General features: G+C 42.2%; 3 protein-coding genes, 2 non-coding genes and 1 pseudogene across 16 annotated transcripts in view; 3 read left to right on the forward strand and 3 right to left on the reverse strand.

Moving 5' to 3' along the window:
* Positions 1–26,211, reverse strand: part of AP3B1 (adaptor related protein complex 3 subunit beta 1) — a 227,847-nt gene extending 201,636 nt beyond the window's left edge. Inside the window, exons 1-2 of one of the 2 annotated variants that reach the window (XM_043470725.1) lie at positions 25,919–26,209; positions 1–50 (exon numbers count right to left, since the gene is read on the reverse strand). The exon at positions 1–50 is cut by the window's left edge and continues 26 nt beyond it. In XM_043470725.1, the coding sequence (XP_043326660.1) occupies positions 1–50; positions 25,919–26,046 (178 nt within the window). In that variant the 5' untranslated portion in view covers positions 26,047–26,209. Of the gene's footprint in view, positions 51–25,918 lie in introns of both variants that reach the window. The other variant, XM_043470726.1, reaches the window with a different exon arrangement.
* A 61,358-nt stretch (positions 26,212–87,569) lies between these two features.
* SCAMP1 (secretory carrier membrane protein 1) lies at positions 87,570–237,326 on the forward strand. Of its 4 annotated transcripts, XM_043470727.1 has the most exons (11): positions 87,572–87,766; positions 114,768–114,845; positions 150,925–151,023; positions 152,002–152,110; positions 156,156–156,284; positions 160,277–160,436; positions 186,448–186,549; positions 189,595–189,712; positions 209,788–209,938; positions 216,514–216,612; positions 237,204–237,326. In XM_043470727.1, the coding sequence occupies exons 1-10, from the start codon at positions 87,710–87,712 to the stop codon at positions 216,573–216,575; spliced, it is 1,065 nt and encodes a 354-aa protein (XP_043326662.1). In that variant the 5' UTR covers positions 87,572–87,709; the 3' UTR covers positions 216,576–216,612; positions 237,204–237,326. The 4 variants fall into 4 exon arrangements, with proteins under 4 accessions (XP_043326664.1, XP_043326662.1, XP_043326663.1 ...); XM_043470729.1 differs by lacking the exon at positions 209,788–209,938 and having other exon boundaries at positions 87,570–87,766; XM_043470730.1 differs by lacking the exons at positions 87,572–87,766; positions 114,768–114,845 and adding an exon at positions 149,834–149,939.
* Positions 219,328–389,218, reverse strand: LHFPL2 (LHFPL tetraspan subfamily member 2). 8 transcript variants are annotated; one of them, XM_043470731.1, is made up of 6 exons: positions 382,814–383,794; positions 374,994–375,094; positions 305,213–305,270; positions 301,953–301,987; positions 243,295–243,908; positions 219,328–223,411 (listed from the first exon to the last, which is right to left on the reverse strand). In XM_043470731.1, exons 5-6 carry the CDS (start codon positions 243,722–243,724, stop codon positions 223,155–223,157), a joined length of 687 nt encoding a protein of 228 aa, XP_043326666.1. In that variant the 5' UTR covers positions 243,725–243,908; positions 301,953–301,987; positions 305,213–305,270; positions 374,994–375,094; positions 382,814–383,794; the 3' UTR covers positions 219,328–223,154. The 8 variants fall into 8 exon arrangements, with proteins under 8 accessions (XP_043326666.1, XP_043326667.1, XP_043326672.1 ...); XM_043470732.1 differs by lacking the exons at positions 301,953–301,987; positions 374,994–375,094; positions 382,814–383,794 and adding exons at positions 263,952–263,979; positions 365,031–365,163; XM_043470737.1 differs by lacking the exons at positions 301,953–301,987; positions 374,994–375,094; positions 382,814–383,794 and adding an exon at positions 389,139–389,218.
* A 56,095-nt stretch (positions 389,219–445,313) lies between these two features.
* On the reverse strand, positions 445,314–445,903 carry LOC122444023 (annotated as a pseudogene).
* Positions 445,904–462,181: 16,278 nt separating this feature from the next.
* LOC122444370 lies at positions 462,182–462,288 on the forward strand. Its single transcript, XR_006270214.1, has one exon. It is a non-coding gene; the product is annotated as a U6 spliceosomal RNA (small nuclear RNA).
* A 15,499-nt stretch (positions 462,289–477,787) lies between these two features.
* TRNAG-CCC lies at positions 477,788–477,860 on the forward strand. Its single transcript has one exon. It is a non-coding gene; the product is annotated as a tRNA-Gly (tRNA).
* Positions 477,861–496,259: the final 18,399 nt, after the last annotated feature.

The following is a 496,259-nucleotide window of genomic DNA, read 5'->3' on the forward strand; positions in this document are numbered from 1 at the left end:
ATTTAGCAGAATCTTTGTTGCTCTCTAACATTTGCTTTAGATCTTCATTTCTACACACAAAAAAGAAAAATTGCATATTTAGACTTTATATTACATAGGCATTAAAACATGTAATTTTAATAGCATGCTGTACATAGTTACCAAATTATTTTCTTATTTATAGTTAAATACATGTTTCTCTTCTAACCCTACAAAATAATATCAAAGTGGTTAAATGGAATAGAACACCACCCTAACAAAAACATCTACAAGTTAAGTACAAATAAAAGTAGGAAAATCAGAACAAGACTCAAGAAGTTATGTCAATGTCAACATCTTGGTTGTGATATTGTACTATAGTTAATCATTGAAGGAAACTGGATAAAGGGTACACAGACTCTGCATTACTTTTTATACTTGTGTATGAATCTACAATTATTTCAAAATCAAAAGTTTAATTATAAAAAAGTTATGTAACAATTACAACAGATTTATAGATGACACACCAATTTTTTTAAATTGGTCAAAAAACCTGAACAGGCATTTCACACACAAAAAAAGATGAGGAATACTGTTAAATACCTAAGGTCATTAACTATCAACAATGCAAATTTAATGAGAAACTATTACACATCCATGAGAACAAATGAAATTAACACAATGACAATAACAAATGTTGCCAAGGCTATAGAGCAACTAGAACTCTGATACACTGCTGGTAGGAACATAAAAGAGTACAATCACTTTGGAAAAAATTGGGAGTTCCTTCCAAATTTAAACATAAACCTACTATGTGATCCAGTCATTCCACTTTCAGAGAAAGAAAACCGTAATTCTACAGAATAACTTAGAGAATATACATAGCAGCTTTATCGATAGCAAAAAACCAGAAACAATCTAAATGTCCATCAGCAAAATGGGATTTAGCCATACACTGGAATATTACTCAGGAAGGGAAAAGAACCAACCACTGATACATGCAATAATATGGATGAAGTCTCAAAATTATTATGTGACTGAAAGACACCAGACACAAAAGACCATAATTGAATTAATTTAAAGTTCTAGAAAATGCAATCTGTAGGGACAGAACCAAGGTAGTGGAATCATAGGTAGAAGAAGTGGACAAAGGGACATTACAAATTTCTTCCATAAGAAGATGGAAATGTTGTCTATCTTAATTGTGATAGTGATTTCACAGGTGTATACATCTGTCAAAAACTCATCTAATTATAATCCAAAGTTGGGTAATTCGGTGTATGAGAATTATACCTCCATTAAAATGATATTAAAAAAAAAAATGATATTAAAAAGTTTTTGTAGTGTTTTATTCACATGTGTGAATAAGACAGAAATACTCCAAAAGATTAAAAGAGATTTAATCTGTTTCTGAGAAATACATTATTAAGGATCTGATAGCCACTATTATATATACTCTGAAATTAAGAGTATCACATTTAAGTCTCAAGCTTACTCAAGAATTTAAATCACTGAACCTTATTTTAGGACAGCATTGAAAAATCCTCTTAAATGACTATAAAGATTATAGATTACAAACTATAACTAACCACTTTGTACTCATTATCAGTTTATGATTAGCAACTTTTAATAGTTTCTACAACAAACTCTCCAGAAAACAGATTTTAAAAATTTACTTCACATAGCTTCATGCAGTATGGTTCAAGGTGCTCACATGCATGTGCGCACCCAAACAAAGTATCAGAAGCTCTCTGATCTCAGCTTAAGCTTAAAAGTAGGTGAGAAGAGCTTCCTTAACTACTCTAAATAGACAGCCTTGACAAAAGTACTTTACTTTTTACATTTCACAAATTTAGGCCTAATATAGGCAGTAAACACTTATCAAGAACAAATGATCGATCATGTGTTATTATGGGCTGAGTTGTGTCCCTTCCAAAATTCCTATGTTAAAATCCTAATCCTCAATACCACAGAATATGAGTGTATTTGAAGAATCATTAAAGAGGTTAATTAAATTAAAATAGGTCAACATGGGTGGGCCCTCATCCAATATGAGTGATTTTTCATAAGAAGAGCAGGTTAGGACTGATTCACAACGACCAAAAGATGACCATGTGAGGGGACAGCAAGCAGGTGGCCATCCGCAAGCCAGGGAGAGCGGCTCCAGAGGAAACCAAATCTGCCAAAACTCTGATCTGCAGCTTCCAGCCGCCAGGATCCGAGGAAATAAATTTTTTATTAGGCCACTGAGTCTGTAGTATTTTGTTATGGCAGTCCTAGCAACCTAATATTGGAGTTAAATGTTACAAACTGTTACTGCAGGAAAAATAAATAAAGGCAATGAGATTTATTATGAAAAAGTTACTCTTCCTTTCCAAGCAGCTCATAAAATTAAATACAATGATGACCACTAGCAAGACACAATAAATAATCACAATAACTACTTTTCTCTAATTAAAAATATAGCTAGAAAACATACAAATAGTAAGACAGCAACATATAAGAACTACATCTGAGGATATATAACTACCAAATATAAAATACTCCAATTGCTCACTCCAATGAATTCAGAATTCCTTCTTAAAACTCCCTGTTCTTTCACACTGCACTGTTAACTGAAAAGGAACAAAAATTCCTTTTGTTGACATTTTTTGTGGCAGGAACCACAAATAAGGTTTTTTTCCCCTACTTTTTGCTATTTTCCTATTTTACCTACTGACCATGTAGGCTTTTATATTAAAAAAAAAAAAAAAACACCTAAAAGAAACCTTTAAAAACTTTTTGGAAATAGAACTTGAAAAAAGGTAAAGTAATTAGATAAGTAAACAGAAAGAAAATGTGACCACACATGTACATGTCAAAAAAAAAAATTTCATTTTCTTATGTCTGATCCCTTTTTTCCCCCCAAGAGTATACTACCAATCTTCTCTACAAGTGTTATCTGCAGAGAAAAGTGAGCAATGAAGAATAATGAAGTGTCAATTTTCAGGACATTCCAACCTCCAAATCCAGGTGTAATCTTATTCACAGCCTAATGAAAACTTGGTTTGTTCCTAATGCTACAGTTCCCTTCCCAAACACCTTCATGTCCTGACCCGTTCTCTTAAACTAAAAATAAGAGAACAGGAATCCTACATTAAAGTCAAAGGTTTTGCTCTTCATGGTTAACAGAAAAGATGGTCTTCAATAACAAATATAAGTATCTTCAGTGTTATCATGGGTAGAAAGCTAATAACTTTGAGGTTCTGAGAAAAGAAACAAGAAAACTCCTAGGCACTGCTTCAACCTGATGTAATATTCAACTTCTCAGATATGTCATAAAGACCTATTGAAAATTCTGAAACAAATTACATATCTCTACCCAAATTGCTCTTTGCTTGTCACCAAAACAGTAAAGATGTGGGAAAGTTAATACCATAACACCTCGTTTAACTCTCAAAATATGTTCACTTGTATTGAGCCATTTTAGGTCTACCTCCTTCATTACACAAATTCGAATATGGTCAATTAACATGTATTACTATATTAATCTTAAGAATTTAGAAATTAGTTTTATAATTTTGAAAAATCTAAATAAGGAACAAAAAGAAATTCTTTGTGTGAAACATCAAGAGTTGATTCAAAACAATACTGAATTAGTAACATTTTCATTGATTCTACCAAAAACCAATCCAAATATTGCTTTTTTAATTTACCTAGTTCTTAATTTATCTACTTACCTGTAGCTTTTCAGCTTTTGAGTATTAAAATACAACTTTATTTTTACATAAGTGACATCTTGTGGTGTTAAGTGGTATAACTTTTCCTTTCATGTTCAAAATAAGCTTGTTCTTACTTTTCAGAACCCAAGAAAAATAAATAACTGGAAAGTTAAAGAAAATCTTACTGTTACCAAGAAGTCACTTTTACTTCAGCACTGTGTAAAGCAGCAACTATTCAAAAAGCAAAGTTTTAACAGTTACCCTTTCAGAACTTAAGAAGCAGTAAAGCTTTTACATTGTATAAATAACCTCTTTTTTAAAAATCTGCAGTCCATAACTCATTAAAACCTCCTACTCCTTCGCAAGACTGTGTAGATCAAGGGGAAACACACGGCAGCGCTGAGCACTGTCTCACTGCTTCTCCAAGTGTGATCTGAGGAAGACTGGCCCAAGGACCACTCCCAGCGCACAAAGTCTTGCCACTAATCCATAGGAGACAGAAACTGAGAGCAAATACTTTGGCACTTCAACAGTGTAGTTTTATATTTTTGAATCTAACAGAAAACTAGGGCTAGCATTTTGCATGCTTTTTCCAGCAATTCATTTTTTATTGTATTTTACAGAAGTATCTATCCATAACGGATTGGAAATTTAAAAGAAGAAAAGGGCCCTTCACCAGTTTGAGAGCACTGTACTACACAATGACTTCCTTTTCTCTCAAAAGAATTACCAAAATTTGGGTACTATAGAAAGTAACACTTGAATTTTAAATCCTGGAATGACAGATTGGGAAAAGTGATGAATAGTGATTTCCAATCGGCAGTAAAGTACATCCTCAAAAAGGACGCATCAAAAATCTTTGAGGAGGAGAGGACTGAAACATTCTCAAGCCCCACCAAAAAATTTTAAATCATGGGCACCTCTTCATGCTTTGACAACTACTCAAATGAAAGATGCTTCCACCCCAAAAGGTCTACTGTATAAACGAATGCTGCCGCTCAATCGCGCAAGTGTGTCCGGCTCTTGGTGACTCCATGCTCCTCTGTCCATGGGACTCTCCAGGCAAGAACACTGGAGTGGGCTGGCAATTCCTTCTCCAGTGTACATGAAGAGGTATGTAGAAAAAAAAGGCTGGGAACAAGAGTCAAAATTTACTTTTTTCTAGCACTGTGCAGCATTAAGGTTCTGCACTTCATAACGAGTTTCCGTGCACAAGGTGAAACCTCAGTAACTTTGCCTTGGATGACACTCAAAACTTTATGTAGTTTTGGGCACAAAGTATTAATTAATAAACACAAAAGTGAGTAAAACCAGAAATTCCAACAGCCAATCATCCATTTATTAACTCTCTAAAGGGAGAAACCAAAACTTATCCAAGTAGATATGAACTTTTTCTACTATACTCTCACAAAACTAAAAAAGAATAGTCTACAATTGCTATCACAACATCCTCAGTCCCTGGTCATCTTCGTTTTCTCTTTGCTCTTCTATAAAAATGTCTTTCAGAAAAGCAACAAATAACCTCCTTATTTAAAAATCCAATGCAGAAATCTCATTAATACTTTTAGATTATTTGATATTTGATATAACTGACTACTTCTCTTCTATCTCTGAATTCCTTCTTCCCTTAGATTTTGTAATTCTCCATCTCATCTGGTTCTAATTTGCATTTGTGACATACCAATGAACAAAAATGATGAAAATCCCTGCCCTTGTAGAGTTATCATTTTAACAAGTAAAAGAGACAACAAACATAATAAAAGAATAAGTTTTAAAATCACAAGATGATATGAGGGAAAAACAGAGCAAAGGGAGGGGGAATGCAGAAGGGAAAGGAGGAGGTAATTTCAAGTAGGGTGGTCAGCACAGGCTGAGTAAGGAAACATCTGAACAAACATTTGCAAGTGAGGGAGTCAGTCACGCCAGCACTGGAGGGGAGGGACAGAGTCTCTAGGCAGAGCAGATGAAGGAAGGTAAATAATACTAGAGACTCTGGTGTCCACCCTGAATGAAGTAAGGAACCATAGGAGGGTGATGAATAGAGAAGTCATAGTCTAACACACAAACAGAAGCATTCTGGCTGTTGTGTTTAGAATACACTGTAGGGACTTCCAGATGTGCCCACGGTGCTCTTCTTGTAAGACACTAAACCTACCACAGAAAACGACTATAAAACCTGGAAAAAACAAATAAGGAAACTTTCTCAAGTCATCCAGGCAGAACTTAAGGGGCCAAGATCATGGAAGGAATGGAGGCACATAAAGTGGGCTTTTATTCACATCAGCTTTTTTCCCGACTGCATTTCTCAAATCGCTATCTGGGAGAATAGAATCCAAGGATAAAAATGACAGTTTTAAAAGACTAAAGAGACAAACGTTAATGTTTGTGGCTACCGAAGGAAATGGAACTTAAAGGGTGAAACTACAGAGTAGGGAACAAGTGAAAAGGTACACAAAAATCTGTGTACAAACTCCCTTCAAGTAGTTGACTACGTTTTCACAGAGTAAGAATGTGGGAAATCCAGTAGAAAACAACAGTGGCTGGGAGGTTAAATATAAACACCTGAGCAGAGATTTCAGCAACCACACACTGCAGGGAAGAGAAGCTGGAAACCAAGTCTCCCAAGGAGATGTGGTGGTCTGGTTCCTCAGTCATGTCTGACTCTCTTGCAATCCCATGAACTGTATGGCCCACCAGGCTCCTCTGTCCATGGAATTTCCCAGGCAAAAATACTGGAATGGGGTGCCATTTCCTTCTCTAGGGAGGTGTTGGTAAATACCCTGGCCTTTCCGTTAAGACCACAGGAGGGGCACAATTGAAAAGTAAGGATACTTCTTAAGAGTAGAAGAAAAATTGAAATAGATAAAACCTTTAAAAGCCTAAAACTGAACTTAAACAAGACCAAAGTGCTCCGCTAACACTGTACTATCAGAAAGAAAAACAAAACAAAACACACAGTCCTCTTTGGAAGACATCATTCAGAGACTCATCTATGTTCCTGATTACCTAGCAGCTGATCAAAACTTAAGAGACACACTAAAAGCAGGAACAAATGACAGGAGAGAGAGAGTGAGGGTGGGAGGAAAGAGGGAAGGAGAGAAGGGAGAGAAAGGACAAAAAGGAACAGAAAGAGATCCAGGGTACTCACAAACTAGAGTTATCAAATAGGGACTTTTAAACAACTACAATTAACATGGCCAGGAAAATACAGGAAAAGATGGACAAAAGAGACAAAACAATAGAGAATGTCAATAATGTAGTAAAATCTATACAAAATAATCAAATGAACATTCAGAAATTAAAAGTGTAGTTTATGAAATGAAGAACTCCCTAGATAGGTTTAAGAGCAGACTGGAAATAGCAGAAGATAGGACTACTGAAAGCAAAGGCAGGTCAAGAGAAAATACACAATCTGAAGCACCAAGAAATACAAGAATGGAAAACATTGAATAGCACATCAGAGACATGTATAATATAATCAGAATATCTAACATACCTAAAAAGAGGCAGAAGAGACAAGTGAAGTGAAATGAAAGTCACTCAGTCGTGTCTGACTCCTTGTGACCCCATGGACTATCCAGTCCATGGATTTCTCCAGGCCAGAACACTGGAGTGGGTAGCCTTTCCCTTCTCCAAGGGATCTTCCCAACCCAGGGATCGAACCCAGGTCTCCCTCATTGCAGGCAGATTCTTTACCAGCTGAGCCACCAGGGAAGCCCAAGAACACTAAAGTGGGTGACCTATCCTTTCTCCAGCAGATCTTCCAGACCCAGGAATCGAACTGAGGTCTCCTGCATTGCATGCAGATTCTTTATCAACTGAGCTATGAGGGAAGCCCCAAAAAGAATGGGACAAGAGCAAATTTCAAAAGCTAATGGCTAAGAATTTTTCTAAACTGATGAAAAGTGTAAACTTACTATATATTTTAAAATCTTTAAAAAACAGGAAAAACATAAAGAAAGCCACACACACAGAGACAGACACACAGACACACAGACACCACGAGGTCTAGAAGAGTCAAACAGCTAAAAATCAAAAGATAATAAGAAAAACTTTAATGTATGCAAAAAAAAAGACATTTCCTTAAGAAAAGGGTCAACAAAACTTTTCAATAAAGGGTCAAATATTTTAGGCATTACATGCCATACCATCTCTGATGACTGTAAAGTAAGATCAGCTAATACAATACATACATAAATGGGCTGGCTGTGTTCTAATAAAACTTTATACATATGAGGATTTCTGGATGGCACAGTGGTAAAGAATCCACTTGCTAATGCAGGAGACCCAAGAGACATGGGTTTGATCCCTGGGTTGGGAAGATCTCCTGAAGCAGGAAATGGCAACCCATTCCTGTATTCTTGCCTGGATAATTCCACAGACAGAGGAGTCTGGCAGGCTATAGTCCATGTGTTTACATAGAATTAGATACTACTAAGCAACTGAGCATGCATGCACGAATGCGCAGGCCATAGTCTATTAATCCTTAATCCAATAATACCAACAGCCAACTTTTCAAAAGAATTTACAGAGGTCAGAAGAAAATCAAATGACATCTTTAAAAAGCTGAAAGAAAAAAGGCCAACAAACAACAAACCCACTGAAAGAAAATACGCTTCAAAGCTGATGGTGAAAAAAAGTGATTTTCAGACCAATAACTGCTGAGGATCTGCTGCCAGGATATAAAAGGATATCATTTCAAAAGGAAGACAACTCTAAATTTACATGAGATTTATTCTAAATTTATACCTTTCATCTACAAAGGAAAACTTCCATCTATAAAGCAGAACTAATAGAAGAAAAAGACATATATCCACGAGCATGACTGGCACTTTTAACACACCTCTTAGAACAAGCAGATAAAAAAATTCAATAAAGATGTAGAAAATATGAACACAAATAACCAGCTTAACCTGACATGCATAGAACAGTATATCCAACTGCAGAAAAACATTCTTTTCAAGTGCACATGGAACATTACTTATCAAAATAAAATTATATGCTGGATAAGATCTTAACAGATTTCAAAGATCTAAAATCATTTAGGGTACATGGAATCTAACTAAAAACCCATAACAGAAAAAAAAACTAGAAAATGCTCAGATGTTGGGCAAGATAAGCAACACATTTTAAATAACCTACGGGTCAAAGAAAAAATCATCAGGGATATTAGAAAATATTCTGAACTGACCAACAAAATTACAACATCTCACAACTCATGATATATAGTAAAAGCAGCACTTATAAGTAAATTTATATTTCTAATTGGAAGGACTGATGCAGAAGCTGAAACTCCAATACTTTGGCCACCTGATGTGAAGAACTGACTCACTGGAAAAGACCCTGACGCCGGGAAAGATTGAAGGCAGGAGGAGAAGGGGACAACAGAGGATGAGATGCTTGGATGGCATCACCGACTCGATGGACACGAGTTTGAGAAAGCTCCGGGAGTTGGTGCTGGACAGGGAGGCCCGGTGTGCTGCAGCCCACGGGGTCACAGAGTCAGACACAACTGAGCAACCGAACTGAACTGAAATGCAATATAAAAGAAGAAAGATTGAACATCAATATTCTAGGCTTCCATTTCAGGAAACTAGAAGAATAATAGCAAATTAAACTCAAAGAACAAGTAAAGAAATAAAGTATAAGGGGAGAATTCAATACAACAGAAAGAAACTACAATAGATAAAAATCAACAAAACTAAAGGATGGTATCTTTCACAAAAGTTAAGAAAACTTAATGAGATCATTGTAAAGCATTTACCACTGGGCCTAGAACATTCATTTATTTGGTATATACTAGGTTTCAGGAACTATTCTAAGTACTGGGACTTACATTCTAAGTGAGAATGCAGGTGAGGGGGAATGACAGAAATGACAGAAGCGGGAGGGAGGGAGGGAGGGAAGGAGAGAGGGAAAGGGAAGGGAAAAATAAATATAAACAGAATAAGTACTATTCGAATAATTAAAATAAGGTAATACAATTAAAGTAAGACTGGGCAATCACAAAAGATCTCTATAGGTAGAAGTGATCAGTTAAGCTGAGATCTCAGAAGACAAGGAGCCAACCATAGGAATTTTGCAAAGATACATGGCAGGAACAAACACAGATGATAAAGACCAAAAGAAGGTCTACAAAGGGTCTGTAAATGTACACAATGGTTGTTTCCTCAAGTACACTAAAAACACAATACAAACGAGTTGAAAGAATAAATGAACATAAGCTATATATTAACCATGTTCCTCAGAGGAATACAGGAAAACTCTAAGCTTTCACTGGATTCTCAAAATGGTCCACGACCCCAGTAAAAGTTAAAAACTACGCATACATCTTCCATGTATACATTCTACGTGTGCATGTTTTAAAAACCATGATGTCATATATATACCAAAAAGTCTCCATATTTGCCAAACCCGTTACCAAAGTCCTCAGCTACTATTCTGTTGGCAGGCAGCAGGAAATAGATTTTAGTTTTGCTCAGGATATAAGGAATACTTTCTAGAATGCGACTACTCATCCTTAAAGTTTTAAAGGAAATATCACATAGCTACTTAGGAACAAGCTAAAATTCTTTTTTCTGTTTAACAGCACCATAAACCAAAGTTGCCACTTTCGATAAAAGATTAAGAAGACTCATGGAGTCTCAAAAGTCATTTAAATTTGATAAATATAAACACAGAAAGTTTTAAAATTTTTGCACTAAGAATAAGTGCCATAAACTTAAGTCAAAAAACAAATAAAATGAATTTGGAATTTAACTCAGAGCTAATTTCCTTAGAATACAAAAGACCCTTAACTAATCAACAAGAGCTGATCCAACAGGGAAATGGACAAAGGACATATAAGGTATTTCATTGAGAAAATAAACCAATAAATATGAGGGAGAAGATGTAATGCACTAACAATTATAAAGATTCAGTGTAGTAACATTTTAAAATGTTACTATATATTATCATTTGGTAATATTATACATATATATGATCATTTGGTTTACAAATTTTTTTCTAGAAGGATACACAAGAACTTTTCCATTGTGATTATCTCAGGGGGGTACAAGAATGGGGAAGTGATGCATTTTCTCTATTACTAACATGCCTTACATTGATAACATATGATTAACTTATTTAGTCACCTAAAAGCATTTTCTAGAACTTAAAACATTATTTATTTATTTTAGTATCAGAGTCTCTAGGAAGCATGCAGAGTTCTTCACTATTCAATTAATAAGGAAGCCGAAGCTCAGAGAATGTAAGGATAACATGGAAGTAAAAAATTACACATGTAAGAAATTCTAAACATAATTTTCAAGTATACCAACACAGAATTAGGGAACAGCAGAGCAAAGAATTAAACCTGAGTCTTGTTTTGAAATCCAACATTCTTCCCATTTACCACGTTACTATGAACTTCTAAAGTTGAGTATATTAAGAAAACATTTCAGGAATTATAGAATAAGTATAAAATCCATAACCTATGGTGCCACAATACTTCCCTAATTTTTATAATCGACCACAAGAAAACTGTTGCATTCTTTTTTCTCTTGAATTCAAAGTTTTGTGAAAAGAAAGCTGATCACTGGAACCATAATAAACACTAACTATTCTCAGCAGTAGACTAAAGCACCTGTGATACACTTCTGTCTAAGTCAAAATAAATTTTATTTTCACTGACACTACTTTGACTATATTTGGTTAACATTATCTCATGTAGATTCATCAGCTCAAAATTAATCAGTATTACAGAATAGTGTATTCCATCCAAACAATTCATCTTTGTTGGCTCACATGCCCCACTGACACTGGCATGCCACTGGAATAATGGGCATGGTGCCACAGGAGCAGATGGGCATAAACACAGACATGCCAAAGAGGCAGTGTGTGCATCAAGTATGGGTATTAGTATTAGATTTTCCTCCAAGAAATCCATAAACTACAGTAAAATAAATATAAGTTTTCTACTATGTTCATAAGATATGCCAATTCAAAGCCAGATTAATTTTTAAATCCTTAAAAAGAAAAAAATCAACTTTCCAAGGCCACAGAAGGCAAGTTTTCCATCTGATGAGTTTGGATTAGCCTTCTGTTTAGGGAATTGAGGAAACCAATATTCAATCTCTACCTTAGATAAGCTTTGTCCCTGAAGCACTTGAAAATCTCAGTAAAAAATTCAGTTTTGAAAAAATCACTTGGCACTGTTACAAAACGAAACAGTTCTGTGATCTGTTGAACAACAATGTGAGTATACTTAACACTAACGGACTGTATACTTAAAAATCGTTAAGATGGTAAATTTTATGTTATATATTTTTTAATCACAATTTTTAAAAAAGTCACACAGCCCTGTCAAGTTTCCTGATGAAGGCCATGTAGGCCTAGAAACCAAAAAAAATCCTACAATTTCCTATATGACAGGAAAAAAAATCTGAAAATGTAAATCACTGAGCTTTACACGTTTATTTTAAATTCTGCATTCTGTTGAAAAAACTATTGTAATTTTCAAAAGATTAAATTATTTCCACATATATTTTTAAATTTTTGAAACATAAAACATATGATATTGACCAAATAATACTGAAATTTTTTATAATTTTTACCATATTAATGAAAAGTTTTAAAATACTAAAAATGCTAAAAAAAAAAAAAAGGCGGGTGGGAATCATTTGTAATCACTATTATCCAAAATCATTTGTTAAGCACTATATAAGGTACCAAGAAAGATGGCTCTGTGTGTTTGTGTCTGTGTGTTTGTGTGTGTAAACAAAATCTATCTCTGACTTCCAGGAACTTAACTACATTTTCTTTTTAAAGAAATGTTCAAGGATCCAATCACCTTGGGAAATCCAATCTGTCAGACAGGCAGAAAATTTAAGAACTGTGTATTTTTAACTTTACTTACTATTTTTTGAGATTTTTTTTTTATGTGGACCATTTTAAAAGTTTTTATTGTATTTGTTACAATAGTATATGTCCTATGTTTTGGTTTTTTGGCCACGAGTCATGTGGGATCATAACTCCCTGACCTGGGATCGCGCTTGCACCCCCTGCACTGGAAGGTGAAGTCTTAACCACCAGACTGCCAGGGAAGTCTCCAATTTACTTTTAACTGGCCACAGCGTTCCTATCATCTTATGGCTCCCAAACTTCTGTCTCTAGCCTACCTCTTCCCTAAGCTGGACTCGTGTATCCAACTGTCTACTTAGCATCTCCACCCGGATGCCTAATAGGTGTCTCACACTGAACGTGCTCAAGCTCCTGAACATCTCCCCTCTTTAAAAAGTTCCTCTATATACAGTCATCTTCATTTCAGTTGATACCAGTCCCAAACTTACAGCTGTTTAGGCAAAAAGCTTGTGTCCATCCTTGATATCTTTTTCTCTCACACACCACCATTCAAACCATCAGCAAATCTCACTGAATCTACTTTCAAAATATATGCAGAATCCAATCACTGCTCCCCTCTACCACCAATTGGACTGAGGCGTCACCTTATCTTGCCAGGGTTACTGTAGGGTCTCCTTGCTGGTCTCCCTGCCTCAGATCTGCAGTCTATTCCTAGTTCAGGAGACAAAGCAATATATTAAAAACATAAGTTGGGTCATCTCACTCTTCAGTTCAAAACCCTCCAATGGCTTCTTTCTCACACAGAGTAAAATCCAAGTCCTTACAAGGATGGACAAAAAGCCCTACACAATCTGGTCCTTACCTCTCTGCTCTCATCTACTACTCCCTTCTCTGCCTTCATTCACTCTGTGCAGACATACTGGCCTCTTTGCTACGCTCTCAGATCAGAAATTCTTCTGCCTCAGAGCCTGAGCACACACAATTCCTCTGACTGAAGACTTCTTTCTCCCCAGACTTCTGCAAGTCACTCCCTCACCTACTTCAGGTATTTGCAAGCATCTTTTCTTCACCCCGCTATTTCAAACTCAACCCAACCTCCATCTTAATTCTCTATCCTCTTTCCCTGCCTTATTTTTCTCTCTAGAGCTCCCTGTTATCAAATGACTGACCATATATTGACTTATTTTATTGCTTATCTTCTTCAGATTGGAATACACTCCATGAAAGCAGGCATTTTGTCCACTGATTGATTAATCCCCAGCATTAAGAAGAGTACCAAGCAAAAGAAGGCACTCATATTTGTTAAATCCATAAGTTACTTCTATATTTTTAGGTTATAGAAAGAAACATTAGAAATGAATAAGGTCAATAAAAAATAAATAAATAAAAGAAAAAAAAAAGAAATGAATAAGGTCTCAAGTATCCTGCAGACCATAACCTCTTTGAAAAAACAAATACATCTGGCACACAGTAGTCACTTAATAATGACTGACTGACTTCTAAATGCCCATTCTGCTCAAAACCTTCCAATGGCTTCTCTTCACACTCAAGAGTAAAATCCAAAGTCCTTACAAGGCCCTACACAATCTGGCCCCCAACCTTCAACTCTCCCCCCTACCCTTCCGCCCCCATAGTACTAAATTTCCCCCTTATTCTTTATGACTACATCCTTAACCAAGGCTTTAAGAAATTTTAGGTAACCTACTCCTAGAGTAAAGCTCTGCCAACCCATGATCTTGGGACCAGCATTTTTCATAAGCCTCTCGCTTATCCAGCTGGCATGCCACCTCACTCAGCTGCCAGATTAAAGACACTGGCCTTCTAATTAGGTCAGTCCCTATCAGCAATACAAGTAATCAGCCCATCAATAAGCAGACATTGACTATAAATTGTTCACTTTTGTAGATCTATGAACTCTTTCCAGCTGACATGTTAAATAAGTCTTCCCTAAGTACATAAACCAAAGAATGTTATTCATAATAATGTGAAATATAGGAAAATCATTTCCTTCTTGATTATTCTACTTTGGGCTCTTCACTTTAAATTTTGAATTTGGACTGCAGGCAATTTGTTTTTGTCGGTAGTTCATTTATATTCACAATTGCAATACTGTCAAATTATTTCACTATAAAACATTTGTCATTCCATGAGCATTTGTAACTTTTCTGCAGTAAAAAAGAACATTTCAACCCACCATCTGTCTGATCTTTTCGGTTTTCCTCATTCAGTTCTAGCAATGTTACCTCAAATTCTAAATATTTTTAGAAATAATATATCACATCCTGGGATTTAGTAGTAAGGCTTGATTTTAAATATTCTAGATTTTCTCCTTGGATTTCACAAAATCAGTGATCTTAAAATAACATATCTATGTTTTCTGGTTGAATAGTTAAGATAAACTGTAAAAGTCAGAACTGAACCTGCTCCAAGAAGAAATGCAAGCTAAGCAAATAAAATAGAACACTGTTATAATCTGTTGCAAAGCAGGACTCTGCAGTATTTCATCACTTTTTTTGTTCAATGTGGTAAACTTTTATTTGATTTGAAGAACATTTCAAGAATTAAATTATAGGAATCCTACTGCACCACTAAAAGTGACAATCCTTAACCTGAATAGCTGGCCCTTTGTAGAACTAACAGTCTTACTTACATGAAGACAAAAACAACTAATTCATCTACCTAGGAATGTACTGCAGATATCATTGTATAGCTTCTTCTTTTGTTAACAGCCACCTTAGAACACATGACATTTACTTAGTAAAAGAGCAATAAAAACACTGAAATTGGGAGTCTCCTAGTGGTCCAGTAGTTAAGACTCGCTGCTTTCACTGTCGTGGCCAGGATTCAATCCCTGGGCAGGGAGCTAGTATTCCACAAGCCACGCGTTGTGGCCAAAATATAATAAAGCCCTGAAACTGCCTTATATTTTATATGTTCCTTGTAAATAAAAACATTAGGGCCCAATTTACATATACAGCATGGCAACTATGCTGTTAACATTGCCATAACTAGATTAAGTGGCCACAAATTCCAACAAGTTAAGCAGAATTAACAAGATGAGCAGTTACCAAAACTGGAGTTATCAAACTCGAAGGAATTAAATCTTCAGAAATCGAAGATGATGACAAGGACAAAAATATGCTATGGAAATCATTAGTGGAGTATATTTTCATACCAGCAACACCAAATTCCTAAACACAAGAGAAAGGAATTCACAATGAAGAGCCCGTGCCTCTTCATAATATGCTAACAACTCAGAGCTCCAACATTTTCAGCATCTCAAACTAAAATGTTTGACATTTCAAAATTCCAGCATGTCCACTTTCTTCAGTAAATCACTGTTTACAAAAATAAAGGCTTATAGACACACGTATATGTACGGCTGAGTCCCTTTGCTGTTCCCCTGAAATTATCACAACACTGTTTGTTAATCCACTATCAAAGTGAGAGTGGCTCAGCGTGTCCAATTCTTTGTGACCCCATGGACTATACAGTCCATGGAATGCTCCAGGCCAGAATACTGGAGTGGGAGCCTTTCCCTTCTCCAGGGGATCTTCCCAACCCCGGGATCGAACCTAGGTCTCCTGCATTGCAGGCGGATTCTTTACCAGCTGAGCCACAAGGGAAGCCCAAGAATACTGGAGTGGGTAGCTTCTCCCTTCTCCAGGGGATCTTCCCAACCCAGGAATCGAACCCAGGTCTCCCGCATTGCAGGCAGATTCTCTACCAGCTGAGCCACAAGGGAAGCCCAAGAATACTGGAGTGGGTAGCCTATCCCTGCTCCAGCGGATCTTCCCGACCCAGGAATTGAACTGGGATCTCCTGAATTGCAGGCGGATTCTGTACCAACTGAGCTATCAGGGAAGCCCTGTTAATCGACTATACCCTAATACAAAATAAAGACCAAAAAAAAACAAAACTCAAGTTCACATTAAAATGCACTATTCATTCTGGAAAAAAAATAAATAAAGGCTTATAATAAGTCATTTTTTGTTAGGTATATCACACTGAAATCTTGAGAATTATTACACAATTTGTACTATTCGTATTAGTTCACATTAGCCTTATCTCACCAAATAAAAATAAGATAAAAATCTTATCAGCTGAAAACACAGAAGAATTAATTATACTTACAGCATAACCCCACATTTGAAAATAAAAATGCTATCTGAAGAATGGTATAGACTTCAAAACCTTGATTATAAAATTCATTCAATACCTACATGACAATTCTAAGTCAATTAAACCTAACCACAACAAAACCTCAAGCAATGACATAAAGAAAATGGCTGTTTGGGGCCTTCACGGTGATGCAATAATACATTAACAGGGATAGGAGGTTAGGTTTTTCCTTCTGTTATAAGGTCCACAGAATCTGGTCATGTTTATTTTTTAACTACACTGGCTGAAGTGACAGTAAATATTAGTAGAATCTGAATCATTCAATGATCAGTCATTAAGTAAAAGATCTAAAATATTTATTATGCAAAATTATGAGCCAAACACTTTGCTAGGCATCTTCACATAAACTACACTATCTAATTAATGGATTCCCTGGTGGCTCAGATGGTCAAGAGTCTGCCTGCAATGCGGGAGACAGGAGTTCGATCCCTGGGTCTGGAACATCCCCTGGAGAAGGAAATGGCAACCCACTCCAGTATTCTTGCCTGGAAAATCCCATGGCTGGAGGAGCCTGGTGGGCTACAGTTCATGGGGTCGCAAAGAGTCAGGAATCAGACACGACTGAGCACGCATGCCATGCACGCATACCACTCTTAGTAACATACATACAAAATCTCACATGCTCCAGGTTCCAAGGCAGAAGCAGTATTCTGAGAGGAACCTAGGTCAGACCAAGTTGCTGATCTTGGAAAGACTCCCAAAGAGGCAAGAGGCAACTGGGAAGTATCCTGGAGACACAAACGCTGGTGGCAGCCACTTGGGGGAGCTCATTTCACAAGGATACGGGTGCTGGCAAGTGTCATTCAGGAATTCTCTTCTAGTTTACTAGTGTCAAGACCCAGCCCACCCACCAGCCCACAGGCACCAGTCCTGGAACACTCTAGACCAAAGAGCAGCTGAGGGGACCCAGTCCTGCCCACCAACAGGCCAGCTGCCAGAGGACCCCGAGCCCTCAGCTACCCCAGGACCCGCCCTGTCTACCAGAAGGCTCAGGATGCAGCCCACCCACCAAGGCGTGAGCAAGAGCCCCGGGTCCAGCAGCCCGTCGATCCCCCCCTCCCCACCTGCCAGCAGGCCAGCACCATCCTGGGCCCAGCCCCATCCACCCAGAGGAGGGGACCAGACCTGGGACAAACAAGGCCCCACAGCCAGCTGGTAGGACCCGCCCACTCACCAGCAGTCTGGCACCAGCTCCATGAGCCCCTGGGCCTGGTCCCCCTACCTAGAGGCCGACACCAACCAAGAGTCTAAGGTACAATAAAGTTTAAGGTACAATAAAGACAGTCTCTTCGACAAGCTAGGTGTACAAGTTGAGGTTAGAACATTACCTCACAGCATATATAAAAACAAATTCAAAATGGATTGAAGATCTGAAACCCTAAAAAGTCTAGAAAAAGACAGAGGCGGAATATTGACAAAAATCATGACTATTTTTTTTGGACCTGTCTCCTAAGACAAAAGAGAAAAAAGCAAAAATAAATAAGTGGATCTAATTAAAAGTGTTTGCACAGCAAAGGAAACGATCAACAAAGGAAAGAGACAATCTATGGAATGGGAGAAAATATCCACAACTGATATTAGTGACAAGGGATTAATGCCCAAAATATATAAACAGCTCATACAAGTCAGTATGAGAAAAACCAAACAACTCAATACAAAATGGCAAAGATGTGGGAAAAAAGGGACTATTGTACACTGTTGATGGCACTGTAAATTGCCGCAGCCATAAGGGTATGGAGGTTCCTCAAAAACTTGAAAGCAGCTATCATATGATTTAGCGATTCCACTCCTGGGTATTTATTCAAAGAAAACAAAAACAGTAATTTGAAAAGATATATGCACCAGAAGTTCACTGCGGCATTATTTAAATAGCCAAGGTACGAAAGCAATCTAAGTGTCCACTGACAGGTGAATGACCAAAGAATACATGGTGTATATATATACAGACAACACACAAAACTCAGTGGGATATTACTCACCCATAAAAAAGAATGAAATCTTGCCATTTTCTACAACATGTAATGACCAAAGGGTATCATGCTAAGGGCAACAAGTCAGACAGGGAAAGATATACATGGAATCGAGAAAACCAAATGAACAAACATAACTAAACAGAAGTAGAATCACAGATACAAAGAACAAACAGATGGTTTTGGGGAAAGAGGGTATCGGTGTACAAAATTCAGTTACAAAATAAATGAATCATGGGTAATGAAATGTACAGTCTGGAGAATACAGTCAATAAATATGAAGTATCTTTGTATGGCAAGAGACACCAGCTAGACTTATCACAGTGATCATTTAGAAATGTATAGAAATATTGAACTACTGTGCTATGTACCAAGAACTAACGTAGCGTGTGACAGGTCAATTACTCACCAAAAACAAACATACAAACTTACAGAAAAAGAGATCAGATTTGTGGTTACCAGAAGTAGGGAGATTGGGGAGTGGGGGAATTGGATAAAGACAGTCAAAAGGTACAGACTTCCAGTTTTAAGTACTTTATCTCACAACTGGGAATGTGCTATACAACATGATAATATAACACTGCTATATGTTATAAGTGAAAATTGTTAAGTAAATCCTGAGTTCCCATCACAAGGGAAAAAATTACTTTCTATTTCTTTAATGTTACATTTACAGGAGATGATGGATGTTCATTAAATTTACTGTGATAATAATTTCATGGTGTATATAAGCCAAATCATTATGTTGTATACCTTAAACTCATGCAGTGCTGTATATCAATTATATCTCAACAAAACTGGAAGAAATACAAAAACAAAAATATACAAACTAGTGTGTTACTATCAACAAGGCATTGACATCTGGGGCTGCAAAAGGAAAATAAAACAAAGTCAGCAGTGGCTGGAGAGCTCTCTAAAACAGAGCCGGGAGGCCACTGATGAAGTGTGACTTAAGGACAACAGCCCAGATGGAATCTGAACTTCGACCACTTACTATCTTAACGGAGGTATCCAGAATATGTGCCCAATGTTCCAGAAACTCAGAATATTTATCCAACCCTTACTCTAAAGTAACTCGTGACAGTCTATTCATTAAGAGCAAATACTTCCTTGCATCGTGGTCCACCATGAAAGTGAAGTCACTCAGTTGTGTCTGACTCTTTGTGACTCTTTGGACTACAGCCTGCCAGGATCCTCTGTCCATGGGATTTTCCAGGCAAGAATACTGGAGTGGGTTGCCATTTCCTTCTCCGGGAGATCTTCCCAACCCAGGGATTGAACCCAGGTCTCTTGCACTATAGGCAGACGCTTTACCATCTTGCCACCAGAGAAGTCTTGGTCAACCATAGTTCTTGCCAGATAACAACGACCTTGTGGCTTTCATCTTTATAAGACCCTGAACTCTTTTCCACTGTACAATCTTGAGCTACAATTCTTAAGATCCCAAATAAATTATTTTATTTGTAGCCCTCTGCATTTTCTTGGTCGATAAGACTGGTTCATCTTTACTTTCAATAAAGTTAACTCGAGAACATCCCTATAAAAAGGTTACTCTCATTCAGATACATTTCTATATGCCCCTTGAAAGTGAGAAAAAGCAGTGTGGATTGAGCTAGATGTGTTGTCTGTCGTGTGCCCAGTCACTCAGCCATATCCAACTCTTTGCAGCCCTTAGGATTGTACCCTACCATAATGTACACACACCAGAGACCCACGTAAAATTCCTAGTGGCCTCCACTGAGAAACACTGATATTAAAGGTTAAAGAGTTATAAGTAATGTAATTTTCATGGATAATATAAAGCTGACAATGAATAAAATTTAAGTTAAAAAAGGAAGCTAGGCTTTATCATTTGCAATGCAAAAACACTGACATTGATTACATCAGACTACACTATATAGTAAGACAACAGAAAAGCATGCAGTCCTTTGGGGCTAAATCAGCTCTGCAAATCAAACAAATGAAAAGACCACCCCAATTTCAGCAAGGTCTGAAAAAATGCTACCTTGGTTACCTTTTAATTGTTAAATCCAATGGCCACTTTTCAGCCTTCATTCCATCTGCCTTCTCTCAGCAACTCCTAACATAGTTAACCACTTTCTTGCTCCTCTCAGCTTGCTTTTTTTTTTAAACTTTCCTCTGGTTTCCTAGCCCTCTGAGCACTGTCTCCTTCCCTAGTTGTTCGTTCATTCACACCTTAAATGTTGATGCTCCCTACAGTTTTATCTAAACTGCCTCTTCTCCTAAAAAGAAAAGTTCTCCCTGGGCGATTTCATCCATTCCCATACTTTAATTACTACCCACAATTCTAAATGCTGATGCTTGAATGTATATTTCATCTAAACGTGCATTTTCTTTTGCAACTCTCCTGGTTTCTATTTACTTTGCCTGAAGAACTCCCCCTGTTCTCCACCTGGCAAAAGTCTCCTCAGGCTTTATGACCTAATACATTACCACCTCAGTGAAGCTTTCAACAACTTTTCCAAATAGTGTTAGTTACTATTCTAGTTCAGAAGTCATTTCAACTATACCATCTTGTGAAAAACTCACAAAATAGGCAAGTATTATCATACTCTGCCTAGAAATAAAGGCACTGAAGTTTGAAGAGATCAAGTAACTTGAACAAAGAAGCATTACTACAAGCAGAAAACATCAACTTAAATCCAGGTCTTTTCACTCTAGGTTCAATACTCTTTCTAGTACATTGTGATGTTCTCAAAAAAAAAAAAGAGAGATTCAGAAATTTAGTAGTTTTACCATTGTTAAGAAAAACTAATTAGTAATTTCTAGAAATTAATTTATAATTAAATGCTTAATCCAAAAACAAATTATTAATAATTACTATTTTAAATTATACACACACACCCAAACTGGTTAAAATAAGCATTTAAGACAAAAGAAAACACCTCATACCAATCAAAACAGCCATCATAAAAAAGAAAACTACAAATAATAAATGCTGGAGAGAATGTGGAGAAAAGGGGACTCTACTGCACTGCTGGAGGGAATGTAAACTGGTATAGCCACTATGGAGAACAGTAGGGACTCCTTAACAAACCAGGAATAAAACTACCATATGACCCAGCAATCCCACTAGTGGGCATATACCCTGAGAAAACCACAATTCTAAAAGGCACATGTACCCCAATGTTCACTGCAGCACTATTTACCATAGCCACGACATGGAAGCAACCTAGATGTCAATATAGAAGGTGTGTGTGTGTGGGGGGGGGGGGGTATTATTTATATATATATATATGAATATTATTCAGCCATAAAAAGAAACAAATTTGAGTCAGTTGTAGTGAGGTGGATGAACCTAGAATCTGTTATACTGAATGAAATAAGCCAAAACGAGAAAAACAAACATCATACATTAATACCTAGTGGCTCAGTTGGTAAAGAATCTGCCTGCAATGCAGGAGACCCGGGTTCAATCCCTGGATCAGGAAGATCCCCTGGAGAAAGGAATGGCAACCCACTCCAGTATTCTTGCCTCGAGAGAATCCCATGGACAGAGGAGCCTGGCAGACTTGCAAAGAGTCGGATGTGACTGAGTGACTAACACCTGCACTTTTCTTTCAACACATATATATGGAATCTAGGAAAACAGTGAACCTATTTACAGAGAAGACATGGAGACACAGAGGTGGAGAACAGACTTCTGGACACTGCGGAAAGAGAGGCTAGGAGAAACTGAGAAAGTAGCATTGACATACATATATACTATCATTTGTAAAATAGGTCAACTATCAGGAAGCTGCTACACAACACAGGGAGCCCCGCCTGGTGCTCTGTGATGACCTAGAGGGACAGAACTGGGGGTTGGGGGACGCTCCAGAGGGAGGGACTGTATATATACACACACATAATTACGACTGATTCGTGCTGACGTGTGGCAGAGACCACCTCAAAACTGCAAAGCAATTATCCTCTAGTAAAAACATCACCACTGCAGACACTATGGTAAAGACTGGTTCAGGAGATTCACACACAGCGGCTAAGTACAGGGGATGGTGAATCTAATGAAGAGCAGAACACCTGTATGATCTCAAAGTGTCCCCCCACAGGTAACTAGAAAAAAAACCCTATAACTGGGAAAATTAACATCATAAAGACGGGCATCCTATGCCTCCTGACACAAAAGTCTAAGAAGGTAGTACTGCAGCCTGGGATATTTAACATGAATCAAAATGTGAGGAAACACCAGCAAAGGCAAACTGATTAACGTGCTATAAAGTAACTGGCTTGTGTTCTTGAAAAATATCAAGGCAGTGAAAGACAAAGGCTAAGTAACTATTCCAAATTAAAGGAGATTAAAGAGATACGAGAACTAAGTAAAATACATAATCCTGGACTGGATTCTACACTAGAGAAAAAAAATGCTAAAAAAATAAAATTATTTATTGGGACAAATGACAACACAGGATTATAGACTGTAAATTATACTAATGATAAACTTCCTAACTGTAACAGTGCTGCAGTTGTGAATGAGAATATCCTTGTTCTTAAAAAATACACGCTAAGGTAAGAGGATAAAGGGACATGGTGTATACAACCTATTCTCCAAAGGGTCAGAAGAGATAATAATACGAATGTGTGTATGTCTGCGTGTGGATGGAGAAAGAAAGAGAAATAAAGCAATGTAGTAATTTTTTAAAAACTGAGCCTGCATCAAGAGTAGTTCTCTGTATTACTCTTGCAACTTTTTTGCAAACTCAAAATCATTCAAAGTAAATCATCAAAAAGGAGACCAGAGGGTGTGGGAGAAATGGGTGAAGCAAGTCCAAGGCACAAAGTTCCAGTTATAAAATAAATAAGTCAGGGGGATATAATGTTAACTACAGTTAATAATACTGTACTGCATATTTGAAAGTTGCTAAAAGTGAATCTTTAAAGTCCTCATCCAAGGCGGTGGGGGGGGGGGGGGACGACCCAAACTGTAAGTACGGTGATAGATGTTAACCAGACTTGCTGTGGTGATAATTTCTCAATATATAAAAAACCTACTGAACATTATGGTGTATACCTGAAATTAACATGTCAATGTCAAATATACTTAGATTAAAAAAAAAAATCACAGTACAGGATCAGGGTAAGCTTGAAGTTTTTTACATAAGTTTTGTCATTTGGGTTTTTTTAAAAAGGCAAGAAATATCACATGTTTATAAATCAGAAAATAAAAGAGAGGTTAAGTGACCACTTCCAAACTCAGGTCCCTGTTTCTGTACAACCCCATTGGTTTGCAATTCAATGGCCAAAATGTTTCTAATTCCTGAAAGCCTCAAGGTCAAACACTGTCTACGACTACTAAAGTTTTAAACTTTCAATGATTTGTATGCATTCTCTAATAAGGTACAATTATTTCCTTCTCCAGGGGATGTTCCCCACCCAGGAATCAAACCCGGGTCTCCTGCATTGCAGGCAGATTCTTTACCAACTGCAATACAAGGGAAGACCAAGGTACAATAAACTTCCTCAAGTGCTACTTCGTCTAAATGCTCAAGAGAATGGGCTCTGAGATGAAACTGTCTGAGTTCAAATTCAGGCACGGCAGTGTTCTAGTTAGGCTATTTTAGGCAAATTAACCATTTGTGCACCAATTTCCTCATCTGCAAAGTGGAATCAAAGAAGTATTTTTGGGTTCCTCCTATATCCTCTGGGGCACCTGAAAGTCACAGAACAGTTTCCCGTAAGTCACACTCACTCAGACAGTTGTCAGGAGGACCAAATGAGATAATCAATGTAAAGTAGTGTGCACAAGTACTCAAAGTCAGCTATTTTTATTTCAACTCCAACATGCTCAGTCACCTCAGTAACACTGGTCACAGTCAAACCCACACATTTTTTTCAAAATCAGACCCAATCTGACAAAATAGGAAACGAAAGGCTCTAAGAGGAAAACATCTTAGAAGTTCACAATCCATAAAAGTAAATCAATTGTAAGCATATCACATGCAAAACAGACTCTACAGACTTAAACATTAATTTAACAGTTGAAATATCTGCTAATAGAACAGTAGAGCTGCAACAGATTTCTTGTTGGAATAATCCATCATCTAAATGCACAGAAGGAAAAATGAAAAATTATTGAAGTTACATTACTTATAAATTTTGCTAACCTAAGAATAAGGAAATAAACAAAAAACTCTGTTCCGCACACTCCACACAGATTTCAGTTAGCTTAATGCAGTCAAAATGTAATCTCAACTTCAACTACTAGCAATTTCCAGAATGCCTTTTTAAATAAATTTAATTTAATTTTAATCAAATAAATTATTTAAGTTCAGCATAAATCTAGTGTCAGCCTATTATGTTCAGTGAGTACTGAGAGATTTTCTGATAAAATTGAGATTGAAAGAGCAATAAAAAAAATGCTATGTTCTCTAGAAAAAAAAATAAGAAAAAATATAAAAATGATTACAAAAAAATGCAAAGTTACCAGATTTCTGTAAGTTTAAAACCACTCCCTCTCCCCCACCACAAAAAAAAAACACAACAAAAACATCAATGAGTGGGGTGTTTTCTTTCCCTTTTTCAGTGGTACTTAAAATACTCGTAATAAAAAAAAAAAACACGTATACATTGTTTAGTGTTCATTTTTAAAATCCACATTATTTGCAAAATTTTACCACTTGCCCACACTCTAAATATTCTCTCCTTATATGCTTATTGCTGTGTTTCCGAGCTTTGTTTTTTGGTTTGGGGGTTGTCTTTTACCTTTGGTGGGGGGTTTTGTTTTTTCCTTTTTGGTCTGTTATGCAAAAGACATTTTCCGGGAACGCTGGTGTCTGAATAAACCAGCTTGTTCATTCATAAAGCGCCTAAAACACCACCTTGCTTCTACACTTAAGGGTCACAGAACAGGTTCCCCTAACACACAATCTAATTTTCCCTCTCAGCTCCCCAAACGTGAATCCTTCCACCCTAGCGAGAGAATTTCTCCAGGTGTCATCAAGCAAACGTTAAACTAGCTTGAAGTGTTTGTTCAAAACTCAGACTCCTGGGCCCCAGACCAACTCAATCGCGGTCCTTGGGGGGTGGCACCTAAGCGGTCTCAAAGGTTCTTTTTCACTAAAGTCTGAAAACTCCTAGAGATCCCCTCCACACACTCAACCCAAACTCCCAACAACTCCCACCACTGCCAAGCGCTCCCGCGGCAGGAAAGGCCCGCTCCGCTCCCGGACGGTCTCAGGGCGACCCCGCCCCCGTCCCGGGAGCCCCCAGCCCCTCAGTCCCGTCCCCACCCCAAACCTCTCTCCTCACTTCTTCATATCGCTGCTAAAGAGGCCGAAGGCGCCGGAGGGGGAAATGGTTGAGGTCGCCTCCTGACCCAGCTCCGTCGCCTCTCCTCCTCCCGACTGCTCATTGTAAGCGAAGCTGTTGCTGGACATCGCTGCGGGGTCGCCGGCTGTCGAGCGGGTCCGGCCCGGGGTTCTCTCTGACGGGCTCCGGTCCCAGCGACTGGAAACAAAACTAGTTCTCGTGCAGAGGGGCGCGCGCAGGCGCTTCCGGACTCGTCACCGCTCCCACAGCCGACCCGGCGGGCCACCCCCTGCGCATGCCCAGTGTGCGGGCGGCCAGAGCCCACCCCCCGGCCACTCCCGGGCCGGACTGGAGTTCCCGCTTCCGGGCTTTTGAGGTCGCCGAGCGGATTGAACCCAGCCTCTGCGCTGGGCACTCCCTCAGCGTGCTAGGGACTAAGCTCTTTTTAGAGTTTTCTTTTTTTTTTTTTGGAGACAGGTACCCACGTATCCATTTTGAGCCCTTAGGAGATCCCCCGGGCCCGGACACCTCTTTTTTGGATTTATGTTGTAAACCAGAAGCTTTCAGATTTCTCCTGAAACACCGTTTAACACACCAGGTCAACTTTGCTAAACTTACCAGGATTGCTTTTCTTGTTTAGGCTGGTTTCTAAAGCTTTCGCTCCAGCCTGCTTAGTCTTGCTGTTACATCTGCCCCAGGCAGTCTTTATGCAGAGCTCTGCGTTTTAAGGAAATTTCTAAAACCCTGTCTTTCTGGGATCTGCCACCGCCAAGATGGGATCATTGTAGCTTCAAAGGAAAATCCTGGGGTCATTGGTTCCGAGGAGCTAAAGGAGGCGTGCTTCCTACTGGCGTCTGGCTACCAAAAGTAGAATAAAAGAAAATAGAGCTGTCCCAAACACCAGAAGTAGCTCATTATCTGGGCACCTCTTTTTGTTCTTCTTGTGGTAGCACTTACTAAAGTCTAAAGAGGAGTCAAGGAAGAAAGTTGCCTGGCTCCAGAGTAGCTCTTGAGAAACTTTCTTTTCAGGAGTAACTTGCCCCAGCCTGATATTTCAGGTGGATTTCAGAGCATACTGCGCGCTATTTCCACTGCTTCCCTTTTAGTCAGGCTCCGAAACCTAGAAACTGTAAGGGGACTAGTGAAACACAGGGTTTCCCTGGTAGTTTAGAAGGTAAAGAATCCCCTTGCAACGCAGGAGACCTGGGTTCCATCCCTGGGAGCAGAAGTTCGCCTGGAGAAGGGAATGTCTATGTGCACTCCAGTATTCTTGCCTAGAAAATTCCATAGACAGAAGAGCCTGGTGGGCTACAGTCCATGAGGTCGCAAAGAGTCAAACAACTAGAACACACTGAAACAGCCCAGAAGGCCAGTGCGTGGGGCGGGTCTGAAGTGTACAAGGATCAGAATGTGGTCTTCACGTCCTCTAATGGCCACACTGAAAACAATAATCAGATATCACTACATATCTTCCCCAGGGCTCAGCAGTAAAGCCTACAAGGCAGGAAACACAGGTTCAATCCCTGGGCGGGGAAGATCACCCTGGAGAAGGAAAGAGCAACCCATTCCAATATTCTTGCCTGGAAAATCCCATGGACAGAGGAGCCTGGCGGGCTACAGGCCTTGGGATCTCAAAAAAGAGTAGGACAATCCACTGACTAAACAACACCACATACCTACTACTACTAAAATCCCCCAAATCCACAACACTAACAACACCAAATGCTGGCGGGGATATAGAGCCCAAGAAACTCTCATTTATTGCTGATGGGAATGCAAAATGGTACAGCTGCTTTGGAAGATAGTTTGGCAGTTTCTTACAAAATTAAACATACTTTTATCATATAATCCACCAATTGTGCTCCTTGGTATTTATCCAAAGGAGTTGAAAACATGTCCATGAAAAAACATGCACATGCACAGATGTGTTTAGCATCTGTATTAATAATCACCAAAATGGAAAGCAATCAGGATGTATCTCCAGAGAGTGAATGTGTAACTAAAATGTGGCACATCCAGACAGTGGAATATTATTCAGCACTAAAAAGAGAGAAGCTATCGAGCCATGAAAAGACGTGGAGGAATCTTAAATGCACATTACTAAGTGAAAGAGGGCCTTCCCAGGTGGCTCAGTGGTGAAGAATCTGCCTGTCAATACAAGAAGTTGCTGGAGATACAGGTTCAATCCCTGGATCGAGAAGATCCCCTGGAGAAAGAAATGACAACCTACTCCAGTATTCTTGCCTGGGAAAACCTATAGACAGAGGAGCCTGGCGGGCTACAATCCATAGACTACGAAGAGCTGGACATGACTTACCAACTGAGCATGTATGCCAGTGAAAGAAGTCAATCTGAAAAGCTTACATATTCTGTGATTCCAACTATATGGCATCTGGAAAACGCCAAACTATAAGACAGTAAAAGCATCAGTGGGTGCCAGGGATTCATTTGGGGAGAGGAGAGATGAATAGGCAGAGAAAAGAGGATTTTTAGGGCATTGAGAATACACTGTATACCATGATGATGAATACGTATCAGAATACATTTCTCTAAACCCATAGAATGAATGACACCTTAGAATAGAATGAATAACATAGAATAGAATAACATCATAGAATGAATGAACCTTAACTGACACCATGAACTTTGGGTGATAATGATGGGTCAGGAAAAGTTCATCAGTTGTAACAAATGACCACGCTAATGAAGATGCGATAAGGAGGAGGCAGTGCATGTATAAGGGCAGGACACATACTTTCCTCTCAATTTTGCTGTGAACCTAAAACTTCTAAGAAATAAAGTTTTAACAAAAAATAAGAGTTTATTTTTAAAAAGAAAAGCCACACTGTTACATTGGAAACAAGCATGACTGCAATTCTAGGTCCTCTAATGGAGAAAGAAGAATGCCCTCCATACTTCATATTCTGATCAAAACTTGGCAGGTTTTTTATTCATGTTTGAATATCCCTCCAGGGATGAGACAATGAAGCACTTAAAATGCGTTGTTGTCAATAATGATGATATTGATCGATCTATGGAATTTAATCTATAGCTGATTATTAATGATGATGATGGTGGTGATGATGATATATGCTTAATAGATGGCTTAGGGCTTCCCTGGTGGTTCCGTGGTAGAGAATCCGCCCGCCAATACAGGAAACACGGGTTCAGTCTCTAATCTGGATAGATCCCACATGCTGCAGAGAAACCAAGCCCATGGGCCATAACCACCCTGGGCTCTAGAGCCTGGGAGTCACAGCTACTGAGCCGCATGCCACAGCGACTGAAGCCTGCGCACTCTGGAGGACCCTGCTCCACAACAAGAGAAACCACTGAAATAAGAAACCCATGCACTGCAACTAGAAAATGGTCCCCATCTACCACAACTAGAGAAAAGCCTGTGCAGCAACAAAGAGCCAGCACAGCCAAAAATAAATAAATAAATAAAATTATTTTTTAAAACTAAATGGCTTAATATGTACCAGGCATATAAATATTAGTTCATTTAATAGTAAAAGAAGCTAAGCGTTCACTTCACTTATCTGTGAAATGGGGACATTGATACACACATACCCTAGAGAATCTTTGGCATATATTTCTTGGCATAGAATGTCTTGGTTGTACATTATATATACCTTTGCTGAATATCCTAAATTGTTCTCCAATATAATTTTACTGAAGCTATCCTTGGTAGCTCAGACTGTAAAGAATCTGCCTGCAATGCAGGAGACCCAGGTTCAATCCCTGGGTTGGGAAGATTCCCTGGAGAAGGGAATGGAAGCCCACTCTAGTATTCTTGACTGGGAAATCCCATGGACAGACCATGGGGTCACAAAGAGTCGGACACGACTAAGCAACTAACATATAAGTTTAACAGTTTACATTCCCACAGCAATGCATGAGAGATCTTTCCTCACATTTTCACTAACACTTTGTTTTCTTAAAAGTTTTCATCATCATCAATATGATAGGCATGAATATTGTTTTATTATACTTCATTTTCATTTTCACATTCATAATGAATCTGAGTACCTTTTAAAATTATTGTTCCATTTGCATTTTGTTTTCTGAGAACTGCACATGAACATACTTATTTGATTTTACATTGAGTAGTCTGCTTTTCTTATACATTTTAAGTTCTTTATTCTTGAGTCTGTTATGTGTAATTCACTGCTTGATTTTATTTGGTAATATTTTAATTTTTTCATGCAGACTACTATAGGAAATTGAGCTACAATTTTTTTACATTGTCCTTAAATAGTGTGAGTATTATGATTATATATTCCTCAAAATACTTGTTGGGTAATTTTTCTCTGGATTCTTATGTATAGGATGCAAAATAAATACTCCTTGGAAAAACAGATGAAACTTTATCACTGAAAAGATACTAGAGAATTGACAAGAGAAGACTTGAATTCCTTTACGCCTTAAGATTATAAGACTGTTACAGAAGTATTCTTACAGAAATGTACAAAAATACATAAAAATAGTAACTACATAGGTTGAAGTCAAGCTCTCACATTCATTCAGAATTCAAGAATCTTACATATAGTTCGGATGTTTTCTGACAGGAGAAAGGTCATGCTTCTAACCAGAAGAAACTTCAGCTCTAATAGAACCAAATTATTCTTTGATCTCTGTTACCAAGCCCAAACCAATTTTTTCTGTCTCCTATTGACATATATAGAATCTCAGGATCATTGTTAAACATGCTGTTTTTTCAAAATTTTTTTTTTCCTAACATTTTGATCAAATCTTTATTGAATTTTCCAATTTCAGTTTCTGTTCATTTGAACCCCCATGATAACAGGTGTTAAATTTGGTATATACATATTTTTCAACTTATTTTCTAAGCATAGAAAAACTAATTATACATGTGTATATTTTACCAAATGTCAGTTAAAGCTGTATTATCACTCTGCATCTTTTTTTTTTTTTTTTTTAGTCTATTGTGGAAATCTTTCAGTGCCAATTTATATGGCTGACTCATTTTTAAAACATATATGTAATCTTTCATTCTGTGGATACACTTTTAATTATTTAGTCAGTAGCTTATACAATAATATTGCCCATATGTGTGTTTGTAAACTAGCATCAGTTTTTCCATTAAGTAAGATCCCAGAAGTCCAATAGCTAGGTCCAGTGATGTACACACTTAAAAATTTTGATAGTGCCAAATTTATAAGCCAAAAGGAGGATTCCAATTATCTCTTCTACAAATATTCCTCTGTTTCATCATACCCCTTCCAGCAATGAATACTGTAAATCTTTTTAACATTTGTTAATCTCACTGGCAAAGTATAAATAATAAGATCCTCATTATTGTTTAAATTTTAATCTCATTTGTTTTAATTGTTGTTCTTCAGTCGCTAAGTCATGTCTGACTCTGCGAGACTCAGCTCTCCTCCACCATGTCCTGGAGTTTTACTCAAATTCATGTCCATTGAGTTGGTGATGTCCGTATAATAACGCATTGTCCAAATTTCAAACTTTTAAGACTTTATGAACTAGTCATAATTTTACTGAAAGAGCACATATAAACCAGGCCTTTCCCAGGGAAGCAAGACTCCAAATGTGATGGAGTTAAAGCATACATTAAATGAATTTTTTTCTTTTAATTATGCAGAGTTGACGTTTGCTTATTTTCAAATGAGTTATAGGTCTTTTTTATTTGTAGGCACATTTATATAGTAAATGTTAACCTTTTCTCTTTATTTTCTGGAAGAATGTAAGCTATAAAACATGATTCAAAAAGTAGTAGGAAACATGAATAGACTAAATAATTACAGAAGAAAATTTTAAAAGTTGTCAAAAATCTACCACTAGAAAGACACTAAACCAATATAGTTCTATTAGGCCTAAAACGATTTCCAATTTCTGTTACGTTAAACTATCACTGAGTTTTTAAAAAGAAAAAGACAAAGCACTTCCAAATTCATTTTGTAAGACTAGTATTATTAATATCAAAACCTGATTTTTTAATACCAAATAAGGAGATGTACAGACTTTCTAAGTAATATGCTAAACTAATATTAAAGAAAAACAAAACTACCCAGTAGGTTTTATGTATAATAAAAGAACCTTAAACATTAAAAAACTGATTATACTTAGTATATGCAGTATATATATTAATAGATATTAGAAATGGATTTAATAATACTGAATCAGTTTTTCTGACTTAAAGAAATGCTTGATAGCCCAGGAAATGGAAAGTAGTGTTACCATTATTGCGCATATACAGTAGTCCCCATTTGTCCAGTTTTGCTTTCCATGGTTTCAGTTACTTGCAGTCAACCACAATTCAAAAGTATTAAATGAAGAATTCCAGAAATAAACAGTCATACATTGTAAACTGCATGCTAGTCTGAGTGACATGATGGAATCTTGTGCTGTCCCATTCTGCTTTGTCCAGGACATGAATTATCTGTTTGTCCAGCGTATCCACGCTATATACACTACCTGCTCATTGGTCGCTTAGTAGCAATCCTGGTTATCAGTATCACAGGGCTTGTTTGTAAGGAAACCTTATTGTCCTTAATAATGGATACACAGTACAAGAGTAATGTTTCTGGCAATTTGAATATTCTCGTACTGTTCCTAAATTAAATGTTATCATTATTATGTATGCATAGAAAAAAACATAATATAGATAGGGTTTAGTACTACTCATGGTTTTAGGCATCCACTGGGTTGTTTTGTTTTTTTTTAACATATCCACGGTGGATAAGGGAGTGCGTACTAAGTCACTTCAGTTGTGACCAACTCTTTGCAACCCTATTGACTGTAGCCCACCAGGGTCCTCTGTCCATGGGATTCTTCAGGCAAGAATACTGGAGTGGGTTGCCATGCCCTCCTCCAGGGCATCTTTTTGACCCAGGGATGGAACCATCATCTCTTACATCTCCTGCATTGACAGGAGGGTTCTTTACCACCAGCGCCATCTGGGAAGCCCAGATAAGGGAGTACTACTACATAAATGTTGTATGTACAGATTATGCTAAAATATTTCCACAAACATACAGAGCACAACACATTACTACTTAATAGTGAAACACAAAAGTATTCCAACTACAGTCAGAAAAAGAATAGATATACCTAGTAACAGCATTACCATTTAATACTATCAATTCTAGTTAATACAATAAGAAAGATAAAGAAAAAATAGATCATGGAAAAGAAAAATTATAATACTTATAGATAATATGATTATCTTGCTGGAAAATCTAAGAGAAAAGTAATAGACCTTTATGTTGATTCAGCAGAGTGGCCAGATTCAAAATCCAATAGCAGTCCTACACACCAATTATCCACTTATAAAATGTAGTTTTAAAAGACCCTATTCCACAGTAGCAACAAATAAGCCTTAGAAGTTTACAAGACATAAGTGAAAAAAAACTATAACATTTTACCAAAGGGTGGACAGTGGGGAAAACACCTGAGAAGAGAGTCTATGTCTCTGGATAGGAAAGTGGATCTATAATATTTAACACAATTACCATCAAAATTCAAACTTCTTTACTAGACAAGCTAAATCTAAAGTTTAAGTGGATGAATAAACGCAGCTTGAAGAAAGAAACTGGAGGTGAGGGTTAGGAGGAATACAGCATGATGAAGGAATTACCCTTCTACTCCCATAAATGTACTATAAAATTGTTGCAATTTAAAAGTTTGGTAGTGTCTCAAGAATCAATAGACTGATTGATAGAATAGAAATAGGCTAACTCTGAGTGAGTATTGACATTATGATAAAGGTAACATTTCAGAACACTTATGAAATAATGTATCATTCAATAAATGGTACTGGGACAATTAATTAGTTAGCTATAGGGTGAAAAATTAAGTTAGATTTCTGTATTCATTTCTGATGACTGCTGTAACAAATTACCACAAATCTAGCAGCTTAAACCAACATAAGTTTAATCTCTTGCAGTTCTGGAGCTTAGAAGATTGAAGTCAAGGTAGCAGTAGTAGAGTTAGTTGCTCAGTCGTGTCCGGCTCTTTGCAATCCCATGGACTGTAGTCCTTGTGACTTCGTGGACTGTAGCCCGCCAGGCTCCTCTGTCCATGGGACTTTCCAACCGAGAATACTGGAGTGGGTTACCATTTCCTCCTCCAGGGGATCTTCCCAACCCAGGGATCGAATGCTTCTCTTACATCTCCTGCTTTGGCAGGCAGGTTCTTTACCACTAGTGCCACCAGAAGTGAAGGGATACATTCTAAAGTATGGGCAGGGCCACTCCTCCCAGAGCTCCAGGGATAAGACCTAAGACCTTCCTTGCCTTTTCTAGCAGCTAGATTGCATTCCTTTCATTCCTTGGCTCTTGGCCCCTTCTTTAATCTTCAAGGCCAGAAGCATAACATCTTCAAAACTCTCTGCCCTGACAAACTCCCTCGGCCTCACTCCAGCATGGACATTTGTGATTATATTTGGTTGGCCGAAAATTCGTTCAAGTTATATTGGTTCAAGTTTTTCCATAACAACTTATAGAAAACCCAAACGACCTTTTAGCCAACCTAATGTTTAGGACCTACCTAGGTAATTTACCGGCTTCCCTGGTGGCTCAGTGGTAAAGAATCCACCTGCCAACGCAGGAGACATGGGTTCAATCCTTGGGTCAGGAAGATCCCCTGGAGAAGAAATGGCTATTCTAGCATCGTTGCCTGGGAAATCCCATGGAAATAGGATCCTGGAGGGTTACAGTCCATGGGGTTGCAAAAGAGTCAGACATGATTTAGCAACTAAATTAGATGAGGCTAATCTCCTCACATCAAAAACTTTAATAATCATGTCTGCAAAGTCATTATTGCTTTGTAAGGTAACATTCCTAGTTTCTAGAAATTAGGATTTGAATATATTTAGGGGTTATCACTCACCCTACCACAATCTCTGACTCACACGATCTAAAAATAAATTCCAGATTGCTGAAAAATAAACCACAAAACTTGAGTAAATTTTAGGAAAATATTTTCAGGATTGAAGATGGTTAAGAATTGGGGTAAAAAAGACTCTTGGTATAAATCTAGACTAGAAACAGTAGGTAAATTTACATAAATAGTTTTAGCAGCCTTTACAGTTAGAAAGTGACTCTTTTCTGGTTTTTAGCAGAATTTACATTTTACAGGGTTAGTGAAGACTCAAATTTCACAAGCATTTTTCTAAGTGCTCCCACTTCAAAAAATATTTAAATTTGAATTATGAAGGAAACAATAATTTGTTCTCTAATAGCAAAGATTTTTCCACTTGTTGAGCTCTTTAGAAATTTCAGAATCCTGGAGAAGGAAATGGCAACCCACTCAAGTATTGTTGCCTGGGAAATCCCATGGACAGAGGAGCCTGGTGGGCTACAGACCTTGGGGTCTCAAGAGTTGGACACAACTTAGTGAATGAACAACAACAACAACAAAATAAATACCTGAGTAATAGCATTTTGAATACTGCACAGCCCTGTTATTCTCAATCAGCCTGTTACCACTAGCGTCCAAAAATAGCTTTGTGATTATGCTATTTATCCATTGCCTTCCATGGTTTCTTTTACTTTGCCCTAAACCAGTTCCAAGATGGTAATCTGAAATGCCACTCCAATATCAGAAAAAAGAGGTTAGATGGGAATATATTTCCTGTGGTTTTAGAGTGCAAAGGGTCATCCTACTCTCTGGTCAGTGTACATGTCTGTGGTGTGTAATAAAAATTAAAATGAACTTGCAAAAAAAAAAATGCAAGATCCAAATCAGCTCCATGTGCTTCCTGTGGTCCTGCATGATCCTCACTCATATCTAAAGACTTCATTGGGAGCCCGTCCCCCTAGTTTACTGTACTCCAGACAGTCTGGTGTTTTGTCTCTTGATCCAGCATGTTCGTTCTGACCCGGGAGACCTTACTAACTCAGTGAAATAAAGAACATTGTTTCACTGGGTCTTCAAAAGCCTGATTCCGTCAGCTTTATTCAGGCTTCATTCTATTCAGCTGTTTGCTCGAATATCACCCAAGCAGAGGTCTTCCCTGTCCACCCATCCTAACAGTGCTCTTGCTTCCTATTCTCACTCCCATTAGTAACAGAACTGTTTGGGACAGCTGAGTCTTTTAGTTATCTGTGTCTCTCTCTGCAACACAAACCCCTCTGAAGGCTTTGCATTGAGTTAAAGAGGACAATTTTTCCAATAGAGTACAAAGTTTCTTTTGCCATGTGAATATGAGATATAATGCCCTCCTATTTAAAGACACCCCATGATCAATTATTTGGAAACATGAAGAATCCTTCTGTAATTGAATTTATGCAGTCCTCTAATGTACCAAGCATTTGGGGATTTTCACATTTCAGGTTTTCTAAAATGGTACACACTTGTAAATTTATGCTTTGAAAATGCCATGACTTAATTATTATATTTTATAATGAAATTGCTCTGGAAAATGAAATGTGATAAGCCTGACTCTAGACAATGACTAATATTTATTTGAAATGATGTTAGAAGACTAGAGAGAAACTATTATCACTAAATATCACAAGGGGAACCTTTAGGCCTCTTATCATTCTCTTATTTAAGAATCTCAGAGGGGGGAAAAAAAAAAAAAGAATCTCAGAGGGACTTAATCTCAGAGGCAAATAGTTAAGTTATACAAAATGATTTTGTTGTTGCGTTTTTCCTCCTATTCTTAATATATTGAGTGTTTTTATTTAGTCCTACGTTTTGAAAGAAGTTTAGATACCTAGAGCATGTGCTCAGCAAAGTGAAGCTCTGTTGAGTAAAAATCTAGTGAAAACCTCTTCCTAATTTCCTTTCTCTGAGGTTTACTTCCAAAGTCAGTGAATGTAGCTTTCCATTTTGCCTCCCTCTTATGGCAAAAAGAACAATTAACCAGATCCGGGTTTGAACCCTGACTCCGTCACCAGCTAGCTGTACAAAGTCAGGCAAGTTCTTGATCTTTCTCAAACCCAAAGTTCCTAAAAAGTATTATCTCTTTTCCTCATTTAAAAAAAAAAAAAAAAAATTTTTTTAAGGAAAAGAAAATACTTTCAGAATACTGCTCCTCCAGGTATAAATAAACTTTCTAACTTCTTTGTTAACAAAATCTCTGGGCTTGTTCCTAAATGTTGAAATTATAGAATCAGCTCCCTTAGACATCTTCTTAAACTCCTTAAAGTGTGAAAGCTCTGAAGTTTTTATATGCAGAGAGCAATCTGAATGTTTTACTAATGTAGGCAATATATACATATGGAACTTGCCTTGCATATGGCAAGTGCTGGAGATCATGTTTGGCCCAAAACTGAGGAAAAGCCAAGCCTTCTCCTCAAAGACATCTTAATAAGAAGAAATAATCCTCCACATGAATATGTGTAATACTACAGCACGAGGTGGTCGTGGTGAAAATATGTGATATACTAAAAAAGGATGAATATATTCAAATTACTGCAGTATGTTAAGAAGATTAATTTTTACTTTATTAGTTATATTAAATCATTCAAAACCATTCATTCACACCCCATTGTAATAGTTCTACTGTTTTACTATAAGCCAGACACTCTCTGGGCTTCCCTGTTGGCTAGGCAGTAAAGAATCCACCTGCTAATGCAGGAGACGTGGGTTCAATCCCTCGGTTGGGAAGATCCCTTGGAGAAGGAAATGGCAACCCACTCCAGTATTCTTGCCTGGGAAATCCCATGGACAGAGGAGCCTGGTGGGCTACAGTTCATGGGGCCACAAAAGAGTTAGACACGCCTTAGCAACTAAACAGCAACAATGACAGACATTCTTCTAAGTGCTTGGCATTTATTAACTCATTTGATCCTCACACAGTCCTGCGACACAGTTATCGTTCAGTTCAGTTCAGCTCAGTCGCTCAGTCTGACTGTTTGAGACCCCATGGACTGCAGCATGCCAGGCCTCCCTGTCCATCACCAACTCCTGGAGCTTGTTCAAACTCATGTCCATCATGTCGGTGATGCCATCCAACCATCTCATCCTCTGTCGTCCCCTTCTCCTCCTGCCCTCGATCTTCCCCAGCATCAGGGTCTTTTTCAATGAGTCAGTTCTTCACATCAGGTGGCCAGAGTATTGGAGTTTCAGCTTCAACATCAGTCCTTCCAAGGAATATTCAGGACTGACTTCTTTTAGGATTGACTGGTTGGATCTCCTTGCTTTCCAAGGAACTCTCAAGAGTCTTCTCCAACACCACAGTTCAAAAGCATCAATTCTTCAGCACTCAGCTTTCTTTATAGTCCACATCTCACATCCATATGTGACTCTTGGAAAAACCATAGCTACCATTAGCATCCTCATTTCATAGGTGAAAAAACTGAGGAACTAGGCTTAAGAAATTTGTCCAAGTTTGCACAACTAATAAATAGCAGAGCCGATCTTTGAACATAGACCAGACTTCAGGTCCACAATTTTTTCCCTACTATACTATCTCTTCAGATACTTAATAATATATCTTGGAAATGTATCAGTGTTTATAAAACTTACTTGTTCTTTTTTTCCAACTCCATAGTATTCCATTTATGGCTATATCATACTTAATTAAATCAGCCCCTAATATTGAACATTGATTTGCTCCTAAATTTTTGGCATTGTAAATTATGCATCCATAAATTTGATGGTAATATATTTTGTAGTGTAGTATATTGCTACCTACTATTCTCTGAAAGGCAAGTCCATGACTGTTACAGTCAAATTATACTTGACTGCCTAAATTGGCACTACCCCCATTATTGCATCAACTCTCATAGGTAAAAGGTAAATTTACTAATGAGAGGTAGAAACAATTTGGAGAAAGTGGTAAAAGAAATCACATAGAAGGCACTAACATTTGTGCTAGACTTTAAGATGTGGAAAAGCTAATTTATGTGGGTAAAGCAGGTATGTATAGACTTCACAGCAATGAAACAGTAAGAGACATTTTTCACAGACATTAGGATAATAGAGTAGTATTGTACCATAAGTGACTGTAAAAGTTTGAAAACTTAAAATTGAACAATATTAGCCTTGCAGTTAATAGTTAAAAGAAATCATAAAGCAGGTCCTACAAGAGTCAGAAATAAATCTTCACAGTACCATAAAAAATTTCCTAAACCACTGATGTAGCACACTACTGCCTTCAAACGTGCCCATACGGCTGGAGCAGATACTGCCACAACAGTTGGTATAACCACAGATGGAATGATTGTAATAGAAGTGCAAAAGCAAAAGAGAATAAAGCAAAACCAAATGGCCTTAAACTGGATGGTAAATCATTCAATTTTAAATCTTGTAGTTCAGAATTCAAACCAAGGGCCCATGTTTGAGTGAAACTAATGGAAAATTTACTAGAAGTCATTCAAAAGGCACTGAAAAAGAACACTATTTATAATGGAAAAATACCTCAAATCACTTTAAAGTTCAATGTTAGCAGAACAGTTAGGGAAATCATGGCGCCACAACTTGAATACTATTTTCTTAATCAGCACTTTTTGTTGTGGTTGTTGCAAGTGAAAGAATCCCTGTCAAACCATCTTAGCAAAAGAATGAAAAAAAAAAGGGGGAGATTGGCGGGGGAGAGATTTATTGACAAGGATTCACTGCCCTTAGATGTGAATGAATATAGAGACTCAAATGATACCATCAGGATTTTCTCTCCCATCTTTCAACCCTGCTTTCTGTGTTGGCTTTATTCTCTTGAACTGCAGATAAGCTGATGACATAGCTGCAGGCAGCTTCCATTACAAAACTGTTACAAAGTCACAGTTTTGGTAACCCAGATGAAATAGAGTCTTCTAGCAAATTCCCAGGAAAGGGCTTTTTTTTTTTTTTTTTTTTTGGAAAGGGCTTTGACTGGCCCAGTTTGGGTGAGATGCCTGACACTGAGACTGACCATGTGGCTTTGGAAAAGAATTGTTATGACTGGTCAAGCTTGAGTCACTTGTGCCTGGGGGAAGGACCCTAGAATCAAATGACAAGACTAAAGGAGATGCAATTCCGCAACAGACAAAGGGGTGCTGTTGCTGGAAGAGGGAGCAGGGTAGATAAAAACAACAGATGTCTGTGGCATACAGCAACAGTGAAAATACTTACTACAAATCAAGTGGAAAAAATAGAATAAACATTGCATCTATGCTATGATTACAACTCCATAACATTTTGGACTCATATTGACCTGTAGTAAAAGCAGAGTTGATAAGTAAAACAAGAACCGCTGCCAAAGTAAGAAGCACTTGGCAATAGTTCTCAATCAGGGATAATTTTATCCCCACAACCCCATCCCCCAAACCCTCGAATATTGGACGTTTTTGATTGTCACAAAGAAAGGAGAGCTACTCGCCCCAACAGATAGACCCCAGGGATGCTGCTAAATATCTTACAGTGCTCTGGACAGTGCTCCATCACAAAGAAACACCCGGCCCAAAATGTCAATGGGGCTGCTATTGAGAAAATCTGCCAGAAGTGTAACAAAAGTGAATTGGGTTTTTGTTTGTTTGTTTTTTATTTGACTGAACCAAGTCTTAACTGTGGTATGTGGGATCCTCACTGAGGCATGGGGGATCTACTTCCCTGACCAGGGATGGAACCTGGGCTCCCTGCAGGGAGGGGAGCAGGAATCTTAGCCTCTAGACCACCAGGAAAGTCCCAGAAGTGATTTGGTTTTTTTAGTTTGTTTTTTAAAAAAAGATCTGTTGTTGTTTGCTCGATAGAAGAATGGAAAAAGAGGAAAGGAAGAATTAGAAAAGAAAGGAGATAAAAGGGATGGAAGATAATGGCAGAGAAGATGAGAGAATCAGGGACATGAGGATATTGGAAATCAAGACATCTTATTTCTAGTTCCACTTTCACAATTAACTGGTGGTATAACCTTGACAAATTACAGACTTTTTGAGATTCACTTCCTTTACTGCTAAATAAGGAATTTAGCTACTTAATTTGCCTCTGAGTTTCTTCCAGCTCAAATATTCTAACATTATCTTTAATAGTTAAGCAGATTCAGGGAAATCTTAATGATCTATGCGCTCATGGCTAGTTTTAAATCCCAGCATTCCTTGTTATTACAGAAACATTATAGGATTTCTCCTTTTTATCAACATTTCTGATATAAAATAAGTCAAGTTGCCAAGCTAAAGAAGTTAGGCCCAGTAGTTAGGCTTCTTCTCAGGCACTGGCAAGAGAAAAAGTAACATGTGGTCCATTTATCTTTACTCTTTTCTCCAAAATTATTTTTATTAAGACAGAAGACATAGACCTGTACACTTAAAAAATTCTGTTATGCGTATCGAAAGGCAGGAGAACTACTTTAGGATAAAAAATATTAGAGACGTGAAAACCAAATGCAAAGTGCAAAACACCATTGGATCCTGCGTTCAAAAAGCAACCACAGAAGAAATATCTTGTGGACAATTAGTGGAATGAAGATATGGACTCTGTTCACCAGATGATGTTATTGAACTAATGTCACCCTTTTAGGTATCTTAACAGTATTTTGGATAGGGGGGATAAAGTCCTATTTTTTCCCAGAGATGTATGCTGAAACACCTATGGGTAAAATGTCATGATATCTGCAACTTATTTTTCAAGTGGACTGGGTGAAAAAAGTCTTTTCAAAAGTATGTTTGTATCTGGACTAATGTTTGAATATTGAATGAGCCTAGCATCCTTGGTTGATTATGATATATAATGGTTTTTATGCATTGCTAAATTCTATTTGTATATTTTTCAACAAGGCTTTTGTATTAACATTCATGAAGGTCTTTTCTCAATATTGATTTATTTGGCTATGGCCGGTCTTAGTTGCAGCAGGTGGGATCTAGTTCCTTGACCGGGAATTGAACCCAATTCCCTGTGCTGGGAGTGCAGAGTCTTGCTGCATGTCAAGTATCTCTCAATAAAACGGAAGGAAAAAATAAAAATAAAAACTTCTTCTTAAAAAACAGTATATATGTATCAAGAGAAAAATGTGACAAAATGTAAATATTTGGTGAACTAGGTGAAGAGTACTTATGTATATTCATTGTTTTCTTCTTTCAACTTTCCTATGAAAGCAAAAAGAATAAAGAGAAAGCACAGATATCTAGGATGTCAAGGTTGTAAAAGTTCTTAAAGTTATATACAACCTCTTCAAAATGCCTAATTGAGGACAGACTACAGCGTGAATTGGAAAGCCTCCGTGACCTGCTTCACCCACAGAAACTCCTGCTCTGTGTGACTGTTATATTGGGAGAGACATCCACCAATACCACTGATAAAGGAAATGGATCATTAACCTACAATTAAATGTGATCACAAAGGAAATTTGACAATCATGTAGGGCCTGATTACCCAGCAAACGAAATAAACCAGAAAGATACACTTAGAACATTTTTCCAGGAAATATACTTACCCAATTATCCCCATTACTTATTTCCATATGTCCAATTTGCAAAGGAAAAAAATTCTGTTGCCTCACCTTTCTCAAACTCATGTTGAAAATCAGTGTAAAACATCTCATGATACTAAAAACTTTTCTTTATATTAACATGTGATGATTACTACCGTGTTCTGTATTAGAAAACTTCATCTCTTTTGACACATGATGTCTATTTCATGGAAATGTTAAGTAAGTTTTCATACAGGAAGCTGTTTTAATCAGGCAGAGAGTGCACTGCAATTTCAGCATTATTTGTTGGCTAGGTTCTTTAAGATGGAGAAGGAAGTGGCAACCCACTCCAGTGTTCTTGCCTCGAGAATCCCAGGGATGAGGGAGCCTGGCGGGCTGCCGTCTATGGGGTCGCACAGAGTCGGACATGACTGAAGGGACTTAGCAGCAGCAGCAGGTTCTTTAAGAAGAGAGGGAGGTGAGACTACGGTTTACTGTTGCAAGTATGCCATTGTATTCAATGATAAAGGATTTCTTTCAAGTCGCAGACTTGGAAAGCCCCTCCCTTAGCTCAGCAGCTGGAGTAAGAAGGCGCTGCAAGCCATAGTCACACAGCTAATTAGTTGCAGAGATGGGAATTGAACTGTTTTTCCAAGTCACCCAAATAAAATGCTCAGAGGTTTAGTATTCTAGCTTCTTGTGATCAATGGACTTCATTCTCTCTGAAAATAAAAACAAAACAAAAACAAAAGTTAACTAGCGACATCTGCAGTATCTTTCAAAACAAATTTTTATATCTCAGCAAAGGTAGGAGGTAGAATTTATCTTAAGATAACTTTAAGGTGGGAGTCCAATATTACCCATATGTCTCCCTGATGAATGACTATTGGTCTAAAATACTTTATATAATAAATCATAGGATTAAACAAATTGTTCTGGGCCAACTTTAACCAACCTAAACAGCTCCATTTAGGCTATAAATTTCTCAAGGGCAGGGACCACATCTTATATATCTTGGTGTCTCTGTCTACCTAGCAGAGTGCCCTACAGATTCAGTAAATGCTGTTAGTGATCATGCTTGCAATGAAAATAAAGAAACATGTAAATCCATGGCTGATTCATATCAATGTATGACAAACCCACTGGAAAAAAAAAAATAATAAAGAAAAAAAAAAAAAGAAAATAAAGAAACATGCTAAATCTATCAACCCAGCAGAATTTTTGGATGATAATGAAGTTCTTAACCATCATTTGCTATTGCTTTGGTAAGATTCTATTGTGTGAAGAGTTTAGCAAAGGTTATAAAATTTAATTAACTCAGAGAGAGTGAAGAATACTTGAGAAGATTTTATTTTCCCTTCATAATTGCAATCGATATAATAAAATTGTCCTCAAGCAGTCATTCCTGTCACATTAGCATGTACAGTTACTTTGAAGTCCCAGCTGATATATTCTCCCATTGTTTCATGTTTCTTGACTGTTGAGGTTAATAGAAAGGGCCCACATTCATTAGAATAAAATTGCACTAAAAATATAATCTGACCCAATTAGTAAAAGAAGCTCTTGTCGGAGATAAGTGGCAATTCCAGTTGTAGGCAGCAGAGGTAGTTGTTTTCACAGAAAACACGAGATACTAATTGCTCACACTTAAGTTTCTCTTCTAATTATAATTTCAAATATTAAAATCTTATAGTTATTGATCTTAAGCCTTATAATTCCCCCTCTCTCTCCTTTTGCCCTTTCTTTAGAAAGTATGTTTTGCTCTAGGTCAACACTATCAATTCTTTTTTGTTTACTCAGTGTTTAACTTTCTAATTGGGTCCTCAATTACTCTGACAAGCATAAATATCCCAGGGTGGACACTACTGTAATTATATCACTATTATAAAATGACTGTTTCCTGTTGCTCCTGTAAGAAGATTTTAAATCAAATTTAACAAATATTTACTAAATAATCATGATGTACATGGGAAGGTGGCATAGGAAAAATAAAAATGAACAGATGTCTCCTCTAGTATAAGAGGTTTAAAGCAAGAGCCTGGGGATAATGAACACAAGACATTCACCTCTGGAAACCATCTGATTTCAGATCCTCTCATGTGACCGTCTTCGGGCTGTCGAGTCCTGAGATGAGACTCTACTGTCAATATTTAAAAGGACAAGACTAAATCCCTGTTGACTTATTTGGTTCCTTCTTTCTTCCTAACTAATGTTGCTGCCAGAGCAATTAGTTTTATGTACTGCATGATGAGTGGAACTCTGGGTGAGTTATTTAATTACTCTCATCTTCAATATCTCCAACAGTAAAATGAGGATAATCACACCAACTTTAGTGGATCATTGAAGTGATCAAGTGAGGTATGGAATGTGAAAGTACCCATGCAGTGCCTGTCACCTATAGGTGCTCAATAAATATTAGTTCTTTTTCTCCTTTTGAGTGTCTCCCAGCAGCACACCTACCCAGTTGGAATATCTAAGCATTCTGGACCACAGGGAAGTATGTGTAAGATAAATGATAATACTAGGCTGATGCCAGTGATAATTCCAGATGCTGCTATTAAGATTTTGACTTTAAGCTTCTTTATTGAATAATTTTTTTCTAATTAATTGTTTTCTTTTCCCTCTGCGGCCCTTACTCCTCAACCCCTATTACCACACCAAGACTCCCAACCACCCAAGGCTCATTTCTCACTGAGTACCCTGCTTCCATAAAGTTCACTCGTTAAAAAAATTTGGAGCTATAAACCCAGAAAAGTACACAAATGTTGATAAAAGAATAATTTAGATGATACTTTGAGAGTAAAGACAGAAATAGGATGAATAGCAATTTAACATATTTCGTTTTTCTGACATGTGGAAAATTGGGCAAATTCGTAAGAGAGAACAAGTAAATTTGATCATTTTAAGTATGGTAAAAATCATTTTAAGACACTGCCAAAGAATCAAGAGATGGTGATAATGCCCTGTTCTACTAGGTTGTATTTGTTTTTATTATATTCATGATGAACTGTAGCATTTTTACTGCATTCAGGTAGATATGAGTATGTGCTATCTTCACATGTTTGAAACCCCAGTCAAATCAGTAAGAAAAACCCATTGTTTTAACCTCTTTTAATAGAGGAGACAAATAAATAATTCAGCCAAAAACTGGTGTCTGTTTCACTGACCATGCATTCACTTAAAAACAAAAGGAGAAAAACCCCTGATACATACAACATGAGGTCTATATTGGGCTGTACTGGAGAAAACTTAGTTTTGTCTTGATTAAAGTAAATGAATTGCAGAAAATTGAGGTAGCAAGTGCTAACATAACTATGACATTTGGTAATATGTTTATGAAAAACATATTCTCAGATGTATTTTTATTCAGTGAATTTTTTCCTAACAAGATAATATTTTACAGTAAAAATGTATGACTCCATTTTATTTTTTTCTGCTGAACTCAAAGGAAAACAATTAAACCTATCAATTACTAGAGTTCAGCAATACTAAAATAGCTAAACAGCTGCAGTGATATTGATTAATTAGTCATGAAAATGTAATTTGATGATTTAACATTATTTAGTAAAGGGCTTAATTTTCTATCTAAAAATTATCTCCAATGAGAAAGTCTTTCTCCAAATAATTTTGTATTTTGCTGTGTAGTAGCAAAATATTACTTGAAATGGCTGGAGGCAAAAGTGGAATAACTCGCTGAACCCAGAAGTCATAACATTTCAATATAATCTAATGAGTAGAGTGAATCAGTAATGCAGAATCATTGTCGACTATCTCTGCTCCTCTCCCTGGCACCACAGTGAAGCACTGAGATTGGAATATTGAGCATTTCAGGCAAGAGCCAAAGTAATTTAAATTTTTATTGCTACATTTAGTCCTCGGCTTTAAACAAACCTAAAGAGAAGAACCCTCAAAAAAGTAATTTACTGAATCACGGTATCAATCAAATCATGAAAAATTAAATGGCAGTATTTGGCTTTCCTTGGGTTCTTTCTGTGTTGCTAAGACATTAGACGGGTCTGAATGACAAGCACTATTTTGTTGCCTTGACAAGGCTGAGAATAGGCGCATGGAGGCTGAGGTTATCTCCTTTTTTTGTAAGTAAGATGCCTTTACTGCACGTTCCTCTTGCTTTAATTGCCCATGGAATGATTAACATTGGTTCCAAACTCCCCGTCCGCAAGCAAATCAATTCGGTGAGGCTCTGGTAAACTTGCTAGGCAGCTTAGGCCAATGACCATCAAAAATTCTGATTCCTTGGAGAAGCCATTGAAGAATAAAGATTTAGGTCATCAGAGTAACGCACCACACACACACACACACACACACACTCATCTTGCAACAGTGGTTTTTAAACATAGCATAACCTTTTTTTTTTCAATTGAAAACTTAAAAAAAATTATTTAAAGGAACTAGGTATGTTTGGTCTACAGGAGATAAGGCATTGGGTGACGTAATAACTGTATGCCTCTAAACAATTTAAAAGGCTTCCAGGAAGAAAAAGGATTAAGCTTTTTCTGCATGACTACAGTAGAGAATTCAGATTAGTGTGTGCAAGTTTGAGAGTGGAAGAGACCTATCTGATAGATACAGTTTTCTGGTTGTCATAGCAGGACTGGCTTGTCTTGATAAAGAGTGACTGTCCTGGCACTTGAAGTCAGTGGTCATGGGCCAGGGATGAGGGAGGTGGAAAGATGGGAGGGGGTAAGCATGTGAAGATGATTTCAACCATTGGAAAGACAGTTAGACCCTGTAACATTCGAGTCTACTCTAGTTTGGAAAACCTAAGAGTAATTCTTACTTTAATAAAAATAACCATGCTAGTCATCACTGTCTCAGAAGAGAAAATTAAATCTGGCTTATGATAAGTTAAAATCCAATGAAAATACCGAAATTTTGTCATTACTTTAACTTTCACTTTTTCTTCTGTCCGCTTTCATTTTCAGAAATGAATTCATATGAAGCAAATCTATAAAGGAGAGCGGTAGAGGTGAAAATATCACGGAAAAGAAAAGTCATTTGACTGGTAAACTCATTGAGTTGAGACGAGTGTGAAAACTCATTATGACCTGAATTTATCACACATCTCAGTTTTTCCTCCTTTTTAAACTTCCTAATAGAAAAAGTTGAATTCACATTATTGGCAACTCTGCTATTTGCCCTCACTTCCATCCAAAAAATTAGAAATCCCCCCTTTCCCACATTTATTTTAATCTAAAGTGTTGTGATCCCTCAAGATTTACTTTATGGCTTCTCAAAAGACCAAATCTTAGAAATTTCACTCTTAAACCTATGGGGAATATGTCCATTTCTACTTTATTTGGGCAGGTGAATTGAGAGGGAATGGGGTTTGATTTAACACCTGTTAAATTCTGCAGTCCACGTATCAAAGGTGTTGCAGAAAAAGTAAATACTATAACACAGCTCTATTTAATTTCACATTTGGAAACAATATAACTGACCATTGCATTCCTTGTATATTAACGAAACTGAAAAATACATTTATAATCTCATGAACTTTTATCAGTGACATATTTTTTCTTTCTCCGATACATCTCGCTAACTAACAGCAGGAAAAAAATCTTTTTTTAAAATTACTAAATCTCTAACAAATCACAGGTAAAATGACAGTGATTCATTGAGCCCCTCTTTTGTGTCAGGTGTTTTATAAACATTATTTTCTGTCATTAACTGCTTTTTATTTACAGATGAGAGATCGGATGCTTAGGGAATTTTAGTTTCCAAGGTCACATAACCAGTAAGCTGTTGGGCCTGGATTCAAAGTGTGACTTCTGTTACCCCATCCAGCACTCTTGCCAACTATGCTACCCTCCCTATAAAGCTTGTGGCAGGAAGCCACAAATCCTACCAAATATCCATTCTCTCCCTCTCCCTTACTGGAAAAGAACTTGCTTCTGGATTGGTCATTTGGAGACACCCCAAATGGTGACTCTCATCACTGCATGTTCTACAAAATTTCTTTTAAAAGTCTATTTTGAGTAGATAATATGTTCTGGTTTAAAACTGAAAGCAATATTAAAAGGTATACATGCTAAGTTGCTTCAGTCGTGTCCGATTTTTGTGACCCTGTGGACTGTAGCCCGCCGGGCTCCTCTGTCCATGGGGTTCTCCAGGCAAAAATACAGGAGTGGGTTGCCATTCCCTTCTCCAGGAGATCTCCCTGACCCAGGGATCGAACTCGCGTCTCCTGAGGCTCCTGCATTGCAGGCAGATTTTTTTTACTGCTGAGCCACTAGGGAAGTCATTAAAAAGTGTATTAGAAGTAATGCACTCACTCCTTGCCCTTAATTCTCTCAGGTTTTTGTGCACCTTTTCAAAGTTCCTTTATGTTTGCCTTACACCAAAGCTAAAGCTAGACTAGCATAAACTCTTTGGAACCATGTTTTATTCAAGTTAACATGTCTTAAAAATCCTTCCATGTTAGAGCATAGAGACTGTTCTCTTATTTTTAAAAATGCACAGCATTCTGCTGTGTCGATGTGACTTGGTTTGTTTAACCAGTCCTCTATCCATGAGCACATTGGTTGTTCCAACATGTTTTTGCTATTACAAATAACACTGTAAGAAGTAACCACTGAGGGAGGTGGGAGGGGGGATCGGGATGGGGAATACGTGTAAATCTATGGCTGATTCATATCAGTGTATGACAAAACCCACTGAAAAAAAAAATAAAGGAAATCAGTTCTGAAAAAAAAAAATTTAAAAAAAAAAAAAAGAAGTAACCATTTAGCTAAACATAAGAGAAGACATGTGATCTAGCAATTCTACTCCCAGGCATACACTCAATACTATGCATTCACATGAAAACTTGTACTTAAATGTTAAGAGCGACATTATTCATAACAGTAAAAAACTGGAAACAACCCAAATATCATCAATGATGAATGGATAAACAAAATGTGGCATACCCATATAATGGAATACTGTTCAGCCATAAAAATAATATTATAACATGGATGAATCTTGCAAACATTATGCTAAATCAAAGAAGCCAGACATAAAAGGCCACATATTGTATGATTCCATTTCTGTGAAATGTCCAGAGTAGGAAAAGCCGTAAAGACAGGAAGTGCGTTAGTGATTGCTGGGGGCTGCGGGTCGGGGAATGGAAAGTGGCTGCTAATGGCGCAAGGATATTTTAGGACCAATGAGAATGTTCTGGAAATAGACAATGGCACTGATTGTGTAAATTTGGGAATATACTAGAAATCGCTGAATTATACATTTTAAAATAGTGAATTTTGGGGTATGTGAACTATATTTCAATTTGAAATGTAACTTTGCACTTATCATTTTATATGAGTGTAGGTTTTCCTGTAGGATAAAGTCCCAGAAGTAGAATTGGTGGGTCAAATGTCATATGCACTTTTGATTTGTAATTTTCATAGGTGTTGCTGAATTTTTCTCCCAGTGTGTATATGACAGTTTATTCTCTCATCATCGTGACAGTTTATTCCCCATAGCCTTGCCAATGGAATACATTGTCAAATATTTAGAGTTTTATCACTCTAATAGATTATTTATTTATCTTATTTTATTAATTTTTGGTAATTATTTATTTAATTATTTTTGGTTGTCCTGGGTCTTTGCTGCTGCTTGGGGGCTTTCTCTAATTGAAGTGAGTAGGGGCTACTCTTCGTTGCAGTTCTTGGGCTTCTCACTGTGGTGGCGTCTCTTGTGAAGCGCAGGCTCTAGGTGTGTGGATGAAATAGTTGTGGTTCCTAGGCTCGGGAGCGTGGGCTCAGTAGTTGTGGAGCACAGGTTTAATTGCTCTGCAGCAAGTGGAATCTTCTTGGATCAGGGATCGAACCTGTGTCCCCTGCACTAGCAGGAGGATTCTTATCCACTGTACCACCAGGGAAGTCCCGATAGATTTTTTAAAATGGTATCTTGGTGTAGTTTTTGTTTGCTACCCTCAATTATAAGTGAAGATGTTGGAGATGTTGTTGGAGTTGGTTTTTTTTTTTTTTTCCTGTTTCTTACAAAACAGATTAAATTCATTGAAAATGCTTGCTTGTACCAAGCAGTCTTTTGCTACGTAGGAATCTGTAATTTCTATGGCAGGAAAAAGTTTGCTCTGTTTCCAACGCTCTCAATCAACCCCAGTTTCAGTTCTACCCTACAGTTCAGTACATAATTATTCAAATTTGTGATGATGCTCTGGCAACAAATTAAACCTCTACAGAAAATGAACCAACTCCAATAAAAGGAAAATAAAACCTGAATTTATAACCTTGCAATATGAACTATTGAAAACCAAACAAAAGGCTGCAGCCTTTCCAAACTACTGATTATACAAAAAATTTTTGAGTCCTGATATCTGATTTTTCCCAAGGTTAAATAAATGAATTGTAGCTCTTCTAACTAGAAAAATAAACATACAAACACTGTTCATTCCTTAAATACATTTATTTATATAGTTCTTCCATCACTGAAGACTCAATCTTCTCTGTAGTAACTTGCATTGCAAAATGTGCCCATTTTCTGGGTAGAAAAACAGGTTCTGATGAGAATTCCCTTATTAAGGCCAATGGCAAGTTTGCATGCCAGTAAAGTATAACCTGGGCTTCCCTGAGAGCTCAGTTGGTAAAAAAAAGTCTGCCTGTAACACGGGAGACCCCAGTTCGATTCCTAGGTTGGAAAGATCTGCTGGAGAAGGGATAGGCTACCCACTCCAGTATTCTTGGGCTTCCCTTGTGGCTCAGCTAGTAAAGAATCTACCTGCAATGCAGGAGACCTAGGTTCAATCCCTGGGTTGGGAAGATCCCCTGGAAAAGGGAATGGCGCAGCACTGTTTATGATAGCCAGGACATGGAAGCAACCTAGATGCCCATCAGCAGACGAATGGATAAGGAAGCTGTGGTACATATACACCATGGAATATTACTCAGCTGTTAAAAAGAATTCATTTGAATCAGTTCTAATGAGATGGATGAAACTGGAGCCCATTATACAGAGTGAAGTAAGCCAGAAAGATAAAGACCATTACAGCATACTAACACATATATATGGAATTTAGAAAGATGGTAATGATAACCCTATATGCAAAACAGAAAAAGAGACACAGAAGTACAGAACAGACTTTTGAACTCTGGGAGAAGGCGAGGGTGGGATGTTTCGAGAGAACAGCATCGAAACATGTATATCATCTATGGTGAAACAGATCACCAGCCCAGATTGGATGCATGAGACAAGTGCTCGGGCCTGGTGCACTGGGAAGACCCAGAGAAATCGGGTGGAGAGGAAGGTGGGAGGGGGGATCGGGATGGGGAATACATGTAACTCCATGGCTGATTCATGTCAATGTATGACAAAACCCACAATATTGTAAGGTAATTGGCCTCCAACTAATAAAGATAAATGAAAAATAAATAAATAAAAATAAATAAAAAAATAAAATTCATTATTAAAAAATAAAAAGGTGGGGGGGAATGGCTACCCATGCCAGTATTCTGGCCTGGACAGTTCTACAGACTGTATAGTCCATGGAGTCCCAAAGAGTCCCTCACAACTGAGCGACTTTGAAGAAAAAGAGTATCAATTTTCAGTAGCTTACTTTAGAATCTATAATTTCAAAACAAATACTTTTAATGTAATCTTAAATGCTATTAGTAAATTCATTTCTAAGCAAATATGTAATTTAAAAGTTATTTCATACCCAGTGTTCCCCTAGGTAGCATTTTTCCCTAACCAGATCTGATGTTGTGAAGTCTCTGAGTCTTGGGATGCTTGTTAAAGATTGAAGAGACAATGAAAGCCGGAGCTGGAATAGCAGTGGGAGGTAACATTTATGGAGCACTTCCTATGTGTCAAACTTAAAGTTCTAGGAACTTTAAGTATGTTAACTGATTTAATTTTCACAGCAGCCTAAGAGATATGGGTTTTAATTATTTCCCCTTCTTACAGATGGAGAAATCATAGCACCTGGCGGTTAAGCAACTTTCTAAAGCTCACCCTGCTAGTAACCCTGTTGATTCCCGTCTAGAATGTCTGATTCTCTTGCACCTGCTGTAATCTCTGTGCTGGGCTATACTCAGTCACTCAGTCTTGTCTGACTCTTTGTGGCCCCACAGACTGCAGCCCGCCAGGTTCCTCTGTCCTTGGGATTCTCCAGGCAAGAATACTGGAGTGGGTTGCCATTTCCTCCTCCAGGGGATCTTCCCAACCCAGGGATTGAACTCACATCTTCTGCATTGGCAGGCAGATTCTTTACCACTGAGCCACTTCTATATTATTTTAAACCTCCAGGGCAACCTGTTGGATCAAGACAACCATTTTAGAAGCAAACCGTATGAGGCCCAGAGAGGTGAAATGCCTTGCACTTGAACTCCAACCCTTTGTTCTTGGTACAATACCCATAAGAGAGTGAGACAATAATCTCTCTGTCAAATCTTACATGGATTATAAATTAACCCAGCCTGGCTGAGTTCAGAGAAATGACAGTATAATTAGTTTAGGAAGCTGTATATATAAGCTTGGCAAATTTAGCAAATAAAAACACAGACATGGGATTAAAATTGAATTTCAGATCATAAATGAACAACTTTTTAGTACATTTCATGCAATATTTGTGACATATTTATATGAAAAGATTATTCATTGTTTATCTGAAATTCAAATTTAATGGGACAACCTGTATTTTATCTAGCACCCTAACACATAAAGTAAAGTGTTAATTGTGTGTTTTGGAGAGCTTTTACTTCTTACTCTATCAAATTCTATATCATTTGATTTATTTACAACTACCTATCATTTACATTTATTTACAACTACCTATTTATCTACAACTACTCTTTTAAATTCTACATAATTTGATATATTTACCAACTATAATTTATTTATTTACAACTACCTTTCCCCAAACACCAAGCAGACCTCAGCTTACAGCCAGCGCTGAACCGGTCTTAGCCAAGGGTAATAGGATGACTGTGATTTATTGGATTTGCTCTAGGTTAGGAAATACTTTGGCCACATTCTTTTTTTTTTTTTTTTTGGCCACATTCTTGAAGAGGTGATTCATTGGGAAAGATCCTAACGCTGGGAAAGATTGAAGGCAAAAGGAGAAGGGGGCAGCAGAAAATGAGATGTTCAGATAACATCACTGACTCAATGAACATGAATTTGAGCAAACTGCAGGAGATAGTGGAGGACAGAGGAGCCTGGTATGCTCAGTTTACGGGGTTGCAAAGATTCGGACATGACTTAGGGACTGGACAAGGAAACACTTTGAAAGATATATTCGATTAAGTTAATAATAGTAAATATTGTTTAAGCTAATAGTTATTACATGCCACATGCTTTTGTAAGAGCTCTAGATAAATTAGCTTACTTAATTCTCAAAATAAACCTGGGAGGTAGGTAATATTATTATATCAATTTTATAGGAGACAAAACTTAAATAGCAGTGGGATTAAGTAATTTTCCCCAAATAATTTATAATCTATTAGGTGTTGTGCTGTCAAACATGATACCCATGAGACACATGTGGTCATTTAAGCTACAGCTAATTAAAGTTTTAAAAATTCAGCTCCACAGCTGCATTAGCAATATTACATGATAAAGGCCACATATGGCCTGTGGCTACCATATTCAATGGTTCCATCGTGACAGATGGGACCAGCTTCATGGCCTTGCACAGGGCCCCAAGCTTCGAAGGGCCCATGTTTGGTTTAAAGCTTTGCTGTTGCTGTTTTGAAATTCTTAATAATTTTAAAGCACAGTGAAAGTCGCACAGTAGTGTCCAACTCTTTGTGAGGTCAACTCTTCTCCAGGTCAGAGTACTGGTGTGGGTAGCCTTTCCCTTCTCCAGAGGATCTTCCCAACCCAGAGATCAAACCCAGGTCTCCCGCATCGCAGGTGGATTCTTTACCAGCTGAGCCACAAGGGAAGCCCAAGAATACTGGAGTGGGTAGCCTATCGCTTCTCCAGTGGATCTTCCTGAGCCAGGAATTGAACAGGTATATCCTGCCTTGCAGGCAGATTCTTTACCAACTTGGTTATCAGGGGAGCCCTTCTAAAGCAAAGGGCCCTACATTTTCATTTTCCAGTGCGAAATTATGAAGCAAGTCCTAATGGCAGAACATTGCATTAGACAACACTGGTTTGCATTGAAGAAGTAAAGAGAAAAAAAAAAAAAAAGAAGTAAAGAGGACTTCCCTGATGGCACAGTAGATAAGAATCTGCCTGCCAATGCAGGGGCCATGGGTTTAATCCCTGATCCGGGAGGATTCCACATGCCGCAGCACAACTAAGCCCATGCACCATCACTGCTTAGCCTGTGCTCTGGAGCCCACACACCGCAACTACTGCAGTCTGTACGCCTAGAGCCTGTGCTGCCCAGCAAGACACGCCATGTAAAGCATGGAAGAGTAGAACCCGCCCACTGGAGCCAGAGAACGCGCTTGTGCAGCAACAAAGACCCAGTGGCCAGGAGAATAACGTAAATAACCAAAAAATTTAAGAAAAAAGAAGTAAAGAAGACAGCCTATAACTAGAATAGCCCTTGTTGAAGAAGGGAGACTAGAGCTGCTCATTGTTGCCATGCCAAGAGTTAGTCTCTCCAGCCTGGAGTAAAAACTCTTTTTCCCATCTCCTTTTGCCCCAAAGGGACAATCAGATAAGACTCTTCCCAGGGGATCTGTATTCACACACAGTAGCGTTGGGTCCTGTGCCCCCTTCAGAACTGCCTAGAGCTGACCGGCTGCCCGCATTCCTCTCGATCCTATGTCTGTCCTGGAACTGACCCTATAGGAAATTTCCCAAAGGTAATTCCTAAAAAAAATAAAAAGAATCTAAATTCAAGATCAGTGAACAAGCTTTCAAGAGAAATGATTCTCGTGTGGACACAAATATCATTTGAATCCTGTCTTCCCAGTGCCTGAATACTCCTGAATAAATTGCCAAGATGAGAGGCCAGGCCATACCTAGATTCTCAGTTGCCCCATAAACCGCAGTAACCCAAACCCATAACGCAGGCTGACTTATCTCGCCTACAACACCCAACCTTAACAGTTCAGATTCTGTGCCTGTGTTTGCCTGTATTCTATGCCTATATTTAGTATTGAATAGCGTACTAAATAAACTTGCTCCATCATGGTGACAAGAGCTTTTAGAGAAGCAGGGAGTAATAGAGAGAGCGTACCAGCAAATAAAGATCTTTCTGAGGTGGTTTCTTTGAGGTTTAGCGGTTAGGAAACCATCGTTTGTCAAAGAGAACATTAGGATTTCTAGATGTAAATCATTGGTTATTTTATTTCCAGGGGTATTGAGAAATGAATAATGAAATTAGCAAAAGTCACGCCCCTGGGAGGAAAACTTTAGGACAACAATTAACCAGATTATAATGCAAATCAAGTGGTGATTAGCTCCATTAGTTAAGCTAATTGAGTGAGCAATAAATACTTTAAGAAACTAAAACTTCAGATGTTCAATAGTAAGCTATTTTTATCACAATTTCGGAATAGCTCCGAGAACATATAAGTGTAATTTAGAGGATTTGTTGTTGTTTAGTCACTCAGTCATGTCTGACTCTTTGCGACCCCATGGGCAGTCACCCACCAGTGGACTACAGTCCAGGAACTCTCCAGGCAAGAATACTGGAGTGGGTTGCCATTTCCTTCTCCAGGGGATCTTCCCCACCCAGGGATTGAACCCGCGTCTCTTGCATTGCAGGCAGATTCTTTACCGCTGAGCCGCCAGGGAAGGCCAGTTTAGAGGAGGTGTGCTCAGTCGCTCAGTTGTGTCCGACCCTTTGTAGGCTCCGTCGTCTGTAGTTGGAATCACACCATATGCAGTCCTTTCAAATTGGTTTCTTTCACTTAGTGATATGCATTTAAGGTTCCTCCATTTCTTTTGATGACTTGAAAGCTCATTTCTTTTTAGTGCTGAATAATTTCCCATTGTCTAGATGTCTGTTTTCTTATTACTGAGTTCAAGTGTTCTTTGTGGTTTGACTATGACTGACATGCATATATATAGTTTTTTAGGCATTTATCCAGCTTGGTATTCTCTGAGGTTTTCAGATGTGTGGTTTGTTGTCTGGTATTAATTTGGGGGAAATTCTCAGTCCTTATTGCTTCTAATATTTCTTCTACCTCTTTCTTCTTCTCCTTCTGGTGTTCTTGTTAAGTGTGAGTTACGTCTTCTGTCCCACAGTCCTTAGATGTTCTCTTCTACTTTTTCAGTCTCTTGTCTGCTTTTCAGTTTTGGAGGTTTCTGTTGAAGATATCCTCAAACTCAGAGATTCTTTCCTCAACCATGTCCAGTCTACAAATAAACTCATCAAAGGCAGTCTTCATTTCTTGTTGCAGTGTTTTTCATCTTTAACAATTCTGTTTGGTTCTTTCTTAGGAGTTTCATTTCTCTGCTTACTTTGCTAATCTGTTCTTACATGTTAAAATCAAGGACTCTTAACGTACAGTTTTTCTAAATTCCTGTTCTAATATCCCCAACATACTTGCCATGTCTCACTGTGATGTTTGTTCTAATGTCTTTAAATTGTGTTTGTTGCCTTTTGATTTGCCTTGAATTTTTTTTTTTCCCTGATAACTGAGCCTGACGTGTAAGGAGGCCTTTAGTGATGTGGTGGTGAAATGCAGGAGAGGAGGAGCACTCTGTATTCCTATGATTGTGTGTGTGCTCACTAGCTTCAGTTGTGTCGGACTCTTTGCGACCCCATAAACTGTAGCCCATCAGGCTACTCTGCCCATGGAATTCTCCAGGCAAGAATACTGGAGTGGTAGTCATTCCCTTCTCCAGGAGATCCTCCTGACCCAGGGATCAAACCTGCATTTCTTATGTCTCCTGCATTGGCAGGAGCATTCTTTATCACTAGCCTCAACTGGGAAGCTCAGTCTTATTGAGCAGATATCTCTGGACTGTGAGCTTCACAAGTGTTTCTCAGTTTTTTTCTTCCCTTTTAAATGGAACAAAATGGTGAAAGTGGGTTGGTGTTGGTGATATCCCTTTTTCCAGGTCAGTTGGGCTCTGATGATATCATCAGGTTTTTGTTGTTCAGTGATATGACTCTTTGTGACCCCATTAGGATAGGCTCTAGTTAGTTTCTCCTGAAGACAGACCTTGTCAAGAACAGAGTGCTCTGGCTTTACAAACTGATTCCTTTCCCTCTCCTCTGCCAAAAGCACAAGGGTATTTTCCTCTGATAATCATTGTGAGAATCTACCCGATCGAACTCTTAGAGGCAAAAGTATGGAGGCTCCCCAATGCCTGGGTCATCCTGGAGTTTTTAACTCTCAGACGTCCTCTTTGTGTCTTCAGCAATTTGTCAGTTAAATTCAGATTTTCCTACACTGGCACTGTTCATGGAGTTCTCAAGGCAAGAATACCGAATACTGAAAGAGGAACTCCCCAGGTCAGTAGGTGCCCAATTGCTACTGGAGATCAGTGGAGAAATAACTCCAGAAAGAATGAAGAGACAGATCCAAAGCAAAAACAACACCCAGTTGTGGATGTGACTGGTGACGGAAGTAAAGTCCAAAAGAAAAATATTGCATAGGAACCTGGAATGTTAGGTCCATGAATCAAGGCAAATTGGAAGTGGTCAAACAGGAGATGGCAAGAGTGAACATCGACATTTTCGGAATCAGTGAACAAAAATGGACTGGAATGGGTGAATGTAACTCAGATGACCATTGTATCTACTACTGTGGGCAAGAATCCCCTAGAATAAATGGAGTAGCCATCACAGTCAACAAAAGAATCTGAAATGCAGTACTTGGATGCAATCTCAAAAATGACAGAATGATCTCTGTTGGTTTCCAAGGCAAGCCATTCAATATCCCAGTAATCCAAGTCTATGCCTCAACCAGTAATGCTGAAGAAGCTGAAGTTGAACGGTTCTATGAAGACCTACAAGACCTTCTAGAACTAACACCCAAAAAAGATGTCCTTTTCATTATGGGGGACTGGAATGCAAAAGTAGGAAGGCAAGAAATACCTGGAGTAATTGGCAAATTTGACCTTAGAGTACAGAATGAAACAGGGCAAAGGTTAGCAGAGTTTTGCCAAGAGAACGCATTGGTCATAGCAAAAACCTTCTTCCAATAACACAAGAGAAGACTCTACACATGAACATCACCAGATGGTCAATACCGAAATCAGATTGATTATATTCTTTACAGACAAAGATGGAGAATCTCTATACAGTCAGCAAAAACAAGACTGGGAGCTGACTGTGCCTCAGATCATGAACTTCATATTGACAATTTCAGGCTTAAATTGAAGAAAGTAGAGAAAACCACTAGACCATCCAGTTATGACCTAAATCAGATCTCTTACGATTATACAGTGGAAGTGAGAAATAGATTCAAGGGATTAGATCTGATAGACAGAGTGCCTGAAGACCTATGGACACTGTAGTCCAAGCTGTCTACTGAGTGTTCGTGACATTGTACAGGAGGCAGGGATCAAGACCATCCCAAGAAAAAGAAACACAAAAAGGCAAATGGTTGTCTGAGGAGGCCTTACAAACAGCTGAGAAAAGAAGAGAAGTGAAAGGCAAAGGAGAAAAGGAAAGATATTCCCATCTGAACGCAGAGTTCCAAAGAATAGCAAGGAGAGATAAGAAAGCCTTCCTCAGTGATCAGTGCAAAGAAATAGAGGAAAACAACAGAATGGGAAAGACCAGAGCTCTCTTCAAGAAAATTAGAGATACCAAAGGAACATTTCAAGCAAAGTGAAAGTGCAGTCGCTCAGTCATGTCCGACTCTTTGCGACCCCATGGACGGTAGCCTACCAGGCTCCATGGTCCATGGGATTTTCCAGGCAAGAATACTGGAATGGGCTGCCATTTCCTTCTCCAGGGGATCTATCCCAACCCAGGGATCGAACCTGGGTCTCCTGCATTGCAGACAGATGCTTTACCGTCTGAGCCACTAGGGAAGCCCTAGTGCAAAGATGGGCATAATAAAGGATAGAAATAGTATGGACCTAACAGAAAGCAGAAGATATTAAGAAGAGGTGGCAAGGACACACAGAAGAACTTCATGACCCAGATAGTCATGATGATGTGATCACTCACCTGGAGCCAGACATCCCGGAATGTGAAGTTAAGCAGGCCTTAGGAAGCATTACTATGAACAAAGCTAGCGGAGGTGATGGCATTCCAGTTGAGCCATTTGAAATCCTAAAAGATGATGCTGTGAAAGTGTTGCACTCAACATGCCAGCAAATTTGGAAAACTCAGCAGTGGCCACAGGACTGGAAAAGATCAGTTTTCATTCAAATCCCAAAGAAAGTCAATGCCAAAGAATGTTCAAACTATTGCACAATTGTACTCATCTCATGCACTAGCAAAGTAATGCTCAAAATTTTCCAAGCTAGGCTTCAACAATACGTGAACTGTGAACTTCCAGATGTTCAAGTTGGATTTAGAAAAGGCAGAGGAACCAGAGATCAAATTGCCAACATCCATTGGATCATTGAAAAAGCAAGAGAGTTCCAGAAAAACATCTACTTCTGCTTTACTGACTACGCTAAAGCCTTTGACTGTGTGGATCACAACAAACCGTGGAAAACTCTTCAAGAGATGGGAATACCAGACCAGCTTACCTGCCTCCTGAGAAATCCGTATGCAGGTCAAGAAGCAAGTTAGAACTGGAGGTGGAGCAACAGACTGGTTCCAAATCGGGTAAGGAGTACATCAAGGCTGTATATTGTCACCCTGTTATTTAACTTCTGTGCAGAATACATCATGTGAAATGCAGGCTGGAGGAAACACAAGCTGGAATCAAGATTACTGGGAGAAATATCAACAACCTCAGATAAACAAATGACACCACCTTTATGGCAGAAAGTGAAGACCTAAAGAGCCTCTTGATGAAAGTGAAAGAGGAGAGTGAAAAAGTTGGCTTAAAACTCAATATTTGGAAAACTAAGATCATGGCATCCAGTGCCATCACTTCATGGCAAATAGATGGGGAAACAATGGAAACGGTGACAGACTTTATTTTTGGGGGCTCCAAAATCACTGCAGATGGTGACTGCAGCCATAAAACTAAAGGACACTTGCTCTTTGGAAGAAAAGCTGTGACAAACCTTGACAACATATTAAAAAGCAGAGACATTACTTTGCCAACAAAGGTCCATCTAATCAAAGCTATGGTTTTACCAGTAGTCATGTATATGTGAGAGTTGGACCATAAAGAAAGCTGAGCGCCGTAGAATTGATGCTTTTGAACTGTAGTGTGGGAGAAGACTTGGGAGTCCCTTGGATTGCAAGGAGATCCAACCAGTCCATCCTAAAGGAAATCAGTCCTGAATAATCATTGGAAGGACTGATACTGAAGCTAAAGCTCCAATAGTTTGGCCACCTGATGCAAAGAACTGACTCATTGGAAAAGACTCTGATGCTGGGAAAGATTGAAGGTGGGAGGAGAAGGGGACAACAGAGGATGAGATGGTTGGATGGCATCACTGACTCAATGGACATGAGTATGGTAAGCTCCGGGAGTTAGCGAATGGACAGGGAAGCCTGGCATGCTGTAGTCCATGGAGTCACAGAGTTGGACATGACTGAGAGACTGAACTGAACTGAACTGACGCTGGCACTGGTTCCCCTGGCAGTTTCTGCTTGTGAGTCTCTACTCTGGTAAGCCGCCACTTGCTGTATTTTCTGTCTGTCTCGCCAATCTTGGGGCCTCTGATGTTCTCTGTGTCCTGTTCTTTCACAGATCCAAAGAGGACTGTGGAGTTTTCAGCCAGTTCAGATTTTTCATTTGTTCTTTGGATGGAGCAGCAACTTCCAAGCTCCTTTCATACAGGGCTGGTAACCAGAAGTAGAATATTTAAAATCTTATAGTATTGATTGTCAAATAAGGGAAAAACTTATTTTTTAAAAATTTCAGAGACTTCCTGGGTGGTTCAGGGTGGGACTCCTGAGTTTCCACTGCAGAGGGTGCAGATTGGATCCCTGGTAGGGGAACAAATATTCTGCATGCTAGGTGGTGCAGGCAAAAAATAAAGTTTTCACTTTCCCAACTTTAGTGAGATTAAATGTTTTTAAAATATATTCCTTTGAACTTAATCTTAAAAGATGAATGAGTGTCCAGCAGAGGGCAAAGTGTGAGCAAAGGCATACATCTATTAATTGCACAGTATCAAGGTGTTTCAGAGGGGCTGACATTGCTTCCTATAGGGGATCAGACCATGACTTCAAAAAAAAACGAGGCGTAGAGAAGGTTAGCTATTTGAACTTCAACCTATTACACAATGGAGAGCTACTGAAGTGCCGTCGGCAGAGCTGCGAAGGGCCATAGCTTTCAGCTGTGAGAAGAATGGAAGGAAGTGAAATCAGAGAGACTGAGAGCAAAGCTGGGAGAACTAGAGCGGCTCCGGAGAGAGCAGCGTGTGGGGCTGGAGGTGGAGGGCAGGACGGGCAGACCGGAGGCACTGAGTCTGCAGAGGGCCAAGGAGCAGGAGCCATGGTTCCATCTGGACGGCATCTGTGAGGACGGGGAGCGGGGAGGCCAACACCAGAGCCAGTTTTCCATCAACAGTATTGATGTCAGTGATTTTCCAGGAAACGTCTGCTGTAGCAAAAAAAAAAAAGTTACAGAGTGGTTCCATTTAAACTAGTTCAGTATAATTTCAGTATAGTTTTCTACAAAGATGAATAATTAAAAGAAAATCAGAAAAAAAAAAAAATGTGCACCCTTACTTAAGAGAGGGAGAAGAAACTGGTTGAGAAGAGTCAGGAATAAATGAGTCTACAAGGAAAGAAAAAATGGAAGAATAAGAGAAAACCTTTTTTTTTTTTAAAGGAAGAGGGAGAGAAAAAGTAAAAGGTGGGTGGAAGAGGATATGAAAGAAAAAACTAAGCTGGTTAATTTTTATATTTTTTACATTTCCTTTTATATTCATTAACATTATGTCTTGAAAATAATATATTGAAAATTTAGACCATTAATTCATGGAAGAGAGTAGGTTCTGAACCACATTTGATACAAATCTCAAAGTGATGGTGCCACTAACCTCCACCCCCAACCCACCCCTGCATTGTTGAGTTCTCTTTGAGAACCAAAATTTCACCAGGCAGCACTCGCTTTACCGCCTGATGTTATTTAGCCAAAAAAAAAATTCTCTATCTCTAGTTTATACAGTGGAGTCCTGAGGCATGAAAAATTTGCTTGTATATGTAATTAGTTAGATATTTGATTCTGTTATTTACTACCAGTCATTTATTTGATTGCTGGGGTATTTTTCATAGGAGTTCTGAAATCCCTTGACATTTCAATTGCCTTCATCCAGGACTGAAGCTGCACTCCTCAGAGTCTATTTCTTAGATACAACAATTATTGCTGCTCTATCTTTATATCTGTATATGCCAGTTTTTACATGAATAGTGATTTATTTTGGAATCAGTGACACTTTTTAAATGTATGTCTGTAAAAACCATCTTTGATTGAAGAATTCTGTGTCAAAACATAATGCTTTGCTATTACCATCGTCATAAAGGTACCATGGAATAAGTAAAGCATTAACAGAGAAGGCATGTATAATAGCAATGTTGGTTATTCCTGTCATTTTGATTGATTAATTTAATTTTTGGAAAATATATAGAAGCAATGGTATGGCCTGAATGTTTGTGTCCTCCCCCAAAATTCATATGTTGAAATCCTGATGCTTGAGCGAGGTGTTAGGAGGTAGGGCCTTTGGGTGATGTTTAAACCATGATAGCGTAGATTCCAAGAAGAGGATTAGTATCTGTGCAACTAGAGATTACCATACTAAGTGAACCAAATCGGAAAGATAAAGACAGTATCACATGTTATTACTTATATGTAGAATCTAAAATATGACACAAATGAACCTGTCTACAAACGACTCACAAACATAGAGAACAGATTTGTAGTCGCCAAATCAGAGTGGGTTGCGGGTGGGGTGGAGTGGGAGTTTGGGGTTAGTGGATGTAAGCAGATGTTAGCTATCATGTATGGAATGGATAAATAGCAAGGTCCTACTGTACAGCCCAGGGAACTGTGTTCAGTATCCTGTGACAAACCATAATGGAAAAGAATACTTTTTTAAAACAGAGAGTGTGTGTATATATATATATATGTACATATATATATAACTGAACTACTTTGCTATACAGCAGAAATTAACACAGCATTGTAAATCAATTACACTTCAGTTAAAAAAAAGGAATAGGATTAGTGTCCTTATAAAAGAGACACCGGAGAGATCCCTAGCTTCTTTCACCAAGTGAGGACCCAGCCAGAAGGTGTTGGTTATGAACCAGAAAGAGTGTTCCTATCAGACGGTGACCATGCTGATGCCTTGATCTTGGACTTGCTAAACCCCAGGACTGCAAAAAATAAGTATCTGTTGTTTGTAAGCTACCAATCTGTGGTGTCCTGTGATAGCAGCCCAAATGGGTTGAGACAAGCACAAAGACAAAATAATAATCCTCCATATTCCTGCCTTCCAGAACTAAACATTATTATCATATTGACATTTTTCTCACATTTTAAAAGAAAAGTTAGTTTATCTTCACACTTACTGTAGGAATTCACGTAACAGTATTGCACAGAGATTAAAGTTCGAAATCACTCATATTAAACTTAATTTTAACTTATTAAACTTAATCTAACTCGAATCTAACAGAAGAAAAAGAGAAATTGAAGGAATTGTTGAACTTCCAATAAATATTTCTCTACCACAAGATATATTATTTTCTGTGCTGTGCTATGAGTAGTTGCTCAGTCGTGTCCAACTCTTTGTGACCCCATGATCTGTAGCCCGTCAGGCTCCTCTGTCCATGGGGATTCTCCAGGCAAGAATACTGGAGTGGGTTGCCATGCCCTCCTCCAGGGATATGATTTTCTAAAGGATTCTAAATATTCTAAAATACTTAGAATAGATTCAGTGTGCTTTAAGAAAGAAAAACAGATACACATTTCAATTGGATGGATCTTCAGTGACTCTCTGCTCTGAAAGATGAGAACATTTTCAAGCTCCCATTCATCTCTTTGTCCTGCCCCAGTTCCAGACATTTGCCTTCTATCATATAACCATAATTCTCAGCTTTGAGCAGGCACAGCCAGTGTACTGAAAAAATCCTTTATATATACCTCTGCCATTCTCAAGCAGCTATCCCAGAAAACTCTGTCCCCCGCAATGCCAACTCCCAACCAAGACCTTCCACCACGACCCCATGTCAGCAGCTCTGAATGTCCTTCCCCGCCTCCATCTCTCTAGTAGGCCTGAAAGAAAGTTAAGTGGAAAAATGCCTAGAGAATGAACAGCTCCAGAATTCTATTTAGCTTGTGGAGGGAAAGGAGCTGTGGACACTCGTACTTTAATGAGTTTAACCCTCTGTGATTTAAAAGTTTTTTGATGTATAGTTGATTTACAGCGCTGTTAGTTTCTGCTGCATAGCTGTGTGATTCAGTTATATATGTGAATACAGTCTTTTAAGTATTCTTTTCCATTATGGTTTATCACAGGATATTGAATATGGCTCCCTGTGCAACAGAGTAGGACCTTGTTGCTCATCCATTCAATATATAATAGTTTCGTATCTGCTAATTCCAAACTCTAATCCTTCCCTCCCCCACCCCCACCTCCCTTGGAAAGCACAAGTCTGTTCTCTATGTCTGGAAGTCTGTTTCTGTTTTACAGATGAGGTCATTTGTGTCTCTATGACTATTTGTAACACCGATTTCTCTGGAACGACAGGTGTGAACCGTTGAACTCAGATAATACAACTGGCTTCTGAGAACTTCCTGAGGGAGTGAGGGCAGGAGGGCCAGGGAGAATAGGGTCAAAAGGCAAGGAGTGAGGGGAAGAGTACCCTATCTCCAGGGTTAGCAAGCCTGGCAGAGGGGCTGCACCTCCATCTCAGAGGAGAGCGGCCAGTCTCAGCTCCAGAAAGCTCAGCATTTAGAGCTAAACATCTGGCTTGACAGCAGGGAACATTCTGTTAATGGCAGTTCAGAGGAATTGCTATGTTTGCAGCTGCTTCTTCCTGATAAAATAATTGTTGTTTCAAATAAGAAATTATTACGTAGAATTGGAATCAAATGAAAAGTGCTGTCTTATCACAGCTTGATTTAGTGGTATATAAATAGGTTTTGGAAAGGGAAGGTATAACATTAAAAAGTGAGAGCATTATAAATGGTAAATAAGCACTTTCATAAACAGCAAAAGGGAACAATGCCAGGGAAATGTGACATGTGACTGAAGAGACACAGATCACATGTCAAATTGATGACTACACACATTTTCTAACCCCTTTTCACGGAATACACATGCCCTTAAGACTGGTATTTGGTAATCTGTTTGCCCAGAATAAAAGCTCAGTTGTTTCTAGAAAACACAAGAAAGCTGGTAGGAATAGCTTTGTATATGGCTTTAGCATATTCAACGGTCTTGTGTCAATGGTCAAGCTGTAACTGGCTTGCAATAACTATTAGTTGAAGAAAATTAATAAATGAATGGTGCATCTATTTTTTGCTTGTTTCCACAAAGAACAATTGAGGGAGTACAGAATGATTTAGGCCCTAAGGTAAGAAGGGAGCCCTGGAGACCTAAAAAGAAGAGCAGTTAAATGAAAGAAACAGAGGCTGGGAAAGAGATTTCAGAACACGCTGCATGCCCTGAGTTTCTCTTCCAGTTAAACATGGCCCTGGTAAAGAGCCTAAGTGGGCTATACGTTGAAAATTCATAGGTCCTGTGTTAAAGAGCAGAACAGGGAAGGGCTTGGTAAATATGGAGCAGCAAGAATCTCAGAACCTGGGGAGTTCAGACATGGAGTCTGGGTGAACTGTAACCTGTTTCCGGGTACTGATGGGAAGGAGCAGAGAACTCTCCCTAGGGTTCCTTATCAGGGAAGCAGAGAGGTCCTCACCCTGTGTCTTCCCCTTGGCCCATCCCAAAGAGGATCTGAAAGAAGTCACCAGAAGGTCTTGCTCACTCAGTTGCATCTTTTATTTGTGCTGTTCACATTTCCTTTTGGCTTTTTTTGCTTGTTAGCTTTTATTGAAGTACAGTTGATGTACAATACTATCTAAGTTACAGGTGTACAATATTGTGATTTGCCATTTTAGATGTTATACTCCATTTATAGTTATTATAAAATATTGGCTACATTCTTCGTGTTGTACAACATCCCTGTAGCTTATTTGAAACCTAATAGTTTGCACCTCTTAACCTTCTACCCTATATTGTTCCTCCCCATTCATTTTGATTTTTGGCAAAATTTATGACAGATCATATCACAGTCCACCGATTTCCTTTTGTTCTTTCTATTTCCAAACCCAATCTTCTCAGACTTGGCCCTGAGACACCTAAAACCCCTTTCATGCTTTTAGCTTCTGATCAGTGTAGCTTCAAAATAGTATACACTCCCTTGTTTCATTTGTTAATAATCCTATTTTGCCCTGTTCTCTCCATATTGTTTTGGGCTTCTTGAGATTTCCTTTTTCTCCTCAGTGCCAGTTAGTGGAATCCTAGGTGTTGCCTTTAAAAACCTGGAGGCATTTGTAACTGCTCCCTGTTTCTGTAGCTGAAGAGAAGAGCAGATAATATCTTGCCTGTAAAATCATCCTTTTAGAAGTTATTTCCATCAAAATAATATTTTCTCTCTTAGAGGTCCAGATAGTTAATATTTGAAGTTTCCAGGTCACATGGTCATTGTTGTGACTACTCAATTCTGCTGGTGAAAACAGCCAAATGAATGGGTGTAACTGTGCTCCAATAAAACTTTATTTACAAAAACAGGAAGATGGACTGGGCAGTGGTTTTCCGACTTCCTTAGCTGCCAATTCCTGTTAGATATCTGGAGTCAAGATTGTTTCTATGGCCTGTGAAAGCAGTCCTTAATAGGTTATAAACTAGTTGTCTTATTAATAATGTGTTGCCTAGTAATAAATACTTAAATTGACATCCCTGGTTTCAAGAAGACATACATGCTTGTGCATTTTCTTTGTTGAACAGAGGATTTAGGGCCTTCTCTCTTTTTTCTCATGCACCAATGTAAAACAAAACGACTCTATCATAAGTAAGGTTCTCTAGGAGCAAATAGTGAGGCAGAACTTTGGAAGCAATTTGTTTTACTAGGTGCAATATTTGTGAAAAGCAGGAAAGGACACAAGACAGGAGAGAGAGAGTAGAACTGCATTACACAGGTCCAAAAACTTCATCCAACCTGGGAGGGAACTCTGGGAGACGAGGACCCCAGATGGTGAAGACTTTATATTCCCTACTTCAGTCAGTCATCACATGCAGGCTGCCCTAGGAAGCCGGGGGCTTCTGGGTAAGCAGCCCGCAGGAAAAGCTCCTGGCTGGAGGCCACCTGCTAGTTATACTCCTCACTGCCAGGTAAAAAGTCCTTTCCTGACGGGCGATCTGGACAGAGAATCTTCATATCTGCCATAGTCGAGAGTGTATCTCATATAAGTTAACACCAGTAATGGAATAAGAACAGCTGTAGAGCTATTGAGCATGTCAGTTTCATCCTTTTTATTCTGTTTCCACTTTTCATATGTAGAAATATCTCTTAGGGGAGGGGAAAAAAGACTGTGGGACACTGATACCATGATATCATGATAAAGAAACATCTGAGAATCTTTTTCTTTTCTCCTCTATTTCTGCATTTACCTCCCCTCTAGTGATCATTCATCTTCTATTCTGCTTTCTTCCATTCTACCTCTTACCTTCTGGTTTCTGCATCTTCCATTCACTAACTCCTTATTCTACACAAGGTCATTAAATAGCTTCATATACAAGCGATACCTAGAGTTTGTGATGGAGGAAAATTTTACAAACTGCATTCAATTTTATTTTCTTGTTTCTGTTGTTGTTCAATTGCTAAGTCATGTCTGACTCTGTGACCCCATGGACTGCAGCATGCCAGGCTGCTATGAACATTCATGTACAAGTTTTTGCATGCATATATGTTTTCAATAATCATGCTTATATACCTATGAGTGAAATTGCTGGCTTTTATAGTTAACTCCAGGTTTAGTCCTTTGAAGAACTGCCAAATTTTTTTCTAAGGAAGCTGTACCATTTTACAGTCCCACCAGCAAGATGTGAAGGTTCCAATTTCTCCACATCCTCATCATTACTGATAAAATCACTGCAGATGGTGACTGCAGCCATGAAATTAAAAGATGCTTGCTCCTTGGAAGGAAAGTTATGACCAACCTAGATAGCATATTAAAAAGCAGAGACATTACTTGGCCAACAAAGGTCTGTCTAGTCAAGGCTATGGTTTTTCCATTGGTCATGTATGGATGTGAGAGTTGGACTGTGAAGAAAGCTGAGTGCGAAAATATTGATGCTTTTGAACTGTGGTGTTGGAGAAGACTCTTGAGAGTCCCTTGGACTGCAAGGAGATCCAACCAGTCCATCCTAAAGGAGATCAGTCCTGGGTGTTCATTGGAAGGACTGATGCTGAAGCTGAAACTCCAACACTTTGGCCACCTGATGCGAAGAGTTGACTCATTGGAAAAGACCCTGATGCTGGGAGGGATTGGGGGCAGGAGGAGAAGGGGGTGACAGAGGATGAGATGGCTGAATGGCATCACCGACTCGATGGACATGAGTTTGAGTAGGCTCTGTTAGTTGGTGATGGACAGGGAGGCCGGGCGTGCTGTGATTCATGGGGTCGCAAAGAGTCGGACACGACTGAGCGACAGAACTAACTAACTAACTAACTAACTTTAAATTATAGCCATTCTAGTGGGTCTGGAGTGGGATCTCATTGTGGTTTTGATTTGCGTTTCCCTAATGACTAAAGAGCCAAGGCTATGGTTTTTCCGGTAGTCATGTATTGATGTGAGAGTTGGACTATTAAGAAAGCTGAGTGCTGAAGAATTGATGCTTTTGAACTGTGGTGTTGGAGGAGACTCTTGAGGGTCCCTTGGACTGCAAGGAGATCCAACCAGTCCATCCTAAAGGAAATCGGTCTTGGGTGTTCATTGGAAGGACTGATGCTGAAGCTGAAACTCCAACACTTTGGCCACCTGATGCGAAGAGCTGACTCATTTGAAAAGACCCTGATGTTGGAAAGATTGAAGGCAGGAGGAGAAAGGGATGACAGAGTTTAAGATGGTTAGATGGCATCACTGACTCAATGGATATGAGTTTGGGTAAACTCCAGGAGTTGGTGATGGACAGGGAGGCCTGGCATGCTGTGGTTCATGGGGTCGCAAAGAGTCAGACACAATTGAGCGACTGAACTGAACTGAACTGAATGACTAAAGATGAGCATCATTTCATGTCTTCGTCTTACTGTTTCTCTTACTATATCTTTTTTTGAGTTACTTTCTTAGTGTTTGCCCAGGAAATTACAATTAGTATACTAACTTGCACCAATTAAGTTTAGATCAATAGCAACTTAATTTTAGTAATATACAAAAACTTTGCTTCAGTATAGCTCCTTTATGCTGTTATTGTTTTACATATATGTGTGTGTATACATATTTATACATTACAAGCCTATGAATACAATTTTATAATTATTGCTTTATGCAACTGTCTTTTAATAAAGGATAGAAAAAGAGCTATAAACAAAAACAATATATATAATCTTTAATATTTACTTATGTAATAACTATTATTAGTGCTCTTGATTTTTTGGAGTAAATTTGTGTTACCATCCAGTGTCCTTGGGCTTCTCAGGTGGTGTAGTGGTAAAGGATCTGCCTGCCAATGCAGGAGATGCAGGTTCGATCCCTGGGTTGGGAAGATCCCCCGGAGGAGGAAATGGCAACCTACTCCAGGATTCTTTGCTTGGAAAATTCCATGGACAGAAGAGCCCAGTGGGCTACAGTCCATGGAGCAGCAAAGAGTCAGACACTACTGAGCACACACACACACATACACACACACACACACACACACACACACACACACGCCTGTCAGTATCCTTGCATTTCAGCATACATCCCCCCTGTAGTTTCATTTGTAGGGCAGGTTTGCTAATAAGAAATTTGCTATTTTGCATTTTTTTAATTGGCAATGTTTGAACTTCTCTTTATTTTTAAATTTCTCCTTGGATATGGAATTCTTGGTTGACAATTTTTCTTTCAGCACTTAAACCGTTAATCTGCTGCCTTCTGGCCTCCATAGTTTCTGATGAGAAGTCAGCTATAAATTTTATTGTGTATCCCTTGTACTTGTGAGTCATTTTTCTCTTGCTGTTTTCAGGATTCTCTCTTTGTCTTTTGACAGTTTGCCTATGATGTATCTAGGTTTAGATCTCTTTTAATTTATCCTACATGGAATCCATTGCACATCTTGGAAGTGTGGATTAATGCTTTCATTACATTTGGGTTGTTTTTGGCTGTTATTTCATTCTCTCTACCTCTTCTTTCTTCTCCTTCTGAGACTTTCCTTACGCATATGGTGGTATGCTTTATGAAGTGCTAAAGATCTTTTATGATCTGTTCATTTTTCTTTTAATAAAGTAGGACCTACTTACAAAATTATATTAGTTTCAAGCGTACAACACAGTGATTCAATATTTTTATATATTACAAAATGATCACCATGATAAGTCTAGTTACCATCTGTTATCATACAAAGTTATAAAAATATTATTGATTATATTTGCTGTTGGCATACATTAGTTCTTCCAATGCATGTGCAAGGGATATCTAGGAAACTACAGATCATTTGGATATTAATGATAATGACAATAATACACTTGAAACACATCAGAGTGGTTCATACATTTAGAGGCCACTTTGTAGATATAAATGCCTTTATCATTAAAAGTTTTTCTAAAGATAAATAGGCATTCATCCCAAGAATCTAGGAAAAAGTTGAAAGGTAAATGTAAAAAATAGAATTAATAAAAAACATAGACAGTGAATTAGAAAAAAGAAAAACAATACGTAAACTCTTTACAAAAATCATATGTTTTTGGTCTTTAAGCTTGTTCTTTATAAATACTAGTAAAATAGACATATTTTGGTAAAAGTCACTCTTTCGTAGATAAACTAGGCCATGTCTAGAGCTTTACATAGGCCACACTACTATAATAGCTCTCCTAACATAATAATGCTTATACTTCACAACATTTCTGTTTCATTCACACACATGTTGTTGGAATAAGCCATACAATATCAATACCTGTATTTTCATCCATCTCTATGGTGGAGGTATGTTCATGAACATTTCTATGGCAGAATAAATTATTAATAGATAATACATTGTTAGAAAAGAAGTACTGTTTGAAATCAAAGAACATATACATGTTTTTCACTATAACTGGGGTTTCTGGGCTTTGGACTGTGTATAACTAAGTGATCTTATGGACAACTAAACCATCAGAGAATTCAGCCAGTCAAACCTGAGCCAGAGTATAATCACATACCAGTGTGAGTGGTGCCTTAGGGAAATTGTTGAAACTGGAAAACCATTTGTGATAGTGGTGAGCAGCCTCTACATTCTTGAACACTGGAATTTGTCCTTGAACCTGGAACCTCTCTCTTCTTTGTCCTGGTTGTGGCTACTTTGATGAATTTTTAAAATAACTTTACTGTAGACAAGTGCCTAGCCATGTTCTTAAGCACACTGAATCAAATGCAGATATTTCTGATTTTAGATACTAATTTTTAGTTAGCAATCTAAATTGCGTTATGTCTTTCTAGGATGAGGCTACTACAGAGTTAAGGGGGAAACTCTTTCTACTCATTCAAAAAGAATTGTTTCTGAGAGATGAGCGCCTTTTTATTCAATATTTCCTCACAGGAAATCATGAGACTAGGACCACGCCAGAGGGGATGCATAGATCTAATTTCTTTCTTTCTGCGTACTGAAAGACTATGAAGTGAAACTGCACTGGATTGTTGCAGCTTGCCGTTAACTGAATAATCAATGTCTCACAGGAGGTACCATTTACAGCTGAATGAGTCAGAGTTTGGGATCCATACTGTAAACTTCTGTACTTGTTTACTTTGCATAGTTTATGGGACCCACAGGATCTGAGGTGAGGGTGGGGATATCTCTCCTGAAGAAAATGGTGGAACCATTGCTAGCTTCCTAGAGAAAAATAGTCTTGGATTAGGGAAGGGAGGACTTTATCCTCTCCCCTTGTTGGTGGCATTTTGGGATGTGACTCTGGTTAAGAAGGACATGATAGAAATAAATGACTGTAGAAGATAAGATGGCATTGGCTACTTGTTGTTGGGAAGGTCCCCTGGAGAAGGAAATGGCAACCCACTCCAGTATTCTTGCCTGGAAAATCCCATGGACGGAGGAGCCTGGTGGGCTATACCCCACTGGGTCGCAAAAAGTTGGACCCAACTGAGCGACTAACACACACGTGTTAGTCAAACCCAGGGAATCGGTTGCCATTCCCTTCTCCAGGGAAACTTGTTTCATGCTAAGGGCTAAAGAGAGAAATGGCTCAGGGGGCACTCAGTGCAAAGCAATGACTGATTGACTCCAGCACTAATATCAAAATTTCCATTTTATAATTTTTCTTTTGTATGTTCTGAGTCTCCTTTATTATTTTTCAACCTTCACCAAAATTTCAAGTGATACGGTTCAAGTTATTCATGTTGTGAGATATTAGGAACAAGCCTGTGTTCACTATTGAAACAGGTGGAGAAATGTATCTTCCCCCATGGTGTCCTCTTCTCTGAAGTCAGCTTGGTGGTAGTTGTCAGAAAATTGAATGGACATCTTGGCTGGGTAGAGGGTATTTGTCATACACCAGACAAGAGCTGAGTGCAAATGGACACTATATTGCCAATGTGAGACATCTTCCCTGCCAAAATTCCAAAAGGATGAAATTGGTCAGTGTTGGGAGATATTTTGACATCATACAGATGAGACTGATTATCTAGCCAGTAGACATTTTAGTTATAGTAGGTCCATCTCGTAGAGTCAGTCAAGCCAGTAGGATATCTCGGCAATTAAATCGTACTAGTTTGGTACTAAATACTAACCACAGAAAATTCAATGAAAAACTGATTTTTGTTGCTGTTGTGGTTCAGTCACTAAGTTGTGTCCAACTCTTTATGACCCCATGGACTTTGGCACCCCAGTCTCCTCTGTCCTCTACTATCTCCCGGAGTTTGTAGAGGACAAATTCATGTCCATTGAATTGGTGATGCTATCTAACCATTTCATCCTCTGCCACCCCCTTCTCCTTTTGCCTTCAGTCTTTCCCAGCATCAGGGTCTTTTCCAATTATTCATGGTTAATTATTAATAATAAAATAATGAGCTTATTACCTTTTCAAAAATGTCTAATATTGAGAAAGAATATGACAAGAACAGATAGTTGAATTATGCTAAAGGAAGTGAAAGTCACTGTGACTCTTTGCAACTTCTATAGGCCAGAATACTGGAATGGGTGGCCTTTCCCTTATCCAGGGGATCTTCCCAGCCCAGCGATTAACCCAGGTCTCCTGCATTACAGGCAAATTCTTTACCAGCTGAGCCACAAGGGAAGCCCAAGAATATTGGAGTGGGTACCTATCCCTTCTCCAGGGGATCTTCCTGACCCAGGAATTGAACCCAGGTCCCCTGCATTGCAGGCAGATTCTTTACCAAATGAGCTCTCAGGGAAGCCCCATGCCAAAAGAAAACCACGTTTAAAAATGAATGTGGCCTGTTTCCCATAGGATTTTTTTCCCTTTAATCTCCTTGACTAGAATGAAGGGACATGTTGACCAAGGCATGTAGACAAATGTTTGTATGTTACAAACAGATGTTGTTTGGCATCTCTTTGTTTATGGAACAAAGGTACAAATTCTTCCTGTTTCCCAGGAAAATTCTAGAACAGTGAAGACTGTTACTAATCCAGTGTTTTCTGTGCTTTATTTTTTTGCACGTCAGGATTCCTATTGTGCTCTTCTAAACACATGCTGAGGGGATTATTTCCTTACTACAATAGCACTGTGGGAAACTTAGTTTGATTTACAAAGCATTATAATTCTTCAAAAGCACAAACATTAGAAAATTCTAATTGGAGATGGGCAGGAAAGAGGGAAACACACATACTGAGATATATATATACATATATATATGATTTTGTTTTCAGCATGAGATCTGTCACAAAAATGTTGCAGTTTAGTTACTCTGGTATATATAAAATATCTAGCAAATTTTGACAACTACAGATTTTACTTTGCTTGGTAGAAGATTGTACTTGTTTGGACACAATTATACATTATACATAGAGAAGGATACGGCAACCCACTCCAGGACTCTTGCCTGGAGAATCCCACGGACAGGGAGACCTGGTGGGATGCAGTGCATGGGGTTACGGGGAGTCGGACACGACTGAGTGACTTCACACACACACATACATTATACATGCCTTACAGCAAAACACATGTGCAGAACTTATGTTGTACAGATATTTTAATGGGGGTTGGCAAACCCGAGGGCCAAGATCAGTCACACCCATTTGTTTACATATTACCTACATGCCTCGAGTTACCCAACTGTAAAGTCTCCTGTCCCCTGGAGTGATGACTCATTAACCTCCCAGCACTGATGTCTGACAATATGCAGGGGATACTGCCCGGGAAGATTGCTTGCGTTTTGGTGTCCAGAGTTTTATTGGAACTTTATTCCATAGGCATAATTGATTGATTTCTTGCTTCTGTGGTTGAACTCAGTCACCAGGTCAATGGATACTGTGTGACTCAAATCACATGGCTGATCTCTCTGATATGGCCAGCTTGCACCCTAAACAAAGACAGTCCTATTGGTTATGACATAGGTCACTTTCCAGAAGCCTTTTTGTATCTACTGATAAAAAATTAACTAAAAATTTAAAATGAATGTCAGTATCAATGTCTGGTCCTAAGATATTCACAGGCAAATAATACTGTTAAGAAAAAGGATGACACATAGGGAGTCTCCTTGCTAAGACTGATTTAAACCTCTGAGGCAAAACCATTGTTTTGCTTCACACAGAGCAGAGTGATTAAGTTTTGGGAAAGAGTAGGTAGTAGGGACTTCCCATGCCATCAATAAACGTTGATTGAGGGCCTCCTTTCAACAAGGTAACTGCAAGGCACACATGTTCTCCAGTTTTTCACATATTTGTTCCAGACTGTGCAGGAGGGGGGAAAAGCGATTTTCAAACTAAGGCAGAAAATTATTTTATTCAAAACAGTTCATTCTAGATCTGTAAAGTAAGTTTTTCAAATCTAGGCCCTGTGAAGATTTGGGATTTTTTACACACTTAACTAAAGCTAAAAATAAGTCATGTTCTTTCTCCTGAACCTATTTTCAAGTTAGTAACATAACGGATAGTTACTGAATAAATAGAAAGTAAAGTAAAGGAAGAAATGGTCCATGTCTCATCTATCTTTCAATTTTAGGTTTTAAAAATAAAGTTGTGTCTCTACACTTTATATTCAATAATATCTCACTTTCTCCCATTCATTATTATACTTGTTTTTTCACATTATTTTTTCACACATTTAAAGAAAACATTTTGATGGTTATATAATAGTCCTTGAAAGGATTTAACATTGTTGATTTAACCATTTGACTTTAGTTTTATATGCATGCCTGCTAAATCACTTCATTTCTATGTTCTAAAATAATATTTTTATTTCTTGGTGGGATAATGAACAGTAACATCACTTCAAATTTCTTTTTTCTGAAATCTATGCAAGCAGATAGGGTAATTCAGAACCTTTCTTCTAATAGATATCAATTGTTTATATAATTAAACATATGTATTTACATATGAGGGCTTCCCATGTGGTGCTAGCGGTAAAGAACTCGCCTCCCAGTGCAGGAGACATAAGAGACACAGGTTCAATCCCTGGGTCAGGAAAATCCCCTGGAGGAGAGCATGGCAACCTACTCCAGTATTCTTGCCTGGAGAATCCCAGGGACAGGGGAGCCTGGCAGGCTACAGTCCGTGGAGTTGCAAAGAGTCAGACACAACTGAAGTGACTTAACACACACACATTTACATATGAATTAAATTTAATAATCAAGTGAAGTAAGCTTTCTTGCTTAAATTTTTCTTTACTTTGACAATTACTAAGAAATATTTAATACTATGTCTTATTTGTATGTTTAACCAAAGTGAGTTTCCAGAAGATTTCCACATAAGGAAAAAAAAATCAAAGCTGCCTAGTAAGGAGTGATGGTCTTGGGCAGTGTGGTTTGGCCTGAGGTTAGTAGTCACAGGGATAGAGGGTGGGAAGATCTCCTTAATGATTCTGCCACCCAGAAGTCAGAACGTGTGGTTTTAATCTCAGCTCTGCCTCCTAGCTGATGGCCTGAAGGCTTCCACCCTCTCGTTTTGATGTTACTACTTTTCTCTGTAGTTCATTCCATCCCTCTGCTTCCGCTTAGAAGGATGTGATGCTGCCCTCGTGTTGCTCAGCCTGATCCCTCCTCTCCATCCCTCCAATATTGGCAAGGGTCTTGGTTCTGAAGTGAGCTTCTTTCTTCCCTCCTGTGACACAGAGCTATCGCTTCTCAGTATCTTGCTGCATTTCTAGTGACAATAGCTCTTTATTTAGTCTCCTCTCCATTACAGATTGTCTTTCCCTAGGAATCGGGCATGCGTTTCTGAGGGCTGCATGGGAAGGCAGTCAAGTGCTGTATGTCCTGCTGAGTCCAGATTTGTCCTCCTTCCCAGACCTCAGCCGTGGGTTCTCCCATCCCCTCCTCTGGGCAGAACACTTTCCCCACCAAGTACATTGCCTGTCAGAGGATAAAGGAAGACTTTCTGCTCCCCAGTGGGCTCAGGGCCTCAGGCCCAGAGGCTGGCTGTCAACATCTCCCACTGTTCTCCTGATGTTCCTTCAGTCCTCTTAAAGCTGTGCTTTGGTGAGCCCATCTACAGACCACCCTGACATGTTGAGACCTGTCTGAGTTCTCAACTTCTCAACTCGAGCTAATGCTCTGGGACCCTCACTCCACTGGTTTAGAAATTAATGGACTTGATTACAATCTCACATCATTAAATCTCCATTGAGTTTACTTTTCAAATTCATTTGTGTACCAAACTACAGTTTAATCAGGAAACTGGTCTAATACCCTTGTGAAAACGTGATTAATTTCTTTGGAATCTTGCCTAACCAAGTAGATGTTTTCTGTTCTTATTTTATGATCACTCTTTTTCCTGTTGCCCTTTACAGTGAAAAGTAGGTAACAAAGCAGGCAATAGGAAGGGAAATAATTTTTTAAAAATTTTATCTAGAAATTTCATTGTTCTTAAAAAAATCTCTTTATAAATTTTCCCTACAGCTTTTATGTACTATGATAAAATGTAGCAAAGCTACTTACGGCAAAGCTTCAGAAGGTATGGTAAAAACTGTTATTAACAAGGCAAGTGATAGATACAAAGAGATCAGAAAAGCTGTTAGGTGAGTGCCAACCTCAAGTGAACGAGATTTCTTTTTTAACCTTATTTATACATCTATCCATCCAATCATTTAGATTTCAGATTATACCAGATACTGTTCCGGGTATCAAGGCTGTGAATGATCAAGACATGGTGTGTGCCCCAGAGGGATATATAATCTAAAAAAAGACAAAGATGTATCAAGAGATCTTATAGAGATGGTTGATGCCCAGGTCATATTCCTTTGGCCACCTCTGACTTGAGCTGTGGAAGACAGTAACCAAGTATGTTAAAGGCTCCTCACTACTGGTGTCCACTAAGTTTCTCAGTTTTAAGCTACTTGAATGCATATGGGGTGTGTGTATGTGTGTGTTGAATGCCCCACAGAAAATCCCAACCAATTCCCACTGGGATTCAGCCCCAGTTACCCACAGTTGTAAACTGCTTAATAATTCTTCCTTTACTGACTTTCTCTCTTTGTCGGTCTCATTCTTCCTCTCTCTCAATCTGGCTTCCTGGGAATACCACCTAAATAGACTAGGTGTACTCAAGCTCCTTGTCACTTTCACCACAGATCCCAATTTTGATAGAAACCAATTCTGGTAGTACCAATACAAAGTAATATTTTTGTTACTGTCCAGTTGCTAAGTCATGTGTGATTCTTTGAGATCCCATGGACTGCAGCATGCCAGGCTTCTGTGTCCTTCATCATCTCCTGGAGTTTGCTCAAACTCATGTCCATTGAGTCAGTAATATTGAGTTGGCCAAAAAGCTCATTGGGTTTTTCTTTAGCATCTTAAAGCATCTAATATCTGTAGATGATGAAGATATACACAGAGTTCTCTTGTCCTACAGAGGATGGAATAATTAATATCCTGGGTAGAAGTTTCCAAGAAAGACTATTGCAGGAGCCAAGGAAAGGGAGAAATTAGAAATTGATAGTTAAAAGATAAGTATCTCCAATGTCTTTAACTAGAGCTCAATACGAGATAGCTCTGGGATGACATAACAGAGGTACTTTGCATATCTCCTGTTATGTGCATGACTTATACTTGTCTGAGCCTTTTTGGGCTTTCTAGAGGAGTGAATGATGAGAAGTCGGAGCTAATACTCAGCTCTCAGACTAAGAAGATTTCAGAACTAAAAATAGGAAGAGTTCTATGCTTTGACCTTTGAAACCAACCCTGGATCACGGAGGATACTTCAAGGTAGGGGAAGGTCAAGATACCCCAGGCTTGGTCCAGAGATAATAGTTGTGGTCATGGATAAAAGGGCAGTTTGCTTGCAACACTGTGTGTGGCTTTCTTTTTTTTTTATTTTGTGTGTGTGGCTTTCTATTGTCTTGTAACCAAGCTCCTAGGAGAAAGTATGCCAGGTTCCATGAGAGAAGGACTATGAAAATTTAAAGAGAGGGTCAGAAGAAAAAGCCGTGATTTGTCAAATCATTGTAAAAAGAAAAACAAAACTCTAAGATTATGAGAGATTTCCTGTGGAAGGCCCATTCCCCAGGAAAACCCAGTGCTTTGACTAAGGGGTCTGGAGAATATTAGAGGCCTGTGTTAATGGGAGGAACAACATTAACTGCTGTATTTTCTCAGCTCTAGAGGCTAAAACCATGCCAAGAGGCAGGCAGAGCATCAAGATTCCTGAGGCCACAAATGGGAGACGCCAGCCATGGCAGGTGGCCCATCAACTGGGCAGATGAAGGACGTTATACAGTGGGGGTTGGGTGAAAAGCGCAGGTTCTCAGACTCAGACACTATGACTATGGTTATCTATATCCCTGCCGTTGTTTCCCCCCTGGTCATCTGGTATTTGGATACTGGAAAGCATGTGAGTTACAAAAGCCTGCTTAATGAGCCAACAAGATTATGCCACTTCTTCAAAAAAAATAAAAAACCAACACGGACTTCTGCATTTGGGCAATACAATAAAGCTTAATGCAGCGTGTGAGGACAAACAAGACAAACTCCCTGTAGGAAGCCTCTAGTTCTCAACATAATTCTTCAAATCACTTTCAGATCCACTCACCTCTCTGAGTTTCCATTTTCTCATTTGCAAAATGGAAATAATAGCACTTACCTCCCAAAGACATGTTGCATATGAGAAAATGTCTATTCAGCTTCCAGTGTCTCAGTGCCTGACATAGACCAGGCATTTAAGAAATTTTAGCTGTCTCTACCCTCTCTTCTCATGAGACAAGGAAGAAAATAGCCATTTCAAATAAATCTGATTTCTTGAAATTCTCAGCATTAGATATAAGGAGAACCTGAAAGCAACTTTTCTTGCCTTAAAGGCCTAATAATCAGATTGGGGTATTTCTTTCAGGAGGTCAGAAAATGTGTTAGATTGCTCTGATTATTTCCTCTTTTAAGAGTCTCCTGAAAATTTATGCTTAATGTGCAATCTAAGAATTATAAACTGTCCTTACTTGGAAGACTTTTATGTAATTGCATAGACTTTAGGTCATATCAAGTACGATTATACAATTCATGGTTCTTGGAAAAAAAATCAGTTTTCGGAAAAATGTACCTAGATAAAAGTACTAGTGTTCTTTCTGTCTGTTCACACAAGAACAAATCAAATGTCCAAAGAAGTCACAGGACTGTAATACTTCTTTTACTATTTTACTATATTTATATGTTACTATATACATTACTATATATTATTATACATAAGTATATATTGCTATATATTTCTTGAGAAACTTGTATGCAGGTCAGGAAGCAACAGTTAGAACTGGACATGGAAAAACAGACTGGTTCTAAATAGGGAAAGGAGTATGTCAAGGCTGTATATTGTCACCCTGCTTATTTAACTTATATGCAGAGTACATCATGAGAAACACTGGGCTGGATGAAGCACAAGCTGGAATCAAGATTGCTGGGAGAAATATCAATAACCTCAGATATGCAGCTGACACCACCCTTATGGCAGAAAGCAAAGAGGAACTAAAAAGCCTCTTGATGAAAGTGAAAGAGGAGAGTGAAAAGTTGGCTTAAATCTCAGCATTCAGAAAACTAAGATCATGGCATCTGATCCCATCACTTCATGGGAAATAGATGGGGAAACAGTGGCTGACTTTATTTTTTTGGGCTCCAAAATCACTGCAGATAGTGATTGCAGCCATGAAATTAAGACGCTTACCCCTTGGAAGGAAAGTTATGACCAACCTAGATAGCATATTAAAAAGCAGAGACATTACTTTGCCAACAAAGGTCCGTCTACTCAAGGCTATGGTTTTTCCAGTAGTCATGTATGGATGTGAGAGTTGGACTGTGAAGAAAGCTGAGTGCTGAAAAATTGATGCTTTTGAACTGTGGTGTTGGAGAAGACTCTTGAGAGTCCCTTGGACTGCAAGGAGATCCAACCAGTCCATCCTAAAGGAGATCAGTCCTGGGTGTTCATTGGAAGGCTGATGCTGAAGCTGAAACTCCAATACTCTGGCCACCTCATGAGAAGTGTTGACTCATTGGAAAAGACCCTGATGCTGGGAGGGATTGGGGGCAGGAGGAGAAGGGGACGACAGAGGATGAGATGGCTGAATGGCATCACCGACTCGATGGACATGAGTTTGAGTAAACTCTGGGAGTTGGTAATGTACAGCGAGGCCTGGCGTGCTGCGATTCCTGGGGTCGCAAAGAGTCGGACATGACTGAGCGACTGAACTGAACTGAACTGATATATTGCTATACATGCATATATTTTACTATTACTATATAATTTACTATATATATTATAGTATACACTATATAGCATATAATTTACTATATAATTTATGTATTTCACTATAAGACTATTTTTCTTTTTAAAAATAGTATTTTAAACATGATTATTGGTAAATGCATCCTTACTATTTAGTTATACAAATATGTGCTCTTTGGGCTTCCCAGATGGTACTAACAGTAAAGATCCTGCCTGCCAATGCAGGAGATGCAAGAGGTATGGGTTTGATCTGTGGTTGGGGAAGATCCCCTGGAGTAGGAAATGGCAACCCACTCCAATTTTCTTGTCTGGAGACTCCCATGGACAGAGGAACCTGGTGGGCTTCTGTTTATAGGGTTGTGAAGAGTCAGACATGAATGCGCACAGGTGCACACACACACATACATTTTGTGTGTTACATAATGTATACATATATGCAATACTGTCTTTCTGTCTTGCAAAATGAGGATAATTTTCACCATATTGTTCTTATTCGGACTATTTTAGCTAATAAGATGAGCACCACAGTTAGTTCTTGCATCTCATTGGTCCATACCATTTGAAATGATTCCACAGTCTTTCTATGAAGTCATTGTTTAGAAATCAGATTTTCAGTCCAGAAGACTTTATCACAGTAGCTGCACAATTCTGTTTGTATTGACTATTAAAATGCTTACTCTTAATTTTACATTTGGACTTACTCTGACCAAAGATATTAAGTGGCAATCTCCTTTATAAACTAAGACATTTTAGCTTATCTCTTTATCACAATTATCTCTTGAGTATCTTCTTTGAACAAGATGCTGTGCTTGGCTCTGTAAATAATATAAAGACAGAATTTCTCCCTGCATTCAGAAGCTCACTTCATGGAGAGAGACAGATATATTCATCTGATCCAAATATCAATAGCTACCATATGTGCTGGGCATGTATCAATACTAACTTTATACCCATGGTATATTGGTATATTGTGAGTTCTGAAATAGAGATACAGAATTGTTTAGATACTATGGGAAGGTAGAAACAAGTCTGGATTAGGGATCACCAGTAAGGATTTGTTTAGGGCATGTTATTTGAAATTGACCATGAAGGATTGGTTGGACTTTGACAGGTGAGAACTGAGTGGGAAATGGACATTCTTGGTACCCAGGACTGTATGTGCATGTAGTCATAGGTAAATGGAGACTCAAAACATACATTTATTTTTGCTGAGTTTATTGTGTTCCCATACTGTACAATACTTTATGCAATAAATCATAAGAGAATGCCACTATGATATAATTATCTGAAGGATACTCAGACCATTCAGCCTCTTGAATCACATGGGAAAAGGTGATGAGAGAGAGCTGGTTGGGATGAATTTAGTTTAGGTGGTGAGCTTAGAAGGCTGTAAGCTGGAAAATGGGTGGTGGTGTGAATGAATACACCTATGGGTCTCATGAGGCTATCATCAAGGTGTCATTGAGGCTGAATCCCTTTTTGAACACTCTCAGGAAGAATCGTCTCCTTGCTCACTAAGGTTGTTGACAGAATTTATCCTCCTGGTTTTAGGATGGATATCTCCATTTACTTGGCTGTTAGCTGAGAGCTGTCCCCAGCTCCTAGAGGCCACTCACATGCCTTGGCTCATGACCTCCTTTCTCCATCTGCAAAACCGACAATTTCTCTGCTTTCCTTTTCCACTTTTAAGGACTCATGTGATTCCACTGGGTCTACCTGCATAATGCAGTATAATCTCCCCATCTCAAGTCCTTAACCTTAATTGTATTTGTAAAGTCTCTTTTGCCATGGAAAGTGACATATTCACAAGTACCAATGAGTAGAATGTTAACATCTTTGAGGGACTATCAGGCCTACCACACAGCGCCTTCAACTCCTTTGATACCTTCTTGAAGTATAGCTGGTGGCTGAACAGAGGCCACATATGCTCCTGTGGGTGCGTGGTTGGTATCAGTAGCAGGGGACACGGCAGCACAGCTGGAGACTGAGTCTTCTGCAAGAGATGATGGGTTTCAGTTTTAACCCATTTGTGAACCCATAGTCCAGTGAAACTTTTGAGGTTGGAAATACAAATTTCCAACTTGTCTTCTCAATACTCACCAGCTGTCAGTACAGGAAACACGGAATTCAGACTAAGCCCTTGCCCAGAGGATTCACAGGTTAAATGTGTCAGGCTGAGGGAGAAGCAGTATGATGATGGAGTATGAAAGAAACTAAAAGAATGGACAGAAATTTAAAGAATGCTGATTAGCAGAATGTTGTATGTGTGCTCAGTCATGTCCGATGCTTTGCAACCCTATGGACTACAGCCCACCAGGCTCCTTTGTCTACGGGATTTCCCAGGCAAGAATACTGGAGTGGGTTTCCATTTCCTTCTCCAGGGGACGTTCCAGACCCAGGGACTGAACCCGCATCTCTTGTCTCCTGCACCAGCAGGCAGATTCTTTACCATTGAGCCCCTGGGAAGCCCTCTAATAGAATGTTAGAGCTGTTTAAAGGACACGAGGGACTTTTCTGGTAGTCCACTGGTTGACTCTGTGCTTCCAACGCTGGGGGCACAGGTTTGGGGGGGGAAAAAAAAGGACCTGAGATATCATTTAGCCCTGTTCTGGGTCTTCTAGGTTTACAAAGTTTCTTGGGAATAGACCCTACCCTTACAACTTGTTCACTGCTTTATCCCCACTATCTAATACAATATTCACCACTCAGTAGTTGCTCAGTAAGTACTTGTTGACTAGCATGGAAACTCAGGTCAGAGAGGTGAACTGATATGATCAAGGTCACAGAGCTGATTTATGCCAGAGCAACTAGTCTGACTCTTCATTTGCTCGATCAGGTGGGGCAGTGGTATAAAGAATCTTCTTGCAGTGCAGGAGGCGCAAGAGAGGTGGATTCGATCCCGGGGCTGGGAAGATCCCCTGGAGAAGGAAATGGCAACCCAGTATTCTTGCCTGGAGAATTCTATGGGCAGAGAAGCCTGGTGGGGCCCCAGTGTCAAACACAACTGAGCGTGTGTAAGCACCTGTCCATCCTTCCTAGAAAATGAACTACTCCAACAAATAAAGCCTCCTGTATGCTTTCTCTCTACCTTGCACATAGCATTCTTCTTCCTCTATGAAACAGTACCAACTAAATCTATCTATTTAATGTCTGAAATGTGATTTGATAGATTTGACCTCTGTTTCTAGTTCCTCCATTCACTTCCTTTGTAACTGAGGCAAATGACTTAAATGTTCAAACTGAGTTTCTTCTTCGGTCGTGAGAGGGGCTAAAGGTTCTTTCAGTTCTCATAGCCTGTGATTCTAAATTTCATGAAAGGTACTAACACACTCACCTGTGGACCATATGTCTGAATATCCTTTGTCCTTGAAGTATGGTCGTTATATCACCTCTAACAGAATCACCTGGGGTCCTTTATACTGATTTTGTAACTGTTGTAAAGAATAAATAGATGTATACTTGTTGATTTGGAGGTATTTCCATTAAGCTATGTTTCCCAGCACTTTTCACCTTTATAGTAATGGTACATATAAAAAGAGATAAATATTTATGTGGTGTACTGGGGTAAGAAACCATAGGTTGTCTCTTTGTCAATGCCCATCTCACTGAAAAACTACTATTGAGTGAGAAAAACAATTTGCAAAAAAAAAAATCCTTTTTTTCAAGACAATAGCAAAATTCTGTATGCTATGTATAAGCATATCTGCATGAGCATGTATTATGTTTGCATATGATTATGTGAGTTACATTATGTGCTTGTAGATATTCAGTATTATAAGAATAGAGAGGAAGGAAAACAAAAAAGAAAAAAAATTTAAGAAGGTTAAAAACATTAGTGAGTATGCTATGAACTCATTTAGGTATTTATGTAAAAGAATATAGCCATATGTAAAGGCACTTAAAAATAGAATAAATATGTAAGAGTGGGATGAATGGAAAAAGTAGCATCGACATATATACACTGCCATGTGTAAAACGGCTGCTGAGAAGTTGCTATATAACACAGGGAGGCCCAGTCTGGTGCTCTGTGATGACTGAGAGGGGTAGCATAGGTGGAAGGGAGGGAAGGTTAAGAGGGAGGTGCTGTGCTGTTTTTAGTCACTCAGTTGTGTCTGACTCTTTGCAAACCGATCAACTGTAGCCCACCAGGCTCCTCTGGCCATGGGGATTCTCCAGGCAAGAATACTGGCCTAGGTTACCATGCCCTCCTCCAGGGGCTCTTCCCAACCCGGGGATGGAACCCAGATGTCCCGCATTGCAGGCAGATTCTTTACAGTCTGAGCCACCAGGGAAGCCCAAGAGGGAGGTGATATATGTATAACTATGGCTGATTTGCATTGTTGTAAGGCAGAAAGCAATGCAACACTGTAGAGCAATTTTCCCTACAGTTAAATTTTTAAAAAAATGCAAATCCATGGCCCCTATTGTAAAGCCAATCTCAGGGATAGGTGATACAGGGAGGTGGGGGTCTGCATCATTAACAAATATTCCAAGTGATTCTGTAACAACGAAATCTGTCAAATTTTGCATTAAGTGCTAATATCATTAGGTGTGAACACAGCATAGTTGGAAATTTCCATCCAGAAATGCAGACTCAGCTGATCTCTGTTGTCTGGGAACATAGTAGATGCATAATAAACAGCTGCTGATTATCTGAGTCAATTGAAGGACAGGTGAAGGGAGTGAGGGCCAGCGTGGTGAAAGAAGTCAATCCATGCTCAGGCATGAGGAGGAAAAATATTTAAGAAAGATGGACTGGGCCCCCTTAGCATTTTCAAACATTCAACAGTATTTGTTAGGCACTAAATACCTGCAGGCAACTTTTCTCTATCTTATTTCAAATAAGTCTTAAATAACCCTTTACAAACTCAAGAGAGGTGAAGTGTGTAGCACAAGTAGTATTAAAATTGGGGTTTGAACTCCACACATGTTTTGAGCACTCAGCTATAAACTAGACTCCTGGGAGCTGCTGAAGATAGGGGTGCAAGTGCATTAGATTTTTGCCATGATCATTCTGGTCTGTCGCCACTTAACAGTTGACAGTCCGAGTCTGCTACCTAGAAGCTTGTCATATATCACAACCTGGATCCCACCAGAGAGAGATGACAGCAAATGCGTTTTTGGTTTATTGTCACTAGCCAGTATTTTTCACAGTGGGGAGAAACCATTTCCTAGGTGACTTTGAACAGTGCAGGAAGACCAAGAAAACCAACTCTAGTTCCTTTCAAGTGAAAATAATTCTGGCTTTTGCTAGCTTTGTCTGCTAAGTGTTTTGCTGTTAAGAGCAAAAGGAAGGTGAGAAGGGAATAATGCAGAGATGCCCTTTCATTAAGTTCAGGGGTGAGACAACACATGAATACAAACAAATTTCATATCATACTAATTTTTGGTAATCTTTGGCGTTGGGTGCGTGCGTGCTAAGCCGCTCCAGACCCGGTGGACTCTAGCCCACCAGGCTCCTCTGTCCATGGGATTCTTCAGGTAAGAATACTGGAGCGGGTTGCCATGCCCTTCTCCACTGGTGTTGGGTGGTGACTAGGAAATCAGAGGTGTATATTTTGCCCCCAAAGGACTGAATGAAAATAAAGACAGCATCTGTTTGTCATCTAGTAGATGATTACTTGAAGGCCTTGATCTCTGGACCTGTGCCACCCCGCGATCATTTCCGGAGACGTAGCCATTTTGCAGATTCTGGAGGATGGTAGAAAGGGCCAGACCCTGGTATTGACTCGTTCTCAAACCTCCGCGGAGCCAGTCCAGATCGGTGGCATTGAGTCTGGTCTCCGTGACTTGGCAGCGACCCAGGGGCGGAAAAACCGGAAGGCTGGGATTCCCAGGTGGGGTCAAGGGTGTGCGAAATTCCTCAGCGACGACTGGGCGCCTCGGGGAGTCGTCTTTGGAGACAGGTTCCCCGCTCCTCTGTGCCCATGAAGTAGCCACTCCTTCCCGAGGTGTGTAGCCTGCGTCCCAGCTGCCTTCCCGTCCTGGAGACGTGGGTTCAGTGTATCTTTTTCTTAACCCGCAAAGCGCGATCTCTCCCCTAAATTACGCTCGGCCTCAGGGGGCCGATTTTAAACCAGTAATACAACCATGTCCAGAGAGACGCCCCGCTCATTCAAACGCCGAGCATCAGTAGGGCGCTTGGCCGGGAGCACCTTGGCTCGCGGCCTCCCCCGCCTCTCGTTCCTTCTCGGTCGCGGCGAAAGCCCGGATCGCGGGACGCCGCCGCGAGGACCGGGGCCGCGAACGCGGCGCGGCGCCGGCGGCCCGCCGCACCGGGCATGCTCAGTGGCGCGGCCTGCCGGGCGGCCTCGCGAGCCGCCCCCGGATCTGCGCGGCGGCGGCGGCGGCGGCGGCGGCGGCGACGTGAGCGCGCAGGGGGCGGTGGCCTCGCCCCGTCTCTCTCACGGCGCCTGGGTCGGGTGGGTGACGCCGAGCGCGAGATGTCGGACTTCGACAGTAACCCGTTTGCCGACCCGGACCTCAACAACCCTTTCAAGGTGAGCGTCGTCCCCACCATCTCCCGCCGCCGTGACGCGTCGTTGTTTGTGTAAACCGACAAGTTTCCTTCGCGCCCACGGCGCCCGCTACTCAGACCCTGAGACCGAGGCGCGGGGCCGCTGCGGCCCCCGTGTCACTCGTGTGGGGGTCAGAGTGGGACCTCCTGAGCTCCCCATGCGGCCGGGCTCCCCCCGTCCCCGACCGGAGAGGGTCGTGCCCTGGCCCGGGAGTGGGGGCTCCCGAGGCTGCGGGGTTCCCGGCCCGCCTCCCGGGAGCAGGGCGGGCGAGTGCCCGGAGCAGGTGGACTCGTCACCTGCGAGGCCGGCGCGGCCGGGCCGGGCCGGACCGAGCCGGGCCGAGGGCCACCACGCCGCGGCAGAAGGGGGCTCGCCCTCCGGCGGGGTTGTCATGGGGACCCGCGGCGGCGGCTGCGGGGAGCTGCCGTGGGGTGATGGCCGCGATGTGAAGGAGAGGTGAGGGCGCCGAGTACATTGTGATTTTAAAAAGGGTTTTGTTTTTATTTTATGAACTTGTGTTGCGCCCGGATACCGCACGCGGCGCTGCCATTCCTACTCCCCACCGTTTGCCTGAGGTTGGAGGTACTGATGGCAAAGCCTAAGTTCCATATAAATAAACACACCTGGAAAACAATAGTGCACGTGGACGAGCGTCTTCCTTTCCAAGCGCTCTTAGTAAGGTAAACGCGGTATTTCCCAAGCTCCTGGGGCGTCAGCTGTTCTCTGGGCTCTGAGAGGATAGCCTTTCCACCATGAGCTGCTTTCCTTCTTGGAGTCTGCCTTGTAGATTTCCAGCTTCCGAAGGGCTTGGCTTAGAAACGGGTAAAGGAAGGCGGCTACGACGTTCATTATCTGCGCCAAAATGAATGCAATGGCAAAGGAACTATCTTTCTAAAAAGTACCACTCCAGGTTTCTCAGTGATCGCATTTGTTTAGCACGTGTAGTTTATTTCTGACTATTGCTTGAAGTTGGTTCTTTAATTTCCCCTGCATATGTATCAGTACAATAGCAACAATTTGTGGTCGCACAAGGATCGCTTTTCTGGCTTGTTGAGTTTACATCTTTTCTTTTTACTCGTGGTTTTATTAATAATTCTAGAAAAGGAGAAACACCCCTTCCCTGTTGATCGCCTGATAATTTCATGGAGGATTTATCTTAAGTAAATGATTCTGGTTGTCACCGACAGTTTGACTCACCCTGTAGAAATGTAGAATGGACTCAGTCAGCTATTCTTTGCCTTTAATATCACCTAAGAAAAATACACCTGGCCTGAAACTTTCAGGTTTTAGAGATAATATGGTTGTACTTTGAGGAGAATTTTTTTTCCCCCTAGAAATTAGTATTTAGTATTCCATCATTCCATGTTGTGGAAAATTAGGTTATTGTTTAATCATAGGCATTCTGAAGCGACATCTCATAACTTGCTAGATGGGTGTTATTTTAGAATATTTTGAGGTATAACACAGAGAACCTGTCAGCTCTTCCTAATTCAAACAATTCATTGATGCTATTTATTTAGCATCTGACCGTTTTGCTATTTTCTATTATACCGTACCATTTCCTGGCTTTTATTAGGTAGCTAGTTCTCTTGTTAGGGCAAGACAATGTTGCCTTTTTAGCCCGGACTGCTTTTTTTAAATTACTAGTTTTAATTGGACTATAGTTGCTTTACAGTGTCATGTTTCTGCTGTCCAGCGGAGTAAATCAGCTCTATGCATACATATATTCTTTTTTCTATTTCCTTCTCATTTAGGTCACCACAGGGCAGTGAGTACAGACTGCTTTTTCATCACATATAGTGTTTCCATAACACTTTCCTCTTCTGCAGTACTTAAGGTTGCTGTAGTAATTCTAAATCCAAAAGTAGCTTTAAATACTCATTCATTGTGGCATAAAATTATAAACCATTCTTGTTCTTTATAAGTGGATGCATTCAAAGGACAGTGATTATTTAGGTTCATAAAATTCTTCAAAGATAGATCAATTCAGGCCTAAAGAGGACTTGGTTGTACACCTTTACCTATTTTCGGTGACTGTTTTATCATTGTGTACCTGACCTTTTATCTTTCCATTTAAGTTCAGCTGCCTTTTTCTTCTCACAGTAAAAGTTTACATTTATAGCATATTCTTTTTTCTTGCTACTATTGGTTTCCTTTCATGTAAATGTTGATTTTTGAAATAGCATTTGTGGTCATCTCTACTTAAATATAAAACATTCCCAGATTCGTCTTTGTGTTAACCTTATCATCAACTTTCCTTACAAACCTGTTCTTATTTTCAATATTTGAAATATTTTAGTATTCAAAAATAAAGTTCATGTTTGAAAAATAGATGTATTTCACATTTGTCAGCCATCCTAATTTCTTCTTGATTTAAAACTACTTGATTTCCACTGCTAAATTGCTAACTTGCCCATTGTCTTACATCCAGGTGTAGGTAGTGCGGAATTGGCATTAGAATTTAGATCACCTGATTCTTGCTCTGTTGCTGATGGCACTGTATAATCTTGCCTGTTTGCATTTCTGGCATCAAAATTCTTGTGTGTGTTTGGTGCTGGAACTTGAGGGTCTCATATTATATTTAAAAGCTTTGGCTCGAGAGTTTAAAACAAAAACACTGCGTTTAATTCTGGCTTTGTCTCTGACAGGCCAGCTGCAAAACCTTGGAAAGTTGCTTAGTCTCTATATCTTAGTTTACTATTATGTAGAATATAGTAATAGTACCTTCTTTATAGGATTGTTAATCGGATTAGGTGAATATACATTTAGTGTGTTATAACTACTCAAAGCAAGGTGGCTTTAATTAATAATAATTAGTATTAATAGTAATTCAAGGAACTATATAGTTAACCATTTTATTTTTGCTTATTAATTTCATGAAATTCATATTCCCTTTGAGTCTTCTAGAGTGGTATTAGAAGCTGTTTGGTGGGTCATGACTGAGGAATCAAGGCCAAAAATAAGTGGTTTGCTTTTGTTTGTTCTACTAGATCAGAGGCAGGTTGTCTGAAGTCTAGTGCTTTGTCACTACACGTGCTTCCTCCCCCCCCCCAAAAAAAATCTCTGTATTAAAATTGAGCAACTGTCCACTTTATTTTAACCTCAAAAATTAATTCTACTCTATTGAAATAATCTATTTAAAACGGCCTATAATTCAGTGTTCTTATTTAAGTTGTCTTTTTAGTTTCAGTAATACCAGTGATATCCTAAGAGTTTATTTGAAGTCGAAAATCGAAAACCTTGTCTTAAAAAGAGGTCCATAATTCAAGGATGTTACCCATTTTGTTTTCATTTACAGCAAGTGGATAGCACTCTTATCCATTTAAAATATTAAGACTGGAGATTGGATAGCACTAGGAAAGGACTTTAAGGAATTTTTCTGTGGTAGTCTAACTTTGGAAACTTTTATCTTTCAGCATTAATCTGGAACATATTGGTAGTAATTTATGGTTTATGGTATTTTATGTTCATGTCAACTGCATGAGTTCCCACTGTTTTCCTCAGGTCGGTATTTTGAAAAAGCTTCCACTGAACTGCTGATTATATTTCATCAAATAAAGATGCATCATTATTTTATTTACCTTTCTCAGTTATCTCTGGAGAAGGCAATGGCACCCCACTCCAGTACTCTTGCCTGGAAAATCCCATGGATGGAGGAGCCTGGTGGGCTGCAGTCCATGGGGTTGCTAAGAGTCGGACATGATCAAGTGACTTCACTTTCACTTTTCACTTTCATGCATTGGAGAAGGAAATGGCAACCCACTCCAGTGTTCTTGCCTGGAGAATCCCAGGGACGGCGGAGCCTGGTGGGCTGCCGTCTGTGGGGTCGCACAGGGTCGGACACGACTGAAGCGACTTAGCAGCAGCAGAAGTTATTTATTGCTGTGTAACAAATATTCAGTACATGCAGAATCCTCGGATTTGGAGGCCGACTGCATAACACTAGTTTATATAAGGGACTTGAGCATCTGTGGTTTGGTATCCAAAGGGGCTCCTGAAACCAATCTCTGCTTATATACTAACGGATGATTGCCTGTAATCCCAAAATGTAGTGGCTTAAAACAACATTTATTCAGTATTTTGTTATTTGATTTAGATTTAGCTGGGCAGTTTGTTTTTAAATGTTATTGTCTAGAGTCACTCATGTGCCTTCAGTTATCCAGCAGCTTGACCAGGGTGGGGTAGTATAAGATGTCCTGGCGGTTACCTGGGGCTATCTGTGGGCACAAAATAGGTTCTCTTTCATGTGGCCTCTCCTAGGAGTAGTCTGGACTTTTTTCATGGTAGCAGCAGTGTTTCAAGAGGAAAAGAGTGAAAGCCACAAGGCTTCTTGAGTCATTTCACTTCTGCTACTATTCTGTTAGTTGAAACAAGCCACAAAACAGTCCAGATTAAAAAAAGGAGTTGGGAGGATGAGACTTGACTTCTTGACGGAAGGAACTGTGCCCCTCTTGATACAGACCTGGGAAATGAAAAGATAAACTTAGTGTAAAATGGTGAGACATGTACAGGATAACATCAGTAGAACTCCCCCCATGTGGAGGAGGAGTGGGAGGCACATCGCAGTCACTGGTAAGATGTGTGTGCATGCTCAGTCATGTCTGACTCTCTGTGACCCCATGGACTGTAGCCTGCCAGGCTCCTCTGTCCACGGGATTTCCCAGGCAAGAAAACTGGAGTGGATTGCCATTGCCTTCTCCAGGTGATCTTCCCGATCAGGGATCGAACCAGCGTCTCCTGCATTAGCAGGCAGATTCTTTACCACTGAACCACCTTCGAAGCTCACTGGTGTGAATAACAAGTATGAAATCGAGCTAGGCTCATTAGTTGGGGTCCCCTGTTTTGGGGGCAATGCATGTTCTTTGATTAGGGCCCATTTCTGTTACCTTGGAAACATTTCCTAATCTTTCATCTTCTGCTTTTGGCTCTACCTTTTAAGAAGCCTTTCTTTTCCATAAATTATCCATTTGTGACTGAGTAGAATTTTTCAATCTGCTTCCTTCTCATTGACAATTAGGAGTCCAAAAAAACTCTCTTCAATTTGAAATTGTTTCTTTTAGTCCAGGCTGGTACAACTCTCTCCACAATTTGTTCATCTTGTTGTTGTTCAGTTGCTCAGTTGTGTCCAACTCTTTGCGACCCCATGGACTGCAACATGCCATGCCTCCGTGTCCTTCACCGTCTTCTGGGGCCTGATCAAACTAATGTCCATTGAGTCGGTGATGCCATCCAACCATCTCATTCTCTGTTGTTCCCTTCTCCTCCTGCCTTCACTTTTTCCCAGCATCAGGGTCTTTTGTAATGAGTTGGCCCTTTGCATCAGGTGGCCGAAAATATTGGATCTTCAGCTTCATCATCAGTCCTTCTGATGAATATTCAGGATTGATTTCCATTAGAATGGACTGGTTTGATCTCCTTGTAGTCCAAGGGACTCTCAAGAGTGTTCCACAGTTCAAAGAGTGCACCACAGTTCAAAAGAATCAATTCTTCAGTGCTCTGCCTTCTTTATGGTTCAGCTCTCACATCCATACATGACTACTGAAAAAATCATAACTTTGACTATATGGACCTTTGTTGGCAAAGTAATGTACCTGCTTTTTAATATGCTGGCAAGATTTGTCATAGCCTTTCTTCAAGGAGCAAGCATCTTTTAATTTCATGGCTGCAGTCACTAACTGAAGTGATTTTGGGGCCCAAGAAAATAAAATCTGTCTCTGTTTCCATTGTTTGCTCATCTATTTGCCATGAAGTGATGGGACTGGATGCCATGATCTTAGTTTTTTGACTGTTGAGTTTTAAGTCAGCTTTTTCACTCTCCCCTTTCACTTCCATCAAGAGGCTCTTTAGTTCCTCTTTGCTTTCTGCCATAAGGGTGGTGTCATCTGCATATCTGACGTTATTGATATTTCTTCCAGCAATCTTGATTCCAGCTTGTGCTTCATCCAGTAGAACATTTTTCATGATGTACTCTGCATATAAATTAAATAAGCAGGATGACAATATACAGCCTTGACGTACTCCTTTCCCAATTTGGAACCAGTTAGTTGTTCCATGTCCGATTTTAGCTGTTGCTTCTTGACCTGCATACAGATTTCTCAGGAGGCAGGTAAGGTGGTCTGGTATTCCTATCTCTTGAAGAATTTTCCACAGTTTGTTGTGATCCACACAGTCAAAGTGTAAGTCAGTGAAGCAGAATTAGATGTTTTTCTGGAATTCTCTTGCTTTTTCGATGATCCTGTGGATGTTGGCAATTTGATCTCTGGTTCCCCTGCCTTTTCTAAATCCAGCTTGAAAATCTGGAAGTTCTTGGTTCATGTACTGTTGAAGTCTGGCATGGAGAATTTTGAGCATTACTTTGCTAGTGTGTGAAATGAGTGCAATTGTGTGGTAGTTTGAACATTCTTTGACACTACCTTTCTTTGGGATTGGAATGAAAACTGACCTTTTTCAGTCCTGTGGCCACTGCTGAATTTTCCAGATTTGCTGGCATATTGAGTGCAGCACTTTCACAGCATCATCTTTGAGGATATGAAATAGCTCAGTTGGAATTCTATCACCTCCACTAGCTTTGTTGGTAGTAATGCTTCCTAAGGCCCCCTTAACTTCACACTCCAGGATGTCTGGCTCTAGGTGAGTGATCACACCATTGTGGTTATCTGGGTCATGAAGATCTTTTTTATATAGTTCTTCTGTGTATTCTTGTCACGTCTTCTTTTTTTCTTTTTCTTGTCACCTCTTCTTAATGTCTTCTGTTTCTGTTAGGTCCCTACTGTTTCTGTTCTTTATTGTGCACATATTTACATGAAATGTTCCCTTGGTATCTCTAATTTTCTTGAAGAGATTGCTTGTCTTTCCCATTCTATTATTTTCCTTTATTTCTTTGTATTGTTGACTTAGGAAGGCTTTCTTATTTCTCCTTGCTGTTCTTTGGAACTCTGCATTCAGATAGGTATATCTTTCCTTTTCTCCTTTGCCTCTAACTTCTTTTCTCAACCATTTGTAAGTCCTCCTCAGACAACCAGTTTGCCTTTTTCATTTGTTTTTCTTGGGAATGGTTTTGATCACTGTCTGCTGTACAGTTTTACCAACCTTTGTCCATAGTTCTTCAGGCACTCTGTCTATCAGATCTAATCTCTTATTCATCTTACACAGATTCAAACTATCCTTTAAAACACATCCATAATTCTTTCTGAGACAGTCTTATTTATTTAGGGTAGATTGTCAGGGTGCTATGGATCAACACTCTAAAGATATGTAGAAACCTTTTGTCTAGATTGAGTGTCTCCTACGGCCAGTGAAAGCTTTCAGGGTGCTAGGTGGGTGGGGTATCTCTCACAATAACGAAATGACAAAACTAGTGTTTGAATATGTTTTGTAATATTTTGGTCCTTGGTTTTAACAACAGTTGTAACAGAAAATGTGTTTGTGAGAATTTTAAAATATAAACTGTTCTTTTGCTGATGTTGCCTCTCACCAAAAGGTCTTTTGGAGCGTATTTAATATTTTAGTAGTGTTGAATGAAGATCCAGGAAGTTTACTGGATGTTTTCTTAATATGAATCACAGTGTTAGGTGGTTCTTGAAAAATATATATTGGATTAATGAAGTTAGTTACCAGTTCTTAAAAGTGAGTCTACAATGTCCTGTTTTTGTCCATCCAATGAGCATTGCCTTCAGTTTCAAGTACATATTTAAAGAGTGGTTTGAGCAAGATAGGTTGTGCCCAGAAAGAAGTCAGAATGACCATGCGTCTGGAATCAAGTCCTCGGAAGAATAATGTAAGTTTGTTCAGTGGGTTTAGTCTCCAGAAGGCTAAAGGGAAGTTTGAGATACATAGATAGATACTTGAAGGGTTCTTAGTTGGTTGAGAAAATAAATTTGTTCTTGCTTCAGAAAAAAGGCCAAATAACAGAGTTTATGTGAAAATAGATTTAGTCCTAAACTAAAGATGTAAAAAAAAAAAATATATATATATATATATTTTAAAATAGTCTGACAATGCTGTTTAGGTATGGAGTTCCTCAGCACTTGAAGGAATTCATGCAGAATTTGAATGACTTATCACAGCTGCTAAGGCAGAGATTTTTGTTTCAAGTTTTTTTTTTCCCCTTACTTTAAAATTCTCTTACATTTTTATACACTTATGGACCATTTGTGAATGCATAAATTCTCTCATGTTTTAATAGATCAGATATCAGAATTGAGTCTGGTCATCTCAGAGAAGAGGGTTTATGTTCTAGGATCCTATTATGCTCTGTATCCCAGCATCTACTTAGGGAGCAGCCTGAAGTGACTGCTTCCCCACAGGCCGTCATCTCCTGTATTGTGTGATGCTTGCCGTGCTGGCCGTAGCTGACTGATCTTATCAAAGGTACCTGGCTCAGTGGAAGCAGGTCTTTGGGCTGATGAGGAACAGATAAGAGCTCTTGGTCCAAAGCTTTTGCCCCAGCAAGAGCAGTGATAGTTAACTGAACTTTGTCTCCAGGAACATGAACTGAGAGCACAGAGAAAGTTACAGCAAAAAAGTAGTGGGGATAACTGTGGAGAGACATGAGGAGAGAGCCAAATCATCTTAGTCATGAAGCGCCGGAGTAGGGATCATATGACCAGGGCTTCTGGGGTAATTTTCTAGAACCCCAGTCCTTATTAGAGCTGCTCTTGAACTACAAAAGATATTGTCATGTTTTGAAGAATTCCAGCCTTTGTGAAACATGGAATCTTTCTTTCTTTGTATGCAGAGTCCGTTTCTTTCAACCAGAATTGCTTACAGGTAAATGCAAATTAACATCTTCTAAACAAAATCATGATTGAATCAAGCCTGTATCTAGACTGAATACAGATATAAATGATAGAATACAGGTTGTCAAGATACAGTTAAAGTTGTAGTTAGTTTTTGGTGGTAATGAAAATTCAAACACTATGGGGTGTTTTTAAATCACAAGGAGGAAATTTCCCAATGTTTCATAGGTGTGGAATGTAAAAGACAATGTGGAGGTTGGTTGGAATTGACTTTGTACCAAATCCCCTTCCCTGTGCAAGAAATGCCACAAGAAGTCCTTGTAAACGTGTGCAGAGAGCAATCCAATAACCTCCTCTCTGGCATTTGGCTTTGGGTGCTTGTAAGAATTAGTAATGCCAGTTCATCAGTTGATGGATATTTGAGTTGTTTCTACCTTTTGAGTTTTATGAATAATGCTGCTCTAAACACCCGTGTACAAGTTTTTGTTTGAACATTTGCTTTAATTTTCTTGGGTGTATACCTGAGAGTAGAATCGCTGAGGCTTGTGGTAACTATGTTGAATCATTTGAGGAATAGCCAGACAGTTTTTCAAAGTGGCTGCACCATTTCGTATATATTCCTGCCTGCAGTGTATGAGGGTTCCACATTCTCTACATCCTAATCAACACTTGTTACCTGTTAATAATTCTAGTCATCCTAGTGAATGTGAAGTATCTCATTTTGGTGGTTTTTTTTTTTTTCTTTTTGGTTTTGACTTGCATATTGTCATATGATGTTGAATTTATTTTTATGTGCTTATTGGCCATTTGTATATCATCTTTGGAGAAATGTCTATTCATATCCTTTGCCTCTTTTAAAATTTGGTTGTCTTTCATTGAATTGTAAGAGACTTGAAAAAAATATGTTCTGGATTTAAGATCTTTATGCAGATAAAGGATTTACAAGTGTTTTCTCCCATTTTATTGGTTACTTTTTTACTTTCTTGTTAATGTTCTTTGAAGCACAAAAGTTCTAAATTCTGATTAAGTCCAAATTATCTATATTTAGATTCTGTGTTTTGATATTTTATCTAAGAGTCCTTTGCCAGACCTCAGGTTGTGAACATTTATCCCAGTTTTCTTCAGGAAGTTTTATAGTTTTAGCTCTTATGTTTAGCTTTATGATTAATTTTGCATTAATTTTTGTGTAGGGTGTGAAGTAAGGTGCAACTTCATTGTTTTGAATATGGATATCCAGTTGTTCCAACACCATTTGTTGAACAGACTATTCTTTCCCCTTTGAATGATCTTGACACCCTTGTTGTAAAACTTTATTCTTAATCTATGTTTTTGCAAAAGAAATGAAGAATTTTTGTTAAAAAGCCCTTCATATTTCATGTAAAATGGTTCCCAAGAACCTGCTGAAGTCCCTAGACTGTGTGTGTGTGTGTGTGTGTGTGTATACAAGCTTGCTAATCTTCCCAAATCCATAGAGCTAGTGTAGCAACTGTTTCTAATCTCTGCTTGTTTCAAAACTTTAAAAAAGTGTAATAATGAGTTTTACACTTGCTTTTAGAATGTAATTATGAATACATCAATATTACCAACTTGATACTTTTTTTTCTTTATAAGAGTCTTCTATTTATTTTACAGAGTATAAATGAATTATTGAAATTTTTTTATATCAGCAAACCTGTTAGAACCTCTTAAAAGAAGAAAACAAGGAACAAGTGTAAATTATAAACGTGTTGTGCATTTTGAGTATTGCTGAGATCAAACACTGACTTTTGGTGAGATCAAACTAGGAAGAAAGGATTTGTGATAGGTATACATTGATAATTTTAACTTGATTGTTAATAGAAGAAAAATAAATTAGACATTTGAATGCAACGATTTAGTATATGTAGCTGTTAGAGTTTTGCTTATCAAACAGAACAGTGCATATAATATGAACAGTATATACTCAACAAGTAATGGATGTTTCTTCTCAGTTCAAGAGAAATGAGCAAAGGTAGAGTTGTGTATGTGCTGTTGGCAGTCGTTTCTGCGAGAATCCTCCAGTGGTGGTTAGAATTCTCATCCAGTCATGTGGGGTATATGTGGGAGGTGGAGGTGATAGGAAAAGAGGAGCAAGAATATGGGCCAGTCATGGCTGGGGCTAGCATACTAGCGTAAATTTACTAGTGGAATTTTACTATTTTCCCAAAGTGGTTTATGCTTGTTTTAACTTGATTTAGCCAGTCTTGTGGTTTTATTTATGGCCTACCATGCCTAATTTTTGGCATCTCAAGTAGTCATAAATTTTAGTGAATTGCTCACAAGTAAGTGGCATATTATAAAACTGTAATTAATGTATTCCCTAAACTTCAAAGAAGTGTTACATGCTTTTTCTACTTGATTTAAAAAAAAAAATGTATGGGGGACTTCCCTGCTGGCCCAGTGGTTAAGACTCTGAGCTCCCAATGCAGGGGGCCCAGGTTCAATCCCTGGTCAGGGAACTAGATCCCACATGCCGCAACTAAGACCTGGTGCAGCCAAATAAATGAATAAATTAAAAAAAAAAAAATGTATGGAAATGTTTATATTTGAATCTCAGGGGAGCTTAACCACCATTTAGAGTTGAGTTCATAAGAAAGTGTTCCGTGAGCTATATGTATTGCAACAAACATTTACGTGTCTTACCGCAGTGCTGGGGGCTTAGAGGAAGGAGTTAGTGAAATCTACAGAGGTGGTCCAGGGGAGTAGGTAAAAGCGTGGCGTTGGAGCCAGGAGCCTGATTTGCTTGTCCACCTCCCGGCTAGGTGACCTTACGCAAATTGCTTCATTTTTCTGCTTTCCATATTTATTTGATTTTTTTTTTTTACACTTCTTGTGGTTATAGGAGTTTAGCTTTTGAATTAAGACAAAGATAAGAAGCTCTTAAAATAACAGATAAAGGAAATAAATAATGGTGCAAGTTTCCCTTTGGTTGCAACATGTGATTATTTATTCTTCTCCTTTATTTTATCCCTAAATTGCCTATATTTTCTAAGGCAGACTCTAATTTTTATTAACTTTTAAACTTTTGGTATTAACAGAAATAGCAACAAAAACAAAACATAGAAATTACTGGTTGTCTTACAAAGCATGGGGATTTTAGAAGCTATTATATATCACAACTTGAGCTGAGGATAATAATGAGAGTTCATTTTATTTTTATGACAGATTACCTTGTGGTGCAAACTTTGTTTAAATGGTGAAAAGTTGTAAACTTGGTTGTTTAATGTTTATTTTTAAAAAGGATATCTAATGTTCTTTTTATTATATTTGAGGCTAAATAGTTTTTAAAGTTGTGATTATGATTACATTTGAAGTCATGGGAAGCTGGCAGGATGAATCCCTGGTGTCACAGTTGGAATGCCGAATGCTTTCTCCCTGTGGATATATTGTAGATTTGGATTTGCTGGTTTGAAGAGCTTAACCACTAAGTTAGCAAGAGTAGGTTATTTATTTAGCCAGAACTTGTTTCTTTTTTTTTTTTTTAACTTGCCTTCTTAATGGTTTTTTAATTTTTTATTTTTTTTCATTTATTTTTATTAGTTGGAGGCTAATTACTTTACAATATTGTAGTGGTTTTTGCCATACATTGACATGAATCAGCCATGGGTTTACATGTGTTCCCCATCCCGATCCCCCCTCCCACCTCCCTCCCCACCCGATCCCTCTGGGTCTTCCCAGTGCACCAGCCCTGAGCACTTGTCTCATTCATCCAACCTGGGCTGGTGATCTGTTTTACCCTTGATAGTATACTTGTTTCAGTGCTATTCTCTCTGAACATCCCACCCTCGCCTTCTCCCACAGAGTCCTAAAGTCTGTTCTGTACATCTGTGTCTCTTTTTCTGTTTTCCATATAGGGTTATCGTTACCATCTTTTTAAATTCCATATATATGCGTTAGTATACTGTATTGGTCTTTATCTTTCTGGCTTACTTCACTCTGTATAATGGGCTCCAGGACTTGTTTCTTAAGAAAATGTTCCTTATGACATATATTTGAGGTGGAAAGGCTACATTTGAAAGTTGACTGCCTATGTGTGTGTGCTCAGTCGCTAAGTCATGTCTGACTCTTTGTGACCCCATGAATCCCATGGACTGTAGCCCACCAGGCTCCTCTGTCCATGGGAATCTCCAGGCAAGAATACTGGAGTGGGTTGCCATTTCCTTCTCAATGACTGCCTGTAATATGACCAAACTACTAAGACATTTAAAAATTTGTTCATGGGTATTTGCTGGCCACATTTAGTGGTAATTGTTTTGCTATTTCAGTGTTTAATATGAATGACAGAAAACTCATTAATCTTGGTGCAGAACCAGTATATATGACAAAACAAATTTTTTGGTGCAAAAATCTCTTGAGAGTTTATTGAAAATAAGGGATGTCATCCCATCCTTAGGATATCAGTTCAGTGACTCATTCATTGGTGGTCATTTGAGCCCACCAGTCAGTTGAACAAATATGAACAAATATTTCCCTGTTTTTTTTTTTTTCCACTGCTTAAAATATCTTTTTATTGTTATTTCCCTGTTTTTTTGCCATCATCCTTTTTCTTTTTATGTCTGTATACTTCAGTGCATTTTTGATGGGCATCTAGCTCTTTTAGCTACCCAGTTTCTCAAATTTCAGAAGAAATTTTCATGACTCCATATAGTGGGATGCTAAAATAAAGTATCCAGTTTGTAAGTATGCAAACTCTGGTATCATTGTAGTCTCTGAGAGCCAGATCTCCTGCCCAGTCTCTTTTTTACTTCTTTCCTAATGAGTGTTTCTCTGTTTAATAAGGGCACTGAGTGATTTGGTATTTAGATTTTGAAGACGTGGATTTTTTTAAAAGGCTTGTTTCTAAAAAAAAAAAAAAAGGCTTGTTTCTTATTTATGACTGTGCTGGGTCTTCTTTGCCATGCGTGCTTTCTCTGGTGGCAGTGGTCTGGGGCTTGTCTTCGTTGTGGAGCATGGCCTCTTATTTCAGCGGCTCCTCTCGTTGCAGAGAATGGGCTCTAGGACGTAGTTGCAGTGTGTGGACTCAGTAGTTGTGCAGGGCTTGGGTGCCCCGCAGCATGTGGGATCTTCCCGGACCGGGGATTGAACCCAAGTCCCCTGCATTGCGAGGTGGATTTTTAACCATTAGACCACCAGGAAGGCCCTGCATATGGATTTATAACTGGTTGGCAAGATTTCTTCCAAGAAATGTTACAACTGATTATCTTCTTAAAAAGCAACTCTGAGATATAATTAATGTATCATACCATTAACCAATTTAATGGGTACAGTTTAGTGATTTTTATTATATTTACAGTTGTGTGTCAATACTGTCAATTTTAGGACATTTTCATCACTCTGAAAAGAAATCTCATGACCTTTAGCAGTTATTACCCATTTCCCTCCCAAATTCTCCAGCACTAGGCAGCCACTAATAGTCTCTCTGGACATTACATATAAATGGAATTGTAAAAAATGTAGTCTTTTATGACTGGCAGTACCATGTGTTTAAGTTTCATTCATATTGTAGCATGTATCAGAACTTCATTTCTTTTTATTGTCAAATTATAGTTCCATTGCATGGATATACTACATTTTATTTGTACATTCATCAGTTGATATAAGTTTGGGTTGTTTCCACTTTTGGCTGGTAGGAATCATGCTGCTGTGAAAAATTGTACAAGTTTTTATGTGGACATATGGATATGTGTTCTGAAGAATAGCAAGGAGAGATAAGAAAGCCTTCCTAAGTCAACAGTGCAAAGAAATAGAGGAAAGCAATAGAATGAGAAAGACAAATGATCTCTTCAAGAAAATTAGAGATACCAAGGGAACATTTCATTCAGAGATGGGCACAATAAAGGACAGAAATGGTATGGACCTAACAGAAGCAGAGATATTAAGAAGAGGTGATAAGAATACACAGAAGAACTATACAAAAAAGATCTTCATGACCCAGATAACCACAGTGGTGTGGTCACTCACCTAGAGCCAGACGTCCTGGAGTGTGAAGTCAAATGGGCGTTAGGAAGCATCCCTGTGAACAAAGCTGGAATAGATGGAATTCCAGTTGAGCTATTTCAAATCCTCAAAGATGGGGCTGTGAAAATGCTGCACTCAATATGCCAGCAAATTTGGAAAACTCAGCAGTGGCCACAGGACTGGAAAAGGTCAGTTTTCATTCCAATCCCAAAGAAAGATAATGTCAAAGAATGTTCAAACGACTGCACTATTGCACTCATTTCACACACTAGCAAAGTAATGCTCAAAATTCTCCAAGTTAGGCTTCAATAGTATGTGAACTGAGAAACTTGCAGACATTCAAGCTGGATTTAGAAAAGGCAGAGGAACCAGAGATCAAATTGCCAACATCCACTGGATCATAGAAAAAGTAAGAGAATTCCAGAAAAACATCTGCTTCATTGACTACGCTACAGCCTTTGACTGGGTGGATTACAACAAACTGTGGAAAATTCTGAAAGAGATGGGAATACCAGACCAGCTTACCTGCTTCCTGAGAAATCTCTATGCAGGATAGGAAACAACAGTTAGAACTGGACATGGAATAACAGACTGGTTCCAAATCGGGAAAGGAGTACGGCAAGGCTGTATATTGTCATCCTGCTTATTTAACTTACATGCAAAGTACATCATGCGAAATGCCGGGCTGGATGAAGCACAAGCTGGAATCAAGATTGCTGGGAGAAATATCAATAATCTCAGATATGCAGATGACACCTCTCTTATGGCAGAAAGCAAAGAGGAACTAGCCAGTCTCTTGATGAAAGTGAAAGAGGAGAGTGAAAAAGCTGACTTAAAACTCAACATTCAAAAAATTAAGATCATGGCATCCAGTCCCATCACTTCATGGCAAATAGATGGGGAAACAATGGAAATAGTGACAGACTTTATTTCCTTGGGCTCCAAAATCACTTCAGATGGTTGACTGTAGCCATGACATTAAAAGATAACTGTTCCTTGGAAGAAAAGTTATGACCAACCTAGACAGCATATTAAAAAGCAGAGATGTTACTTTGCCAACAAAGGTCCATGTAGTCAAAGCTATGGTTTTCAGGTAGTCATGTATGGATGTGAGAGTTGGACTTTTTGTGACATAATTGAATTTTCCCAAATGAATGAAAGTGAAATTTTGGTCATTCTTGAATAAATTATAATGACTAGATCAGCACTGTTCAGTGGGAATATTATTTGTGCCACATGTGTAATTTAAAATTTTGTAGAAGGTGTATGAAAAGAAATCTGGTGAAATTAATTTTAGTAATACATTTTATTTAACTTCATATGTACAAAATCTCTTTCAACATATAATCGACCTAACAGTTGTTAATGATATTTTACATTGTTTTGTGCTTCAAAATCAGAAACATGATGTGTTTTTTTTTTTTTTTTTAACATGATGTGTTTTATACTTTGAGCACATTTCAGTTTGGATTAGATACATTTCAAGAGTTACATGTGGCTAGTGGCCACTACGTTATATGACATAGGTCTAGGTAGATAAAATAGAATATCACAACAGCAGTGGGTTTTAGCTGTGTGTGATAGAAGAATGTCAGTAGTTACCGCTGGTTTAAAGCTTGTCTTCATGCTGTAGCAGTCACTTATGTGGATGGTGAGAATATACCCATCTTTGCAATCTCTATCCCCTGATGATTTCACCAGTTGTTCATTTTTCATTCCTAAAGACTGGTAAGTTTTCATAGGCCTAAAATATGCTCTTAGATGATTGAGACAATAAACCAAATTTAGTATACATTTGTTCTCTTCACATTCATCAAATCTGTAGGTGTGACATGAACAAGTTTGTATTTTGAGAAGCTCCTCTTGGTTCATTGTGAAGAATAGATTGGGGAAGGTGTCACACGGCAGAGAAACAGTGGGAAGGCTAGTGCAGTTTACACTGAAAATATAGCCCCTGATGGGAGGGTGTGTGGGTGGGAGATGAGAAGTGCATAGAAAGAAGGGGGCTTATAGTACTAGCTTGAGGGTGATTGAAGGAATGGTTTTGAATTTCTTTGCTTGTGTGCATTTTAAAGATAATTGAGACTTAAAGTGTAGGTGTGAGGCGTCCTGTTGAGAAGATGAACATATGAGAGAAAGGGATAACTGATAGGGTAATCCAGAGAAAAGATGGGAAGAGATGAAACTTGTATATAAAGAGGTTTTTTTTTTTTTTTTTTTTGCATAGGTTTTGTTAAGTTGCCTTAAACTTCACAACTGTGGGAAATATCTATCACTAAGAAAACCAAAGGATAAATTAAAGACTAGAGTTGTATCCTCCTCCATCCCCTTAAAATTAGAAGGGAGAGAAAAGGTGAAATTAGAATTAAATTAAGGAGTGATAGAGAGCTGACTTTTGATTGCCAAGGGGGTGCGGGTTGGGAGAGGGATGGCGTGGGGGGTTGGGGTTAGCTGATGTAAGCTGTTACATTTGTTGTTTGGTTGCTGAGTTGTGTCCAGCTCTTTATGACTCTGTGGGTTGCAGCACAGCCAGGCTCCCTGTCCTTCAGTATCTGCCAGAGTTTGCTCAAATTCACGTCTGTTGAGTCGGTGATGCTATCTAACCATCTCATCCTCTGCCACCCCTTCTCGTTTTGCCTCCAGTCTTTTCCAGCATTGGGGTCTTTTCTGTTAAATATGGAATGGATAAACGACAAGGTTCTACTGTATAGCGCTGGGAACTAAATCCTATGTTAAACCATAGTGGAAAAGAATATATATATGTGTGTGTGTAACTAGATCACTTTGCTGTACAGAAGTTGACAAAACATTGTAAATGAACTTCAATTAAAAAAAAGTGATTTAGCAGCAGTTTGGATCAGTAAGTATGTTTCAGACCAGAATGTATACTTGGCACCAGTAAATGGTAATACTTATTAAAATCTTTCTCACCCAGAAGATTTTATTTAAATATAAAATCTTAATGAAAGTAAACTGTTTTTATGTAAAGTTTTAATAGAACACAAAATGGTCAAGAGCATTGGTTCCACTTGTGCTGGTTTTAAGGCATGGAGATATGCTCAGGTTACCTCAGGTGATGGAGGTTTTTTGTTGGATTTTGGGGAGGGAAGGAAGCCCAACGCGCTCAGTCTCTGCTGTTGGGATGAAACTGTTTCTGGGAGCTCATGTGGTGTTTCCTCAGTCCACAGTCCCTGCCCTTTACCTCCCTCCTGCCAAGCCGTGGAAACCGTTTTCACACGAAATCAATAGTTAAAAGACACATAAGAATTGGGCTTCACTGATTTGAGTGAAGGGTAGGGGTTTTTTCCCTCTTCTGCTCCTCTGACGTATCCTTCTTTTCTCTTCTTCCTGTGGTCTCCCTGGGGGTCTGTAGGAATGTGTGAAAACTTCTCTAACACCAGTCACTCCTCATCAGCTAGAAGAACAGCAACTCTGTTGGCCATATTTTTGCTTGAGTAACTCATTGGCAGCTCTGGTAAATGCCATTCCTCATAGGTGCTGAACCTACTGCCCCCTTTCCTGGTCACCTTCTTATGACTTCGCTTCTGTCTGTGTGTACACTGTGACTGGTGTCAGCTTCTGCTGCTCTTTACAGTACCGTCTCTGTGTCTCATTCAAGTGCCTCAGCAAACAAGCCCGAACTGAATGGAGTAGTTAGTGTCCAATGCAGAATCACCTTTGTAGGGGTCTGCCAGGCTCCCTCACGTCCAGTCCTAAACATGGCTGCCACTGGCACAGAGGCCAGTTCCTCACCCTTTGGCATGCCGCTGGCTGTTGGGGCACATGACGCGATCACTGGGTGGAGGGCTCCGGTCGCCGCTTTCCTTGGAAAGGGGCTGTGGATGTTTTTTGGCCTGTTCATTACATAGGATGCTCTATACTTTCTTGATACCTCAGTTAATAAAAAATGGACGGCTTTTTTGTTTGACTCTTTTCTTGTTGGTAATAATGATAACAGCCTAAAAGCTGTCATTCAAGTGTTGTCCACGTGCAGGAACTGTATCAGTCATTTTACAGTAGTTCATGAACTATGTGATACATCTTACTGATGAAAAAACGGAGTCACATTGAAATATGAAGTGCCTTGTTCAGTGTTTACATCTTTTCACTAGTAGGGTGGGGTAGGGTAGGGTTAAATACAGGCAGTTAGCTTTCCAAACAATGAAGACTTAAAGTCTATAGCATAACATTTCAGAGCTTCAACTGACCAGGGCGATCATATATCATATTTGTCCTATTTTACATATGAGACAAGAGTTTAGGTGACTTGCTTAAGGTTGCAGAGGCTAGTCATTTCCAGTGAGCTGAGTTTCCAATTCCTAGATGAGTCCTCTTTCTGCTTTTGAACAAGTACCGAAGATACAGAGACTTTTGAGTGTTAATCAGGAAACCCAAACCTATTAAGTGTTAGCAGATATACTAAGTAAATACATAATGTATGTTCTACAGAATCATCCATGGAGTCTTTTGCGTTTTTAGACTATTATTTAGCTTGAGGATGACATATATACTGAGAAGACACTGAGGTTGATTATTTACAAGAAATGTTTATTGAAGAAATTATTGCCATTATTTTTGGTCACACCCTGTGGCATGTGGGATCTTACTTCCACAACCAGGGATTGAAGCTGTACCCCCTGTGGTGAAAGTGTGGAGTCTTACCACCAGGGAGGTCCAAAGAAACTGTTACTGAGTTGATGTCCCTATGTCTAGCTGAAGGTGAAAGTACTTGCTTGTCAGGTTTTAATCTTCCTGTGAGGTTATATGTGGCAGTGATTGAGAAGGTCCAACATGAAGCATGATGGAGGAAATCAGTTGAAATTCAGTGAAGGTACACTACCCCGTCAGTTCAGTCACTCAGTTGTGTCCGACTCTTTGCGACCCCATGGACTGCAGCACGCCAGGCTTCCCTGTCCATCACCAACTAACAGAGCCTACTCAAACTCATGTCTATCACGTCGGTGATGCCATCGAACCATCTCATCCTCTGCCATCCCCTTCTTCCGCCTTCAGTCTTTCCCAGCATCAGGGTCTTTTCAAATGAGTCAGTTCTTTGCATCAGGTGGCCAATGCATTAGAGCTTCAGCTTCAGCATCAGTCCTTCCAATGAATATTCAGGACTGATTTCCTTTAGGATGGACTGGTTGGATCTCCTTGCAGTCCAAGGGACTCAAGAGTCTTCTCCAACACCACAGTTCAAAAGCATCAATTCTTTGGTGCTCAGCTTTCTTTATAATCCAACTCTCACATCCATACATGACTACTGGAAAAACCATAGCTTTGACTAGACAGACCTTTGTTGGCAAAGTAATGTCTCTACTTCCTAATATGCTGTCTAGGTTGGTCATAGCTTTTCTTCCAAGGAGCAAGTGTCTTTTAATTTAATGGCTGCAATCACCATCTGCAGTGATTTTGGAGCCCCCAGAAATAAAGTCTGTCACTGCTTCCATTGTTTCCCCATCTATTTGCCATGAAGTGACGGATTGGATGCCATGATCTTAGTTTCCTGAATGTTGAATTTTAAGCCAACTTTTTACTCTCCTCTTTCACTTTCATCAAGAGGCTCTTTAGCACGACCCCAGAGGGTTTGGTAAATAAACTTGGTTTAAGATATAAAAAAGTATAATGTAAAATATTTATTTATTCTCTTCTTAAAAAAATTTATTTTTGTAATGCATCTTGGTTTTTAATGAAACATGACCATGACGTTAAGTTGCTTACTAAAGGGCTAGCAGAATAGCCCTGATTTGACTAAATGGTGTAACTTTATTGATAATCAGAGCCAAAAAGGATATTTAACATCTAAAGAATGTCTTGCTTCTTGAAAGTTAGTAAAATACAGAAATCTAGTATATCCCTCTAAGTAAGTAAAATGAGACTAGCTCAGAATGTTTTCCTTGGTACAAGTGCAAATTCTCAGCCACCGTTCCAGACCTGACGGTACGCTGGAATGGGGCTCAGCGGTTTGGATTTTGATAAGCCTTCCAAATGATTCCAGTGCTTGCTGAGTGTGAGAACCACTGTTATAGAAGCAACCAGCTTACCAGTTGAAACAGTTTAATTTTGATTGTGTTGAAGAGGAAGCAAGATATTTTCCTTTTTAAGTTTTGGAATTGATAAACAACCACTCAACCAATGTCTTCTCTTGATAAAGTTATGGTTGTGGTAAACTATTTTTAGTATATCTGATGGAAAGAGTATATATAGGCATTGGGAAGTCCTGACTTCATGTTTTATTTCAGACGTATGCTAATTAACCTTGAGGAAGTTTCTTTTTTAAGGCCATAGCTTTTTTTTTCCTGAAAAACAGAACAATATGGTCCATCAGGGAGGATCACAGCAAGGATTGGAAATAATGTAAATAAGTGCTCAATACTTAATAGGCATTGAAAAATAATTCATTATTAATTAAATCATCAACTTTGCTGATTTTCTCTCAGTTTAGAGACTGTAGCTTCCTCAGCACTGTTTGCATTTATTAAAAACTAATTTGAAATGTTGATTATGTTATAAGTCAGAGATATCAGTTCTTTATCTTCCTAAATCACTCTTGGTATATCCTATAGTCTAGTGCTTGGTCACCTAATACTACGTTGAGGTAGATTCTAGATCAACTAGAATTTGAGACAGTGATTTTGGCAAGCTGCCAGTTAACTTTCATCCTGGATTAACCTCAAATCTGGAAGGAAAAAAGGTCATTTTAATTATTGTAGTCAAAGGTAGAAAATTGAAGAATGATTTCATTCTGGGCCTTTTTAAAATAAAGTTACACTTTATGTGGGATTAAAAAATTTTAATGTGAACTTGAATTTTAGGACACTTGATAATTGGTTATACATATTTGTTGAATGAAAGCTAGAACTCATTGTACTTAAGTAGCATTGAGAAAATGACATTGATGGCATGAATGTTGGCTAAGCAGGATTCATCTTTCTGGGACTATTTTGCCTCCCCTCTATTTCTTTTCTTTTTTTAAAAAAATTATTCCATTTCTTATTCCACATTTTCATTTTTCTTTACCATTATGGGCTTCCCTGGTGGCTCAGTGGTGAAGAATCCACCTGCCAAAGCAGGAGTTGCAGGTTTGATCCCTGGGTTGGGAAGAATCCCTGCAGAGGGAAATGACAACCCGATTCAGTATTCTTTGGGGTTTCCCTGGTGCTCAGACAGGTAAAGAATCTGCCTGCAATGCAGGAGACCAAGGTTCAATCCCTGGGTCAGGAAGATCCCCTGGGGAAGGGGATGGCAACCCACTCCAATGTTCTTGCCTGAGGAATTCCATGGACAGAGGAGCCTGGTGGGCTGTAGTCCATGGGGTTGCAAAGAGTCAGACATGACTGAGTGACTAACCCTTTCACTTTCAGTATATTTGCTTAATATTTGCATGTCTTCTTTTCCAAATTGTCTTCTATTATTTTTAAAAATTTAAATACAGATAATTATTTTTTAGCCTATTAATAATGTTGTGATAGTTTCAGGTGGACAGCAAAGGGATTCAGCCATACAAATACACATATCCATTCTCCATTTCCCCCCAAACTCCCCTCCCATCCAAGCTGCCACATGGCATTGAGCAGAGTTCCTTGTGCTGTACAGTAGGTCTTTGTTGATTATCTATATTTAATATAGCACTGTGTACGTTCCCATCCTAAACTCTCTATCCATTCTTCCCATCTCCCCCAACCCCGGCAACCATAAGTTGGTTTTCTAAGTCTGTGAGTCTCTTTCTGTTTTGTAAACAAACTCATTTGTATCATGTTTTTTTAGATTCTCATATAAGAGATATCATGCAATGTTTCTCCTTTTCTGTTTGGTTTTCATCGCCCAGTATGACAGTCTCTACGTCCATCCATGTTGCTGCAAATGTCATTATTTCATACTTTTATTTGGCTGAGTAATATTGCATCGTATATATGCACCACTTCTTTATCCATTCCTCTGTTGATAGACATTTGTGTTGCTTCCATATCTTGACTGTTGTAAACAGTGCTGTGATGAACATTGGGGTGCGTGTATGCTTTTGGAAACCGTATTTTTCTCTGAATATATGCCCAGGAGTGGAATTACAGTGTCATATGGTTGCTCTATTTTTAGTCTTTTAAGGACCCTCCAGATTGTTCTACGTAGTGGCTGTCCCAATTTACATTCCCACCAAGAGTGTGGGAGGGTTCCCTTCTCTCCACACCCTCTCTAGCATTTGTTGCTTTTGGATTTTTTGTTGACAGCCATTTTGACTGGTGTGACGTGATATCTCATTGTAGTTTTGATTTGAATTTCTTTAACAATTAGCAATGTTGAACATTTTTCATGTGCCTCCTGGCCATCCATATGCCTTCTTTGGAGAAATGTCTGTTTAGGTCTTCTGCCCATTTTTTAATTTGGGTTGTTGATTTTAATGATGTAGAGCTTCATGAATTGTTAGTGAATTTTGTGACCTTGTCAGTCACATCATTTGCAAATATTTTCTCCCAGTCTGTGGGTTTTCTTTTTGTTTATTGTTTCCTCTGCTTTGCAAAAGCATTTGGGTTTAAGTAGGTCCCATTTATATATTTTTGTTTTTATGTCCATTATTCTGGGAGATGGATTGCAAAAGATATTGCTGTGATTTATATCAGAAAGTGTTTTTCTCTAGTAGTTTTATAGTGTCTGGTCTCATATTTAGATCTTCAATCCATTTTGAGCTTATTTTTATGTATAATGTTACAGAAGGATCTAATTTCATTGTTTAAGATGTAAACTGCCCAGTTTTCCCAGCACCGTTTGTTGAAGAGACTGTCTTTCCAGCATTGTCTAGTCTTGCCTCCTTTGTCATAAGTTGGTTGACTGTAGGTGCATGGTTTTATTTCTGGACTTTCTATTTTACTCCATTGATTTGTATTTTTATTTTTGTGAGTTTTATACTGTTTTGATGACTATAGCTTTGTAATATAGTCTGAAGCCAGGGAGCCTGATTACTCCAGCTCTGTTTTTCTTTCTCAAGATTGCTTTGGCTATTTGGGGCCTTTGCATCTCCATACAAATTTTAAGATTTTTTATTCTAGTTCTGTGAAAAATGCCATTGGTAATTTGATAGGAATTGCATTGAATCTGTAGATTGCCTTGGATAGTATTGTCCTTTTGGCAGTTTTGATTCTTCCAGTCCAAGAACATCTTTCCATCTACTTGTGTCGTCTTCAGCTTCTTTCATCTGTCTTATAATTTTCAGAGTACAGGTCTTTTGTCTCTTTAGGTAGGCTTATTCCTAGATATTTTATTGTTTTTGATGTGATGGTAAATGGAATTGTTTCTTGAATTTTTCTTTCTGATCTTTCATTGTTAGTGTATAGAAATGCAGCAGATTTATTTGTGTTAATTTTGTAACCTGCAGTGTTACCAAATTGATTGATGAGCTCTAGTAGTTTTATGGTAGCATCTTACTGGATCTTCTATGTATAGTATCATATCATTTGCAAACAGTGAGAATTTGACTTCTTTTCCAATTTGGATTCACTGTATTTCTTTTTCTTCTCTGATTACTGTAGCTAGGACTTCCAAAACTATGTTGAATAAAAGTGGCAAGAGAGAACATCTATGTCTTGTTCCTGATCTTAGAGGAACTGCTTTTAGCTTCTCACCATTAATAATGATGTTAGCTATAGATTGGATATATATGGCCTTTATTATGTTGAGTTATGTTCCCTCTATGCCCACTTTCTGAAGAGTTTTTTTTTTATTTGTCATAATTGGGTGCTGAATTTTGTCAAAAGCTTTTTCTGTGTCTGTTGAAATAAGTATGTTTCTTATTCATTTTATGGTTCATGTTCCTCAATTTGTTACTGTGGTTGTATCACATGGATTTGCAGATATTGAGAAATCCTTGCTTCCCTGGGATAAACTCCACTTGATCGTGGTGTATGTTTCTTTTAATGTATTGTTGGATTCAGATTGCTAGTATTGAGAATTTTTGCATCTATGTCCATCAGTGATATTGGCCAGTAATTTTCTTTTTCTTTTGTGATATCTTCGTCTGTTTCTGGTATCAGGGTGATGATGGTGGCCTCATAGAATGAGTTGGAGAGTATTCCTTTCTCTGCAATTTTTTGGTCTAATATTTTAAGATTATTTCTTGTTCAGGATGTAGTTATTTTATTTATATTTTGGCTGCACTGGATCTTTGTTGCTGTGTGTGGGCTTTCTCTAGTTGTGGAGATCTTCTTATGAGTGAGATTAAACATTTTTTTACTTTTTGAGTTAACTTCATTTGTAAATTTTTCTTAGGAAGTATTTCTTGGTTATTACTGCTGCTGCAATCCCAGATACTTATTGTAGATTTTTTCCCCTAGAGCTGGTGATAATCACTCAAGAAAACAGTGTTACTTTGCACGTATGATTAAATTTAAAAAGACCTATTTACTGATTTCTTGTATTCAAAGATGTCACAATCTAATTTGGGGGAAAAAGACTTGCATGAAGCTCATCATGGTTCAGTGAAATAAATGCTAATGGAGGTAAATACCAAGTTCTGTGGGAACATTGAGATTGGGATGGAGTGACTGGGTTATCAGGCAGGAATCAGGAAGATTACTGGTTAGCATATGAGGTAGTCTTCGGGCTGAGTCTTCAAGGAAGAGGAGGAGATTGCCAGGCTGACTCTGCCTGGAGGAGTATTACTGCCTGAGGAAGCAATGCTGAGGAAGCACATGGTATCTGAGGACTCAGGTCTCCTGGTTTTGTGGTGGATGGTGGTGGGCTGGGCGTCATGTCTGCAGCTGGACCATCCAGATTCACTAGGTCTCCACGTTTTGACCCTGGACCCACTTCTAAATTTTATGCACAACAATGTCAACTTGATAAAAAATTTTATCAAAATATTCATGTTTCTTTTTTTTCTTAATTTTCCCCCCAAAGCATGCATCCACTCTTGATAATCTTTCTAGTCATTTTTTAATAAACTTGGGAGGGAAACCCTGAGAAGTAGAGTGATTTCATTCCCTCCTTCCCATTTTATTGTGGAGCAAACTTAAAGCCTTTATTTTTCGTCTGTGCTGTACTTTTAATTTATCTTTACCACTTGCTTATTGCCAAGTGTGAGGCTTTTTATGTAGTAGCTTGTTTTGTTTGGCTAAGGGAGAAGGATTGGTGAGGTGAGGATGGTTATAGAGTTGAGAAAGCTGGAAGGTAGGCAGGGGCTAGTTCAGATAGTCAGAAGCTTTGTGTCTTGTTTTGAGGAAGCTGTATTTTATAGTTGAGAGTTTCTAAAAATCTGAAATGGATAAAGGGGCAGAGGGGAGGGATTGGAGGGGGGGAATGAGAAGATCAGCTTTATATTTTTGGCTTTGTTAAGGAAGACGGATTAGAGAAGGGACAGTGTAGACAAGGGAGCAGTGGTCCCCAGCAGCAGCATCACCTGGGAATTTGTTAGAACTGCAGATTCTCAGGTCCCACCCCAGACCTGTTGAATCAGAACCCCTGGGAGTAGGGTGCAGCAGTGTGTGTTTTATTTGATTCTGATGAATGTGAAAGTGTGTGACTAATGTGATGTAAAGGCTGATGAGGCTGTACATTATGGTTTGCATATCCCTTTCATATTAGTTATGTAGTTGATTTTGTTGAGATGTTCATTATGTTAGTATCTTACATTTTACAATCAAGAGAAATAGAATAACTAGGATTTCGTGATTCAGTTATTTATATGAAAGCCTAATATTAAGATTTGAAAAGCTGGGATAATGTGGTGATAATACTTGGAAAAGGGAGACAGTCTAGGATCATGTGGAACAGTATAAACTACAGTCATAGAGAAACACTTTGTAGAATAAAACAAGCAAGAGAGGCTTGATCTTGAATACTCTAGATGTTGCCTGTATGTGACACTGATTTGTACGGTGGTACTTAAATATGCAGTAGGGAAAACTGAAGATGTTATTTTCAAGAAAAGGGGGACATGAACTCTTCGAGCAGCCCAAAGGAAAGGATGGATTGACTCAAGATTTGCTAAGATGCAGTTGGTTCCACACAACTGTTAAGAGGTGGTCTATTTTCATTCTTTAAATAATAGCTAGCCGCTGATTTGCATCTAACCTAGTTTTCATTTCTTTTTCTTTGAGGGTGTGAGGGCTGTGGGTTTAAATTTCAACTTTGTGGAAATGGGACTGAGTAAATCTGATAATCTTCTTTATTTTCCTCTGTTAGCTGGGTGACCAAACGTACAGATAAAGCAGATGCTTTGTAAATATAAATATATCTTAAAGGATAAGTAACCTTTTTTTCTCCTTTGAATTTTATTCCAGGATCCATCAGTTACACAAGTGACAAGAAATGTCCCACCAGGACTTGATGAATACAATCCATTCTCAGATTCTAGAACAGTAAGATTATTCTTAATTGGACTACTTTTAAATATTAAGTTGGAAATTAAATGGGATTTATATCTCAGTTATGTTTTCTTTTAAGTTGATTATTAAAATTGTATCAAACAAGCTGTTAGTGTTTTATTTAGAATTTAGCAAGTTCTTTTTTAAAAAAAGGACTATTCCAAGTAATTGAAAATACCATAATAGTTCTACAGATTGCTAATATCCCCTCTAATATGTTAATATTACTACAGTTTTTTAAATGGGGGATTTTTTGCTATACATGTTGTTTTCATGGTGATACAGGGTGATGTTTTCTTATAAAGAGATGTTTGTACAGAACTGTACCATTAATATTTGTATGATTGTCATCTGAATTAGGTGATTCTCAATAAGACTAGCCTTCTCCTCTGGTAGACTAGAATCTCTGGAACTTTAACTGGCCTAGAAACATAATCTCAAAATGTAGTCTTGGTTTATAAAATGAAGGAGTATGGAAAAAACCCTTTGGACAGGGTTCTCTACCTTGAATGCATGTTAGAATCAGCTGGGCAACTTCATTACAGTGTCTGAAAGAAAGAAAGAAAGAAAGTGCTCAGTTGTATCTGACTCTTTGCAACTCCATGGACTGTAGCCCACCAGGCTCCTCAGTTCATGGAATTTTCTGGGCAAGAGTACTGGAGTGGATTGCCATTTCCTTCTCCATATTACAGTGTCTGTTAGGGCCCTAATCCCTCATAAGGCAGTTTTTTGTTTTTCTTTTCATCCTTTAGATAATTTTATTGTGAGCCAGTTTTGAGGACTACTGAAGATAGGTTGAGAATTCTCTCTCAAAAATTCTCTGGCGAATAATTTTGTCTCCTGTATTTAAGCCTTTAGCTTAAATATCATACTCATGAGGCCCTTAGTTTTAAACGTTGTTAGCTCCTGAAATTTTAGTCATCCTGTTAAAAATATTTAAGTTCTTCAGTTCCGTGCTTGCATTTACTTGTCAGCATAAGGATCCTTACTTGATCATCTCTTCCTGAAAATCATATTTTTCATAATCTAGAAAATAATTCTGGAAGATCATATAGGGTTTTGCTTGGAAATATCTTCATGGTGTATTAACTTTTTAGTTTGAAGAAGAACTTTGTGCAAGATAAAAGCCCTAAAATAAGGGTGAACTTTTAAATTTCACTTTATTTCAAAGTCCTCATTTATTTTAACAGCCTCTGTTTTTGTGTAGCAACTGCAACCCAGGCTGAGATGACTAAGTTTTCACTGAGCATGTCAGTTTCACATTGAACCCTGTGAAATGACCAATAAGTTGACCAGTGTTGACATGTAAAGATAGCAGTGTCGTATGGCACAACCTTATAGAAAACTGTTTAAAAGTACGCGATTGTAACTTGGTAGGAGTTGAAAGGAAGAAAAAGAGCCTGGTGTATTTTATTCCACTATATGTAATTCTTCTAACATGATTTCTGGAGGGTAGAGATTTGAATGACTGTTAAAATTTGCTGGTGATGAGAGAGATTTTTATATAATTTTTGGGAAGATTTTACTAGCAAAAAATATGTTTAACCTTTTTACAGTCGCAGTTTTAGATGATTATTTGTGGTAATGTTAATAGTAGTGTTCTTCAACAAGTTGTCTACTTTGTACCATGTGCTTTTACAAACTATATTATCGAATTCTAATGACAACATTGAACATGGATATTTTCTGTTCCCTTTCACTATTGATAAAGAAAAGAAACTGAAACACAAGTCATCTAGCTAGTAAGTGGCAGAACTGGTTTACATAACTCACCATTTTTTTTTGTAAAGCTTTTGCTTTTTCCATTTTGCTAGTGCTGTCTTTAGAGACAGATGCCTAAGAAATAGCAGGTACAGTCTTGGTCATGGAAATTTTCTCACCTAATTGGGATTTAAAAAAATTACACAAAGAAGATACATCCAGGAAAAAAAATGTAAATTGTAGTTTTAAATGTTTGAGACTTTACAATCAAGGAAAGATTTTCTGAAAGAATAGCTAGGCAATAATGAACAGCCAGCTTACAATGAAACTTCTCTTAGATTTGGTGAGCAATGATACAGTGTCAGAACCAGGAAAATCACTGATGTAAGAGCATTGATGCACTTTGCATTGAACTTCTTACATTGTGGAAAACATGGGTGAAGTAATTTAAAATTTCAGAATTCTTTTGTTTCATAATGTATGATTTTAGAAATTTGTTTCCCTTCCCTTTCTGCAGCTGTGACTATTTTCTAAGACAGAGCAGGTGTACTTGGATAATTGATTTAAGTGATATCTTAGAACTCCAAATACTATTTTAGTGGATTGTTGTTATCCATATTTGTCATAGAAAAATATTTTGAAAGTGAAGCAATCTTCTAGATTGTTGCATAAGGGTGTGGTGAACTACTTGAGGTCAAGTAGGAAGATCCTTAAGCAGAATAGTATATGCTTTGTTGAGACTTTAGAAAGTTACTGTCTGTCCTATTTTTCTTTTTAGGTTTCCTTTTATATTTAGTTTTCTGTTTGAATGGAAACTGTAAGGAAAGTAACAAATATTTAAATAATTTTAATAATTTGTATATTAATTCATGCTATACTATAAATTGAGAAAGGAGTCCTCATAAAAGACCATGTAGTTTTTAGTCTGAGGGTTGGCAGTATACTGTAAATGTGGTAGTCTGAATTGAGATGTACTATGAAGTGGAGGGTAGTCTTTGGTTATGAAATAATTTTTTTTGTTTGAACTCAAAATGCAGTTTACTTCTGGTATTATGTTGAGCATAATGGGTAGGTTCCCTGGCTTACCCTCTAAAACTTAGTATATGAATTACTAGAAAAATTAGCTCATCCTTGAGAATTGTTACATATTTAGGGGGAATGTTTTCCTTTTAAATTAGGCAACATTTTAAAATGCCTGTTGCAACTTGATTCTCAACTAGCTTCAGCCATTGGTGATGGCATTCATGGCTTCAGACAGGATTTTTTTCTGGCCAAGTGTTGAAGCATAGGGGTATGGAGACAGCCCTATCTGTGTGTATGGAGGAAGTGTGGTACTGTTGATAAAATCCTTAGTGAGGTTTCTCACGGCCTCGTTTATTGTCATACTGTTTTCCTTCAGGAATAGGCCGTTTGGTTTCTTTCCTGTTCTGCTAGTTGTTGGTATTTATGATTTCTGTCACATAAAGCAGCAAGATCTGCAGAAGAACCAAGAGAAGAAAATTCCAAGTACTGGCATGCTCAGGTGGTCATTTCTGACCATAAAGGACATAGATAATTGATTTATGTAAGTAGGAACTGCCTCTGACTAAGTTAATTCGGGACATGGAGTAGACTGAGAATCATAGGACCTGGATTCTAATCTAGTCCCTGCCTTTAATTAGTTGCTACCTTTAGGAAGCCATCTAACCTCTTCGGGCATTTTTAAAATTTATTTTTAATTGGATGATAATTGCTTTACAGTGTTGTGTTCGTTTCTGCCATACATCTACATGGCTCGGCCATAGATATCCACGTGTCCCCTCCCTCCTGTGCCTCGAACCTCCCTCCTGCCTCCCACCAGATCCCACCGCTCTCGCTTGTCACAGAGCACCAGGCTGAGCTCCCTGCTCTATACACAACTTCCCTTTAGCTCTCTGTGCTTTTTTTTCCCAAATGTGTAACAGTGGAACTAGAGAGGAAGATTTGCGTTAAATAATTTCTAATGTCAACTTTTTTTCCGATAATGGATTAAAATTTTAGCTTCAGGAACTGACTGGATAGTACATAGTAGTTTACCTATTTTTAATACTGCAAAAGCAATTTCTGTACTGTAATAACTTTTAATTTTCTTTTGGGATACATTTCTATAACATTTTTTTTCTTTCTCCTTTGCTTCTTGTCTTTCTTGGAGCTCATAATCTGTCCCTTCTGGAACCTTCTTTGTTTCTAGTCTCATTTAATGATAACTATTGCCTTCTAGTGTCATTGGCTGGAAGCACCTGAGTCGTCTTTGTCTCAAAGAGCTTCTTATCCTACATCTAATCAGTAGCCATATCCTGTCATTTATACCTCCGGGAGAGATTATGTGTCTTTCCTTTTCATTGCTACTAAACTGCCCTAATTCAGGTACTCATGTGAGATAATACAGTGCTTGTCTACTTACCTGTCTCTAGTTTCTCTTCTTCAAATCTTTTTTTTTTTGGCTGTGACTAGAATTATTTAAGGCCGAGTTCAGATTAGGTCTTCACTCCTTAGAAATGTGTACATTGATTATGTATTGCCTACATAGTAGTATGCCATGTCGGGGCCTCCATTATATGACTTCAGACTATCTTTTTTTGGGCTTCCCTGGTAGCTCAGTCAGTGAAGACTCTACCTGTCATGCGGGAGACCCAGGTTTGATCCCTGGGTTGGGAAGATCCCCTGGAGAATGGAACGGTTACCCACTCCTGTATTCTTCCCTGGAGGATTACAGGGACAGAGGAGCCTGGCAGGCTGCAGTTCATGGGGTTAAGAATAATGAATGCCAAGTACATTTTTTTGCTTCCCTGGTAGCTCAGCTGGTAAAGAATCTGCTTATAATGCAGGAGACCCTGGTTCAATTCCTAGGTTGGGAAGATTCCCTGGAGAAGGGATAGGCTACCAATTCCAGTATTCTTGGGCTTCCCTGGTGGCTCAGATGGTAAAGAATCTGCCTGCAATGTGGGAGATCTGGGTTTGATCCCTGGGTTGTGAAGAAGAGGAGGGCATGGCAACCCACTCCAGTATTCTTGCCTGGAGAATTCCCATGGACAGAGGAGCCTGGTGGTCTGCAGTCCATGGGATCTCAAAGAGTTCGAAACCACTGGAGCGACTAAGCACAGTATCTTTAAAAAAATTTTTTTTTATTACTTTATTTTTTAGAGCAGTTTTAGGTTTATAGAAAAATTGAGCAGAAAGTAGAAAGTCTCATCAGACTTCTCCCCTTGACTTTCTTTTTAATCTTATCTTGTAATGTGTTGTTTGCTCCAGCTAAAGTCATCTACTTTCTAACTCACAACCCCATTGAGTCTACCTCCCCTAGACCTAATACTGGTCATTGAATGGAGTAAAGAGATACTGTGTGGTCATAAGCCTGGCTCCCCTAGACAATCCTCACCTCCTTTAATGTGTCAAGATGAATCTCTCATAGTAGATGTATTCATATTCTACTGCTATGTAAGAAATTACTACAGACTTAGCAGCTTGAAAAAGCACATTTATTATTTTATCATTTCTATAGGTCAGGAGTTTGGACACAGCTTAACTGGATCATTTGTTCAGGGTTTCACAAGGTTGTGATCAAGGTGTTGTCTGGGCTGCATTCTCATCCAAAGGCGTGACGGGAAAGATCGTTTCCAAGCTCATTCAGGTTGTTGGCAGAATTAATACCCTTGTGGTTATATGACTAGGGGCCCCGGCTTTTGGCTGGCTGTCAGCTGGAGACCACCCTCAGGTCATTGGTGCTGTCCACAGTTCCTAGAAGCTGCATGATTTCTTGCCACAGGGGCTTCCCCATCACGGCCACTCATTTCAGAGAGTCTGCAGAGTTTCTCACACTGTTGTACTAAGATAGAGTACCTCTGTTATATAATGTAATCAAGGGAATGATGTCCTGTCATTGTTACCATATTCTGTTGACTAGAAGCATATCACAGGTCATGCATACACTCAAGGAGAGGGTGTTATATTAAGACATGAACACGAGGGGAGAATCATGAGGTTCATCTTAGCTTTTATATGCCACACTGGGGCTAAGATGGCACATTAGGGTTAAGACTGTATTACTTCATATCTCTTCATGCCCATTTAGAAGGAGCCTCCATAACACTTATCCCTCCCTGCCACTTGACTACTGTTTATCAGGACCAGTCGCACTATGTCCTTGATTCCCATTTATGTCATTCTCTATAGGAGGCCCTAGACTCTTCCTTATTTCTTGGATTGTAATCCTCATGATGCTTTGCACATTACTGATTCTGAACCCTTAGGTTTCCTTAATTCCTGAAACTTTCCTTGTGCTCTCTGGAAGTCAGAGTCCAATTTCACCCAAATCCCCTATATCTTTATGTTTTTCTCTGAATGTTTTATCCTTTGCCCTAGTCTTTCTATGAGGACACTGCTTCTGCTGTAACCTTCTCAAAAACTATCTGCTTTTTCTCTCACTATTCTCAGACAACTGGCATAAAATTTGGGTATATGTTGTCTTGATTTCTAATTGCTACTTCTAGAAAGTCTTCTTCCTTTCTGTCAAAAACTTTCCATGTGATCATTTGAATCTCATGTCATCAGATTATAATTGGGTCCCAGGACTTGTTGTGGGTGTCATCTACTGAACCCTGAATTATTGCCTCTTATTTCTCTCTCTCTCTTTTTCTTCATTTTCTTAAGTTTCCTTCTTGGTTCACTATTATTCTTTCTAATGCTGTTTGTATTTTGTAATTTTTAAAATTTTTTATTTTTAATTGATGGATAATTGCTTTACAATATTGTGTTGGTTTCTGCCATACATCAACGTGAATTAGTCATAGGTATGCATATGTCCCCTCCCTTTGGGACCTGCCTCCTGCCTCCCACCCATCTCACCCCTCTGCGTTGTCACAGAGCACTGGCTTGAGCTCCCAAGTCATACACCAGATTCCCACTGGCTGTCTGTTTTACCTGTGGTAGTGTATATGTTTCCATGCTACTCTCTCCATTTGTCCCACCCTCTCTTTCCCCAACTCTGTGTTTGAAAGTCTGTTTTCTGTGTCTCCATTGCTACCCTGCAGATAGGTGCATCCAGCTTATTAGAACTGACTCAGATGCGTTCCTTTTTTACGGCTCAGTAATATTCCGTTGTCTATATGTACCACAGCTTCTTTATCCATTCATCTGTTGATGGGCCCTTAGGTTGCTTCCATGTCCTTGCTCTTGTAAATAGTGCTGCAGTGAACATTGGGATAATGTGACTTTTTCAGTTACGGTTTTCTCAGGGTGTATGCCCAGTAGTGGGATTGTTGGGTTATATGGTAGTTTTATTTCTAGTTTATTAAGAATCTCCATACTGTCCTCCATAGTGGTTTACATTTACTTACATTTTACATTCAATTTGCATTCCCACAAGCAGTGCAAGAGAGTTCTCTCTTTTCCACACCCTCTCCCAGCATTTATTGTTTGTAGATTTTTTGATAATGGCTATTCTAAGCAGTGTGAGATGATATCTCATTGTAGTTTTGATTTGCATTTCTCTAATCCTGGGCAATTTTGAACATCTTTTCATGTGTTTATTAGCCATCTGTATGTCTTCTTTGGAGAAATGTATGCTTAGATCTTCTGTCCACTCATTAATTGAGTTTTTTTTTTTTTATATTGAGCTGCCTAAGCTGCTTGTGTATTTTGGAGATTAATTTTTTGTCAGTTGTTTCATTTGCTATTATTTTCTCCCATTCTCAGGATTGTCTTTTCACCTTGTTTATACTTTCCTTTGCTGTGTAAAAACTTTAAGGTTTAATTAGGTCCCACTTGTTTTGTTTTTTTTCCCATTAGTCTTGGAGGTGGTTCATAGAGGATCTTGCTGTGATTTATGTCATAGAATGTTCTGCTTATGTTTTCCTCTAAGAGTTTTTTAGTTTCTGATTTTACACTTATTTTTGAGTTTATCTTTTTGTATGGTGTTATGAAGTGTTCTAATTTCTTTCTTTTACATATAGCTGTCCAGTTTTACCAGCACTACTTATTGAAGAGACTGTCTTTTCTCCATTGTATATTCTTGCCTCCTGTGTCAAGGATAAGGTGCCCGTTGGTGTGTGGGTTTATCTCAGGGCTTTCTATGTTGTTGCATTGGTGTATATTTCTGTTTTTGTGCCTGTACTGTACTGTCTTGATGACTGTAGCTTTGTAGTGTATTCTGAAGTCAGGAAGGTGGATTCCTTCAGCTCCATTCTGCTTTCTCAAGATTGCTTCGGTTATTCAGAGTCTCTTGTCTTTCCATATAAATTGTGAAATTTTTTGTTCTAGTTCTGTGACAGATGTCATTGGTAATTTGATAGGGATTATATTGAGTCTGTAGATTGCTTTTGGTAGTCTAGTAATTTTCACTATATTGATCCTTCCAACCCAGGAACACAGAATAAACTCTCTGTTTATGTCATCTTTGATTTCTTTCATTAGTGTCCTATAGTTTTCTGTATACAGTTCGTTTGTCTCCTTAGGTAGGTTTACTCCTAGGTATTTTATTCTTTTTGTTGCAGTGGCAAAAGGGATTAATTCCTTAATTTCTCTTTATGATTTTTGTTTGTTATAGAAATGTGATTTCTATATATTCTATATAAAAGTGATTTCTGTGTATTGATTTTGTTGATATTTATTATGCAAATCATTTACTAAATTTACTGATTATCTCTAGTAATTTTCTGATAGTATATTTAGGGTTTTCTATGTATCATAGAAAAACAAAAATTTATTTATTTATTTATTTATTTATTTTGCCAGATCTTCCAGAAATGTTTTAGTAAAAATTGGGCATTTCCAAGAATACCCACTGCATGCCCACCAGTAAAAGGGAACCATAACAAAACAGAAAATTTACCATATGGCTATGATTAAAAAAAAAAAAAAACTAGCACACACTCAAGCACACCATCAAAGTCCAATATTAATGTCACATTCTTTCTTATGGGCTATGATTAGGATTCTGAATAGACACTGAAATAAAACTTAATACAAATGCTGAACTATTCAGGTCAAAGGACTCTACAGAAGCATCTGTACTCAAAGGCATTCCAGTTTGAGACTCAATTTCAGGATAAGGCATAACAAATGAACCCAAGACATACAGGGTAAAAAAGGAAGTCATAATTCCCAACATATTCTGAACCTGACAGAACAAATCTAGGGGTCTTTCTTTTATTATTTTCTTGAAACAATTGCCAAGACTGGAATCAAAGATAAATAGAAGGCACAACAGTTTTGCTCTGGTTTTGTGTTACTTAGATTTGGAAAATTTTTTTGTTCTTTTTTCTTTTTTTACAAATACAAATTAAACATGAAAAAAACTCTACTTTCAAAAAAAATCTAACAGTTCAAGAAAAGCTTATCAGTTACATTCTAGACATTTAAACCTATCTCACAATTTAAATTCCAATGTCAAAAACAGTAGATTTTGAAACTGTTTTGTAATCATATTTTAAAAGAAAACTCTACTAACACCTTTTATTCAGTTTTTAACCACATCAATGAGAATCAAAATTGTCAATTTTTCCAATGGCAATTTCTCCACACCAGAAGATAGTCATGACTCTCAAAGAAGAAAACAATTTGGATTTCTCTGGTCTTCAAAATGTGTATCAAATCCTGTAATTCTCACAGGCTTTTGAAACACATAGAAAGTAAGTAAGAAATAGTCCAATGAATGAAACATACCAAATGTCAGTAAGAAGCAAGACACATTCCTTTAGGGAAACTGTTAAAAAAAAAATCCAGTCTGTATATGCAAATAAAGCAAAGAAATTCAGTCAGTCTTTTTTTTCTTCTTTAAAAATCCATTTTTCCTAAAATATCATTCCACAAAATTGGAAGTGAAGGACTAAAAGGTGGGAGGCAGGGGAGAGAAGGAGCACACACCATTAACACAAAAAGTAAAATTGTACAAACTTAAGCAGTTTATAATAGACTAGGATCATATTCCAAGATACCAAGGTTGGTTGAAGAAATTCATCATTCTGTGGGAGCTAGTTTGTACTGCTGCCTGAAGACTGGTGAAGAGCAATTCACTGCCTTGGAGCAGTGCTCCTGCCCACTCCAAATCCTGGTTTCTGCACCATGCCTCCACGGGGTGGGCCTCTCATACCACCACCCAGCCCACCTCGAGGACCTCCAGGTCCCTGCAGGTGGTTATCTCGGCTGTCCCCTTCACGGGCGGCTCGAGTCTTCTTTTCTTCCACATTCAGACGGACCTCTCCTCTGAACATGATGGGCCTGTTGCTAAGCACCTTCTGAACAGGCTCAGAATCATCAAACACAACGAACCCAAAATTGGGTAATTTCCCACCACTGTTAATACGCAGTTCCACCACATTCCCATAATTTTGAAAAAAGTGAGGACTTGGTGTGGAAGTGGTGCAGCTGCTTGGATTCCTGTGACTCTGGCAGCACCAGGTATGCATGGGAGCTGGTGCCCACAGGTGCAGGACATATGGAGCTTGTTGTTGTTCATTTGCTCAGTTGTGTCTGGCTCTTTGCAACCTCATGGACTTTAGCATGCCAGGCTTTCCTATCAATCACCATCTCCCAGAGTTTGCTCAGACTTAATGTTCATCGAGTTGGTGATGCCGTCCAACCATCTTGGCCTCTGTTGTCCCCTTCTCCTCCTGCCTTCAATATTTCCTAGCATCAGAGTCTTTTCCAGTGAGTTGGCTCTTCACATCAGGTGGCCAAAGTATTGGAGCTTCAACTTCAGCATCAGTTTTTCTAGTGGATATTCAGGGTTAATTTCCTTTAGGATTGACTGATTTGGTTTCTTGCAGCCCAAGGGACTCTCAAGAGTCTTCTTCAGTACCGCAGTTTGAAAGCATCAATTCTTCAGCATTCAGCCTTCTTATGGTCCAGCTCTCACATCCATACATGACCATTGGAAAAACCATAGCTTTGACTATACGGGCTTTTGTTCTCAAAGTAATGTCTCTGCTTTTTAATGCGCTGTCTAGGTTTGTTTATAGGGGGATGGAACCCACACCCCCTGCTTTGCAATTAGAGTGTTAACCACTGGACAGCCAGGGAAGTCCCTCTTCATTATCTTGATAGTGTTCTTTGACACATAGAAGTTTTAAATTTTGATGTCAAATTTGTCTATTTTCCATTTCGTTGCTTCTGTTTTTGTTGTCATGTATAAGAAGCCATTGCCTAACTGAAGGTCATGAAGGTTTACTCTGAGATTTCTTCTAAGAGCTGTATAGTTTTAGTGCTTAGATTTAGGTTTATGATCCATTTTGAATTAATTTTCATGGATGGTATGAGGTAGAGCTCCAGCTTCTTTCTTTTGCATGTCACTCTCCACTTGTTCTGGCACCGTTTGTTGAAAAGTCTTTTCTTCCCCATTGGATTATTTTGACCCTCTTGATGAAAATCAATTGATTGTCAATATAAGGGCATATTTGGGGACTTTAAATTCAATTTAATTTTCTGTGTCTATCCTTATGCGGGTCTCATACTATCTTGATTGCTGTAACTTTGTAACAAGACTTTACCTTGATCTCCTTTCCCTTTCTAGTCTAGTTTTCACATCTCTGTTCCTGAAGAACTTTCTCTGCTCCCATTTGCTGCAGAACTCCTCTAAAAAGTTGTCTGCTTTTTTTTTTTTTCCACCCTGCAAGCCTATCTCCTAAGAATATTTCAGTAAGGCTTTTGCTCCCTGCACTCCACCAAAACACATTTGTCAAGGTAGCCAGTGACTTCCACGTTGCTAAATCCGGTGGTGAATTTTCAACCTTACTGCCCATCTATCAACAGCTCTGACAACTGATCATTGCCTCATTCTTAGTAAACTTTCTTCCTGTGGCTTTCAGAGCACTTGTTTTTCATTCTCTGTCTGCTTTGCTAATCTCTCCTTTCCCTGTTCCTTCACCCCCAGTATTGAAGTGTGCCAGGAGATAGACTGCTTCTCTTCTATTTGATCGTTCAGATGGTTATTTCATCAAATCTTATAGCTTTAAATACCATCTTTGTGTTGATGACTCCCAAATTTACATCTCTAGCACAGACCTCTGTTCTGAACCTCACAGTCATGTATTCAGCTGCGTACTAGATACATCTGTCGTGGCTGTCTTAGAAATTGCAAATTCAACTTATCCAGTACTGAACTGAGTCCCCTCACTGGAAACCTGCTCATTTTCAATCTTTCTTATTTCTATCCTGTTAGTTACTTAGGTGAATACCTTGGTGGTATTTCATTATTTCCATTTCCTTACACATCACATTTCTGCCCAGGAATCTTGTTGGCTCTCTTTTACAGATACATACAGATCTGATGCCTGGTTTCCATAGCCACTAGTTCACTTGAGCTGCCATCTTCCCTTGCCTGGATTGCTACAATGGTGGTTTCTTGACTACTCTCCCTCCTTCCACCTTTAATCTATTTCTAGTTCAGTAGCCAGTGTGATCCCTTGGGGAAAAGTTGATCATTTCAGACTCCTGCTTAGAGTTCTTCACTAGCTTTTGATTTTCTTCAAAGTAAAACCAAATATCCTTAATATAGTGTTTAATCTAGTCTGTAATATCTCTCACTCCTATCTCCTCACTCCTTCCCTATGTATTCTTTCCCAGCACATTGGCCTTCTTTAGTCATTCTCCTGACTTTGTATTGGCTGTTCATTCTGCCTTAAATGGTCTTCCCCCAGATATCTGCAGAGTTGACTTCTTCACTTCCGGAAAGTCTTTGCTTGAATATTGGCTTCCCCAGCCACCTTTGTAAAATCATTCCTACTCAACTTTTCATGACCTCTTTATCCTATTCATTTTTTGCTGTTTTGTAAAATTTACTGCCTCCTAAAATACTCTATATATGAACCAGATAACCACGGTGGTGTGATCACACACCTAGAGCCAGACATCCTGGAATGTGAAGTCAAGTGGGCCTTAGGAAACATCACTATGAACAAAGCTAGTGGAGGTGATGGAATTCCAGTTGAGCTATTTCAGATCCTGAAAGATGATGCTGTGAAAGTGCTGCACTCAATATGCCAGCAAATTTGGAAAACTCAGCAGTGGCCACAGGACTGGAAAAGGTCAATTTTCATTCCAATCCCAAAGAAAGGAAATGCCAACGAATGCTCAAACTATTGCACAATTGCATTCATCTCACATGCTAGCCAAGTAATGGTCAAAATTCTCCAAGCCAGGCTTCAGCAATATGTGATCTGTGAACTTCCAGATGTTCAAGCTGATTTTAGAAAAGGCAGAGGAACCAGAAATCAAATTGCCAACATCTGCTGGATCATCAAAAAAGCAAGAGAGTTCCAGAAAAACATCTATTTCTGCTTTATTGACTGTGCCAGAGCCTTTTACTGTGTGGATCACAACAAACTGTGGAAAATTCTTGAAGAGATGGGAATACCAGACCACCTGACCTGCCTCCTGAGAAATCTGTATGCAGGTCAGGAAGCAACAGTTAGAACTAGACATGGAACAACAGACTGGTTCCAAATAGGAAAAGGAGTACGTCAAGGCTGTATATTTTCACCCTGCTTATTTAACTTCTATGCAGAGTTCATCATGAGAAACGCTGGTCTGGAGGAAGCACAAGCTGGAATCAAGATTGCTGGGAGAAATATCAATAACCTCAGATATGCAGATGACACCACCCTTATGGCAGAACATGAAGAAGAACTAAAGAGCCTCTTGATGAAAGTGAAAGGGGAGAGTGAAAAAGTTGGCTTAAATCTCAATATTCAGAAAACTAAGATCATGGCATCAGTCCCATCACTTCATGGCAAATAGATGGGGAAACAGTGCAAACAGTGGCTGACTATTTTTTGGGCTCCAAAATCATGGCAGATGGTGATTGCAGCCATGAGATTCAAAGATGCTTACTCCTTGGAAGGAAAGTTATGACCAACCTAGATAGCATATTAAAAAGCAGAGACATTACTTTGTCAACAAAGGTCCGTCTAGTCAAGGCTATGGATTTTCCAGTAGTCATGTATGGATGTGAGAGTTGGACTATAAAGAAAGCTGAGCGCCGAAGAATGATGCTTTTGAACTGTGGTGTTGCAGAAGACTCTTGAGAGTCCCTTGGACTGCAAGGAGATCCAACCAGTCCATCCTAAAGGAGATCAGTCCTGGGTGTTCATTGGAAGGACTGATTCTGAAGCTGAAACTCCAATACTTTGGGCACCTGATGCAAAGAGCTGACTCACTGTAAAAGACCCTGATGCTGGGAAAGATTGAGGGCAGGAGGAGAAGGGGAGGTCAGAGGATAAGATGGTTGGCTGGGATCATCAACTGAATGGACTTGAGTTTGGGTAAACTCCAGGAGTTGGTGGTGGATAGGGAGGCCTGGCGTGCTGGGGTTCATAGGGTTCCAAAGAGTCGGACATGACTGAGCGACTGAACTGAACTGAAAATACTCTATAATGTATTTAATTGTATGTATACATATTTATATGTATTGTTTATCTTTCATTGCTAGAGTGTAAGTTCCTGATGGTAGGGATGTTTGCCTGTTGTGTTCATTAATGTCTCCCAAGTGTCTATAATTATTTGTGGCACATTGTAATTGATCAATGAATGTTTGATGAATGAATGAATGAGTATGTCTCGCCACACCTCTCTTCCTTTATGTGCCTTTCTCTCTTTGAAAGCTCTCATTCTTGTATATCCCTTCTTTTCTCCTATTATAATATCACCTCCCTCAGTTACTCTAATCTTTAAAAGCCTTGTTTTATTTATTTATTTATTTTTGTATTTAAATATATTTTATAGACCGTTACTTTCTTTTTTTTTTCATTTATTAGTTGGAGGCTAATCGCTTCACAACATTGCAGTGGGTTTTGTCATACATTGAAATGAATCAGCCATGGAGTTACATGTATTCCCCATCCCGATCCCCCCTCCCACCTCCCTCTCCACCCGATTCCTCTGGGTCTTCCCAGTGCACCAGGCCCGAGCACTTGTCTCATGCATCCCACCTGGGCTAAAAGCCTTGTTTTAAAATGTTCATATGTTGTGATAAAATGATTTCTGCTTATTCTGATTGTGACATTGGTATGTTTAATTTTCACCTCCCTTAATAACAAGGGAATCTGTGTTGGGCATAGCCTCAGTCAGTTCTTTCTGCTCAATCAGAGACTGATAAAGTCAGTGGAGGCTGCTCAGTTTTAGGTTTCTTTTGGCATTCTCTCCATTAGGTGAAAGAATAGACAGTGGTTTACAGAACCGGTAAACTTTGTTCCCTCAGAGAGGAGTTCTCAAATTTCAGGGTGTATAAGAATCATTCTGGAGAGCTCACCTTAAATGTGAGCACCTTGAAAACACAAACCCCATCTCTGCAACCCCTGAGTTTTTTAATCAAGATATCTCTAGTGGGGCCTAGAGTTTGCATTTTCAGTAAGCACTGGGGATTTCTGATGCAGAAGATCTATGAACGTGTAAAGAAACATTGCTTTAGATCTGAGTATACTTAGAAATGTTATTGGCTCACGGATGGAAGAGAAAGAGCCGGAAAAAGCAAGGAGAAATTTTCTTGAGTAAATGTTCAAACACTGGAAAGAAACCAAGAAAATGAGCATTATTTGCTTTATGCATTGATAAGGACAGCTTGTAGACCTCCAATGCCTTAAAGGGATCTTATATACTCATTTATTTAATAATGAAACACCTTTGGAATTTCTGATGCAAAGAGCTCACTGTATAACAGAAAAGTCTCTCCACAATTGTATTTCTATGATCATCATAATGTTCTTAATTCTATTGACTGAAAATATGTCTTCCTATAATTTTTATTTGCTGGTCCTGGTTGTGTTCTCCAAAGCCACATGAATAGGCAAATGTAGTTGTGTAATTTGTGTTAAAATACAAAATAAGAACCATATAAATTATAAGAGAATTATAACTTTTACAAAGATGTAAGAAATGTAGTTTATTCTTAACATGTGGAATTTCATCCTTCATGGGAGAAGGGTATATGGCCTTGCTCTGGCCAGAGCGCTGCACCCAACATCACTCTCCTATTCTCCTGACTTCTCTAAAGTTTTTTCTTTCTCTCCGTCTTTGGACCTCCTGCACTTTTCTCAATACTTCAGGTTTTCCTAGAGGCTTGCTGCAGCAGTGATACAGTTTCAGGATAGTCAGGAGAAGAGGCTAGCATGTCCAGGTGCACTAGAGTATTTTTTTTTTTTTTCTATAGATAGGTTGACTTTCCTTCTGTATCTTCAGTTTTTTTTTTTTTTTTTTGTATCTTCCGTTTTGATGAGTGCAAAAGGAAGATGATGTGCTCAGAAGTGTCCAGTGAGGCAGAAAGATGCTACTTTCTGCGTCTCAAATATTCCTTCTGGTACTAGTTTTCCTGTTCCTAAAAATAGGAGTTTGTTTAGTGAGGGTCTATTGGTAGTGTCAGGTTGGTTTATTTCTCTCCTTTGGTTCTTGTCTCATTGCAACAAAAATTTGGAAGGACAGACTAAAAGGTTTTAAAACAACAGACAAGTTACAGCTCAGTTAGCTCAAAGCAGACAGATCTTTTATTAAACAGACACTGCCAAGACATGGAAGGAGGCATTTGGCTTCCCTTTTTTCATACTTCCTGCCTCCTTTTGGTTGTGCTCTGTGCAAAATAGGACTTGTATGCACCACCAATCAAGAAAGGGAATGCAAATGGGCATGCACTCAAGGCCGATTGACAGTTCCAAGTTATATAACAATAGGCTGTGTTGTGCATGTCTTCTTCTAATTCAGTCTGTTATAAGCAGATGTATATATGTATAGAATATTTATGAACCTTAACAGGCTCCTAGTTGCCTAAGGTCACTTAAGGAAGCCACATGTGGTTAGTTTGTATCCACTGTGTGCTGTCCTGGGCAGAGTCTGGGTTTAGAGATCAGCTTGCCCCCTTTTCTGCTAGGCCATCCCTCATTCTCATGCCAAACTTCCTACATAACAGTAGAAGGTCTTTTAATATTTATAACTATTTGTTATTTCACCTTGGTTCTCAAAAGCTAATTTCAGTGGATTTAGAGGTTGACATTGACAGTTCCTTTCTCTCATCAATTTGGCACCTTCTCCCTAGGCTGTTGAGAAATAGCTCAGTCTTACTGGAATTCCTTTGTGCAGGTATTGTGTCTTTCTTGCTTTTTTTCCCCTCCTTCTTCCAGGTTTATTGAGATACAATTGACATATGGCTTCCCTGGTGGCTCAGTTGATAAAGAGTCTGCCTGCAATGCGAGAGACCCGAGTTCAATCCCAGGGTGGGAAGATCCCTTGGAGGAGGAAATGGCAACCCACTCCAGTGTTCTTGCCTGGAGAATCCCATGGACAGAGGAGCCTGGTGGGCTACATTCCATGGGATCACAAAGACTTGGACACGACTGCGTGACTGTTTGTTTCGTTTTGACATATGACCCTGTACAGCATAATTTGACTTATAGGAGTTCCCTGGTGGCCCAGTGGTTAGGACTCTGCACTTCCAACGCAGGGTTTGGTCCCTAGTTGGGGAACTAAGATCCTGCATGTGGTGCGGCCAAAAAAAAAAAAGAAAAAAAGATATATCATGCAGTGATTAACACATCAAATTTAGTAAGCATTCATCTCATATAGATACCAAATGAAAGAAATAGAAAAAAATTTTTTTTCCTTATGATGAGAAGTCTTGGGATTTACTCTCCTAACGACTTTCAACTATAGCCTGTAGCAGTGTTAATTATGTTTATCATGTTGTACATAACATCCCTTGAACTTATAACTGGAAGTTTGTACCTTTAAACTACTTTTATCTAGTTCCTCACCACTCCCCATTACTGGCAACCACAAATCTGATCTCTTTTTCTATGAGTTTGTCTGTTTTTGAAATATAATGGACCTACACTACTTTAGTTCCTGTTATACAGTGTAATGGTTCAGTGTTAAATGTTCACCACAGTAGGTCTAGTTAACATCTGTCACCACACGAAGTTATTGCATAGTTCTTGACTGACTGCCCCACCCTCTACGTTTTATACCCTGGCCCCTATTCTTTGTACCTGGAAGGCCATGCCTGTTAGTCTCCCTGACCTGTTTCTGTCTTCCCCCGTCCTCTCCTGTTCTCCGTGTTTATGAGTGTTTCGATTTTATTCTGTGTGTTCATTTGTTTTGTTCCTGAGATCCCACATGCAGGTGAGCTCACACAGTATTCATCTTTCTCTGCTGACTTGTTTCACTTAGCACGACAGCCTGTCCATGTCACAGATGGCAAGATTCATTCCTTTTTATGACCGAGTAATAGTCCGTGGTTTTTATGTACCACGTCTTCTTTATCCATTCATCTGTTGATGTTTCTGGGCCTCATGGTGAACTTGTCTGTGTCCCATGGCAGCTGGGCCTGAGGGGGCCCTAGGGCAGCTGGCCGGCAGGTCCAGGTGCTGACACTGATCAGCCGGAGAGAGGATTCTAAAATGGAGCCTGTCAGCACCAGTGTCCTCGTGATAGGATGATGCAGTGGGCTCCCCCAGATGGCTGCCACCAGCATCTGTATCCCCAGAGTGAGTCCCAGTTGCCTCTCCTTTTGATAGCTTGTGGTGCACGATGTTGGATTCGTGATCTCTGAAGAAGATTTAGCCTCGGGACCAGGGACCAGGCTTGAATCCTCAGAGCTCTTGTGTGGTAGAAGTTTTATTACAGTGAGAAAGGACAGAGAAACTTCTGACTTAGACATCAGAATGGGGACAGAGAATGCCCCCACTCCAGTCTTTATCACGGCCTTGTATACTTTTACCAGAGCCACTCCCACAACATGCATCTTAAATTAACAAGATTAGAACTAGCAATAGAGAGGTCTTACCAGACCCACTCCCACAACATACTGTCTTAAGATAAGATTAGTCAGAAGGTTCTTGTTAAGAAGGAGAAACATGTCTTTGAGCAAGATACATTGTTGTTACACAGTCATTGGTACAGAGCTTAAGGGAAAACATACCCTTGCAAGATGAGTTGTTTTGTTGTAATCATTAGCTCTGGGCTTAAAGAAAAGTAACAAAGCATTTTAGAGAAAAAAAGTTTGTCGTTTTCTCCTCCTCAAGAGCCCCAGAGCCATTTCTCCTTCTCAGGGGCCCCGGACTTCCTATCAACCAGCCTAAGAATTAACTGTCTGCTTTCAGATTACTGCTTCTGCCCTGGGTCTTGGAGGAGGTGACATTTTGTGCGAGTCCTGTGAGAGAGGAGTCTCTGCTGCAGCCCTCTGCCTCTCCTGCAGTCAGCCCTGCTGGCCCCTAACGTTCTTGGGGCTTGTCCTCCCAGTGCAGGACCCCCGAGGTGTGGCACCAGAAGTGGGGCTTGGTCACCTCACTCCTTGGGAAGAGGCTCTGCAGTTGTGCTTGTCCTGTCTGTGGGTTGCCTACACAGGGCTGTGGGTCTTGACTATACCACAACTCCGCCTCTTCTCCATGTTTTCTTGTGATTCCATCTTTGTGTCTCTAGCTGCAGAAGATCTTCTCTGCTAGCCTTCAGGGCATTTCTTAAAGAGCTGGTTTGTAAATAGTTGTCATTTTGGTGATGCTCATAGGAGGAGGTGAGCTGAAGATTTCCTCCTCTCATCTTGGTCACACCCCCTTTCTTTTTGTGGTTTTAAGGTCTCTTGGGATTTGCTCTTGGGCTCTAGTGTGTCTTGCTCCTAACTTTTAAGAAATCGGGTGTAGGATTTGGAGTCTGGAGTCCAGGCATTAGTGTCCTCACGTTTCCTTTGAACACTAATCCTCTCTCATTCTCTCTGTTTGCTTCCAGTGGACCTCTCCATCACACCTTCCCACTCTCTTCTTATTTCTCCTAATGTCTCACATTTTCCTTTTTTCCCATCTTTCTGCTACATTCTGTGCAGTTTCTTTAGACCCAGTTCCATTTCCCTAATTATCACTTCAGCTTTGTCTACTCTGCTGTTTCATTTTTGTCTATCAAACTTATAATTCTAATTATTATAGTTTTCATTTCTGTAAGTTCCATTTGTGTTATTCCAGTATTTCTGGTCTTTTTAGTTTGTGGATCTGTGGATCTTTGCTTATGATGACTTGCTTCCTTCTGTATTTAAATCAGGAGTCAAAGTTACTTGGAGGTTGAGCTGTGAAAATTCTTTGAAGCTTAGTTCTACAGTATGTTCCTCTACTTTCGCCAGATACTTGCAACCTGGGTTATCTTGAAATGAAAATTTCAACTTGGAATATTTTGTCTGTAGTGTGAAGCCTGGCCCCAAGTCTTCAGTGTGGTAGGTTTAGGATTACTAGTTCTTGAGGAAAATTTTTATTTTTATTTTTTCCTTTCCTGTCCAGAGTCAAGGGCAAGAGAGGCAAGTATTCATACTGTTTCTTTTTGTGAAGCTGCTCTTTTGCTTATCCACTGAGAATGTTGGTTTTTTAGGAGTCCTGGCTTTATGCAGTGATCTCAGATTGATTTTTACCTTGTATGGACTCCCAAGCTTTGCCTCTAGTTTATTGAATTCTGGTGATTTTGTTGATGAGATGACATCAAGGCTCTTCTTTGTTTGGATTCACAGCTTTACTTACTTTCTGGCCTCTCAGGATTTCCTGTTAGCTTAGTCATGTATTTACAATATTATTTAAGTGAAATTTGATTCAGAATTTTTGTTGTTCCTGTTCAGTCACTCAGTCGTGTCCAGCTCTCTGCAACCGCATGGACTGCAGCAAGCCAGTCTTCCCTGTCCTTCACTATCTCCTGAAGTTGGCTCAGATTCATGTCCATTGAGTTGATGATACCATCCAAGCATCTCATTTCTGTCACCCGCTTCTCTTGGTCTCAGTCTTTCCCAGCTTCAGGGTCTTTTCCAATTAGTCGGTTCTTCACATCAGGTGGCCAAATTATTGGAGCTTCAGCTTTAGTATCAGTCCTTCATCAGTTGAATATTCAGGGTTGATTTCCTTTAAGATTGACTGGTTTGATGTCCTTGCAGCCCAAGAAACTCCCACATCTTCTCCAGCACCACAATGGTGCTCAGTTTTCTTTATGGTCCAGCTTTCACATCTGTACATCACTACTGGAAAAACCGTAGTTTTGACTATATAGATGTTTGTTGGCAAAATGATCAATCTGCTTTTTAATATGCTGTCTAGGTTTGTCATAGCTTTTCTTCCAAGGAGCAAGCATCTTTTAATTTCATGGCTGTGATCACCATCCTCAGTGATTTTAGAGCCCTGTTTCCATTTTTTTCCCCATCTGTTTGCCATGAAGTGATAGGACTGGATGCCATCTTAGTTTTTGGAATGTTGAGGTTTTTTTTAAAAAATTTATTTTAGTTGGAGGCTAATTACTTTACAATATTGTGGTTGTTTTTGCCATACATTCACATGAATCAGCTGTGGGTGTATATGTGTTCCCCATCCTGACCCGCCCTCCCACCTCCCTCCCCATCCATCCCTCAAGGTCAACCCAGTGCACCAGTCCTGAGCACCCTGCCTCATGCATTGAACCTGGACTGGTGATCTGTTTCACATATGATAATATACATGTTTCAGTGCTATTCTCTCAAATCATCCCACCCTCACCTTCTCCCACAGAGTCCGAAAGTCTGTTCTTTATATCTGTGTCTCTTTTGCTGTCTCACATATAGGGTCATCGTTACCATCTTTCTAAATTCCATATATATGTGTCAATATACTGTATTGGTATTTTTCTTTCTGACTTAATTCGCTCTGTATAATAGGCTTTAGTTTCATTCACCTCATTAGAACTGATTCAAATGCATTCTTTTTAATAGCTGAGTAATATTCCATTGTGTATATGTACCACAGCTTTCTTATCCATTCATCTGCTGATGGACATCTAAGTTGCTTCCATGTCCTGGCTATTGTAAACAGTGCTGCGATGACATTGGGGTACACGTGTCTCTTTCAATTCTGGTACCCTCGGTGTGTATACCTAGGAGTGGTATTGCTGGGTCATATGGCAGTTCTATTTCCAGTTTTTTAAGGAATCTCCACACTGTTTTCCATAGTGACTGTACTAGTTTGCATTCCCACCAACAGTGTAAGAGGGTTCCCTTTTCTCTACACCCTCTCCTGCATTTATTGCTTGTAGACTTTTGGATAGCAGCCATCCTGACTGGCGTGTAACGGTACCTTGTTGTGGTTTTGATTTGCATTTCTCTGATAGTGAGTGATGTTGAGCATCTTTTCATGTGTTTGTTAGCCATCTGTATGTCTTCTTTGGAGAAATGTCTAGTTCTTTGGCCCATTTTTTGATTGGGCCACTTGTTTTTCTGTAATTGAGCTGCAGGAGTTGCTTGTATGTTTTTGAGATTAAATCTTGGTCAGTTGCTTCGTTTGCTATTATTTTCTCCCATTCTGAAGGCTGTCTTTTCACCTTGATTATAGTTTCCTTTGTTGTGCAAAAGCTTTTAAGTTTAATTAGGTCCCATTTATTTTTGCTTTTATTTCCATTACTCTGGGAGGTAGGTCATAGAGGACCCTGCTGTGATTTACGTCAGAGAGTGTTTTGCCTATGTTTTCCTCTAGGAGTTTTATAGTATAGTTTCTCGTCTTACATTTAGATCTTTAATCCATTTTGAGTTTATTTTTGTGTATGGTGTTAGAAAGTGTTCTAGTTTCATTCTTTTACAAGTGGTTGACCAGTTTTCCCAGCACCACTTGTTAAAGAGGTTGTCTTTTCTCCATTGTATATTCTTGCCTCCTTTGTCAAGGATAAGGTGTCCATAGGTGCGTGAATTTATCTCTGAGCTTTCTATTCTGTTCCATTGATCTATATTTCTGTCTTTGTGCCAGTACCATACTGTTGCTTTGTAGTATAGCTGGAATTTTGAGTTTTAAGCCAGGTTTTTCACTCTCCTCTTTCACCTTCATCAAGAGGCTTTTTAGTTCCTCTTTGCTTTCTGTCATAAGGGTGTTGTTATCTGCATATATGAGGTTATTGATATTTCTTCTGGGAATCTTGATTCCAGCTTGTGATTCATTCAGCCTGGCATTTCTCATGATGTACTCTGCATATAAGTTAAGCAAGCAGGGTGGCAATATGCAGTCCTGATGCACTCCTTTCTCAATTTTGAACAGTATTTTTAGGTAGTGCAAATCAGAGGTGTCTCTACAAATGTGTGATCTGCTGTGTTGCTGTAAATGAAAGTGTTGAGTGGATTGTTTTATTTTTCTTTTTATTCGTATGTGCAGATGTGAAAAGTTGGAAAAGAATGTGGAGCCATTATCAGAGCATGTTGTTAATAATGACAAGGGCTATACTCGGCTTGAGGTGGCTAATCATGCATATTGTGGCTGATGGAAATACTGGTTCCAGAGCTGGGCAGAGATTTAGCTAGCATTGACAAATTTGAAGAAATTATTGGGATACTAACTATCATGTTAATGTCAGTGTTATTAGAGATTTGTGCTTCTCCACCATTTCTCATCATTGCTGTAACCTCAGCAACTATTACCTCAGATATATAAAATACTAGCTCTAAACTAGCCTTCATTCTTACCTACTAATTCATTATACTTAATACTTCATTTGTTACTTAAAGCAGTAAAGAATTTGTACTGTAGTTTCATGAGATATCACCTCACACCTGTCAGAATGGCACTCGTCAAAAAGTCTACAAACAATAAATGCTGGAGAGGATGTGGAGAAAAGGGAACACTCTTGCATTGCTGGTGGGAATGTAAATAGATACAGCCACTATGGAAGACGGTATGGAGATTCCTTAAGAAACTGGGAATAAAACCACCATATGACTCAGCAATTCCACTCCTAGGCATATACCCTGAGGAAACCAAAATTGAAAGAGACACATGTATCCCATTGTTCATTGCAGCACTATTTACAATGGCTAGAACATGGAAGCAACCTATATGTCCATTGACAAATGAATGGATGAAGAAATTGTGATATATATACACAATGGAATATTACTCAGCCATAAAAGGGACACATTTGAGTCAGTTCTAATGAGGTGGATGAACCTAGAACCTATTATACAGAGTGAAGTGAGTCAGAAAGAGAAAGATAAATAGCGTATTCTAATGCATATATATGGAATCTAGAAAAATGGCACTGAAGAATTTATTTACAGGGCCGCAATGGAGAAACAGACACAGAGAATAGATTTATGGACATGGGGAGAGGGGAGGAGAGGATGAGATGTGTGGAAAGAGTAACGTGGAAGCTTACATTACCATATGTGAAATAGACAGCCAACGGGAATTTGCCGTATGGCTCAGGAAAGTCAGACAGGGGCTCTGCATCAACCTGGGAGAGTGGGGTGGGGAGGAGATGGGAGGGAGGTTTGAAAGGGAGGGGACATGTGTGTACCTGTGGCTGATTCATGTTGAGGTTTGACAGAAAACAGCAACATTCTGTAAAGCAATTATTCTTCAATAAAAAATAAATTTTAAAAAAGAATTTATACTGTAGTTTCACCAGGGTGAATTCTTGAATTATTTCTTGTGTGATTTTTCTGAATTGTACTGCAAAACTAACTTTGCCAGGCATTTTACTTGGTCACTGTTTTGTTCTTGATACTCATTAAACCAAGAGGGTGATACTTCAGGGGTCTGATTTTCCAGTTGGAGAACAGTTATGATTGATCAGGGTCAGTTTTTCTGCCTATCAATATGAAATATTGGAGTCAGGGAATAGGCAATTGGAATAGAGAGTACAGTTCTTTTGACAATAAAAATTATAATGGAGATAAAAAATTACAAGAAAAAATCTTTAAATCCCACTAGCCAGAAATAATCACTGTTAACATACTGATGCATTTTAAAATAAGAAATTGAGATTATATACAGTTTTGTTTTATAACTTCTGTGTAGAAGCTTTTCTCATTTCATTTTTCTTTCAGAATTTTTAAATAGCTTCATAATATACTCTCCTATGAATGGATCATAATTTATCAATTTATCTGTATTTTATCTATTATTGGACATTTGGGTATATTTCTGACTTCTTTGCTTTTATAAATAATGCTGTAGGGAACATTTTGACATACACATATTTGTGCATATCTTGTGTTATTTCTGTATGCTGTTTTTCAGGAGTAGCTGTTTATGGGTCATAGGATATAAATACTTCAGTGGCTCTTAAACATAATGTCAAATTGTCTCCAGGATTATTTTATGAGCTATTTTATATTCCCAATATCAGTGTGTGAGAAATATCCATTTTATCACATCTTTTCCAAAACATTTTGATAGTCTTATGGTAATGATCGTGTAAAAAATGTTAGGTGAAATTTGCATTTCTTTGATTACTGATGAGGTTGACGTTTTGAATATATTTATTTTCTCTTTGTATTTCTTTTCTGTAAGCTGCCTGGTTAAGGGTTTTTAAAATGCATTTCCCCCCATAACATGTTCTTCTATTTCTTACTGATTTGTACATAATGAAAAATATAAACTAATTGTCTATATTTGTTTATTATTTAGAACTTGTCTTAAACTAATCTGTGAAATGCTTTATATCATCGGAGCTCTAAATTTTTATGTTGTCAGGTGTATTTTCTTTTCATTGTGATTTCTCATGAATCTTTACCCTATGGCTTTTCTCCAGGCCAAGATCAGGTAGTCATCTATATTCTATGTACTTGTACTATTTCTAGTACCTTTATAGTTTCTTTTTTTCCTTTTTTCATTGAACTTTAATCCATTTGGAATTTATTCTGGTAGGATATGGATCTGATTTTTTTTCTTCGAAACATTTAAATAATGATCCTAGCACCATTTATCAGTATCTTTTCTTTTCCCAATGATTTGAAAAGCTTCTCGATCATATGCTTTAATTTTTATAACATCACTGTGTATACACTGTAATTACAAAGTTTGGTACTTCAGGCTTTACATTTTCCTATCTCATAGTTTTGGAATGGTATGTCATTGTTTTTATATTTCTTGATTACTAGTGAGGTTAAACCGTTGGTTCATAGTTTTATTGGCCATTCCTGTTTTCTTTTCTTTGTATAGTCTGTTTGTCTGTTTTGCCTATTTTTCTGTTAGTAGTTTGTATCTTTATGGATTTGTAGCAGTTCTTCTGGTATTCTGAGCAGCAGGTTTTTTTGGTGAAGTCTGTTGTAACCAGTTTTTCCCAGTTTGTGATTGACTTTTCACCTTGTTACTGTATTTCAGTATAGTTGAATTTATTAATATTAACTTTATGGTTTATGTATTTGCTAACCTTATTCTTTGTCTAAAAGCTGAAGAATTGATGCTTTTGAACTGTGGTGTTGGAGAAGACTCTTGAGAGTCCCTTGGACTGCAAGGGTAATCAAACCAGTTAATCCTAAAGGAACTCAGTCCTGAATGTTCATTGGAAGGACTGATGCTGAAACTCCAATACTTTGGCCACTGATTTGAAGAGCCAATTCGTTAGAAAAGACCTGATGTGAAAGATTGGAGGCAGGAGGAGAAGGGGATGACAGAGAACGAGATGGTTGGATGGCATCACTGGCTCAATGGACATGAGTTTGAGCAAGCTCTGGGAGATAGTGAAGGACAAGGAAGCCTGGCGTGCTGCAGTCCACGGGGTTGCAAAGAGTTGGACATGATTGAGCTACTGAACAACTACCACCTTAATTTATAAATACTTACTGATCATTTACTGTGTTCCAGGCTGCTTTACTCACTTTCAATACATCATAGACAGGATACACCAAGATTTCTATAGCTTAAATATTTGAGAAGCTCTTATGTGCTTTGAATTCATGAAAATATTCAGGTATATTTTTTTGCTTGTTGTTGTTCATTTGCTAAGTCTTGTCTGACTCTTTGTGACCCCATGGACTGCAGCATTCCAGGATTCCTTGTCCCTTACCATCTCCCAGAGTTTGCCCAAGTTCATGTCGATTGTATTGGTGATGCCATCCAACCATCTCAACCTTTGTTGTCCCCTTCTCCTTCTGCCCTCAGTCTTCTCCAGCATCAGGGTCTTTTCCAGTGAGTCGGCTGTTTGCATCAGGTGGCCAAAGTATTAGAGCTTCAGCTTCAGCATCAGTCCTTCCAATGAGTATTCAGGGTTGATTACCTTTAGGATTTACTGGTTTGATCTCCTTGCTTTCCAAGGAGCTCTCAAGAGTCTTCTTCAGCACCACAGTTCAAAAGCATCAGTTCTTTGGCTCTCTGCCTTCTTTATGGTACAGCTCTCACAACTATATGTGACTACTGGAAAGACCATATAGCCTTGACTATACAGACCTTTGTTGGAAAAGTGATGTCTTTAACACAGTGTTCAGCTTTTCATAGCTTTCCTGCCAAGAAGCAATTGTCTTCTAATTTCATGGCAGTCACCATCTGCAGTGCTTTTAGAACCCAAGAAGAGGAAATCTGTCACTGCTTCCACCTTTTCCCCTTCTGTTTTCCATGAAGTCAAGGGACCGGATGCCATGATCTTAGTTTTTTTAATATTGAGTTTTAAGCCAGCCTTTCACTCTCCTCCCTCTATCTCATTGAGAGGTTCTTTAGTTCCTCTTCACTTTCTCCCATTAGAGTGGTATCATCTGCATATCTGAGGTTGTTGGTATTTCTCCCGGCAGTCTTGATTCCAGCTTGGAACTCATCTGTCCTGGCACTTCTTATGATATGCTTTGCCTGTAAGTTCAATAAGCAGGGTGACCATAAGCAACCTTGTTGTACTCCTTTCTCAATCCTGAACCAGTCAGTTGTTCCATACAGGGTTCTAACTGTTTCATCTTGACCCAAATGCAGGTTTCTCAGAAGACAGGTAAGATGGTCTGGTATTCCCATCTCTCTTAACTACAGTTTGTTATGATCCACATATTAAAAGGCTTTAGCGAAGTCAATGAAACAGAGGTAGATGTTTTTCTGGAATTCCCTTGCTTTGTCTGTGATCCAGCAAATGTTGGCAATTTGATCTGTTTCCTCTGCCTTTTCAATGCCCAGCTTGGACGTCTGGAAGTTCTCGGTTCAAATAATGCTGAAGCCCAGCGTGCAGAATTTTGAGCATAACCTTACTAGTGTGGGACGTGGGTGCAGTTGTCCTGTGGTTTGAACAGTCTTTCATACTGCCCTTCTTGGGAACTGGGATGAGGATTGACCTTTTTCAGTCCTGTGGCCACTGCTAGGTGTTCCAAATTTGCTGGCACTTTGGATATTGAGTGTAGCACTTGAATGTATCATCTTTTAAAATTTTAAATAGCTCTGCTGGAATTCCATCGCAGCCTCCACTAACTTTATTGACAGCAGTGCTTCCTAAGGCCCACTTGACTTCATTAATGTCTGGCTCTGGGTAAGTGACCACACCAGTGTTGTTATCTGGGTCATTAAGATATTTTTTGTACTGTTCTTCTGTGTATTCTTTCCATCTCTTGATCTCTTCTGTTAGGTCTTTACCGTTTCTGTCCTTTATTATGTCCATCTTTGAATGAAATGTTCCTTTGATATTTCCAGTTTTCTTGAAGAGATCTTTGGTCTTTTTCCCTTCTGTGGTTTTCATCTATTTCTTTGCATTGTTTATTGAAGAAGGCCTTCTTGTCTGTCCTTGCTATTCTCTGGAACTTAGTTGGGTCTACCTTTACCTTTCTGCCTTGCTTTTCACTTCTCTCTTCAGCTATTTGAAAAGCCTCCTCAGACAACAATTTTGCCTTCTTGCTTTTGTTTTTCTTCGGGATGGTTTTGTTCACTGCCTCCTGTACAATATTACGGATCTCTGTCCATAGTTCTTCAGGCATTCTGTTTATGAGATCTAGTCCCTTGAATCTCTCTGTCACCTCTACTGTATATTCATAGGGGATTTGATTTAAGTTGTGCCTGACTGGCCTTGTGGCTTTCCCCACTCTCTTTAAGCCTGAATTTTGCCATGAGAAGCTGATGGTCTGAGCCGCAGTCAGCTCCAGCCCTGTTTTTGCTGTCTGTAGAACAGCTTCTCCATCTTTGGCTACAAAGAACGTAGTCAGTCTGATTTTGGTGTTAACCATTTGATGATGTTCATATGTAAAGGCGTTTCTTTTTTTTTTATTTTTATTTATTTATTTATTTTTTATTATTATTATTATTTTTTTTTTCCAGTGGGTTTTGTCATACATTGATATGAATCAGCCATGGATTTACATGTATTCCCAATCCCGATCCCCACTCCCACCTCCCTCTCCACCCAATTCCTCTGGGTTTTCCCAGTGCACCAGGTCGGAACACTTGTCTCATGCATCCCACCTGGGCTGGTGATCTGTTTCACCATAGATAGTATACATGCTGTTCTTGTGAAATATCCCACCCTCACATTCTCCCACAAAGTTCAAAAGTCTGTTCTGTATTTCTGTGTCTCTTTTTCTGTTTTGCATATAGGGTTATCGTTATCACCTTTCTAAATTCCATATATATGTGTTAGTATGCTGTAATGTTCTTTATCTTTCTGGCTTACTTCACTCTGTATAATGGGCTCCAGCTTCATCCATCTCATTAGGACTGGTTCAAAATGAATTCTTTTTAATGGCTGAGTAATATTCCATGGTGTATATGTACCACAGCACAGCAAGATCCTCTATGACCCACCTCCCAGAATATTGGAAATAAAAGCAAAACTAAACAAATGGGACCTAATGAAACTTAAAAGCTTTTGCACTACAAAAGAAACTATAAGTAAGGTGAAAAGACAGCCCTCAGATTGGGAGAAAATAATAGCAAATGAAGAAACAGACAAAGGATTAATCTCAAAAATATACAAGCAACTCCTACAGCTCAATTCCAGAAAAATAAATGACCCAATCAAAAAATGGGCCAAAGAACTAAACAGACATTTCTCCAAAGAAGACATACAGATGGGTAACAAACACATGAAAAGACGCTCAATATCACTCATCATCAGAGAAATGCAAATCAAAACCACAATGAGGTACCATTACACGCCAGTCAGGATGGCTGCTATCCAAAAGTCTACAAGCAATAAATGCTGGAGAGGGTGTGGAGAAAAGGGAACCCTCTTACACTGTTGGTGGGAATGCAAACTAGTACAGCCACTATGGAAAACAGTGTGGAGATTCCTTAAAAAACTGGAAATAGAACTGCCATATGTAAAGGCGTTTCTTTTGTTGAAAAAGGGTGTTTGCTATGACCAGTGCATTCTCTTGGCAGAATTCTGTTAGCTTTTGTGCTGCTTCATTTTGTACCCCAAGGCCAAACTTGCCTGTTACTCCAGGTATCTTTTGACTTCCTGCTTTGGCATTCCAGTCCCCTGTAATGAAAAGGACATATTTTTCTTTTGGTGTTAGCTCTAGGAGGTCTTTGAGGTCTTCATAGAACTGATCAACTTCAGCTTCTTCAGCATCAGTGGTTGGGGCATAGGCTTGAATTACTGTGATATTGAATGGTTTGCCTTGGAAATGAACTGAGATCATTCTGTTGTTTTTGAGACTGCATCCAAGTACTGCATTTCGAACTCTTATTGACTGTGATGGCTACTCCATTTCTTCTAAGGGATTCTTGCCCACAGTAGTAGATATAATGGTCATCTGATTTAAATTCACTCATTCCCATCCATTTTGGATCACTGATTCCTAGGATGTCAATGTTTACTCTTGCCATCTCCTGCTTGACCATGTCCAGTTTGCTTTTATTCTTGGACCTAACATTCCACGTTCCTATGCAACACTGGATTTTACTTTCATCACCAGACGCATCTGCAGCTGACCATCATCTTCACTTTGGCCCAGCTGCTTCATTCTGGAGCTGTTAGTAGTTGTCCTCCCCTCTTACCCAGTAGCATATTGGACACATTCCGACCTGGGGGATTCATCTTTCGGTGTCACATCTTTTTGCCTTTTATACAGCTCATCGGGTTCTCATGGCAAGTATACTGGGGTGGTTTGCCATTCCCTCAAAGTGTTTAAATTTTGTTTTTTCACCTTTATGTAATTGATCCACATGGAATTTATTTTTGTATGTGATTGTTGTTCAGTTGCTCAGTCATGTCTGACTCTTGGTGACCCCATGGACTGCAGCATGCCAGACTTCCCTGTCTTTCACCATCTCGCAGAGCTTGCTCAAACTCATGACCATTGACTCACTGATGCCATCCAACCATCTTGTCCTCTGTCATCCCCTTCTCCTCATGCCTTCAGTTTTTCCCAGTATCAGGGTCTTTTCTAATGAGTCAGCTCTTCTCATCAGGTGGCCAGAGTATTGGAGCTTCAGCATCAGTCCTTCCAATGAATATTCAGGATTGATTTCCTTTAGGACTGACTGGTTTGATCTCCTTGTAGTCCAAGGGACTCTCAAGAGTCTTCTCCAACACCACAGTTCAAAAGCATCAGTTCTTCCGTGCTCAGCCTTCTTCATGGTCCAACTCTCACATCCTTACCTGACTGTGGAAAAAATCATGGCTTTGACTAGATGGTGGCCTTTGTCAGCAAAGTCTCTGCTTTTTATGTATTTGTATGTGATATCAAGTAGGAAATCTAGTTTAATTATTCCATCTTGTTATCTCAGCTTCAGTTATTGACTAATACATTATTTCTGCACTGTTTTGTGGTATGACTTCTATTAGGTATCAAATTTTACAGGGTTTATCTCTGTTTCCCTGCTGTATATTGGTGTTTTCTATATCTTTGGCATCTGTACCACACTGTTTATTACCATATTGAGTCTTTTTCTTAAAAAAAAATTATTATTTTTGTTGCACTGACTCTTCATTGCTGCTCATGGGCTTTCTCTAGTTGGCGAGTGGCAGCTGTTCTGGATTTTCATTTTGGAGGCTCTTTTGTTGAGGAGCCCAGGCTCTAGGGCACACAGGCTTCAGTGGTTACGGTGCACAGGCTTAGTTGCCATGTGACATGTGGGATCCTCCTGGACCTGGAATCGAGCCCGTGTCCCTCAAAACAGCAGGAGGATTCTCAGCCATTGGATTACCAGGGATGTCTCTACGTTAAGTTTTTTTAAAACATTTATTTATTTTTAATTGAAGGATAGTTGCTTTATAAGATTGTGTTGGTTTCTGCTGTACATCAACATGAATCAGCCACAGGTACACATATTTGAACCTCCCTCTCAGCTCCCACCCCATCCCACCCTCTAGATTGTCACAGAGCACTGGTTTGAGTTCCCTGAACATACAGCAAATTCTCAGTGGCCGTCTATTTTACATATGGTAGTGTATATGTTTTCATGATACTCTTCATTCGTCCCACTCCCTCCTTCCACCCTGCCCCCTGCCCGTGTCCACAAGTCTGTTCTCTGTGTCTGCATCTCCATTGCTGCCGTACAAATGAGTTCATCAGCACCATCTTTCTAGATTCCATATATATGCATTAATATATGATGTTTGTTTTTTTGACTTACTTCACTCTGTATAATAGGCTCTAGGTTCATCCACCTCATTAGAACTGACTCAGATGCATTCCTTCTTTTGGTTGAATAGTAGTCCTTTGTATATCTGTTCCACAGCTTCCTTATCCATTCATCTGTGGTGGACATCGGATTGCTTCCATGTCCTAGCTGTTGTGAATAGTGTTGTTGTAAACATTGGGATACATGTGTCTTTGTCAGTTATGGGTTTCTCAGGATATGTGCCTGGTAGTAGGATTGTTGGGTCATATGGTAGTTTTAGTCTTACTTTTTTTAAGGACTCTCCATAGTGGCTGTATCAGTTACATTCCCACAAGTGCAAGAGGGTTCCCTTTTCTCCACATGCTCTCCAGCATTTATTGTTCATAGATTTTTTTTTTTTTTTTGATGATGGCCATTCTGACTGATGTGAGGTGATATCTCATTGTAGTTTTGATTTGCATTTCACTAATCATGAGTGATTTGAGCATCTTTTCGTGTGTTTATTAGCCATCTGTTTGTCTTCTCTGGAGAAATGTTTGTTTAGGTCTTCTGCCCACTTTTCCATTGGGCTGTTTGTTTCTGGTATTGAGCTGCATGAGCCTCTTGTATATTTTGGAGATCAATCCTTTGTCAATTATTTCATTTGCTATTATTTTCTTCCATTCTGAGGGTTGTCTTTTCACTTTGTGTGTAGTTTCCTTTCCCATGCAAAAACTTTCAAGTTGAATTAGGTCTCGCTTGTTAATTTTTTTTTCCATTATGTAGTAATTTTTCCATTGCATAGTAGAGGATCTTGCTGTGATTTATGTCATAGAGTGTTCTGCCTATGTTTTCCTCTAAGAGTTTATAGTTTGTGGTCTTAGATTTAAATCTTTAATCCATTTTGAGTTTGTCTGTGTATGTTGTTAGGAAATAGTCTAATTTCATTCTTTTACACATAGCTGACCAATTTTCCCAGTACTACTTATTGAAGAAATGGTCTTCTTGCCTCTTTTGTCAAGAATAAGGTGCCCATAAGTGTGTGGGTTTATCTTTGGGCTTTCTATCTTGTTGCATAGGTGTATATTTCTGTTTTTTGTGCCTGTACCATACTGTCTTGATGACTGTAGCTTTGTAGTATAGTCTAAAGTCAGGAAGATTGATTCCTCCAGCTCCATTCTTCTTTCTCAAGATTGCTTTGGCTATTCGGGGGTCTCTTGTGTTTCCATACAAACTGTGAAGTTTTTTGTTCTAGCTCTGTGAAAAATGCCATTGTTAATTTGATAGCAATTGCATTGAGTTTGTAGATTGCTTTTGGTAGTCTGTTCATTTTCACAATATTGATTCTTCCAACCCAGGAACATGGAATATCTCTCCATCTGTTTATGTTGTCTTTGATTTCTTTTATCAGTGTCTTACCATTTTTTTGTATACAGCTCTTTTGTCTCCTTAAGTAGGTTTATTCCCAAGTACTTTGTTCTTTTTGTTGCAATGATAAATGGGATGGACTCCTTAATTTTTGATGCTTTGAAACTGTGGTGCTGGAGAAGACTCTTGAGAGTCCCTTGGACAGCAAGGAGATTAAACCAGTCATTCCTAAAGGAAACCAACACTGAAGCTCATTGGAAGGACTGATGCTGACCCTGAAGCTCCAAGGAATATTTTGGTTATGTCATGTGAAGAGCCAACTCATTGGAAAAGACCCTAATGCTGGGAAAGACTGAGTGCTGGAGGAGAATGGGGCTACAGAGGATGACATAGGTGGATGGCATCATTGACTCAATGAACATGAGTTTGAGCAAACCTTGGGGGTAGTGAAGGCATGCTGTTCTTGATGGGGTTGCAAAGAGTCAGATACAACTTAGCATCTGAACAACAACAGCTGCATATGGGTCATCCACAGGAGTTTGCCCCTGTGGCTGCCCTGGAGGACTTGGGTCTGCCCTGGTAAGTACCAGGTATGGAGGTGGCCCGACTGCTTGGATAGCAGGGACCCTATTAGTGCCAAGTACAGAGGGCATCTGGCAGCCACAGGCCCAGGAGATGTGGGACTCTTAGGACTTTTTCTAGCCTCTGGAAACTCTGGCCCAGTAAGGGTTGAGCATGGAGGCGGCACAGCTGCTTGGATTGTGGAGAGTCTGGCAGTGCCAAGTGTGTGGGGACACCAGCAGACCTAGGTGCAGGAACTATGGCACTAGTAGAGTCTTTTTCTAGCCTCTGGTGTTCAGAGGTCCTTCTCTATTGCTTACTGCGTCAGGCACTTGAAGGGCCACCCTCTCTGGGGTCTTTATTGGTCAGCTGCTTGTGCTGGAATATGGGGAGAGAGAAGCTATAGTGATGGCTTCACCCCCTGTGCATGACTCAGAAGTATTGCCTTGACTCTATCATTGCCTAACTTTCTTCCAAAGGCATTCACCACAGCAGTCTTCTCCCTCATGTCCCCTTGGGCCATGTCCTTGCAGTCAACAGTAGACTTTGCCCTGAGATTGCTCTCTAACCCATAAGCTCCTGCTCTCAGCCACCGTGCATCCCAGGGGACTTCTGTCCCTTTCCAGGGTATGTAGGGCTGTGGCACAGATTGGCTTTGTGGATCTCACTCGCTTCAGACTGTCACAGGATAGCTGCTGTACTCCCCAACGGCCTCAAATTCTACCCCTCTGTCCCAAGCAGTTGCTCCAATGTGTCAATCTCACCCCTGCTCCAGTTCCCCCACCCCTTGGGTGTAGGTCCAGTCCTGCTCACTCTCCTCTTTTTCCCTACCTTCCTTCATTCTACTGAGTTTTGCTTGGATTTAAATTCCTTTCTGGTAGTCAGGGGCTCCTGCCAGCTCTCAGCTGGTGTTCTGCAAGATCTTTTGTATCTGAATGTGTTTTCTTGATGCATCTATGGAGAAAGATGTACTCCATGTCCACCTATCCTGCTGCTATCTTGTCTCCTCTCTATATTAAGTCTTGCTATTGTAGGTTTGCCTACCTTCATCATCTTCAGAATTGTTTGACCTATTCTTAGCTCTTGACATTTCCGTAGGAATTTTAGAGTCAGATGTACTCCATTTATATCTTTGGTTGTGTCTGGCTTCCTTTTCAGGGCTGCTGTTTGCTGTGTCAGAGTAAAATCAAGCTGCATGGGTAGTGTCTTTGAGTTTAATAGTTCTTCTGATTATTGAACTTCTTTCTGCAGCTGCTTGCTGGTATGCTTTCTTTTCTTTTTTTTTCTTCTTCTCTTTCTCTTTCTTCTTGTCCTCTTTTTCTTGTGGCTATTTTAAAGAATATCTACAGTTGTTTTTTGACTGAAGAAAAAGTAGTATCGTGAGAAGAGAAGGCAAATAATAGAGAATGTATAAAGCAAAAGGTACAAATCTCTTTGATAGGTTGCTGGGACATTCTAGATATTTTTCTGGACATATATAACTGTGTGTTCAAAAAATTAGACATATACAACTGTTTTCATAAAAGAAAAAATTTAGTCATATGCAAGCTGGTCTGCAGTTGGTTTTATTTCATTTAGTATTTAAAGGGCGTCCTGTAGAGCTAACGCATTCCTTTTGATGACTGCATTGTATGTACATATAGTAATTTAACCAATTCCCTACTTGTAGACATCTACCTACTTTTTTGAAGTTGCAGCTACTTTCACATACTGTTGATCCTCATTGGCAGAGTGGAGCTGTGCAGTTTGTTTTCCATCTCCCTAATGTCTTCCCTTTTATTCTTTTCAAGAAGTATTACTGGTGTCCTGCCAAGACTGTTCCTATTTACTTTTTAGGGTCACTGGCACATAACTTTGTTAGATGGAAAGAGTGGACAGTTAACCTAGTGAACCGCTAACCTTGGTATAAATTCTTCAGTTTGGTGCTATCTGTATTTTACTAAAAAGACATACTTGCAGGTTTTTTTGTTTTCACTTTGTTTTTAATGAACAGTGTTCTGGAGGAGAGTGCCAATGGTGTAGTGCTGGAAGTAGCAGCCGAACTGAAGAGTTAAGAAATGAACAAGTTTGAGAAAATGGAGATGAAACTCTTTAAGTAGAGCTCACTGCAACACACTTGGTTATGAGAAGTTAGGAGAGGAAGTGAGGCAGTTCTTGGCATTTTGGTTTTTATTGATATACTTTTTGAAAGAAGTTGAAGTTAGGTTTCTATGTTATGTAATTTGCTCTTTTCTTAATCTTCCTAGCCTCCACCAGGTAATGTGAAAATGCCTAACGTACCCAGTACACAGCCAGCAATAATGAAACCAACAGAGGAACATCCAGCTTATACACAGATTGCAAAGGTTAGTTCATGTTACATGTGTAGATTCATATGGAAAATTGCAATATCAATAACATTTGCTTTCAGAGCAAACTACTTCTTTATATAGTATTCCTTATTACTTAATTTTATTGGAGTATAGTTGATTTATCCTTCTTGTTTAATTTTTAACTCACTTTTGAAGCTGGGTTAGTAGTTTCTCAGCCCTATAAAACTCATACCTCATTTTCAAAGTATTGATTTGCTTTGCTCCATTATTAGCAGTTATTGAATTCCTGTCATCTTGGTGTATAACTTGTGTAGTGAAATTTTTATTGCTTTTGGTCTCACTTTTTAATACACAATTCTATTATAGTAACAATGATAAGATCAGATAGATATTATTGGAAGAGAGTTAGGATGGCTAAGCAAAGTATATTGGTAGGAAATAGAAGGTGGCAAAAAATACCAAGAAAAAAGGAGATGAATAAGACGCCTGGTATTACATAATGGCAGATGGAGTTATAAACCTGAATTTCTTAACCATATCTTTCTTTTACCTTATTATCTTGTAAAATGTAAGGTATTATACAGTATTCTTGCACTGGGAACCTTAGGTACCATTTAATCCAATTTGTAAGAGCTAATTCAATTGCCCTTTTCTCCATTTGTCTCTTTTCCTCAACTGTTCTCGTCTCTGTCCCTCATTCTAATTTAGCCACGGTTCCCCTTAATTTCATTTTCCCAATTACCTTAGGATTTTAACTATTCTTACTGAGAGAATTTTTTCTTGTCCTAGTGGGCCCAACATTCCTATTGAGGCTTTTCATAACCAGAAGGCCAAAATGGGCCAAATAGTTCCATAATATTCTCTGAAACTGTAATCTTCAGTGAATTCCTATACTGTGGAATAGTAGTTGAATTAAGTTTCTAGCGTAGTAGAGAAGTAGGAGTATAGTAGAAGCAGGAATATTACTGTACTTTCTACTTCTGACAACCTGTTCCCTTATTTTCTATGTAGGAACATGCCTTGGCCCAAGCTGAACTTCTTAAGCGCCAGGAAGAACTAGAAAGAAAAGCAGCAGAGTTAGATCGTCGAGAACGAGAAATGCAAAACCTCAGTCAACATGGTAGTATCCAAAGATGTTTGAAATAAAAATAACTTAACCTCTTAAAACAGGCCAGCACCAGCTCTAGGTCATTAGGTTTATAGATAAAACTTGATCGACCCTGTTATTCTATCAAGGAGATCAGACATGGCAGATTTCCTGCTTGATAACTCTGTAGTTCTCTGATCTTGGCTGATTTGCAGTGTTTTAATAGATTAGAACAGTGTTTGACTCTTCACAAGTGAATGAAAATATGGTTTTACTTTATTGTAAATCAAGAGCCTTTCATTCTGCCCTTGGACCTTCAGCTGGGTCTGCTGAAGCTTTGTGAGTACATGGGAGTATACCCTATGTTTGACTGCATTTAGCTGTTAACTTCTGGTTTATTCAGACCAATTTCAAGTTAATCTGCCCCTATCCTCACAAGTATATCTATATGTGTCAAACCAAGTTTAAAAAAATAACACCTATGGTAACTCTAGGAAGCCTGGGTATTTTGATGGTGCCAAATAAGTAACTTCCTGGTGGTTCAGTGGTAAAGAATCCGTGTGCCAATGCAGGAGATGTGGATTTGATTCCTGGGTCAGGAAGATCCCCTGGAGAAGAAAATGGCAACCCACTCCAGTATTATTGCCTGGAAAATCCCATGGACCAGAGGAGCCTGGTGGGCTACAGTTCATCAGGTCTCAAATGAGTCAGACACAACTTAGCAGACACAACAACAGCAAAGAAATAAGTAAGAGGTGAATTAACTGTTTGATGTGAAATCCATTCAGGCTGTGACTGCCAAAGATCATTCAGTTCAAAGGAATAGCTTAGGGAGAGATGGAAATTCTCTGGATATGAAGGGATGAGAGAGCTAGGCAAAGTACTGTGAATGTGTCTGGATAGTTACGGCATGACAATGTTAGGAGAGTGGTGATATACTACCTGTTTTTTCTTTATCTTAGAATATATAAGTCTAGGGCCTCATGTCATATCTCTTTGCCTTTTCATACTAAAAAAGCTATGACAATTAAAAAGCAGAGACATTACTTTGCCAACAAAGGTCTGTCTAGTCAAAGCTATGATTTTTCCAGTAGTCGTGCATGGATGTGAGAGTTGGACTATAAAGAAGGCTGAGCACCGAAGAATTGATGCTTTTAAACTGTGGAGACTCTTGAGAATCCCTTGGACTGCAAGGAGATCCAACCAGTTAATCCTAAAGAAATCAACCCTGAATATTCCTTGGAAGGACTGATGCTAACGCTTGAAACACCTGATGTGAAGAGCTGTCTCTTTAGAAAAGACCCTGATGCTGGGAAAGATGGAAGGCAGCAGAAGGGGATGACAGAGGACGAGATGGTTGGATGGCATCACTGACTCAATGGACATGAGTTTGAGCAAGGTCTGGGAGATGGCGAAGGACAGTGAAGCCTGGCATGCCACAGCCCATGGAGTTGCAGAGTTGGACATGACTGAGCGACTGATCAACAACAAGGGCGTCATGAGGACACATTTATCCTGGGCCATTTCTCGCTTGCAGCATCAGAGACAGCATCTGTGAAAGGAGGAACTAAAAGTTTAATTGAGATCAGTGTTTCTGAAATTCATGTAACAAAAATCTGTCCTGTTCCCTTAACTTTGACTAATACAAATTGCTTCTATGAGAGATGTTTTAGTAAATGAAATAGTAATGAAGTGTGAGAAGTTAAGGGACTTGCTGTATGTTATACATTTAAGTACTTTTCATGTGTCAACTCATTTCATCCTCAGTACAGTTATGGGAAGGGTGGTAAGTTGTTCTCACTTTACAAGTGTAGAAGCAGTGTCTTCAGGAAGGTGAATAATTTGTTCAAGGTCTCCTAGACAGTGGATGTGTAGCTGCTTCTAGTTTCAGAGCCTCTGTTCTTTACTACTGTTCTCAGCTTCTCAAGTAGTATGAGACTTGTATGAGAGAGGTGTGAACTATATAAAGTTTGAAAGGAGTGATGAAACAGTGGAGACATGTTGGGAAGAATCAGAAATAGAGGATGCTTTTTTCCCACTATGAAAATTTTCCTGATCTGTGAAAAACATGATGATGTGAAAGTGCTGCACTCAAATATGCCAGCAAATTTGGAAAACTGAGCAGTGGCTATAAGACTGGAAAAGGTCAGTTTTCATTCCAATCCCAAAGAAAGGCAATGCCAAAGAATGTTCAATTGCACTCATCTCACAAGCTAGTAAAGTAATGCTCAAAATTCTCTAAGCCAGGCTTTAGCAATACATGAACTGTAAACTTCCAGATGTTCAAGCTGGTTTTAGAAAAGGCAGAGGAACCAGAGATCAAATTGCCTACATCTGCTGGATCATCGAAAAAGCAAGTTAGTTAAGTCGCTCAGTCGTGTCCGACTCTTTGCCACCCCGTGGACTGTAGCCCACCAGACTCCTCCATCCATGGGATTCTCCAGGCAAGAAAAAGCAAGAGAGTTCCAGAAAAACATCTATTTCTGCTTTATTGACTATGCCAAAGCCTTTGACTGTGTGGATCACAATAAACTGTGGAAAATTCTGAAAGAGATGGGAATACCAGACCATCTGACCTGTCTCTTGAGAAACCTCTATGCAGGTCAGGAAGCAACAGTTAGAACTAGACATGGAACAACAGACTGGTTCCAAATAGGAAAAGGAGTACGTCAATGCTGTACATTGTCACCCTGCTTATTTAACTTAGCAGAGTACATCATGAGAAATGCTGGGCTGGATGAAGCACAAGCTGGAATCAAGATTGCTGGGAGAACCTCAGATACGCAGATGACACCACCCTTATGGCAGAAAGTGAAGAGGAACTAAAGAGCCTCTTGATGAAGGTGAAAGAGGAGAATGAAAAAGTTGGCTTAAAGCTCAGCATTCAGAAAACTAAGATCATGGCATCTGGTCCCATCACTTCATGGGAAATAGATGGGAAAACAGTGGAAAGTGTCAGACTATTTTTTTGGGCTCCAAAATCACTGCAGATGGTGATTGCAGCCATGAAATTAAAAGATGCTTACTCCTTGGAAGGAAAGTTATGACCAACCTAGGCAGCATATTAAAAAGCAGAGACATTACTTTGCCAACAAAGGTCCATCTAGTCAAGGCTATGGTTTTTCCAGTAGTCATGTATGGATGTGAGAGTTGGACTGTGAAGAAAGCTGAGCGCCGAAGAATTGATGCTTTTGAACTGTGGTGTTGAAGACTCTCGGGAGTCCCTTGGACTGCAAGGAGATCCAACCAGTCCATCCTAAAGGAGATCAGTCCTGGGTGTTCATTGGGAGGACTGATGCTGAATCTGAAACTCCAGTACTTTGGCCACATCATGAGAAGAGTTGACTCATTGGAAAAGACCCTGATGCTGGGAAGTATTGGAGGCAGGAGGAGAAGGGGACGACAGAGGATGAGATGACTGGATGGCATCACCAACTCGATGGACATGGGTTTGGGTAGACTCCGGGAGGTGGTGATGGACAGGGAGGCCTGGTGTGCTGTGATTCTTGGGGTCGCAAAGAGTCATACACGACTGAGCGACTGAGCTATGAAAAAGTATGTAAAGTCTAATTTATGAAAGTGTGGGATATGATATGTAAAATGAGAAAGCAGAAGAAAACTCAAAAGTTTAAAAGCAGATTTTGCCTCTCTGTGGGTTAGGAATTATATTTAAAGATCGTAGATACTGAGGAGGAAATGGTAGAGACTTAAAATCTGCATGGGTTTCATGTGAGAGCCAGAGTCTTGGGACTTTGAAATAAATCTCTTTTTAGGGAAGAGCCACAGCATATGTCCCTATGCCCTTTTTTTCTTTTCTTGTTTCAACTTACATAAGTGGTATGACACTGGAAAACTATTTTACCATCTAATTGATATTCTGGAAAAAATTTTAAAAATAGAAAGCTTGGTTTTCAGAGTTGTAGGAATGTAGATTTTACAGTGTTATATTTTTAAACTCCTACTAAAAGAATAGATAATATTCTTTATTATGAAACAAATAATTACATGCAAAAAGAATAGCAATATTTGTACTTATATTTGTACTTATATAAATAACTTCTTTTTTTTTTATTTGCAGGCAGAAAAAACAATTGGCCACCTCTTCCTGACAATTTCCCTGTGGGCCCTTGTTTTTATCAGGATTTTTCTGTAGATATCCCTGTAGAATTCCAAAAAACAGTAAAGATTATGTACTACTTATGGATGTGTGAGTATAGAATAAATATAAATTATATATTTGTTTGAAAGTGTTTATATTTTATTGTCAAAAATCTATTAAAAAACTCACATATTAAGGTAGCATCATTAATTGGTCCTTTCCTATAGATACTTTAAATTTGAGTGACACATACATTTAGTTACTTCAAAATTGTGCACTGTGTGGTGGTCTAAGTTCTTATCTGAGGAAGGTCTGTATACTGAGAACTGGCATTCTTTTGAGGAAGGGACTTCCCTATCATATGGTGGAATTTTGCAATGATCCTTTTTCTCTGAAAAATCTTATCTAGGTAATAATCCTTTAAAATAATTATTCATAGTATTTTATGCAAATGAAAGCTGTAAAGCATTGTGACTGTCTTATAAAAGGGCATAAAATTTTGAAATATTATAAATTATTTCACTTTGAGCACTGTTTACTGTTCACTTTCAGGTGGAGAGGAACACTTTTATTATTGAAAGTGCTGAATTAATACAGGATATTTCATTAAATAGCACATTAGGACATACATTTTAGGCTGTGATGTTCACAATACTTTGGATATAATTACAGCACATGGAATATTAAAACTAAATGTCAAGCTGTTACCAGTTTTTGTATGTACACAGAATCCCCACTTACTGTTTGCTTTTTTTTCCAAACGGCAGTCTCAGCCCCATTTAACCTCACTGAGTTGGTAGGAGAGGTAGCTGTCGTGGCTTCTTGCCTGCACCACTGCTGAGTTAATGAATGCGTTGTGGAGTCCATTCTTGTTGAAGAACATCTGTGTGTTCTTCCTGTGTGATTAAGGAGCCTCTCCCCCCTCCCCCAAAAAAGGAGCCTCTCTCCATCAAATACATGAGATCATTGTCTTAAAAATCTTTCAACAGCATTGCGAGGTTGCTTTGGAATGTGAGAAGTGATTCCTTATGGATAGTACATGTTTAACTCTTATTTTTAGTTTGAGATTATGTTATCAATCTGACTTCTTTGGTTCATCCTGAGTGTCAGTAGTATTGCATATTTTTATTAAAGGTTTTGATTCCCCATGGCTGATTCATGTCAATGTATGACAAAACCCACTGAAATGTTGTGAAGTAATTAGCCTCCAACTAATAAAAAAAAAAAAAGGTTTTGATTCCATATCTGTCCATACTAACAACTCTTATTTAATCAATATATCATTAAATAAATGCAAATTAAAATAATTGGGCTTCCTTGGTGGCTCAGATGGTAAAGAATCCGTTTGCAATGTGGGAGACCTGGGCTTGATCCCTGGGTTGGGAAGGTCTCCTGGAGGAGGGCATGGCAACCCACTCCAGTATTCTGGCCTGGAGAATATTATCACACTCTAATAATATAGTGTGAAAATTATCACACTGTAATAATAATTCTAACAAGAGATAACATTTATCCAGGATTTACTTTGTGTGAAGCAGACAGCTAATCACTGTATATATATTACATTATTAAATCTTAACCACACTATGAAGCAGGTACTATATTATCTAGCTTTATAGTTTGAGAAACTAAAGCTTAGAGAATCTGAGCTAACTTGTTCAAGATTACTCAGCAAGTAAGGTTGGAGTTGGATGGCTTGATTCTAGATCCCAGAGTTTAGATTTCCATGTTATGCCACCTACAAGATACCAAAATAAAGAAGTAATTTACATTTTAAACTCAAATATGATGAAGATATGCTTTCAGTGGTACTTTTCTTGAGGCAAGTAATCTCTATAAAGGAACTGAAGCAATTAGAAATACCAATATGAAATGAATCTCAACATCTTTTTGACTATACTCTTGAATTTAAAGAAGGAAAGAAAAAGAAAATTAAAAAATATCAGCTACATTAAAGACCATTTATTGAAGAAGATAATATACTGTCCTAAAATTATTTATTTTAGGTATCTATATTGTAATGCAGGACTTAGCAAGAAGAATATTCCAATGATGGTTGCAAATTTAGGTCCACTAATACCAGATTTGAGTGCTTAATAAAGCAAATTGAAATTTTATAAGAAGGAGGATCATTCAACTTGAGAATCATATAAACAAAATGGCCTATAATTTTAAGTATTTTACCCACAATCGGAATCCATCAAGTGGACTGAAGTTGGATTGAAATTATCAACATAGAATTGCGCATTTCACTTTACCTAGACCTTCTGTTTTTTTGGTCTCTGTGTATGAGGACTGATTGTTTAGTAAGTAAACCTACATATTTTACTCTTCATTGGGATACAAGTGAATGACTTACTGATCATAGTTGCTGGTTACTATGAAAACATATAGAAAAAATTTTAATAGATTACACAAAATTTAATTGATATTTTAATCTATTCTTGAAAGAATTTTTGTGAGCTTTAAAATACATATACCTGTATATTCTGTCTCTTTTTCTTAAACAGATTAGGGGATAAACCTTAAATAGTTACTTCTTTAGAGGTTGAAATCTGACTTAATGTTCTGAACATTTATTATGGTTTTAGGCAGTTGGATTCCATTTAATATTACAGAATAATATCATACAATATCTCAAATTCTGTTTTTAAGCCCTTAACAGAACTACTTTTATTTTGAGGCCAAGGATTTTGAGTAAATTTATTATATGCTAGCTTTCATGACTTAGGAATCCTAGTGGGAATAAGTAAGAGTCTTTCCTGTGTGGTAGAATGGGATGGGATTTTAAAGCTGCAAGGCCTTGTGCCCTTCTCTAGTTGAAAACCTGAAATGCACCGAGTTTGCTTAGCTCAGTGTATGTCACTCGAACCCACGTATTTTCATTCTTCCTCTGGGGCTTGCTCTCCTTTCCTAGCATTTGTGTATTTATCTGGTTGTTAGATAAAGGCAGATTTAGAGGCACCCTGGAATGTGTTTATATCTTACTTCATTAACTATCAATTTTTTGATTAATAATTTAAAGAAATTTTAAAGTTTTTTTTAATGTTTGTTGAAAATGTATTTTTAAAATTTATACTCTCTAGGTTTTCCACTTGTTTTAATGTAGTAGTTTGTTGACATTTTTACTGTACTGATAATTTACATTAAACAGTACTTTAACTTTTGAAATGATTTATTTCTTATAACAAATTCAGCCTGTGAATAAATTTTTTAAAAAATCCTTTAAAAAAGTTACTAATTATAATGGGTCAGTGTTCTTTAGGATAATAGTGTTCTTAGATGTTACTCAGATTTTTGGATTTTGGTCCGCAGGCAAAGTAATTATTAGATCATAGGAAGAGTTTGCCAAGATCTAGTTGCATTAACAAAAAGAAAAATCTGCTAAAGTAGGTAAAGTGCATCATGGTAAACTTTACTTTTTTTTAAATAAATGTAATTCCCTACCAAAACACTGTTTTTAATGCCAGGACTTTTAAAAACGGGCAACTTTATGAAAATGAGTTAATAATCCTTATAGCTTGACTGTTTAGTCATTGGAAGTTTCTGCAGTTTTAGTAGTTTCAGTCCAGTCATTCTGATTAATTTTATTGCTTAAAAATGTTACAATGGGATTGCACGGGGCACTTCTCTAGTATTCTCTTGTGTAATTAATTTATGTTGGGAGGAGCCTGCAGCCCTGTTCTATGAAAATTATAGTTCTAAGTGTAGGATCTTTTCCCTCTCAAGTCCTGGTTCTTTTCCTGGAAGCCACTACTTTTCTGCTTGGGCCTTGGATCAAGAGACACATCACATGTTTCCTTCTTAGGGAGGAAGCCGTTAAGGTTCTGCTTCTTTGGTTTAACTGTGTAACTGCCCATTAGGAGAGGGCCAAAAGAATTTTTGCCAAACAGTGCATGTATTAGAACTCCTTTTCCTGTGAATACTCTGTTTTCAAATCAAACATGTAAAAAACAGCAGTGTTTTGAAAAATACTAAATGGAAATGGGGTAGACTGTATGTGCTTTTAAGGAAGTGTTTTTTTGATTATAATTTCTGTTGAATGAACACATACATTGAGCGTAAATATTTCTTTTCTGTTTTGTTTTTTAATTCCACAGTCCATGCTGTAACACTGTTTCTAAATATCTTCGGATGCTTGGCTTGGTTTTGTGTTGATCCTCCAAGAGGCGTTGATTTTGGATTGAGTATCCTGTGGTTCTTACTTTTTACTCCTTGTTCATTTGTCTGTTGGTACAGACCACTTTACGGAGCTTTCAGGTAAAATGTGTGTACTTTAAAATATGCTCTTTAAACCTGTGAAGTAAATAATTTGTAGTACACCTTAAAGGTAAAGGTGACATATGTTCATGTTTTAAGCTTTTTATTATTATACAGTATACCTTCAGAAAAGTCTGTATGTAACATCTCTGTTTATTAAGTCCATCTCTAACTTGCTGTATATTCATTCGACCTTGTAACTAACAATATCCCATTCCTTTCTCCCACTTGAGAAAAAAGACCAAACATGAAAATGAATGTGGGGAAAAATGAGAACAAACTTAAGTCTTAATATTTGTAAAAGATTCTTTTCCATAAGAACATTTTACTCCTATTTTCGCCTTCAAAAAAAAAAAGTCAAAAGTGGTGATTAATCCTAATTTTTTAAATGGATCTGGGTCACCTAGCTAAGGTAAATATACATGTAATATTTAAAGTGAGTTGCTTCACCTAGCAACTTGGTAATTATTTTCTGTGTAAATTTATTTTTGGTTTTTCAAAAGGCAATGACATTTTAAAACCATTTAGACTGTAAGATTAAGTATACTATTTTGCATGATGTATTTTAATGAATGGTTTAGGATAAACATTTCCTAAATGCGTGTCCTGTGAGATATTACTAAGTGCTGTAGAAAAAGTGCTCATTAGCTTCAGTTTGGGAAGTTAAATGGGATAATAAAACTAAACAAGTCTCTTCATTTCCAAATCTCTTAGGTTTTGTTAAGAGCTTCGTGTGATTTGTGGTATAACTGTGAAACCATGTGTCGGCATGTGGAGTGTCTTGTTGGGTTATTACTTTAGAAAACAAACACTGGGAAATGCTGATTTAGAGGCTAGCCTTAGATGAGTCCATGCATTCAGTTGTTGATCAGCTTTCTTTTATTTGAGTAAACTCATTTATGAATGACAAACCTTTTTCAGCTCTCATGCACGTGGAGCTTGTATTGTGCAGCCGATGTATTAGAGAAATTAGAGGGCCACATTCAGTTGTTTAACTTCTTATTTTCCTTTTCAACCAAAAATGTCTTTGATTATCCAGAATGTGTATTACCGTCCCACGCCCCCCCCCCCCCCCCCCGCCCCCCGCCTCTACTCCTCCCAGTCTTGCCAAATGGGATCAGAAATGAAAACATAGAAACCGAAAATGAAAAGGAAGGAAATGGGGAAGATTAGGGAGTTTGGAGAGAAAAGTGTCGTTCAACAGAAAACTAAATTGGTTAGAAATTGAATGAAGGGAAAAAAATATGTGGGGGGAAGGAAGAAAGGAAGGAAGAAATCTTTGGATCTAGTGGAAAATGACAGGTTGGTTGTCAAGGAATGAGAGAGGCTCCCTATAAGATGTAGGTTGGAGAGGAATAAAAGGGTCCCAGCATGAACAGAAGAGTTCCTGCTGCTCTTTTCCTTGTTAACCTTTTCATGTGTTGTTGAATTTGGTTTGCTAATGTTTTATTGGTTTTTGCCTCTGTTCACTAGGAACAGTGACCATTAATTTTCCTTTTTTGTAGTGCACTTATCTGGCGTTGGTATCAGGGTAATGCTGGCCTCATAAAATGAGTTTGGAAGTGTTCCCTCCTCTTCTGTGTTTTGGAAGAGTTTGAGAAAGATTGTTATTAATTCTTCTTTAAATGTTTGGTGATTTTACCAATGAGGCCATGAGGTCCTGGACTTTTGTTTTGGGGAAGTTTTTGATTACTAATTCACTCTCCTTACTAGTAAACGATATGTTCAGATTTTCTATTTCCTTATGATTCATACTTGGCAGGTTGTATGTTTCCAGGAATTTATCCAAGTATAAAATCATGTATTCTTAGTTTCAGTAGTTTCTTTCACTTTTGCCATGTGTACTAGAAGTTTTTTAAAGATTTCATTCTCTTACGAAATTTTGTTAACGTCTGTGTGTGCATACTTCAGTATCTAGAATGCTCTGTGAACCTGTTTTGTATTGTTCATATTTTCTCTTTGTTTTTAATCATATAGTGCAGCTATTGGTATACTTAACATGACTTGACTGAATCTGGTTGTGGTGAATAAACAATTGTGGAGGCTTCTGATGTTGGCCAGTTGTTTCAGAAGAAGTTCACGTTTGCCCTGCTTGTCAGAGGATAAGTCAGGGGCTGAGCTGAGCTATAGTCTATTAAGCCTGACATTAAAGAGGTTTGCAAAAAATATAAAGTAATGCTACTCTTTTTGCTTCTTCCACTCCTCCAGTTTTCATGAAAGTGTTATTTTATTGTAAGAAATTTATCTAAAAATTAGTTAAATGCTTTAACTATTTCTCAATTTTAGTTTCTCATTTGGTAAAGCAAGAGCTACAACCCACATAATCAAAAGTTCCTTGTGATGCTCAGTAATAAAGAAGTGCTGAGGCCAAAAGCTTGAGAATTGTCGTTCTAATCCTTTTCCCATTGGGGAACACTGCGGGAAAGCCTGTTCTGCTTTCAGAGGCTCTTCTATCTTTCTAGCGTCTGTATTTGGTACATGCCTTGAGAGAAGAGTTGGCTGCATGTTTGGGCCAGTATTATGCCTCTCACTTCTCATTACTCAACATGTGAATCTGCTAAAAGCCCTGTTGGTTTGTCTCTTCCCTCACAGCAGCGATCTGTGCAGGCAGAATCTGAATTTTCAGCTTATTGTCTTGTATTCAGCAAAAATGAATTGAAGCTATAGAATGTCAGCTTACATTTCTGTAGTTCTCTTCCACTCCAGAACCATGGACGCTATTCCTGGATGTTTCAGGAGCTCTTCAGTGGATTTAAGCAGATTTTTTCCCCATTTTATCCTGCTATTCTAGTTGCTCTTCTTGGAGATACACACACTAGCCTTTTCTCTCATATTTGGAACCATAAAACTAAAATTAATTTGTTTGGTTCTAAGAATTTACATCTTTGTTTACATTGCTAATCTGTTCTTGCATACTGTCTAGTTTATCCATTAGAACCCATAGCATATTACGTTCCTGATGGTAATTCCAACATCCTAATCTTATCTGACTGTGATTCTGATGCTTGCTGTATATTTTCAAGCTGTGTGTTTTTGCATTTTTGTTATGTCTTGTGATTTTTACTTGATTGCTGGACATAGTGTACTAGGTAAAAGGAACTGCTGCAAATAGGCCTTTAGTAATGTGATGGTAAGGTAGCGGAGAGGGGAAGCATTCTGTGGACTTACGAGTAGGTCTCAGTCTCTTGTTTAATAGTTAACCAGTGCCTCTGGACTGTGAACCGCACCAGTTGCTTCTCAGTCCTTCCCTCTCCTCAGGTGGGACAGGGTGTCATAGAGTGGGCTGGAATTGGGTATTTTCGGTTTCCCCGTATAGGATCTCTGAAAATTTTCCCTGTAGCTCAAATGGTAAAGAATCTACCTGCAATGCAGGAGACCCAGGTTCAGTCCCTGGGTTGGGAAGATCCCCTGGAGAAGGGAATGGCCACCCACTCCAGTGTTCTTGCCTGGAGAATCTCATGGACAGAGGAGCCTGGTGGGCTAGAGTCGGTGGGGTCGCAGAGAGTCAGACACGACTGAGCCACTAACACTGCCACTACACTATGTAGGTCAGGCTGCCGTAAGACTAACCTCCAGAGTGAGCTGGGTTCTGGTTTCTCCTGAGACCATACCTTGATAAGAACAGAGTGCTGTAGGCAGGGGTCCCCAACCTCTGGGCTCTAATGCCTGATGATCTGAGGTGGAGCTGATGTAATAATAATAGAGATAAAATGCACAGTAAATGTAATGCACTTGAATCCCAAAACTCCTCCCCGCTCCCACCCGCCCTGCGATCCGTGGAAAACTTGTCTTCCACGAAACTGGGCCCTGGTGCCAGAAAGGATGGGGGCTGCTGCTCTTGTGTTCCCAGAAGATTCCTTTCCCCGTCTCCTTCCCGAAGCACGAAGGGGTTTTCTCTAAAGAGATCACCCAGAGCCAGGGTGAGCTGTTGCTGGAAAAACTCACAAATGTGTGGACTCCCTGAATGACTAGGTCTCCCTGGAGTTTTAACTCTGAGTTGTCCACTCCGAGCCTCCAGCATTTTGTCAGTTACAGTTCAGATATTCCTACCCTGGCAATGGTTGCTGCAGAGGTTTCTGCTTATGGGTTTCTGCTCTAATAACTTTTGATTCTCTGTATCCATCTATCTGTCTTTCCAGTTTGGGGTTGCAGTTTGCCCTCTGGCTTCTCTTCTCTTTCAGATTTAAGAAGAGTTGTTGATTTTTCAGTTTGTCCAGCTTTTTACTTGTAGTTAGGATGATATACTACTTCTAAGCTTCTTCCAGGTATACTTTTTAAAAGCAAGCTACCTCTGGGCAATAGACAGTATTTTTTTTGTCCTATTCCTTTATAACATAATATCTGTGGCAATTTCATACCTTTTATGTTAGAATATTTTGCTAATTGAAATTAGAAATTAAATATAATTGAAATATAAAATCATTTTAGCATCCTGAAAAATGTTATATTAGTGTATGAGCCAGGAAGTCAATTTAATTTTTTCTATAGAAATATACTTGATATTTGATTTTAAGTGTAAAAACATATTCAAGTCCTAGTCCATTTTCATGTTGTTTAGTCTTCCAAGTGAGTTTAATGTAGGTTAAAATACTGCCTTTTGTAATTAACTTTTTTATCCTGTTTGTATAACCAGAAAAAGAGAATTTTTCTTTTTTTATTCCAAAGTGAAGTATCAAATTACATTAATCCCAAGGGAAGATAATATTCTTTCTATACCTGCAAGAAGAAACTACTGTTTAGTTTCCTTTATGTGTATATGAATATATAGTGCTTACAGTCTGCAAGTCTTGTTTAGTACTTCATATTGTTTAATATTTATAATCTCTCCAGTGGATCATGAGTTGCTGAGATTTTCACCCAGGCCTTTGGCCTGGAAATTTAGGGCCCTTGTGCTCTTCTCTGCTGTATTATGTTTACATTATTATTTAATTTGCAGAAGTCTGGCTAACTCAGTGATCTCCATTCAATGGCCTAATTAATTTTAGATTATAGCTGCACCTTGGACAACATAGGTTTGAACTGCTTGAGTCCACTTATATGTGGATTTTTTTCAGTGAATGCTACTGTAGTACTACTTGGTCCATAGTTGGTTGGACCTGCTCATTAGAACATTGGATACAAGGGCCTGACTGTAAAGTTATATGCAGATTGGTTAGAGGTCAGTGCCTTTAACCCTTTGTTCAAAGGTCAGCTATATTTACTGGCAGTTTTTATTTCTTGGTTAGTTCTTTAGCCAAAGTAGTTAAGAGCTTACTATTTGTTACAAAGTTCTGTACCAGTTGAGTGTTGAGAATGAGAAGGAAAATGGCTTGTTTATTTTTATATGGCTTATTTTTTTTTTTATATGGCTTATTTTATAATAGTTTTTATAGTGTGATGAAAGGACCCTTGGTATTCTCTTTTCAGAGAGTTTAAGGTTCTCCCTTTTCTAACTGTATATCTGTGTGAAGCTGATTTTCTTAATTTTCAACTATAATAACATACGATAGATTGAAGACAGACCTGATATGAAAATCTATATAGAATATAGCATTGTTAAGGATTTAAAAACTCTGAAACTAATACCTCCTTCTGTATGCCCTTGAAAGAATATATATTCTGTTTTGATTGGGTGAAATGTTCTGTAAATATCAGTGTGGTCAAAATGTTGATAGAGTTGTTCAGATCTTCTGTATTCATTCTGATATTTTGCCTGCTTGTTTTGTCAATGCATGGGAATTGACAAAATGTTGAAATTTTCAACTTTAATTATGAATTTTTCTCTGTTTTAGTTCTATCTTTCATGTAGTTGGACAGTGTTGTTAAGTAGATATATATTTATATGTTTTCTTTGTGCTTTGAATTCTTTATCATTATGTAGTGTCCCTCATTATCCCTGGTAATAATCCTTTTTTTGTCATCTATTTTATCTGATATCACTACAACTGTTCTAGCTTTCTTTTAATTTATATTTGCATATTATATCTTTTTTATTTACTTTTAACCTATAAATATTTTCATATTTATAGTAGCCTTTTTTTTTTTTTTTTGGTGGACTGCCTTTATTTGAGTCTTGCATCTACATTGGCAGTCTGTATTAATGATGTATTTCTTAGGTTCTCTTTTATTCTAATGCCTTTACATCATCTGCATCATCAGGAATTTCATGTATTACTTGATTCTGGTAGTAATGAAGTTACCAATCTGTACCAAAAATTTTCAAGATTTTATCAGAAGCCAGATGTCACTTCTGTAAGTAGAATCTGTGAGCAAAACTGTTTGCACTGCAGTATTGTGTAATAGAGGTACCAGCAACTAACATTTAGATCATTTCCCATGTGCCTGTACATCCCCTGCTTAGCACTTACAGGTATTATTTCATCCATATAAAAGTAAATTCCATTGTTATTCCTATTTTGCAAATAGAAAATCTCAGATTTAGGTCTAAATTTTCCTTGAAGTTACATAATTTTAGCTGTGAGAGTCTGGATTCAAACTCAATCCTATTTCTAAAGCTACATGCTCTTAATGACTACTCTTGAGTTACTAAAGGTAAAACGTTTAGTACTTTAGTTAAGTTGTACCCATTTATTGTAGTTAAATGAATTGCTCTTCCTTTAAAAATAATGAAATACTTTGTCTTCCCTGTTTTGCCAAATTGTAGTTGTAATTAATACCTCTGATATTGATATGTAATTTGAAATAAGCTGTATAAAGTTCATATAAATCTGTGTGCTGAGATTTTTAATAATTTAGGGAGAAACATTTTCTCTGAAAGTTGTACTATACTTGGCAGTGTGTTATTTGAAGACATTAAGCAAAAACAAGTGGCTTATTTGAGATTGTTTTCCAGTAGGCTTTGATGTGGAAGAGTCAGGATGGCAGGCAGTAGGAAGCTTCTTTGATTTAGTTATTTAGTCTGATGAAGAATTGGGTTACTTAGTTGGATTTATTATGAATAAATATTCAAAATACCACAAATACTTTGTTGTAAACTTAGGCCGATTACAATTGAGAACTACTTAGTTTAAATCAATTGATCATGTTTTTCTAACTATAGTTCTACTCATTCTTTGGCTTAAAATGGCTGTGTACAAGCTGGGTTGTTTAAACAGTCTGCTTCCTAACCTCTTTCTATGAACAAGACCCATCGCCTTTGGTTTTGGATAATGTTGTTGTTGTTCAGTTGCCAAGCTGTATCCCACTCTTTGTGACCCCGTGGACTCCTCAGCATGCCAGGCTTCCTTTTCCCTCACCATCTCTTGGAGTTTGCCCAAGTTCATGTCCTTTGAATCAGTGATGCCATCCAACCATCTCATCCTCTCTCACCCTCTTTTTCTTCTGCCTTCACTTTTACCCAGCATCAGGGTCTTTTCAGTAAGTCAGCTGTTTGCATCAGGTGGCCAAAGTTTTGGAGTTTCAGGGTCAGCATCAGTCCTTCCAATGAGTATTCAGAGTTGATTTCCTTTAAGATTGACTGGTTTGATCTCCTTGCTGTCCAGGGGACTCTCAAGAGTCTTCTCCAGCACCACAGTTCGAGAACATCAATTCTTTGGTGCTCAGCCTTCTTTATGGTCCAGCTCTCACATCCTTACATGACTACTGGGAAGACCATTCAGTTCACTTCAGTCACTCAGTCATGTCCGACTCTTTGTGACTCCATGGACTGCAGCATGCCAGGCCTCCCTTTCCATTGCCAACTCCCAGAGTTTACTCAAACTCATGTCCATTGAGTTGGTGATGCCATCCAGCCATCTCATCCTCTGTCGTCTCCTTCTCCTCCTGCCTTCCATCTTTCCCAGCATCAGGGTCTTTTCAAATGAGTCAGTTCTTTGCATCAGGTGGCCAAAGTGTTGGAGTTTCAGCTTTAGCATCAGTCCTTCCAATGATATTGAGGACTGATTTCCTTTAGGATGGACTGGTTGGATCTCCTTGCAGTCCAAGGGACTCTGAATAGTCTTCTCCAACACCACAGTTCAAAAGCATCAATTCTTTAGCACTCAGCTTTCTTTATAGTCCAACTCTCACATCCCTGCATGACTGCTGGAAAGACCATAGCCTGACTAAATGGACCTTTGTCAGCAAAGTGAGTCTTTGCTTCTTAACACACTGTTTAGGTTTTTCATAGCTTCCCTGCCAAGAAGTAGTTGTCTTCTAATTTCATGGCTGCAGTCACCATCTGCAGTGCTTTTAGAGCCAAAGAAGAGGAAATCTGTCACTGCTTCCACCTTTCCCCCTTCTATTTTGCATGAAGTGATGGGACTGGATGCCATGATCTAGTTTTTTTAATACTGAGTTTTAAGCTGGCTTTTTCACTCTCCTCCTTCACCCTCATCAAGAGGCTCTTTAGTTCTTCTTAGCTTTCTGCGATTAGAGTGGTATCATCTGTGTATCTGAGGTTGTTGACATTTCTCCCAGCAGTATTGATTCCAGCTTGTAATTCATCCATTCTGGCATTTCACATGATGTGCTCTGCATATAAGTTAAATATACAGGATGACAATAAACAGCCGTGTCATACTCCTTTCTCAGTCCTGAACTATTGTTGTCCTATACAAGGTTCTGTCTGTTGCGTCTTGACCCACATGCAGGTTTCTCAGGAGACAGGTTAGATGGTCTTGTATTCCCATCTCTTTAAGAGTTTTCCAGTTTATGATCCACACAGTCAAAGGCTTTAGCACTGTCAATGAAACAGAGGTAAATGTTTTTCTGGAATTCCCTTGCTTTCTCTATGATCCAGCAATGCTGTTACACATCATGTATACCTGCAATGGTGTTTTTTCCTCCTGGACCTTTTTAAAAAAAAATTATTATTTTTATAATTTATTTATTTTTTAATTGAAGGATAATTGCTTTACAGAATTTTGTTTTCTGTCAAACATCAGCACGAATCAGCCATAGACGTACATGTGTGCCCTCCCTTTTGAACCTCCCTCTCATCTCTCTCACCATCCCACCCTGTTGGTTGTTACAGAGCTCCTGTTTGAGTTCCCTGAGACATACAGCAAATTCCCATTGGCTATCTATTTTACGTATGGCAGTGTAAGTTTCCCTTTTCCTGTCTCCATACATCTCACCCTCACCTCCCTTCTCCTCCCCATGTCCCTAAGTCTGTTCTCTATGACTGTTTCTCCATTGCTGCCTTGCAGATAAGTTCATCAGTACTATCCTTCTAGATTCCATATTTATGCGTTAGCATATGATATTTATCTTTCTCTTTCTGACTTACTTCACTCTGTATAATAGGCTCTAGATTCATCCACCTCATTAGAACTGACTCAGAGGTGTTCCTTTTTATGGCTGAGTAATACTCCATTGTGTATATGTACCACAACTTCTTTATCCATTCATCTGTCAGTGGACATCTAGGTTGCTTCCATGTTCTAGCTGTTGTGAATAGTGCTGTGATGAACTTTGGTGTACTTGCGTCTTTTTCAATTTTGGTTTCCTCAGGGTATATGCCTAGGAATGGGATTGCTGAATCATATGGTTTTATTCCTAGTTTTTTTTTTTTTAAACGTTTTATTTCCTTCATGCCTCTTTTTTTTTTTTTTTTTCCATTTATTTTTATTAGTTGGAGGCTAATTACTTTACAATATTGTAGTGGGTTTTGTCATACATTGACATGAATCAGCCATGGAATTACATGTACTCCCCATCCCGATCCCCCCTCCCACCTCCCTCTCTACCCAATCCCTCTGTCTTCCCAGTGCACCAGGCCCGAGCTCTTGTCTCATGCATCCAACCTGGGCTGGTGACCTGTTTCACCGTAGATAATACACATGTTTCGATGCTGTTCTCTCAGAACATCCCACCCTCGCCTTCTCCCACAGAGTCCAAAAGTCTGTTCTGTACATCTGTGTCTCTTTTTCTGTTTTGCATATAGGGTTATCATTACCATCTTTCTAAATTCCATATATATGTGTTAGTATGCTGTAATGGTCTTTACCTTTCTGGCTTACTTCACTCTGTATAATAGGCTCCAGTTTCATCCATCTCATTAGAACTGATTCAAATGAATTCTTTTTAATGGCTGAGTGATATTCCATGGTGTATATGTACCACAGCTTCCTTATCCATTCGTCTGCTGATGGGCATCTAGGTTGCTTCCATGTCCTGGCTATTATAAACAGTGCTGCGATGAACACTGAGGTGCACGTGTCTCTTTCAGATCTGGTTTCCTCGGTGTGTATGCCCAGAAGTGGGATTGCTGGGTCATACGGCAGTTCTATTTCCAGTTTTTTAAGAAATCTCCACACTGTTTTCCATAGTGGCTGTACTAGTTTGCATTCCCACCAACAGTGTAAGAGGGTTCCCTTTTCTCCACACCCTCTCCAGCATTTATTGCTTGTAGACTTTTGGATAGCAGCCATCCTGACTGGCGTGTAATGGTACCTCATTGTGGTTTTGATTTGCATTTCTCTGATAATGAGTGATGTTGAGCATCTTTTCATGTGTTTGTTAGCCATCTGTATGTCTTCTTTGGAGAAATGTCTGTTTAGTTCTTTGGCCCATTTTTTGATTGGGTCATTTATTTTTCTGGAATTGAGCTGCAGGAGTTGCTTGTATATTTTTGAGATTAATCCTTTGTCTGTTTCTTCATTTGCTATTATTTTCTCCCAATCTGAGGGCTGTCTTTTCACCTTGCTTATAGTTTCCTTTGTAGTGCAAAAGCTTTTAAGTTTCATTAGGTCCAAGTTGCTTTTAAGTTTCTTAGGTCCTTTGTTTATTTTTTGCTTTATTTCCATTCTGGGAGGTGGGTCATAGAGGATCCTGCTGTGATTTATGTCGGAGAGGGTTTTGCCTATGTTTTCCTCTAGGAGTTTTATAGTTTCTGGTCTTACATTTAGATCTTTAATCCATTTTGAGTTTATTTTTGTGTATGGTGTTAGAAAGTGTTCTAGTTTCATTCTTTTACAAGTGGTTGACCAGTTTTCCCAGCACTAGTTAAAGAGGTTGTCTTTTTTCCATTGTATATCCTTGCCTCCTTTGTCGAAGATGAGGTGTCCATAGGTTCGTGGATTTATCTCTGGGCTTTCTATTCTGTTCCATTGATCTATATTTCTGTCTTTGTGCCAGTACCATACTGTCTTGATGACTGTGGCTTTGTAGTAGAGCCTGAAGTCAGGCAGGTTGATTCCTCCAGTTCCATTCTTCTTTCTCAAGATTACTTTAGCTATTCAAGGTTTTTTGTATTTCCATACAAATTGAGAAATTATTTGTTCTAGTTCTGTGAAAAATACTGTTGGTAGCTTAATAGGGATTTCATTGAATCTATAGATTGCTTTGGGTAGAATAGCCATTTTGACAATATTGATTCTTCCAATCCATGAACACGGTGTGTTTCTCCATCTGTTTGTGTCCTCTTTGATTTCTTTCATGAGTGTTTTATAGTTTTCTATGTATAGGTCTTTTGTTTCTTTAGGTAGATATACTCCTAAGTATTTATTCTTTTTGTTGCAATGGTGAATGGTATTGTTTCCTTAATTTCTCTTTCTGTTTTCTCATTGTTAGTGTATAGGAATGCAAGGGATTTCTGTGTGTTAATTTTATATCCTGCAACTTTACTATATTCATTGATTAGCTCTAGTAATTTTCTGGTAGAGTCTTTAGGGTTTTCTATGTAGAGGATCATGTCATCTGCAAACAGTGAGAGTTTCACTTCTTCTTTTCCTATCTGGATTCCTTTTACTTCTTTTTCTGCTCTGATTGCTGTGGCCAAAACTTCCAACACTATGTTGAATAGTAGTGGTGAGAGTGGGCACCCTTGTCTTGTTCCTGATTTCAGGGGAAATGCTTTCAATTTTTCACCATTGAGGGTGATGCTTGCTGTGGGTTTGTCATATATAGCTTCTATTATGTTGAGGTATGTTCCTTCTATTCCTGCTTTCTGGAGAGTTTTAATCATAAATGGGTGTTGAATTTTGTCAAAGGCTTTCTCTGCATCTATTGAGATAATCATATGGTTTTTATCTTTCAATTTGTTAATGTGGTGCATTACATTGATTGATTTGCAGATATTAAAGAATCCTTGCATTCCTGGGATAAAGCCCACTTGGTCATGGTGTACGATTTTTTTTAATATGTTGTTGGATTCTGTTTGCTAGAATTTTGTTAAGGATTTTTGCATCTATGTTCATCAGTGATACTGGTCTGTAGTTTTCTTGTTTTGTGGCATCTTTGTCTGGTTTTGGAATTAGGGTGATGGTGGCCTCATAGAATGAGTTTGGAAGTTTACCACCTTCTGCAATTTTCTGGAAGAGTTTGAGTAAGATAGGTGTTAGCTCGTCTCTAAATTTTTGGTAGAATTCAGCTGTTAAGCCATCTTGTCCTGGGCTTTTGTTTGCTGGAAGATTTCTGATTACAGTTTCGATTTCCTTGCTTGTGATGGGTCTGTTAAGATCTTCTATTTCTTCCTGGTTCAGTTTTGGAAAGTTATACTTTTCTAAGAATTGTCCATTTCTTCCAAGTTGTCCATTTTATTGGCATAGAGCTGCTGGTAGTAGTCTCTTATGATCCTTTGTATTTCAGTGTTGTCTGTTGTGATCTCTCCATTTTCATTTCTAATTTTGTTAATTTGGTTCTTCTCTCTTTGTTTCTTAATGAGTCTTGCTAATGGTTTGTCAGTTTTGTTTATTTTTTCAAAAAACCAGCTTTTAGCTTTGTTGATTTTTGCTATGGTCTCTTTAGTTTCTTTTGCATTTATTTCTGCCCTAATTTTTAAGATTTCTTTCCTTCTACTAACCCTGGGGTTCTTCATTTCTTCCTTCTCTAGTTGCTTTAGGTGTAGGGTTAGGTTATTTATTTGACTTTTTTCTTGTTTCTTGAGGTAAGCTTGTAATGCTATGAACTTTCCCCTTAGCACTGCTTTTACAGTGTCCCATAGGTTTTGGGTTGTTGTGTTTTCATTTTCATTCATTTCTGTGCATATTTTGATTTCTTTTTTGATTTCTTCTATGATTTGTTGGTTATTCAGAAGCGTGTTATTTAGCCTCCATATATTTGAATTTTTTTTTTTTTTTAATGTTTGAATTTTTAACAATTTTTTTCCTGTAATTGAGATCTAGTCTTACTGCACTGTGGTCAGAAAAGATGACTGGAATGATTTCAATTTTTTTGAATTTTCCAGGACCAGATTTATGGCTCAGGATGTGATCTATTATGGAGAAGGTTCTGTGTGCACTTGAGAAAAAGGTGAAGTTGATTGTTCTGGGGTGAAATGTCCTATAGATATCAATTAGGTCTAGCTGGTCCATTGTGTCATTTAAAGTTTGTGTTTCCTTGGTGATTTTCTGTTTAGTTGATCTATCCATAGTTGTGAGTGGGGTATTAAAGTCTCCCACTATTATTATGTTGCTGTTAATTTCCTCTTTCATACTTGTTAGCGTTTGCCTTACATATTGTGGCGCTTCTATGTTGGGTGCATACATATTTATAATTGTTATATCTTCTTCTTGGATTGATCCTTTGGTCAGTATGTAGTGTCCTTCTTTGTCTCTTTTCACAGCCTTTATTTGAAAGTCTATTTTATCTGATATGAGTATTGCGACTCCTGCTTTCTTTTGTTCTCCGTTTGTGTGAAATATTTTTTTCCAGCCCTTCACTTTTAGTCTGTATGTGTCTCTTGTTTTGAGATGGGTCTCTTGTAGACAGCATATATAGGGGTCTTGTTTTTGTATCCATTCAGCCAGTCTTTGTCTTTTGTTTGGAGCATTCAACCTATTTACATTTAAGGTAATTATTGCTAGGTATGGTCCCGTTGCCATTTACTTTGTTGTTTTGGGTTCACGTTTATACAACCTTTCTGTGTTTCCTGTCTAGAGAAGATACTTTAGCATTAGAGCTGGTTTGGTGGTGCTGAATTCTCTGAGCTTTTGCTTGTCTGTAAAGCTTTTGAGTTCTCCTTCATATCTGAATGAGATCCTTGCTGGATACAGTAATCTAGGTTGTAGGTTATTCTCTTCCATTACTTTAAGTGTGTCCTGCCATTCCCTTCTGGCCTGGAGGGTTTCTATTGATAGATCAGCTGTTATCCTTATGGGAATCCCTTTGTGTGTTATTTGTTGTTTCTCCCTTGCTGCTTTTAATATTTGTTCTTTGTGTTTGATCTTTGTTAATTTGATTAATATGTGTCTTGGGGTGTTTCGCCTTGGGTTTATCCTGTTTGGAACTCTCTGGGTTTCTTGGACTTGGGTGGCTATTTCCTTCCCCATTTTAGGGAAGTTTTCAGCTATTATCTCCTCGAGTATTTTCTCATGGCCTTTCTTTTTGTCTTCTTCTTCTGGGACTCCTATGATTCGAATGTTGGGGCGTTTCACATTGTCCCAGAGGTTGTCCTCATTTCTTTTGATTCTTTTTTCTTTTTTCCTCTCTACTTCATTTATTTCCATCATTTTATCTTCTACCTCACTTATCCTATCTTCTGTCTCTGTTATTCTACTCTTGGTTCCCTCCAGAGTGTTTTTGATCTCATTTATTGCATTATTCATTTTTAATTGACTCTTTTATTTCTTCTAGGTCTTTATTAAACATTTCTTGCATCTTCTCAATCTTTGTCTCCAGGCTATTTATCTGTAACTCCATTTTGTTTTCAAGATTTTGGATCATTTTTATTATCATTATTCTAAATTCTTTTTCAGGTAGATTCCCTATCTCCTCCTCTTTTGTTTGACTTGGTGGGCATTTTTCATGTTCCTGTACCTGTTGGGTATTCCTCTGCCTTTTCAGCTTGTTTCGATTGCTGTGTCTGGAGTGGGCTTTCTGTATTCTGGTGGTCTGTGGTTCCTTTTTATTGTGGAGGTTTTACCCAGTGGGTGGGGTTTGACGATTGGCTTGTCAAGGTTTCCTGGTTAGGGAAGCTTGTGTCAGTGTTCTGGTGCATGGAACTAGATTTCTTCTCTCTGGAGTGCAATGGAGTGTCCAGTAATGAGTTTTGAGATGGGTCTGTGTGTTAGGTGTGTCCTTGGGCAGCCTGTATGTTGATGTTCAGGGCTATGTTCCTGTGTTGCTGGAGAATTTGCGTGGTATGTCTTGCTCTGAAACTTACTGGCTCTTGGGTGGTGGTTGGTTTCAGTGTAGGTACGGAGGCTTTTGGACGGTCTCTTATTACTTAATGTTCCCTGTAGTCAGGAGTTTTCTGGTGTTCTCAGGTTTTGGGCTTAAGTCTCCTGCCTCTGGATTTCAGTTTTATTCTTCCAGTAGTCTCAAGACTTCTTCAACTATACAGCACTGACAATAAAACTTCTAGGTTAATGGTGAAAAGATTCTCCCCTGTGAGGGAAACCCAGAGAGGTTCACAGAGTTACATGAAGAAGAGGAGAGGGAGGAGGGAGATAGAGATGAGCAGGAGGAGAAAAAGGGGGACTCAAGAGGAGAGAGACAGATCTACGAGTGTTGTCTGTTGTCTGTTCCCAGAGTGTTCTCCGTAGCCCAGACACCCACAGAGATTCACAGAATTGGATTGGGAAGAGAAGGGGAAAGGAGGAAACAGAGGTGTTCTGAGGTAGAAAATGGAGAGTCAAAATTGGGAGAGAGTAATCAACACACTCCTGAATAAAAATGGGAACTGAATATTGGATTCTTAAATGTCCAAAATTTATATCACATACTGAAAAACAAAGATTAAAAATCTAGAGTAGAGGTTATATTCTTAAAAATACAATATTAAGAACAAAAAGAAAAAATTTTAGAAATATATATGAAGTTTGGTTTAAAAATAGGGCTTCTCTTTTTTTTTTTGCAAGGTTATAGTGAAATGAAAATGAAAATTAAGGAGTAGTAGAGGAGTAATAGAGAACTTTAAAAGGAAATAAGAGAAAAAGAAAAGAAAAAAAAAATTTTTTTTCCTAATTAAAAAAATCGTAAAAATCTATGAAAATGAAAGTTAAGGAGTAATGGGGGAGTAATAGGGAATTTTAAAAGAAAATAAAAGAGAAAAAATAAAAAAAAATTTTTTTTTTAATTAAAATAAAATATCTAGGAATTTCTCTGGAGCTGTTGCAGTCAGTTTGGGTTCCGTTCAGTTTCAGACAGCTCCTCGTTCCAGCTTACACTTCTCGATATCTACAGGCCCCTTCTGGTGTAGTCGGTGTTATCTACAGGGATTTTAATCTGTTGCACCCGTCTCTTCTGAAGCTGTTCCCTTTGTTTATTTGGCTTCTGTTTGCCGGTCTCTTCAGTGCCTAATTTCCGCCCTGACACAGGCGGGCGGAGGTGGACTCTTGTTCAGGTTGCTAGTTCCTACGCGCTGCCGGGAGGGGCTGGTGCTGCTTTCCCCGTCTATGCTGCTCAGGCTCCCGGCTGCTCTATATGGAGCGTGCCCTGCACTGCGCGCGGTTCCAGCCCTCCGGTGTTCCACAAAAGTGCGGACTCGGCTGCGCCTGCGTTTTGTGCCTTCCCCGGCCCAAGCAGCTCAGGCAGCCAGGAGCTTGACGGGCACACTCTTCCCGGTCTGGCGCGCCTTCTCCCCTCCTCCGTCCCAGCCTCAGTTTCCGCCCGCGCCAGTCGGGTGCGTGCGCCTTCTCCCCTCCGCGTCCCCAGCCCCAGTCCCTGCCTGCGCCGGTCGGGTGCGTGCGCCCTGTGTCTAGCCGCGACCCTCCCGGCGGATGTCGACCATCCAGAATCTCAGGAAGTCTTTGGTTAGAAACTGGAGGCCTGTTTGCAGTGTGGTAGGGGATGCCGCCTCTGGGGCCGAGTTTGCCCCTTTGCCCTCCCCCCTGCCTCCCGCCTCCCGCCTCCGGCGGGGCTGGGCCGGTCTGCAGCTGGCTAGCTCCTCTGGACTTGCTCGGTCCCTTTGTTCTGTGAATGGCCGGCAGTGTGTTCGGGCTGGTTAATTTCCTCTCTCTCTTTTGCTGTCCCACAGTTTAAGTTGGTAACTCACAAAAGCTCCCTCCGATTGCCCTCAGGGCACTCAGGCCTGCTCCTCTCCGTTCCGCCCCCATTTGCTGGTGGCTGATGCAGGTGTCTGGGGTACTTTTCCGCTGGGAGTTGCTTTTAGGCATGTAATATGTGGGTTTTATTTATTTTTCCCCTCCCAGTTAGGTTGCCCTCCGAGATTTAAAAACTTCCCCCAGACCCGCCAGTGCGAGGGTTTCCTGGTGTTCGGAAACTTCCTCTATTAAGACTCCCTTCCCGGGACGCATCTCCGTCCCTAGCTCTTTTGTCTCTCTTTTTATCTTTTATATTTTGTCCTACCTCCTTTCGAAGACAATGGGCTACTTTTCTGGGCGCCTGATGACCTCAGCTAGCGATCAGAAGTTGTTTTGTGAAGTTTGCTCTGCATTCAGTTGCTCTTTCCATGAATTTGTAGGGGAGAAAGTGGTCTCCCCCTCCTACTCCTCCGCCATCTTGGCTCCTCCCTCTATTCCTAGTTTTTAAAGAAATCTCCATACTGTCTTCCATAGTGGCTGTATCAATTTGCATTCCCACCAGTAGTGCAAGAGCGTTCCCTTTTCTCCACACCCTCTCCAGCATTTATTGTTTGTAGACTTTTTGATGATGGCCATTCTGACTGGTGTGAGGTGATATCTCATTGTAGTTTTGATTTGCATTTCTCTAGTAATGAGTGATGTTGAGTATCTTTTCATGTGTTCGTTAGCCATCTGTATGTCTTCTTTGGAGAAATGTCTGTTTAGTCCTTCTGCCCATTTTTTGATTGGGCTGTTTGTTTTCCTGATATTGAGCTGTGTGAGCTGCTTATATATTCTGGAGATTAATCCTTTGTCCATTGTTTCATTTGCTATTATGTTCTCCCATTCTGAGGGCTGTCTTTTCACCTTGTTATAGGTTCCTTTGGCAACCCACTCCAGTGTTCTTGCCTGGAGAATCCCATGGATGGAGGAGCCTGGTGGGCTACAGTCCATGGGGTCACAAAGAGTTGGACACGACTGAGCAACTTTTTTAAAGTTTTTTTAAAGTTTTTAAGTAGGTCCCATTTGTTTACTCCTGTTTGTGTTTCCACTACTCTAGGAGGTGTGTCATAGAGGATCTTGCTTTGATATATGTCATCAAGTGTTCTGCCTATGTTTTCCTCTAAGAGTTTTATAGTTTCTGGTCTTACATTTAGGTCTTTAATCCATTTTGAGTTTATCTTTGTGTATGGTGTTAGCATTCTAATTTCATTCTTTTACATGTAGGTGTCCAGTTTTCCCTGCACCACTTATTGAAGAGGCTCTCTTTTCCTCATTGTATATTCAAAAATATACAATTCAAAAATATACAATATATTCAAAAATATACAATATACAATATTCAAAAATAAGGTACCCATAGGTGCATGGGTTTATTTCTGGGCTTTCTATCTTGTTCCATTGGTCTGTACTTCTGTTTCTGTGCCAGAACCATACTGTCTGGATGACCGTAGCTTTGTAGTATAACCTGAAGTCAGGAAGGCTGATTCCTCCAGCTCCATTCTTCTTTCTCAAGACTGCTTTGGCTATTCAGGATCTTTTGTGTTTCCATATGAATTGTGAGATTTTTTGTTCTAGTTCTGTGAAAAATGCCATTGGTAATTTCATAGGGATTACATTGAATCTGTAGATTGCATTTGGTAGTATAGTCATTTTCACAATTTTGAATCTTCCTACCCAGGAACATGATATGTATCTGTATCTGTTTACATCATGTTTGATTTCTTTCATCAGTGTCTTATAATTTTCTGTATACAGTTCTTTTGTCTCTTCAGATAGGTTTATTTTAGATATTTTGTTCTTTTTGTTGCAATGGTGAATGGGATGATTCCTTAATTTCTCTATTTTTTCATTGTTAGTATATAGGAATGCAAGTCATTTCTGTGTATTGATTTTTTATCCTGTGACTTTGCTAAATTCACTGATTAGCTCTAGTAATTTTCTGATAGTATCTTTAGGGTTTTCTATGTATAGTATCATGTCATTGCAAACAGTGAGAGCTTTACTTCTTCTTTTCTGATCTGGATTCCTTTTATTTCTTTTCTTCTCTGATTGCTGTAGCTAGGACTTCAAAAACTATGTTGAATAATAGTGGTGAGAGTGGATCTCCTGGACCCTTACTGATTCTGGCTGTGGTATAGCCTTGCCCTTGAGGTGGCCAGAGGAGTCGGGGAGTGGAGTGGCAGAAGTGGTTATCTGGCCCTGTAAGAGCTTCACAGCTTTACCAGGCTTTTAAAGCAGTTTGGATGAACTTGAAATTCATGTGATTGTTATATCATTTAAGCTTACACTTTAGAGAATGTTCTACTATTCAGTATATGGGAAATTATCTATACTTAATGTGCTTTTTGCTCCATAACTACCTCAGTTTTTTTTTTTGCATACAAGTCTTTAATAAATTTTAGGCTTTTGGCAGGGAATTGCAACTGGTATTGTAAAATTGTTTTCACAGGGAAGTCAGATTCACTTTTTTAATATTGTTTTGAAGAGAGGAAGTATATTTTAAGTAACTCTTTGTATAGTTAAAAACAGAGCAACTGTTTGAAAACTGGAATTTGACTGATTTTACATTTGTAATAATTTGGATAGATTAGAGGAAGATTTGTGCACTCTTGGAAGTTAAAGTCTAGATAGTTCAGTATGTGCTGGTATGTGGAATTTATAGCTTAGAGAAATTTGTAGTGTTTTTAAAATAATCATTTATATTAGTGTGGTAAGTGTATATGAGATTAATTTTACCGTCTTATTGTCCAGAAATAGAAAGATGGGTTGATCAAATGAAGCAAACAAAGTCTGTTAAAAAATATGTTTAGCTTCCTTAAATAGTAAAAGTAGAAAAAATGAGAAACTCTGAGGTTTCTGTTTCATCAATTTAGTACACTAGCTGTGCATCTTTCTACTTTTACTATTTAAGGAGGCTAAACATATTTCTCTATAGACTTTGTCTGCCTCATTTGATCAACCAACTTTTTTCTTTCTGGACAAGAAGACAGTAAAATTCATTTCATAGCTGTGCTTTTATATGAACTAACTATACATGTAGGAGCTTCCGTGGTGGCTCAGCGGTGAAGACTCCACCTGCAGTGCAGGAGACGCAGGTTCAATCCCTCGGTCGGTAGTATCCCCTGGAGGAGGGAATCCAACCGACCCCACTACTCTTGCTTGGGAAATCCCATGAACAGAGAAGCCTGGCGGGCTACAGTTCATGGGGTCGTAAAAAGGGTTGGACAGGATTAGTGACTAAACAGCGACAACAACAGCTGTACATACAAAGGAGGAAGATGAACCAGTCTTTACATTCCTTCATTACTATTTGAGAGCAATATTTTAGAAATACTTTCCTTTTATTAGGACAGCTTAATTTTTGTATTTTTTAAAATTTATTTTTAATTGAAGGATAACTGCTTTAGAGTTTTGTGTTAGTTTCTGCCGTACATCAACATGAATCAGCCACAGGTATACATATGTCCCCTCCCTCTTGAATCTCCTTCCCTCCTCCCACCCTGTCCCACCCCTCTAAGTTGTCACAGAGTACAGGTTTGAGCTCCTGCATCATAACAGCAAATTCCTGCTGGCTATCTATTTTACGTATGGTCCTGTATATGTCCCTGTGTTACTCTCGCCATTTGTCCCACCCTCTCCTTCCCCCTGCTGTGTCCACAAGCCTGTTCTCTCTGTCTGTGTCTCCACTGTTGCCCTGCAGATAGGTTCATCAGTACCATCTTTCTGGATTTAATGTATATGTGCATTAAAATATGATACTTGTTTTTCTGACTTCACTCGTATGATAGGCACTAGGTTCATCCACCTCATTAGAACTGACTCAGATGCATTCCTTTTATGGCTGAGCAATATTCCATTGTATAAATATGCCACAGCTTCTCTATCCATTCTTTTGTCAGTGGACATCAGGTTGCTTCTGTGTCTTTGCTGTTGTAAGTAGTGCTGCGTTTTACATTGGGATACATATGTCTTATCTGGTTAGTGGTTTCCTCAGGGTATATGCCCAGGAGTAGGATTGTTGCGTCATATGGTGGTTTTATTCCTAGTTTTTTAAGGAATCTCCATACTGCCCACCATAGTGGCTGTATCAATTTACATTCCCACCAGTGGTGCAAGAGGGTTCCCTTTTCTCCATGCCCTCTTCAGAATTTATTGTTTGTAGATTTTTTTGATGATGGCCATTTTTGACTGGTGTGAGGTGATTGTTCAGTGTAGTTTTGATTAGCGTTTCTCTAACACTGGACAATGTTGAACATCTTTTTGTGTGCTTATTAGCCATCTGTATTTCTTTGGAGAAATGTCTGTTTGGGTCTTCTGCCCATTTTTTGATTGGGCTGTTTGTTTTCCTGATGTGATCTGTATGAGCTGCTTATATATTCTGGAGATTAATCCTTTGTCAGTTGTTTTGTTTGCTATTGTTTTCTCCCACTCTGAGGGTTGTCTTTTAATCTTGTTTATAGTTTGCTTTGCTGTGTGAAACTTTTCGCTTAATTAAGTCACATTTGTTTATTTTTATTTCAAAGAGGATCTTGTTGTGATGCATGTCAAAGAGTGTACTTCCTTTATTTTCCTCTAAGAGAGCTTTATAGTTTCTGGCCTTACATTTAAGTCTTTAATCCATTTTGAGTTTATTTTTGTGTATGATGTTAGGAAGTGCTCTCGTTTCATTCTTTCACATGTAGCTTTTTCACAGTTTTCCCAGCACCCCCTATTGAAGAGGCTATAAGAAGCTTACTTTTTAAGACATATTCTGTACCTTGTAATAGATTTCTTAGACGTTTTGTTAGGTAGATTCAGTTTCTAGAATTTATCTGTGAGTTTGGAACCTAGAAAGATCCCTGTTAGGTAACTGAAATAGCTGTTGTGATGCCTTTAGACATTATTCTATTTATGAAACTCTCTTCAGAGTATATGTTACATATACTCTGGTTTCTTGGTATACAGGTAATAAAGCAAAAACATTAATAAGAAAAAAGAACATATATATGTATGAGCCATGCTCATATTAATATAAACAAATGACTGTTAAATAAATGAGCAGAAGGGACAAATCTTCCCTAATGAAGACTTCCAAAAATGTGTTTTGGGGTTGGAATAGTCACTGAGATGAGCAGAAATGGAGTAAACTTTGGACAGTTGAAAATCTTGCCGAAGAATCAAATTCAACAGTATGTTTAAAGATACTGTGTCACAATCAAGTGAGTGTAGCTTATTTTAGGAATTCAAGATTGGTTTAAGATTAGAAAATTAGTTATTGTAATTCACCATATGATCATCTTAGTTGATGCAAAAGAAACATTTGACAGAATCCAAAAACCTTCACTTTCATGATAAAAACACTCAAAGTTGGAATAAAAGGTAACTTTCTCAACTTGATAAAGGGCATCTATGAAAAACTGTAACATTTAACATCATACTTAATGGTGAAGGACTAAAAGCTTTCTGTTTAAGATCCAAGAACAAGATAAAGATGTTTATTCTCACCACTTATTTTAAACTTTGTAGTAGAGGTTCTCACCAGTATAAACAGGTCAGAAAGCCAAGTAAGAAGCCTCACATTAGAAAGGAAGGAGTAAAACTGGCTTTTCCCCACAGATTACATAGTCATCTATGTAGAAAATATAAATGGAGACATACATCTTGTTAATGGGTTGGAAGACTCAATGTTATATGATATGAATTCTCTCCAAATGGATCTATAGACGCAATGTAATCCCTATAAAAATCCCTTTAGGTTGTTTTATGGAAATGAACTAGGTGATTCTAAAAGATATATAGAAATGTAATAGCCTAGAATAGCCAAAACAACTTTGAGGAAAGACAGCAAAATTGGAAGATTAACATACCTAATTTAAAGACATACTAGAAAACTTAAGCAGTCAAAATGGTGTGATACTGATACTGACATAAAGGTTGACAAATAGAATGAGGAGACAGAGTTCAGAAATAAACCCACCCACATATAGATAAGTGATTTTTTTTTTAGAAAGGTACAAAGGTAATGTAGTGCAGAAAGAATAATCTTTTTAAGAAATGATGCTGGAAAAAACCTCGAATAGCCAAAGTAATCTTGAGAAAGAAGAATGGAACTGGAGGAATCAACCTGCCTGACTTCAGGCTCTACTACAAAGCCACAGTCATCAAGACAGTATGGTACTGGCACAAAGACAGAAATATAGATCAATGGAACAGAATAGAAAGCCCAGAGATAAATCCACGAACCTATGGACACCTCATCTTCGACAAAGGAGGCAAGGATATACAATGGAAAAAAGACAACCTCTTTAACAAGTGGTGCTGGGAAAACTGGTCAACCACTTGTAAAAGAATGAAACTAGAACACTTTCTAACACCATACACAAAAATAAACTCAAAATGGATTAAAGATCTAAATGTAAGACCAGAAACTATAAAACTCCTAGAGGAGAACATAGGCAAAACCCTCTCTGACATGAATCACAGCAGGATCCTCTATGACCCACCTCCCAGAATATTGGAAATAAAAGCAAAAATAAACAAATGGGACCTAATGAAACTTAAAAGCTTTTGCACAACAAAGAAAACTATAAGCAAGGTGAAAAGACAGCCCTCAGATTGGGAGAAAATAATAGCAAATGAAGAAACAGACAAAGGATTAATCTCAAAAATATACAAGCAACTCTTGAAGCTCAATTCCAGAAAAATAAATGACCCAATCAAAAAATGGGCCAAAGAACTAAACAGACATTTCTCCAAAGAAGACATACAGATGGGTAACAAACACATGAAAAGATGCTCAACATCACTCATTATCAGAGAAATGCAAATCAAAACCACAATGAGGTACCATTACACGCCAGTCAGGATGGCTGCTATCCAAAAGTCTACAAGCAATAAATGCTGGAGAGGGTGTGGAGAAAAGGGAACCCTCTTAACACTGTTGGTGGGAATGCAAACTAGTACAGCCACTATGGAAAACAGTGTGGAGATTTCTTAAAAAACTGGAAATAGAACTGCCATATGACCCAGCAATCCCACTTCTGGGCATACACACTGAGGAAACCAGATCTGAAAGAGACACGTGCACCCCAATGTTCATCGCAGCACTGTTTATAATAGCCAGGACATGGAAGCAACCTAGATGCCCATCAGCAGACGAATGGATAAGGAAGCTGTGGTACATATACACCATGGAATATTACTCAGCCATTAAAAAGAATTCATTTGAATCAGTTCTAATGAGATGGATGAAACTGGAGCCTATTATACAGACTGAAGTAAGCCAGAAAGGTAAAGGCCATTACAGCATACTAACACATATATATGGAATTTAGAAAGATGGTAATGATAACCCAGTATGCAAAACTAAGAGACACAGATGTACAGAACAGACTTTTGGACTCTGTGGGAGAAGGGGAGGGTGGGATGTTTCGAGAGAACAGCATCGAAACTTGTGTATTATCTATGGTGAAACAGGTCACCAGCCCAGGTTGGATGCATGAGACAAGAGCTCGGGCCTGGTGCACTGGGAAGACCCAGAGGAATTGGGTGGAGAGGGAGGTGGGAGGGGGGATCGGGATGGGGAATACATGTAATTCCATGGCTGATTCATGTCAATATATGACAAAACCCACTACAATATTGTAAAGTAGTTAGCCTCCAACTAATAAAAATAAATGAAAAGAAAAAACGATACTGGAAATAATTGCATTTATATGTTCAATAAAAGAGCTTAAATCCATCCCTCGTATCTTAAAACTTAACCAAAAAAGGGGACATAAACTTAAATGTTAAACCAATAAATATAAAACTTCTTGAGAAAACAAGAAAAAAGTCTTTGTATCTTGTCTTTGGCACAGATTTCTTAGATAAAACAATAAAATCAAGGTTCATATAAAGGCCAATTGATAAATTTGAGTCCATAAAAAGACAAAACTTTGTTCTTTAAAAAACATTCTTAAGAGAATAAAAAGATAAGCCACAATATGGGAGAAAATTCTGCAAAGCATTTATCTGATAAAAAGACCTATATATTCAAACTCAGAAAACTCAACAGTAAGGGGAAAAAGCACATTAAAACCTTGGAAAAATATTTTGATAGTTCACCACAGGAGATGTATGGATGACAAAAATGTGGATAAAAATGTGCTCAACAGTAGTTATTAGGGAAATGCAAATTTAAATTGAGTTACCGCTATACAACTCTTAGAATGGCTAAAATTTAAGGAATTGATTTTGTCAAGTCTTAATGAGATGTGGAGGTACTGGAATTCTCATATACTGCCATTGAGAATATGAAGTAGAACAACTCCTTTGGAAAACAATTTTACAGTTTCTTTAAAAATTAAACTTATATCTAACATGGGTTCTAGCCATTCCACTTCTTGGTAATTATTTACCAGGAGAAAAATAAATGGATGTTCATATGTGTATATATACATGAATGTACATGGCAGCTTTATTTGTAGAAGGAGAAACCATAAACAACCTAACTGTCCATCAACAGATGAATGAATAGGTAAACTGTAGCATACTATGCAATGCAATACTACTCAGCAGTGAAGAGGAATGGACTTTTGTTACATGGCAACAACATGAGTGAACTGGAAAATAACTGCTGAATGAAAGCAGGCAGACAAGGAAAAAATATATACTATATGATCCCATTTAAATAAAACTCTTAAAATATGTAACTATTGTGACAGAAAGCAGTGGGTGGGGAGGGAGGAATTAACCAGGTACACAAAATTTTTGACTGTGTTCACTATTTTGATTAGAAAAGTTTCATGGTTATATACTTAAGTCAAACCTTTCAGAATTGTATATTTTAAATACTTTCAGTTTATTATATATTAATTATAATTCAGTGAAGCTATTTAATAAAAAATAAAAGGAAAGCAAAGTAACTTTTCTTTTGCCAAGATGTTTTGTGGTGCAGTTGGAAATCAGTGAGAGTAATAATAATAACATTGTCTAAGCATTTGGATAGACAGTTCAGGTAGTTGTCACTGATATTTTTAAAAATATTTTTAAATTTTGTATGTCAGTCTACATGTGAATGTAAAAGTATTGAGAAAAATGATGACATTTCACTTTCTTTTTCTCCCTACTCCCCTTCTTTCCCCCTTTCTTTTTAAAAACAGGAGTGACAGTTCATTCAGATTCTTTGTATTCTTTTTCATCTATATTTGTCAGTTTGCTGTACATGTCCTCCAGGCTGCAGGATTTCATAACTGGGGTAACTGGTAAGTAATTTACCTTAATTACTCTAGTTATAATCTCTTCTTCTAATATCTTAATATGATTTTTGAATTCCTAAAAAATATTTGACATAGAAAAACCAGATTGGCAAAAGTAAACAAATATTAAAAAAGGCAATTAAAAAATTTCCTAAGGACTAACCTTTGAAGGAATTTAAGAAAAGAGTACTTGTTATGTGTAAAGTGCTATTTTAGGTATGTAAACATGTAGACACATAACTGCAAACACACATGCACATGTCTGAAAAGTAGAGTCACTGCATGCTTGTTAAGGATCTATCTTTAAACAATAGAATCATTCTTAATATGGCAAAAGGCTCACTCAGTGGGGTACCCTCGGGAACTGAGACTATTTAGACCCTGGTTAGAAGGTAATAGATTTTATATCTCTCCTCAGATACTCTAGAGCAAACGTTCTTTGAGTGAAGTGGTACATAGAAGAATACATATTTATAAAATCACCCCTCTCTGTCTTGTAACTGTTGCATACAGTTGAATTTTTGTAAGGTAAAAGCATATACAAAGCAACTTTGCTGCATTATGTATGTAAACAAAACTGATCATGTAACTAGAGTGTATTTGAAGACGTGAATGTAGTATGTGACTGCTGAATTAGAGCAGACACTGAAAGTGATAGCTTTGCAGGTCTAACGAGCACATGTACATGCATACAATTTATTAGGGTATTTTAAATCAGTTCTAGGAAAAAGTAGTGTTTGTTATCATTTAAAAATTTTAGTCTTTAGCATTTGACAGAAAGGAGATGTTTTAAATATTTAATTAAAAAAATACACTGTTTATGTTAACAGTACTTTCTTATTTATAATGAAGCCAAAATAATTTCTTTTGCTTTTTAGTACAGACTTAGGAAAAAGTGTTAAAACTAAGCATAGAAGCATGTGAGGTGACTAAATAGCACAGGAATCTGCTAGTGAGGGTGCATACAAGGTGACCTGTTATAAGCTAGATCTCATGTAATTCAGCAGACTTTAAAAAATCAAGCTGTTTATTCTGAGATAATTGTTGGGTCACAGACTTGATAAGAAGTAATGAGAGCAACCTAGATGCCCATCAGCAGATGAATGGATAAGGAAGCTGTGGTACATATACACCATGGAATATTACTCAGCCGTTAAAAAGAATTCATTTGAACCAGTCCTAATGAGATGGATGAAACTGGAGCCCCTTATACAGAGTGAAGTAAGCCAGAAAGATAAAGAACATTACAGCATACTAACACATATATATGGAATTTAGAAAGATGGTAACGATAACCCTATATGCAAAACAGAAAAAGAGACACAGAAGTACAGAACAGACTTTTGAACTCTGTGGGAGAATGTGAGGGTGGGATATTTCAAAAGAACAGCATGTATACTATCTATGGTGAAACAGATCACCAGCCCAGGTGGGATGCATGAGACAAGTGCTCCGACCTGGTGCGCTGGGAAGACCCAGAGGAATCGGGTGGAGAGGGAGGTGGGAGGGGGGATCGGGATGGGGAATACGTGTAAATCTATGGCTGATTCATATCAATGTATGACAAAACCCACTGAAATGTTGTGAAGTAATTAGCCTCCAACTAATAAAAAAAAAAAAAAGAAGTAATGAGAGATCCCCAAGTATCCTTTGTTTAGTTTTCCCCAGTGGTAACATACTGTAAAACTATGGTATAGTATCAAAATCAAGATCTTGACATTGATACAGTAAAGACAAGATATTTTCATCACCAAAAGATCCTTTATTCTGCTGTTTATTGCCATACTCACTTCCGTCCTTAACCCTAGCAGTTCTGATCTGCTTGTCCCCTCAGTTATGTTATATAAATGGAGTCATACAGTCCGTAGCCTTTAGCTTTTTTCACTAAACATGATACTCTGGAGATTCACCCCGGTCGTCGTGTCTGTGAGTAGTTATCCCTCTTCATTGCTGAGCAGCTTATGGTGTGGATAGACCACAGTTTGTTTAACCACTCACCAGTTGAAGGACCTCGGGTTGTTCCCAGTTTGGGGCTATTCTGCTATAAACATTCATGAACAAGTTTTTGTGTGAACATAAATTTTCATTTTTCTGTGATAAGCACCCAAGAAGAGTGTAATTGCTGGTTCATATGGAAGTTGCATGTTTTTTATTTTTATTTATTTATTTTAAAATGATTTCCCCCCACCTGGGGCTGTCCTCTAACAAGGGATTGAACCCGTCAGAGTGCAGAGTCCTAACCACTGGACTGCCAGGGAATTCCCTGTTTGGTGTTTTTAAAAAACTATTTTCCAGACAGTGTTCACCAGAAAAGCTGCACCATTTTACAGTTCCAACAACAGTGTATGAGTGCTTCAGCTCCACATCTTCACCAGACTCTGGTGTTGTCACTGATTTTTTTTTTCAAGCCATTCTGATGGCTGTGTAGTGATGTCACACTGTGGTTTTAGTATTTACTTCTCTAATGTTCTAAGGTGTTTTATCTTTTTTTGTGCTTGTTTGCCATCTTTATATCCTCTTGGTGAACTGTCTCTTCATGTCTTTGTCCACTTTCTAATGGAAGTTTTTTTAATTTTAAAGATTTACTTTTAAGGTTGAGATATGAAGGTTCTTTATATATTTTGGATACTAGCTCTTTGTTGAATATGTGGTTCTCAAATATTTTCTTATATAATTAAACAAAATTTAAAATAAACTTTAAAAAAATAATAATGAACTCAGGTTTAAAAAATGTAAAATCTTGTGTTCATATTTAAGGCTCTGGATTTTGGTGCTTAGGTTTGAATTCAGACTGTGCTGTTTTTATTAGCTGTGTGACCTTGGGCAAGTCACTGAATAATCTTGGAGACTCAGTTTCTCATCTGTGAAATAGGGATTAAATATAACATATATCATAGGGGGCTATTGTGAGAATTAAATGAGTTAGTGCATACAAAAAACTAAAATGTTGCCTGGCTCATAAGTGCTGAATATATGTTAGTTATTATGTGATTGTTTTTAAAATTGTGTGTGAACTTATTTGCCTAATTATGCTTTTTAAAAATTTCATAGTGGTTGGATTTCATCCCTTACTGGTCTCAACAAAAGTATTCCTGTTGGAATCATGATGATAATTATAGCAGCACTTTTCACAGCATCAGCAGTCATCTCACTAGTTATGTTTAAAAAGGTAAGTGAAATTTTGTGTCTTTAAATTTTTTTAGTGAACCTGATATTCAGTTCTCATTTTCCGATCTTGTTGATTTAGTATAACCTCAAGTCATTTTATTGTTGTTCTTATGCAAGTTTGCTCTCTGAAGATTACTTTTCACAATTAAAAGCTCTGTATAGAATGGGCTTCCCTGGTGGTCCAGTGGTTAAGACTCTGTGCTCCCAGTGCAGGGGGCATGGGTTCAATCCCTGGCTGAGGAAGATCCTATATGCTGAATGGTGAGGCCAAAAAAAAAAGGTTATGCATAGATAAATTTTAGAAAATTGTGTCACATTTTAAACTTCTGTAAAAAAGGAGTATTTTAAAATTTTATTAACTGAAGCCTTCTTTTATTGAAGAATCAACCTCATTTTTAAAACTTGTTATCCTTCTGTATATTCTGATTTCTTTTTTTGAATATGGCATAGTAGCTCAATTAATAAATAGAAGTAACCATTCTGTGTGTAGTGCATACGTTTTATTTGTATTTAAAATTTGAAAACACTAAATTATTTTATCTAAGAGTATAAAGTGAGCTGGTAACAGATTCAGGCTGTAATACAGATTGAATTTTGGTTTTAGTAAAAATCCCAATTAGCTATACAGTTGGCCTTCTATATCCACAGGTTCCACATCCTCTAATTTGAGTACTGTGAATTGAAAATAATAGAGAAAAAAATTCCAGGAAGTTCCAAAAAGCAAAACTTGAGTTTGCTCCACATCGTCAACTATTTAGAAACTACCTAATTGATTTAATAACTATTTACATTGTATTATATTGTATAAGTAATCCAGAGATGATTTCGAGTATACATACAGGGAGGATGTGCATAGGTTATATGCAAATGCTGCCCCACTTCATATAGGAGACTCGAGAACATCCTCAGATTTTGGTACCCTTGGGTGTGAGGGTAAGGGGTATCATGGAACCAATACCCTACAAATACTGAAGGATGACTGTTTCTTCCTATAGAATTCCCATGGCTGTTTTCATTGCCTTTAAAAATGATTACATAGGGTAGGGGAAAAAATAAATATTTTTATTTTATATGAAGTTTTACTGTGTTTTAGGTATGTAATTCAGTTCAGTTCAGTCGCTTAGTCGTGTACGACTCTCTGCGACCCCATGGACTGCAGCTCGCCAGGCTTCCGTGTCAGTCACGAACTCCTGGAGTTCGCTCAAACTCATGTCCATTGAGTCGGTGATGCCATCCAACCATATCATCCTCTGTCATCCCCTTCTCCTCCTACCTTCCATCTTTCCCAGCGTGAGGGTCTTTTCCAGTGAGTCAGTTCTTCACATCAGGTGGCCAAAGTATTGGAGTTTCAGCTTTAGCATCAGTCCTTCCAATGAATATTCAGGACTGATTTCTGTTAGGATGGACTGGTTGGATCTCCTTGCTGTATTATTATATTATCTAATACATTATATATATACTAATGTATATTTTAATTTTTTATTGGTGTATAGTTGCTTTGCAGTGTGTGTTAGTTTCTGGTGTACAGCGACGTGAATCAGCTCTGTGTATACATAGATCCCCTCACTCCTGGACCTTCCTCCCACCCCTCTAGGTCATCACAGAGTGCCAGGCTGAGCTCCCTGTGCGATACACCAGCTTCCCACTAGCTATGTGTTTTACACCTGGTAGTGTATGCATGTCAATCCCAGTTTCCCAATTTGTCCCACCCTCCCCTTCCCTCGCTGTGTCCACATGTCCCTTCTCTATGTCTGCATCTCTGTTCCCACCCTGGAAATTGGCTCATCTGTACCATTTTCCTAGATTCCACATGTTCTAACATGATATAGAAACCTTGTGAATGACACCTATGTTTTAAAATGATACTTTTTGATGTGTCTCACATTAAAATAACATTTTTTCCCTTTAATTTGCTGTCTAGTAATTTGGAATATGTACAAGGATTGCATAGAAATAACTGTAGCTTATATTTAGGAAAACTGCATTCTTGAAATATTTGGCTTGTATGTTTTCCTTTAATCCTTCTCAAAACTGTGAAACTTAGGCTATATTCTTCCTGTCCATATTTTCCTACATTTTTTCTCTCTTAAAAGCTTTTACTTCCTTTTAGACATACATATGCATAACTATTGAAACTGCTTTCTGAAGTTACTCATTCCATTTTCCTCCTCCTTGGACTCGGAAGCCTTCTGTGTTGCAGGTGGCCTTCTTCCTCAGCCTTCTTAATGATGTCCTGATTCTCCTGCCTCTGAGACTAGTCTTCCTCCTTCATTTCTTTCTTCAGCTCACAGTAAAAGTCATCTTCAGTGCGCTCAGTTCCCTGCTCTGTGCTTTTGCTGTGCAGTCTTTTTTCCCTTGGGGATTTCAGCCTTCCGCATCGTTTCAGGCTCTTCCCCACCTGAATGGATTAGAATCTTGGAGTTGAAAGACAGTACTTTACCCAGCCATTTAGTGGCATCTTCAGGTGACTGTTGACCTGCTCTGGTTGATTGGTGTCATTGTCTCACAGTTCAGTTCAGTTCAGTCACTCAGTTGTGTCCCACTCTTTGCGACCCCATGAATCGTAGCACGCGAGGCCTCCCTGTCCATCACCAACTCCCGGAGTTTCCTCAAACTCATGTCCATCAAGTCGGTGATGCCATCCAGCCATCTCATCTTCTGTCGTCCCCTTCTCCTCCTGCCCCCAATCCCTCCCAGCATCAGGGTCTTTTCCAATGAGTCAGCTCTTCACATCAGGTGGCCAAAGTACTGGAGTTTCAGCTTCAACATCAGTCCTTCCAATGAACACCCAGGACTGATCTCCTTTAGGATGGACTGGTTGGATCTCCTTGCAGTCCAAGGGACTCTCAGGAGTCTTCTCCAACACCACAGTTCAAAAGCATCAATTTTTTCGTGCTCAGCTTTCTTCACAGTCCAACTCTCACATCCGTACATGACCACTGGAAAAGTCATAGCCTTGACTAGATGGACCTTTGTTGGCAAAGTATTGTCTCTGCTTTTTAATATGCTGTCTAGGTTGGTCATAGCTTTCCTTCCAAGGAGTAGGAGTCTTTTCATTTCATGGCTGCAGTCACCATCTGAGGTGATTTTGGAGCCCCCCAAAATAAAGTCTGACACTTTTTCCACTGTTTCCCCATCTATTTCCTATGAAGTGATGGGACTGGATGCCATGATCTTAGTTTTCTGAATGTTGAGCTTTAAGCCAACTTTTTCGCTCTCCTCTTTCACTTTCATCAAGAGGCTCTTTAGTTCTTCACTTTCTGCCACAAGGGTGGTGTCGTCTGCATTTCTGAGGTTATTGATATTTCTCCTGGCAATCTTGATTCCAGCTTATGCTTCTTCCAGCCCAGCGTTTCTCATGATGTACTCTGCATATAAGTTAAATAAGCAGGGTGACAATGTACAGCCTTGATGTACTACTTTTCTGCTCATTATACTTACCATGTTGTACATTACATCTCTAGTACTTACATATGTTATAAGTTGAAATTGGTACCTTTTGAAGGGGGAATTGAATCATCCAGTTCCCCTTCGCCTGCCCCCCCCCCCCCCAACCCGTGTAACCTCAAATTTGGTATCTTTTTCTATGAGTGAGTTTGTTTTTGAAGTATACTTGTCCTGCAACACTGTGTTCGTTTCTGGTGCACAACATGGTGATCCAGTATTTCTGTATGTGTCAAAATGATCACTGCAAGAAGTCTACCATCTGTCATGATACAAAGCAGTATATTATTGACTGCATTCCCCACACTGTATCTTTTAAAAGAAAAAAGTCCTTTGAGGGGGTCTGTGGCCATAGTTTATAACCACTAGGGGTCAGGCTTTTCATAAGCAGTTAATGCCCTCTAAAAGTTATCTATGCACAGTTTTGGCTCTAGAAGAGTTAATTTCTTTTTATTAGGCTATTCTGTGTCTCCAGCATCAGCTGAACCATGATCTGTGGTATATTTTCATTTCATTGACAATGAATACAATTTTGATAACTTTTGTTGGCATTCTGAAGTCTCACATAATTTGGAGTTAGCTAATCACTGGTGTCTCAAGTGCCAAATATGAGCACTGTGGTATCTTTGTTTTCCCTTAGTGTCATCTTTTAATCTAATATAAAATAATTGAAATGCAAGAATATCTTCTCTTGTACCTCTTTATAGATAAGGGAACAGTTTCTTTTAGGTTATTCCCAAGCAGTATTTTTTTATAGGCTCATGTTTTTAGAGTAGACTAGTCAAAGAATTAAATACTAGTTATGGGTCAGATAACAAATGGATGAGTCATAGGAGATTGTATATTAAGGGAATACAAAATTTCCCCTGTCCTTTAATTGATAGAAAAGCTAGAATAACTTAGTGTGGAAGAGATAAATACATAAAACATAATTTGTATTTCCTTTGGGCCCTAGTTTTGAATGGTTATTTCTTCAATTGTTAATATACCTCATCCATGTTAATAAAATGATTGTTAATAATGACTTTTTGAACTTCAAAAGAATTTTAGAAAAGGTTATTTTCATTTCTTTAAAAAATAAATTTTTTAAAGCATTTAATTTTTTTCTATACAAAAATGTCTGTTTTGCAAGTACTCTTTTATTTTCTGTTTTTTATTGTTACTAAGTTGTGCCAGCTCTTTGCGACCCCATTGACTGCAGCACACCAGTCTCCTCTGTCCTCCACTATCTCCTGGAGTATGCTCAAATTCATGTCCATTGAGTCAGTGGTGTGATCTAACCATCTCATCCTCTGCCACCCCCTTTTCCTTCTGCCTTCAGCTTTTCCCAGCATCAGGGTCTTTTTCAATGAGTCAGCTCTGCATCAGGTGGCTGAAGTATCAGAGCTTTAGCTTCAGCATCCGTCCTTCCAATGAATATTCAGGGTTGATTTCCTTTACGGTTGACTGGTTTGATCTCCTTTTAGTCCAAGGGAATCTCAAGAGCCTTCTCCAGCAACACAGTTTGAAAGCATCAATTCTCCGGTGCCCAGCCTTCTTTATGGTCGAACTCACATCTGTATCTGACTACTGAAAAAACCATAGCTTTGACTATAGGGACCTTTGTCAGCAAAGAGGTGTTTCTGCTTTCTAATAAGCTGTCTAGGTTTGCCATAGCAGTCACCATCTGCAGTGATTTTAGAGTCCAAGAAAATAAAATCTGTCACTGCTTCCACTTTCCCCCCCGTCTGTTTGCCACGAAGTGTTGGTTCTGGATGCCATGATCTTAGTTTTTTGAATGTTAAGTTTCAAGCCAGGTTTTTCACTTGCCTCTTTACACTATCATCAAGAGGCTCTTTTGTTCCTCTTCACTTTCTGCCATTAGAGTGGTAATATCTGCATATCCGAGGTTGTTGATATTTCTCCCGGCAACCTTGATTTTATCTTATGAATCGTCTAGCCTTGTATTTTGCATGATGTACTGTGCATATATGAGCACTGAAGAACTGATGCTTTGAACTGTGGTGTTGGAGAAGGCTCTCGAGAGTCCCTTGGACTGCAAGGAGATCCAACCAGTCCATCCTAAAGGAGATCAGTCCTGAATATTCATTGGAAAGTATGATGCTGAAGCTGAAGCTCCAATACTTTGGTCACCTGACGCGAAGAATTGACTCATTGGAAAAGACCCTGATGCTGGGAAAGATTGAAGGGAGGAGGAGAAGGGGACGACAAAGGATGAGTTGGCTGGGTGGCATCACCGACTTGATGGACATGAGTTTGAGCAAGCTCCGGGGACTGGTGATGGACAGGGAAACCATGGGGTTGCAAAGAGTCAGACACGACTGAGCAACTGAACTTAACTCTGCATATAAGTTAAATGAACAGGGTGAAATATATATCTTTGTGATATTCCTTTCCCAGTTTGGAACCATGACCTGTTCTAACTGTTGCTTCTTGAGCCACTTACAGGTTTCTCAGGAGACAAGGTGGTCTGGTATTCCCATTTCTTAAAGAATTTTCCAGTTTATTGTGACCCACACACTCAAAGGCTTTAGTGTTGTCAATAACGTAGAAGTAGATGTTTTTCTGGAATTCTCTTGCTTTTTCTATGATCCAACGAATGTTGGCAACTTGATCTTTGGGTCCTCTGCTTTTTCTAAATCCAGCTTGAACATCTGGAAGTTCTCAATTCACATTCTGCTGAAGCCTAGCTTGAAGGATTTTGAAGGATTTTGAGCATGACCTTGCTAGCATGTGAAATGAGAGCAACTGTATGGTAGTTTATACATTCTCTGGCATTGCCCTTCTTTGGGATTGGAATGAAAACTGACCATTTCCAGTCCTGTGGCCACTGCTGAGTTTTCCAAATTTACTGGCATATTGAGTGCAGCACTTTCACAGCATCGTCTTTTAGGATTTGAAATAGCTCAACTGGAATTCCATTACCTCCACCAGCTTTGTTCGTGGTAATGCTTCCTAAGGCCCTCTTGACTTCGCATTCCAGGATGTCTGGCTCTAGGTGAGTGACCACACCACTGTGATTATCTGTGTCAATAAGACCTTTTTTGTACGGTTTTGTACAGTTCTTTTGTGTATTCTTGCCACCCCTTCTTATTCTCTTCTGCTTCTGTTAGGTCCTTACTCTTTCTGCCCTTTATTGTGCCATCCTTGCATGAAATATTCCCTTGATATTGCCAGTTTTCTTATCTTATAAGACTTATATCACTATAAACTTCACTCTTCAAAACTTCTTTTGCTGCTTCCTATAAATTTTGAATCATAGTGGTTTCCTATTTCTTCAAGTGTTTTTTTAATTTCCTCTTTGATTTCTTTGGTGACCCATTGTTTGTTTAGGAGCATATTATTTAGTCTCCATGTGTTTGTGATTTTTTGCATTTTATCCTTGTAGTTCTAGTCTTACAGCATTGTGGTCAGAAAAGATGCTTGATATGATTCCAGCTTTCTTAAGTTTATTGTGACTTGCTTTATAGCCTAACATGTGAACTATCCTGGGGAGTGTTCCTAGTGCATTTGAAAAGAATGTAATTCTGCTACTTTGGATAGAATCCTTTCTATATTTATTAACTTCATTTGGTCTATTGTGTTAAGGCCAGTGTTACCTTACTGATTTTCTGTCCATTGCTGTTAAGTAGGGTGTTAAAGTTTGCTCCTAGTATTGGGTTGATGTCAAATTTCTCTTTATGTGTGTTAGTGCTATATGTACTTTTGCATATTTAGGCTCCTGTGTTGGGTGCATATATATTTACAACTGTTATATCTGTTTTTGGATTGAACTCTTGATCATTATGTAATGTCCTTTTTTGTCTTTTGTTACTGTTTGTTTTAACATCTGTTCTGTCTGATACAAGTATTGCTCCTCCATCTTTTCCACTTTTCTTTGCAGGGAATACCTTTATCTATCTCCTCACTTTCAGTCCATGTGTGTTACTTTAGGTCTAAAGTGAATCTCTTGTAGACGGAATATATATGAGTCTTACTTTTTATTCAGTCAGCTGCTCTGTCTTTCGATTGGACCATTTAGTCTATTTATGTTTAAAATAATTACTGATAGGTGTGTTCTTATTGGCATTGTGTTCATTGTTTTTCTGAATAATTTTTGTAGTTTACTTTTATTTCTTTCCTTTGCTCTCTTCCTTTGTGATTTGACGACTCTCTTTAGTTTATGTTTGAATTCCTTTCTCTCTTGCATGTGTGTATCAATTACACACTTGGTTTGTTGTTACTATGAAGTTTGTATATAGCAATCTATGTAAGTTTGAACACATTTTAACAACTCTGAAATTTTACTCTCCCAGTCCATCACATTTACATCATATTTTACATCTTCTTTCGTGTATTCCTTAGCTAATGATTGTGGATATAGATAATTTTTCTGCTTTTGTCTTTTAAGCTTTACTGGCTGTGTAAGTGGTTAATTTACTACCTTTATGCTTGTCTTTGCCAGTGAGATTTTTCCTTTTGTAATTTTCATATTTCTAGTAGTGGCCTTTTCTGCTTTGACAAGTCTCTAACATTTCTTATAAATTTGGTTTTGTGGTGTTGCATTCTTTTAGCTTTTGCGTGCCTGTAAGACTTTTGGTCTCTCCTTCAAACGGGGAGGAGAACCTTGGGGAGCAGTCCTCGTTGCATGTTTGTCCCATTCATCACTGTAAATATGTTGTGCTATTCCCTACAGCCTGTAGTTTCTCTTAAAAGTAAGTTGATGGTCATGAGGGAGTTTCCTTGTGTGTAACTTGTTTCTTTTCCCTTGCTGCTTTTAGTACTCTGTTTTATCTTGACTTTTGCTATTTTAATTGCAGTGTGTCTTCCTAGTCCTCTTTAGGTTGGTCCTCTTTGGGGCTCTCTGTACTTCCTTGACCTAGATGTCTGTTTCCTTCCCCAGAGAAGGGAAGTTTTCAGCTATTATGTCTTCACATAAGTTCTCTGCCCCCTTTTTCTTTTTTCCTTCTGTGAAAGGGACCTCTATGAAGTGAATGTTAGTACGTTTGGTGTTGATTTCAAGGTCTTTTAACTGTCCTCATTTTTTAAAATTCTTTTTTTTTTTTCTGTTCAGTTTGAGTGATTCCACTGCTCTCTCTTCATGTTCTCTGATTTGCTACCCTTATCATCTAACCTACTATTGAGTCCTTGTAGTGTAGTTTTCATTTCAGTTACTGTGTCTCCAGCTCTGCTTGATTATCTTTGTATTTTCTAACTCTTTGTTAATCTTATCACTGCCCTGCATTCTTTATTATGATCATTACCTTAAATTATTTTTTGTGCAGATTGCCTTTCTCCACTTTACTTACTTCTTCCTTTGCGGTTTTATGATATTGTTGAAACGTATTCCTCCATTACCTCATTTTGGCTAATGTACTGTCTTCGTTTCTCTATATTTGGTAGGTTTGTTACATTTCCTGATCTTAGAGAAGTGGTGCTATGTAGGAACCATCCTACATGTCCCAGCAGTGCAGTCCCCTCTGACCACCAGAGCTATATGATCTGGGGTTGCCCTCTGTGTAGGTGGGCCCAGCAGTTGTATACCGGCTGCTGTGGGCGGTCTGGTAGACGTGCCGGCCCCAGGCTGGTTGGTGCTCTGCCTTGCCTTGTGTGGACACTGTCAGCCACTGGTGGGCCAGGCTGTGTCCCGTGGTGGCTGATTACAAAGCCCCGAGGGTCCCGGGGCTCATGCTGGCTCTCTGTTGGGTAGGTTGTGCGTCATGGTGGCTGGTTTGTATGCTGGGTGTCCGAGATCCCATGGCCTTCTGGTGGGTGGGGCCGGTTTCTGACATAACTGTTTGCCAGGTGCATCGTGTTTGGAAGCTGGTGTTGGCCCTCTTTTGGGTAGGATTGGGGCCCAAGGAGTCCCAGGCCTGGTGACTGCCTTTTGCTGCATGAGTCTGAGTCTTGGGGCTGCTGCCGGCCCCCTGGTGAATGTAGGTGGGTCCTAGGTCTTTGATTGCAGAACAAGGGCATCCGAAGCCTAGAGCCAGCCTGTTTGTGGATGGGGCCAGATACAGGGGGTCTCAGAGCTAGCGGTGTGTCAGTGGAGGATGGACTCAAGTTCTGGGGTCTTTGACTGCATGGCTGTGGAGATCTGGGGATTGATGTCAACCAGTGGTTTGCAGGGCTGGGTCCTGAGTTAGCTGGGGGCTCAGAGGAGTCTATGGCTTCTGGCCTGGTGTTGCCTTAGGCTGTGTCCACCTTTTAGAAGCTTGGCCTGAGATGCCCTCGTTCTGGTGCTGACAGGTTGTGGGTGGGGTCAGGTCCCAGCCCTGATAAGCAAGAAGGAGGATTCCAAACTGGCATTTCCTATTACCAGTGTCCTTGTGGTGGCACAAGTTCCCCAAATTGGCTGCCACCAGAATCTGTGTCCCCAAGGTGAGTTCTAGTTGCCTCCTGTGTCTCCAGGAGGCTCTCCAAGTGGGTCCCACCCAGGCTTTTGTCAAATTACTGCTTCTGCCTTGGGTCTCAAACCAGGTGGCATTTTGTGTGAGCCCTTTAAGAGCGAAGTCTCTTTGCTGGGAGAGCTATCAACAACCTCAGATACGCAGATGATACTACTCTAAAGGCAGAAAGTGAATGGGAACTAAAGAGCCTCTTAATGAGGATGATAGAGGAGAGTGAAAAGGCTGGCTTAAAATTCAACATTCAGAAAACTAAGATCATGGCATCCAGTCCCATCACTTCATGGCAAATAGAAGGGGGAAAAGTGAAAGGTGTAACAGATTTTGTTTTCTTAAACTCCCAAATCACTGCAGATGGTGACTTCAGCTGTGAAATTTAGACGCTTACTCCTTCGAAGAAAATCTATGACCAACCTAGACAGCTTATTAAAAAGCAGAGACATTACTTTGCTGACAAAGGTCCGTTTAGTCAAAGTTTTTCCAGTAGTCATGTATACATGTGAGAGTTGGGCCATAAAGAAGGCTACGCACCGAAGAATTGATGCTTTCAAATTGTGGTGCTGGAGAAGACTCTTGAGAGTCCCTTGGACAGCCAGGAGAGGAAACCAATCAATCCTAAAGGAAATCAACCCTGCATATTCATTGGAATGACTGATCCTGAAGCTGAAGCTCCAGTACCTTGGCCACCTGATGCAAAGAGCTGACTCATTGGAAAAATGAGTTGGAAAATGCTTGGAAAGATTGAAGGCAAAAGAAGAAGGGAGTGGCAGAGGATGAGATAGTTAGATAACATCAGTGATTTGGTGGACCTGAATTTGAGCAAATTCCAGAAGATAGGATAGTGAAGGACAGGGAAGTCTGGTGTGCTGCAGTCCATGGGGGTGCAAAGAGTCGGACACGACTTAATGACTGAAAACAACAACAACAACTCTGTTTCCTCCAGCCCTCTGGCCCTTCAGAAAGCACGGCTTACTGGCCCCCAAAGCCACATGTTCTGGGGGCTTACCTTCCCTGTTCAGGAACCCAGTGTGGGACTTGACCACCTCACTTCTCAGGGAGAATCTCTGTGATTCTAATTATCCTCCCATTTACAGGTCACCCACCCAGGGTTTTAGGTCTTGACCGTATTACATCTGTGCCTCTATTACCCATCTTCATTTGCTTCCTTCTTTATATCTTTAGTTTTAGTAGATCTTTTCTGCTAGTCTTCAGGTATTTCTCATTAATAGTTGGTCTGTAAGTAGCTCTAAGTTGGGTTCGCCTGTGGGAGAAGACGAGCTCAGCATTTTCCTTCTCTGCCACCTAAGAAGATAGTTTCTTGACATGGTGTTCCAGAAGCTTTAATGGAAATAATACATGTGGATTGTTTTGTTTAAATAAAGTACTATGATTTTTAAAATTTGCACAGTATATAATATTTTGTGTGTCATTCAACCACATTGTACACTAAGATATTTTTGAAGATAAATGAAGGATGCAGAATTCTTTCTGGAGTTGTGTCTCACATGCTGGACTTCCCAGGCGGCACTAGTGGTAAAGAACACACCTGCCAATGCAGGAGACGTAAGAGACACGAGTTTGATCCCTGGGTCGGGAAGATCCCCTGGAGGAGGGCATGGCAACCCACTCCAGAGAATCCCATGAACAGAGAGAGGAGCTTGGCAGGCTACAGTCCATAGGGTCAAAAAGAGTCGGACACGACTGAAGTGACTTAGCATGAATGTGACACTTTGGCAGACATTTTAAAGTTTATTTTGAGTTTTACTAGTCTACCATGTTCTCCTTTGATCCTCAGGAAAACTCTGAGAGATAGGAAGTATTCTTTGTTGTAATAGAAGTAAACTTGAGGTTTTGAGTGGTGTCCAGCCCTGTAGAAAGAAGTGGAATCAGTAGATATAAAATCTAGTGTCTTTTCTGTGGTACTCCTAGGACTAAATATGTAGGTTAGTGCAGTTCTCAAGCAGGAGAAATAGCAAGTATTTCAGGTGTTCAGTTTTTGTTTTTAATTACATTGCCTTATCTTAAAACTGTATTCCTGATTTCTTAAGGAGTATATTATTAATAGGTATCACTGAACCATAACAGGGAAATGGTAAGCTTTTTGAGATGTTGAACCGTGTAAGTAGCCCATCACCTTGATGGGACACTGAAATGAAAAATCACTGCTTTCACATGGATATCGTGGACTTAATGCAGTGCTTGAGCATTGTGCACTGATACATAGGTACTGCTTTCCCTCTAGGTGGCTCTCTGGGTCTGTACAGATAGAGACCATTGAGACATGTGTTATTCCTACCTCTGTTTTCCCTCTCTGCTCTGTGGGGCTTTAGTTACATTTTAAGTAATTAAACCATAAAGTCCACTAGGATATAATATCAGCCGCTCAATTTAATATAAATTTGAAAAAGGAATAAACAAGTTAGAGCAAATGTTTGTTAATTACATGCCCATAAATTGAGGGGGGGTGGGCAAGGGAAAGTGGAAAGACAGATAAGTAAAAAAGGTTTATTAGATTTCTGTAATACATTTATAGTATGTAATTATATGTACTCATGAGATAAATTTCTTGAACATAGGTGTAGTAATTTAGCTGTACATTTATTTTTTATAAAAAAACTTGGTTTGGAAAGGAATAAAAATAGTGCCATATTTATGATACTGCCTTGGTACTAAAAGAATTTTAAGATTCAACCATGTAGGTATTTGTCAGTGCTTTTTATCCCTGACCTTTTAGTAATTTGATCCATAGTAATATGGCATTTGCTTCCACTACTGTATCAGAAGAACTGGGGGCTTTTACCCCTTTATTCTCCTAACAGCTCTTCATTCCCTGACTGCTTTCTTCCCTTGGCATCTGTGAAAAGATCCCTGGTTTTTCTCATTCCTCTGTTAATCATTTCTTCTTGTTATGAGTATGTCTTAAATATAGGTGCCTTAACAGGCTTTGGTACTTGATTTTCTTTTGTTTCTGCTTTATGTGTTCTCATCATGCACAGTTAGATGATGTCAGAGTTGTGGGTACCATTTATGTGCCATTGGTTTCCAAGTCCCTGTCTCCAGTCCATTTCTGTCTAGCTTCCAACCAACTTTTCACCTGTCTGCCATGGCAGTCTTATGGTAGGTATTCAATAAACATTTGTGCAATGGATGAATGCTTAGAACTCAGTGTCTGCTCCCCCTACTAAAACAACCTATCCTCTCTATTCTGTTGAAATGATTTCTCAGTATCTAAGCTTAACTTGAAAGTATTTGACTCCTTCTTTCCCTCACTCTGCACTTATCCACAATTACCAGTTCCTGTGTATTTGAGCTTGGAGAAGGGGCTGACTTGGGTGCATTGCCCCCATCCTCCAAACCTGCTTTGATGACATTCTAGTCAGGCTTCTAATTTAGGTCTTAATCACAAGGCATTGTAATTACAAGTTCACTTTTCTGTCTCATCTTTCTTCCCCCCAACTTTGTAGGCATGTCATAAATAAATATTTGTCTTAATATGTTGTTATTTCCTTTCTCAAATTTGTATTAGATTGAGTGGCTGATGTTATGAATTGATGTGCTTCATAGTTTATGCATCTTAGAAAGAGATGCTAATAGAGTATTTTTGAACCCTGCTTGTAAGAATCTAAGATTTGAGTGATGAATCAGTATGGACAGATAGTTCTCAGTATTTCTTCTTAAATCCTTTAAGACCTGACTATACACAAAATGTTAAATAGTGTACAGAGTGAATAGCAGAAGTATCTTTAAGGATATACACATTGCGTGGTACATTAAATGATAAAATGATACAATTTGATATATAGGGTCAGTGGTGTATATGTAGCCAACATAGAAATAGGTAAGGTATTATTTTCTTGGCATTGTCTAGGGTAGTAAGTTAATGTATTTAAGTCAGAATGTCTCCTGTTATATTTTTTGTTGTTCAGTTGCTCAGTCCTATCTGACTCTTTGTGACCTCATGGACCGCAGCATGCCAGACTTCCTTGTCCTTCCCTATCTCCTGGAGTTAGCTCAAACTCATGTCCATTGAGTCAGTGATGCCGTCCAACCATCTCATCCTCTGTTGTCCCCTTCTCCTCCCACCTTCAGTCTTTCCCAGCATCAGGGTCTTTTTCAGTGAGTCAGTTCTTTGCATCATGTGGCCAAAGTATTGAAGCTTCAGCTTCAGCATTAGTCTTTCCAGTGAATATTCAGGACTGATCTCCTTTAGGATGGACTGGTTGGATCTCCTTGCTGTCCAGGGGACTCTCAAGAGTCTTCTCCAACACCACAGTTCAAAAGCATCAATTCTTCTGTGCTTAGCCTTCTTTATGGTCCAACTTGCACATATGTACATGACTACTGGAAAAACCATAGCTTTGACTGTATATACCTTTGCTGGAGAAGTAATGTCTCTGCTTTTTATCTAGGTTTGTCTTAACTTTGCTTCCAAGGAGCAAGCATCTTTGAATTTTATGACTACAGTCACAGTCCACAGGGATTTTGGAGCCCAAGAAAGTATAGTCTGTCACTGTTTCCATTGTTTCCCCATCTATTTGCCATGAAGTGATGGAACTGGATGCCATGATCTTAGTTTTTTGAATGTTGAATTTTAAGCCAGCATTTTCACTCTCCTCTTTCATTCTCATTAAGAGACTCTTTAGTTCCTCTTCAGTTTCTGCCATAAGAGTGGTGTCATCCGCATGTCTGAGGTTATTGATATTTCTCCTGACAATCTTGATTTCAGCTTGTGATTCATCCAGCCCGGCATTTTGCATGATGTACTCTGCATATAAGTTAAATAAATGGGCTTACAATATACAGCCTTGACACACTTATTTCCTAATTTTGAACCAGTCTGTTGTTCCATGTTTGGTTTTAACTGTTGCTTCTTGATCTGCATTTAGTTTTCTCAGGAGGCAGGTAAGGTCATCTGGTATTCCAATCTCTCAAAGAATTTTTCACAGTTTGTTGCATTCCATACAGTCAAAGGCTTTACTGTAGTCAATAAAGCAGAAGTAGATGTTTTTCTGGAATTCTCTTGCTTTTTCTATTATCCAACAAATGTTGGCAATTTGATCTCTGGTTCCTCTGCCTTTTCTAAATCCAGCTTGTACATCTGGAAGTTTTCAGTTCATGTACTGTTGAAGCCTAACTTGAAGGATTGATTAGTTTTCTGTGATTGTGGTTTTCAGTCTGTCTGCCCTCTGATGGAGAAGGATAAGAGGCTTATGGAAGCTTCCTGATGGGAGTGACTGACTGAGAGGGAAACTGGGTCTTGTTCTGATGGGTGGGGCCATGCTCAATAAATCTTTAATCAGTTTTCTGTCAAAGGGAGGGGCTGTGTTCCTTCCCTGTTACTTGACCTGAGGCCAAACTATGGTGGAGGTAATGAAGATAACCTCCTTCAAAAGGCCCCAGGCACACACTGCTACCCTCAGTGCCGCCAACCCCGCAGCAGGCCACCACCAACCCACGCCTCTGCCGGAGACTCCTGGACCCTCACGGGAAAGTCTGGGTCAGTCTCTCGTGGGGTCACTGCTCCTTCCTCCTGGGTCCTGGTGCACACAGGGTTGTGTTTGTGCCCTCCAAGAGTCTGTTTCCCCAGTTCTCTGTAAATTCCGGTGGCTCCATGGTGGGTTAATGGCGACCTTCTCCAAGAGGGCTTATGCCATACCCAGGTCTACTGCACCCAGAGCCCCTGCCCCCGCAGCAGTCCACTGCTAACTTATACCTCCTCAGGAGACACCCAGACACAGTTCTGTCTCAGTCTCTGTGGGGTCTCTGGGTCCTGGTGCACACAAGGTATGTTTGAGCCTTCTGAGCCTTCAGCCTCTGGCGAGTATGGGGTTTGGTTCTAAATGCAATTTCATAGCAGACAGACTGAAAAACACAGTCATGGAAAACTAACCAGTCTGATCACATGGACAACAGCCTTGTCTAACTCAATGAAACTATGAGCCATGCCATTTAGGGCCACCCAAGATGGACAGGTCATGGTGGAGAGTTCTGACAAAACGTGGTCCACTGGAGAAGGGAATGGCAAACCACTTCAGTATTCTTGCCTTCAGAACCCCATGAACAGTATAAAAAGGCAAAAAGATAGGATACTTAAAGGTGAACTCCACAGGTTGGTAGGTGCCCAATATGCAACTGGAGATCAGTGGAGAAATCACTCCAAAAAGAATGAAGAGACAGAGCCAAAGCAAAAACAACACAACCCAGTTGTGGATGTGTGGTGATGGAAGTAAAGTCCAATGCTGTGAAGAGCAATATCGCATAGGCACCTGGAATGTTAGGTCCATGAATCAAGGCAAATTGGAAGTGGTCAAACAGGAGATGGCAAGAGTGAACGTAGACATTTTAGGAATCAGCAAACTAAAGTGGACTGGAATGGGTAAATTTAACTCAGATGACCAGTATATTTACTACTGTGGGCAAGAATCCCTTAGAAGAAGTGGAGTAACCATCATAGTCAACAAAAGAGTCTGAAATGCAGTACTTGGATGCGGTCTCAAAAATGACAGAATGATCTCGATTCGTTTCCAAGGCAAACCATTCAGATTCAAAGTAATCCAAGTCTATGCCCCGACCAGTAATGCCGAAGAAGCTGAAGTTGAATGGTTCTATGAAGATCTACAAGATCTTCTAGAACTAACACCCAAAAAAGATGTCCTTTTCATTATAGGGGACTGGAATGCAAAAGTAGGAAGTCAAGAAATGCCTGGAGTAATTGGCAAATTTGGCCTTAGAGTACAGAAGGAAACAGGGCAGAGGCTAGCAGAGTTTTGCCAAGATCACAGTGATCATAACAAATACCCTGTTCCAACAACACAAGAGAAGACTCTACACGTGGACATCACCAGATGGTTAATACCAAAATCAGATTGATTATTATTCTTTGCAGCCAAAGATGGAGAAGCTCTATACAGTGAGCAGAAACAATCCGGGAGCTGACTTGGCTCAGATCATGAACTCCTTATTGTCAAAATTAGACTTAAATTGAAGAAAGTAGGGAAAACCACTAGACCATTCAGGTATGACCTAAATAAAATCCCTTACAACTTTACAGTGAATTGATAAATAGATTCAAGGGATTAGATCTGATAGTCAGAGCGCCTGAAGAACTATGGACAGAAGTTTGTGACATTGTTCAGGAGGCAGTGATCAAGACCATTCCCAAGAAAAAGAAATGCAAAAAGGCAAATGGTTGTCTGAGGAGGCCTTACAAACAGCTGTGAAAAGAAGAGAAGCGAAAGGCAAAGGAGAAAAAGAAAGATATACCACATTGAATGCAGAGTTCCAAAGAACAGCAAGGAGATATAAGAAAGCCTTCCTCAGTGATCAGTGTGAAGAAATAGAGGAAAACAACAGAATGGGAAAGACTAGAGATCTCTTCAAGAAAATTAGAGATACCAAGGGAACTTTTCATGCAAAGATGGGCACAATAAAGGACAGAAATGATACTAACAAAAGCAGAAGATATTAAGAAGAGGTGGAAAGAATACACAGAAGAACTATATGAAAAAGATCTTAATGACCCAGATAACCATGATGGTGTGATCACTGACCTAGAGCCAGACATCTTGGAATGCGAAGTCAGGTGGGCCTGAGGAAGCATTACTACGAACTAAGCTAGTGGAGGTGACAGAATTCCAGTTGAGCTATTTCAAATCCTAAAAGATGATGCTGTGAAAGTGTTGCACTCAAGATGCCAGTAAATTTGGAAAACTCAGCAGTGGCCACAGGACTGGAAAAGGTCAGTTTTCATTCCAGTCCCTAAGAAAGGCAGTCCCAAAGAATGCTCAAATGACGAGTGCACAATTGCACTCTTCTCACACGCTAGCAAAGTAATGCTCAAAATTCTCCAAGCCAGGCTTCAACAGTTCATGAACCATGAACTTCCAGATGTTCAAGCTGGATTTAGAAAAGGCAGAGGAACCAGAGATCAAATTGCCAGCATCTGTTGGATCACTGAAAAAGCTAGAATTCCAGAAAAACATCTACTTCTCCTTTATTAACTATGCCAAAGCCTTTGACCGTGTGGATCACAACAAACTGTGGAAAACTCTTCAGGAGATGGGAATACCAGACCACCTGAGGTGCCTCCTGTGAAATCTGTATGCTGGTCAGGAAGCAACAGTTAGAACTGGACATGGAACAACAGACTGGTTCCAAATCTGGAAAGGAGTACGTCAAGTCTGTATATTGTCATCCTGCTTATTTAGCTTATATGCAGAGTATATTATGAGAAATACCAGACTGGATGAAGCACAAGCTGGAATCAAGATTGCTGGGAGAAATATCAATAACCTTAGATATGCAGATGACACTACCCTTATGGCAGGAAGAGAGGAACTAAAGAGCCTCTTGATGAAAGTGAAAGAGGAGAGCGAGAAAGCTGGCTTAAATCTCAACATTCAGAAAACTAAGATCATGGCACCTGGTCCCATCACTTTATGGCAAATAGATGGGGAAACAGTGAAAACAGTGAGAGACTTTATTTTTTGGGGCTCCAAACTCACTGCAGGTGGTGACTGCAGCCATGAAATTAAAAGATCCTTGCTCCTTGCAAGAAAAGTTATGACCAACCTTGACAGCTTATTAAAAAGCAGAGATGGTGTGATCACTCTGCTTTTTGCCAACAAAGGTCTGTCTAGTCAAAGCTGTGATTTTTCCAGTAGTCATATATGGAAGTGAGAGTTGGACTATAAAGAAAGTTGAGTGCCGAAGAATTGAGGCTTTTGAACTGTGGTGTTGGAGAAGACTCTTGAGAGTCCCTTGGACTGCAAGGAGATCCGACCAGTCCATCCTAAAGGAGATCAGTCCTGAATATTCATCGGAAGAACTGATGCTGAAGCTGAAACTCCAATATTTTGGCCACGTGATGCGAAGAACTGACTCATTGGAAAAGACCCTGATGCTGGGAAGGATTGAAGGCGGGAGGAGAATGAGATGACAGAGGATGAAATGGTTGAATGGTATCACTGACTCAGTGGACATGAGTTTGAGTAAACTCCGGGAGTTGGTGATGGACAGGGAGGCCTGGTATGCTGCAGTCCGTGGGGTTGCAAAGAGTCGGACACGACTGAGCAACTGAACTGAACTTGAAGGATTTTGAACATGACCTTACTAGCATGTGAAATGAGTGCAATGGTGCAGTAGTTTGAACATTCTTTGACATTGCCCTTCTTTGGTATTGAAATAAAAACTGACCTTTTCCAGTCTTGTGGCCACTGCTGAGTTTTCCAAATTTACTGGCATCTTGAGTGCAACACCTTCACAGCATCATCTTTTAGGATTTGAAATAGCTCAACTGGAATTCTGTCACCTCCACTAGCTTAGTTCGTAGTAATGCTTCCTCAGGCCCACCTGACTTCACATTCCAAGATGTCTGGCTCTAGGTCAGTGATCACACCATCATGGTTATCTGGGTCATTAAGATCTTTTTCATATAGTTCTTCTGTGTATTCTTTCCACCTCTTCTTAATATCTTCTGCTTTTGTTAGTATCATTTCTGTCCTTTATTGTGCCCATCTTTGCATGAAAAGTTCCCTTGGTATCTCTAATTTTCTTGAAGAGATCTCTAGTCTTTCCCATTCTGTTGTTTTCCTCTATTTCTTCACACTGATCACTGAGGAAGGCTTTCTTATCTCTCCTTGCTGTTCTTTGGAACTTTGCATTCGGAAGTGTATACCTTTCCTTTTGTCTTTTGCGTTTCGCTTCTCTTCTTTTCATAGCTGTTTGTAAGGCCTTCTCAGACAACCACTTGCCTTTTTAATTTCTTTTTCTTGGGGATGGTTTTCATCATTGCCTGCCGTACAATGTTATGAACCTCCATCTATAGTTCTTCAGGTACTCTATCAGATCTAATCCCTTGAATCTATTTGCTATTTCTACTGTATATCCTAAGGGATTTGTTATGTTTAAACCAGTCGTTGTAAGGCTGTAAATATCTTAACTTGGTACAGTGGAAAGCATAGCTTTTTGCTTTTGGTTAAGCTGCTTTTTAAATTATTCTTGGTTTGGCATAGGCATAATTATCTCTTCTGCATTGCAGATGAAAAGGAAAAGTCTGTTTTAAGAAAATATTTATATGCAGTGTTGTGTTCCAGTGTGGGGGCTGATGTCCTTGATCTTAGGAATCCTGCCTGCCTCACATCTAGTCTTTGTATCTCTGAGTCATGTTGAGACTAGCTGGAGAGCTGTTGATAATGAACATGTAAGATTACCACTCATCTTCTCCCACTTTTCTGTGCCTCCCTAGGTACATGGACTGTATCGCACAACAGGTGCTAGTTTTGAGAAGGCCCAACAAGAGTTTGCAACAGGTGTGATGTCCAACAAAACTGTCCAGACTGCAGCCGCAAATGCAGCTTCTACTGCAGCAAGCAGTGCAGCTCAGAATGCGTTCAAGGGTAACCAAATTTAGAGAGTCTTCCGACAATGCACTGTTACCTTTTGATTGTACCTTTTTCTCTAGTTACTATATTCTATAAAATTTTTTTTTCCCAAACACACAGTACACACAGCACGTATATTTCCTAATATCTTGTGCATGGGCTAAAACCAGAAAAACTTCCTCGTCTTATTATTTACCTGACAGTTTCTCAATAGTTCAGTGCCCCTTGCAGAAAAAATAGTACATACAAAGTAAATATTCTCCATGTTTTTTGGGGGATGAATGTTCAGCAGATGATTTCAGTGGTGCCACACTGACATTAACATGGCACTTACTGAAAAATGCACTTAGTACTTGCTGCAGTCCTCCTTTCAAGAATCTTAGACATAAAAATTACACATTTGAGCAGGAAAGCAATGCTTCATTCCTTTTCCTTATTTATATTGAAAGAAATAGGACATCAGAGACTTAGGGACTTTTAAATTGGCTTGCTTTTTAGCAATTTCAGTCACCAGTGAAGAGCCTGTGTGCATTTCAAAGCAGATAATGTAAATTTTATCTTTTTATTTTCTTTTTTTAGAGTAGTTGATATTTTGATAATCAATCTCTGATCTTGCATGGATACCATGTTTCTTAAAAGAATTAGTATTTTGGGTTATGCACTGCTTATGGTTGTAGGATTGGGGAGTTGTTTATAGAATCATAGAAATGATTTTCTGTAATACTTTCTTTTAAATAAAAATGTACTGGGATGTAATATGAGGATATAATATAATATGCAGTGCATTATCCAAAAAAAAGTAGATAATTGGTGGAATAGGATGTAGTGATGATAATACCTTTTTGTTTTTAATTTTCAGTATTCATGCCATAGTAAAATATTACTGTTTGGAAACTTTGGTATATTCGTGTGGCTACTCTTTTTAATTGAACTGAGATTGTGTTTGGCAGCTCTCTTTTGGGGTATGCTTGTGTAATTTTTAACAGAGGTGTTAAAGTCTAGCCTAACTCCATGTCCTAAAAGAACATAACAGTATTTAAGATATTTTTCTTTTAGCCTCTCATGTCCAGTTGGAATTAAAAATAAAAAGACCCTGGTACTTCACTATACTTGAATCCCTAATGCACCTCAGTCTTTGAATTTTTGAGACTCACTGAACACACTAAAATCTGTAGCAATAGAAAAAATAAAACATTTAACTTGAACCAAGTGAGAAAATACAGATATAATTGAATGCATTAATTACGGACATAATCATGTTAAATTGTTACCATGCAGCACAGGACTTCATTCTTATAGTATACTTGGATTGAAACTTTGAATCATTTTAAATAACTGATTAAATGCCTCAAAGACACTTGTAAAGTCATGATACTGTTGTTTTGGAAGTCGTTAGCAAACCTCAGATTGCAGAATAATGAGTATGTTTTATTCAATTTGATTTTAAGGAAGGGTAGTCTGTTGGATTATATTAATTGATACTTAAAAATCAGCTGGGTGTAAATGGTTAAATCATTTTTATTCTTCCCCCCAAATTTGGAGTTAAAATGAGTTTCATCCTAGGGGTAGGATGGTAAATTCTCCTATTTATGAAAGAAGCTTTGTGTGATGCTAGATATAACTCAGATTCATCCAGATGGTGTTTACGTTGATTTATTTGGGACTTTGTTGAAGTAATATACTTGGAAGATATTTCTTTTATTCTGATGAAAATAGGATTCAGAGTATGAATTTAAAGCTGTTTTTATGAATATTTCTGATCAGTGATAATCTCTACCTACTTTCTCAACCAAATAAGCCCATTCAAGTTTTTTAGAGCCTATAATCTTACTGAAAAATGTTTCATCAGTATGCTTTGTTGAGTGTGGATTTTACAAATATTCAAAACATTAACCACAAAATACAACAAAAGCACTTATGTCTGTCATTATCTTTCAAGTTCCTTTTGTTTCTCCTTAAACTACAGATGAAAACTTTATCATAGAGACTTTTGAAGAATACTGAGATATCAGTACTTTTCTTCAAGAATTATGAATGCTTCTCTCTGTTCTGTAGAAATCCTCTATTGCTAAGTAGCAAAGAATAATTACAACCAACAGTACCTTTTTTTGTTTGGATGGCAGAAGTGTTGTTTTAAATTCCAGTTATTTGGGTTAATACAAGCTTAATAAAGAGAAAAATGTTTTTTAAAAACATAAATGTGCATTAAAATGATGGCATTGCTTAACAGTTTGATAAAGTAGAGGGGTTTTTAATTCTTATAATCTCTATTCTCTTAACAATCATTAGTAAATAGTCACATTTGCACTCAGTAAAAGATTGGCATTTGTTAGTGTTTTATATTTAATATTAGCATTACCCAGTATCACAATCATGAAATGGTCTTCACATTGTAAGGAACCACGTCAGTTTTCAGTTTGTAGTATTGTTTTGGCTATTTTATTTCAAACAAAAGTTTGAACACTGGAAAATCATTGCTCAGTGGTTTTTAATTTGGAACTTGGATTATTTATCTAAGGATGTTTGTATATTTTGTCAACGAGTAATATTGCGCTGCCATTATGGTGATTGTCATGGTTCTATATAAATGCCCTCCATCTGTCCCTCTAATGTTGCATGTTTTCAGTGGTTTGGAAGTTTTGTATATTTATTGTATTAACACAGAGTGTCATAAAATAAAATGCTGTTTACTGGATGTTTGTTTGTGTAATTTTAAATACTGTATTAGTACTTCAGAGGCAGTAATTATACAGAGGGTCAATGTATATAGAAATACCACATTTGATTTTTAAAAACGACATGACAGTTTTTCTGTTGCTTTAGACTTTTGTAGGTAGTGGAACATGAGATTCACTAGTTAAATAGTTTGACCGCTTTAAGGTCAAAATACACAGACTAGAAGCTAAATTCAAAAACAGAAAACCTGTTTTGTGGTCCAGACCTTGCTTGTGGGTTAACATGGATGCCTCTATACTAGTGTTGTATCGATTCGATTGAACCTGTTTTCTGTTTCCTAACCTCACTACCTGCTGCTGTTTTATGTACTGATGAAAGTACCAGTTTGTGTATTGCTAGATTTTTCATTTGGTTATCTAAAGAGGACATAAAAAACATAGTCTAAAAAAGTGCTCATGGTGAATCTTATTTGAGAAATTCATGTTAAATTAAAATAGGAACAGCATTTTGAGTTTTTTGGGTGTTAACCTAAAAGTGACTTTGGATTTTCATTGGATATAGGCCTTTCGTAAATCATGTTGATATAATGTATGGTTTGCATTTTAGAGGGAGTTTATGTTTAATTATATTTTACTTGTTTCTGTAAATCATTTGTAGTACATAATGCTTTTTATAGTTATTGCTTTATCTTTTTCTGAAAACACTGCATTAGCACCTAATTTTGCATTTTTATTGGTAAAAATCTACATTAACTGTTTACATACAGAATCTGTTACATTTTTTGTGCAATTTTCCCTTATTAGAATTACTGTGCTGTCACTCACCATTTCACTGTATCTTCTTCCATTTTTTCCTTAAGTTAAATGTTTAAAGGAATTTACTGATTCCTTGTGATTAAGAATTTTATAGGTGAAATAAAAGCGGTTAATGTAAAAATAATTGAGGATGTTTAAAAATCTGTACTTTGATAGATTTTTCAAGTACCATAGTATAAATTTATTTAGAATAGAATTGTATGTTTTAAAACACTAGAATTGTTTCTAATTCTTGTTTATTAAACTAAAAGGTTGTAACTCAGTGGTTAAATATGGAAAGTGAAATATTTCTACTAGAGTTTTAGGGTACATTTTATACAACAGTATGCTTTTTGTAAGGATGGGTATTTTTAAACTTTAAGATTTATCACAGTCTATAGAAAGGTAGAAAGGAATCTGTAGAAAATTTCCAAGCCAGCCAGATGTTGCCACTAATCTATCCTAGATGAATACAGTAGATATCCTTGATTAGAAGCAAAATAGGGGAAGGCTCCCCTCTCGTGTTCTTACCCTTCTTGTGGGCTTCATATTTACAGTTTAACTGTGGTTTTGATAAGACAAAGCCTTCAACTTAGAGAATTTTCATCACCACTGTTTATGTTTTCAAATGGAAAGGGACATAGGAGCCAGCATGTAACAGTGCAGTGAGTGTTAAATTTCAAGATTATCCAGTAATAAAGCTTGATTTATTTTTCAGCTCATAACTTTCTGGAGTTGGCATGGCTGATGGTGTAGTTAAAATTCTTCTGCCACTGAAACCCATTTTATCTTTACTGGAGAGAGAAAGTCATTAATCCTCTTCTGCGTTATAGTGTTTCATATGTTGACTGTTACCTTCTGTACATTTAAACAGTTGAATTTGTAGAACCATAGCATGCACATTTTATTTAACTCTTTGTTTTATAGTACTTAGCTTTAATCTTAGAATTCCTGTCCTAGAATTCCTGCAGAACTCTAAAAATTTTGTGGGCCAGTAATTCTCGAGATAAATCATGGTCATGAGATGTTGTTACCATGACAGTTTATAATATTATTCAGGTGTTTGAGAGCTAGGAAGAAAATGCCCTGAATAACTTTTTTTCTGGTGGTTACAGAAGTTCCTACAACATTATTGTCTCCTATACAAAAACTGAGCCCACTGGGCATACGCCTCCCTCCAACTGATGTTTTTCTAGTATGAAGGAAATAGGTATCTGTTGGAGGACTACTGAAAATATGGAAAATAAGTGAGAAAAACAATATGTAATTTTTATCATCTAGAGATACCACTGTTAATGTTTATTGTATTTTTTCCATTCTTTTTGTATACATACATATTTTATACAGTTAAGGGATATAAATAATGGGAATTTTTGTCCTGTTTTTCCCTCACTTGGTATTATATCATAATGACCTGCTAGTTAAGCTTTTAAAATTAACTTATTTATAAAATTAAGATTACATTTCATATGAATTTAAAAAAATATTTACAGCAAAAGGAGTTATAGTGGCTCATGATTTTATACCCACAAATAGCTACTGTTAATATTTGGTTCATTTCTTTCCGTTAATTTTCTAGGAAGACCACTTTTCTCTCTAATATTAAGAACTCTACAGCCTTGTAATTGGTCTCTTAAGGATGTCTGTCTAGCTCTCACAAACCCCGTTTCTTTGGACCCCTGAAGACCACAGTGGCACTGGATGTCACCTGGCCATAGTGGACTCATACATGGCTCATTAAATTTTTACTCTGAAAGTAGATTTGTCTAGAATTATACTGTTTCAGAGTTGGGCCATGTGGATAACCATATTCTGCCAAGACTTCGAAAGAGTTACTAGAAAACTGACGTGTGATGGAAGTGGAGAATAAAGCAGACATGCAAAAGAGGTAGGGTGAGGGACACAGCCAAGGTCTTCCCAGCTTTCTGTTGCCTCTGTGAGGCCTGACTGCGCACCCCTATTCTGCTGGCTGGGTATTACATTCTCCAAGTAATACTCTTATCCTTTTCTCCCTGAGCTATCTTGAGTCGATTTCCTATGACTTTTTTACTAGAGAATTTTAACTTACACGATGGTTTGTAATCTTTTTTTCCAATTCTGATATAAATATGTTGAATTTTTCGTATGATGAATTACTTCTGTAACAGCGGCTGTATAGATACCTTTATATGTATGTGTCACATGTTATCTTTCAAATCCTGTTACTCTTTTAGGTTCTGAATTTCAGGTTTTTTTTTTAATTATAAATAACTTACCAAGGAATATATTATTGCTAAATTGGGGACCCAAGCTTGTGTTCTTGCCTTAGGACAATATGCTTGGTCAAAGCTAAGTGTAGATTTTTATGATCTTTGATGTGCATTGCCAAATTGCTCTCCAGAAAATTGTATCAATTTATGCCTCCATCTCCGTCTTCATTTACACTGTGCCGTGATTGGATGTTCCTTTTCTAAGAAGGCTTTTCCATCAATAGGATTTAACAAATAATTGGAAGGTTTTCTGAGCATTCTGGTTTCCCACAGATGATGGGCTCAGCTGATACTCCTTGTTTATAAATAGGAGTGATCATGTATCTTGTATCTACAGAGGAATCTTCCACTTGCTGAAAGCCCTAAGCCAAAGATGACTAGGACAGGATGGAAAAAAATTGCTGGCCAAGGTAGCCAAGCCATTGAGCCTCTCTAGGTAAAAACTAGATTGGGTTTAACAACAGGTCATGTTTATTCTTCACAATTTTTAGGACAACACTTCGTTTTTAAGATCGACTCTAAATGATATTAGTCTGGACAGAAGATTCTTTTAACTTTTTTCTAAAAACAACATACTACTGGGGACTTTCTATATAACAGAAACTATACTAAATGCTTCACATAAGTCGGTTACTTAACCCTCACACCAAGCCTATGCTGGAATTTCTGTTTCTGGGCCCTGTTTTATAGAGGAATAGGAAACTACCCCAGTCACTCAGTGAGTGGTGGTGGTGGGCAGGGGAGAGGCAGCCAGGCGCAGGGCCCCTGACTCTTGCCAAGCGTGGGGTTGCTTCCATCACCCAGTGCCACCTTTTTCCAGTTTTCTCTTTTCCATTTTCCACATTTCCAGTAATTCATATCCATCCTTTAGGGACAATGGACTCTAGAAAACAATTCAGTAATCAAGAAAAAAAGTACAGCGTGTATTTTTGAAAATCTCCAGTCCAAGGCCTACCTCCACAACGTGTGGGTAAGTACCTGCTGCCTGCTTTTCACAGCGGTGCTGACTTCCTCAGTGGTCTTTGGCATTTGTGTGTGTGTGTGTGTGTGTGTGTGTTTGGAGAAACTTAGGTTGAAAACAAATCCTTATTTAATTGTCATATTAGCTATGAAGAAAATAGGCCCCTTATGTAATCATAATGGCTGCTTATTCTGGATGAGAGATTATTTATAATTTTTTTTATGGAAGCATAGTTGAAAAGTACAATTTTGTGTTTATGCTATGCAGCAAAGTGACTCAGTTATACACATATATACATTTAAAAAAAATACTCCTTTTCCATATGGTTTATCCCAGGATATTGAATATAGTTGCCTGTGCTATATACAATAGAACCCTGTTGTTCAGAGATTGTTATAATAAAACTGTCATTTTTTACCACTGTCATATACTTGGTGAATTTTTAATGCTGTTCTCAGGATTGAGCAAATTGAGATATATGTTGTCATCTTGGAAAGTATGAAAAATTACCAGGTTTTTCTCTGAAAGGGAGCAGTGTTTTCATCAGTTGTCATCTTATGGTGTGGCTTTTTTGGAGTTAAATTTGGAAGTTATTCTGAGAGTTTAGTATGCAGATGTTGGTGTCTCCTTGGGGTTTTTGTATTTGTTTTCTCACTCTGTTATGGGGAGAAGGAAACTACAGCTGTTGGAGAATGTAGTCTTTGGTGTCAAACCTGTATTTGAACTTTGGCTTTGCCACTTACCAGCTTTTTCATGTGGGATAAACTGCTTAACCTCAGTTAAGTTACTTGGGTGACAGTTAATACATCTATAAAATGAGGATATTAGTTTCTACTCATAGGGTTTTGATGAATAAGTGAATTAAAAAGAAGTGCTTAGCATAGTACCTGCCCATGAAACATGTATAAAGGTTAAAAATGCTTACTGCTGTCCATGTTGAAGAGTCCCAAGTCTCTGTCACCCCGCTGGTCTTCTCTCCGCCGTGTATTTCTAGCCGCACATGGGACTTCACGTTGGCGGCCTGGGCTGAAACTTCATGCCTTCAGTCTCAGTCCCTGCTGGGTTCCTGATCTAGGTGAAGGCACCGCTTTTTGCCCAGGGCCCAAACCATCTTAGACTCGCTCCCCCAATCCCCAGACTGCTTCTGATCAGTCCCCAAGCTGTCCCTTCTTTCTCCCTAACGTCTCTTCGCCTCATTGTCTTCACCATCTCCTGCCTTCATTCGGGCCTCCTTGTCTTAAGGATAGTTTAGTGGTTTCTCCCAAACATATGCCCTTGGTGGACTGCTTGTACAGATACTAGATTTTTCAGGATATTTGACTATAAAAAGTCAAAGAGCTACAAGTTATTTGATTGATTTTTCTTTTCCATGTGGTTTTACTACTTCCTCTTATTCATTTATGCTTTTATTTACATCCTGTGTATCTAAGCAAAGTGAGCAGGTCGTGTCTTAAAGACTTATCTTGAAGAACTCTTCAGGGTGAGGAGGAAGCTGCAGTGAAGAAGATAGCAGGGGCACCCGCAGATGGCCACAATTGTGTGACTAGGCAACCGATGGAGTCCTGAAATGAAGACAGTTACTGGCTGCTTTAGAGAGGAGGCTAGAAATCTGCTTTGAGGCTCTTACCCTTTAGTGTTTGGGAGTAAAAGAAAGGTACTGAATGATTGGAAACTACTGAAATAACTCCCTTAAAGGAAATGTCCAGGATAGGTGTCAAGACTGTTACTATGTTAAGCCGAGATTTCTAAGGAGAGCTAGGAGTGAGTTGAATGCAGTGTGTTCTGGGAAGATCAAGCCATGGAAGATCAAGCTGGTAGCAAAAATAAGTAGAAACCCGGTGTGAAATGTGAAGCACGGATGTGGGCTGCCCAGCCTGTGCTGAAATTTAAAGTCAGGGTCCTTTCTCTTGTGGATTAACTTTTGAGAAAGATGTAATAACAGCTGAGAAAGCAACTGAAAATGTCCAGTTTCACTTGGATTATTTAGATTGTAATTTGTTTGGAAAAAACTTGCCTTTATTGATTTGGGTAATTTTGTCAGCTTTTAATGTTGATTCCTATTAGAAATCTGGCACATGTCAGGAATGTTAAAATGTCTCAAATGCTTAGATGCCAAAGCATACAGTAGTGTCAGCTGTCACAGGCCCTAGATCAAGAAAATAAAGCTATTTTTGTATGTTCTAAGTTCTTCACGTGATATGGAGCATTGAATAAGAGTTTATGAAAAGGGTTGTTCGTGTATTAGTTTATAAAGTGGAGTTCTGTTTCTAGATGAAGCTTTTTATGGGCAGGATTACCTTCAGGAAATGTGGATGTGTATTGCTCCATGATTGGCTTTTAATTGTGGTATTCTTGTTGGAAGAGGAGAACGTGCCCTTCAGTTGACTTTTCCCTTGTTGTACACATTTCTTTACATTATATTCATAATACTTTGAAGTATTTCCATATTTCTTCAAAACTTAGATAACTGTATAGCATATGAGAGGGTTTTTATTTTTATTTTTTCCTATTTATAATTACATCATTGCTTCTCAGGGGAAGAAATATATACTTCAAGTTAAAGCTAACCTCAGGTAGGTGTATATATATTATTAGTGAATGGCAGAGTTAAAACACTTGAATATCTTATCACCAGTATTACATGTTAATGTTAGAAATTTGGTAGATATTTTCTTGATCAGATTATACACATTATTGAAATAATGAGACTTGAAAGAATCAGAATAAGTTTGCAAAATCTGGTTTAATTCATATCTGGGGAGGGTAGGGAGCATGTGGTGAAAATACATATGCACAGGAACCTAATCAATGCTAGACAAATAATGCATTAGTTTACAATAGGATGACCAGAAATTCAAAGGCTCTGATTGAGTCCGTCAGCGGTAATACAGTTTTACATTTGGCTCAAGTGGTTGTTGAATAATATCAAGTGGTGCCAAGTTCCTCCAGAGCACCTCATGACCCCCCAGCCTTGGAAGGCGTTTCACCACAGTCTCAGAAGAAATCCCAGTCGTGCCTTTCTTGTGCTGCCCCGGTGCAAACGCAGGCCTGGGGTTTCCAGGGGCCACATGTTATTGCACAGGGAGGTCTGTTCTAGGCAGACCCTCGTGGCTGAGGAGGTGTGAGACTGGCCCTTAAATAGTGGTCTAGCATTAACGTGGTCTATCAAAGCAGGTTAAGAAAGAGCTCCTTAGTGATTATGTACCAGCTACTAGTTATCACACTAACAGAAAAGGCAACATGGCAGCTTCACATTTCACATGAAAGACTAGCATTAACTGGGCCTGGCTTGCTGGCTTAACTTTTCACATAAATCTAGTGATTATTTTAATTTAGACCCAGGGAAAGATGATTTCATACCAGTCTTTTCTTCACATAGGTCTGTGTAGCATTAGAATTGTTCTGGGTTAATGACTAGGCCATGAAGGCAAAATGTTTTAACTCTCCTTTGCCAAAACAGAAACAGTCTCTGTTCTGATTCCTGTCCAGTTCCCCAAAAAACAGAACATACATACACCTTTGTTATTGCACATCTCTCACACAGACTCGTGTATGTATAATATATATATATTTTAAATATGCTACACACATTAAAAAAAAGGACTATGGCACTTTACAGAATACATGCTTAACAAAGATCATTACACCACAGATGTTTGATAAGTATACAAAAACCCTTACACAATTCATGTAAATTGTTGAATTAGCACACAGGTTTAAAGAATCCACAGAATCCAAAGCAAACATTTCTGCCTTCTTGGAGTTCATTGAGGAAGCCCAGCCCCATCACAAAACTTGAAGCACAAATGCAGGCAAAAAATAAATAAGACTTTTTCTGGTAGTAGTGATGGTCCAGGTATATTAGATTTTTAGACTGAGGCAATTATGTGATTGATAGAAATTTATTAGAAAAATAGATGTAGGTCAACGATTGTCTAATTGTTTTCAATCTGTTTCTTTCTAACACAGTCCTCCCATTCAGTGGTTTTTAAACAGCCATGCAGTTTTCATCTAGGCTAGCATGATTTTTATATTCCATTTATCCTAACTGAAGCCTGGCTAAATGGACTTGCAGGTTCAAAAGGCCCACGTTTATCTTTTTACTCTTTCTCTGCTAGAGAGATTTCATCTGTGCTCTGCCTGACAAATCAGTGTTTTAAGTAGTTTTTAATGGTTTGGGGTTTTGTGTGTGTGCACATGTACCTTTTCTGGTCTTCTGTGACATTCAGACTGATGAAGTAAACACTGTCAAGTGACTTTCTTCTGACCAAGAGAGGGCACATTTTCACTTATGACTTGTTATTAGAGTGATCTAGGGATGTACCTCCACCCCGCCTTAGTGGAAAAGCAGTCGGGCAGTAAAGATGATGGACATGCTCAGAGGCTCCTCCAGGCTTATGACTTGTCTGGGAGGAGAGTGAGAGTGTAAAATCAGAGTTATAACATAGGTTCTCTATGTTGTATAGAAGGAAAAGTGAATCTTGTGATAAATTTAAGAAAAAAATGTGTATTTTTAATCAAAATTATTTGCCTGGTGGAGGGAACTTTATTTTTTTTATTAATGAAAATAATTTCCTAGTGTTAAAAAGGGATAAGTATGACGGCATCAGGACTTGTGCGTCCCTATCCGGCAGGGACAGGAGCCCTGTTCGGTGGCCACCATCACCTACACAGGTCTTGTTTCCCGAGTCCGGATGGCAGGCTGCCGTGAGCACACATATTTACCCCTTTGCTTTTTTGAAAAGAGTCACAGATGTACACTTTACTTATTCTCAGTTTTGGTCTAAGAATGGTGAACTCATTAAAGGCTGGTTCCCCCCCAACCCCATACCTCTCTTGCCCTTTAGGTCATAATCTGTGAGATAAAATGGTTTCTGGCATAGGCCAATGGCCAGACTGGAATAAAACTTTAGTTCTCCATCCCATCTATGTATTAATATAAAGCAATTACTTATTCTGCAGCAAGGCATGGTTTTCAGACTCACATAGCTTTAAGATGATTAACTCAGGGCAGGGTTGTAAGATCTGAATCCAGGATTCTTATATGCCTGGTGGTGCTTAGCACACAATACCTTGCCCAAACAAGGTTCATTAGTTATTTGTTAAATTTTTCAAAACAAAGCAAGCCCTCAAGTAAGCAGATTCGTAAGCCTAAAGAGACCCATACTTTTAATCCTTCCAGAAATTTGGTGGATCCATCCCATTTGTTTAAGTTGTAAGGAAGTGTTGCTGTAGCATCCTGTAATTCTGAAGTTCAGGGTAATATCAGACTAGGTTCCTTTTGGTCCCTTTGATCATTCCAGGGTAAGGTTGAAGTGATGGCTAATAACATTTTCCTGAATCAGTTATTGGTGACTTACAGAAACTAGATTAAAAGCCCCTGGATCCTTTTTAATAGTGGTGTTTCATTCTTTCTGTAAACAGTTGTAGGCAGGTGCTAGGAGCTTGGTTGCTCTCATTTTTGCATGAACCTTCTACTCTATGCTTTCCTGAGAATGAAGCCTTTGCTGTAAACTCACTGGGTAGAGCAATTTAATGTTATTTGAGTCTGCGTCCAGGACCAACACCAGTAACTAGAGAAGCGTAACTCCTGTGACCAGCTCCTTGTCATCTGCTGCCGCTGGGGGCGGGAACACGGCCGGGTGCTGCCTGGTTCCCGCACAGCGGGGAAAGGTCTCCCCGCAAGGGCTGAGATTCGGGCACGCTCTCTGAGTGAGCCACAGCAGCCTGGAGACCTGGGTCCCTGGAAGGAGGAAACAGGTTTCCTCCGGCAGTCGAAACGCAGGTCTAGCCCTCAGGGAACAACAAGGGATTTCTGGTGGCAGAGGAGACTGGGCCAGTACTGGTGCTACGCCTGGGAAGTGGAGTGACTCTGTCTCTACTAATAGGATTCTGTCTGTGCTTTTATTCTCATGGTGGGACAGGTCCTCATCCTTTCTCTCCTCAAATTTCTAGACTCTCAGAGTGACAGTTCAGTGGACCCACCTGACTCTGGAGTTCAGCCTAGAGTAAGTCCCACAGTAGAATTCCACACTGTCCCTGCTCAGGTCAGCTAAGTGAGAGGCAGTGTCTTGGTGTCCCCGGGAAATGTGCGGTCTTCACTGTGGACCCCAGAGGAGACAGTGTGAAAGAACGCGAGGAAATGAAGGACCCCTACACCAACCTCACCCTGAGGCAGAGATGCACGCAGCCTAAAACCGCCTGCAGATCCGGCCTGTGGTCTCGTCTGTTACCAGAGAACCTGTTGCTTTCATGGTTCAGGTCATCATCCTTCATTGAGCCTTGGGGGGAGATGGGGTCCAACAGAACGAAACTCCACGTCAGGGCTTGTGTGCTGTTTTCTCGTTCCATCTCTTACGATGTGCACCGTGACCCTCACGTGCAGTGCTCGGCGTGGCTGGACGCGGCCTGCCGTCAGTCCTGGGAGGCTGTGGAATGTGGCTTCGGTAGGTAAAGGCTAGTGCTTCACTTGACCCAAGTGACGGAACCAGAAGTGAAGTGTTTCACAAGGTTACGGCGAGCAAGAAGACGGCGCTGATGTCTCTTCCAAGCTAAAGGAGGCAGATGAGGTTTTTCCCCTCTTCGATTTCTTCCTGTACTTTGTCACTGGAGGTGGCGATCTCCGCTTGGGCGGAGAAGACAGCACAGATGAAGGTGAGCACCGTGCCCCCGATGGCGGTATAGAAGGCCCAGCCCAGTGAGCAGTCTCCGGGTTTGTAGGCCGACGCGTAGTGTCCGCAGTAGCCTATGGCCTTCTGACAGCCCCAGCCAGCGGGGTAGAGTATCAAGCCCAGGATGAGGAAGAGGCCTGCAGGGCAGAAGAGAGAACAGATGAAGACCCAGTGGCGAGTGAGTGTGTGATGTTGTGTTTGATGCGCCTGCTCTGGGCTGTGGGATCCGGGGTGCAGTAGCGGAACGATACTGAGTCTGCTTCCAGGACCAGACTCAGAGCGTGTCAGTACTGTTCTGTGCAACCACCCTGGCCTGATCCAGACAGTCTCTTTTTTTTTTTTCAGACAGTCTCTTTATTAGGAATACTTTTAGCCTCGGGGCTTCCTTTGTGGCTCAGCTGGTAAAGAATCCACCCTCAAGGCGGGAGACCTGGGTTCGATCCCTGGGTTGGGAAGATCCCCAGGAGAAGGGAACGGCTACCCACTCCAGTGTTCTGGCCTGGAGAATTCCATGGACTGTGCAGTCCATGGGGTTGCAAAGAGAGTCGGACACGACTGAGTGACTTTCACTTTAGCCTTGTATGTACATGTCAGAATGTGAACCCACTAGTAATTTCTCTTCTGGGAAAGCGGGTGACTCTCTTACTGCTTCCTCCCCTTCCTTACTGTCTTGCAGTAAGGCAGAGGTTGGCAGACTTAAGGTCAAGCGGGGCCTTGTTTTTATAAGTAAAGATTTACTGGCACACAGCTATGCCTATTCATTTATGGACTGCCCATGGCAGTGCAGAACAGCACAGTGAGGGAGGTGGTGCAGGGCCTGCGGCCTGCAAAAATCTAAAATATTTACTATCTGGCTTTTGGCAGAAGTTTGCCAACCCCTGCTCTAAGAGAATTCACAGAGAACAAGAGTTAAATGCAAGAGACCAGATCTTAACTTGGGTGTCATGCTTTAAAGATAAGCCCACGAGGGGTCAGTTTGCTGGCATTCACCAGCAACCAACCTCATACCTAGGACAGTGATTTCTATATTTACATAGACACTCTGAAACCACATGCAAACTTCATGAGAATTTTTTGTCTGACTGCTTTTAAGTAAGTGCAGCTTTGAGTAGACACTAAGTAGCCCTGTTTCCATTCTGCTGATCCCACCACACCGACACACGAAAGGTCCACTATTTTTCTATTCCTGCAGCTTTACTGCTCACTGTGTAATCAAGGGTTACCTTTGCGGCCAGCCCGGGCGGTGAGGCAGGGCGCCTTGCCTGCTTCCCCCTCACACAGCAGAAGCTTCTTATAAGGAAGTCCAGATCCCAAGATGACAAAGAAAACTGAGGGACCCCAAATCTTACCCAACAAAACTTTCTTGGTAGAAAGGATGCTGTAAGAAGATGATGGCTTTATTCTGTTGGGTTGGCCAAAAAGCTCATTCATGTTTTCCCATTCAATGGTATGAAAACCCAAACGAACTTTTTGGCCAATGCTATATACAGCAAGAAAAGACAGTTTTCTTTGAAAAATGCTATCTATATAACCAAGGTTATTAATTCATAGACAAAAAGACCTGTGTTTTAGATACACTGGAATAGCAGTTCTATCCTCCTAATTTAAGCTTGACTTTTAATTCTCTTTCCCTACCTTTACTGACCTGGAGAAGGAAATGGCAACCCATTCCAGTATGCCTGCCTGGAGAACCCCATGGACACAGGAACCTGGTGGGCTACAGTCCATGGGGTCGCAAAAGAGTTGGACGCAACTGAGCAACTAACTTAATAATCAGGGGAAAGGCCAGGCTACAAAATAGTACCCTTGAAAGAATAAACGACTCTCCATCTGAACAGTCATAGTCAGCTGGGGGGATCTAGGATGACTGAGCTAATTCTTTTGTATCTTTAAGGCCTGTGATAAATCCTGATTAATCCCCACCTTGTTCCCTAGGAAACCTCACCCCAGGCACATGGAAGCTGGGAGGTCTCCTCCCTGAGGTCCTGAGTTACTGCCTTGGGGACAGGAGTCCCCCCTCACTGGGACCTGTCTCAGGATGCAGAGGCATGCAACCTGGGGGCAAGGGAGCATTACCTCCTCTTTCTTTTAAAAGGCCAGAGTGTGTGAATTGTGGCTCCAGTTATTAATTGTACACATCATTTCTATTATGTGGCTTAAGTCCAGTTAGTAAACGAATGCATGTTAACATGATTGGGGCTAGGGCGACAAGGATTTGCCGTCACCTAGCAGAAGGAAATGGCAACCCGCTCCGGTATTCCTGCCTGGAGAGTCCCATGGACAGAGGAGCCTGGTGGGCTACAGCCCACTGGGTCACAGTGAGTCGGACACGACTGGGCAACTTCACTCTTACTTAGCAGCTCTGATACCCTGTGCCGGGCTCTGGCTTGTCGTCGTTCAGTTGCTCAGTTGTGTCCGGCTCTCTGTAGGATGCACAAAGCCATGTGGCGATTGCAGATCCTTCTGGGAAGTTTTAAAATAAATAATTCTTCTTCTAATATCATTGGACCCTTTTTTCTCAGCACAGTCAGGAGCATTTACCCCTGCACTTCTCCTGAGCTGTTGCCTTACTGGTAGCTCAGGTGAGGTTCCTCAAGTGCTTCAGGCCTGCTTAAAATCCTGTGGTTGCTATTGGCCAGTCGATCTGTGAACAGCAGGGAGACTGTCAAAAGGGTGCCATGCTTAAGAGTCTTTTGAAAGCCTCAGCTTGATTATAAGCCCACAGGGCCGTCCCCACAGGTGGGTGACAGGAGGTGGCTCTGGTCCATCTGTGAGCCCCCAGTGCACATGACATGAGTCCGCAGCCGGGCGGCCTGGTGGGGATTCTGCTCCTTGCACACGGCAGAGCCGAACCGAGCATGGTCAGTGCCGTGAACGCACACAACTGAGTGCGAGAGAAAACTGCCAGCCTTCCGGTGCGCGGGAAGAGACGTTTGTCACCTCGCTAGGCATTTCGAAAAGCCTCCTCCACCAGAGGAATTCCAGAAAGCTTCGTGACGCAGGTGGTCACACAGGCTCCTCACTTCCCGCGGTCCTGACTCCCCACTACTCCTGGGGCACCGGTCCCCAGGCGCTTACAAGCGTCCCCTAGTCACAACCCTCATCCCAGCAGGTTCCTTTTGCCTCCGAGTAAAGTTCTTGAGAAGCCCATAAAGGCTCCCCAGCCCTAAGGCCCTCTGTGTGTGGCGCGCTCGCCCCTGCTCTCTGCTCCAGCCTCATGCTCCTCTCAGATGAGGCCTGCTTGTCTTCAGGTCCCACCTACTCCCAGTTTCAACCGCCTCCCTTCCCCTGACTTGCTACCCCTGTTTCCTGCTTCAGTATTTTTCCTTAGCATTTCTTAGTAACAATCTATTACCTTGAGTCATATGAAACTATTTGTCCATTTTTTTTAACCTACAAAAATGGTGGTTTCATGTGGCTCAACCTGATATTTCACTTATTTTGACTGTTAATCCATCTCCGTTCTAAACTAAGCTCCACAAAGGCAGGGATTTCTGTACATCTGATTTACTACTAGAAAGCCAGTGTTCAGAACAGTGCCTGGCACAGGGTCGACTCTTAATAAAACATTACTAATGTCAGGGCAGCTTGTTCTGCAATAGAGTTTTTCTGAACCACAGTGCTCTGGAGGAGAAAGAGTAATGTAACCCTGGCAGATGGCAGTCAACAAGAATGAACCACCCCGGCAGCAAAAGAGATGCAGACTCTTGGTTGGTTGGCTTCCCCTGTCACACTGCCCGTCTGAGGCCTGTGAACCCCAGGGGCTAGAGGCAGACATGTGTCTCAGAGTCCAAACAGGCTTGATGACACCAGCTGCGGGGACAGAATGGGCACATCGGACCACTGGCAAGAGAACGCAGGGAGACACGCACCAAGTCTGCGGCAGATGTGGCGGGCTCCCCGTTCCTCGGTTTGGAGTGCCCCAGGGACCACCAGCGATGTGTGGCTGGACTGAGTTTCACAGAAGAGCCACACCAGACACTGGTCTCTCTCCCTTGGAAGTATTAAAAAGCAGCAGCCCCTGCAGTGAGGCCAGCCCGTCTCTGGGGCCTTTCCGTCTCCTTGTTTTTTTTACTGCGTCACACCTTCAGGTGTGTGCCTGTGTTTGGAGGGTGACAAAGAAAACGGGACTAGGCCAGTGGGCATCTGCTTTTCTTCTGACGGGCCTCTCTTCCTGGGGCCTGGCTGAGCTGCAACAGGCCCAGCTGGGAGGAGGAGGAAAGGCATAGAGGATGATGCTGGACAACTGCTCAAGACAACCGCCACGGCTACAGGAAACCTAGCAGTTCAGAGAGCTGGGAACCCCCGCAGCAGCTTCACTCGATGGGATGGTACCCAAGTAGGTACGACTCTCCCCAGCCTTAAGAGAGACCCTCCCCCTTGCAGCCCGTCTTTTCTCTCACTAACAGCCTGTCAGTTCATTGTACCAAGAAGACTAGAAAGTGCCAGCATATGCTCACATGGGGTCACTGGGGTGTGATTCAGCCTCATCTGGGGAAGAAAGACATTAACGGAAGTGATGGTCAGTCACTTGGACTACCTTACAGATGCTGCCCCAGCCCAGGTAAGAGACAGCCCTGACAGTTTAGTGAAGCCCACCATAAGATGCTGGCTGCCATGGGTACCAGCAGTCACAATGCATCATCCACCGTGTCCCTGTGCCGTTTTAGTAGTAGTTTCCCTGGCCTGGAAGGAGCTTTCAGACTCAACCTGGATCCCCAGCCGTTCTAGCCTGCTCCAGAGAAAATTTTAAGAGTCTGTGGGCAACATATACACATGGCTCTGGTTTAACTCAAATAATTAGACTTCATGAGCTCTAAAAGGGAGAGGGTAGGAGCTGGGTCTCCTGGCTGAGTTTCCAGTGCCTAAAACAAAGAAGGTGCTAAAAAAGAAAATAAATGAAACACGCTGGGAAAAGTAAAGCCATAGTCTTCCTGATCAACAGTCAGCACTGACTATGATTAGACCAGCCACAAAATTATACATCTTAGGGAATTTTCTTGCTGCTGCCCTGAAATCAAATAATATGTTATCAAATATAAGTTTTAATCAAATCTCTTAGGTTGGGGTGGGAAACCTCCATAATCCTGCCAAGCCCCCAATTTTGGAAAGACCAGGAGCTGCTGAATACAATAATGTTTTACTCGGTCTGAAAACGGCCACCTCCAGCTTAAAGAGCAGGGGATGCTGTTGGAACGGGGGAGCCGAGTCTGCACCGCCGCTCACAGCCCGTGAGGGAGGCGTGGGGAAGGAGGCGTGGGGAAGGCTGTGCGGTGACTTCCCAGTCTCCCTGCTGTGTCAGTGCCAGCCCTCCTGCGGCGGTCACGGGACCACCACCCCCTGTCACTACCTGCTGGCCGAGGGGACGGACTCCAGGCGGCCTGCCTTTTGTGGGTCACGCACTGCCTGTCCAAAAGGAGGCCCTTCTCCCTGGCCTGACAAGGGAGAACTAGCACTAACGCACTTGCTTATTGTACAGAATAGCACGTGCGTCTTTGGCCATCATATTCCTGTTTCCTCCTCAGACAGGCTTCCAGACTAAATAGTAAAGACTGACTGGACCTCAGTTCACAAAGAAAAATTTCTAAGGACAGGAAGGAAAGACGGCCATCTGTTATTGCTGCTGGCAGTCTGTGGAGAAGCCCCCAGGAAAGGATGCCCACTCAGCCACCACTAGGTCATAACACGCTCATTCTAAACCTCTGAAATATCCTAGAATCTCTGGAGAGCTCACAGCAGACAGGGACTAGCAGACATAGCATCATTCAATAGATTTGGGCTCCAACTAGGTCATCCTGGGGAGTGCCCACTCCCCAAACAAGGGGTGTCTGACCCCTTGGGCACTCATCCACCTGGAAATACCCGCCACCCCACATCCTGGCTCACACGTTATCTGTGTGACATCTGTCACCACTTCCTGCCAGAATGTTATTCTCTGTTCCCACTGCCCCGTGTACACCCCTCTTCAGCTCTTCCGTGTGTTACTTTTGTGTATTTATTCAACTCAATTTACTGAGCTGCAGGCTTTATTCTCAGCCTTGGGACGGAGCAATACCCTAGCAGGACTCTGAGCCCCTTGAGGGCAGAAAGGCTGGCTCCTTCTGGATTTCTGCCACAATTTTATCTCCGCATTTACCATAAACCTCTGATGGGTGTGTCACAGTTAACCTTGGGTAACAGAGGTCAAGAGTTCAACTTATTTCTGGCTTTCAAACAGCCACTGACTCATTTAAGAACCTAGCAGGAAACCATCTAACTATCATTCATTTCCCATTCAACACAGCTCAAAAAAAAAAAAAGAAAAACTCTACCTGGTGATTTTTATCCCTACCAGGTCTACCCTGTGACTCAAACTGAATGCCAGTCTGTTGAGCGAGCTTCTCTCACTGGGCACATTGCCAGGAGGCAGCCCCTGCCCCTTCACCTCGTGCCCAGGCGGGCATCTATAACAAGAAGCAAGACGAATCAGACAGGAGAATGACTGACTCCCGGCGCCCCAGCCCCATTCTGGGACCCAGCTCAGAGAGCATTCCGGGCTTACTGGGGGTGACAGCTTCGGTCCACAAGTTCTGACAACACTGGATTAAAGGAAAACCAAGGTGGGAAGCCTGCTGACTCTCTCTTCTCTGTATCCTCTCCTGTTCCTCCTCACCTTCCCAGTCTCTGTCCTCTACATTGTCCTTGTTGATCACACTCGACCCACAGCTTTAGGTACTGCCTCAAGGCTGACATCTCCTGAATCCTGATCTTAATTTTAGCTCCGGAGTTGCATATCCGACTGCCCGCTTGATCTGCACTTGGATGTCTAACAAGGTACTTGAAAACTATATCCAAACCTAACTCTTGATTCCTACTCCCCACTTCAAAACCCGGTCTTTGTCCCGTGGGCTTCATCTCATAAATGGGAGTCCAGTTCTAGAGCTGCTCAGGTCAAAAACCTTAGAACCCTCTCTGACACCTGCCCGCCTCCTCAAGGCCACTTTCCTCCACTGGCAGAGCCTACTGGCCTGCCTTCTAGCTGTTCCTTGGCCAGGAGAGTGCTGCTTCTTGACTGCCCCTATGGCTAACTCCTGCGTCTCCTTAAAGGTCTTGGGGTGAATCTCTTCTCACTGACTCCTGCCCTGAGACCCTATTTAACACTGCCGTTTACCCCCGCCTCCGTCACCCCAGCACACCCAGCCTCTCTTGCCCTGGCTTTTTGTTCATTCCTGCCATAGCACCCACCACTTTTTAACATACTATATAATTATTTGGTTTGTTGTTTGTCGCCACCAGCTTGAATGTAAAGCCCATGAGGACAGAGAACTTTGTGCAGTTTATTCTTTCTGTGTCCCAATTGCCTGGAGCAATGTCTGACATGTAATAGGCATTCAGTAAATATTTGTTGGATGAATGAAAAGATAGAGTGCTGTGGTGTAGATTTGTTACATTTTAAAATGAAGCCATTTTAAGTTCTTGCCAATTTTTTAAAATGGTTTCAGGAAAAGCTTCATTCAATAACATGAATCCTAGGGGTTGGCAATTCTGGCTAACAGCACACCAGCCACATTTACTAATGAAACACGTGCAGGGACCAAATCATGAGACTGGCCTTTGACGTGACTGCAAGTGCTGAAAATCTCCTTTCTGGCTACAAAAAATAGATCTCTATTGGGAGATCACATTTTAAAAAAAGCAGTAAGTCAATTAAGTGTGATAAGTCTTCAGTAATCTAGAGATCATTTAGCCTCAAAACTCTGAAACTGTTTCCAACCATGCCTGGCTGCAGCCTCGATGCCTGTAAAGATACACTGAGGCTGACTGGGCACTGCCCAGGTGCCAGCAGGAAGCAGAGGAGCAGTGCAGGGGTGAACCTGGAGAAGTTCAGCAAGACGGCAGGTGGCGGTGGGGGACAAGGGGAGACGAGGAGGGAGGTGGACCGCGCAGCTTGCAGAAGCAGTAAGGCACATGTCCGGCGGCACGAGCCCGGAGAGTGGAGGGACCAACAGAAAGTGCTGGCGCTGAAGGCAGGAAGGCAGAGCTGCTGACGGCCCAGGGAACACCCTCTCTGGCCCTGAGGGCAGAGTCACAGAGCAACCTCGATGGGGCAGGGGGGTAGTTGGGGAAGGGAGAAGAGATGGTTCCCTGCTCCTGAGAGGAATAAGATGTGCTTACGTAACTCTAAGTCTGGGACCATCACGGGGTCCAGCAGTTGATGTAGAGTGACACACCACAGCCTGAGGCCTGCTAGTTAACACTTAACATTGGTCTGTACACTTCCCTCTCCTTTCTGTCTAAAGCTTCATTTTCTCCAAGCTCATCTTTCATGCTGAGAGCTGGAAGTCGTTTTGGCAGTCCCTAATAGCTATTTGAAAGTCACCCACTGTTGTTAGGTAGGGATCTTTTCACTTTCATAACACCCCAAGGCACACTCAGGTACTAAGATTGTGCTTGGAGGAAGGCACTCTGTCAGACCATCCGGTTCCCCACCTAACAAGTCTGCCATCTAGCTCTTCTCTTCCCAGACATGACCGCATGTAACGGCCTGCTCCTCGTGTGCAGGGACTCTGCAGACACCTTGTAGTCATGTCTCCACAGTCGCCAACGCAAGGCTGAACTAGGTCCCTTAACACTCTGTTTTAAGAGAGGCAGCTCAATTTCGTGGGTAAAATGTTTAAATAAAAACAAGTAAATGGTTAACCAACTACCTGGACAATGAAAGTAAAAAACGGGAATCTTTCTGTGACATAACACGCATTTGTCCCATAAAAGAAGAGCCCTGGTTCCAAGGTCCCTTAGATGCCTCTGAGTACAGACTCTGGCTCAGATGAGCTCCCGCTGGGTTATAAACCGGACAGGAGGAGCCTGTTCTGTTCCCGGGCTTCTGCCTCCACGCCCACTTCAAGCACACACCCAGTGCCTGTGACACGGCCCCTTCACATACTGTGTTGCTGACCAACTTCACATGTCATTTGTGATTCCCATTTCCTTTTTAGTCTTCTCATATTTGGAAGAACCTTTTGGAAAGATCCACTATGGTAAAAATGGTAGATTCCAAACAAAGATGACATGGAGTTTAAGCTATAAACACCCTCCCTCTATTTTCTGCATTTGCAACTAATACTTTAAAGGTGGAGGTTTATACAGCTGATTAGAACCCTTTAATGATCTGAATGATAACTGTTACAGTAACTATGAAAGAAAGTGAAGTGAAAGTGAAGTCGCTTGGTCATGTCCGACTCTTTGCGACCCCATGGACTATAGCCCGCCAGGCTTCTCTGTCTATGGGATTTTCGGGTAAGAATACTGGGGTGGGTTGCCATTTCCTTCTCCAGGGGATCTTCCTGAGCCAGGGGTTGAACCCGGGTCTCCCGCATTGCAGGCAGAGGCTTTACCCTCTGAACCACTAGGGAAGCTGTGCAACTCTGTTACCACCATGGTGACTATGGCAGCAGTTAATACTCACTGACCCCTACCCAGCGCCAGCACCAGCTGAGCCCTTTACATACAGCTCCTTTAGTCCTTGAGGGAATCTTCTGAGGTTGGTACTGTTAATCTCATCATTAGACAGATGAGGACACCAAGGCGCTGAGGGATGAAGTAAGGGTACACTGCTAATCGATGGTGGAGCTGGGACTCAGATCCAGGCGGCAATGCTCCACGGTCCACTCCAGAGCCATCACCCTGGGCTGCTGCTTGACTGTGAACCAAAGACTAGTTTCCAAAACAAAAGCGTCTGTCCAGCTGAGGAGGGGAGGTTGCTGAATCCTCCAAAGCCGGCTTGCTTACACCTATGAGACATTCAGGAGCACATGACAAGCGGCTGTCAAGTGGAAACACCAGAGGCCTGCTGTCCAGGGATGACGGGGACGGGAAGGCTCGCCTACTGTCAGGCAGGCTGACCTGACAACCCTGCAGCAAGACGGCAACCAGATAAAGGGTGTCCATCCCCTCCTTGTCTCACACTGCAGTCTCAGTGTCGTCAGCCTGCTACTGCAGTATAGGTGCCCCTTGGAACAGCTATCACTGGCCAAAAAAAACCAGAAAGAAAACCTGTCAAAAGGTCGAAGCAGCACAGTGTTCGCTATGATGCCCTCTCCTGCAGAATCTGTGTGAGCAGAAAACTGGAAATAAAGCACAAAACCCATCAGACAAGAGGCAGAAAATTTAAGCTGCATAACCGTAAGCTGTATAACCTGTTTACATTTCAATCTTTGCTCTTAGAGTCTGTGTGCTCGGGAGCCATCTGAAACTGCACATCCACCTAGAATACTAATGCCATCCACAAAATGATCCACAAAAAACCATATCCTATGAACCTCCCAGGAGAGACACTTATAGAGCTGATTAGACAAAGTTGAGCACCAAGAGCATGCTCAGACAGCCTCCAAATTACATCCTTGCTCGTGCAGGCTGGGCCATGGTTTAACCATCTCCCCTCCTCCAAGTAGCCCTTCTTAATCACGAACAGAGCTGAGGAGCCCATCTTGACCCCCTAACCCTGAACCCTCGCACACTACCTATTCGCAGCAGGTTCAGTTAGTCCTGTGTTAACAAGAGACTGGCTTTGTCCCCGTGTCTGCATCCAGGAAGTGCTGCTCTCAGTCTAACGCATCAGGCTCTCAGGAAATCTTGCTTACGATAACTACAGACACCAGGTCGGGGGCCCCCCAGGCTCTTCCACCCAAGGAGAACTCAGGTCCTTGCCGCCCAAGCCCCAACACTCAGTTAGCAACGCTACCCCGGCCTGCATGACTTCTGCAGGTGCCCGGACACTGTTCTCCGCACCAAAATGCCCCTTAGCCATTCAGAGCCAGGGCTGTCCAAGCAGTATTCACACACCAGTGTAATACAACAAAGTGTTAGTCATCCCACAAATCAAGGGCTTCTGCCCATGAATGCCCCCTTGGGTGAATCTCTACTTTTGAAATCACGTTGCCCACTAAGGTCTTTCAATTTTTCAATGACAATTTATTCTGTAAAGCCCAAACAGAACTTGGTTTTAGTGACAGCCAGCTCTGAAATGATTCTTACTGGTTCTTTGGATGATGACTGCATTAATTACTATTTCTGCTCTAGCTGTCTAGGAGGGCAGAGTCCATGTTAGGATTGAGCCTTAGCAGCATTCACCACAACCTTTTCTCTTTCAAAATCCCAAGAAACTCATAGTTTCTAGCACAGGTTAGTGAACACAGAACAGACTCTGTTTTTGTCAGTGAACAACAGTTATCGAGCATCTAGTGTGTATGCAGCAGGCGGCATTCCTTGCTCATATTCTAGAAGAGTGGTTCCCACACTTTAGGACTTTAGACCGTAACACAGGAGCCATAAAACTTACTGGGAGTCAATATTTCTTCTGTTGCTAACACAAGGACACTAAAAATACCATTATCTCCTCTCATCATCATTTCATGAAAAAGGGTATTTTAACAAAAAAGGGTAAAGGAGGCAACCTAAGAATAAAGGACAGGTCTTTAAGTTGAACACATACAGCACTATGAAATCTTACAACACTGTCCTTAGTTTCCTCGTTTTTGTTGATGACTAGTAGAAACTAAAAACTGTCACTTGCCATCTGCCTCTACAAGGATGAAGTCACTAGCCACTGCAGCTGCTGACCTTCAGCACCCTCTGACAAGAGCTCAGGGTGGAGACTGGGAATGAAGCCCTCTGTGATATTTTCAGGAGATTTTATGGGCCCCAATTCTTGTATCTCTTCTTATCTAGAAAAGCAGTAAATTCATTAACAGAGAAATCTGCTCCTCATGACTAGCAGTAACCTTCACCAGGCTAGCAGCAAACTTGTGCAAAAATGTGTGCTGGCCCGCATATCCCACTTCACCAAAATCACTAATACTGACCTCCCCCCACTGCTGTGGAGCAGCTCCTCAGAGCTGTCTGAGGTGCTGTCTCCCAGGCTGTAGTCCTCATTTTACCACAAATAAACTTAACTCACAGCTCTCACATTGTGCACTGTTTTTTTTTTAATTGACAAAACCTTAGCAGAGTGGACCGGCATTTGTTCTAAGGCAGTGAGAGGCTGCTGGGGCGTGTGTGTGTGTGTGTAGATGTGTGTGTTTGAGAGAGAGAGAGGCAGATCTGAGTTAGGATGGGGACACGTCTCTGAAAAGCCCACTTGTTGACTGTACAAATAAAAAGGTGGAAGAGTAAAGAGGCTCTGAATTCCATCTCTTTGGAATGCTGAATCTAAACCTGTTTTCACTGCATCTCATTTTAAAGTTTCAAGGGTTTATGGATAAACTAGACTGGACCCAACTTTGACATTTAAAAACTCTGCTCTGAAGGCCAGATCAGAAATGAGAGGTCAGAAGGTTCACTGGTAATGAAAAGGGTTTTCAGCTGATAACCACAGTGTCTTAGAGCAGATGATACCTACATGTTATTTTAGTATATGATCAATAACATTAGAGGCTTTTAACCAACAAGATTTTCTGATGGGAAAGAGAGAACAAGTGAAGGATCGGGTGTCAGTAGTTTTTTACATAAAGCTTCTGTCAATGCTTACACCATCTCCCTGGAGGAGTCTAGTAGGGCACTTGTTTTCTACTAAAAACACTTCTGTGGAATTATAATTGGCAAGAAAAATACTCTTCTAGGGTGGGGGGTGGAGAAGATGACACAGCAATAAAGAGAATTCTTTGGAAGACAATCAGAGCATAGTTGTCATAAAAAGACCTTGCAGCCAAGCCCCCCAGAGGAAGTTTCTTTCTATAATTACTCAAAATTAATGACTATCAATTAAGAGTTGTCAGACGCCCCTAGAATATGTGGTGAAACAATCCATGAGAAAGATGCAGTTTCTCCCACACTGAAGCCTCCCTAAGCCTTCCTCAGCAATGATTCATGCTTATATGCAAATTACCTCATTGGTAGTTTCTAAAGCCTTAACTCTTACTGTTAAAATGCAGCCCAGCAAAGTAATTTAGTGAGATTATTCCTTCCCATGAGTTAGTGATAATATTTTACTTTGCATTCCAAATGAGAAGGTGTTTCCTAAACTGTGTCTATGCAACTGGAAGAACTTAATAAAATATTTCTTGATAAATTATTCATCCAACATGTAGGATTAGAAAGAGCTACTATTTGACTATAACCAAAATACACTTATAACTTAAAATAAGCTGCCGCAAAAAATAAAATACAGTTTATAGCAAAATACAAGAGACTGTAAGAATGTAGTTATTGAGCTCTGAAATTTTCAGGGCAGTAAGTAAATTTCTTGTCTACTAAAGATTTTGGGGATCCAGATAATGTTAAGTAATTCCTGCAACAAAGCAGGTGCCATCTTTTCAACACTAGGGCCCTGATGTTGGCTTCTAAACTCTGAACACATAGCCACTAAGTATTTTGGTTTGAAGTTTTTAATATTGATTTTGTTTTCTCAATATGTGTAGTTTAGGTTTCATCTGTACTAGGGGCTATCTTAAAAAAAAGAGAGAGATTGTGGATTGTAGGCCAATTAGTAAAACCACTGGGAAGCCTCTATACAACATCCGAACTCATAACTGTGCTGTGCTTGAGCACACAGAAGTCTTCAGAGGAGATGCAGGTTACTTCTGAAGTGACATCAAAACTTAGACCACCACCACTGTGGCATCAAGCTTTTAGAAAAGTCCCTGAACCACTTGTGTAAATACTGAGTCATACTTAAGTGATGATTTGTTACTGGAACACAGATCATCCATGGCTCACAAGATTATTTGTCTACAATTAAGTGGTTACCATAGCAAAATACTTCATTTGCGTATCAACTGCATGTTCTATCTGAATTTTAAGAGAGTTTGCGATTTTCTTCTAGAGTTTCCAACCGATTCTTCAAATTAATATGTTTGGTCCACTTGCTCTTAGGCAGTAGTTTTTCCTCTAATGATACAGCTGAACTCTTTTGTTCCCTTTATATGTGATGACACTTTTTGTTTGCTTTTCTAGGGTACAAGCTTCTGAAGCAGTGACTCTCTAATATGGCTTGGGAGCAAAGAAACTCAAGAAATTGTAGACCTGAGTCTAGAGGTCTTTGTATTTAGTGGGCATTTAATAAAAGAGCCTTGAATTGAAATTTAATTCTGGCCTTTTGACATTTTAACATTTCCTCAAGGTGGATGAATCGTTACATGTGGTCCTATTAAAGTGACTCAGATATAGAAGGGTTAGACCCCACTTCTGGTGGAGGCATTCTGACTGGAGAGCTAGCAATTCAGAGCCTCCTTTTGACAGCCAGATCTTCTGGGGCCTCTTCTAAGGAGGAGAAGCAGGGGATGCTCCCTTGACTTCCCTCATGCCTTTTCTGTGAAGGTGTCTTGAAGTCAGGCAATCAAGGTCACACTACCTTCTCGGAGAAAAGCGGGTGAAAAGGGGCTCTGAGAGAGTCAGGAATCTCTTCCCCTCCTCCCCATGCTTCCCAAGCCCTTGTTCTTCTCTCTCCTCGCAAGTGACTGACTTGGTGACTGGGCGTGAGCAGGTAGGGCAGGGCATATGTCAGAATGGATGCTGCCATCATTGATGGCATGCTGACTCATAACCATGGTTGAGTCCTGGTTATCGTCCTGATGCTATGGTTAGCTCTCACCCTGTGAAAAACCGCAGTGAGAATGCCAAGCCCCACACGGCAATCACGGCGCATCTCACATGACAACCCCGACCTCCTCACGCGGGCCGGACCACACCAAAGCCACTCTCCAGTCAGCACAGACAAAACACTCTGCTTGTCTTCTAAGATTCTTCTTTCACCCCTTTCCCATCTTTTCTCATATTGTCCTCCTTCCCCTCAGTCATGGCTCACCTCCAAGGAAACTGAACCGGCGCGGCCGGCCCGGAGCTCCCACGGAGGGAGCGATGCCCGCGTGCACGCCCCACAGCCAGCCAGCCAGCCGGACGGGTGGGCAGCTTGCTGGGGCCGTCCTGCTGGGCTGAAATGGGTGCAGACAGAGGGCTACAGGGACGGGAAAGCGGGAGAGCCGACAAGACACGAGGAGCACAGAGCCTGTGGGGGAAACCGAAGCCCGCAGGCAGCCAGGCCGGCAGCTCCCGCGGAGTCTCGCCTTGTGGCCACCCCGGGGGACGGCCCAGGCTGGGGCCAGCGGGCCCGCTCCTGAGCTCACTCTCGTGGCTCCGTCCCAAACCTGGGTCACTGGGGATTCCATGGGCTGCTAAGAGGGCCCTACGTGTATTTCCAAACCCACACTGCTTGATGCGGTCATGGAAAACTTGGATCTTTGCATTCTACACTTTTGCTGTGGACCACATCCAGGTCACAGCCTAAGGAAGGCAGCTGGCGAAAACGACCCTGCTGGCCGATTCCCCAGCTTTTGTAATGAATCCCAGAGGGCTATGAACTGACGTGTGCTGGTGGCTCTGCCAAGTTCCAGGCGAGCCCTCACCCAGTGAAGACCAAGCAGCCTATGGTTTATCCTGCAAGTGGAGCCTGAGAAGCCTCCTGCAACCAGGACTCAATGGCCAGAAGCTACCTCCAGAAAGGAAAGGATGGAGGAGAATGTACGTGTCAGGGGAAGAGGAGTGAGAGGAGGAAGTTCTGTGTTGTCCTATCAACTCAGCCTCCAGAAACCGGCCCGAGGACACCCGAGGCACGTGAGGGTCCCAGGGCTGCCCTGAAGATCAGTCCCCATACAGGCAGGCTATGAAGGGAGACGATGCGGTCACACTGGGTTTCAACAGAACAAGGCCAATTCTAAACACACCCCTATTTCTTAGAATGCAGCAGTTGTTAAGGAACACAAAAAAACATGCTAAAAACCTGCCAAGAAAGCATAAATACTTTTATAATCATCATGTAGCCACCACTTACTATTTACCATGTGCCAAACACCGTGCTTAAGAGCCCTTCTCACATATTATCTCATTTAATCCTCAAAACAACCCTGAGATAGGTCCTCCTATTAAACCCATTTTCCAAGTGAGAAAACTGGCCAACGTTTCACAGACACTTCACGGTGAGGTCAGGGCTGATCCAGGGCCAGGTGAGGCTTGAGCTCCACCTGCTGCGGACAGAAAGCTCTGAACAGCCAGGGCATTTGTGCGTGAGCGTTTTGGAAGTGTCGGCTGGGTGCCACCACGAGGTGAGGCCGTAAGGGCAAATCCTGCCATCTGGATTCGCTTAACAGTCAATAGCTTTTTTTTTTTTTTTTTTAAGTAACAGATTTTGAGATTTTTCAGTGAGGTATATTCTTTTACACCCAACTTCTAAAATCAAAATACTAAGATTTTGATGACTTGTGTTATACTATGAACAGTGACAGCTATACAAGCCTGTGGCCTTTAAGATTAGACATAGTACATGAGACAAGTGCTCGGGCCTGGTGCACTGGGAAGACCCAGAGGAATCGGGTGGAGAGGGAGGTGGGAGGGGGGATCGGGATGGGGAATACATGTAACTCCATGGCTGATTCATGTCAATGTATGACAAAACCCACTTCAATATTGTAAAGTAATTAGCCTCCAACTAATAAAAATAAATGAAAAAAAAAAAAGATTAGGCATAGTAAAGGAATATATTGTTCTTGTTCAGTCGCTCAGTCATGTCTGACTCTTTGTGACCCCATGGACTGCAGCACGCTAGGCTTCCCTGTCCTTCACTATCTCTTGGAGCTTGCTCAAACTTATGTCCATTGAGTTGCTGATGCCATCCAACCATCTCATCCTCTGTCGTTCCCTTTCTCCTCCTGCCTTCAATCCTTCCCAGCATCAGGGTCTTTTCCAAAGAGTCAGCTCTTCGCATCAGGTGGCCAAAGTATTGGAGCTTCAGCATCAGTCCTCCCACTGAGGACTGACTGGTTTGATCTCCCAATATATGATAGCTTGTAATTTTTCACCCAGTTATATTTTACAAAAAAAAATGTCCTTTTTGCCAAAATGCAAGTTGTGAGAACAAACACAGTCTGAGGATATTTCTAGAGAATCCTTTGGTTGCTCTAGAATCCTTGAGAGGTTGCTCAGCCTCCTCTCTCACCATTGGTTTCAATGTTGAATAGATGCCGGGTTGAGAGAGGGCGTGGAGGGAGAGGCGAGACTGATGCTCACAGCTGCAGCAAGTCCTTAGCTGAGGCTGGGGCCTGTCCAGATTCCCTTACAGACTGGCCAAGAGGGCAGAAAGCCAGTGGTCTGCTCTGGACACTCGGGGGCAAACTCTCTGCGCCACAGACTCAAGGGCCACATGTCCCATTGACGCTGGCTTGCACTGCCTGGTGGGGCCCTGTTATCAGAGGAGAAAGAGCCCACTGGAAATCTAACAGATGTGGCCCCCGCCCACCATGAGGGAGCTGTCTGACCAGAAAACGTTCGGTTCATCTTTCCCTTGATTTCTTCTCAGAGGGGTGCTGCTGGGCTGGGCGGTGAAGAGAAACCCCTTTTCGTAGCCTTAGATCAGTGGTCCCTAGAGAGGCAGGACCTAACTGTACAGGAATCTTTGCTTTCGGTCAATTTTTAGTAATTTCAGGCATTCTGAGATTACATATGTGTGCATGGGGAAGATGAGTGAAAGAAATGAGGAGCAAGCTTTTAGAAAATCAAGACTTCTGGAGACAGGTGACCAATAGACCAGTATCTTGGGTTGGTACTCCCTTCTCCCCAGCCCTTCTTCCTAGAGGCCTGGTACGGAGAGAAAGAGAAACGTCAAGAATAACTCATTGGAGTGTATGAATAATACCTAAAATATGTACTCATCTCTGTGCCAAAATGAACACTCTTGCCATTTATGTGAAATAGCAAACAAGAGCACCAAAAGACTTGGTGGACTAATCCACATTCTTAGAGACTAAAGTTCACTGGAATAACACCTTATTAAAAACTATGGGTAAACAGTCTTTGAGACCGAAGGATATCTATAATCTGCAAAGTGATTGCAAAAGACTGATTGTGATGGTACGTCCCAAGATGTCCCATCCTACTATAAATGGCTATCCCTTGGCTGAAAGGCACTGTTTCTCAGGATGAAAAACATTCCTAGGGATGACAAACCAGAAGTCTTATCTGCATACCAGCATATTGATAAAACTCATAATGAAGTCATGAAATCACAGGAGATGAGCAAATACATCATAGTCATGGCAAACTGAGCAGAAATAACTGCTCTCTGGTCAACCAGGGCTCTTCAACAGGACTAATAATTTGTGTAAATTGGCTTCCCTTCATCTACATGTTTATTTTGACTTTTCAAAAAGCTTTGGTAGCACTTTGGTAACACTCCTCAGCAAAAGTTTTAAGACACACACACACACACACACACACACACACTCGTGCACCCCTGAGGCACTGTGTGCCTCGGGGAATAAAGTAGGGACTTTTCTCTGAGAAGAAAAAGATAATCCAGTATGGAAACCTAGCTTACTGAACATTTTTGGAGGTGAAAGGCCAAGCCGAAGGGGATGAGTGTCAGATTTGAGGAGTCAATCAAAAGAAGGACAATGAGTTTCACAGAAGCAAAGCTCTAAGATCAGATCATATTTTCCAATCTCTTGATCTTTAAGAAGAGGAATGCCAACATCCAGAGAACTGGGTGCATTTATCTCGAGTGAAAGTGCAAGTCAGTAGCAAAGCTGAAAATCAGAATCCTGGCCTCCCAAATTCCCTGAGTGCCTTAGTGCCTGGGTCTCTCATGGTACGCCTGGTCCTGGCAGAGAAAGAGATGGGGGTCCTGAGATCGTCATGAGTGTACCCCCCACACAGAAGCAGCAGGAGTGTGGCGCAGGTCCTCTGTCATTCCTTCGGGCCCACTACCCTCTCCCCAACACGCACACATGGGGCCCCCTAAGGTCTGAGCAAGGAAAACACCTTATCAGCTGGGTTTGGGAAAGAACTGTTGTTGGACCTGTGTGTTTGGAAGCCGGCCCTGCTGAGCTCAAGAGCTCGCCATAAAGCAGGGGAGAGCTGCTTCATTCGGGGTCTGCTGCTTCACAGGCCTCGCGCCAGGCTCAGAGCTTATCTTCACCGTCCGCAGCCCGGCTCACAGCTGCGGGATGTGCCCTTCAATGACAGGTGGGGGTGGCCTGCTGTCTCTCTCGTCAGAGTTCAGATTAAGAAATACTTTGGTTGCAGTTGTTTAAGAAGTGGATTTTCCCCTTGAGAATCAAAGCAAGAGTCTATTTCTCTGCTTCCTGAGGATGTCTGCAAACTCTGCTGTGTGGGGGTGTGTGTGTATCTGCCACCCAGAACAAGTCCCTTGAGTGTGGACAGACTGATAACCCTCTTGGTTCCAGATCCACTGTTTAACCCCACATGGCACAGCCTGTGAAAATGCTGGTGGAAGTCTTCTTGGCGCTTACAGCCTCCCCTCTGGGATCTCTGTAAGGCGCTCATACTTCTCTTTCCACCCACTACTAACAAGCTCATTAGTGAGAAACTCCCAGAAAGTGGGAGAGTTAGTTTGTAATTTCTGATCCGAGTGCACAGAACATTCTGTCAGGCTCCAGGAGACAGTCAGTTTAAACCAGAATAGTTATTAAACACAGCAGCGGGATACTCATTCCCTCCCAGCCCCGCGTCCTCCCCGCCCAAAGCTGAAGTCATCCCGCAGCGGGGATGGGGCGGTGGGGGCGGGGTGGGCGGCAGCGGCCGGCTCACTGCCTGGGAACGGCGGCCCCTCCCTTACAGTGGTCCCAGGACACAGTTCACTGCAGGGGGCCTCCTCACCGCAATTCCTCCCTGGACGCCCGAGGGCGGAAAGCATGCTTTTAATTTAGTGGGAAAAGCAAAAAGTAGGAGCTCATTTGTTTGCCGAGCTTATTGCCTTCTTGCGCGCAGAATGGCTGATCAGGAAAGCCAAGCCCCGTGGCAGCTTTCTCAAACAAAACCCAGCAACTTAGAACCCGGGGCTACAGGCTAAGAAGATGAGCAGGGGAGAGCGGAGAACAGCCTTGCCTTTGCTTCAGGGGACTAGGGAAAAGCCTAGCCCGGAGAGAAGAGCGCTCCTAAAGACGCACACGCAGCGAAGGAGTGGGCCGTGGGCGTGCCGCGCACACGCAGCGGCACGCACGTGGCTCCGGGCCCCCTCCCCTCCGCGCACGCTTACCTGCGATGCCTTGCAGCAGCCCACAGACGTTGAAGATGCTTTTCTTCATGATGCTCTGCACACACATGGTGAAGACAGACACCAGGGCCACAGTGCACAGAATGAAGATGCCCACGGCTAAGAAGATAGCGGTGGCCTGCCAGAAGCCGCTGGCGATCTCGCCGAAGCTCTCAGCGTAGGGCCCGCACAGCGTCTCGCGCGGGAGGTGCTGCACGCCGGGGTTCCGGATGCAGCGGGCGTAGATGCCCAGCGTGGGGTGGTAGGGCTCCGGGGGGCCCGCGCCCTGCTCGCCCGGCTCGGCGCTGCCGCGGGGCTTGGCTTTCCCGATCAGCCAGTCTGCGCTCATGAAGGCGATGAGCTCGGCGAACGCCACCACAATACTCAGGAGGGTCCAGAGCATCGAGCGACAGGTGACAATGACATGACACATATTGATGCTGAAGGCGGAGGGAGTCGGGAGTCCAAGGGGTCGGCAAGCGCCGCGAGCCGGGCGGCGCAGCGGGAAAGGCGCGGGAAGGCGGCTCAGGCGGGGGCTCCCTCGTCCCGGCGTCGTCGGGCAGCGCGCTCCGGGGCTGTCATGCTGCCATGTCGCAGCTCCGTGGCCGCAGCCTCACCTGCGGAGAGACGAGAGGAGGGCGGTGAGCGGCGCCGGCCCCGCCCCGCCCCGGCCGCCCGCCCGCCCACTGGCGGGTCGGGACCCCGGTGCGCGCCCGCGCCCTGGCGAGCCCCGCGCCACGCCGACACGCCGCCCCCTCCGCGAGCTGGCCGGTTTCTTTGTTTCCAGGGCGCTCCCAGAAGCGTCTGTGGTGCCCCTTATCTCTAAGCTGCACTGCTCACCCCCCGGGGCATCCTGCGCGCCGGGCTCCGGCCCGGCTGTGCGCTCTTGGGACGCCGCTCCTGCTCCGTTACATCTTTCTAGAAAAAGTCCAGCTGCACAGGCTGCATTCGGACAGATCAAGACAGGCTGCTAGGGTACTGTGTCCACGGACGAGCCGCGATTTACAAGTTTGCAGGACTTGGTACCAGATGAGCTAAGTCTGCCAAATTTGTACCAAAAGCTTTTGTTTCTTAGCAGCTTTTGCAACTCCCAATTTTACTGTCTGGGAATCAACGTAGCAGCAGAGACACAAGAGAAAATGTTTGCTTCAGAGGTAATGGAGAATTTAAAAGGAAAATAATGCCATGATAAATAATAAAACTTTGCCACCCAAACTTATTTTTCATGCATTTCTCACCGGGTGATTTTTAGACAAAATAAGCTACAGAAGTTAAAATGCAAAGAAGGAGGAGGAAAAAAAAAACCTCCAAGAACTGTTGACTTACTTGTGGGAATTATTCGAAACAGGGGCATTAATGACCGCTGACTAAGTAGGGGACGTGTTGACAACAGAGCCCTGCATCCTTGAACTGTCCCGATCCATCACAGGGCCTCTGCCTGAGCTTCGGTTCATACCAGGTCTGAAACTCAACACGCCCATTGTTTCTGGTCTCACAAGGCCTCATTCTGTTCCCAAGGACAAACGGCTGGCTTCATTACCAGAGGGCCCTGCTCTAACGGCCCAAACCTCCTTCAGGGAGGCCTGAACCCTGAAATGGGCCACAGGGCTCCTCACAGCCCCGTCTTCCTGCCTCTCCCCGTGCCCTCCCTCCCCCGAGGTCAGGAAAATCCCACAGCTCGCAATGGACATCGGGCGCATGGCTCTGTTCTGAGTGATTACTTATTAACCCAGGTCACATCAACTCCCTAAGAACTGCAGAGAGCCTGGTGGCATGTGGGCCATGGCTGAGCAGGGAGTTATGCGGGAGGGAGGAAGTGGGAGAAGGGAGTGGGTGTCAAAGCTTCAGCACCATGCTGGCTCACAGTCTAGTAAGCGGTGATGACTTATAAAACAGTGGGTTTAACACTTACACAAGATGATGTTTTGAGAAATTAGCTAGTGCAAAGCTAGGAACAGAGGAACTTAACTGGCGTACATACGCATATGTGCGTGTGTGTGCGTGTGTGTGTGTGTGTGTGTGTGTGTGTGTAGCACTGGGGAAGGGAGAGATGGTGTGTTGCACCGCAAAGGTTCCCGGACACACAGCACCTAGCTTCTCGGAGCCTTAGCTGTCAGCTCCCTCATGGACCACGTGGAGAAAGAGAGGGGCCCCTGCCTCACGACACCGTTGTAAGAATTAAGCAAGAAGCCGTGAAAGCGCCTGGCACAGTAAGTGCTCAGTAAACACCAACTCCTTTGCCTCAACAGTTTTTCCCCAACAGGGCTGAGACTGGTCAGACAATGGTTTAGCCAGTGAAAGTGCTCAGTGGTAACTGAAGCTTGGCCCTAACACATAGAGGAGGATCAAGCCCAGGCTATTTAGAGATGGATGAGGTCACTCCTGGTGTCCAAGCTTCCCTGGTGGGCTTTGAGGGTGAGGTCCTGGGTCTTACTTCCTGTTTCCCTACTGCCTAACACAGCTGACAAACTCAGCTGGGGAAAATAAATTAGCATGAGGCCAGAAGTATAATTGATTCTCTCTCAGTCATTCTTACTCTCTCACCCCGTATTACCAAATAGAAATGGCTTTTGAGTAAGAAGTTACCAATGCGGAAGAGCTCTGGAGGAGGTCTGTGTATAATGAAAGTGATCATTTCAAAAGAGAACAAGAAAACAAGCTAGGATGACTCCCACGAGGAACCCCCGCTTCATCCAAACAGTTCCCACCCACCAGGCTTACAAACACTTCTAATTCTCAGGTGGAGAGTCTGCTTGTTAGAAAAAGAAGCTCTATCCAACCTTCCCACTTGGTTCTCTGGTCTGCACAGTCATGTCCAACCCTTTTGCGACCCCATGGACTGTAGCCCCCTGTGGGATTCTCCAGGCAAGGATACTGGAGGGGTTGCTATGCTCTCCTCCAGGGGATCCTCCAGAGATCCTCCAGGGATCCAACCCACATCTCTTGTGTCTCCCGCATCGGCAGGCGGGCTCTTTACCACTAGAACCACCTGGGAAGCTCCCCATTTGATTAGAAAGCCAGTTTACCGGTGCCCCCAGTTGCTGTCAATCCCTGCCCTTCTACTGTTCAGCGGCACTTTTTCAATGTGAATATAAAACCTTTACATATTTGTCCTCTTGCAGAACCTCAGGCTCTGCTACAGCCTCTCAAGTGACTGGGATCTTAATGAAGACGCCAAATGTACAATGTCCTGCTCAACAAGCTCAGCTTCGAGCCAGGGGTGGGATTAGGCTGCGACTTCTAAAGAGAAAGGATGTGAAACTTCAGAAGGGAAGAAGGCGCATTTAGGCTTAGCACGGTTCTTAGCAATGGTTCTTGCCAAATTTAAGGCAGAATTATTCAAGGACCCCTGTGTGTAAAATCAGAAAATTCAGTTCCCTGTCCATCTGTGCTAAAACAAGTCCCCCCTCCACTACACCAGATCATTGTAGCCACACCAGAGTGGCTGGAATGAGACCTTCACTTTTCTGTTTGGAAAAGGGAGATAAGATGCTTTGGTCTCCTCAGCAAGTCTGCTAATGACTACTTTAGAGGAATAGCCATGATATGCAAGGCTGACAAAAACTGGCTTTCCTGAGGATCCAAGAAAAGTCCTTGGGTCAGGGAAAGGCAGCAAGGGGCTTCTCCAGCGCTCTGCACTCTGTAAAACGCGCCAGCGGGGAAAGTGTGCCCTGAGATAAGAGCCACTTCAAAGGGAACAAGATCCGGGGTACAGATCTCGTTAACCCGGGATTTGGCACAGAGCTCCTTCGCAGCCCTCCCTGCTGTTCACTGCGATTCCCACTCCTCCAAAGATCACATAACGAGACCAGACCCTTGCTGAGCTTCCATGTAAACATCTTCTCTCTACCGGCCACTAAACACATGTCCCCTCCAGGATGCTTGGCTTTACTACCACATCCCTGGTGTTTGTGGATAATGTGGACAGCCCTCTGACTTTCAGAAAATTATGCTAGTCCACAGAGGAAAGCCTCTTAGCAAGGGATAAACAAAAAACAAACAAACAAAAAAACAACAACCCTAAACAAATGAGACTTTGGCAGAAACCTAGAGTAATATACCACAGTCAGAATACAGTACCAAGATAAGTGACGAGTGGGTGGTCCACGGGCGTCAGCACACCCCTCCACAGATCCCTACTATTTAAAAGAAGGGGGTGGTGTTAGCAGAGCTGAACGGGGTCCTTTCCTTGGCAGCTTCCTGCTGTCAGTGAGAAGGGACGAGAGTGCATTCGGGCGGAACTGCCCTAAGAGATTACAGTCTGGAAGCTGGGGAGCAAAGCCACAGCCTCTGGAAAGGAGGGGCAGGCCGAGGGGCCTTGCGTCAATGCTGCCTCTGTGGGGCGCTGGGAGCGGAGCTGCCTGGCATGCCCACCTCTCCACCCTCATGCCAGCAGCGGTGCCCGAGAAGGCGGCCATGCAAACCACGGTTTGGAGAACAGCACGGCCTCACTCACCTGGGTGCTGTGTTTCAACTTCATTAAGACAACCCTGCCAGCACAGACAGAAGGTGAAGAAAATGGACAGTGAGCACTGGGGACTGAATGCTGGCTTGCACGCTGCCCTGTCGGTTCCATCCACAGCCCACACACTCACACACAAACAGTTTTTCCCTGGACCGTTTGAAAATGAGTTACAGATGTCTTGACGCTTCACCCCTAAACACTTCTGCCTATACCTCCTAAAAGTGAGGACATTCTCCTACATAACCACAATAAAATTAACACACCCAAGAAAACTGACAATAATTTCCTTATATCCTAAAGCCTGGTCCACACTCAAATTTCACTACCCTGCCCCAATTTTTATAGCTGTTTTCATAAAACCATGACTCAACAGAGGCTCATGCATTGCTTTTAATTATGTTTTTAATCTTTTTTAGTCAGAAAATAGTCAGTCCTTCCGTCCCTAACCTACCTTGCTCTGCCTTTATTTTTTCCCCTTGACACTGACTTATTTGAAGATACCAGGCCAGTTGTCTTTCAGGTTACCCAGCAATCTGATTTGTCTATTTCCTCATGATGCCATTTAAACTTGTCCTCTATCCTTTATCATAGAGAAAATGGAAATTAAATCTAAAGGCTCGTTTAGATTCAGCTTAAACATTTTTGGTAAGAATCCTTCATAGGTGATGCTGTGTAATTCCCACTGGATCACATTTGGGAGGAATATGACTGAGGCTACACCTCAGAATCAGAGGAACTTGACACATACATCTATGTATACACATGTGTAAGTGTTATACGTGTGTGTACAAAGAGAGACAAAAAAAGATCAGTCTGTATGGTCCTCTCCAGTCCTAATAAAATCATATTTTGGTGAGGAAGTGAGCAGAAAGCTGCTCTGGGTAGGACTCTCCTTTGTTGTTGTTTATGGCTGGGCCGGGTCTCCGATGCTGCTTTCTCTAGCTGCGGTGGGCGGGCTTCTCATCGCAGTGGTTCCTCTTGTTGCAGAGCACAGGCTCTAGGGCCCAGGCTTCAGTAGTTGAGGCTCACAGGCTCATTAGTTGTGCCTTATGGGCTCTAGGGCCCAGGCTTCAGTAGCTGTGGTGCATGGGCTTAGCTGCTCTGAGGCGGGTGGAATCTTCTCGGACCAGGGGTCGAGCTGTGGCCCCTGGGTTGGCAGGTGGCTTCTTAGCCCCCTGCCCACCAAGGAAGTCCAGAACTCTAGTTTCTCTTCTTTTTTTTTGGAGTTTTGAATATTCATCACTTTGGTTTTTTAAAATTTTAATTGGAGGATGATTGTTTTAAAACATTATGCTGGTTTCTGCCATATAACAACATGAGTCAGCCATAAGTGTGCACATGTCCCCGCTCTCTTGAACCTTCCTCACACCCCCACCCCATTCCACTCCTTTAGGTTTCAGGATCCTCTTTTTTAAAGAGCTCCTGGGACGGTGTGTGGGGGGAGGTGGGTCTGGTGTCACAGTTAAGAAGCTCTGTTTTGAGGGATGCCACCCTGGAAGCTAAACAAATTCCTTACCAAAGGAACTTTACACAGTATCTGTGGTTCAGTAAGTACTAAAAAATATGAACTCCTGTGATTAATAATAAATTTACTACACTGACCCATGTGGCCCAAATAATCGATACCCTTCGGAGCAGGCTGCATTTTACTCCCACATCACTGGTAGTTTCCTGGCCAATGTCCACGTTCATTATTACCACCTCCCTCAGATATACAAGTCCCACAGAGGCTCAGCACCGTGGCCTCCCGCCCAGTGTCTTCTGGAAGGATAAGAGGATTAGGAAAGTAGAATTTATGTGCTGCTGCCTTCCAAAAGTTAGAAAGACCCTCTAGAGCGCTGATTCAAGCAGTGTGGTCCCTGGGCCCCCCCAGCTCCTAGAGGGGGATATGGGCCACCTGTTTCAAAGAGCACAAGTTCTCAGCTCCCACACACTGAACCAAACTTTCTGGAGGGGCTGCCAGAACTGCGTCTCTAGCAAGCCCCCAGGAGATTCTTTACACAGTGAATTCTGATTCAGTCAGCCGGAAGAGGGTCTCAGACTCAGTGAGTTCTGCCCGCACGAGAGGCTGCGTGGTGCTGGGTCGGGGGTGCGGGTGGGTCAGATGGGGATGGGGCAGGGCTGCTGGGGCTTAGAGGGTGAGGATGTGTGTGGCCCAGCGCATCAGCAGAGCCAGACGCGTCCCCGCACAGCTCACGAAGCCACACGAGGGCAGGAACGAGCGATTCTGCAGGGCAGCCAGCTGTCCCCCCGACCTTGCTCCCATGCTGTCCAGGAACCCTCCTATGGCAAGGGGCCCCCATCCACCAGCACCTCCTCTTCACAGCACAAAGCAGAGTGAGACCCGATGGGACAGTCCTGGTGTGAATAGCTCGGAACCCTGCATGGACTTATTATTTTTTTTTTTAATCAGTTACCGAAGGAAGTCTGCAAACTCTCACTTGCCCTGGTTACCCCCTAAAATACACTGACTATGGAAATGCAGACACCTTGACTCTATTGAAGAAGAGGGTCCAAATACCCTAGAAATTACACTGTTTCTTAAGTTACGGTCTCAATAGGCTCAGACCTCCTCCTGGCTGCCAACACGCTTTCCTCAGGGATAACTAGCCCCCACATCCCAACTCTGACTCTGTGGGCAATCTCTCAACTGGGGGCAACTGTGCCCTCCCTGCCTTGCAGGGAGCATCTGGCAATGTCTAGAGACATCGTTGGTTATCACAACTTGGGGCGGGGAGGTGTGCTACGGGTATCTAGTGGGCAGAGGTCAAGGCGGCCAATATCACAGGCCGCTCCCGACACAGCAAGTCGGCGGCGTGGGTGGCGAGAGCCCACGCTGGGCGCTTCCTGCAGTTTTCATATGTCTAGGTGCAACTTCAGAACAGAGCTCTAAACCCTCATATTTTAGAAACACCTGCTCTAAAGAGTAAGTCAAGCTCTATCATCTGGACGGACATGCATAGCATTCACTAAATTAAGTACACCTTCACTTGTTTTTCTGAAATTTGTTAAAGGTCCAAGCTAATCTGCATCAGGCTGTCCAAGATGTCAGGCTGATCTGTCCAAGATGTCAGGCTGAAAGGACATGGACTCCAACTGGCCAGGATCGACAGAATCTTGACCCTGCCTCTCGTGGGGTCCTGGGAGTTTCTCTGGACCACACATGGAAGTCAGTTTTTGTTTTCAGTAATCTCTCCAAATGGCAAAATGGGGCTTCTTGAAACTTCCCTTGGCCACACGGCTTTTATTTCTCTCGAATTCTCCTCCTCCAGACTTGGGCTGGCCACTCAGGACGTGCTCAGGTGGCCGTGGCCGCTGCAAATGTCAGGGAATCCCAAGGAACTTACCAAGTAGACCTAAGTAATCTTAGGCGTTCCAGGTCTTACTGACCCCAGCTCAGCTCCCCTCTGAAGGGTGGTTCTCTCTCCTGCTGAACCCAGCGGTGGTTTCAGCTGCCTGGTGCCCCACCCCGGCCCCCCGGAGAAGCAGAGGCTCCACGCTCCAGAACACCTCAGCAAGCCTCTTTTTGTCTGGGTCTGGAGCACTTGGTGAGGAGTTGCTCACTGTCAAGTTTGTTTTTTAATTCCCCAGTCCCGGTCAGTCAGATATTTCTTCCTTGATGCCCACTTCAACTCCTCTGTACCCAGTCAATCTGCTTTCTGAGCACGCATTTCTGGAGGAGTCATCAACCAAAGTCAACAGGTCCACCTTCTAAATGATCCATTCTTTAAGATTTTTCAAGCCCACTTACACATTTCATAACCTTTTTTTCTTTCTACAAATGTCATCATCTAAAAACCTCTAGGAGGTTGAGGAAACCTTTTGGAAAATGTCACCGTCTTCCTTTATGTCTCTTTCTGTTTCTGCCCAACAGGAGTGACTGGAGAACCAACTTCCACGGCAGACACTAGGGTGTGATTCAGTCAAGATCCCATTAGCCAGGGGCTTACACCCTGCACTCACTGTGGGATGTCAAAGGCTTCAGGTTTAAGTGGAATCAGAACTTGAGCTTCAGGAGCTGCCTTTCAATGTCTCTGTTATATATATGTTTAAACAGAAAGTGTTTTTCATATTCATAATGAATTCTGGAAAAATATAAGCCCCTAAGTGGGCCTCACCAGCATTTTCAGGGTCAATAAGAAAGCACAGAGTTTTGGGACTTCCCTGGTGGTCTAGTGGTTAAGAACCCACCTTTCAATGCAGGGGATGGAGGTTCGATCCCTGATCAGGGAACTAAGATCCCACGTGCTGCAGGGCAACTAAGCCCGTGTGCCACAATTACTGAAGCTGGTGTGTTGTGACCACTGAAGCCTGCACACTCGAGAGCTCACGCTCTGCAACAAGAGAAGCCGGCACACTGCACCTAGGGAGCAGTCCCCACATGCTGCAACCAGAGAAAGCCTGCATGCTGCAATGGAGACTCCACTGCCCCATTTTTTTAATTTAAATACAAAAATAAAAGAAAGCAGAGAGTTTTAATGGACAAAGCAACAAAGGGTGAAAACCAAAAAGCTTATAAGAACTTACATATAAAATCAAGATACTTGGTGCTTCATGAACTCCCTGGTGTCAATAGAGGACACCAATAGAGAGGAGATTGCCATGTCCTCTGCTTCAGTGACCCAACCCTGAGAATCAATAACCCTTAGAGGAAGGGCTTCTGGCTCATCTAAGTGACAGCTGGGCAGTGCCCCCAGCATCAGGGAGTTTGGATGTTCATTCTGCCAGCAACTGCAGGCTTTCCCGTCCCCTCAGCACAGAGGCAGAAAGAATCGCTGCTTGTTCACAAGACACACGGCCATCAGCCAGGTTCCCTTCCAGCAGCTTAAGAAAACCCAAACACGATCAGTGAAGAGGATTATGCCGTCCGTTACTTCTGAGCCTCTCACACAAACCCATGAAACATCAAGTAAACTCAAGAATCAAGTAGAAGAAGAGTCGTCTCCTGACTGGAAGCTTCTGGGAAAGCTCTTGTGAAAGGATGTATTATTCTTTCAAATATCGTGTCCCTTCTTGGAGGAAGATGATACTTCCCAACCCCACTGACATGAGACCAGATCATGGGACTCGTTCAGCCAATTCAGCGTGGGTAGAAGTGACACATGCCACTTCTGGGCAGAAGAGCTTGGGGGGGTGGGGTGCTTTGTTGTCCAGCTCACTTCTCTCTCCCATGAAATATGAAAAATCCCAGAGGAGACCTCTCTGACAGCCTGAGTCCCTGTTGAAGCAGCGGCACAGCTGACCCTTGACGGACAAGTGGTGTGGGTAAAAAAACAAAAACAAAAAAACACTCAAACCTCCGTGGTTGCCAATGCTGAGACTTTCAGGTCACACACAACCCAACTCCCTCTGAGGGCCGAGCTCCTGGCAGAGCCAGGACCCGTCCATTCTGTCTTTGGTGTCGTGATACATTCAACTCCACCATCCTCTATGATAGCCACGGGAAAGAAGTTTGCAGCTGGACAACAATAAGTCCCCTAGTGACCTACACTGTGTGTGTGTGAGTCACTCGGTCGTGTCCGACTCTGCGACCCCATGGACTGGAGCCCGCCTGGCTCCTCTGTCCATGGGATTCTCCAGACAAGAATACTGGAGTGGGTTGTCATGCCCTCCTCCAGGGGATCTTCCTGGCCCAGGGATCCAACCTGCACCTCCTGCATTGGCAGGCGGATTCCTTACCACTGAGGCACCAGGGAAGCCCCACTAAAGACTGGCAACTATCTCAGAAGCATTCACTGTACAATTCAACAAGGTAGACTGCTTCAGTAAAAAGTTTACTTTCTTCATATACTTATCTTACGGTTAATGCGTGGAAGTACCAAGAAAGAAGAAAAAACCCCTTCTGAGCAAATGAGGACAATGAGAAGTGACCCTGAGCGCCGCAGCTGCAAGAACCACTTTCCACATCAGGCGCTTCTCCGAGCCTCTTACCAGAGTCCTGACTCACTCACGCTGCCTCCCTTTCCTTCTCTGCTCCTATTTCTTCCATCCTGCAGTGGCTCCAGTCAGTCAGCTGCCAGCTAGGGCAGCAGCTCGGAGGTGTGCTTCTAACAAGCACAAGAAGAGAGCTCTGAGCTCCGCCTGCAGGCGGCTTGGCCAGGCCGGGAGCTCAGGAGACACCTCCAGGGCCCGCTGGTAGCTGGTGTCAGCCCAGGACAGAGGTCTTTCCTGGGAATGGAGCGCAGGGGGCCGGAGTGAGGTATCCATGAACTGAGGGGGCAAGAGACCAGAGCAGAGCAGTGGGGATGACCAACGCCCTGGGCCTCTGGCTGGGATCAGGAAGGAATGGCAGCCGGGCAGGCAGCGAGTGAAAAGCTCAGCCCACGGGGCGCGAGGCAGAAGGAGCGGCTCGCAGGCAGAGAAGTGGCCTTGACCACACTTTTAACTGCTTTCAGGCCATCTCCATCATGAGAACCCAAATAGTCCCTCTAGGAATACAGTTGTTCCAGAGATGGAGGAAAAGACTGTGGAGCATTAGGGTTAAAAAACTGGTAGCTTCTATGAGGAGGGTGAACATCAGCTAACGGTGAGAATACCCGTCCCTTTAAAAATACAGTTGTTTTAAGTTAGGTATCACCTCTTTTTGAGCCATGTCTGTATATGTAGAGATACACACACACATACATATGTGGTATCATCTTACAAGCTCAATAACTAGTAGTAGACAAAAATGTTAATCTGGAAATAGTCACAGGTGGTTAAAGAATGGCAGAAATGGTTTTCTTTCCTTGCATCTCCACTGGCCCTGAAAACCTGACCCGAAAGTGCTACTGACAGAAGCAAGGGCGGTGGTTAATGTTCAAGCTGGGCCTTAGTGCCAGGGTTCCAGCAGCCGTTAAGGAGGTGATGGGAGCCTCATCCCGGCGTGGCCCGGGGACAGCCCAGCTGCATGACCCACAGGCGGGGCTGCCAGCCCAAAGCCCAAAGCCCAGGAACTTCTCAGAGGGCGCAGGGCAGAAGCAGCTCACAACGGCAGCGACCTTCACCCAGAAGCCCATCAAAACCAACACCGCCAACCTTGCAGCTGTCATTGGGTTTATTGGCAAAGCTCTCAGCAGAATGACACATTTCTAATTACCCAATGAAGGATATTATCAGTGAACTGGGCCTAATCATGTAAAATAACCTGTATCCTTAAAAACCAAGATCTAATTTGGGATTTACCCAGGGACTAAGACAATGCTAGCCACTACTTGCCTTAAAAACAAACAGAAACAAATCTTTTACATTCTCACTGAGGTCACTTCTGTTTCTAACCAACATTGTTAATGAAGTTTAGAAAGTTTCTGAGTGACTTAGAGTCAAAGTCTATTGTAGGCTATGTTGATATTTCTAAGAATATCACTGAAATGTTCAAACTCACTGTTTTTATTATTTCACTCACACTGATGCTGGCTTTTCACAACCAAAGGTACAACCTGCAGCATTAAGGTCTAAACTGCCCCGTGAGTCCATAACACACCCTTCTGGAAAGACAGCAAGCTCATAGAAGGATATGGAAATAGCCTAAGGCTTTATGTGTTAAATGCATCTGCAATAAAAAAAAAAAAAAACAAAAACACAAGTGGATATTCACAAACGTGGCTCTTTACTTATGTTTCAAAAATCTCCCCTCTCTAGTGCCTTACTTCTTTCAAACGTTTAAGACCCATGAAATACTGTGTGATGAGGAATGCACACATACACATTCACACACATTTGTAAGGTCAGATTTTTTTAACATTTAAAAGGTCAGCAAGATAGATTTGTACATTGCATCCACACCCAGTTCATCCCACACTGTCCGTCTCAGTGATTTCACAGCCAGAGATCAAGCCACACAGCATTTTTCAACTTCCCCTGAGAATGTCAAATTCAAAACTGGAGACCAGTTTAAGCTTCCTTCATTTATTAACTAGAGGAATTCCCCAGACATTTAGGATTCAGACGGTGTTTTGGAAACAGATGAGCTTAAGTGTAGCTCCCAAAGGGATGCAACACTTCGAGAAAAAGCAAGTTCAACATCCTCTACATTCAGAACCACCCTCAAAGGCAGGCAGGACCTCGGCCGGCATAACTGAACTGGCCTGAGGCCACAGGAACGTGCCAGGCGGGAGGCGGCGGCCCAGTGAGCTCTGCTCACAGCGGCCCAGATGAAGTCAGTGCAGATCAAAGTTCAAGCTGGTCACAGAAAACCCCGTTCTGCCAGTCTGAACCCTTGTCCTTGTTCATGAGATGCAGTACTCTTTCTGGGAACAGGGACTTATTGTCACAGCTTCTAACAGCAGTGCAGCCTCATAAACAGAGATGAACTCAGAAGAAGAGAGAACAGGTCAGAGGACCAAGCCACTTCGGAACAAAAATGAAACTACTGGAGAGGCTGGGAACACAAAGGGCTTTAGCTTCATTTCCCAGAGACACCCCGATCCCTTGTTCCCAGATGCTCACCTGGAAGGGCTGCTAAGGAAGGTGGGCAGAGAGGAAGCCGGTCCCGGATGATGCACGTGGCCAGAGCCCTGGACTCCGGAGGTTGCCAGGGGCTCCTGCCCCAGCCTCCCCGGAGTGCCAGGCTGGAGTGGGTGCCTCCGCTTTGAACCCACGTGGCTCAGAAACAGAAAGGTGCTTGGCAAGGGAGTGCCAGGCAATCAGAGGAGGGAAAAAGAAGCCCGTGTTCTGGTTAGGTAAGAAAAAGGAGCACCCCTGGGTGCTGACACATACTTCTCTGGCGTGTTTGGAGCTAACAGGCTTCCTCACAGCAAACGTTTCCCACGGCTCTGATGACCTCTGGCCTTGTGAGCAGATACCCACACGGGGCAGAGAAAGTCCCTTTCTCCGCGTCCCACGTGCACGCGCAGGGTGGCTGACCACTCTGGGTCCTGGCAGAAAATGCGGGCAGGACTTCGGGGGAGGTCTCTCAGGCTCACGAACAGGATGAGTGTGGACTCAACAGTCACTCTCCCAAGACTGCTACCAAACCCACTGCCCCACCCTTCCAGCCAATGAGCTCATCCAGAAAGGCACCTCGGGGAGCGCTCCCGTCTGGAGCCAGACTGTCTGGACTTGAATCCCCGTTCTAGCACTTGCTAGGCGGTGACCTTGGGCCCAGAGGTGGCGCTGTACCTCAGTTCCTGGGTCTGCAAACAGAGGGTACTAACAGAACCTACCACATAGGCTTGTTGTGAAGGTCAACTCAGTCAGTCATAAGCTTAAAATGTGCTTGGCAAAAGCAAAGTACGCCAGGCAGGTGGAGTAGAATCCCTGGAGCGGGACCCAGCCTCCCCACCCGCAAACCCCACATCAGCATGGCCACCTATGAAGTCACGCCTTTCCCCATTTAGATCTTCTAGGGCCCACCTGGCCTGGGGTAAGTAGTTTCACCATCAAACACCGATTTTCTCCCTGTAAGAAGAGTTTTATAGCATAAAGGATACAAATGGATACAAAAAGGATACAGAAGATCTATTTCAATAATATCACCCTGCCTGTACCTGTAGCTCTGTGTCTTTCAGCAATGAAGTGTGGGTGTTCAAAGGATCTACCTCAAAGGGTATTATAAGGATTAAAAATACATGCATGTAAAGCCAGGTATAATTTTAAATATTCAATAGGTGGTAGGAATTATTACTATTATCATATTTGCTCAACATTTATTTTTCTGCTCTCGGAGGGCTGTCTCCACACAGTCACACACAAAAGTCACCTTTTAATATCAATGACTGTAGACTGAAGCTTGTCAAATGGTAAAGTCATACGTGGGGACAAAAACACTAGACAGGAAGCAGGGGACCACGGACTCTGGTCTAGGCTCTTGGCTAATGGTGTGTGACCACACTCGGCATCCTTAGCTGCTCTAGCTTCAGAGATTCAGGTACAGAGGTGGGGAGGGGTGGTGGTGAGGGTCTGTAGATGATCATGGTCACTGTCAGTTCCCAGAGTTCTAGACAAGTAAAATGATGGGTTATAAAGAATTTCATAGCCATATGCCAAAGGACATGATAGAACACAAAGCTGTGGTCACTGTGTAAAGTGTTTATATTTTGGCTTCTTATTTATTGCAAGAAGGGTGCCAACTGATTAACAAATGCATCTGAGAACAAGTTCTCCAGTCGGAGATGCCAACAACATGAGGGAGTCCTTTATAAGTGCTTTGGTTTCAGGCAGGAGTCAAGTCATATCCCTTTTATTTCAAAACATAAACCGTATGAAACTGTCCAATAAAATTAATGTTCGCTGCTGTTTATTCTCTGTTCCTGGGTGAATTATTAAAGTCAAGCAGTGCAATTCTCTCATCGGTTATAAATGGCCCCAGAAGGCTGATTTGCATCCATCCAGGGGCACTTACTTCTGGTAAGTATTCTTATTAATGATCTAATAAAATGTCTTGTTTTGTTACGATCATTTGAAATGATTCAAATGATATTTAAAAATTCAGCACTCCAACCCAACAGCCTGGAGATGAAGCTGCTGAGCTGACATTAATTTAAAGTGATTTTCAATTTTACTTGGTACTGTCAATGAGATCATGGATGGATTAAATTTTCTTTTTTAAATTTTGGTCTCAGTGCTGTCAAAGGCAATGTCTTACCAAGACTTGGTAAAACTGGTCTGATTACAATGATAACTGCAGATAGTAAAGGCTGGGGTGGGAGGTTCTGGTAAGAAATTATTTGGCGGTCAACCACACACATCCTAAATTGCAGAGGTAGACTGTGAGAATAAAGCTATGTCAACAAGAATAACACTCATAAACATGTCCAGTTTCACTCCTCCTAACTTCCTGACCTTTCTTCCAAACTGCCCTTTAGCGGAGGTGGCCATTCCCAAAAGCGAGCGCTGAGCTCCATGGATTTGGCCTCTGTGATAAGTGCAGGGAGAAAAGTGCAGCCCGTCTAAGGCCACTCTGTGTAGGTGGGTGATGAGCTGATGACTGAAGTGTACACGCTCAGACACACCACCCACCCCATCACCCTAACCCACCTGCCAAGAAGCCAAGGGCCCAGAGGCTTCAAAGAACAGAAGCAATGAATGGCTGAGGTACTCGGTGAAACTGCACCCAGCACTGCAAAAATAGCTCTTATTTTTCCCAGGTCCCAGAATATTTGATTTCTGGATTTTTCCTCTGTTCTTATCTCATTACACCCCAGCCTTTTTTAAAAATAATGCTCATTAAACATCTGCTGAAACGAAAGCACTTAAAAAGGAGTCGCATGTTGTGGGCTTCCCAAACTGGAGAACTTGTGTTACTGTACATTGTTGATCATGGTGATGAGCAACTGCTAACTTTTATTGAACGAAGCACTGAAGCTGCTAAAGAGGTAAGACCAGGCAGGTGCCCTTGTCCAAGATCTGACAGCCCAAGGTGTGCAGGGAACACGCAGGGAAAGGAGGGCGGGAGGGTGGGCCGGGAAGAGACACAAAGATACTCTTACTGGCCTCATGGAAATGTCATTAAAGTTGGAATCAGGAAACACAGAGACATTAAGAAAGACCAAGGCCAAGAGGAATGGGACTGCAGAGAAGAGTGCTCTAGTGGGTGGGGCAGCACCAGATCAAGGAGAACCCTGAGGAAACCGCGATAAGGCTTTTATCAGGACTATAATAACTGCAAAGTAAATCCATCATTAGTTCAGAAGGGAGGGTCACAGTTGGGGTGGAGAAAGGCTAGAATTTTTCTGCTTCTGTTGGATAACCCTGGATGCTGGCATTAAAAACTCTTCTTAAAAGAAAACTAAAGGGCTAGATCATGCTGATACTGCTTATGTCCTGAGCGAAACAGAAGCATGCTGATGAGCCTCAATTTTTTTTTTTTTTTGGTATGTTTAAGTAGAAATGATGGCTGAAAGGGTGAATGCTTGTTAATCCAGGCATATCTGCTAGCTATTTAGTACGATGAATTTTAAACAGAAGAATGAAAATTAACTTTATGCTCTAACAGCCCCCTTACCCATTCAAATTCACTTTATAACTTACAGGGTTATTCATAAACTTTTATAATGATTTCAAGGAACTAGGATGACTGTTAAGTGAGTGTGGCTTTCTGATCCAAATTCGATCAAGAAAGAAACCCCTAGGACACATGGAGTTTTGGCGGTTTTAAGAGATAAACATGTCAGAGATAAACACTGACATCAAGCCAGGACGGTTTTAGGAAGCTAGTGGGGTGATACCCGCGTGTCTGCTTTGCCCCTTGCCGCTTCCAGAGCATGATATTCTCTGATGCATTAAAAAAGACAAAAAAGAAAAACCCACTGTTGATGGAAGTCTTTACCACTCAGAGAAATAGTCTGTACTGCATAGAGTAAATATGTATCAATTTGGCTCAGGAAAAAATTAAATGACCACACCAGAGGAAGAGTCTGCCTGTACAAAGTGTGGTCCCAAAAGGAATTTGCAACCTGTTTTTTCAAGCTGTCCCCTCCCACTAAATTCTCTCTCCACTCCTGACCACGTCGGACCTTTTTAGGAGAGGGAGGAAGGGGCTCCAACGGATGTGGTTAAGAAGTGTGACTGATCCTCATTGATGTGAGGCAGAGACCACAACATTGCCAAGCAACTGTCCTCCAGTTAAAACAAAAGACAAGTTTTTCATCTTAAGTAAGACATTCGGTGTCTATGGGTACCCTAACTGCCTCAGCAGAAAGAAGGCAAAGGTGAAGTAGCCTGGCTGGCAGTGTTCGTTTCTTAGAAACCGCATGCTCTCATGTCTGAAAGACAGACCCCATTCACATACCAATGACAGTGGCTTCTGAAGTGTGTCCATGTGCCTGGTTTGGGACCAGTGCTCGGACACCAAAATGATGGCTCTCCAGCCTCAGAGGGGTCCCAGGCCAGCAGGGCAACAGGGAAGTCGGCAGGTGGGCCCAGCACAGAGCCCTTGGTGCCAGTGAAGCAGCAAAGAGGGGCCCCTTGTTCTGCCTGGAGGGGAGAAGGCCACGGGGGCAAGTGCCAGGCACAGGGCCGGCCAGGGTCAAGGTCGTCCCTTGAAGCCAAAGCCGGGGGTGGGGGTGGGGAGGACGGGCAGGAACGCGGCAGGAGGAGGGATGAGTCTCGCCTGGGATTCTGCACTCTGTGCTGTCCGCTACAAGGAGGGGCCCCTACAGTGTTTTCAGCCAAAAACGTAACAAAATCTGGCTTGCGTTTTAGAGAACTCATCTTTAGGACCTCTGTGAGGAAGAAATGTTCACATACTGGGTATGGGGAAGTCATTCTGGCTTATCCATGATTTCACATAAATTCTATGCTAACTAAAACAGCCTGCTGGTGGCCTGTCAAACACACATCGTGCATCTGCTTTAATTATTAAAGAAAAGGATCCCACGACCAAAAGAAAAGCATGTCCTGTTAAAAATAAAGATGAAATGCCTCTCTTCCTAGGACACCAGTGCTGGTTCTCCGTCAATGATAAGACTCCCTTTCCAGGTGCCAAGGCCATACTGACTTGCTGTGTACATGATGACCTGTTCTTTTTTTTTTTAAAAACCTTGAAGGATTGCATCTCTGAGTTGTTTGATGTTCTTTGCTATGAAAAGTTATGACCCTGTGCTGAAAACCATGCTTCTCTGGGGCAGCTCCTTAGTTATCTGAGCAACTGCGGGGCTGTTATCCTCAGTGTGGCTCAAGTAAAACTCGTCCCCATTTCTTTTTTTTTCTTTTTTTAAATTTTTTTTTCCCCATTTCTATTATAGGCGACTTACGGATGATTTCCGTGGACACCTGTGAGGCGCAGGCTAGTAAAGGCAGGGATAAGCCCGCACCAAGCGTGCCCACGTGCCCCTTGCACTCGTGCACCCAGACCTGCACACAGGCTCAGTGGAAGCCAAGGATCCACAGGTCTGTGCAATGGGGGCCACTGCCCCCCACCCCATCGAGTGGACTGCAGCCAGCGATTGGAAGGGGCACACCTGCAGAGCCAGGACGGCCAGCGGGAAGCCCTGGCAGGGATCCAAGCAAGAAGAGAAAGGCCCCAGAACTACTGCAGCGGAGGGGGTGGTTTTGAGAAATGTTTAAAAAGACAGTAATACTCGAGAGTCTAACTGGCCCTGGAGGTTGTTGGGAAGAGGAATCAAGGAGCACTCCCAGATATCTGTACAACTACTCAAACATTTTGATTCCCTGGAGCCAGAATATGGCAGGAGGGCATGCTGGGCAAGATCACAAGTCTAGTCTGGGTAGAGGAGAACGAGTGGTCTCTGCGGACCTCATCAGGACATGAGCAGGCACTGGGGCACCTGGGGAAGCAAGGATGTCAGGGGTACGGATGAGACCTCCTGGCGGACGGTGTGGGGGAAGGAGACGGGAGGACCAGGGTGTATCCTGGGGACATGAGAAAACTGCCAACGGGATGGAGGGCCAGTCCAAGGGAGAAGAACGAGGTGACCATGTGTCCCGGAGGGCAAGGTGGACGGAACTGGTCATGGGTGGCCGTCATCTGCAGGGACCAACACCCAAAGGGGTGTTCACGACCCAGGAAGCAAACACACAAACTAGAAAAGAGGTGAAGAGACAGCTGAGCGGGCTCTGGTCCCTTTCACTGTGGTCTGAGATACACTTCAAAATGCCGTGCACTGCATTTTAGCTAGATCCTCAATTTCCTGGCCCAAAGCATTTACTAAAAAAAAGTCCCAAGGAGTACCTTATCTGAGGAGTCATTACAATAAATAGGCAGTTAGCACAAGGTCAAGATGAGGAAGAATGGGAACAATACAGTACTTCGAGGCTGCTGGGGGCGTGCAGAGGGGAGCTAGGGGAAGGAAACGGGCGGACAATGCACAGATGGGGACTTTTTCTCTGCCAGGAGTATCAGACAAACAGGAAGACCTTAAACTTCTCCAACTGGGAACTCTCGGATTTGCCTGCTGAGCAGAGGGGCCAAGCACGTGACTGGAACACAGAGGAGACAGGAGGCCGTGATTGAGGCTGGGAGGACCGCTCCATACGGAAGGTGCAGGCAGCCCACGGACCCTGCCTCACCAGCCGGTGCCCTCCCTGCCTGCTCTGTGGGGCTTTGTGCATGTGGCCTGTGGGACCACAGGAGCCTCACCCATTCCTGAGACCCAAACGAGGCAACCCACTCCAGTATTCTTGCCTGGAGAATCCCACAGACAGAGGAGCCTGGCCGACTACAGTCCACGGGGTTGCAAAGGGTCGGAAAGGACTGAGTAACTGAGCACCCACGCATTAACCTCTTCCCGCTATATGCCAGTAGCATCCTCCCGGTTGGAACAATATAAACTGTCTTTAGACACTAACATATGCCCTGGAAGACAATTCGGTCCTGGAAGGTGGTTAAGGCATAGGATCTAGACTGAGATGAGATTCAAGTCCTGGCAAATGGCACATACTAGCAGCATGATGCTGGGCAAATAACCAACTACCCTGTGCCTCAATTTCTCCAGCTGCAAAATGCAGACAATACTACTGTCAACTACAAATTGGCACTTGCCCTGGGTGCTTGCTTGCCATCCACCTCCACAAGGATTAAATCGTGCTGCTGTAGCAGCTGACCTCAACACCCCCTGAAGGAGTTCAGGGTGGAGAGCAGAAACGAGGCATCTGTGCTCTGGGAAAACTGGCAGGACAGGTCTTCAGAGAGTTGCATATTCTCAGGAGCTGATTTTATGAGCCCAATTCTTGTATCTCCTCGTATCTAGACAAGCACTAAAATCCTTCATGGTGACGACTGTTTCTTTTGACTAACAGAAGCTTCACAAGACTGGTAGAAACTCCTAAAAATAAATGTGCTTGATTGCATGTACTCCTCTCACTTTACCAAAGTCATGTATGTACGGACCTTTCCCTCTGCCTCTTTGGAGCAGTCTCTCAGCTATCTGAGGTGCTGTCTCCCAGACTGCAGTCCTCATTTTGCCCCAAATAAAATTTAACTTGAAACTTTCACATTGTGCATTTTTTAAAAGTTGACACTATCTACTTCATAAGATTGATATGAAGATTAAATGGGAAAATAAATGTTAAATACTCGGCACAGAGCCTGATACACAGTAAACTTTTGGGAAATGGCATCAATGAAATTGTTAACAACTAGAGTTGAAAAAAAACCAAAAACGAGAGTTGTACTCCCTTGATCTTGGAAGACAAAACTGAGCAGGTCATTTGACAATCGGGTAAGAACAAATGGCCCACATGGCTCACATCTAGACAGTCTTTCCAAGGGCACTTAGGGCTAGAACGTTAGGAACACAACCACCATGATACTAACCTTGATGGAAATCCAGTTGCTTGAATCCCTGTGGGGACGAAAAGGGGGTAGGTATCAAGGGAAAATAAAAGAAATGAAAAATAGCTACAGAGCAAAAGGAAACATCCTGACACAAAGAGGGAGAGGTAAAAATTCACACTTTAAAACCCAACTCAGGCCACTGAACCTAGGGGGGTGGGGTTCCCAAGGTAAGAGCTGGTGAGCACCTACATAGTGACAGCTGGTCACTGGGAGGGGAGAGAGGGCCCTAAGTTGAAGCAGCAAGGAAAAGTAACAGGAGCAGATGCTGAAGAAGTGGGGAGAGGCGAGCCCTGGAGCCTTGCTCTCTGCCGGGCGCTGTTGTCCAGCTCATTCTGGAGACACCCCCGAGCCTGCTGAGAAAGGCTGCAGCGCCCCAGGGCTGCCCCGAGGCCCCTGCCTTTGAGAGCAGGGATTAGGAGCTTCAGACCAGGACGTCTCCCACCAACTGAGCCCTGGGCCCCGCGGTGGGATGGGCAGACCTCACACTGAAGGGTGGGGACAGCAGCCCCCCGCTCAGCCCCAGCCCCTGCCTCCCCGCTGCAGCCAGGAACAGACCCTCGCCTCTCCAACCCAGCCCGTGTCATCAGCGCTTCCCACGCGGCCTGGGTTTGATGGAACAGTCAGAACACAAACACAGTGACTCAATCAGCGTTCAAACCGTCTTGGGTTTGGAAATCGCCAGTGACTGTATCCGGTAGCTGCAGCCTGAAATAATCTGTTTCCAATGGTCATCTGACTCACAGAGAAGGCAGCACGAAACTGGATCTATCTCCTAATTAGCCACTCCAAAATACCACCAAGCCTTTGTGAGATAGAGCCTGGAAATATTTAGTGAAACACCCTCTTCACTGTCTTTTTCTGACCATGATTTACTTATAACTCAAGAACATGCTGTTGCCTATTATTATGTCATTCAAGTGCACCATATTTCTCTTTGCTCATTAAAGTAAAATAAATAACCCAGAATAGTAGTAGGCTTGTGCCCAGCGTTGAAGGCTGCACACATTAACATGAAACCACGCACCCACACATCTATAATCTTCTGATCCCAAGTCTTGTCCACCCAAAAACCCCACGGAGGCAAGTGATTTCTACCCCTAACACTACTGTGTTGTTGCTGGTTGAAAGCACGCTGAGAACCAAATGAGCAAAGCAAAACAAGCGTCCATTCTTTCCTGAAGGAAGGTCAGACAGCGGCCTGCATTTGACCCCAACATCAAACCAAAGACATCATAGGGCATTTACATTCCAGGGAAATTTTTACACGATAAAAACTCCCACAGCATAGCTTAGAAAGTAAAGTATTTGACATAAATGAAGCTCCCAACAGGTAGTAGGGGTTAGACACTGGAAAAACAGCCAACAAAGAGTTGACTTAAAATACCCTCAATCATTTTGAGAAACTCCAGAAAGTTGACTCTAAACTCACTTTGTCAGAATTAATTTGGGAAACATTTAGTCCTGCTTGAGGGAGAACTGGGCTTCCCCAGCCAACATTTGGACAAGTTTCCAGAGCTCGTTCCTGTCAGTGAGTAACTGTGTTCCTCTCCCGCTCAGGCTGGGAGGACGAATGTGGGGCCAAACACCTTGGAGACAGAAAAACAAACGGACTCAGTTACTATGTTTTTAACTCAATTCTGTCGGGAAATCAGGATGCAAGATGCTCAAGATCCAGCTTCAGGGAAGGTCTTAATGCTGAGGAGATTTTTCAAAAGTTCAAATGAGAAGTCCAGGAGAGCTCAGCCATGAGGAAGGCTGATAAACGGCAACATGACTGTCTGACTGCCTTCCAGGAGGTATAGTCCACTCTCGGTGCTGAGGACAATTTTTAATTCAAAAAGGACCAAAATTTGGATCAGCTTCCCATCACATGATTTTTACCCGACCCTTTTTGTGTTCCCAAATTTGATACAAAAAGTCCTCTGCCTAAAAATCAGTAAAGATGGCCAGCCTCACTGTACTAGTAGAGCTGAGGAATGAAGGATTTTAGATTTTACTTCAGTCACATAGAAAGGAAAGAAGAAAGGTGGTAAAATTTTTGAATTTCATTATTGTAACAGTTTTTAGTCTCATCAAAAGAGAAACTGACCAAAGTCATTCAACTGGAAAAATCATCTATACCACTCCACCTACCACCCCCTCTCCCTGCCAGCTTTATTTATTCAGATCCATGATGTTGGTTGAACTGCGTGGAAGAGAATGTGAAGTGTCACCAATATTTCCCATCCCAAGTCCTGAAGACAGGAAGCATGGATAGGAACTGCAACACCCAATATCATCAATCTCTGCTTTCCATTTCTCTTGTTTTTCAGTTCTGATAAGCCTCTTTATTTTTTGAACCTGACAGCTGCCAGGACCTTTTATGATTACCACTGATCTCTGAAACACTACCATCTGTCTACAGTTGGCTGGCTCAGTGTAACTGTGCTCCCAGAAACAGAGAATCCTGACATGCTTAACCCCACACATTTTTTCATGTAGGCATTTAGCCTCAGAACTGTATCTGGTGTGGCTCTCTGAGTACAAAATAGATACAATGGTCCTAACTCAACCGTTTGCATGCTCCCTACTTTATGCTCTCACCGTCCTTTACCACATTCTTTGCAACTCACTGCCGTGTTTGTGTATTTGGTGCAGAACATGTTCAGGCAGCAGTAACTCAAAGTCATGGTGCCATTCATGGGCTTTATAAAGCAGCAGTTGCTGGGCTAATCAAGGACCATGCATGCATTGCAGCTCAACTTCCTCCCTCAGCTTTTAGGTAAGCACTAGGATCCTGCTTCAAGGAAGGGGAAACTGAGGCATGGGCCATTTAATTGAATCAATAAATACAGAGCATCCCCTCCAAGATCCAAGACACAGTGTCCACATTCAAAAGAGCTAATAAATACAACCAAGATACTTCTAAATTAACCAGTCTAATGCTAACAAACTTTGAAAAACTGTGTTTTAGAAATTCATTCTTTGACTGGACACAGACAACCAAATGTTAATTGGCAGAGTCCTGTCAAAGACAACCCCTTCATACCTTAAAATGAACAGTTTGCCTTTGCCAACACCTGGAATCCTATAGCAGGTGTCTTCTTAAGAACTGAAAAGTACTTTTCCTGATGTCTTCATTTCACTGTCATAGCATTCCTGTGAAGGTTGAAAAGAACTGACAAAGTACTTTCCCTGAAGCGTGAAGCCACAGAGCGCCTCTGAAAAGTGTTTTACAGTCTGCGGGCAACAGGGCTTAGTGTAGGATGGAGCCAGGCCATGCAGCAAGGCTGGCGTGGGGCTGGGTGATAAAATGCTCACAGCTTTAAAAACAGAAAGCATTACACAAGGAGGCAGATGAAAGGATTTGTGAAACAAATTGCCGAATTTTCGCAATACTACAGTCTCAAGAAGGGAAATCATCTGACAGACTGAATCACAAATTTCTGCAATGCAAGAATTTATAAGAGCATCAGGGTATGAATCATAGCCACAAAATGTTTTTTTAATATCCCTGTAAAAATCAGTCCTGTGAATGCAGCAACACTTCCAAAAGCACTTGTCTGTTTTAGGTACTGATTCATTTAACAATTTGCAAAAATAATTTTTAAAAATCTACCTGAAGTTTCTGGAAACTAGAAGAAGAAAGGGGGAAAGAAATAAAGTAGTCTCAACCCCCATACAGTAGATTGTTTGCATGCCATTTTGTCTATAGCAGAAGCATTACCAAAAAGGGAGATTTTCACGGTATTTTTCCTGACTATATCACATTAAGCCATAAGATCCACTTATGCACCAGCCCAGGTTGGATGCATGAGACAAGTGCTCAGGGCTGGTGCACTGGGAAGACCCAGAGGGAGGGGATGGGGAGGGAGGTGGGAGGGGGGATCGGGATGGGGAACACATGTAAATCCATGGCTGATTCATGTCAATGTATGGCAAAAACCACTACAATATTGTAAAGTAATTAGCCTCCAACTAATAAAAATGAAAAAAAAATCCACTTATGGCTTTTATTTTCATTAGACATTTTATTTTTGATATAATTATTCAAGGGCACTTCAATTCATAACTAAATACCATCAGCAGAACTCTTCTAAAACTACAAATGATTTTGTCATGAAATTTAAAATGAGTTTCTCTGAAATTCTAGATGATTGTTTAAAATTATTTTTAAAATTCTAAACTAATAATCAAATTACAGTTTACACTTCAACAACACAGGAGGTTTTCCTCTGCACAGTCAGAAAATCCAAGTATAACTTGTAGCTGAACTTCCATAACCTCAGTTCCTCTGTATCCAGGGTTCCACATCGTGGAGTCAACTTACTGCCAATTGTAACATTTATTATTGGAAAAATATCCCTAAGTAGACCAGCACGGTTCAACCTTGTGTTGTGCAAGAATCAACTGTTCATCGTTAGGATTTTAAAACAGCAAATTAATTATTTTTAGTTTCAAAACACATATGACCTTAGGCTAGTAGTAGCAGTTTAGTGTTAGTCACTCAGTTGTGTCCAACTCTTGGCGATCCCATGGACTGTAGCCCACCAGGCTCCTCTGTACATAGGATTTTCCAGGCCAGAATACTGGAGTGGGTTGCCATTTCTTCCTCCAGGGTATCTTCCCCACCTGAGGATCGAACCCAGCTCTCCCACATTGCAGATGGATTCTTTACCAGCTGAGCCACAAGGGAGGCTACTCTTTTCCAATACTCCTTGTAGAAGGCATAAAATCAACATGAAATCAACTTGAACCAGATTCATTCATTCTGAGAGGTGTGACCACACACGCAGTGAGGAGCTGGACAGTTCTCCCCTGACGTGATGTCTTCATTAATTTCTCTCCCAGTGAGTGCCCATCCTTTATGAGGTCATTTTTGCCACCTGGACCCCAAAGTGACCCCTCTGATCACACACACTCATTCTTAGTCACCAAAGGCATCTATACTCATCTGAGAATTCTACCTATGTATATACAGGAGCTGCTATAAGTCTACTCCCAAAAGACTGGGGTTGTTTGTGAGCAGTTCTTCGGTTGTACGAACATCACTCCCTGTTGCCCTGCCTGCCAACAGTGCTCCCCCAACCTGAGTTTACTCGCCCAGTCAGCAGTGGGTAAGGAGGTAAGGATATGGGTGAGCAATGGGATCTCTCCTTGGCAAGGACTGGTTCCTACCCAGTATCCTCTTCTTCTTCACTAAGAAAACCACTGGCTGGGACTGGGGTGAGGAGAGTAAGGCACTTGCCTTGAGCACAAAATTAAAGGGGATGCCAAAAAAACTCATTAATCTTGATGAATGTTTTAATAAGCAATAATGTAAAACATTGTATGGATGTGAGAGTTGGACCATAAAGAAGGCTGAGAGCCAAAGAATTGATGTTTGTGAACTGAGGTGTTGGAGAAGACTCTTGAGAGTCCCTCGGACTGCAAAGAGGTCAAACCAGTCCATCCTAAAGGAAATCAATCCTGAATATTCATTGGAAGGGCTGAAGCTGAAGCTCCAATACTTTGGCCACTTGATGCGAAGAGCCAACTCATTAGAAAAGACCCTGATACTGGGAAAGATTGAAGGCAGGAGGAGAAGGGGATGACAGAAGATGAGAGGGTTGGATGACATCACCGACTCAATGGACATGAGTTTGAGCACACTCTGGGAGCTGGTGATGGACAGGGAGGCCTGGCGTGCTGCAGTCCATGGGGTCACAACGAGTTGGTCACAAAGAGTGACTGAACAGCAACAAATGAAAAAGCATAAAAATTTTAAATAAAGATTGGATCAACACGACCAATTTTTTCTTTTGCCTCAGGCTCTAATATGGTACTGTAACATTGCATTAAGACATCATTTACCTCGATTACTGAGGTTTTTGGTACTTCCTTACCACTGACAGAGAGTGCTTAATTTGCCTCACCTCATTCCTGACCCTGAAAGAAACACTATGGGGTGGGGTGGGAGTTGGCAATGTGCCTAACTAAAAAAATTCACATTTCTCAGCCTCTTTTGCAGATGGAATGGCCAATGAGATTTAAGTGGACAAAATGGGGAACATTTTCTGGAAAAGATATTAAAAAGGATCTGGCTCTCTTAATCCCCCTCCCAAAAAGTATTAAAAAAAAATTTGTGTTAATAGTGAGATTGTGTTAATAGTGAGAATCCTTTCACAATGAAAAATATATATGAAATCACACTGCAACCTTAAATATATTATTAGAACTTCACTTGTTAATTATACCTAAAAAAAAAAACAAAAACCTGAAGAAACCAAAACCAAAAAAAACCTGAAAAAAAACAAAGGGCCTGACTCAGCTTTGGCACAGGTTCCTCTCCGGCCGGGGAACGTGACCAGAAAGGCTCTGATGGGAACTTCAAGAATGAACAGTGCTGCGCTAGAGAAAGCAGAGCAGAAGGTCAGAAGGAGCCTGGGTCCCAGAGAGCATTATGAAGCTAACATCTGATGGCTTAGCAGGTAAAGAATCCTCCTGCAACGCAGGAGACAGAGAAGTGGGTTTAATCCCTGGGTTGGGAAGATTCCCTGGAGGAGGAAATGGCAACCTAACTCCAGTCTTCTTGCCTGGAGCATCCCATGGACAGAGGAGCCTGGTTATAGTTCAGTGGGTCGCAAAAGACTCAGACACAACTGGACACAGAGCGCGCACACACACACACAACATCTGACCCACCTATCTCAGGACCTGCTTATTAACCAAAAACAACAAAGCTCTTAGATTAAAGCATGCAGTGCGTCTCAGCTAACTGACGAATGCAGTTCTCAACCCTTGAACAACACAGGGGTGAATCTGTGTCAACTTAAAGTCAGCCCTTTGTATCATGGTCCCTCCACATCTGAGGAGTCAACCTACTGGGGACTCTGCAATACTATAGTATTTACTACTGAAAAATATCCACACCCAGTTCAAGTGGACCCACGCAGTTCAAGCCCATGTTGTTACAAGTTCAATTACATTAGGAATACATAGAAAAAATAAAAAAAAACCTAAACAAAACAACTAAACCCAATGAGAAAACCAGTTAGATGAAGTTTTTTGGGGAGGTACCACCACCACCTCAGTCAGATCTCTCTCTTTGCATCTTTTTAACCAAAACACCAGAGTTTCCATCCGAATGAGTCAGTTTACTATGATGAGGTCCATTTCAGTGGTTTTCCAAGTAATTACAGAGGCAAAAATTCAGTGAAAGACGTGGACTAGCAGTATTTCCCCTGACAGTGAGTGAGCAGGACGGCAGCACACTTGCTTGTTGCGTGCTGACGAGCAGACACGCTGAGCTAGGCCAAGGGTGCCAAATGAGCTCTGCTTCGGTGTAGACCCAGTGCTGTGTAGAATGGGCCACATCTCAGCTGACTTCAGAGGCTCATCACCTGTTCTCTCCTTCACTGAGGCCATATACACCCTTACCAGTGGTCCAGGAGACAAATTCTGTGCTTCCTTGGATGTTCAGGCATTCACCAGTCAACTGCAGGGAAAATTAACTTAGGTCTAACTCAGTGCAGTTCATCCTTTCAGAAACCAAGGTTTGAGAAGACTTCTTTCACATTCCCCCACAAGAGGCACATTTGTAAGTGAAGATACCCTGGGGCGCACTGACCATTAATTGGCTTCCCTGGTGGCTCAGTGGTAAAGAATTCTCCTGCCAATGCAAGAGATGCAGGTTCGATTCCTGGGTTGGGAAGGTCCCCTGGAGAAGGAAATGGCAAGCTGCCCAGTATCCTTGCCTGAAAAGCGTCATGGACAGAGGAGCCTGGCAAGCTATAGTCCACGGGGTCGCAGAGAGTCGAACATGACTGAGTGATTGGACACACACATTCACACTGACCATTAAATCTTAACTACTGAATCATTTTTAAACACATGAAGCTTTGTCCCATTAGGTACAACAGTAATTCAAACCAAATGAACAAAGTATTGGCCTATGACATTCCTTAGAAGACATGTGAAAAATGTACATGAGAATAAATCAGAATGAACAATACAAGTATTAGTTTGTAAATGTACTGTTAACATTATGAGAGGGTGGGAGCTGGGAGGTGTGGGATACCCTGGGAAAGGTAAGTAAAAGTGTTAACTTTTCAATCTCCTCCAACAAAGGAAATAAGAGGAAAAAGCCCACTCCAGCTGGAAAGATGTCAGTGCTTAAACTAAAGGCTCGTATTCCAAGGTCAGAGCCCCCTTTTCAGCAGAAGAAAAGAAAAAAAAAAAAAAAAACAGCATCATTTACATTTCTCTCTGCTTGTATGGGTTGTTAAGTAATAAGCCATGTGCCAAAACCCTAATCTGCAGGATCAGCTCTGAAAAGAGGAAAAGAACTCTGCCAAGCATTTATCAACACCTTAAATTGTTTCTTTTCATTCCCAGAACTAAGGCTGTTTTATTAAATTTTTTAAGCCCCAGGTCCACCATTCCCTTCCAAACCTGCAGTCACTGCCTTAGATTTTAAGCCATTGTTCTAAGAAAGAAAGAGAGGGGAAAAAAAGGCCAAAGAGGCTCTTAGAGCAAGAAAAGCGTGGAGGCCGCGAGACGGGCGCAGCCTGGCGGGGGTGCAGGCCCCACGGCTCCCACTGTGAGCCTTGGTGGGGCTGCTCCTCACCAGCCTCCGTGTGGGGGAGCAGTACCCCAGATGGCATCCTAGGAGGCAGGAGCTGGGCGGCTGCAGCCGAACCACCGCCTGACGCTGGATGCTGCTGCAGGGAGAGGAGGGGCAGGATGAGGACGCTGGCCAGTCTGCCCCAGAGGGTCCCGGTGGGGCCTCTCCAGGAACCAGAGCCCCGTCGTTAGGTTACCCTGCAGACCCTCCTGGAGGGAAAGCAGAGAGGCTCTCTGGGGGTCAGAGGCTGGGAGAACAGACTAGGGCAGCTGCCCGGGTCTGGACCCAGCAGCTTGCCCGGGGACCCGGCCAGATGGGCGAGTGAGCAGATCCTGGGAAGCACGCTGGAGCACTGGACTGTGAGTCCAGGAATCTGCTCCTCTTCCAGCACCTGTCCCTGGTCAGGTGTGTCCCTGGGTGGGTCCTCTGTTCTTCCAGGGCCTCCGTGGCGCCTCCATAAGTGAGGCGGTGACGAAGGAGCTCTTGGGGGGGGACTCTGGCGGCTGCAGCGCCCATGACTCAGTGATTCCCCGTCCCACTCCTCACCCATCCCCCCGGTACTGACTCACACACGGTGTGACTGCTAGCTGTTCTTTCCCGGCCATCCTTCAGACTCAAAGAAAAATAGGAACACAAAGGCAGAGCCAGAGGTAGGGTCTGTCTTCTCTACTTCCCATGTTACTAAAACGGGTGCAGATCTGGAGGGCCTAAGCTTGGGCCCCAGGGCCCCCTCTGCCCAAGTAGGCCTTGGCCATGCCCCTCCACTCCGGCAAAACTCACCGTTTCTGCCAACCCGTGACAGGCGAGGTAGGGGCTGAGACGAAGTGCAGGGAGTTCACGGAAGGAGACACTGCCAAAATCACACAGCCGCCTCAACTGAAGCTTTTCAAATCTCAGAATTTTATTTTTCACCCTGTACTGTAAGTTCATGGCAAAAACTTAAAAGCTTTCATGGCATTTTGTTTCAGGTTGAACAAGAGTGCTGGAATGTAGGAAGAAAAGTCATCAACTTCATAGGAGTGAAAGGGAAAGAAAAACAACACATTTTCTAGTGCCCCCCCCCCCGCCCCCCCGTCTCATTACATGATAGTTCTTCACATCCCACAAAGGGAAACGAGGCTTCTTCTGAGTCCTGGGACATGGCACAGAGTCAGACATAAAAGAATGGGGTCCCAGAGAAGGCAGTTCTGCCAAGGAATCACAGAGACGGTCCTGAGCTGGAGCGGGACCCTTGGCGCCCACATGCACGGAGCCTGGCCTCCCACTTAACTCACACCCTGAGCACATCACAGTGTGGGGAACTGAGGTGAAGATGACCCTCAGAAAGCCCGCTCTGCACCCGTCTGGTGCTGAGACCCCCTTCCCACCTCAGTCCTTGCTCCTGCGAGTCTCATGTTCCCAAAAGCATGGACGGGACTGTATATAGCAGCTGGCGGGACTGGTGGGGAAGGGTGGAGACGCACAAAGGCCTGGGGTCCCCACCAGAGCTGCCCAGAGCCACGGGAAGCTGATGGGGTCAGGACAGGAAATCCACGCACAGAGCTCGTGCCCATTCACCCCGCTGCCAGCTCACAGCCCCGCCTGCCCAGGCCGTCCAGCCTGGGGCCCCCACGCAGGAAGCAGGGAGGCTGAGCCCTTGCTCCCCTGCCCAGCCTGGCTGGGGGTGTCTGTGGGTCACCACAGACACATCGTGGCTACTGCCCCCTGGACTCCATTCCCAGGGGCAGGCAGCTATCGGCTCCTCCGGTGGGCCTGATCACAGCAGTTCCCCAAGACAACGGGCTCTGGATCCTGACACAGAGAGATAACCATCTCTGGAACACAATCAGGATCAAAGCTGGAGCCCTGCAGTCTCAGAGTTGTAATAATCAGACAGACGGTTGATACCCTGGGGAGGGACTTCAGCATCCTCCCACGAGGGAAGTGGGAGTGGATCAAAAGACCCATGAAGAGGGCTGGGCTTCCTTCTATGAAAGTCACCCCGTCACGGCTTCCATAGCCAGACTTTGCTACAGTTTGTGAGGAGCCCATGCCAACAACAGACTCATGTCATAGCCTGAAAACAGGCAAGGGGAGCAAACTGGATCACTTGAAGACTGAGAAGATATGGGACCAACACACCCAGGGTTTGGGGAAGGATGCTACTTATTATTCAGGCACAAGTTGGCTACGGTCTTGCTAACAGATAGTGCTGCCACTTCCAGACACAACCAACCAGCAGGTCACGCTCATTCTCCGAGAGATGGGATAGGGACCCCAGCCTCTCAAGGAATGGCTCTGTTCCCCTGCACAGGGCAAGTGACCTACATTCTCATCAAAGTTTTTAAATGATCAAAATGACTTTCATCTCCCAGATCTAATGCCTGAGCTCTTTTTTGGCTCTTAAAATGTTGCTAAAATCTGCTCCATTATTTCAGAAGAGCCTCAGTTATACATCAACTATCACAGGCTGCATTTTACTGAATTGTTACATAGACAATAGAGTCTGCCTAACCATATGCATTTCAACCAGCAAAATTATAATACACAACACTCAATTTTGCTGTTACTCTAAAGTGTCACCACCATCACCAGGCAAGGAAAACATCTCAGTATGATGAGAAACAGCTGTCAAAGCACTTGCCATTTTTTTTTTTAGCTCAGGCCAAACACGAGATGATACAAATGGCGTGGGGTAACGCGCCTGCCTGGTGTCTTCGCCCTGCCTCGGAGCCCTGAAGTCCACGGTGGACTTGAACCCTCTGCCCCTCAAAGTGTGCTCCCCGGACCAGCATCCTCGGCAGCCCCTGGGAGCGTGTGAGACCTAAGGAATCTCAGACCCCAGCCAGAAGCCTTGAATCAGAATCCACATTAACATTCACCGGCACGTAAAGTCCAAGCAGCACTGGCCCAGCCCTCTCCCCTCCCACTCTCCCATCCTACGTGCACATACACTTTGGCTTCAGATCTGAGATCGGCCTCCACTCCCTGGAGGCCCCTGAAGCTTTCTCCAGGGGCCCTGTTGTCATGGCAACCCCATTCTGGCTGGCATTCCACCCACCTGGCTGCACCTTGGCCCTCTCGGCCTCCTTGGCTGACCTGTCTGGGATGGCTAGAAATGTGCATGGCATTTTGCCCCCCAAACATGTTTATTCATGAGGAAAAAGATCTATTTTTAGGTGTCAACTGCCAGCCCATCCTGGCTCACCCAGACCCTCTCCTCCCACTTGCCCAATTAGAAAGAGCATCTTGTTTCCTGGCATGCAACTCCAAGGGCAGTGAACACAGGCAGGGGACCTGAGGAGGGCTCCAAGAGCAGCTCTAAGTGAATGGAAACAAGATGATTTCTGCTCAAAGCAATTTCCTCGGCACCCACCCTTTCCTCCCACCATGGACCCCATGCTGAAGGGACGCCAAGGCCATGTGGAAGTAACAGAACACCAACATATGCAAGACATAGCTTTTATCCTCAGAATACAGCACAAGGAAGGGAGGGCCAATCAGTTAAGTCTCTTTTTATCCCACCCAAGTTGAAAGTCTGATAGTCTTATCCCAGTTTCCCAGAAGACAGAGAGATGAATCCAAGTTCTTATATGGAGGAGAGTGTGTATAAGTAAGGAAGGGTGTAAAATTCAAAAGCTGACCAAGCTGTGTTCTCAAATTCTGCCTTTTTAGGGGAACCCTGGAAATGACCAGAAACATACAACTGACTTTATCACCTTGCTGTACTACAGAGACGGAAAATGTGTCAAGTCATTTCCCTTTCCTTTGCTCATAGTAGAAGGCATTAATTTATCACAGCTCCTTTGCCCACTAAGCCTAGAATCTTTCTCAACAGACACCCCTCACCCCCACCCCTGAACTCCTGGGCCAGGATGCACACGTGAACAGGGCCCTAGGGACTTGCACGCACACTGAAGGGTGAGGAACACTGGTGCAAGGTGGGCCTGATGTGAGATGTGCTTGCTACTCCTGATCTTCTGACTTGGGGTTCCCCACCTCCACACCGCCACGTCTATTCCTATTCTTTCAGAGAGCTCAAAAACTGGAGGCTTACATACAACAGCTGATCCATTAAACTTTTAAAAATTAGCAGCAAACATTCCAAATTGAAAGACAATGTAAAAATTCAAATTTTTGGCTTTTCTTTAAGGGGGAAAAGATGAGTACACTGACTTACATTTCCACATGGCAACTGATCACTGGCATTGGGTAGTGGCTGTTCTCCTTAGACAGGGCACAGATTCTCCAGTTTCCCCCAGTCTCTACCAGTCCGTATTGCCTCACGCTACAGCAGCCTGCTTCACTCCTTCAGCTGCCTACCCGCCGTTGTGGCTACACCACAGAGACTGTGTTTCCAAAATCAACAAGAACCACTGCCCATGGCACCCACCTTCACATTCAACTCTTTGCACTAATTCTGAAGGTAAGCCGCCGCACCTGCATTGGCAGTTCGCCCTTTTCCATATTTCCCTTTCTTCATATGATCCCTGTGTGGACACAGTTTCCCCTTCTCCATAGGCCTGGGCGGAGGGGCATGTGCAGCGTGAGCTGCCTCTTCACATGGTCCCTGTTGAAGATCCAGAGACTGCTGAGGTCTGCGACCACACGCCACGAATCCTGTGTTGTTGGGAGCCCGGCACCATCTCACCAGGAGACACAATCCTGTCTGCAACCTCGTCGGACGGTTAGCTCTGCCATCCAGCGGCAGTGTGATGACCCTAGGCAAGCGACTCTCTCCCCCGAGCTGAGGAGCACTTAGCTCAGCACTGCACTGAGTTATTGTGGGAAGTTACCATTTGTATGCACAAGGCTTCCTACAGGATGCTGCATACCCAAGCACTTAATAAAAGTGGCTATTCTTCTTCATTATACACAGTTGGTGCTCAAGAAAGATTTGCTGACCCATCACCACTCAGCAGTAAAGAACCCGCTTGCAGCGCAGGAGACTCGCAGGAGACAGGAGACTTGGGTTCCAGCCCTGGGTTGGGAAGATCCCCTGAAGTAAGAAATGGCAACCCACTCCAGTATTCTTCTCTGAGAAATCCCATGGACAGAGGAGCCCGGCAGGCTGCAGCACCTGGGGTCGCAGAGAGTCGGGCACAGCTGAGCGACTAAACACCACCGCCTCCGCCTCTGACCATCCCACTCCCCAGAGAAAGGTCAGCTTTTGCACCCTCTGCACGGACAGCTCGGGGAGGAAATGAGGGGCTGCAGCCCCTGGGGGTGGCGTTGGGTCAGGCGGCCCCCAGGGGCAGAGGGTGTGGGCCTGTGGGATGGAGCCCCCAAACCACGCAGCCACGCCTGGCACTTTCCGCAGCCCCACTCACAGCTTCTACACAAACTGGCCAAACATTTTGCTTTTTAAAAAAGTTATTAGCATTTCCATATGTCTGTCTTTGAAGTTAATAAGGTATATTTTAAAATTCCATTCCAACCCACACAAAGCTCTCCCTTCTCTGATCTCACACTGCACTTGGTGAGGACCACACAGTTCAGTATTTAAGGCTCTCTCCATGTTTCATATAGAAAAACTCTAGGTGGCCTCGAAAGGTGATTAGCACACTGTGTGGCAAACAGAAGGTGCTTTTAAAAGTACATATACCTACACATATACCCATACACAACAATTCCCTTGTTTCAGGAAAAACAGACCTTTCTCGGCATTTGTTTTGCACCAGCAAAGTGCTAAGCACACAGCAGACATGATACACACACCATGCCCATCCGGAGCCATCCCCCTGTGTGCTGAGAGACATGTTTCATGTTAACTGAAATATGAAAGGGAACCCATCCAGTTTTCTTCGGTAATGTTTGAGCCATACACTGTAAAATAAATGGAAAGAGACTGAATTGGGTCATGGTCTTGTTTGTTTCCTTAAAAAGGGACTGGTGATGATCTCTTGAGTTTGCAACATTTTGTCTGCCAACGCAGCAAAACTGATGGAAGAAACATGTGTCTTTCCAAAAGCAATGCAAGCTCCCATGCAAGTTCCTCTTTTCAGTTCTAAAATATCAGTCACAACAGGCCAAAGACCTTGGCCTCAGCCATTCTTTTCAGGAACCACAGTGGCCTCCGTCTCACAGCCTGAAGGAGGCAGAGGGCCTGGTGGTCACCAGTGGGAACTGGCTGGGAAGAGAACCACCCTGGCCATTTTTAGTCTCCTTAGGATGGGGAGGAAACAGAGGTGCCTGGGATCATTCCTGGCACCTGTGGTCATGGCACTTATTCAAACATCCACTGCTGCTGCTGCTGCTACATGACCAGCCTTGACTCATAAGTAGCACATTAAAGCAGCTCCCAAATTCACTGTTTTAACCACAGCCCTTGACAACAAGCTCCTCCTCCATGGGGCAGACGGTGGTCTTTTTGAAGCGGCTCTCTGGGACTGATTCGGAATAGTCTGCTTGTCTGAACAAACCACGCAGGCCTGGAAGGCAGCCGCTACCTTGCTATGGGGACCAGGGAGGATGTCCCACACTGTTGGCCTTCAGTAACAAAGAAAACCCAAGGAGTGTGACTTCCCTGTGTCTCTGGTGAGGGAACCACGGAAGCCTTTCTGAGCCCAGCCTGAGGTGACCATGAGGGAAAATGGCCTGAATGCTAGCATTAAAAACAAAGGGACATGGATGGACCCAGAGACTGTCACAGAGAGTGAAGTAAGTCAGACAGAGAAAAACAAACACGGTATCAGTTCAGTTCAGTCACTCAGTTTTGTGTCCGACTCTGAGACTGCATGGACTGCAGCATGCCAGGCTTCCCTGTCCATCACCAACTCCTGGAGGTTGCTCAAACTCATGTCCATCGAGTCAGTGATGCCATCCAACTGTCGTCCCCTTCTCTTTCTGCCTTCCATCTTTCCCAGCATCAGGGTCTTCTCCACTGAGTCAATTCTTTGCATCAGGTGGCCAAAGGACTGGAGCTTCAGTTTAAGCATCGAGTCCTTCCAATGAATATTCAGGACTGATTTCCTTTAGAATTGACTGGTTTGATCTCCTTGTAGATCAAACATGGTATCGTAATGCACACATGCAGAATCTAGCAAAATTGTATAGGTGAACCTGCATGCAAAGCAGAGACACGGACGTAGAGAATAAACAGGGAAACCAAGGGAAGAAAGGACGGGTGGGGTAAATCGGGAGCTTGGAATTGACATATACACATTACTACGTATTAAGTGGATAACTAATGAGAAGCTACTGTATACACAGGGGGAAGAAAAGAAGGTACAATCTGTTTGTAGGACATGTACTGAGTTAGCATTAAAAATGCATTACAATATACATTAGGTGCAGACAGATATTGTTTGAGTCCATTTACAGGAGGTACCTAGAATAAAATTCACGGAGACAGAAGGTAAACAGTAGGTGCCAGGGGTGGGGGAGGGAGAGTGCGGAACTTAGTGTCCAGTGGGGACAGAGTTTCTGCTTAGGAAGATAAAAAACCCCAGGAGATGGACGATGGTGAGAGCTGCATGACAGTGTGAATGCGCTCAGTGCCACTGAGATGTACCGGCAGACACGGCGAGAATACTACGTTGTGTATTATTAACTTTTACCAAATTAGAAAAAGCATTAAAGAAGAAAAAAGAACAAAGGAACAGAAAATCCCTGGCCTCCCACTGAAAGGAAGTGTGTCTCTTGATTAACTGCTTGAGGTATCGCCAGGGAGTCGCGGCCCCCACCTCCCAGCCATCCACCACCCCCACTTCTCCAGGGAGTCGCGGCCCCCACCTCCCAGCCATCCACCACCCCCACTTCTCCAGGGAGTCGCGGCCCCCACCTCCCAGCCATCCACCACCCCCACTTCTCCAGGGAGTCGCGGCCCCCACCTCCCGGCCATCCACCACCCCCACTTCAGCCCAGATCAGTCCCGGTGGCGGTGGTTCACAGGACAGCCTCTAAATCAGCTGCTTTGAAAGAAGTCATCTAAAGGGACTTCTCCACTGGCCAGCAGTGAAGGTGGGAGACAGAAAACTTTGGGGGAACTAGAGAGAGGGGAGCGAGCACCTCTCAAGTATTTATTGATGGCAAACTATGAACGCTCTGACCAGAGGTCCAAGGCTGTTTTCTTTGACATTTCCCACTCCTCCCGAATGGCCCCTGAGTGCAGGCCTGAGACGCAAGAGCCACTAGCGGAGGTTCCAGATTCCCCACGGACAAGCCCCCTTTACCGCCGTGTGGAGAACCCTCTGTCGCGCTCACGGCTGGGCCAGTCACAAAGTCCCTGGGAAAGGAGGCAGGGGTCCTGTCCATAAACTCCCGCAGGGTCACCAGCCTAGCACCTGATAAATCAGTTACTAAAACAGGTCCTGGCCTTCTGGGGACTGGGGATCGAGTAACACTCAAAAGGGGGAAAAACATAAAAAGTAAACCCGCGCTGCAAACCCCAGAGAAAAGAGAACTTACAGTTCAGACGTCCATGGCAGGAAAATGGAAATAATTAAAGAGAGCTGCTAAGTACATGCAAACTTCCTGAAGTGAGGGCAGTCACTGCCTTGTGTCCACCGAGCTGACCGATGGCAAGAACTAACTGGAACCACCAAGCTTAAGTTTAACTTAAGAAAACAGAAAAATAGCAGCTCCCCCGCATTAAAAACTGTATTTCTGTAGAAGAAACAACATTAGAATGCTCTGAGTTTGAATTATGACAAAGGTCCACTTTAGGAGGCAAGCCATTTGTAATTCTAGAATCCTTAAGTTACAGAAATTTAATAGCTGTGAACTTGGATGTTAAAAAAAAAAAAAAACAACCCATTGTAGTTAGGCTTTTGTCCAACTACCTCCATATCCTTTGGAAATAAATCCTCCAGCATTGTGTGATGGCTCTGACTGGCCGTCGGGGAAAGAAAAGCTAACAATCTCGTCGGGGCCTCACGTTAACCCAGAGCACACTTCCTCCAGCACGGTCCCTTGAGAGGCTTGGGTTTCTGAATGGGGAACACACACACCCACTTTTTCCGAGCTGCCGACCCCCTGGCCCTCGTCCCTTTGTGGAGTGTGCAGTCTACTGGCAGAGGCCACTTGTAAATTGTAAACTGTTTTCCGGGACCTTCCAGGAATCGCCCCTTGAGGCGGGGTTCCCGCCTGCGCCCCCTGGGTGCTGTCGCCTCCTGACCCCGTCATCTCCGAGCATCCCCCTCCCAGCTGTGGTTCAAGGTCCACCTCGAACGCCCTCTCCTCCAGAAAGCCTTTCTCTTTAGGCCTGACTGGAGTCCTCGGGACGCACTGCGCTTTCCAGGGCAGGCTGGTTGAAGAGCAGTTTTTCTCCCTTACTGGACCGTCCGCACATGAGTTCTGCGTCCTCACCTGACTCGGCGTCACACCCCACGGGCCGCGCATGCAGGGTCTGCTCAGCCCACACCCGAGCGCCGCCCCGCAGCGCTGTCCCACCTGCAGGCGGGCGGGCAGGCGCCGGGACCCTGGTCTCCAGTCCTCCCACCCGTGTGCTCCGGGCATCCCACCCGTCTCGCTGCCCCTCTGAGAAAGCAGAGTGTGGCGGGATGGCCCTGCCCTCGGCCCTGTCCACGAGAGACTCCCCCGGCCTCCAGGCCTGGCCTCCTGGGCGCGGGGGGACAAGGCTGGGAGCGGGTGCAGCTCTTTCTGCAGCCCTACCCTGGCCTTGCGATGTGGCAGGGAGGCCACCCAGAGCGAGCCCTTCCTCAGCCGTCAGGTCACCTCGGGGCCTCACAGATGGAAGAGGGGGCGGCAGGGAGAGCTGCTCGTGACAACCAAGGCAAGACGCAGGAGGACGCGGCACGCCCCGGCCTGGTCGTCGGAGAGCGGAGGGCGGAGGAGGTGACTCTGCAGGTGGACTTTGTAGCCGGAGGAGGCCCAGGCCATGGGAGGGGTGGGTGGCGAGTCCTCCCATCCCTGGTGGTCCTGAGGGGCTGACACCACTGCCCACTGACCTGGGAGCCGGCAGGGCCTGAGGAGGGGGGCTTCGGAAAATCACTGACCACCCACCAGCACCAGGGGAGACATGAGGAGGCGACACCTGACTTGCCAAAGAAGGGTCTCCGGGTCCTCAGCCCTGCCCAGTTCCCTGGGTGCACGGTTTCCTTTATGCCCAGACCCCAGGCTGTGAGAGGCTGCAGACCGTGACCTCCAGGAAGGCAGGGACCGCGCGCGTCTCCCCTGCTCACCAGTCCATCCGTGCACGGCATTTGGCACACACAGCTCGAATCTCATAACCACCTGTTGGATGACTCCTCAGCGGGCAAAACAGAACTCAGCTCTTTGGTTCAGAATCATCGGAAGCTGCACGTCGTGAACGCAACTCACAGAGTAAATCAGCGCCTCCAGTCCACGGTTTATACAGAGCGGACAGAGGAGACAAAGAAAATCTCTAAATCAAAATCAACAGACATTTCCTGACAGTTAACTCAGGAAAATCTCAGTTGTGATTTCTGTCAATGGGATGAATACATATGTAGTAGTCCCTCTTATCCATGCTTTCATTTTCTGTGGTTTGCTACCCAAAGTCAACCAAGGACTGAAAATATTAGACGAAAAATTGCAGAAATAAACAGCTCACAAGCTTTAAATTCCGCGCCTGGGTAGCATGACGAAATCTGGCAAAGTCCTCCTCCATCCCTCCCGGGACATACACATTGTCGTGTCCAGCCTGTCCCGCGCATCGGTCACTTAATGGCCTTGCTGTGACTGTCAGACGTATCTCAGTGCTTGTTCTCCAGTCACCCTCCTATTACTAAACTGTGGCCCCAAAGGGAAGAACAGGGATTCTGCCAATTCGGACCCACCAAAGAAAAGCTGGGAAAGACTTCTGTAAGTGAAAAGATGAAAGTTCTCAACGAGAAAAAAATTCATATGCTGGGATTGCTAATATTAAGTAAGAATGAACCTTCTATTCACGCAATCATGAAGGAAAAAGAAGTTTGTGCTAGTTTTGCTGCCGCGCCTCAAAGTGCAGAAGTTGTAGACACAGTGCGTGATGAGTGCTGAGTTAGGATGGAAAAATCATTAACTCTGTACCAGAAGGTATTCTGACCGAAAGAAACCATGTTCACATAACTTTTATTACAGTGTATTATTAATAAGTGCTCTATTTTATTATTAATTATTGCTGTTAATCTCTTACCATGCCTAATTTGTGAATTAAACTTTATCATGCATGTTTGTGTGTAGGAAAAACATAGGACACATCAGGCCTGGTACAACCCAAGGTTTTAGGCATCCACAGGCAGTCTTGGAATGTGTCCCCCATGCATAAGGGGGCTACTGCATTTGTTTGAATCTTCAAGTCACTGATTGTGTAGAAGCAGCGAGGATCCACAGCTCTGCTGACTACAGCAGTTTTAAAACTGCTCGTGTGGGTGAGGTCAGGCCACCTTGGTGGCGATGTAGGGCCAAGGGCAGAAAAAGCATGCCAGGAAGTCCTGGGCCATTTTCTTGCAAACATGCACATGCACACACCCCAGAACATACACACACACACCCAGAACACAAGAACAGCAAACTGAAGTGGCTGTTTCAGCCAACGTTAAATTTCATCTCCGTCTGCTTTTTAGTAACCTGGTCAGACTCTAAGCTTTTTTCTCTTGTCTTCCCTTTCCTAAAAGAAAACATTCCCTAACCAAAATATGGAATTCATCTGCATTGTAATCCCAAGTGGAGCACAGACTCATTTCCTCTTGATCTGTGTTTCAATTACTCCCACTCACTCTCGTTTCTCATGGACAATGACTGGAAACACTCCCCAGTAGGAATTTCAACCGCCCTCTTTGAGACAGATGTTTTGGAAACCACTGACAAGCTGCCCGTCACTGTGAGGGACTCTCACAACCACTCAGGTCCAAGCTGTGCAGGCTTCCCCACGCCCAGCTCTACCACCATCTGCAAGACCTTAGGTTCTGTTAGATCAGCCAGATACCTGTTCTGTAGCAATTTTTTCTCCACATCCCCTTTAACCAACACATTCCCCATCAGGAGGCCACATCTGAGGCCCTATTTCAGCAAAGTCATCCTCATCTGCTGCGGCGTCAAGAGTGGGACTTCTCAGGTGTGTCTCTGTAACGATCCAGTACAGCAAAGCTTTCGATGAAAAAATTTCAGAAAGTGCATGAGGCACTTGGGAAAGAAAAACGAACTTGTGTGAGCCACTAGGACCTGTTCATAAATTTCTGCTAGGCAAATGGGGCCCTGGTGGCTTGAGAGAGTTATTGCTCAATACTTCCTAGCACCCACACAAGTTCATGTTTCTCCCGAAGGGGGGACGCCTCACTGGCTCTATGAGAGAAACGCAGTACAAGCTTCAGTCTTGTTCTGGTGTGATGCATGGAGGCCGAGTGTGCAAGCCACCTGGATGTGCTGTGAAATAGTTTCTCAAACAGTTCCAGCTTTCCCAAATGCACCTATAAAAATAAAACTAAATGCCTGTTAAATTCACTCTTTAGGGGACCTACCTTGCTCCAACAGAGTCAATGGACGGGAGAGAAGTTTCAGCAGAACCTAGCCCTCTCACTGGAAACATCTGGTTACTGGGAGGAATAAGGAATAGGTTTGTGCACGTTTGGAAGGTCACCAAGTAAGAGAACATACGCTCCCTAAGTCTATCCTTACCCAGCCTTTGCTAAGGCCATGATACAGAAGAGGAACTGGAGAAGCCGCACTGCCATTCGAGAAAAACATCCAACATTTAAGAACTTAAAACTTGTGCAAAAGCTTCCCATCTGCCTTAGCAACGCTACCTGCTGCTGTGGCTGCAAGAATTCTAATTTCTCCTGCATCAGTAAAACTGTGGGTGACTGTGAGCCATCAAATTCAGGCACACACACACACTTCCAGGCCTGCACATGCCTGCTTAGTTTAGTACACACAGGGAAGGTTAGACCTTTGGCTCCTTTTCTCTACCTTCTTTTATTTTTCCCAGTGAGGATGATGTATATGCAATACCACATGTCAACTTTATATGAAGCAAACTTGGACAGGGTTGATCATGAAGTTGTATAGTAACTATGACAAGAAAGACATTTTTTGAACTAGGTTTCCTTAGGTACTCTACTTACCAAAACCATTCGGGTGGAAAACCCACACAAACATAAAAATTTAAAAAGCGACTAACAGAAACAATGAAGCAGAACACTGAAGGACATAAACTCTAGCCAAAGGGACCTGTCCCCAGCTCCATCACTTTATCAGCTATGTGACCTTGGGCAAATGATTCGGTCTCCAAGCCTCAGTTTACCCATATGTGAAATGGGGAGAATAGAACTTACATGTATTAGCACCAACATGTATCCAAGGCACAGCGCTCAGCCAGCAGAAAGCTCTCAGTAAAGGTAGCTTTTATCACATGACTCTTACAAAGCTTCTGCCCTGGACTCACTGGGGTTTACTGAAGAATGACACACCCTGGCAGAGTCACCTGCACTGATGCCTAGACTTGGCCTCATGTTCCCCTTGCCATTTAGAGGTCAGAGTCTGCACGCTCTGTTTATACTGACTAAGTTTCCTGGTGACATAGTAGTTACCCAGAAACATGTATTTGTTTAGTTCTTTGCTTTCTCGCTGCTTCCAAATGTCTGTGGATTGATCTACGCAGATACCAGAAATGTAATCATTACTTGCTTGGCTAAAGAGGCTTCTCTCTGTGTTTGTTTTTACTAGAAGTCAGTCCTCTGAACCTGCGGTTTGCAAACTTTCTTCTGAGCACAGAACACGATTTATCAAATGGAATCTGACAAGCAACCCTAGTTCTGTGTATGAGACAGATCAAAGCAGAGCATGCTGATTAAAAAGTAAGAGGCTGACAAGGGCCACCTTGCTCCCATCACGACCATTACCTCCAGGGAGCCCCTAAAATGCTCCCAGAAACTGCTGCACTCTGGCACATGCTCAGAAAAACTCGGATCTAAATCGTTCTGGCAACTCAGTCCTCACGGCCCTCAAACGCCACATGGACTGACCTTGAAGAATCTCAAGGCGGAGCTCCAGCTTTTCTCCTCCCAGCCTTATCAGTGACAGCAAAGTCAGAGACCCACACAACCACGATCCTTCGCTTACCCACCATCCCTAATGCGGCAACGGTCTGCGAGGCACATGGGTCTGATTTTCTGGTTTTACTGACTTAGACCTGAGACACATCAATCCCTGAAGGAAAGGCACTAGGACCTCCACGTTCACACAGAAACCAGGGTACTGGCTTCCGGGGGAGCCAAGTTCCACTTGGAGTTTTTTGTACCCATTAGGCCGTGACGGGCTTCCCTGGTGGCTCAGATGATAAAGAATCTGCCTGCAATGCAGCAGACCCGGGTTCGGTCCTTGGGTCGGGAAGATCTCCTGGAGGAGGGCATGGCAACCCACTCCAGTATTCTTGCCTGGAGGATCCCACGAACAGAGGAGCCTGGCGGGCTACAGTCCATGGGGTCGCAAAGAGTCAGACACGACTGAACGACTAACCACACACACAGGGCATGACATGTAAACCAGGGTCAATCTAACAAAACAAAACTCCACAGAACTATCAGTGAAAATGACATGGCCAAGGTGGAATATAAACTCCTCACAGTGCCTGTGAATTCCCAGCACAATGCTCACACATATGACATGTAACGGGGACAAGAGATGAGACAGAGTCTGAGCAGGGGATGAGAATACTGAAGCTGCTGGAGAAAGTCATGGCTTTAGGAACTCAAGACTGGGAGGCAGTCCCCCCGCCTCCCCCTCCGCTGCACGGCTGCTCAGCGGAAGCCAGTGGACACGTAACTGTGGGAAGGCAGGGGGGAGAGGGGACTAGGCCAGGGTGGTCCGAGGGGGGCCGCCGGAGGGATGAGGCTGCAGCCAACCAACGAGAGGTCCCAGCCAATTGTGAGGCATGACCTTCCTCCACCGAAGAAGCCGGCCCTTCTCCCCAGGGAGAGGCTGCAAGACTCCCAGCCTGAGTCACTCGGAAACAGATTTTACAAAGCGCTGCGGAGTTTCCCGGGGAGCCATCTGGCCATGACGAAGGAAGAGGCTTCTCCAGCTCCAGCCTCCCGTGGTTCTCGCGTCCTTCTGCTTCTCCCCAGCTCACTGCGGCCAGCATGGCTTTGGAGTGACTGTCACGATCCTCCAGCTTGAGCATCTTCAGATGGACATGGCTCTGCCTGAGGCCTCCTGCTGCAATGTGTGAGGCCTGCAGCCCCAGATCACCCTGTCCACGGCTCAACCTGGCCTTGGGGTGCTGGGAGGACGGTGGGGATGATGGCCCAGGACTGGGCGCCGTCAGGCCACGGCAGGCGGCAGCACCCAGGCCGCATCCACTTCCACACCTCACCAGGGCCTGCCAAAAACGGGCCCCTTCGACATCTGCTAATCACATTTGCTCCACGGAGCCAGGAATAATTACACCCGCTCTATGACGGGAACGCTGGCAAGGTCTCACATCCCCGCAGCTGGTCGGCGGGTGGAGCAGATGTCTGCTGGCATCTAATCACTAAGCTGGGAGAACCAGCCCTCGGTGACCCCGGTCACCTTCAGAGCGAGCTGTCGGCCCAGCCATCGGCAGAGCGTTGGTGGGCGGGCTCCACCGGCCCCCTCAGCCCCTCTGGCCTTCCTGAGGCCGTGCCTTCTCTGATTAGGGGCCGTTTCCTGGAGCCGTGACTCACATGCCACACACATTAGGTTCTTGTTAACTGTTCACGTGACTCGGGTTTCTGGAAAATCCCTGTCCAGAAATTTAGTTTTAAGCCGTAAAAGTTTCATAGGAAGTATCTGATTAGATAAACAACCGTTCTTTTTCGGTCTTATTTCAAAGTTTTTGTTGTGTGCTACTGCTTATGCTGGTGTGTCTGTTGACCGTGGGAGTGTAACAAAGCGCCTCAAAACTCAGTGGCTTAAAACAACAGTGACGTAACACTTCTCACGACTCCGTGAGCTGCCGAGGCTCACTCACGCGCTGTTCTCAGTCGGGTCAGCTGTTCCAAAGGTCTCAGAGGCTTCAGTCAGACAGCTGGCAGGCAATGGGGCACCTCAGCTCTCCCCTCACTGGCCTCTTATCCTCTTGCAGGTCAGACCGGCTTCCTCATGTGGACGTTTCAGGGCGAAGCCCCAAGAGGGCACACGTGAGGCGGCAGGACTTCTAGAGATCCGGACTCTGGAACTCACACCCCACTTGGGCTGCGTCTGTCACCCCTGGCAAGTCAGAGGCCACCTCAGACTCAAGGGGTAGGGAAACGGCTCCAGTTCTGGATGCGAGAGCTAGAAAAATCTGAGCCCATCTATCGCACGTCAGCATCTCCCGCACCGTGTCAGAGTGATGAGTTCTGGAGATGGTCTGCAAGTGATTTTAGATCAGAGGGGCCCCAGGACAAATGCTGAATGCTGTGAGCCACCCTTAAGATGTCACAGTACCCATTAACCCGGTAAAGTCTCTGAGAAGTCCCACAATAAGAATAAATCTTGCTTAACTTTGACTGATGATGAACAAACACATTTATAGAAGCAAAGGAACCTAGAACACCATTTTGGAAAGTGTGGTCACGAATCTTGGATTTGGGGAACGATTTTAGTTGAGCACAACTAGCCTTTTCAAAAAAATTTTCTTTATTTACTTGACCGTGCTGGGTCTTCACTGCTGCGCGGGCTCTCTCTCGTCACAGAATGTGGACCTCTCATTGCAGCGGCTCCTTCCGGAGACGAGCACAGGCTCCGGGAGCTGCAGCTCGAGGGCTCGGTACCCGTGGCTCGCGGGCTCTGGAGGACAGGCTCAGTAATGTGGCACACAGACCCCGCTGCTCCACGGCACAAGGGATCTTCCCGGCTCAGGGATCGAACCCATGCAGGGAAGCCCAACACGCTCTGTCTTGATGTCTTTTGAAACATCCCAGAAATGGCGTGTGTCCAAAATACTCTCTAATGTATGGAAGGGGCATGTACTACCTCAAGCCCTGAGTTGAAGTCATAAAACTAAAGGTCACCACAGTTATCTTTCAGGTCATTAACCATGGAGAAACTTCTACTCAAAATCATTTTAATTAACCCTAAACAGTTTTTCTCGAAGTTGATGCACAAAGGTTTGGGGTCTTTACCTTCAGATATAATATTTTTGAGCATTGACAAAAGCCCTGATTTCTACAGAATGGATGTTGGGGTTCATGCTGCTTAACTTTCACAACCCTAAAACTCAGTGAAAACAGCATAACCAATATTCTTCCACAACAAACTAATGAACCACTCAAGAACTACTCTACTTATCTATGGCCCCTGATCTGTACCCTCCCATACAATTTTCTGCTCAGGCAGAAAGAAAAGCTCATCCATCCTCAAAACTTGGCAGCTTTCGATTGTTATGGTATGGAAACAATGAATTTAACGCTGGTCATTAGACTATGATGATCTCAACAGTGGGTGAGATTTATACAGACAAGGCCAGGGCGAATCAAGATTTAGGGCTGTTAGGTTGACAGCACTTACCAGATTGGAAATGACAAGAGCAATCCCCCCAGATTCAATGACTGGACCCCCATCCCAGTCCCTGCACAAAGAGAAGCGTGCCAGGGCACAGGGAAGGCATGCTGCAAACTGGATGCTACGTACAAGACTGAACACACATCCTATTTACTTTTGTTTTTCTCTTGTGCTGGGGATATTGATGGACAAGGGGTAGAGAGAAGGATTTGTGTGTCTGGCTGCTAGATCCATTTCTTACATTTGATTATTCTAACATTCATTCACTAAAGGACAATGATTCACCCCAAGATACACAGCAGCCGGGAGCCAATTTACTAAATCAGACTCAAGAGGTCCTAACATTTCTCTCTTTGGCATCAGACACTTTTAGGTCTTCATCTTATGCTATGAAATCATCAGGGAAACATCTCCTGGAAGCCTGAAGGCAGTTTCAAAGGATGGAATAAAAGTGAATCTACAGAGGAATGGGGAATTCCATGGGAAAAAACATTCCATGAATGATAAAAGAGGAAGCAGAAATTCCTAAGGGAAAAAGAATCATGAGTACACTGATCAGTTTAAGAAATAAACAAGGTGACTGTTTAGGGGAATTCTATAGAAAAGCCACTTACAGAGCCTTTTTGAGAGTGGCTGAACTACATGTAATTTTTAACTTGAGCAGCCAGAGGCCAGACAGTCTAGAATTGGTGGGATGGTTATTCAGTAGACTTTCCCTGAGGCTTCTAGTGAGGTGTTTGGGAATCACTTTCAGCTCCTGCTCCTAATTCACCCTGAGAAATGTCCCCAGAGCCTGGACACCACATTGAGTTCTTTTCCCCTCAACCAGATAGCTACTCCATTGGAAATGAGACAAAAATGACAATAATTGGATTAAACTGTTAAATATGAGAGGGACAACCTGAGGCCAACTTACTGTTTTGTTTCTTTCCTCAATCCACATACTAAAGGATTCTAAGAGCAAGTGCGTCCCTCGAGCATACCCCAAAGCACCAACATGCTAATGCCTGTGAGATAACCTGTATAGAAAAGGGAAGAAATGAGGAGAAAAATAAGCACCACTAATTCCATATACTGCTAAGTATAGCTAGATGTTTAGAACACAGAAATGTGGAACACTTGGGGCTGGATGGACTGATAGAGAAGACATGGCAAAGAAAGGATAAACAGTATATTTTATGCATAATATTGACCGCCTGCATGAAGCATGTCAATTTCCCCTTCAACAAGGCATTCACAGGCCTTACAAGGATCACTAACCAGCCACTTAGCACAAAATGTAGGTTTCACTGCCAGAAGGCTGCACTGATGGCATTTTGACCCTCGCACAGGTTCTATAAGTTCCATCCATCATCCTGCACCTAAGTTGCTTCCACAACAGCAGGATGTTTGACGGGAACATGGGCATGAGCCAACAGAAATGGTGTGACTGCGTGGGGGACACCTGTTGATACTGGTGAGGGGAAGGATGCTCACAGGCCTACTTCTGCCTGCCTGCACGTCACTCACACCAACCACTCCCGGCTGCCTGACCACGTTCTGCACCTTCAGGCTCCGTGCCTTTGCCCTCACTGGTCTCCACCTGGGCTGTAATCCTCCTCCTACATCCCTGGGTGAAACTGAGTCATCTTTAAGTCCAACATCACGGCTCTGGGAGGCCTTCCTAAGCAGCAGGATTAGTGCTCTTTCTTTTATCCCCAGAATAATCAGTATATCACAGCGGCAGCTACTCCTCTGCTGGTTTCATGGCTGCACTGGTGGGGGGTGGGGGGGTGGTCTTTCAGGGCAGGAATACTCTGTTACTCCACCATCAGAAAACAGGTCTAAATAATCAGGTACCTCAAGATCTTGTGCCTTCATCCCCTAGATGACATCAACAGAACAGCCAAGAGGACGCTAGGATATATGTTCCATGTGAAGATGTATCATCAAGACTGTTGTAGAAAAGAACAGACAAACCCGTAGCAGAGAAGCATTCTTTTTAAGGTCCACTAAGCGCTGGATTCCACCTTTTTTTCTTCCCCAGGAATTTCCCCAAGTAATGAAGGTGGCCTCGTTCACACTTGGCTGGCTACAGATTTCCGTCAGATTTTTGTTTTCTTCCAGATCTGAGTGCATGGAAAAAATACCGTAATTTCCTTGTGGGCCTAACTATAATTCTGTGGGCTGATTAGCAGTGAGGAAACCACGACCCTCTGAGGAGCCTGGACAATCCATCTGTTCCATCTGTTCCCGTAATGGCTTATCGCAACCTTTGTGACTAAGGCATGACGTGTTATGTTAGGAACAACATCTAGATACCTCTCAGACATTCCCTCCACATCTTCCCTTCCCCATTTCAAAAACAGTTGCTAATTTCCAGTATTTTTAAAATCCACCCTGACATGGATCAGGCACTGACATGACTTAAGTACTTTCTACTAACAGTCTCCGCCTGTGCTTCTCTGACCACCTCAAGCGACCTCGTCCACCCATGAAACAATGTTGCCCAATAATAACCTGGAATTTTACTTTGCTGAGTTGTTCTAACAACAACAAAAAGAAGGTTAAAGCGGCACACGCTGCTGGTGCCCTAGTCGTACCCGCCTCAGCCCCCTCTCCCACACATGCACACGGCAAGGACTCCGGACCTTCGCCTGATGGTTTTCCTCTGACCCCTGCAAGAAACGGACCTCAACTCTGGCCTCGGAGCAGCTCTCAAGGACACATGTGGGCGGGAGGAGACATATCCCAGTGTCCCGGCCCCTCAGATGGGATGTTTCTGAAGACTGCTTCTTAGAATTCACCAGGGATTGAGCAACCTGCTCAAGAGCACCCTCTTCTAGGCTTTCTTCTCCCCACCTCACGTGCCTAGTCCCCCAAAAATGCTTTTCAGGATAAGCTCCCAGGTAGCCTACTTGCGTTTAAATCTTTGTCACAGGATCTGTACTGGGGGAACCAGATCTAAGGAAAGTACCAACAAGGAAGTAACCTGATATCAATAAGGGAAGGCAGAACCCCGAGACATCCCATATTCATGTACAGTCAATATTCATAGTAAATAAAATATCATCACGGCATATTCGTGCTGAAGAATCTTTCCGTGTCTTGGTCATAAGGAGCCTGACAGCCTCAGGAAGCAAATGGAGCTGTCTTAAATCTTGGGGAATTAGTGTATCATATGTGTTCAAAAGATTGGATTTCAGTGGTTGTTTCCAGATTCCATGGTATTAAGTTTCCTTTTATTCTTCCCAGCACCATATTTTCAATAAGCCCTGAAAAAGAAACTACCCCTGGGTAAGGATATTTTGCTATTGTAACAGTCTTTCAATCTTTGGGAGATAACTCACCATTATTTTCATTCCCCAAAATATTAATTTTACTCCCTCAAAGAATCTTATTAAAATAACTGCATTTCTTGCCTGGGAGGTGAAGTTGAAAAGCTAGCTAAAAAGGATAATTCCAATATTACAGGAAAATAATACACATGGAATATGGAAATAATTAAGAACCAAAGAAAAAATGTCAAACCCTCAAGTCAAAAACACTTTAATTAGAGAATAATGCCCAGGGCCACTTACTTGACTAATATGTGTTAGACATTATTCAAGGTGTAGTTTGCTTTAAGCCAAGCAGGTAGGTGAAGAACTCACATTCCTATAAAAGATAAATTAATGGAGGACAATTTGCTTCACACAAGGAATAAATATTCCATTACAATGCTATGCCCTGAAAAACATCAATTTTATTTTTTAAAAAACCTGACTTACTTATTTTTAAAGACTGTCTCTAACTGAGAAAGCATATATCATTCATTCACAGCATGAAATCTCATCTAGGGCAGGGTGAGAGGGATGCAGAAGAAGGATAGGGAGGAGGCAGCAGCAATTAGAACCTCACGTAACCCATGGGGTGTTGTCAGGGAAAAGCAGGGTCTCAAGATGCTCCCCAGGTGTCTGGCATGGAGGAGGCAGTGGGGGTCTCTGTACCCGAAGAGAGAATCCAGGAACAGGGCCAGCCAGGGGAAGGGAACAGGTCTACTTGGGGCCACACCGCATCAGAAGCGCCAGGGAAGCAGCAGGGTTCCTAAAATGGTCCTGATGCAGGAAAGGGAGAGAGATGCAGATGGAGAGGATGAACCTGTGGACGCAGTGGGGGAAGGACAGGGTAGGATGACTTGACCGTAGCATGGACATATACAGGAGCTTCTTCCCTGATAGCTCAGTGGGTAGAGAATCTGCCTGCAATGCAGGAGACGACCCCGGTTCGATTCCTGGGTCGGGAAGAGCCGCTGAAGAAAGGATAGGCTACCCACTCCAGTATTCGTGGGCTTCCCTTGTGGCTCAGCTGGTAAAGAATCTGCCCGCAATGCGGGAGACCTGGGTTCAATCCCTGGGTTGGGAAGATCCCCTGGAGAAGGGAAAGGCTACCCACTCCAGTATTCTGGCCTGGGGACGCAAATAGTCAGACACGACTGAGTGATTTTCAGTGGAAATATAGAGACTATTCTGTATAAAACAGACAGCTAATCGGAACCTGCTGTCTAACACAGGGAGCTTGGCCTGGTGCTCTGCGATGACCTAGAAGGGTAGGGTAGGATAGGAGAGGGTGGGAGGAGGCTCCAAGGGTGGTGGGTATATGCATACTTGTAGCTGATTCATACTGTTGTACGACAGAAACTTACACAGAATTGTAAAGCAATTATCCTTCAATTGAAAAAGGAAACACATACCGGGGGGAGACCCCCCACAGGCAGGAGGCTACAAGGGTCTGCAGCCTGAAAGAGGGGTTTAGACTGGGGAGGTGTGGCCTGTGGACTGTGGCTAAAGGCAGGGAGCAGGCTAGAGAATTTGGAGACTGCAGGAAGATGCAGGAAGATGCAGGAAGATGCAGGGTCAAAGACCGCCTGCAAACAATACTAAGAGGCAAGCAAGACAAGTCAGTCAAACACCCTGAGAAGAAACATGAGCAGAAAAGGAGCAGGTAAGCATCACTTCAAGGGGTCAATGAACACTTCATTATGAGCCAATATACTGTGTACTTATTATTCCTCTGTCAACAAGTATTATACCAGGCCTGCCTGGACAGGGTGCAGTGTGACGGCCACAAGGTCTGGGGGGTGGGGGGGACAAGGGCTCAGTAGGTAGAGCTGACTGTCCAGATGCCGACTGTCGCAACTGACAAGCCACGTCACGACCCCCGAGTGTACTCTCTTCGACACTGCCACGCCTGATTTTCCCTCAAATATGGCCAATTTGGCATGCAATTAACAGGCTTCCCTGGTGTCTCAGAGGGGGAAGAGTCTACCTGCAATGCAAGAGACCTGGGTTTGATCCCTGGGTTGGGAAGATCCCCTGGAGAAGGGAATGGCTACTCATTCCAGTATTCTGGCCTGGGAAATCCCATGGGCAGAGAAACCTGGCGGGCTACAGTCCACGGGATCTCAGAGGTGGGCACGACTTAAGCAGCTAACACTAACTATGAGTGAGAAGACACTAGGCTCAAAGTTACACATTCCAATATATCCTTCTAGGAAAATGGAAAAAAATGACAAATGTCCCAACTGTCATAAATGACAACTTAACCTGAAAAGGACCATAAACGAACAGTCACAAAAGCGAAAAAAATGACTCTTCTACTTACAAAAAACAATCAATTTTATTGGTAGTAAAAACAGTAAAAATTTGAAATGAAATGCCATTCTCACTTCCCAAAGCGGCAACATTTAAAGATCTGATCATCTCTAGGGTGTGCCAAGGCAATTACTTTCTTATAATGCCAATGAGAGCCCAACTTTCCTGGATAGATTTTAAAAACTGAACTTATATCGCTAAAAGGATATTCAAAGTTTATATTTAACACCTTAAAAAAACAGAAAACACCTTGATTGTCAAAAACAAAAGATTAAAGTGATTTAAATATATACCGTAAGACAGGATATTCAACCATTGAAATTTTAGACAAACTTTTTATGATATAGGGAAATGCTCATAATATTAAACAAAAAAGCAACTGAATATAAAGTTGTGTGCAGAATAAGTGCTCAGTTATGTGAAGAAAAGAATGCGCAAAAAGAAAACTTGGCCATTACACTGGCAATGGTGACACCCAAAGGAACTGGCTTTTTTCCCTTCTTGCTTATACTTTTCTGTATGAATGTGGATTATTCTGATAATCAGGAGAAAAACACATATAAACATTCTCTGGCAATTCTAATCCAGCCACAAGTACATAAAATGACTGAGTCCCTTGGCTGTCCAACTGAAACTATTACTATCCCAATAAATAGTGTTAATTGGCTATACTCCAATATGAAATACAAAGTTTTCCTTTTTTTGAAAAAAAGAGTTAGGTATATTAAGGCTATTGCTTGGCTTCAAGAGTATACCAGTGTTCCAAGGCGCAAGAAGGACTGAGGTGTGACCTTTAAGCAAATAAAAAACCATCTTTGCTTTGAGATGTGCAAATGATATAGATATATTAATACAAGCATAAAACACAGACTATCAGAGCAGCTAGGTAAAAATGTAACTCTTGGTGTTTTGCCCAAGTGACTTTCTCTGTACCAAGTACCAAGTGTTAGTTGCTTGTGTCTGACTCTGTGAGACCCCATGGACTATACAGTCCATGGAGTTCTCCAGGCCACCATACTGGAGTGGGCAGCTGTTCCCTTCACCGGGGAACCTACCCAACCCAGGGGTCGAGCACAGGTCTCCCGCATTGCAGGCGGATTCTTTGCCAACTGAGCCGCCAGGGAAGCCCTGTTGGGTGCTCAGTTGTGTTCACCTCTTTGCAACCCCATGGACTGTAGCCTGCCAGGCTCCTCTGTCCAGATTTCCCAGGCGAGAATACTGGAGTGGGTTTGCTTCTCCAGAGGATCGAACCTGCATCTCTTACATCTCCTGCACTGGCAGACAGATTCTTTACAACTGAGCCACTGGCGAAGCCCGATGTGGGGTATAAGCGGCCACTGAATGGGCTGCGCTGACCTTGAACAGTGACGAGGAGTCCATGACCGCAGTTGGTCACCACACCAGTGGTCTGCGTCTTTCCAATCCACAGTCACTCCATGAATAGTAGGAGAAAAGTGGACTGAACGTCAGCTGCATAAGAAATGTAGCTTGAGAAAGAAGGACAGAGAAGTGAGGCACTGCACCAACAAGAGAGAAGTCCGCTCTTCCAGATTAGCCACATAGAATTCCAAAGCGGATTTGCAGCCATATTGGTCTTCATGACCTGTGAGTTGACGACAGGAAGTGTCCATTTCCTAACACAACTTGGCTGTGATATAGTATAATTTGGACCCAAATCAGGTACATTTCCAAGTCCACCTGAGGTTGCCAATTAAGACTTTTTCACAGGCTGCCCTGGGCTGGTAACATGACTTACAGAGACCGGGGGCCAGTCCCGCCTTTACGGATTGCCTGTTCCCCCGGCCCTATGATATCTGGTGAGATGCTGTCTGCGGCTCAGGAGATGCTGGTGTCTGTAAGGACAGGTCCACTGGATGACTAGCGGTCCCCCACAGCACGCGAGCACAAGAGAGAGAAAAGAGTGTTTGTGCTGTTGTTACTGAATCAATCCAAAATGGAACATAGATTAAATCGATATTTAATTCAGAAGAAGTCAGCTTCCACGAGAAAATCATGACAAAATTTCAGAGAGTGGAGGGGGTGTTTATGGGAGCAGCATCTTGGAACTTCAAAGCTGTTTTACTGCCTTCTTTAGTGGGAAGAATGGATTGCTGTGGCTTAACATGGGAAATGATAAAAATAAATAAATAAAATGCATGTGGCTACTATTTACCTGTATTAACAAGCTGCATATAAAAGCACAAATAGAGTTTTACAGCACAATTTTACAGTGACAGATACTTCTGCACGATCCCAGTGTATGTTCATTCACCTGAGGTCAGTTCATCTCCTTCCTTTGAAGGAACAATTTAAAGAGTGGATCATTAAAGTAGAAAAGCTTTCTGCATGAGGATGGGATATTTCTTCTTGGATAGAACAGACAAGAGAGATACCAGTTGGAACCAAAACAACTTGCGAGAGGATTTGCAAATAGCCTTTTTCATAGACTTAGACATTTGAGTACAACAAAACTACATGTTTATATTGTATGACCAAGTCCCATTCCTGTCTGCCTGAAACTATCACATTATTAACCAACTATACTCCAGTATAAAATAAAAAGTTAAAAAAAAACTGTATGTTTACTAACATGAGACCGGATTGTCCTTGTGGACCAGTTCCATCAGATGGAGAACCAGAATTCCCTGTAGAATAATCCATCAGACAAAGAACCAGAATTCACAGGAAGATGGCCACATCGGCATGGAGAAGAGCTCCTTTCCACATACAGAAGCATGGATTCTTCCTTTTAACCTCTGGCTTCACCTCCTCTCCCCAGTGCAGATGAACCTCCTACTTCTCAGAAGAACTGGAGCCACCCTGTGGGAATTGTCTTAACATCTATTCTGTGTAAATACTTCCGTCCTACCAGTGGCAGCTCCACCCTCTGCCTCAGAGCTGCCCAGTCTCTGCCCAGAGCTAATCCCATTCCCCTTCCCTTCACCCCCGAAACCCTGCAGACTGTGCTTCATCACTCAGCTACAGCTACGTGTTGGCTTAGCTGCTCCTCAGCATGTGAGATCTTAGTTCTCCCATCAGGGATCCAACCTCTGTCCCTGCATTGCAAGGGGGATTCTTAACCAGTGGGCCAGCAAGGAAGTCCCTCATGGTGCCTTCTCAATGTTCAACTTCACCTCTCTGCTTAAAAGAACCTTCCTGGCTCCCCAAGTCATACATGGGTTATATTCAGATGGTTACTAAACTGATCACGGTGAACATTTCATAATGTAATTAAAACGCGGTCCATTATGTTGTTTACAGGAAACTAACAAGATACTGCACCTCGACTTTTTTTCAGTTAAAAAAAAAAAGAGAGAACAGTAAAAGTCAAACAACAAAGTGGGTGAATCTGGTTTGATTCTCACCACTGGTATCTCCGAGTTCATGGTGTCCCACACTCTGGTCAGGACTTGCCATTATCAGACTTAAAATGTTTTGCTTGTCAGGCAGAAGTGAGTTTGTATCTCACGGAGGGGTTTGTATTCTCATTACTCATAAGGTTGAGCAGATTTTCATTTTACGGGTTCCTCGTGGTTCCTCTTCATGAAGTGCCTGTTCAAGTATTTCACCACCCTTCTCTACCCCTGGATTTTTGTTTCATTTGTCAGTCTATCCTCCTTATTAATTCACAGGCATTCCTCACATATTCTCCTTTGTAAATTTATGAGTGTTTTAAATAGTTTATCTTTTCACTCTCTATATAGCCTTTTGACAAAGTTCAGAATTTTTAATGTAATCAAGTTGTTGTTTCCTATGTGATTTATGCTCTCTCAGTTTCTTGAGTAAGGATTATTCCCTACTTTGTGTAATGAGGATATTATTAAACAAACATATTTAAAAACACAGGTCATACTCCCAGAAGTCCTTTATAGATTAGAAGCTATACTTAAACCCACAATTATGCCTCCATTTCACCAACATTTACTGTGCACGTAACATGTGTCAGGCACTGTGCTGGGCCATCTATAATGTACTGAAGTAGAGCTGTCTTCAGAGAATGTTCCAGAACCAGCACTACAGTCTAACCATCATTCATCCTCCACCCATCCCACAGACGCTCACCCAGCACCTGGCACGCATCAGACATTGTACCCAGCACAGAGCGTATAATAAAAGACTCAGACTAGCCCTCGGGAGGTTCCCGGTCTACCCGGGGAAGCCGCTTTTCGTGGAAAGGGAAGAATTCTTTCCTGCTGGGAAGAAGGCTCAGGACTCTCCTTCAGACACACACACTGTCTGCAGCCAGACTTCTTACCAGAAAAAAAGACAATCTGTCAACATGTGAGTAACAGAAGCAGAGAAAGCTCTGCACTCCGTTTAAGTCTTCCATGCATTTAATTACTTTGATTTGCTTTTGTTAAATCTTGCAAACCAGTGCCTATTTATACTTTATCACTTCCTATTCAGAAAGCATATATTTTGTCCCATCTACCCTCAGTAGAAAGAGAAGGCTTAACATAACCTCTCTCACTAAGTCTTCTCCTTGCAAGCTGCTGGCAGAAATGAATTCTCTTGATATATTCTAATATTGGAATTCAAAAACCTCAATGTCATAACAGTTAAATTCTGCAAGGAAAAGCTACGTTTCTTTAGCTGAAGATTCTTCATGAAATTTGACAATGGTTCCTATCTAATATATAAATATCAATCCTGCTTAATTCTTGGAGAGAGTTTACAGTACTGGACAGTAAACTCTCATTCACTTCTTCAGTCTGGCAAAGTATGAGGACAGCAAGGCACTCGTCATATTTATTAACCAAAGGGGTGCGGGTATCACAGATCAAGTAGATACAACGGAAAGATTTTAACAAGGAAAGTGGCTGGTGTCGTTGGCCCCGACTCCACAGGGACACGATCAGAGAAGTTAGGAAACCCCAGTACTGTCATTGTGACACAGCCAGACTGAAACCCGGACCAGTGCGGTTCTGAATTTAACACCCCCCACCCCCACCTCTTAGAATACACTCCAGTGTCACCAAGGGCATAAACGTGAGACAGAATACTGACCACTCTAATTGGAACATCTTCTCATGTTTCATGCAAAACTAGTACCACTAAACTTCAAGCCGGCACTTATTCCCTTTCTATTTCTGGTAGTACAGTACCAGTACAGTTAACAGTTTCTAATATAGTTCCTGGTTAAATATTTGTTAAAACTATCTAACATTTGTGTTAGAAATGCTTTTCTTTCTTTCTTTCAAATTCCTATGTATGTTTATTACCTTACTGAATAAGTGAGAAAAATGGCTTTTAGAAATGTCTTAAACTGGTACAGGAATAAAATTAAACATTCAGGTCTAGATATGTCCAGTAAGTTAGACAATCAGTTTATCTGCTTGTTTAGAATATATCAGGGCTTCCCAGGGGGCTCAGTGGTAAAGAATCTGCCTGCCAAGCAGGAGACTCAGGTTCCATCCATGGATCAGAAAGATCCCCTGGAGAAGGAAATGGATACCCACTCCAGTATTCTTGCCTAGAGAATCCCACGGACAGAGGAGCCTGGTGGGCTACAGTCCACGGGGTCGCAAAGAGCTGGACACGACTGAGCGACTAAACAACAACAACAGTAAGAAGAGAGTGCTATTCGCTATAGGTGGTTAAAAGTCATAGATTTCTCCCGGATGACAGCTCCTAAACTATCTCCTGGGGCACGGCAAAACGTGACCCATTTGGGGAACAAGGTATCAGCATCATATGGCAGAGCCAACGATCATCAAAGAAGGAGAATATTTAGCTGAAAAACAGTGTTTGGGTTCATATTCTAGTGGGTGGCTGTGACTGTCTCCCTACCTCATTTCATAAGAAGGCGGAGGGGAAAGACCACAGCCAAGATGTCTAAACAGAGCCTCAGTTTGTATCACGTAAGGTACAGATAACACATCTGCTAGGTGTCTTTTTTTTCTTTCCAATTTTAAGTATTTTAAAAAAATTCCTCTAAGCTTGTTACTTGGTAGACTATAAACAAAACCTTAGAAGAAGAAGAAGAAGAACACTTTCATAATCTGCAGTCTATTGGAAAACCTTGTACTTCACTTAATAAATGAGAAATTATCCAATTCTTTCAAGGATCATCTAGAACAGCATTGTCCAATGGAATTATGAGCTTGTAGTACATTATTTTGAAATTTTAGGTGCAACATTAAAAAATAAATAAATCAATTGCAATAATGTTAACTCAAGATATACAAAATACTATCATTTCTATATTGAATCAATATAAAAAGTATTAAAATACTGACATAATTTTTTCTAACACTTCAAAATGTATATTTTGCACTTACAGTACATCTTAACTCAGGCACTAAATTTTCCTCAGAAGCACTTAATCTAGATTTATAAAATTCACAGTTGAAAAGCAGACACCCAAGTTGTTCCCACAAATACATAAATGCTTACCAGTAATTGAATATCAGTTCTAAATTGTAAAAGACCTAAAATGAAATAAAATGAAAAATTCAGTGCCTGAGTCACACTAGCCATACTTCAAATTGTTCAACAGCCAGATGCAGTCACTATATTGGACAATACAGATCTAGAGCTTTCACTTTTGCTTATCTTGTCAATTCTAGTAAGAATTCCTCCAGACGAGGAAAGGTCTGTTTACTTGGGAAGAAAATCCAGGGAGACCAAATTGCAATGCTCCCCCTTTCTAAATGAGTGAGTATCACATGGCAGGATATAGTCACTCTCAGTTTATTTATGACAAAGATGATCTTCCCTGACCTAGACTAACATAACATGATAGAAAAGGCAGTTCAAGATGTTGAGGTTCAAACTGGAGACATTTTAAAACCATGGATATTCTTTTGAGCTGGCCTCTCTGCCTCCCTTCTAAAAGGATCTGGACAGATTTATTGGCATATTTCTTGAGATTCACTAGATACTCGTTCCGTATGCCCTGCTCTACACACAATCATATAATCTCACAGCAGTCCTATGAGATGGGGAGAGAGCTGGAGAGGGTGTTAACGATTTATTTAAGGTCAGATACCTAATGATAAAGTGCAGATCTGGGATTCAAGCTCAGAAATTCTGACTAGATTAAAAAAAAAAAAATGCCTGCCTTTAGAAACGCCCTAATTCCAACCATACCCGATGTTCCTACTTCTCAAAGGCTCCGCATAATCGTCCTGGGGTAGGCAGGGCAGAACAGAGTGAGAATCAGCTTTCACTTCACCAGTGAGGCACGGGAGCTGTCTGGCTGAGCTGATCTCCCCACCCTCCATCCAAGACATCCGGTATCAGGAGCCAGGCACGGGGAACTTGCCGTCTACTGTGTACCCACACACATTGCCATCTTTGCTGCGTTCAATCTTCCAAACCACTTTGGAAGGAAGTCATATCCACACTTGAAGAGATCAGAGTTCCATCAGGTAAGGAAGCCTGTCTTCAGTCACATGGCCAGCAAGCACCACAGTTGGAATTCTAGGCCAGACCTGTGTCTAGCTGAGGTAAAGTCTCAGCCTAAGACCTCCTGATGTCAAGGCTCTCCCCAAACCACAAAGACTCTCTCTGCTTCAGAGAAACCTTCCACCAAGCTGATATAACATGAGTGATTATATGTAACAGAAGGCAGGATCAGATTTCTTTGTAATTCAGATGCCGTTAATCAGAGTGGTTGTTCTTATGTCCCTGATTTGGTAATGTTTTATATATTTATACAGGATGAATCTACAATTCAAAAAAGAAAGAGAGAGATACACAGCAGGTTGTATATATTTATACAGGATGAATCTACAGTTCAAAAAAGAAAGAGAGAGATACACAGCAGGTTGGTTTTATCTGGTTAAATCTGCAGAGACAGGGATTTCAAGGGCACACACAACTTAGCTGTTGAAGGCACTGGCAGGATGGAACTGGCTCTTCCCCGGAGCTGAGCTGGACAGGCCAGCCTGGCGCTGATCCAGGGACAACTCACACAGCGGCATTAAATCATCACTGGAGTACCTCGGAAACACGGGGCCACTTAAGTTGGGGGTACACTCGACTCCTTACATAACGGGCAAAATGGCAACCAGACCTGTTTTCACTCAAGGAGACAGTGCCTCTGAGTGGAAAGAAACACTCCTCAGCAGCACAGGCCTGTCTCTGTTGAGAATATTCCCCTCGTAGAGCCAAATGAGGAAAAGCAGGCCCCACACCAACCCCATGTCGCCCGGCTGGCAGGCCTCTGCAAACCTGGATCTGAGCAGTGCATGGCAGACTGTTATCATCACCCAACTTTTAAACAGGTTTCTGAACACCTGCTCAGAACATCACAGGTAATAAATCCCTTATTTTCAACATGCAGGGAGAGGTATGTATTTTTCATTAGTAGTCTTTGTAAATAGACAGTTTCTCCCACCCCCACTAAATAAATACAGAGCAGATATTTAAAGATTATCAGATTGATAAAATGCCAACAGGACACCCACCTGTCTTGGCTCAGCCCTGGCTTTCCCACGAGCAGGAACTTTTCTCAAATAATTCCATAACTCATCAGAGCTTACAGTTTCCATTAAAGAAACAAAGAACCAGAAAAACAAGCCAAGCTTCCCCAGCTAACCCAACCAGCAGTCCTTAAGACAGTTTTAAGAACATTTGAGAAATCAGTCCTTCATGGTATTAACAGCAATTTCTCCTTCTCCAGAATCTAGAAAACTAAAAAGATAACCTTTCCACAAATGAGGTGATATCTGTGAAAATACCTCGCAAATCCCCTGCACACAGAGGACCGTCCTGGGCAGGGTGTCAGTCAGGCCCAAATACATCCCAAGCACTGGCTCCTTGGCCTGAAGTTCAGAACAAGAGCAAGGACCCTAGAGCAGCAGTCTGCAACCTTCTTGGCACCAGGGACCGGTTTCATGGAAGACAATTTTTCCATGGACCGGGGTGGGGGTGGGAATAGTTTCAGGATGATTCAAGTGCATTACATTTACTGTGCATTTTATTTCTATTATTATGACATCAGCTCCACCTCAGATCATCGGGCATTAGATCCTAGAGGTCAGGGACCTGCCCTGTAGGAGAGGTTGAACAGGCCTCTGCCCTCTGAGAACCAGACTCGAGCAAGGTCTTTGAGGATGGTTATTATTCCACTGCCTTGATTTCCTTGAATGCATATTGGTTACTCAGCCTCAGTATTGTTACTAATATTCTCTCAAAATGATGTTTATAAATTAAAATCTATAGAGTTAATCATAAATCACTTATTGTTAGTCAACTGTTTTCAACTTTTATTTAAGCAAATCTTCTACCTGAGCTGTCTTCAAGTGATACAATTGGGTAATTTGAACTAGCCATCTCATCTTCCCCTTTCAGAGAGAAATGATAACAAAGGGCGAATGGTCCACAGAGAAGCTCAAAAAGAAAGACAACTTAAAGCCAGCTTTGCCCATTATAAAGAGCCCTGAGACTTGTTTATAAATGGTGACAGAACAAACCACGTCAGATTGAAGTAAGGAATTTACAGCATTAAGCTTAATAGCATTTATGAAACTTTACAGGGTCCTTTACAACATTTACATATGTTCATCAAAGTGGTGTATCTAGAAAAAAACAAAAATTAAAAAAAACTAGTGCTTATCATTCAGGGTCCAAAAGTTTGAAACACTGTACCTCTTTCAAGAAGTAAGTTGCTACCCACATGGAAAGGGCATCTGATTTCATTGACTCACCTATGATATCTGTAGGAATGCTGAGAAGTCTCAATGAGCAACTTCAGAAAAATGCCACCTGGAGAAACAAAGAAATTACTTTTTTTTTTTAAACACAAAAGGAAGACTTACCATGCAATTTTATATCTCATTAAAATATGTGATGTTTCAAATATCGGTCCCCAGGATGCATATAAAGTTTGGCTTGTATTACAAAGGAGCCACCCCTTCCTAAGAACTCTGATGCACTAACACAAGATCCAAACCACTGAAGAACTAGAAAAACCAAGAGGACAGTGAGGAAGGTCCATGAACACGCACTTTACGGCATCTGTTGAGGGTACTTTATAAACAAACATAAGAGGTCCAAATAATCCAGAAATGAATCATAGACACAGAAAATTATAAATGAGGGCTCTATCCTGGCATCACTTTATATCCTTTTCACTTACTCTGCTAACTTCTTTTAAAGCTAAATTCACTAGGATATCAATGACTGGAGAAATGGAAAAATGGTCATTAAAACTCTAACACAGTACATAGAAGAAGAATTTTTAATGATTAGTTTATCTCAAAATCAAGTATTCCTTTTGGTGTTCTCAAAGTCTTTTAGGTAAACTTAGAAAATTATAAGCCCATTAAAACAATCATAAAATAGACCAAAATGTCTTTCAGCATTGCTTTGAAATATTAAACATAAATGAAACAAATTTCTAATATAAAATGTCACAGTTGCCATTTGTTGGGAATGCATTGTACACCCAGGACTGTGTGGCACCAGATTATAACCTTTGCAGACAGGGAGCATGTCCATTAACATATGAAAGAAGCAGAGAAATTTCCCCAGTATCATAGAGAAGCAGGGTTTCCAAATCATGCTCTTTTCACTCTGCCATGTGTTCCCTTGAAAGTACCCCTTTCTCTCTATGTAGTCTATTCATCACCTCCCCAAACAGAAATCTGACACACCTTAATGTAAAAGCCTGGAAAAGAAACTGACTAGCAGATAAAATTAACCTGTACTTTATGTATGTTTAAAAATGTTTAGCCTAATCATGCCGTGTAGGACTGTAACATAATACAGTCCATGAGTAGAAGCTTATATCCAGATAACTAGGTTAACATATGCAGCATCAACACTAACCCAGACTGGACCTGAGGTTGCAAAGCCAGAATGGGACTCAAAGGCTCCTCAGTCTAAAGAAATCACTTTAGTTCAGTTATAAACTTGAAGATACTTAATAATACTCATTGGGTTTCAGTTAAGAAAAATACACACATAAAAGAATTCTGAACTCATAAGGTCTTTTGTTATACAATAGCTTAGGGGAGTTATGATTTCTTTAAAAGGTTCTTTATAAGTTAGTTACTAGTTAAATTCCAAGCATTTCCCACAGTTTAACTTTACCCCTTCAGGGAACATCATGGGAGGTCATGATCAGTATTTTTATCTGGAAATAGCTTCTGTGAAATAAGCCACTAGGATTATTATGAATGGGTCTTTTGGAAATGAAGTTCTTGATCAATGTTTCATTATCTCTAAAAGCAAAATGGGTTACAAAAATACTTGAATTAGGACACTTTCAAATCAAAGATGACATTTAAAAATCTCTTTTGTTACTATAACACAAGCAAAGCTCTGGCCAGTTAAGACAGAACTCTGGAGACCCTAACAATAACAGAGAAGGCAGAGTTGAATCTTGAGCACGCGTGTTCAGTCGTGTCTGACTCTTTGTGACACCATGGAAGGTAGCCCACCAGGCTCCTCTGTCCATGGGGATTCTCCAGGCAAGAATACTGGACTGGGTTGCCATGCCCTCCTCAAGGCGCTCTTCCCCACCCAGAGATCGAACCTGAGTCTCTTAAGTCTCCTGCATTGGTAGGAGGGTTCTTTACTACTAGTGCCCCTGGGAAAACCATCCTGATCCCCACTTAAAGTTTTCCAAACTCACACTGCAAAGAAAAAACACCTCCGGTAATACATCAGTTCAGTTCAGTTGCTCAGTCGTGTCCAACTCTTTGCGATCCCATGGACTGCAGCACACCAGGCCTCCCTGTCCATCACCAACTCCCAGAGTTTACTCAAACTCATGTCCATCTAGTCGGTGATGCCATCCAACCATCTCGTCCTCTGTCGTCCCCTTCTCCTCCCGCCTTCAATCTTTCCCAGCATCAGGGCTTTTTCAGTAATACATAAATTTGGCCTGAGGTCCAGAGAAGTAAGATATTTGGGAGTAAGCTTTCAGTATCATGATAAAGCTTTTCTGACAACCAAGTCACATCTTGTGAAATTACCAAAGTGATCAGAAAGATAAATGATGCCACGTTACTAGATTCGCTTGGCAAATAAGATGTTAGAGTTTATTTTTATTTTTTGATGTTATTTAAAAAAATACAGTAGACTAAAAAATGTTATATCACAGAGCCCTCAAAAGTTCATAAAAAATATTTAATGTGTTAGACATTAGCTGTCAGGCACCGCTCTATTGTACTTCATGAAAATTAACTCATTTATTTCTCACAAAAACTCTAAAGTAGGTACTAACCAATGCTCTTTTAAAAGATGAAGCAGACAAAGAGAAGTTTAAAGAATTTTCCAAGAGTTACATGGTGTATAAGAAGTGAATATTTGAATCCACATACATTATCATATCTAACAGCTATATAATATAGTCAGGGTAGAAAATTTTAGTCCCATTTTAAACCTGAGGGAAACTAATTCTGAAGAGTAATGAATGACTGACTTCCTCAAAGTCACACTGCTCACCAGTAAGTCCACTTGTAGATTAATAGTCCACTGAGCTATTTAAATTATTCCTAGCCCAATAAATGCAGGTATTATTTCTTCTAGCAATAATTCTAAAAAAAAAAAAAAAAAAGAAACCACTATATTTTTGCACATTAAGGAGTTAAAAGTTCTTGCTTCCCATTCATCCCCATTTGGTCCCCTGCCCTTTGGTTCCACTTCCGGAGATCAGGGGGAGAAACAATAGCCGCCTTCAGAGCTGGAGCCAGCACCCACGTGACAGGCCCCAGCTCTTATTTATTGAATTGAATTGCCAAAAACAGGAAGCTGAGTTTAAGACCCCTTCTCAGTTATAAATTTCTACAACTTGACACATGCACTGATTTGAATTGTTTCGTGTTACTCTGTAAAACTAGAACCAAGAAGTGTAAATTATCTCGGAAGTTAGGAGGCTGGGTTTCAGCTTAACTGAAGAAAGAATGTCATCAGAAACAGCTGTCCCACAGAGGTCCAGGCTGCCCCTGGGTGGGTGAAGAGGCAGCTGCTTGTGAGCACAGACACCCGTAGAAGGGAAAGCCTCAATAACTGTCCTTAGCAGAAAGAGGCATTTCATGGAAAAACCCATCCTTGGCGGGAATGGGGGCTCCCAGAGCAGAGCACCGTGTAAGTTACAGGACACTCTGCAATTCATTTCTCACTTGATTCACAGTAGGAGAAGAAGGTAGCTGGAGCTGGGGTGGGAGCAGACCTTATTTATTGTTCCCGCTTTACAGAGTAGGAATCTGAACAACTTAAGTTGAATCACACAGTAAATGCTAGAATCTGGGCTCCAACCTAGGGCCTGTGACTCCCAAGTCCAGTGTATTTCCAACCAAGAAACATTGCAACAACCAAGACACGATGCTTTTAAACCATCATACTCAATTTATCAAGGACAGGGGCGATGATGGCCCCCAATGATGTGAAGCATGGAGGTGAATACCAAAGGAGATGAGCTGAAAGCAAAACGTGCTAAGACCCCTACTATTTCACAAAGCATCCCTTCTAGCTCACTAAAGAAGTCCTCTGTATTTTTGGTAGACACACTCCTCTAAGGCTCTGCTTCCATGTGTCAGCTAAAGGAATTGTCCAAATCCTACTTTACTGTGCTATGTTGACATAACACATGCTTGGGGAACTCGGTTCACAGTTTGAGGGAAGTTGCTGGCAGCATATTAAGCACAAAGAGCCGTGTCCGGTTTCTGCATTCAAAGTACAAACTGTCACTCAAAGACTAGGCTGATAGTTTAAAAAAGTCAATGAAATGGACTGACTATTCTGACAACAGGTCTGAGATAACCTCACACTTGGGTCTGACAACGGGAATCTAACAGAAATGGGTCAGCCATTGAAGGACTGCTGAACTTACAAGGTTTTCCAAGAAAGATGTAAGAGTGTCAAATTTCATAACCTGTCTACCAAGTAGAGAGGGTGGCAGATTGCCAAAGGCTGGACTGTGTTAAATCATGTGAAATGCTGGGAACCTGAACCTCTGCAATGCCTGCCCCATCACTCAGCCACACAGGGAATGACTGAAGTTCAAGTTTTCAAAGACCTCACAGACTATAAGCCAAATGTTCATCACAGAAGCTTCCTTTTACTCTTAAGGAAAGAGAAATGACTGAATTCAAAAATCTTGACATCAACATGAAGCTCTTAAAGGGTAAGGTTTAAAATATCTGGGTACCACAGACTAGCCTACCAATGAGCTGGCAACCAGTCAGGCTCAATTAGACTGTCTCTGAACACAACAGGTTTGTGCACCCAATCTGCTATTGCTACGCACACAGAGCCAGACTATGTCCATTCACGTAACTGTCGGTCATTCCCCAGCATTATAGATCTACCAGACCAGGGGCTCCTTGTGAAGAAAATTAACTCTAGCTTGCTAGGATTTTATCTCCCACACTGAGCATAGCAGAAGGCGCAGGGCACATTTCAGGAATGTTTACTGTGTAAACCAATGGATGATTGCATTAGGAAGACGTCCCATAGATCATCAGAAAAAGCAGGATACGGAGAAGACAGAACACTGGGTTTACAGGATGGAGAAGATGATCAAGCAGAGGTGACAGCAGGATTCCAGAATGAGGAGAAATCCCCAGAGGCACCAGAGGACATAGAGGACATGGAAGGAACACGGGGCGATGGCCACATGGTCCTCACAGGGGAGTCCTCAAGTGGGCACATTTTCAACATACCAGTTGTCTACATCGCAGCGCTATTTACCATAGCTAGGACAAGGAAGCAGCCTAGAGGTCCATCGACAGATGAATGGATAAAGAAGTCGTGGTACATGTACACAATGGAATATTACTCAGCCATTAAAAGGAATGCATTTGACTCAGTTCTAACAAGGTGGATGAACTTAGAGCTTACTATACAGAGTGAGGTAAGAAAGAGAAAGACAAATATCATATATTAATGCATATATATGGAGATATATATATATATTCCAGGACTGACATATATATATATATATATTATATATATATATATATATTTGCAGGGCAGCAATGGATACGCAGATATAGAGTGCAGACATGTGGACACAGGAAGGGGAGAGAGTGGGATGAGCTGAGAGAGCAGCACTGAAGCACATATACCACCATATGTAAAATTAGATAGCCAGTGGAAATTTGCTGCATGACGCAGGGAGCTCAATCTGGAGCTCTGTGACAACCTAGAGGGGTGGGATGGGGTGGGAGATGGGAGAGAGGTTCAAGAGGGAGGGGACATAAATGCGCCTACGGCTGATCTGGGCAATGTATGGTAGAAAGCAACACGATATTGTAAAGCAATTATCCTCCAATTAAACACACAAAAAATCAATGTCTGGACCAACCTCCATGAATGTCTTCTGTCCTGGAATATCCTTATAAAACAGGTGGTGGAGGAGTGTGTGCATACTTAAAGTGTTCTTTAATTCTGAGAAACTTTCCTCTGAGTGACAACTACTCTTAATATTCTTGTTTATTTTTTAAACTTGAATATAGGTATATGAACATTTTGCAAAAGAGAAGCAGTTGTGAATATCGTCAGGCACTGGCGATGAGCAAACCTCATCAAGTACCCCAACAATCACTTGTTCAAGAACAGATCACTTCAGACTGGCAGATCCAGGTCATCACAGGTGGGCAGGTGAGCACAGCACGCCCAGGGCACACGCCCGGCCAAAAGGCAGCCCCACGACGAACTTGGGCTATAAATGCTGACGAGCCCTTTCTGTTTGACATTTCTTAGCAGCCTGCATTCCAAATCTGGGCATAAGCCTTAAGTAATAACAGACTAGTGTTCTGAAAAATGGATGCCAAGATTTAAACTCAAAATAAAGAAAGTCTACTCATTCAAAAGCTTTCCAAAGAGGGTAACATGGACTCACACAGGCCAAGATGTATGTACAGCAAGTAAAGACACCTCTCCAAGGCTGGCCATCCATGATAAACTCTGTGAAGTCCAGGAGTGAGCTTGTTTAACCTGAGGAATGCTTCTTGAAGATCCTCACACGGCATCGCCATCACAGAAGTGAAGCTCATTGAGGGGTAGGGCTGTTACACCATCAGAACAGGCCAGCTCACCATTCTGGAAATGCCTTTCCTTTAAAGGATTTGCGATTGCCCAAAAACACAGGAAAGAAATCAGAGAAAAGGAGACTCTGTCTCTAAGCAAGACAGCTCTACTAATAGGATAGTTTGTTTTTGAAAGCCCAGCTTAAAATTAAATACTTACCCTTTCCATTATCCTACATGTGCATGGAAGCATTTACCTGTCCATTATTTTATCCACTCTCCACCCAGAAATACTGGGCACCTGGGAGGGGGCACCTGCCAGGTACTGAGGAACCCAAAACAAGGCTTTATTTTCTACTTTCCAGGAAAGGACTCCTCTCCTGTGCTGTGAGCAACCGTCTGCCTAGATGCCCTGGCGCTGCGCCCCCGAGACCCTGCAGGAAGGGCTGGTGCGCCCCCAAGACCCTGACCCGCAGGGCTGTGAACTGCGGCTTACACCACAATGTACGTGGGTCACTGCTGAAGCTTCCATCTTCAGGATCAAAGGCTTTGAGCTTTGCTAAACCTTGGACCTTAGTGAGCAGGTAACAGGAGTTTGGTGGCGCAGAGACAATGAAAAGGATCTTCCTTTGCACCACAGACAGGGTCACCAGGGCACGAGTGAGGATACCCTCTGCATGAAGGCTGGAGGACAAAGTGACTTCAAACATTAACTGTATGAAAACCGTACGACACAGCTTTCATCACTTTCAGGGACAAACATTTCGAGAAATTTGTAAAAATCCATATAACAACAAAGCAAAGGGTACATGAACCTTTGATAAAATATTCTTAGGACGCTTATGATGGCACTAAATCTCACATAGTAATATATAGTATAGCTTATCAATAAAAGTCAATCCTAACACTCCTCGGCAGGCTTGCTTACTACAACCACCAGCCCACAAGGAAGAAGGAGGCACAGCAGCCGTGCTCCAGGGAGGGACAGGAGGAGGCCGCTGAGGACCTGACACTCGTCAACCTGCTCTGCTTACCCGGGCAGGCGAGCCTGAGTGCCACAAAGAAACACAAAGATTTGGTATTAAAGAATAAAAACGATTATATACAACAGAATTCTTGTCATGGGATCACTGTACAAAGTCTTCCAAACAAAACTTAAAGTGGGAGGTGGTGGAAACCTGCCCTGACAAATTAGAGAAAAGGAAGGCAAACACGGTAAAACCAAAATAATGCCAAAGCTGCATATGGAAGACGCCAGATCTTTCCAGCAGGGTCCCCACTGCACATTCGTCCCACTCCCAGTGAGTGTCCAGAACTAGGTGACCCCAGAGCCCATGTCCCTTCACTTACGAGAGCCACAACCTGTCCTTCCTCCCAGACAGCTTCACCCTGGGTCAGAAGCAAAGGTCAGCCCCGCCTCCCCTCCCCGAGCTTCCAGGCATCACCAGGTCCCTTCCTGGGGGCACAGCACAGCAGAGTTTATTCTCAAAACACATAATGACTGATCTTCCAGTGAAGATGTCAGAGGCTTCTGCAATAGCCTCAGATAAGGAATCCTTGCTGAAGCTGTCTTTAAAAATCAGAAAAGGACACGGGATGAGGGGGATGTGGGGAAGGAACATTCTTGGTGTGGGGTTGAGGGTTGGGGTTACCTGGGAAAGGGATAAACGGGGAAACCCAACAGTCTTTCTCCCTTTTGTTCTCTCCCAAGGACAGCATTCATGGTCAGATTAATGAATTTATCCTCTTAGAACACACACTATTTCCAGGTCACCTGTCTTAAGTTTGCTGACCACTCCCCATCACAAGTCACTGTGCTGTGCTCCCCTTCTTGGTGGGCTGGTTTGACCCCAAATCTGATGCCATGTCTTCCGAATCAGTCCCTGTTTATCTCTATATGCCCCCAACTCCATACGTGGAACTCCGCTCAAGACCGCCCTCAAGTGTCATCTTCTGCGAGACCAACTCTAAACATACTCTTGCCTTTGCCTTCTTCCCATCTGCTCCTTCTCAGAGTCCATGCAGACTTCTGGGCATGACTCTGCCACACCCAGCGCACTGGGCAATAATTATTTCCTTATCTGATTCCCAGGTCCAAGTACATCCATCGGCTGGCTAACAGTTACAAGCTATGGCTTGGGCAACATTAAATAAACGGTCATGACTCAGTCCTTGAGTAGTAAGAATTAACGGAGGGTGAGTCAGGCCTGTCTCCAGATCACAGACATTCATACGGCTTATCCCCTCACTTCATTCAAGTCTCTGTGCAAATGCCACCTCCTTCCCTGAGCGTGCTAGGTGAAGGGTACAATACACATCCTCGTGGTCTCCAGAATCCTCACCCTGTTGTGTTTTTCTCCAGATCTCTCACCACTGCCTGATGACCACCCATACAAAAGGATGAATGGGTAGATACAGACATGTCTAGATATATAGGTATCGTTGTTCAGTCACCCAGTCGTGTCCAACCCCTTGCGACCCCGTGGACTGAAGTACACCAGGTCTCTCTGGCCCTCACCATCTTCTGAAGTTTGCCCAAGTTCATGTCCGTTATTGATGATGCCATCCAGCCATCTCATCCTTTGGTTGCCCTCTTCTTCTGCCCACAATCTTTCCCAGCATGAGGGACTTTTCCAATGAGTCATCTGTTCACATCAGATGACCAAAATACTGGATTTTGAGCTTCATTGTCAGTCCTTCCAATGAGTATTCAGGGTTGATTTCCCTTAAGATTGACTGGTTTGATCTCCTTGCTGTCCAAGGGACTTTCAGGAGTCTTCTCCAGCACCACAGTTCAAAGGCATCAATTCTTTGGTGCTCTGCCTTCTTTATGGCCCAGCTCTCACAACTGTACGTGACCACTGGGAAGACCGCTGCCTTGACTATACAGACCTTTGTCGGCAGAGAAATGTCTCTGATTCTTAAAACACTGTCTAGGTTTGTCATAGATTTCCTGCCAAGAAGCAATTGTCTTCTGGTTTCATGGCTGCAATCACCATCCACAGTGAGTTTACAGCCCAAGAAGAGGAAATCTGTCACTACTTCCACATTTTCCCCCTCTATTTGCCATGAAGTAATGGGGCTGGTCGGACTATTTTGGGGGGCTCCAAAATCACTGCAGATGGTGATTGCAGCCATGAAATTGAAAGACGCTTACTCCTTGGAAGGAAAGTTATGACCAACCTAGACAGCACATTAAAAAGCAGAGACATCACTTTGCCAACAAAGGTCCATCTGGTCAAGGCTATGGTTTCTCCAGTGGTCATGTATGGATTTAAGACTTGGACTGTGAAGAAAGCTGAGCGCCGAAAAATTGATGCTTTTGAACTATGGTGTTGGAGAAGAGTCTTGAGAGTCCCTTGGACTGCAAGGAGATCCAACCAGTCCATCCTAAAGGAAATCAGTCCTGGGTGTTCATTGGAAGGACTGATGCTGAAGCTGAAACTCCAATACTTTGGCCACCTCATGCAAAGAGTTGACTCACTGGAAAAGACCCTGATGCTGGGAGGGATTGGGGGCAGGAGGAGAAGGGGACGGCAGAGGATGAGATGGCTGGATGGCATCACCGACTCGATGGGCATGAGTTTGAGTGGACTCCAGGAATTGGTGATGGACAGGGAGGCCTGGCGTGCTGCGATTCATGGGGTCAAAAAGAGTCGGACTCAACTGAACTGAACTGAACCTTACAGGGATGCATACTAAAGGAGTGACTGCAAGTGAAATAGCTGATCTGCCTCCTCCAGGCTTAGACAAATTACTCTAGACAGAAAGTGCTCAAAAAATGCTTTGCAATATACAAACAACTTGTCAGACTAAGACCGAGACTCCTTAGTGCCACCCTCCTCTCAAAGCACTGGTTCAAGAATCGCATGTTTACAGGAGGCTCTTTTCCTTGTGTAGCATTCTGCGTTACTCCAGTCTAATCAGTCTGATTAAGAGATACTCCAGCACTGGAGTATATCTCACCCACCGTGTGAAATAATGCTGTATTATTATGTGTTATTATCCAACGGTGGAAAGCAGGCAGTCAGGAACACAGTTACTCAGAATGCCGCATACAAGGAAAAAGCTCATTCCTACCAGGATGGGGAACATGAGCATCTAACGTGCCGTAAGCACCACTATTACAGATTTGAACGTAAATTCACCGGGAGAAAAACTTCCTGGAACAGACTAAAAAGTAGTGACAAATGTGGCATTGGAGCCAAACTCAGAAGATGAGTCAAGTGGAAAGGTCCGATTTCAGGACAGGAAAAAAAAAAAGAAAAATCACTGGTTTGGTTTAGGTGGTTTGCTTTTAAGTTTGTGACTAACTGTTGCTTAACTAAAAATAACCATCCAGGGTCAGTGATGGGGAAACAGATGTCACCAGGAGTGCTCCACTCAGAAGAGTTAGTCAAGGAGGTGAGGGAAGGCCCAACACCGACACACACCCGCTGAAGCAACGGGGTGACGCGCCTGCCCCAGGGGCGGCTGCAGAGGGGCCTTCGGCACGGGGCCTGGGTCGTCGCTGGCGGGGCGGAGGAGAAAGGAGAATGGCCAGGACTTCAGTGTCTCTGCCTTATCTTTTTTTTTCAGTGTTAAAATTCCACTGAGAATTTTGTTTGTTGAAAGCACTCACTATTAAAACAAACACTTTGGAAGCCACTGGCCTGAAGCAAATTAATTCTGGGGATAAAAACCGACAGATGTCTTAAAATTCTAACTTTTATACCCATTTTCACCACTGGCTCAAGAGCAGGACCATTTACTGTGAGGATTGGTTGGTGCAGAGATTAAGGGCTACGTAAGGTTTATGCTTCTGTAATTTTTACAAAAATGAACATGTCTCTTCTCAAAAAAGTGTTAGAGATACTTCAGCTCAGATGACTTGTTTTTTCTATCTTTCATAGAAAACAAATGACAGTTGAAGCTAACGGCTTCCCTGGGCAAAGATGAAATCCTACGTAGGCTTCATACATGACTGTGTTTATGCTAAAAAAACAAGAGAAACTGTTCTGTGTTTAATTAGTAGTAAAATCTATTCATACAGAACCATTCTCTGGGGGAACTGTGAGCACTGGAATCATATTTTTAAAAACAACTTTCATAAGATTCCTGTACGCTATTCTTTTACAGATGAAAACCACGTGTTTTCCATTTTAATTACAAAGTGGTGTTTCAATGAAGAAATGAGAACAGCTACAGAGAACAATGGGCTTCAAGGGGTTAAAATACAAACAGATCTCTTCTCTAATGCCAGCCCTTCTCCCAATTCCCAAAAGAGGAGGAGGCCGGCATTCACAAGAACTATAGAGCATTATTTCAGTAATCTCTACTGTAACTTAGCCTTGAAAGTTCTGTCTTCAAACTGGAAAGACCCACAGTCAGAATTCACTGAGACCCTGGCTCACAAAGAGTATTTTAGATTTTCCTCAAGGCTGTTCAAGATGGAGACTTGTCTGCTCCCCAATCCCCATCCCCTATCCCACAAGATAAGACACCAGGCCCTCCCTGACCAGGGCCTGCCTGCAAGCTGAGTTCAGATATCCTTCCAGGCTCTCTGACTCTCCCTGTGACCCCTGGCACACATGTGAGGAGCAGCTGGCCAGGGTTAAAAGTACAGTCTGGCTCCAGAGCCCTGCCCAGTTAACTGGCCCTCTGAGCGACTGACTGAACCCTGACCTTGGCCTCACCATCCCCATTCTCTAACCAAACGTGCTAACTGGCTGCAGATTTTTTAACTAGGCCTCAGTGCATTTTCTAACACACACACACACACACACACACACACACAGTGACAGGACAGAATTTTCTCTGGTGAGGGAACATCATTTTATTTGCCAGTAGCCCAGTGTGCATGCATCTGTGCTTAGTCACAGTTGTGTCTGACTCTTTGCGGCCCCGTGGCCCGTAGCCCGGAGGGCCCCTCTGCCCATGGGATTTCCCAGGCAAGAACACTGGAGTGGGTCACCATTTCCCCTTCTAGGGGATCCTCCAGATGCAGGAATTGAACCTGCATCTCCTGCGTTTGCAGGCGGATTCTTAACCACTGAGTCACCTGGGAAGCTCTAACAGCCAAGGACTTACCAGCAAATTCGACTGCAGTCAGCGGTTAAACAGCAACCCCCAACTGGTTCAAACCCCGCCCCCTGCTCCCACTCCTGTGTGTCAGAGGGTGCCTCACTGAAATCTCCAGAAAACACTCTCTTCAGAGACATTTCTTCTGCCGCATGACTTCCGGTTCCCGTGCTCTCGTTTACAGGAGCCCTTCACGCTAACACAGGACAATTCTTCCGTGAGCCAGGTCTCCCGTTCCCGGTGTCTGCATCCCTCAGTCACTGAACTTCTCACTGCCTCAGAGCTCTGTGTACACTTCAGAACTGCTGACTGTGAGGAGGGAAGAAAGACCCTCAGGGATGCTCTGATACAAAGCCATTATTTTTTCACACAGGGAACTTAAGTCCAGGGACGTGAGGTGAGGAAAAGATGTCTGGGTGGCAAAGCTGGGGGACAGCAAACTGCATGCTCTCTCCTCATCGTGTGTTCATGCCACGGGATTAAAAATCGGGTTCCTCAGGCCCTCGGGTGCCCAGCTGTGCCTCAGGCGCCGGGAGATGGGAGGAGGCTGAGGGGAGACCCCAAGAACAGCTGTATTTTCTCTGCTTCATATATTAAAGTTAAACACAAGATTTCATTTGAAAGAAAGGGTTTCACTGTAAATAAACAAACATCTTGAAAACCACTGCATGGCAGAGCCAACTTCAAATAAATGGAAAGTTAAAAGAGAGAAACAACTGAAAACATAGGGTCTTACTTTAATGGATGTGTTCTTTTCAAAATGGAACAAGAAAACAGCACTGAAACCAAATGTTATAACTTAGCGTTCTCTCCTTTATTTTTGCCTATCCAAGAAAATAAGACAAACAAAAAAGCCAAAGAGAAGAAAAACAAAAGGGAAGGTAGTATATTTTCATTTCTAGGTCCCTAGGAATGTACTACATCCATGCTACACTGACTGGACAATTTCAAGAAACAGGGTCACACAGGACATTAGCCTACCTAAAACTGTTAAGATAAATCTTCACTAAAAAGAACGGAAGAAAGGTTTTCACAAGTTACTGGTATACACACACACACACAATCCTCCCAATTTTACCTTTTGTTTTCCTGTCTGCTCAGCACCTTTAATGGCTTGTAACTTCTTCCATTTTTAAAGAGACTAATTCTTTTTTTACAGATGCTCACAAGCCAATGAAGTGTCTCTTTAAGGTGAGTAGGTGGGAGGGAGGCTGGTTCGTCACCATGTGGTAGGCTAGCGCTGGATGCAGTCTGCGGAAAGCAGAGGGCCCCGGGGACACTGGGAATTCATCAAGTCATCAAGAACTACGTTCACTGTGGTTTGGCATGCCACAAAGCAACTTTCTGACTTTCTCATTTTTGTCATTACAGACTCACAGTGGAGCTAGATGATTGAAAAATCTTGTTTCAGACTATCTTCTTAACTTTGTAAAGTTAACAGCTTCCAGTGATATTGAACCAACCAACCTCTTCTCATTTTATAGACTGTTTAAAGCCAGCAAGCTTGATCATTTAGTAAAGCAACAGTTCCTCACAGGAAGTGCCCTCAAGCTAAATGCTGCTCCTTGGGGAGTTTGTTAATATGCTCAGTCAAGCCAGCTCTGTCCAAGCCAAGTGACCTCCCAGTGCCATCCTCTGAAAAGATCGAATGTCATCTTCTAAAAGGACTTCCTCCTTCCTCCCTCCTACTCACTCCCAAATTTCCACAAGCAACATTAGCATTACAACATAAATGAGAGACACAGTCATTTCAGGGCATGGAAAAGTCAACACATTTTTAAAAAGCCAGAAGATAATGGAACAGAAGGATAAACTGGAAGACTGGAACTGACACATACACACTACTATATAATAAAATAGACAACTGCTAAGAACCTGCTCTTATAGCACACGGAACTCTACTCAATACTCTATAATGGCCTTTACAGGAAAAGACTCCAAAAGAAAAAAGAGAGCAGATGTACATACATGCATAACTGAGTCACTATCCTGTACGCCTGAAACTAACACAACGTTGTTAAATCAACTGTATTACAATTAAAATTTTTTTAAATAAGTTTTTAAAAAGATAATGGAACAAAGTACTGATTTTCCTTATGTCCTAAGGATATATGAATATTAACATGAGTTGTTTTATGAACTTGGAACTCAGCGAAGTGTCATCTTGGTTAGCCCCCAAATAGACTTATTCAAGTGAGCTAACTTTCATGCTCTGCTTTTGAAGATCTCTGGGACAGAAATTCCACAATCTCCACTGGTAATCTGACTTGCGGTTTAATTTCCTTCAGAGTCAAAGGGGACTGTTGCTTTCAACTTTATAAAAAAAGTTAAGCAAGAGCTTAGCTCTTGTTAAAGATGTCATCTGAACCCTGAAACTAGTAACTGGAACAACACAAAAGTGATCCACGAAGAACTATGCTATAGGCTAAACCACACTCATTGGACGTGTGCCTGAGTTACAAGAATGGTTTTGTTCTTTGTTGTTTTGTTGTTCTCTTTGCCCAGATGACACTATATGCACCATGGGTGTCTGCATTCATGACTCAGATTCACAAGTTTAATTCATTTAGTGCAAGGCTTCTGACATCATTACTCTCCATCTCAGCACGCTTTCTCTTAGCTATATGTCCTATAACAAGGCAAAACTAGCACCCGATCCATTGATAACATACATGAATACTGTGCGGGCTCTGGAAAGAAACTCATGTGCAATGAAGAGGTCTCTCCCATTCACTCTGGAAAATCATTCCCAGGCCTTCCACACTTTTCAAATGAGAAGAAATTTGGGGTTTTGGTGTCCTTTTCCTTTTCTGTTTTCCTAAATGTCCCCTAAGCAATGTCATACTCAGGTTTCCCAAATTTCCTAATTATTTTAAATTCCACTGAGCTACACTCCTTGAAACAAGTCCTCTTGAGATTTTGCCCTTGGCCTCCTGGAATTTTTCAATGAAACTCGAAAGAGATGTTTACCTGACCTCAAATGCTATCCTAATGAAAGCTCTGTTTTTAATTCCTTGAACTTTTCTGTCTTTTCTTGTTGTGCCCTCTGGGAAAGAAAGACAAGTAGAGTTGTTGGCTTGACCTCAACTGGCAAACACCAAGATAATCCAGTTCTAATAGTCTCTCAAGAACTTGGACAGCATCACAAAGACATTAATTATGTTCCTCCTCTGGCATGGTCGTTTGCACTTCACCTTTTTACAGGATCAATGTAAAGATAGGAATGCCAGCACATAACCTTTGTGACAAAGACAAGACATCAATTACAGAAAGAATAAAAGGAATATCACGGAGTTTTTCAAAAGCAATGAGAGAGTAGTAAAAATCTATGACCTAAGGGGCAGAAAGGAGGAGCAAGACCTCCTTTTTTTTTTTCTCTTTTGCCAACTAGTCCAAATGAGGCTGAGTTCAGACTCTCTCGAGCAGGGTTTGGAATTGATCGCCCACAACCAGGGTATAGTTGATAATTCCAATTTCTTGTAAGAAAGAAGATTCCTGGTATGGAGCTTTTGGCAGCTCCATTTCCAATAGAAACATTTATGCCCATTTGGGAATGGCTTGAGCCATATATATTTCAGAGGCTTCTTCCTCCACCTGGGGTATCTTCTTCCACTAAGAGATGAAGGGGTGATATGAACAGCTTCACTTCATTGTCAGTTTCCTCTGGGAACCACCTTCCAGGAATCATTTAGTACAAGGCTTCCGACACCATTACTCTGGGTTTCCTGTATCATGCTTTTTCTTAGTTACAGGTCCTCTAACAAGGCAAAATTATCATGAGATCCATCAATAACATACATGAACACTGTGAGGGCTCAGAGAGTCCAGGTCCAGCTCTCTGCTATCTAGATGCTATGATTTGGGAGAGTGCTTACTCCTGAAAGCTGTGTTTCGAGCAGACTGTTCTAAGAAGGTATAATACTAAAGATTAACTCAAACCTCAGTACCAAAGTGTAATTTATTTCCTCCACCTTTTTGCATCTGAGTCACTCAGATGGTAAAGAGTCTGCCCGCAAAGCAAGAGACCTGGGTTTGATCCCTGGGTCGGGAAGATCCCCTGGAGAAGGGAATGGCTACCCACCCCAGTATCCTTGTCTGAAAAATTCCATGGATAGAGAAGCCTGGCAGGCTACAGTCCATGACGTTGCAAAGAGTTGGACACAATTGAGTTAATAATGCTAAAAAAAAAAAAAAAAAAGATGAAAACTGGCCTCAAACAAAGCAAAAAGGCTTATGAAGGGTCCCAACTTCAGTGATTTTGCCATTTTTATACTCTCTGGCCATTTCCCTGTACCATGGGTCAAAACAGAGAAACTACTAGAGCCACAGTTGGAATAATTTCAGATTTCAGGACTGAGCCAAGTTGAAATGCCTACCATAATGCGTAATTTATACTGGCTAACTGAGTGGATTGACTGATTTGTAGGATTCCTAAAAAATTGCTCTTGGAATCTCATTTAACACTTTATTCATGTTCCAGCTTAGCATATCTAAACCAAGGACTGTGACAGAGATCTTCAGGTGAAGTAAAAGATCAGGCAAGTCCCTGAAGCTTCCTCATCTGTAATAATCAGAAGGAAGATGCTGGTTGAGATACCCACTCCATTACCAATAACAGGAAACGAGAAGGCAAATAACTCAATGGTTTTCAACTTTTTTGTTCATCTTTATCCAGCTCAACTCAAACTGGCTACTTCTTTATCCCTGGGTCACTTTGCATGAACAGAAGCCCTACAATTAAAAATAAGGAAACTTATTTTGTCCCCATTCCATTCAAATTTTCATTTATTCAGTCATATCAATGGCTTAGTTTTTCATTCTTTTTTTTCTGAAAGGAATGACAGTTTTAAAAATGGCTTTTCTTTTAGATGATAAATAAGAGATCTTTAGTCTTAGTTTATGTTGAAATGATCCAGCCCAAGTGATTCTGAACCCTTGGCAAGCAGTTAAGAAGGGTGACTTTGAAAGGAGAGATGACATTTTAAGCTCAAGGAGATTTCAGTTGGGGAGGGGCAGAGCTGATCAGTTTAGGATTTTCATAAGATTTAGATTAATACTGAAAAAGTAGGAATAGAGCCTCCTATATTCTTTCCGTTTCCCATACGTAAATGAGAAAGACAAGACAACCAGGATGAAAAATGTCTTGAGAAAGGTAGAAAGAACAGCAGCATTTGTCAGGAAGTACTTCTTGTTGACAATGCAGATGAGGGAAGGAGTGTGACCTCAGCTTCTAGTCCTCCTGTGGGCCTGTCTCTACCTGTTCCTAGGAAAAGAGACAAGATGATACTGTGTTCACTCCCGGCTAAGAGACACACGGGGATATACAGCATTTGGTCCTGCTTGGGACAAAAGTTTTCCATAAATCTTTCAAGGATGAATTAAAAGCTAAGCTCTGGACAGAGACTACAAGTACCACTGGCCTTAGAAAGGCATGAGGTTGAGCAAGAACCAGAGGCCCAGCTGTCTCCGCGGTTTGATGAGGTAGAAGAATCTTCAGAGTTTGAACTTGGGGGTATGTGGAATGAATAGGAAACGGACGATGAAAGAGGTTCTAAAGCTGTTACCCCTGGAGACTAGCTCCCAGGAAACTACTGTGGGGGTGTGTAGCATCAGAGGGTCAGGAGTAAATAAGCGTTCAGCATAGAAACATTCCAAGCATGCATCAAGGGAGTCAGAATCTTCCAGAATGCAAACCTCAAGCGCATTGAGGACCTTGGCAGTAACACGAACCTCCTGCTCCTCATCGCGGACGAACTGAGCCCTTGCATTCACCTCCCTGGATCACTTACAACAATCACACTGAGGCAGGCTATTGACTCCATGTTACAGGTGGGGCCTGAGGTCAGACCCTTCTCACACGACCTCCCGGTGTCAGAGCTTCAAGTGGACGGGATGGCAAGACCATTTTTATCCGATGCTGTACCTCTCTAAAAGACCTAAGGAGGAGGAAGTGCATCAGCTCTGGAGTGTAGACTCCTGGGTCTAAGTACCAGCTTCACTATTTGCAGTGTGGGGACAGAATTACCACGTGTGGTCAAAAGCTGTCCTTTCAGTCTCCTTTCCCTGGGGCAAGTGACTCAAACCTCTAAGAGCTCTGCTATTCCTAACACGGCTCATCAACATGCCACCTCACTGGGCAGTTGTGAGGATTAAGTGAGACGGTTTCGTAACAATGAAGCAGTAGGCAAGCACTGGTGGTGGTTATTCCACGTTACCCGCTTGAGTCTCAGGTTGCCTCATTTGCAGAAGAGGGCTACCCCATCTGGTTTTGCAGAAGCCCCGAGCGTACAGAGGAACCACAGTGTCTGATCGCAGGAACTACAGCCCAGGGCAGGGAGCCTTCCCAGAGCTCGTGTGCTTCCAGCTCCTCAGCCTGCTCCTGCTTCCTCTCGGTCACCACAAAACAGTGAGACACTGGGGCAGCCGAGTCTGCGAAGAGACTCCCACTTGGCGTGTGTAAGTGTTCCCGGAGTGAGCCTGTGCAAGGCCCCCCTCCTCCCCGGCTCCTCTCCCCAACAGAGCAGGCACACACATTCAGTAAAGCAATGGCAGAAATGTCCAGATTTTATAGGGGGAAAAAAAAAAAAACCAAGTTGATTCCTTAAATTCTATTCCACCACTCAATTTAGGGTTCTCCACTTATTAATCTAGGATAGACTATGTTTTCTAGCAATTATTTGAAAAGTTCTAGAAAAGGGTGTTTCAATATAACAAGAATGAGAATATCCTTTTTATGTACTAAGACTTAGAATATTCTTTTTAATTGTTTTTGTTGCCTAATGAACACTTCAAATTTTTTAACTCAGTAAGCTTACCTCTTTATTGGAGATAAGGAGCAACCTAGTGGCTTTTGCTTCAAAAAGAACAACTGCTAGTTTATTATAATTACACCTTCTTTTGATCTTGAACTTCATTATTAATAATAAAATAAAGGTGTTTCTGACAGTCATTAAAGTCCTTGCCATTTGAACTGTGGAAAAGAAATATTAAACAAGGCAAGGCTGAATACTTCGAACTTCACTAACAATGGGACAATGTCTGTTGCACAGCCAATTTAAGTTGGCCATAGAGACTCATGGCAGAAAGTGAGGAGGAGCTGAGGAGCCTCCTGATGAAAGCGAAAGAGGAGAGCAAAACAGCTGGCTTAAAACTCAACATTCAGAAAACGAATATCATGGCATCTGGTCCCATCACTTCATGGCAAATAGATGGGGCAACAATGGAAACAGTGATAGACTTTCTTTCTTGGGCTCCAAAATTACTGCAGATGGTAACTGCAGCCATGCAATTAAAAGATGCTTGCCTCTTGGAAGAAAAGCTATGACCAACCTAGACAGCATATTAAAAAGCAGAGACATTACTTTGCCAACAAAGGTCCGTCTAGTGAAAGCTATGTGTTTTCCAGTAGTCATGTTATGGATGTGAGAGTTGGACCATAAAGAAAGCTGAGCACCAAAGAATTGACGCTTTTGAACTATGGTGTTGGAGAAGACTCTTGAGAGTCCCTTGGACTGAAAGGAGATCCAACCAGTCCATCCTAAAGGAGATCAGTCCTGGGTGTTCATTGGAGGGACTGATGCTGAAGCTGAAATTCCAAATACTTTGGCCACCTGATGTGAAGAACTGACTCATTAGAAAAGACCCTGATGCTGGGAAAGACTGAAGGCAGGAGGAGAAGGGGACGACAGAGGATGAGATGGTTGGATGGCATCACTGACCCAATGGACATCAGGCTCCGGGAGTTTGTGATGGATAGGAAAGCCTGGCATGCTGCAGTCCATGGGGTCGCAAAGAGTCGGACATGACTGGGCGACTGAACTGAACTGATAGAGACTCGGGTGGCACTAGTGGTAAAGAATCCACCTGCCAATCTGTAGGTTTGATCCCTGGGTTGGGAAGATCCCCTGGAGTGGGAAATGGCTCCCCACTCCAGTATCCTTGCCTGGGAAATTCCATGGACAGAGAAGCCTGGCAGGCTACAGTCCTTGGAGTTGCAAAGAGTTGGACACGACTGAGCACATAGAGACTCACACTTTCCACAGTCTATCTGCTGGCATGGTTGATGCCTATTGACAAAGAAGTCACATGGAGTCTTCTTATTAAACAGGACAATGGGATGACAATGTTAGGCGTGGTAAGCTAGCTGTTATGGAAGAGTTCTCCCACTGGTAAGGGCCCAGGGGCCGAGGATAAGCGACACAACAGGAAAAGACCACCAGAAAATGCTGACACCTCTGGTCTCAGCATCCCACACCTCCTGGTCGCAGGGACTCGGGCCTGAATCCTGAACACTCCAGGTCCACATGTAAGCCATTATGAGTAACTGCACTCGAAATTTAATGCCACATCTGCTCTTCTGCAGCCTTTGGAAGTCTTACGAATTTCTCTGACAACTCTTTGCAAAGGCCATAATCACAGGCATCTGAAACTGGATCTCCAGCTACAGGGTAGAACACCACATAATTCCAAAAGGCTCCTGGCCCAACCATATTTGGTTTCTTGTCTCTCTTGCTTTCTTTAAAATTGCGCTGAGCCTTCAATTTGCAGAGAGCGTGATTAGCATGGGAAGAAGGCGGCCCGTACCATCCTCACCGCATAAGGCCCCTTATCATCTCCCTTCTGGTTGCAGCAGGAGGCAACCGGGGCTCACAGCAAGTGCTCACAGCAACCTGCTCCAGGGCTGCTCCTCCACGACAGCTTTGGAATCCAGCAGGCGGCCTGAGGAGGCACCCCAGCCAGGGGACTTCTCAGAAGACAGATTGCACCGGTCCTTCCCAACCCTTCCACTTGGCTTGCTCAGAAGCGGTGCAGTTCTGAGGCTGACGTGCCCTTTCTGATCATGCTGGCCACTGACGATGTGACAGTGACATGTGACACTTTGAACAACGCATGCAACCTCCCTGAGTCTGTTCCGTATTTGAAACATTTAACAGCGTTCACTTATTAAAAGGATTTCTGCACTGATCTTCCTTCATCCTGTAAACACAAGATTATCAAGTAGGAAGCGTTCTTGCACCAATTCAGCCACAGACGGATTCAGTAACACTGAGCAAGTCACCTCCCATCACTCTTCTAACCCCACTTCTAGCCATCTCCTATTTTTCCTTAAGAGAAACAAACATGACAAGGTACGCAGAAGTGTGCCTTAAAGGATGAGGTGCTGTTATTAGCATCTCATTGTCCTCTTGGGAGGAGAAGGCAATGGCCTTCCACTCCGGTACTCTTGCCTGGAAAATCCCATGGACGGAGGAGCCTGGTGGGCTACAGTCCATGGGGTCGCAAAGAGTCGGACATGGCTGAGCGACTTCACTTTCACTTTTCACTTTTATGCATTGGAGAAGGAAATGGCAACCCACTCCAGTGTTCTTGCCTGGAGAGTCCCAGGGATGGGGTCTCACAGAGTCGGACACGACTGAAATAACTTAGCAGTAGCAGCAGTCCTCTTGGGAAGCTCTGTTCTGACAGTTAAGAGCTCTGGAGCCAGGCTGGCAGGGTTAATTCAAGTTATGGAACTGCTCTCACCTCACTTTTCTCATCTGTAAAGTGGGAATGAAGCAGCCCCTAATGCTGAATTACTTAATTAGATGGGGAAATGTAAAGAAAGCACTTAGTCCAGAAACAGTAAATGGTGCCTAAGCTGAGTCACTCTCGTTATCCTGTCATTAGCCTTGCCTTCTTTCTTGATTTCATCAGGCACCTTTCAAAATATAATACCTTTTTTAAGGTATTCAATTTTGGTGCGCTAAGGGAAGAGGAGGGACTAATAATGATCATTACATAGGCCACCTCACTTCATGCCCTGAACCAACACACACCGCATATTTCAGTATCTCTTTTCATCTTTAGTCCAGAAAGGTCAAGTGGCCATTAGGTGGCAACCAGGATGCAGTCAGGCCCGAGGGGCCCTGAGTATGCTTTCCATTGCACTGTTTCTATGTGGATACAAAGTGGGAGTGTAATAAAGGTTTCCCTAAAAGATGATCAAGTCACCTAATTCATACGGGCAGTGCGGTTCAAAGGCTATAGTGAAAAACAGCATCCGATTTGGACTTCAGCAGTCAAGGCCCAGCTCAGTGGGCACCTCCTCTTGACCTGCCTCCCAGCCCCTCCTTCACTGCAGGGAGTGGTGAGCGCCGAGCAGAGGCCTCCGTGGCACACTCCGCCCAGCCTGTGTGGACTCGGCGGTAGCACCCCTGCTGGTTCCTGCCTGTCTTCTCCAAGAGACCGTATACTGGATCACCTCACGTGCCCAAGGCCCCAGCTGAAACCCAGCCTGGGGCAGGACACAAAGTTGTCAGCTGAATGGGTGCATGAATCCTGGCCATCTGTGTAGCCCCTGTCATACCAAAGACGTGTTTATTTGACAATCATGAGAAGTTAAAAGGGTCCAGAATTAAACCCGGCCCCTGCATGGTGGAATATAACCTGTGTAGTTTGCAAGATCACACCTCACAAAGAGCACTTCATAATTCTATGTGGTTAGAAATACAGCTAACCAAAATATATTTATAGAGTGATCAAATTTGATTTGTCGTGTCTGCTATGAAAAGCTCTTGCAGCGTTATATTAGGTTGGTGCAAAAGTAATCTGCAGTTTTGCATTGTTGAAGTTTGCCATTTAATATTGGAATATATTCTTAAATAAATATGGTTATGTTATACATCATTTTAAAGCTCATTTCTTGCTTTATGTTTTTTGCTAATGACTTATCACTTGCTATTTATTTTATATGTATTTTAGACTATGGAAACAATGCTAGGCAAAAAGCAAATTTGAGTGATTTTCTTATTGGAGTTCAAAATAGGTTGTAAAGCAGCAGAGACAACTTGCAACATCAACACCACCTTTGGCCCAGGAACTGCTAATGAATGTACAGTGCAGTGGTGGTTCAAGAAGTTTTGCACAGGAGATGAGAGCCTTGAAGATGCGTGTAATGGCCGGCCATCAGAAGTTGACAACAACCAAGAGCCATCATCGAAGCTGATTCTCTTACAACTACACAAGAAGTTGCCAAAAAACTCAGTGTTGACTATTATGGTCATTCAGGCTTTGAAGCAAATTAGAAAGATGAAAAAGTTTGATAAGTGGGTGCCTCATGAGCTGACCAAAAATCAAAAAAATCATCGTTTTGAAGTGTTGTCTTCTCTTACTAGATGCAACAACAGCGAACCATTTCTTGACTGGATTATGACATGGGACAAAAACAGGATTTTATACAATAACCAGCTCAGTGGTTGAACCAAGAAACTCCAAAGCATTTCTCAAAGCCAAACTTGCACCAAAAAAAGGTCACAGTCACTGTTTGGTCATCTGCTGCTGGTCTGATCCATGAAAGCTTTCTGAATCCCAGTGAAACCATTACATCTTAGAAGTATGCTCAGCAAATTGATGAGATACACAGAGAAGGGAATGGCTACCCACTCTAATATTCCTGCCTGGGGAATTCTATGGACAGAGGAGTCTGGTGGGCTACAGTCCACGGGGTCGCAAAGAGCAGATACAACTGAGCAACTTCTACTCATCCTTTCACAGAAAACGGCAACGCCTGCAGCCAGCAGTGGTCAACAGAAAGGGGCCGATTTTTCTCCACAACCCCTAACCACATGTCACACAACCGGTGCTTCAAAAATTGAATGAATTGGGCTATGAAGTTTTGTCTCATCTGCCATATTCACCTGACCTCTTGCCAACCGACTACTACTTCTTCAAGCATCTCAAGAACTTTTTGAAGGGAAAACTCTTCTGCAACCAGCAGGAGGCAGAAAATGCTTTCCAAAATTTCACTGAATCCTGAAACACGAATTTTTAAGCTATAGGAATGAACTTATTTCTCGTTGGCAAAAATGTGTTGATTGTAATCGTTCTTATTTTGATTTAAAAAGATGTGTTTCAGCCTATCTATAAGGCTGAACTGATTTAGAAGGCTGAATTTAAATTGATTTAAAATTTAAAATTCAACGTCCGAAACCACAATTACATTTGCACCAACCTAAGACAAATGCACAAACTTCACACAGATGGTGTATCATACCTAGTACCACATTGTTTTTGGCAGGGGGCAGAAGGATAGTCCAGGAAGACCCAGTCAATGATAACAAAACATTGGGCAATACTTTTAAAGGTATGTTGTGATGAAAGGTTATCTTTGGATCATCATGTTTCCTTTTGACAAGTACCTGTCAAGAGAGCAAATACAAACTTACATAAAGGTATTAACTGATTATATAAGTAAAACAAAATCCAAGTTCTTTCTAATGTACTTAGCCCCTCAATTTACTGTGCCTCTTGATTTTCATTTTTACTAACTATATAGAGTTCATTTTTCCCTTCTCACTTCATACATTTTTACAACTATGAATACTGCAAGCAAACTTTCTATCAAAGAAAGTTTCGAGTGTGTTATTTTTTCTTTTCCAGTCTTCAATCGGGTCTTCCTCCAGAAAGACTGAGAATCACAGGGACAGACAACTGCTTCTTGACATTTAAATGAAGCATTGCTGGACAATTGCTTTTTAAACATCTATAATGCTTACCCTTGGATTTAATAAAGATCAATATACTTCTGTCAAAAAAAAATACATGAAATAAGTTTATACTTCACAAAACATTCAAATAAAACTGAGAAATAGTTATATCCATGTTGGAACACTGAGTCTTACCAAAATTATGAAGAATGTAAGGTCATGATAATCCCAGAAAAATTTCATACAAATGAAGAATGCAGATTCTGCCTTATGTTGTCACAGGTTCATAGCCAAGAAGGCTTCCTAGTCTTTTTAGCCTTTGATCTATTTTAGGATCTCTGACCCTTTATTCCTGGGAGTTAATGACGTTTCTGAGTACTAGTAAAAACTAAGCAATTATGTCTCGATGCCAACCTAGTGACACATTTAATGTGCTGGCTTGTGGTGGAAGAGGGAAATCTCACTGACTTTTTCATAAAGGGGATTCCCTGCTGGCTCAGCACTAAGAATCCGCCTGCCAAAGCAGGTGACGTGGGTTTGATCCCTGGGTCAGGAAGGTCCCCTTGAAAAGGAAATGGCAATCCACTCCAGTATTCTTGCCTGGGAAATTCCATGAACAGAGGAGCTTTGCAGGCTACAGTCCATGGGATCAGAAAGAGTCAGACACAACTTAGCAACTCAACAACAATTTTTCAAAACAACCACCTCATATACAGCCCCTGTCCATAAAGAGACTCTGCAGAAGTCAGACATCCACACTTGGTATGTATGTCCAAGTTCTTCGTGGAAGAGAATTCAGATGAGGACATAAACCCCAAATGACCACTCTGTCTGTTCCCACGACCAAGCAACAGACAAAATGCAAGGAACAAGAGGAAGCAGTTGACCTACAAGGGCCTGAACATTTTTCCCTCTGCAGCTTTTGAAACAGTTTACAGTTTCTTTATCTTTATTAGGACATTTTCCTCATCAAATTAATGACTCACTAAACAAAAGGCTTACTAAAATGTTTACAGTTGGGAAAAAAACTATCTGTTAAGTCTTCAGCAGAAAAGACAAGTCATAATTCGTCATTGCTTTTCAATGAAATCAACTGGGAAAGGCAAAGCTGAAGAGCTGGGATAGAAACACAGGATGACGACTTGCAATTCAAAGGAAATTCTGAGACCAATGCAAAGAAAATGCCTGCAAATCCTTTTGGCCCTATAATCCTTCCCATCATCATCTCCACCCCCTCACATATACAGAGCTCTTTCTGACAACTGTCAAACACAGACATTCTTTTGGAATAATTGGCATTGTTAAAACCAAGTCCTTTGGAAGGTAAGTGAAGGGCGTATAAGGTAGTGAAGACTTGGTCTTGTGAGTATATAAAGGAACAAATAGTGGAGGTGAGAAATAGATTCAAGGGATTAGATCTGGTAGACAGAGTGCCTCAAGAACTATGGATGGAGGTTCCTAACACTGTATAGGAGGTGGTGACCAAAACTGTCCCCAAGGAAAAGAAATCCAAGAAGGGAGGGTGGTTGTGTGAGGCCTTACAAATAGCTGAGAAAAGAAGAGAAGCCAAAGGCAAAGGAGAAAGAAAAAAATATACCCAACTGAATGCAAAATCTCAAAGAATAGCAAGGAGAGATAAGGAAGCATTCTTAAGGGATCAATGCAAAAAAGAGAGGAAAACAACAGAATGGGAAAGACTAGAGAGCTCTTCAAGAAAATTAGAGATACCAAGGGAACATTTCATGCAAAGATGGGCACAATAAAGGGCAGAAATGGCCAGGATCTAACAGAAGCAGAAGATATTAAGAAGAGGTGGCAAGAATACACAGAAGAACTATACAAAAAAGGTCTTAATGACTCGGATAACCACGATGGTGTGATCACTCACCTTGAGCCAGTTATCCCGGAGTATGAAGTCAAGTGGGCTTCAGGAAGCATTAGCATGAACAAAGCTATTGGAGGTGATGGAATTCCAGCTGAGCAGCTATTTAAAATCCTAAAAGATGATGCATTTAAAGTGTTGCACTCAATATGCCAGCAAATTTGGAAAACTCAGCTGTGGCCACAGGACTGGAAAAGCTCAGTTTTCATCAATCCCAAAGAAGGACAATGCCAAAGAATGTTCAAACTACCATACAATTGTGCTAATTTCACACGCTAGCAAAGTAATACTCAAAATCCTTCAAGCTAGGCTTCAACGGTACGTGAACCAAGAACTTCCAGATGTACAAGCTGGATTTAGAAAAGTCAGAGGAACCAGAGATCAAATTGCCAACATCCACTGGATCACAGAGAAAGCAAGGGAATTCAAGAAAAATGTCTACTTCTGCTTAATTGACTATACTGAAGTCTTTGACTGTGTGGATCACAGCAAACTGTGGAAAATACTTAAAGAGAGGGGATTCCAGACCACCTTACTCGTCTCCCGAGAAACCTGTAAACAGGTCAAGAAGCAACAGTTAGAACCAGACATGGAACAATGGACTGGTTGAAAACTGAGAAAGGAGTATGTCAAGGCTGTATATTATCACCCTGCTTATTTAACTGCTATGCAGAATTCATCATGCAAAGTGCCAGGCTGGATGAAACCGAACCTGGAATCAAGACTGCCAGGAGAAATATCAACAACCTCAGACATGCAGATGACACCACTCTTACGGCAGAAAGTGAAGAAGAACTAAAGAACCTCTCAATGAAGCTGAAAGAAGAGAGCGAAAAAGGTGGCTTAAAACTCAGCATTCAAAAAACTAAGATTATGGCATCTGGCCCCATCACTTTATGGCAAATAGATGGGGGAAAAGTGAAAACAGTGAAATAAATAAAAATACTTTATTTTCTTGGGCTCTAAAACACCACAGACAGTGACTGCAGCCACGAAATTAAAAGACACTTGCTCCTTAGAAGAAAAGCTATGACAAACCTAGACAGCATATTAAAAAGCAGAGACATCACTTTGCCAACAAAGGTCTGTCTAGTCATAGCTATTGTTTTTCAAATAGTCACGTACTCATGTGAGAACTGGATGATAAAGAAGGCTGAATGCTGAAGAATTTTTAATTTTGAACTGTGGTGCTGGAGAAGACTCTTGAGCGTCCCTTGGACAGTAAGGAGATCAAACCAGTCAATCCTAAAGGAAGTCAACTCTGAATACTTGGAAAAGAAAATATAAAGGTAATCAACACTGGAAGGACTGAAGCTGAAGCTCCAAAACTGACTATCTGATGTGAAGAGTTGACTCACTGGAAAAGACACTGATGCTGGGAAAGACTGAGGGAAGGAGGAGAAGAGGGTAACAGAGGATGAGATCGTTGGATGACCATCAACTTAACGGGCATGAGCTTGAGCAAACTCGGGGAGATAATGAAGGACAGGGAAATCTGGTGTGCTGCAGTCCATAGGGTCACAAAGAGGTCATGACTTAGTGATTGAATAACAACAACAAAGGAACAAAAGGGAAGCTGGTTAGTTGAAGCAACTAAAGACAAAAATTTGGCATAGTTTAGCATATGCATGCAAAAAAAAAAAAAAAATAGGCATGACATCAGTTCAGTTCAGTTGCTCAGTCGTGTCCGACTCTCTGTGACCCCATGGACTGCAGCAGGCCAGGCTGCCCTGTTCATCACCAACTCCTGGAGCTTGCTCAAACTCACATCCATGCAGTCGGTGATGCCATCCAACCATCCTCTGTTGTCCCCTTCTCCTCCTGCTTTCAATCTTTCCCAGCATCAGGGTCTTTTCCAATGAGTCAGTTCTTTGCATCAGGTGGCCAAAGTTCTGGAGTTTCAGCTTCAGCATCAGTCCTTCCAATGAATATTCAGGACTGATTTCCTTCAGGATGGACTGGTTGGATCTCCTTGCAGCCCAAGGGACTCTCACGAGTCTTCCCCAACACCACAGTTCAAAAGCATCAATTCTGCAGCACTCAGCTCAGCCTTCAATGCTCAGTGCTCAGCTTTCAGGGTCCAGCTCTCACATCCATATAGGACCACTGGAAACGACATTACATTCATAAATTTTCTGTGCTTCTACCTGGGTACACATAACTGGCACAAACATGATGGCTGATGGAGTTGAGACTGACTCCTATCTGAATTTAAGACTGAGAGCGAGCAGAGGGGGTGTTGGGAAGGATGTGCCAAGTACTCCATCTGGAAAGTTTTTCTGCAAAGAAATGGTTCCCTTCAAACAATTTCCATTTGGTGATCGTTTCAATGGTCAAGAACATATATTAATGAATTAGCAAATAGTACAAGGTTGGTTTGTTTGTTTTAACATGCAATACAGACCTATAGTTAGAGGCCAAAGGGAAGATGCTGGTGTGGTGGTAGCATTCCAGCCAGAGAACTCTGGAAGAAACCAGAAGAACCAGAGATGATGAAGCATTTGGTCCCAGTAGTTCAAGAAGGATGGGGCGCACCTCCAGCACGGAGGAGGAGGCTGAACACCTCACGTGGCAGAAGGAAGCCTCCGCAAGCTGCAGCCAGTTGTGTGCAGGGGAGTCCTCTCGCTAAAAGACACACGATAATTCTGTAAAGGAAGAGCTAACCTGGGTCTCTCCTGGCTTATAGTTCTCCAGGTAAATGGCATAAATTCTCTGCTCTGGGGGGGAGTCATTTCCCCCCCTTTTTCTCTACCAAAGTTTCACAGTTGTGTGGCAAAGAGACTCCTTCCTCTCTTTCTTAACATCTTTCACTTCTTCCCTTCTAATTTCATCTACATTAAATCCTCAACTTCATGAAAAATCCAAGTACACAGAAACACACACTGAGCCGAATTACTCCTGACAACTGGGGGGCTATTCTTTCTGAATTTCAAAAAAGATTCAAAGCTGCATAAACAGAGGTTCCTTTACACAATCAGTCAGAACAGAATCTACTTCTGGGTCCTCGCTGTTCATCAGAACAAGAACCAATATTCACAGCAAGATTAATTGCAATAGCCAAAAGGTGCAGGCAACCCAACAGTCCACTGAAAGATGGATGAATAAATAAAATGTGGTCCATACACACAACACACACAATGGAATATTGTTCAGCCTTAAAGAGGAGGGAAATTCTGACATATGCTACAACATGGATGAACTATGGGGACATGAACCGTGAATTTCCAGATGTTCAAGCTGGATTTAGAAGAGCCAGAGGAACCAGATCAAATTGCCAACATCCATTGGATCATTAAAAATACAAGAGATTACCAGAAAAACATCTACTTCTGCTTTATTGACTAGGCCAAAGCCTTTGACTGTGTGGATCACAACAAACTGTGGAAAATTCTTGAAGAGATGGGAATACCAGACCACCCGACCTGCCTCCTGAGAAATCTGTATGCAGGTCAAGAAGCAACAGTTAGAACTGGACATGGAACAACAGACTGGTTCCAAATCAGGAAAGGAGTACGTCAAGGCTGTATATTGTCACCGCCGTTATTTAAGTTACACGAAGAGTACATCATGAGAAACGCTGGGCTGGATGAAGCACAAGCTGGAGTCAAGATTGCCAGGAGAAATATCAATAACCTCAGATATGCAGATGACACCACCCTTATGGCAGAAAGTGAAGAAGAATTAAAGAGCCTCTTGATGAAAGTGAAAGAGGAGAGTGAAAAAGTTGGCTTAAAACTCAACATTCAACCTATGGACACCTTATCTTTGACAAAGGAGGCAAGGATATACAATGGAAAAAAGACAACCTCTTTAACAAGTGGTGCTGGGAAAACTGGTCAACCACTTGTAAAAGAATGAAACTAGAACACTTTCTAACACCATACACAAAAATAAACTCAAAATGGATTAAAGATCTAAATGTAAGACCAGAAACTATAAAACTCCTAGAGGAGAACATAGGCAAAACACTCTCCGACATAAATCACAGCAAGATCCTCTATGACCCACCTCCCAGAATATTGGAAATAAAAGCAAAACTAAACAAATGGGACCTAATGAAACTTAAAAGCTTTTGCACTACAAAGGAAACTATAAGTAAGGTGAAAAGACAGCCCTCAGATTGGGAGAAAATAATAGCAAATGAAGAAACAGACAAAGGATTAATCTCAAAAATATACAAGCAACTCCTGCAGCTCAATTCCAGAAAAATAAATGACCCAATCAAAAAATGGGCCAAAGAACTAAACAGACATTTCTCCAAAGAAGACATACAGATGGCTAACAAACACATGAAAAGATGCTCAACATCACTCATTATCAGAGAAATGCAAATCAAAACCACAATGAGGTACCATTACACGCCAGTCAGGATGGCTGCTATCCAAAAGTCTACAAGCAATAAATGCTGGAGAGGGTGTGGAGAAAAGGGAACCCTCTTACACTGTTGGTGGGAATGCAAACTAGTACAGCCGCTATGGAGAACAGTGTGGAGATTTCTTAAAAAACTGGAAATAGAACTGCAATATGACCCAGCAATACCACTTCTGGGCATACACACTGAGGAAACCAGATCTGAAAGAGACACATGCACCCCAATGTTCATCGCAGCACTGTTTATAATAGCCAGGACATGGAAGCAACCTAGATGCCCATCAGCAGATGAATGGATAAGGAAGCTGTGGTACATATACACCATGGAATATTACTCAGCCATTTAAAAAGAATTCATTTGAATCAGTTCTAATGAGATGGATGAAACTGGAGCCCATTATACAGAGTGAAGTAAGCCAGAAAGATAAAGAACATTACAGCATACTAACACATATATATGGAATTTAGAAAGATGGTAACGATAACCCTATATGCAAAACAGAAAAAGAGACACAGAAATACAGAACAGACTTTTGAACTCTGTGGGAGAATGTGAGGGTGGGATATTTCAAAAGAACAGCATGTATACTATCTATGGTGAAACAGATCACCAGCCCAGGTGGGATGCATGAGACAAGTGCTCGGGCCTGGTGCACTGGGAAGACCCAGAGGAATCGGGTGGAGAGAGAGGTGGGAGGGGGGATCGGGATTGGGAATACATGTAAATCCATGGCTGATTCATATCAATGTATGACAAAACCCACTGGAAAAAAATAATAATAATAAAAAAAAAAAAGAAAAGAAAAAAAAAAACTCAACATTCAGAAAACTAAGATTATGGTATCTGGTCCCATCACTTCATGGCAAACAGATGGGGAAATAATGGAAATGGTGAGGAACTATTTTTTTGGGCTCCAAAATCACTGCAGACGGTGACTGCGGCCATGAAATTAAAAGATGCTTGCTCCTTGGAAGAAAAGCTATGACAAACCTAGACAGCATATTAAAAAGCAGAGACATTACTTTGCCAACAAAGGTCTAGTCAACACTATGGTTTTTACAGTAGTCATGTATGTATGTGAGAGTTGGACTATAAAGAAAGCTAAATGCTGAAGAATTGATTCTTTTGAACTGCGGTGTTTGAGAAGACTCTTAGGAGTCCCTTGGACTGCAGGAAGATCCAACCAGTCAATCCTAAAGGAAATCAGTACTGAATATTCATTGGAAGGACTGATGCTGAAGCTAAAAGTCCAATTACTTTGGCCAAAGTAAGTTCCGGGAGTTGGTGATGGACAGGGAAACCTGGCACGCTGCAGTCCACGGGGTCGCAAAGAGTTGGACACAACTGAGCGACTGAACTGAACTGATGAGGACATTATAAAGTGAAATAAGCAAGTCTCAAAGGGACACCATAAGATTCCTCTTATACAAGGTCTCTAGAGTAGTCCAATCACAGAGACAGAAAGCAGAAGGGTGGTTGGCTTGGGCTGGGAAAACAAGGAATGGAGGCGGGCCCTCCCGTTTAAGGGTACAGGGTATCAGTTTCACAAGATGAATGAGTTCTGGAGATTGGTGGTGATGACTATTGAACCAAAAAAAAAAAAACAACAACAACAACAACCATGAATGGACGTGATGCCACTGAACTATGCACTTAAAAATGTTAAGGTGGTTAATTTTATGTTACATTTTTTATTTATTTTTTTACCACAATTAAAAGCAAAACAAACACCAACACAACCAGGTTTCCACAGCTGGTTTTGGCATTTGCGGCATAACCTTGCATCACTGAAGGTTTCTGGCTGGGAGGGGGATTCCAGGTCCCCACCAGCCTCTGGCAGTTATGTGGGGCTGAAGGAGCTGCCCAAGGAGCTGGGCCACTGCTCCTCCCAGGGAGTCCCTTCCCAGAAACCAGTTTCTGCAGCAGGAATGCCTGACTCACTTCCCTTCCTCGTGGAAATCAGAAGAGAAATGTTTCACTGCCCTGAACAGGGTGGGTGATAAGATCTCAGGTTCCCTGAATAAGGGAGGGGAAGAGCTGAAGTCAAGAGCCCAAGGCCCTAGGGTCCCTGGTGATGTGACCCTACCTGGTAGCGTCCTGGCTGAGGAAGACGGGGCCTGGGGACTTGAAGGACACATGCCGCCTCCCCCAGCTGCCTCCCCCTCCACCTCGAGGCCCCATAACAACAGCACTTTCATGATTAAATGCTATAAAAATTTGCTCTATCAGGTTCTCCCAGGCTTGGTCCTCACCTCACGGAGGTCATAGCTTATGTGTCCACACGAGCTGAAACGTCCAGATGACAGGCTGGGACACTCAGCGTTTGACGCGCCACGATGTGCTGAGAACACGTGTGGTGGAGGCTGAGGACACACACATTTCAGGGGAGAACAGGCAACCGAGCCAGGGACCAGACAGACCAAGGATGAGAGGAAGAACGTGGGAGCAACACATGGTCCAGGGGGTCAAGGCTGGTCCAGGAGGTCAAGGCCGGACTGGAGTCGAGGAGGCGTCCATCAGCAACTGGCCATTCACGACCCTCCCTGCTCTGAAGCAGTCTCATGAACTGACCCAAGGCCCCATGTTTGATGAGGCAAGAAGAGAGAGACGGAAATGATCTCTCATTCTAACGGAACCTCAGGATAATATACAAGAAGAGCAAACACTCTCATGCTGCTTACTATGAGCTGTTAACACTTTATAGATATTAATTTATTTGAGGCTCAGAACCACAGGCACTGTCTAGCCACTGAAGGAGACAGGAAGACATAAAAAGGCTAAGGAGCTTGCCAAGATTTAAGAGCTAGAGAGCATGAGACTCAGGCACTGTCCTTGCTCTTAACCATTATGCTATCCTGCTCCTCTGCAAGAAGACAAGGAGAGAGGCTGGTGGGCGGTCAACACGAAGGGGTGTGGTAGCTCCGCCCCCTTTCTTTAAGGGGAGAAGCAATGGAGCTTTTGGTTAAGACACACTCCCAGCCACATCAGTGTGGTTGAAATGTTAACTCTTACAGTTCTTACTTACTAGCATGTGGCCTTGGGCATAATTCAGATCTCTGAGAAGAAGCTATTTACTGTACCTATAATTTATGCTGTCTAGTGTATCTGTGAGGATTAAATGAAGCTCCTGGCATATACCCAATAGATAGAAGCTATTATTTGACCAGCTGAAGGCTCTCAAAACAAGCATCTGACACACAGTCACCAACTAATAAATTAATCAAAATAGTGTAACAAAGTAATAAAGGCTATAAGTCTACAATGGGGTGCAATAGTGAGTTCATAGCCACAGTGCTACAAATCTTCAGTGGCTCCTATACCACACTGTCTGGGGGAGAGATTTGATCATTTCTCTGAAGTGTTCCCCTGGGACAGTTAAAAACCAAGACAAGCAAAAGAGACAAATTTATAAGTTAGCAGAATGTTTTATTTAAAAACATAATGCAAGGGTTGAAGATAACTTTTAAAGCCACACTTTACAAAAGTCTTAGTTTGATTCTGACATCCCACAATTACTAAATCACCTATAGAAAATGGACAGCCTCCAATAACCAAAGAAAGAAGGTAATTGCACATCGCATCCCAAAGTGCAGAGAGAAACCATCTGATGAGGTTAACCTCTGCAACCGGAATGAGCGCTGTGCTCCCCCTTAGAACGGAGCCTGATCACAGGCACCTGGCTGGCCTATCCTCAGAGTGAATGGCTTTTTCTCAGTCACCAGATAGCCACCTTTGTACCCAGCACGTTCTGAACTCACAATCAGGAATGCAAGCATAGGACTTCACTGGTGGTCCAGTGGTTAAGAATCTGCCTGCAGCTTCAGGGGACAAGAGTCTGACCCCCGGTCCAGAAGGATTCCACGTGCCCCTGGGCAGCTAAGCCCGCGTGCCGCAGTCACTGAAGTCCATGCACCTCGAGCCTGGGAGCCACGACGAGAAGCCCTGCAACCAGGAAAACGCCCGCGTGCAGGAACAAAGACTCGGCACAGCCAAAAATAAAAATAAAGGAATAAAAGTATTTTTTAAAAAAGAATGTAACCACAGCCGGCAGTGCCACCAACACACTCACTGACGGACAGCTGCCAGGACCACTTCAAACCGGGATCTAAGGTAAAACAACAAGCCAGACGAGTCCCGAGGGGACACCCCACCCCTGGTCAGGACGCAGGGATTCTCCTTCCTGGAGACAGGCCTTATTTTTACAACGGGCTTTTCTATTTTCCTTGCAGGCTGCTTCAACTGTAAGAACACAAACCAAACATCTGAAATAATGAGTCACCTACTGGCTTGAATCCGAAGCACCAGGTCAAATGCAGTTGAAGCCACGTCAGTGCCTGAAGCAAGTCGAGTGCGGCGAGTGGACAGATTTCTGCCGTCTGGAATCTGCACACTCTTTCCATCGTGATGGATGATGTCTCAGTAACGAGAGGCATGCCGAGCAGTCCTGGCCGTTCAGGATGGCATCAGGACAATCTATGGCATTCCTTCTCTCTGAAATTGCCTCTCTTGCCTTAGAGGAGATTCCAGACAACGGAAAAGAAACTCAAAATCAAATAACATTTTTTCCTTAAAAGCACCTCTGGGAAAGGGTAGTCTGAAGGAAAGGTGGGTTTAAAATACCAGTCATAGTATTAATTAGTAGCACTCTGGATTTGTGAATTTAAGTTAAATTTATTCTTAATTATATTAGATAATAAACGTGAAACACTCCTTTATCACCCTTTTTTTTTTTTTTTTTAAAGTGGCATTCTCAATTCTCCAGCTATTCTGGGATGAAGAAACAGGTCATGAGTATTATAATAAATTACAAGCAACTTCACATGACATCCAAATTATACACTGCTTTTCCTTCACTATCATTATAACGTCTACATTTAAAGGCATTTGAAGTTGAATTGAAAAGATGCGCAGCTACAAGATTACTTCCCAAGAGAGAAGGCTGGCCTTCCAGGACTCACAGGCCAGCTTAAGATAACCTGTGTCTGTGCATTAGATGCCCTGTATGTCCAACTCTTTGTGACCCCATGGACCGTAGTGCACCAGACTCCTTTGTCCATGGGATTCTCCAGGCAAGAATACTGGAGTGGTTGCCAGGCCCTCCTCCAGGGGATCTTCCCAACCCAGGGATTGAACCCAGGTCTCCCGCATTGCAGGCAGATTCTTTACCATCTGAGCCATCAGGCAAGCCCTAGCTGGCATCATCTCACAGGAGGTGAGAAGCACTCAGAAAACGACCTCTCAGATTTAAACGCTGCTGAGTAACAGAGTGAGGCATGCAGGCACCAAGGAATGAGTGATTAACATTTGAATGAAGTAATCCTGGAAATGAAAAGTTTGAAGACTCTTTTTCCTGAGTTTCACAGTGCCAGGTTTTCCTTTACACATGAGTTGGTCTCATCTTTTCTAAAATATACCAGAAATGTAACCAAGAGAAACACAGTAAAATCACTGATCTTCCTTGGGCAATCCTTGACAGTCTTATCTAATCACACCAATTCTGCCTAGGGGAGAAGGTGTCACTCAGTACATAAAAATGTCCAGCATGGCCATGTCTCAACTGTCCAGGAGTCAGGCCCTCAGAGCCTGACTCTTCAGACCTCAGCTAGGAATCCAAAGGATAAAGAGCCTCTGGGCAGGAAAACACTAAGCTGGTCAACAAACCATATTTGGATGCTCAAGTGAAGTGAGGTGAAGTGAAGTGAAAGTGGCTCAGTCGTGTCTGACTCTTTGTGACCCCATGGACTATACAGTCCATGGAATTCTCCAGGCCAGAATACAGGAGTGAGTAGCCCTTCCCTTCTCCAGGGGATCTTCCCAACCCAGGGATCGAACCCAGGTCTCCCATATTGCAGGCAGACTCTTTACCAGCTAAGCCACCAGGGAAGCCCATATTCGGAGACTGCTAGGATATAATTTATAAATTAAGCATCCAGAAAAGACAAAGACCTCTTTTTCTGACAGGGCGGATAGTTTCTTCTGCTCAAGTTTCTGCCTTCTTCCTATTAAAACACAAAAATTGACTCCAAGTTGTCCATACTCCACAGTCTGTAAAACTCATATGAAATCAAAATTCAAACATTTAAAAGGAAACTCAATTTGTAAGTACTGAAATAAATAAATCACAAGGTATTATTTAACATACTAAACATGATAACTGAGCAAAACAAACTCCCAAGCCTGGTTCTCAGAATTACCGGTGGGACTTGGAAAACGCCCAAATGCTCCTGCAGCACCCTGGAAATAAGGCGGGCCTGCAGTGGAGACGGAGACGCCCTTCCATGCGTGGCTTTTCACTCCGTGAGTAACCTTGGGTACCTCACATCTCTCCCCTGTGCTTCCTCAATTCTGAAATGGAAGCACTTTTGCTTCCAAATTATAATCTAATTCTCTTCCAGCCCAAAAGATGTAATATTTTTCAATTTTCTCCCAAACTCAAGAGTTTTCCCCACTTTACGAAATGTACATCTCTTGGGGTGGGACAGAAGTGTTAGTTGCTCAGTCGTGTCTGACTCTTTGTGACTCCACGGGCTGTAGCCCACCAGGCTCCTCTGTCCATGGGATTCTCCAGGCAAGAGTACTGGAGTGGGTTGCCATGTCCTTCTTCAGAGGATCTTCCCGACCCAGGGATGGATCCCGGGTCTCCTGCATTGGCAGGCGGATTCTTTACCATCTGAGCCACCAGGGAAGGAAGGAAGGATAGAGACAAATGCACCAAGTGTATATCTCAGGGGATATAGGTGACTGATCCAACAGGATGAAAGGATGCGTGTGGGAGAGTGAGGAACTGGCAAGGGAGACAAGGAAAGCTGAGGACCGGAGTCTTGGAAAGTCACAAAACTCTTAGACCCAATCTTTGCTCCCCCTTCCCCCTCTTTGGAGGGATGGAACAAAAGAAGTCGGGAAGGAGAGAGAGCTGAAGTAGTGGACAAAAAATAAGTTCAACACGTCCTACGAACTTCTGTCAAAGGTGCATTATGCTCTGTTGTAGGCATAAGAAGGGGTTTAAGTGAAAAGCAAAACGGTCCCTGAACTTAAGGGGTTTGTAATAGAATTCTGTGGTTACCAAATATCATGTGCATCAGTATCGCCAGGCAAGCTTGTTGAAACTATAGATACCTGGGTTCTACCCACTCATCCCAAACATACTGATTCAGAATTTCTAGGAGGCAAAGTCTCAAAATGTTTTTGTTGCTCACCAAAAATGGACAACAAAACACAATGGAAAGCAACTTTTGGATAAGGCAGTTAAATACACAGGCTCTTTCACGCAACTCCAACTTAGTTCTAGAGAACAAACACAGGTTAAAATCAGGTTTCCCACAGTATGTCCCAAGGTGCCCTGGTGAGCCAGAGTGAATTCACTGGAGGGTGGAGGGGTATTTCAATTTTTCAAAGAAAACACAGTAAGATGTTGGACACTGTAGAAATGACCAGCTCAAGTTAATTTACAGATTGTACTGTATTCCTTTTGATGATATTCAATCTTTGTGAAATTGGCTTTTTTTTTTTTTAACAATTGCTTTGCTTTGATATCAAGTATATCTGAAAATCAGTGGGCATAAAAAATGAGAGTAGGAGTGTCCATTTAATTCCAAGGTTTAGTGCCCAATGGGTGATACATCCCACTAATGAATAACGGTGGGTATTTAAGAAAGAATAAATTTAAAAAATTTATGAAGAGAAAAATATATGTTTTTTCTGATTTATATGTATTATTTTCTTAAATGGCAACTAAGTTGTTAGGATATAAATACTTACTAGGTTGTTTGTACTTATCCACTAAATAAACAAAACTGCTAGGTATTTCTTTTGAAAACATTAATAAGACACTTGCGGCGCCATGAGGAGAGACAATTTGGGAACTTCTGGGTGAAGGCAGCCTCACAATGCTCACAATGAGTTTATTTTCACAGCACAACAATTTAATCACTTGATCAAAACAGATCTATCTAATGTCGCGTTCTGGTAGAGAAAGATTTCTAGTGGAGTTCCACTAGAATAGTGCTCTCCTGAGTACTCTCAAGTGAGAACAAAAGATAGTCATGAATGTCTATCCACCATTTAACCAGTAATCTCATGAGGTATTTTATATTTCAAATAATATTTCAAAGTAAAACAAAAAAAAATCTTATTTTCATGGTTAGCATAATTACATTTGTGCAAAGCCCTCAAACATGAAAAAATCTCATTTATTTCACAAAATTGGAACATACAGTCATTTCAGTAACAAGCTTGTTACATAATCCAAGTCCAGTTATCCCCAGTTTTTCAAGCAACAGGTCACAGGAAATGCCACACTGGAATGGTTGGTTCGTCTGTTAGCCTGGCATCCTCATCTGTGGCTCTTTTCTGACACGGCCATGCTCTTGTCCTCCCCCAAGGGTTACAGATACAGTTTTATTTTCTCAACTGCTTTGAGAAATTGATTTTATTTGAAACTTCCATGATTCCTACAGATAAAAAAAGTGAAAGTGAAGTCGCTCAGCCATGTCTGACTCTTTGTGACCCCATGGATTGCAGCCTACGATGCTCCTCCATCCATGAAATTTTCCAGGCAAGAGTACTGGAGTGGGCTGCCATTTCCTTCTCCAGGGGATCTTCCCGACCCAGAGACCGAACCTGGGTCTCCGAATTGCAAGCAGACACTTTTACCGTCTGGTAAGCTACCAGGGTCACCAGGGAAGCTAAAAAACTTCCCAAGATTAAATGTTAAGGAAAAACCCTCTTCATAGCAGGGAGAACTTATTAAGAAGAAGCCATAGGTCTACACACAGGCTCTGCCTGCCAACCCAACAGTTAACTAAATAAGAAACATCAAGGCTTACTGCCCAGCTCTGGCATCTTGACTGCGTGTTAGCTGGCACAGGAAATGAGATGTCTTTCTGCATGTGTGACCACCTCAGCCTTTCTAATGCTTCTTACTCCTTAAACGTGGGATTTTTCAAATTGTCTCCCAAATTATTGGCAGTTTCTGGAGTTCTATTTAGAAAATGCCTGAAATGACAGAATTTTTGAAGTGACTACTCAAAAGTCAAATCTCTGCCTAAAAGAAAACTTTAAGTGACCAAGCAAATCTTAATAGTGACTTTAAGCAATCAATTAGATTAATAATGAACAAGCAATATACTCGTCAGAAAGAGATGCTTCCTAGGGAAACAGAGGAGATAAAAAATACAGGCAGCTTTTTCCACATGTGAAAATTATTCTGAAAGACTGAAGTTGAAAGCATTGCACTTACTAAATTTCCAAAGAGTTTGGAAAACTTCAAGGTGAGGTTTTTCACTTAAAAGTGATCCTTTCAAATAAAATTAGATATATTCTTGTCAAGTAAGCAAACTAGATACTAACTGTAACAGAAGCACTGTTATTTCACGTTTTTCTCCCAATATACGATCACATCCAAGTTCAGAGTAAGAGTTCATCAGGAAGCTCTTCAGTTTGGGGTGATGGGTTAGGAAAAGAGAAGCTAAAATTATAACCAAAGTCAACCAGTAACTTCTCTGAGTTTCAAAAATCAAACCATAAAGCTTTCATAGAGAGAGATGACTAATGAACGCAAGCAGACAATACACTTACTCCCTCGGAGAGCAATTACTAACAAAATACTAGGAACTTGGTAACTAAAGTCAATGTTCTGAGGAAATACTTCCTCAGTATTTCCTCAATATATTCCAATGGAATATAAACTTAGCAGATGGCCAGGACCACATTCTATTTTGGCCAGTGTCTGAACTTAAATTAGCTATTAAAAAAAGAAGAAAAAATTAACTGAAACTCACCAGACACTAAAAAGTAAAAGGGAATCCCAGCGAAATCTGCTGAACACTTGACCAGCATGTTTGCCATCTGCCTGACCCCGAAGGCCTGGAGGGCACTCATGTCTGAGAGATCAAGAAACAGCAGCAGGGAAGCCTCGGAGGAAAAACTGTGAAAACACAATTAAGTAGAACGGCTCCTACCATTTGGTCTGGTGATGAAAGGAGAGGCGAGGTGTCAGTGAGGATGATAGATATTCGGACCCTTGACTTCTTTGTGAGGGTGAGGTAACAACAAATGCCTTCTCTTGAGCGGGTGATTTGTTTTACCCTGAGATGTCCTAGGCTGGGACGATTCTATCATGGCTACAAAACCACCACTGAGAAGGCAGATCCCACAGCACACGGTCCCGAGAGTGCAGAGTCGGGGATCGCTCACTGAATTCCTCCGCTCAGGTCTGTATAGGAATTAAGACTCACCGTGAAGGGCCCTAGAGAGGGAGGCAGAACCCCAATAGAAAGGTGTTAATTCCTTAAGAACCGGCAGAGAGTGGCTTCCCTGGTGGCTCAGTGGTAAAAAATCTGCCTGCCAATGCAGGAGCGGTGGGTTCGACCCCTGGTCTGGGAAGATCCCATATGCCAAGAAGCAACTAGGCCTGTGCACCACGTCTATTGAGCCTGTGTTCCAGAGCCTGGGAACCATGACTGCTGGAGCCTGGAAAACTTCTGTGTGCCCTAGAGCCTGTGCTCAGCGACAAGAGAAGCCACTGCAATGAGAAGCCCATGCACCGCAACTAGAGAAAAACCCACGCGGCAACAAAGACCCAGCATGGCCAAAAAAAACTGAAAAAAAACCAACAGAGAATGACTAAATCTAATGAGAGTATCCCCATCTCTGCAGCAAACATACACCACCGAAGAATTCAACAGGATTGCTGTTGTTGAGTCCCTAAGTCGTGTCTGACTCTCTGCAACCCCTCGGACTGCAGCGCGCCAGGCTTCCCTGTCCTTCACCATCTTCTGGAGGTTGCTCAAACTCACGGCCATTGAGTCAGGGACGCCATCCAACCATCTCATTCTCTGTATTAGAAGAAAACAATACAAAAGCCTTCCGACCCCTCACACATATTCCTCAGGGCTAGGACCAACCCAGGATGAAATCCCCCGGTTGGCTGCGCTCTCCTCATGGCACTTGCTAACTTGCTGGAGAAAGAAGAGAAGCCGTCATGGAGAAGGGGACAGAGGTCACTTTCCCAGCCTTTCAGCCTCCTCATGCTAAAGCCGTTTTCCTCAGAGCTCCTGTTTCTCCATCGGGGGAAACGCAGGTGTGGAGAGGCACACATCCCTAGTTAAACACCTCTGAGCGAATCTAAATGTTGAGGCTGGACCCTCAGTATGAAGGAGGAAATGGGTGGGGAGGTTTAACCCTCCTCAAACCAAAAAGCTGAAAACTGCTTCTGAAGAATTTATTTATGCAGAAAACACATTAGTTTAGACTCCTCCCCTCAAAACATTAATGAAATAAGGTACCATATTTAAAAGACATGCCACTGAAATCCAGAAAAGGAAGGCGTATCTGATATGCAGAAAGACAGACAAATCATTGATCCAAAAATACACCCATGGTTGGAGGGGATGTTGAAGGCAATGAACAAGGGAAATGGGGGGGGTGTGATAAATTAAGGCCCAAATGACACTGACACTTGTTAAAATTAGGTGGTTTTAAGGTATAAAGAATCCTATCAATGTCATAAGACAGAGAAAGGTGCAACGTTTTCTTACAACTTAAAATTCTTATCTGCAAGCTTCTCTAAAGACATTTTATTCAAGCTAAGAAAATACAGGATTAAAAGGAACTCAGCCTTCTCAAATTCCCCATTTTTTTCACCAAACAACAAAGAATGGTACCAAAAAAGAGTGGTTAAAAAGTTGGCTACATAGAGATGTTGATACTCCTATTAGATTTAGTCCTGTGGGGGAGTCAAAGCCACAAAGACTGTTCACCGCCCGTGTTCATTCATGCACAAACCTGAGAATGGGTCTCACCGTAAGGACTTAGCCCAGGTGGCTGACCTGGAGTTTGGTGAACACCTCCAAGAAGAATCCGAGAGCCCAAGGACTCGGGGACCAACCTGCCCATGCTCCATCAGCCCCACCCCAGGGGTCTGCTGCCCCAGGCCCGTGGTCAGACACACCACAGCGGCTCTCACTCGCTGAGCCCTGGGATGAGCCAGACCTCTGCCAGCGAGTCACTTCACAGCACATCACTTCATCTAAACCTCACCACCACCCACAAGGAGGCGGGTGTTAATACACGCATCTTATGGAATGGAAACCCGAGGCTCAGAGGGTGAGATAACAGGTGAACCCACAGCTGGTTAAGCCCACAGCCTGTGCTAATTCATCTGTCAGTCGGCAGCAGGCAAAGTCTCCATTTAGAGATCTGAAAACTCTCCTCTTACTGATACAAAGGTTTCAAACCTCAGAGACAACTCCTTTCACTCCAGTCATCTTTTTCTTTCTCGTTACATCTCCTCAGAGGGTGCTTGAAGCAAATGAGAAGCAGCAAGAGAGAGCTACACGAGTCCACACCCTTCACCATGAGGCACTTCTTTTGGGGAAATATCCCTAAGAACAGACTCCAATGGGAAAGGCAATCTGCTTAAAAATGTTTGCAGCAGAGTTATTTATGCCAGCCTCAAACTGAAAAGAACTCCAATGTCCTAATATGGGCTGGTGGAGCAGACTATGACACACAAAAGGATGAAATACGGTTGAACCCTGAACAACTCGGGTTTGAATTGCATGGGTCCACTTGCATGTGGATGTTTTTCAGTAGTAAATACCACAGTACTACATGATCCCTGATAGGTTGAATCTGCAGATATGGAGGAACCAGAGGGCCGACAATCAACCCTACTCAAATTCCCAATTGCATGGAGGACTGATGCCCCTACCTCCCTCATTGTTCAAGGGTCAGTTTCTTATGTGGGCTATTCCAAGTGAGCTGAATGTGGTCCATGCATCTATACAGAATGTCATTACAGTAATGCTACATATTTAAAATACAATAGTACCTGCTCATTACTTCCAACCACAGAATAATCTCACATGAATAGAAAGTGCTCACTGTAGAAAGTCAAAGCAGAGACCAATAATAGATTGCTATGTGATCAAAGAAACCTGTACTCACGCCAACATCACATGTACACTCTGACCAATAAAATTAATTTTTAAATCTGTTTTATAAAAATAAATCTCTGCTCTGTGGCTTCTTGAAGGTTGGCTTCATAATAGGGCCAACAGGATCCCTGGGGAGAGTCATGAGGAATGAGGTTCTACATTAGTGCTGCTCAGGACACATTCCTTGAATCCTTTTTGTTTATTCTATTCCCTGCACTTATGAACTCCCTAAATCCCTCTACTTAAACCATAGCACTAAGCCACTAGGATTAAAGACACGGTGAATTTTCTCAAGAATGTACTTAACTTTACATCTGATCAATGTGTTTACAGTTTCATACACTAGTAATTTGCTGAACAAACCTGTACAAAATAATGCCTCTGAAAACTCATCTCTTAAAATGTCTTATCAGAAAATGTGATGGGAGGTTCCATTATCTTTGGGGTAAGAAAAGCCTTTCCAGCTCCACTGCAGACTTTGCCTATGTTCATAGGCTTCTGCAGCCAGGTGACAGACGCATTGGTTTGCCTAGGGTTTAAATTATGTTTTAAACATTATTAGAGAGAGGAGTTTAATGAAAAGTGTTTCATTGAACTGTTGATTAGCTGACAAAATGAGACATTCTACAGGACATCCAGGCAATTGATGCAACTTCAAAAGCGGGTGGCCATTAGGAGCGAGACATGCACTGATCTATCACTCGGTATCCAAACAGGATGACATCTATCTGGGAAACAGATGGCACCAACCTGGGCGTCAGCCATTGTGGGAACCTGTTTTATGGACCACTTCTCTACGTCGCTAGCTGTCAATCATTCCTTCCACCATCCTTCAAAGTACTCACCAGGATTTGCAGGATCTTTTATGTCACCATTATCACCACCATGACCGTAATACCATGTAAACTGAAAAGAATTCAAATGGGTCATTTTATGACATATCTGGCTTCTACAATGGGCAAATTCACTAGAAAAGGCAACCATTGTGCTCCTTTTTTTTTTTTCTTTTTCCCTTTTTTTTTTTTTGGTGCTCCTTTTTTAAAGCATCAATTAAATCAATTTCAAGACTTTCTCCTTTGATCTGTCATAAATTTCACCCAGGAATCAAGATGCAACAACCTGCAGATGGGTTATCTTTAATCAGCTCTACAATTTAGAATTCCTCAGAACTTCAAATAATCCAAGATCAATCATTTCTACGTAGTATTGTCAGTGGACAATATTAATTACCTTACATTTACGGTCTGGTTTGAGGCCCTTCCAAAGCTTTCACATTTGCTATATAACCCTCACCATCACCACATAAAGAGAAATTTCTCTAGTTAATGACATTCAAGAACACATTTCACAAAATTACCATCTTCAGTATGAGCTCTCATGAAAGAGGGGAAAAAAACATAAACAGCAAAAAGTCATCAGCAAAAATCTGTCTTAAAATGCATGACTCCATTTAACTCAACAGGTATTTACCAAGTGTCCACAATGCCCTAGGCAACAAGCTCTCAAGTTGGCTTCTTTAGCAGAAAAAGAAAAAATTTTTTGACAAAACCAAAAATTTAACAACCTTAAGTATATCTCTAAACACCAACATCAACCAACAACAACAGAAACAGTTTCAAAGAAGAATACCTAGTCTATGAAAACCAAAAGTACAAATAGCACCAACTGAAAGATTTTATTGCACATTTACTTGCTTTACACCGAACTGACCGGCTGGTTTCAGATGCACATTCCTAGAAGAGGCATTGACTTTTTCCCACCACTAGGGACTAGGCCATGAATTACCGCACAGAGCTACTTCATGCGCAAGACAGACATTTATTAAATAGCAATGAAGTAGTAATTAGCAAATGGTTCCCCAATGGATCAAAGACTCGGTAATTAACTACCACTTACTGCACCAAGAATGTGAGTTATTAAACAGCACTAGAGGAACGGCTCGGTATCCGTTCCTTGGTGTCCTGAAAGATTCATTTTCATACAACTCACCACGAGCAGGCTTAGACACCAGGGCAATCCAGCTGCTTGCTGGAAAACAATCTGAGCTGTCACAGAGTAATCAATTTCAGCCCAGACCCCTGTCATTTAGTTAGATGGACGAGCAAGCACTTTATACGGTGTGCCTCACTGCAAGTTCCCTGCATCCTGATCTGCCTGGCAGCCTGAGGACTGGGTATGTAAAGACAGCAGCCGCACTGAGTCTATCACAGACCCACAGCTTATATAAACCTACTCCAAAGCTGCTGGGCATCTCCTTCCGTAGGTCCATATCTTGCCACTCTGATGATAAGGACCGTTAAAAATAAGTGATCATCTAATTACAAACTTGCCATATTTGCTCCAATGATCTTCTCCAAAATGTCTTTTTTGTACATCCAAGTTTCTCCCTTCCTCTGCTTTCCCACCTCTCATTCCCACTTTATTCTAGACTAGCCTCTTCACTAGCCATCCCTGCCTTCCAGTTAGTGATTCCAGCCTTTTATATCAAAATTCAACGTGAAAAGTCTAGCTCCTTTGAAAGGCTTTACCTAATGAGGAGACAAGACATTAAGGAAAAAACTCTCTCAAACTACTTTAAAACTCATCCCTTCAAATTCCAAATAAGGAGCCAACCAAACAAAGTTGGTGTTGTTTTTCCCCTTAAGCTAAAGGTGCCTACACCTTGGTATTGCAATAATCTCAACGGCCAAAGTCTGTGGTTTGTGGACCTGTGTAAGGCCCAGATGAAGGGAGCACGTAATGAACTTCAAATGTTAAATCACTCCGGGCAGTAAAAGAACATACACCAAAAAGGCTTTTTAAGAAGATACATGATATCCCTATCATTAGACAAACTCAAGAAAGTGTAAAAGAAAGATAAGCAATTAATCAGTGAACTGGTAAGAAGTTTCAGGTGACACCAGGGGATGGACAAATGAGATCAAGGAGATAAAGTTCAAAGAGGCAGAGCAACAGGTCATGAATCACGTGAATCTGGGAAAACTCTCACAGGCGGAAAGGAAGGGAGAAAGCATTCTAGAAGAAACCAGAGCCAATCATGAGTGCAGTGCTTCCTTAGCAGAAATGCTAGAATACTCATCTGAAGATTATACCTCCAAATAAGGACTCAAGAGTTCTTTTTTAAAATCCCTACCAAATTACAAAATAATATTTATTATTTCTATTGTCAGTCCTTTTTGGCAAAACTTTGGCAGTAACATGAAAATATGGAGCATGACAGGTTGTCCAAAATAAAGACTGGAAAAGGGCACTGTTTTAACTGCATAACCTCCAATGTAGAGACTATTTAATACACAAGCCAAAGACATAACTGCATACTAAAATAATGTGAGGGAAAATGTACACTGGATATTCATTTTTGGTTTCTAACCACTGAGGCTACAAAATTAATCAGTTTTCATCATACAAATCTCTCCTTAAATGGTTATCCCAAATAAATTTGCCAAGAAAAAAAAAGCAGCTAAAAAGTTTGGGAAATGATATAGTCATTTAATAAAATACATTAATGTACAACATTAAAGTCAGCAAGGACTTTCCTTCATTATGGGATAATAAAGGATGGTTCAACCTTTCTGACGGTAGTCAGTCAACTCACATGAAAACCCCAAATCCTCTGACTCAGTAGTTTTAATCCATTTACCCTATGAGACAGAGAAGGACAGTATAAGGATGCTTAATGGAGTACTATTCATAACAGGGAAAACATTCCATCTATAAGAGACTTAAATAAACCAGAGCACATTCATTACACGGAATATTCTCCAGATATTAAAAAGAAGGTGCCTAAATTTATTGACGTGGCAAGACTACCACAATTTATTGTGAAGCAAAGAATGAAACAATGCCTTATGATTTCATATGCCTGAGGTTGTATGTATCTATGTGTAACAATCAGAAAAAATACGGGCAATAATTATCTTGAGAAGGTAAGTACTTGGCATGGTTTGCCCTTTTCCTATGCTTTTATGTACTGTTTGAACTTTCTGCATTAAGCTTAAAAAAAGAAAAAAAAGAATCTTTTCTCCTAGAGAGGGTGACAGTCATCCTATTTTACAGGATGAAATTCACTGCCACACATCAGAAGTTCCTGAATGGATGGACACAGCCTGACCTGCAGGCACGGGCGCGTCTCCCTGACTTAGCAGCTGCAGCACTACTGGGGTCTTCATCCCAGACTGGCCTGGACCCCAGACTGAGCAGACCGACCACCGGTCAGCCCCACCCACGTGCACCAGACCCGCCTCCTGGGCAGCACACGCCCACCTTCCTGTCCCAGTTCAGGAAATGCCAGCCGGGTTCTCTGCACTCAGCATGCGCCCTGTCCAAGCAGGGGACGGCGCTAAAATGAAGCTTTACCAAGAGGTAACAGAAGAAGAGAGCAGAGAGGAGGCAGTCTAAGCACACCCACCAAACACAGTTAGCCCTTGAACAACACAGGAGTCTGAACGGCATGGGTTCAGTTACACACAGATTTTTTTTCAATGAACATACTGGAAACTTTTTTGGAGGTTTGAGACAATTTAAAAAACTCACAGATGAATGATGTAGCCTACAAATATCAAGAAAATTCAGAAAAAGTAAAGTAGGTCATGAATGCATATTAAGTGAATTCTAGTCTATACTTACATAGGTATACGATGAGTAATATTTAATATAAAACTAATAATGTGTTTATTTTCTTACCAATTTATAACTTTGCTTTCAAAGAATTATATTACAGTACAGCATGACTCTCTTGTAATTAGAGAAACTGCATATCAGCCTATCATCGCAGATGTTTTTAAGTAACAATGCTTCCAATACTATATTGTGAATATGAATGTAATACTGTATGCCATAAAAGCTGTATAAAGATTCACTCATTAGTGTATAGGCTAGGCTACCATGAAGCCATCATATTGATGATTACACTAGGCTGCCATAAAGCCATCACATTGCTGCCTCATGTATCACCACAAGGAATTTGGACTTCATCCTGTGTGTAGTAGGAAAGGGCTGGAAGATTCTAAGCCGGGAATGAATACACTCTAAGGTTCACTTTTTACAATCCTAACAGCCGCTGTGTGCATCACGGATCATGTGGGAGCTCAAACTTTGAGGTTTACAAAAATCTGTTGTTCACAAAGAGAAGCCTTTTTCTAATTCCATTCTCCCCACACGTGGTACAGACAAACCCTTACACACACACACACACACACACACACACAATAGGTGCTTAATTCTTTAAAATCCCGCAGTACGAAAGAACAACACATTTTATATTTTGCTGTCTTTCCTGACAAAAGGCAAAAGAGAACAGCAAGAAAAAATATATTCTTTTAAAATAATGGACACTGCACACTGCTTTTCACTAGACATTCTGTTACAAACTAATGCAAAGTTGGCGGTTCGTTGACATGGAGCATTTCCAACTATCTACTTACAATTCAAACTTTTATACTTTGAAAACATTTCCTCTTAAACAGATTTTTTTAAAACCAGTTGAATATAGTTATGGAAATATAAAAATCACCCCAGTCTTTTGCACAGGAGGCTCTTTAGAAATTAAGAATCGGAAAATAGTCACTAAAGCAAATGAGGAGAGGGAGATCTGCATCTTTTGGGATTGGAATGCCACTGGAGATCCATTCCTCCAAAACTCTGAAAGTATGACCACTATTTATCCAGAGCCTTCTGGTAAGCAGTTAAAGTGCTTTACAAATATCATCCTCATAATAACCCCATAAAGAGAGGAGAGTTTGCTATAAAAGTTCATTGGGCATGAAAACTTGGCTCAGTTATTCAACAGCTTGATCCAAAAGCAATTATTAAAATTAATTTTTAACAGCAACAAAAATAATTTGGCTGAAAGAGTAAACTAATAAGCAGTCAGCTACCTACCCATGGTACATTTCCCCGACACAAAGGCTGCCATTTCATTCCTTGCCCCAGGACCCAGAATTACTTCTATGAAACCAGCTCCTGTAATGATGGCTCAGAGGCCCGGTGCCAGGGGCTGAATCAAAAGCACTGGACTCCATTTTATAGCAGCACTTGGTCCTCTATCTACACTACCCTCAAGTCTGGCACCAAACGAGCTGGGGAGACAGTGGTTTCCTAATGAATTAGACTGAGCAAAGAGCCATCCTTTACGATGCTCCGATGGCCCACTAATTGCTCGAGGACAGACAGACACATCCCAGCTCCTCCTCCCCAGTGAGCTCCACCACATGCACGCCTGGCAATCCTCAGGTCCTCTGGGCAGATGGATGGGGTGGACCAGAAGGATGGGGTGGTCAGTGGACAGGCAGCTGTGCACGGAAGCTGATGCATTTGCTGTGCAAAGAATGCCATGCTCACTGGCTCTTCTCCAGGTTCTTCAGAGGAACAAGGCCAAGTTCCTGGAATCGACAACTTAGAGGTCATGCCTCCTTTGCCAGCCTTCTCCCTCCCCCTTGTGGACTATTTCTTTCTTTGTGCTCAGACGCTCAGTTGTGTCCAACTCTTTGCAACCCCATGCACTATGGTCAGCCGGGCTCCTCTGTCCATGGGATTTCTCAGGCAAGAATACTGCAGCGGGTTGCAATTTCCCTCTCCAGGGGATCTTCCTGACCCAAGGATCGAACCTGCGTCTCTTAAGTCTCCTGCATTGGTAGGTGGGTTCTTTACCACTAGCATCATCTGGGAAGCCACATTTCTCTCTCTAGCCATGGGTAAGTTTCACCGACGGAAAATGAATTCAAAGTTAAGGCTGTTGATTCCACATGACAGTGAGAAGCTTGGAACAGACATTGGGTTTTCCTGGGAATGAATTCCAGGATTTTCCCATGTACCCTAGGAGTGGAAGTGATGAGACAATGAGATCTTCCCAGCCTTTTCACAGTATCATGTGGTTAGAATAGAATTTATATCCCTTCTTTTCACCTACAGGTTGTGTTATTTACACAGGCTACTTATACTCACTGAGCTTCTATTGCCTCATCTATAAAATGGGTCTAATACTCCATAGGGAAGTTGTAGCATCTGGCACAAAACAGATGCTAATTATTACTGTCTTCTGTTTACATAAAATCAACCTTCCCCTATCTTGAGTAATTTCCATCTGTCTTTGCTTGCTGGTTATTCTCAGTTTCAAATTTTAAAATCCATTTGAAACTGGACTATCCGTGTCTATTTCCTACTAAGAGAAAGACCAAAGTAGCGATTTTAAATAGGATTTGGATCAAGCAGAGATGTGGTCCAAAACCCAGTTCTCCTACCTATTGGTTGTACAGTCTTGGGAAAGTTGTCAAACTTTTTGGGCATGGAACTGTCTGGGGTGAGGAGAAACTGTTTAGGCATAAGAAGTTTCTAGGAAGCTTGTGGGGGAGAATTGTCAAACCTGTGATTCAGTTTCACCAGGTACAAAATGGGGCTAAATATCACATGCACTAAATATCACAGTTAAAGGGTTACTGGGGAAATAATTGGGAGGAGTCAGCAGCTATCTTTGCAAGAGAGGCCTGGGGTCAGTACCCTCCCCAGAGCCTATGAAGCAAATGCCACTTAATAATAACATCTTCTTTCTTGGGTGGCCAGAGAGCACTCTACAATAGCTGAAAAACAGAACTTAGCAACAATGCTTGCTGACTGATGATTGGGGTGCTAATGATATGTTAGAAACATGAGTGGATGACGGGGTTTAGCTCTACGTTTTAAAGCCCTTCATGGGTAAAGAGGCCTGAACAATCCTGGCCTGAACCTTGTCTCATCTCCCTCCCTCAAGGCCGTGGGCCGACCTGCCTGATGTGCTGGCGCCATTTCTAGCTGGACCCCCAAGGAAGCAGCCCCAATAGACAAATGCTGTCCTTTAGGACAGCTCTACCCATCTTTGTGCTCAGCTGGTAAAGAAGCCGCCTGCAATGCAGGAGACCCCGGTTCGATTCCTGGGTCAGGAAGATCCGCTGGAGAAGGGATAGGCTACTCACTCTAGTATTCCTGGGCTTCCGTTGTGGCTCAGCTGGTAAAGAATCCACCTGCAATGCAGGAGACCTGGGTTCGATCCCTGGGTTGGGAAGATCCCCTGGAGAAGGGAAAGGCTACCCGCTCCAGTATTCTGGCCTAAAGAATTCCAGGGACTGTATAGTCCATGGGGTCCCAAAGAGTCGGACACGACTGAGAGACTTTCACAGCCACCCATCTTCTCTGGCTAGGGTTCTCACCTCCAATAGGTATCAGGAGGGTGGGAAAGTCAAGAAAGCTCATTATTACACACCCATACTCTGAACATCTGAGGCTCTGGGTAAACCCACTTATTTCAAGAAGAAAGAGAGTACTTTCTAGTGCCACCTCTAGAATTAGAAAAGCAATCCTAAATCTAGTACAAGTTCTTCTCATGGTATCTGGCATACAAATTTTGTTTCTATTGTAAGACTCTACCCATTTCATTAAAAGTCTTCAAGAAATACTATTAAATCATTTTGTTATATTTGAACTTAAAATTGTGGTAAAATTCACATCAGTTCTGCAAATATAATTATGTGAACACCAATACAGCTCATATTTAGAAAAAGGAAACAAGAGACTAAAAGATTTAAGAATAGGGGGAAGGCCTTGAGATGATTTAGAATGGTTTTCTATCAGAAAGAAGTAACTTGTCGTTGTTGTTCAGTTGCTAAGTCATGTCTGACTATTTGCAACCTCATGGACTACAGCACACCAGGCTTCCCCGTCCTTCACTGTCTCCTGGAGTTTGCTCAAACTCATGTCCATTGAATCAGTGATGCCATCCAACCATCTCATCCTCTGTTGCCCCCTTCTCCTCTTGCCCTCAATCTTTCCCAGCATCAGGGTCTTTTCCAATGAGTTGGCTCTTCGCATCAGGTAGCCAAGTATTGGAGCTTCAGCTTCAGCATCAATCCTTCTAATGAATATTCAGGGTTGATTTCCTTTACGATTAACTGTTTTGATCTCTTTGCAGTCCACAGGACTCTCAAGAGTCTTTAGCACCACAATTTGAAAGCATCAATTCTTCGGTGCTCAGCCTTCTTTATGGCCCAACTCTTACATCTGTACCTGACTATAGAAAAAACCATAGCTTTGACTATACAGACCTTTGTTGGTGAAGTGATATCTCTGCTTTTTAATATGCTGTCTAGGTTTGTCATAGCTTTTCTTCCAAGGAGCAGCATCTTTTAATTTTGTGGCTGCAATCACTGTCCAGAGTGATTTTGGAGCCCAAGAAAATAAAATCTGTCACTGTTTTCAATTTTCTTCATCTATTTGCCATGAAGTGATGGGACTGGATGCCATGATCTTCATGTTTTGAATGCTGAGTTTTAAGAAGTAACTATTGAATACTTAAAATATGCTAAGTATTGTTCTAACCTGTTTGATTGTCCCAAAAACCTAAGAAGTATTATTAACCCCTAATTACAGATGAGGGGATTGAAGCAGAGACTTTAATTAATGTCTCAAAGATCACCCAGCTGGGAAACATTAGAGCTGGTTAACTTCCCAAAGATCACCCAGCTGGGAAATGTTAGAGCCAGTTAACTTCCCAAAGACCATCCAGCTGGTAAATGTTAGAGCTAGTTTCAAATCTAGGCAGTTTGGTTCCAAAGCCTTGCCTTTTAACCACTCAAACCCCACTAGCTTATTTTATCTTAGCTAGTCAGTTAATAAATCAAGGTTCAAGATTCTTTCTCTACCATAAACTGTGGATGAGCCTTTGACTTGCATGCACAATGCGGGCAGTATTAATCAACATTTCTGGAGGGATTCCAGCAATAGATATATAGGGTTCCTGGTCCCTGCTTCCTAAAAGTAGGGATCTTAAAATCCCCATTCCAGATCCAAACACCCCTGGTATGTAGAGAGGGCGGGGAGAGCATTCAGGTTTGACTCACTCGAGAACCATTACAGTAAACAGAAAAGCACATCAAGAAAATTTAAACCAAAAAATACCTGTCAGAAAGCAAAGGCAGAAGAAGAAAGGAAGGAGAGACAAGAAGACTACATGCACCAGACTTCCTCCCTTTCCTGCCTCGATGCTGCACTGTTACCCTGGCCGTTAGACTAAAACCAATCCAAATGTTTGAAAAGTCATCAGGACTCAGCGGCTAATAGAACACTGTTTTCTAAAAACAAATCCATATACGGTAGGCATTCTTAATCTGTTCTTCCATAAACTCTAAACACAAGATTTCAAATTAACTTAAGACCTGCCAGACAATCTCCAATCAACAGAAGTCCTTTCCTTTGTTCATCCTTATGCAAAAAAACTCAGATTGTCCCAAAATAAAAAAATCCAATTTGGATTCAAAACCTGGTGCTACACTTAATAAGAACCTATATTCTGACACATAGGGAACCACTCACTTGGTTCCCAAAATGCAAATAACCGAGAAGTCGTAACGATGGATAAGCAAGAAATAGAACCAGCAAACTCCTTCCTCAGCCTGCCCCCTCTTCTCTGCCACTCTGTTGGGGGGACACGCCAGCAACACCACCTGAAGGTAGCTCCCCTAGATGACGACAGAGAGCACTCCCCTTGGTGAAGCTGGTGTCGGGATGTGGGTTCCCAGGACCAACAGACGCACGGTGTCCTCCAGCCTCTCACCTCTCCGCCTCTCCTGTCCTCCTCCTCCGTGCTTCCCTCCATTCCTCTCGCCCCCACCTGCCATTCCCTTGGCAAATGCCAATCTCCCTTCTCAGGTTTTCTTTGCAGCCAGCCTGACTACAGGTTGGTTCTCGGGATATTTTGCATAAAAATCACAAAGCCAGGAGGGGATGGTGGCAAGACTTCCCAGGTAGTCACCTCCAGGTAGAGTCTTCACTGCTGAGCCACAGGGGAGCCCAATTTAATTTTTTAGGGGTCATTTAAACAACTTTGATGGTGTCTCACATTTTGTGTACCAGGAATCTGGGAAAGGAGCTGCTGATGTGATGCTTCTGTTCCACAGGGCAACGGGGTCCTTAGGCAGCAGCGGATGGATGTGCTAGTCTGGGGGGTCCAATATGGCTTCATTCACACATCGATGGGGGTGGCTGGAAGGCTGGGTTTAGCTGGGACTGTCCCCTGGGGCGCCTGCCATTCTGCACAGGGCAGACCCCTTACACACCAGCTCAGGACTTGAACAGCAGTGTTCCCACCAACAAGGCAGAACTTGTATAAAAAAGTAATTCAAAGATTCTGACAAAGGTGGTTTGCAGTGAGCCTCAACATATCCTTTCAGAACTGCCTGTTTTGAGATGTTGAGCCTGAGAAAAGGGAACCAGGATGACTGCTTTTCAGAAAATTGGTCAAAAACAGCAGGGAAACAGTCCAGTGACACTATCCAGATGCAATCGACAGACTTGGGGTTAGAAATTGGCCACGAGCCCCACTATTACCAAGAAATAGTGTCAGTTCTGAACTGACAAGGCAGGATTTCTTTAAAAGGACCAATCGCTTTTCTTTATAAGGTTTTGGCCTTCAGATACCTCTAGGAGATTTCAGTGAGGTCGCTCTCCCTTGAGACGTAATCCCTAATGCTGTAAACTCAGTTTCTCCAAGTTACGCTTTGCAATTTACACTCATTAGGGCTCACTTTTTATTTCCTTTTAACCCAGTCATACCCAGTAAGGCAAGATGATTCATCAGAAGATCTGGAACCCAGATCACTTCGGTAACAAGAGAGAAAAGAATCTCTAACACTCGCACTGCAAGGCATTGGTTGTCAGCCAAAAGGATCTTGCCTTTGCCCACTTCCTGTCCCCAGCTCACAGAAGACAAGGGGCCGTGTCTGGAGATGCTTTGGATCTTTACAACCAGGGGAAGTGAGTTCTGATAGCCTCTAGTCAGCAGAGACCAGGGGTGGTGCTAAACAGCCTGCAACACACAGGACAGCCTCACAGCCAAGAAATGATTCAGCACAAAGGTGCCCGTGGCAGCAAGGCTGAGAAATCCTGCTATATGTAAAGCAGCAACCCCCAATCTTTTCGGCATGAGGGACCAATTTCGTGGAAGACAATTTTTCCCATGGACTGGCGGTGGGCAGGGGTGACGGTCTGGGGATGACTCAAGTGCACTGCATTTATCGTGCAGTTCATCTCTATCATTATTAAATCAGCTCCACCTCAGATCATCAGGCCTTAGATCCCGGAGGTTGGGGACCGCTGCTCTAAAGCCCCGATCTAACAGAGCAGACTGTTAGCAGCTCCACAGCATTTTCATTGTCACTTCTCTCTCCCCTATTTTTGCACTGTGCATGGAAAGCTGACTTTCTATGAGCTAAATGCACAGATGCCATGCTCCACCGGAAAGTGTCATTTTAAGGAAAGAGTTCTCTTCAAAGTCGGAAAATCATACTTCTCATCTTGAAATCATTCTTTCACTTAATTTTTAAGAGTCACTTTCAATTTAGATGACCCAGTTACATAAGCAATCCTACAGACAAACCAACCAAAAAACAAACTTTAAATGAATCAGAACCAAAGGGCTCCCATATGCTCTGGCCTTTTGTTTCTGAAAATAATGAGCTGAAATGTTTATGCATGGGTACAAGCAAACCCCCAGTTATAGATTAACAGCCGCCCTTTGAGGACAGCCTCTCCCATCTGCCATCTCCCAGCAGGGGAACAATAGCGGCAGTGACACAGACACGGCCTAATCTGACCAAACACAGCCGGGCCTCGGCCAGCTGTCCCTAAGCCAACACAGATGCCTGCCTGCCTCCCTGCCCGGCCCACAGCCCGGACCGACTCTCTTCCCTGGAGGAACATTCGCACGTGCCCTGCTGTTTGGGGGAGGCCTACCTTGGTTCATACTTACAAAGCAAGAGCTGTCAGCTTACCAGGGAGAAAACACTATCTATAAATGCTGATGCTCACCTTTGGGGAACTTCTGATCGTCATTTTTATTGGGTCTCTTCCACCACAAATTTGTAAGGCTAGTAGTTCTTGTTTCTAACATTAATTGCCATTTTCCTCTTGAAACAAGGTTCCAGTGACACCTATCCAGGGCATGAAAAACCACAATTCCCTCAGTGAAATAAATTACATCGCTGGGTTGGTGCACACTGGGGTGTGAGCCAGGCCTGTTAATGGCCTGTGACGTGTTACCCTTCTCCCAGGACAAACATAAACACTTTTTATAAACTTCTGCATTCTGGAACCCCCTTTCCAATGAAGATTTCCCCTCCTGGAGGGAGATCCTTAGCTGTCCCACACATTGCCACTGAGCAAGGGCCTCACGCCCGAGAACACACACCCAATAACAAATCTGACCACAGGACTAACTTAACTTTTAAACGACTATTAATTTTACCTCATGTCAAAATACTCTAGAACTCCTTTGATCCTTAAAGCAAAGGAGGCCCTGGGAGAGGCCAGTTTACAGAAGCAGGACAAGCAAGACAAGGAGCGCCAGGAAGCTCAGAGGTGAGAAGAAAAGGCCTTAAAACGCCAGCTACACAAGTGCTTTGAGAACCAACACAGGAGGCCAACCATCTGGGAGAAACTTCCAGAGTTTAAAGTCAAACTTGTTCCTGTTGTATTAGCAACAGTGGCGATAACCGCTGCTTACTGGGTTCCAGATCTGCCTACAGAAAGCTACCTCCTTTATTATCATAACAATTCTACCCAGGGAGTATATGATTATCTCCATTTCACAGATAAGCAAACTAAGGCCTGGAGAGATCAGTAACTCGCCTGGGGTCATGGATCCTGGCTGTGGGAGGTGGGGTCTGGAGCCCAGGCCTGCCTGCCTCTAGGCTGATTCCGCCCCACCAAGGGTCCTGTCCAAACACAGAGCCCGTTCCTCCTGGGGCTCAGAAGGGCTGTCTCCCAAGCACTCCATTCCTCCAAAGAGTCTGATATATAGTTCTCCTGTGCTTGTTAACTGGCAAAAATCCTCAAACGGGCTGCACACTCACCAAACAATATCTAATCCTGTGTGTTTAATCATTAACATGTTTAGGCGACAGAAAATGCATGCCCTTGTGATTCAAGGTGAGCCGGGCTGCTTGTTGGGTACAACTGGGATCCAGAAAGGACCCAAAGACATGGACCCAGGCATCCCTGGAACCCAGCCCAACTTCAGGAAGTACCCAGTCCTCTTGTGAAGACCCTATGGCTGAGGCCTCATAAACAGGGGCTAATGAAACTGCAGTGATGATCAGGATTTAATCTTGGTTCTGAGGAAGCAGCAAGGCAGAGGAGGAAATAACCTATAGAAAATCAGAGGTATACATGGAAGAGGGCATCAGAGGATGAGATGGCTGGTTGGCATCACCAATGCAATGAACATAAACTTGGGCAAACTCCAGGAGATGGTGAGGGACAGGGAGGCCTGGCTTGCTGCAGTCCACGGGGCCACAAAGAATCAAACATGACTAGGAGACTGAACACACATGGAAGAGAGAGAAACGAGCCCATGAAAGACCTATCTGATTTGTGTTACAGAAACATAAGCAAGATGCTTACAAAAGAACTACAAACTTTGATTCTTACACCCTTACTCCCTATAAAACTGCACTTAACATGATTTATACCTTAGTTGGGGAGTGACTAATGAATGTATACATACTATGGTTTCATTTTACAATAAGAACATCACAAATATGAATCAATCTTCTAACTTATTAAATGTTTACAGCAAGCTGGAACCCTATGAATACAGAATTCCATCACATTTCAGCATTTAATTTTGTAAACATGAACACTACTATATAAACTTCCATTAGTCCTTTTCTTGTCATTGTGGTTACAGATCCCCATAGAACTGCTTACTAAGAAAAAGGAAAAAAGAAAGATAAAGAGAACTACTGAATTGAAACAATGTCACATGCAATAAAATAATAAATAAACAAAAAGTACACCTTCACCAATAGGCAATACCAAAACACCTTTCTACAAAAAGGTTTGCTTTCTAAATTACCCTTCATAAAAGCTCAAGGCTCATAGCCAGGAAGTCATGCACTCTCATCTCATTCCTCCCTGCAGAAGATAATCAAGCTTCCCCACATGTAACTGAATTCAAGAAACCAGATGTCCCAAACACACTGTTTTTATCAACATATATGTGTTCTTAAAAATTGAATTTGTTTTTAATTTGCATGGTTTTTCACATAGAATGTTTCAGGTTCGAGTGTAATATTTACTGTTCACTGCCAAAGCGCTATGCTAACATTGGACAACTCAGGACAAGATCACAAAGAACCATGTCAGTGCCAAGGAACAGCCTCCAGGAGAAGTTCAAACACTAGGTCATGCCAGCACTACCATAAAATCACTTCCTCAAGCCTGACTTTCACCAAAAAACAAAGTAATGATTGATGCCACTGTGCAAGATTATCTGCTCTTTTTACTCAAGACCACATAACTTATCCAGTCGTCATCATTCTTCTTGGGGCTATGGAGACCCAGTCAGACCCACCTCTGGCCTGCCGAATGCGCGCCAGCTTTAGATCAATAAGCCCTATGATCTATAATACAGAGCAGAAGCTGATTACTCAGCAGATTTTTCCTGTAGGCATCAATCAGGGTTAGACTACAGCTTGTCTTCTGACCCACCAGGAGACTGGATGTCTGCTGCCCACTTCCTAAACAGAAGCAAAGAGGTGTCACATGAAGCCAGCATTCATACCCGTCTCACGAGCCTGTGAAGGAACTTTTGGGTGAAACAGGTTTTCAGAGGGAGCTGTGCTCTCTCCCTCTGAGGCAGCAAAGAAATTCCACAAGGAACTGGTCAGGTGCCAAGGGTTTCAGAGGAAGCACACTTGCCCCTGGTATTAAAGTCACATGAGGAAGCTAAGAGGTCAATTTAAAAAGATGTAAACACACCCAGCCAAACCGGGAGGCTTTGTCAGAAGGTGTGGATGAAACTTACCAAGCAGTGAACAACAGCATCACTCCAGTGTTTGTGAATTCAAACAAAATATCTTGACCTTAAAAATTCTCTTTGGCAGCTTTTTATCTTCAATTAATCTCCTATAACCAAAACACTGCAGATGGTGACTGCAGCCAGGAATTTAAAAGACACTTGCTCCTTGAAAGGAAAACTGTGACAAACCAAGACAGAATATTAAAAAGCAGAAACATCACTTGGCCAACAAAGGTGCATATAGACAAAGCTATGGTTTTTCCAGTAGTCATGTATGGGTGTGAGAGTTGGGCCACAAAGAAGGCTGAGTGTTGAAGAATTGATGCTTTTGAACAGTGGAGCTGGAGAAGACTCTTGAGAGTCCCTTGGACAGCAAGGAGATCAAACCAGCCAATTCTAAAGGAAATCAACACTGAATATTCTTTGGAAGGACTGATGTTGAAGCTCCAATACTTTGGCCAACAGATGCGAAGAGACCCTGGAAAGGATCCTGACGCTGGAAGAGACTGAGGGCAGGAGGAGAAGGTGGTGGCAGAAGGGGAGATGGTTAGGCAGCATCACCAATTCAATGGATATGAGTTTGAGCAAACTCTGGGAGATGCTGAAGGACAGGGGAGCCCAGCATGCTACAGTCCGTGGGATTGCAAAGAGTTGGACACGACTTAGTGACTGATCAACAACAAACTATTCTAAATTTTAAAATTCGCTTGCAATGGTAACTGTGTGACTTAACTGGGATGTTAGACAAGGGAGATGAATCATGATGCTTTGAATTACAAGCCTAAAAGCGGCTGCGTGCTTGCCACCGTGGGTCTCTAGGCACGTGACACCGCACAACTTGGTTTACTTGGCTGGGGCCACTGGACGGCAGGGCTGCAATTTTCAAACTAAGGCTGGGAGTGGTGGACAGCCTGACTTACTGGCCAACGGTGTCAGTCAGCGTGGAGGACAGTCCTTCTCCTACGGCTGCAGCGCTTGAAAGTATCTGGACCTTCCGTTCACATGCATAGTGCCACGTATACAGACAGACAGACAGACAGACACACACACAACCACAAAAGGAGAGTGGGCTCTGGCCATTGGGTGCTGTTCTTGGGTAGAGGGGCGATTTCAAGCCCAACTTCCACCACTGTTCTGACTCTGCCAGGGAGGCAGAGCGATTGGGGCCACGCCCTCTACAGGGCACCTCACCCAGGCGACCACGTGGCATCCTGCCTCCCAGCCACCCGAGCCTAAGAAAGCCTGTCTTCCCCTCAGCTGCACTGCCGATTGTAAGGAATCAGTTTAATCTAGCTACGTCTCACTTTTCTAATCTACATGTAATCTCAAGAAAGTCTCAACTACGTACAAGCTACTCGACACCATTTTTTACAGACCTCTCAGCCTATAAACGTATCTCAAGGAGCACTAGACTAGGAGTTGGGAGTCGCAGCTTCACGTGTATCATTCACTCAAGTGCACGTGAAGCACCTAATACATGCTGGGCATCAAAGCTACGAAGCTGTCCAACAAGACGCACAGGGACAGAGGTTTAGCCAAGTCATTCAGCGTCTTGAGCTGAAATTAAAAGGCTTGAACAAGAAGCTCTTTCAAGTCCCTCTCTGCTCCCCTATTCTCCACTCTCTCCTTTGGTGCCAAGAGGGGACCGAAGCATTCTGGAATGTTCTGCTTCCCCGAACAGATGCTATTTTTACTCCATATTCATATAGCTCAGGCTGCAGACGTGTGACTTCTCTGCACTCTGCCAAGCATAAATGGCGCGTTTTCATCCCAGAGTTGAGAAGCCTAAGCACAGCCCTAACCTAGAAGACCCATGGGCAGACGTGGCTCAGGCTCCTTGGCACAGGGACGATTAAGGCCGCGTTCCTTCTACGTGGAGGAAATCTGGTTCCTTGAGATCAAAACGACAGAAAAACAGGAGCAGGACTGCCAAGGCTTCTTCACGTGTTGCCTGGGTTTATTTCTTCTTCATCAACTCATATCATTTCTGACACTGCACTTCAACTTCCTGGACACGGCCAGAGAGAAAGGATTTTAAGAGACACTGAAGTCTGGCCAACTTCTGATTAGCCACAGTAATGAAAGAAAGGAAGAGCACGTGGCCAAAGAAAGGGGGCTCCTGCCTCCGAGGACTGCGGCGCAAAGATAATCTGTATAGGATACGGGGAAGCATTAGGGAAACAAGTGGAAACCTTCCGTCCCCACCCCCTCCACCCCCCGAATTCCCCTCAGATAACATTTCAGGAACACACTGGCTGGAGTTCCCAAGGGCACCGCATCCAGAAAGGGAGGCATCTACAGTCTCCACGATCAACTTGCAAATATCAGCTCTTCAATCAACGGGGGGATAGATTTTTATAGCAATTAAACAATCTGAGGCTGTGTGGTTAAAGGTACTTACTAGCGGTTAAGGTTTTTATTAGCACATCTTAATAGAAGTTTTCTTTTTATTCCAAGCTAAGTTCAGTACTAAGCAGAAATGTCTACAGTAGAGAAGGGGAAGCTGGAGACCGGAAAGTGAGCGGATTGGAGATAGTGCGAGTGTAAACTGCTGTGCCGTTCTTAGTCGCTCAGTCCTGCCTGACTCTCTGCGACCCCGCGGACTGCAGCCCGCCAGGCTCTTCTGTCCATGAGGATTCTCCAGGCCAGAATACTGGAGCGCGTTGACCATTCTCTTCTCCAGGGGATCTTCCCAACCCAGGGATAGAACCTAGGTGGATTCTTTACCATCCAAGCCACCAGGCAAGTCCAAGAATACTGGAGTGAGTAGCCTATCCCTTCTCCAGGGGAACTTCCCAACCCAGGAATCAAACCGAGGTGCCCTGCATTGCAGGCAGATTCTTTACCAGCTGAGCTACCTGGGGAGAAGCCCTCAGAAAAGGCTGTGCCCCAGAAATAAATTAGCCCGAATCAGTGATGCTAACAATGGGTGTCGTGGCCTCTCTGATCACAGGCACAGGCTCTCCAAATGTTACTGCACACTTTACTTAGGACTGTTTCACACAAAAAGCCTTCCCATCCCACCCCCTCCAGCATCCCTGCCCTGCCCACCTGTGCTCACCCTCAGAAAGAAGCCAGGCTGCCTTGGGGAACGGTTCCTGCTGGTGGCTGATGCAGAGAACAATCTACTGATCCTCACACTTTTCTCTCCCCTCTGTTGGAATCAAAGTTGCATAATTCATCCCCAGCTCCTCTGTTTCTTCTCATTACCGTCAGGGAGGGCTTAATCTGAACATCCGAGGTCCAGGGCTAGAATCCCAGATCCTGCACTTCCCTGCCAGAGATGGAGGTAAATCACACATCCCCTCCCTGCCGCGCTCCTATCTCTGGAAACATGGACAGAAATCCCTGCCTGCCCAGCAAGGCCTTTACGAAGCAGCAGAAATGCAAGGACGCCATGAACAGAATTTGTTGCTGTTCAGTCACTCAGTCGTGTCCAACTCTTTGCGCCCCCATGGACTGCAGCATGCCAAGCTTCCCTGACCCTTACCATCTCCTGGAGTTTGTCCACGCTTATGTCCATCGAGTCGGTGATGCTATCCAACCATCTCATCCTCTGTCGTCCCCTTCTCCTCAGTCCTTCCCAGCATCAGGGTCTTTCCCAGTGACTTGGCAGCTCACATCAGCTGGCCAGCGTACTGGAGCCTCAGCCTGTGGGGCCCATCAAACAGAAGGCACACCCTGCTCTGCTGCCCGCCCCCCAGCACCTGAGCACCGCTCGGCTCACGGGGACCCCAGCACTGTCGTGCTCCAAAGCAGTGGCCTCGACAACAGATAACTGACGAGCCTTCCTCAGAGTTAAAGATACCATCCCAGCTCTGAACAAGCTCTCTTGCTGGGCAGATGTCTGTATTTTCAGTGTGAATACCACACACCTCAGTGATGGGTCAAGTGTCCACTGGGCCCTGTATCGCTGAAGTCAGTAACACTCACTTGCAGCAGGAAACACTGCTCCTGATCACGGTGCCCTAAACGGTCACTGGGCTTCCCCAAGGCCCCCGGTGCTATGGAGATTGGGCTCTGGGTTTACCAGGAGGGGACTGGCCAGCCCCTGTGAGGCTCAACTCCATCCCCAAGTGCCATTGCCCCGTGATAAAGATCTCAAAGGGGCTAATGAAATTATCTCCTCTGCCTTTTATCCCTCAGTAACAACCACAAAATTAGATAAAAATGACCCCCTGCTCCTCTAATTTAAGGCCTATTTTATTACCTTCAACCCTGATTCTCTCTCTTTCAAACGGATATGAGACCCTGAAGACCCCACCGGGCAACGGGATTAGTAATTGAGCTTCCTCCTCCCAGCCAGTTCTCCAGAGGGCGCGTCTGCTCCCCCGTCCGGTGGGGTCACAATCAGTTCAATCTTCATGCTTCAGAGACATCCCCTTTGAAGAGGATCAAATGTTTCCCCAACCCTGCATGGTGCTCCACTCAAAGGGGCAGCAGCCGCTTCTCACTAGACCAGGAAGGGCAACCTGGCCAGAAAGGGTAAAATGAGGGAGGTCAGTGCGGTTAATGGTCCACCAGGCTCAAAGGCAGGCCCACTCAAACAAGCGCTGTGGGAGGGCCGATCGCCCCCATAAAATGCGAAGTGCACTTTGAACCCAGGAACAAGGAGGATGAGAACGGTTTCCACCGGCCTGCTGGGACTCGTGGCGCTCTGGCTGTTTGTTTTCTTTTTCAGATTGTAGCCATAAAGGGCAGAAGCACTTCTCTGCAGCAACCCCAGGCAGGCAGATAAAACACAGGCAAGGTGAGCAGCAGGGCTTGCCCACCTGGCAAGAAAGGAGAGGAAAAGCAGCACCCATGTCTCTGGTGTAAAGGGAGCCAATCAAGGCTTCCTTTAGCTTTGAAGAAGGAAGCTGAGAGAAGAAAATTCTGAAAGCCTCGGAAACCACTCCATCTAAAACCGCTCTGTAGCAGGGGTCCCCAACCTCCGGGATCTAATGCCTGATGATCTGCGATGGAGCGGATGTAAGAAGAGAGATAAAGCGCACAGTAAATATAACGTGCCTGTATCATCCTGAAACCCGCCCCACCCCCAGCCCCCAGCCCATGGAGAAAGTGTCCTCTGTGAAACTGGTCCCTGCGGCCAAAAAAGCTGGGGACTGCTGCAGCGAAGAAGAATCATTTAAAATGCTGAGAACTTTTTCACTCTCTTTTGCCTATCTGGAAAAGTTACTTTTATTACCCAGTTATGTGAAAGCTTTGTTTGTGGTGATGTTTCCTAAGGCCCACTTGACTTTGCATTCCAGGATATCTGGCTCCAGGTGAGTGATCCCTGCAACATGGTCATCTGGGTCATGAAGATCTTTTTTGTATAGTTCTGTGTATTCTTGCCACCTCTTCTTAATATCTTCTGCTTCTGTTAGGTCCATACCATCTCTGCCTTTATTGTGCCCATCTTTGCATGAAATCTTCCCTTGGTATCTCTAATTTTCTTGAAAAGATCTCTAGTCTTTCCCATTCTATTGTTTTCCTCTGTTTCTTTGCACTGATCACTGAGGAAGGCTTTCTTATCTCTCCTTGCTATTCTTTGGAAGTTTGGAAAAGGTCAGTTTTCATTCCAACCCCAAAGAAAGGCAATGCCAAAGAATGCTCAAACTACCACACAATTGTACTCATCTCACACTCTGGCAAAGTAATGCTCAAAATTCTCTAAGCCAGGCTTCAACAGTACATGAACCATGAACTTCCAGATGTCCAAGCTGGATTTAGAAAAGGCAGAGGAACCAGAGATCAAATTGCCAACATCCACTGGATCATCGAGAAAGTAAGAGAGTTCCAGAAAAAAACATCTACTTCTGCTTTATTGACTATGCCAAAGCCTTTGCCTGTGTGGATCACAACAAACTGTGGAGAAATTCTGAAAGAGATGGGAATACCAGACCACCTGACCTGCCTCCTGAGAAACCTATATGCAGGTCAGGAAGCAACAGTTAGAACTGGACATGGAACAACAGACTGGTTCCAAATCAGGAAAAGGAGTACATCAAGGCTGTATTTTGTCACCCTGCTTATTTAACTTATATGCAGAGTACATCATGAGAAACGCTAGGCTGGAAGAAGCATAAGCTGGAATCAAGATTGCCAGGAGAAATATCAATGCCTTCAGATATGCAGATGACACCATCCTTATGGCAGAAAGCAAAGAACTAAAGAGCCTCTTGATGAAAGTGAAAGAGGAGAGTGAAAAAGCTGGCTGAAAACTCAACATTCAGAAAACTAAGATCATGGCATCCAGTCCCATCACTTCATGGCAAATAGATGGGGAAACAATGGAAACAGTGACAGACTTTATTTTTTGGGGCTCCAAAATCACTGCAGATAGTGACTGCAGCCATGAAATTAAAAGATGCTCGCTCCTTGGAAGAAAAGCTATGACCGACCTAGACAGCATATTAAAAAGCAGAGACATTACTTTACCAACAAAAGTCCGTCTACATAAGGCTATGGTTTTTCCAGTAGTCATGTATGGATGTGAGAGTTGAACTATAAAGAAAGCTGAGCACAGAAGAATTGATGCTTTCAAACTGTAGTATTGGAGAAGATGCTTGAGAATCCCTTGAATAGCAAGATGATCCAACCAGTCCATCCTAAAGGAAATCAGACCTGAATATTCACTGGAAGGACTGATGTTGAATCTGAAACTCCAATACTTTGGCCACCTTATGCAAAGAACTGACTTACTAGTAAAGACCCTGATGCTGGGAAAGATTGAAGGTGGGAGGAGAAGGAGATGACCAAGGATGAGATGGTTGGATGGCATCACTGATTCAACAGACATGAGTTTGAGCAAGCTTTGGGAGCTGGAGATCGACAGGAAGCCTGGTGTGCTACAATCCACGGGGTCGCAAAGAGTCGGACTCGACTAACTGACTGAACTGAACTGATGGGAAGGCCTCCTTCCAACTCAGATCCATAGTTGTAAAAAGTCTCTAAGAAAGAGAAAGCAGTCATTTCACAACTGAGGAGGACATGAGAGTGATCGAAACATCATCTCCAGCCCTTTTAAAACCCAGGTTTCCTGGGAAACACGTATTATAAGTTTCCTTTCACATCAGTAACAGAACTCCCATGGTAGATAAAACGGGTCACCAACTCGCAGCTGACAAGCCACCTGATCACAGTAAGAAGTGGTTCCCAAATTATGCAGCGATTATATACTTTAAGTGGGAAAAAACCAAACTCTTTCCCAGAGATGTCAAAACTTGGCTGTAGATTTATAATGAAACTTAAAAGTAATCTTAGAGATTTTTGCTGCTTAAGAAAATGATAAGAAAGGCTCACCTGAAGCTACAGGCTTCACCTGGAAACACCAGACACCCAAGAGAGGACGTGCCGTTGTGTGAGTGGGTCTGTCAGCAGCAGCCTGGGTTCACACTTACTTCAGCAATAAAGGAACTCCCTGGTCACAGGTAACAGCAGTGGAGTCCGGGGCCAGCGGATCAGTTGCTGTGTCCGCTACTTGCCTTTGCTCTGACTGCTCCCAAATGTCTGCTCTGGATACAAGGGGCGCACTCTGGACAGTGTCTTTGGATCAAGGCCAAGCTCTAAGACAGCTATAGCAAGCACACAAGCACGCACGTGTCTGATACAGAACTGCTCCTGCTGCTGGGGCACGAGCAGTCCTCAGCAAAACTTGACCAACAGTAAACATTGAACTGAAAGAAACATAAAGTTCAGACACTCTAAGGAAATTGAGGCACTCGATCACTTCTTGGACTTTCAAATTACGATGATGTGGAGTTGTCAAGATTCAGTGAGAGGGACTTCTCTGGTGGTCCAGCGGTTAAGACCCTGCGTGTCCACTGCAGGGCGGCACGGGGTCAACCCCTGGCTGGGGAACTAGGATCCCACATGCGACACAGCCCCCACCCCCCAAGAAAAAGATTCAATGAGAGAGCTCTGTGAAGCATGTCTGAACACACACCAGCGTGTGGAAGGGGACCAGCTCAGTAATCTGACGACTTGACCCGCCTCACTTGTGTTTCTAGCCAAATTAGAATTGTTACCGGAAAACAGGGAGCACTCTGAGAATCAGAGACCTCCATGAAACTCAGTGCGTGGCTATTAATGTAAATTGACAAGCACTCCCCATGCGTTTGGCAGCATGAAGCCCAGACACACACACCACCTTGCACTCAGCTTCTGCAGGGATAGTGCAACGCAAAACAGTTGATAATATCTCAAATTCGAGAACCTACTAAAAAGCTAACACTCACTCACATTTTAACACTTGGCTTTTATTTTTAACATCTCGGCTTTTAAATTGTAATTATTTTCTTCACTTATCTTTCAAGTTGCGATAGACAAGCTGGAGTCCATGGAGATGAGAGATCCTTGGGCAAAGCTGAACCCCTCCCTCTATTCAAGCCCTAGGAACCTCGAAGATGAACAGATTCAGGTGAGAGTCAAATTCCCTGCACTGCTTTGCCTTTTGCTCATCTCTTCCGCAGGCAGCTGCATATGGATGGGTCTCAGCACAAGGGAGGAGAACAGTGGTGTGGTCACTGCTTTTCTACATGGGACTAGCTGGCCCGCACCTCTCCTAGGCTGTGGAAAGCACACACAGGAACCAGAAGACAACTGCTTTCTCTTTGCGTTCATGCTGTACACACCCAGACAAAGCAACTGCAAAGACTGGACAACGAGCAGTGTTCATGCAACGGCAGGATAAGAAGGCAGGAGCCAACGCTTGAGACATGCGTGAAAGTGGTCTTTGGTCAGATTTAAGTTCCCCCTGCCCCAGCTCCACCCTCGCTTCTCTGAACCCAGCCGCTGGTCAGTTCCTGAAAGGACCCAGGCCCCATTCCGGCTCCAGATGCAAGTGAACCACTGCCCGGCGGGCTGTGACTCCCAACCAACATGATGAAGCAAAATCCCCTCCCGGCAATCGGTGTCTCTCTCAAAGGTCCCAGCGTACTAAGGGGGACGTGGAAATGCAGGATTTAAAACTTTTTATCAAAATTATTTAAACTGTGCTTTAGAAATATTTTTATTTCCTCTGAGTTGTAAACTGGTCAAATCTACTGTTTGCTCCATTACTGCCCATAAAGTCAGTTACACGTTCAGTCCCGAGGCTGCCCAGGGCTCCCAGGGGCTGATGGACAGGACGGGTGTCTCTTCCCGGGCAGCCGAGGGGGTTGGTGGTTCAGGGCCCCAGCCTGTCAGCTAACATCTTACTGACACAAAAACACCTGACTTCTTATCCTTTTCAATGGGGGTAAGAATCTAAACTCCCGCCGACTTAACATATTATGACAAATTCTCAATTACCCATGGTAATGTGAGCAAACAGCCGTGTAATGAATCCAAAAAGGCACTCTACACCTCAGTTCACTGGCTTAGGAATACAGTATCATTTTTGGTGCTGGTGCCTCAGGTTTGTTTACTGGGGCAATTTTTTCTTCTCAGACAAACACTCACTCATTCACCGGAAGTCTGTTCCAGGCCAGGAACCACGGGAAATGGTAGCAAGAAGAACTCACAGACCAGAGGAAAAGATGTGTTCAAACAAGCAAAGCAGAGCTCCCCACAGGCTCATGCTGTGGGTTGTGTGAGGGAGGCCGCGAGGCGTTCGCTGGAAACGACTGTGCCCCGAATACCCTCTCCTTCAGACAGTTCGTAATAACAAGCGGAATGTGGGCTGAGTTTTAAGCGAGGAAAAGGAATTCTAAACCACCAACTCAAATGGAGAGGAGAAGGGTGCCCAGCAAAGAGTACTGGGTGGCCAGCAACACCCAGGAGAAAGTCAGGCAGGCCAGTAAACATCGTCACCGGATAACTCAATGCGGCAGGTGACCACTTCATACCTTTCTTTTTTTTTTTTTTTTTCACTTTATACCTTTCTTAGAGGAGCTGCTTTAAATATTTAAGGGTTTTCTTTTTAATGCGTGGGGTGGTTATCAGAGTGCATGGCATGGCTCAAGTTTTCCCGCAGGCAGCCTGAAAAATGAAACAACCCCTTACCTGTATGGGGAGGAATGAAGATACGGGTGTGATGAGAGTGGTCCCTGATGAGATGTAAAACCACAGGCCAGCTGTGAACTCAAGCGCGCTTCCCAGGTTCCCTGGAAAACAAGAGAGGGCCTTTCTGTTACCTCAGAGTAGCCAGTCCTTGAACAGTCTCAGGAAAGACCCACAGACCCTGCCTAAGGCTCCTTGGTCTCAGAGCAGAAAACCTGACCAATGTCACCCGGCCAAGGGGCTGGGTCAGAGAAGTGGGTGAGAAGCCTGGTGTTTAACTCAGCGGGAGGGTAACGGTCAGCCAGGTGCTAACCCACTCGTGTCTGTTTCCTCCACTGCCAGGGCTATCTCACAGAAAGATCTAGAAGGTCTTCAGCGCCTGGGCACCATGCCAAGCCTGGAGTCTCATGAATGACAGGTTTCCTGCCCTCAGGGAGCTGACAGGCCACAGAGACAGGGAAGTAAATGGACAGTAATCAGGACCTTGATGCAGCTGAGAGGAGCTGAAGTGAGGAAAATAGGAGGTGACGTGGAGCCTTTGCAGAGGCAGCTGCTGAACCCAGAGAGGTCAGAGGGCACTCCCCAGAGCAGGAGATGGCTAAGCTGGGGTCTGATAAGCAAGAGCTGACCAGGCTGCAGCATGCCAGGCAGAGCAAACAGCAGAAGCGGCGCCCAGGAAGCAGGAGAACCTGGTGAGTTCACAGGCACAAGGAGGATTTCAGAGCCCAAGAGGGAGGTGGAGGTCATTTTAGGAGAGTTTGGACTTGCTCTTAAGGCCAATGGGCAGCCCATGAAGGGTCTCCTGTAGGAGAGTGGCATGGTCCAGAAAGCCTTCTGCAACATCAGAGAGAAGAAACTGGAGGGAGGCAAGGAATGCCACATCCCTGGTCTGCTGCGGAGCCGACTAGGAGAGAAGGCCTCGGGGTAGGAGGACAGGGCTAGGGCTCCCTCCATGAACCACTGCTTCCGAGTTATAGCCGCCTCCAGCATTAGGTGACTCCACCCCGGCAGGCGCCCGGCCAGGCGCAGGCTGCCTGTCCCAACACACCCTCCAGGAATGGAAGAACGCCTGGTGTCACAGTGGTTCTTGACATGTGCCCTTAGACTAGTGGCTCCGGTATCACCTGGGGACATGTCGGAAAAGCCAACTCTCAGCCGACCCCAGGCCTAGAGACTCCGCATCTCAGGGAGCAGGGCCCAATCCCTGAGGGTTAACCAGGCTCCAGGTGATTCTGATGCTCTGCCCAAGGCAGCAAGCACTAAGAGGGGGACAGTGCCAGTGCCGGGGGCCAGAGCACAGGGCACAGAGCTGGCCCGGCCTGGTACCTCACAGCACCACCAAGGGCAAGGCCTTGTGCATGTCCTTGTGCAGGGCTGGTGATGTCCATTTATGCTTAAAGGGAAATACACAAGCGGGTTTTACTGATGCTTAGAACTGTTCCTAACCCTGTGGACCACGGGGAGGAGTGCACAGGCCCACCTCCCGGTGGGAACACGGTATTTTGGGGAGAATTCCATTTCCCTAAGAAATGCCCCACCCTCTCCTGCTGCCCTTGTTTGCTTCAGGCAAAGGAAACTCCAGCTACAAGTTTCTCCTCCAGCCTCCAGACACAGAATCTGATCACTCCAGAAAAGCAACAGTGAAGCCATCCAGAAAGCTCCCATGGTTTTATTGAAGGGTTGAGTTTCTTTCTGGAGTATGGAACAAACTCTGTGGTTACAGAGCTCCCAGGCCCAGAAGCCATAATGTAATTCGAGGCTGAAAAGGGATCCATTCGTTGCCTTTCTCTTTGAATATCTATCTTCTCTGTAAGAAAGAAAAAAATTAACCCCACCCCACCAAAAAAAAAAAAAAGTTTCTGTAAAGAGCAAGCAGATCTTACATGCTTCCTTATGTTTCTATAGCCCTTACTTTTCTTCATAAAAGGCCAAAAAATGGGGTTCAAGACATAAAACAATGTTCATGCCTACCCAGACTATGGCGATGTGCTGCCCACTTCAGTTACACTCAGCTGCTGGGGAGGGGGGCCTCTGGCCAAGGCCACAGACAGCGGGCTAAGCCTCAGGGCCTTGTAACAGGTCAAGGAATCCAGTGTGGCCCAGGGGCCAGTGAAGACCCCACACGCCCAGCACACAAGGAACGCTGCAGAAGTCCCCACTGCCTTCCCTGGGGACTGCACCCCACATCTGCACACTCCAGCTCTCCAGGTTCACTTGGAGAGCAGAAATCTTCCTGCCCCACTGAGGGTCGTTTCCCATCAGTTTGGAGGAGGGCTTGACTCTTCAGAGACCCCACGCCACCTGGAACGTGCTTTAGGGTATAGTCTTTCTCTTTCTCTCTCTCTCATATCTGCAAACAGTATTTACAGCTCCTGGCTGGCTGAAAGAAACACTGAACTCAGCCCTTCTGAAGCTTGTCTGAGTGGTTCAGATTTTCAGAACAGCGTGGAGAGGGCGGGGAGAGGCAACCTCCTTACTTGCCCCTGCCCACCAGGTGCCCACACCTGGCAGGACCTTTTACACCTCCCACGGGCCTATTCATTCTGTCCTCTACATGCTGCCAGCCACGCTGAAGACAGCGGCTGTTTCACCATCTCCCCACCAAGACTGTAAAGCTCTGTAAGTAGCCAATTAAGTGCACATTAAATAAATGACTAAAGACGTGAACACACAGACTCACTAGAATAAGACTCTCAGACCTGGATTCATCCCCTCACCTCCTCTTGACCAAACAAGTGAAATGACCTTCCCAAGGCCACAGAGCAACTAGCAGCTGCACACGGTTCCCGGGGCTCTCTCACCCCCACAGGCTGTGCTCCCATCTTTCCTGGGTACCTGTAAACCACCATCCCTTGCAGACCAAGGCATTTTGTTTGTGATAGGAAAAACTTCGTTTTTGTGTCTTTTTGAGATTCTGCCCAAGAACACAGAGGACCATCTTGTGAATCCTAAAATTGAGGGCACTACACCCAAACTGGGGACATGAACAGGACTCCAGCGGAAGCAGGGTCAGGAAACGGCTGTGGGTGGGGGAGCGGGTCTGTCTTCGTAAATGTTCCCAGAATTCTGGTCCCTGGGATGTAACAACACTTGTAGTGTTGGTCAAGCAGTGTGGCAGAAAGACTCTCCCCACCATCTCCACACTGTTCTGAAGAATCTGAACCACTCAGACAAGTTTCAGCTGGGCACCAGAAGGGCTGGGTTCACAGTTTCTTTTAGCCAGCCAGGAGCTGTAAAGATTGTTTGCAGATATGAGAGACAGAGATTATACCGTAAAGCACTTTCCAGGTGGCATGGGGTCTCTGAAGAGTCAAGCCCTCCTCAAAACTGACTGGGAAACGGCCCTGGGAGGAGCAGGAAGGTTTCTGCTGCTGGCCAAGTTCTCCTGATAAGCAGGTACAGGGCCTGGATCTTTCCTGAACCTCTCTCTCAAAATTTAATAGACTGGGGGAAAATGCAACAAAATCTCAAGCTCGATTGCAGTGTTTAATCATAACTTTCCTGTCTGGATCATCTGGTTCTCATTACAACTGGTCAGGAATGTGAAATGGCCACGTTAGATAGAAAGGAGGGTACCAGGTGCAGAGACAGTGAAGCCCCTACTATACCCAGAGTAAGTGAGAATGACCTCCGCCGAGCGCCCTCCCAGGAATCCGGGGCTCCTCCGGACACCTGAGCTGCTCTGCAGGGCGCCTCCAGCCGCCCTGATGGCCCTGCCCCACTCACACAGTGCCCACAGTTCAGCCCGTCAGTCCACTCTCTTCACACCCTTATCTTCACTGGCATTTTATCAAACTATTCCTGTTAAGGGCTTCCCTGGTGGCTCAGCTGGTAAAGACTCTGCCTGCAGTGTGGGAGACCCAGGTTCGATTCCTGAGTCAGGAAGAGCCCCTGGAGGAGGGAACAGCTACCCACTCCAGTATTCTGGCCTGGAGAATTCCAAGGGGTTGCAAAGAGTTGGACACAACTGAGCGACTTTCAATTCACATCACTTCCTGTTAAGGCCTAAGTAATCAATGTAGTACCTGTTCGATGGATGCTTACATGTTGAATAGGATGTTTAAAGAGACCCTATTCCTCCTATTCCTTTGGTTTAAAGGAACCAAATTCCTCTAATGGTAAAATTCTAGGTATGACAGTAAGTGAACTCCAGCTTTTGGATACAGAGCCCCTTCCACACTCCTCCAATCCCATCACAATGACCATTTCCCACTTCATGTGTTTCAAAAGCTGACCCTGCCCCTACGGTGGAGGTAAGACAGACCCTGCTTTGGTAGAAATGGAGGTTAACATTGACACAATAATGTGCAAAGTCCAACTCCTCAGTCTGTCAGTTCACCTGGGTCAGAACCAAACTCTGTGGAGGATGACGGACCCTACTCCATTCATTTCTGGTCAGCGCTTACTTAGGAAGGGAATACACTATCTCCAGAGTCTGAACCCAAGCAGGGGAGAGTGTGGGAGAAGTCAGCCTCGGGACATTCCTTTCTCTGTAGAAGCCCAAAGTGCATATCCCAGTATCTCCAAGAATGTCCCAAAGCATTTAATAATCAGTGTCTGTAACACCTTCCTAAAAATAACGGCTTCAGAACTGACTCTTACACCGTTGACAAAGGACTCTCTGACTTGGTCTCATCCAAGATTAGAAAGAGCCTTGCTGTAAGAATGAAAACATGTGTCAAGATAAAAACTGAAGTGGGTCCAATGGGACAAAAGCCAGCCCTTCACAACCAAGTATGTGAGAGGCCAAGAAAAGAACAGGTAAGGGAGGCCCTCAGACATGGCTGATAACACAGGCTCAGATAGACAGGTTTCCAAATTGATGTTCCTCAACACTGGGATTTCAAGAACCTGCCCAATTATAAAAACCATCTAGAGAGTCTGTTTAAAAAATTCAGATTCCCAGGACCCGTACCAAACCAACCAACTCAAAGCTCCAGGGTGGGGTCTGAAACACTTTCAGGGAGTACTCAGCGGAGTATCACAAGAAACATTCCACAGCAAACAATATGTAACTTTTTACAACACTGTAGTCATATAAAGTCAAAGTGATAAGGTCTGTGAGAAAAGGCAGGCTTAATTGGAGGAAGTTAGAGCCTTCTTAGTTAAAATTATGGAACATAATCATCAAGTAATGAGGAAATCAATTTAATTAAAATGTAGCAAAAACAAAACCTCTCCCTTTAGCTTATTCCACCTGGAAGACCATCCCCGACCTCCCCCTCCACCCTGAGGGGGGAAGGCAATCCCCGCACAGCTGCTCGGGGCTGTTGGAGACCCCGCTGGCAGTGACAGGGCTGAGGGTCCTGTGTGCAGTCCCAGTAAAGAGGCAGACATCAGGCTCTCAGTCAGGACCCACCGTGCCCTCCTGCCCTCGCCTTCAGAGGGCTCAGCCTCCTGCTGAGCGCGCCGCAGCCTTCGTCGTGGTCCAGCCTCACGTGAGGCCTTGCTCCCCCAAACCTGCTCCGCAGAGCCAGCAGCGCGGAATCCCGGGCCCCACCGGCACCTGCTTACTCAGAATCTGCGACTTAATAAAGATTCCAGGCTCCTCCTGTGTCCATTCAGGTCTGAGAAGCCCTGCTTTAAGCCTGTAGAGGGCCTCCATGGGGACTCTCACCCACCTGGGGAATACCCAGCTCGCCAGCCCACCCACTTGGGCTCCAGCCCTTAAGAGGCCTTCTTCCCTCATGAGCCTTACTCAAGTCTTCTCAGACCCGCTTTGTCTCAGGGCCAGATCACTCACTGTCAGCAGAGCCCAGTGACAGCTGACAACCCAAAGGCCAACCTTAAGCAGGTGGTAAGTACTGACCATCTCCTACGTCCTCATCTGGCTCCTCCATCTGTCTGCCTCCCTGGAGAGACAGGACTACGGACCCCATGACCCAAGCCAGTAGAGACCAGCTAAAGTCAAACAAAACGGTGGAACACGGGCTCTCGGTCCCAGCACGATGTTAATGAGGCTGAGGTCACAAGCAGATTAGCTTCCTCTGTATCTTGGCACGGACTCCAGCCCTCTGCCCTCGGGCCGCCTACAAAGGCTGCCGCGCCCCTGGTTACTAAGAGGAGAAGGACTAGGAGAGGCTGAACAGAGCAGGGGCAGAAAAGGACGCCAAGACCTTAGACAGCTGGGGAGCAGAATGAATTGAGGAACGACACTCAGCTCAGAGGGGTGGCTGACGTGACAGATGACCCGTGAGAGCTCAGAACCATTGAGCAGGCTGAACAATACACTTCGGGATGAGAAAGCTGAAAGCTGACAAGAAGAAACAGGAAGTCCTATGGTCAAGATTTTAAAAATCAAATACCCGAATGGAAGCTAGGGGAAATCTAACTTAATGACAGTTCTTATTTTAAAAGGTTTAAATTGTTTTAAAAAAATGCAAGTGTTGGGGACTTCCCTGGTGTCCAGTGGCTAAGACTCCACGTTTCCAATGCAGGAGGCCCAGGTTTGATCCCCAGTCAGGGAGCGTGGGCTCTCTTGGTCCCACCGACATGCTGCAGCGAAGACCCAATGCAGCTCAATAAATACAAGATTGGTTCTTTTCAATGCAAGTTTTGTTGACTACTGTAGTAGCTAAGAAAGCTTACATACTTAGGGCCCATAGATCAAGGGAAGCAGTGGTCCCTGTGCATCATAGCGACCGGACGATCCTCAACTGACCGCCGGCCACCTGTCCACACAGGTGTATACACAACCTGTCACACTTCTTCACGGCTGCCACCTCGTGGGTTCTTACTTCTCAACGAGGTTGGCCTCTGTACCTGACTACCGCTCTTTATGGATTCGGCTTATAGTTTAAACGTCCCTCATATCAGCAGATCCAAGCACAAACTGGGAAAAGCACATTTTTTAAAAAAAAATAAGACAACCTAAGCAACCTGTTTATCAAAAGGATTTGACTCCAAAAAGACCTACAGTTACCTGTGTAAGCAGGCACACCAGAGTACATATTACAGCGTGGATCTGTGCAGAATCAGTAATTAGGTCGGTAAATTACGAGCTTCCAGTACAGAAAAGCCCTGAAAATGGCTACTGTATGGAAGAGCAAATGACAGAGTAAATATCTGTTTAGACATACTGCCCTATGTAGAATCGTCTTCTAGGAATGGTGTGATGGTTTCATTGCTCAGTAAGTGTCCAACTCTTGCAACCCCATGGACTGTAGCCCGCCAGGCTCCTCTGTCTGTGGGATTCTCCAGGCAAGAATACTGGAGTGGGTTACCATTCCCTTCTCCAGGGGATCCTCCCGACCCAGGGATCGAACCCAGGTCTCCTGCACTGCACGTGGTCTCTTAAACTGCCAGCAGATTCTTTACTGACTGAGCCACCAGGGAAGCCCCAGGAATACACAGGTAGCTGTTTAAAATAAAATAAAAAAAAAACGGATGTGATTTTAGATTGTTTCTCAAGTTGTGAGCAGTGTTTTCACACCAACAACTGTTTTGTTCTGATTTTTTTAGGTAGCACGCTATTTTTTAAAAATCTGAAAAACAGAAAAATAAAGAAAAGAGCGGTGTCTATTTCATACACAAATGGTAGTCATTTATACACACAAAAACACTGCTTACTGGGAAGTTTGTAGCTGCCAGATTGGCCAGCATATTCTTTCTAGTTCCAGAAAATGTGATTCCTAGGGCTGAGAAAAAAAAGTTATAAAATTTTCAAAGGTAAATTTGTCTGGAGTAATAAAGTGCATGGTGCCTGGCTTACCTGAAGATTAAGAGAGACTACTGTCTATGCAGTTATGGGCATCTTTAAACAACTGGCTAACTGCCTCCAAACTGGAAAACGACATGTGAAATTCAGCCCAACAGCAGCCCACCTCGGGAGAAAGGAAGCTTGAACTTCAGGTGCCCTTGACAACACAGCGCGGTGTGGAAAGAAAATGCTGAACAACAGAATCAGCAGAGGAAGGACAATCCCTTTAATTTTCCGGGAATGTGAGGAGGTGGATGCTGGAGGGGTATTTAAGATCTCACTGCTGGCTGGAGTTCTGCTAAACAACTGAAAACAAGAAAAAACAAAAAACAAAAAGACACCAAAACTCACACATCAGTGTAGTATATTTATGCACATACATAGGTAGATATTTAAGTCGGTACATATCGATCAGACACATTTAGGTAGAGAAGTGAAATGCCTCTCAGATCACACTTCACAGTGTTTATGAAATAGACAAAGGGAACCAATGGGAAGGAGTGGGTTCTTCCCTACTGCTGGGAGGAAGGTGCCCCATTCTGGCTCTGGGTCACAGAACTCAGTCCTGGTTCCGTTCCTCCACAACTATATTTACAGCAAATAGGAATTTCAAGTTTTCTTAAAGACACAGACTGGCTTTACCATGGACGTAGCACAGATGTAAGGAGGTATGCAGTGCTGTGGCCAAAACTGCCGATATGGTGTTTTGTGCAAAGAACAAAAAAAAATACCAACAACTGTTTTGTTCTGTTTTTTTTTTTTTTAAGGTAGCATGCTATTTTTAAAAAATCTGAAAAATAGAAAAGTAAATAGTCATCTGTAACTCCATGAGTCCAAAATAATCGGAATTTTAGCCCACCTCCTTCAGAATGACATCAGTCACCAGGATGACGACGATTAATAATCCCACGGACTGTGCCCTAAATCCACAACAGTAAGAGGAGTAACAGCTAAACACAAACCAAACAGCATGCCTGCCCTGTAACAGGTCTTCACTGGGGCCTACTTTGCACATGTATGTTTATTACACAGATGAAATGAAATTCAAATTAACAGACCCTTGAGGGCCATATTGTGTAATGTTCTAAGTCATGTCCAGCTGTTGGTGACCCCGTAGACTGTAGCCCACCAGGCTCCTTTATGGAATATTCCAGGCAAGAATATTGGACTGGGTTGCTATTTCCTACTCCAGAGGATCTTTCCAACCCAGGGATCGAACCCACATCTCTTGAGTCTCCTGCATTGGCAGGCAGGTTCTTTACCACTAGAGCCACGTAGGTAGCCCTTAGGGCCACGTGGTAACTTCAAAATACAAGGCAGATAAGCCTTGTCCCAGGCAGACATGGAAACAATAGCTCTCCAAGTATTCAATACAAGTTCTCAAGGTGCCTACAGACTCGGTTCCCAGAGAAACCCTTCTCCTGGCAGATGACCAGTCCCACGGCGGTGGGAAGAGTGTGTTCCAGACTCTCTTTTATTTTTAAATTTTTTAATTGAAGGATAATTGCTTTACAGAATCTTGTGGTTATCTGTCATACATCAATAAGAATCAGCCATAGTTACACCCATGTCCCTTGCCTCCTGAACCTCCCTCCCATCTGCCTCCCCACCTCACCCTTCCAGTCTGTCACAGAGCCCCTGTCTGAGTTCCCTGCCGACACTCTCTTCTTAAGAAGGACACAAATCCCATCCCAGGGGCTCCACCCTCATGACCTCATCTAAACCAAATTACCTTCCCAAGATGCTGCTTCCAAAGACCATCGCCATGGGGGTCAGGGTTTGTACCGAGGAATTCTGGGAAGAACATGGTCTATCTGGAACATGTGGGTGTCCTGGGGATGGCAGGTGATCAAATGTATCCGTTGTACATCCTAGCTACTAAATATGTTCAGAGTCTTCCTATGTACATTCCTACAGACTATCTCAGTTCAGAACAACACAAACAGATCTCACCGAGTCGGCAAAATAATACCAGAAAGAGTCCGGTCATTGAAGGCCAAAGTTAGGGGCTTGACTAGCCCCTGTTAGGCTAATTGAAAGGATGAAAGAGAGAAATTCAGTTACAAGGACACAGATTACTGTCACCCTGAACACTATTCAGTAAACCTCAAGAGGCCAGTCAACCACTGACCACTACTGTAAAAATAACTCTGCCTTTCATCTCCACTTCCAGACTTCTCTTCCCCACCTGTGGATCCAATGCTCTGGTGGGCATCTCTCCCCAGAAGGCTTTGGAGTCAATGAGCTCATTCCTCCTCGCCATCTCCCTGAACTGAGGCTCGCGATAGCTGCTCACCTCAATGAAAGGCGCCATGTCCCATTCCAGTCACCCTGGGCTCCCCCTTACTAAGAGCCCAGCCCTTAGTGAGGAAGTGTGGTCCATCTCTCCAGGCCTCTCCCACTTTCCCTCACCAAGTCCCACCAGCTCACCTGCTATTCCCAGCCCTGGCCTCTGGCCATCAAGCCCACCTCGAGTTCCTTCTAAAGCACAGTCTGATCACATCAATCACCTGCTTCAACAGGTCAGTTCACCTGCTCATTCCCCATCTTCCACACAGCTTTCAAGATGAAGTTCAGACTCCTCAGCTCAGCACCCAAGATCCAGCGCCCACCGGGACTTCCCTACACAACTCTGCCTCTAGCCCAAACAACTACTCTCGGCGTCCTGATGACCTTATACCATTTCAAGCCTTCAGACTCCAGACATACGCATTCTTATTGCACCAGGTATTACTGCAACCTTAAAAGTAATGGAAAAACAAGCAACCTTGAAGGTACCTGAGGGACCAACTATCCACTCTTCCTTTTACTCTTGGCCCTGCCTCCTATCAGCTTCCCAGGTGGAGCTAGCGGTAAAGAACCCGCCTGCCAATAGAGTCAACTACTTAAGCACCAGAGCAGGCTCCTCCTGAACACAATCTGGGTTTTATAAGCTGATGATCAGATCTGACCTTTGATTCCTTCTTTGCTTTTCTAAGGCTGTGAAGTCTCACTTCTGGGTAAAGCCTCTACTTGTTCTCCTGGCATATTGGCTGGTGATTCTACTCACATAGGACACATACTTTAATATAAAGCACATACTTTACTATAAAGAAACAGGCCCCCTTTTCTCCCTTCTCCCTGTAGAGGACTCATAAGACCAGCTGCCTGCAGCCGCCATCCCAGCCAGATCACCTCCCTCCGAGCTGGCTGGCCTGTGGAAGGGTAGCACGCCCAGCACACTGCTGGCCCAGCACAAGCGCTCTGAAACAAAACGAGAGTTTCTCTAGCTTCCAGAGCTCCTTCCCACAGAGTCTTCTTCTCCAACCGGCCTGAGTGCTCAGTGAGTGCAGAGGTCTGCTCTTGGTTTCTGTTACCAGACGTCAGGACACAGCCTGGCCCACCAGAGGTTACCTGGTATCTGCCGAATGACTGGATAAAAGAACGGATGAATGAGCAAACAGGCATGCCCTACCCCCCAACATTAGAAAAGCAATATGCAGCATAGCTCCCCAGCTCCAAAAACTACTGTTTTGCTAAGAATGTCTTTTGTTCATTTGGCAACTAGGTACAACCTTAGGAAGACCTGGGCAATGGACTATTAACCCCAAAACATACTTTGAAGGTGCTTTTTGGAATACATTCTTGAGATCAGGTATTTGTTTACTATTTGTATCTTTCTAAGAGCAATGAACATTGAGTAAAACATTGCTTTAGAATTCCCAAGAGAGACACCAAGTTCACTTTTTTCCTCAAATAAAATGTCTATATTTGCTTCAGTGGGACCTGAGAAGGTGCCCTTGCAAGGGGGCAGTGAGGCTGAAGCTGCAGGCCACAGCTGTCTCAGGCCCGCAGAGCCACATGGAACCTATGCTACTCATTCCTCACAACTGGAGTCCCAGAAAAGGCTGCCCTGAGGGGCCAAGAGAATGCAGCCTACAAGTTCCAGAAAGATCAAACTTGTCCGGCAGTGGGCTGCTGGGGGCACAGGGGCTGCCTCAACTGAGGCCAGCCATCAGCCATCCTGGTAACCCGGCTCCGTGAAGGGCACTGCTTTTTCCCAGGCATTTGAAGGACTAGACAAACACCATTAACATTTTCTGAGCACTTACTCAATGTGATGCACCACCCTAAATTCTATATAAAAGTACATAATCAGCTAAACTTCAAGGTGATTCTTTGAACTTGATCATCACCATTTCACAGACACAGAAACCAACGCTGAGAGAAATCAAATAACTTGTCCGGGGTTCCGGTAGTAACTGACACCTCTGGGAACCCAATAGTTCCAATCTGTATCTCCTATATTTTGGTCTCCTATTTTGTCAATTCTTTTCAATAAAGAAGTTGTGTTTGTGAGTGTGTGTGTGTGTGTGTGTGTGAGTTGTTTCAGTCATGTCCGACTCTTTGCAACCCTATGGACTGTAGCCCGCCAGGCTGCTCAATCCATGGGGATTCTCCAGGCAATAACACTGGAGTGGTTGCCACTTCCTCCTTCAGGGTATCTTCCCCACCCAGGGATTGAACCTGTGTCTCTTATGTCTCCTGCATTGGCAAGCCTGTTCTTTATCACTAGCACCACCTGGGAAGCCCAATAAAGAAGTTGAGAAGCAGTATATGTTGTGCATTAAAAAGGGGTAGTTTTCTATATATTATCTATCTTCTCCTGCCTTGGACTTTTCCTCCCTGCCCTTCCTAAACACTGCCTGCAGTAAAGTCTCTGCAATCAGTCAATCCGCACATCTGAGGCCCATCCCTGTGCATAAATAGCCATGTGCATAAATAGTGCCTTTTTCCAGAAGGCACTTGTTTTGTTCTAATCCACAGAGATTCGTTTTTTCTTCCTAAAGACAAATTACTGGTTCGTGTATCATGACACAAATTATATTAGATTCAAGAATGTTCATTTGCAGTGTAATTATTCTTCCTAATTGGACTGAACTGAAGATAAACGATTTCCCCTCCCCACTCCCATCCTGCAACACATATTGTCTTTTTCCCTGGAGTAAAATGTTTGCTGCACCCTTTGCAAACACACCACAACAATCCACATGATCTGCCCTCTGTATGACCACTCAGGAAAAATATTATTGTAACACTGGGTTTTATCTGGTATTACCTCAAACTCTTCCAACATTATTTTCTCAGAATCAGATCTCTGACAAAGATTAATAACAAGTCTATCACAGTATGATAGCAAAAAGAAATGAGAATCTTGGCTTTTCTTTCTTTTCCGTATCTTTAAAACATTTCATCTCCCTACTCACCAGCATGTGTTTCCTATATTTGCAAGGGAGAAGTCGTTTTTTTAAAGAGGACCAGTAGCAAAGAGTCAGGAATACCCGGGAAAGAGCAATACCAAGGTAATTAGCATCCGTCATCGCTCAAACCTGGCGCGGGTGGAGCGCTCAGGCGAATAGGTGAAGCAAAAGCAACGTGGGGACGAGAAACGTCTCTCGCAATTCAACTCGATTACTCGGGTTTAACTCCCAGCGGCCGGCTCTCACACACCCCGCCCCCACTACCTCTGCCCGCTCCGGCTCCGACACAGACTTGTCTATAGAGGCCGCTTTGCGATTTCAGACTGAAGGTCTACTTTCATATGTGGGTCACTGATGGCAATCTAGATGCACGCACAGGACCACAGTATCCGCAAAATACAGGAAATGGCCCGGGTGGCGGGTGAGGATGGGGGTGGGGGGTGAGACTTCGGCTTTCCTCTCAGTTACTCCCATTGAGGAAACCAGCTGAAGGATTCTCATAAAACTCATGAACCTCCTGAAACAAGGGAAAAGGTGACTAGGATGGAAGAAAACGCTCTCTCCCTTGAGTTCAAAGAACCTAGACCGCTGAATGAAGGGGGGGGGGGGCGGGGAGCGGATCGCGCACACACACAACTTCGTGCCTGAAAACATCCAGAGACCCGTAAGATTCCCCCCCCGCCCCGGTCCTCGACCCCATCCCGGAGCTCAACCCAGCCCGCCCAGATGTGGTCTTCCCCCTCCACGCCCACCTCCCCCCTCCTCCAGCCCGCACCCCCGATCCCAGCGCTGCCCACAAAAATGCAGCCCAGATCTGAGCAGCAGCTGACGTCTGGGGCCGGCTTGACCCACACCCCGCAGGCCAGGCCCGCGCGGACGACCCCCGGCCGGGCGGCCCCGGGCGCCGAGTCCGGAGTCAGCTGCACCCGGGACCCGCGCGCCGCCCGAAGCACGCCTGCGGCGGCGAGAAACCTGGGCTCGCGCCGACTTCCCGGCAAATCGTCTTTCCAGGCACAACTTTTTTCCACTTCTGCGGCGGGCGGTCGCGGCTGCCAGAGCCGAAGCGGCGTTCCCTCCTTCCCCAGCGTCCGGCACCCGTCCCGCCAGCACCTCCCCGGCCCCGGTCCGCCCTCCGCGCGGGCTCGGTGGGCGCCGCGCCGGGTGCCCCGCGGGCCGAGGCTGAGCGCGGGCCCGGCCGCTCCGACTCACCCGGTGCCGGCTCGGCGTCCCCGGCTCCGAGCCGCGGCTCCCCGTTACGCCTCCCCGCAGCCACCTCTCGGTCTCTCCGGCCCCGCCGGGCGCGCGGGGAGGAAGGAGGAGGAGGAGGGCGGAGGGAGGAGGCGGGAGGAGGGGGCGCGGGCGGGAGGGAGAGGGTCCCGGGCGCGGGAGGCGGCGGCGGCGAGGCGAGAGCGCCGACCTCGGCCGCCGCGGGGCTAGCAGGCTGGGAGGGGACGGAGGGGCGGGGGCGGAGAGAGGAGGAGGCCGCCGAGCCTCCCTGCCCAGGGCCCGGCCCCGCGTCGCCGCCCAGTCACCCTCGCCGCCGAGCCCTGCTCCCGGCCGGCGTCCGGGGAGGGGTCGGGCCCGGGGCTCTCCCGGCGTGGGGCGGGGCGGACGGCCGAGGCCCGGCCTCCGGGGCGGAGTGTCCCGCGGGGCCCCGGGGGGTGTGGGCGCAAGGGGATCCCCGCGAGGAGGAGCGGAGGCCCCGGGGTCTGGGAGCCGGTCCCTGCGCCCGTCGGGCGGCGGCGGCGGCGCCTCCCCGAGTCCGGCGAGGGTCCCCCGAGCTGGGCCCGGGGAGCTCCCGGCGCGGTTTCGGAAAACCGTCTCCAGGAGTTGGGAGAGCGCGCTCCGCCCGGCCGGGGGAGGCGGGGAACCGCGGAGTCGGGGGTGAGAGGGCGGGCCTGGGGCTCCCGGAGCTGTTCCCCAGGTGGGAAGGTTGTCCGTGCGCTGATCCCGAAGTATCCAAAGTCGGAGGGTGGGGTGGGGGTGCCTGGACCCCCATCCTCGCCTTCCCCTCCTGGAGTCAAGGCTCCGCGCGTAAATTTCCTTGCCCTGTGAGTTTCTAAGACAGGAAACTCAGTGCAAACAGCCACAAAGAATATATGTAAATTGGTTGCTTGAGATCCTGAAACATCCTCCCCTGAACTTAACATACGGTTTCGGAGTGAATTTCGAAGGCCTTTCATCTAATAGTCTGGAAGGGCATCCTTGTCCATAGAGGGGACTCACTAACTGACGTCCCCAAAGTGGGAGCAAAGAGCCCAGGGTTAAATGGTCAGAAATTAAGGTGACAAGATTCCTTGTGATTTTGACGTTGGCACGGAGCATTTAGCCAGGCAAACCCTTCTTGTCTTTTCTTCCTGTCAACTCCTCAGCCTCTTACCTGAGTCATTGGTACCCACTAGTCGCCTAAACTCAGACCCTAGAAGTCAATTCGGGGCCTCTCTCCTCCATGGCCAATAGCTGCTCCCATTGATTCTTCACCTTTTATGTCCTTTCCAAGCCCACAGGCACCTTCCTCATTCTTGCAGTTTGAGGACTTCATAGCTTCAGTGGTCTCCTCCCTAGTTCCCTGCTCTGGCCTCCTTTGTCCTGGCATCCATATGCACACATCTAGCTACAGGTTAATGGTTCTAGAACACTGCTTTGGGCTTCCCAGGTGGCCCTAGAATCTGCCTGCCAATACAGGAGGCACAAAAGTCGCAGGTTTGATCCCTGGGTTGGGAAGATTTGCTGGTGGAGGGCCTGGCAACCCCCTCCAGTATTCTTACCTGGAGAATCCCCATGGACAGAGGAGCCTGTGCAACCCTACGGTCCACGGGGTCACACAGAGCCGGACATTACTGAGCACACAGCACATTTGGGCAGGCTACTTCCTGGTGTAGAAGCTCTAGGGAGCACTTTGCCACAGAAAATTTTGAATTACTTAAAAACGTTCCATTCAAACCATCCATCAATCCACTCCTTGGAGCCTCGCACTCTAACAAGCAAGGAGATCCTCCCTGACAGTGCCCCCAGGTTCCATACTGTATGGAAGGTGGGAGTTGCTGATGCTCTTGCCAGAACTGGAATGCTGTCTTTCATCTTCTCCCAAAGCCAAATCCCACTTATCTTTGTTGACAATGAAGTGTGTAGTACCACATTTCTTCTATAAAATATGTGTGTTCTTCCCATTTTTGAAACTAAATATAACAAGGCTTATGAGGAAAATAGGATTAGAAACAAACAACTCAGAAGCTATATAATGTTGTAACCAGAGCTCTTAACAAAAAGAGTAACCCATTCCACACACACACACACAAAATACCAGCAGAACTCAAGAGCCATGATCCATTCCTAATAAATGTTAGAGTAAACATAAATATAGAACTTTGTAAAACAATGGAGGTAACTAATGAAGAGAGTTATTTGAGGCTGCTGAGTTAGGAAGACAAGCACAAGATATGCAAATAAGAGGTGAATTCACCCTCCCAAGTTAGAGCTCATGGTCAAACCAATTCAAAGGAAAGAACAGAGCAAATGAGCACTGGGCATAGCGCTGTGTCCTCCACAACTGGAATTCTGCTGTGTTTTCTTTGTAGCTGCTCTTACTTGACAGTGCAAAATACTAAGGTGCTGGCAACAATTGTATATGAACCAACATGACCACCCCATTGTACCAACATCCTTTTCCTACTTACCAGTTAGGAATGAGTTAATTTCTATTACATATGCTTTCATTATAAAAACGTGCTGGTAATGGAATAGACTGTACTGTACTTAATTATATGCTTAGGAGATAGATTCTACTTCATTCCACACATCTGTTGAGCACTTACTGTATGCTGTTGAGCACTTACTGTATGCCAGTGACTGTTGCATGCACTGTGAATGCATCGATGAACAAAGAAAACCACAAAAATATTTACTCTCATGGATGGTGAGTACTTGAACATGACATCACAGGATGACCTGTATTTATTGAGTTGTATTATGTCTCATATGTATGTACTTCAACTGATGCCTCATGTACATTTTAGTCTCTTTGAGGGCTAGAGTTGAGCCTCAAATCTTTGTATCTTTCATGGGGTCTCATGCAGTAAATATCTACTAGAACATGTAAATAAGGGAGTTTATGCCTGTTTTATACCTTGTGTTGTTGAATTCACAGGAAAACCACCTGGGAAATCTAAAAGATTTTCTCAGAACCGTGTTTGTTGCTGTTTGGACTAAAATCAAAGCAAGTATCCATAGATAGGATCATTTGGATGTGAAAAGTAAATAAACTATCCTTAGTAGGAAGCAAGAAAGTAGGAATGGGCAAGGGAGGGAAAAGAGAAGGAGAGAGAGACAAAAAGGTGCAGTTCAAGAAGAAAGTGCCTACTAAGTTCTCTGGAAAGGCAGGGCTGGAGAAAGAACAATAGCAGGAACTAGGTTATTGTGAATACTGCTGCTATCATGTGCTTCAGCCAAATGTTCAAGAAATATTTAATGGGAGATGAGTGAGCAGGAAATTGTAAGAAATTAAAGAATATCTACAATGTTTGGTCACATGACAAAGAGACCTTGGGAGAAAATAATTATGAGCCACTAGGTCATAATGTAAAATTACAGTTGGTGCTGGCTGAATTGTTGTGATTCTGAACTTACTTGCCTGTGCAGATCATGTCTCCAAACATTTTACCTGACCCTGGTGGCCCAGACAGTAAAGAATCTGCCTGCAATACAGGAGACCTGGGTTCGATCCCTGGGTCGTGAAGATCCCCTGGAGAATGGAATGGCTACCCACTCCAGTGTTCTTAGCTGGAGAATCCCATGGACAGAGGAGCCTGGTAGACTGCTATCCCTGGGGTCACAAAGAGTTGGACATGACTGAGTGATTAACACTTTCATTTTTTCAGTGTAACTTGCATCCACAAAGCTAGATATTTTTCATGTGTGAACACTTCATGTCCTATTTTGTATATGAATCTGCTTGGAATGTAAATAAAATATGTATTTATGATAGATATATTGGCTATATTTTCATGGTTGTCAGCACACTGAATACTGATTAAGTTCATCAATTCATCTCCATAAAAATCCACCCCTCAAAACCACCCCCATTAAAAGAGCTTGCTATTTCCTAAAATAGCATATAGTAGTGATCATAGGATTTCAGTGCAAAACAAAGTTGGAAATTCGTGTCATTTGAAGATCACATTAAAAATGAAACCATATAAGCTGAGAATCTTCAAGGAAACTAGGAAACTTGGAGTTTACCCACATAGGATCCAATGAAAAATTAATCTCTTTAAAATTTTGTCTTTTTACTCCATAGATCTAATTATACAAAGAAGCCACCTGAAAATCTAAGAATCCATTTTCCTTGACAAGTACATATTGATAAAAGGCAATTCTGAGGATCTCTACTAATTTAAAAGGGCTCTGTCAATTAAAATTAGTGCTGTCTGATCTACATCAGACAGAAGCCATCTTTTGGGCCATAGGGATGACTTAGAGCCAAAATCTCCAATGGACTTAGTAATGTCATATTTCAATTTCTGCTTGCAACTAGCAGTTAAGTCAAGGACAAAAATTAAGCCTGTAAATACAAGAGAAAATTCCCTATTTTTTACTGAGATCCCATTATCAAGGTGCTAGACTATTTGTTGAATGAGGATAGCAAAATGTCTCCAACTGAGAACAAATATTACAAATGCAGATGAACATACTGGGTTTCCCAGTGGGACCAAGTTAGACAGAAAGGGCCACTGGGCTCCTGAGAAAATCTTAATGAACAGTAGAAAAGACTTCCTTTTCTCTCACAGATCTATTAAGGACACTGTCCACACTGAAGCCAAGGAGAAACATGGCCCTGAAAATACACCACAGTGAAGTCATGAGAGAAACAGATACACAGAACTTTGGGCCTTTGCTTTCTTCTGGTAAAAACCGAGAGCTACCAGCCAGTTTTATCTTCCAGCCACGGTATCTACTTCCAGGCCTTCCTTTCTTCTATAAATGAAGCAATAGTTTTAATTTGCCACTGACTTCTGCTAACATAACAGCCGAAATTTCTGCCTCTAGTTCCATAACTAGACTCCACGTGACTCTGGCAAAACTTAACCTAAAAAGGTGCTTCGTTTATTTCCTCCAATTATGTCGTCACTTTCATAAATAAATGCATCTGGCCCTCATCCAATTGAGCTTACCCCTGACGTGAGGTGGAAATTTCCATATGGAAATTTGAGAACGTTTTATTGCAATGGTACTTAATAAATTGCATGCAAATCCTGCAACCTTCTTAGCTGCTCAATAACACGGTGACCAGCAAATTCAATTCACTGAAACTTTATTCACTCTGAATCTTCACCTGCAGACATTTTCCTGGATTACAAACCTTTCTCAGAAGAGGAACAAAATACAAAGAAGCTTGGAGGATTAGCTGTCTTGCAGTATTCATGACAGGCATAAAACCACCCTGAAAAAGCATGCGGTAGCCCTTTCTAACAATGCTGGGCATCTGGTGGCTGACTTGTACTTTCAGAAGCTTTATGTTTTTTATTATGAATTATGCGTTGCTCTCAAAACCTCTTGGAGGTAAGGTTTTACTGTTACCATCACTAGTACCTACAATAAAATTTGGAAAATATCCATCATGATTTAATAATTATGCTAGAGTGAGAATTTTAGGAAACTGCTGTTTCTCTGCATTGTGAAGAGAATGCTTGTGCCTAATATAACCCAGACCAAAAGAGCCAATCTCCCATCTGAAAACATGGTCTATAAGGAAGTTTTTTTCTTTCACTTTCTCTTAAAATCCTCTTTCTGGAAACAAGGAGTATAAACACGTGTACCTGTAGAACTAGCCAATCGTTGGGCACTTTATTTTCACACAGTGCTAGAGTTAGAATATATATTATTTTCTACTGATAATAAAAATATTTAGTATTATGGTTTCTAACATGTATTCTGGAGTAACTTATTAAAAGCAACAGAAGAAGGTCAGACATCCTCTTACCAGGGTCCTGGTTTACCACTGTTGTTTAGTCACTAAGTTGTATCCGACTCTTTTGGGACCCCATGGGCTGTAGCCCACGAGGCACCTCTGTCCATGGGATTTCCCAGGCAAGAATACTGGGGTGGGTTGCCATTTCCTTTACCAGGGGATCTTCCCGACCCGGGTTTTGAACCTGCATCTCCTGCATTGGCAGGCAGTTTCTTTACCACTGAGCCACCAGGGAAGCTGCCCCTGATTTACCATAGTTGAGCATTAAATTTAGCTCTGGGCTTCCCAGAGTCAAGACAGGAATGAATGACGTACAATGAATAATATAGTTCTCGTGGTCTGGTAAAAGCATCACAGTTGTTCTTAAGTTTAGGCAAGCTTTTTCCTGGCACTGACTTCTAAGAGGAATTGAGTCATGGGAATCTTATGTAAGCGACACTGAACTAGCTAAACATCTAAGTGCAGCATCTTCAGTGAGAGCAAGCTGTAGACTCTTGCCCTGCAGAGCAGAGAGGGCAAGAAGTTATCAAGACATGTCAGAGTTGGCGAGACTGCGTTTCTGTTACCGCCAAAACTGCATTATCTAAACTTAACTTCTACTGAGACTCTGGGATCCAGAGGATACTCCTTGTGCTTAAGAAAAAACAAAGAAAGATAGAAAGGAGCCTCTATCAACTGAATTATACAAAAAATAATGCCATTTCTTTGTTGACTTCACAAATATTTCTCAATTCTTTTGCTTCTATTATTTCATACAGAACTCATTTGACAACTGTGACCTGTGTTCATTTCAGAACAACCTTGGGAAGGTTTTCAATGAAAACAAGAATTAAGGACAAGTCAAGTCTAATCCACCCACACAGCTGAGATTAGTTCTAACTTTTCTTCCAATAGGATGGCATTGTGCTTTGCTAATCATACAAAATAACGTTCAACACTTTTGAGGTCACATAAATGAGAATAAATTAAAGCAAACCACAAAGCTAATTTTTATAGTCAAAGAGTGATTTCTTTAAATATCCTGCGAAATTTAGCTGTTAGACAATTGTCTCAAAATAGCTACAAGTACTCCTTTAATTTCCTAGAGTGTCAAGAGAAAAATGTTTGATATTAATGAGTTCAAGTCCCTCCACTGCCTTTAGATGCAGCTTTATGTTCACTAACTGTATGGTAAGAAAAGCTGCTTGTGATGAAAAGACCATGGGTTTGAAGTCTGTGTACAAATTCCACTTCTTCCACTGGTTACTAAATTATTTTAAGCAAGTTACTAAACCTCTTCAAAGTTCGGTTTCCTTGCCTTTAAATTAGTATGATACTTTCTATTGCATGAGGTTATTACAACTATTACATGATTGGTATCACAATGTAATGTAAGGTGTTTACTATAATGCCTAACTCATAATAGCCCCTCTGTCCATAGAATTCTCCAGGCGAGAATACTGGAGTGGGTGGCCATTCCCTTCTGTAGGGGATCTTCCAACCCAGGGGTTGAACCTGGCTCTCCTGCATTGCAGGCAGATTCTTTACCATCTGAGTCATCAGGGAAGCCCCATAATCGTGCTCAGTAGATGTTTATTTCCTCCTCTGACATTGATTTTCCTGCAAAAAGAATCTTCTCCCAGTTCAGACCACTCTTCCCGACTTGTAAGTATATAGCTTTCCTAGTTTGCTTTTTAAAACTAACATGAGGACGTCCCTGGTGCTACAGTGGATAAGAATCCACCTGCCAATACAGAGGACGTGGGTTCTGTCCCTGGTCCAGGAAGATTCCACATGCCATGGAGCAACTAAGTCCACATGCCACAGCTACTGACCTGGGCACCTTGTTAAGAGGAGGAGAAGGCTCATTCTCAGGGCAATGAGACGTGTGCGCACCCAAACAAAAAGTGGCCCCCACTCACCACAACTAGAGAAAGGCCTTGCGCAGCAACAAAGAACCAGCACAACCAAAAATAAATTCACTAAAAAAATAAATGAGGTCTTAAGAATAAATAAAAACGATGTCAAAATCAAAGCATCATAATGTTGCCATAAGGACAGACGTACAGGCCATGGAGTAAAGTAGAAAGTTCAGCAATACAGAGTGAACTGATTTTCAACAAAGTATGGAGGCATTTTCATAGGGAAAGAATAGTCTTTTCTACAAACAGTGCTGGGACAACTGGATATCCACATACAAAACAATGCATATGAACCCCTACCTCACACCATACCAAACGTTAGCTCAAAATGGATCATACATCTAAATGTAAGAGCTAAAACTATAAAACTCCCAGAAGAACACATAGGAGTAAACCTTCATGACCTTGGGTTAGGTAATAACTTCTAAGATATGACACCAACATAACAAGTAACAAAAGAGAAAAATACATAAGTTGTACTTCATAAAAACTAAAACCTTTTGTGTGAAGGAAGACATCAAGAAAGTAAAAAAGAAACAAGCATAAAATGGGTTAAAATTTTTGCAAAACATGTATCTGACACCAGATGAGTATCCAGAGTACATAAAGAAATGCTTACAAGTCAATAATAATAGAAATAAAATAAAAATGGGCAAAGAATCTAAATAGATATTTCTGTGAAGAATATATACAAGTGACCGATAAGCACCCAGAAAGATGCTGCGTATCATTAGCAATCAGAAAGATGCCGGTGAAAACCACTCCACACCTGCCAGGATGGCAGACAAAGGAGACCAGTGATAACCCGTGTTGGTTAGGAAATGCAGGGACCGGAACTTTCAGACACTGCTGGGGAGACGGGCCGCTGTGCCCAGTGTGATGCAGCCACGTTGAGAAACAGTTTGATAGTTTCTCAAAAGGCAGAACATAGAACCATCTGGCCCAGAAATTTCCCTCTTGCTATATACCCAGGAGAAATAAAAACACGTCTACATAAAAGACATGTGTACAAATGTTCAAGCAGTATTATGCATGATAGCCAAAAGGTGGAAACCCAAACATCCATCAGCTGATGAATGGACCAAGAAAAGTGATGCCACGGAGCCCAGCCGCACTGCAAACAGGCGAGAAGAGGGGAGGGTGTCATAGACGATCTTCTGGTGCTTGTGACCTTGTTTTCACTATGAGTAGGAGTTCATGGGGGAAAGGTAGAAGGCAGTCCACTCAGACAAAGGATATCGCCTGCCCAAACACTCTGAAGTACCAGAGAGTGCATGACTGAGGGTTTTCAGAGAGGAAAAGTGAGGGGTGAGAAGTTGCCTGGGGGAAGAGGGTGGGTGGCAGTGGGATCACTAACGTCCTAGGAGGCATATTAAGAAGTTCAACCTGAGGTGCCCAGGAAGCCACTGCAGATTTTAAATCCCAGGAATGCTGGGATCTTGGTTAGAAAGTTTGCTGTGACTTCTATGTGAGGAGATGGATTGAATGAGAGCTAGACCAAGAATGGGGAGACTCATCTTTCAGGAGAAGAGGTGAAAACCTACATCTGACACGGCAGTGGGCTTGCAGCACCAGCTGGGTGGTCAGTGAAGGAAAAGAAGTCAAGGAAGGCCTCCAGGTTTTCAGGCTAGGGGATGCATGGCAGGTTGGGCAGCCACAGAGGCAGCAAACCCAAATTATAGTGGAGGCATGGTATATGTGACATACCTTTCCTATGAGTGGGAGAGCACAGATGATGCTAGAGCTCCCCTCCTGAAACTTGAATGACCCACGTCAACACCTTCCTTTTTGCCAACAGGTGCTGAAGCTGAGCTCTGCTCTTCCTTCCTTGATAATCAAGCCAGGAATAAGCCTTCAGGCACTAGAGGAAACCAGTTTCTGTCTCAATAACATTACATAGTGCTGATAAATCTTGGCGTACTGCATGCTTTCCAGCCAAATAAAAAATGTCAACTAACAGGCTGTGGGAAAGACTCTCCCAGGGGATTTTATGATCCAGGGTTTGAGAGAAGCTGGGAAACTCTCTCTAGAAGTTTATCCAGGTTGGGTGAAATCAAATACCATCATCATTTATTATAGGGACATGTGAAATCTACTAGTGGTCTAAATCAGTATTCCTGATGGGCGTCATCTCATAAGCTCATTCAACAACTTAATAACAAATAAAAAGAAAATTTCCCATCTTCCAAGTCGCTCTTCTGCAGGTATACAAAATACTACTTTAGAAACCTTCCTAATTTTGTGAACCAAACAAGGCTCTCAAATCCTAATGGAATTATTGATTCTCAAGTCAAAATAAAGTTTCAGTGCAAGTCTTAATGCATTTATTGATTGCTGATGGGATCAAAATTAACATGAAAAAATAATCGATAAGTATATTCTAAAAATAAAGTTACATTGGACATCATCTCTGTGTCTTCTAATGTGGGATTTTATCTGCCAGTGCAAAGTTTCCTTAGAAACCTGAACTTTCTTTGACCTGATAGAAACTAGCGACTTCAGCACAGAAGAACAATATGATATGCCTGTTCAAAAATAAACAATTATTTAAAGTGCATTTCAACCTCGGAGACCTCAAAAGCAAAAGCAAGTGCCATGTTTACTGATAGCACAAAAGGAATGCAGGAGAAATATTTCAAACTTAGAAAACAAATTGTTAAATCTTTCTTATTCTTTGTTTGAAACTGGCTATGGTCCAGAAGTATAGCTTCTCTTTCTCTCAGCTCAGAACACCTCCCAAAGCGTCCAAGCTCACAACATTGTAAGGAAAGGAAATCTGCCAATGCCTGCAGGTAGCAATGCCAGCAGCTTGCTAACATTTTAATTTAAGAGATTGTGTGTTTACTGTGTTCTTCAAGGAACTGACTCGTGAAATCAACTTGAGTTCTCAATATTGTAAAAGAAAGCCATTTAGTAATGCTTGCTTATATATGCATACATTGAATTCTAATGAACTCAATGTTTTATTATATTTTTTAAACCTCAAATCTCACAAAATTTTATGAAAAGTGTTAACAATAGTTTACAGCATTTTACTAAGTGCAAAATGTAGCTGTGATGGTTCGGTTACTATCTTGAGCCATTTCAGATAGTAGTATAATGGGAGAACCAAACATTGGTCTCTTATTTCACAATTTATTGTAGAAGTCTTAAGCAGGACCACAATTTAATTATAGGCCATTTTGCAAATAAAGTAACCTAACCAAACATTGTATGTGAGAATGGGATTGTGAGGAAATGTGTTTGTTTTTTTTTTTAATGTGGACCATTTTAAAAGTATTGAATTTGTTGCAATATTCTTTCTGTTCTATGCTTGGTTTTCGGGCTGTGATGCATGTGGGATCTTAGCTTTCCAACCGGGGATTGAACCTGAACCCTCTGCGCTGGAAGGCAAAGTCCTAACCACTTGGCTGCTGGGGATGTATCAGGGGAAATGCTTTTAAAAGATCCATTTCTAGTTTTCATTTTATTTACATCTTGAAAGAACTTACGTTAGACTGTATTCCCCATTGAGACAAACTCATGATAAAATGATCCGCTGAGTGGGAAGTTACAGAAGAGATCAAGTGTCTTCTGACCTAAATCTTACCCTTCAATGTCTCATGACCAATTTCCAGTAACTTCTCAGAGCAGAAGGGTGAGCTGGACCCGTATTTCACATCATATAAAACAATGAACTCAAAACAGATCAAGGACCTAAGTATAAGAGTTAAAACTATAAAATTCTTAGAAGAAAACATGGGAGTAAATCTTTCAGAGCTTGGTTTGCAACGGCTTCTTAGATATGCAGCCAAAAGAAACAAAATAGATAAGTTACATTTCATCAAAAAGGAACACTTCTATGCTTAAGGGTCTACTACCCAGAAACTTAAAGAGTTCTTATAGCTTAACAGCAAAACAACAACCCACCCAATTAAAAATGGGTGAAGGACCCGAACAGACATTTCTCCCAAGAAGATAGACAAACGGTCAGGAAGCACCTAAACGGATGCTCAAACTCATTAACCACTCATTCATGTGGAAATGTTAGTCCTTCAGTCATGTCCCACTTTTTGCAACCCCATGGACCACAGGACGCACTGGGCTTCTCTGTCCACGGAATTCTTCAGGTAAGAATACTGGAGTGGGTTGCTAGTACCTCCTCCAGGGGATCTCGCTGACTCAGGGATCAAACCCGGGTCTCCCGCATTGCAGGCATTTACCATTTGAGCCACCAGGGAAGCCCCTCATTAATCATTAGGAAAACGTAAATCAAAACCGTAGTGAGACAGCACTTCATACCCACCAGGATGACTGCAATAAAAAAACAAAGGGGAAATGCGTGTTGGTGAAGACTTAGAGAACAGAAACTGTCAGGCATTGCTGATGGGAGTGTAAATGTGATGCAGCTGCTGTGGAAAACAGTTCGGCAGTTTCTCGAAAAGTTAAACGTGGGGTTAAGACGGACCAGGCAATTCCATTCCTATATTAAGAGCCATCAGTTTATCTTGAAAAAGTTAAAAAATAGAAAGGTGAGACTGAAAGGTGGTAAGGTTTTTTTTCTTTGTAGGCATGTGATACTGATTGAATTTTGACGTGGATAATATGTGCAAGATTATTAATGATTAGTGATGGAGTTGTTCACCTTTAAGGACTATTGTGTGCTGAGTGACGGGGAGAGATGTACTTTTACTTTACAAACATGAAAATCCCTTGCATAGGCCAGAAATTTGTCTGGGTGATAGGAGTGGGATGCAGAAAGGAGATGGTAGAAAGTGAACCTTTCTACCTACCAACCTTTCTACAACAGAAACCTCTGCCCACTTTGAAAGTTTGCCAAGTCAGGCTGGGTTAAGGCTGTTTTCCCAGGACCCAGCAGTGGTGGAGGGATACTTCACAGCCCCGCCAGCCTGCACCAGCCTGCAGACTTCTCAGGACAGGGCCCAGCCACCTGGGTCATTGAGCCAGTGGCATAGCAGGTGCTGAAAAATCCTCTAAACTATTTGGAATGACAACAACATAGATCAGTAGAAAGATTTTTCTTTCCTGTTGCTTGACTTAAAAAATTAACAATTCTTTTTTGAAAAAAACCATAAGTTCATTTATTTCATTGCCTTTATGCATTTTTCTATATCATTGAGATCATCCTTAGATATAATTAGACCATGGAGATAATCTTATCGTTTTCTTTTTTCCCTTGACACCACCCTCTATGCATTTCCTCTTGATAGTAAAAATTCTGTCTGCTCCAATTCTAAATCCCTTCCTCAAAGTAAGGCCTGTTGGTGATCAACCCAGAGTGCACGTTCCACTGGAGACTCCTCATGGATTTCCTACATCTCTGTTAAGACCCTATGTATTTCAATAATCATTTTAAAAACCACCTCAGTTTCCTATCACACCACATGTCCTGCATTGCTGGTACATAGAACCTTCCACCGCCAGCCTGAGGAGGCATAGGCAGGACAAGCAGAGGAAGGAAGACCCAGGCCCGCCGGCAGTGAGGCGCCTGGACCACTCAGCCACATTCAAACCCAGCCATGCCACTGTAAAGCTGTGACCTCAGACAAGTTATTTAATCTCTTTGTACTTCAATTTCCTCCTAAGTGAAAAGAGGAGATTGATAATAATAGCTCCTACCTTGTAGGTTTGTTGTGAAGTGATACATGTCCAGGCCTTATAACAAGGTTTGGCTGGTTATAAACACTGGATACATTTTAGCTAGTATTATAGTTCATCTGAACCAGACAGCTTTGGGCTGGAAGCCCCCACTTTCTTCCTGTTCCCAAATATCAGCGGGCATGTGAAGAGCCGACTCACTAGAAGAGACCCTGATGCTGGAAAAGATTGAAGGCAGGAGGAGAAGGGGAAAACAAAGGATGTGATGGTTGGATGGCCATCACTGACTCAACAGACATGAGTTTGAGCAGGCTCCAGGAGATGGTGAAGGACAGGGAAGACAGGCGTGCTGCAGCCCATGGGGTCGCAGAGAGTCGTACACGACTGAGCGCCTAAACAGCAACGAATCCGGTTTAGCCTCTCAGAGCTTGAGTTTTTCACCCTCTAGAGTTGGTCTTAAAACACCCATCTGCCAGGGTTGCTGTGAGGATGGACATTTAAATGAGCTCAATGCAGAGCAGCTTCAGGACCACTCCCAGCAGGCGCACTGGACGTGCTGGGCTGTCTCCTTTCAGAAGCCGCTGCCCCAACACCACAGAGCAAGTGTTCAGGGAACTGAGAGGAAAAGATTGGAGATGGAAGCTTTTCAGGGCAGGAAGGGAGGCACAGATGCCGGTATCTGGGTGACTTCCTTCTGGATGGCTGAGTGGAGGGGCCTCAGGGACCCTCAGTGCCCTGAGACCCACCCGTGGAGACGAGAGGGACCCTTGGGCCCGGAGACTGAGTTTTCTTAATTTGTTTCTAAGCAAATGTTCTGGCTGGTGGACTTCTCCTGCTGTGGTAGGATGGGAACATCTCAATGAATGTGTTATCGGAAAGATCCAGTTTCTCTGTTTAAAAAGTATCTATCACGTGTGGAATCGCAGGAAGGGAAGGGTCGGTGATGAAACAGGCACCCCAGGCCGTTCTTGAACAGAAGATTTCTTTGCAGAGTTTTCTTTGGGTAACTCTCCGAAGGCTCCTGCCTGGCTGGCCTCCCTGGGGCAAGTCAACAGGGTGGAGGACAGCCGCTGGAGAAGAGCGGGTTCCCAGCAGACAGGACCCCCGAGCAGCGGGCCCTCTTTGCTTCTTTTACTGCAGTATGTAGGCTCGGCCATTTTTAAAGTGCCCAACTACTCTGGGAATTAGGAAAAGGAATGAAGGAATCAATTAATGTGAGAGTCTGGTACTTCAAGTATCTCATGAATGGTTAAAACATGACTCAAGAAGTTTATCTGTCTCTCTGAGGCGGGCCTGCTTCCCCCCCTAAACCCAGGATCCTCCTCCAACTCCATCTTGAAACAGCTCATCTTCTGTATTGCTCCTTCCTTCCAGCCCCCTATCCAAGTCTGCAATCTCTCTTTTAAGATCTTTAAACCCTCCCTGGAGATTCAACTTGTTGTCAGAGCTGCTCCAAGTCTTTGCTCAAAACCCTCCAACTCCCACATTTAGCAGGAGTTAACATAAATCTTTAAGCTAAAGTGTCCAAATGGAAAAAAAAAATAAAAATAAAAAAATAAAGTGTCCAGAGATAAGAAAGCAGGCCACAAACAAACAGATGGAACCAGCTGGGACCAAGATGGTGACAAACATGACCTCCAACAGACCCTGAGCCTCATTATACCTTGATTTTACTATATTAGCATATTAATGACACCACTGGCAGCCACGGTGGTGGTAGTGTTGGTGAAAGTCACTCAGTCGTGTCCGACTCTTTGCGACCCCATGGACTATACAGTCCATGGAATTCTCCAGGCCAGAATACTGGAGTGGGTAGCCTTTCCCTTCTCCAGGGGATCTTCCCAACCCAGGGATCGAACCCAGGTCTCCCACATTGCAGGCGGATTCTTTACCAGCTGAGCCACAAGAGAAGCCCAAGATTACTGGAGTGGGTAGCCTATCCCTTCTCCAGCAGATCTTCCTGATCCAGAAGTCAAACCAGGGTCTCCTGCATTGCAGGCGGATTCTTTACCAGTCGAGCCATGAGGGAAGCCCCTGGCAGCCATGACTGGACTTTAAGGACCAAATAAAGGATAAAAAGGGGGTGGCACCCCACTCCTTTGGAAAAAGCTCTGCCTCTTCCCCATATCCATCACCGTCATGGACCTCACTCCTTCCTCTGTCTTTACTCTCTAAAGACTCCTCTCACCAGGCGGCTGAGAAGTTGATCTGTGATCTTAGTTCCCAGCTCTCCCTGCTTTGGCCAATGAATAAATCTTATTGCTCTGTCCATCTCAGCTTCAGTTTCATTACTGATTGTTTGAACCCCAGTGGAAAATAAACCCTTCCCTGCCGAGGCAGAGAACCTCAGCTGGGCTAGAGCCTGAGCAGGGTCATAGGACTTAATTCAGTAACAAAATTTTTTGCATGGGCCGGAGGGCAGCCTCTCTTCAGTTGGAAGCTGTCTCCCCAAACCTCAAAAATGCAGTTCCTTTAGGACTTTGCATGGACTTTCACTCCACCTCACCCCACTTCTGAGGACCCCACTCTGGGCTCACCTGGCCTGAACTGAGTTCATGCTTTCATGCAGCTTGCCTTTGTTTGTGGAGAACATAAGTTGTTAGAAAATTCCCTGTTGCTCCCACACCCTGCCTTGGATCCCCAGCATTCATTTTCTTCCAACACATGCTCCGTATGTATTTATGGTCACACATGGCCGTCAGCCTGTAGCAAACAATTGGGAACTATTTACAGAGATGACTGTGGCGAGACGCTGTGCTGGTATTACCAAGCAAGGGTGCATGAGCCTGCAGCACATAAAGCCAAGCTCAGTGAGTGTCTGCAGCAAAATAAGAGTTTATTTGCAGGGTGTCAAGCAAGGAGAACTGACGGCTCATGCTCAAAAGAACTGAACTCCCTGGTAGCTTTTAGGCAAGGGTGTCTAAATATGGGGTTAGGGGAGAGGATCAAAGGATGTGTTATCAGCTTTGAGCCTTCTTCTGACTGGTTGGTAGTGAGGTAGTGTTGCTGAGTCCAAGCTCATGCCATAGGACAGGCCAATAAATTGAGAGATGAGGTGTTGGGGCAAGGAACTGCAACTTTATTTGGAAAGCCAGCAGATTGGGAAGATGGTAGACTAATGTTCCAAAGAACCATCTTGCCCAAGTTAGAATTCAGGCTTCTTTTATACTAAAAGCCAAGGGGGTAGGGCTGGATGTGGCAGACTTCTTGGTGCAGGAATTCTTGGTTCTTGTAGCTGTCCACATAGCTCCGTAAGCCTCCAACAAGACAAATGGTATTCTCTGTTCTGCAACTTTTTGTCTCTACATGAATGGGAGTGTCATACCTTTAAAGGCCAGAGCCTTGAGAATAGGTTATTATGTATATTTCAGGCTGTAGGCAACATTCTTTACAAAGGTGCAGACCAAGCATGATTAAGGTTCATGCAAGAGAGCACAGGGGTTAGAGCAAGAGGGCTAGATCCAACATGGAGTCAGGTTTGTTCTTCTCTGTTACAGGAACAGGGAGGTGTTTTCGGAATCTCAACTTTCTGGTTCTGGCCCCTCTGGGATCTACGTGCTTATGGTCAGCATGCAGTCCCCATCCTGCACTTGGGTGGGGTCCTAGTTTCTACCGAACAATTCTAAGATTGTTATCTATATTCCTTCAGGAGGAACTAGGAGTCCTACGACTCTGGTGTTCTAATCATTAACTGCCTGAGTCTGCTCTGTGGAACTGGGGGAAGGCTTCGGAGACGAAAGTCTTTCTTTCCCCTACAGACAAGAAATGGGGGGCACGGGGGCCCTGTGTATCCAGTGAGTCCCCAGAGGGTCCTGCTTAGTTTCAGTCCATTCTTTCTTTGATATTCCTCAATCCTGAGGGACATGAAAGGGAATAAAATTTCAAATAGAGAGATCAATCATAAACTCAGTAATGCAACTTGAATTTTAGGGGACTCAGTTTCATTAGCGGCCTGAGAATAGAAGGTTGTAAGACTTGGTTTCATGGTCTACAAGCTTCTGAGCTAACTTAGGGTCATGTGAGGCTATAGGTGCTAGATACCATCTAATGAACTCATACTGGCAAGCAAGAAGGACTTTCTTCCCTGGTATAGTCAGGGAAGTCTTCTCAGAAGAGGTGGGATTTGAACTGAGTATTAATGAATGAGGCAGGCTAGTGGTTCTCAATACATTTTAAAGAAATATATGTGCTGGACTTTACCCTCAAAGTGGGGATCTACTTGGCGAATTCTTCTTTTTTTTTTTTTTTTAAAGTTTCACAAGGGACTGAGTAGGATGATCAGTGTTGAGAATTGTTGGGTATGCCAGGCAGAGAGAAGACAGAAGTCATTTTGGATGGAGGAAGCAGCTTTAACCAAAGAGGAAAACACATAGCTTTTATTCTGGGAAGGACAGGTAAGAAAAAATGTAGACTGATTTTCTGTGTATATTAGTGCTTGAAAGATAGCCTAGAAGTTCATGCTATTGGGGTGGGGGGGATGTCATTGATGGTTTTGAGGAAGGGAGAAGTTCTAAGCAATATAAAAGTGTTTCTACAGCATACACTTGCTCTGCCTAGAATTGACAGAATTAGACTTGGAAGAGGTATGTTACTTTCCTGGGTCCACAAGTGTTAGTTCCAGTCTCTTTCGCAAATTGCAGGTGAAGCTAAAACTAAATGTCATGTCGAATCCTGCCCCAGAATGATTGGCAGTGATGACACCCATTGTTTTGATCCCACGTCCTCTAAAAGACATTCACAAAAATGAGCCTGATGTTGTTATGTTTCCCCAAATTGCAACTGTCTGATCATGTCTAGGGAGAGGTAGTGAATTTTTATGGAAGTACAAGTAAAGGTGTTGGAAGAGAAAGAAAGTAGGGACCAATGTAAGAGATACCGCAAAGGAAGAAACATAGGACTCATTGTCAAATTGAACTGGGAAGCAGGCAACCAGGATAGTATGTAAGGAATTCTCAAGAAAAACAAGGGGTTTTTTATTTCCAGAGAAGCTGCCTTCAAAAACCTGAAGAGTCTCACAAGGTAAAAGCACTAGGCTTGTTGTATGTATTGATAAGCTTCCTCAAGAGGTAATGGGATGTGAATGTATAAACACATTGTGGAAACCAAGACGTAACATTGTAGGGTTCCAGGTACTGGGCTTCCATCATGGCTCAGTGGTAAAGAATCCGCCTGCCAATGCAGGAGTTGCAGGTTTGATCCCTGGGTTGGGACAATCCCCTGGAGAAGGAAATGGCAATCCACTCCAGCATTCTTACCTGGGAAATCCCATGGACAGAAGAGCCTGGCAGGCTACAGTCCATGAGGTCTCAAAAGAGTGGGACACAACTTAGCAACTAAACAACAAGAAAATTCCAGGTAGCATTAAGTGCTTAAACATGGAGTCAGCCGTTACCTTTGCAAAAGGAAGGCCATTAATAACAGGACTGCAACAACAGCCCTGCCTATAATCATTATACCTTTTGTTTACACAAGGTGAGGAATTAAACTTCTTTTGAATACTACATAAAACCTAGCGTAATTTGTAGCTGTAGAAGTTCTGATGAAAAATACATTACTTAAGGTTTCTTACCTCCTTTAATCTAGTGGCACAAATGCATTATCTTAAAGAAAATGCATGTTATACTTCCAGAACATCAGCTTTCCCACCTTAAAATGAAAAGTCTCTTTTTAAAGTGCTGTCCACTATTATTCAGGATATAGCTTAATGCTCTATTATCTCTGGAGTCAAGGAAACCCCCTTGCGACAAGTGAGATGCTTGATGATATCCATGAGCTCTGCAAGAACTCCTGACAAATAAGTCCTTCAAGAGATAAATAGTATAATAGAAAAACAGAAGAAGGCAGCTTAATAGCTACTCTAAAAATATATAGAGAGTTCCCTTTAGAAGGATGCTGAGCAAAAGGTCTTCACTTGCTGTTGAGAATAAGAAAAAAATAATCTTAAATTTAACAGTTATGTCCAGAATGACCCCAGGAAGATGTAATAAAATATTTGCTAAGTAAATTTCTGACAAATGCCATCTTTTCTGGGGCTGGTGTAACACTGGGCCTCTAGCAGTTTCAGCTCAGCTTTCTTACCAGTTTCTCTTTGTGGCCCACGTGCTGGGCTGTAAGCATCATGAGGTCAGTGCGTTGTTGTCACAGATTCTGTGACTGTCATCACCACATCCCCGGGATCGAGCACAGTGCCTGGTTCAGCGTAGGCTCGCGCTGAGCCACTGATCAAAGAAAAAAACATTCGATTACTACTGCCTGAGAGTATTACATAACTTACTTTTTATTTAAGAAAGTAAAGAAGTAGCCCGAAAGAAAACCACCGGCACCACCAATCTGCCCACATAATATGCAGTTTGGCAGGTAAAGAGGAACCTTGGATCACAATGAAGAGGCATGAGAATGGAAATGCAACAGACTTGGAAAAGGACCACAAATGTTCAGGCAGCTATTGAGTTCAGCCAGCACAAGATTAGAGCAATAAATTGAATATATTTATTACTTAAATGAACAACAAATGGGAATCTGAGATAAGCTGACATTCAAACTCACTTAGACTTTGTACTTACAGAATGAACGCTTTGCAAATGGCCTCGGGGTTACAGTTCTTTTGAACTTTTCACATTATTATTCTAATACATGGTGGGTCTGAAATACCACAATAGTTTGATGATTATGACAGAAAAGCAAGCAAAGTGGATACACAGGAAGGGAGAGTTACTTCTTTCTTCCTGACTGCACTTTACAGAAGACCAGCTTTTTTTTTTTTTAATGGAAAAAAAAATCTAAAAAGAAATTTTCCAAAAAGCAAAAAGAAGGTTGATAGAAAAAAAAAAAAAAGCAGAAGTGAAAAAATAATACAAAACTTGGAAGAAGCAGAAGAAAAAAGATTAAGGACTAGCAAAGGAAAAGAGAGCATGAGTATGAATAAAGACTCTAAGGCCTTAGAAGTAAAAGAGGAGGAGCCTTGAAGTTCTATCTTCAAAAGTAGTGAAAACAACTTCAGAGCAAGTCTTTGGGAAATCTTAAACTAGAAAGAGAACCCACATATATAAGCCTTATAAGTACAGCTTGGCGTATTGTATTTACATTGGGACAGCAACACAGATTTCCTATGAATCATTCTTTCTTGAGAAATATTATCTCTAAGTAGGCACAACTCAATTATGAATATGACTTAGAAAGCTGTGCGTGTCATAGCTGACTCTGACAGCCCCACCTCCATCGGAATCCTTCCCACCAACTCCAGAGGGTGGACAAATGAAGTGGCACAGACACCAGGCTTGAGTAATAACCTTTCCTCTGTTCCTTGATCACCACTACCTTTGTCTCCTCAGTTTTAATCACGGACATGAGTCCTTTTTCACCTCCATTTTCTACCATTCATGGGATGTTGGTTTTTTACCTCAGGCAATTTATTTTTCATAAACTGAACAAATATAATAAGGCACCGGCATCACTAGTCTCTAAAGAACTTAAACCAGCTGAAAAATTCCATCCAGAATATCCAAAACATCTCTATTGGTTTATTGTTGCATGCTCAGCATTTACCATAAATGAGCGCTATTTCTTTTTCTGTTTTCTTCTGTCTTGTTTAAACATAGGTGTGTTGCTTTCTAATCCTCCTCCTTCCCATAATGTTTCAGCTACCTTTTGAATGACAGAGCCTTTCTTAGAGTGGACCTTGGCCTGGTGACCATGGAAATGGAAACACACAGGGCCTGGTAAAATGGCGGGCTAGGGTCGAGGCCGCCCATCTGCCTCTCTGCTGTGACGTGCGCCGGCGCCTCAAGCCTACACACCATGGCTTCCTCCTTCCTGTTTCCAGGGCAGACTCTTCCTCGATGTCTCCGTCCCAATTCTCGACAATCCAGATGGCAAAGCCCTGTGATGCCTTCACTTCTCTAAGGTGAGAAGGTTTGAACTGTGGCCCTCCATCTCTGCCCACACAGCTGAGAATGGTGCTGGGGCGTGGGGGGAGGCACATTCTATCCTGGGCAGCCGTGAATGGGGAGGAAGCGGCTGGCCTCTCTTCTATGACACAATTCGTTACTGCCTCCCACTCGATTATGGTCCATATGAATAAAGAGAAAACTTCAGTTTCTTTTTGTTGTTAGCCTTAACAATGAATGCAATCATCTACCAAAGCAGTTATCAAACAGATTCTGTGAAAATTAGTATCTGATTTTCCTGCCTTTGGTTACTCATTAAAAAAAAGGGAAAAAAAAGAGCTCTGGGAACACCTATGGGGTTAATCGTTTCAGGTTCACACAGAGCAAAAGATCTTGGTAAAGACAGAACAAAGTCCAGTGTGCAATGACTTCAAGGCGTCACCACTTAGAAGGGGACCCTGGAAAATATCCGAAACGGTGAGGTTTGCGTATCCCTCTTTGGGACTTCTCTCTCTCTTCCTTGCAAGTTGTTATACTGACCTCCATTTGCACAGTTCCTTGCAATTGACCAACATTTTGACATGGCTTATCTCACTTCATGCTCACAGACACCCTGAGAAGGTCAGCAATACCACTGTCAATCCCATTTTACAATGGAAGAAACTAGGCTCATTCAGCTGATATTATAGACCACGTGCCACGTGCAGTGAAGATACACTGATGAACAGACACAGTTCCTACCTTCACGGAGGCTGGTAGAGAGCAGTGATCTCAAACAGGAAGTGACAACATGGCCCTAGACTGTGAGGGCTCAAAGTAGGGTCAGTGACCAGAAAGAGGTTCTGCAAGAGCTGATACCTGACTTTTACAGGATCAGGTTGGTCCTAGCCCCAATGCATTCTTATTCAACCTCTTCAAGAGGAGATCTAGCAACTCAAATGCATTTTCAATAGTGAGATTTCAGAACTTAGAACCAAGCCAAAAGAGATACTTTGAACAGGCAATGTGTGTGGAAGTTTGGACTCAGAGGTCTCATCTTGCAGTCACCAGATTAGATGTGCCTCCTTCCAGGGATCAAGACCAGCCTCCAGGACACTTCTGAGTAGGCCTGTCTGGAAACTGTAGCCTCCTCCGCAGAGGCAGAGCATAGGGTAACTCTTCTTGACTTCTGTCTTCAATGGGGAAATATACATATAGATCACATATACCCATGTGCCCTTTCAGAGGTGACAGCCAGGAAAATGATGTCAAAATTGTTCAACCACCAAGATGCAATCTAATAAACCCAAGCCAAGAAGTATATTACTATCGATTGTTTGTGATCCGAGGTTCTATCCAGAACGACATTTCCTGCTTCATCTATCTCCCTGGAAAAGAGGCAGAGTCTAAGGATTCCACTTGTCCCCCGAGACAGTCATGCAGAGGCGGCTAATCCCCTCAAGGCGGTAAACGAAATCTCCAGAATTTTTGTCCCCAGACGCTAGTCCAGTATCTCCAAGGATAGTCATTACCACCATGGCACACCTTTGTTTTTTCCCTCAGTTGGATGCAATAGAAAATTTAAGTTATTTTGAGGAAAAATAAAACACCACGTTCAGCCACACTAACCCCCTCCCCCATTTAAAACCATCTGGGATAGCAAAATGCGTGAGATAAGTGTAAAATAATTTTCAAAGATGCTATTCCTAGAAATAGTACAGAAGTGCTTCCTCATGTGGCCTGCATGGTGGCCAGGGGTCTGCAGGCTGTCCTGGATCCAGGCCTAGGAAGTGACTCAGACATGGCAAAGAAGCCACGTTGTTGAAGAGTATCCCAGGGCTGGATCGGGGAATGGCACGGATTCCATGATGATATAAATTCTGCTCTTGTGCACATATTGTTTTGCAAAATCCAGGCATGAGATCATTTGGCCTGAATGTTTTCCCTGAGGGTTTCTCACAGACAAACACAGTTATCTGAATTGAGTTAGACTAGGGGAAAGGCATTTTGGAAATTATCTGATTGTGCATGTAGACATTAAACATTTCTCATTCAGGGCAAAAACCAAAGGTTTTCTAAAGGCCCCATGAAAGAGAAACCCACAGATTCTCTAACCATTTCTTTTTCTACTACCTGATGGAAAAGAATTAAACTACTCTCTCCAAAGGGCGGGCAATACAGCAATACAGCTGTTCTTTCAGCTGTATTTATTAGATTCGGTGGGTAGATATTTCTGTTTGTTTTATTTTTGTTGTTGTTAGTTTGTTTTTAGACTATTCAGGAGAACAAAAGCCCCTAAGACTGCTCATAGTTTTAAGTGGAATTTTCTATCACAATTGAGAGATCATGAATACTGCTAGTCTTAGACCAGCTGCGCTGCCTCTCTGCGGAAGAAGAGTGGTTTTCCGAGCACATCACACCTCCACAGGGCTTCTGACCACCTGCATCAGAATCACCCTGGGGGAGCCCAGTTAAACGGAAGACTCCTGGACTCTAGCCTAGAGAGCCTCATCCATTAGGTCTGGGGCTGAACCCAGGAACCTACAGATGGTTCTGATGTCTGCCATGCTTCGGATCCACAGGACATTTTTTTTTCTTTTAAAATTTTATTTTCAGGTTTTAAAAAATTGAAGTATAGTTTATTTACAATGTTATGTTAATTATTGCTGGACAGCAAAGTTATACATATATTAATGTCTATATTCTTAATATTCTTTTTCATTATGGTTTATCGTAGAATATTGAATATTGTTCTCTGTTCTATACAGTAGCAAAAAACCTCTGACTGCCAAAGAAAGTGGTCATTTTCTCTCTTTCCCAATCTTTTGCTTGATTCCGCTCAGAAAAAAAATTTTTTTAATGTACTATATTTCTAAAGCTAAAATGTTAGCACTCATCAGAAAGGTAGGGGATATTCTGCCCTATTAACAGTGTGAAACACCGGAAGACAAGAAAGACTCTGAATTCTAATTGGTTTTAAATTTCTTGAGTGAAAAGAGAGGAACAGGTGTCCTAAAGCAGACCTGCAGGACGCAGAGGTAAGGAGACTGTGTCCAACGAGGGGGAGGCCTGTAAAGGAGGCCAAGGAGGCAGGCTTTATCTTTTCTTTCATCTGCAGAATGTTCAGTCAGCTTCTCCAATAAAGAGACTTACTTATGAAGGACAGATTCAGACAGACTCAAAAACCGAGTATTCTTCATTAGGGAGGAAGATGCAAGCACATTTTACAAAATTCTGAAAGAATGGATAGGGCAGGAATATGTACCTCGAAATTCAGAACACTGGAAGTGGGGAATATTCACTCCAGTGTGAAAAAAAATATTTTAGGTTTATATAAAAGAGTACTGAAGAACACAACTGCTAGTAAACTTAAGATACTTCCTATTCCAAGGAACACTCAAGGTTGGGAGTAGGATATAAATTTAGGAAATATTGAAGAATTTGTATGGGCTTACCTCATAGCTCAGTTGGTAAAGAATCCGCCTGCAATGCAGAAGACCCCGGTTTGATTCCTGGGTCAGGAAGATCCACTGGAGAAGGGCTGGCTACCTCCTCCAGTATTCTTGGGCTTCCCTTGTGTCTAAGCTGGTAAAGAATCTGCCTGCAATGTTGAAGATCTGGGAAGATCCCGTGGAGAAGGGAAAGGCTACCCACTCCATTATTCTGACCTGGAGAATTCCATGGACTACAGTCCATGGGGTCCCAAAAAGTAGGACATGACTGAGTGACTTTCACAGAGAAATTTATGGATTACAGACCTATTTAGGTTATTAAGGAACCTAGTGACATTTGAGATGCATGTCCCAATTTTGAAGTTGATTTCCTTGGAGAACACTTGAGGTATTCCTGCAGTTCTCTTGTGGTCACAGGTCAAAATGTGGTATTTCTAGAGTTTTCATGTCCTGAGTTCCTTGGGTTATATATCTACTATTTGGCAGTAGCCAACTAACAGTAACTGATTTTCAATTCTATTTCTCCTGCTTACTAGCTGTAGAATGCTGGATAAGTTATTTTATTTATACTTTTCTGGGCCTTGGTTTCCTCATCCATAAAATTAAAACATATATATATATATATATACACACACTTAGTCATGTTCACAAACATGATCATATTTCATTGTCATGATAATTCTAAGTATTCTTGAGGTAGATAGGTACTCAGTGAAGGCTTCTGAATGGTAACATTTCAGGCTGACTTCTGAGTAAACCATGTGTTCTATATCTAACCACACAATAGCAGAATATCCACATCAGAATATCCACACTACAACTATATGGGGGATAAAATCGATGAATATATTTATCCATTAACAAATTAAAAGTACAACATCACTTATTTCTGAGCTTTAAAAATAACTTATGATAAATGTTTTGACTTTCGTTAAAAAAAAAATAGCACCTTATTGAATGAAAAATGCTATGTGCATTTGAGAGTCCACATCTACTAGAGAAGGCTGAGGGGCAGCTGTGTCAAAGGCTCCTTTCTCTCTTCCTGTTGCAGAGATGAGGGGCAATTAGACGTCCTCTGCAGGACAAGTAGCACCAAATCCCGAGATCTGGATCCTGAGAGAAAAACCAGGGCTTAGATGCTTAGGTTGACTGCCTGGCGGTGCTCAGGATGGCACAATTATGGATGGCACAATTAATTCTTTTCTCTTCTGAATACACGTTATCTCTCTGTTCCCAAATGCAACTTTGTACTTTATATTTTGTTCCTCACATGGTTCCAATGGAAAATTAAATAATTTATATTTCTATGAAAACTTTTCTGACTGTAGAAAATGCCATTGTGTCAATAGCTTTTTTTCAGGCAATTAATAGTATCCCAAAAAAGATTTCAAGTGGCATGTTCAAACTCATGTGTCATCTGAGTAAGCAACTGAAAGCAGATGTTTGGATGCATACATAGACAGACCATTCTCCTGCAGCCACTAAAAGACCACATTGAATTCAGCTCATTAGCCTACTGTATGGTGAAAGGTGTCAGGTGTAGGCTTCTTTTTTCTTCAGAAGTACTTTAGTGCTAGCTTAGGACCTACATGGCAGTTTGATCTTCTTGATACCAATTTATCACAAGTTTCACTATAAGAGCATTTTTGTTGCAATTTCCCCCCCAAATAACAGTTTATTTTTTTCCCAGTGTAACATTGGAAAAAAGAAACATTTTTAAAGGACACCATTCTCTATTTCTAACTGAATCATGTCTTATGAAAGTTTTCTTCTAAAACATCACTGGTGGCAAATATTTCTTTGACACTTAACACTTTCTAATGTTCAGTTTTCCCTTTGATCTCCACATCAAACTCATGATAGGCAGGGCAAGAATTATTATCCCCGTTTTGCAGACTAGGAAACTGAAGTCAGAAAGTTTTGACAGGACATAAAAAGGCTTGTTCATTTTTCATTTCAGGAAAATACCTTCTTTCAATGACAAAACATCTGTTTTGGCTTCCTATGCTTTTCTTGAATTCTAAGTTATTACCCAAAGGAAACTCCAAAGAAGTCAATCCATAGTCCATGTTCTCACATAGTTAAACCTGGCTGCAACAAATACTATTTCAAAGAAGATATGAATGTAATGAGAGTAAACAGTATTGTTTTTTATGTACCAGGTTCTATATTAAGTACATCGTGTGTTTTCTCTTGTTTAATCCTCCAACATGCCTAAGCAGAGAGGAACTATTTTTGTTTCTATTTTATAAATGAGGGAGATTGAGTGACTTTTCTATAGTTAGAGGAATAATATTGTTGAATCCAGTAACCAACCCCTTTCAGTCTGATTCCAGGTTCAGTGCTCTTAAGCAGTGCTTTCTACAAAGCTTATTCTTTGTCTCTGCTGATGAAACAAAAGAAAGGTGTTTGTAGATCTGTCTGCAGTGAATTGTTGTAAATCATGTCTATATCATGTCTTTGTCAAAAAAAAATTAGTACTTCATTGCAGTTGCAAATGCAAAATAGTACAGCCATTGAAAAATAGTTCATTAATTTCTGTAAAGGTAAGAAAGAAAGAAAGTGAAGTCGCTCAGTCGTGTCCAACTCTTTGGGACCCCATGGACTATAGACCGCAAGGCTCCTCTGTCCATGGGATTCTCCAGGCAAGAATACTGGAGTGGGTTGCCATTTCCTTCTCCAGGGGATCTTCCCAACCCAAGGATTGAACCTGAGTCTCCCGCATTGCAGGCAGATGCTTTATCCTCTGAGCCACCAACCTACACTTAACATATGATGCTACAATCTCACTCCTGGCTATTTACCCAAAAGACATGAAAACACATGTCTGTACCAAGACCTAAGTAGGAATACTCACAGCAGCATTATTCATAATAGCCCCAAACTGGAAACAAGCTAAATGTCTATTAAGTGGCGAATGGATAAACTGTGGTCTATCCATACAATGGAACAGCAACAGAAAGGAAAACCTATCGATAGATACAGTAGGATTTGATGAATCTTGAAAGCATCATGCTAAATAAAAGAAGCCAGACACAGAAAACCACATTCCATATGACTCTATTTACATGGAATTCTAGAAACAAAATTATACCAACAGAAAATAAATCAGTTGTTGCCAGGAGCCAGGGGTGGCAGAGGGAACTGGCTAAAGAGGAATTCAAGGGAGGAGTCGTGTGTACTGTTCCTTGGTCAAGAAAGGCCATTTCAATCGAATATCTCATGGTCTGCAAGGAGTTTCTGTAGTGCCACTAAGAACTTATGCAGATCAACCAATCGATGTCGATGTGACAGTAATTGGCTCTGGTCCTGGAGGATATGTTGCTGCTATTAAAGCTGCCCAGTTAGGCTTCAAGACAGTCTGTGTTGAGAACAATGAAACACTCGGTGGAACATGCTTAAATGTTGGTTGTATCCCTTCTAAGGCTTTATTGAATAACTCTCACTTTTACCATTTGGCCCATGGAAAAGATTTTGCATATAGGGGAATTGAAATGTCTGAAATTCGTTTCAATTTAGAGAAGATGATGGAACAGAAGAGTAATGCAGTAAAAGCGTTAATGGGTGGAACTGCCCACTTATTCAAACAGAATAAGGTTGTTCATGTAAATGGATATGGAAAGATAACTGGGAAAACTCAGCTCACTGCCACGAAAGCCGATGGCAGCACTCAAGTTATCGATACAAAGAACACTCTATAGCCACAGGTTCAGAAGTCACTCCTTTTCCTGGAATTACGATTGATGAAGACACAGTAGTGTCATCTACAGGTGCTTTGTCTTTAAAAAAAGTTCCAGAAAAATTGGTTGTCATTGGTGCAGGACTAATAGGTGTAGAATTGGGCTCAGTTTGGCAAAGGCTTGGTGCAGAAGTGACAGAAGTTGAATTTTTGGGTCATGTTGGTGGTGTTGGAATTGATATGGAAATATCTAAAAACTTTCAACGTATCCTTCAAAAACAAGGATTTAAATTTAAATTAAACACAAAAGTTACTGGTGCTACTAAGAAATCAGATGGAAAAACTGATGTTTCTATTGAGGCTGCTTCTGGTGGTAAAGCTGAAGTTATCATTTGTGATGTACTGCTGGTTTGCATCGGCCGATGACCCTTTACTCAGAATTTGGGACTAGAAGAGCTTGGAGTTGAGCTGGATCCTAGAGGTAGAATTCCAGTGAATACCAGATTCCAAACTAAAATTCTAAATATCTATGCAATCGGTGATGTCGTTGCTGGTCCAATGCTGGCTCACAAAGCTGAGGATAAAGGCATTATCTGTGCTGAAGGGATGGCTGGTGGCGATGTATACGTTGACTGCAACTGTGTAACATGGGTGATTTACACACACCCTGAAGTTGCTGGGGTTGGCAAATCAGAAGAGCAGTTGAAAGAAGATGGTATTGAATACAAAGTTGGGAAATTCCCCTTTGCTGCTAACAGCAGAGCTAAGACAAACGCTGACACAGATGGCATGGTGAAGACTGTCAGGCAGAAATCAACAGAGTATTGGGAGCACATATTCTAGGACCAGGTGCTGGTGAAATGATAAATGAAGCTGCACTTGCCCTGGAATACGGAGCAGCCTGTGAAGATATAGCTAGAGTCTGTCATGCACATCCAACCTTATCAGAAGCTTTTAGAGAAGCAAACTTGGCTGTATCATTTGGCAAATCAATCAACTTTTAGATTAGAAGATTATATTTTTCTGAAATTTCCTGGGGACTTTTGTAGAGGTCACATTTCTGAACAGGAAAAGCTCACAGCTGCAAAAATTTCTAGGACTGAATTATGAAACTTTTGGAAGGTATTTAATAGGTTTGGACAGAATTGAATAATCTCTTATCTATATTTTAAATAAATTTAACATTGTTTCACTGCATTAATATCTGCAGAAAAAAGCTACTTATAGTAGCTTCCTGGAAAATTTTCTTTAACCCATATTTTCATGCTGTTTATGAAGGGTTCAACGTCACTGAGTTTATGTTAAGTAGCTTTTATCTCTGATACAGGATTTATTTACATGGATGCAGCTGGAGTATGATATGTGAACAGCTCTGTTTGAACCAAGGTGATCAGGTTATTTGAAACTTGGTTTTCACATTGGAAACAGTCATTAGAATAAGTTGGAAACATGTATAAACTGATGTAAATAAAAAATGATGATCTCAATTATTTTAATCCCCAATGTCTTGGTGGTTAGAGGTAAAATTTGTGTTTAGATTTTTAAGGTTCTGTTGAGGTCTAAAGTATAGTTATACAGTTAACCAAAGTAAGGCAGTGTATATACAAAAATCAAGTATCAGATGGAGAAGCAATGTATTACAGTGTAAAATGAAGACACGGAAATAAATATGTCTTAAATATTAAAAAAAAAAAAAAAGAGGCGTTCAAGGGAACGCTTGAGGTAATGGAAATATCCTGCATCTTGATTCTTCTAGTGGTTGCGTGAGTTTATACATTCATCAAAATCCATCCAATGTTCTACTTTAAAGGGGTGAGTTTCACTGTGTGCAAATTATACCTCAGTTAGTTTGATGTCAAAACAAATCTAGTATTAAAAACAGGCCTGGGTCTCTACTCCTGGTGCTTTCCAAAAGTATTTGTTACTGGTTGTTGTCACAGCAAGGTTATTACAGCTCTTTTGTTCTCTCATAAAGCAATATGATGGTTTAGTCGCTAAGTCACGTCTGACTCTTGCGACCCCATATACTGTAGCCCACCAAGTTCCTCCGTCCATGGGATTTCCCAGGCAAGAATACTGGAGTGGGTTGCCATTTTCTTCTCCAGGGGATTTTCTCTACTCAGGGATCAAACTAGTGTCTCTTGTATCTCCTGCACCACAGGCAGATTCTTTACCACTGAGCCAGCAGGGAAGCCCCCATTAAGCAACAATGACCTTTCAGTCCCCCTTGCCCCTTCAGAAGAACACTACGGCTCCCTTCATTTCTTCTCTTCCCAAGCAGTCTACCACCCCTCTCAGGGAAGAGTCTTCCTGAGGTTCAAGTCCGAAGGCCATCTGCTGCAGAATTCACGCTGGCTCTGGGGAGACCAGGCTTCCCAGGTGGCACTAGTCATAAAGAACTCACCTGCCAATGCAGGAGACAGGAGAGATGTGGATTTGATCCCTGAGTTGGGATGACCCCCTGGAGAAGGAAATGTCAACCCACTCCAATATTCTTGCCTAGAGAATCCCACGGTCAGGGGAGCCTGGTGGGCTACAGTCCACAGGGTCACAAGGAGTCGGACCCGACTGAAGCGACTTAGCATGCATGGTGGGGAAATCAGGTTTTGTTCTATTCAGGCCTTCAGCCGATTGGGTGAGGCCTACCCATGTTACTGAGAGCACTCTGTTTTACTGAAAGTCAACTGATCCAAATGTTAATCTCATCCCCAAACACTCACACAGAAACATCCAGAATAATGTTGGACCAAATATCTGGGCATGGTGGCTCAGCCACTTTGACACATAAAATTAACCCTCATAATTTTCTTTCAACTCTTTTTCTTCTCCAAATTTTAAAGACAAGGAATGGAATTTTAGGCAGTGAGCTCCTCAGAACAGTGTTTTCCAAACTTGGTAATGATGAGGATCCCTTAGAAAGACCTATTAAAACTGCAGATCCTTCCCTTGCAGATTCTGACTCAGGAGGTCTGGGGTGATGTCCAGAACTCTGTAGTTTAAATAAGCTCCCCAGGGACTTATGATCAGGCAAATATGGGCAATAGCATCATAAAACAAACCTACTTTGCAACCAAGGAATCAGGCTATCTGGTGGAATTTATATAGGCATGGGTTCAATGTCAGTTTATAATCTGAAGTTACTTTAGAATGCACAACAAAACCATTTAAGAACCCCTTTATTAAGCAATCAATACTGCTCCAGACTCATCTGGGTCTCCTCCCAAGGGAATCCCACTATGATTGGTGCAACTTCAGAGGGTGATGTGTTAGATATTTCCAGCTAATACAGAGGGGCTTCCTAGGTGGCACTGTGGCAAAGAATCCAGCTGCCAATGCAGGAGATACAAGAGATGCAGTTTCAATCCCTGGATCGGGAAGATCCCTTGGAGGAGTAAATGGCAACCCATTCCAGTATTCTTGCCTGGGAAATTCCATGGACAGAGGAGCCTGGTGGGCCATAGTCTAGGGGGTCACAGAGTCAGACACAACTAAGTACATATGCATGCAGCATTTATAGGTGCATCATGGCCCTTTATAACCATCAGTTTAGGGAAGAGTCATCGCTGTTTTCTGTGTAGCAACTTTTTCCAACTACACATTAAAGAGATCTAACTTAACGCCTTCTTATGAGGCTATAGTCCTTCGGCATCACAAATAGGAAAAGAACTAAAAAAACTCAAGGGAGAAATACATTTAATACCTTTAAAACAGATATTGCTCTTTCTTATACTCATCATCATCTTCTTCTTCTTTCCTTTTTTTTTTTTTAGAGAAAGGTTTAGTCTAGAGTAGAAAGGACATCAGACACATATCTTGAAATATCTGATGAGTGCTCATGTGGAAGAGAGGTTAAGTTTTTCCCTCTACACTCCCAAGGGACAGAAATAGCCCCGGTGGGTGAAAGCTATTTGAGAGTGGGTATTTGAGGCTTGACAAAAGGAAGAACCAGTAGGGAAAATGAGGAGTTGCAACCAGAGACTACTGTTCTGCTGGCCCTGCCACTCACTAGATCACTGTGGGATCTTAGGCCAACAGTTAATCTGAGTTTTCTGAATTGCAAAATGGGAACGATAACACTTCCAGGGCTATGGTGAGGATTAAATGAGATATTTATAAAGCTCAGGGCAGAGAACTAGGCTCATAATTGGTGCTCAATAAGGGATAGATAACAAAAGTCAGAACAGTTAGAACTGTGAAAGGTTTGTCTAAAGGAAGAGTTGATTTTCATCACCAGAAGAGTTCAAGCACAGTCTCCACCCTGCTTTAACAGGTTGATGGGGATGGTGGGGTGTGAGGGGTTCTAAACCTTGTACGAGTGGTTGGATTGGACAATTTTTCATGTCCTTTTCACCCTGAGCAATTTTATGTCTCTTAGAAGGGGTAGATAATACAGTTTTATGCTTGCAAATAATCATTCTTTTCCTTTTGTGAAAACATTTACTCTCTCTAGGCAGCCAACCCTTGGCCTTTGGGTTTAAAAGTCTGGGGACTTACGATGTGAATTTCTACCAGGAAGTTGTGATATTACAGTGTTCAGTCCTATTCCACCCATTCCACCCTTAATACCAAAGCTTGAAAATGAATCACAAACGAAGTCATGGCAGAGTACATTCCAAAAGAGCAGGGGAAATGACTGGAGCAAAGTTGTGCCTGACATGCACACTGCTTGAAGCACACTGTGTAAATTCCGGACGATCAAGGAAACAACTTTATCAGTCATGGGACACTGGGACGGGGTGTCATAAAGGTGCACAAACGTCTGCAAGAATTGGAATAAAGTTAAAGGGGAATTACTGTGATCTTCCTGCAAGCCCACTGGAAACTCATGTCAGGGGTGTTCAATTAAACATGGTACATTAAATACACACGTTTTTCTGTCTTCTGTCTGAAAAAGCTCTAGTGAAGATATATTTAGCAAATATGTGTGTGTGTGTATATATATATATATATATATTCCAAATTAAAGAAGATGACAGCCACTTAAAGGCATAAACATTTTGGGAGAAGTGGACATAGAAGGGACTGACACAGCAGAGCGGAGAAAGCTGAAATGTAAGAAGGTGCCGGCAGAGAGGGGCGCAGCGAGGAACAGGCCCGTTCACACCACAGCGCCCTGGAAAGCCTCCGGAACTGGCGCGTGAGGTGTTACGGAAGGTCAATTAGGAATGGAAATGACCTAAAGAGAATTTGTAGCCCGTCCTTTCCCCTCCCCCACCCAGTGGGCAACCACCTCTTACCCCCACCCTCTGGTTTAGAAGCTAGACATTTATTCTCTGGAAAATGTAAACATAAGAAGTCCCCCATTCTGGGAGACTGGCACATCTTAGATCTTAGGGGAGGATGGGAGGGAGATGTATTATTGGAAACAGAGGCTGAAGAAAAATCGGGGTCCCGGGACTTCCCCGGTAGTCCAATGGCTAAGACTCCAAGCTCCTGATTCAGAGGGCCTGGGTTCCATCCCTACCCAGGGAACTAGCTCCCACATGCCACCACTAGGAGATCCTGCCTGCCACAACCAGCTTGCCACCTGTCTCCCCAGAGTGGGGAGACACAGGTAACAAGCCCCGCCTTTGTACCTTCCAATGAGCTCTACAGAATCTCACTCTTACACTTGATCAGAAAACTAAAGATCATCAGGTAAGTGAGGCAAACCTTCAACGTGAAAGACAACAAAATATACACAGGGGTGGGGCGGGGGGAGAAAGGAACTTAGAGGAAATTGAGATAGTACCAAGAATTTTAAAAGAAACAAAACAAAACTCCTAACATCCTCAGAGAAATGGGAGATGTTGTGTCTATGAAACAGGAACTGGAAGTTATAAAGGAATGGTCAGAGAATTTTTTTTTAAAAAAGACCTTTGAAAATAAAAGCCATGACATCTGTAATTAAAAATTCAATGGACAAATTGGAAGATAAAATCTCTTTTGGAGAATTGATGAAAAAAGGCAAAAGATAGGTAGTAAGAGAGAAAAGATTTTTAAAAAAGGATAAATTCAGAAAGCTCTACCTCTGACTAAGAGATGCTTGAGGAAAAGAGAAGAGGAAAAAATAAGCCAAGAAAATTATTTAATAGATAGTTTTAAAATTTTTTTCAGTGTGTGATGGCATTATTCTCCAGATTCAACATGCCCATTATGTGCTCAACCTAATGAATAAAAAAGGTTCACCAAGTCACATCATTTTAAGTTACAATGGGAATTACACTGGGAATAAAAATTCTAAAATTTCCAGAGAGAGAAAAAAAATTGGTAAAAAAGTGAGAATACGAGGAGTGGGAAACAGAAGGGCATCAGATTTATCAACAGCAACATCAGAATCTAGAGGTCAATAGAACAGTTATCATCTTACATTTACTTCAGAATTATCAGTCAAAGGGATGTGGAATTCTGTACCTAACTAAATTATCGAGTACAAGGGTAGGATAATGACATTTTAAACATTCTAATTTTCAAAAACTTTACATTCTAAGTGTTCTGAGGAACTACAAGAATGTTCTCCAACAAAATGAGTGAGGGAGTGAAGTAAGAAAGAGGAAGATATGGGATTCAGAAAACAGGATCAGTGCAGACCTGGAAAAGTGCTGCTCAGACTCTCTTCAGGAAATGACTTATTGCTCAACTGAAAGGAGGGTGGTTTGCTGACAGCCTCTCTCTGATAGCCTTTGGGTTACGCTTCAGCTTTGAGCCAAGGTCACGTTCTTCTTGCATTGGCCCCTGGTCACTGACTGAGCAAGACGGTAACAGCAGGACCTCTCCCTTTCTGCTATCACGGGGCCTCTCAAGGGGTCGCTCCTCGTGGCTCATGGACTCCTTGTTGGGTCTGCAGCACCACGTGACCGCTCTCCTGTCCAGCCCCACTCTTCCCCTCCTTGTGTGGGTATTACTCCTCAATAAACCACTTAACTCGGTCTTAGTCTCCTCCTCAAAGAATACAGCTGGTCCAGGGCCTAACATAAGAGAGCAGTAAAGGGCAGTCCTAGAATAATGGTTGTTAAGCAGGCCTAGAGAGCAACCAGCCCACATTAGGGGAGAAACCCTTCAGGCTCCCAAAAGGTAATCTTCAGATTAAAAACAAAAATCTGATTAAACAACCTGTCTTTACCATGAGGAAAATTGTTTTAAGAGGGATTTATGACAGTTTTGTGGGAGAGTCTAGAAAGATTCAGAGAAGTATTTACAAGACTAAGAAAAAGGAAAGGCAAATAACTACAGATAAGACAAAAATTATAAAAGAGAAGAAATATAATTACCTAATACAACATAGCTTGGCTGAGAACGTAAAAATATAAAAACTAAATGTCTCCATCAACAGATGAATGGATAAAGGAGATATGGTACAATGAAATACAATGAAATACTACTCATCCATAAAAAGGAACAAAATTGGATCATCTGTAGTGGCGTGAGTGGAACTAGAGTCTGTCATACAGAGTAAAGTAAGTCAGAAAGAGAAAAAGAAATACATTAAATGCATATATATGGAATCTAGAAAGATGGTACTGATGAACCTATTTTCAGGGAAGGAATAGAGACACAGACATAGAAAATGAACTTGTGGGCACAACAGGGGAAGAAGAGGGTGGGATGAGTTGAGAGAGGAGCATTGACACATATATACTACCACGTATAAAAAAGATAGCTGGTGGGATGCCGCTGTATAGTACAGGGAGCTCAGCTGGGTGCTCTGTGATGACTCAGAAGGGTGGGATGTGAGAAGGGGAGGCTCCCCTCAAGAGGGAGGGGAGATATATATATATATAAATACACACACACATATATACACACACACGCACACACACGTACACACACACACATATCCACACATACACATATACACGCACATATGCACACACACATATACACATACACACACACATATATATATACACACACACACACATATACACACACACACACATATATCCACACACACATATACACACACATATACACATACACACACATATATACACACATACACATATATACACACACATACACACACACATATATATACACACACACATACACACACACACACATATATACACACACAGCTGATTACTTTGCTGTACAACAGAAACTAATACATTGTAAAGCAATTATACTCCAATTTTTAAAAAATTTACAAACTAAATGTCAATTATATTAAAAAAAATTTTTATAATGTATTGGGGGAGGGGAAGGAGGGATGGTAGTGAAAGAAAGTTCAATCCCCATTCTACCATTGATTAGAAAATCAACAGATAATGTGGGCATGTCTAAAACTGACATGCCTATGAGAGCAGTGTACGTATGACAAATATCAGGAAAAACCACTGAAAGAATTCAAAATTGTCACCTCTGGGAAATGGGACTGGAGTGGAAAGTGGGGGAGTGCTGTTTTATTTTACAAATCTTGGGATACAATTTAACTTTGTGCATGTAGGCCAAAAAATGAATTTACAAAAAGAAAGAAGATTCGGAGGCAGGAAGTTGAAACCGCATCAATAGGCGTTGTTCCCAGCAGGAATCTACAGAAATAACTGAGGGAAGAATGGCAGGAGGAATATTGCAGCCTGAAGTTTCCCTGGTCCCAGGACTCATCCCCTAGATGTGTGATGGTTGCAAGCTCTCCTCCTCCAAGAGTCTGATTCTTTATAAGCTGAGAGCCTGTGACCAGAAAGTCCTTCCTCCATTAATTACCTCCTAGTTTATCAAAGTTGAAATTCCCTGGTGTATTCATGGATGTTATTGATCCTGGCTGGAATTTTTATGTATAGCAAGAAAAGAGAAAAAAAAATTATTGACCTGCTGGATAGGAAAAATGAGAATGTGATAATAAAAGTGGAGGAAATACAACTCAGTGAGCTACTTTTGTCAGAAAATACTTTTAACCTGCTCCCCAGTGGTCAGTGTGATAAAGGGTACTGAGGCAGGCTGGGACAGAGATTTAAAAGCAGGTTACAGGAGGAAATTCCTTTGTGTTTGTTCCCCTTACTGGTGAATAGATTGTCCTAGGGAGATTGGGGGTGGGGGGTGCTTGCTCAAGATAAGGCATGATGAAGGGAGCCAGAGAGAGGTTATGTAAAAACAGCAGAGAGACGGAGAAACACATGAAGGGCATCTTATATGATGGCTCTCAGAAGAAAGAGCTCACATAGGGAGGAGGGGTGCTCAGCGGTGACGTGGTGTGGATGCTCTGATTTGGAACTCACCCTGGTCTGAAGGGTGATTTGGGGAAGACCCCAGTGGCTCCGTGGTAAAGAATTGCCTGCAATGCAGGAGTCACACGAGATGTACGTTCGATTGCTGGGGTCAGGAAGATCCCCTGGAGAAGGAAATGGCAACCCACTCCAGTATTCTTGCCTGGAGAATCCCATGGATGGAGGAGCCTGGTGGGCTACAGTCCACAGGGTCACAAAGAGTTGGACATGACTGAAGTGACTTCACACACACACAGCAAAGGAGATATTAGCAAAAAAGTTAGGTTTTGAGCTGAGTTTTTGGGGGAAGGCGTAAAATTAATGGTGACTTTTTACTTTTTTCTTTTGAAAATATTTAAATTTCTTTTACCTTTAGTAAGTTTTTATGAATTTAATTATAAGTTCACAGGAAGTCGCAAAGATAGAATAAAAGAGGTTCCATGTCTCTGTCACCCGGTTTCTCTCAATGGCTACATCTTGGGTAATTATAGTAGCAGAATCATGAAAATTACATTAATACAATGCATATAAATATATGTGTGTGTGTGTGTGTGTATCCTCTGGAGGAGGGCATGACAATGCCTTCCAATATTCTTGCCTGGAGAATCCCAGGGATAAAGGAGCCTGGTGGGCTACAGTTGATGGGGTCACAAAGAGTCAGACATGACTGAGGCGACTTAGCACACACACACACACTCATATACATATACAGTTTCATTCCACTGTAACATATGCATGGATTTATGAGGCCATCATAACAATCGAGATACTGAATATTCCACTACTACAAAGATCTCCCTGTGGCTACTCACCTCTTCTCTTCTTCCTACTCTGTTACAGTCTCATTACCCGTCTCTCCCCACCATTCCTAACCTCTTGCAACCACTATATGTTCTCTACAATTTTGTCATTTTGAGAATATAAATAGATTCTTATGATAGGTGATGTTTTAAAAAACTTTTTACTCTGTGTTGGGCTATAGCCGATTAACAGTGTTGTGATGGTTTCAGGTGGACGGCACAGGGACTCAGCCATACATATACATACATCCATTCTCCCCCAGACAACCCTTCCATCCAGGCTGCCACAATATGTGACATTTTATGGTTGGATTTTTTTTCACTCATCACAATAGCTCTGAGGTCCATCCAAGTCTTCGTATTTATCAATAGTTAAACACAATAGTATGTTTAACCAGTAACCTATTGAAGGGCATTTGATTGTTACCAATTTTTTGGAGTATGAAATGGCAATTTTAGCTATTTCCAATGAAGCAACTATGATCATTGTGTCCAGAATTTATGTGGACACAAATTTTCATTTCTCTGGGATAAATTTCCAGGATCACCATTGCTGGGTTGTATAATAAGAGAGTATTTAGTTTTCTATGAAATTGCCATACTATTTTCCAGAGTGGCTGTACTATTTTACACTCCCACTAGTAATGGGAATCACTAAAATCCAATATCTTCACCTCCTTGCCAGTAATTGGTATAGGTTTCTTTCTTTTTTTGAAAGATCAGAAGCTTCTTACTACCTTCCGTTTTTCCTCCTTAAATAAATTCAATATTCTACATAGGTATGTGTACACACACACACACACATACACACACATATACGTTCAAAACATAACAACAGGGCAAACATCTGTTAGCACACTATCCACTTTAAAAACTAGAGCATTACTGTATCCAATTTCACTCCTTTGCCTTCCCCACCAAGAGAGTAATCATACTCCTGACAGTATATACCAGTTCTCTGGGGGAAGAGCTCTAATTTACAGTACTTGTTCATTTCTGGGATGTAAATACTCCCACATGACTGATTTCGAGATGCCAAGCTGAAGTAACTGAGTGTGGAGCTAGGAAGAGATGGACAGAATCAGCTCTTACCAGACTGGACAATCCTGTCCCAGCACCACTTTCCTGAATTTAGTATTAATATTTATCATTCTAGGAAGAAACTATACACACATATGTAATATATAATATGTATATATTATATAATCAGTTCAGTTCAGTTCAGTCTCTCAGTCATATCTGACTCTTTGCGACCCCATGAATCGTAGCATGCCAGGCCTCCCTGTCCATCACCAGCTCCCAGAATTTACTCAGCCTCATGCCCATCGAGTCGGTGATGCCATCCAGCCATCTCATCCTCTGTCGTCCCCTTCTCCTCCTGCCCCCAATCCCTCCCAGCATCAGGGTCTTTTCCAATGAGTCAGCTCTTCACATGAGGTGGCCAAAGTACTGGAGTTTCAGCTTCAGCATCAGTCCTTCCAATGAACACCATAGTGGTAGGCTAAATAATGAACCCCCAAGATTTCCTAATCTTGTGATTGTCATCTTATATGGTAAAGACTTTCCCAGTGTGGTTAAATTAAGGATCTTGAGATGGGGAGATCAGCTGGGATTATCCAGGTTGGCCCTGGATACAATCACAAGTGTCCTGATAGAATGAAGGCAGAGAGAGCTTTGACTGGAGGAGAGGAGAAAGCAGTGTGACCTTGGAGGCAGACACTGGAGTGATGTGGCTAAGGGATACTGGCAGCCACAAGAAGCTGGGGAAGCAAGGGACCATATCTTCCCTAGGGCCATCAGAGGAAGCACAGCCCTGCTGACACCTTGATTTTAGACCAGAGAGACTGATTTCAGACTTCTGGCCTCCAGGACTGTGAGAAAATGACAATCGGTTATTGTAAGCCATCGAGTTTGTGGTCATTGTTACAACAGCCAGAGGAAATGAATACACACACAAAACGTTTTACACATATGTACTAGGCTGAGCGCCAAAGAACTGATGCTTTTGAACTGTGGTGCTGGAGAAGACTCTGGAGAGTCCCTTGGACAGCAAGGAGAGCAAACCAGTCAGTCTTAAAGGAAGTCAATCCTGACTGATGCTGAAACTCCAATACTTTGGCCATCTGATGCAAAGAGCCAACTCATTGGAAAAGACCCTGATGCTGGGAAAGACTGAAGGCAGGAGGAGAAGGCTGAGATGCTTGGATGGCATCACCAACTCAATGGACATGAGTTTGAGCAAATTCTGGGAGACAGTGAAGGACAGGGAAGACTGGCGTGCTGCACTTCATGGGGTTACAAAGGGTCAGACATGATTTAGCAACTGAATAACAACAACGAGTAAAATATCTAGCTCATTTTAGTTAGATTTTATTTTTATAAATTTGCTATATACATGTAGGTTCTAGGAATTATATTTTATTTACTCAACATTGTTTCTGTGACTCACCTATTTTATTGCATAGCTGTAATTCATTTATTTTCATTGCTGGGTAATATTCCATTATGTCTTGCCCCATTCTCAGTAGTATTCTGTTAGATATCTTTTATCAGATTAAAGATGACTGTTTTTTTTTTCCCTGAACTGAATTCATACCCAAGCTGTCACATTGCCTGTGTTTCTTTATTCCAAATATTGGGTGAGGCAACATTGTGGAAGATAACAGGTTGGAATGAAGGCTAGGAGGTTATGAAATTCCAGTTACTCCACCAAGAGTGAATGTGAGTGAATCATTTCATCAAGAGCGAGGACGAGCTGGGTAAGGAAAACTGAGGTGTGGTGTAAGCAGGGTCTCTCCTTGGCCGCCTGCAGATACGCTCAACCAGGGGAGAAAGGATGGCTGTTCTGCTCCCCACCCTGGCCCACCCGCACCCCACATACTACTGTAAGGAGTGGGATGTGAGGAGTCAGGGCTGGGCTGGTAGAGGAGTGGACAGGTGAGGCTTGAAAGCTGACCCGACATACAGTGGCTCACCAATGTGAAGATGACCCATCACATGAAAATCAGGAAAAAGATGACCTCAAAAAGACTTCTGAATTCTAGATAGACACAGGACCCCTGCTTCCATGAATATCCGGGAAGACCCAAGGCATGAAAGAACCAAGGATGACTCAGCCTGGGATGAAACTGGTGAGTGTTAATGAGCCATTTTTTTCGTTCTCCCTTCAAAGGTTTGTCCTGGACAAGTCCTGCTTGACTGGCAGGTGAATCAGTTCATAAACCAGCGAGCCATCATCCCAGCTGTAACTATACAGCCACCCATTTCTTTACCATCACCACATCTGTGAGCTCTTTCTTCAGTCGTCATTAAAATGATCCCTTGCATGAGAACCATAGCATTTACTGATGATTTCAGGGGGACAAATTTTGCACAACAGCCCAAGCAACTGAAAAATCCACTTTTTCAAATTAAGGAAAAAAATCTGTGTTTTCAGATTAATGTCCTCACAGGTTTTCAGCCAGGAATTGCTGAATCACAGGGCAGGTGCATTTCTTATTTTGAAACAACTCCCTTTACCTTGGAGCTTTACCATATGGTAGCCCACGAATCCCTAAGCACTTTATATGAGGCACTCAGCTCTTTACCTCTCCAGAGGCAGAGCCCCTGATGGGGACAGAACCCTTGGCTGGGCAGGTCAGCCAGGCAGGATCCACATATGCCAGCGTCAGGCACACCAGCTCCTGGGCCAAGGCTTCCTCCTGGTCACCCTTTCAGCACCATCTCTGGCACTGGCGAGCTGGCTGAGCTCATCTCTCACCATCGTCCTTGCTGTATATTCAGAGGCAACTTTCAACTGTTTAATATCTAGTCCTCCAGTCTGAGGATGACTTAAATTTTTTCCTTCACTCTTTTCCACTGCTTGCCTTTTGGCCATTAATTTCTCATGTGCTGCATGCAAGAGACTGGGTGAAAATCTGGGGGATGATTTATGACAAAGAAAAGTAAAAGAAAAGTGTCATTGTTGTTTAGTCACTAAGTTGTGTCCAAGTCCTTTGTGATCCCAGGGACTGTAGCCCACCGAGTTCTTCTGTCCATGCAATTTCCCAGGCAAGAATACTGGAGTGGGTTGCCATTCCTTTCTCCAGGTGATCTTCCTGACCCAGGGATCAAACCCACATCTCCTGCATTGGCAGGTGGATTCTTCACCACTGAGCCACCTGAGAGGCTGTAAAAGAAAGGTAATCTTCATCATTTAGATTATTCTTAGCCCTTATCATTTAGGAACCATCTAGAAGGGTCTGTATGATACAACCTCCTACTTGTGAGTTATTCATTAGCCTTTTCCTCCAGAGTCTGGTGAGGAATTCCAACTAGCTAGAGTGCATTGAGGTTATATTCTCCTGCTTCCCCATCCAAAATTCTCTCTCCTTTACAGTGTATCCTATTTTTTTAGAGATGAAATTGAAGACACATTTGCCATCAGTGGTTCAGTAGGACATTCAACAGGGTCCTCCTGGTTCTTGTCATGAATGGACAGATGGTAACTCTCGAGGTGTTTGCCAAAACCTGTCAGCAGTCTTTATTTCCATAATCATGTACTAACACAAAAAACTCACTTGCAAGGCAATGTCTAATGCCTTTAGTAGCAACACTAAGATTGGCTGTGTCACCGAAAGCTCCCAACGTTTGTAGATCTACTCAAAGTCAATGACTCTCTTTGCAAAGCCCAAAGGCAAACACCAAACCATCCAAAATCAATAGAGAAGAGTGATAGACAAGGAAATAGAACTGGGTAGCACCAAGGAGAAAGAAATAACAAAGCCAAAGGTTATGGGGTGATTGCTTTCTAATTTGTCTTTATAAAAAGGAAAAAGAATCAGATGAAAAATTGGCAAGTCACAGAGTGAAAATGTCAGAAACATTTTATATTCTAAGTCTTTGCCACACACTGTCTTGCACAATGTGAGGGGAAGTGAGGTTGAAATTGAGAATATTTTTGCAAGTCTGAGCCAGCCAGGAAGCCAGGGGAAAATGCTCTTAAATTTGGGAAAATTACAGGCCTGCTATTTGACATTAGTTGGAGAAAAACATCAAACCTCAGAACTCATTCTGAGAACTTCAACCAGAGAAGTACTTCAAGTGCTGTGTTTGATCCTGGGAGGTGAATCCCTCCAGGACTTGGTAGAGGCCTTTAGGGAGGCCCCTGCCAGAGGGGGATGGGTAAAGGGGGCTCACATTTTTGCTAAACAGTCTTCTAAATGTGCACAAGGACAATAGCATAGAGACCCTGACTCGGGACTGGGCCTGGAAAGAATATATGAGCTGGCTGGAGCCCTGAGGCCTGGGTCCAGCATCACAGTAAAATTAACAATAAATAGGCTCATTATTTTGAAAAAGCAAAGTGGTGAAGACATAAGCTTTATCTGATAATAAAACATGTTATCAAAATATAATAAGCAAAACTGTGTGGTACTGACATATGAATAGTCATAAAGTTCAATAAAACAGTCTTGAAAGTCCACAAATAGACTCAAATACAAACAGAGATTCAGTGGAAGGGACTCAGTTGGCATTTCAAATCAGGAAAGAAAACTGGCTCACTTTAAAAAAGATGTTGAAATAACTGGGTAGTCACCCAAACAAAGACAAAATAAATTCTAGATAAAACGAAAGGCTTAAAAGAACCATACAATTACTAGAAGAAATATAGATGGCTTTTAGTTTTATAATATAGGAGTACAGAAGGCCTAAATATGACACAAGGCTTTGAAACCATAAAAAACAAGATTGGCAGGTTTGACTACGTGAGAAGAAACAATTTCTGCATGGTGAATCCTCTGCATAAGCAAAGTTTAAAAAATTAAAAACAAAATACAGGGGAAAATGCAATTAAAATTACAAGCACAGGGTAAAATCCTCTAATATATAAAAGCTCTTACAAATCAGTAAGAAAATGACTGACAGCTCAGGCTCACTTGTATTTGTATTATAAGAAAGGCAAACTAAAACTATAATAAAATACTATTTTCACTTAGATTGGCAAAGATAAAAAAATTGATAAGGGCTCTGGAAAAGCAGGCACTCTCTTATTGTTGGTGGTAATGTAGATTTGTTCAAGTTTCTAAAAGTCCATTGGAAAGCACTATTCAAATTATATATAACTGAACCAGAAATTTCACTCTTTGGGCCTTAATATACAGCTATTCTTGCACATATGTGGAATAAAATATGTTCAAGGATATTATTTATAGCATTGTTTATAATAGGAAAAAACTGAAAGCCTTACTGTCTATCAATGAGGGGCAGGTGAAATAAATTTTTTTTTCTTTTTTTTTAATAAATTTTATTGTACTCAGTTAAGGGAAAACAATGTAGGCATTGAAAGAATAAGGGAACTCCCGATATACCAGTATGGAAGAGTGTCTAAGATTTTTAAATGAAAAATAATCAAGGTGCAAAGTATTCTGTGTGTATGTATAAACTATATTCACATATACACTTATAATTCCATAATTTATTTTTAGAAGGCAAACAAGAGATTGGTAACAGTGGGTTGGGGTGGGAATGAAGACTTATCTTTCACTGTATGCCCTTTTGTACCTTTGACATTTGTACCGTGAACATGAATTACCTATTCAAAAATATTTAATTTTGAAATCACGCTGTTTTGAATGACATACGATTTGAATGTCATGACCATGCACTGAAAGAGTAAATGTTAAGATAGTTAACTCTTCTCAAAATTAAGACGTTTGAGAACATACAAACAAAATATCCGTTTCTTTCTATTCAGAACATGACTGTATGATTTTGTTAGTTGAACTAGAAGAATAAACAAGTGAAATAATTTTTTTTTTAAAGAAGAGACAGTATGTTACAATAGTTAAAAGCATAGTCTTTGGAATCCTACAGGCCTGGGTCTAAATCCTAGCTCTGTCACTTACTAGTTTGTTATTCTGATTAAGGGCCAAATTTCCCTGAACCTCTCACAAAACTTCATAAAACCTACTTCATATGAGTATCGGGAGGATTAAGTGCTATAATCCAAGTGAAGGTCTTAGTCCTACATCTGGATCATAGCAAGTACTCAGAAACCATCTTAGAAAGAATCAAGAATGTTATCACCTATTGAAACACAATCATAACAGTTAAATCAGTATGACTTTGGATGAGGAACACACAGATTCAGAGATTTGGTAACTTAGCAAGAGGTTCCAGTATTTTTAAGAGTTTAGTGAAAACTGTAAGACGTGCCATGAATTACTGGGGCAGGGAAGTATTTGTCAAGATAGACTAGTGAGATCTTGGGCGGATATAAATCAATTCAGATTCTCACCTCATACCATTTATAAAATAAATTTCAGATGAACTAAAGTGTTACTTTTTCAAACTTTTATTTTGAAAAATACTATAGACTCATGGGAGGCTGTGAAATTAGTAGAGTCCTGAGTAGAAGCTTTTCACCCAGCTTCTCCCAATGATTCTCCCTATGACATCATCCGTAGCTGTACTATAAGACCAGGAAACTGATAATGAATAGCTTAACCCCAACCAGTAACACTGAAGAAGCTGAAGTTGAATGGTTCTATGAAGACCTACAAGACCTTTTAGAACTAATACCCAAAAAAGATGTCCTTTTCATTATAGGGGACTGGAATGCAAAAGTAGAAAGTCAGGAAATACCTGGAGTAACAGGCAAATTTGGCCTTAGAGTACAAAAATGAAGCAGGGCAAAGGCTTATAGAGTTTTGCCAAGAGAAAGCACTGGTCATAGCAAACACCCTCTTCCAACAACACAAGAGAAGACTCTACACATGGACATCACCAGATGGTCAACACCAAAATCAGATTGATTATATTCTTTGCATCCAAAGATGGAGAAGCTGTATACAGTCAGCAAAAACAAGACCAGGCACTGACTGTGGCTCACATCATGAACTCCTTATTGCAAAATTCAGATTTAAATTGAAGAAAGTAGGGAAAACCACTAGACCATTCATATATGACCTAAATCAAACCCCTTATGATTATACAGTGGAAGTGAGAAATAGATTTAAGGGACTAGATCTGATAGACAGAGTGCCTGATGAACTATGGATGGAGGTTCATGACATAGTACAGGAGACAGGGATTAAGACCATCCCCATGGAAAGAAACACAAAAAGGTAAAATGGCTGTCTAGGGAGGCCTTACAAATAGCTGTGAAAAGAAGAGAAGCCAAAAGCAAAAGAGAAAAGGAAAGATATTCCCATCTGAATGCAGAGTTCCAAAGAATAGCAAGGAGAGATAAAGCCTTCCTCAGATATCAGTGCAAAGAAATAGAGGAAAACAACAGAATGGGAAAGACTAGAGATCTCTTCAAGAAAATTAAAGATACCAAGGGAACATTTCACGCAAAGATGGGCTCAATAAAGGACAGAAATGGTATGGACCTAACAGAAGCAGGAGATATTAAGAAGCGGTGGCAAGAAGGACTGTACAAAAAAGATCTTCACGACCCAGATAATCACGATGGTGTGATCACTCACCTAGAGCCAGACATCCTGGAACGCGAAGTCAAGTGGGCCTTAGGAAGCATCCCTACGAACAAAGCTGGTGGAGGTGATGGAATTCCAGTTGAGCTATTTCAAATCCTGAAAGATGATGCTGTGAAAGTGCTGCACTCAATACGCCAGCAAATTTGGAAAACTCAGCAGTGGCCACAGGACTGAAAAGGTCAGTTTTCATTCCGATCCCAAAGAAGGCAATGCCAAAGAATGCTCAAACTACGGCACAATTGCACTCATCTCACACACTAGTAAAGTAATGCTCAAAATTCTCCAAGCCAGGCTTCAGCGATACGTGAACTGTGACCTTCCAGATGTTCAAGCTGGTTTTAGGAAAGGCAGAGGAACCAGAGATCAAATTGCCAACATCCGCTGGACCATCGAAAAAGCAAGAGAGTTCCAGAAAAACATCTACTTCTGCTTTATTGACTATGCCAAAGCCTTTGATTGTGTGGATCACAATAAACTGTGGAAAATTCTCAAAAAGAGATGGGAATACCAGACCATCTGACCTGTCTCTTGAGAAACCTGTATGCAGGTCAGGAAGCAACAGTTAGAACTGGACATGGAACAACAGACTGGTTCCAAACAGGAAAAGGAGTGCATCAAGACTGTATATTGTCACCCTGCTTATTTAACTTATACGCAGAGTACATCATGAGAAACGCTGGGCTGGAAGAAGCACAAGCTGGAATCAAGATTGCCGGGAGAAATATCAATAACTTCAGATATGCAGATGACACCACCCTTATGGCAGAAAGTGAGGAGGAACTAAAAAGCCTCTTGATGAAAGTAAAGGAGGAGAGTGAAAAAGTTGGCTTAAAGCTCAACATTCAGAAAACTAAGATCATGGCATCTGGTCCCATCACTTCATGGGAAATAGATGGGGAAACAGTGGAAACAGTGTCAGACTTTATTTTTGGGGGCTCCAAAATCACTGCAGATGGTGATTGCAGCCATGAAATTAAAAGACACTTACTCCTTGGAAGGAAAGTTATATAGATAGCATATTTAAAAGCAGAGACATTACTTTGGCAACAAAGGTCCGTATAATCAAGGCTATGGTTTTTCCAGTAGTCATGTATGAATGTGAGAGTTGGATGGTGAAGAAAGCTGAGTGCTGAAGAATTGATGCTTTTGAACTGTGGTGTTGGAGAAGACTCTTGAGAGTCCCTTGGACTGCAAGGAGATCCAACTAGTCCATCCGAAAGGAGATCAGTCCTGGGTGTTCACTGGAAGGACTGATGCTGAAACTCCAGTACTTTGGCCACCTCGTGTGAAGAAATGACTCATTGGAAAAGACCCTGATGCCGGGAGGGATTGGGGGCAGGAGGAGAAGGGGACGACAGAGGATGAGATGGCTGGATGGCATCACCGACTCGATGGACATGGGTTTGGGTAGACTGCAGGAGTTGGTGATGGACAGGGAGGCCTGGCGTGCTGCGATTCATGGGGTCGCAAAGAGTCGGACACTACTGAGGGACTGAACTGAACTGAAACCAGACTACGGGCCATCCTTAGTTTCTACCATTTTTTTAAACTTGCCTTTGTGTGTGTGTTTCTATGCATTATTATCCCATGAATAGAATTATGTAAGCACCACCACAGACAAGGCACAGAATTGCTGTCCCATCACAAAATAACTCCTTCACATTAACTCTTTATGTTCTCACTCATTCACAACCATTCTACTCATCCAGGCTTCTCAAGACCCTTTACTCCCTGCCTACCACCATCCCTGTCTCCTGACAAGTACTAATCTGTTCCCTGTCTTAGAGTGTTGTCATTTCAGAAATGTTATACAGAGTTAGGATTACACAGGCAACCTCCTGGGATTGTCCCTTCCCCTGAGAATGATGCCTTTGAGGATCATCTGGTTGCGGGCATGAGTAGTTTATTGCTTTCTATGGCTGAGTAGTATTTATTCTGTTGTGTGGATATACCTCAGTTTGTTCACCTACTCACGAATTGAATGACACTTGGGCTGCTTTCAGTATTTCATTATTATGAATAAAGTTGTTGTGAACACTTGCATATAGGTTTTTGTGTAAATATAATTTTTTATTTCTCTGGATTAAAGCCCAAGAATGCAATTGCCGGGTTGTATGTTTAGTTATATAAGAAATAAACAACCTGTTTTCCAGAGGTCCCATACCATTTTACATTCCCACCAGTAGCCCATGAGAGGTCCAGTCTCTCCACAACCTCTGTAGCACGTGGTATTATTCCAGGTTTTAAGTAACTGGTTTTATACATGTGCAGGAAGTTATATGGTTTTACAATATCAAAACTTTGGGGAGAAGAAAAAGACTAGAAGAAAAAAAAATGGTTGAAATTTTCTAATTTCTGGTGGAGAATGATTTTCTAAAATCAACAGGTTTGAACAGATAAAAGCTTAAAATTTCCAATGCCCTGAAACATCACTAACAACAACAACAACAAAAATTAGAGGAAATTGGCCATGAAAAGCGATTGAGCACACACAACCATGAAACGTCAATCCTACATTACCTAGACCCCTAAGCCAGGCTCGCTTAAACCTACCCTGTTCCAGGACCCCAAGTCCAGCTTGTCTTACAGAGATTTCAATAGATGGAAACATCTTAAATTCCTAATACACACTGCAAAAGGCTCTCTAGGAATGTTTTATCAGTGTTGATCCTACTAGTAATGTATAAGTGTGACTATGAAAATGGTTGAAGCTATTTTTTAAAAACCAACTCTGGATCTTCAAAGTAAGTGAACAAAAAATAGAAAGAAAAAAACGTCTCAAGCAGAATAGCAATTTTAAAATAAGACAAAAAATGGAAACTTCATCAAAAATATTCAAATTACCCAAAAGGATATTCTTCTCGAAATATTAAAGACATTACAATTGAATGTCATACATTATTTAATAGGAATGGGATGAGGTGAACACGTTATACATCGTATTCTTTTATTGGCTTTCTCTCCTTCCTAGTTTTATTCCCCTGGTTCCTCACTCCTACTCCTTGGGATCACTCCCAAGAAAGCCAGCTGACACTGGCTTAGACTCTGCTTTTAGGAGAGCTATGGCTAAGAGAGTTGGGAGCAGTGGTCCTAAAAAGCAGGCTCTCTAGATGGGATTTTGGACTGTGTCAGGGATAACCCCTCACACTTGGTCACATTGTGGTCACTAAGACTTACCTGTATAGGTATAAGTAAAAGGTCAAACACAGGGTTCTATGGCAGTTATAACACTTGACTGGAATCAGGTAATGGGAATGGAAAGATTAGGGGTCTGGCCTGATTTTAACTTCCTGGAGCCTCAAAAACAAACAAACAAACAAGTGATTCAGATTAGCCAACTATCAACTAAAGGTATGATATAAAAACCGGAAGATCTCCAGAAGTTGCTGGGTAGAGTGTGCACAAAACTGGCCCCAGAATAGTTATAAGAGGAGCAGACCTGCAAAGGAAATTAATTCACAGCTTCAATAAATCTCTTCTGTCATGTGAGGGTGAAAACAAAGGTAAGACGCTGAGACTTGGTTTGGGGAGATTTGGACGGATGGGCCTGAGAAGCAGGGGTCTGAGACCTACACTCCTCTGAAGCCCGCCTGCTGCAGAGGAGCACCAACATGCGCGTGGTGTCTGTGTGCCTCAAGATTACCCTCCTCCTTTCATTGTCTCCAAACAATAACAAACATGAGGTCCCAGCATAGTTTGAGTTGAGACACACAGCTCCTTCTCCAGGAGTAAAAATCTCACACACCAAAGACACTGCAGGACCCAGTTATTAGCGAGCAGTAGGAACCAAGGATCACACGAAGGGTCGATCTTAAAGGGATCAGATGGGGTTGGAGGGAGGAGGTAGAATTGGTAGCAAGGGCAGAATGTGAGGCTGGAGGGGAGAATTTATGGACGTAGGAGCCCTGTCCCATGACTGAACACCTGCGAAAGGATAACCAGGACTGATCCTAATATAGGGCTGGGATAGCTCCTTGAAGTTTGGATCCAAAAATGGCCACAGGAAATGAGGCGGAAATGTTTGAATTTCCTTGGCATTGTGCTGATGAAGAGGTCAAAAAGTTCGGATTTGTGGGAATGTTAGAATAGATTTATTGTGTAAGACCATAGGAACCACCAGTGTATTCTATTCCTCAGGAAGGCTGAGGGAATGTTCCCTTCGCTAAGCAATAAAGGGTACAGATGAGGGAAACACTGACATCCTAGGGAAGTTTGGTGGGGGGTGTCCTTGGGACGGACCAGGCTCGACAGGAGGAGATGCCATCATAGAAATGAGCTCCCTCGTGTCAGTGGAAATGACAGAATCCTGACATGACAGACGGGATGGTGGCAGATGACCATCAGAGCAAAGGAGGCAGAATTGCCATCGTGGGCATCAAGACCAAGGCAGCAGTCAGGGTGCTCTGGCCAGCGGGGAGGGCTCCATAGCCATGGTTGGCAGATCATGGTGGTCCTAGGGGCAAGGGACATGAACAGCCTGTTAGGATGCTACTTGACTTGTTAAGGATCGTGAGGTGTCTAAGTGTTGCCCTAATTACAAACTCACAAGGTAGCTTGCCATAGTTTCCTAGATGCTGGCAGAAGAATCCTGAGTCAAAGAATTTAATGGGTCATAGCACTGCAAGCAGCATGAGCTTCACATGCACAGTGGTACCTCTAGACCCCCACCCCTAAATCCCACAGGGGCAATGCTGAGGGAAACAGGAGAATGTTGCAAATACTGTGGTTTATGTGATAACTGAGAGATCCTGGGCTAGGGGAGCTTGAACATTTTATCAGAGGCAATAAAGAGATCTGCCTGGCTTTTGCTCTAGAGGAAAACATCTGCCCTCTGTCCCCCTGCTCCACAGGAGCTCTTCTGTCTTCCAAGGCTCTGTGCTCTAGAAACATACTTGGAAATACAACTAGGAATAAATGGCAGTTAGCGGCCTTGCCTCACAAGACACATGAAGAAATGAGACAGATCCATGGAGAAGTATCTCCCAACCCTCATCTAAAAAGCCAAAACAGACAAGGAAAAAAACCAACTTTATAGTAACTATTTCTTATTAACATGCTAAGAAAGTGATGTTTATCCAGATCATTCATGGGGTCAAAGATTTGACCGTGTGGACTGTAACTCAGCACCATGTTGGTTTGCTATTGTGGGAGTTTTTCTTCTCTATGGAGTGAATCATAGTTGAGACCAGTTGAGACCAGGGTGGTGGTAGGATTTGAAACCCTCCCTACATCCAGAACCCTTTGCCATGTTACTTTGTGGCCCCTCTCCCTAAAGAGGCAATGTGTTTCCCTACTCCTTGAATCTGGGCTTGAGTGGGGGACTGATTTTGCTGGTAGGACGATAGCAACACCTCATAAACAGAAGATAGAGTGGCTTGCATGATTTCACTCCTTCCCTTGTGCTCCTCCCCCAGGCCATGAGAACATGCCTGGGCCAGCCTGCTGGACTGAGTCACCTCAGCCACCCAGCCAAAGCCAGCCAACTCTTAGAGGTGTGAGGCACCCCTGCAGAGCTGGCTGACTGACCATTCCAGACAGCCAAGCAAAACACTGGTTATCCTTATGTGTCACAGAGATTTGTGGTTATTCATTATGCAGAAATATTGTGGTAAGAGATAAGCAATATTGTGAGGTCAACATATGAGGATGAAAATGGCTTTTAACAAGAGGAAGACATGATAACTCTATGGAGTCTTTTGCTCTTCCTATCATTGCATAGTTGGAGTCTGGTTAGAAGTGAGAACTGGAATATTTCCTGCCATGTCAATAAGCAAGGATGTCACTGTCATCAGTGGCTTCAGCCCTCCAACGTGAGCTGGTGAGGTCTGAAGAAACTCAGGAAGGAAAGAGCACCTGCCAACTAACTGCCGTCCGGCTGCAGCCACTCCCTATGGTGAGTCCCGAGGACACACAGGACATGAAAACACGAGACACTGGCCCCAGATAGCTGAGGTGCATATCAAAGGAATGATTTTAGTGAGCTCAGGCTCCCATACCTTCCCACACGTGAAAAAATGCCAAATTCCTTAACTTGAGATATCTGGTTTTCTTTAATTTACTATATACAATCTTTTGACATTCAGACTACCTTCCCTTTGTGCAAAACTTCTATATAACCTGGCTCCCCACCTCGCCTTCCTGGAGCAGTTCTTTCAGGGTTACTTGAGATGCTGCCTCTGGGCCTTGAAGTCCTAAGTATTTCCACTGGTAAAAAACATGACTCTCAACTTTTAGGTTGCATGTATTTTTTCAGGCGACAGTAAAAATACTGGTGGTGGGCTTTAACAATAATAACAACACGTGCTAACCCCATGTGTCAAACCTAAGAGGACTAGACTGGAACAGCACCATATCTGACCTACCACCTGGAATATGACTGCACTGATAGGAAGGGGCTGGCTTGTGTGAAGCCAGGAAGACAGGGAACCAAAAAAGCAAGACAATGCCACCTTTATTCAGGGCCATTCTAGGAGAACCTGGTGGAGGGTGGGCATTCCAGGGTCACGTGCATCTGAAGACTTGAGTGAGACCCCCTCAGGGGGCTGGTCATGAACCCATGACTTTCTTTCCTCCCGCATGATGAAGAATGCACACTCTTTCCTTGGTTTTGCTGCTCTGGCCATGTGGGTGACTGCCTCGTCTGGTTCTTCCTGACCCAGAAACTTGACACTCTGGGGCCAGGCCTGCTGGGTTTGTCCTGGCTCCTCTCCAGCCCTCCCTGCTGAGATTCTGCCTCATCAGGCAGCTTCCAGTGGTTAACTGCGCCTCCAGGACCCCACCCCCCAATCCCGGAAGAGATCCCCTGCTTGGAGACAAGAGTTTGCTGGCATTGTGAGCAGTTATTCCATAGAGACAGCTTTAGAAAGGGAACATTTGATACAGTATAGAGTTTAAAAATTCAGCAGGGGACAGAAAACTTTGAGTCCCTGCAGGCCTGCTGTGATCTGGGACAAGCATCACACTTAAGCAGAAGCAGGTTAGGACCCCTCCAGACCCTCGTGGACACTGAAGGGATTTGCAGAAGTCTGAATTTTCTATAAATATTATTTGTATGAAAAGGAGCTCCAAACAATAGTCTGTCTGGTATGTTAGTCACTCAGTCATGTCCAATTCTGTGGCCCCATGGGCCATAGCCTGCCAAGCTCCTCTGTCCTTGAATTTTCGAGGCAAGAATACTGGAGTGGGTTGCCACGCCTTCCCTTCTCCAGGGAATCTTCCTGACCCAGGGATCGAAACCAGGTCTCCTGCATTGCAGGCAGATTCTTTACCATCTGAGCCACCAGGAAAGCCCCAGGAAGTCTGTTTTGTAGCCATAATTATGGGAACTCAGTCCTTGGTTTTTAATCTACACAGCCTGGAGACTTTGAAGAGGGTAACTTTTCCTCTGCTAGAACCAAGACCGCTTCAGACTCAAAGGCAGCCCTGCTGGAGCCCTGAGGCTGGGGCAGCCCTCTCTATTGGCAGCACCTAGTCTGTCCCCCACCCTAGCTGGGCGCTTTCTCACACTCTCTAGCAGAGCTGTGGCAGCTCCGCAGACTCTAGCTTTTAAGTCCCTGTCATGGCTCCTCTTGAATCCCACTCAAAGCTCTTTGGCAAAGCTCAGGAGCTGCCCACACTGTCATGAGTTCAGCTGGGGCCTGCCCCGTGCATAAACAGGAAATCTTTCGGTTCCAAAAGGCACCTTCTTCAAGCAGTAAAGGCTCTTAACAAGCTTTGCAATAAAAGACCTTGAACCAGAAAAGTAAACTTTGGCAGAGGGGAGACTGCATTAATAGAGTTGACCAGTCATTAGTACTAACTCTCTAACTTTAAGGATTTGCACAAATGACGTGGACAGGAAAAATAAAAGCAGGTCTTTCAAAGAGGTGCAGAGCATCACAATTCACTAAGTGTAGCCCACAAGTAGGAAACACCAAGTAAGTATTAAAGGGAATGAAAGAGGAAAAAATAATCGCACTAAAACTCCTGAAGGAAATGAAAATATAAAAGGAAAAGTGAACAAAAGCAAACAAAAGAAAAATAAGGCCATCTCACCCGGGGAGGAGAAAGATTTTAATGCAGACCAAATGGGTCCTGGGAGTAGGTGGTTTTCCAGGGTCAACACCCAATAAACAGCTGCAGGAAAAAATGGTGAACAGGACACTGGAGTGAACAGGAAGACGATACAATGTGATAGGAAGTGCTGTGATTGCTATAGAAGGTTCGCATTAAAATCTCATTTAGATTCACTGTTTTATTATCTTGGGGGGGGGAACTGATATGCTTCCAGCCTTTCTCCCCTGTAAAGAATTCATCAATTGCCCCTTTAAATAGTCACATTGGGACTTCCCTGGTGGTCAAGTGGAGTCTAAGCCACTCCCTGCTTCCAATGCATGGGGTCTGGGTTCCAGCCCTCATCTGGGAACTAGATCCCACATGCCACAACTAAGAACCTAGCACAGTCAAGTACATAAATAAATAGAAATATTAAAGTTAAAAAAAAATTTTAAAAGTCACATCTGTCACATTTAAAAGGAACCACATAAAAGGAAAAAGATACCTGTAGAGAAACAAATACCTTCACAATTTTGAAACATGGGGTTACATTCTCTCCAATGCTCAATTTTCAACTTGATAATAAATTAGAAACTTCAGGAAGAATATTCACTCCTTTGCTGTTGTTGTTTAGTTGCTAAGTCTTTTCTGATTCTTTTTTGAGTCCATGGACTATAGCCTGAGAGGCTTCTCTGTCCATGGGATTTCCCAGACAAAAATACTGGAGTGGGTTGCCATTCTCTTCTCCAGGGGATTTTCCTGACCCAGGGATAAAACCTGCATCTCCTGGATTGGCAGGTGGATTCTTTACCACTGAGCCACCAATTTACCAATGAAAATGCCATTCATTTACCAATGAAAGGGAAGCCCATTCATTCCTTTCAGTTCAGTTCAGTTGCTCAGTTGTGTCTGACTCTTGGCAACCCCACAAACTGCAGCATGCCAGGCTTCCCTGTCCATCATCAACTCCTGGATCTTATTCAAACTCATGTCCATCGAATCAGTGATGCCATCCAACCATCTCATCCTCTTTCATCCCCTTCTCCTTCCACCTTCAATCTTTCCCAGCATCAGGGTCTTTTCAAATGAGATCGTTCTTCGCATCAGGTGGCCAAAGTATTGGAGTTTCAGCTTCAACATCAGTCCTTCCAATGAATATTCAGGACTGATTACCTTTAGGACGGACTGGTTGGATCTCCTGGCAGTCCAAGGGACTCTCAAGAGTTTTCTCCAACACCACAGTTCAAAAGCATCAATTCTTTGGTGCTCAGCTTTCTTTACAGTCCAATTCTCACATCCATACATGACTACTGGAAAAACCATAGCTTTGACTAGATGGACCTTTGTTGGCAAGGCAATGTCTCTGCTTTTTAATATGCTGTCTAGGTTGGTCATTTCTTTTCTTTTCTTTTCTTTTTTTTAAGGTGTGAGGCTCATGCCAGCTAAGATTTTATTTAAGAAAAAAAATGTAACTGAAAATAAAAGTCACTCAAAATGAATGAGAGTTTCAAAAAACCCTATAATTCTTCAATGGCAGCTCTTGCACCCACCGCTCAAGCCAGTTCTAACCCAACCAAGATGCTGGAAGGCAGAGCACACAGTGGTGCCCATCAGGCCAGTGAGGGTGACGAAGCTCAGGGCTCCCCCCTGCCGCTTTCTGGGTTCTCCTGTGTAATAGCCGTAAGCATAAAGGACTCATCCAACAATCCAGGCCAAGCCCAAGCCAGAAACTACACACAGGTGATAAACACCTCTGACAGCTAGAAAAAATAAGAAGGGAGGGTACACTTCTAATGTGTTCTGGTGAGCTCGCTGAAAGCAGTTAAAGATGTGCCCGTTTTCAGGGCCAGTGCTGTACATGGTAGGATACTCCACTTTGTACTTCTTGTGGGCCTTGGAAACACTGATGGCTAGATGAGCCACTGTCAAGAAGCTGGCAGCACCAGTTAGAATCACGAAACCATATTCCTTAGAGAGGATGGCCATCCTGACTCTGGATCACCTTTGCTCGCCTGGTCGGTCATAACTTTTCTTCCAAGGAGCAAGCATCTTTTAATTTCATGGCTGCAATCACCATCTGCAGTGATTTTAGAGCCCCAAAATATAAAGTCTGTCACTGTTTCCATTGTTTCCCCATCTATTTGCCAACTGAAGTGATGGGACCAGATGCCATGATCTTAGTTTTCTGAATGTTGAGTTTTAAGCCAACTTTTTCACTCTCCTCTTTCACTTTCATCAAGAGGCTCTTTAGTTCTTTGCTTTCTGCCGTAAGGGTGATGTCATTGGCATATCTGAGGTTATTGGTATTTCTCCTGGCAATCTTGATTCCAGCTGGTGCTTCATCCAGCCCAGCACTTCTCATGATGTACTCTCCGTAGAAGTTAAATGATCACCCTATCAGTTGTGCTACCAACTGATAGTGCAGTTGGTAAAGAATTCATTCCTTTAGGTCACAGTTATAACAGCAGTTACTCTTATTGTTTCACACACATTGGAAAGAAAGAGCTAATTTTAGCAACAACAACAACATGGAGAGAAGTGTTTATGTGGTGTACCCTAAGCACTCTTCTCTCTGCTTTATGTGTACTAATTCTATCAGTCCTAACACCAACTGTATGAGGTAGCTGCTCTTATTATTTCCTCTTTACATTTGTGGAAAACCAAAGCGCAGAGAGATTAACTGACTTTCTCAGGGTCACACAACTAGTAAGGAATGAAGCTAGGATCTGAAGCCAGTCTGATTTCAGATTGTTTTAGACACCAACTTGTGCTTCTAGCAAGAAGATCCCCCAAACACACAGCAGAATTTGTGTCTAACAGAGAAGTGACTTTAAATGAACATGTGGGTGAACTACTACATCACAAGCTAGAATACAACATGGGTTCATTTCAAGTTAATTTTGGAGGATCCCAAATGTGTCTTTCCAAAGCCAAAAAAGTCAGCCTTTCCAAGTTTTGTTTTCCGTAAACTCATCTTCCTCCTGAGGTGAGGGGGATCCCTCATGCATATTATGTTTTCTTCTATAAGGAAATCAATCCTGAAGGACTTGATGCTTGAAATCATTTGAAGGACTGATGCTGAAGCTCCAATACTTTGGCCACCAGGTGTGAAGGGCCGACTCATTGGAAAAGACCTTGGAGCTGGGAAACTTTGAGGGCAGGAGGAGAAGGGGGAGGCAGAGGATGTGATGGTTAGATAGCATCACTGACTCAATGGACATGAGTTTGAACAAATTCCGGGAGATAGAGAAAGACAGGGAAGCCCGGCGTGCTGCAGGGCATGGGGGTCCCAAAGAGACATGACTTAGTGGCTGAAGAACAACACACAAAAAAACAGGAGTCACTTCAACATGTCCCATTTAAATTAGTTACCTCTATGGCAACTGTGAAGAGGTCCTCATTATATAGACTAAATTAGAGTTGGAGAAGAGAGAAAAAAGTGATTCAGAAAATCACAATTCTTGAGCAATAATTTAAACCTTTTCAGTCTTCCTCGCTCTACTCGGTTTTGAAATATTTATTTCAGTTAAGCTAAAGAGCATCTTCCAGACCAAAGACCATTGATGAACTGCCAATGAGTCAGGTTTTCTTCTAATCTCTTTGGTTTGAACTTCTCAATGCCTCTGGTTTCCAAGGTGACCCCATTCCATCCCAGGACCCATCTGGAAACCTGCATCTCAAGTGGGCCAGCCTTAAGACTGGCTTATTGTGACCGTTTTCACCCTGTAACCTTAAACCCAGTAGTGGAATAGAAAACAGCATGTTTGTGTGACTACCATCACATTAGAAAGGAACAAAATCCGATGACCACCACCAAACCATCAGAATTAGGAAAAACGGAATTCACAGTTTTGAAAGCATTAGGATGCTTACTAGGAAACCCATGCATTAAATAACCAGTTGCAAAATATAGAGTTACTATTTCCTTAAATCCTGTAACTATAACCCAAGTTCTCCAGACGGTCATTTTCACATGTGTGAATGTTTTTGATCAGTTTTGTAAATCTCTTAAAAATTTGAAAAGCAATTTTAGTTGAATGTGATTATGTGTAAAGAAGCAGTGCTTAACTGCTCTAGAAATTTTGCCCTAATGTCTTGGTCACCAGCCTTCTCCAAGAGACCCTCTTCAATCTTTTAGGAGAAATAGATTTTTATTGGTGGTTATTTTTATGTTTTCAAACTGGGCTTCCCTGGTGGCTCAGATGGTAAAGAATCTCCCCACAATGCAGGAGACCTGTGTTCAATCCCTGGGTAGGGAAGACCCCCTGGAGAAGGAAATGGCAACCCACCCCAGTATTCTTGCCTGGGAAATCCCATGGACAGAAGGGCCTGGTGGGCTATAGTCTCTGGTGTTGCAAAGAGTCAGCCATGACTAACTGGTTAACACGTTTATTTTCAAACTGTGCAGATGCCAGTGAAGATTTTCTGGCTGCTTGTTTGAAGAAAGTCATTAACGTCTTTTAAAGTATCTTTATGGACCTGGTGCTAGGTGTTTTCTGTCATATGCATGGAGAGAGTAAGGGCTAATACCAACAAATTACACAGAAATAATTTTACTAATTGTACTAATTTACTAACGTACAATTTTACTAATTTACTAAGGCATATTTGCTAATCAACAGAATTTTATGAATGTTATTTATTATGTAATCTAAAGGACCTTTGTTCTATAGTGAAAAGGAGAAGATAAGTCAATCACTATGGAAAATGTTTCTACATGATTTTTTGAATAAAATTTTATTCTATTAGTATGGTTTATATATATTTTTTGTAGAGAACATTAAAAATAATTAAAAATATAGAGAAAACATTAAAAATCATCCCACCTCTAGAGAAAAAAAAATCACCATTTTGTCTTACTCTTTTTCTGTGCACACAAACACCTGTGTATTTTAAAAATCTGTTTTGGAACCCAGAGCTCTTCAATAATCAAGCCTCGGTGATGGGTAAAATTGGTCACCTCAATCTTACTCCTCTCCTTGGGGGAATTCATTCTTAATAGGATCTTCATAGTCTCATTTGAACAGACTGAGGGTGGAGACACCCCAGCAGTTTCCAGAAAAGCCCAGGCATTTCTGCATATTAGCTTGGTCTCAGCATGGGCCTGGAGAAGGAGATGGCAACCCATTCCAGTGCTCTTGCCTGGAGAATCCTGTAGACAGAGGAGCCTGGTGGGCTGCCGTCTATGGGGTCGCACAGAGTCGGACACGGCTGAAGCGATTTAGCAGCAGCGGCGGCAGCAGTATGGGCCATCCTCCCACACCTTTGTCCCTTTATATTGTGTGAAGAATACCAGCAACATGGCAGCTGCCTTCAAACGGGAGAAGGTGATCATGGGGGAAATAGCATGGTGGTTCTGCGAAGTTCTAGGGGACAAAGCTGGGACTGATGGGAAGAATAGTCTTCCATGAGGAGGAGTCCTCCGCCACTGGCCATATTCACTTGTTGGGATGGATGTGGGTTGGAGGGTAGAGGCAGAGACAGTTGATGACTGTGTCCTTGCCGTAAGGTTCTGAGACTATTTCTCTCCAGGATTGGCCTTACATTCGTACACTAGGATTTGTGAGTTCTTGAACTTTCTTCCTCCACATCAACATCTGTAGCCACAGGACCCAGAACAGTGTTGACCACACAGTAGATGCTCAGTAAATGTTTGTCAGAATGAATGAATGAATGAACAAACCTGGCTTTGGTGACTGCTCCTTGGCCCTCCACTTCTAGAGACTATGGAATTGGAGCAGAATTTGGCGGGAAGGATGGAGAACAGGCTTTAGTGGGAAGCCTTCTCAGCTCACAGAATTATCCATTTTCTGCTATTTCTTGGGAGGATGCTTGGTCTCCATACAGTGGTATGTAGAAAGGATCTGGAAACAGCCAGTTTGGGCTTTTTCATCTACTAAACAAAACAAACCCAAACACTGGACTTGATGGATGGAGTCCCCGAGTGGTTGATTTCACTCAGTCCTTTAAACAATGGAATAAAACCACTGGCCTCCTGCAGGCTGGCTCTTGGTGGGGGGCAAGGGAGGAGTGGTGGGCTGGAATGGGGAGATAAGTGTTAAAGGATGAAAAAGGCAAAGAATACTTTAAGCAACTAACAACTCTTTCCAGAGAGCAAATGCCACGTACAACCCTGACTTAAAATATAGAGTCCTAAAAGTAAGTATTACTATTGCTCTATTTTTGTGGCTTAAGGAAACCATATAATTTTAAACTTTGGTATTAAATGACATTTTAGGAGTTTATAATATTTTATGACCTGCTTAAATGAATATAAATAGCAATTCCATAAGTGGAGACCAATGTGCATATAGTAGATTTGAAGTCATAGCTTCAAAAGATTATATCAGTTCAGTTCAGTCACTCAGTTGTGTCTGATTCTTTGCGACCCCATGAATCGCAGCATGCCAGGCCTCCCTGTCCATCACCAACTCCCAGAGTTTACTCAAACTCATGTCCATTGAGTCGGTGATGCCATCCAGCCATCTCATCCTCTGTCATCCCCTTCTCTTCCAGCCCCCAATCCCTCCCAGCATCAGGGTCTTTTCCAATGAGTCAACTCTTTGCATGAGGTGGCCAAAGTACTGGAGTTTCAGCATCAGTCCTTCCAATGAACACTCAGGACTGATTTCCTTTAGAATGGACTGAATTAATTCTATGCTTGAGAACAGGAGGTAAAACCTACCAGCTAGGAGTTAAAAGTGTCTTTTTTTTTTTTTTTCTTTGTCATGTGCAAGTAGGTCGTGCCTGGGAATCTCACCAGAGCTGAGGTCAGCTAAGGTTTTAGTTTGGAAGAACGGTAAGAGGTGGTGGTGTTTCTCAGAAAGGTGGCTCAGAGGTGAACCAGGTAACTAGAAATACCTTGCCCCACCCGACACAAGAATGAGAAACATCAACCATGGATCCTGCTTTGTTCACACCAGTGTCGTTTATGGAAATTAAACACTGGTGGACACATTCTTGGGGTGTCTAGGGGGCACATTGTATCTGGTGGTATTTTTGTCTGTAGAACCTGTTTAGGTGGGACATTGTTGGTCATTTACATTGGACAAATAGAAAGTTTTTGTGCTACTTGAGAAAGAAAATATGCTCAGAGTTCATTTCTGGAACTGACAAAGTCCGCAACGTGTACTTTGGCCTCAGACCAGTCTGACAAGTGAGTTAAAACCAAGGGTACTCACAACCCACAACTAGTTATACAGAGATAACATTTTCTAGATGAAAATGTCAATTCCCAGGGTTTATTGACCAGGGAAATGATAAGGTCACACCCGTCTGCAAAATACCCAGGAGCCAGTGCAACAATTTTGAATCTGGTTAGGGAATAGCCCAAAGCTGGCCTGGTGGGAGGAATAGAAATTGCCTGGCTTTAGCCCCAGGGACGCTCAGTGCCTTATCTCTGTCAGACAGGCACTCTGTCAGCGCCTTATCTCTTATCTCAGAAGCCTGAGACTTCAGTACTCTTCCCAACTCCTTCCCTGGCTTCCAGAACTAAGTCAATGGTCACTCCTGTACACATTCTTCTCTTCCCAGTAACTGAACCCACCCCTACCAGACTGTGCCCACCAGCCTCCGGAGTTTTCCAAGCTCGGGAACCAAAAAGAAAGGCAAAATCTCTTCATTGTGATCGTTCCAAGGCTGATCAGCTCAGAGGCCCCCTTCAATTCAGTGAGTTCTGCAGAAGCTTACCTCTCTGTGCTAACAAGACTACAATATACTAGCCCTCACCTCAACTCTCCACTCTTACCTGGACTAAACTCTTCTTTTCATCCCCCCAAAGAAAGCTCACTCCACAGATTTCTGAGAGGCCATTCTTTTACTGGAGATTTGCCAGGGTGTGGGGTAGGAGTCAGGTTGGGGGTGGGGGGGGCGGTGTGGAGGCAGAGTGTTTACATCACCCACACAGAATTCCACTTCCCTGAGATGTATCTCTTTCCTGCCAAATCTCCCCGCTTCCTTGTAAGCTCCCTCAGCATCAGCATGCTAACCTTCCCCCTCACCCTAAACTCCCCATCCCAAGCCCCCACACCCTGGCTCATCCCAAGGCAAGAGCATCCCGCAGAGGCAAGGCAACCTTGGGGTCCAGAAACAAGATCTCCAGTCACCAGGAGCCTTCCTGCTGGAGGATTTTAAATACCTGATCATGTTTATTTTACTTTTTCCCCTGTAACCTAACCAACTCATCTGGGCAGCCTGCAGAGGGCCTTCCTCAAGGTCCCCTTGCCAAGCCCATGTCTTTGGTCTCTGATGGCAGCATCTCTTTATGCTACGTGGTTCCTGGAATGAGTCCACAAATAGATGCCCACTGACCCAAGTTACCGCAGCCCTTCAAATTCTGATTCAAAGTTTTTGGTGCCCGCCACACAGGGTCAAGCTCGTGAGCACACGTGTATGTGTGGAGTCTCATGTTTAGAAGGGTCCTGGCTTGGCCCAGTGCTCGGCTCTCGTCGTCATGACGTCCTTAACGAGTGTGAACCACAGGCCTACATTTCAATTTGTGCTGGGCCCTGAAAATTTTGTGAAGCCAGTTCTGCCCACACATGACCCTCCTGGAAGTTCTCCCCCCCTTCAAAGTGGTTTCTCCACAGCGCCCCCTACAAGCCTTAACCTTTGGGTCCCTCTGCCTGGCCCACCCTGGCCTCCACTCATCGCGGGGTGCTGGGCCTGAAAAGGGCATTCACCCAGCTGGACTGGGTGGGGTGCTTCCTTTTCTCTGATGAAACCACAGAAAACGGGGTCCCTGGGGAAGCAGTGGCAGGGAGAAAGCAGGGAGGACTGAGGCTGGGCGAAGACCCTCTGCAAAATTATTCACCCCACCCCACAGTGATTGCAGAGATTCCTCCAGGAGAGAGAATTCCTTCTCGATCGAGCCCTGTCTAACCGCTTTAAGAATACAAATGTTCCTGAGAAGGTCACCACCCCTACGTTATTGCCTTCTACCATGCTGTGAACAGGCTCGCAAGCTCTGCTGTAAGCTGATCCGGGGGGAGGTCTGGGCGCAGGGGAAAATTTGGAGAGAGAGAGAGGATCCTCTTGAATCTGGAGGAGAGTGATTCACAGAGGAGACATCTAAGGTGTGCAGAGCGAGCCAGGGCCCCGGGAGTCAGAAGAGCGGGAAACAAGGGAGCGGGGAAACTGGGAGTGCTTCTTCTGTTTCATCATGGTCACAGACCCTGAGTTTTTCTGCTCAACCTCTCTTGATGAAAGGTCTATATAGTTTCCTGTTTCTGCGCAAGCCCCCCCCACCCCTCCCGCCCCGCCATTCCCTTTCTTAGCCAATAACAAATTACCACAAGCTGGGTGGCTTAAAACAAAAGAACCGTATTCTGTCACAGTTCTGCCCAGCAGGAGTCTGAATCAAGGTGTCAGCAGCGCTGCCCTGAGGGAGAACCCAGTTCAAGCCTGTCTTCTAGCTTTTGGTCACTGCCTAGAAGTCTCTAGCATTTTTTGGTTTATAAACACACACTGTTTTCTCCTCTGTGTCTCTCTGTGTTAAATCCTTCTCTCCCTTCTCTTACCAGGACACCAGTTGTTGGATTTAGGGTCCATTCTAAATGCAGGATGATGTCATCCTGTTGTTTAGTCGCTTAGTTGTGTCTGAGTCTTTGCGACACCTTAACCCACCAGGCTCCCCTGTCCATGGAATTCTCCAAGCAAGAATACTGGTGTGGGTTGCATTTCCTTCTCCAGGGGGATGCCATCCTGAGAAACTTAAAATACATCTGCAATGACCCTATTTCCAGTATTCAATAGTACTGAATGAAATACTTCAAAATTGCTAAGATACTAAATCTCCAAAGTTCTCATCACAAAAAAGAAATGATAATTATATAATGTGATAGAGATATGAGCTGAAGCTACGGTGGTAATCACATTGCCGTATATAAATGCATCAAATCAACACGTTTTACACCTTACACTTACACAATGTTATATGTCAAGTATATCTCAATTAAAAAAAAAACTTAGAAAATGATCTTACTTTTTCAAATTAAGTCACATACACAGATACAGAGGCAATTCAATATACAACAGGGTTTTCAGATCTTCAGTTTCTGTTTGCTTTTTATTTATACTTTTCTTGAACTTTTGAGCTTTGTTTTTTTTTCCCTCATGATAGAAATCCTGAAATCCTGAGACCCATTATTAAATAATAATAGCAAAACCTCTGCAAATCCAAGGCATTTTACAAGTGTGTACTGCAAGAGACTCTGCAGGATCTCCCAGTATCCCAGGAGAACAAGGAAGGAACAATAGCAAAGTGCCTTTGATCCCTTAAGTAGGAAAGTTGCAATAAGAGCCAAATTCTACGCTTTTAATGTTGTTGTACATTAGTCAGAACACAGAAATGTGAGTGTTTACAACCCTGAAAGTGAAATGGAAAAGTAACAAAAATGCACTTCTAAGACATTTTCATTAGATGCGTTGGTTTGTTGAAAAATACGGAAAAGCCTAATACAATATTTGTGAATAAAACCTCTAAAGACTGAATTCCATACACTACCCCTTCACCATGCTTTCAGGAACAATTTGCTTTTTGGCAAACTATACCCAAACAGTAACACAGACAAGCAATCAGAAAAGTTGCATGATTCCTAATCATTAAGAGATTCAGTTACCCTGAGAGTTGGCACACTAAAATTCTCTAGAGGAAAATGATCTTATAAAAGGTTAGCATTTTTCTTTTCCTCATTAGTCTTTACCACACTGGGTCATTCCTCTTTAAGTATCATCATGGCTTAGAGTAAGGCCACAGGCTATTCTGCAGATTTGAGATTGAAATTGTCTCTCTGAGTGCCAGTTTTTATTTTCTGTTTTTTCCCCTAAGATGGCAAGTTACCTACCATTTCCTTCTTTTATGTGCAGAAAAATCCCAAATATCTCAGCCTAATCACACTTCATGGAGGGTAATATTGCCATGCAATTAAGAAATTGTTTTCACAGAAAAATAGACTAGAAAGAATAGCCTAGATAATTAGGAAGACAATAAATAAGGGGAAGTAGTCCTACTAGGTGTTAAAATACATTATGTGGCTACAAAATTTAAAACGGTGCAGGACCATCACATAAAGACCCACACTAACAAGCGGGACAGAAGGAGGAGACTTGCAGAGTTCACGAGCATGACATGACGCCGGCAACGTTTCCAGCCCACTAGACGGCCATTGGAAAACAGGACATTCTAATCCATACTTCACACATTAAAATAAAATTAATATTAAATGCATCAAAAGTAAAAATGCAGAAACCAAGTCAAGCCAAACACACAGAGCAGGAGAAAACATGGGAAGGAACACTCACAATTTCAGAGTGAGAAGAATTTCCAAATATGACAAAAAAGCCAGACGGTTAAAAGTGAAATTTAATTAAATACACATAAAAAAATTTTTTTTCATGGAAAAGTCACCAATGTAAGTTGACGCAACCACTATGAAAACAGTGTGGATGATGTTCAAAAAACTACAAATAGAGTTGCTGCATGATCCAGCAATCCCTCTCCTGGGCATATATCTGGGCACAACTGTATTTCAAAAAGATACATGCACCCCTATGTGCAAAGCAACACTATTCACAATGGCCAAGACATGGAAACAATGTAAATGTCCATTGACAGATGCTTCCGGAAGAAGTCTGGCTACCTTGAGAAAGACTATGTAGAGAGACCCCAAAAGGATGGAGACACATGAGAGGTCTCCACGATTCCATCACCTGGGGGCTCATTTCTCCTCAGTCCCACACCAGAGGCTTGACTGAGGAAGTCTTCAAGATGACCCCAGCTCCCAACTGAATGCAACTGTCTAAGAGATCCCAAACCAGGACAACCCAGCCAAGTCACACATCATCCAGACCCGCAGAAACAGAGAAGGATAAGAAGTGATTACTGATGTTGGAAGCCACTCAGTTTGGGGGTGATTTGTCACAGGAATAGTTACAGAGTTACGGATAACTAAGATAGGCACTCTTATCTTGTGGGTGGTAGATTGAATTGGCACATCCTCCTCAGAGATAAGCAGTTTACTCAGTTCAGTTCAGTTCAGCCACTCAGTCATGTCCGACTCTTTGCGGCCCCATGAATCGCAGCACGCCAGGCCTCCCTGTCCATCACCAACTCCTGGAGTTTACTCAAATCCACGTTCATCGAGTCGGTGATGCCATCCAACCATCTCATCCTCTGTCGTCCCCTTCTCCTCCTGCCCCCAATCCCTCCCAGCATCAGGGTCTTTTCCAATGAGTCAACTCTTTGAGGTGGCCAAAGTACTGGAGTTTCAGCTTCAGCATCAGTCCTTCCAATGAATATTCAGGACTGATCTCCTTTAGGATGGACTGGTTGGATCTCCTTGCAGTCCAAGGGATTCTCAAGAGTCTTCTCCAACACCACAGTTCAAAAGCATCAATTCTTTGGTGCTCAGCTTTCTTTATAGTCCAACTCTCACATCCATACATGACCACCGGAAAAACAATAGCCTTGACCAGACGGACTGCTTTTGGCAAAGTAATGTCTCTGCTTTTTAATGTGCTATCTAGGTTGGTCATAACTTTCCTTCCAAGGAGTAAGCGTCTTCTAATTTCATGGCTGCAATCACCATCTTCAGTGATTTTGGAGCCCCCCAAAATAAAGTCTGACCACTGTTTCCACTGTCTCCCCATCTATTTCCCATGAAGTGATGGGGCCAGATGCCATGATCTTAGTTTTCTGAATGTTGAGCTTTAAGCCAACTTTTTCACTCTCCTCTTTCACTTTCATCAAGAAGTTTTTTAGTTCTTTTTCACTTTCTGCCATAAGTAGTTTACTACTAATGCCTAATTAAAATCAATACATACACAGGTCCTTGGACCAAACACTCTACTTTTAGAAGTTCCTTGGTGAATATATTCACACATATGCAAAGCGATATATATACAATATATTTATCACAGTATTGTTTAAATAATATTGGAAGCAAGCTAAAAGAACACCAATAAGGGCATGTTTAAGTGAATTATAACATTTAATGGAATACTGTTCAGTCAGTAAAGAATGAGGGTATTTTTTATATGATGACATTAAAAAAAAAATCTCTAATGTAATTTCTAAGCAAAGCAACAAAAAAGATACCAGACAGTATGTAGAGCACAGTAGCAATTGTGAAAGAGGAGGAAGAAAAGACTATCTCTGTTCATAACTGAATGAATATGTGAGATCATCTCCACAGATTACACAGGGCAACTTTACATCCATTACTTGGAGAAAAGAATGGATGGCTGATGGACAGGTGGGGGCAGGGGTGGGATATGGAGATTTACTGTATAGGCTTCAATGTCTCACTACCTAATCAGAAATAAGTAAATAAAATGAACTTGAAAACTTTTTCTTTCAGTTGTTTTGCTTGAATTTAACATTGTCCAGACCTTTAGATATTAGAGCTGGATCTTCAAAGTGAGGCGTGTGTGGTCCTGAGGATCATGAAGATTTTCTTCTAGGGTATATATTCACAGGTTAGGAGGTTGGTATAAGTTTCCAGATATAGAATGAATATAAGTGCTCATGCCTAAAATTCATTTGTCTGGGAAAGTACCTTGCTGGATAGGTTCTACTTTCTCAGTTCTTTTCTCCCAACCCTGTTCTTACTTGACAAAAGTTACTCTTACCTGTTCTGCATTTTATCCTGGGTGCTACCCCAGAGAGGAAAGACCCCTGGGAGACCAAACAAAAGAACAATTTGAAATATCAGAGTTGGTTTTGAGAAAGTGAATACAGGTTAGGAAATAAATCCTTTTGCAAGTCTGATTTCTTGCAAAAATTATTTTCCAAGTATCTGCTTTCAAAATAATTGAAAGATGACCTATAGGGTTGTTAGCTGATAGAACATTAAAAATTATTTTTAATAATGGTCACAGGGTTATTTTTTACATATAACTCAGGACTTCAAATCAAAGAGTGATATTGCTGTAAGGAAAATCCTCCCAGTGCCATCTGCTTTTATATAAATAATGTTCCTCAGCACGTCTTAAAAAAAGGGGGGGGGATAAACTTGATTTGATAAATTATACTAAATGATAAATAACTTGCTCAAAAACTAAGGCAGCTCTATCCATCTTACCAAGAGAAACATTTCCAATAAAATTTTACTTACATGTTTAATGATTTCAGTTGGTCAAAACAGTTGTAGTGATAACTCCATCTAGAGTTTATTTACTGTTTTTACCCTTTGAAATTTACAATCACAGGAAATTTTTAAAATTTCATTGTGTTCACATACTTTTGTTGCATCAAAGAATGATAGCGTGATTTTTTAAAAAACTTTCAAACATACAGATAAATTATATCAAGGGTAAAATTCTTTTGGGGAAACAGAATAAAATGAGTGAATTCTAAGATAGCTCAGAGATAAAGAATTCACCTGCAATGCAGGAGACGTGGGTTCAGTCCTTGGGTTGGGAAGATCCCCTGGAGAAGGGAATAGCAAATCATTCCAGTGTTCTTGCCTGGGTAATCCCATGGACAGAGGAGCCTGGTGGCCTACTGTCCACCGGGGTTGCAAAGAGTCAAACACGACATAGTGACTAAACAACAACAAACAGACTAAAATGAGTTCCAATTGAAACGGGAACAATGTAAAATTTCCATGTATTAAATAATAATTTTTTGAGGTAAACAAGATGATACAGAACAGACTTTTGAACTCTGTGGGAGAAGGTGAGGGTGGGATGTTTCGAAAGAACAGCATGTATATTATCTATGGTGAAACAGATCACCAGCCCAGGTGGGATGCATGAGACAAGTGCTCGGGCCTGGTGCACTGGGAAGACCCAGAGGAATCGGGTGGAGAGGGAGGTGGGAGGGGGGATCGGGATGGGGAATACGTGTAAATCTATGGCTGATTCATATCAATGTATGACAAAACCCACTGAAAAAATAAATAAATAAATAAAGAAAAAAAATGAAAAAAAAATGATATGGGTATAAAATGGCTGTGGTATTTGGATACATTTTAAAGAATGATGAAACAAGGTCTTTATTAATAAAATGTCCATATTCTTCATGTGTTGGAAATTACATCTTGTGTTAAATATTTTTGTTATTGTTCAGTTGCTCGGTCATGTCCAACCCTTGGCAACCCCATGAACTACATACAGTACATCAGGCTTCCCTGTCCTTCACTAACTCCTGGAGTTGGCTCAAATTCATGTCAGTCAGTGATGCCATCCAACCATCTCAGCCTCTGTCGCCCCCTTCTCCTTCTGCCCTCAATCTTTCCCAGCATCAGAGTCTTTTTTCAGTGAGTCAGTTCTTCACATCAGGTGGCCAAAGTATTAGAGTTTCAGCTTCAGTATCAGTTTTTCCAATGAATATTCAGGGTTGATTTCCTCTAGGATTGACTGGTTTGATCTTCTTGCAGTCCAAGGGACTCTCAAGAGTCTTCTCCAACACCACAGTTCAAAAGCATCAATTCTTTGGTGCTCAGCCTTCTTTACTGTCCAGCTCTCACATGTATACATGACTACTGGGAAAACCATAGCTTTGACTAGATGGACCTTTGTCAGAAAAGTGATATCTCTGCTTTTCAATACACTGTCTAGGCTTGTCATTGATTTCCTTCCAAGGAGTAAGCATCTTTTAATTTCATGGCTGCAGTCACTCTCTGCAGTGATTTTGGAGCCCAAGAAAATAAAGTCTGTCACTGTTTCCATTTTTTCCCCATCTATTTGCCATGAAGTGATGGGACCAGATGCCATGATCTTAGTTTCTTGAATGTTGAGTTTTAAGCCAACTTTTTCACTCTCACATTTTATATTAATGTAAAACTGCTTAAGGAAGAAAGTTCTTCAAATTCTTTAAGCAATATACAAATATTTTGAACTATTGCCTTAGGGACCATCTGGTTTAATCCTCTTTACTTTGCAGATGAAAAGTTTGCCCATCAGAGTGAAAATAATTCTCATGGTCACCAAGTGACAAATGGGACCTGACCCTGGTCTCCTGCCTTTTGGTCCAGGCAACCAAATCTAACCCAAGCAACCTGCCTGGTAAGGGTGAGTCCTCTGTGGTCCTCAGCAGGAACACCTGCGTGGTAAGGAGCAAAAGGAATCAGCCAGGATGCTGGTGTTGTTCACGCCAACAACCCCTCAGGAATGGAAATAAAATTGAAGCAATAAAAATACTATCTTCCTGCATCCTCATGGGATGCGTATGACATTTTGATGCTCTCGTAAAACCATCCTTCATTGTCTTTTGCATCTTTTTACCTCTAATTTCTAGGAATCTCTTGCTTTTAGTTTACTTATGAGACACCTCTCCTGAGAGCCAGCCTCATCCCTGGTATGATGCCAGCAAATGCTGGCCTGGCACCAGTGCTTGAGGGATGGGGCTGCAGGGTAGACAAGGGTTGGCACCTTCTAAGCTTGGCTTTTTAGCTCTGCCCTTCCTCTTTCCTCACCCTAGACTTGCCTTCAGGCTTCGCTCAAATTCATTCAGCTACAGGTAGGGTTACCATGTAATTTGTTTTCCAAGCTAGCACACATTTAAAAGAAGGATCAATATATTGATAATTATGCCAGAAAAACAGGTAGAAACCAGGATCATCCTAGGATATATGGTTACCTTAGCTATAGGTATTCTAGGGAGGCAGGAAGGAAGAAGAAAACTGCTAAAAATGTTGGAAGAGGTGTGGGGAGTGTTAAAGCAGTAGGTCAGTGGGGGCAATCTGGCCTGGAATTGGTAATAAGACCCAAATGAGGGGGAAAATGTCCAGAGAGTCAATGTTGTGTCGATTTTGTTTAATATTCTGGGGAAATTCAACAGTACTTATGGTCAAAATCAACAACTATGCATTGGATGTAATTTGGGGAGTCCAGAAAACCCAGAATCCTCCCTCTCTCTGCCTTACTGATGACTTCTGCAATACCTGCATGAGGGTGTGCATGCTAAGATGCATCAGTCGGGTCTGACCCTCTGCTACCCTATGAACAGTAGTCCGCCAGGCTCCTTCATCCATGGGATTCTCCAGGCAAGAATACTGGAGTGGGTTGCCATGCCCTCCTCCAGGGAATCTTCCCAACCCAGGGCTCGAATCCACATCTCTTGCGTCTCCTGCATTGGCAAGTGGGTTCTTTACCACTTAACCACCTGGGAAGCCTCTCTGCAGTACCTGATATTCCCCAAATTAAATTTATTGCTTAGGCTTTCTGGAAACCAGTGCATTTTATTTAAGTTCTATCATTTGGAGGGATATCATAAATGAATCCCTCTTTGCCTTACAGAGAAGAATCATGAGAACATGGGTCACAGGACAGGTCAGTTTTGCTTTGTTTTTGCCTTTTAAGCTTTTATTTATTATCTCCTTCATGCATTAGAACAAATTCCAAATCAAGAATATTTAAAGAAATTTTACAGAGCAACAATAAAAGCTAAACAACCCACTGGGGAAGAAAAAAAAACACTAAGCAAAATATTTGAACAGAAACTTTACAAAAGAAGATATATAAATACTCAAATCACTACTCATCAGGGAAAGACAGGAACTTTTTGACATGGGGACTGGAAGTGACATAGTAAATATGAAAATAGAATGGACGGCGCTGAACCAAGAAAGATAGGCGGTGAAGGCCACAGCCTCTAGGGCGGGTGTTGGGTGTAGCACATACACACAGGCGACTCCGTTTCATCCTTCCTACAGCCCTGTAGGCGGGCACAGACTTTTCTGCTTTACCTAAGATATAGCACCCAGATAACCTGTTATTCCTCTGAAATTTTTTGAAAGGATCATTACAGGTGATAGATTGTGCCAGGAATCAAAAGAATAACCCCATGTATTCATGCAGTTCTCCATGTTGACATGATTTGATATGAGTCAGTTCATCTAGACTTGATAAGAGCTTCATGAAATGGACTGGCCAGGTATCATTATGATCCTGTTATGAAGAGCACAGCTGAGGCCAGAACTCCAGGTGTCCTAACTTTGGGTTTAGTGATTCGGTGCTTTTCACATAGAATACAGACTTCTAGGCAGTTTATGACAGATCAATCCTGATAAATTTCCTCGGCCTCATGTGGAGGATAAAAGGAGAGGAGCAAAAGGCAAAGAAGAAAAGGAAAAATAGACCCATTTGAATGCAGAGTTCCAAAGAATAGCAAGGAGAGATAAATCAATGCAAAGAAATAGAGGAAAAAAATAGAATGGGAAAGACTAGAGATCTCTTCAAGAATATTAGAGACACCAAGGGAACATTTCATGCAAAGATGGGCACAATTAAGGACAGAAATGGTATGGACCTAACAGAAGCAGAAGATATTAAGAAGAGGTGGCAAGAGTGTTCGCTTCGGCAGCACATATACTAAAATTGGAACGATACAGAGAAGATTAGCATGGCCCCTGCGCAAGGATGACACGCAAATTTGTGAAGTTTTCTGCATTTTTACACTTTCTAACACCATACACAAAAATAAACTCAAAATGGATTGAAGATCTAAATGTAAGACCAGAAACTATAAAACTCCTAGAGGAGAACATAGGCAAAACACTCTCTGACATAAAATCACAGCAGAATCCTCTACGACCCACTTCCCAGAATATTGGAAATAAAAGCAAAACTAAACAAATGGGACCTAATGAAACTTAAAAGCTTTTGCACAACAAAGGAAACTATAAGCAAGGTGAAAAGACAGCCCTCAGATTGGGAGAAAATAATAGCAAATGAAGCAACAGACAAAGGATTAATCTCCAAAATATACAAGCAACTCCTGAAGCTCAATTCCAGAAAAATAAATGACCCAATCAAAAAATGGGCCAAAGAACTAAACAGACATTTCTCCAAAGAAGACATACAGATGGCTAATAAATACATGAAAAGATGCTCAACATCACTCATCATCAGAGAAATGCAAATCTGAACCACAGTGAGGTACCATCTCATGCTGGTCAGGATGGCTGCTATCCAAAAGTCTACAAGCAATAAATGCTGGAGAGGGTGTGGAGAAAAGGGAACCCTCTTACACTGTTGGTGGGAATGCAAACTAGTACAGCCGCTATGGAGAACAGTGTGGAGATTCCTTAAAAAACTGGAAATAGAACTGCCATATGACCCAGCAATCCCACTCCTGGGCATACACACCGAGGAAGCCAGATCTGAAAGAGACACGTGCACCCCAATGTTCATCGCAGCACTGTTTATAATAGCCAGGACATGGAAGCAACCTAGATGCCCATCAGCAGATGAATGGATAAGGAAGCTGTGGTACATATACACCATGGAATATTACTCAGCTATTAAAAAGAATTCATTTGAATCAGTTCTAATGAGATGGATGAAACTGGAGCCCATTATGCAGAGTGAAGTAAGCCAGAAAGATAAAGAACATTACAGTATACTAACACATATATATGGAATTTAGAAAGATGGTAATGATAACCCTATATGCAAAACAGAAAAAGAGACCCAGATGTACAGAACAGACTTTTGGACTCTGTGGGAGAAGGCGAGGGTGGGATGTTTCAAGAGAACAACATCGAAACATGTATATTATCTAGGGTGAAACAGATCACCAGCCCAGGTGGGATGCATGAGACAAGTGCTCGGGCCTGGTGCACTGGGAAGACCCAGAGGAATCGGGTAGAGAGGGAGGTGGGAGCGGGGATCAGGATGGGGAATACATGTAAATCCATGGCTAATTCATGTCAATGTATGACAAAAACCACTACAATATTGTAAAGTAATTAGCCTCCAACTAATAAAAGTAAATGAAAAAAAAAAAAAAAGCTTGCTCCTTGGCAGAAAAGTTATGACCAACCTAGACAGCATATTAAAAAGCAGAGACATTACTTTGCCAACAAAGGTCCGTCTAGTCAAAGCTATGGTTTCTCCAATAGTCATATATGGATGTGAGAGTTGAACTATAGAGAAAGCTGAGCACCGAAGAATTGATGCTTTTGATCTGTGGTATTGGAGAAGACTCTTGAGAGTCCCTTGGACTGCAAGGAGATCTAACCAGTTAATCTTAAGGGAAATCAGTTCTGAATATTCATTGGAAGGACTGATGCTGAAGCTGAAACTCCAATACTTTGGACACCTGATGCAAAGAATGATCTCATTTGAAAAGACCCTGATGCTGGGAAAGATTGAAGGCAGGAGGAGAAAGGGATGACAGAGGATGAGATGGTTGGATGGTATCACTGACTCAATGGACATGAGTTTGAGTGAACTCTGGGAGTTGGTGATGGGCAGGGAAGCCTGGCGTGCTGCAGTCCATGGGGTTGCAAGAAGTCAGACACAACTGAGTGACTGAACTGAACTGATTGGATCCATATTCATATTGAGAAAATATTCACTCACAATTAGATTCACATACAACCTTTACAAAGATCTCCAGATCCCTAAAAACCCAATATCTGCCCATCTTTCCAACACTTCTTTATTTTTTTCCTGTTGTCTCATCCTACTGGATGGAGCCTCCTTTCTGGGCCTAGACTATTTCAAATCCTTTTTCAGAGGTTGTTCCCTCTGCCTGGACCTCTTTCTCCCCAGATCTTTGTATGACTGGTGCAATCTCATGCCTCAGGCCACCATTGATTTCCTTAGGCTCTCCTCTACCCTCTTATCTAAAGTGGCCTCTCTGGACACTCTCTTTCATATCCCCCTGCTTATTTATTTTGATAACACAGTACACCCTGCAATTCTTTTGCTTATCTGTTAAGTACTGTTATCATATTTTGTCTATTAGAACATAAGTCCCATTAGGCAAGGACAAAGTCTGACTTTTTACTGCTTTGTTCCCAAAGCTGGTACATGGGAAGTACTCAATAAATGTTGTTTTATGAATAAAATGAATAGGCAACTTTGGGATTCGTTGATCTCAGTATGTGGCCAGCTAGTATTTCCAGTATGGATGGTTATGTTCTAATTCCAATAATAGTTCTTTCAGGAAGTTACAGTCAGTTACTCACCTGCCTAACTAGAGGTACCTACTATGATGGAAAGAAACCATCATCTGCTTGGAAGGCTCTTCTAATCTATCAATGCATACCTCAGTAAAGGGAATATCAAGATCTCATTGGGCAAACTTGTCATCCAAATCTTTCAATCTGCACATTGCCTGTGTGTGTGGGTACACAAAGAGTCAGTCGTGTCTGACTCTTTGTGGCCCCATGGATTGTGGCCCGCAAGACTCCTCTGTCCATGGGATTTCCCAGGCAAGAATACTGGAGTGGGTCACCGTTTCCTTCTCAGGGGATCTTCCCAACCCAGGGATTGAATCCATGTCTCCTCCATTGGCAGATGGATTCTTTACCACTGAGCAACCTAGGAAGCCCCTAAACTGCTTAATTTTTTAAAAAGTAAACCCCAAATGCTCTAATCCAATTATAATGGTGCAGTTATGAGGAAGCATAGTGTATAAGATTATTTAATTGGAAAGTACATCAAGCAAAAATCGTTCTCCAATCTGTTTTGACAAGATACTGAGCTTAGGGATTATTCAGTCCCAAGAAATTCTAGCAGCTCCAGCACATATTAATCTCAATGGTTTCACTGGACTCTGGCCATCTCAGACCTTAGATACCACTGCCTGTTTTAAATTTTTTAAATTCCACTTTTATGGCTCTTGTGACCGTGATGCCAGTTCCTTTAAAATGAGGATTCCCTCGGGTTCTGGCATAAGAAAGCCATCAGAGGGAAAGGAGGTACATACTCTATGGGAAGAAGGAGAAATCTCGGAATATAGGATGTTAAAAAATTTGAAGTTTGAGTTTTTTTTAAGGATCAAAACATTTTCAGACTTTCCCTAAAAGAACAGAGGCCGGAGAGACTTTCCTGGTGGTCCAGGGGTTAAGAGTCCACCTTCCAGCACAGGGGATGTGGGTTCAAGCCTTGGTCCGGGAACGAAGATTCCAACCACAGAGCTTGAGCATAGCAACCAGAAGGCCACACGTGTCGCAACAAAGACCCAACACAGCCAAATTAAAAAAAAAAAATAGAGGCCAAACCAAAACTTATGTAAGTCTACATTCACATACTATTACTCTGTGAGATATATTTTAAAAAGTTTAAAAATCAGAGTGGAAGACTGAAGGTGGAGACAGACTTCTTATATCCATTTACTTCACACCATAAGAAACAAATTGGAAATTCCCAAATTGTGACTGTAATTTTGGCAGTCTTCTTCCTAGATTCTAACACAAGAGAAAGAATTTTTATACTCTAATGTTGGTGTAGATATGGAATAAATCCACCCTGGAACTGAGATATACATTTTTAACCTTGGTGATGTAATGACAGGATATCGTTAAGTAGATTCCATAGTCTCTTTATTTTTTTAATTGCTGACATTCCAGTAATGATAGACTGGCCAATTTAAACCCGTACACCCACTGAGGAAAATTAGAAGAGCAGAACAAAAATTTTTAAGTGTCTGCTTGGAGGCATCTGAGAGGAATCAGGACAGCAAAGAATTCCCTGGCTAGAGGAGAGAGGCCAAGGAATGACCGAGCACATGGAGATGGTTTTCCCTGGGGACTTTTGCCACTCTGAAGGGACTGGCTGAAAGGCTGAAGGTCACTTTTGACAGTCATATTGGACTAAGGGGCCCAACCTAATGCTCACCAAGGGGACCTCTGGTGAATTCTAAATTAAGATCCCAAAGGGAACACTCTAGGAATAAGGGTGAGCTGGAGTCAGAAATGCCTTACAAGGAATGGAGCTCCGCTTCAGATGAGCTCATCTCTGAAAATGATTGAGGTAAAACCAGTTGGTGATATCCCTCTATAGAGGAAAGTATCACCCCAGACCTAAAGTATATTTCACAGACAATGTGGTAAATACAACACTGGGCACCTAATTATAAAAAAAGAAAAGCCGTGGGCGGCAGGCTCGGTGGAGAGTGGACGCATATATGTGTGTGGCTGACCCCCTCCGCTGTTCACCGGAAACTATCACAACATTGTCTATTAATCAGCTGTACCCCAATACGGGATAAAAAGTTAAAAAAAAGGCCTAATAAATGACGAGACAACATGAAACAAACAAAATCAGAAACAACAAACCAAAGAAACAGACCCACAGGAGCCTCAGATATGGGCATCATCAGCCTCGTATAACGGTTCGCCGAGTTCAGAGAGACTAATGAATAGGCCAGTGATTTTTGTCAAGAGCTGTAAACTCTAAGAAAGAACCAAGTGGAAATCTTAAAATGGAAAAAGTTAGCAACTGAAGTTAAGAACTCTATAGATGGATTGAACAAAGGCTTTGACACAGATGAAGAGAAAATCAGTGAAATGGGAGATAGGTCAGAGCAAATAATGCAGAATGAACTGTGAAGAGTTAAATTAATGGACAATACACAGGCAGTGGTAAATAAAAGATATAATAAGAAGATATCACAAATTGAGAGAGAGAAAATGATGTAATGCTTGAAGAAAATAATGTGAAATTTTCAAAACTGATGACAGATAATAAGCCATATATTAAATCTTACTGATCTCAAACAGATTATTTTTTAAAGAAAGAAAACCACACCTAGTTACATTATAGTAAGACTTGTAAAACAAGATAAGAATCTTAAACTGATCCTGATTATAATACAGGCAACACTCAAGGTACAACAATGAGACAGACAAGTGAGTGTAAGAGAAGCAATACAAAGTTATGCAAAACAGGAGACAATGGGACGTTTATCTTTAAAGTGCTGCCATTTGTGACATGGATGAAGCTTGAGGGCATCGTACTGAGTGCAACAATACCGACAGGGAAAGGCAGATATTGCATGATCTCGATTATATATGGAATCAAAAAATACAAAAATAAAATACCTAACACAGAAAAAGGGGTCAAATTTGTGGTTGGTTGAGTGGAGGGAAGAATTGGAGGATGGTGGTCAAAAAGGATAAACTTTCACTTTTAAGATATGTAAGTATTAGGGATGCTATGTACAACTTAACTATAGTTAGCACTGCTGTATCATATATAGAAAGGTTGTTGAGAGATGAAGTGCTAAGAGTTCTCATCACAGAGAGGAATTCTTTCCTTTTACGTATCTATATTAGATGATGGATGTAACTAAACCTCTTGTAATCATTTCACAAAATATGTAAATCAGACCATCATGCCAAACACCTTAAACTTACACAGTGCTGTATGTCAATTTCTTCTCAATAAAACTTGGGGAAAAATTCAAAATAAAAACAAAGAAAGAAGAGAGAGAAAAAGAATGTAGACCAAATAAGAGTAACAATAAATTACTTAGTAAAATAACAAACCCCAATATAGCAGTAACTGTGTATAATGCAATGAGACAATTAATAGTCAAATATCCTTAAACTTTTATTTTAAAAAACTATGTTTATAAGAATCATCTATATAAATCCAGAAATGTTGTAAGGAAAAGGTGAATTAAGAAATATAATGTAAATATCAATGAAAAGAAAGTAGGTATAGCTTTATTAATATCAGATATAAATGGATATAGTATGGATAAATGGATATAGTTTACTATGGATACTATGGATATAGTAAACTATATCCATAAAGGGAGATACAATAATAATACAATGTACATTTTGTTAGAAAGATATAACAACCCTAAATTTGTATTCACCTTAAGACTATGACCTAAATATAAAGCAAAAATTGACAGAACTAAATAGGACTGGTCAAAAATATTATTTTACTGGAAGTTTTAAAAGCATACTTCGTAACTGAAAGAACAAGCAGACAAAAATCAGTAAGAACACAAAAGCCTGCAGCAACTTGATTAAGAAATAATCTAATAAACAACACGGAGTAGTCAACAACTGCAGGGTACATCCTCTCTTCAAGCATATATGGAGGTGATCAATCATATATTGTCAAAAAGCAAGTCTCAAATTTTTAAGGACTGAAGTCATATAGCATATGTTCTCTGACAATATTGTAGCTGAAATCAGCAACAAAAATACACTGTAAAACCTCCATATATGTGGAAATTTACAAATATGCCTCTAAATAATCCCTGTATCCAGAAAGAAATCACAGTAAAAATCAGAAAATATTTTGGACTGCAAGAAATGAATGAAAATGTCATGTATATTAAAGTAGGGGGAGATTTCTTGATTTTAAAATGTTGGGCATTGTCTATCGACTTTCTATTATAGAGGAGTTAAATTTACTTCTAAAATCTTATGTTCCCCTCCCCACTCCCAATATATCCTTTCTTTCTACTCCCATCTTCCCAAATAGTTATAGCATACTTTGTTTAAATTAATATTTACTATTCATATTATTTTGGCTAAATATTTTTCACATAATGTTAATGAATAGGTGTTGCCTTCAAAGCAAACCAGTCTTTACCTGTTATCTCCCCAACTGACTTTCTCATACCTTTTCCATCTTCAAACCTCCTGCTAGCCACCAACATCCCCTAACAGTTAAGTGGTTACAAGTCTCCACAATCCAGACTGCCAGGGCAGAAGCCTCCCTGATGGCAACACAAGATGGAAAAGAGATGTCGCTGCAATATTGCAAGATGGTTAAGAGCAAAGCTCAGGAATGCACAAATGAAATAGTGCTAAAGAAAAAAAAATTAAAAGAAATCAGTGCTTTCAAAGTGGATGGGAATAGCTGTTTCTTTTTGGGCTGCAGAGTGCAGAGCAAAAGAGATTGGGAGCTGAGCATTCTAAATGATTTTGTAACCGGAGAAAAGTAAAAGTTCAAAACTGTCTTGTTTTCCTTATTTTCAATTTGAAGAAATACAAAAGAAAAAGAAAGAGGGAAGGAAGAAAAGAGAAAAGACAGGAAAGGAAAGTAGGAAAGGGAAGCAGCAGTTCCTAGGAGACAAATCCATCGCTTAAGGAATGTTCCCCAGGATGCAAGCATGTGCTTATGAATGTGAGTAGGTGGCTTTCTTTCTTCTGGGACCCCCTAGGAGAAGTCCTTTTTTTGCACCAAGTGCAGGGGGTCATATATAAAGAAAAGAAAGAAAGAATCCTGTCTGCCAGAGCAGCTGGGGAGGCAGAAAGCCACTGGATTCATTAAGAACCCTTGAGCAGGATAAACATGTTTTGGGTGTCCTGAGATCCTGGTTAGAAGCCAAAATGCATTTTCCAACAGAAGCAGTGGAAATCTATAGCATTATGAAGAACATGGGGTAAATTCATGAAGAAGAGAACACAGATATCATTTATAAAAACAGGAGTTAGGGTTTTATTTTTCTCCTGTTTAAATGTGCAGATTCTTATGGAAGGGCTGAAAAACTGAATGACCATTCATTTTTTTCATTATTTAAACAGGTATTTATAGAATGGGCTTCCCTGATAGCTCAGTTGGTAAATAATCCATCTACAATGCAGGAGACCCTGGTTCGATTCCTGGGTCAGGAAGATCTGCTGGAGAAGAGATAGGCTACCCACTCCAGTATTCCTGGGCTTCACCTGTGGCTCAGTTGGTAAAGAATCTGCCTGCAATGTGGGAGACCTGGGTTTGATCCCTGGGTTGGGAAGATGCCCTGGAGAAGGGAAAGGCTACCCACTCCAGTATTCTGGCCTGGAGAACTCCATGGACTGTGTATAGTCCATGGGGTTGGAAAGAATTGGACATGACTGAGTGACTTTCACTTTCACTACTGAAGACTTAGTGTTGAGCTAAAGCCAGAATTTTCTCAAAATGAACTTGGTTGGAGTCTATCAGAGGACACAGATATAGAAAGGCAACAAAAACAGTGCAATAAGGTGAAATTGGGTGGATTCAGGTGCTACAAGGGTGGATGGATGGGATGGTTTTGGAGTGATTGTCATCTGTAATGACGTCTACAACTTAAGGAGCTTTGGCCCTGTAACTATGGGAAAATGTTAAGTCCAAGCTTCTAAAAGAGCTAACTAGGATACAAACTTAACATTGTTGCTGTTTAATCACTTAGTCCTGTCTGACTCTTTTGAGACCCCCATGGACTATATAGCTCACCAGCCTCCTCTGTCCATGGAATTTTCCAGGCAAGAATACTGGAGTGGGTTGCCATTTCCTTCTTCAGGGGATCTTCCTGACCCAGGAATCAAATCCACATCTCCTGCATTGGCATGCAAATTCTTTTCCACTGAACCACCTGGGAAGCCCATCAATTTAACACTGCTTCTATACTACTTGTTAATACAGAGAAATAAGTCAACCATACGCATTTTTGCTAAGACTTCTGATTTTTACCAGTTATCTTGACACTCAAACTATTTTTATTTCTTTGCTTTCTACATTGCCATCTAAAAAGGTCCCAGTGCACACATCTGCTTTGCTCTACTTCTGATCCATTATGCAGTGTTGCCTCAAAATATGACTTGGGAATTCAAGAAGAGTTGATGGTGGGAAGGCTGGGAACTGCTTTTTCAAACTTGCTTTCAGAAAACGCCATCCAAAGGGAACTAGCCAAGTCCAGCTTTTGATCAAATTTTAATGATCATACTGATACAAACCACTTTCAGTTCCTGATCTATTTCCCAGGATCTTTCCTGCAATTAATCACCAGCTGAATGGATTCTGGGGCTTCAGCCCAAAGTGAAAATGCTCTGAGGCTTGCAAGCGTCTCCACAGTTTGTGCAGGGACATTACAGAGCACTTTTATTAGTTCTGACTCACCCTGGGCTGTCTCCACAGCCTGAAGTTGGCTGCTTGTTACTTTTGTTTTCTCCAGTTTCTATGGATACTACCCAAAGGGGCTTTGGAAGCTTCTAGTATGGGCTTCCTCTGTCTTTTGGTACTTCCCTTGAAAATCCGAGGTGGCGTCCATCTGGCTATTAGAGTTCAGATGACATGGCATTCTTGGGGTCCCCTCCCCCAGGGTGGCACTTGTTCCCTTCAGTGATAGGGAAGGTGACATCGTGGTGACCTGAACACCGTGGCTGCCTCTAGAAGCAGCTCTTAGACTTGGGATTTGAACCTTGGAAAAGACCCTGGTGCTGGGAAAGACTGAAGGCAGGAGGAGAAGGGGATGACAGAGGATGAGATGGTTGGATGACATCACCGCCTCAAAGGACAAGAATTTGAGCAAACTCTGGGAGATAGATGAGCCTAGCATGCTGCAGTCCTTGGGGTCACAGACAGTCAGACACGACTTAGCGACTGAACAACAAGGAACCAGGCAATTAACTGACTTCTCTGTAGGTTGGCTGGACAAGTGAAGTGAAGCAGAAAACTGAGGTAATTTTCTGGGAGTGTCAGCCTAGAAATAAATAAAAATAAGCAACCTAGCTTCAACTTTTTGGACCTTTCAGTAAAAGAATTTCAGCCCAAATGACCAGGAGAATTGCCTCCACTTCACGCTGTACGTGTGATGGCTTCAGGCAATCCATCCTCCCACCCCATCCCCACCAGACATATCGACCCTGCAGGCATTTTTATAAGCTTGCTCGATGGAAGCAGCACTTCTTGGTTCCCCCATCTTCCGTTATAGTCCAGTAAGGGAGATAATCACTCCCACTTTTTTTCTTTTGCAAGCAATGCTTGTACTTGGTCACAGCTGGAAACTTTAACAAGCAGGGTGGAAGAAGTCAGGCCCTAGTCCCAGCTGATGGTGAAACTGTGCAATTAATGACTCCTAAAGATGCTCAAGGTTGCTAAGAAACCAGGTAATGTTTGTGGGTGAGCTAAGTGCAGGTGGGCTGTCCTAAGCGAGACCCAATTCCTCCCTGGGTCTGGGCAGTTCCGGGGGTGGGTAAAGGGCAGGGGAGAGTTTTGTTTCCTTGGCAGCCCATCTGCTGAGGTCATGAACAAGCCCTGCTCTGGCCTCCCTGCCCTCCTCGCCCTGTGGGTGGTCTCTCATACATCCAGCTACGCAACACAGCCCACCCCCTGCTTATGGCCTCTGCCAGAGCATTTATTAGGGACTCTGTCTCCTTGGAAGACTAAACAGTTAGGACTTTATAATTAAAGACTTCATTAGTTTCCTACTGCAAATTTCCATGGCTAATGGGACGGAGGCTTGCATTATTTATGACATCAGAAGGCGTACTGTCAATCAATCTTAGCCATCCTCTTATAGCCAGGTGCCCACCACATCCCCTCTTCCCCACAAGTCTGCAAGCAGAAGAGGAGTAGCCAGAGCCCAAGTTAACAAAAGAGATTCCCAGGATCTCCATACTGGCTTGCATGAATTCATAATTTGGCTAAAACTAGGCTGGGAAATGTAACAAGTCTAACATCCATTTATCATTAATTGTCTGCTTGTCTGAGTTCATTCCGTAAGTAAATGGGGCCTTCCAGCAGACAAGGCTGGACTTTCTCCATGGCTGCTTTTTCAAGATTGTCACAAGGGAGTATTTTAGAAGCTCTTCAGGGCAGACGAATGGAGGCCCTTAAAGAGAAGGGTTTGAGTGACGTGCTGAGAGCTGCCAAGGGAACCTGGCAGAATATAATCTTGAGAAGAGAAATAGTTTTCCTAGAAAGAGCCATGCTGTAGCCTAGTTTGAGGAAAAACTTTCTTTCCTAATTTTCTACTGCATGAGAATTAACAGTACTAAACAGCTCATATTTGGTACGACCCTGTGTTCTGGAATATTCTAAACACCTTAAATGCAATTATTGACTCCTTGTGCAGCAGCTCTCCTCTGAAATCTGTTTTTCCCCTCTTGGCTGGCGAGTGTTGTAGCTGGAACATGGCTGTCCAGCCGGTGACTACATTTCCCAGCCTCCCTTGAGCCAGGTGGGCTCACATGCCTAAGCCTTCGCTAATGGACCCTGAGCAAGAGTTAACCTCACTCAACTGGAGCTGCCTCCTCCATGCTCTTCTCCCCTTTCCTGTTGGTGAAGTTGACGCAGATTGTAATGGTCTTAAAATCCACCAGTTGCTATCAGACCTGGTGCCTAAGCCACCCACCAACCCAAGCACCTGCCCTCGATGATCTCATAGCAGAGAAATAAACCCCTTATTCCTTAACAGACCACATTATAAGGATCCTTGTTGGAAAACTTATATTAGAAAGCCTAGCAAGCTTTTCAACTACTCTCCAAAGCTTTTTCTTTTAAAATTAACTCCATTTTACTGATGATAATACTGCAGTTCAAAGAAGTTAGTCATACTGTTAATAATTAGCAACACTGGTATTCAAACCCAGGTTTTCTGATAATCTCTAATGATAGGGGTCAGAATAGTGGTTCCTTTGGGTAGAGTGGATCAGCTGGGAAGGTCATGAGGGAGACTGCAGGCCCCCCTTTATTTTGTAGGAGAAAGGTGCTTAGATTAGTAATTACTTTAACATTCAGACAACATTTTATCACTATACAAAACACTTTCACACAATTAACTCATTTAAACTTCATAAATACCTTGTATATTGTACAGATGTTAAGACTGAGATCTGGACAAGCTAGATATCTTGAACATAGTTAATAAGAATCAGCTCTAGGCTTCAAACACAGGTTGTCACTCTGAATCCTGTACCAGCTTCATTATATGCATGCTGAAGCAACTCTTTCAGGTGTAAATTACAAAAAGCAACTCATACTAGCCTAAGCAACAAGCAAATACCCCTTGCCCCACCATACACCCACTCCTCCATCTGTCTGTCCATGTAAGTAAGGTAGGCTGGGTGCTGGGCAGTAGAACTGGGCAAAGTAGCAAGAGGTCATCAGAGTTCTTGTTCTCTCACCGTGTCCATTGTCTTCCTCCACACAACTGGAGGAAAATGAGGCCAAAGGCAGCTCTAACCTAGAAAAAACTTCTCCTTTTCCCATTGGAAAAACTGAGTTCTTGCCTACTGCTTTAATATAATGTATCAGGAAAACCCCTGATTGGCCCAGCTTGGGTCTGTTGCCTTTTCCATGGACCAATCATTGAGTCCAGAGAGATGGGGCGAGACATTGTGATTGGCAGTCCCACGACAACCACATGGAATGGTAGCAGGACAGGAACAACTGTCTGTAGGAAGTGGAGGAAGGTGGATGCTGAAATCATTTATGTTAAGGGACGTTGGACACACAAAAACAGATCTGTTATGCAGTGTCTGCATTACAGAAAGGATTCAGCGGAAATCTGGCAGCAGCATCCTTTAGTTTGGGAAACACTGTGTATGTATATATTATATCTCTTGGTCTTACCATAGACATCCTTTTGGGCCTCATGGTCCAAAATGTTGCACTCTATAATGTGCCTATCCATTCAAAACCCTCTCGAGTACTTAGCAGTTCTCCCCCTTTTTAAATTTATTTTGTTATTGAAGGATAATTGGTTTACAGAGTTGTGTTGTTTTCTGGGCAGTTCCCTTTTAACTAAAGCCCCCTGCATATGTGCTCACAGTTCTGTCCCAGGAAGACAGAAGACCCTGATTTAAGAGAAGGGAGAGTAAAGCAATTGCACACAGGCGTGGGGATCTCTGTGGAGATGGGGAAGAAGGGTTGCATAAAACCCTTGGTTTTCTGTCTCTAGGGTTTGTTTGTTATTACTGTCTGAGCATCAAAATTTATTTTCACCACAGTCCCTTGTGTGAAAGGAAGACTTTAACAAAATGTCAGGCCTGCTGTCCTGTCTGCTCCTCAGGTGTGCACAGGTTTTCGACTGCTCTCAGCCAAGCACATGGTTACCCTGTGGGGCCAACTGCAGGACCACAGACTTGAGGGTCACGGTGTCCCCGGCCAGGAAAGCAAGCAGTCACAGCTGCCTGGCCTGGCAGAGACTGTCACCTCTCTAATCTGGCATGTGACCTTTCTAGCAACTTGTAACCCAGTTCTAAGATTCTAGACATGTCTGTTCCATGCTTTGCATTAAGTTTAAAATTTTATACTAGGGAAAATTAAACCCATGGTCAGTCAGTTCAGTCACTCAGTCATGTCCAACTCTCTGCAACCCCATGGACTGTGGTATGCCAGGCTTCCCTGTCCATCACCAACTCCTGGAGCTTACTCAAACTCATGTCCATGGAGTCAATGATGCCATCCAACCATCTCATCCTCTCTCGTCCCCTTCTCCTGCCTTCAATTTTTCCCAGCATCAGGGTCTTTTCCAATGAATCAGTTCTTCGAATCAGGTAGCCAAAGCACTGGTAGAACATAGATTTTACACTGAGCTTGTATACACACACACACACACACAGAGACAATATAACCAAAAGTGTTTCTTGAGAACTACTGATGGATAAAGATGATGTGTGTATGTGTATATATGCACACATACATACAATGGAATACTACTCAATCATAAAAAAGTATGAAATAATGCCATTTGGAGCAACATGGATGAACTCAGAGATTATCATACTAAGGAAAGTAAATCAGAAAGAGAAAGACAAATATTGATACCATATGAGATATATGTGGAATCTAAAAAATGACACAGATGAACTTACCTACAAGAAAAAACAGACCTATATACATAAAGAGCAGACTTGTGGTTGCCAAGGGGGAAAGTGGCAGGAATTAGCAGATGCAAACTGTTAGTGTAGAATGGATATCCAACAAGGTCCTAGTGTATTACAGGAATTATATTCAGTATCTTGTAATGATCTATAATAGAAAAGAATCTGAATATATATATGGGTTTGTGTCTTCAGTTGCTTTCAACTCTTTGCAACTCTTTGGACTATAACCCACCAGGATCCTCTGTACTTGGGAATTTTCAGGCAAGAATACTGGAATGGGTTGCCATTTCTTTCCCCAGGGGATCTTCCTGATGCAAGGATCAAACTTGCGTCTCCTGCATTGCAGGCAGATTCTTTATGAGTCCTTGGGGAAAGATATATATATATATATATGCAGGCTTTGAGATCCAACCAGTCAACCCTAAAATCAGTCCTGAATATTCATTGGAAGGACTGATGCTAAAGCTGAAACTCCAATACTTTGGCCACCTGATGCAAAGAACTGACTCATTGGAAAAGACCCTGATGCTGGGGAAGATTGAAGGTGGGAGTAGAAGGGGACAATGGAGGGTGAGATGGTTGGATGGCATCACCGACGCGATGGAAATGAGTTTGAGTAAGCTCTGGGAGTTGGTGATGGACAGGGAAGCCTGGAGTGCTGCCATCCATGGGGTCGCAAGGAGTTGGACATGACTGAGCAATTGAACTAAGCTGAACTGAAGGCTTTGAATACTTTGCTGTATACCAGAAATTAACACAACATTGTAAATCAACTATACTTCAATACAAAAAATAAAAAAAGAAAAATGCCTAACATTTACCCCACCCTGTGTATTGTACTCTGATATATTCTATTTAATTCTATTTCATTTTTTTAAAATTGCTGAATATATTGATTTCATAACAGGTCACAACCTACATATGGTTCAAAGAGTACATAGTCCAAACCCTCTATGATCTGCCTGATTGTGTCATCAAGTAAAACTATGAACACCTTCTACAGAAAGGTTCCAAAGCCCTTTGTTTCAGGACTCTGGCCCAGGAGAGCATGAACTGGTCTAGACTGGGTGCCAAGGCAGGTTCTGGGCTCAGATGTCATCATCCAACTCTCGCATGACACATCTCAGAGTTGGAAGGGACGCTTTCTCAGCTGTGTAAATTCTCTCCCCGGCGTGTCAGCGCAGGTGACCCAGGGCACCCAGCCTCTGCTCTGCCTTCAGCAGCCAGGAGCTCGCTGCCTGCTGCTGCAGCTGACTGCCTTACTGCAAAGATCTCTGACGTTTCCAGTACGAATGACCTAGCGGCAACCATGTGCGCTCCCCCTGGTCCTGCCCTCAGAAGCCAGGTGCATCCAGTCCCTTTTCTACACCACGCGGTAAACCCCTTTGGAAGCCAACACCCACGACTGTCCTGAGTCCCCGTCACCAGCTCCTTCACCCCTGTGGGGTGGGGTTTCCAGGTCTCTTGCCACCATCCGGCCTGTTGTTTTTGGACACATACTTGTTTGCCAACATTCTTCTGGAAGTGTGGCTCCCTGAACAAGGAATTGAGTGCTAGATGAGTATAGGCGTGTGTATGTGTGTGTGTACAAAATCCTATTTTAAGAAATCAGGGGACGTTCTTGGTGGTCCAGTGGCTAAGACTCTGTGCTCCCAATGCAGGGGGCCTGGGTTCGATCCCCGGTCAGGAAAATAGATCCCACATGCTGCAGCTAAGACCTGGTGCAGTCAAATTAAAAAAAAAGAAAAGAAAGAAAGAGAGAGAAATCAGATGGTGTGTCAGAGCTTTTGATCCCGATATTGTAAACCCTTGTCCTACCTGCATGATATTTGGTCAGCCCCACTCCGTTTTGGTTGATTTCCTCTTTTTTGTTTTAAAAAGGATATTGTTGAATGGGTACAGAGTTCCAGTTTGGGATGATGAACAAATTCTGTAAATGAGTAATGGTGATGATTGAAGAACATTGTGAATGTACTTGATGCGACTGAACTGCGCATGTTAAAATGGCCAGAATGATGACTTTTACATCACGCATATTTTACCACAATTTAAAAAAAAGACAGAGAGGGTTAGATGATCTAAGATTCCTTTGAACGGTTCCACAGCCTTTACAATCTGATGCCACATTACTTCGACTTCGAAGGCCCCAAGGGCCAGGCTTAGACCTGACCTTTCCTTGGAGAATGGTGGGAAGATGCTGACAGAGATTCTCAGGCCAGGAAGAGGGAGGCTGGTATTCAGCCCCAAGTACACAACTCCTCACCTGCATCATCCTAAAACTGAGTAATCTAGTGAAGTCTAAATACATTCCCTGAGAAGTCAGAACACTAACGGTGGCTGGAATCCTGGGCTCGGAGTCCCTGGAGGGCATTAAAGCCCAGCAATGCTCCCCTGACAGCCTGACCTCTGGGTTATCTGAGGAGTAGCTCAGAGAAGACCCAGAGGCTCAGCCCCGAGACATTCCTTTCTTGCTCCCTGGCCCTGGTTTTTAAAACCTTCTCTCCATCTGTCTACTCCAGGGTGGTGGGGGTGCTCAGAGAGTTGTCGGCATGAAAGTGGGAGAGCCAGCTATGGGCTTGGATTCCTTTTCTCCAGTTTTGGGAAACAGCCTCACATCTTCCATTTAAAAGACAGAGGGAAGGGGGAAGCGAGGACAGAAACCCCAAACAAGCGGAATCTGAGAAAGACAACCGTATGTTGTATGACCCAAGCGCCCTCGCCTTGGTGTTCCTGCCTCCCCAGGGCTACACGGGGATTCCCAGACCCCCCGAGAAGCAGCACCCAGGTCTGAGAGCCAGGCACTACCCCTAGCTTGACATCATGCAAGGCTTCATACCTCAATCGCGAGATCCTTGGGGTCTTTGAAGTGAGAACGCCCAGAGAGCCAAAATCTGTAGCAAGGATCCGATTCAGGGAGTGTTGTCATATTTCATCTTTTCAACAAAGAGCTGGAAGCAACTCCACGAGGACAATGGCATAGAATGAGATGGTGCTCATTCAATGTGGTTCTGCTCCTGTCTCGTGAAGTGACAGCTGAGAAGACCCGGCCACTCACCCAGGCGGACAAAAAGCCCAAGGAAAGAGTCAAGACTGAACACGAGGATGGCATTAACCTGGACGCAGCAGGTTCTGTGATACAGTTTAAGGTCACGAGGCATTTTTATACCGCCTGGTGGAAGCCGGTGGGCAACACCAGGTTTTATCAGGGAGACACACCAGATTCTGATTTGATGAGCAGTCAGTGAAACAGACAAACCTGCACAGGTGGAGATGGAGGGTGAAGATGCAATTAAGGTGTCTACTAAGAAGAAAACGTTGGGCTTCTCTGTGGCTCAGTGGTAAAGAACCCACCTGCCAAGGCAGGAGACACTGGTTCGACCCCCTATCCGGGAGGATCCCACATGTGGTGGAGCAACCAAGCCCATGGGCCAGAATTATTGAGCCTGAACTCCGGAGCCTGGAAGCCACAACTGCAGAGCCTATATGCCACAACTACCAAATCGCATGCGTCCCCGTGCCCGTGCTCCGCAATGAGAAGTCGCTGTAGTGAGCAGCCCAGGCGCTAGAGACAAGCTCGAGCAGCAAGACCCAGCACAGCCGAAAATAAAAAATAATAATAAAAGGAACCTGCTACTTGACTCCAGAACTTTGTTCCTACAGGCCAAGAGTGTGTTCACAGCTAGAAAACCACAATCTGTTTCCACCATATCCTGGCCATAGAACAATTTCCTCTATTTTATTTTCCTTTCCCTATTCTTTTACCGTACATCCAGGAATGGCATATGTGCACAAACATGCTGTATTTTAAAAAAACTAAATAGCCAATGGTATGTTCTGATCAATTTCAAGCAGAGATGGGATGGGGAAAACTTCCTAGTTCTGTGGAAATTCTCCCTTTGCGTTCGTAGCATGCTTCTTCAGCTCTTATCTTTATATTCCAGTAAGTTATTTTGCTGTTTCACTGTTTAACAAAAAACGAAATGAAAATCCTTGCATAGTTTGTTCAATTGTGGAGCTTTAGTGCTTTTCATTTGTTGTTGTAAAACCACGGGCAATTTGATAACAGTTTTGTTTGTAGCTGTCATATGTGGGACAATCTGTCCTTAAGTGGAGATAATTACTCTAAAAGGAATGCATTCTATATAGTTTTCAAGCCAAGCAACTTGTTGTTTAAATCAATTTCTTGCTTAAAGTGAGGGGGGGGGAAGTGAGAGAGATGAAGCCAGAATAAAATTCCCAGGTGGCAGTCTGGGTGTCTATTAATTAAAGGACAATTAAAGAATAAAACTATCTGAAACCCATTAGAGGGGGAGGCAGGGCTAGCATGGGGCATTTCCCCCACTTTCCCCAAGCATCAGATGCTTTCCTCCCAACAGAAGACACCATAGCAGCCATCCACATCTGGGGCTCAAGTGTGGGCATTCGTCATAGCTTTGAGCTCTGGAGGCAGTCAGACCTGGGTTCAAATCCTGACCCTGATACTTATCAGCTATGTAACTCTTCACAAGCATCTCATGCTTTCTGAGCTTTTGCTGTCCCATCTATGAAGTGAGGAGGATGGTACTTCATAGGTGGTTGTGAGTGCAAATGAAATAGTACACATAAAGTGCTTAGTGAGCAGTGAGGACTCAATAAACCTCCATCATTATATCCTGTGGTCTTCCCAGCCTGAAGCTGAGAGGACATCTTTGCTCTCTTCAATGGCCAGAGCTACATGGATTTTTCTCCCCAATGTCTTATTACAAAAAATTTCAAACATATAGAAAAGTTGCAAATTGTACAGTGAACACCCATATACCTATCAGGTATACTCCACAATTAGCATTTTGCTAGAAATATGTTACCAAATACTTTTAAAAAATGCTATCTACCCATCAATTCATCTGCTTTAAAAAATGCATTCTGAAGTCAGTTGCCGACATCAGTACTTTTCACACAGTTCTGTGTCTCCTTAATGAAATTTCCCCACAGCAAGGAGCCCAACTAAAGCTTCCACATGCCAACCTGAAACACTGCCCTGCATGTAGGTGCCAAATGCACGTGTATGACTGACTCAGATGGAGTAAAGTAAGGATATTACATCTACTAGAAATGTAATTGATGTGTGAGCCCAAACAAAATGAGCTTTAGTCTTTTAAACATGTTTTAAACTACATATCACGAGTAGAAATGTTTATGCCCCACTTGGTCTTTATTTTGTAGAGGAAATGGCCATCAAATATAACACAAGAGAAACTGTAAATAAAAATGTGGTTCTGTTAACTGTGTTGTTAAGGGAGGGCTGGCTGCCTGAGCTACCACAGCCATCTACCTTGGATTATTAGCATCATAATTTTGGAGAAGAAAACCTTGCTGTCCCAGAATCTACTCCAAAGTGTTAACCCAGCCTTGATGTCCACTCCAAGGCTGAAGACCAGGGAAACAGCATTTCAGTCCAGGGCACATCAAAAGGCTTTCTGGTGCAAGGTTTCTTCCAATGCCCAGACTCATCCTCCAAAAAAGGGGCACTGATTTCTAATGAACTGTGTGAAGGAAGAAAGTCCAGTTCCACCCAGATCTTCTCCATTCACTTGCTTCCAATTCATTCACAGGAAATCCAGGTTGAGATGTCTCAAACAAATGTTCTTTGATACTATAAATGCCTTCATTTGGGGGCAAAGGCTTTGCTGACTCGGCTGGTTTACATTTTTTCAGCTTGAGTTGACAAAAAGGAGAAGCTGACTTTTACCAAGCCTTCTCTCTGCCCACTGTGAGATCAAGCGTTAGCCAGAAGCCAAATAATCACTCTGACAACACGACTGTGTCCTTCGTTGTTCTTGTTGTCGACTGCTCAGTCATGTCCGACTCTATGCGACCCCATGGACTGTAGCCCACCAGGCTCCTCTGTCCATGGGATTCTCCAGGCAAGAATACCATGACCTCCTCCAGGGGATCTTCCTGACCCAGGGATCAAACCCACGTCTCTTGCTTGGCAGGTGGATTTTTTGTTTTGTTTTGTTTTTTTTACCTAATGAGCCACCTGGGAAGCCCAACAGTGTTCTTACCCTGTGTGTTTTTCTTTTCTTCCAAAATGAAGGGGAAAAAAAAAAAAAACCTATGGTCACGTGAAGTTTTCATGAGAGGAAAGAGCTTCTGACACCAAGCAGATGGGGCCTGGATGGCACTGGCTCTGCCCTGGAGCTGGGGAGGGTTTTCAGGGAGCAGAGAGAATCAGAGTGACATGCTTCAAGTGACATACTTGTCATGATGTGTGTGTATCAGGAGCTTAATAAATGTAAAATGAGCCTATGTGGGTTTTTAGTGCAAAAGTCAGGGGACAAAGGCACTTCTTCAGCCACACGGTAGCATTCAAAAGGACCTCTTTGGGGAGACTTCTACTTAAAAAAAAAGAGCAACTGAGGATCTCAACATTTTTGGAGAAATGTGTTTTGTTCGCTCTCTACCACAACCCACCGGTTGCACAAGGCCCGTGGTTCTGCTCAGGAGTTACAGACTACTACAGTTATTGGCTACTTTCCAGAGAGACTGGGCCTTTTCCAATGGAGGTACTGAGAGGTGGATCCTGAAACAGCCAAGAATAAGAGGGCCAGAGGGACTGTGTCCATCCTGCCTGGACCACGCCAAGGGTCAAGCCTGGAGGAGCTCAAGTCTGGGTCCAGTGCACTTAACATGGTGCCTGGAATGAGCACAAAAGACCACTAGGTTGGCTGCTGAAATGGATGGAAAGTAAAAGAAAGGGTAGGAGGTGATGGGGGAAGGCCAGGAAGATCTCCTGTGCTGCTTGCCCTGGGTCGCCAGGTTGGTTTACCTAACCAGGTGTAACGTCCCAGCTTGGGTTTTATTGCTTGCCTTGTTAGTGCATGGTGAACCTGTTTGGTTTACATTAAACCACAGCACCCAGGCACCTTCACAACAAAGTGATTTTGCTTTCTGGAGCTTCCACATCAGGATTAGCAGTTTCACCTATGCTCTGGGGCCAAAAGGATCTGCCTCTTGAATGTACAAATCAGAGCTACACTGTGTCAGATTTTCTAAACCTATGACTTTTAACCACACTGTTGATTCACAATGTCAAAAAGCCTCAATCTTCTTCTCGACTGGAAAGTTTAAAGATACTTGGCACAAAGTTGAATACTGAATCCACATTAAATCTTTCCATCTCAGCTGGAAGAGCTTCATTTTTAACAGTCAGAGTCCTGCTTGATAGACTGCATAAACTATGACCATAAAATAATAAACCTTCTTAACAAATGTATCAGAATGTGTAACCCAAATGTGGGATGCCTGGTGGCTCAGTGGTAAAAGAATCTGCCTGCAATACAAGAGACTCATGTTTGATCCCTGGGTTGGGAAGATCCCCTGGAGGAGGAAACGGCAAGGCACTCCAGTATTCTTGCCTGAGAAATTCCAGGCACAAAGGAGCCTGGCTGGTTATAGTCCAGGGGGCCACAAGAGAGTCAAATACAACTCAGTAACTAAATAACAACTATAACCCAAATACATGTCTGTATACTCCAATAAATGTGGGTCTTAAAAGTGGCTTTTTAGTCAAATGATGCCAGTATGGCTCAAAACATTTTCAAAATTTCTCTTTCAGAGTAGCCTTCAAAACACCGGCACAAAAGCAGATGGATGTCACCTGACTTGACAGCCACAGGGATGCTCTTCTGATCCAATGCAATTCTCGGGCTTTCATCTCCTTTGTGATTTTCACCTTGCTCCTCTCCCCTCTTTCCCATCATGAATATCTAGAGGATTGCAGAAATGGTTGAGGTGGTGCTGCCTGAGAATGGGACAAAGTCCAGAAGAAAGACTGTGGGTCTAACAACAGCTTGGAATCTGCGAGACGGATGGAGCATGGCTACTGCCTCAGGTTCTTTGAATACTGACAGGCTATAAGAAACTGAAGTGATAACTGACCAAGTGTCCTCAGTCTAACTCATTTCAAGTTAAGACCTCATCTCCTAACTCCCATTAAGTCAGGGAATATTCCTTGACTATAGCCAAGAGGTAGCACCATGCATCTAATACAGATCTGGATTTTGTCAAAGCTTTTTTTTTTTGCAACAGGTCAGAACACCAACCGCCTGGTGGTTCATCAACACACTGGTGCTGGTTGCCACTGAATGGCAAGAACTTTGTGGGCAGAGGCAAGGTAGAAAAGAACCCATTGTTGTTTGGATTCCCTCAATGGCAGCAGCTGTAAGAGGGCCAATGTTTGGGTTTCCCCACATTGTTGGATTAGTCTGAGCGAGTTCTCGCCATGTGGGAGGAGGCAGCACCACGCCAGAGCCAAGAGTAATAGAGCCTCTGGGGAGTGTACCGAGATTTGGAACCAACCAGAGGACGTGTTTGGTTTGTAGGGAGGATTAAATATTTTTACAAATATTTTGAAAGTATTAAGCACTTTCATTGATATGTTATTCAGCACCAGGAAAGCAAACAAACACCAGGCACCTCCAGTTATCATTTACCTATACCCACCCCATCTCCTCTGCCCTTTGCTCTTCCCCTGACTCAGTGAGAGACTGTCCCTGTTGTCATCTAAGAATAATTACCTGTTCTCTTCTAGATCCATCCCTCCCTGCTTCCTGAGTGCTTGTTTTATTAGTCATGACTCATTTCTTCACCTCTTCAAACTTTCCTTCCTTTCCCCATCATCATTCAAACGGGCTCTAAGATTTCCCAAAGGGAAAAACCCTCCTTCATGCCATTACCTTCCTACAGGTACTTGTCTCTCACACCAGTGCCTTTTCTTCATAGGCAGCCTTCAGGAAAGGGCTTCCCCTTCCCTCCAGTTCCTTACGTCTCATTCAGACCTGAGCTCAGGGCATTTGGGCTCCTGAAGCCATCACTGGCCTAGACCAGGTTTTGTCCCCATGGCCTGTGACCACCCCACACCACCAAATCCAATGGGTACTTTTCTGCTCTTCAATCCATCAACTTTCTAAACTCTTTCCCCTCAACTTCTATGGGAACACACCCTCCTGTTGTTTCATTCCCCCCCCCACCATGTCCCATTTTTCTTCCTCTGTTCATTCCTCAAAACACTGGGGATCCCTCTTGGGATTTCTTTAACTCTTAGGAGGAAACTGTTTGGCCCATGGTTACATGACAGTCAAGGCCCTTTCTTGAGCCCCGCATTTTGGAGTTGGTGCATTCTTTCTCTTGGACTCCCCTTAAGGTTCTTATCTTTCTGGATATCTGGGTAATGCGTCAGCCAGGGGCCACCTGCTGCTGGGAAAACACACATCCTAAAGGTTCAGTTTCCATCAGCGATGCTCCAGGCACCAGAATAAACCTCTCTTTGTTTCCTTATCTTCTCTGCCGTGCCTTTTCTAGGGTTCACCTCGCCTCTCTCTGAAAGGGATAAGACAGAATGAAGATTTGCATCTGGGCTGATGAAGACAGGGGGGCACTCAGTCTGTTGGATCTAAACCTTAAAACTGCCTACCCGCGGTCCAGAGAGTCTGTGTGGCTGCATTAAGCCTAGGTCACAAGGGCTAGGGCTCCTCTTTTTGAGGTCGTGGGCTAAAGCCCTCAAACATTCATTCTGTGGGGGATTCCCTACCTGCCCCAGGGTCCTAGAAGAGGACTGAGGTGCTGAGGTCCTGGGGGCAGACATTCTCATGTGCACCCCAATCTGACCAACTTGTATCCACAGCCTTTTCTATACGCGCTTGTTCAGGGACATGCGATCCACCCACAGGCCTCCAAACTCCACTTTCGGTTGATGTTGCCAAATCACCACCTGTAATCCGCAGGCAGGGCTCATATTCACTCATGTGGGTGAAAAATGTTGCCTGCCGTATCAGTAAACAGATGGTGTTGCAGCCATCAGCTGCTTCGGTCACCCCCAGCTGTGCACCCTTGGGGGATTCACCATGGAAAAAAGCAGGATATTGGCCTAGATGGTTACAGTGCATACCAAAGGAATGATTCAAAGAGCCCAGACTCTTGCATCTTCCCATATATTGAAAAGCGCTAAATTCATTTCCTTGGGATATTCAGTGTTTCTTTCATTATCAGTAAGTGTTTGATTCTGACTACCTTGTGTTTGAGTAAACTCCGGGAGTTTGTGGTGGGCAGGGAGGCCTGGCGTGCTGCGATTCATGGGGTCGCAAAGAGTTGGACATGACTGAGCGACTGAACTGAACTGAACCTCGTTTTTGGTGTGCTTGTTTGTAAAGTTCTATATATTTTGGCTCCTCCCTCATCTCTTTGGAGGAGTCCCTCAAAGCTATCTGAGAGGCTGCCTCCCAGGCTTAAGTTCTCAGAAAGTCTGCCTTACGCAATTCTCAATTTTTAGGTTGTACATTCTTTTTCTCAGTTGACACACGACCAACAGAACTAAAAGTCAACTCCTCAACACTCCCCCATCCCCGCCTATCTCTTTCTCCACATGCCAGTCTCCTCCAGTTTTGCTGCTCAGCTCTTTCTTTTCCGTAAAACCAAGATGTCACCTCATAAAAAACCTTGCTTAGCCCCTAGGCCCGGGTTAGTGGCCCTCCTCTGTGTTCTTTCTCTGTACTTTCCCATTTGACATGCGTTGTAATCATTTGCTTTCTTTCCAGTTTTCCTGCTAGACTGTGTGTTATTTCAAGGCAAGGGTGCCGTCTTGGGTGTGAAATTCCAGGAGTAGAAAATTTTTGTGAAATAGAAAAACTTCCCTGATGCAAACTGGGATATTACCCTTCCTCAAACACATCATCAGTTTTTTTAGTGCGTTTTTTTTTTTTTCCTCCTGAAATGAGCTCTGTCTGTGTCTACTGTCTTGTTTTTAGGTGGATCTCTCTAGGTGGATCTCAAAACTTCAGTCACTTTCAGATACCATAACAGTTCCAATTTAGGATCTTAAAAGCGCTGATATACACTCGAACTTGAGTCTCACCTACAACTTATCATTTCTTCTCTCCCTCTTTGGGCTTCCCTGATAGCTCAGTTGGTAAAGAATCTGCCTGTAATGCAGGAGACCCCGGTTTGATTCCTGGGTCGGGAAGATCCCCTGGAGAAGGGATAGGCTACCACTCCAGTATTCTTGGGCTTCCCTTGTGGTTCAGCTGGTAAAGAATCTGCCCGCAATGTGGGAGACCTGGGTTTGATCCCTGTGTTGGGAAAAAAGGGAAAGTTTACCCACTCCGGTCTTCTGGCCTGGAGGATTCCATGGGGCTGCAGAGAACGACTGAGTGACTTTCACTTTCCCTCCCTCTGGCTTGGGTCTGACGTGGGGGTTAATACACTGCAGTCAGGAACTTCCCTCGTGGTCCACTGGTTGGGAGTCTGCCTGTCAACGCAGGGGTCAATGGTTCGACCCCTGGTCTGGGAAGTTCCACATGCCTCCGGACAACTGAGCCCATGTGCCACAACAAGAGAAGCCACCACAATAAGAAGCCCTTGCACCCCAACACGGGAGTAGCCCCCACTCACCACAGCTAGAGAAAGCCTGCATGCAACAGTGAAGACCTCGTGCAGTCAAAAATAATCAATAAAAAATTTTAAAAAGACTCTGCAGGGGGGATGGGGGCATGGCTTGTTCCTTCACCCTTCTCCTCTCTTCCCCTTCTTCCTGCTTTGGGGTCCTCTAGGACTGAACAGATGAGGGAAAATGAGAGCAAAGGGACAGAGGTCATCATGTTTAACATGTGCACTGTGTGTGGCCTTTGCGTGAGGGTCTGGAGTCCCTTCATCCTCAGTCCAGCTCTCCCATAGGGCATATTAACGGGACTTCTGAGACAGCTTCTCCCACTGCCACTGTGGGGACATGCCACACTGCATTCTCCAGCTGATCCCTCAGTCTCTCTCTGCTCAATCCCCCACCCCCACCCCTTTCCCTGGACGGCAGCTCTCTAATTACTAAAGTAAGCATGGGATTCCTCTCCTCTTAGCCTTTCAAATGGCAAAGATGCATCTTGCTATCCCTACAGCCGTGAAGCTGAGGGGATGACCCTGTCACCCAGCTCCAGCTAGCCTCCTGCTTTTCAGGCTTTATGCCCCAAACACCAGGAGACACAAGGCAAGCTCTCCCATGACCCTGAGCACCCTCCCCTCTGCTAGCAGTATTAATACTATGCAGGTTGATGCGTTTTCACCACTCAACAAGCTTCTCTGAAATGAAGAGGCAAGTTTGTCCCCCTTTCTTACAAAACACCCATAAACCTGAGGTCCCCTTGACTCCCCACTTTGCTTGATTTGGGTGGCTGGATCCCCTTCCCCATGGGGAGGGAAGGAAAAAGCACAGCTTGCTCCTCTGACAAAGAGCTCCTTAGGAACCTCTAGGCTTCTCTTCACAAGTCCTGCGGGGTATCCTTAGCACCTTTTTTAGATGTGGGGTTCTTATCACACATTGACTTCACCTTTGAAGCTCTAGCCAACACCTGAGACAACAGGAAAAGTTCAATTGCACATCCTGTTAGCTGTTGCCTCTGCTTAAAATATTCCTTTTTCTTCCTTTCTGCCTTCTGCTGCATATCACTGCTCTCACCGGCCTTATCTAAAATCTTGTCACAGTAAATAGTAAGGAAATGGGTTTGATTAGAACTTCATCTTTGAACAAAAACAAAAATTACAAAAGTGTTATCTATTTTATAAAATATACTTGTGTAATTGTGCACTAATTCTTAGACTAACCAAAAGAAGCAGTTGTGTTTCTTGGGCACTAACTGTTTGATAAAATTATATAACGCAGTACGTCTTCCTTCATTTTACATTCGACAGGAAGATAAAGAGGAATATTTTTGCAAAAATATTCCAGAGTTTCATCAGTTTCCTAGGGCCTTTCTCCCATCTTTGATATTCAAAACATCTTCTTTTGAAGAGGCTATGTCCGTATCCTTGTCACTTTTCCCTTCTCTGTTAAAGGGCTCCAGTTCTGCCAGCTCCTTTGTTAGTGGGTTTACCCTCCAACTTCATGAAAGTGCATTTGATCTGCATCTTATTTGGCACTTTTAAGACACTGGAAATCAACTGGAGGATTACTGACTAAGAGGAGGAGGTGGCTGCATAGTAAGGAGGTCGGTTTAATTAGGGTTGAGGCATTTGAATGACACCTTTTAAGAGCGGTGGGTAAGTTCATTAGCCACCATTGTGTTATAACAACTGTTGTTCCCTATGGCACCTGATAACTATGGAACTTAAAGACCAAACCCTGGGATAAGCAAGGGCCTCTGGCTGCCCCCATGAATTAGTTGTAACTTACGTGCTTCTCAGCCAAGATGGTGACAAGGACCGACCAGAGCTGGTAGAGAACTCACAGGAGACAAGGACGGCTGGGTACGAGAGTGACTATGCTGAGTCACGGAGCCCGGAAGGGATTGCAAGGTCTGAAAGGGAAGGCGGGAAAGGTACCAAGACCAGTTCGGCCTCTGTGACCACACGGGAAAGGCTTAGTCCTGAGATGGCACAAGAAACTGAACTCTTCTGCAAGTCATCTCTTCAGTCCTGTAACTTCGAGGCAAATACAAGCATCTTTATAAGATGGTAGATGACTTAGCCACATCAGGGGACAGATGGGGCTGTTAAGTCATAATTGGAAAAATGGCTCTCCTCTAGCCAAACACATTCAGAAACAACCTCTTCCTAAACTTACCACCTCCCACTCAGTAGTTGGCCTCTTGTGAGGGAGGCTTTGCCAGTCCCACCAAGGCTTCTGGGTCCCCCATCTGTACAAGCAGAACATCCAACCTAACGTCCTGACATGATGCAAGGCCATTCCCCACTCTTGGTAACACAGAGAAAAGAGGGACGCGATCACCAGCCCTTTTTATAAGCACACCACAACCTGAAGTGGTAAGAAAGCAGTGAGAAAGGGAGAACAGGGCTGGAAGAGGGGCACAGTGGGCAGCCTCAGAGATAGCTCCTGGGGATCCCTGCCCCTGGTCCCACACCCTCTGAGAATGGACTGACTTTAGTGCCTCACTTCTAACACACAGGACGTGGAAGAAGTAATGGGTGTCACTTCAGATAAAGTAGGTGATAAAAGATTATGGCTTCTATAATGGGTCCTCAGCTCTCTCTTGAATCCTACCACTCTCCTTTCTCAACCCAATCAAGTCTTCATTAAGGTCGCCACCCCATGAGAAACCTTGGCCAGGGACACCCAGGCAAGATGCACCCAGATTCCTGACCCTCAGATGGGAGGAGATTGTTGACTACATAAAGAAAAAATGTAACAGCTGTGATATGGACACCAAGGAGGGGGATGGTTGGGATGGATTGGAAGGTTCGGACTGGCATATCTATACTCTACTGGGCTTCCCAGGTGGTGCTAGTGGTAAAGAACCTGCCAGCCAATGCAGGCGACACAAGAGACGTGGGTTCGATCCCTGGGTCGAGAAGATCCCCTGGAGGAGGGCATGGCAACCCACTCCAGTATCCTTGCCTGGAAAATTCCCATGGACAGAGGAGCCTGGCGGACTACAGTCCATAGTGTTGCAAAGAGCTGGACAGGACTGAAGCAACTTAGCATGCACATATAATACTGTGTGTAAAATAGACAACCGCATAGCACAGGGAAGCCTACTCAATGCTCGGTGGTGACCTAAACGGGAAGGAAATCCACGGATGAGGGGATATGTGTATACACGTGGCCGATGAACTTTGTTGTACAGCAGAGACAAACACAGCATTGTAAAGCAGCTATATTCCAATTTAAAAACATGTCAGAGCTGTGAATTGAGTCTTTCTGAGGACGATAGCCTGGGAGATGGCCTCTGCAAGAGCTCTGAGGAGCTGCTCTGAAGCGGGGGGAAGGTCAGTATATCTGTGATTTTGGCTGAGGAGCACATGCAATCAAGAAGACATCTCAGCAGAAGATGCTACTAATGAGGAGTTATCTCAGTTAGTGATTTCAGTGCTTTTCTAAGTATGGGAGATGCAAGAATTCAGGTTCACAAAACAAGTTTTCCTGAGACACATCTAATTTCTCAGTGGCCTTTCCCCCATAGCACAAAGTGCCTCATCCTGCATTTCTTTCATGGTATATACTGTTGATCAGCAGCTGCAGTGACTAATGACTTGATCTTTCTATAAGTGGATGATAAGCAACATTCTCTGTATTAAAATAGTAAATATTTTTTTCTCTACATGTAGTTTTGTGATAATTTGTTACACAGCAATAGGTAATCAAAATGTGAGGCAGGGGTATTGTGTGGGGGTGGTTTTCTGACTCTTGGTTTGAGTCCAGCTGGGAGAAAAATATGAGACTATCCAATCAATCTTGATGACCAGGAAGACACCTGTGACCTTGAGCCCCAGGGATTTGTGGCTTTTTTAAAACTGGCTTTTTAGGTCCCATTGCCACATGTCAGGGGGCATGCATGCAACCCAAATGCTTCTACTCACCCTGTCTTTGACTCCTCCCTCCCCTGCTTTTATATGCACTCAGCATTCTGTGTTGTCAAGAAGTCTTAATAGACTTCTTGAGGGTGAAGACCATAGCTTGTGTATCTTCATTACCAGCCATGCTAGACATAGTAGGTGCCCATCAAATGTACATGTGTATTTTAAATACATTGTGTGTGTGTGTTTTCCAGTAGCATGCAAAATCTTAGTTACCTGACCAGGGATTGAACCTGAGTCCTTTGGAAGCACAGGGTCTTAACCACTAGACCTCCAGAGAAGTCCCCGAAGTATATGTGTGTCTTAACACCTTTCCCTGAGGTTCATGCTATCCTAGCCTGCACTTGATGACTGAACTTGGATCTCTATTAACCGCAACCCCCACCTTAAAAATAACTTTCCCACTCCACTTTCCTTCAGGAAATGGTTAGTTTACCTCCACTATGTCTGCACCAAAAAACCCACCAACTTCCACACTGTGGAAGGGGAAAAGATGGATGGATAACCAAGGAGCATCAGAAAGCATGCCACCCGCCCTTTGCAGCTAGTCCCTGCCGTTTGGGGACTTCACAGCACTAGGTGGACGCTACGTAGCCAGTGGTCTGCAGGGAAAGTCACGTGGGGAAACTCATTTACAACAAAACTTGCACAAATGAAGGGAGAAAATCTTAGGGAAGGTTTGGAAGATGAAGGAGGAAAATCTGAGTCTGTCCAAATGTGAGACCATAAAAAGCATTTGAAGCCATCAGCTGATATCTTGGAGGCGATCCCAGGGTAAACAAAACCTGCCTGAGGAGTCTGGACAATGTAATGTTCACCCTGATTTGATGAAGGCGCTGAAGTCCTTCCAGCTGATCCAAACAAAACCCTTTGAAGATAGTCAAGGCTGCAGACACACGCTTCCCCGGAGCAGGCAGTGTGGCGAGGCTGCCATCAGGCTGAGTAAACACGGTCTGCAGGTTGGTGGGAGGGGTGGGGACGGGGGCCGTGCTTTGAAGTCAGGGACTGCAGGGTCATCCTGAAATCAGAAGGTATGTCCTTTGAATTCAGCAAACGAAACATTCGTTCAGTGAGTCCTGTCTAAATGCCAAGCATGCTTGATAAGACAAAGATGTTCCGTGAAACAAACCAGACAGGAGATTTCCGCCTGGAGGGGAAGACAGACATTTACACGCGAAGGGCAGCAAGGGTGACGCTCTCTTTCACAGGAGAGGGGCGAGTCTGGAACAGAGTTCCAGCGCAGCAGGGTTAGAGGGACACCTTCCCAGGGAAAGAAACCTTTACGTTTACACCTGAAGGATGAGCCAGTCCTGCAAACAGCAGAGACAGGAGGGAGGGAACAGTGCCACAAGACCAGCCTGGGTCAAGCCTGGAGTCACGGGCGTGCCCGCAGGTTGGAAGAACCGACAGAAGTGCAGAGTCAGATGAAAGGCACTGGGGTTATTCATACTGGAAAGGGAAGGGCTAAAAGTGGAATGAGAGTTTTCACTTATAATAAGTTGTTTATCCAGAGAGCAATGGCCTCCTCCGCTGAGGCTGGCTTGGAGGAAAGGGGCTTCGGGGCTCCCGTCAGAGTAACTCCAGACTCAGGGCAGGACCAGGCCCTGGGTGAGGGTCTGAAGGTATGAAAGCGTGGTCGCCAGGGAGCCAGGTGTGGTCACCAGAATCTGCTTCTGTGTAGGGCTGGGTGGGCTATGGCCCTTGGGGGGTGAGATGACCCCAAGGGATGTGCTTTATAAGAAGCCAAGGGTTGCTAAACTGCCTCTGAGAAGGGCACGCCAAGAGGGGTATGCCACTGGGGCCAGACTTGCTGAGTTTGGGGTCACAGGGGCATCCAGCTCCCCCTGCCCCTTCCCCCACTGCTCCGATCCCAATAGTAATATTCCAATATTGAAAGAATGTCACTTTGAAGAGCACCAAGTTATTAGCCTTCCCAGGGGGCTCACAAGTCTCAGTTTGGCTCTGTCCATAAGAAAGGAAAGGATCTTCCCCGCCACTCTCCTCCTCTTTTATCTGCCTCCTGACATGGTCCAAAGACAGAGGATAAAGCAGGACCACTTGAAATGCACCACCTAGAAACAGGAGGACTGGCAGCTTCAGCTGAGATGATGGTTCAGATCCAAAGGCTGGCTTTGCCTCGCACGAACCTCAGCTCCCCCTTCTCTGCCCCCATGACAGGGCCAGGGAAGTTGGAGGGGCAGGGAGTGGGACCAGATCAGCCACTCAGAAAAGAGCCATAGGAACCAATAAACATATGAGAAAGTTCCATCTCCTGGCACTGGAAGAAAGATGAAACAAGGCACCATTTTAAAGCCCGTCAAGCTGGCGAGAATTTTGAAATCATACGGTAGTAAGTACTAGGAAAAGGCCAAGCTCCAGTCACTACTGGTGTTCTGTGTAAAACATCAGTGACCAAGGAAGAGAGGCTAATGGCACCTCTGCTCACTCCATCCTGCCATCCTGTCTCAAGAGCACCCTTCCTCCTCTTCCAGGAGGGACTAACTGCGCCCTGACTTGGCTCTGCGCGGTGACGGCGTGGTTGTGCGCAGAGGTGGTCAGTGCGATGACTTGATCTAATAGCCAGCAGTGGCCCCGCAGCAGCCCAGCCCTCCTTCAGCATCAGACCAGACCCTGCCTTCAGGGGGAGACACCCCCCACCGCTGTATAAGAAGCAGGGAATTACCTCTCACGAACATCTTTCCGTCCCAGCCTATAAGCGAAGTTGGGGGCATAATTTACTATGACTCAGCCACTTAACTTTTGACTTCAGGCAACAATGTTTAATTAACTACAGAAATCAAAGCATTTCTCTAACCAGGTCCTGCTGACCAACACAGAGCTCTCTATATAACAATTTAAACCAAAATATACCATCTGAACCACAGTCATTATTTGCATTTCTCTTTTTAAGGCAAGATCCTCATAAAGCAATATTCCTTATAAGAAAGTCCACATACACAGGCTAACCTCTGCATTACCTTCTTTCATCCCAAACCCCAAAGAGAAATCATTACAAACAGAACTTTGCAGGATATCTGTATCCCAAGTGTCAGGCTTCATCTCAGAGCCCTAAACACAGAGGAGGAATGGGGTTCTGCTGACATTATTTAAAAGACAGTATTCAGGGTTGCTAGTGAGAACCACTTCCCCTTCCAGCACTCAGCAAGATGGTACCTGATTGTTAACTAGAGACGCCAACTGATCACAGGACAAGACAGGACGTTAAATTCCACGTCCCAGCCAGCACCCTCGTGAGAAGCTTCAGAACCCACCTGTCGGTCTCCTCTCCTCCCACGGGTGCTGCGCTGCGGGTTTTGTCTGTGTGTTCTCTGGGAAGATGGTCACCAGTGGCAGAGACCTGCGCAGGGGAAGATGATTTTCCTACGAAATATATGAAAAACCATTAATAAACTCCTCTCCAGGCTGAGGAATCCCAACTCCTTTCAAATGTGCTTTATTTTCCAAGCTTCCCGTTAACTTTTTACCCTCTGACTCTCATACCTCTTGCTGAGCGGCCGTGCCTGTCTCTTCACAGCCTTCTCTGACCTCCACGCGGCCCAGCACTCTGCCGAGCTGACCATCACTCACCTGAAGCCCCTCAGCCCTAAATAGTCAGAACGGACTTCCCGCAAATGATCCTTAAAGGCGCAGGACACAGGGACGGGAAGGAAGCTGGGGACTAGAGGTTACAGAGAAACAGCAGATGGGTAGGGGCTTTTTAAGAGCAAACTGTATTTCAGTTCCAACTCTACTGGCGGTGGGACTTCATGCAAAATACTTTTTAAAATGGTAAAACCATTTACCTCATAATGAGATGTTGCTGAGAGCAATTTGGTAGGCATTGTAAAAAGTCAAACGGTGTCTGGCATACAGCGTGTCCTTAACGAAGGTTGATTCCTTGCCTTGCCTCGATAATTAGCAAAACATGGCATCCCTGAAAATTGCACGACCCAGAACAAGGCCCATGTGGGCACCGAGGTGGGTGGGAGAGGGCTGTGAGGCAGAGAGGAGAAATTTCGAGGCATTCGTGGCACAGAGTCTCCTGGGAGGGTGACTTTCTGATCCCTGGGACCTCAGATACAATCCTGGAAACAGAGGCTCAAGGAACTTTTTTAACTCAAGAACTTCCATGTTGCCTCTTTTTTCCTCCTCTCAGTGTTTATTTCTTCTAAACATTTCATCTCTGTACGTTGCATCTCCTCCAACTTGTTTATTGACTTTCCTGGCTTCTTCCTTTGGTCGGATCCTCTGTGATTTCCCGACTGTATTGCAGAGGAAGTGTATGTTGCTTTCTTCTTGTGTTTATACATTTATCTCATTTTTTAATGCTTCCCTTGCTTTGGGGTCTCCAGGCACACGAGCAAAACAAACTGTGAGAAGAAGAGTGCGGCTGTGATCCTTCCTGGAGGAAACGGCAGGCGGAGAGGACAGTAGTTACCAGTCAGGTGGAGCGTCACCCAGCACCCCTGTGGGGCCTGGGCACACAGGGAGCCAGCGGGCCCGCCCCCGGGGAGTTTCCCTGTCTCCAGGCCGGCGTTGCCAAAGTCACAGCCCTGGCACTGGTGACCCTGAATCATTCTACACTACAAAAGTTATTAACTCCTCAATACTCTTTCCTTCCAGGCCAGGAGCAGTTCCGAGAGCTAATTTAAGAGCAATTTATTTATTTACTGAGTACTTACTGTGTGTGTTTAGTAAGAGCATTATTGTATTTTTATGACAACCCATCACATTAGTTTTCCTCTTACCCCAGT

This window comes from Cervus canadensis, chromosome 6 (assembly GCF_019320065.1).
Source record: "Cervus canadensis isolate Bull #8, Minnesota chromosome 6, ASM1932006v1, whole genome shotgun sequence".
NCBI classification, from domain to species: Eukaryota; Metazoa; Chordata; class Mammalia; order Artiodactyla; family Cervidae; genus Cervus; species Cervus canadensis.

Bases quoted from the DNA above. Each gene is read 5' to 3' on its own strand.
- SCAMP1 (XM_043470727.1), top strand. From the start codon at position 87,710: ATGTCGGACTTCGACAGTAACCCGTTTGCCGACCCGGACCTCAACAAC. The intron at 114,846-150,924 runs GTAAGATTATTC...TAATCTTCCTAG, and splicing joins CATTCTCAGATTCTAGAACA to CCTCCACCAGGTAATGTGAA. The intron at 186,550-189,594 runs GTAAGTAATTTA...AAAATTTCATAG, and splicing joins TTTCATAACTGGGGTAACTG to TGGTTGGATTTCATCCCTTA.
- LHFPL2 (XM_043470737.1), bottom strand. From the start codon at position 243,724: ATGTGTCATGTCATTGTCACCTGTCGCTCGATGCTCTGGACCCTCCTG. The intron at 223,412-243,294 runs GTAAGCGTGCGC...TCTGCCCTGCAG, and splicing joins GCTGCTGCAAGGCATCGCAG to GCCTCTTCCTCATCCTGGGC.